General features: G+C 32.9%; 1 protein-coding gene and 1 pseudogene across 4 annotated transcripts; one reads left to right on the forward strand and one right to left on the reverse strand.

Moving 5' to 3' along the window:
- Positions 1–133,810: 133,810 nt before the first annotated feature.
- On the forward strand, positions 133,811–398,467 carry COL11A1 (collagen type XI alpha 1 chain). Of its 4 annotated transcripts, none has more exons than XM_051993218.1 (67): positions 133,811–134,277; positions 162,396–162,563; positions 177,890–178,103; positions 181,497–181,659; positions 214,135–214,263; positions 222,007–222,123; positions 222,742–222,834; positions 225,651–225,905; positions 226,620–226,682; positions 230,461–230,502; positions 231,484–231,546; positions 232,950–233,024; positions 236,347–236,430; positions 240,672–240,728; positions 244,462–244,515; positions 245,500–245,553; positions 245,655–245,708; positions 245,911–245,964; positions 247,887–247,940; positions 248,051–248,095; positions 249,436–249,489; positions 250,040–250,084; positions 250,379–250,432; positions 250,983–251,027; positions 254,435–254,488; positions 256,063–256,107; positions 258,603–258,656; positions 258,739–258,783; positions 268,389–268,442; positions 269,754–269,861; positions 278,738–278,791; positions 282,621–282,674; positions 283,940–283,984; positions 284,130–284,183; positions 284,290–284,334; positions 290,385–290,438; positions 299,717–299,770; positions 306,589–306,642; positions 313,238–313,345; positions 313,885–313,974; positions 314,239–314,292; positions 318,411–318,518; positions 322,087–322,194; positions 323,159–323,212; positions 325,683–325,736; positions 326,352–326,459; positions 334,240–334,293; positions 338,354–338,407; positions 340,711–340,764; positions 354,734–354,787; positions 355,212–355,319; positions 355,710–355,763; positions 356,688–356,741; positions 359,039–359,092; positions 371,538–371,591; positions 371,735–371,842; positions 371,927–371,980; positions 383,207–383,260; positions 384,649–384,756; positions 385,904–385,957; positions 386,071–386,106; positions 386,214–386,267; positions 387,653–387,902; positions 392,483–392,595; positions 394,005–394,073; positions 395,800–396,033; positions 397,744–398,467. In XM_051993218.1, exons 1-67 carry the CDS (start codon positions 134,169–134,171, stop codon positions 397,888–397,890), a joined length of 5,424 nt encoding a protein of 1,807 aa, XP_051849178.1. In that variant the 5' UTR covers positions 133,811–134,168; the 3' UTR covers positions 397,891–398,467. The 4 variants fall into 4 exon arrangements, with proteins under 4 accessions (XP_051849178.1, XP_051849179.1, XP_051849180.1 ...); XM_051993219.1 differs by lacking the exon at positions 222,007–222,123 and adding an exon at positions 222,393–222,545; XM_051993220.1 differs by lacking the exon at positions 222,007–222,123.
- Positions 398,468–424,383: 25,916 nt separating this feature from the next.
- Positions 424,384–433,343, reverse strand: LOC127561255 (MARVEL domain-containing protein 2-like; annotated as a pseudogene).
- Positions 433,344–576,716: the final 143,373 nt, after the last annotated feature.

A 576,716-nucleotide genomic window follows, 5' to 3' on the forward strand; every position in this document is an offset into this window, starting at 1 on the left:
CAATTGGAGAATGGCTGGGTAAATTGTGGTATATGAATGTTATGGAATATTATTGTTCTGTAAGAAATGACCAACAGGATGAATACAGAGAGGACTGGCGAGACTTACATGAACTGATGCTAAGTGAAATGAGCAGAACCAGGAGATCATTATACACTTCGACAATGATATTGTATGAGGATGTAGTCTGGTGGAAGTGGATTTCTTTGACAAAGACTCAGTTTCAATTGATCAAGGATAGACAGAGCCAGCCACACCCAAAGAAAGAACACTGGGAAATGAATATAAACTGCTTGCATTTTTGTTTTTCTTCCCGGGTTATTTATACCTTCTGAATCCAATTCTCTCTGTGCAACAAGAAAATTGTTCAGTTCTGCACACATATATTGTATCTAGGATATACTGTAACTATTTAACATGTAAAGGACTGCTTGCCATCTAGGGGAGGGGGTGGAGGGAGGGAGGGGAAAAATCGGAACAGAAGCGAGTGCAAGGGATAATGTTGTAAAAAAATTACCCTGGAATGGATTCTGTCAATCTAAAGTTATTATTAAATAAAATAAAATATTTTTAAAAATCATTTTTATGTATTTCCATGAAATCTGACACTGTGGTAGAAACATTGCCCTACAAGTTAAGTTTATTTTTTTTTTCTTAAAAGGCATTGTAAGAGAGCTAACTCAGTTTCAATTGATCAAGGATGGACAGAAGCAACTACACCCAAAGAAAGAACACTGAGAAATGAATATAAACTGCTTGCATTTTTGTTTTTCTTTCTGGGTTATTTATACCTTCTGTATCCAATTCTCCTTGTGCAACAAGAGAACTGTTCGGTTCTGCACACATATATTGTATCTAGGATATACTGTGACCTACTTAACATATAAAGGACTGCTTGCCATCTGGGGGAGGGGGTGGAGGGAGGGAGGGGAAAAATCGGAACAGAAGTGAGTGCAAGGGATAATGCTGTAAAAAATTACCCTGGCATGGGGTTCTGTCAATAAAAAGTTATTAATAAATAAATAAATCCAAAAAAAAAAAAGCAAAAAACAAAAACAAAACAAAACAAAAAAACAAACAAAAAAAGGCATTGTAACCATCTTCACATCTTGGTTGGATCAGTAGACTAAAGATTCAGGCTATTGTTGTCATTTCCTTATAATGTGGGTACAAGACAGTTACTAAGTGTATTATGGACTCTCAGATTCTTGGCAGATCTAAGAGAGCTTTGCTTATTCAAATCAACTTCAAGTAAAATCAGTGCCTATTATTGTGTAATCTCATTTTTTGCAGTAGCTAAGTAAGTCTCCTTTTAGTGACTGTTGAATGAACTGAATTTCTTCTTTTTCTTCTTTATTTTCTAAAAATGAACCTAAAATACCAAGGGATTTATTTGAGTTAGGCCCAGTCCAGAACTATTGATGTACACTGGTGGAATTGTAACATAATGTATCACATAATGTATCATAACAGTGCAGAAAGGGATGCTTCCATTGACTTTTGTTTTTGTTTTTTGGAGATGCTTCTAACAATAGTAGCTACCAATAGTGAATTACTACTCACTTTGTTGAGACTAGAATTAAGCTTCCTGTGGCTGTTCAGCATAGAGAGACCTAGGAGTAAACTTTTTCCTTAAAAACTTAAAGATAATTGCAACAAAGGATTTTAAGTTCTCTGGCTATATATTGGGCTTTCTGATTCTACAATGTAAGCCTCCATCAAGTTCTACTTAGAAGATCTTCAGAATTCAATTTACTTTCAAAGAAGCTTGGAGGGATTGAATCTTTTAGAATAGAGAAAATTATTTCCACTTCTTTTATCAAAAAAATCAGAAGAACTAATTGTTGTTACCTATGATATTAGATGCCTAATTTTTGCTAAAGATCATTGCTAAAGGCTTTAGAGGAGGACTTTTGAAAAGAGAAAATTACAAGGTTTAAGGGAGTCAAATTGGTTTTGAATAGCTATTTGGAAACAATAAAGTTGAAACAGTAGACCTCAGTCCTATAACTGTATATTCACTTAATCAGCCATTATGGAGTGGATATGAGGAATCCTAGTTGTGAGATAATGAAAATGTTAGACCACTAGAATTTTAAGATTGTCTAACAAGAAAGTAAAAAAATAAATGAAGCTTTTTTTTAATTTGGAATTTGGGAGAACAACCACAATTTTCAAATATGGTTTTATTAATTATTTAGTTAATGGGAATTCATTATTCAATTAATGAGTTCAAATTAATGGGAAAGGAACTTGAAAGGACAATACTAAGTGTACCTATAGATATTTCTAGCATTGGGGCTATGAATAAATTTGCCAATTTCCCCATTTCAATTTATTCATCGTGCTGCTTCTCTTTTTAAGTATTTACTCTCACCTTACAATTTGAATTGTGATTTTCCTTCTCTGAAACAATGAATGAAAAGATCCCTGAAGAGTATGAAACTCAGATTGCAGGAGAATTTTCCAAAAACACATCAAACTGATTAATGCTTGTACATAGAAAATAGAGCACATGAAGTAACCTAGAGGAATTTTTGGAATTGCTCCTTTGTACTGTTTTAGGGAATCTTCCTCCAATGAAGAACCACAGAATCAGGCTCCAAAAGCTGCAGCAGCTCAGGAGAACAGTGGTAACTCTGTCCATAGATGCCTTCTTCATGAGGGAGCAATCAGAGTTTCCATAATGGTACAAAGCTAGGCAAGATCAGTATTACTCAGGTGTACTGCAACACTGTCCCAGATTAGTACAGAGTTTCTTATTCCCTTGGAGTGGTGATTGTCCCTTTTCTATCACAGGGTTAACAGCTGACCCTGGAAGAAATGTAGAATCCCATGGTGATGGTTAGGGCAGCAGGAACAGACTAGGCTTTTGTGATAATTGACAAAAGAGGGCAGCAGGCAGAGAATGGGTCTCAGTGGCAATGAAACAAGTAGTTCCCAGTGGCAGATCAGTGGCACAAGAATGAATATTGCTGGTATGAGTAATGCCATGTATGAGCATATATGTAGATTGTCTTTTGCAATAGGAAAAAAATCATGCTCAGTTACTATATCCCATTGGTTATTGTAATTTTAAAAAATGATTGACCCTTTCACATTGCTATCAGTAAAATACCCAGTGATCATTGTACAATTCCTTCTCAGAGTTGGAAAACCAAAGGACAGAATTGTTGGGAAGAGGCACATAGACTGCTTACAAGGAAAAGGTGAAATTGCCTAACCAGTCTCCATAAAGGACCAGCAGACCTTCAGTATTCTGTAGTCATGATGATGGGACATTGCATTTGTAAGAGTTTTTAGATTATTTACAGTCATTTTTAAAATTTTTTTTATTTTATTTTATCTTTGAAAATATAATGGTCATAGGAAAAAGTTCATAACTGTGCCCTCTTTTAACTGCAATGCTTTTGGTTTGGGCAAAAACTTTTCGATATTATGAAATTATGAGATCAATGAGAAATTATGAAATCAAAGTAGACTCCCTTCTTTGGTCAAGAACTCTTTCCCTTACCATAATTCTATTTTCTTGTTCATTTTACAAGTGATATTGTCTTTTAAATATATATCCTATAACTATTTGATGTTTATATGATATTTGTTGTGAAATGATAGTCTAAATCAAACTTTATCTAGACTTTTCCAATTTTTGGTGTCACAAAATGTTTAATGACTTGAAGATCTCACATTCCTGCTCTATTATATGACCAGTCTAAGTCTGTAATCTATTTCACAAATTTCCCATCTGTCTCTTCTTTCTAGCTTATAATATATTTTGATGTTAATACCACTTCTCTTTTTGCCTCTCACATGTGTTTCCTCTTTATGGTTCTTGAATTTCCTGACCTGAGTATGTCTTCTTTTTTTTTTTTTAATTTTTCTTTAATAATTACTTTATATTGACAGAATCCATGCCAGGGTAATTTTTTTTTTACAACATTATCCTTTGCACTCGTTTCTGTTCCAGTTTTTTTCCCCTCCCTCCCTCCACCCCCTCCCCTCGATGGCAAGCAGTCCTTTATATGTTGGATATGTTGCAGTATATCCTAGATACAATATATGTTTGCAGAACCGAACAGTTCTCTTGTTGCATAGGGAGAATTGGATTCAGAAGGTATAAATAACCCGGGAAGAAAAACAAAAATGCAGATAGTTCACATTCGTTTCCCAGTGTTCTTTCTTTGGGTGTAGCTGCTTTTGTCCGTCATTTATCAATTGAAACTCAGTTAGGTCTCTTTGTCAAAGAAATCCACGTCCATCAAAATATGTCCTCACTGAGTATGTCTTCTTAATAAATAGCATTATTCTGCACATCCTTTTCCTAGTAAACATAGTGATTACTTGATAAATCTATAACTAGTTTAATAAATATTTGATTATGTCTAGTGATTACAGTGAACTTTATTCAAAGCATTCTAAAACGTTTTCACTCAAAGTAATTAATAGTAAATTGAGGAGACTCGATATTTGCACACAAAGAATGAGCAACTTGTTTTTGCAAGTTTTCTGCTGTCTTTAAATAAAAGTTCCAAAATACAGACCACATGAGCAACATTCGATTTCTATATTTACCACAATTAGTTGATATCTCTAACTTATAGTAAATGGTCATATATTTCAGAGATTTTTTTTTTTTTACTGGTTTTAGTGAATAGTCAGGACATGGGAAGATAATCAGGGTTTTCTTTATGATACTAAATAGCTGACTCCTATAATACCACATTTTCAAAAGGAGAGAAACTGTCAGTGATATAACTATAGTTAATGGAAAGATTAAGTGGATTTTTATTTTTATGTTTGGAAAAAATGTGTGCTTTTATTGGTGTCCTCAAAGAATTTCCTCTACTTATTCAAATCAGTTTTCCTCAAGTTACAAGTTGTGTCTTGCTCAGTGACATTTGATCAGGATAGGTCAAAGGTAGGACCTGAACTCAGATCTTCTAACATAAAAGCCCACTCTGTTACAATCAGACTAGGATTCCTCCTACATAAAGCATATAATTTCATTGTCAACTCTTTTTAAAAATTAAAAAAAATTTTTGCATCATTTCTTTTGGAAATTGTAACTGATCTTATAGGTTTTACTTGTAGATGTTTTGAAATTATTCTCTTCATCAAAATTTGGTATCACGATATATTTTGTTTTGTTTTTATTATGATCTCTTCCAGTTTAACTTTTCAGATTGATACTTTGTATTAAGAGCAAGTTTTATATACTTTTAAAGGGATTATTGTATCCTTGTAAGATTCTAGACTGGACTGTTTGAGATAGTGAGCATCATTCTTTAAGTGGGCCCTGTGCAATGAAATCATGGTCTAATCGTTACCGTCATGGACTGTGTGTGTTCCAGACTTGTCTTTGTGCCTGGGAATACAACTGGCTTCTTGTTCTTAGGTGATGCTCCAAGAGATACTTATTGACCCCAGCCCCTGTCAGCTACCTGAAAGGCAGTTTAACTGCCAGTCTATATTGATTCTAGGTTGAGACTAAATTTCTAATCCACTGTGGGTGTGTTCCTAATCTGGCCTTATTCTGGGCTCTCAGCTGATTCCATGATCTATTCTGGAAGCCCTAAAATGCTGATTCTTCCTTACTTTTAATGTGAGGGCTATTTCCTGTATTTGGTCCCCTCTGTGCTGATAGATTAGGCCTGAGGCTCAATCTACAACTTTCTTTGAACTCTTCTAGGTTGCAGTGCTCATACAAGCCTGCCCCAGCCCTGAGCAGAGACCTGCAGAGTGAGTCCTCCATAAAATCCTTCTGGGAGATCTCTGGCTTCTGCCTGAACTGGGCAAGAAGCTGAATTCACAACCAACATTGAGCATTCCATTATTCTGTCTTAATTTCCTTGTTCTACCTGAAGTGTACTCCCAGTATACTTTGGCCTCCTAAAGCTGATCATGTGCCTGTTGAGAGCCCTATCTGTAAAACTGACTCTCTACAACTCCCTGACCTGTTGATCTAGTCCTAGGACCAAGTCTGAAATACAGACACACCTGTTTCACAGTTCCTATCCTGGTCACTTGCTTGTGGTTCCAATTTGTGATATTGGGCTGGAAAGATGTCCCCACTATGGTTTCTCCAGTGCGATATGAGAAAGTTTGGATGCATTATAATCTAGTTCGCTGGTAGAGGTATTTACATCAATGAGATCAAGATTATATTGTAGTATAAAGTGAGAAAATATAGAAACACATATGAGAACAAATAAGAAACATCCACATATCTAATATGGAATAGCAGGAAAAAAGAGCTATAGTGAGATGATCTACAAATAATAATAATCATCTCTAAAGGAATCTGGCCAGCAATAACATGCTCACATGGATCCATAATATTATCTATATGGGAATTCCCTCCAATAATGAGGAGTACAAATCATATATGATTACCCATCCTCTGAGACTCTTGTCCATGTCTTCCTTTATGTAATCCCAAGACATCAAATATTTATTAAATTTTTACTGTTCACTAGGAACCTGTCTAATTTTCTTTTAACATCACAAGGATATCAGAGAAACAACTGAGACATCCAAAAGTTATGCCTTAGTAGTAAAGTATAACTGGTTGACATTTTAAAAATTATGAAATTTCACAAACAAAACTCAATTGGTTTTTATTTCAAATAATACTTGTAGAATTATGCAGATAGATAAAGTACAAGGTTAAAAATTTATTAGTGTCATAGGAAAATACTTTTCTGTGTTCTTCAAATTACCTTGTAATTATTCCTACACATAGACTTTTATTTTTGGAGCTATCAGTCTCACAAAAAGAGCCTTTTGCTATTTTGACTCATTAATATTCACATCTGTAGCTCCAAATCATTTCAGTTTCCATTTAGCTTCTTTTCTGAATTAATTGCATGGCATAGAAGAGTTTTCTTTTTTTCTTCCACATCCATTATTACACTCTTATGCTAAAAATTACTCCTTGACTCATTATGAACCGGAAGTGGCTCTTGGTTCTGGAAAACTATGCCAGTGGAATGTAAACTCTGACATGTCCTGCCAAGCTTGAAGATTCTTTAAAGGAAGGGTGAGTAATAGATTCTATTCCTGAAATTCAGGGACCACCATAGGTAACATAGAAGAGGCTTCTCACAAGAATGATTAAAATCTAACTTTTGAGGTTTACCTGCTAAATCTTTGAGGGATGTTGACAGGCTTTGGCAGATAGAATATCCACACCAAGGAAATCCTGAATTCAAGTATCCTACTTTTCAATGTAATAATAATTGCTAACTTTTATGCAACTTTTTAAGATTTACAAAATGCTTTATATATAATATCTCATATGATCCTCATAACAAATCTGGGAAGTAATTTTTTTCTGTTTTATTTGCTGTTATATTGCTGTTTTATTTTATGAAAGAAAAAACTAAATCTAAGGATATTTTTCCCTCAGGAAATTCAGTGATGACTTGTTCAATTTCTTTTTTTAAAATATTTTTTGGGGATTAGGGAATCAGATTTAAGTGGTTTTATCCATGATCACACAGCTAGTAAGTATCAAGTGTTTAAGCTAGATTTGAATTCAGATCCTCTTGATTCTAGGGCCAGTGCTCTATCCAGTGCTTGACCTACCTGGCCCTAAGATTGGGTTATTTAGGTATTTTATTTCATCTTCTTTTAATCTGAGTAATTTATATTTTTATAGATATTCATTCATTTCATTTAGATTGTCAAATTTATTGGCATATTATTGGTCAAAATAGTTCCCAGCAATTGTGAATTCACTTCTTTCATTTTTGATACTAGTAATTTTGTTTTCTTCTTTCCTTTTTTTAATCAAATTGACCAAATGATAGTAACTTCAGCCAAGTTGCCAGATACAAAATATACCTATATAAAACATCAGCATTTTTATATATTACCAACAAAGTCAAGCAATAAGAGATAGAGACTTTTTATTTAAAATAACTGTAGGCAATATACAGTTCAGGAACTATATGAATACAACTACAAAACAGTTTTCACACAAATAAGGTCAGATCTAAATAATTGGAAAATATTAATTGCTCATAGATAGATCAAAACAATATACTAAAAAAATGAAAATTATGCTAAGTTAATCTATTTATTCAGTGCAATACCAAACTATCAAAAACCTATTTCATAGAGAAACAACAACAACAACAACAACAATGACAACAAACTAATCCTGAAAGAGGTTAAGTGATTTGCTTAGGGTCACCCAGCTAATAAATCTGAGGTAGGATTAAGATTCAGATCTTCCCAATTTCAAGTCCAGTATCTGATCAACTATGCCATGTTTCCTCTTTCCATAGAACATGATTTTTAATATGTTGTCTATGAATTTATTATATATATGCCTATATGTATGTGATAACTGTATTTAAAAGTTGTAATCTTACACATTTTATTTATTTAAAACACGATTATAAGAAGGGGTCCATAAGCTTTACTAGATTGCCAAACAAATTCCATGCATACATGCATATATACACACACCCACAAACACACATACACATATTCTCACACAGAGAAGTTATGAAACCTTGCTGTAGAATTTGGAAGAGAAAATATGGGAAATAGGAAAGTGTACCCACAACTAAATGGAAAGAAAATATTGAAACATTAGCTTGAGAAAGAATATCATCAAGGCTACCAAAAAATCCCTCCTGCACATTCACTACTTTATGATGTTTCGGGAAACGATTGTGTGTGATTACATGATAGATGACGGAAAGAATAGAACTGCTCCAAACCACCAATTCATATAAACATTTCTCAAGTACTTTAGCACAAAAAGCAAATGAGAATTAGGGTTCATTTTGTTGTATCCTTAGGAATGTCCTCACCCCCGAAGCAGAGTAAAACTGGAAACCAAATGCCAAAATTGAAATGGGAAATCAAGGATGACAGGGCAGCAAGCAGATACTAAAGTGAGAACATATAAAATGAAGATGAAGCCATGATTAGTTAGAATCACTTTTCTTTTTTCCCCACCACTGGCTGAAAATACCTAAAAGACAAAATAACTGAGAAAATGTGTTAAATTCACTCTGAGAGTATGTATTGGGAACTGAGCTACAAAAAGAAAGTTTAAAAATAATTTTTGTAGTTTCTTAATATGGATTATATTGATGATTCTGCTGAATTGTCTTTTTCATAATCAAGTGATCCTTTTAAAAACTACAGAGATCAAATATCATAAAATATTTTTATGTTCTTTATACTTTGAAAAGTATATACTGAATTGTTATTATTATTACCAACAAAAATTTTAATCACATTATCAGTCACTTATTTAAGTGGCCAGCTTTCAATGCCCAAATTTACGTGAATCACACAATGTGGGTTTAAGGTGACTATAAAGATAGTTAATTATTAAGAAAATATGGAAATAATCTGGTCCTATCTCCCTGCCTTAAAGGGCAATAATTCATTAGGGGAAATAATTCCATTGAAAGGAATTTTGAGAGTGTTTGGATAGATTCTTTTTTACTTGGATAAAATTGTTGTCATCATTATTCAGTTGTGTCTAGGTCTTTGGGGGTTTTGTGTAGAGATCTGAAGTGATTTGTCATATCCTTCTTCAGCTCATTATGCAGTTGAGAAAACTGAGACAAATGAGTTAAGTGACTTGCCCAGGGTCACAAAACTAATAGGTGTTTGAGGCCAGATTCTACTGCACTACTTAGCTATCTTAGATACAATAAGTGTTAAATAATTGCTTCTCAACCTTGAATAATTTGTATAGTCAAATTATTTCACATTCTCTCAAGAAGTATCACATAATTTTAAAAAATAGAAATAGAATTAGGTTATTTTTAGAAGTTAATTGATAAATGTTTCTTGAGCACCTTTTATGTATTATAGCTCTATGTTAAAAAAAAGTTTAAATAAATTGAAACAAATTCCTTTTGTTGTTGTTGAGTCAGTTAGGGTTAAGTGACTTGCCCAGAGTCACACAACTAGGACACATTAAATATCTGAGACTAGATTTGAACTCAGGTCTTCTTGACTTCAGGACTGGTGCTCTATCCACTGTGCCACCTAGCTATCCTGACAAAATTCTTAATAAATGATGTCTATTCTTTGAATAACTAATAAAGATCTTTCTTAAATAGAAATATGTAAGAATCTATGATTTCTGACTCAGAGAGTTAATTAAGTAGCTCAAGTACACTCAATTACTATCAGTCGAAGGAGGAAATAGGTATTTAATTGATGGTAAAGTTGAAAATTAGAACCTCCATTTAAGGAAAATTTCTAGGCTAGCTATCTCTTAATTTCCAACCCAATTGTCCTTCTTTGGATTCAACTTGCCCCCTCACCATATATCTTTTCTCTCTCCCATGCCCCTTTTTTATATTCCTTTTGTTCACTCCCCCCATAGGAATGGAAACTCCTTAAGTGAAGGGTTTTATTTTGTTTTTTATTTTTGTTTTTTAGTATTTGTATTTCCAGCGCTTACCACAGTGCTTGGCACATGGAAGATGCTTACTTATTGTTTGTTCGTGACTTTTTTTGATGAGACTTAAACTTCTGCTCTTTTTTAAGCCAAGATCAATGTCCATCCCCTACAAAAACCTGTTTTTCTCCTTAAGGATTTAGTAGGTTTACACTTTGGAATTCAAAAAATCACAGGACTTTCAGAAATACAAAAAATATTTTATTCTTTTCAGGGATGAAAAAAGTGGTCAGAATAACTTTTTTCAGAGATTATATAAGAACTAAGAATCATTTTTTTTGTTTGCTTCCTGATAAACATTCATTTAAAAATATTTCAACATTTGTCAAGTAAATTAGACAAAGCAGATAGTTGCATGTAAGCAATAAAACAGGGTGTGTGGTACACTGGGATATTGCCATACTTGAATAAATTGTTAGGCATGTACCCAAATGCCACAACCTCCCAAGAAGTAGTAACATCATGGGTCAAAACTCTCTCTGATGTACTTTTATTGTGTTTATAAAATAACCTTATAGGATCACTATTAAAATTTTGAGGGTAAAGGAATCTATTTTAAAATGAATTCCCACATTTATTCTTTTAAGAATTCCAAAAAAGAAATGAATTTCCAATTTTCCATGTGTTGAATTAAATAAAGAGAGGGGGAAAAAAACATGATCAGGGTGCTCATGGAGAAGTGGGAAAGGAGTACATTTCTCCAGGGTTAATATGGAAAAATTACCCCACAGTCATTCAAGTATAATAAATTAGTAAGGATGACTCAGTCAATCCAAATCAGATTTTAAACTATTTTTATCTTTGAAGACCTATATCTGACATCCTTTTTATTTCTGTTTTCTCAGAACCCATTGCTTGTAATTAAAGAGCCACTACATGAATTAGTGAATACTAACTAATGGTGGATCTAAGGCTCCAGATATTTTAGTGCTTTCTATAGCTATGTGAAAACTTACTATAAGAGGGGTATCAGGCAGAAGATTTGAGTGGAGCCCACATATACCATACATTCATTCTCTTGAATCCTTCCTCCAAATGTTGACTTTTATATACATTATTAAAATATAGTGTGACTCATTAATAAGGACATGGACCAACCCCACAAAAATAACTAAGCAAATACATTAATATTACACCAAACGATTAAGCACTTTATAGAGCATAGGCTATTATTGTTTTCCCATTCCTTAGCTATTCCCACTTAGTATTCCAGAAAGATACAGAAAAAATTGGATTACCCTACAGATACTTGGGTTACTCCAGTCATGTACTGCGACAAACATATACAAAATTTTTTTTATGTGGAAAAAGTAATTTGCCATGGCAGAAATATTTTTGTCCAGCTGAGCTAAATCTTAACACCCACCTCTGAATGCCTGAGTAACTCAAATGGCTACAAACCTAGTTTATATTTTTATCACTATTTGACTAGAATATTACAACAACCTCCTAAAGGATCTCCCTACCTCCCATTTCTTCTATCTCTCATTTATCTTCTAGACATCTGTCAAAATGAATTTACTAAAATGAAGGATTTCCCATTTTCATGACTTCTTATTACTTCTAGAACTAGCCAGATAGTAAATACATTAGATAAGCTCTTACCATGGGGGCTGAGACAAAGAATGGCAAATAGTTCTTATTCTCAAGAAGTTCATATTCTAATGGTAAAAATAAATATAAGGAAATCTCAGAGGAAAGGCAATGGGAGTTGGGGAGGTTGGAAAGTCTTCCTGGAGTAAATGGAATTTGGAGATAAATTTTGAAGATAGGGAAACAAAGATATGGAGAAGAGAAGAAAGGGTATCCCAGGTGTCAGGGACAGCTACCTTAAAAGCAATAATTAGAGGATAAAGCATTGCATATGGAGAACAGGAAGTGAGGCACAATAGCTGGATTAAACTGTATATAAAAGTAAATTTCAAGATTGAAAAGTAACAAGCATATAGCTTGTGAGGAACTTTATATGTCAGATCAAGGATTTGATATTTGATAATGTAGCAGGGAGCCACTAGAACTTATGAAACAGAGGTTTATTATGAAAATGTTGAGAAGAGAAAGTATGCAGGAAGAGAAGTTAATAGCATGAAAAGCTGAAGAGAAGTCAAATTGAATAATGATGAAGAAAAGTTCATTTAATTTGGAAATTAGAATGTTATTGATAACTGTGGAGAGAATCAGTTAAGTGATAAGGTTGGAAACCAGATTGCAGAAGGTTTAGAAGAATTTGAAAAGAAAGGAAATGTAGACACTTAATTGCCTTCCCAAACAATTTAGCTAAGCATGGAAGGAGTGATTGATATAAGAAAATAGCATTAATGATTGGATCAAGTAATTTTTTTTAAATTTTTAACTTTTTTATTTTCAACACACATGTAGTTTTCAATATTCACCTTTGCAAAACCTTGTGTTCCATTTTTTTTCTCCCTCCCTTTCTTCCACCTCCTCCCTTAGACAGCAAATAATCCAATATATGTAATTCCTTTGTACACATTTCCACAATTATCTTGCTACACAACAAAAATAAGATCAAAAAGGAAAAAAAATGAGAAAGAGAACAAAAAGCAGGTGAACAACAACAAAAAAGGTGAAAACATTATGTTGTGATCCATATTCAGTCTCCAAAGTTGTCTTTCTGGATGCAGATAGCTCTGTTCTTCACAAGTCCATTGGAACTGGTCTGAATCACTTCCCTGTTGAAAAGAGCCATATCCATCAGAATTGATCATCACATAATCTATTTGTTGCTTTGTACAATATTCTCTTGGTTTTACTTATTTTACTTAGCATTAGTTCATGTAAGTCTCTCCATGCCTTTCTGAAATCATCTCACTGATTGTTTCTTATAGAACAATAATAGTCCATAACATTCAAATACCATAACTTATATAGCCATTCTCCAACTGATGGGCATTTATTCAGTTTCCAGTTCCTTGTCTAAGTTTTTATTTTTTAAGAATGGGAGAGAAATGAGTATGTGTGTAGACAGAAGGAAAAGAGTCAGTGGAAAAAAAAGATTGGAGAAGATAAGAGGCATGGGATCAAAAATACATATAAAGGCATTTGCCTTGAGAAGCAGAACTGTCCCTTCATTAAATACAAGAATGAGAGAAAAGGTAGAAAAAGAAGACAGCTGAGTGATATGAGACAATGAATAAGAAAGAGGTAAGGTTTGGTAAATGATTTAAATTTTTTCTGGCACATTATGAGTCAAAAGTTCCCAAACAGAAAAACTAGGCAAAGGGGATATTTTGGGAGTCTTGAGAAAATATAAACAAGTTTAGAGGAGTAACTGTGGTTATTGATTAGAGCAGGGCTTCTTAAACCTTTTTTACTTTAACCTGTTTTCACCAAAGAAATTTTTATGTGACCATTAGCCTATAAATATGTAATATAGTATAGAAATCAAGCATTTAAATATGATAAATCATCATTTTGCAATCTTCACATTCAGTTGTGGGGCCCCATATAGGGTCATATCTTACAGTTTAAGAAACTGGGGATCAGAGAACTGATTAGGGAGGTATAAAATGTTTGAAATGATTGCCTTGTGATTAGAGAGGTATAAAATGTTTTGACATGATTCCCTTGAATCATAGTTTCATCATTTAGAATTGGAAATGCCTTTACAAGACATCTAGTTTAACTATCTTATTTCACTGTTGAGGTACATGAGGCCCACAAAAGTGGTGATTTGCCCATGGTCACATATATTATAAATGGTGGAACTAGGATTCAAAAATAGACCCTCTAATCCCAAATTTATGGCTTTTTTTCCATTTTTCCCAATTTTTCCAATTTGTCACAGAGCCCCAGATAGCTTAATATTCCAATTAGCCATGGTATGTGAAGTAACAGAAGAAACAGCATAGGAAGAAAGAAGGTAGTATAAATGAATAAATATATAGCAGATAATGTTCCCTTCCCTCACCAGTTATAAATGTTGTTTTTCAAATTACTAGTAAGCTAGATATACATTTACAAAAATAAATATGGTGTTAATGATTTTTTTGTATCTATATCATATATACATACTTTTACTTACCCACAAAGAAAGCCTTCCCTTAAAAGAGAAAGAGTTCACCATAATCATCCAAGACAATAGTCACATCTGACAATCTATGCGATGGAATGGCATGAAATTCCAATAAGGACATTGATGGATAGACTGTGATTTGCATCATGGTAGAAGTACTTACTCTGATATTATTGGAGTATCTAAGTATAAACATGGAAGATACATATAAGATAACATTTCTATTCATAAATTATTCTTGTTACTTTTCAGCTGTGTGAGCTTGAGCAAGACATTTAATTACTGCCTCAGTTTCTTCAGCTATAAGGTAAGAAAAATAATAACATCTACCTTTTATTATGAAGATCAAATTAAATAAAATTGATAAAGTGTGCAACATCAGTGCCTGGTATATAGTAAATACTTAATAAATTGTTATTCCCTTTCCCCTTTTCCCTAGTCAGAAAAAAAATAAGTAAAGCAATTAACATGATATTTTTTCTTCCTTAAAAATATAACAAAACAGGAATTCAACAAGGACTTCTGGCAAGATGGCAGGGAGGAGGCACATATCTACTTAAGCTCCACATTTTCTCTTGGAATTTAATTCATGACAAGCCTCAGAATTAGTGCTTGACTGAAAAAAACCCCACAAATAATTACCAAGGGAAGACATCCTTGAAATTCACCAGAAAAGGTCTGTTTTTGTTCGAGGGCAGGGACGGTTTTAAATTGGGCACAAGCTGAGAATAGGCAATTGGCAGCTGAGCAGATAGGAGGGGGATAGGGTATGATCTCAGCCATCTCTGTGGGGAGAACTCTACTACAGCATTGGATACTTTGCCCTGGCAGCAAGCCAGCAGACAAGCAGAGGAGCTAAAAACACAGCGGGTGAAGAGTATAACCCCAAAAAGCTAGGGTCTCTCGGGACCTGGCCATACCCACCCACAGTGTCTCAGCACGCTCTCAGAGTCTCAGACAGCAGATGCAGCCGGCCATTGCTGTCCTGCTAATGCCTTGCTCCTGCCTGCCCCCCTTCCCCTGCTGTCTGTAGAGGAAGCTCAGTAACACCATCCAGCCTTGCCCCCCCCTCCAAAAAAAAAAAGCAGATTGCATTTTTGGGTTTTTTTTTTTTTTTTTTTTTTTGGCTAGTTTTTCTTCTTTGATTCTTCTCTGACAAAATGAGCAAAAAATGTTTTTTTTTTTTAAAGATTCCAACACTTTTTATTGATAGAACGCATGCCAGGGTAATTTTTTACAGCATTATCCCTTGCATTCACTTCTGTTCCGATTTTTCCCCTCCCTCCCTCCACCACTTCCCCCAGATGGCAAGAGTCCTTTACATGTTGAATGGGTTGCAGTATATCCTAGATACAATATATGTGTGCAGAACTGAACAGTTTTCTTGTTGCACAGGGAGAATTGAATTCAGAAGGTATAAATAACCCGGGAAGAAAAACAAAAATGCAAGCAGTTTATATTCATTTCCCAGTGTTCTTTCTCTGGGTGTAGCTGCTTCTGTCCATCTTTGATCAATTAAGGATAAGCAAAAAATGTAAACGGACCTTAACCATTGATACCTTCTATATAGATAGAGAGCAGACTTTAAACCCTGAGGAGACTAAAAACAAACTGTCTCCAGATAAATCCCCAAAGGCGGATATGATCTGGTCCTCAACACAGATGAATCTCATAGAAAAAATTAAAAAGGCTCTCACAAGAGAGCTAGAAGAAAAATGGGAAAAGGAACGAGAAGCTTGGCAAGAGAATCTGGATAAGTCATTCCACTCATTTAAAGATAGAGTGCATAAAGAAATCAAATCCTTGAAAAACAGAATTAGTGCACTGGAAAAAAAAATAGTTCTCTAAAAAATAAAATTGTCAAAATGGAAAAAAATTCCATAGAGCAAAACAACTCACTTAAAAACTCAATTGGACAATTAGAAAAAATATAAAAAAGGTGAATGAAGAAAATACTTCACTGAAAATCAGAATCGAACAAATGGAATTAAATGACTTAAGGAGACACCAAGAATCCGTCAAGCAAAACCAAAAAAATGAAACAATGGAAAAAATGTAAATACCTTCTTGGGAAAACAACAGACCTGGAAAATAAATCTAGGAGAGACAATCTGAGAATTATGGGACTCCCTGAAAAATATGATGAAAAAAAGAGTTTGGACACTATTTTCCAATAAATTATCAAAGAGAACTGCCCAAAAGTTATAGAAACAGAGGGTAAAACAGAAATCGAAAGAATTCATTCATCACCTACTGAAAGGGACCCTAAAATCAAAACACCAAGAAATAAAGGCCAGAGCTATCAGACAAAGGAAAAAATACTGCAAGCTGTTAGAAAAAAATCAATTCAAATATAGAGGAGCCACAATAAGGATTACTCAAGACCTAGCAGTGTCCACATTAAAAGATCGAAAAACCTGGAATATGATATTCCAAAAGGCTAAGGAACTTGGTATGCAACCAAAAATAACTTACCCAGCCAGAATGAGCATCTTTTTCCAGGGAAGAAGATGGACATTCAACAAAATAAGCATATTTCACCTATTTTTGATGAAAAAAACAGAACTTAACAAAAAGTTTGATCTACAAATATAGAAATCAAGAGAAACCTAAAAAGGTAAAAAGAAATCTTGGGAACTATATTTCTGCTATAAAGATATATAAAGAATACATGTATACCTTGTTCTAGAAACTAGAGGTAGAAAGGAAATTATACCCAGAAAAGGGTAAAGTGGGGGTACTACATCTCTTGAAGAGGCAAAGGAAACCTATTATATCCGAGAGAAGGAATGGAGGGGAGTGAATATAATGTGTATCTACTGCCATCAGAATTGGCTTAAAGAGAAAAATTTTAGACATAATTGATTTATGGTAAAACTTCTTTCACCTCATTGAAAAGTGGGATGGGAAAGGTGAAAAGGGAAGGAATAAGCTAAGCAGAAGGAAATTCAGAAATTGTGAGGAAAAGGAGCAAGATGGGGGAGGAACTTTAAGGTGGAAGGAGGGATACTAAAAAGGGAGGGCTGTGAGAATCAAGTGGTGCTCACAAGTTTAATACTGGGGAGGGGGGTAAAGGAATAAAGGGAGAAAAGCATAAATGGGAGTTAACAAAATGGCAAGTAATACAGAATTGGTCATTTTAACCATAAATGTGAATGGAATAAATTCCCCCATAAAGAGGAAGCAGTTAGCAGAATGGATTAAAAGCCAGAATCCTACAATATGTTGTTTACAGGAAACACACTTGAAGCAGGGAGATATATACAGAGTAAAGGTAAAAGGTTGGAGCAGAATCTACTATGCTTCAGGTGGGGTCAAAAAAGCAGGAGTAGCCATCCTGATCTCAGATCAAGCAAAAGCAAAAATTGATCTAATTAAAAGAGATAAGGAAGGGCACTATATCTCGCTAAAGGGTAGCATAGATAATGAAGCAATATCAATATTAAATATATATGCACCAAGTGGTGTAGCATCCAAATTCTTTAAAAATTATAACAAAACGAAACAAACAAAAAATAAATTAGAACACTTATGAAAACTCAAACTTTTGATGGGTGACAAACAATATTTGAAAAACTCATTCATTTTCTTCATAATAATTCACAATTTTTTTTTGAGGTTTCAAAAGATAATTGTACCAGACTAAGATATATCAAAATCAATGCCAGATGACATTTAAATAATACTGAAATGAGACAACCACAGACAAACAACTAATACAATTAAAAAGGTGCCTATGGATCACTCAGTTCTCTGATAGTTTCTCTATCTCTGTCCCTGTCTCTGTCCTTGTCTGTCTCTCCCTCCCTCCTTCCTTCTCTCTCTCTCTCTCTCTCTCTCTCTCTCTCTCTCTCTCTCTCCCCCCTTTCTCTCTCTCTCTCTCTCTCTCTGTCTTTTTTTCCCTCTCTGTCTTTTTTCTGTCTCTGTTACACACACACACACACATACACACTACCTACACTACCTATACACTATATATATATACATATTACATGTTTGATATGCATATTTATCCTTACACATAAAAACATACCTTTATCTTTCCCATTTGTAACCAGTTATAGCTATTATATATCTTTTAGTGGACTAAAACTGCTTAAGTGAAAGAACTAAAAAGGTTTTTATCCACAGTACTGCAAAAAGCCTATATCTCAGCTTTTATTCATATATCTCTTCTTGTCATCCACTATCCTTCTCTTGGGGAGGAGCAGGCAGTTTCCTTTCAATTATATTCCCCCACTGTCCTGTACTAATGATTCTCAACAAAGTCCATGTAGCCTAGTTCTTAGACAATATCCCAAATTAATAGGTCTTTAGCAAAAGCTTAGATCTACTATGGTTCTGTAGATTATATTCACCTCCAAACATGTCTTACAATTTCAATAAACAATCAAATTTTACATTTTTTGTTCACTGTTTAGCCCTACCTAGTATTCTTAAGGGCCAATTCCAGCCCAAAATAATTAGGAAAGAATATAATTTGAGTAATATTATATCACATAACTAACAAAGTCAAATGTGTCAATACAAGAGATCCAAAACACAAAGGCAGAAGAAGGTACCTAGTTCCAGACGCCCTCCTCACAAGGGATGACCGTTCTTACTCTTCTTGGTTAATTATTTTTGCTTGTCAGTATCTCACATTTTTCAAGTTTCATGGTATTTGTATTTCATTCTAATGTTTTTCATTGTGTTATTAAATTTGTGAGTTCAACCTCTACCACACTCATTGTCCTACCTCTGTCTCCCAACACCAGTTTGTACTCTGATTTGCTCAAGTTTTCCATCTACTCTTAAGCCATAAATTTTCCTTTGGAACTTTTTGTCAAGAACTCCAATTTTATTCATTCTATCTTCCTGAGGTTTTTTGTTTGTTTGTTATTTTAATTAGTCTTTCCAACCATTCTTCAGAGGCTTGTGGCCAATTCACACAGTTTTCTGGTGTTCTCATTGTCATACTGAAGAATTACTCTCTTCTATAATTTTGTTCTGCCACTGTTGTACCTAATATATTTTCTTTTCATTGAAGAATACAAGATTCCATTGTGTTTACTGTCTTCTGAGTATTAAAAAACTATTTGACCTAATCCAGAGAAATACCATCTTAAAAGTTCTCCTTTAATAATGTCTCCATACATATGCAAATCTTACACAAGAGTCTGTGAAGCATAAGATAATGGAAATAACCTTTTTTAAACAACCCTCTTAATCACTAATTTCAAGTGAGGCATAAAACAGGAAGATATGTTTGCCAAAGATATTCATCACTAATGTGGAGTAGATTCAACAAAGTTGAAATTTTAAAAGGATTTCCTACTTTCCTCCACATATTTCTACACATGTGGAAATCCTTCTTTACTGTTGATATTGTACTGATGGCTTTAAATCTCAGGAAAAAAGACAAGATTCTGGATTTGTATCCATATCATTAATGTGTTAATTCCAACATAATAAATTATAATCAGCTTAAATTTTTTGTGATATTTATTGATATACTCAGTGTCTTCTGATTTTTTTTCCTTTAAAATGTTTCATGATGTATAGCAGGATACTTCTCTATAGAGTTTTAATCTTTTAACCTGCTTATATCTTATTCCTGAATCTTTTTTTCCAGCATATATTTTGCCCTCCTTATTTCTTCCTACCTTTGCATTGAAGTTACTAAGGATAAAAGTGTATATTGATTTAATTTGGAAGGTTTTATTTAGGCTTTTTTTACATTTAATTTTTATTTAATTTTTTTATTTATCACTTTCATGTAGAATTTTTTAACATTATTCTTTCTTTTTTAAAATTTTGAGTTCCAAATTCTTTTCCATCTATTCTCCTTTCCCTCCTTAACAAGGCCTCATATCCTTTGTACATTTATTAGGAACTTTTCTTTGCTTCCTTTTTTTCATTTCTTTACTTTTTAAAAATTGAGCTTAAATATTTATATCTGTAATTTATAGTCATTACTTCTAATTTGGGGGCCAAAATGAAATAATCTAATGTCTCTTTCAAATGACAATTCTATAAACATTTAAAGACAGCTATCAATTATTTCTCTCCACAAGTCTACTATACTCCAGGCAAAATAGATCTGACTCCATCAACCAGTTCTCTTATGGCATATTTTCCACTTTATGTTATTATATATTTGCAACTACCCCAAACTTTAAATGTGAAGTTGTTTAAAAAAATTGAAATGTTAAATCTCATTTATCCCTTTTAAATTATTAAAGATTTGTCCTGACATTTTATCCCTTTCCAATTATTTTACATCCTGACTATTATCCAGTATGATAATTATTCTCTTCAACTTTGTAATGTAATGTTTTGATAAACTTGACTCAGTATATATGCAGTCATCTAAGTCATTTCTAAGCATATTAAACAATAATAAAAAGCAAAGTGAAAAGCCTCCCCTCATACTCTTCTAGTCCCTGGAGGGAAGGAGATTAGGTCTACAATTTAGCTCAGTTTTTATATAGCACTAGTCCCACTAAAATTTCAAGTCCAAAACTCCCCTTTACTCATCTCCTGGCACTCTGGATTTTCAGGGTTTCTCTACTGAATTACTACAACATCTAATCTGGAATCTTAGGTTCTAAGGTGACCATGGCTTAAGATACCAGATATGGAACCCCAGTTCCTGTTTCTAGAAGGGAAAAAGATGAATGAAACAGATCAAAATGTCAAATTTGTTTCTTGGGGCCACAAGGCTCAAAGCAAAGGTGACACTGCTTTACCTAGTTTATTGCAAAAGGCTTACTCTGTGAATAAATGGGGTTTTTTATGCCTGGATGCCACCAGAAAAGGAACAACCATTTCTCTGTCAATTTAAAGGTACATCTAATTGAATGGTTTCAACCAATGGAAAAGGACTACTTTCAATCATGGGGTAGGCTAACACACAATGTCTTTTCCCAGAACTGAGGTTCTGGCATCTCCCACATGGATGGATACCTTTATCTTCTGTAATGTAGGGTCTTACTAAGGTTACACTGCAATTTTTTTTTTCTTTTTGGTTTTCAGACAATCCACGTGAAAATCTGTTGCTCAAGACTATTCAATGTCTTCATCTTTTTTTAATAAGAATGATAGGTGGGGAATTTTTATTTTTTTATTATTATTTTTTGGTGAGGCAATTGGAGTTGTTACTTATCTAGAGTCACATAGCTAGTAAGTCTCAAGTATCTGAGACCTTATTTGAATTCAGGTCTTCACTCCAGGGCCAATGCTCTAGTCACTGCACCATCTACCTGCTCCTTAAGGAAATTTTTTAAAAATGCTTTATGACATTGAAATATTACATTTATATAGGATTTCATCAATTTACTAATGTAGTTATCCTATCATGAAATGCAAGGAGGTTAGTCTGGCATGATCTATTTTTGAACATATGCTGACTTTCAGTATTCATTGCTCTCATTTTTTAAATTATAACAAATCATCCCTTTAATAGTGGGATAGAATTTTTCCAGGAATAGAAGTCATATTCACTGGCCTATCATTTCCAGACTCCACCCATTTCTTTTTTTTTTTTAAACTCAGTATAACATTTATCCTGGGTCAATCTAAGAACAACTATGCTTTTTTTCAAAATCCTTCAGAGATCACCCATAGTGGCACAGCCATCATACATGATTATCATTTTTGTATTATAGAATGGGGATACTTGAACCTGAAAACTTGAGTTCATTAAGGGCAACTACATATTTATCATCTTCTTATTTATTTTGTATTCCCAGTATATTACCACTCTTGATCAGAATCTTTAGAAGAGAAAAAAAGGAATAAAATACAATTAGTTGACCTCACCATCATCATCTATAATGATCATTTCATTCCCACTATACTGATTTTCCAATTGCCATTTTCATTAAAAAAGAACAAGAAAATAAAAATCTTTATGTGATCTTTAATATTTATTCATTTTGCAATGAATACTTACTCTCTGTAAGAAACTACGTTAGAATTATTTAGGATACAAAGGCAAAATTTTAAAAAAGCAGTATTTGCTCTCAAGAAAATTACATTTTTTTTGGAAGAACAATATGTAAATAGACAAGATAATTCAAAATACACACAGAACAAATTCATGGAGAAAAAAACACTAAAAATAGAAACATCATTTATATATTTTTTTAATTTCACTAAAAATGTTATTTATATTCTGGGGGGGGTTATATTTTGATTATTTTCCTCTACTTCTATCTACACCATGCTCTCTTTCCATATTCCCTCCTAAAGAGTCATCCCTCAAAATAAAAGACTTTATTTTCTGTTCATTTAAAAAAAAATACATCCATTTAATTATGTTGCATGTACTTATAATCTGTCCCTTCCACAATCTGCCTCCTACTTACTAAATGAAAAAATGAAAGGAAAAAAATTCCCTCATAAATAGCCTGCATAGTTCTGTAAAACAAATTCTCACATTGGTCAAACCCAGAAAATATGTATTATTCTCTTCATTTTAAGTTAATCACCTTTCTGGAAGGAGGTCTATAGTAAGATAAAGGATAAGACTTCTGGACTTATGTTTAGCACAGCTTTGAAATCTAAAATCTTATTTTTTTCTATTATGTCATTATATAAATTATTCTAGTTGTCATTTTGCTCTGCATATGTTCATAAAAGTCTTCCAGACTTTTTCTGAAGCTGTCCATTTTGTAATTTTTATAAGATATATATTCTAAGTTATTTAGCCATTCCCCTATAGGAGGAGACCCCTTAGTTCCCAAATTTTGGGCTACTAAAATAGCTCTATTTTATACATATATTTGTTTCCACAGGTGCTTCATTCTTTGACTTGTTTTGGATTATAGATATATAGCTGAGTGTGTATAATACAGTTTATTAATTTTGAGACATAATTACAAATTGCTTTACAATGTGCCTGAACTAAATTCATAGATCTACAACTATATACTACTGTATCTGTTTTCCCACAGCCCTTCAAACACATTATTTTCTTATCTTGTTATTTTTGTTGCTCTGATACATATTAAAATATACATGATAAAATATAAAAACCTCATAGTTGCTTTAATTTGCTTTTCCCTGATATCAGTGAATTAGAACTTTTTAATATGATTGTTAATCAAGTGAATTTTAGCCTTTAAAAACTACCTATTCACATCTTTTCATTTTATCTATTGGGAAATAGATTTGAAATTTGAACCAGTTCCTTATATATTATAGATATAAGATCTTTGTGATGAAAACAAACAACTTATTGTAAAATGTGTTCCTCCACTTATCCATTCCTCCTATCTGTAATTGTATTAGAGTTTTGTGCAAAATGTGAATTTCATGTAATCAAAATCATCTTTCTCTTTTGTATGATATTATTCATTGTTTGTTTAGTCATTAATTCTTCTATTATCCATAAAGCTAAAAGGTCATTTTTTTCTTTGCTCCTCTAATTGTTTATGATGTGAGTTTTTATATCTAGATTATGTACGCATTTGAAACTTATTTTGTGACTATATGTAAAGTGTTGGTCTAAATCTAATTTCTTCCAATTTACCCAGGACTTTTGTCAAATAGTGAGTTGTCACTGAGTAACTTGGGTTTTAGGATTTGTGAAAACACCTTTATATTATGTTTATTTTCATTTATGTTCATTTACATATAAGGTATGTAACTAACCTCTTTTACTGATCAACTTCTCATCTTGTGGTTTTAGATGACATATTTCTGTATGCACCTTTCCCTTGAAACAAATATTAAGAATGGGGGAAGAAAAAGATAACAGTTCAGCAAAAATAAAACAACACATAACCAGAAACTGAGAATATATGTAATTTTCTGTGCCCATAGTGCCCCACTTTTGCAAAGAAAGGAGGGAAGGATTTTATTCTCTCTTCTTTGTAGCCAATTTTGATCTTTATAATTATAATTTTGGTTATTTTTTTTGGTTGTCCTTTCCATTTACATTGTTATAATCACTGTCTAAATCATTTTGCTCATTCTGCTTAATTTGATTTAGAATAATTTTTTTCCATACTTTTCTGGATTCCTCATATTCATCATTTCTTTCAGATCAGAATTATTTTACTATATTCATGTGCCATTGTTTATTTATTCATTTCTTAAACAATGGGAATATCTTTCAGTATTCTAATTTTTTACAGCTACCAGAAACTGCAATATTGAATATGCATTTGAATAAATATAAGTTTAATGGATACAAAGAAATTACAATGAGGATACAATGAATATGCATTTGAATAAATATAATTTTAATGAATATGAGATTAATAATAATTGTAATGATAATGATTTCCGAACACAATAAAGTAATAGCTAGCACATGTAGTATGCAATAGCCTACTATGTGTCTAGCACTATATTAAGTGCTTTACAAATATTTTTTCCTTTGATCCTCACAGAAATTCTGGGAGGTAGATACTATTATTATCTTCATTTTATACTTGGAGAAACTGAAAAAGGCACAGGTTAAATTATCTGCCCAGGATCACACAGCTACTAAGTGTCAGAGGTTAAATTTGAACCTAGGTCTTCCTGACTCCAAGCCTAGTGCTGTATTCACTACCCCAATATGTCATTAACTTCTTTGAGGTATAGCAATGGAATTTCTGGTCCAAAATTCATAATCATAGATGTATATTCTCTGTCTCCATTTCTCTGTCTTCATTTCTGTCTCTTTGTCTTTTGGTCTCTGTCTCTGTCTCTCTGACTATCTCTGTCTCTCTCTGTTTCTGTCTGTCTCTCTCTGTCTCTCTGTCTCTCTCTCTGTCTTTTTCTTCTCTCTCTCTCTCTCTCTCTCTCTCTCTCTCTCTCTCTCTCTCTGTCTCTGTCTCTCTGTCCCCATCTCCTCCCCACCCATCTGTATCTCTCCATTTGTCTCTCCATCTGTCTCTTTTTCTCTCACACACACATTTTTTTTTACTAGCTTTTTATTTACAAGTTATATGTATGGGTAATTTTACAGCACTGACAATTGCCAAACCTTTTGTTCCATTTCCCCTTTCCTTCCCCCCACCCTCTCCCCTAGATGGCAGGATGATCAGTAGATGTTAAATATATTAAAGTATAAATTAAATACAAAATAAGTATACATGACCAAACCATTATTTTGCTGTACAAAAAGAATCGGACTCTGAAATATTGTACAATTAGCTTGTGAAGGAAATCCAAAATGCAGGTGGGCAAAAATAGAGGGATTGGGCATTCTATGTAATAGTTCTTAGTCATCTCCCAGAGTTCTTTCGCTGGGTGTAGCTGGTTCAGTTCATTACTGCTCCATTGGAACTGATTTGGTTCATCTCATTGCTGAAGATGGCCAGGTCCATCAGAATTGACCATTATATAGTATTGTTGTTGTATATAATGATTTCCTGGCCCTGCTTGTTTCACTCAGCATCAGTTCTTGTAAGTTTCTCCAGGCCTTTCTGAAATCATCCTGTTGGTCATTTCTTACCAAACAATAATATTCCATAATATTAATATACCACAATTTATTCAGCCATTCTCCAATTGATGGGCATCTACTCAGTTTCCAGTTTCTGGCCACTACAAAGAAGGCTGCCACAAACATTTATGCACCTACAGGTCCCTTTCCTTTCTTTATGATCTCTTTGGGATATAAGCCCAGTAGTAACACTGCTGGATCAAAGGGTATGCACAGTTTGATAACTTTTTGAGCATAGTTCCAAATTGCTCTCTGGAATGATTGGATATATTCACAATTCCACCAACAATGTATTAGTGTCCCTGTTTTCCTATATCCCCTTCAACATTCCACATTATCTTTCCCTGTCATTCTAGCCAGTCTGACAGGTCACACAATTTTTATATAGAAGATTTGATAATAATTCTTTTTATTTTTCCTCTAAAGCCAGGGATAATTTTTTAAATCATACTTCATTTTATCCAACTACACATAAAATTAATTTTCAACATTCACTTTTATAGCATTTTGAGTTTCATATTTTCCCTTCTTTCCCCTCTCTGAGACAGGTTATACATGTATAATCATATTTTCATAAGTCAAGTTGTGAATCAGGAAAAAAAAGGGAAAAACCATGAGGAAGAAGCAAAAAGTGAAAATAGTATGCTTCAATTTGCATTCAGACCTCATAGTTCTTTCTCTGGATATGGAGAACATTTTCTACCATGGGATTTTTGGAATTTTTTTTTATCATTGCATTGCTGAAGAGAACTAACTCTATCAAAATTGATCATTGTACAATATTTTGGTTGCTATACATGATGTTGTCCTGGTTCTGTTGTTTTTTCATGAGAAATGCATAACCTTATTTGAACAAAGCAAAGAGGATACATATTAATAGATTTAAAAGTATAACATTAGTGATATAATCCCTACTTTATAGGAAATTTTCTCGAGGAAATATATTCTTTTTTTTAAGATTATAATTATTATTATTTTAATTAATATGTTTATTATAATACATATTGTTTTATGAATCATGTTGGAAGAGAAAAATCATAACAAATGGAGGAAACTATGGGAGAGAAAGAAAAAGAGAAAAAAGTGAACATACCATGTGTTGATTTACATTCCATACTCTTTTTTTCTGGATGGAGAAGCCATTTTTTATCTCAAGTTTATTGGAACTGCTTTGGATCACTGAACCACTGAGAAAAACCAAAACTTTCATAGTTGATCATTGCACATTTTTACTGTTATTGTGCACAATGTATTCCTGATTCTGCTTGTTTTGCTCAGTATTAGTGCATGTAAATCTTTCCAGGTATTTCTAAAACCATCTTGTTCATCATTTTTATAGAATAATAATATTCTATTACTTCTTATTCTACAACATATTCAGCCATTCCCCACCTGATGGGCACCTACTCATTTTCCAGTTCTCTGCTACCACAAAAAAGAGCTGCTTCAAACATTTTTGCACATAGGGCTCCTTTTCTATCCTTTATGATTTCCTTGGGAAAGTAATGGCACTGCTGGATCAAAAGGTATGCACACTTTTATAGCCTTTTGGATATAGGTCCAAATTGCTTTCCAGGATGCTCGGATCATTTCACAACTCTACCAACAATGCATTAGTTTTCCAGTTTTCCCACATCCCAGATATTTATCATTATCTTTCTTGTCATCTTAGCAAATTTGAGAGGTGTGAGGTAGCATGTTAAAGTTGTTTAATTTGAATTTCTCTAATCAATAATAATTTAAAGCATTTTTTCATATGACTATAGATAGTTTCAATTTTATCATCTGAAAGTTGTCTATTCATATCCTTTGACCATTTATCAATTGGGAAATGACTTGTATTCTTATAAATTTGACACAGTTCTTTATATATTTTTAAAATGAGATTGTTATTAAAAACACTGGCTGCAATTTTTTTTCCAGCTTTGTACTCCCTTTTAATTTTGTTTCTGTTGTTCTAGTTTGTGCAAAAAATTTTTAACTTAATTTAATCAAAATTGTCCATTTTGCCTTTCATAATGTTCTCTATTTCTTCTTTCATTATAATTTCTTCCCTTCTCCAAAGTTCTGAGAGGTAAATTATCCTTTGCTCTCCTAATTTGCTTATGGGCATCCTTTATGCCCAAATCACATACCCACTTTGATCTTATTTTGGTATGGGGTTTGAGAGCCAGTCTATGCTGAGTTTCTGTCATTGTTTTCCAGTTTTTCCAGCAATTTTTGGCAAATAGTGAGAAACTAGAGTTTGGGGTTTATCAAATACTGAATTACCATAGGCATTGATTATTATGGCAGGTGTATCTAATCTATTTCACTGATCTACCATTCTATTTCTTAGCTAGTACCAAATTTCTTAGTTAGTACTTTATTTATTAGCTGCATATGTTAACCACCATCCTTTGGATTATTTTTCATAAATTTCCTTAATATTCTTTTATTTTTTCCAGATGAATTTGATTATTATTTTTTCTAGTTCTATAAAATATTTTTGGCAGTTTGATTGGTGTGACACTGAACAAGTAGGAATTGTCATTTTTATTATATTATCTCAGGCTACTCATGAGCAATTGATATTTTCCAAATTGTTTAGATCTGACTTTATTTGTGTGAGAACTATTTTGTAATTGTGTTCATATAGTTCTTGGGTAAGTCTTGGCAGGTAGAAATCCAAATATTGTATTTTGTCTGCAGTTATTTGAAATGGGATTTCTCTTTCTATGTCTGGTTGATGGGCTTTGTCAGCACTATGTAAAAATGCTGGTGATTTGTGTGGTTTTATTTTATATCCTGAAATTGCTAAAGCTGATAATTGTTTTCAGTAGATTTTTGGATGACTTTCTAGGATTTTTAAGTATATCATTATATCATCTGCAAAGAGTAATAGATTTATTTCCTCCTTGCCTACTTTAATTCTTTTAATTTCTTTTTCTTTTCTTATTGCTAAAGACATTATTTCTAGTACAATTCTTTCTAGGTTTTTCCGAAATCTTCCTGCTCATTTTTTCTCATAGCACAAAGTATTTCATATATCACATCTTGTTCAGCTGTTCTCCAATTAGTAGGCAAAGAGATGAAGGTGAGGAAAGAGGGAATTCTAGATATGTGGGAAGGTATGTGAAAAGGCAAAATGAGAAGTAAAGGAGCAGAATGGTGGTACAGTGGATAAAACACTGGCCTTGGACTCAAGGGCACCTGAGTTCAAGTCTGTTCTCAGACACTTATGAGCTGTGTGGTCCAATTGCAAAAAAGAATATGGGAGATGCAAGATAAATGTCAAGATTAGTTGGTTGCTTTCCTGAGATCCAGTTCCACACAACCAACTAACTGCCTATTAAACATTTTGAACTGGATGGCATCAAAAAACTAAACATGTCCAAAACAAAATTTAGCATATTTCCTCCAGTCTTATCTCTCTTCTTAACTTCTTTTTTTGTGTCATGTTTATAATTATTATCATCCCATTCAATGAGGATTTATTTTTTAAAAAAAGAAAAGTAAAGAATCCAAGTTCCCTCCTAATTTCAGTCATTTTAAACTCCTTTCTCTCTCTCACTCCATGTATCCAATCATTAGAGAAGTCTTACCACTCCTACCTCTACAACATCCTTTTCTCTACCAGCTCCACTCTCATCACCCTGGTTTGATTCAAACATTCAGTATCATTCATTTGGAACTGTTTAATAGGGAGGGCATGATGGAGCCCTGAAGCTCAAAAGAGAGGCTAGAATCTTAGAGTACTTGACCCTAACATAATAATTGAATCCACAAGAGCTGATGGAATAAAGAATATGGAGAGAGAATAGGACAGAGTCTTAGTAGGTAGGTTTGTCTAAAAGGCATGTCCAGACAAGTTTTAGAAGAACCAATATAAATTGCTGTCTTGAAGATTCAAGGAGAATAAAACAACCTAGAGATTAATCGTATCCAAATTCTGGAAAGTCCTGGAAAAAAATATAGACTAAGTAAAGGCATTCAGAATGAACGATTAAAATATCATTGGTAAAATTGGAAAGAACTATTTCTGCTGAGTGATGAGGTTTTAAAAGCCAATTTGGCACAGTCCCAGAAATGAATAAGAGGAAAAGTGAAGGAAATCAGTATAGTTGGCTTATTTCTTCTTCTAGGTGTGTCATAAAATAGAAAGGAGGGAGCATTTATTTTTAATTCCCTCTATATTAGAGAATGAGGGGATGGATCCTGTTAGGTCAAAGGTTCTGACCATCAAAATAGCTAAAGCTGACTCTCAGTCAGACACAAATGTGTTGAACTCTCCAAAGGAATGGGTAGGAGAGATAGGCCAGCTTGATAAGTAGGCGCAAAGTAGGTTAGATTGAAAACATAGCAGATTAAAGTTTTCTCGATAATCATTTCCATATTTCCATATTGGGTGAGATGGGAAGAGAGAGCGAGAGAGAGAGAGAGAGAGAGAGAGAGAGAGAGAGAGAGAGAGAGAGAGAGAGACAGAGACAGAGACAGAGACAGAGAGACAGAGAAAGACAAAGAGAGAAAAGAGACAAAGACAGAGTTATAGGGATACAGAAAGACACAGAGAAAAAGAGACAGACAGAAACACAGAGAGACAGACAGAAACAGAGAGAGAAACAGAAACAGAGAGAGAGAGAAGAAGAGAGAGAGAGACAAAGAGACACAGAAAAAGACAGAGACAAAGAAAGACACACACACACACACACACACACACACACACACACAGAGAGAGAGAAAGTTATTCATTTAGATAGTATCTAAGGCTGAATTTGAACTCAGATTTACCTGACACAGGACTTACTACTCTATCTGCTGTGTCACCTTGCTGCCTACCTGCTTTGTCCTTGAGGAAGAAGCATATCCAGTTTAATTCATTCTGTTTTGGATAACTGATTGTTAGGACACACACACACACACACACACACACACACACACACACTTTAATCATATCTACATTTGCCTTTCTAACTTTTATCTTTTTGGAGCAAATGATAGATCATCTTTTCATGTCAGAGTTCATAAAGTTCTTACAGATAATTATCCTTTATTTTTCATTTTCTCTTATCCAGATCAAGCATCTCCAATTATCCTTTAATCAATCAAATGATATGAATGTAAGGCCCTTCAATGTCCCTATAATTTCTTATCTGGACACTCTGGACACTTATCAATATTTTGAATAAAATACAACACCCAGAACTGAATACAATATTCCATGAACAGTCTGACCAAGAGATTAATGAAAATGTCAACATGGATTTATGTGTTTACTATGTATAAGGCTCTGTTCTAAACGCATAAAAAACAAAGCAGATATGTTATGCCCACTAGGAGATTATATTCTACTAGAATAAGATAGTATATGTAAAAGGAAGCTGAGAAGCAGAGGCAAAGGTAAAAGTAACTTTTGTGAGGGAATGATAGAGTAATTCCAGAGAGTTAGGAGTGGAGATTGGAGAGGAATGAAGATATGGATGGACAAGGCATTTCCTTAAAATTGTGGTTCTGGGAGGAACTAATCAACCATAAAAAGGGGCTACAGGGGCAGTGTCCTTCTAATTTGAGAGATGCAAAGATATATTAAATTTCCAGAGTCAAGAGTGCTTCTTAGGCATGATAAAATCTAAGAGAATCAGGAATGAAGCATGGAAAGGAGTGATAGATTTCTTTGAGGATATTGTAAAGGAAACCTTTTATTCATATATATATGAAATTATGTGGCCAAAAGGTCATTTTTAATTTTAAAATTGTGAGACACTTTCTGGGCCTCAGTTTTCTTATCTGTCAAAAGCAAGAATAGCTTTTTAGCCTCTGAGCTATATTCCAGATCTATGTGCTAAGATCACAGATGATTTTCAATATGTGACTATGATTCTTAAATTATCTTCCTTTAAACATAGGAAAAAGTAGCTGTTAATAACAGATTTCTCTTTCTGTTTTTTTCTCAATTACATATTTAGAACACAATTCTTTAGAATTCATGATTTGAAGAGGAAGCATGGTTTAATAAAGTACAGGAAGGAGCTCAGGAAGCCAATGGTCAGTTGTATCAGTTAACTAGGGATATGAACTTGAGCAAATTGAAGCACTGATTCAGGGGTCAGAGGACCTGACCTCAGAAACCTACCTCTGGTCCTACCTGTATAGCCTTCAACAAATCACTTAAACTTGTTTCTTTATCCAAGAAATGAGATCTTCAGACCAAATTGCTTTTGTAGTGCCTCTTAGCCTCACATCTATAACCCTATGAACTTTCCAGATCTCAGTTTCTTCATCTGTAAAATAAGGGGTGTGCAAGATCAAATTATTCCTAAGGCCCCACTCAACTCCATTTTATCAACTTATGAATCTATAACTGATGCATAATCTAAAAATATTAGATCTCTTTTAAGGTAGCTTGGATTTACAAAAGATCTATCTTAAATTTGGATTTAATTCAGGCTATTTATGTGTAGTTCATTATGTTAGATACCAGAGAAAAACCATAGATTTCTTCAAGGAAGTTTCCTAGCTAATAAAAAGATATGTATGAAACAGAAGGCTGCATGATTTGGATATTATCGGTCATATTGGCAGCACATGTAAAAGAAGCCCAAGTTTGTCAGATTTACACAAACATTGCATATCATAGGAGTTACAAAGTTGATTTTTCTCAAAGAGAAGATCAAAAGCTGTTCTCTATTTGTAAAGCCCTTTTAGAAGCTCATTTAACATTTTCAGACTATCAGGACACTATTTAAGAAGTTATTGCTTTAATTTACTTGAGCACCCAATAAAGATTATCATTCATTCTCTGGGAATCTCCCTCAATATATGGATTTTATGATAATTTTAAATTGCTTTCAAGCCATTAGTTTTCTAGGGCACATCTTTGCAATGAAGATCAGAATTACTTCCAAATGTCAGCAGAAAAAGAGGACTCCAGGAAGAAAAAATAAGAGTCTAGAAAGAAATTGGTAATTTAGACTGGTAGTTTAGACATTCACCTGTTAGAAGGTACAGGTCTGACCACACGATTCCTTCCTACTTTTTTTTTATAGCTGATATACCAAGTGTGTTGATCATAGACTCCCTCTAGTTGGAGGAAGACTCTGACCATCAGTCAAAGTTCAGCTGCTCCTTTGGATAGTTTCAGTACAATTTCATTTAACAACAACAACAAAAAAAAATGGTTAAAGGCCTATTTTACCCCAAACTGATTACCTATGTACTGCTCATTGACCAACTTAGAATTTAAGATAACCTGTCCTTAAGATGGAAACAGTCACAGAAGTCAGAATAAACAAAATCAATGAAAGAAAAATAAAGGAAAATTCACTTAGTAAGAAATAAGAATGTGCCAGGTCCTGTGCTAAGCAATGAGGATACAAATACAAAAATGAAGAAGAGAATTGATTGGATCCATCAGTGAAATTACACCCACTTTACTTTATTATTCTTTTTATCAAGTAAAAACACATCAGTTGAATCAATCAACCAAATGTGTGAACTGGGTATTGACAAGGCATGAGCATTTATGTTGGATTAAAACATTTTATCTAGGTGGAGCAGAAACACTTTTGAATTGTTTGGACTGGCTGAGGGACTTGGTCATATCTTATATAATGGTTATATATAACCAAGAAACTAGTTTAAAATCAGAGCTTTGTGATTGTGAATCAGAGCTTTGTGATGAAACTTTTTAGCCAAGACTCTGAAAAGGAATCACTTAGAGGTAAGAAGAGAGCATATTGTCTTTCCTCAAATTCATTCTCCTTTCCCAACCCTTCACTAGAATAGGAAGTTGATTATTTTAGAGAACTGGAGTGAATTTCAGAAGATTGAAATATTCTGACTTTCCCATAAGTGCCCCAGATCAGTCTGCACAGCATTAGTGGATGGCAGTAGTATCTATTTAATAAAATGAGAAAAGACAGATGTAATGAGGAAAGGAAGATTTGAGGTTTTATAAAGATTTCAACAGAAAGCTATGGAGAGCATTGTGATGGCTCCAGAGAAAGGATTCTAGGAGCTATGAGTTCTCCTTTTGTCACACATACTCTAAGTTTCAGTGCATTTCCTTCTGGATTCTACTTGTATTTGTGGAAGAGCATTTCACACTCTTTGGGAGATCTGTTTGTGAAAACTAAGCCAACATCTCAAATATCCATTCCAACAAAAGAATTTGGTCTTGATGACTAATTGATAGTAACATATTCATGGGAGAAAACATAAGGGAAAGGGACAAATATGACATTAGAAACCACCCCAAACTCTCAACCTACTTCTGGAATCATGGAGGAGACATGTATTAGCTGCCATATAAGCACACTGACTTCTAGTATGAGTGGATATTGATCGAAATCAGTAAGATTTTCACATTATTATGACCTACTTGTATTCACACTTTGAGTTCATGATCTACCTGTAAAATCTGGGTGCCTCCTTTCCATTATGTATATCATAAAAGTTTGTGAAATGGAAAACAAGATACTATTACTCATCATTACTCAAAACAAATACAAACTAACATTTTTGAATAAGAAGGTACTAGAATCCAAGGCCAAACAAGTATTATTTCAGGGCTTGACATACAATTATGAGTCCCTACTCATAGACTTTGTGTGCCCTTTCTTCATTTTCTCTTCAGTCAAATTTCTCTTCAATTTACAGGGTTATTCCCCAATCTTCAGGCTCACAAAATTAACCAGGTTGAACCTCTTAACAATCCTTCAGACATGTGACCTTTCATTTTAGGTCTCTATTCTATATTTAAATCACACTACTATTCTTCACATTACCTTTTCCTCCTAATTAACTCTTTTTTCTTACATTCTGCTTCTGAAAGCTCTACTCACCGAGATTGTTCAGTATTTTGATGGTGATGGTAAACAATATCAGTGCATAGATGGCAATATAAACTATGGAGTGCCCTCCACTACTCCCCACTACTTCCCACAGCTGTTTCACAGGGGGAACCATTATTCTTCCAACCTCTTGACAAAGAGATGAAATACTTGATGCAGAATAATAAATGTGCTTTCAGAAATAGCCAATGTGGACATTTGTTTTTCTTGACTATGTATATGTATTTCCAGAGCAAGTAGGGAGAAGAAAGAAAGGAAAGAAAGGAGGGAGGGAGGAAGAGAAGGAAGGGAGGAAGGGAGGAAAGAAGGGAGGAAGGGAGGAAGGAAGGGAGGAAAAGAGAAAGGAAGGAAGGAAGGAAGGAAAGAAGGAAGGAAGGGAAGGGAAGGAGGGAGGGAGGGAGGAAGTAAAAGAGGAAAGAAAGAAAAAAGAGGAAGAAAGGAAGAAATATGAGAGGAGGAGACAGTGAGAGTGAGAAACCTATCATGCCTAAGATGTAGAGACTTACCATTTTCTAAAACCATTGTGGTAGGAATATGAGAGCTACTTCAAAATGTTTCACAATAATAATTAAATGAGTTTAAAAAATAAAAAAAAATAACAATCTGACTTATTTAATCCAAATTTTAAAGATACTCTACAGAAGTTCAGAATTTTGGCACTTTGAAGGTGCTATCAAGCTGACTTGGCAAATGCTGACTTGGCATTGACCAGACTATATTAACCACCCTTAATGGACAACCATTTGGATCCCAGATGCCTTTACTCCTCTGTAGGCAGGATCAGGGTCATTTGGGGGCACCCAAGGGGTGTGCATATATTCCAGTGCCAGGTTTAATTAAAGGTTTTTTTTCAGACTAGAAGAAAAATCATATGTAAGTGTGTAAGCATATAGATGTATTTTTTTTTTTACATATGCCTTAAGATGGCAGTGAAATTATGCCTATCAACCTTTCAGGGTTCTTGGTATTACATAACTCCCAGCTGTGGACCATATGATCAAGCCTCATAAACAATAGCAAAGCCATAGAGGAGGATCCTGTTGTAAAATAATGTATGTTTGTCATTGTTTTGAAGCAATTCCCAAAGCCACTTGCTGGGTTTCAAATGTATCCTACCTTCTGGCATAGAGAATTTAGCACAAACATTCAATCCAAAGTTTTTTTTTTTTCCTTTAAAAGTACTTTTTCTAATAGGAAAATTGTGGGGGAAGGGGACTGTTCCCCTCCTTTTCCCATTAAAATTCAGGACTTTTTTGTAAAAGCGGACATTCCGGGTGTTTCATCAGTCAACTTAGTTTATGCATTTTCTTTGTTCATGTCTCACTGAAATCCTGCCCTTAGTAAGGGATTTTTGAGGGGAGTTTACATTCCATAGTGATCTAAAAATCATGCCTTTTTTAACCAAAAAATATCTTTTAAAATAATTTGAGACACAATTACATGGTTCTTATACAGGCCATGGTCCCAATAAAATTAAGTGGCTGTTTATGATTCATATTTCATCTATTCCTCACAAGTTACACTGATTTTTTATTTATTTCTGGCTGAAATTTAAGATATTGGCTTTATATCCTCAAGCAAGCTCTCAAAGGAAGTTACAAAGCTAGATTCCAAATCATGATCCTGGATATTGTCAAGTTCTGTTTTTATTTGATTTATAATGAAATAGGGGTTCAGAGTTGTCAATAAAGTTTCACCCCATAAAGAAAAACTCTTCTAAAAGTTATTAGATAAAAATTAATAAACATATCTTATCACAAGGTCTACTTGAGCTAAATGCTACATATTTATTAAAAGAACTGCAGATTTGAGAAAATCTTCACCTTTCCTTTACATATAAAATGATGAAGTAAAAACAGGTGACAAGACATTCAAAATAATAATGAGGAAGGGGTAACTGGGTTCTTTTCCAGGGCTTTGTATTTGAAGAACGCTGTCAACTATTAAAATCTTTAGGCATCATAGAAATAATAGAGCTTAACACTTAGATACAAACGTCTTAGTTAAAATTGGAAGCTCAGAGGACATTTTAAGGTAAAATATTCCTTTACCCCATGCTGCTTAGAAGCTTCATCCCAAAATCTTTATTTTTATATTTATTAATATAAATAATAATCTTAATCATAAATGCATTTCAAATTAAAACAATTCTAAAATACCACTACACACCTCTCAGATTGGCTAAGATGACAGAAAAAGATAATGACAAATGATGGAGGGGACGTGAGAAAACTGGGACACTGATACATTATTGGTGGAATTGTGAACAAATCAAACTATTCTGGAGAGCAATTTGGAACTATGCTCAAAAAATTATCCAACTGTGCATACCCTTTGATCCAGCAGTGTTTCTACTGGGCTTATTCTCAAAGAGATCTTAAAGAAGGGAAAGGGACCTGTATTGCAAGAATGTTTGTGGCAGCCCTTTTTGTAGTGGCTAGAAACTAGAAATTGAATGAATGCCCATCAATTGGAGAACGGCTGAATACATTGTGGTATATGAATGTTATGGAATATTATTGTTCTGATCAGCAGGATGAGTTCAGGGAGGCCTGGAGAGACTTATATAAATTGATGCTAAGTGAAAAAAGCAGAACCAGGAGATCATTATACACGGTAACAAGATTATATGATGATCTACTCTCATTGATGTGCCTCTCTTCAACAATGAGATGATTCAAACCAGTTCCAATTGTTCAGTAAAGAAAAGAATAAGCTACACCCAGAAGAGAACTATGGGAAATAAGCATGAATCACAACATAGCATTTCCACTCTTTCTGTTATTGTTTCCTTGCATTTTTGTTTTCCTTCTCAGGTTTTTTTCTTTCTTTCTATATCTGATTTTCCTTATGCAACAAGATAACTGTATAAAAATGCATACATATATTGGATTTAACATATACTTTAACATATTTAACATGTATTGCACTATCTGCCATATAGGGGAAGGGGTGGGGGGAAGAAAGGGAAAAGCTGGAACAGAAGGTTTTGCAAGAGTCAGGGTTGAAAAATTATCCATGAATATGTTTTGTAAATAAAAAGCTATAATAATAAAAAAATCACAAAAACAAAAAACAAAACAAAACAAATCATAAATGCATTTCCTTATCCTTCCTTTGTTGTTGCATTATATTAATAAATAAAAACAGTTTTAAAACTTTTCCATTGGGTTAAACCCAATGACTATTTCACATATAACTATATCTGCAAATAGTTCACTTTCTGGACTGTTGATCTTTGTCCCCTTTATTCACAAGGATGATTACTGGCATCAGGTTGTATTTAATGAGAATAAACTAATGGATTGGACTCAGTGAGAATCATCAAGGTCTTTAATATTTTCTTACACTAAACTGTTGTAATTGGAGTGGGAAGAAGGGATGTAAACTTGATCTTATTACTTAGTATCCACCTGATTCAAGACAAGTTACTGGATCTTAGTATCCCCTTCTATAAGATAGAATGGAGAATAAAGTAACTTTGAACATACTTTCTTCCCCACTCGATAAATGGCCAAAGAATATGAACAATTTTCCCAAGATGATGAAATTAAAATCATTTATAATTATGTGAAAACATGCTCTAAATAACAATTGATTAGAGAAATGCAAATTAAAACAATTCTGAGGTACTGCTTCACACTTCTCAGATTCGCTAAGATGAGAGAAAAAGATAATAATAAATTTTGGAGGGAATGTGGAAAACTGGGAAACTAATGCATTGTTGGTAGAGTTGTGAAATGATCCAACTATTTTGGAGAACAATGTGGAACAATGCCCAAAGAGCAATAAAACTCTGCATACCCTTAGACTTAGAGATGCCATTACTAGGTCTGCATCCCAAGGAAATCATAAAAGAGAGGAAAAGACTTACATATGCAAAAATGTTTAGAGCAGCTCTTTTTGTGGTAGCAACAAATTGGCAAAGGAGTACATACCCATCAATTGGGTAATAGCTGAACAAATCATGTTTCTTGAAGACAATAGATTATAATTTTCTATAAAAAATGATAAACAAGATGATTATAGAAAGATCTGGAAAGATTTACATTAATGGATGCTGAGCAAAATAAGCAGAACCAAGAATACATTGTACACAGTAACAGCATAAATGGATGATCATCAATTATGAAAGGCTTGGTTCTTCTTTATAGTTCAGTGATCCAAAGCAGTCCCAATAGACTTTGGACAGAAAAATGACAACTGCATACAGAAAAAGAACTAAGGAGATTGAATGTAAGTCAACATGCTAGGTTCAGTTCTTTTTTTCTTTTATTTTTAAATTTCTTCCGTGGTTTTTCCCTTGCTCTGAATTTTCTTTCCTAACATGATTCATAAAGCAATGTGTATTAAAAATAAATAAACTTACTACAAAAAAGAACATATTTCTATTTCTAAATACTTTAAAGCTATTTGCCATATTTACCCCCCAAACAGACTCACAATATGTCTCTCACTCTGTTGCATTGTCATACAATTTTTAATAATTTCCTAGGTTTCAAGCTTTACTTCTTAATAAATGCTTTTCTTCCTGTAATGTTTGCATTTGGATTCTTTTTTCCTTCTATTCTCCTGGCTTCCTCCTTCCCTAAGGTAACATTTTGATAACTGATCCCTCTAATAGAAAGTAACAAAAAGAACATTTTAAGGTGAAGGATATCAAATGGAGCAGGGAGAAAAAATATAATTTCTTTCTTTTTTTTTAGTGAGTTTTATTTTTTTATTTTTAAATAATTATAACTTTTTATTGACAGTATATATGCCTAGGTAATTTTTTTTTTACAACATTATCCCTTGCACTCAATTCTGTTCTGACTTTTCCCTTCCCTCCACTTCTGTCCATCATTGATCAATTGGAATTGAATTAAAGCTTCTCTTTGTCAAAGATACCCATTTCTATCAGAATACATCCTCATACAGTATTGTTATTGAAGTGTATAATGATCTCCTGGTTCTGCTCATTTCACTCAGCATCACTTTATGTAAGTCTTTCCAAGTCTCTCTGTATTCATCCTGCTGATCATTTCTTATAGAACAATAATATTCCATAACCTTCATATACCACAATTTACCCATCCATTCTCCAATTGATAGGTATCCATTCATTTTCCAGTTTCTAGCCACTACAAACAGGGCTGCCACAAACATTTTTGGCACCTACAGGTCTCTTTCTCTTCTTTAGTATCTCTTTAGCTGGATCAGAGAGTATGTGTGCATACTTTGATAACTTTTTGGGTATAGTTCCAGATTGCTCTCCAGAATGGTTGTATTCGTTCACAACTCTACCAACAATGCATCAGTGTCCCAGTTTTCCCACATCCCCTCCAACATTCATCATTGTTTTTTCCTGTCATCTTAGTCAATCTGACAGGTGTGTAGTGGTATCTCAGAGTTGTCTTACTTTGCATTTCTCTGATCAATAATGATTTGGAATACTCTTTCATATGAGTGGAAATAGTTTCAATTTCATCATCTGAAAATTGTCTGTTCATATGCTTTGACCATTTATCAATTGGAGAATGGCTTGATTTCTTATAAATTAGAGTCAATTATATATTTTGGAAATGAGGCCTTTATCAGAACCTTTGACCATAAAAATGTTTTCCCAGTTTGTTGCTTCCCTTCTAATTTTGTTTGAATTTGGTTTGTTTGTTTGTTTTTTGTACAAAGGCTTTTTAATTTGATATAATCAAAATTTTCTATTTTGTGATCAATAATGATCTCTAGTTCTTCTTTGGTCACAAATTCCTTCCTCCTCCACAAGTCTGAGAGGTAAACTATCCTATGTTCCTCTCATTGATTTATGATCTCCTTCAAAAAAGTGTAATTTCAAGGGGGCACTTACTTGTTTCTTTCTTGAGTACAACTACATACCAAGATCTCAAAATAAACTAGAAATATTATTTCAAGACACAAAAGATTAATTTTACTTTCCAGACTCTGTTTCCTTCAACAATACAAAATCAATGAGAATTGTCTACAGGGAATAAACATAAAAAACTCAATAATAATTAACATTTTGATAATGCTTTAAGGTTTCAAAAACATTTTATGGATATCATTTCATTTCACAGTACACCGAGAAGATGCTATAATAATAATAGCTGCTATTATTATTATTATTATTATGCTAATAATGCTATTATTATTATTACTTTACAGTTGAAGAAACTGAGGCTGAGATTAACTCACAATGGCCCTGAATATGGTAAATGTTTGAAACTGGATCAAACTCAGATTTCAATGATAGCAGATCCAGAACTCTATCCATTTTACCATACAATTGCTTATAATATGTGTGATTTAAGGTAGACATATGTTTTTTAAAAGCAAGTGCTACTTTTTTGTTTGTTTTTGGCCACAAAAGAAAATATTTCAAAGAACTTTATTATCTTTCCAAACTCTTTAGAAACCTATAGAGTTGAGGGATAGACTTGAGGCAGCAAGGTAGTACAGTGAATTGGACTTGGATGAAGACATATCTGACTTTTTATTTAAGGCATTTACTGGTTATAGGATCCTGGGCAAGTTAATTATCTTAATCTTATTTTTGTCATCAGTAAAACAGTAATCATCTTATTTATAACTATTACCTTAAAGGATTATTATGAGGATCATATAAGACACAATGCTTTGTATACCTTAAATGAAATGTTTGACAAATATCATTCATTACTATTTTCAGGGGAATTTTACAATTAGATTATGAGATAGGACTTAAATCTAGGCTATCTGAGCTACTTCTCCATCCATTGCCCCAAGCTACCTCTTAAGATATATATTAAAATATAATGGATCCAAATCAATTTTTGGATAATGTGTAAAGATTGGTAATACTAATTAATATATATAGCACCTACTAAGCGTTAGACATCAAGCTAAGGACTTTATAGATCTTATCTCAATTGACCCTCACAACAATCTGAGGAAGTAGGTGATATTATTATCTACATTTTACAGACTGAGGCAAGTAAAAAGTAAAGTGACTTGCCCAGTGTCATACAGCTAGTAAGTGTCTGAAGTCATATTTGAACTCAGATTTTTTTGAGTGTACTGTGTGCACTGTGGCACCACCTAGCTGCTACAGTAAAGGTTACACATGAATATAATAGTTTAAATGTTTATTAATGAAGTCATTACTGTAGTGGAAAGAACACAAAGTTTAGAATCAGGAGATCTGTGTTCTTAATCTGATTCTGACACTTACAACCTGCCTGGCTGTGAGCAAATAAGTCACTTCATTTCATTCAGTCACAGCTTTTTAAACTTTTTAAACTATAAAATGAATATGATAATACTGTGTGAGTGCTTTAAAATCTTAAGATAGAATATATAAATGGCAATTGGAATATTGAACCAGTGTGGCTAGAAAGGGAACAAAACATAAGAGTTAGGAGACTCAGGTTAGAATCTAATCACCAAATTTAATATTTGTGTAGGTAAGAAGGCAAGTCTTCATCAATCTCTCCTCATTTGTAAAATGAGAGTACCAAACTTAGATGACCCCCTCAAATCCTTTCCAGCTCTAAATTTTAGTTATCTGTGAACTTTTTGTGAGTCAACTTTATCTCTTTAAATTTCAGTTCACTCATTTATAAAAATGGGAATAAAATAAATTCCTAGGATTCATGCAAGGAATAAACATTGTAATCTATTAAGCATTGTACAAATGACTCATTGTTATTGTCACCATTATTATTATGATTACTCCTACTATTATTAAAGAGTACTAATAATTGCCAACAGTATCAGTATTATTACTACTTTTATTACTACTTTACTACTACTACTACTACTACTACTACTACTACTACTACCACCACCACCACCACCACCACCACCATCACCACTACCATCATTACGATTATATCTTTTTATTTTAGGGCAAGACTGGGTGGTGGGGAGACAGAACAATACTTTTTTTATGGTGAGGGATATAAAGAGAGAATCTATCCTCCATTCCTTTTATCATTTTAATATCTTCTCTCAAACTTTGCTTTCTTCATTATGTTTCCTATTATAATTCTAATTTTTCACAGTGTTCCAAATAGGCACCTTATGCTTTTGTTCAAAGGTAAATTTATGTTTTCTCTTTTGTTCCTATGTTTCTTCATAATGATTGGTATCCTGATTACCTTTATGAATACAATAGTGACTTACTCACAAGGTTATATCATTTCCCCAATTCATAGTACATCACAGGTGATAGTTGGAAGGTTTTGTTTTTCATTTTTTATAGGAAATAAAGGGCATTATCTCTAAGGTGGAGAAGATAGGTTCAAATATTGCTTTTACCATCAATATAATCTCTTAGGCAAATAACAACTTCTGCATGCATTTATGTCTTTTGTTTGTTTGTTTTTTAATGCAAGATGAAGGTCTCTGAGACTTCTAACTATAAATCTATAATTTCATCAGTGTAATGTGGACAGTTCTTGAAAATAAACTCTTTAAAAAAACAGGTTTTTTTTTCCTGAAATGACAAGGAGAGAGCAAAGCTTTAAGCAATTAGAAAACATTACATCTATTAGCAACTTGAATAATAAGTTGTTGAATATAGATTTTGAGAAAATTGCATAAGAGGTAGAATTTGATGCAATTTTCTGATGTTGTCTAAAATTTCTTATGAGGTCCAGGGACATCAGATATAGGTCTATGGTATCATTCATCTTTTAAAAAAAGTACTTTTAAGCACCTACTTTGTGACAGTGGTGATACAAAGAAAACTGAAACATTCACTTGTTTCAAGGAATTTTATACTATGTTGAGAAAAAACTATAAATAAGGCAGATAAGTAAAAACAAACTATATAAAAATAAATGCATATCTACTTCTCAGATCTGTGGAGAAGGAAGGAATTTATGACCAAAGAAGAACTAAAATACATTATTAAATACAAAATAGATAATTTTGATTATATTACATTAAAAAGTTTTGTACAAATAAAATTAATGCAGACAAGATTAGAAGGGAAGCAGAAAACTAGGGAGGGGAGGAATTTTATATCCAAGGGTTCTAAAAAAGGTCTCATTTCTAAAATATATAGAACACTGACTCAAATTTATAAGAATTCAAGCCCTTCTCCAGCTGCTAAATGGTCAAAGAATATGAATAGACAATTTTCAGATGAAGAAATCAAAACCATTTCTAGTTATATAAAAATACTCTAAATCATGGTTGATCAGAGAAATGCAAATTAAGACAGCTCTGAGGTACCACTACATACTTCTTAGATTGGCTAAGAAAACAGGAAAAGATGATAAATAGTTGTGGGGATATGGGAAAACTGGGGCACTAATGCAAGGTTGGAGCTAGGAATTGTGATTCAAAGATAAGGATCCAACTATTCTGGAGAGTAATTTGGAACTACACCCAAAGGGCTATCAAACTGTGAATACCTTTTGATCCCACAGTGTTTTTAATGAGCTTATATCCCAAAGAGATCTTAAAAGAGGAAACAAGAATCACATGTGCAAAAATATTTGTTGCATCCTTTTTTACAGTGGCAAGGAACTGGAAACTGAATGGATGCCCATCAGTTGGAGGATGGCTGAATAAGTTATAGTACACGAATGTTATGGAATATTATTGTTCTATAATAATTGATCAGCAGGATGATTTCAGAGAGTCCTGGAGAGACTAATATGAACTGATGCTAAGTGAAGTGAGTAGAACCAAGAGAACATTGTATACAACAACAATAAGAGTATATGATGATCAACTGTGATGAATGTGACTCTTTTCAACAATGAGATGATTCAGATTAATTCCAAGAGAGTTGTGATGGAGAAAGTCATTTGTACCCAGTGAGAAGGCTGTGGAGACTGAATGTGGATTACAACATAGTATTTTCACAATTTTTGTTGTTGTTTGCTTCCTTGATTTTTCTTTCTTTCTCATTTTTCCCTTTTTGATTTGATATTTCTTATGCAGCATAATTGTGGAAATATGTATAGAAGAATTGTTCATGTTTAAAATATATTGGATTACTTACTGTCTAGGAAGAGAGTGGGGGAAAGAAGAGGGAAAATTTTGGACTCAAGGTTTTGCAAATATGAATACGTTTTGAAAATAAAAAGCTATTATTAAAAAAAATAAATGCAAAGTAAGCTTTTAGGTGGAGGGCATTAGCAACTGCAAGGATCAGTATACCTTCAGTTAGAATATCCTAAGTGATTCTTGAAGGGATCATTCTAGGTGATTCTTGAAGGGAACTAGAGATTTTAAGAGACAGGAATGAGAAAGGAGTCAGACAAAGATTCTACAAAGGCATAATAGAGATGGGAGATAGAATATCTTCTTCAGGGAGCAAGATGCCAATTTGACTGAAAGGTAGAGCACAGGAAGGAGAATTTATATTTGCCTCCTTTCTTTTTATTGCTGCTATATTCAATTTTGCCTTTGATAAATACTAAAAACATTAATTTCTTTAAACTACTGCAAAATATATATATATATATATTTTTAAATGTCAGAAGCATAGCCTAATGATATAGCTGTGAAAGCTATAATATCTATTTTGCCCCATCTAAATTATCATGTTGCTGTCACCATGCCAGTCATGGAGTGCTGCCTTCACACATGCTGGACCACAAATGTGAAGCTTCAAAATATTTGTTTTCACTAAGTAAAATCAACAATTCAAAGTGCCAAGATACCTCATTTGCTGAATTGAGCACCAGCTGATGCTCTTATCCAAACAGCAGAGTTGAATGGCCGGTCAAATGCAATCAGTCACCTGAAAATAGGGTAGAATACCTCCAATATGAGAGAATGACTGGAAGTAAAACAGTCTGGACAGAATATATCACAAATTTTGTATTGGCCCAAACAAGTGAAACTCCTTTGTTAAGTGCACTGCAGGACTCTTGTTGGAGAAGCTGGATTTAGCAAAGATCTCTCTTTATACAAATTAACTATGTTCATCTTTAAGGCCCACAGATAGAATTAATTGTTGCAGACTCCAAGTACATATTGTTACATCATTATTAGATTCAGTTCTATATTGATTTTATTTATGATTTTTAATATTTTTATTTGAAAAAGACGACCTCAAGTTTTCCTCAGCAAAGGATTGAGTAAAAACATCTCCCTTTCCTTTCATTGCAAAAGTGGGGCACAATGGATATGGATTATTACATATAGTTGATCTTTTGGCTGGTTTTTTTGAATTAATTTTTTTCATTTCTTATCTTGGTTGCAAGTAATGTTTCACTAGGTAGTGAAATACTTAAAAATTAATAAGATGAAAAACAATGTTTTCAAAAATAAGATAAGCTTTTTAAAAAACTCATAAAAGAGCAATCAAATATAAATATTAATATGGCTTTATAGACAAAATCAAAATGATTGTGTCCATGTCTACAATGGACTCCCAATCTATCTTCTCCTGTTCAATCATTTTCCTTCAAAGGCCAACTCAAGTGAAACCTCTTTTTGAAACTTTCCTAGGGGCAGCTAGGTGGTGCATTGAATAAAGTACCAACACTAAAGTGAAGAGGACCTGAGTTCAAATGTGACCTCAGACACTTAACACTTCCTAGCTGTGAGATCTGGACAAGTGACAACCCCAATTATCTAAGCAAAAGAAAAAGAAACTTTTCTAGACAAAAGTGATTTCTTCCTCCTCAAATTTCTTAGCATCTTTTGCCCAGAACTCCCATAGTATCCCAGTCTCATGGAATCTAGAAGTAGAAGAGACCTTAGAGCTTATGTAGTTTTTACCTTTTGTATATTTTATAGAAAAAGAAACTGATATTAAATCACTCTCCCTAGTCCATTTTGTGTATAGCAAGGTGAAATTTAAACCCAGTTTCTCTGTTTACAAATTCCATAATTTTTTTCTGTTAATAATATAGCACCTCCTCTTTATTTCCATTACAATGTATTATATTTATTTGTATATTTATCTTAACCACACTGTTCAATTGTAACCATCTTGGGGTCAGAATTATATACCTCTTCATCTTGTTTCTTGGGCTTACTAGAGAGCTCACAGTTACTTGTCCTTAAAATGTGCAAAATTATCTAGCCAATTGGTTTCACACCTCTCAATTAACATCACTAGGACTTCACAAAGGTGGAGACAAGACTTTCAGTACTTGGATTCTACGTGTGTCTATTTGGCCACACATCCTCTTTGTATACATATACAGTTAAAGTTTGAACTCTCTGTGCTCAATGATCTTCCATGTGCAAAGAAAGAGTGTGTCTAGTTTGGGAAAATATTTCATATCAATATTACATATCAGTAAGCTACTAAAATTGAATGGGAAAAATTATTTCAAAAGGAAACCAAAAAGAGAATCTATCCACACATACAATGTTTAGAATCTTCACTTGTGATATACTTGTGTAAATGAAGAGGAAAAGTATACTGAAAGAGGTAGTTTTATGGGAAAAACATACTGACAGAAAACTAACTGGTTGTTTTTTAAAAAGGAAAGAGGTAGAAGAATGTTTCAAATAAATGCTGTCTTGGGATAAAGTAAGTATGACAAATAGAAAACATCTAGTTTAACCTATACTTAAAAGGAACTCTATTATACTATTCTTGGCAAATGATCATCCAAAATCTACTTGAGGATGTATAATGAACATTTCTGAAAGCATCTTGCTTTATTTCTGGATAGCTTAAGTTCTTGAGAAATTTAATAATAGTTATCACAATGATTATTTTGTAGTTTACAAAGAATTTTACAAATATCCTCTAATTTTCAACAATCCAAGGAGGTTTTCTATTTACAGGTAAGAAAACTGAAATAAACAGAATTTAAGTCACTTCCTTATCTTGTGTCAAACAACTAACAAATGTATGAAACTAGATTTGAGTTCAAGTCTTCCTGACTTTATGTTCACTGCTTTATACACTGCACAACCTCACTGTCTCAAATTTCTCTTTACATGAGATCTAAATTTGTCTGTATGAACTTTTCAATCACTGTTCTTACCTAATCGTATACTCTGGGGCTAGAAGAACAAGTTATTTCCTCTTCCACATAACATACTTGAAAGATAACCTGATGCCCTCCACCAGTTTTCTCTAGGGGAAATATCCCTATTTCTTTTAACCAATTCTCTTTTTAAAGGGGCCAACACAATTCAGGTTCTTTTCACATCTAGCTTTTATTATTTCAATAATTTCCTAATTGTTCTTCCTACAACCAGTCTATCTATTCTCCATACATTTCTAAAACAAAAACATCCCTTCTTTACTTTCCTGCTCAAGAAGATGAGCTGTGTCTTATCTCCAAGATAAAATGCAAACTCCTCTGCTAGACTATAGCTTATCTTTCCAACCACATTTCTCTCTTCTGTTCACTCCGTGGTCTAGCAAAACTGACCTACTTTCTGTTTCCCATATATCCATTCTATCTCTCCTTTGTGTGTCTTTGGATGGGCTGTCCTTCATCATTTACTCCTTATCTTTGAATCACAATTCCTAGCTTCCTTCAAGACTCTTCTCATGTATTATATCTTACACAGAGCCTATCCTAATCCTTCCAATTATAAAGACACTCCCTGAAATTTTTTTTTCTATTTTCCATGTATTTTTATTAACTGCAAGCAAGTTGTTTTCCACAATGTGATATAAATTCCCTAAAAACAGAGAATGTTTTTTTTTTTTGTATGTCTATCCTCAATACCTAATACAACACTTTTCCCACTCCCCGCAGAGAAAAATTTAGGATATCTATCAAAAAAAAAATTCTTTTCTATAAGTGCCATCCACAAATGAAATGAAATGTCTTAAAAGATAGTTATTTGCCCCTCACTGGAGATTTTTGAGAAGAAAGTTATATGATAACTTAAGTATTTAATTGGACATTCTTTTCAGGTCTGTACAAGTTCAACTAGATAACATCTGATGCATCTTTCAACTCCCAAATTCTGTAACTCTGTGAAAAATTATGAGGTTAATGAAATCACTTGAACCAACCTGAAAAAATTGTTGAGAGATGACATATGTGAAGTGTTCTTTTAATCTTAATGTGCTCTACAATGCAGTACTGCTTATCCCTATGCTGACACATACCAAATATGTAATAAATGTTTTTTTGCTAGGTTGACTGGCTATTGGTTTCTTATTACTCTTGACCATCATGGAAAAAGCCAGGTCAAAATGAAGGTCGAGGAAATTATTGTCAGTACTTTTCATTTTTTCAGTAATTCAGTAATTTTCAGACATGGAGGAATATCAAATTTGAGATAGATATTCTAAAAGTGTATGGAGGTTAAAAATCAGAGAGTAGGTGAGTTCAAAGAACTGGCTATTGAAATTAATTACATTTTCGTAAATTAATTTTAAAAACTCAGAATATCACAACATTCACAATCATTTTATGGTCTGAGCTTTCTATAATAAGATATTATTATTGTTAAATTTTTAAAAGCAAGGACAGTGAGTCCATAGAAAAGTCACCAAAATTTATTTAACACAGCTCCTCACTTCCCCCCAAAAAAGTGACCTATAAAGCATACAGATTCAGTCATCAATTTTCATTCAACTAATGGATTCTTTTTCTTGCTATCATATAGTTATCATAAAATTATTCCTCAGTTAGGAATTGTATTTGAAAATGAACCAATGTTACTAATGAAATTTTACCAATTAAAGAATAAAAAAGACCAAGTTCCTAAACAAGTTTTATTACTAGTCATTATTAATTGATCACTCTGTCTCATTAACTCCTTTATTGACAAATGTTTAAATAATATTCATTTTGGAATTTCAAAAAAACTTTATTTTGGACCTATACAGTTTAAAATGTTAATGGGCCTTTACCTGACATTCTATAGATAGTGAGTACTAGTATTAAAATAGAGCAAGATGCTTCTGTGACAATAGAAACTTTTAACAAGATAAAATGCTTTTCACATTAAGATTTAATTCAGGTAATTTTACATTAAGATTGGCTAATGTTTTAGTAGGTACTTGGAATATTGCAGTTTTCCTATCAATTTTCAAATTAGACACAATTTTATAATATCTGTGAATATTTCATATATCCCATATTAGTCTGTAACTTTCAATAAAGTAAGGTTCACAAAGAACCTTTCATTTGATTCTCACAACAGTCCTGAAAGATATATGCTACTACTGTACTACAAACTGATTCAGAAACTGATGTAGACAAATTAAATAACTGGTCCAGGGCCACATAGCAAGAAAAGTAAAGGTGAAAGAAGTAAAACAAAGTGTTTGATTAGGGATTTAAACGCAGATTTTCCTGACTAAAAGTCTGATGCTTTATGTACTTCTCCACCTGGCTACCTTGTAGCATTATATTTTATGGAGTTGAGAGGCACCTTAGATCATCTCCTCCAAGCCAACCATATTAAAAATGATAAGTCCCAGACTTTTCACACAAGCAATAAATAGCAAATATAAAATTCAAGTCTATTTCCTCTTACTCTAAAGTCAATACTCTCCTTTGCAAATTTTGACTCCATCACATAATACATTAGCTACACAAACTTTTCCTTCTTGATGTTATCTTTATTCACTTCATTGCTAAAAAAAAAAAAAAAAAAAAAAAGAAAGAAAGAAAAAAGAAAAAAGGTAATTACCTTTTAATTTAATTAAATTTATTTAAAATTTAAGTAAAATTAATGCAATTAATTTAATTTAATGTTAATTAAATTGAATGCAAAGTCAAAAACAGAAGTTTAGAACACTTCCCTGGAGATTTACTATCAAGTTGATATTGATTCATCAATATCTATTGTTTAAATCCAGTCTAAAATACTAAAATAATTAGTATATACTCTAACAATTAATATCAAGACCATAATTTAAAAAATAAAAGTGACAGACTGCTAGTCTGGGCAGGATAATAAGAATATATTTATTAGTGTTATAAAAATCCAATCAAAATAGATTTCAACTGGAAAGGAAGTAGGACAGAGGAAATAAAATAAGGCAGCTATCAGAGAGTAGCTACAATATAGAAATAAGAAAAGACATAATCTGAGAATTATATTAATTATCTAATTAATATAATGTGTTAGTATGTGATGGTTAAGTAAACTATTATCTATTCTATAACTATCATTTCTGAAATAATAAATATGAGGTCATTTTTCAAACAATTAGCTATAATCTAGATGAACTATACACACACCATTCCCTTCATCTTCCATTTTGGTATACTTATATACTGCAATGAAACTGTACTCAATATAGGTATTCCTTTGAGAAATACAGATTGCAATCTATCCATACCTGTTCATTCACAGGCTCTCTTGTCCTTATTCTCCCCTAAGCTCATAACATATACTCAACATTTTGGATGCCTTCTAAATTTTCTCTTGACATCATGAGTTCATCAATATATAGCAATTGTCTGCAATTTTCCATATTGGATCATGAGCCAATATTCTTCTTCTCAGTTCTGAACATTCTCTCTAGCTTTCCTTCTATGGTTAGAATGCTCTCCTTCCTCCACTATGACTACCAACATCCCTAGTTCCTTTAAGTCCCAACTAAAATACCACATCCTATACCTTCATAAATCTTCATTCCAGTTTTTCCTATGTTTATTATTTCCCATTTACCCTGTATATATCTTTCTTTTTTTGGAAACTCTTTGAGGACAGAGACTATCTTCTCCTCTTTTTACCTCCTAAGCATTTAGTACAGTGTCTAACACAAAGTAGAAATTTAATAAGTATTTATTGAATTGCATTGGCTATATTTTTATTATAGATATGAGTATCATCTCACACAATCAGCACATGTTATTAATGGATCATGCACCCAGATCTTCCTGATTTGAATCAAATGAATTTTATCTAAAAAGAACACAATGTTGCCTTTGTTTCATACTTTACAAAAGCAATTTCTTTTTGCATTCAAATCTTTTTTATCATAAGTATTATGCTTAATTTTTGAATTTGTATATAAACACTTGAAGTTACAATTTTATTGTATTATTGTAATAGGTTCTCAGATCTTTTCTCCTGTCACTTTCTGAGTATCTCCACTAACATTCTTTTTCCTATACTGTAGCTACCCTCTATGAGATCTACCATGATAGATTTCACCTGTCCACTTTCTTTCCAGTTGAAATCTATTTTGATTGGATTTTCATAACACTAAATAATATATCCTTACTATCCTCTGTCAAATAGATCTTTCCTAGTGATGAGGTCTAGTTATGGGGTACCAAAATGAAATTAGGGTTTAATTGAGGTCTAGTGACAGGTTCAGAGTACAGGGAGTCAAATAGAGTTTCCCTGTAACCCCATTGGATTCAGCGCAAGGATACAACATTAAGTGAAGTCTAGTGGTGGCACGAGTCCCCAGTAAAAGCATTTATTGGCCTGAAAAGCTAGATTAATAAAAGAGGTTGGGGTTTGGAAGTAAGGTTAAAGTATAGTTAAGGAAATAAGCGAAGGAAGAAATAAGAAGGGCACCTGACATGCCAGTCCTGACATGCCAGGCATAAGGTTGGCATGTTTGGGACCTCTGCCAAGAGGGAGTCCCAGCGTGGCCCCTTTTATAATGGGAGATTTAGCTAGAGGGGCCTGTGAGTGTAGTCCCAAAGTTGGCTCAGATCTGGGTGGGGGTGGGACAGATCTGGATCTTCTATTGGAATTCAAAGGGACCAGGAATTGCGAATCAAAAGGTCCTAGATTGATAATGCATCAACTAGGAGGGGATGGGAATCAGAAACAAAGGAATCTTAAAGGGACCACACCCACATCACTAGGGGTCTATCACAATATTTTTTAATTGGTTCTGAAATTCAAATGACATTCCAGAGGCTGTCTTCTTCCCCCTTCCCCCCTTTAAAAATCTCCAAAATCTTTTTTTGTTATATATTTTTTTTAAATACCACTAATGATGAAACTATTTGTACTTCTGTGATCCTCAATTTTTTTTTCCCATCAGGACTGTGTCATTTTTGGCAATATTCTTTGGGAGCTTTCTGAATGTTATCATTTGCAATCACTTGAATAACTAGGAGTTGAAATTAGTCAATCACAAACATTTATTAAATTTCTATTACATAAATTCCGTGTACTATACTAAATGGGAGAGATACAAGTATGCAAGTGACTCTTTTCCTTCAAAATTCTTACATTGTATTAGGGGATTGACATGAACATCTTTAAGTAGAGAGAGAACATATTAAAAATAAATATACAATAGCTTTGGGAAAGAGACACTAGCAGCAAAGTGGATCAGGAAAGGTTTCATGTAGAAGACTGTTCTTAAATAGAGTATTAAAGAAAATCAGAGATTCCAAGAAGAAAAGGTCAAGAGAAATGCTTTATGGGAGATAGACAATTAAAAACATGGAAATAGGAAACATTTCATGTCATATACAGTATTGCAAGTAAGACAGTTTAGTAGGATCACATAGCATGGGAGAGTATTACATAAAAGATTATAAGGGTAGAAAGGGATTAAACTGCAAACATTTAAATGCCATCTATTTCAATAAGACTTAGAAGTTATCTATTATTTCTTGAATAGATGTCCTCTTTCTACTTTTTTTTTCCACTATTGACACAAAATTATGCACTTTAAAATTGTCTCTGTCCCTGATTATTTGGAATGTAAAGAGAAATTCTTCAAGTTTCTTCTATGCTTTTGAATTTTTTTTTTTGAATTTTTCTTCATTACGTTGAGTGATATAACAAATTTGGAGACAGAATGTTATTATCATTTTAATTTTATAACCTCACTGTATAGTTTTAAGTGCAATGTAGGTTGATGTCCTTCTTGTCTAAGATAAATCCTGCCACTGACTTCAAAAATTCATTCCCATGTTTTTGTTCATTTAAAGTCCATAAGCAGAATAATTAAATATTAATGCACATTTATGCATATCTAAATATTCCCCAAAGCACTTTAACATAGATTGTCTAATTTGAAATGTTTGTGATTTCGGGGAGTATACATTTCAAGAGAATAAAAGAATTTTAGAATTGGAAGAAAAGAAATCTAATCTGACTCTCAGTCAAATATCATATCAATATTATATCCTCATATCTATAAATCAATATTACAGTGCCTTATATATAGCAAATCTATATAAATGTTAGCTATTTTTATCCGCTATATGTATTATATATATAAACACAAGAGCTGATATGTTATTGTCCTTCAATAATTATTTCCACCTATTGTGTGGCCTAGAATCATGAACTTCTCTCTTCTTAACTAGACTATGCTTTAGACAGCATACACAGCCTGATACCTGTGTATCAAATTGCAAAACATTTCCAAACTTATAGAACCTTCTAGAGAACACATTCAAACACAACCTTGAAGAACCTATGATCTCTAACTATGATGGTCTTGGCTCTTTTTTAATAATGAGGTAATGTAAGGCAATTCCACTAGATTTGTGATGGAAAGTGCCATCCACATGCAGAGTGAAAACTATGGAGATTGAATATGGACCAAAGCATAGAATTTTCACTTTTTTTGTTATTTATTTGCTTGTTTTTTTCTTTCTTATTTTTTCCTCTTTGATATGATTTTTTTTTTTTGCATAGCATGACAAATATGGAAATATATTTAGAATTCTTCATGTTTCACCTATAATGGATTACTTCCTGTCCTGAGTTTAAAAAAAAAAAAAGAATCTATCATCACCTCCACATAATGTTGAATCATTAAAGTAGGATTTTGTTTAAGTTCCAAGATAATTAGTAGAATTTAAAAATTTCCCCATTTACAGATATGTATTCTGTTTAACTTTTTCCTAGTGATTTGAAGTAGGCAACTAGGTGCCATAGTAGATAGAATGTGAGGCCTATAATCTGGAAGAATTGAGTTTAAATCCAGCCTCAAGCACTTACTAGCTGTGTTATCCTGGTTAAGACATTTAATGCTGTTTGCCTCAGTTTTCTCTTCTATGAAATGAGCTAGAGAAGGAAACGGCAAGCAACTCTATTATCTTTGTCAAAAAAAAAAATCAAATTGTATCACAGAGGCAGACATATTCGAAACAACTTTGTATGAAAATTTTAATTGTGGAGACAATGTTAGCATGGTACTATGTTCCTAGGTAAGGTGAAATGGATGAGAGAACTTTGTAGAAAAGAGACATTTGATTTTTTAAAATCTTTTTTTCTAGAAACACTGATTAATGTATGCTCAATATAATTGTATGTATTGAAACTTACTACAAATTAAGACGATTATTTTCAAAATTAGTTTTGATTTCACATATCAACAATGATTGATAAATAATCTTCATTTGAAGACAGTATGGTAGTAGAGTATGTGCAGAGTCAGATGATCTAGCTTTTTTTACCTTGTTGAAATCACAATCTTTCTGAAGTTGTTTCTTCACTTATAAATGCTTGTTTAAATCCACTCTAAGGTTCTTTTCAAGTCTCCATTCTTTGATACCTAAGTTTAAGAATAAAAATATAACACCTGAAAGCCTCTTCTATGAAAATGACAGCAATTATGGGTTTGCATCATACTTTTATTTGTATAAAGTATTTAATTTGAAGTAGTTGTAAGGGAAACACTTGAATGCAAGAATGCTAATGAGCTTTTCAAGATGAATCAAGTTTAGTCATATAAATATTATCTTTATTGCCTTGAATCTAATTATTCTATTGTGATAATTTAAAAAATTTAAAACTTCTATTTTTTTCTTACTGATTTGCACCTTATACCTGTTTTATATCACATCTGACTTTCTGTCCCACCCATCTCCTCCTCTTTCTCTGGACCAAGCCACTAAACTTATGCTCTGACTCAAGCTACACAAGTTTGGAATTTCTTCCCTGAGGCCATGCTGTTCTGATTAGTGAATCAGTCAGGATGAATGCCCATGGACCAAAATATCTAAGTAGCCCCAAACCCTAGATCATACTTTACATTCTATCCTACCACCCACCCAAACTCCCACATTTCCATGAGATCCCAAACTGAAATGTACTTGCTTCATTGTTATTCAGTTGAATTTAATTCAGTAAATATTTATTAAGCACCCACTATGTGCCAGGCATTGTGCTAAGTGTTGGGATACAAAAAGAGGCAAAACTCAGTCCCTGCTTTTAATGAGCTTCTAATCTAAAGGTGGGAGACAACATACAAATATATACATTGCAAACTATATACAGAATAAATAGCAAATAATTAATAGTGAGAAGGCACTGCAATGAAGATCAGTTAGTGAGAAAGGTTTCCTGTATAAACGGGGATTTTATTTGGGATTTAAAGGATTATAGGGAAGTTAGCAGCCTAAGTGGAAGAGAGAGAACATTCCATGCATGCAGGGGCAGCCAGAGAAAATGCTTGGAGCATGGAGGTGGAATATCTTGTTTATGTAAGAACTAGAAATCTAGTTTCATTGCATTAAAAAGTTCCTGGCAAAGTAACTTTAATATAAAGACTGAAAAGGTAGGACTAGGATATGAAGAGCTTTGAATGCCAAACCACCTATATTACATTTGTTTCTGGAGGCAATAGGAAGTCATTATCATTAAGTGGGTAATGAGAAGGTGACAAGAGCAGATTTATACTTTAGGAATATCAGTTTTCTGGCAGAATATCAATTTTCTGAAGTGGAGAAGCAGGTAGACCCAAAAGTGGCTGTTACAATTAATTAGGAGAAAATGAGGGCCTGATCTACAGTGGTTACAGTATCAGAGGAGAAGGGGACATATATTAAAGATGTTACAAAAGAAAAATAAGCACAAAATTCTGTAATTGAATTACAGGTTCAATAGTGCAGTGGGAAATAGTAAAGAATCCAAGATGTCTCCTAAGTTGTGAATCTGAAGAACTAGGAGGACAATGTTGCCCTCTAAATAATATAAAAGATTGGGGGGGGGGAGATTTATGGAGAAAGATAAAGAGTTGGTTTTGGACATATTGAATTTAAGATGTCTACTGGACATTCAAATTGAGATAGATGTTTGAAAAGGCAGTAGTAGAGATGAAATTTCAAGTCAGCAGAGAGACTGGATTAGAAAAGTTGATTTAAAAATCATCAACATAGAGATGATAATTAAATCTATGGGAATTGAAAAGATCACCAAGTAAAACAGCATAGAAAGAATAGAGAAGAGGGCCCAAGATAGAACCTTAAGAAATGGCTATGTTAGATCTGGAGGAAGATTCATTAAGGAGACAGAGAAGGAACTGTCATTTTAGAAGGAAGAGAACCAGAAGAAAGAGTGTCCTGAAAACTTAAAAAGAAGAGAGAAACAAAGAGAAAAGAATCAAAAGTGCCAGAAGCTGCAGTGAGGGAAAGAAAAAAGAGGGTTAATAAAAGACCTTTTGACAACTAAGAGATCATTACTAACTTTAGAGATAGGAGTTTCAGTAGAGTGATCAGGTCAGAAACCAAATTATAAGGAGTTAGGGAAAAAAAATGAGAAGAAACCAGTGTCACCTTTGTAGATAGTGTTTTGGAGAAATTTAATTACAAAGGGCAAAAGAGGTACAGAATATTCTATGTCAGCTATGTTAGTCAAGGTAGATGATCTTAAAATGCCATGCATCTAAACTGAATGGAATTCAATAAACAAATTAAATCTTACTCTGGTGTTTTTACATCAATCAAAGAAAAATCAAGCAAAAATTTGGCAGGATCTTCCAAATCATGTCAATGCACATTCTGATATTTGGTAACCTCAATGTAGGTGACAAAGAAGGGCATTGCAAAATATGTTTGAAAATACAAAGTGAAAGAGAACAGAGTAGTTTGTTCAATAACCTTATGCCTATATGCCACCAATAGTTCCTTGAAGAAGAATATTGGAAGGTACCAGGCTAACATAGCAGATACTGTAATGCCAGAGAAACTGAACAAGACAGAGAGTAGAGACCAATTTAATAGTTTATTAAATGGAGAGATATACTGGGACCAAATGGATCTTGGTCCCAGGGCTGGATGAGACTATCATCTCAAAAAATCCAGCCCTAAGTATCAGACAGCAAGCTTTTTTATAGGATAACAAGAACAATGACATAATGGGGGAGGTACCTGGATAGGGATAACCTAATGGGGGGAAGCATTTAGGATGACATAATGGGAGGTACTGGAAAGGCTCCTGATATTCTAATTATGTCTAAAATGGATAAAGACCTTTATCCCATTAAACATTAAGAGGGAATAATAAGCTTCAAGTCTAAGATATAAGATCTTTATCCTATCAAACATTAAGAGGGAATGGTTATAACCTGAGGCAGAGTAACTAAATGAAATATTAAGAGGGAAAGGTTATAACCTGAGGCAGATAGGATGATGGGGAAACTAGGTCAGGATATCAAAAGGGAACTGTGGCACAATAATACCAAACACCATCACCAAAAAATTAAAATTGATCATTTCAGAATGTCACAAAACATAATTAGTTAATGAATGTGAAAATCATTCCTAAAGCAGGTGTCAGTGTTTAGTCACATTGGAGAGAGAAAAAAAAAGCCTACTTGGAGGAAAAGCAAAAATTAACATGAACATAGAGAGGGAAAAATACAAAGTATAATAATATCAACTCTGAATTAATATTTTTAAGGAAACTGTTGACTCAGAAAAATTAGAAGTTTTAAAGATAAAATATGTCAGTTTTATTTATCCACATTTATAAATTAGTTTAACCAATGTGAAGAAGTTGCCAAAACAAGGAAGTTAATGTTGTCAGTAATCATTTTGATTAGCAAACACTATCCTTGTGAAACCTAGAGCGGAAAAAAAAAGTAAGCTCTAGCATATGTCTGAGTAATTGATGTCTCTGATCTTTCCCATATTATACCTATGTACCAGGCTTGTAATCTATTTCCTAAACTTCTTACCTATTTCCTCTTTCTTTCTTAATATCTTAGTATAGTCTGATAATGAAACGCTTCAATTTGTCTCTCCACGTGTCTTCACACTAATTCTCTCCTGTGGTTCTAGCAAGCCCTCAAAAGTGTGTATGTATACATGTAAATGTATATACATTCACATATATATGGAGGATTCTGGGAAGAGAGCAGAGTAAGAAAACTTGGGAAAGACCTGGGGTCCTCCTGAGAAAACTGAAAGGATGATTCAAAATTGGCTTTTTAACCAGTGTAAATTGTAAATATCGCCAGGATAGCTCCACAGAAACAGTCAGAATGAAGAAGGGACCCCAAAACTCCTTGAAGGAGAAAATCTTCAATTCTGCCTCAGTGAGGGACCTGCCCAAGGGAAACAAGATAAATAGCTTCATTCTATTATCTAGGTGGGGTTGATTCAGTCCTGAGCTAAAAGAATTCCAATCCTATTCAATTAAAGAAACTCATTCAATTCTACTCAAATTCCAGCTCAAGCTGAAACCCAGTTAGTAGATAGAGCCAATTTAGAACTCTACCCACTAGCCCCCTTCAGCTTGTAGCTAGAGTTCCTAATAGAAAAGAGCCAATCTAAAATCCTCTCTTTGCAGAGGTTCTAAACATGCCATGCCATGCCAAGGAAGCCCACTGGAATAATATTCTTTTCCAGTGTTATCCTCTCTTTATTCTCACCTATTCCCCAATGAGACTTTATGCCTCTCTGTCAGGATTTCTAACTTTACTTCCCAATCCCTATAATAAACTTCTTTTATCAATCTAGGTTTTGGGGTTTTGTAAATTCCTTTACAGAGAATCTCTGTCCCAAAAGAAGAGGGTACCCCCAAACTCCCTACTCTTGTGCCAACTCCCAAGGAGATGTAAGGAGCCAAACCTCTCCATTTAGTTCCCTAAACCCTGAACCTGCCACTAGACCTTATCATTTAACTCCCAGACCACCAGAAACCCTAATCTCATTTTGGTTCCCTAAATCTAAATTTATCATTTGGTTCCCTATGAAAGGCAACCCCCAAACCTAAACCTCACCATATTTTTGGTTCCCATACCGGGAGCCCCCCAAACTAGACTTCACTTCATCAAGAAGGGAATCCTGGAGCTAGCTGGGTTTAGATGGAGCCTCAGCCTGACTCAAAAGAACTTTCATCTCCCAGACAATGTAGGCAATCAGAGATATGAGTCAGGGAAGACTGAGGGAACCTTTGCTGATTAGGAATGCCAGACCAAGTGTGTTACTGAGATGTATCTGGGCAAAGAGGAAATAGCATACCTGGTGAATGCAAAAGCAGTGGGAAAGGAAGCTGTTGTCTATGGGAACTTACAAAACAGTGGAGCTTTGGATTTGGGGTTGTAGGTCAGAGGGGAAAGCTGAAGTTAAGTGAGATATCTCATCCCTCCCAAACCTCTAAGGGTTAGAGGTACTTACACTAACAGTTGTGATTAAAAAAAAAAAAAAAGGTCAGGGAAAAAAGAACCCAACCATAGAAATTTACTATGGCAATATGAAAAACTGAGGTTCATCTTCAGAGGAAGACAGTGAAGTAAAAAAAAAAAAATCTTCTTCCACCACCAAGAGTAGCATTATGTGACAATCTGCCTAGAAAGAACTTATAGAGGAACTCAAAAAAGACTTTATAAAACAAATGAAAAAGATTGAGGAAAAATAAAAACAAACAAAAAAAATCCAAGAAAAATAAGATTATAAAAAAAAGTTAACCAACTAGAAGAAGGGATAAAGAGTTTAGAGTTTTAAAGAAGAAAATAATTCTTTGAACATTAGATTGGTCAAGGGGAAGCCAGTGAAGAAACCTATGAAACAATAAAAAAAAAACAAAACATAAGGAATGAAAATATAGAACAGAATATGAAGCATCTTATAAGAAAAACAACAGATCTGGAAAACATATTGTTGTGTCACAGTTCTCTTTTAATGTCTTGACCTAGTTTCCCTAATTGTCCTATTCAGTTACTCTGCCTCAGATTATAACCATTCCCTCTTAATGTTTGATAGGATAAAGGTCTTATATCTTAGACCTTAGGCTATAATCATTCCCTCTTAATGTTTGATGGGATAAAGGTCTTTATCCATGTTAGACATCATTAGAATATCAGGAGCCTCTCCAGTACTTCCCACTATGTCTTCCCAGGTGCCTCCTCCCATTAGGTCATCCCCATCCAGGTACCTCCCCCATTATGTCATTATTCTTGTTACCCTATAACATTCTGACATTCACTGCTGGATTCTTGGAGAAGATAGTCTCATTCAGCCCTGGGACCAAACCATGTATCCATTTGGTCCCAGTAAATTTCTCCCTTTTAAATAAATTATTAAATACTCTCTAATCTCTATTTTGCTTAATTTCTCCCTTTTACAATATGAGTAAGAGAAAATAAAAATAATTGGATTACCTGAAAGTGACCAAAAAAAAGAACCTTGACACAATAATGCAAGAAATAATCCAAGAAAACTGTTCTGGTGTGATAAAACAGGAGGGGAAAATAGAATAAAAAATTCACTGATTACTAACCGAAAGAGATACTTTGTGAAAAACACATAGGAATATTATTGCCAATTTTCAAAATCCCCAGATCAAAGAGAAAATTATATATATATTTGTGATTAACTGTAGACTGCTTAGTAGAGATAGAGGTAGATAGGAATATTTATTTGTTTGAGTGGGTATAAACACAGAGACACACATTTAAAGCAATTAGGATTAAGTGACTTGCCTAAGGTCACACAGCTAGTGTCTGAGATTGAATTTGAACTCAAGTCCTCCTGTCTCCAGGCCTGGTACTCTATCCACTAACAGCCCCATCTTATGTAATGCTAATCTTTTTAATATGTAATGATATCTAACTCCCTTATTCTTCCCTCCCTTTCCCTACCTGCTTTCTCTGGAATAACCTACATATATTCCAATATGTACACTTAAGCCACAGCCATATTCAATTATGGTTCTCATTCAGAATCACAAAGAGGTGTAAGTTGAAGGGACTTTACTGGTCTTTTATCCCAGCCTGGACCCAAAAGAATTCCTCATTATAATATATATCAGGGAGATATAAAGATCAAGAGAGACCATCTGGATTATCCATAATTTGCTTCTGATAAATATATTTGGACTGAACATTCAGTTAAGCTATCAGTGTGAAAACATTTTATATAGTTTTAAACATTTCTGCCTAGCTTTTCCAGAAAGAAAATAAAATGTTATTTTATGGCTTTCTAGACTGTAAGAGATAAAAACAATCGGAGGTTGTTATTTGCCATTATTGTCAGTACTTAGAATTCTGAGTTATCTTTTTCTTGCCTCCTAAAGAACTAGGAATTAAAAGTTAGTTTTTGATTTTGTGTGATGGAGTTAATAGGTACTAAGAAGTTATTTTCAGGGAATCTTTCTTCTAAATATGTATAAAAGTGAAGAATGCCAAAATAGTGTGAATCTACATGATAGAGGTCTGTCCAGCAAAAGTACATGACATGAGAATGACTTGTTATTAAAACACAAAGTGCAATTATTTCATCCTGAAGATGCACCTTAATAGGCCAGTCCATTTACTTTGTGGCAAAGATTGATATTACAGAATCCATGGCTTTTCTTGCCTGTGGTCAATTCCTGTGGTTCCCGTAGTTGGAAGGCAATCAGAAGAAGTGGGAAAGACAGATGTGTGGTCAGGACTAAACATTAGTAGGCAGCACCAGCATCACATGTTTGAAATCACTTTGTGGTCTCCTTCAGTCCCACTTTTATTGTCTTCTTGGCCTAAGTACTTGCCACTCTTGTAGGGAATCTGATGTTAATAAAAGAGCATAGAGCTTTACCAGCTTGCTATTGTCAGGGTTCTTTGAGCCAAAGTCCCCTCAACGAATTTCAATTGCCCTTGGAAAACAGTAGTGATGATGAAGAAACTAGATAACAAGTCTTTGATTCCTTGTGGCATCTAGGCTGATTCCCAAGACTCTTTTACTCACTCAGAGCAGATGTCCTTGCCTGGGGAAAGTTGAAATAAAAGGCACAGATCAACAATAAACATCCTGGCCAAGATCAGCTGGTGTAATTCTGTGCTGGTAGAATTTTGCTCCAGGGCTTAAAAGACAAAGTTACCAGCCCTTTGTAGGAGAAACAGTTGGGGATTTTTACTAGCCCAGTGACTGGAATGTTCTAAAATGTTAATCATTTGACCTGAATGCCTTTATGGCAATCTTGTATTTGGGAATGGTATGTCTGCCTTTTCTGACTTGAAACCCTTTCTTTCTAAACTAACCATCTTACACCATTTCCCTGTTACCTTAATTATCCTATATATTGTATTGTATTTTATTTTGTTTGCTTTGGTTTGGCTTGGCTTGGTTTTTATACTTTTTTGCTGTGTTCTGGGAACTCCTAGGAATCAACTCTTTCATAAAAATTCATGACACAGATTTTAGTCTTAGGTGAAACCTTGGAGGCCATCTATTCAATTAGTAACTGAGCAAAAATTCCATCCTTCAACTATCTCTTATGCCATCCTCATGGACAAGCTCAATGTCAACTTGAATAACTTTTCTAGCAAATTGCCCAAGGGATTAGTCTATGGCTATATGATTTTTTTAAACCATTTTTTTGTCAATGATATATTTAAAAATTTAGATGCTAAGCTAATCAGTTTGGCAGATGACACAAAGAAAAGAGAGCATAACTAAGACATTGGATGACAAGTTGTTGATTCGTGAAATCAGATTCCAAGGTTTCTGTGAAGGATTTCAAAAGTTATCTAGTCCAACTTTGATTTTATAAATTAGGAAAGTAAGGCACACAGAAACTAAATGACTAGGTCAAGGTATTAAGTGACGGAGAGACAGAGATTATTGGTAATCAAATTTGTAAATATCTTCCCAAGCTAAAACACTGGGGCAAATGCAATGATTTAATAGCAATAAATCTTAAATTTTCACCTAAATTTAAAAAAAAAACTAAATTTATAAATAAAATATGAGGAATATTTGGTTATACAATTATTCATCTGATGAAAAACTAGGGGTTTCACTCAATATACCCTAAAATGGAAGCTTAACAAGTGTCAATCTTGAACTACTTTGAGATAATGCAGTTCCCAGTAATAGTCAGGTAAAATATCATTGTACTCTTCCATGGTCAGATCACACTTCTAGGTTCTACATTTTTGGAATGACAATGAGAGACTAAAAAGTATTTGGAGGAAGATAACAATATCACAATGGATTTCATGGTGCTATTACAAAGACGACTTGAATGAATAGAAGATATTTATCTTAAAACAGAGGAATATGGTAAAATGATTTTTTCAAGTATTTGGAGAATCATCATATAAAAGAGAAATGATTTAGATTTGTTCTGGTTGGCCATAGAGGGTACAACCAGAAATAATGAATAGGATTTGAAAAGAAGAAAAGAAAAATTTCCCAACAATTAGAATGAACATAAAGTGGAAAGTGACATCTCAGGAACCCATAAGTTCCTCCTCAAAAAAGATTTGCTAGCAAAGTATGGATAACTACATTTTTGGAATAACTTCTTTGGGTTTGATAACCTATTTAATTCTTTCAGTTCTGGGATCCTATGATGCTATGAAAACAATGATATACTAATTAATAATTTTGATATATGTCTTGTCTCTAGCATTGAAGTCTATATTTTCATTTATCTTCCCCAAATTGTTCATAATAGAAATCCAATTTACATTCTCAGAAGAATCTTACCAAATTGAGCTTCTCAAAAACAAAAGTTAATGGTTTTATATGAAAATTCTATGTGAATGTCATTTGATCACGAAAACATCTTCTCTGTAACACTCATATTGACTAGATTGCACTTTTCCTATAGCAGGCATAATATTTGAAAGGGTGCATTGAAAACTCCTGTTTTTTCCAATATTGATCAAATCATTTTGTCAAATAAATTTAGACCAGAACTTTTGTTAAATTAAAATTATATGTTTAGGAAAGTTATTTAGAAAAGAATTTATATGTCAAAGAGCCAAAATGGGACTTTCCAAATTGATACATCTTTAAAAGCTTTGAATAGCATTCCTTCCCAGTTGAGCTAGATTTGCTAATATCCAGTCTTCAGGGTTTTTCATTGCATCAGTCTTTTTCTTTACATTTTTGATTAATCTACTTTGAGATTAAACAAAAATGTTTTAAATCAATTTCCTTTCTTTTTTTGTCTTCTATTAAAAGGGGGGAAATCTTGCTTTCATCAGTTAGGAAACTAAACAAAAATCCTGTTGAATTGCAAATTTCTTGAGAATTTTCTGAAGAACAAAGAGCTCAAAGAAACTAGCATATATATTCATATTCACACATACATATATGAGGATGTGTGTATGTATGTGTATACATATTCAGACACATATTTGTGTATGTCTATATATGCACACATACATAAACATAGGACATATATAGGGTGTTTGTATAAATTATGCTGTACATATATATAAAGTATGTACACATGAATATACATAGGGAATGTGGTGTATGTGTCTGTGTCTGTGTGTGTGCATGTGTGCCCTAAGGAAACTATCAAGTAAGTCATTTTCTAACAAGTGAGTCTGTCAGAAAGCTTAACCTGCCAAAATATCTCCAGTATTGCTCCAATGCCTCATTACTTTGACTCTTGTCAAAACTAATCTTCCATTTAAGAGTTTTAGTCCTCAGCAATGCATATATGTTATATTTTATGTCTCCAGTTGAAAATTTGAGGGGAGTCAGAGGATTGGAGTTTAAACTACTCATCAGCTTCTGGAAATACTTTTTTCTGTAAATTGACAGCAAATCATCAATTGATTAACTTTTGCTGATGAAACATATCATAACAATCTAGCTTTTCTTGGATTGGATCTTCAAATCTTGTCTCACTGTCGTATGTTAAAGTAACATGCCAATAGTTGTCTTTTTTTTTTTTTAATAACTTTTTATTGACAGAACCTATGCAAGGGTAAGTTTTTACAGTGTTATACCTTGCACTCACTTCTGTTCCAATTTTTCCCCTCCTTCCCTCTACCCTCTCCCACAGATGGCAAACAGTCCTTTACGTGTTAAATAGATTACAGTATATCCTAGATACAATATATGTGTGCAGAACCGAACAATTTTCTTATTGCACAGGGAGAATAGAATTCAGAAAATAGAAATAACCCAGGAAGAAAAAAAAATGCAAACAGCTTACATTCATTTCCCAGTGTTCTTTCTTTGGGTGTAGCTGCTTCTGTCCATCCTTGATCAATTGAAACTGAATTAGCTCTCTTTATTGAAGAGATCCACTTCCATCAGAATACATCCTCATACACTATCGTTGGTGAGGTATATAATGATCTCCTGGTTCTGCTCATTTCACTTAGCATCAGTTCATGTATGTCTAGCCAGTCCTCTCTGTATTCATCCTGTTGGTCATTCCTTACAGAACAATAATATTCCATAATGTTCATATACCAGAGTTTACTCAACCATTCTCCAATCGATGGGCATCCATTCATTTTCCAGCTTCTAGCCACTATAAACAGGGCTGCCGCAAACATTTTGGCACATACAGGTCCCTTTCCCTTCTTTAGTATCTCTTTGGCGTATAAGCCCAGTAGACACACTGCTGGATCAAAGAGTAGCAAAGTTTGATAACTTTTTGAGCATAGTTCCAAATTGCTCTCCAGAATGTCTGGATGTGTTCACAATTCCACCAACAATATATCAGTGTCCTTGTCTTCCCACATGCCCTCCAACATCCCACATTATTTCTCTGATTAATAATGATTTGGAACATATTTTCATATGTCTATAAATAGTTTCAATTTCTTCATCTGAGAATTGTCTGTTCATATCCTTTGACCATTTATCAATTGGAGAATGATTTGATTTCTTATAAATTAGAGTCAATTCTCTATATATTTTGGAAATGAGGCCTTATCAGAACCTTTGATTGTAAAAATGTCTTCCCAGTTTATTGTTTCCCTTCTAATCTTGTCTGCATTTGTTTTGTTTGTACAAAAACTTTTCAATTTGATATAATCAAAATTTTCTATTTTGTGGTCAATAGTGATCTCTAGTTCTTCTTTGGTCATAAATTCCTCCCTCTTCCACAGGTCTGAGAGGTAAATTATGCTACGCTCTTCCAGTTTATTTATAATCTCATTCTTTATGCCCAGGTCATAAACCTATTTTGACCTTATCTTGGTGTATGGTGTTAAGTGTGGGTCAATGCCTAGTTTCTGCCATACTAATTTCCAATTTTCTCAGCAATTTTTGTCAAATAATGCATTCTTATCCCAGAAACTTGGGTCTTTGGGTTTGTCAAACACTATATTATTAAAGTTATTGGCTGTTTTGTCCTTTGAACCTAACCTATTCCATTGATCAACTAGTCTATTTCTTAGCCAACACCAGATGGTTTTAGTAACTGCTACTTTATAATATAATTTTAGATCTGGTACAGCTAGGTCACCTTCATTTGATTTTTTTTTTCATTAATTCCCTTGAAATTCTTGACCTTTTGTTTTTCCATATGAACTTTGTTGTTATTTTTTCTAATTCATCAAAGTAGTTTTTTGGGAGTCTGATTGGTATAGCGCTAAATAAATAGATTAGTTTAAGTAGTATTGTCATCTTTATTATATTTGCTTGCCCAATCCAAAAGCATTTAATATTTTTCAAATTGGTTAGATCAGACTTAATTTGTGTGGAAAGTGTTTTGTACTTTTGCTCATAAAGTTTCTGATTTTCCCTTGGCAGATAGATTCCTAAATATTTTATACAATCAGTAGTTACTTTAAATTGAATTTCTCTTTGTAACTCTAACTGTTGGATTTTGTTAGTGATATATAAGAATGCTGATGACTTATATGGGTTTATTTTGTATCCTGCAACTTTGCTGAAGGTATGAATTGTTTCTAATAACTTTTTAATAGAGTCTCTGGGGTTCTCTAAGTATACCATCATATCATCAGGAAAGAGTGATAATTTGGTTTCCTCATTGCCTATTCTTATTCCTTTAATCTCTTTCTCAACTCTTATTGCCAAAGCTAGCATTTCTAATACAATATTAAATAGTAACAGTGATAGTGGGCAACCTTGTTTCACTCCTGATCTTATTGGGAATGGTTGTAGTTTGTCCCCATTACATATGATGCTTACTGCTAGTTTTAAATAGATGCTACTGATTATTTTAAGGAAAAGTCCATTTATTCCTATACTCTCAAGAGTTTTTAATAGGAATGGATGTTGGATTTTATCAAATGCTTTTTCTGCATCTATTGAGATGATCATATGGTTTTTGTTCATTTGATTATTAATATGGCCAATTATACTAATAGTTTTCCTAATATTGAACCAGCCCTGCATTCCTGGTATAAATCCTACTTGATCATGGTGTATTATCCTGGGGATGATTTTCTGTAGTCTTTTTGCTAATATCTTATTTAAGATTTTAACATCAATATTCATTAGGGAGATTGGTCTATAATTTTCTTTCTCTGTTTTCAACTTACCTGGTTTAGGTATTAGTACCATGTCTGTGTCATAAAAGGAATTTGGTAGGACTCCTTCATTCCCTATTTTTTCAAATAGTTTATAAAGCATTGGGGCTAATTGTTCTTTGAATGTTTGGTAGAATTCACATGTAAATCCATCTGGTCCCGGGGAATTTTTTTTAGGGAGTTGATTAATAGCTTGTTCTATTTCTTTTTCTGAAATGGGACTATTTAAGCAATTTACTTCCTCCTCTGATAATCTGGGAGGCCTATATTTTTGGAGGTAGTCATCCATTTCGCTTAGGTTATCAAATTTATTGGCATAAAGCTGGGCAAAATAACCCCTTATTATTTCTTTAATTTCCTCTTTATCAGTGGAAAGTTCTCCCTTTTCATTTTTAAGACTACTAATTTGATTTCCCTCTCTCCTTTTTCTAATCAGATTTACCAAAGGTTTATCAATTTTATTGTTTTTTTCATAAAACCAACTCTTAGTTTTATTTATTAGTTCAATAGATTTTTTACTTTCTATATTATTACTTTCTCCTTTTAATTTTTGAATTTCAAGTTTAGTAATTGATTGGGAGTTTTTAATTTGTTTTTTTTCTAGCTTTTTAAGTTGCAGGCCCAATTCATTGATCTTCTCTTTCTCCATTTTATTCAAGTAAGCCTCTAAGGATATAAAATTTCCCCTTATTACCGCTTTGGCTGCATCCCATAAATTTTGGTATGATGTCTCACCATTGTCATTATCTTGAGTGAAATTATTAATTGTGCCTATAATTTGCTGTTTCACCCAATCATTCTTTAAGATGAGATTATTTAGTTTCCAATTATTTTTGGTCTATTTACACCTAACTTTTTGTTGAATGTAGTTTTTATTGCATTGTGATCTGAAAAGAAAGCATTTACTATTTCTGCCTTCCTGTATTTAATTTTGAGGTCTTTATGTCCTAATATATGGTCAATTTTTGTGTAAGTTCCATGAACTGCTGAGAAGAAAGTATACTCCTTTCTGTCACCATTCAGTTTTCTCCAGAGATCTATCATACCTAATTTTTCTAATAATCTATTCACCTCTTTAATTTCTTTCTTATTTGTTTTGTGATTTGATTTAACTAAATCTGAGAATGCAAGATTGAGATCTCCTACTATTATAGTTTCGCTGTCTATTTCTTATCGCAACTCTCTTAACTTCTCCTTTAGGAAGTTAGATGCTATACCACTTGATGCATATATGCTTAATACTGATATTGCTTCATTGTCTATACTACCCTTTAGCAAGATATAGTTTCCTTCCTTATCTCTTTTAATTAGATCAATCTTTGCTTTTGCTTGATCTGAGATAAGGATGGCTACCCCTGCTTTTTTTACTTCACCTGAAGCATAATAGATTCTGCTCCAGCCTTTTACCTTTACTCTGTATGTATCTCCCTGTTTTAAATGTGTTTCCTGTAAACAACATATTGTAGGGTTCTGGCTTTTGATCCAGTCTGCTATCTGTCTCCTCTTTATGGGAGAGTTCATCCCATTCACATTTATGGCTAAAATTACTAATTCTGTATTTCCTGCCATTCTTATATCCCCAGATTATACTTTTCTTTTTCTTGCCCTCCTTCCCTTCTTCCCTAGTATTAAACTTATTGGTCCCACTTACATCACGCAGCTCTCCCTCTTCAGTATCCCTTCCTCTTCCCTTTCAATCCCTTCCCCTTTCTTGTACCCTTCCCTTATTACTCTTTTTCCTTCTCCCTTTTCCTCTCCCACTTTTCAATGAAGTGAGAGAAGAATCTCTGTAAAACAAATATGTCAATTATTTCCTCTTTGAGCCAACTCTGATAAGAGTAGGATTCACACAATGTTCCTCCCCCTCTCTAAGTTCCCTCAAATAGAGTAGGTTTCCTTTGCCTCATCGTCGCATGTAGCTTTCCCCTTTTTATCTTCTCTTTTCCCTTTTTCTGACACTATCCCCTTTCCATTTCTACTTCCCTTTTTTATGTTATATCGGTAACATCAAATTATACATATGGTTTTTATGTATATCCACAACAGAAATACAGTTCTCAAGAGTTCCTTTTACCTTTTTTACTTCTCTTGATTCCTCTTGTTGGAGATGAAATTTTTTGTTTAAGTCTGGTTTTTTCCTTAGAAACAAATGGAATTCCTCTATTTCATTAAGTGTCCATCTTCTTCATGGAAAAAAAATACTCAGCTTAGCTGGGTAGTTTATTCTTGGCTGCATTCCAAGCTCTTTTGCCTTTTGGAATATTTGATTCCAGGCCCTTTGATTCTTTAATGTTGAGGCAGCCAGATCTTGCGTGACCCTTATTGTGGCATCTCGGTATTTGAACTGTTTTTTCCTGGCTGCTTGTAAAATTTTTTCTTTATTTTGAAAATTCTGAAGTTTGGCCACAATATTCCTCGGAGTCTTTATTTTAGGGTCTTTTTCAAAAGGTGTTCAATGAATTCTTTCAATGCTTATTTGCCCATCTGGGCAGTTCTCTTTGATGATTTCCTGTAAAATAGTATTTAGGTTCTTTTTTTCATCATAATTTTCAGGTAGTCCAATGATCCTCAGGTTATCTCTCCTAGATCTATTTTCTAGGTCTGTTGTTTTTCCAAGTAAATATTTGACATTTTTTTCCAATCTTTCATTTTTTTGGTTTTGCTTGACTGATTCTTGATCTCTCAATGAATCAGTCATTTCTATTTGTTCAGTTCTGATTTTTAGTGAGTTATTTTCTTCATTAACTTTTTTATACTTCTTTTTGTATATGTCTAATTGAATTGTTTTGCTCTATGGAATTTTTTTTCCATTTCATTATTTATTTTTTTTTTTTTTAGTGAGTTATTTTCTTTTTCCAATTTGCAAATTCTGTTTCCCTGCACTTCTTGGGAGTTTTTTTTTATCTTTTCTAATCCACATTTTAGGAAGTTGTTGCTCTCTTGCATAGCTTCTCTTTCCTTTTTCCATTTTTCTTCTAGTTCTCTTTTAAGGTTTTTAATAGTCTCTTCTAGAAGAGCATTTTGTATTGGAGACCAACAATTGTCTGGAGACTGTCTGCTATTAGTCTCTTCAGGGTTGAAAAGCTGTTCTCTTTCTGTATAGAAACTACAATCGTTCTTTTGATTTTTTTACTCATTTTGTTAAAGCCTATAAGGTCTGCCTTCAGAGCCAGGAGGTTACCAGCTTCCTCTGCAGAGCGGTGAAAGGTGTATGGACAGGTAGCTGTCCTTCCAGCTGACTACAAAAAGCAGCAAGGTGCTGGAGTGCTCTGGGAAAGAGTTCCCCACCCAGAAGTAACTCAGGCCTGCAGGGCAGAGCTGGGAAAGTGCCCTGCAAAGAATCCCGGTGTGTGAGATAACAACTGCCCTAGAGCTAGAAGCTGAGCAGTGAGAGTTTCACTACCCCAAGCCAAATCCCGCTCTGGTGCTGTGGATATTAGCAGTTGAGCAGTGAATGGATTTGCAGGGACTGGAAGTGTCTCTGCCCCCAGAAGCACAGTCTGCTGGGGAAGTTCTATTGCCCCAGGCCGAGCCCCGCACTGTGCAGATTAGAGTCTGCCCAGGATTTGCTGCCCTGCCTGCAGATTTGTAACTGCCCCCACAAAAACCCCGAACTGCAGGATGTGGCTGCAGGGCTGTGTTACAGTCTACCTGAGTCACTTCCTGGTTTGAGGGGTTACAGTCAGATCTTGTTAGGTTCTGGCATTTTTTAGACTACCCTCTGTTTTAGGCTTTAATTTCTCTGCTAGTTTACTGCTTTGTAGTCAAGGCAGAGCTGTTAGCCTATAGCAGAGTCGTCTCTATAATTTCTCTAGCCACAGAGATCACCCCCGCCCCTGGTCTGCTCAGGATGCTAGTCTCTCACTACCTGTGCTAGTTTGTTCCTGGCCCCTCAGGACAAACCTTTCCTGGCAATCTTCCAGATTGACTTAGCTGATAAGTTGTAGTGCTTCTAATCTTCATGAATTTAAGCAGTGAAGACCTATTTTTGAGGCTGGATTAAATAGTAGGTTATGACAGAAATGAGAGCAGCTTAGAGAGTCATGTGTGCCTTTTCCACCATCTTGGCTCTGCCCCCGGAAGTCCAATAGTTGTCTTGTGAAGCCATTTGCTCCTGTTCTAATTATGTTTACGTTTCCCCAGTTCCCCTCCAAGTTAACTCACCAATGGTCAACCAAATATTTGATTGTGCTCTTTGTAATTACCACTTAATTACAGAAAATCCTCCTACTCCCTTAAACTTTCCAATCCATAATACTTTGGATGCTGGCTTTCATTACAAAACTGATTCTACCTTTAAGACATTACAATTCTTGAAATCTTTTCCACTGAACATCATTTTTCCCATCCCCACCACACCCTATTCCCAATTCATAGGGAGAGAAGGAAGAATGCACATACTGCTTTATACTACTACTTTCAGATCTGTTATCTATTATTGCTCCTTAATGACATTCCTCTCTTCGTGTCACTGTAGCTTTTTGTTCCACCTTCCCATTATTGTTGTTATTATCTATTGGACTGAGTCATTATCTTAATTTTTATTGGCTTCAGTGCATACTTATACTATCCTATTCCTTGTCATCATTCATGTTAGCTATACATCTAACATGCTGTCTACAAAATTCTTTCAGCTTCTATAATTCAATAATTCCCTAATTCATTCCACTCAGCTACACACTAACAATGATACTGAGTAAAATGCAAGTTTCTTGTGGGCATGGACTAATAGGCTTTTGCATTTTTGCTTGGTATGGCAAGTGACATATAGTAGGTACTGAATAATGGTTACTGAATGATTAGCTAACACCCCATTACTAAAATCTAAAACTTTGAAATTTTACTCTGACTCCCTCTATTTTTACCAACTCTTAAAGCAATAGAAGACAACAAGATGATGGGAAAAGTCTATAGGCTCTTCAAGAGAGGAAGGGTCATTAAGAAATGATAGTAGATAACAGATCTGGAAAAAGTGAGTGGGTCTCACTCATACTATACCTCTTTTCAACCTTATTGATACCTTAGTTCTTTGCACTTTTCCTGTAGCAGGTATTTTTGACCCATCTTCCTTTTCTTAGTCTGTATCTCTTAATTTGTCACTTGTCTCCAAACTCAATATTGACCCCATAGCCTGATACATCAATAACTAATTAGCTATAATCATAGACATCTTTGCCCTTAGACTTGCCATTACCAATTTATTAATCTCTATTCCTGTGAAATCCTCTCTATTCAGTTTCTACAATTCTGTTTTAGAGCATCTAAGTATAACTGAAGAAAGTGAGGCATTTATCTAATTTTAGCCACTACCAGTCCAAAGAAAGAAGAAAACAAGTAAGGTAAATAGTTTCAGTACAAAGAACTTTTTTTTTTCTCCTAAGTATGGCAAAGAATGATTGTAAATAACTCTATCTTTAGCTTTTTTTGCTCCCATGCAGAGGACATAATTTCACAAAGTCAGGATTTTCTTTAGGTGTCTATAGAAGCTCTCTATAAGTTGTTTTGCATAATTTAAATACATTCTTTATATCTCTTAACTCAGACTTTGCAGTTAATCCAGAATCCAGAATCCTGAGGTCAGCATTTTTTAAAACTTCATTTTCTATAGAAATTTCATAATACATTTAAAAACTGCTCTCATAATTAGATAGATTATTTTATTTGACAATGCACTTTGTGAACTGTTTGAGGTCAGTTGAAGGAGGCAATAATCCAAATATTGATCCTAAATATATTTTGTCAAGTAGAAGAAAATGTCTTTCAAGGAAAATCTCTCTCTCTCTCTCTCTCTCTCTCTGTGTCGGTCTCTCTCTCTCTCTCTCTCTCTCTCTCTCTCTCCCCCCTTTTCCCCTCTTTACTAATAAAAGATCTTTAAAATATTTCATTAAAATCTGATTCTGGAACTTCATAGTGGAAATTCTGGTATCATATTTTAAAGGCTTTGAGTATTAGCCCTGAAAAGGCCTCTATGTTTCCTAGAAATTAGATTGGTCAACGGCAGAGAGATTTCTTATCATAAAGTTGACCACTAGTTAATGGGATTTTTCAGTTATACTCACTTATGAAAGCTGTTATCTTTTAAAGTTTAAAGACATTGTAATTTCCTTCAATGAATTGACCTCATACTACTATTGATTATTAATATCAGTAATAATGATTATAATATAATTTTAGCATTTGTATAATATTTTGGAATTTTACATAAATTATCTATTTGGTAAAATGTAGACTGGCCAAGTGTGGCAGCTAGGTGGCATAGTAGATAGAGTACTGGAATGTAAGTCAAAAAGAAATTAATTCTAATCCTCACTCAAAGATTTAACAATTATAAAATTTTGGATAAATCATTTGGTTTCAATTTCCTCATCTGTAAAATGAGGATTTAATGACCTTCCATTTCTGAATCTGTAGTCTTGGGAAATAAGAGTGTCTTAGCAGATTCACAAAACCTCTGTGTGAGAAAAAAGATAAAGGCATTTTTTCTTAGCATCTTTAGTTTATTACAAAACTTTTCTTTGAAAAACATCAGTGAATTGGGCAATTAAAAATAGTAGAAAGAAGAAATTAGAAACCCTCAAACTGAACAGCAAGTTGGAAGTTCTCAAACCAAATGATAAAGTAGGAAAGCCATTGAACTAATAAATGAAGCTAGTAGCTAGTTTTATTTTTTTTTAAGTAGATAAACCATTGGTTAATGTGATAAAAAAAAAAAAGGAGAAAACTAAGTAATCAATATCAAATATGGAAAGGGTGAATTCCACCAGTGAAGAGGAAATTAAAGAAAGGAATTATTTCAACCAATTATATTCCATTAAATTTGACAATCTAAGTGAAATGTATAAATAATTTTAAAAATGCAATTGCCAAGATTAACAGAAGAAAGAGAATATTTAAATACCCTACTTTAGAAAAAGAAATTGGAGAAGTCATTATTGAAGTTTTAAAGAAAAAAGTCCCAGGGCCAGATGTATGCACAAGTGAATTATAACAAACATTTTTTAAAATGACAATCACAATATTGTACAAACGATTTTTAAAAATAAGGGAAAAAAACTACCAAATTATTTTTATGACAAAAATATGCTGTTGATATCTAAATCAGAAAGAGCTAAAAGAGAGAAAGAAAATTGAAGGACAATTTCCCTAATGGATATTGAGGCAAAATTTTTAAATAAAATATTAGCAAGGAGATTATAATAATATAAGACAAAGATTATATACCATAACCAGGTGAAATTTATACTAGGGAACATAGGGCCAAATTAAGAAAATTATCAACATAATAGACCAAATCAATAACAAAAACAACAAAAATCATATGATTATCTCAACAGATGCAGAAAAAGCTTTTGGCAAAAACACAACACATATTCCTATTAAAAACACTGAGAAGGAATAAATGGAGCATTCCCTACAATTATAAGGAATATCTATCTAAGACAATGTAGGAAGAATGCTAGAAGCCTTCCCAATAATATCAAGGGTAAAACAAGCCTGCCCATTATCACTTATGCTAGCTATATAAGCAATAAAGGACAGGGAAGGAAGGGGGGAATTGAAGAAATTAGAATAGATAATGAGGAGATAAAACTTTTACTCTCTGCAGATATGATGATATACTTTGAGAATTCCAGAGAATCAACCAAAACAACAGTTAAAACAATCAAAAACTTCAGCAAAGTTGTAGATACAAATTAAACCCACACAAATCATCAATTACCAACAAAATCCAGCAGCAAGAGACAGAAAGAGGAATTATATTTAAAATAATTATTGACATTATAAAAAAAAAAAAAACTTGGTAGTCTACTAAAATAAACCCAGAACACAATTCTAAGTTCAGAAACTTATTAACTATATGACCCCAAGCAACTACCTCCCAGGTTGCCGTGAAAATAAAATGAGATAATATTTATAAAGTGCTTTGCAAGTTTTAAAGTACTTTATAAGCATTAGCTACTATTAGCAACCAGAGGTACCCAGAAATGGAATAACTTTCTAAAAGAGTAAGTGGATTCCCCTTATTAGATATCTTCAAGATTTAATGACAGCTTCGAGGCCATGGTATAAAAATGATTTATATTAAAGATAAAGTTGGAATAGATGGTCTATATGATTACTTCTTTCTCTGAGATTTTGTGATTCTGAGGGGTCAAAAAATGAGTTTTTAGGCCAAGGAGAATCTTTAGGGATTTTTAAAAAATATGACATATTTTCCCATATATAATCTAGCCTACTTTCTTTTCTATAAAAAGCAATCCTTTTGATTACTTGCTTCACCAGTCCCAGGCATATGTATTGCTGAACTATCTCAATGAATTTATTGGCTAATGGCATGCCACAAGAAAATATACACTTTTCATTTATTTTTTATTTTTGTTACCTATATAAATTATTATTCAAATTATTCACTTGAAGGATCATACATCTCATTGAGGATGAGATCTTATAAAATTCTAAGGCTTGATACAATTAACATAATTGTTATCCACAAATAGGAACATCTGAAGAATTTAACTATCTCCAAGGAATACCTTGACAATATACTGTGTAAGGAAATACAAATATTACTTTGGAGAATTTGGATATGAAGGCTGAACAAGACCAATGACAAAAGAAAATTGCTATTGCAAGGGGCATGGTCTAGAACAAATAAAAAGAATATACAGGATTTCTCAAAGAGAAATATCCAAAAAGATACTATATAGATACTATAACAACCCTCATCATCAATGAGATTTATGATCTCTCAAGTGATATTTGAATGATAATTTGAACAATAATAATATAACAGCCCTTACCCAGAGATGATCTGTAGGAAGTTAATAGACTGAACAATAGGCCTACTTTTTAATCTGAATAAATTTCCATGAGAATCATAAAACCATAGGATCAAAGACATAAGCTATTATGTATATGAAAGGTAAAGAAAATATAATGTCATGCTGTATTATTTATATGGAAAAAATAAAACAACCTAAAATGTGACTCAATAGATTAGAATCTAAATTTAAACCTCTCCTACATGTAATCTCTCATTCATATATTGATTCAATTCAATTCTACAAACAATTATTAAGCAAATAGTATATACAAGGAGCCAATTAAGACCCTGACCACCCAAGATTTTACAAGATTTTTGATGGAGCCACAGGGATGATACTATCCATTGATCCTCTGATATTGAACACTAAGTGCAGCTCAAAATAATAAGGTATGTTTGCCAAAGGTGTGTGCCACTGTCCTGGACAATATTTTGGAAAGAATCCAAATAAGAGTAAAAATGATTTTTTTTCTTTATTTAATGTTCTTTAAATATACTTAGGGGCAGGTGTAGAAAATCTGTTCTTGTCAGAAATTCTCCAATGGAAAAGACAGATCCAAGAATAATAATATGGACTTCATGGTTCTGAGGAAGCCTGCCTGGATTTATATTGGGCACAGACAGTAATTCTAATGTGCGTTTTTATATCCTGAGCATTTCATTCCACTAACATAATTTAGATTCTCCCAAATATGAAAACTGCATTCAATTCTAAAATGTTTTTACTGGATAGGCTTTGCTCCTCTAAAAACACAGAAGATTGTCAGTTGGACCTTTCTCCCCTTCCCTTATTCTACTCTGGCAGATTTAATGTTGGTGCATACATGATAGACTGAATAAAAGGTAGAATTATTCCAAGTTTGTATGTTTACTATGTGTATATATATATATGTACTGAAAGAAAAGGAAATTAAGATAGGTTGAGCCAACTGTTGACAGGGAATGATTTTTACTAGTCCACATCAAAAGTAGCTTGATTATGTGTTTTGTCTTTTGTTTTTATGTTTTGTTAATTTTTTTTTGGAAAAACACAGTTTAAAATACACTATATGTGCATGATGGAAAGCAGATTGTTACAGAGAACAAGGAGTCTAATAAAATGAATAATTCTTTTATAATGTAGTGAATAATGTTCACTACAAATAATGTTATTCTTTTAAAGTCTATATGTCATAATACTTCACAGAAAGTGGATAGTTCAAAACAGCACCTAAAAATGAAAATGAGTATATTTATCATCGTAGTAACCTCACTATGAGATTATAAGATGAATGACTACTATCATTTTAGAGTAGGCATTATGAACCCTTTTTCATCATCAATCCTTTAGAATTATGGTGGATTCTATAAAACCCCTTTCCCAAAAATATGTTTAAAAACATGTTACAAAATCCATAAGGTTACCAAGAAAACCAATTATACTGAAACAGCTATCAAGATTTTTTTAAAGTTCACAGATACTAGATTATGAACCTTTATTTTAGTCATCAGTGAATAAGTGATCAAGGGACATGAATTTGTCCTTTCCCAAGAAGAATTCAAAACCATTTACAATTACATGGAAGAATACTACATATCACTAATAATAAGAGAAATCTATATCAAAACACTTCAGAAGATCCATTTTATAATGAGCAAATTGACAAAGATGACTAAATGTCAATTTCTTGGGACATACCCCAAGGAGGTTAAAAATAGAAACATATTTGAAATGCACCAGCACATTTGTAGTAGACTGTGTGTGTGTGTGTGTGTGTGTGTGTGTGTGTGTGTGTGTGATAGAGAGAGAGAGAGAGAGAGAGAGAGAGAGAGAGAGAGAGCGAGCACAGAGAACTCAAACCAGAATAAATTGAAGGAATGGAAAAATTGGAGGAAATTCCAATAAAGAAATTGGAATACATGAATTTAATGAACCACCATTGTGACAATGGAAGTAATGAATATTAAAAAGAGAAATGTGAATGCATTTATATGAAACTGCAAAGCGAAGCAAGCAGAAGCAAGAAAAAATTTATATGATTACAACAATGTAAATGTTAAGAATAAACAAATGAAAATATCCTGCATTTTGGAAAGATCATTGGCTCTGGGCTAATGAAATGAAATGAAAAGAAAATGAAATCATTACTGATTTCAAATCTTGCTTCTGACATTATTTTCTGTGTAACTGTGGACAAATCATTTAATTCTCCTCACTCTCAGTTTTCTCATTTCTAAAATAAGGATGTGATCTTAATAGTCTTTGATGCCCCTTCAATTTTTAGATTGAAAATCTGCTTTGGGAGGTTTTGGGGAACTCTTGTTCTTAAGAAGCTTACAATCTAATTTGGGGACACCATGAAGCAAACATGAAGCAGAAAAGGCAAGGAGGAGACCAGGGGATACCTGGTAAAAGGATATCTTGCTTGGTGGAGTTGCAACCAGCAGAAGGAAAATGGAGTGAAAATAAAATGAAATAAGGATAATGTAGAAGTAGAGTAATATAGATATTCTATATTCCTATTAGACATTCACTTTTAGAATATATTCACTATTGTAAATGTTTAATTTTTTTTTAGTTTAGTTATTTTTAGGGTTTTTTTTTTCTTCTTTCTTTCCTTTCCTCTATCTACACTGTCATGGATTATAGGAAATACCTTTTTACTAGAAAAATGCAAGTTATGATTAGGGATTATTAGAAAGTATTTTTGTCTTGTTTGGGAAATGGAACTAAATGATCTCAAAGGTACTTTTCAATTCTAAGATTCTGTGATTCTAAAATGCTGGGAATCCAAGCCCTTAACTTGAAGAAGAAGGAGGAGGAAGTAGAGAAGGAAGAGGAGGAGGAGGAGGAGGAGAAGGAAGAGGAGGACAAAGAGGAGGAGAAGGAGGAAGAGAAGGAGAAAGAGGAAGAGGAGGAGGAGGAGGAAGAGGAAGAGAAGGAGGAAGAGGAGAAGGAGGAGGAGGAGGAGAAAGAGGAGGAGAAGAAGAAGAAGAAGAAAAGAGAACCTTTACTAAAAAGTATCTTTTGCCTTCAATCTATGAGGTAGAAATTGAAACCTTCCATCTTTCTCAGACAGAGATGTTTAGGATCTAGATATCAAAGTAATTACTGGTTATTTCAGGTAAGAAATTACTATGCTGAAGTATGATAATGGTATAGAGTTATATGAGCTACCATTTAGGGAAGGGTTAGAGGTTAGATGTTCTAGACTGGATTTCAATGACATAGGAAACACCTACTGAGGACACTTCAACCCTTGCAAACTGGCAAATTTGTTAATTTAGTTTTTCTTGAGTAGAAAAAGGAGAAACTAGACAACATAGTAAAGTAAGAGAATACAGTTCAACCCAAATCCTCCTACAACTACTTCAACAAAGATGAGAAATTGAAGGATACACTGCAAGACTCAAATGTTTCATTCAAGTCCTCTATCTTCAGAGTCGATGTTCTTTTCACTTGCCATTGTGTTTCCCATGGTCAGGCACACTGTAACATGCCCTTGACTCCTGTGCCTCCAAATTCTGTATTTGGAGTGACCAAATAAATGTCTCCTCCCCAACCCACTCACAAAAAGAGAGAGAGAGAGAGAGAGAGAGAGAGAGAGAGAGAGAGAGAGAGAGAGATGGAGCACAGGACCTGGAGTCAAGAACTGAATTCAAATCTAGCCTCACATCCTGCCAGCCCTGGACAAGTCATTTTACCTCCGACTATCTGACAAAATGGATCCACTGGATCCACTAGGGAAGATCTCTGCCAAGAAAAGGCCAAATGGGGACAACAAGGGCTGGACATGGCTGTCACAACTGAGCAACAACCAGAGAGAAGTTTTCCTGATGCCAGGCCCAGCCTTCTAGCCACTGTGCTACCCAAAATGCCCTTATTAATATGCCTCTTAGCAACCTTTGTGTTATATATGTTTATTTTAATATGTGCCTATTAGCAATCTTTGTGTTATATGTTATATATTAATTTTAATGTGTGCCTATTAAAAAAAGAAAAAGAAAGAAAAAAAAAGAAAAAAAATTTAGTTTTTCTTGGAGTAATTGACAAAAGCCACATAGCCAAATGAAATAACATTTGGCTCCAGCTCTTCTTTTACTGATATGGCTTTCTATCTACCAAGTGACTCTCCTTCTAGTGGTTGTTAATAAAAGTATGATTTTTTAAAATTATTACATTTGTTCAGTTCTACCTAATATCCATGTAGCTCTAGGCAAAGCAATATGAATGACATTCTGAAAAGCAGAAGGCATGCCAAAGACTGAGCCAGGAATAGAAATGAAGAATTTGAGCTGCCTTTCATATTCTCACTACTAACATCACTCCCTTCCTACAATACATCTAGTATTAAAAGGCTTTCTTTTTATACTCTCAGTATCTGAATTAGTATGCCAAAAAATTTATAGTATAGTACAATATACAGTACAGTAGTATATATACATATGCAGTAGAATAAATCAAACTCTGAATATGCTTAACCCAGTCTTCTGCTGGCTGTTTGGAAACCATGAATTCAAAAAGCAACACATCTGGGATTTCATGGACAACAGAAGTCAAAGGAGAGTTTTTTGCTTCTTTATTCCTACATATTTGTCACAAGAATACTCAATCTCAAAGACCAGTGTACATTATTGCCCAAAACATTGGATAATGTTTGCTTTTCTATTCATTAAAAGCAATATTTAGAATGGCAACTACAAAGCACAGGTACTATTTTTATGAGCTCTTTAGTCAATTAAATCTTTGTTGTTGTTACTGTTGTTGGTGGTCGTCAGTCACTCAGTAGTACCTAACTCTTCATGGTCCTATGGGCCACAACACACCAGTCCCTTCTATTATTAACATCCATTCAAGTTCATGCTCATTGTTTCCATGACACTATCTTTCCATCTCATCCTTTGTCAGGCCCCTTTCCTTTTATTTTTGATCTTTCCCAACATCAGGATTTTTTCCCAATGAATCCTGTGTTCTTATCATGTGGTTGAAGTGTTTAAGGTTCAGCTTCAGCTTCAGCTTTTGATATTCCATAAAATTGCCTGAAGTATATTCTTTATGTATTTATTTAATCTCCTTGCATTCAAGGGATTCTCAAAAGTCATCTCAAGCCACAACTTGAAAGTGTTGAATCTGCGGCATGCAGCTTTCTTTATAGTCCAACTTTTACAATCATATATTGCTAATGGAAAAACCATAATTTTGACTATATGAGCCTTTGTTGATGAGGAGATATCTTTCTTTTGTAGCATAATGTCCAGATTTGTCATAGCTTTTTTTTTTTTTTTATCAAGGAGTAAGGATTTTTTAATTTCATGGATATAGCCACTATCTGAGGTGATCTTTGAACCCAAAAATATAAATTCTGACATTTCTTTCATTTCTTCTCTCTATTTACCAGGAAGTGATGGGATCAGTTGGCAAGATCTTAGTTGAGTTTTTCTTTTTATGTCAAGCTTCAAGACAGCTTTCAAGACCCTAACCTCTTTCATGCTTTTAAAGGCTTCTTAATTTCTCTTTACTTTCTGTCCTTATCATCTACATTTCTGAGCTCATTGATATCTCTCTTGGCAACTTTATTTCCAGCTTTTGATCCATTCAACCTGACATTTTGCATGGTATACTCTGAATATAAGGTAATTAAATAAGGTGACAATATCCATCCTTATAGTACTTCTTTTCAAATTTTAAACCAGTCACTTGTTCCATGTTTGATTCTAACTGTTATTTCTTCCTCTTCATACAATTTCTCAGGAAACAAATAGGATGATCTGGTAGGCTCATCTCTTTGAAGATTTGTCACATTTTGTCATGTTCTACACAATCAAAGGCTTTAGTGCAGTCAATTAAGCAGGAATGTTTTTTGTTTTTTTTCTTGCAATTCCCTTGCTTATTTCCTAATCCAGCAAATGTTAGCAATTTAGTCTTTAGTTTATTTGCCTCTTTGAAAACCAGCCTGCTCTTCTAATCATTATTGATTTATATGTTGTTGAAACTTAATTTTCAGAATCTTAAACATAAGTGTTAGCAGGTGAAATGAGGACAATTATTAGGTAATTTGAACCTTCCTTAATACTGTCTCATTTCCAATCTCATGCCCAGTGATGAGTTTTCCAAAGCCAATACTTGCTTAAAATGTCAGAGATAAATTAATTTAATGATTGCTATAGATACTTTATATGAGTCCACTAGATACTTAAAACAATGAGAATAATCAATCAGTCAATAAGCATTTATTTACCACAACTTAGAGAGAGAAAAAAAAAAAAAACTAGAACATTTAGTGTGGTCACCTTTTGGAGAGTAAGTCATTTGGGGGTAAATCAATTTTATACAAATAAAGTAAAATAGTGTAATTTTAAAAGAAAAGAAAGATAACATTGGAGGCAAAAACAATTATAAAAAGAAACATTTAATAAAATCCTAAATGGTGATCAAGAATATGAAACCTAAGTAGAATGGTTTCAGGTTCTTGCCAATGCCTTTTTAAACTTTTTGTCTAGATTCATTCACATTAGTGTTTCAAACCCTACATTCTTTTCCTCACCTCAGAAAAACTGAGCTTTCAAACCTTTGAATTCCTCTTTCATAATTTCAGCTCCCTATGATGCTTTGAAATGCATATTTTTTCCAAAAATAGAGCACTAGTCCCAAATAAAGGAGTCACTTTGGTTTCATGATCAGATTTCTCCCACACCCACACCCACACCCACCATATTTAGATTGGGTCTCAATAATTCATAGATGGAAGATTGTAGCAAAATTCACTGTACTATTGACGGAATTTTCCTTAAGCCCTCACTCATCAGAGTTCCTGTTAACTGTTTTTACTGTGTGACTAAATCTTTATAGTCGGTTCATGTCATAGATCACATTTGTCAATAATTTCTTGAGAGCTAACTTGGCTCTCCAAATTTGAGAAAGGTTGAGTAGCTATCTGCAAAAGGACAAATTCTTAATTGTATATAATAATATTTGTATCAGTATTATCCGGTGGCTAATTTAATGAATGATCTTTAGAATATGGAAATCCTTTGCAAGTAGGAATTGATTTAGTCTTTGGATTTTTATCATCTGCACCTAACACAGTAATTGCTGCTTTACTTGCTTAGTAAATGCTTGTTGCGTGTACACATCCTGCTATATGGGCTATCATCAGACAAATTGCTATGCTATACACACAGAGAGAGAGAGAGAGAGAGAGAGAAGAGAGAGAGAGAGAGAGAGAGAGAGAGAGAGAGAGAGAGAAGGAGGGAGGGCACAAAGTATTTTTAAAAGCCTAAGAAAAGTAAAAGAAAAGAAACTATCTTTTGCTTGAATAGTAAAGGCACTGGTAACACCTCATGTTGAGAAAATAGTTTAACTCCCAAAAATATTTGTTTTCAGGTCTACCTCTGTACAGTGAGAGAACCAAGCTAGATTTCATAGAAGTTATCTCTTCAAAGTATAAATACAAAGTTCCTTAGAGCCTCTCTGAGGTTGCAAGGGAGGTATGCCTATAACCAAATTTCACATTCTGACAAATTACAAAGCTGAAGGGGAGCCTTGCTCATTGAGGAAAATCATCAAGATCACATTTCCCAGAAAACAGATCCTGAGACTATATTCTGGTGATATAACCAAGTGTACAAGCTGGTAAAGAATATTTTCTTCTAATGAAGTTTAAATGAGGATACAGGATTCTTACAGGAATGAAAATACTTGAAATTAATAGCTAGAAAATAGATGCAATGAAAAAGGAGTGGGGTAAGAGGGGGAGAAATGAAAATTTCAGCCTTGTCTAGATGATGTCAAAGGTATATGAACATGAAAGCCAAAAACCAGGATGGAATGTTTTCAGTCATTGATGGGATCTTAGAACTGTGAATCTGAATAAACCCTGATGAAGCAATTATGGAACTTGATAATTAATGAAAGGTTACAGAATGTGTTAGCTCCTCTTGGAAGTTGAAGAAGGAATATTATACAATTATGAAAGTTTGTGATTCTAAGATTCCTTACATTTATTTTACACGACCCTATATTGTGTGGAGTCATATTTTCCCATTGACTTTATTATTATTTCCAAAAGTTTTCAGTTCGTTGCTTATTAGCAAACTTGTCAAGCTATTATGAGAAACCATAGTAATTTTTTTTTGTTATTCCAGAGTCACAGAGACAACAAAATCCTACAATACCAATCATATCAAACCCTTCTATATATGTATGTATGTATGTCTCCATATATATTCTCCCTCTTCTCACTATTAAAACCATTTTCTCCCTCCATACTCAAAAGGAACTTGTGATGTCAACATATGCCATATTCTTTCTAAGTGTCTTAACATATAGGCTTAATTTTTATATTGTAAAATTATGTCTTCCCACAAGGAAATAAAATATTCTGATTTAAAAAAATAGCATCTTCAATGCAAAAAGTCTTTTGAAATAGGCATTTTTTATTATAGCTTTTTATTGACAAAACATATGCATGGGTAATTTTTCAACATTGACCCTTGTAAAAACTTCTGTTTCAACTTTTCCCCTCCTTCCCACCACCTCCTCCCCTAGATGGCAAACAGTCCCATAGATGTTAAACATGTTTAAGTATATGTTAAATACAATATGTATACATATTTATACAGTTATCTTCTTGTACAAGAAAAATAGAATTTAGAAAGAAGGTAAAAATAACTGGTGAAGAAAAACAAAAATGCAAGCAAACAACAACAGAAAGAGTACAAATACCATGTTGTGGTCCACATTCATGAAATAGGCATTTAAAGGACAATTCATTTTTCCCCATGTAAGAAATCCTCAATTAATAATTATTTTCAAAATAAAACAAACAAAGATATATTAGTGTTGAATAAGAAACAATGTTCTTATGGGATTGGAGTTACATAAAAAGAAAATAGTTCTTTGGAGTTCTCTACCCTTTCAATGATTTATAAAGACAAAAGAAATATGTGTACTTTCTGTTAGAATGAAATGAGATCTCTTTATTGGGGAAAAAAAAAAACTGTTTCCTTCTAAAATGCCAAGTTTGTTATAGCTAAAAATGATTGGTTTTTTAATTATTTATTTAACTTTTTTTTTGTTAACAAGGACTGTGAGTATTATGACATATATTTAATCAATTTATCTCTGTTGGGAGAAAAATGCTGAGTTTCTTTCATTCATATTCCACCATCCCTTCCTCTCCTCCTTTCCATTATTATGACCATTATATGGATGTGATCTTGTGTTTTCTCAAAGTCTTTGCCAATAAAACCCAGACTTTGGCAGTTTTAGGTTTTGGTGTTTTACTAAATGTTAGTCAAGTGATAGCCTAATAGAGTTTCTTCTAGTTTGGTACAAAATGATGAAATTTTGACAATAGCAATTCTCAAAGGCCGTCTACAAAAATGTAGAGAAATTGCGATCTATTGGAGGAACTATCTTTAAATAAGAGAGGGAGAATTGTGTTTAATTTTAGAAAGATATAATTTAGATAAGATGTTAGGTCTGCCTTCATGGAGCTTGAAATGTAGCCTGTAAAGAGAATTAGTTATAATATTATAGGGTATAAGTATTAAAGTGCTATGTTTGTCCCAAAAGGGGAAAGAATGTTACTTATTGAGGGTCGAGTAATGGTAACAGACAGAAATAGGGAAGACTTCATAGAGGAGGTGGCATTATAATTGAACTTTAAAGAATAGGCATAAAATCAGTAACAACTACAAAAAGGAGAGAGGCATTAAAGAAGAGTATAGAAGTAGACAAAGCCCAAGGTGTGAGAATTCAAGGGGTTTGGGCAGAGAGATTATCAGTGTGGCTGAAGAACAGAACATATTCAATCCACAGTTACCAATGACTTCTTTAATGCCAAATCCAGTGGCCTTTTTTTCAGACTTCATCCTCAATGTCTTCTCTGTAGCATTCAAAACTAGTGAGAAACTTGTCTTCCATAATACCTACCTTTCTCTGGGTTTTTGTGCTGCATCTTAATATTGATTCTCTTCTTGCCATGTTACCACTCCTCCACATCCGTTGAAGAAACATTATTCACAACACTGTCCCTAACTGTGAAAGTAGCATAAGGGGTTTGTCTTAAAATCTTATCTTTTCTCTATCACATGGGTTTGATTATTATGTCTTTGTTGATAACTCCCAGATACATATTTCTTTCCCCACTCTCCACTCTGAGCTTCAATTTAATTGCCTACTGGACATTTCAAACTGATATCCCAAAGACATCTCAAGCTTACCATGTCGAAAATGAATTTATTATCCTTTGCACTAAAAGCAGTTTCTCTAATGAATAGCCTACTTCAGTGATGCACATCACCATCTTTCCTGTCACTCAGTTTTACAACCTTATCATCCTCAATTCTCCTCATTAATGTCACATATCAAGTCAGTCACAAATTCTATTTCCATAACATCCTTTGCCAACTACACCCTCCTAACCTTTCACACAGCTACCACTCTAGTTTAGATCCCCCTCGTGTCTTGTCTGAGCTACTCCTATACTTTTTAAAATAAAGTCTCTGTCTCAAGTATATCCCTTCTTCAATCCATCATCATATGGATATGCCAAACTGATTTTCCTCAAACTCAAATATGATTATATTACTTAACAAACACTAATAGTTCTTTATTAGAGCTTGGTATTTAAAGCCCTGTATATCATGGCTCTGATCTACCTTTCTCTCCTTCTTATATATCACTCCTGTCCAAGTACCCAAACTTGTTATTTATCATAACTGTTCAACACACGACATACCCTTTCCTACCTCCCATCTGTGTGCTGATTGCTCCCCCCATCCCTGCCTAGAATATACTCTCTCTTAACATTCATTTCTTAGAATATGACTTTGTCAACAAAGCTCATCTCAAGAACCATCTTTTCTAACTCAAAGGTGTCCACTGCATGGCCTACAGGTCACATGAAGGTTGTAACATATTAAAGTGATGTCAAACCAGAATTCTAAGAAAAAGAGCTTGAAATTATTTTATGATCAATAGGGAATCACATAAAATTTTATGAAGACAAGAGAAATATAACTGCATATAAAATATTATTTCAAATTTGAAAAACAATGAATTGTTGGAAAAAATAGAAAAAATAAATAATTTTTTAAAAAAAGAATGAATTGTAGGGTGAAAAGTATACAGATATGAAAGAATATAAGAAAGCTTTGTAGTGGTTTAAATAGGTGGGTATGAGAATTTATTCTGGTGGTAACTAGGGGAAGGAATACATACACACATGTGTGTGCATATATATGTGTGCATGTATATATTATGTATTTATAGACATATATTTTTTTAACTTGGAAACTGACTTTGAAAACAGTTCCAAAAGCAAAAAAAATATATTTTTTTAAATATTTGTTTTTATTGTTAGGAAAAAATGCATATTTCTCAGGTGACTACTTTGAAGGACAACACATATATGTGTTTGTCAAGATGATTATTGTATCTGAAGATAATTCTGACCATTTAAAAGTAGATCATTAATTCTACAGTATTATCTAAATAGAGGCAATTGATTTACGCTCATCTATATATTCTCTTGAGCCTACTTAAAATAACGGAAGCAGATTTGGAAATATTTCTAGATATCATTTAGTCTGGTCAAAGCATGAATCACTTCTGGAAAATCCCTGGCACATATGGATCATTTCACTACTTGAAGATTTTCAGTGATGAGAGATAGGGAGGAAAGGAAGGAAATAAGGATTTATTAAGTACTTAGTCTGTGCCAGACCACTCTGCTAAGCAACTTACATCATATTTGATCCTCAACAATCCTAGAAGATAGGTATTATTCTTATTCCTGTTTTATATTTGAGAATATGAGATAGATACATTTGCTCAGGATCATACAGCTTAGTGAGTTTCTGTGACAGGAATTGAACTCAGATTTTCCTGCCTCCAGACCCAATCCTGTATCCAGTTTTCCCTTATATCGCATCCTTCTAATAACTTGGGCTATTTGTCTTACCTTCTAGCCTTTGGAATCAACAACACACCTAATAATTATTTCACAATACAAACAAATCCCTGAAGATAATTCTTAAGTAGCCCCTACATCTTATTCTCTCCAAATTAAATGCAATTATATCTTTCATTCTTCATAATTTGGTCACAAGACTTTTCACAGTTATGCTTATTTTCCTTTGTACTCTTTCCAATTGATCAACTAATACCCAGTATTAATCAAAATGCTCCATACATATAGAGGGCCACAGCTAGTGGGGGAACTCTGGGTAAAGTATAAGACCCTTCAGCCCATGGGGAACCTGCTGACAATGCCTGGTTTAGCTCCCTACCTCCCTTTGGTGCTCTCACCCTTCCTGAGAAGTCAAGGAGGGCATGACACCTGTGTTTTACCTGAAGCAAGGGATACTTACAGTAAAGAGAGGCATTTACATATCAATAACAAGGTGCTTATAATTAGCTCTTGCACAGTGAGCTATGGTGATATAATGCTACTATAGTTAGCACTTGCTCATTGTGATGTAATGATATAATGGTTCTCAAGTTGGCACATGCTCACTGTGCTGTAATAATGTAATCTAAACTAAGGTATTTAAGGGCTGAGAGGACTTGAAATGAGGACTCCATTTTCAACCATCCTCTTGAGTGTTCTGCTTCCTTCACTCCTCCACTAAGACCAAGGCTGGTCCCAAGATCCTACAAAGAACTAGTCCAGATGGTATATTTTGGCAACCTCATTTGGGAGCTCTAAAAAATACACTACACACATATGCTTAAATCAGAACACAGAGAAAAGTAGAACTCTCACCTTCTTTACCCTAACATTATCACATAAGTAGAGATACTCTGTACTCATCCACTGTCTGACAGTGAGACTGGCTATAACTTCCCCATGATTAGGAGGGTATGCCTGAAAGGTCAATTCTGATACTTTTGGTTTGAATTCTCTTTGTGATGTGATTTCCCCATTATTATCCACCAGTGATTGGAAGCTTAGTTCAAAGTAATCAATTAAAATCAACTAACTTTTATAAAGGAATATTTACTTTAAAAAACACAGCAAGAGAGGCAGTTAGGTGGCATGGTGGATAGAGCACCAGCCCTGAAGTCAGGAGGACTTGAGTTCAAATCTGGCCTAAGATACTTAACAGTTCCTAATTGTATGACCTTGGGCAAGTCACTTAACCCCAATTGCCTCAGCAAAAAAAAAAAAAAAAATACAGCAAGAACAGAAGCATAAATATTTCCCCAACATCTGGGAGCACACTTTTCCCTGTATTACCTTTTTATCTGGAATAGGTGGGCTCAAATTTCAAACTTCCTTTATATACTTACCCTACCAAGTTGGCTTCCAAATATAAGATAGTTATCCTGCCCTGCAATGGGGAGATCATTTGGGAATTCATTCCTTATTCTCTGCCTTCCAGAAAATGCCAAAATAAATTCTAGTACTCAGGCTTCTAATGGCTTATTCTCACAACTTTATAAAACATTCAAGGTCATCCCCATCCCCAGTTTCCTTCAATTAAAATACAAAGAGATCACTTGTCAGTCTTGGATGAGGTGAGCCTGAAGTTTCCCTCCATCCCAAGACTAACAACATCCCACTTCTTAATCATTGCCAGAGAAGAAAAAAACAATAGTTGTTCTTTCACTTTGGTTTGCTAGTGCTTTATGAAAAAGCCTCAACTCTGGCAACATAACCAATAAATGGCCTGATTTAGTTTTAGTTTTTGGTTTGTTTGATTTTGGAGGGATTTAATTTTTAATCATTTGGTTAGCCGACAAAATCAATCATAATATGTCCATAAATATGTACTTACATTATACAACAGTATCTTCCACATGGTGATTGTTTCTTCTATGAAATACATATTTTTTAAATTGTGTCTTTCTATTTCAGCAGTGCTTCAAATGTAGCAACATCTCATGGGTCCAACTCCACTATGATCAATTTCTACTCAGGGCCAATTTGCCCTTCTTTAGACAGCTTGGTAGTTCTCTACTCACAGAAATTTATCTTGTTGATGCTGAGTTTAGACCAGATACACAATTTGCTTTAGTCCTACTGAAGTTCAAAACTTCTACTTCAGTCTCCCCAGTAGCAGGAATTATAAGCCTGGGCCACCAAGCCTGATTATATCATACTTATGTTAGTAGAAATAAGCTACTTTGTTTTTCACATCCAGATGAGCTGCTTTCTGGACATGTTTACACTAGCTAGTACTTATTCAGTTGTTGTTGTTGTTGTTGTTGTTGTTGTTGTTTTTAAGGTTACACATGTGCATTCATTTTTTACCTATTTCCATATGAGTTATGTTGGGAGAGAAAAATAAGAACAAAAGGGAAAAAACACGAGGAAGAAAAACCAAGGTGAAAATAGTGTGCATTGATCTACATTCAGCCTCCAAAGAGCTTTCTCTGAATGTGCATGGGGTTTTTCATCCAAATTTTATTGGAATTGCCTTGAATCACTGAATTTCTGAGAAGAATCAAGTCTATCATAATTGGTCATGACATAGTCTTGTTATTGCTATGTGCAATGTCTTTCTGGTTATGCTTGCTTTACTCAGCATTAGTTCTTGTAAATCTTTCCAGGTTTTTCTAAAATCAGAGTGTTCATCATTTTTATAGAACAATAATAATCCACTGCTTTCATAGATCATAACTTTTTCAGCCATTGCCCAATTGGTAGATATTTATTCATTTTCCAATTCTTTTCTAGTACAAAAAAGGCTGCTACAGACATTTTTGCACAAGTGGGTCCTTTTCCCTCTTTATGATCTCTGTGCGATACAGACCTCATAATGGCATGATTAGTTGTTTTTTTGAAATATAATAAGGTTTTACTTTTATTCCCTTAAGTTTTATCTATTTTAATTGGACCTGTTGTTTCACTCGGCTGAGATCTCTTTTGGATGCTGAATCTTTCATGTTATGTATTATCTCCCTCTGATAAATATTTTATCATTTGAATCACTGGATCATTGGTAGACTTATTTTTTACTGACATCAGCCAAGGTTGAATATTATAAACCCAGCCTCACTTGGAGGAAAGAATTTCACCTAGTCTCACAGATTATAATCCTTTTAGGCCCATTCATCTGTTCAAATATCTCCCAATCCTGATCCTCAACTTCACTAATCCATTCCCATAGTTGCCTATATACTATCAGGGCAGTTACATGGGCATCAAACCCATTACCTTACCATTAATAGCATAAAATTCTGGTCAACTTAGCTGTAACAAGTTAAAAAAATCAAAGCATACTAATGGAACAAAATTACCAATTATAGACAGATTCCTGTAGTCCTATACTTGGTATGACCTTAATTTCTTTATCCAGTTTTTCTCTAGGGATAATTGTGGCTCAAGTATTTTAGAGCATTTGTTACAATGAAAAAGAACTGTCAGCCCCAAATCATAGTTCCAGAATTTCAACAAATGATGTATACCAAAATAAATTTTCTTGTCCTACTTTTAAATGTTATTACATGCCCAAACAATCAGTTTTCTCTTGCAAAGGGTACTTTTCTTTATCCCTAACATGCTATTATGCCTCTTTAGGAAAGTATTGCATAATGATCTGAGTTTTCATAATCTACTATTACTTCAATGCATAATTCATTATTTAATTAATGCATGTTATAAAGTTGAAATGAAGAATGGTCAAGAGATCAAGGGATCTTTCCTTTTACCAACAGAGAAAAGAAGCAATAGAAAAAAGAATGACTTCTACTAGTGATTCCATTTGTGGAATCCACTGCACTACATGAAATCAGAGATTTAAAGACTTTTGATCTAAATATATCTTGAGTCTGAGCAGTCTCCAATCCATAGAAACTCTGTGTCTCCCTGTTTTGTTCTTTGTGATAGTTTGGAATCCTTTCAAGAACCCCCTTGACCAAATAATCAAAATTTTTCTTATCCCCCTCTCTTATTGAACCTCCAAATTTTCAGAATTTGCCTGTCTGGTTTACATGTTCTGAGCTCCCAGTCACAAATTGTCTTCATGAAGATCATGAAACATCCTGAAGTGGAATTGCCCAACTATCATCCATATCCTACCTTGGGCAACAGAATCTATGATTCTGAGTTCCTTTAAGACAGAGTCCCTGGGAGGTATGGCTTCTAACCAGTATCTGTATCTGTTGTGGTACTTGTTATGTGTTCTGGAAGTAATAAATAACTTTCCTAGAAACAAAAAATAGAACGCTCTTTCCACAGATAATTTTCCAATATTTTGAAGAACCTCCAACTGGTATTTCACATATTTTCAATGCTGAAGCTAGACAAATTGAAACTCCAATGCCTGAATCGAGGCACCATACATAATTATGGATTGATTAAAGGTTACAGTTTAGTTGTAAAGTATCTATGTTTCAGTTTATATGGATGGTTTTGTTTATTTGTTTGTTTTTTAAACAATTAAGATATATCAATCCCTAAGCTATGTCCTTTTGGTCCAATCACACTTTCTAAAGTTATGCATATATGGGAGTTTTTTTTTTTTTAATTTCCTTCTGGCATTTTTTAAACACGGTGTTATTACTGAATACCTCAATGGATAAAATACTAGACATGAAGTCAGAAATAAAAATGAATTCAAATTCCAGCTCAGAAATTTACTAGCTGTGGCACCATGTGCAAATCATTTAATGCCTACCTCAGTTTCCTTATAGAAATCCATTAGTAGCTCAGTGGATAGACAATTGGGTTTAAAATTAGGAAGACCTGAGTTCAAATCTAACCTCAGCTATTTCCTAGCTGTGTGACCCTGGACAAATGACTTAATCTCTCATAACCTGACAAAATGGATTACTGAATCCAGTGAAGAAGGAAATGGCAAGTCTTTGCTAAGAAAACCACAAATAGGTTCATGAAGGACTAAACAACAGAACAGTTTTCTTATATGTTCAATGGGGACAATTAATAGCATCCAATTCCCAGAGTTGTGAGAAAAATCAAAATAATACTAGTAAATCAAATATTATAGTGATAAATAGGCGCTAGCTGTTGTTATCATTGTTACTGTTATTATTGCCCTCCCTCCCCATCCACTCAATGGAATCATATTTTATAACAAAGAAATAGTTAAGCAAAACTAAAGGAAACAGCAAAAACCTAATGCTGGCTCTCTACTGAAAAGAGAGGAAATTAGAGGTTAAATTATCAATTCTATGCAGTTAGTATATTATTTTCCTTTACTTTACTGTGGTTATTTTGTGTATTCTTAGTTCTATTTATTTTATTCTCAATCATATCATTTAAGTTTCCCCAAGCTTCTCTGAATCCATTATATTTTTTTCCTACAGTGCAATAATAACATACATATACTATCATTGATTTAGCCCATAATCAGTGAGTAATGATAATGTTACCAGTTTTTTGGATTTTATTTTTTTACTTTTCGCTACTACAGAATCCTGCTAAGAATACTTTGTTATATAGAGGATATTTCTTTCTCATTGGCTTCCTTGGGACACATGCCCAATAATGGGACTGATGATTCAACAGTTGTATATTAATAATTGATGAAGGGATAAGCATCCTTTTTTATTCAATAATTCTGTTTTTATAATATTAAAACTATCAAAACAAGATGGTGACTGGGAATACAAGCTTCCAGAGAAAGATAATCAACCTTAAGATACAAAATGAGTGACTGTGGAGACAGCTGGAGCTCTCTGTGTTGGAGCTTAGTAGATCTACACAGATATGCCTTAGGGAAATTTGCTGATAAAGCAACTGATTTTCCATGGCTCATTAAACAGCTAATGTTATTCATCAATATCTACCTATGGGAATTTTGTATTATTTCTAAGGTAGCCATCCATGTCTCATGATTTCTTATACAGATTGCCCCTTGAATCATGCATTAGTTGATGAACAGTACCCTGCTGCTCCATGATTTAGGGAAATTACTCAAGGGCACTGAACCTCTTTAATAGCTTTTTCTAGTACAGGTAGCTAACTTTAAGAATAGCTGGTTTTAGCAGGAATGAGGCTTAGTGATAGAAAAGGGACATTCAGTTAAGATCCTAACAGGATCTCCTCTGGAATTAGTAAGCAATTCACAAAAGTGCTATTATATCCAATCCACTATAATCTATCTGAAACACACTTGGTAAAATTCTTGCTAAATCCCCTTAAATGGCACAACCAGATCATTTCCTATTTCCATGCTATGCAAACTCTAATGCAGCCCTGCAAGGTCCACATGATAATAGTGGGTAGATCCCATAGTTTGGTGCCATGTGTTGAGTATAAGGAGTGGGAGTACTCAAGATGAAACTTGCAGAATGGGTACAGTACCTTTATAAAAACACATAGTAATGCTGTAGATTCACCCAAAGCAACCAAAAATCCAGGGAACCAATATTATGGAAGCAAATTTAAGTATTCCCAATAAAGAACCTGCTGGAAAAGGTACCATTAGGTTTCTGAGCCCATTCAATGCTAGGTTTAACAGTTCAGCTATCCTTGTCTCATTCCTGATTTCAAGCAGAGTTCTCTGACTGCCAGTTGTTCTCATTGTGCCAAATATTGGGGATATAATTGAGAGAAGGAAGAAAGAAAGGAGGAAGGGAAGCAAAGGAGGAAGGAAAGGAAGGAAGGAAAGAAGGAAGGAAGAAAGGAAAGAGGGATGAAGAAATGGGTAAAGAGAAGAAGGGAGGGAGGAACTCATATTATATAAGCAATCAAGTAAAACAAAATATTTTATAAAGTGCCTACTGTGTACTAGTCACTTTGCTAAGCACTTTACACTTTTTAACTTAGTTTTTCTTCGCATCTATGGAAGGTTGATGCTATCTATCATTTTTACAAGTGAGGAAACAGGAAAACAGAGCTGAAGTTATTTGCCCAACATTACATAGCTAGCAAGTGTCTGAAATCAGGATTTCAGCTCAGGCCATCTTGATTCTAGGCCCAGTGGTCTGGCCATTGTGCCATGTGACTGGCAAAAGAAAGACATAACCAGCAAGCTCTTATTTTAATGAGAGAGATTTCATGCAAAAATTTTATGTACAGAATTTTGATCCAGGTGGGAAAAAATCTAGACTTTTTTTTTAACTCAAGTTATTCACATTTCTTCCCATACAGGCTAAAAGTAGGTTGTGTCTCTCGATCTCTTTCACCAGAATTTGAAATAACCCATAAATTACCTGCATTACTAGACTTTAGGATATTTGTTTCTTTTAGCACCAGAGAGCCTAATGGCTTCTGCAAGGAGATGATCTCTCCCCCAGCAAGTCTATTTCAATCATACAAAGGATCTGGGGAAGAATTGTCTATCTTCATTATTCCTCTCCCTCCCCCATTCTTCAGTTTTCTTTTGTGTATTATTCTATCACATTAGTATGTTAGTTCTTTCAGGTTAGAGGTCATCTTTCTTTTTACTTATATAAGTGTCCCTAACATTTTGTAAGTATTAAATAAGTATGTTTCCTTTCTTTTTTTCTAGTGATCAGAGTACTTGACCTGGAATAAAGAAGATTTAGGTATCTTCCCTGATGGCAGAAAGTGAAGAGGAATTAAGAAACCTCTTGGTGAAAGTGAATGAGGAAAATGTAAAAGTTGACTTGAAGCTTAATATTAGGGGAAAAAATTTTTTTAAAAAGACAACAAAAAACCAAAGATCTTGATAATTCTTCCCTTCACTTCCTGACAAGTAGAGGAAGAAGAATTGAAAGGAATGTCAGACTTTATATTCTGAGGTTCAAAGATCACTAAGGATACTAACTGCAGCCTTGAAATTAAAAGAAACTTGTTTCTTGAAGGAAAGCTTTGGCAAATATGAACAGCATAGTAAAAAGCAACGACATCTTGATGACAAAGGTGATAACCAAATCTACGTTTATGTCCTTGTTGTTGTTATTGGTTGTGGTGTTTTCCACTAACAATGTATGGCTATGAGAATTATACTATAAGGAAAACAAACTTACTTCTGCAGAACTGATGTTTTTGACTTATGGTGCTGAAGAAAACTTGAGAGCCCCTTGGAAAACAAGGAAATCAAATTATATAAGCTATTCACTAGAAGGTTTGTCACTGAAGTTGAAGTTTAAATTCTTTGGTAATATGGAGAAGATGGGACTCACTGCAAAAGACCCTGATGTTGGGATAGATTGAAGGCAAAAGGAAACAGGAATGGTAGAGGATAGTATATAGGTAACATCATGGAAACAATGAAGATGAACTTGAACAGAGATAGTGGAAGATAGAAAGGTTTGTTGTGATCCGTGGAGGTCAGAAAGAGTCACACATAGCCAAGTGACCAAACAACCATATTATAGGATCCAGATTTTCTCAACCATGGGAACTCTGAGCCTCCCTTACCCCCACTCAAGGGGCTCCTTCACTAAAGGAGGAAATTGATGCTGAAGAAAGAGACTAGGAGCTCTAGTATGATTATGAAAGAACTTTATTAGTGATTTGACTTACTTACATAGGTGCTCTCTAGAATGGCTGCCAGATTATTCAATCAATCTCCAATTCCTGCCATGTAATATGGGGTGGTGGCTAGACTATTAAGTACATCCCCCAAAGACTTCACAAAAGTTTCATAGAAATTATGGAAATCAGACAAAAAGAGGAGAATCTATAGAGTATTGCTGCATAGATTGGTGCTGTTTTGGCTAGAGTTCTGATTTACTGCTTAGTACTAGGATCTAGAACCCAGGTGTAACGCTTTTGCAGGTGGTTAGATGTTCAAAAACTCTAGATTGTGTGCTACTTGTTTTGAGTAAGTTTCCAGACACACATGAGGTTATTTGCTGGACACTGTGTTCTTATAATGGCTTTTGTCCCACATTGCTATGACTTTTACCTCAGTAAGGACTTTGCCATCCCACTAGAAATTCCACAAACAGGAACAAGATTTGAATCCCACTATGACACTACTAGCTATGTGATCCTGGACAAGTTACTTAAACTCTCTGAAATTCAGTTATTTTATTACTAAAAAGAAAAGGTTGGACTCAATGACTTTCATAGTATTTTGCAAGTCTAAATCTAACATCCTTGGAACTTATTTGAAAAATTGGACAAGTGCCAATTTGAATGGAAGAAATTGAGATCCCAGTATATGATATATGATAATATGTGTGAACTGATTCATGGATGGTATCAATAGTATTTCAAGATAACTGACTTCCATTTTAATAATACTCCTCGGTTATACCCCAAGACTCAGCTTCATGGAAGACTTTGGCTATTCTATACCACAGGCCTTGTCCCTTAGGTGGGTCAAACTAGATATGTTACATGGCTAATAAGCTTTGTGCCATCAAAACTAATTAGTCAAAATCCCCAATCTTTATTTATCTTTACCATTGAAACTTCATTAAAAAAAATGACATTGTGTCATCTCAGAGTAATTGCTTGTAATATTATAGTTTATTGATGAGCTCTATTTTATGGCCTTTATTTATTAAAGCTTCATACTACAGTAATTTTCCAGAACTGACTGCTCATATATACTTGATAACTTCATTTTCAGATCTTCCAAGAAACAAAAGCTTAAAAAGAAAAGGAAATTTTACATCATTTCATTGCTCCAAGAAACATTCTGCAGTCTTTTTTCTTTTCAAACCAGATGTTTTTTCATTCTTTTTACCTTCATTCCAATCTTTCTTCCTTCTCCTCAGTACCTTAGCTGTGTCTCATATAAATAGTTTTTTTTAATAACAAAGTCCCCTTCACACTCAGTTAACCATGACTAAAATCTTCATTTATACCGCAAATTGTTTTCTTAAATTTCCAGAAAAAAAATATTCTAAACTATCATTTAAAAAGGACAATTTAGCATAGTTTTGAAATGGAAAGCTAAAGCACTACATCCAAGAACGATGAAATTGTTTTCTGATATCATATTCTTAGAAAGAACCTTGAGAAATCATCCTATCTACCTGTTTTCACACAGCAATGCCTCGAAATGATATTCTTGAAATTCATTCTGGAACAACACTATGGTACAGTGGAGAAAGGACTGGTTCTGAAGTCAAAGGAACTAGCTTCACAAGCCTTTTCTGACCATTAGTATCTGGTTGATCTTCACTAAGTTATTTAATCCCTCTGGACCTCCGTTTCCTCATCTATAAAAACAAAGGGGTTGGACTAAGTGACCTTCTAAGTCCCTTATAACTTAAAATGTATAATCTTAATATTTTACATTTTCTTTACATTTGACAACAGTTATGAAGCCCTTACTATACACTGTGATAAATGAAAAGCCCCAAGAGAAAGCTTTTAAGTAATTAATAATCAATTTGTTAATAAAGTTAGTTGACAATCAATAAATTAATGGTCAAGGTTTTTTTTCCACTAACCAAAGACAACCAATTGAGACATGAATAACTCTTAAATACTTTTGTAAAAGGGAATGCCTGTGACAAGTGAAAATCAACCCTGCTTGGTAGACATTTAATAAAGAGATAGGCTAGAAGTGTCCTGATCCTTCTACTGAGAATATGACTTGATCCATCCATTTCTATTAATCTGGACAGGGGAATCTATCTCCAACTAAACCACTCTGGTTGGTTTTCTCCTTCATTAGTGTCACCCTAAATTCTAATAGAAGGGCACAGAGACAAGGGTTCCTTTTCTCTGGATAAGAATTCACCCAACTGGATTCCATTTTCACTATTTTCACTTTAGAAGAAGTTAGGTCTCCTAATTGTTTAGGGTCCCAACCAAAATTGAAGATCATGTTTCTTGAGGGTGGAAGGTCAATTTCATCAATCAGTTATGTTCTTCAGAGACTGACTTTTTACAGAAGCTTAGCCTAAGTGAGAAAATAAATGAGAAAAGCCTAGATCACAATTTAATAAAGATTATTAATATAATAGTAAAGACCTTTTATAACACGTGGGAGAGTAAACTTGTGTAAAAATAAGTATGATACAAGATCAAATATCATAAATATAAAGAAAAGATTTAATATCATAGCATACATTTGTATATAGAATATTCCAAAAGTCTTAGGGCAATTCTAAATTTAAATTTTAGTTTCCTTAAGATTTTCATTTTTTTTGTTGTTGAATATCTAAGTAAATATATATATATATAACCAGCTGTAATCTTTTATTTCATTCTAGTTCCCATCATGAAGCACCAGATCAATTTGAGTCTGGCCTGACATACAACCTTGTTACATACTATTGCCATTCAGAAACAATAATGTTCTAGCTCTTCATCTACTACACTTTCCTACCCTGATACATTTGTGCAGCCCTTTCCTCATGACTTCACTGTCCCATTTTTCAGGACATTTTTCTTTATCACCATCATAGCTCAGCCCAAGATGAAAATATGTACTAACTTTTCAAATTACCATAGAATCCTTTGTCTCTTTCCTACTCATCATTATATAATATTTGCAGGTAGAAATTCCCCTACTACATTATAAGTGTCTTGAGATTAGGTAATGTGGTGTTGTTGATCTCTGTATCTTTAGCTCAGTAACTGACATGTAGTAGAAATAACATTAATGAATATTAAATGCAATAAATTTTAAATATATGATAGAAAAAGCATCTATCAAGCATTTACAATATGTCCAACAATTAATTGCTGGATCTACAAATACAAGTTTGCAAATTTGGGGAAATAATCAATAGAGGAAAGGAGTTTGTATGGGAGGACTGGTGAATATAGTAATGAGGCAATGATTGATGTGACTTTTTCTGAAATGACAATAATTTGATTTTATTAGTATTCTTAAATCTATACCTGGAAAGTGAGATGAGTATAGCAGATGAAGGAATTTGAATGACATGACATGAAGAAGATTATGCAGTGGTATAATTGATTTTGGTCCAAGCAAGATAAGCCAAATGCTCTGCATGGTCATGTTGTGGGAGCTCTGGTTCCAGGTAGGAGGTAAAACCTTGGTTGTTAGTTTTTAATTCTTGTGTAATCTGGATTTCCAGCCACACTTTGGGCATATTAAATGATATTCTTCTACCTGATGGAAAGAATGCTCTGTTCCTTCATGAGGCACAGAATAGTCACAACAGCAACAGGAAGAGAAGCAATGTTTATTTCTTCAAAGTAGAAATATATATGTTCTCAGGAGTACAAAGAGAAAAACTTTTTTCGGATACATAGGAAAAGACTGCTTCTCAACAAATTATTGATTTCCAGCTTACTTACCTAGAAATTCTGGAGTATTTTCCCTTAAATAAAATTGAGATCTCTCTCTTGGTTAAAGGAGATTTTATTCCATTCCAATTTAAGATCTCATTCATGCTGTATACAATCACAATTTGGTGGGAGCCTATGACTTTAAACTTGAGCTAACCTCTCTTCTTAAGATATGTGGCAAACTTTTGTTCTGAACTAACTGTATTCCTAGACAAATAATTTTTAAAGGAGATGACAGGTATAATTCTAGTCTAATACATTTCTAAAAAATTAACGTTGGGACCCCTTCTGCTCTCATCAAGGCTGGAATCACAGTATTCTTTGGAGAGGAGTGGGAAAGATTCCAGAGATATCTATCAATGTCTCCTTTGTGCCATTTATCTATACATTTAGGATTTACCTGTGGATTTACATAATTAAATAGGTTTGCATACACCTTACATTTGGACAAAAAGTAACAAGGCCTTTGATTTCTCTATCCAGGAAAGAGAGTATATCATGCTTTGAATATTGTGAGATTTTCAGTAGTGAAAAGAAAATGTTAAAGGAAATAAATTATATGTTATTTAGTAGGTGTGGTACAGAGCCAGGATGGCAAAGCACATCAGAAGCTAGGAACACATTAAAGAGATTCTCAGAAACAGCTCACTTCTAGAGTTATTTGAAATAAAAATAAAATGTTTCTAATTTAGATCTACATTAAAAAAAAAAAAAAAAAGCCTAGGATTTATCTGAGGGTAATGATAGCAGGAAACAAAGCCCCTTTACCTTGATTCCCCTTGCTGAAAGGAGCTAGATGCCTCACTAAGCTTAGCTGCTTAAAGTCCTAAATCATTATGATCAAATTATTTTCTTCATCCCTTTGGGTTTTTTAATTCACTTCCTGGAAGAATAAAAAAAAAAAAAAAGTGAGAGAGAAGAGAGGAAGGCTTGGGGTATGCAACCCATATGATTTCTTTCTACTCTTTTCTCCTTTCCTTTCCTTTCTTTGTCTTTCCTTTTATCTTTCTCTTATTTTTCTCTTTCCTCTTTCTTTCTCTCCCTTCCTTCTTCATTCCTTCTTTCCTTCCTCCCACCCTCCCTCTTTCCCTCTCTCACTACCTCCCTTCCTTCTTTCCTTCTTTACTTCCTTCCTCCTTTCATTTCCTCCTTCCCTCCCTTCCTGTCTCTTTCTCCTTCCCTCTCCGCTTGTTGTTTCTATCTCTGTCTCTCTGTCTTCTCTGTTTCTCTCTGTCACTATCTCTGTCTTTCTTTGTGTGTCTCTCTTGATTTTGCTTTTTAGTATTTCTCTGTCTTTCTCTCTCTCTCTCTCTCTCTCTCTCTCTCTCTCTCTCTCTCTCTCTCTCTCTTACTGTCTCTCATTCTCCTCTCTCCCACAGCTACCATTTAAGTCACCTGGTTGATATTACAGACTTCAAAAACAAAACATGTGCTTTATAATTCAGAATCATGATCATAATCATGGGTTTTTAATGAGAGCATGGAGGGTTGATGGCACCAGATTACTATAAGGTTGTCATTGTTTTGACTAGTTGTAGTTTCTATTAAGAAACCGTCAATAAAATGGAGAGAAAAGGACAAACATTTATTAAGCAAATGACTATTGGATTATATACAAGTACAAATATAGTATAAAATATAATGTACAAATTGATTTTAACATGAACTGAGGTAAAAGTATGTTTTTCCCATTCATATACTATTCACATTTTATATATATATAGTGAATATATGTATGTATATCAAAGATTCATTGTGTTGGATGGATGTGTATATGTATGTGTGTGTACACATGTTTGTCTGTGGAGAGAGAGATAGAGACAGAGAAAGAGACAAGGAGAGACAGAAACAGAGAGGATGGGGTGGAGAGTTAAAGTTAAAGAGAATTAAAATTAAAGTTCAACTCAAAAGAGATGAAATGATATGCACAAAATAATCCAGTATTGAATGTTCAGTTTCTTCCGTAAAAAACTGAGGAGAAATCTGATTTATACTATAATATAGACTATAAATAGCATATATATACTAGTATACTAGTCTATAGACTAGACTATAGTCTTGAACAAGCTGATGAGCTTGTTCTTGCTACAAAGTGAGACTATCAAGTATCATTACCCCTTAAAACAGCATATGACCAGATATAAACCAAAAGTTACTTGCATAATTGCTAGATTGCAGATTTCATCCAGGCTGTAACTTTAGGTATTGTAGAGTTTATCTGCTCTGGCCCTCTCATTTTTTAATACACAAGATTTAGCACTTTCTGTACTTTCATTTTTCACACAAGAGAAAACTGAGGTCTAGAGAGGTTAAGGAGTCTTTTCAAAATCTCACACATGAGAAATGACAGCAGCAGGATTACATTTTATATAGTAATATACTTTTTCCTCATCTTCACCCCTTAGTATCTCAGGTTCCTTTAAAAATCTGGGATAAATGCCACCTTATATATGTGGCCTACCCTACACTATATATATTATAATTCCTTCTAATGTGAATGAATTTTTTCCTAATATTAATCCTAAATATGAATGTGTAGAAGATCAATGTCTAAACTGTAGAACAGAGTTAACTACATGTTTTTATTTTACCACAATGTATATCTCTTCATTTTATGACAATTTTTTTAAAATCTCAGTCTTTTTCTTGAGATATCATTACAGTGAGACAATATAGACAAAATGGAAGAATAATTAATTTTAAAATCATAACATGTCAGAAACATTGAAATCAGGAGTGAAATTCTAAAATGGAAAATGGAAACTAAGAGCCAAGAAAAATTTCCTTTTACTCACTTTCAGCTTTTTATTATTATTATTATTAATTATTCAAAGTCATCCATTGACTATTTTATTTATAGCTCTAAGCCTTCATCACTCATTTCCTAGTTCCTGTGACTTTATGTCTTCAAGTTCTGGTGAAATTCAGTAAGACAGCCCTAAACTTATTAAAGAGGTATGCTACAAAAGACCCTATTTAAAATGGTTCTTTGGCTTTTCAGATGTACTTGCCAATAAGAAACAACATCATAAAATAGGTTCATAAGCTGGTCTACAAAAAACTATTTCATTCAAAATATATATAAAGTACTGATAGAATCTATAAACCATGCACAATTGCTTCTCTGGAAAATCTTGTATATGAGTCTAATTTGGTATGTTTAACACACATCTTCCTGTATTCAAGAAGAGAGATTGCGGGAATCATAAAATTTCTTTAAAAGGACTTCAGTGGTTTTCCTTTAATGACCTGCATGTGAGCAAAAATTTTGACGAACCGGACAATGTCTATTTGTATATCTCCAATGTAGAAGCCCATAAGTCCTGAGATAGGCAATTCTACTTTTCGTTACTGTTCAATCATTTCTGACTTTTTGTGGAACCCATTTTAGGGTTTTTCTTGGTAAAGATTCTTGAATGGTTTGCTATGTCCTTCTTTAGCTCATTTTACAGATAAGGAACTAAGGAAATAGAGTTTCAAACATATTCTACTTTTTTTAATGTATTTACTAAAATGTGGTAACAAGAATAATAGTATAGATGTTTGTTATGGTGCAGTTGATGAAACTTATATTTACATTTAATTTACAAAATCTACATATCATCTAGGTGACACAATAAATAGATTGTTAGATCTGAAATTGGGAAACACTAATCTTCCTGAGTTCAAATATGGCCTCATAGTAAGTACTATCTGTGTGATACTCAGCAAATCATTTAACTTTGTTTATCACAGTTTCCCCATCTGTAAAATGAACTTGAGAAAAAAAAGGCAAACTACTTTAGTATTTCTGCCAAGAAAACCCCAAATGCAGTCACAAAGCATCAGACACAACTGAAAAAAAATTGAACAACAACAACAAAATCTACAACAGTTTTGTTTATTTGTTTGTTTGTTTGTTTGTTATGTCACACTAGTTCACTTCAAATCTACATTCAAGCCACTAAATCTTTTAGGTCTCTTTCTCAAAGACTTTTTTGGAGTAACACTTTCTCCATCTTATTTTTTGTGAAATTTATTTTTCAAACACAAAAACAGAGCTTTCCATTTATTTTAGCAGATCTGAGCTATTGTTTTTAACATACAGATAAAGTTTGAGATCTGTATTCTTTATTGTAAAATTAATGAGATAAATATTTCCTTAAATAAAAATTACATATGCATATTTGTACTAGCAAATGAAAAATCAATATTAATTAATTAAACATATAACTTTTATAAAATACTAGAGAATCACTGAATGCATAAAACTAAAAACAGATGAAATTATTAGTGGTTGCAAAATGCAAAGTATTTAAATTATCACATTATGAAATAGAATAATATAAAAATATAATCCTAAAAAGAGAAATCTAAAGACTTAAAATGAAATCCTAATAAAATGAAAAGGAAAAAAAAAAACACTTCTCCAAATATATTTTGAGTTCATTCTTAACATCATTTATAATACAAATAATCCATTTCTTGCACATAGTTTTTGCGGTAAATGTAGGTGGTAGACATGCAAAAGTTACAGCCTTTGACTTCAGGGATCTTACATTTTAGGATGTAATAAAAGCCTGTTATCTTTATTTTTTTTAAATAATGCTAATACTGATAAATTAGCACTTGTTATGTTCAGAAAGTCTCTCCAAAATGTAAGCAAAGACCAAAAGCCAAGCAAGTAGAAACAGGATGTCAAAACACACCAGCCCCAAGAACATTTGAGCCCAGCAGGAGGCAAGACTTTAGAGAGACCTTGGTGCTAAAAGGAGCTCCATAACAAGAAGTTTGTGGCAGAACATTACAGTCAAGTAAAGGTATTATATAAGGCAGCCATATTGGGAGTCAAACTGGTTGGATCAATGGAGAACCCAGATATGAAGGGGAGAAAGGGAGAGACAGAGACAGAGACACAAAACATAGAGAAACAGAGGGATTAGATATAGCTTAAAACTGTGCTGTTTTGAAATAGTGCCATATGTTTTTTCTTCTATCTGGGGACTCAGAAATAGACAAATTATAATTATTGATTCATATTTATAACTTCCCAGAACATAGGAAGATATAAACTGGGATCTTTCTCTTTGGGTGATGAATCAGTAGGCAATTCAGCAAGCCAAAGGGCCAAAGAAATGACTAGGAAAAAAAGTCATAACAAAGAAGGGACAAGGAAATGACTTCAGAGGAATGCTACAAAAGGGTGTGGTTGAACAGGAGATAGCCACAATCCTCAGAAAATCTGACTTTCCATTGCACTATTTCTAAACATATAAATGCAATTACAAATGAGTTTCTAGAAATATGAGAAAAGATAGGTAATTGGAAATATAACTTCTTTTTTCTTATAATTCATTATCCAACAATGATAAAAACACACATTTCTCATAAGTTTAGTGATCTATGAATAGACTCATCAAAGGAATACTTATCCAGATAATATAACAAAATTCAGTTGAAGAAATGCATATTCAAGAATATTCTGAAATATAATAAAAAAATAGAAATTAAAGGAGCTTGAATTTAACAAATCTCAAAGTAGCTCACAAAGTAATAATTATAAAAACTTTCTATAGGGAACTGAAAGAAAATAGAAAAGAAAAAATGTCTTAAAAAAATACAAAGCACGACAGTGCTAAATCAACTCAAGATCTCACATGGGGAATAGTCCATCTAACAATAACAGCTCTTAAAACTGGAAGAAGTCTAATTGAAAAGAAGCTTAGACATATCATATCATATATCATAATAAATTCCTAAGGGATGTTATCTAAATATTAAAAGTTATACCATAAAAAATTACACTAAAAGTCTATAACTTTAAGAACTATGGAAAGGGTAATTTCTTAAAGAGACTCAAAAGTGCAAAGTAAATAATTTAATTTGTTTTAAATTTGAAAAGCTCTAAAGAAAAAGAAACTCTAAAGTGCAAAGAAAATAATTTAATGTATTTATATTTGAAAAGTTACCCCCTACAAATAAGAATAATGCAGCTAGATCAGAAGGGTAGAAAATGAAAAACAAAACAAAACAAAACACTTTGGTATTAAATATCTCCATAAAAGTATGACATCAACAATTTCATGTGGTCTATAAAAATTAGAAAGTTTTTTTCCTTTCTTTTTTTTTTTTTTTTTTTTTTTTTGCTGAGGCAATTGGGTTAAATGACTTGCCCAGAGTCACACAGGTAGAAAGTGTTAAGTCTGAGGTCAAATTTGAACTCAGGTCCTCCTTACTTCAGGGCTAGTGCTCTATCCACTGAGCCACCTAGCTGCCCCATAGAAGTAGCTTTTAATAGATGTTATTAACAGTTCCCAAAATTTCAAAAAAAAAAAAAATAAAATAAAATCAAGCATCATTTTCCCAAAATAATTAATAATTAGATTTTATGCAATTTAAAATAAGCCTGATATACTCTTCACAGCTATAAAATAAAGTAAAGATGGTAAAAGATGGGAAGACTCACTGTTAGAAGTAGAGTGTTCTAATAATGCATTGCTGATAGACTGTTTGATTCACTAAGGGGTTAGAGTTTGTAAATTTTGAAAAAAAAAAAGGCTAAATACTTTATGCCTTTTGACCCAAAGTGTATACTACTGGGACTAGGAAGTTACTAATAATGAGATTAGAATCATATGTACTAAAATTTTGTAATACCATTATTTGGTATTGCAAAAAACTGCAAACAAAATATGCATCAATGATTAGGGTTGACAGAACACCCTCATATATGTATGTAATGGAACTGTATTACTGATGCATAAGAATAGTTCAGAGAAATATGAACTATGAAAAAGACTTAGCATGGATTAATATAAGATGAAAGTAAAAACCAAAGAATTTTATATGTACATAAGTACAATTTAAATAAAATCGATACTTGCGTGAGGAAACATAACTTAAGTATACTGCAATGGAAAATATTGGAACCACGTTTAAAGTTAAAACATAAATATTCCAAGTATGGTAATGATCTCTATTGCTACAGGTTAGCAATTTAATTATAACTGGTAGTCTTAGAGAATTTCTTGGGGCACTGAAAGATTAAATAGCTTGTCAGAAATCATATTGCTAGAATGTTTCACGGGTAAGATTCGAATTCAGGTATTCCCAACTTCAAGGCCAACTATTTATCTATTTTATATATTTTTTTCTCTTTCTTCATAACAATATATATACTATAAAAGTGGGAAGTGACATATTCTACCAGTAGTGATCATGCAATTAGATGATTTTGTTTCACTATTTTCAGAATAGATAGTCTTAGGGTATACATTTTGTACAGTCTTAAGAATGTACATTTTGACAAAACACAATAAATTGATAAATTGTAAAAAAAAAAAATAACTCTTAGCTGTGATTAGGCAACAGAGTAAGATTCAATGACAGACCACTTTAGATACTCTTTCCATAAAGGAAATGAGGTTAGTCTGATAGGATATAATATTGTTCTTAATGAACCCTAGTTGAATTTTTAGTGATAGCTATTTCTATTGATGCTAATAAATAGAAATAGCTATCACTAAAAATTATTAGCATCACTTTAAAAATGAATTCTAGGAATTTTTTTTGAAAAATAATTTATTTGACAGGTTATTTGGAGCGTCTACCATCATTTCTTTTTTTTTTAATTTGATATTTTCCCCTCTCTGGTATAATGGTACCTTTCCCATTGTCCATGAGTTCTCAAAGATTATTGCTATTCATTTGTTCAATAGTTTCATTTAAAAAATTCTTTCAGTATGCTAACCTAGTCATTTGAGTTCATGAAATATACCTTATGTGCTCTTATAATTTTGTCACATATTTGGTGTCTTGTCTTCCTAGTCTGAGGATCATTTTTATTTTGCTTAAAAAAAAATTGAAACAAGATTTAAATTGTTTACTTTGGCTTTATTTCTCTATTTATTCTTTCATCTTAATCAATAATCAAACATCAAACATTTATTAAGCATCTGCTATATACAAGGACACTTCTAAGTGGTCTGACTAAAAAAATAAAAGTAAAAATCTTACTCTCTAGGAGTTTATGAGGGGAGGGTACAGGAAAACAATATGCAATTATAGAATATAAAGAGAATAAATGGACAGATTAAATATACAAAATAAATATGTGTTAGTGAAATAAAGTGGTTCACTGTTGTAGAGATCAGAAAAGGCATTTTCTCTTATCACCTCTGAGAACTGTCAGCTGGGACTATGGGGACAAAGTCTAAAGATTTAAGGAGTTCTTGAACTTTGTAAGGGAACTCTAAATGGTTGTTAACAAGCATAAAATGACCCGAAAGCATATTGCTAGGTCATGTTTCTGTATCACAATTCAAATATATTTATTGTTTCATTATCACAACTAAGTCTCATTAGCTTTACTGTTTTCCAAATCTGGATCCATCTTCCAAATTTGGCTTCTTTGAGCATCTGTGCTTCATATTATTTTTTGCTAGACATATTAGTTTGCATTTTTCTAAGTTGTATCTCATATTGGTATTTCCTGCCTGTTTTTCAAACCTGTCTGAGTTCTGTTATTATTCCACTATTTTTCTGACCTCACTAGTGTCTCCACAATTCTACAAGATTAATACAAGCTATGTGTACTGTGAAAATTCTGCTTATTCCCAAGAAAGGACTTTAGCCCAGTATTAATGGCTTTGGATAGATGTTTGAATCCCATTCAATCACTTTTTAGGACACTGCTTTTACTTGATTGTCATCCTTCATTTAACATCATATACAAGTATATGTATATGTATATACATATATATATACACATCATATATGTGTTTATTTATGTGTGTATATCCAGGTATACATGAAGATAAATATAATGCATGTTTCTATGTATCTCTGCATATATTTTATGTATATGTGTGTATATACATGTCACACAATGTTTTGTTAGAGTCCACATGTTGATTTTCCTAAAAATCAGAATGGATTATCTCAGATAAATGGGGTCACAATAACTTTGCAAATCCTATTGCCAAATTTGAAATGGCTAATAGTCTATAAGTATTAAATGAAAAATTTTACTCATTGTAAGGGGTAGCAAATTTCTTGTTTACTTCTTTACATAGCAGGTAATAAATGTTGGACTTGGTATTCTTTTGAGTTAAATCAAAACTATGTAATCTTCAAAAAGGTTTCAAAATTCATGGATGCTTTACCAATAAAGTATAGTTAAATACAGACCCAAACTTTAAGATAAAGTTATGAATAATTGGCATCAAGCACTTCCAAACAAAATCCCTCAATTCTCTGGACAAATCATCACTCAGGCCCAAGCTGCTAAAACTGATCTCTTTGTGCCTGAGCAGCAGAGCTAGCTAATAACTAGAGTTGTAGACTTGGAGTGTGAAAAATATCAGTCTCCAATTTAGATTATATTTTAGCTGTATGATTCTGAATAACTCTCTGAGCTTCAGTTTCTTCCTTAATAAGATCATATTAATATCACTTCCCATACTTGTAAGACTTAAAGCAAAGTGATTTGCAAATTTTGCAGCATTATACAAGCATCAACAATTATTCCTCCAGGAGACCTAGTTATGATCCTTCATACCAAAAAGTATTTTTTGTATGTTTTGAATGCACATAGCTTTACCTCAATAGGTAGAGATAGTTTTGTTTTCATATTTTCAATATCTACTATGTTTCCAGTTTTTCTTTGTTGTTTGTGGTGATGTTTTGGAATGTACCTGTAATTTCATTTATAAAGAGAACCCTCAATGACAATGCTACAAAATATGGATAAAATTAGTGGAGAGAGAAGTGTTAAAAAAAATTGATAGTGGAGTCTCCCTGCAGAAGTTTTCGTAAAAATGAAATAAAAAGATTGGCTAAAGAAGAAGAAAGAAAGAGCAAGAAGAGGAGCAGGAGGAAAGGGAGCAGGAGATGAAAAGAAAATAGGAGGCATATGTTTCAAAAAATATTCGGTAACATCATGTATTTGCAAGTATTGTCATACAAATATTTCAGAATACTTAGATTGCATAATAAGCAATGTCTAAAGTCCATATACTTGAGTGTATTTTATTTACAGAGACATATATGCAAAGAAGAATTCTTTATCTCTTAATTTTAAAAATCTTTATTAAATGCAAAACTGCATTCTTGTATAGCTAGAGATCAACATGTGTTCAGTTTCACAATTCTTCAATTAGATTGAAATTGCTTATCTGAAATCTTGCTGTGATTTCTGTTTTATTTTTAATTGAATTTAATGCTTATGAAGATGTCCTGGATGCCAGAGAAACCAAATGATTGGAATATGTAGCCAGGAGGCAGGAAGTCTGGGTTCTATTATCAATCTTCACACTAAATTGCTCTGTCTGTCTGTCACCTTGAGGCTCCTTCAGGCCTGGATTACCTTATTTGTAGAAAGAAAATAAAAGAGCATATTGGTCAAGAATTTTGAAAGATTTGCTAGATTTCACTAGGAGAAATGTTTGTGCTGCCTGTAGTCTATTCATCTACAACTAGGATATAAATATTTCCTCCTTTTTCATTCTACAGCATGGCATGTGCCTCCAACAAAACATGGGAGCTTACTAATACTAGGAAGGTAACATAAGGGCAGAAGCAGCAGAGAGGACACACAATGGCTAAGTCAGAAATGAGCAGGCCAACAAATCTACAAATTTGGACCTGGAATTTTTTGAATGAACATTCCTCAATAAAGGAGATTATTGTAATATAAACCTGATGCTTCCATTTCTCTGTGTACTTATTCTTTGGGAAGTCTCATTTTATTTTATTTTTGTCTAATACTTATTAATGATGATATCTATTCAAAGACAAATACCTACATTCATATGACAGAAGCTTTTGTCTTATGGAAAGGCAATATGTTTAAAAGGAAAGATCTCAGATCAGAAGAAGAGTTCTCTTTATTGATGGTATAAGACAGGACAAGTCATAACCTTTATAATAGGTAATGTGAATCAATTTATCACTGATGTAATGCCCTAAATTAAATGTAAAGTCAGTAAGCAGTTATTAAACACTATGTGCCAGGCACTTGATTAAGAACGAAGGATACAAATAACATGTTCAGCAATGACATCTGCGAGTAATGTCTTGACTCATGCATAAATTGAATTTAAGAGAGGCAGATTTGCACAATCATAGACCTCGCTCCCTCTTCCAGGGGCCTTGGAGTTCAGTAGTAGGACAAAAGTGAAGACAATGGAGGGAACAGTGGATGACATTGTCTTCAGTGTCTAACCAAACCCTAAGCACTCTACAGCTCCTGCTTCTTTACCTTCATGGTCTATTAGAACAAATTATTTGTATTTGTCTGTTCTGCTGAGGAAGTCTTCACATGTTTGGAGTAAACATCCCTCTAACTCCAAAGGCTTAAGGCTCATTGATTCCCCTCAGCCTGGTTTAGCTGTTGTGCCAGATTATTTTATCAAGATATGGCTACTGGGAATGCGGCAACATTTTGGAGCCACAGGTGAGTTGGATGACTGATCCAAAGGGGGATGACTAAACCTCATAAGGGATGGCAAACCCTCACATCATAAATGATAGTTCTTCCAGAAAAACCTCTACACAATACACACAAAAAAGAAGGGCAACCCCTGCTCTACAGGAACTTTTATTCTAATTCAGGAAGACAGGATATAAAAGGGAGCTGAGATGCTAGGAGAGGGTATGGGAGTGATGGGAAGGATAGTGGGAGTAAAAGTAAAGAGGGAAGTAGGTCCTGAGAATGAAAGAATGCTGATCTGGGTCCTTTCTTAAAATGATGAACCTAGGAAGAACTCTTCAAATTTCTTCCTTTTGCTAAGCCATCCTATATGTTTTTCCCCTAATGGGAACGTAAGCCTTTTCAGGGCAGGGACTATCTAACTTTTCTATTTATATTCAGTTTCCTAATTTGTAAAATGGCATAATCGTTTCATAAGGGTTGTCCTGAGGTTCAAGTTAATTAAACAAACATTTATTAAGTGTCTATTATCCACAAGGCACAATGCTGAGTGTTGGGGAATAAAATAAAAAGAAAATAGTCTCTGTTCTCAATTAACTTAAGTATTAAGAAATACTTCTAGGAGTATTCTACATTTTTATAACTTTTGTATACATAAATAAGGGTCAAGGAGAATTAAAGGATATAGCACAAACTTTTGGAGGAGAATGGGAAAGACTTCCCAGAGGAAGCAGGATTTGAAGTAAGAAATGATGAAAGACAAGATTCTGACTGTTAGAGCTGAGAAGTTTAATAACTCTGTTCAAGGTCACAAAATCAGCATATGTCAAAGGCAGAGCTTGAGGCTCCTCAGGGTCTAAATTTCTTTATTTGTAGACAGAAAATAAAGAGCTTGTTGCCCAAAAACTCTAAAAGATTTGTTCGATTTCACTGTGAGAAATACTGATATATGCCTCTCCTCTGTTCATCTACAGCTGAATTTATTTCCCACAATACTAAATGCATGACATATACACAAATCAATTACCTTAAATTTGGGGGAAATATTAGTAATAATACCTAGCATTAATATAAACTTTAAACATTTGCAACCCACTTTAAAAATCTTATCACAATCTTATTAAATTGAAATTTCTTTCTCTGAGAGGTAGCTGCTATTATTATCCCCAATTCATAGATGAGGAAATTGAGGCTAAGAGATCCACTTGCCCAGGATCACATAGATATGAAGTGTCTGAATTGGAAATTAAACTCAAATCTTATTGATTCCAGTCTATTACTCTATCTGCTGTGCCCAGAACTGTTAAAAAAAGCAAAGAGATCAAATGAAATTTGAACTGATATTTGAGTCCAAAGTCATTGATTGTCAATAAAGTATAGAAAGTTGATCTTCAACTTCAAGGATAAGAGATTGAGAGCTAGATGGCACATGAAATATAACTGAGTATGACTGGCTTTCTGTCAGATTTTTTAGCAGGCTGTTCACACTCAAGAATCTACTTGTTCCTTCCTCATCCACTATTCACTGATTTGTAGTATATGGAAATTGTTACTTGAAGATTGTTGAACAGTTTTCACTTCTTTTGGGAAAATGTTCCTATAGGAGGAGGTAGCCTAATTGTCTTTATAAAAGAAACTCACCTGTTTCTAAGCATTATACCATGCAGGTATACATCATTCTTAAAATGTCACTTCATAAAGTATATTGTCAATCCAATAGGCTTTCATCATTAAAGTGATCATTTGTTTAGTTTTTGATCATTATAATTGGTGACAGGTGGAGGTTGTATTTCTTCAATAGCTATAATGTTTCATCATATTTGCTCATATTTACACAGTTGCCCAATAATTCAGTCATGTAACATTTACAAGTATTTCTTATGGATAATCCTGATTTAGGTCATATGGAGGCTAAGGGTAGAAAGATTCAAGTAAAATAATAGTGTTGGTTCCTATTTTTGAGAAATTCTAATTAAGCTGAGGAGATTAGATGTACAAAATCAATATAAGAAGACAATTTTAAAATGTAAACAAGAATACAAAAATATAATAAAAATCTTAAAAGCATGCTTGGACACACTCTCCAGGCTCCTTGTTTGCTACATTGCCACTTTGGTGAAACCTCTGCTATTTAAGGCTCAATTCTCCTGAGCCTCAACTTATTTCCCAATACCACGTGGGAAGGATCTCAACCATATGACACTTTATATACAGCAAGACTTACTATCTAGATCCTCTTCACTTGTCTCCATGCCTCACTGAACATAACTTTCCTCCTCTTTCCTCTCCATCCCCATTTCAATTAACTTAAATGTATTGCCTTCCATTATTTATTTGTACATGATGTTAGGAACTGTCTTGTTTACTTGTATTTGTATCCCCACTGCTTAGTGCAATACCTAGAACATACTAAGTAATTAACAAATGCTCTGCCTTCCTTATCTATTTATCTATCTTCTCTCTGTGTGTATAAATATATAGATATAGATATGCCTCCCTATCACTTCATAAGAGATATAGACCACAGCTTGTGCAAACTTTCTAGAAAAAAGAAAAGATGTATTCTTAACAGAAAAAATTTTAGATAGAGAAGAGATAGAAACCTTTTCTAGACAGGTTGATTCACACAAACAATAAAATAAGTTCAGGTAAAGTGAAGGATTGAAATAGTGATGATAATGAATTTGGAAACCTAGAGGAGGACCACTTGATGAAAGTAATTGGGGAATCTTGAATTTTAGACTGAATATTCAAATTAAATCTGAAAGACCATTCAGTTCTTGATTTTAAAAATAATACAATGTAAAAGATACTAAAACTAGATTGTTGTGGTGATGGATATAAACTATAAATTGGAGTAAAATATTTAAGAAAGGTAAGCTAGTAAAGATGCTATTCTTGTCATCTAGATGGAGTTATGATTGTGAAAGCAAAAATGAGAAAGGAGATAGTATAATGGACCACAGACTTTATAGTCAGTAGATCTGAATTATAGTCTGGATTTAAATATTAGCTATTTGTTGTTGTCCAAATTAGTTAATCTCTCTGAACTTTCTCATTTGCACAGAGTATTACATGAGATGATTTCTAAGATCTCTTCCAGGTCTATGATCCTGAGGCCAGAACCTGGAGAACCAATTAGAGTATTGTCAATTAAATGTAAAATCAGTTCAACTGAAGTCATAAGTACACACAAAGCAAAAATAAATTTTTTTGACAGCTATATTTTCAAAATGCAATTAGAACTCAGAATCTGGAGTTTGGAAAGGTATTCAGTTATGTAGCTTAATCCTTTCTGGAGTAGACTTCTTTAAAACAACTTCATCCCGCTACTACTGGTAAAAGCTTCAGTGCAAAGATATGTAGGAAGAGAAAAAGAGCAAAAAGTATCCAAACTAGAGTGAGAAAGCCTTGAATGGAGTACCAATTCTTCCTCTTATCACCTATGTCACTTTGGACAAGTCAAATGCACTAGGCTTCAGTTTCCTTATCAGTGTAGCTAAATTTGGCTAATGTTTAATGAGGCAGACTTTAAAAGATTCATAAAACTCCTACTTTTGGAAGTGCAGTTATGAAACATATCAGGAGGGCAAGATTAGGGGTGAGAGTACTAGGATCCTTTAGCTAGTCCAAAACTAAGAAGAGCCACTCTCTTGGGTGGTTCCTAGAAATGTTGTTCCCATGTCAAAAGATACTAGGAAATATTGGGACAGGGTTACAAAATGATATTTAAGAGAGAAGATTAGGTTAAATGTAGTTCTTAATAGAATAAAAATTAAAATGAAAAAATGATAATAAAAATAATTAGGACAATTAAAGAATAAAATTAGAAGTGAGTGGGTACCAGTTAGATCTGGCTCTAGTGAGACAGAGAGTGGGAAAGTCAGAAAAACAAGTTATGTTTTTTTCCTCAGTGCCACCTGATTGAGTGCCTATGATTAAACACACACACATAGACACAGAGTCAGATATTTCTCTAATGGTTTAATAGTCAAAGTTTGTGGCTCAAAGAGGCTTGAATTTGAGATATATTCCAAGATATAGCTGCCACCAATTGCAGGAATTGTTTTGCTCTTCCATATGTCTGAAGAGAGCCCCATCACCTCCTTTTCTCCTTTTGTCTTTGTCTATTTCCACTTCAGAGATTCTCCAGAGAGAGCACCCCTACTCTCCAATCCAGATCTCTCATTAGGTTCCTATTTTCATATGAAGGGGGAAAAAAATTTCCCAGGTCCTTTGATGACTTGGGCTCTTTTGTAGGAGACTAATGCCAGCCCTACTAGAAATGCTACATCTACATAATGAAAGGGTTGGACTTGCTGGCTTTTGAGGTCTCTTCCAGCTATGGAACAATATCCTATAATGAACAACTGACCATATGCTGAGGAAGCTCATTCCATTATTACATAGCTCTGTTTCTTGAAAAAAATTTTTTTCGACTTCTGAAATAAGAACCTGAAATTTGCTTTCCAATAATGTCAAACCAGTGATATTGGCTGTAGTCTCAGCTAGCCAGTCAGTGGGTAGAGTATTAAACAAATTAATGGGCATTTATTAAGGATCTACTAAATACTTACTATATACCAAACACTATGCTATCCGTGGAGGATTCATGAAAGCCAAAAACAAAATAAATAAGGAAGTTTTTGTATAGAGAACACAAGCATTTTAAATAAAGAAAGGTCCTAAGGGCTTCCTAATCTTTCCTAATCTTACCCTCTGGAACATCCCTAAAATGCTTGCTTGAAAATATCTATTTTGATGAAAAATCTACTTTCAGCCTCATGATGACTGAGAACACATAGGAGCATCTCAGTAAATACTCTGGTTACAAGGATCAATGGAATCAATCACAGCCAGCGTGCATTATATGGTACTAATATAATTAGCATATGTCTTTGAAATGAATCGGAGAGATTTATTTAAGGGAGAAGAATAGTGGCTGTTACTGTGAACAAACTGGCACATTTATTGAATCTTGGAACAAATGAAGTCCTTTGATAGCTTCCTAGATAAGCCTTTGGAGCTTAGGGATAGCACAACTACAGTTTGGGATCTTTGATTTAGGTATGTCTTATCTGTGTATCAATCTGGTATTCCAATCCTTGGGAAAGCAGCCAACAGGATATTGTGTTTATGTGTGCATTTCCCCTTCCCCTCACATATGTTCTGGTCAGTTTAAGACAGTCTAATGACAGGCCATTCTGAGATAGCATAGATATACATTATTATCTAATAATATCTCCTGAAGCAACTGGTTCTACTGTTGAACAATTCTAATTGTTATGAAGTATTTTGTTTGTTTGTTTTCCCCCTTTAATGAAGCTAAAATCTGCCTCTGTACAATTTCTACCCACTGCTCTTAGTTCAGTTGCCTGGGGGAGCAAGCAGATAAGTCTAAATCTTCTTGCATAGAATAAGCAACATCTGTTCCCCAGGCTAAATATATGCTATTCTTTCAGCCTAGTTTTGTACAGCAATGATCGCCAGCCCTCTCACTTTCTAGACTTACTCCAGTTTGTCAAAATCTTTCCTAAAATGTGGCATCTCCATCTGAACACCAAACTCCACCTATAAGTAGTCCCTCCCCGCCCCCCACCACCACACACACTATTCCAGACATTAGGGGTCTCAATGCAAATGAAGAACATGATAGACTTTTTGACTGCTATTTCACAATGTTGATTCATGTTGAATTTGGAGTTTACCACAAACCTCTAATTTTTTTCATGCAAACTTTTCTAGCCAAACTCAAGCACAGGACTTTTATATTGATCCCTATTGAAGTTCATCATATTAGATTAAACTCATCTTTATAATTGTCGAAATGAGTTTAGGTATAATTCTATCATTTGCTATATTATCTATTCCACTCAGTTATATGTCACCCTTAAATTTTATTAAAAATTTGATGAATGTCAACAACAATGATAAATTCTGTATAAGAAAACAAAAATGCATATGATATTGTATTATATACATCTTACTTATAAAGTATATAACAAATCTAATATCCCAATTTGAATACTGACTTACTTGCCTGATTCTTTCTGAACTTCCTTCTGCTCTCTTCTGTGTATTTTATAGATTTTCTGTAATTTTTTAAAAAAATTTCTTTTTGGGGACATTACTATTTCCCCCCTTTCTTATAACTATACTACAATAAACAAACACAAAATACAAAAAATAAAATTGTAAGAAATAACTATTATCAAAGCAAATATATCCACAAAATGTTTATGTCAGAAAATATATATGGCACTGTTTCCTTAGATTCTATCAGCTATCCATTAACAGGTGAGAAGGATTTTGTTTTACTTTTGTAGGATGCATTTTTGATAAATTAGCATAATTCTGAATCATATCTCCAGAAACCATGTTCTTGTTGGGACTGGGATAGGAGATACTTAATCCTCTCAGCTTTAGTACTGTATCCTGGGGCTAGGTTGTCTGGATTTATGAGTGAATGAAAACTCATCAAACCTACTCTTTCCATTTTGATGACTATGCTTTTCTCCATCCACCTGAGATTTTGTGCTTTTTTCTTTGCTACCATAAGTAGTCTACTCGATCCCTCTCTCCCACTCCCATTCCATATATACACTTCTTGTTCTGGGAATGGTAATCAAATTCATACTATCTGTGTTTCTAGAAAGAGTATGACAATCAATTGCCCAAGAATACAGAAACAGAGACACAAAGAGAGATGCAGAGAGAAAGAGAGAAAAAATGAGACAGAAAGATAGACAGAAGGAAAGAAACAAGAGAGAGAGAAAAGAAGGAAGAAGGAAGGAAGGAAGGAAAGAAGAAGGAAAGAAGGAAGGAAGGAAAGAAAGGAGGGAGGGGGGAAAAGGAAAGGAGGAAGGAAGGAAGAAGGAAAGGAGGGAAGGAGGAAGGGAGGGAGAGACTGAAAAGGAGGAAGAGAGGGAAGGAGGGAGGGAGAGAGAAAGGAAAGCAGGGAGAAAGGGAGGGAGGAAGAGAAGGAGGGAAGAAGCAAGGAAGAAAGGAAGAAAAAGAGGGAAGGGTATTTTTTTTAAAGTTTGTGGAAATTTTATGTTCAATGATTTGGAAGACAGAAATAGAAAAGAGAAGAAATTCTTTGCTCTCAAGATACTTGCAGCATTTCCCCTGCCCCCTCCAACAGACAAGTGATACACTGGGAAGAGATTGTATAGAGAGTCATGGTAACTGAATCATGACCTGATGGTACTGATTTGATTTAGTAATGATGGTATTGATTTAGTTCCTTCTTATAGGACAGAAACTGTGCATGGTGAACTAGATGGATTGGTAGATGAGATAAGAAGCATGGTCAGCTTATCTGTTTCTATGGATCAGGTATAGTTGTCTAGTTAAACATTCACTGACTCACTCAACAATTACTGCTGCTCTGTCTCAGGATGGAAGTGCCAAAATGAGTGGATAAATTCCCCAAATATAGGAGTGGTAAGTACTTTCTAATCGTTCATGTTCACCTTATTGTTGTTTAGGTGTTTTAATTACATCTTCATGACCCCATTTGATGTTTTCTTGTCAAAGATACTAAAGTGGTTTAGCATTTCCTTCTCCAGTTCATTTTACAGATGAGGAAAGTGAGGTGAACAGGATTAAATGACCTGTTCAGGGTCACACAGTTAGTAACTGTCTGAGGCCTAATTTGACCTCAGATAAGTCTTCCTAATTACAGACCCAGCTCTCTATCCATGCTCCATTTAGCTGCCCAAGTTCAGCAGGAGCAAGGCCTAAAAGATCTGAGGACTATTGGCCTCCAAAAGATTTGGAAGTGTAATAGACTTATTATCTTATCTGGGGAAAGAGAAAGTTCCCTTTCTTCTATCAGACTAGGGAAAGCCCTAATCTCTCTAGTATAAAATACAAATAACTTGATCTGTCATTTCAGGCTCTTTTCAGTTTAGCTCCAATATACTTTTCTAGGGTTGTTTTCCTACCCTTTTCCACCCACTTTCCACAATCCCTGCCCCTGTTCCATTCTTTCACAAATATCATGCTGTTTCCAAAATGGTATGTTATTGTTCTATGAAGTTGAACTGTTTCTATTCATATATATATGTAATTCCTGATGCCCAGAATATATATATATATATATGTAATTCCTGATGCCCAGAATCTACTCCTAGATCACACTGAATCTTTACATAATTCTAGAATCAGCTCACATACCACTGTATCTAGGAAGCCTTCTTTCATTCAGTTCATCAGAAAATGATCTTTCTTTCTTCAAATATTTCTGGAGCACTTTATCTCAATTTCCCCTTTGCTCATTGCATTTTGCCAGATGTTATACTTATTTCTGGGCAGTTAGATGGTTCAATAGATAGAGAACTGGGCTTGGAATTAGAAAGACTCATCTTCGTAAAGTGACCCTGGGCAAGTCACTTAACCCTATTTGCCTGAGGACCTCCTCCGTAAAATGAGCTGGAGAAGGAAATAGCATGTTATTTCAGTAATTTTACCAAGAAAAAAGCAAAATGGGATCATAGAAGAGATGGACTTTACTGAAATGACTCATACAAAAATACTTATCTGGGGCAGCTAAGTGGAACTGTCACTAGAATGCCAAACTTGAAGTCAGAAAAACCTGAATTCAAATCTAACCTCGCTGTGTGATCCTGGGCTAAATCATTTAATGCTGTTTGCCTTTGTTTTCTCATCTGTAAAATAAGCTAGATAAAGAAATGACAAAACATTTGCCAAGAAAACTCCAGATGGGGTCATGAAGAGTCATACAAGATTGAAACAATTGGGAGACAGAGCCAAGTTGACAGAGTGAAGGTAGAGACTCACCTTAGTTCTCTCCCAGAACCCCCAAATGTCTTTAATAATTCTAAATAAATTTTAGAACATCCAAACCCATAAATAGATGGAGTAGAACAAATTTCCCACCAAAGGCAGCTTGGAAATTTGATGAGAGGTCTCTTGCATGTTCTGCAGTGCACTCACTGAGCAGGATGGCTTAGGATAGCCCCAGCACCATGAAACCAGGAACAGGACAATTCAGCAGGAGAGGTATGCTGTACTAGAAATTGAGGGGACCCCAACCCAGAATCTGGCTTTAGGAGCCACCAAATCAACAGCAGTGGAGGTAGCAATGCTATAGTAGCAGCAACCAGAGCAGTGACAACAACTATTACAGCAACAGTGGTGGCCTCTGGAGATCTCAGCACACATGTAGAGGGAACAGTTAGACAGAGAGAGATTGCAGGGGCCTCTTTGTTAGCAGTGAGGCAAGACTCTGTTGCTTTGTCCTTACTCAGATCTGGATAGCAGTGTTGCCTCATAGTATGGGTCTCTAAAAGGATCTCTAAAAATAGCTACACAGGACCCCTGAAGCTTAGGGGTCCTTCTATCCTGGAAACAGAGTAGAAATAGTTAGATAGTTAGAAGCCAAATAATAGGCTAGGGAAATGAGTAAACAACAGAAAAAGATTCTGACCATAGAAAGTTATTGTGGTGATAAGAAAGATCAAAATTCAAACCAATAATAAAGTCAAACATCCAAACCCTTCAAGAAAAATAAAAATTGGTCTTAAGCTAAGGAAAAGCTCAAAAAAAACCCTTTAAAAATCAAGTAAGAGAAGTAGAGGGAAAATTGGGAAGAGAATTGAGAGTGGTGCAAAAGGAAATTAAAAAAACCTAATAAGGTAAAGAATAACTTAAAAAGCAAAACTGGCCAAATGGGAAAGGAGATAATAAAGTTCACTTCTGAGGAAAATAATTTCTTAAAAATTAGAATTGAGTTAATGGAACCTATTGATTTTATGAGAAATCAAGAATGGTAAACCAAATTCAAAAGAATGGGGAAAAAAAATGAACTATCTCATTGGGAAAACAACTGACCTAGAAAATAAATCCAGGAGAGATCACTTAAAAATTATTGGTCTATCTGAAAATCATGATTAAAAAAAAAGAGCCTCCACATCCTCTTTCAAGAAATTATCAAGGAAAACTGTCCTGATATTCTAGAACTAGGGAGTAAAATACAAATTGAAATAATCCATCTATTTCTTCCTGAAAGAGATCCCTAAATGAAAATTCCCAGGAATATTATAGTCAAATTCCAGAACTCCCAAGTCAAGGAGAAAATTTTGCAAGCACCTAAAAAAGAAACAATTCAAGTATTAGTGAAGCCAAAAGATTTAACAGCTTCTACTTTAAAGTATTGGAGAGCTTGAGATATGATATTCCAGAGACCAATGGAACTAGGATTACAATAGAGAATCACCTCTCCAGAAAAAAAATGAGTATAATCCTTCAGGTGAAAAGGTGAATATTCAGTGAGATAGAGGACTTTCAAGCATTCATAATAAGAAGACTAGAACTGAATAGAAAATCTGATTTTCAACTATAAGACTCAGGAGAAGCTTAAGGAGCTATCAGGAAAGGGAAATCATAAGGGATTTTACAAAATTTATCTGTTTGCACTTATTTTAATTAAAAAACTAAACTAAAATTAAAATTGTTAAATGACTGTGTTCAAAGTCATCTCATGATATTTCCAAATAATATAGTATCATTTTAAGACTTTAATAAATCTCTAAGCATAAGATCATAAACATCTCTTTAAGGGGTAATAAAAGTTCTTTAAAAAGTAAATTATACAGATTTATGTTAAAAATAAATTTGTCAAAGTTATTATCCGTGTACTATAATGTAAACTAGGAAACATATAAACATTGACAGATAATCAAGAGAAGCATAACCCCTTTACTCAATAGGCTTATAGTTTATTACAGAGATACGTTTCCTGTAGTTATCTATAACTACTAAAGCATAATTATAATGTGCAATATTATAGGATAAGAAATTTAGAAATTCAAGTCATCCAGTCCATCAGGTATGTATTAAGTATTTACTATGTACCTATCACTGTTCTGAGTACTGGGATTACAAATATGAATAAGAGAAAAGCACTCTTGACTCTCAAATAGCTTATAATCTAATGAGCACTATGGGAACTGAAAACTGGAAGTGGAAGGGATACACCCACACAAGGGCATGGTGGCAATGTCCCAGATAAGCTAGAACAGAGCCTAGAGAGAAATGAAGAATGGCTGCTCTGAACCCTTCCTCAAAATGGAGATCTTGCCATTTCCATATTTTAGCACAGGTCTGTAACATAGTTTGGGGCACACACACATATATACAGATATATACATATACATATACACACAACACACACACACACACACACACACACACACACACACACACGGGATTGTTGTTCAAGTAGAAGATATATCAGCTGGGGTCTGAGGTCATTTCCTCAGATTTTTTTTGGTTTTGTGGATCTGTGAAAGGAAGTTTGTGGATAATGAATATCAAATAGAAAATGTTGAAGACATTGTTGATGTCACGGTGATAGTAAAGCCCAAGAGGGATCTTGCATAGGATACTCCTAATTCAAACATCTAAATTTAGAGGATTCTGATAAAAATTATTTATCTAAGTATCTACTTCCACTTGTCACCTGATATGGACTGGACCATGATTTCTCTTAAATTGCTTATAACTTTGTAAGCGTTAAATATTTTAATTTAATCATAAGACAATTTTTAAAAATTAGGTATTGCCATGTACACAATACTATGATTCTGTTCATTCTATGCATATGTGCACAAGTTTTTTTTTTTTTCTTTTGGGTCCTTTTAAACAACTTTTTTCCCTTTTCTCTCCTTTCAATAATGTTTATACACCAGCTGAGGGAGGATTTTAACATTGTAAAACTATAATGTATCGAAAGTTCCAGAAAATTGTCAGATCTGGGCATGGGATTAAAATTAAAGATTTCCAGATGTATTGTGTATTTATTTTTTTATGACCCTGGCTTAGAAAATCACAGGGTTCTTTTTGATTTGATCATTTAATGATTATTTTCTAATTTGTTGATTTTTTTAAAAAATGCATTTCTAGTTTCTAAAAACTTTACTCTTCAGATATTTCCATTTAATGGTGTTCTTTATTTTGAAAGGCAATTAGAAATCATAATGTGAATTTTTTCAAGAGGAAACATATTAAACTATTGTCTAATTTTAAACAGGAGCTGATGTGCAGATCAGAAGAATGAAAATGAATTAATCAGTTATGTCATTTATTTTATGTAGAATTTAGGAAGTCTCGTATAATTTGGTCTCTTCAATTTTGGGAATTCCCTAGTCTTTACATAGAAATGGTCCTAATTGTCAAAATTCCTACTTCACGATTAGATTATAACCTAGTGTTTTTAAAAGTCCATAATGTCCTTTCAAACCAAGATTTCAAATCAATTTGCTCAAATAAGCATTTATGATTCATCTACTAGACACAAGACACTATTAGGTACTAAAGATTAAACGCTAAAATAAAGGGAGGAGAAAAAAGAAGAAAGAGGAGAAGAAGAAAGAGGAGGATGAGGAGAAGAGAAAGAAGAAGAATGTAATGAAGATGATATAATTTGCATTTAACTTTTTTTGATATTCTATTCATATATAATTCAGAAGAATTTTTGTTTGCTGATTTGTAACTTTAAGATTCATACACTTTATTTTAAACAAAGGGCAGTTAAAAAATTTTAAACTAGTATCTTTTGTTTGTCCAGTTTGAATGTGCAACCATTTGACCATTCCAGCAACTGGCAGAACATATTAGAGTGGGAGGGTTATTAAACACTAGTATTCTGCAAAACACATCAAGACAAACTTATTCACTGCAGATGTTTTATAAAATGATTCTATTTGGAAATTTTAACCACGTTCACTAGTCTTAAATTGCACACTTATCTTTGGTAGTAGTGACCTTGAAAGAATGTATTTGGATATTGTATAAAAGAAATATAGCAGTTACTCAGATCCAAGTAACACCTTTATTTAATGTGTGTGTATAATACAGAGAGATAAGACAGACACAGAGACAGAGACAGAGACAGAGACAGAAACAGAGACAGAAAGAGATAGAGACAATTGTATATAGACAAATGTATACAGAGACAAAGATAGAGAAAGGTTCCTGAAATATCTGAATATATTTCCATTTTGTTTCATAGTGAAAGTTGATATCAATCGATAGTACATAGAACAGGAAATACATAGTTATTTGCGAAAAAATTCTTGTGTTGTCATTTGTTGAAGAAAGATATGAGTCTATCAGTTTCTGCTCCATGTAGATAAGTGCATTTCACTTTAGAACTGATGACACAAACATCTGGATACCTTTTATTATTTGTATTGAAAGTCCTCAAGTTCCTTCCAAAGTTTTAGGTTCTACTGTTATTTATATATCCCAAAGAAGTCATTGTTAAAAAGAAAGCCCTTGTATACACCAAAATAGTCATATAGAAGTTTCAAATAGGCTGAGATAGAGATACATTATAGACATAGAGGAAAGCCTGTTAAAAGGCATGTTTGGAAGAGAAAATGTCATATATAAAAAATAGCAAATTGGCCAATTTGACAGGAGCATAAAGTGTGTGAAAGGGAATCATGTGTAAGTATCCTGAAAAGATAAATTGGAATCAGATTCAGAAAGACTTTATATTATTCTGGAATTTAGATTCTATCCTTGAGTCATTAACAAAACACTGAAAAATTCTTGAACAGAGAAGTAGCACAAACAAAATGATACTTTAGGAATATCAATTTGATAGCTATAAGGAGAATAGAGTAAAGAGGAGCAAGGCTGGAGGCAGAGAAAATAATTAGGAGATTATCCCAATAATAACAGGTAAAAGTTTATGAGGATTACAAATAGGGTAATAGTGAATATGTCAGAGAAAAAATTTTCAAATTGTTGGCAACTGATTAGAAGTGGGGATTGAGGGAGCATAAAGAATCAAGGATGACTCAAATATTGCAAAATTCTGAGTGATCAGAAGTATGAGGAATTGTTCTTGATGGAAGTAGAAAAGTTAAGTGGATTTAGAGAAAGATAGAAGATGATGAGATTACTAATTGTACAGAAAGAGAAGAAGGTCAAGGTCTGAGTAGTGGAGTACACCTAAACACAAAGGATGGGACATAGTTATTTATTCTGCAAAGAAAACTGAATTGTAGTCAAACAGCCAAGAGGAAAAGCATTATCTATGAAACCTAGGGATCAGAAGAAATCTAGGAGTTGGGAATAATCAATAATACCAAGTGTTACAAAAAAGCCATTGGGGGGCTAAAGAAATCATTGGCGATTTTTGCAGGAGAAATTGTATTCTGTGAGAATATTCAGTAAGAAACCTGATTTCAAAAAACTGAGGAGTGGCAAGTACAAAAATTGGAGGTGAATAGACCAATTGGATGAAGTTTTCTCAATTTGAGACTAAGTCACATGATCCCTATTCTCAGGCCTTGAACCTTGAGATGCAGGAAGTCACATGAAATTAGTGAAGTTACAGGAAATGACTTGACCTGTGGGAAGCAGACAATATTCATGACTATTGGTCAAGGCTGATTATGTCTTTTTAGTCTATCCAATGAAAAGCTTTGGGTCTTTTCCTATTTAACCAGGAATTCTACTTCCTATGGGTCAGATCCAGCACATGGTGGCAGCTAGGATGGCTCCCAGGGGTGTGTCTGGGCCTCTCCCTGCAGGGATTAAATAAATGCTTTTTCTTTGTACCTGAAGTTGTCTCTGATTAGTTAATTTGGTCAAGAGGCAATTTATCTAGGCATCCTTTTCTAAGAGTTTGACTTTGAAAAGTAGAGGAAATAATTCCTTTAATCTCAAACACCAAGGTGAAAATTCCTAGAGGTATTAGATATAATCTCTATAATCATATTGAAGCTTCTTTTAAAATCTGGTATTGCTGTTCTCTTGAATTCATATTTGTACTTATACTTTTTTTTTTAGTTTTTAGAATATAGTCACTATGATAATTATGTGTTTAGTATTATTCTGAAACAAAGACTCATAAAAACAAAACATCAAAAAAATCTTTAGCATAAATTATTCTTTGGAGACCAACATAGAACTAATTAATATTGTTAATTACATATAACAAATAAAGAAAACCAAAGAATGCAGAAAATAGTCCTTGACAAATGTCAAATAATTTTAGATAGTACTTCTGGGCCAATAAATTAATTATTCTTTGACCTTTATAGGTAGTTCCATCTTCTCTCAGAAAATTAGCTGGGGAAAAAAAAAAAAAGGCTAGGATGTGACCTAAAAAAATCCCTCAAACTATAGCCAAGATATGGGTATTTTAATGGACATGGGTGTGCCCAAGTTCAATTTGTTCTCTGTTTTGGGGGTTTAGTTATTTCTACTTTTATTTTAGGTTTTGTATAACAGAATGAATCCTGGATAGCCCCATCCTATGGCAAACTAGATTTTTCAGCTGCGGATTCTATTCTGTCATGGAAATTGGGCAAAATTCTTAGTCCTGTGAAATTCTGTAAGCTATTTCAGAGGGTAGGGACCAAGGAATAAGAAAACCTCACTGTGGGCTTCTTATGAGCTAGGTTAGACTTCGGAAATAAACTCTGCTCCCAAACCCTTCCCCCACTGCCTAAAATACAATGCCCCATCTGTGTGCTAAAAGAGGCAACTCAACATTTAAACAGAGACTAATCTGCAGTCACTCACGTATTAAAGGTCCTGTTAAGTGAATGTCAAACTGCTTAGTCATTCTTTTCTTCAAATGATTAAACTAAAGTTCAGAAAAGGGCAAGAAAGGCAAACCGGTAGACACAGTTACATGGGGATTACATTCAAAAGCAATTTGTTCTAAGACCATTTTAAGGATTTCTGGTGTTGTGCAAAAGTGCTCTCTCTCTCTCTCTCTCTCTCTCTCTCTCTCTCTCTCTCTCTCTCTCTCTCTAATATATCATATGTAAATCAAGGCAAGTTTGTTGAGATCATCTCTTTAGTTCTGATTAGTAGCTTTTTTGGAGAGTATTTTAAAGATTTGAGGAAATTAACAATAAAAGTAATAAAAATAATGATGATAATGATATTGTAGGATTATCATCTACTACCAGCAAAAGTGAGGGATTGAAGAGGAGGATCCTTTCCTACTCTATTCTTATTTTATTTACTGATGATTGAATTTGGCCAATTCTATTCCCCCACTGGTTGATTACTAGGACTTCATTGACAAATCAGAGTTTCATGAACTCTCTTTTAGAAAATATTTCCATGGAATGTGACTTTTTCCTTCCCTGCAAATATTGACATAATTTTTAAGTCATTTTCACAAATGGTCACTGTAATCAAAACTAATTCTACAAAAAGAAACAGCTTTCCCCAACTCCAATCAAATAAATGCAGTCAGTCATTCACTAGATGCCAAGCACTAGGGTAAATTTTGGCCAAGGACTGCTGTTGGTTTTATCTCTGTACCCTAAATGCACAGCACAGGTACTTCATAAATGTTTAGTTTGGTAGAATTTGAAAGGAGATCAATTTAATTTAAAAGTTCTTCACTAGTTTGCTACAAGGGGGTGCTCTATATTCAGGAGGATATAAACCGTTAAACAAATGTTAAAAAAAAAATTAAATTGACTAGACTAAAAGAAAAGTAGTTCTTATATACAGTCAGAAGTCACTTCTAAGGGGTGTGGTTGCTAACTGTGTAAGAGAGATTTTGTTCCTTTTACACCATTATTTAACTCTCTTTGACCATTTGACTCATTGTGGTTCCCATCTACTGATTGCCTGTAAGTATATTAGTGGGGTTCCCTATTCTTAGTACTTTTTTACTAACTAATTATGGGAATTCTCCCCTCCCCAGCCATAAGTCCTTACAATGAGGCTACAATTTTCCCTTTTTAGGAGCATTGATTCAAGCCCAAGTTATGTCTGCTTGTATAACAGCCAGAGGAATTCAACCCACAGAGTTAGAAAACATGAAGGAAACATATTCCTATCCATCTAAGACTCTTTGGTTGAAAGAACCCTTTCTCAGAGTTATGAAGGCTTGAAGATGTGACCAAAAGGTGTGGTTTGACAGACCATTTTAGCATCATTTTCCACCTTTTAAGGCCAGCATCAAGCCCTTGAGCTTTCAGTAATTAAGAAGATTAAAATGACATAAGGAAAAATCCAAGAAATAATTTAGATCACTATTCTGGGCATTTGCTTTAAGTAACCTGAACCTTCAACTTTGGTTGTGGCCAGTTTATATCAGCATCAAAAACTTCATAATATCACTATATGGATTTTCATTTTCTACATTTGAAAGACTAATAAGGGATGAAAGGAATGTACAGAAAAATAGATACAGAATCAGGTTTAATATAACAATGATGTTGATTGGATTTACTAGAGAAGAAAGAGTACTGAAGAAGAGGGGAAGGATCACTCTTACTGTTTTGTTATTTGCACATATATAAGACACAAATATCAATCTTCTTTGAAATTATTCCCCTTAATTGAATGGGTATGTATGGAATAGAGAGATGAAGTGAAGAACTTACAGGAATATGTGAATTATTTTTCTGTATTTTATTTTCATTATTCCTGTGTTTCTCCTATGACCTGTATAATATATGCAGGCCCATATTTACTGGAGCCTTGACCAACTATAAACATATTTACTTAACCTGAGCTGATGACATTTTTCAGTATTTGACATTTATTGATATTTAGTCTATTAGTTTGACCACTGCCTGCTTAATTATCTGAAACTTGAAGGCACGATTTTTTGTTTCCTAGAAATCAGGTGATTCTAGGGAAACAGAAACCCTCCATTCCAATCTCTCCAGATAGCAACAAGCAATTAGATGCCTCCCCCCCAACCCCCCTTCTCAATGCTCTCTTACTTCTGATGTAATCTCTTGTATAAAAGCTGTGTATCTTTACTACTTCTTTAGCCCTCCTACCACAAGCTTTCTCTTTCCCTTATCTTGTGATGGGATGGCTCATCCTCCAGAGGTTTAATAAACAATCTTTCTGCTTTCTACTGAGTGATCTCTGAGTATCTATATCCCACACAGGTGTTTTATGTAATCCATCTAATCAAATAACACGGGCAAGCATAGGTGAATTGTGATATCTATTAATTTCTTTGTATATATACACATCTATATTCATAGCTATCTATCTATCATCTATTATCCCTAGCACTTAGCACAATGGTTGCCACCTAGTCAAAATTTAATGAATTTTCCTTAACTGATTGATTAATTATAGAGAAAACGCACAGATCATTGTAATTACAGATTCAATAGAGTGTTAGAATATGCCAACCAAAAAAAAAAAAAAAAGACTCACTTGGAGATATCTAAATGGGGCCTAGACACATCTAAATTATTTCTATGTGATGAATAAACATTTGTGGAGAAATACAGAAACAAATTTTGTTCTGTCTATTTATGTTTTACTTGAAGCAAATTTTATTTTTTGATTAGAATTTTATTTTCAAAACATGTGCATAGATAATTTTCAACATTCACCTTTGCAAAACCTTGTGTTCTAAATTTGTTTTTCCTTTCTTTCCCTCTACCTTTTCTACTAGATGGTAAGAAATCCAATGTATTAAACATATGAAATTCTTCTATACATATTTCCACAATTATCATGCTGCACAAGAAAAATCAGATCAAAAGGGAAAAAAATAAGGAAAAAAACCCAAAACGCAAGGAAACAATAATAAAAAAGTGAAAATACTATGTTGTGATCCACACTCAGTTTGCACAGTGCTCTTCCTGTGCACATGGCTCTCTTCATCACAAGACCATTGGAACTGGCCTGAATCACCTGGCTATTGAAAAGAGCCATGTCTGTCAGAATTGATCATCATATAATCTTGTTGTTGTTGTATACAATATTCTCCTGGTTTCACTCACATCACTCTGTATTATTTCATGCAAGTATCTCCAGACCTCTCTGAAATCATTCTGCTGATCATTTCTTACAGAACAATAATATTTCATAATATTCACATAGTATAACTTATTCAACCATTCTCCAACTAATGGACATCCTTGTAGTTTCCAGTTTCTTGATACTACAAGAAGGGGTGCTACAAACATTTTTGCTAATGTTGATCCTTTTCTCTTTTTTATGATCTTTTTTGGGATACAGGCCCAGTGGAGACATTGCTGGATCAAAGACTATGCACAGTTTGATATTCCTTTGCATATAGTTCCAAATTGCTCTACAGAATGTATGTATATTAGTTTTCCCACAACCCCTCCAGCATTCATCTGTGTCTTTTTCTGTCATCTTAGCCAATCTGAGAGATAAATAATGGTACCTCAGAGTTGTCTTAATTTGCATTCCTGTAATCTATAATGATTTAGAGCATTTTTTCATATAACTATAAATTGTTTAATTACTTAATACATTTTAGCTAAAATATGATGCCCTTTTCCCTCACATATTTTTAGATCCACATATTAATTAAAACACATGATTCCAAAGTAGATCTCATATTGTAGAATAAGAAAAAGAAATATTGTAGAATTTCAATTGTATGCAAAAAGTCTGGCATTGCAAAATAGACCATAACATAAAATCAGGTGACTTTATTTAACAAATGCTTGACAATTTAAGGCATTAAGGAAACATATTTATTTTCCCCAAACTATACAGCAAAGTTTGTAATGACTATGGTTGTGAAATTCTGTCAATATATAGTTCAATTATATTGAAAATAAACTGTGATTCCCCACCTCATCCTGTCTGAGTTTGTTTATCTCCTGAAATCTATATATATCTTGTATTTCAAGAGAGCCAGATGGCTCTGAAGGGGAAAGTGAGGCAGGTAATCTTATATGGTTCTTCTTCACTTAAATCCAATTTACTTGCATGTCATTGCATCATCTCCCTGTCATGGTCCTTTCCCAGAAAGAAGGATAAACAACTGCTATCCACCTACTCCTGGAGAGTCTACTGAACCTAGGTTAAGAATCCCTGCCTCCTGCTCTGGAAGTATATTAGGGAAAGAAACCAGTGCTGTGATTTCAATATTATATGGAATTCCCTATTGATGAAATTCCTACCAATGTAGGTTGGCATTTTGCAGTTTATAGTCTTAGATGTCTAGAGTTTTAAGATGTTAAGCAACTTTCCCAAAATCCCAGGACAAGTATGTATTAATATTTAAATCCAGATCCTTCTAACTCTGAGGCCCACTATTCTCTATCCACTACTTCAAGGCTCCTAAAAAAATCATACAGGTAATATATATCCTTGACTATGTGAATTTTTTGCTGTGTTTAAGCATTTATTGTTGTGATTTTAAGAACCTTATTTTTTTTTTCTTTCATTCTATCTACAATGATGTCAGAAATGTATGGGGTACCAAGGGGACCATTTGAATCAATATGAAAGCCATGATCTCCTTTCCATCTCCTAGCCAAAGCATCTCCATCAGGACAAAAATGGTTCCTTTTGACTTTTTCTAAGGCTGTGAGAAAGAGAACATTCTACCTGGTAGGACTGATGAGCATAGTAAGAAAAGAAACCCTTCCTTTTTAACTAGTACTTGTAGTTAGTGGAATTACCATACCTTTTGTCCTGGGGATGTGGCCATGGATTTGAGTTTCCAGTCCCCTACCTCGACCTCTCCTTCCTCCAACCGCCTTTCATCATTCCCAGATGTGTGTGTAGGGAACAAGTGCTTGAAGAACTTTGCTGGTGCTGCCTAGCTTCTCTGCTATCCTCTCACCTAATGCACAGCCTTTATTGCCCATCTCTGCTCATCTAGCTCCCTAAACTTCTTTCTTCCCGACTGCTCAATGATTCCTTGGCTCTCCAGGAGAACATTATGGGATCCTGTAATACTGTTTAAAGATCTCAAGTTAATTGACCAATTTCATGTCCTGCTTTCTTCTCAACAAACGATGTCCCTATGGACATTGGACAGCCCAAGAAGCATAACCTCTTCCATCGTTCCCAGCAAAATCTCAGGAGGGAGGAGGGGAGAGTAACCCCCTCTAACGCCGTGTACCATTCAGAACAGTGTGTGTGTGTGTGTGTGTGTGTGTGTGTGTGTGTGTGTGTGTGTGAGAGAGAGAGAGAGAGAGAGAGAGAGAGAGAGAGAGAGAGAGAGAGCTGAGCTACGTTAGCAAACCTATCTCTTCGTCTTCCTCTTCTCCCTGTCCCTATCCCCCTGCTCTCTTTCCCCTTTTCCTCCTCCTGTAGATCAGCCGCGAACAACTAGACCAGTAGCAGTTCCTGAGTACAGAAACTCCTTGCAAAACTCCTGGGGCTCCTGCCCTCTCCTGCAATTCCTTTCATTCCCAAAGTGCTTGAACTATACAGGCGCCCTCCCTATCCCCCTCCCATTTCTTCTTGGGGTTTTAGAAAGGGGAGGGAAGTCTGGACGGGAGCGGGGGGGGGGGGGGGGGGGAAGGGGATCGGTGGGCTGGGCCAGACTGGAGTAGTGATTCTCAGTCAAAGGGATGGAGGGCGGGCTTGGGGCTGCCAGGAGACGCGTTTGATTGGTTTCTGACCTGCAGTCCGTTTGTCAGTTTCGCCTTGTGGGGGTCAGTGGGTGGGGGGAGGGAATGGAGGGGGCCTCCTGGTGCCTCTCAGCCGGCCCTCTGACGGGATGAAGCGTTTAGGGGCATGCGAGCTCTTCGCCTTTGATTAAAGCCCCTCGTCTGCCTTCAGTCTGAAGGCTGGGCACCGAGGAGGACGGATCAGAGGGACCTGACCTGGCTTGGCCATTCATTGGAGAGGGAGAAGAAAAAGGAAAGAGGCAGACAAGGAAAGAAACTACTACCACTAACTAGCGCCCCCCCCCAAAAAAAAAAAATAGATTTTTTTCTCTCTCCCTCCCTGATGGCTATGTAACAATCATCCCTGTGGGTAGGTGGAAGGGACGAAGTGGGTAGAAAATTTCAGCTTCGTGGGTGCAGGTTACAGTTGTGGACTCTGATCGATCCTGGAGATGGAGCGTTGGTCCACAAGGTGGAAAACGAAAAGGTGGCTTTGGGACTCCACGATAACCATCTTCGTCGTAATAGCTTTCATCTTCCAAGCTGCAGAGGTCAGAGGAGGTAAGAGACAGAAGGGAGTTTGGTTAGCAGGGTGGGCTATGGATATTTATTCCTCTCCTCAAATTGAGCTAAAGCCCATATTGTAACTGCGGCGGGAGGACATCAAATGGAATTGGGGATGGGGGGGAGGGAAAGGGAGTACAGGAGAAAGGAGTAGTGTGGAGCAAAGAAAGAACTGTCAGAAAACCAGCCGGGATGCTCCTTGTTTACTTTTTAGACCAGCTGTCTCCACCTAGGATGACCATTTCATAAATCTCTAGGTGCTTTGAAAGACTGTCTTAGGGACACAACGAATTGGATGAAGTTTTTATTTCAGATGTGTTTCTTTGAACACTTTGGCGGTTCACACTGAAAATAATTTAAAGTTCTCGTATGTACTTGTGTGTGTGTGTGTGTGTGTGTGTGTGTGTGTGTGTGTGTGTATGAGAGAGAGAGAGAGAGAGAGAGAGAGAGAGAGAGAGAGAGAGAGAGAGAGAGAGAGAGAGAGAGTTTCCCATGGAGTTTGATAACTTTCTCTGTGACAAATAAAGTAAGGAAAAAGTGTTTCCATTTGGTGGTATGAGACAGGTGGAGGGAGGCTGAAAGAGTATATATATTCAGACTCTTCCAGATTCAGGAAAATGGCATTTAGAGAAAACTTAAATGGAAATGATTTTACAAGATTCCTGAAGGCTAAATTAAAAAGGACTTAAACAAACAAAACTTATGTTCCCATACTGAATAGTGTCCACTCAAAAACTTTACGATCTTTCCTCTACTATTAATTAAACCATCAGCCTCATACTCCTAATCCTCCAATATTGGAGGTGCACTTTTTTCAGAAAATGATGAAATTCCTCAGGAAATTGGGACTGGGGGTGAGGGTGAGGAGGAAGCATGAGTAGGATAGTGAAGGGGAGGGGGGTACATTGAGGTGGTGAGGGGGAGGAGGAGAGGTAAGGAAAAGTTCCTACGTGGCAAAACCAACAATCCAGTGACAGGACCTACTCAGAACACTTCAGCCTTGTCTATGTAGAAGGAAACGAGAGCTATGTCCCTCCCCCTCACTCTCCCGCCCCCCTCCCCAGCTCCCCTCCTTTTCCCTGGCAGGAGTGGTCCGTTAGGTGTCCTTGGACCTGGCTAGCAGGGTTCTCAGTTCCTCGTATGTAGTTAAGTGAGAGTTGATTCCAACAGAGGGCAGATAGCAAAGAGAGAAATCCCAAACTTTTTTGGGGGGAGAGGGAGAAGGAGGCTGGGAGAGGGTAGGAAGATAGTCCCGAGAAGGTGAGAAGGACGGAAAAATAAGAAGGATCAGCCCGGAAGGCTGCCCTTGCCCACATCCCCGGAGTAGGGAGAAGCACGTGTAGGAGATGCAACTTAAAAGGAAGATTTCAGGGCTCCAGGAGAAACCTGGGATCCTGACAGAGGGATCTTGGCTGTCATAACGTTGCGTTCCCACAAGCAATGCCCAACTGTTGGATTCTTGGGAGATGCCCGGGCTGCACTCCGTTAAACAGATTTGAAATGTAGCTCTGCATATATAGGCATCTGTATATCTAAATATAAATACGTATATACATGCATTCATACATGAACTCACGATTTGGTTCATTGCCTCCGACTCCATTTGGTTACTATGGAGTGCGGTGTATCATTCCCCTGGAGTTAAAGAGATTAGGCTTTGGTGAATACAGCTTTTGGCTAGAAAGAGAGACTTGAGATCTTCCAAAGGAAATTTTACAAAGACTGAAGAGACTTTCTCCATCATCGTGCCACATTTTCAATAAAAAACGTAATGGAGAAAATTTTAGCAGCTTGGACCGTCAAAGTTTCCCTTCGGGGTTCTGTACCTGGTCATCTGTTGGATACTGTCAGAGCAGTTAGCAGCTCTGCCCCCTGCTGGTTTTATTTACCAATTAGGGTTGAGGCGTCTAACTCTTTTGAATGAGCTCTTATTAAGTCAGTGTAAGGAGGGTCATATAGGAGAATTTGGAACTCAACTCAACTAAGGCATTCACGACAGATCTTTTCCCTCCCACTCCCCATCCCACTATGTGGTCTAGGATACCACAAATTACAGTCTTTGATTAAACAGAAAGATTTCATGAAAGCAGGCAACCAAGCCTTTTTCTCCCCTTATAAAAACACAGCTGAAATATAAGATCTGGCCACATTTTTGTGTCAATTCTGGGATAGTTAAACTGAAGACACATGTGCTTATTTATTCTATTTAGACTTCATTTTCTTTGTCAAGTTCTAAGATTAGAGTGAAAATTAGTTTTTCAAAATCCTCTTATCTTTCCTCCCCACTTCCCCTCTTTACCTACTTAGAGAAGCACACCTTCTGCCTACAGTCTCAGTGAGAAATTTATTAAATAGAGAGGGGACTTGTCTATTTTTGCAAAGCAGATAAATTTAAGAAATAGAAAATTACAGGGTTCGGATTTAGTGGGCTTTCTGTCACTCAATGAAATGTCTTGAAGTTAACATAATACTTTAGTGGTTTGGGATATGATTTTTCTATTGATTTTCCAGTTACTAGTTATTAATTTTCTAAAATAATATATATACTTTATACTTACCTCCTCATAATCTTTTAGTCAGACATCTCTTTTAAACAAATATTCAAAGATAACAAAGTAGTCATTAATGTCTGAACCACATTTACTAAATAAATAGCAATGAAAAAGTAAACCAGTGTTGGTGAAAGGATAGATATCCTGGTGGGCAATGCTAATGTTAGCCTTTGGATTTTGAGCTCAAGTCAAAATGGGAGAATTGTACACCACCTTTTAATAGAAATACTGTGACAGCATCATTGTCAGCAACCTTATTGCTAAACTTGAGTAAATTTTAGAACAGTGGATGTCTTCTTATAACTTGTAAGGCCTTTTTAAACTGTTGCTTTGGTGATTTTTTAATATTTAAAAAATAAAAACATATTGAAGAGCTTCTTGTGTAAGATCAAGCAATGTTTTTTTTTTTTAAATGTTCCTTAGGAACCCAAGGTTCCTTACAGTATTATAGAAAGGTCTGGGGAAAAGAGATCCATGGACGATATATGCTATGAATTTCTTTTTCTTTTTTTTTTTTTAGTTGTAGTTCTAATTTTCTATTTACTAACTTTTTTACTTCACAATTTGTTATTCCATCCTTTTTAGGGATTTCAAAAAATATGATCATGTTTTATTTCAGAATACTAAAGTCCATCCTGATATTTACTTGTAGTTTTGGCAAAGCTATGTAGGTAAAGTTACAGCAGTGATTCATCACACACACACACACACACACACACACACACACACACAAGTTGTTTTTGTCATTCTTCTGTTCCTGTATATATATATATGTATGTGTGTGTGTCCTTTGCAGAAAATGAAAAATTAAGTTCATAGTTATCAATTGAATCTTGCCTATAGCTTTTCAAATAATGTATGACTTGGTTTTATATTTATTACATCATCATGTCAAGTTACACAATTTCATCTTTCATTTATATATATACATATGTTAAATTTATCAGCCGGTAGTAATGGAAAATAGTGGGACTAAGTCAATTTCTTGTTTATTAGGATGATAATCTTCACAGGTTAGATAGTTATGAACCGTCACTCATTAAAATAAAAAATATATGAAAAACTAAGCTTATTAAATTTATGAGATTTCTCCCAAAAAAAATATATGCATAAATCCTGCTAAAGGATTTTGTCTCTGCTGAAAGTTTTTTTTTTTTTTTTTGAGTCCCAGGGATCAGCAGGTGAAATGGTCCTGTCTTCTTCAGAATATATACATACATGTCTATGTGCACATATATACACATCTATGATCCATATACATATATACCCATATATACGTGCACACACACAAATATATATATATTCTGATCTTGCTAAGAACTTCAGAAGTTTGCTTAATAAGAATTCAGTTGAGATCATGATCATAATTTGAATTATCAATGCCATATATACTAGAGAATATTCATGCTACCTCTTTCCCACTATTTTTCTTCCAACCAAATATTGACATGATCTTGTTATAGATGAGAAATGAAGCCAAATTGATTGCTTATTTAAAGCACATAGTTATATAGATTGGCACAGTTACATTCAGCAGTGTGCATACAGAATAAATATATTATAGGCCATTTCACTCCAAAATGTCCTGTCAATAAGCTCTTAAACGAAATATTTGTAGTCAATTATGACTCAATATTTTTAATACCTTAGTCCTTAACTTTAGCTCAAGCAAAAGCTATAAATAGTTATTGAGAACCTATTATATGCAAAGCACCATGACTATTTTAACAAATATACAAAATAAATGTTGAAGAAAATATGAAATCTAATAAATAAATATGAAATATAAAATTATACATAAACGCATAAGTACACATTTCTTAGAAATTGTTTGATCCCAGCAAGGCTACAGTTAAAATAAGAAAACCACAACATTGTTGCAGCTAAGCTATTCCTAAACTACACTGACACAAACATGACTCCTTTTCAGATTGGGGGTTAGGATTTCTCTCTACCAAAAAAGACTAAGAAGTTGGCTTTCTTTTTTCAGTAAAGCTTTCTCCTTTTCTGAGGGAAAAAAAATCCCCTTAACACTGGTTAATTTACTGAGGTGCTGCCTAGTTAGTAATAATGAGCATACTCAAATTAAATCAAGCTTAGGAGACATGGGCAGTATTAAAAAGCAGAGTCTTTCAAAGAGAAAAGAGACTTGCCTTTTGGATGTTGAGATGAGAAAATGAGCTTCTTCTCCCACCCCCTTCTTTATTGGCTTGATTAACAGAGATAGGTATCTGAAATATTATTAGAAATCAGATTTTTAAATACATAGTTAAAATGTGAAATTTAATAAAAAGATCTGATTCACTCAGAGAATTCTATGTTTTTAAATGCAAAAGGGCTGACTGGCCTAATACTTATACTGTATGGGTGAGGGGACAATGTGGGGGAATATGAAACTAAGAAACAGACCTAGGTTCATTTCCAAGCACTTACTACTTGTGTGACTTTGGAGAGTCATTTAACTTCTCCTGTCCAGGTAGTTCAGTGGACAAGAAGAACTATTGTATCCTGGTCTAAAGATATTTATTAGAGGAGTGGCCCTGGAAAAGTCCCTTAATTTTTATGTGCCTTCATTTCCTCTTTTATAAAATGGGGATAAAATAACACCTAACTTCCTTGATTGTAAGGATAAAATGAAAGTATAAAATGCTTTGAAAATATTAAAATGATATATATTCTACAATTACTCATCACCACCATCATCATCATCCTATTTCCGCTATCAAATGATGGGGTTAGATTTGATGACTTGTAAGATTCCTTCCAGTTATAAAATTATGATTTTTTGCATTCTGTGAAATTTGGAAAAATAAGCCTATTTGCATTATTTGTGCAATTTATAAGGGAAAAAATGAACTGAGGTGTAAATTTCAGGTCTACCACATGGCACCTGTGTCACTTTAGCAAATTACTGAATATCTCTGGTCTTATGTTCTTCCTCGGTAAAATGAGGAGATTGGATTTGATGATAGACAACTAAGAGACACAAAGAACAGAGCTTTGGGCCTGAAGTCAGGAAGAACTGAATTATATTCTGACTTCCAAAACTCACTAGCTATAATCTGGTAAGCCACTTAGCCACTGCCTGCCTCAGTTTCTTCAGATGTGAAATGGAGAAAATTATTCCTTGAGGTTGCTATAAAGAGCAAATAGGATAATATTTATAATGCTTTTAATACAGTATACAGTAAATAATAGATACTTTATAAATGCTTTCTTAAATTATCTCCAATATCCATTATTGTTCTAAAGCTAGAAACTGTGAAACCAATATTCTGGTTTTATGAACAACATATCTGAAATGCCCATGTGTGTGTATGTTTGCACTTGGATGCCCAAATCATAACTAAATTTATTCTAAGAAGACAAAACAAGGCCTAAAATCTAATTTAAAAAATCTATGGGAACCATAAAAATGAAAGCTATTTAGAATCATTCATATGACTATTTTTTCTATGTGTTATGCATATTTCTATTTTGCCACACAAAAGAATTTTAATATATTTTCTAATTTTTAATATGTCTACCAATGTGTTTCTAAAAGATTGTGTTGTTGCTGAGTCATTCCAGTTTTGTACAAATTCTTCATGATTCCATTTGGGGTTTTCTTGGCAAAGATATTTTTCCTGTTCATTTTGCAGATAAAAAAACTAAAGCAGAGTTAAAAGTGACTTACTTAGGGTCACACAGCCATTAAGTTCCAGATTGAACTTGGGTCCCATACTCTATTTACTTGGCTACATAGCTACCAGTAAAAGATTGTATTGTAACTAAATAAAATGTATTTTATTATGTTTACTCATAAATTTTCTAATAATCTTAGATTAGATTCAATATATAATATGCACAGTTAGCTTCAATACCTCCTTATAGTTAAAAAGATGCTTTAAAATAATCTTTAAGCAGGTATTTATTTATTTTATCCTGTGAATAAAGCACTGTGTGAAGTACTTGGTGAGATTAAAGTTTAGATTAAGGTATGATTTAGACCCTTATGAAACTTAGTCTTATTAGGGTATAATTCAAAATCATAGCTAAGTACATTATATTATACTACATGTATCAGAAAAGTCTTAAATGAATTGTTATGTTAAATCCAGCATGAGTCAGATTCTTAGGGACTGAAGTCAAGGATACATAGAGGGAATGATATATAAGTGTACCTGTTAACATTTAATTTATTCAAGACTTTTTTTTTTTTACTTACTCTCTTTCAATAAGATGTCATGTTATTTGCAACACTGATGATAACCAGCATCTAACCAATATTTCCTGTTGTGGGATTTTTAGAAAATGATGATAAAGGGAATTAATCTCTCACTTTTCAGTTTCACAATATTTTACAGGAAATCATTTCCAAGAGCCTGTATTTCTATCACTGGTGAATTTCCGTCAAAAGTAACAACCTCATTATTCTTAGAACAAAATATAAGGTCTCAAAGAGGAATAATTAATATTAATACCTAATGATATCAGATAATTCAGTCATACAAAAAAATCTATAATAAGTAATTTAAAAAAATAATCCTCTGTTATGTGTACGTTAGCATAGTAAGGGGGTACAATTTCAAAAGAGAAGAAAATGATGATAATCATTATCAAGTTATTTCATAATACATTTAATAAATACTTGTTGACTGGTTACTTAATAATAACTAGCATTTCTATAGCCTTTAAAATTTGAAAAAAAAATTGCATAAGTATCTTATTTTTTTTTCCCTAATGACACCTCCCTGAAGGAAGTTCAGAGGCTACATGGAACATAGGAAAATAACCATTTTGCAAGTTGGCTTTCATTTTTTACTCTTGCCTTTCATTCATTTCCTACTGGGAAAACATGATCTGAGGTAGGGTGTGGTAAGACTAAATGACATTTTTCATTTTGACCATAAAGTTTTGCTCCTTAGGCAAGAAAAGTATATGCAGATATTCTAAAGAGGTGCTGTGTTTCTTTCATCCTATCATACAGGATGGCAGAATTTTAGAACTCTGTGTTAGGGGATAGCTAAAGTGTATCAAATAGCAGCTCAGAATTGAGACATTTTCTTCTAATTGTAACTTATGATTTCATCCAAACCCTTAGTGTTTTTCAAAGTCTCCTGCTATTTTGGAATGCATCTGAATTACAACTTCACGAACAATTAGTTTTAAAGATCTTTATTTCACCTATGTGCAAAACATGATAATCCTAGCTATCTATAACCAGTTTTCTACCCCTTTCCCAGTCCTCTGCTTTTAGCATCAACAGAACTCGACTTGGTTATTAATATTTTCTAAAAAGAGCCAAGAAAAAGAAAGAAAAAAGCAATTAAAAAACCCATGTTTGCTATTTCTCAGGTGAAGTCTTTAGCCTACTACTTCTTTTGGCTACTGCTTCTTTTGCCATTGGCCGATTACCAGACCTGGTGTTATCTAGTAAACTAAACTCTTTGCTTGCTGTGCATGGAATTAGAGACAGTGCCATTAATTTAAGAGAAAGAGCACAGAGAAAAGAAAGGTTATCATATTTCACAGTAAGAGACCAGCTTAAATGTGACTGGACAATTGAGAACTAAAACAAACCTGTGTAAAAGTACTTTAGTACAATCATCTTTTGCAATCCTTTCAAACCCTCCTTTTTTCCTTAAAAAGTATTTCTTTCTTATTTTGACCAAATTTCATTGCTTTTGAATGGCTTTGTACAGTGCAGGCAAATGAAGGTCTCTATTCATAAAACTTGTACAGTGCAGAGAGTGTCAGAGGAAGCTTCCTCTGTTTGACTAGTAAGCTGGCATCCGGACTTGAATGATCCTTGAGCTCTAAGAGGTAGCTTCTTTCCACATGCAGATTTTTATATTTGAATGATGACCAGAAGAGTACCAGTCACATCCAGTGACAAAGCTGACAAAATGTCCCTATATGCTTTTTGTATATAGACGTTACCCAGACCAGAAAGCTCTTAATATTAATGCAGCATGTGGCCTTATACTGATCCCTTTTTCCCCTTTTTAATGAAATTCTTCTATACGGAGAAATTTATTGCTTTAAGACTGTCTGAAGCAAATCTCAAAATGATCTCAAAGAGAAGATGCTGGTTCTAGTCCATCTATTTCAAAGAAATAAGAACAAATTCAGCAGTAGTTTATGCATGTCTAGTTATTAGACAGCAGGCTGACTGGCTGGCTGCCTTTTCCCTTTTCCTACCAGTCAAACATCCATCCAGGTGACATCTGGTGAAGTAGGGAAAGATGGAAAACTAAGAGCAACCTCATCCTAATCTTCTTAAAGGATCTACAATCCATTCTTTTCCTTTATCCATTCTTTCTTTAAAGAAGAATCCGATGATAGAATTCCTCTAGTTTTCTTCATCTAGAAAAAAGTTTTTCATATAAAATTGACTCCTCTGTATTGGATAACTTCTAACATGCTGGTTTTTTTTAAAGGCAATAAATGAAAAGAGGAAAAAAGCAGCAAAACAAAAATAAAACTAACTGTGAATACCATTACTTTCCTTGATTTTTAAAATCAATAAATGACAGAAAAATTAATTCAAAGAATACAAAACATGTATATATATACACTTGTGTGTGTATATACATTTGTGTGTGGGGGAGTGAGAGCAAGGAAGAGAGGAGGAAAAAGAGAGAGAGAGAGAGAGAGAGAGAGGAGAGAGAGAGAGAGAGAGAGAGAGAGAAGAAAGGAAGGAGGGAGGGAAACTGGTAGATCTGGTAGATAATATATTGGGATTGAAATGAGTAAGACTACTTGAATTAAAATTCAAATTAACACTAGCTCTATGATCCTGATTAAGTCATTTGTTTTTCTTAATGGTACCTTACAGCTTTCTAAAGTATATCTGCTTAATCAGAAAGCACATATTTGAATCCTATCATTGACAATTACTTGTGAGACTTGAGCAAGACATTTGACTTTTCTAGGTCTCAGGTTACTTATCTATAAAGTATGGTACAGAGAAAAGAATTCTGCTTCCAAAGTCAAATTACTTGGAGTCAAATTCTCCCTTTTTTAACTTATTCAACTTTTCTTTGATTCAATTTCTTCACCTGTACCAGGTAACTTTTTAGGTGTCTTCTACCTCTAGATCTATTATCCAATGGAAGTATTGAATTAATGACCCATCAAATTTAAGTATTGAATTAAGGTCCCATCAAATTCTCAAACTATGATCTCTGATCAAAGATAGTAAAGATCTTCATTGTTAGATGTTAGAGTAAGATTGTTTCAATTTGAGGCAATCACAGATTTAACATGTATAAATGTGACTATGTTTATTTATGTTGTTGTGTTATATAATCATAGTAACATAATCAAATAAAATGAGGTAGTGTCTTTGATAGGGCACTGGACTTGGAGTTGAAACCTTACCTCAGGTCCTTGATTACTGTGTGACCCTGGGCTTCTACTCTCTTAGACTGTTTCTTCATTTGTAAAATGAGGTTAATAATGGTATCTATCTCATAGAGTTGCTATGAGGACCAAATATAATAACACATTTAAATTACTTCATAAACCTTAAACCATAATATAATTGCTATTTTTATTGTTTTCATTGTTATTACTTTAATTATATGATGTTTTGAGATTTACAAATTGCTTTATTTTCATTATTTCATTTGTTATTGAAAGGCATATGTTAATCTTTACATATACTGTGTATTTTATCTTTAACATTTGTTAATAATATATAATAAAAATCCTTTTTGTTATTTTTTTACTGAGGAAATTACAGTTAAGTGATTTGCCCAGGGTCACACAGTTAGGAAGTGTTAAGTGTCTGAGGCTAGATTTGAATTCAGGTTCTCCTGACTTCAGGACTACTGCTTTATCCACTGCTCCATCTAGAAGTCCCATATAACATAAATCTTGAGAAGTATTGTTGTATCATAGGAAGCCTTAGAGTCAGAAAAATCTGGTTTTAACATCTGACTGAAGCACATACTATGTGACTGAACAAGTCTCTAGCATTTCATTTAACCTCATACATTTCTAAGAGCTAGCGCTTTCCTAGGTGCCCACAACACCCCTATAAGAGAAGAAACAGAGATATTGACATCATTGGTAGAACAAGTCCCTCATTAGGAGCTCTGTATCTTAATAAAATCATAGGGTTTTTAAAAATCAAATAACTTTAATTTGCAGAGCAAGTGTTACTCTGTGCTGATAGAAATTTATTTTCTTTTTGTTATTTTCCTATAACAAATATATGAAATCCAATTCAAGGAAAGAAGATAGGAGTCTTTATATTCTCTTTTATTTTCCATTTTTTAAACTTAAAATAAATTAATAGTAAATACACACAGTACATTTGTATTCCTCTATTGATACATAATTACTTTATCAAACAGTAGTACAAATATTTCTAGTGAGAAAAAAGTAAATTTTATGGCTAATATTCAAATTTCGTTTGAATGATATTACTTTTTTTGAGATTAGTACAGGTTTTAAAGATGTTCTAAAAAATGAGCATCTTTGTTGCTATTTTGCTACTCAATTGAATTAAACCTATGGATGTAGTCTCCACCACAATGGATGCTATTACTCATCTAAGGGATTATTTATAAAGTACCATGTGCCAAATCGTAAAGGCCAAAAATCTCATGAAACATCAAATCAAATTCTACTTTTAGATAGTGTCCAATGAAATAAGGAACCATAAAGCATATATGGTAGTAGAGATTTATCTTTTGTGTAATAAAAATAATTATAATTGCTGGTACTTATATAACGTTTGAAGGCTTTAAAAATATTTACAAGTATTAAACTCATTTTATCCTTTCTACAACCCTGAGAGATAGGTGTTATTAATGCCCCTGTTTTATAGATAAAGAAACCAAGAAATATGGAAGTTAAGTAACTTGATTAAGGTTACAGAAAAGCGCCTGATTCTGGATTTCTTTTTGTTTCTCACCCTAGGTCTAACCCTCTAAACACTGTGATCTAATAAGATATTGATTTCTTGATAAGGAAATCAAAATAATGAAATTCAAAGTGATTTGCATAGGTACATATTATATTTAGAGACAATATTATCACACTAGAATGCCTTGAAAGGATAGTTCATGTATAATGAACAGTGACGACATATATATATCTATATATATATATCTATATATATAATTTTATTTTAATGCTATTCACCAGAATTTTAAATAAAACATATTCACAGTGTATGTTATTTTCAACATTATATCAAAAATCAATAATGTTACTGAAATTTAAAAAGTATAAGTAAATGCTGTGATCCTTTTTCATGTAGTAATTATATATCTTAAAACTCTACAATTGAATCCTTGCTCATCTAAGACCAAACATCATGACCATCATCCACAAGAAGAATCCTGACATGGATATGTGTATCCTTTCATGACACTGTTAGTGACTGATACCTTTATTTTTCTCTAATGGTTCACAATCTTAAATATCGGAATGATGCATTACCTACTCCTTTGGAAAGAAACTGTAATATACTAAGACATCAGGGAAAAAAAATGCAACTTACAGTCTTAGTTCACTAAATCATATATAATTCATCTTCAAAATTGGAATAATGTGCTTATTTTATGTAATGCTATGAGGAACAAATTTTACAACAGACATTTGGGAATAAATTCAAAGCAACTCTTTGACTTATTTTTTATCTATGTATTTTTCCTTTTATACATGAATTGTAACTGTCCTCCAGATGGATATATTATTTCCTTGGCAATAAAAATATGACTAATGACATTCAGTCAGGGTAGTGTAGGAAAAAGCAACAACAACAAAAAAAAAAAAAACAAACAAAACAAACAAAACACTGTATCTGGTAATATAACTTTGAATCCCAGTTCTGCTATTTGCAAGCTAAAGGCGAAGTCATTTAACTGCTTTAGACCTATACATATCAGGCCCTCTGCTAAATACTTTACAAATATTGTCTCATTTGATCCTCCTAGCAAATCCCAATCTTACAAAGGATTGGATATAAGCATTATCCCAATCTTACAAAGGAAGAACTGAGGGAAAGAAATATTAAGTGACTTTCCCAGATTCACAGGCTGATAATTTCCAAGGCTGGATCTGAACTTGTCTTCCTGACATCCTGACATAGAATAAATTCTATCTACTATGCTACTACCATACTCTACCATTCTCACCCTTTCCTTCTCCTTCTCCTCCTTCCATCTCCTTCTGAATGTTTAAATTATGTCTGTGTCTCTTCCATTCCATTTCTCCTTCCCTTTCCCTTTCCTTCCCCATCTTTCTTCCCTTTCTTCCCCCCTCCCCGCTCTCTGCACAGGCTCTATATAAATGCTTATTTGCTTCCTTATAATGTCCCTTCCAGCAGTAAATCAGTGATTGATGATCTTGATCCTATCATTCCTTTCAGCTATACATTTTATGAATTATAACATGTTGAATCTAACAATATGATAGATTTTGTCAAAGTCAATATATGCATATACATATAATATAGGAAATCCTAACTACTATACTGTGTCTCTCAAAATCAATGGACTTTTATGAAACATGTGTAACATAACAGTGAAGGATAATTGCTTAACAACTGGGCAAGCATTATCTAGAAGTGAGATTAAGATTGGAATTCTTATGAGGGTCAGTATAGGCCTCTTCACAGCCAGGAAAGGAAATGGTAATTTTGAGAGTGTCAGTAGTAGCTGAGCAGAATGGAAATTGCATTAAGAGGAGTAGCCCAAACAGGTCCAGATAGTGGAAGAATCAAAATTTGGAAACTAAACACAGAAGGCCTGGACAGTCACACTAGGAGATAGGCTGTTAAAAGAAGAAATTCCTATTTTTCTTTGGTTGTCTTTTGACTGAGGTATGAAATGTGACTATCATATTACCTTGATAGTAAGCTCCTTGAAGGCAGGTAGTTTTGTTTTTTCCTTGTATTTCCCATCCCTAAACACATTGTTTGCCACATATTAAGTATTTAATGAAGGCTTATTTGATAGTTGTTTGATTTTTTTTTCTTTTTTGGGGAGGCAATTAGGGTTAAATGACTTACCCAGGGTCACACAGTTAGTAAATATCAAGTATTTAAAGATGGATTTGAACTGAGATGCTCCTGACTCCAGGACCAGTGCTCTATCCACTGCCCTATCTAGCTGCTCTCTGTTATTTGAATTTTTAAAGAAGGGAACTTCCTAAGAGGAATGGGAATTGGATATCACTGTAATTGGGTTATCTTGTATATTCTATAAAATTTGTCATTTTATGTAGTGAATTTCTTGCTTCAGCTAAGAATATAAATATACAATATTTCTATAGCTCTCTTGCCTCCATTAAAGTACTACTCTTATACCTAGGAATTATGGCAAGTGACCCCAGAGACTCTAAAACTATGCTAGTGGAGCAAAGCTCATGCAGGATTTACCAGGTTAGAAAGGCACAAAGTATTGGCAGAGTGATGGATTGTGTATTTGTTGCCTGAGGACCAGCATAGTAACATCAAAGGAAGCTTAGACTAAAAGTTAAAAAATTATTTAGCAATAGCTCCTCTCTAAGTCATAAAATAACTTCAGTGAATGCTTACTCATGTGGCTATTTCTAGTTGTACTGATCTGTATCTTGCCCTTGGACCCAAGAGGCTCTGGAACATAGAGTGAGGCTGGTGATTTTGAATAGTCTTCCCTCCCTTAAATCCAATTCACTTGCAAATCATGACTTCACCTTCTCGAACACCTTCAACAATGAAGGACAAACTGACCCATGCTGACCAAATTGCAGATCCTTAGCATACTGACACATTGCATTTTACAGATGAAAAATCTAATTTTCAAGATCACAAATTATCTGTCCTTGAGTTGACTGTAGTTCTCCTGTACTTATCCTAGGTCATTATATCCTTTTATGATGAATCTTCACATAGACTTTAGCTAATGTTCTTGAGGCTTTCCTCTAAGTTTTTTTTAATACATCATAAGTACCATTGATTATCTTCACTCTTGCCAATGACTTGACTTTCTTTTTTCTTCCCCCCCCCAAATTTCCTGGATTATATATTTTGATTCACTTATTATTCATAAATCCCCAATATAAAATATGCCTAAAGGAATCTGTGATCTGTGATCGAGTTCCTTTCAATGCTTCAGATCACAAATTATCCAGGAATAAGTCATCATTGGTAATATGCCACAGGCTACTTATGTGCATCATTCTTATGTCTATTATTCTTTGGTCCACCCACAATTTCAAATCTTTACATGTTTCCATTTCCAGAATCCACAATCAACAATCTCTAATCAATATTAATAAGTGACTTTTGAAACTGTTTTAATTTTCTAAATGAAATCCTGCCTTTTCTCTTTCATCTTAAATCTATCATATTACAGTATCTATCCAAGACATAGTATATAACACATATATAATATGTACAGCATAGATTATTTACACTTAATATATGTAACATATATGTATGACACATCTATAATCTATGCTGAATATTTGTATATGTAATATTCACATCCATAATATCATATGTCATTCATTGGTATAAGAAATGCCTTTGTGAAGAAAATTCTTCTGCTAAGGCAGGTGTGAATTTGTTTTGTGAATTATAGTCTTAGAAGTTGTGATAGTCTGTTTAGCGGCACTGAAAAGTTAAGTGATTTATTCAGGGTTACATAGCCAGTTTGTATCAAAGGCAATATTTGAATCCATGTCTTTCTGACTCCAAGACTAGCTCTCTATCAATAGCACCATGATGCTTCTCTTTCATATACAAATACACATAAATCGATACATACAAATACACTCATGTGGTTAGGCAGGAAAGCATGTATTTAGCCAGACAAGAAGCATAAATACATACTGTTGGACTAACTCAATGGATTTTTCATCAAAAAAGCATATTATTGGCTAGACAAAAGATAAAGTTAATCAATTTTTTTTGTGATATACAAGGAGGCAAAAATTGAATTTAGAGGCAGATTCTATTGTACTTCAGTACTTGATGCTGTAAACCTAATAACTTTCATAAATAATAACATCTGGAAGATCTTACCATCCAAGTGGTGCTCTTTCAAAAATCTCCAGTGAAAATACATATGCTTATTTTTGATGAATGATATATTATTGGGCCCTCTTGTCCATCTATATAACTTGAGAATACAGAGCTATATGTTATAGGGATAAAGCCCATTCTACCAATGACCCAGAATTAATATCATTATTACTAGCATTTACTATGTAGCCTTTTCCCCTTTATTTTCCCTTTATTTTATTTACATTGGTAAATGTCATTTGTCATTATATAGTCTTTTCTGATTCTAAAACTGAATCTGTGAATCTCTGCATCAGTTCACAAATTTGGATAAAGATCTTTTAAAAGAGTTTCTGAAAATAATGGTTTATTTTAATAATTGAAATAGAATGGATAATTACAGAAATAATTTAAACAGTTAAAGAGAAAAAGAGAACATTTCTGCCTTATCTGGAAATTTTTATTGATAGCATGTTATAATTTTTTCAATTGCCTCAATTCTTCACTTTATGTGTGACACTCCCACTATGTTTTTAGTTCCTGACTACCAAAGCCTTAGGCACATTAATTTAAAAAAGAACACTCTGTGTGTCTTTCATCTACTGACCTAAAGTGCTAGCATTACTTGAAAATGAGAAATGACATAGAGTCTAGTGCTGAATTCCAAAAACAGCCTTGCCACTCCCAATTCACTGTACAATAATGAAGTGGTTAGGACTCTTGGGAAGAAGATGGGGGTGTGGAGTTAGAGCTCAGGGACAGGAAGGCAACTGTAGGAGATTGGAATCTGCCCAGGAACTACATGAGGGTGTCTGTTTTCAAAGATAGTTTATTTAATGTCCCTAACTCAAAAGCTTTAGTGTAGGATATAGAGTCATGTGACCCTTTCTAGACCATGAAACAAATCAGAATAAGAAAAATTAAAAGTCAAATTGCAGAAGTATATCATAATTGATTTAAATGAGAATAAAAAAATTCTTGTCATTACCTATTAGTATATGTAACTATAACATTGATTTCTTATATAATCAGGCATACATCCAATGCATTTTGGTGATTTTATTTCTACCAATGTACAAAGACAGGTCCTTTAGTTTTAAAACTTTTTGAAGATTTGGTTTGTTTTCTGAAACTGTACGTTTTATTTGTATTAATGCCAATAGGAGGAGCACTCTGTTAAGTGAAATTAAATTCTTAAGTTTCCAAAAATCCAGGCTAATGTTCTTCCTGCATTTTTAAGCTAAACCACAATTTAATACCAAGCAGTGCTTCAATACAATGTGTGGTATAATAATCAAAAGCTTTAATATTCTCCAAGATGTCAGTCAAAAGGCTGGCTTATGAGAAGTTTTATTTTTATTTTATTCAATAATTTATTGTTAAGTGGAGAAACAAATATCATTAAATAGTAAACTAAATTCTAATTGAAGATGTAAATTAACTGTAACACTATTTGGAAAATATTCTGTAAGTAATAGCAGCTATGAAAAAATTTCTGTGCTCTGGAATAGTCATTACCTTTTAAGTAGACTTTTAAGATTGCTTAAGGCAATGTGTGTGAATTGTCAGATTCTTTCATTATGTGCTTTCCTTTGAATACAAAGATGACACAGGTGCTCAGGGAATCTCATCAACTATACTGAATTAAGACAACAACAATAACACATTCAGGAGATTAAAACCAAGGGGAGGAAGATGGGATGAATATAAAAGTATAGCTTGAGAGTAGTCTTCTAGGATCATGAACTTTAAAGCTCAAAATGAACTGAAATTGGAAAATAATGTTAAGGGTGAACATCAATCAACAAGCATTTATTGAATGCTTATTATATATGAAAGGTACAGTTCTAAATGTTGGTGCAGACAAAGACAAAACAAAACATTATCACTGTTTTCTAGGAGCTTATATTCTAATAGGGAAGATAACATCTTGGTACATGTAGAGATATATGTAAAGATGAAAGGTAACTTTAGTGGGAAAGGCACTAGTAGCTGATGACTTTGGAAAAGGCTTCCTGATCTAATTCTAATTTTTTTTGATCTAATTCTTGAAGAAAGTGAGGGATTCTGAAGGCAAAAATGAAAATAAGAATTTTCTGGCAAAATTGTGGAGATAAAAGATGATGTATGGTATGCGAGGTAAAGCACCTTGACCATTCTGGCTAGTCTATACAACATATGAAAAAGAGTAACATGTAAGAATGTTGGGAAAATGGATAGTGTCCTAGTTGTAAAAGCTTGGAATGGTTCACAGAATACTTTATAGTTCATCCTATAAATACCAGGGAGCCAGGAGCATTTGAATATGGGGGATCAGATGGAGGATGATGATAAAGTCACACTTAAACATTAGGAAAACCATTATTCCAGTTATATGGAGGGTATATATTAGAGAAAAAAGCTATGTGGAAGGGAGACTAATTGAAAGTCCATCACAGTAGTCCAGGCAAGGAATTATAAGGGCCTCAACTAGGAAGGTGTCTGTGTAGCAAAAGAATTGACAAAAGTGACTGCTAAGCCATATTCAGTGATCTTTGAAAGATGCTACTACTACTGATGAAGTACCAGTTTGTGAGAGAGCAATTTGGAATGTGAAAAATCCATGGCAGCATTATCATAATCACAAGGGCCCTTTATTATTGTGAAAAGGCTCATGGCAAAATCAAAATGATTAAACTGTGGATTGTGAGGGAAGGGGGTTATTTAAAGGTCAGAGGGAAGAGAGTGAAGGGAGGTAAGGGTAGGATCTAGAGAATCAGGGAGACTTTAGGGAGGGTTCTAGTTGAAGACAGACTCACATGTGTATTGTGTCTATGTCAGTAACTGCAAGATAGGATACCCAGTAGCAAGTTATAGTAATCCAGGATAATGAAGATACTTTGTTCATAAAGGTTATTTGTAGCATGAGAATGTGTCTAGTGCACCTGTTCAGGGAAGAGGGATCTCTCATCTGATTTGGTGAATTGAGTAGGTCTTAGATATGATAAGACAATTACAAGAATTTGGCTTCCCTTTGTGTGTGATATGGTTGACCATGGGAACAGGATGGACTAGGTTATAGTTCACATCATTCTTGACAATGGAGTCTGGATGGACTGTTTAGAGCTCTTATCACTACTGCTACTGCTGTTACTACTAATTACTATCATTACTACTACTACTACTACCACTATGGCCACCACCACTACTACTACAACTACTACTGCCACTTCTACTACTATTCCTAGTCCTACTTCTACTCTTTCTATTACACTAACACTTAGATAGCTCTTACTATGTTTCAGATGTTGTGCTAAACACTTTCCAAATATTCTCATTTAAGAATGAAAATAATACAAATATTCTCATTTGTTGTTCACAACAATCCTGAGAAGTAGATGTTATTATTATCCTAATTTTAGAATTGAGGAAATGAGACAAATAGAGATTAGTTGATTTGTGAAAGGTCACAAATCTAGTAAGTATCTGAGGCTGGATTTAAACTTGAATGTTCTTGACTTCAGGCCAAGTTCACTCTTTTTGTTACCTAACTGAACTGCCTATGATAATCACAAGAATCTATGTAACATGTTAAGTTTTGAAGACCACTCTATAACTATCATATCATTTTTATGTTTATAATGGCCCTGGGTAGTAAGTGCTAAAATTTTTACTTTATAGATGAGGAAAATGAGACACTCACTGAGAAATTAAGAAATTCACTGAGAGTCACAAAATTATCAAGTATCTGGAGCAGGATTTGATCTTTGGTCTTCCTGATTCTTGGTCTAATACATTATTCACTGTGACACCCAGATACCAAAAGAGAAGAGGTATTGCTAAAAAAAAATTAAATAATAAAAAAGAAAATATTATCTTTATTTTTTATAAAAAGAACAAAACAAAGTCTACAAACTGTAGAGTGCTGAACTTAATTTTGATTTCTAGCAAAAACATAGAACACAGAATTAGAAATTTTTGCCAAGCATCTAAAAAAGGAATGATGATTATAAGAAGTCAACATAGACTTCTATGATTCTATCTGATCAAGATAAGAATAAGAATTCTAGAATAAGAATCAAGAATAAGAAACTAGTCTTTTTTCTCTTCTCTTCTTTTTTTTTTTTTTAAACAATGACAACAGAAACAGGATTATTAAACTGGTAAATGAGGAGAGTATTGTGTTTATAGTTTATAGATTTTATCAAAGTTGCTAACAAAGTATTTCGGGCTATCCTTTTGGAGAAGATCAAGAACTATGAATTAGTATAAATAGGTCAATTCAGTATTAGCTATATGGCTATTTTCAAAGAGTAATTGTTAATGATTTGATATCATTGTGACAGGAAGCTTTCAGAGGAGAACCCCCAATGATCTGTGTTGTGTGCTATTTGTTCTTATCAATGACTTGGGTTATGGTGTTGTGCCACAGTTCTCCTAAATGGTCCTGCCTCAGTTTTCCCAAATGGTCCTGACTTAGTTTCCCTAAATTGTTCTGCTTCAGTTCCTTGAATTGTTCTGTCTCAATCCCCTTGGTTGCAACCCTCTTTCTTGTTCATTAAGACTGATATAATTAGGAGATCTGTCCATATTCCAAAAGAGTCATAAACTGTAAATGTATAATCTCAGATAAGGGAAGATCTACTTCACACATCCTGGCTCCCAAGTCCTCCTAAGTATTCAGAATTTGTGGTCCTCACCCCCCCATCCTGTCAGAACTGGATTGATGGTCTGTTTCCTGGAAATTCCCATGCTCACCAATGATCTGGACTCAGAGAAAGAGAGAGAGAGAGAGAGAAAGAGAGAGAGAGAGAGAGAGAGAGAGAGAGAGAAGAGAGAGAGAGAGAGAGAGTCAGAGAGAGAGAGCCAGAACCAGAGAGAGACAGAGAGAGACACAGAGAGACACAGAGAGACAGAGACAGAGATAGAGAGACAGAGAGCCCGGGGAGGGGGGAGGGAGGAGAAGACAGAGAGAGAGAGAGATAGAGACAAAGAAAGAAAGAGAGACAGAGAGACGGGGAGGGAGGGAGGGAGAGAGAGAGAGAGAGAGAGAGAGAGAGAGAGAGAGAGAGAGAGAGAGAGAGAGAGAGAGAGAGAAAGAGAAAGGGAAGGAGGGAGGGGGAGAGACAGACAGACAGACAGACAGAGACATACAGAGAGAGACAGAGAGAGAGAGAGAGACACTCAACACTCAAATACACAGACATAGACACAGACAGACATACAGAGACAGAGAGACAGGGAGAGATAGAGAGAGAGAAAGAGAAATAGAAACAGAAGGACATAGACAGAGAAAGATGGAGATAGAAACAGAGTGAGAAAAAGAGAGAGAGAAACAGAAAATTCAACAATAACAAAAAAGTATAGTTTAAAGACATTAATTTTATGTATTTGTGATCCCTCTGTAGTTGAAGCCATAGAAGCAGCTCACTAATTGAGAGACCTTTAGAATTTTTTTGAGTTTGGAAATTCTATTCATGAGGTTATTTAAAATGAAGTCATATGATTAGTTACTACTGATTATCACCAAATTGCCAATTCAGTAATCTACATTTTCAATCATGTGTAGAATCCATAATGCAACATCAAATACCTTTTAAATTTTTGGATCATTAAGAGGAGTGAAAAATCTAAAATGAGTTTCTGGTGTTTCAGTTAGCATTTGGTAAAGCTGCTTCAGGCAACTTCTCCCACATCCTGTGCTTATGAAGCAGAACTTTTAAACATACATACAAGACTTTACATCATTTCAAATAAATTCTGTCTGGTCAGCTTTAGTCTGTCACCACAGCTTTACTGAAATATTTTTAAGATCCTGATTCTTCCATTTATTGTATGAGCTATCCCTCTGATTTTTCTATCCTCCAAGTCATGAATTTTAATGCTAAATAGTAGAACCAAGGTCACATCTCTGTGACATCCTACTAGAGAAGTCAACTCATTTCTTTTCCATTCCAAGTATTTGTTTCTACAATGTGTTTAGGATATAGCAAATGTGAGGTTATAGAAATCAGCCTATGTCCTTTAGGACTAGTTTTCTCCTGAGGATAGTGAAGGAATCCATTAATTGATGCTTTTTCGTTTTACAATAAAAAAATTCTTGAATTAGAGTTCTTTAGCTTTCTGTAAAGTTAAATCATGAAACATTCATGTAAAAGAGAGGATTAGAATAATAACTGTGGCTGTAATACCATCGGTTTATGGTATTCTTAGGAAAGGAAATTCCTTCTACTAATACAGGTCTGTTACTTCTTTGCCGTTTACATTCTTAGACAGTTAGAGCACTGGGGAATTATGTGACTTGCCTAGGATCACACAGTCAGTTTGTATCAGGCTAGACCCTGGATTTTTCCTGTAGCAAAGGCAACCTTTAATCTTTTTTTTTTAATCAATTTTTTTTTAATTTCATCAAATCTTTTTATTTACAAAACCTATGCAGGGGTAATTTATCAATATTGACCTTGCAAAACCTTCTGTTCCAGATTTTTCCACTCTTTCCTCTAACCCTCTCCCCTAGATAGCAAGTAGTCCAATACATGCTAAACATGTAAAAATATATATATTAAATCCAATATATGTATACATATTTATACAATTATCTTTTTAAAAAAATTTATAATAACTTTTTATTGACAGAACCCATGCCAGGGTAATTTTTTACAGCATTATCCCTTGCACTCACTTCTGTTCTGATTTTTCCCCTCTCTCCCTCCACCCCCTCCCCTAGATGGCAAGCACTCCTATAGTTAAATAGGTTACAGTATATCCTAGATACAATATATGTGTGCAGAACCGAACAGTTCTCTTGTTGCACAGGGAGAATTGGATTCAGAAGGTATAAATAACCTGGGAAGAAAAACAAAAATGCAAGCAGTTTACATTCATTTCCCAGTGTTCTTTCTTTGGGTGTAGCTGCTTCTATCCATCATTGATCAATTGGAACTGAGTTAGAGCTTCTCTTTGTCAAAGAAATCCACTTCCATCAGAATACATCTTCATACAGTATTGTTGTTGAGGTATATAATGATCTCCTGGTTTTGCTCATTTCACTCAGCACCAGTTCATGTAAGTCTCTCCAAGCCTCTCTGTATTCATCCTGTTGGTCATTTCTTACAGAACAATAATATTCCATAACATTTATATACCACAATTTACCCAACCATTCTCCAATTGATGGGCATCCACTCATTTTCCATTTTCTAGCCACTACAAACAGGGCTGCCACAAACATTTTGGCACATACAGGTCCCTTTCCCTTTTGTAGTATCTCTTTGGGGTATAAGCCCAGTAGCAGCACTGCTGGATCAAAGGGTATGCACAGTTTGATAACTTTTTGGGCATAATTCCAGATTGCTCTCCAGAATGGTTGGATTTGTTCACAACTCCACCAATAATGCATCAGTGTCCCAGTTTTCCTGCATCCCCTCCAACATTCATTATTATTTTTTTCTGTCATCTTAGCCGATCTGACAGGTGTGTAGTGGTATCTCAGAGTTGTCTTAATTTGCATTTCTCTGATCAATAGTGATTTGGAACACTTTTTCATATGAGTGGTAATAGTTTCAATTTCATCATCTGAAAATTGTCTGTTCATATCCTTTGACCATTTATCAATTGGAGAATGGCTTGATTTCTTATAAATTAGAGTCAATTCTCTATTTATTTGGGAAACGAGGCCTTTATCAGAACCTTTAACTGTGAAGATGTTTTCCCAGTTTGTTGCTTCCCTTCTAATCTTGTTTGCATTAGTTTTGTTTGTACATAGGCTTTTTAATTTGATATCATCAAAATTTTCTATTTTGTCATCAGTAATGGTCTCTAGTTCATCTTTGGTCACAAATTTCTTCCTCTTCTACAAATCTGAGAGATAAACTATCCTATGTTCCTCTAATTTATTTATAATCTCGTTCTTTATGCCTAAATCATGGACCCATTTTGATCTTATCTTGGTATACGGTGTTAAGGGTGGGTCCATGCCTAATTTGGCAGCCTTTTATCTACTTTATCATTTTGTCTCTCTCTAGTGCCTTAATAATGAATTTATATATTATTCTTCTTCAAAATAAGAAGAAATTGCTTAAGTGGCCCATTCTGTATTTGCCCTGATATCCTGACACTCTAAGTAGTAGATATGAAGGTTGGTTTAGGGTCAACAGAGAAAAACTTTCTGACCCCTTAAATGTATTCAGAAAAAGACTCCACATCTATGATTTATGCATAGCTTGTAACATGTCCATTGTTGAAAGGAAACCAAAGCAGAAAATGTAAATCAGATGTAAGGCAGATGATAAGTTCTGTCTATTAAATGAAATAAAGATGTAAAGGACATTGCAAATTTGAAAGTACTATAGCTACATTAATTATTTTTCTGAGTTTTTCTGAGAAACTTCATGAAATTTCCTAGAAGATACTTATATTATAAGTCTGGGACTCATCAGTTCTCCTTTCAAAGTTCAGTTTCATTGCCCTCTCCTCTATAAGCCTTTCCTGATGTTTCCAGTATTTAGTAGTCTATCCTTCCAAATTAGGGGAGAGGGAATAAAGATTTGTTAATTAGCTACTATGTTCTAGTGACTATGCTAACCACTTTACAAATATTATCTCATTTGATCCTTGTAACAACCGTGGGAGGTAGGTACCATTACTACATTTTTTTAGTTGAGGAAAGGAACACAGAGACTAAGTGACTTGTTTAGGATTAAGTCTGAGGTTGAATTGGATCAGATTTTCCTGACTCCAGGCTCAGCTGGCTTTTCACTGTGTACCTCACAACAGCATATATATTTTATATTTAATGATCTGCATATGTACTGTTTTTTAATAGAAGAATATAAGCTATTTGAGGTCAGGGATTTTTCTGTTTTTGACTTTTTATTTATTTACTTTGGTTACCTGGCATATAGTGTGTGAGAGAGAATAGATGCTTAATGAATGAGTTGAATTAGATTGCTAAATTTTCTTAGCCTTCCAATGAAGATAGTTTTAATAAAAATAGAAAAGTATTATTAAATTAACACAAGTGAATGTATAGTTAAAATGATCAATTTAATATTAGATCATATATAATCAATAGAGATATATAATATAAATTAATATTAATGATACAAATATTAAAAATAATAACAGCTAATATATAGAACTTTAAAATTTTCAAAGTACCTTATATCTGTTATCTCATTTGATTCTCACAACTACCAACAGTTAAGATACAAGCTTTTAGGCCAAATGATTAAGCATGATAAATACAATAATGATAATTATTTTACATTTACATGGTTCTTTTAGGTTTAAAAAGTGTTTTAGTTACAAGTCTGTCAAGCAGAAAGAATAAATATTATTATCTATATTTTATAAATGGTGAAACTACAGGTCAGAGATTTACAATCCAGTGGCCACTAACAGGCTCCATCCCAATATTGATCAGCATAGAAGTTTTGACTCTCTCTATTTTCCCATTGTGGGGCATTTCGTTCATCCTTAGGTAGTTTGGTAGCCATCCACTCACAAGAACTCACAATATTAGTGTGGGACTTAGAGCAGATAACAAATCAACTTTAGTCTTAGTGTAACAGCTCAGAATCCCTAAACCTTGAACAAGTCATTTAAACAAGGTTACACAATAAGTGCCAGATCTAGGATTCCATATTACATGTTCTGACATCAAGCCCAATTCTATTTTCTACAACATATTGAGTACTCTTTTCAACAGGTCTCCTTTTGTACTATGGAATTATTTTCTCTTGGGTGTTTCAAAGAATATGTGAATATAATGGACATAATAAAATTTTAAAAGCAGTTTCAAAGTTTGTATCATCAAAAAAAGAACACTTATGTAGTGATGTAGTTTTATGGGTACAAAACAAATCTCTAATCATTTTAACATACAAATGTTTAAAATGACATATATACATATTCGAATACATTTACATTTATTATAATACATTTTGCAATTGATGGCAAGTATAATTAGGTGTTGATAAATACTCCTCTAATCCTTATTGCTAGGAGAAGATAAGGTTTGGGGTAGTGTATTATTTGAGTTTAGGGATTCTGAGCTGTTACACTAAGACTAAAGTTGATTTGTTATCTGCTCTAAGTCCCACACTAATATTGTGAGTTCTTGTGAGTGGATGGCTACCAAACTACCTAAGGATGAACGAAATGCCCCACAATGGGAAAATAGAGAGAGTCAAAACTTCTATGCTGATCAATATTGGGATGGAGCCTGTTAGTGGCCACTGGATTGTAATCCAGACTGTAATCTGGATAAGATAAGGAGACCCAATCTCAAGATAAATAAAATTAAATTTAAAAAAATGTAAAATACAATTTTTTTAAAAAAAGTATTATTAATCAACTCTTCTTTGTTGAGGAGTTGTGAAAAGTTATAGTGATGACATTTCCCTGGATTTTTAAAACTAGCCCTAGCCTTAGCTATATAGTCAGTATTGATGTTGTCGTGTAGAGAAAATTCAATATATCCCCAAAAAAAGACTCTTTGAGGGTCTTATGTAGTGGTAATTGATTTCTACATTATTTCAATTTTAAGTAACTAATTAGACTAATGATCTAAGAGGAATATTACCTACTTTATTAAACTTTGCTTGAAGACTTTAATAGGAATTGACCTTTTCTTTGTGAACAATTAGGATATTGTTATTTCTTTTATGTTTTTATGGTCATTATATAGGTGTTTTTCTATTTTTTCCCTTCATTTCAATTGGCCACTTGTAAGATTTTACACATGGTCTTACATTCTAAGGCATGGCTGGTGACTACCAAAACTTTCTACTTAATGAGAAGTTCAAATGTATTTTGGCTAAGATAATTTTTAGGTTATTTTGTCCTCCTAATGGCAATTGATTTATGTTGATTAAACTTCCTTTGGAAATGGTACATGTTTGCATCATTATTTCTTCTGCTTAACTCTTCTTTTTTGGTCAAATTTATTTAAATATGCTAATAGGTGCCTCCATTGACTTATTTTTTATTTTCTTATTTTATTGTTTCTTTTTCCTTCTTTAAAAAAATTCTTTCTTTTTCTTGGACTTAAATTCTGATCTATTAATGACATGGTGTTAGTAACTGTAATTGTGCTCAACTGTTATATTCTCAAAAAGCTATGGCATACATAATGATGAAATATTAAAGCAACTAATATTTTGATGACTCCCCCATCTCAGTATCCAATCTTTTTCTATCCACTAAAATGAGTTAATTAAATTGGGGATGTGTTTATTTTGTCTAGTTTCTCTTGGTCCGTTTCTTTAAGGTTGTAATAGATATGACCCTTTGGTTATCATAAAAGCTTTTGGATACTTTCATTTCTTACTTTGAAATATAAGTTCCCAACTTATATTTCCCCCTTTTCTTTATCTTCAGTTTTGTATTGAAATTTGATTTACTTTAGAGGGTCTTATCCAGATTTTCATAGGCTTTCTCTACCTGATCATCTACAACAAATGATCTCATAAGCTCCAGTTCTTTTCATGGTAATTTTTGTAAATGCTGTTCCTTACAGCAATAATGCCCAAATATCCCATGAAATCATATTTCTTCTTGTATTTGGAATAGTATTCTGTCAACTCTTCCTGTATTTGCTTCTGTAAGAAGTATCTGGAAGCAATGCTTTTATTTAACAACTTTGCTTATTTTACTCTTGTTTTCATTTATGGCAAATGCAACAAGATCAATATGATTCAGTTCCTTCATTAATATAGCCACCAATTTATCACTAGATAAGAATTTTCCATTTACAGTACCAAAAACTGAGTTATATTTAACATAATCTTATAAACTAATTCTTAATACTGTCTATCCTTTTATGACTTTCTGTCACTCTTCAGAAACAGGGCTCTTCAGTATCGATGACCATTTTTGCATTTTTCTTAGTTTCATGGGTTGCCATAGACAAAGATTTATACCTACTGGTATTGAACCCTTCTCTGCTTAGTTAGGTGGGTATTAGGAAAACAGACATTTTAACCATGTCCATAGTCTACCTTTTCAGCAAGATAGTAGATGTAAAAGCTTGTGTTTAATTAGCACAACTTTTAAGAATTCAGGATCACTTCCATACTTAAGTAGGATTTTATTGAAATAATGTTTGCTCTTCATGAAAAATAAAATGAATATACTAATTTCAGTGTTTGGTATCACTTTGAATAGTTAGATGGTGCATAAATTAGATGCTAATAGGAAGGTGATTAATATAGATTTATAATAATTTCAAGACTCAGCATTAATAAGGATTATATAAATAATTTTCTTAGACTATCTCTCTCAATTGTTTGAACTCTTTATCTCCCTAAAAGCTTATTTGTGTATAGTTTATGTTAAATCACAAAGAATATAATGTTAACAGCACTAAATTATTTTTCGTTATTTCCCCCTAAATTTTAGTTCCTTTATGTTTATTTGGCTAGTTCATTTTTGTGTAAGGATCATGCCCTAAAATATCAGATAGCTATGTCATATGATGCATGGTTATTATTTACCTCTTTTGATTATAATATTGAACTACCTATTATATTTAAACCTTCCATTTTCTTATATCTGATTATCAGTCAGTAATCTTTTTTCTCTTTTTTTTCCAGCAACCCCAGTTGATGTATTAAAAGCATTAGACTTTCATAATTCACCAGAGGGAATATCAAAAACAGCAGGATTCTGCACAAACAGAAGAAATTCAAAAGGTTCAGATACTGCTTACAAAGTTACAAAACAAGCACAGATCAGTGCCCCCACAAAACAGCTATATCCAGGTGAGTTTATAATGGTTTATATTGTACTTCATAATCTACCAAGTTTTCTTGAAGTTTAATGCTTTCTTTTAATAATTTAAATGATTCATGCAATTTGATAGTATTTGAAATTTACAAATTACTTATAGAAGAATATTAATGAATGACCAAACTACATAATGATTTGAGAGTAAAAGATCCCATTTGATGAAGACCCAGGTAATGTCCATTTGAAGACTTTTATCACCTATAAATCTATTTCAAGATGGCAAAAGATGAGCGACTATCTCATAGCTAAAATATCATGTGTATATTTGCCAATTTTACTCCAATAATTAGATACATCCCGTTATAACAGGAGCCATATTTATGTGTTTTTGTACCCTTGGAGTATTTAGAATATGGTAGTAAGTCAAAACTTAAGCTAAATAGGCTGAGAAAATTAGCAAATTTTGAGATTCCTTCATGGTGTCTCAGAGAAAATAAGTTGAATTCTTTAAAAATATTTTGTGAAACTGACACATTAATAAACATTAAAAACCAAATAGTTGAGTTGAAAGAGGTTATTTCATACAATTACTATTAACAACAATCTGTAAGTGCTTTTTTGAAAGATACTTCTAATTGCAAACACTTTGATGTTCCCTGCTTAAGATATTGGAATGTTGTGTTTTATACAAGAATTTCTGTGGTTATAGCTGCCATACAATGTCAATACATCTCAAAAATTATTTACACATTTTTATTTCTTTAGAAGCTATCCAAAATGCTAGAAGAAATTCTGATTTTAAAAATTTTATGTGTTATTTTGGTTTAAAATCAAACCATAGATGAAACTATGATTTGTAGTAAATGATCATGCATAGGATTGATTACTCTGAATCTCAGCCCAGAATTTGGAATTATATTTTAAATGATAACATTCTCAGGAGGAGAATTTAAAGCTAAAATCTTATTTGATTTCCACAATATAATAACTCATATGGTTATCTTGATAATCTTTACCCTTGTGACAAATTTGGTCAAATTAAGTCACTTTCTCCAATAGTAATCCTACAACAGTCAGAAAACACAAATTGCCCAATGATTATATGTAACATAGAGTTTCAATTAATTTAAGTAAATAATTTATGCGATTTTTATAATTTTCTTATTCATAATGGTATTCTCACTTTTTAGTTATTCCACATAAGAATCATAAAAATGATTATTTGAAACAAGACAAATCAAATTTATTGTCTGGGTTTCTAAATAATATATCATTTCCAAACCAAAGATTTTTTCCTTTTTTTCTGTTGAAAGAAATTTTATTTTTAAGAGAGGTGTTTTAATGTATGTAAGGTATTTAGGGAGTTTTATGACATTACCTATCAAATATTGGTCACATCACAAAATGATTGAGGATTCTGAAAGTAAGCATGCATTATTTGAGGCAGATGACTGACATTTTCAAATATTCTCAAATATCTATCATTGATTCATGGCACTATTTTTACACTTTTGATAGGCTTCCTAAAATGCTGCACAGAAACATATATTTACATGTATACACACATACATACATCTGTGTTATTGGAATGACAAAATAATTTTGTTTAGAAAATTACATATTACCTAAAATAATGGGGTTTATTATGGAGACTTGAAGAATTAAATTAAGTTTAATATTTTATGTGGCATGGGTTTGGTAAGAGTGCTCTGATTTTTTTTTAAGAACAACATTTGAAAAAGAAAATTTAGAAAATCAAGAATGCAAAATTGAAAACTGTACAATTGAGAACAAGGGACTTCTAAAATCATTTAGAAATTTGTATACATTTTGTATTTTTATGTAATTATTTTTATATGATAGATGACATTCAATTATTATTCTTCCTCTATTCTACCATTAAATTATTTTGTATAGAGTAATTTTGTATAGAGTAAAAAAATTAACAAAAATAAATATTTTAGTTGAACATGTTGATCTTTCTTTTACATTGAAACTCAGAATATATACAAAAGGATACTGAAAGCCACAAAAAAATCTATCCATATATATATATGTATATGTGTCCATGTAATGCATACATGCACATCCATGCATAAGTACATATATCTATCATAACATTTTGCTTTTTCATTAATCTATATTCTGGCTTCCTTTATCCATAGTAATTAAAAGAGACATTTTAATTAGAATTTATTGATGATAGGAAGTTGTAAGAGTTTGTAGGTTTGTGGGTAAAAAGATATAATTGGGTAAGTCAGAATATCCTGAAAAAAACATTAAGTGAAAATGCCCAGTCTTATCTCTTCCCTTCTGAAGTAGATTTTTTTGAACTTTCATTATGTCATTTTAGTCTAAGTAATTGCTGTCAATAGGGAAGAGCTAAAGTAATTGATAGTTTTTTTTTTTTTTTTTTTGCCCTCATAGGTGGCAAAAGTTCATTTTAACAACAGTCTTCAGGAGAATACTTCTCCTCTCTGTTGTCTAGTGTACCTTTGTGACATTAGTGGTGGAGAATTTATGTAAATTAGGTAGGGAGGACTATGAAATAGTAGCCCAGTGGGAAAGAAATTTTGGGAAAGGCAGGGCCTTGTGTTGTCTCTTAAAACATAGCAAGTGGCCCTTAATTGGGTCATCATGAAAAACTGGCCATGGTGTCAACTATAACAAACTGGCATTAGAATAAAAACAAATCAGCTATGGCAAACTTTAAAAAATTGCAAGGGTCAAAGAGAAATATATAAAAGCAATAATTTTTCAACTTCCTTTTTTTCACAGAAGCAAGAGCTATGGTAATTCGGCCTCTTTTTTAATGAGTAGAATAAGTAGAAGAGCTCACAGTAACAAAAGGAACTGCTTATTTGAGTCCCTAAAATCAGAGTAAATACTGTCATTATGATGTTTTTCTAGCATTTAAATTATGGCACTGTCCTTGGCAGTCCCAAACTGGATGCTTTAATTTTAATGTCTGAAAGCTTTCTGCAGCACAAATGGAAGAGAGGCAGTCATTTACCCTTTTGCCTTAACACTAATTTCACAAGTCATGCTTTATTATAGGAATCAGGAAAAATACTTGTCAGTAAAACAAGTCAGTGAAAATAAATTAAACTCATTTTTTTTTTGTATCAGACAGACAAAACATTATTGTTTTGTCTCATTCTTTAATTTTTTTTAATTTAGATATTGCTATAGTGAGTTTTCTGAGCAATTCTAACAATTGTGAACAAGTAGAAACAACTTCTTACAAATAGAAAACATAAGATAGAAACTCTTTGGATTAGAGATTAGAATCTCTGCCCCTTGGGCTTTGCTTTTTTTCCTTTATAGTATTTTTTTTTCAATTACATGTAAAAATAGTTTCCAGCATTCATTTTTGTAAGATTTTGAGTTTCAAGGGCCTTTCATTTGCAGATGATAGTAATGTATCTTTTAAATATCCCATTTTATTGAGTACCATTATGGTTTAGTGGTAGGACCTGGATCTGTGTTTTTATGACAAGGTGAACTTTCTGATAAGCAAACTGCCCCATTCATTCTGCAACTTAGAATCTTAAAGAAATAGATAAGACATGGCAATGTTAATTGATTTGTGATGTCACACAGACAGTACATGTCAGAGGTAGGCTTTGAATTCCAACCTTCCTGGTCCAAGGTCAACTTTTAAGTCACTAGGCTTTGTTGCCTTAAGGCTATCTCAGTTTCCATTGAGAGAAGTTTAGTGGCCATTTAGGAAGATGATAATTCCAGGGCATGTTACCCTGGTAAAAGCACATGTGCTTTACACATTCGACTTTGATGAATTAGAATGTTTTTGCAGGAGGGTAACTGGGATGAAAAGGAGACTATATACCATGCCCTGTGAAGTTCTATTGAAGAAATTGGATATTCAGCATACAGAAGAAAATGTTTGAGCTTTGGGCAGATGGGGAGACCTTTTGAGGTAGAAGATTTATGGTTTATGCCTGACAGGAAGAAGTAGGGACAAGGAAATATGCAGAGGCAAGTTTTTGAAGGAAAGGAAGGAAAATTTTTTTCTAACAATTAGACCTATCCAAAAAATGTAATAAGATCCCTTTAAAACTAGTGGACTCTCCTTTCCTATAAATCTTCAGGTATTGTTGTCCATCCTTCATTGTTTGTTTATTTGTTTGCTTACAGTTATTCTGTAACATTTTCCTTACAGTTATTTAATATTGTATTTTTTCCAAATACATGCAAAGATAGTTTTCAACATTAACCTTTGCAAAACATAGTGTTCCAATTTTTTTTTTTTTCCTTTTTGCCTCCCTCACCTCTCTCCAATACAGCAAAGCAAACCGATACAGGTTAAACGTGTGCAATTCTTCTAAATATATTTCTATATTTATCATGCTACACAAGAAAAATCTTATTAATAGGGGAAAAAACCATGAGAAAAAAAACAACAAGCAAACAAACAACAACAAAAAGGTGAAAATACTATACTTTGAGTCACATTCACTGTACATAGTTCTCTCTCTGGATGTAAGTGCCACTTTCCATCACTGGATCACCTACCTCATTGTTGAAAAGAATCAATCCTCACATAATCTTGTTACTGTATACAATGTTCTCTTGGCTCTGCTCGTTCACTTAGTATCAATTTATATAAATCTCTATAGGCTTTTCTGAAATTAATCTGTTCATCATTTCTTATAGTACAATACTATTCCATACCATATATGTACCATACTTATTTAGCCATTCCCCAACTGATGAATATCCACTCAATTTCTAAATCCTTTGCTACTACAAAAAGGATTGCCACAAACATTTTTGCACATATAGGTCCTTTCCCCTCTTTTATGATCTCAAGATACAGACCCAGTAGAGACATTACTTGATCAAGGGATATGTACAGTTTAATAGTCCTTTGGGCACAGTTCCAAATTGCTCTCCAGAATGGTTTTATCAGTTCACAATTCCATCAATAATGCCTTAATGTCCCAGTTTTTCCATATCTCCTCGAGCATTTATTATCTTTTCCTGTCATTTTAGGCAATCTAAGGGGGGTGAAGTAGTGTGAATTTCTCTAAACATTAGTGATTTAGAGCATTTTTGATATGACTAAAAATGGCTTAGTTTCTTCATTTGAAAATTATTTATATCCTTTGACCATTTATCAATTGGTATCCTTCTTTCTTGAAGAAAACCAGTGGCATCAGAAGGGTGATATTTTGATTTACAAGTCAATTGGGAATTAAAGAAGACAGGGCTATATAAATTTGCTAGCCTCACTCTTTCCTCCAGTAATCAAAGTCCAATAGAAAGATATAGGTGAAGACAATTGGAAATGGCCGTGGATGCAGTGAGTGACCTTGACTTTTCTAAATTAAAATCTTTCCCATATCTTTTTTTTTTTTTTTTTTTTGCAGGGAGAGGTTGTGGGACCACTTTCTTGAGATGTTAGGAAAGCAATTCCTATTTATTTATGGGTTGACCTAACTGACTTCTGAAGTTTCTTACAATTCTAGTAGGCTGAAAAATAGATTTTTTAAGCATACAGCTATCAAATATGTCTTTCTTTTCCCTTCATCTTGGTATGATGGCTACATTTTGTCCATCCTATATCATATCTACTATCCTTTGCTTATAAAAATACTTTCCCCTTTTCAGGATTCAGGATTCAGGATTTTTTTTTAACCTAGAATACCTTAGTCATTTGAAAACATGGGCCAAAATCAACAAACTGTAACTTCTCTAAGTTTGGCATATTCATTTGTAATAAAGCTATAATCATGTTTATACTCTCACCAAGTGAAAGACATGGTGAATAGAAGAGAGATTATTATTTTTTGTCCTGCTATCATACTGTTTTATTTTCATCATTATATATTCAGTCTGAATTTCTCTCCTGCCAAATGGTCTTTATTTCTTATTTATGATCTTTAGCTCAAATCATATTTTCCCTACCTAAAATGATTTTTATCAATAATTTCTGTAACTTTTACAAATTTTACTTAACCTAACTATGTTTTATCAACAGGATACTAGCACTAGTGAAGAAAAAATATCCAGTCATAATTGAGAATGTTTATTGACCCCCATATAAAACCCCTATATATACTCCTTCTGAAATACTTATTGTGGATTGAAAATGATTGTTTAATGAACACACTTTCTAAGGAGAAAATCTATTATAAATCAATAATTAGCTTCATTTAAAAATCATGTTTCATTCCTTCATGTAAGATACTTTATTTGGGAACTAGGATTTGCATTATTACCTATGCAAAAATAAAGCTATTTGAATCTGGACAATATAACACTCAGTTTCTGTGACTTTTAGTAGATTTCTCTGATTTGTTTTTTCATAGTGTGTTAGAAGATTGAATGCACATTGCCCAGGCAATTTAAATTAGTGCCACCTGCCTCAAGCACTTTTTAACATATCTTTCAAATTAACTTTTCAGGCAAGGCAGGTGCTCAGAACTTTTAAAATCACTCCTATTTTCATCCTTTTAAATTCTTTCCTGCTGTTTACTGTTTTAACTTTATCTTTCTACTCAGTTCTCATTTTACCATTTGCTCTTCCATTTTCATTTCATTGGCTGAGTTAAAAGGACAGGTAAAATACACACACACACACACACACACATACAAACACACACAATCCCCCACACACTCCAATCCAAACAGCCTTCTGTCCTCCATCCCCTATATATATGTATATCTATATCTATAGATAGATAGATATGAAAAAGGAACAAGTAGTTTATTTTTCACACACACACACACACACATATATGTGTATATATGTATCACATTTATATAAAATATCTTTGTTACAGGCAGTTAAGTGGTACAGTTGATAGCTGAGCTCAGCTGAAGTAAAATACATTTAAACTCAAATTTGGCTTCAGATATTTACTAGCTTTGGGCCCTGAGCAAGATGCTTAGCCCTCTGTCTTGTCAAGTCCCTCAAGTAAAATAAGAGCATCTATGTTGCAAGGCTGTTGTGAGTATTAGCTAAAATAATATTTGTAAAGCACTTAACGCATTGTTTAGCATGTAGTATTTATCTGTAAATGCTTATTCCCTTCTCCCTCCTGGAATATAAAAGATGTGAAACGATGTGGTGTTTGCATTTAACACATTTATAAGGATATAAACCTAGAAAATCATTAATTCAATGTTTTGAAATAGGCCAAAGTTTATTATTCTGAGATTTCAGGGTAGAGAAGATATTATAAGATTACATTAGTCAACACTATTGTCTAGTTTAATATCTTTTTGTTTTTAATTACTTTGCTCCATATATCCACATTTTCATATCCTACAAAATATTACAGAACAAAGACAATTCAAAAACTTTCAATTACAATTTAATTATTAAAAAAAAAAAAAAAGCTTCAGTTCCCTATACCACTAGAGACTTTTTCCCAAGCAAACACTGGTGAGTAATCATCACACACTGGCAATGGTTATTAGGATTAAGGATAGGGTTTGGGTGTGTGATTTCACTGATTTTAGGAATTTCTTGAGAAGAAAACTCTCTGCAAATGGTGGTCTTCATCTTCTCTGAAACATACTTTTAGAGTTGTTTAATGCAGAGTTGTCAAGCAGATGGCTTTAATACTCTTGAATGCAGCCCCAAAACAGATTAAACTTTATTAGGAAATATTTAACAAAATAAAAATACAGCAAAACATTCACAAAGTTTACATGTAATTTTTTGAGTCACTATGTACCTCCTATCCTTATATATGGTTTAAAAGCCACTAATTTTGATTTGACTTTTATATCACTGGTTTAGAGAACTGGTTGGTTAAGTGTGTTGCCTGGGACCATACCAGTATCAGTCAGAAACAGTTTTTGAAGCAGGATTTTTTCTGTTCCAAGGTTAGTTGTCTAGCCATTGCACCATATTGATTCTCAAAGTTGTTTAACCAGAAACATTTCCATATCCAATTACCAATGTTAATCTCTGTACACACACATACACATTTCATCAGCAAACATTCAATAATTCTGTTTCTCAAATCCCTTTCCTAAAATCAATGCTCTATATAAATGATTTTCCCTTGGTTTATAAGTCTAATAACACCAAAAAAAGGAAATAAAGTTATTTTTTCAAGGCTTGGTTTTAGTTGTTATATTACTCATTACAGTAATCACTATTCATTTTCTATATCTCCCAGAATTTACATTTTCTTCTTCTTTGATAACTGAAAGAATATTTATTTATATCTGAATTTCTGGCATCTCATTTTAAAACACATTTAAAATTTTGCTCCTAGTGATTTCAGTATTATATCTGTAAACTTTCATAATATGAATTTAATCTAAACCTAGCAACATGACCTCATTTAAAACAGTCTGTCACTCAGTGAACTTCCCCCCAACTTTCTGTTTACTCCCCTAACTTACATTGCCTTCTGTTACAGCTACATATCTCGGTTTCCACTTTAAGTGCTCCAGGTTCTAGTAAACATCATCAAGGTTTGCTTGTTTTTAAAGAACAAATTATCCATCTTTTTTCAGTCTAGTATGATTTTTTATGAGTTTTTTTTTTTTTTTTTTTTGGCAAAGATACTGAGTGCTTTGCTATTTCCTTTTCCAGATCATTTTATAGATGAGGAACTGAGGCAAGCAGAGTTAAGTGGCTTGCCCAGGGTCATACAGATAGGAAATGTCTATGGCCAGATTTGACTTTGGGAAGATGAGTCTTTCTAGCTATAAAGATAGCAGTTTAGCTACTGTGCTACCTAAATGCCCTTAAGAATAAACTATTTGTTCCATTTTTGACACAAACAAGATATAAAAAACTTTGTTCAGATGTTAAAGATTTATTTCTTTTTGTCCATTTTAAAAATAAATACATTGTATTAATACAATAGTTAATTATTATTAATTAATTGTATTATAATTATATGTTATAATAATTATTAATTAATACAATAGCAATACAATAAAAATAATGTAATTAATTAAATAAGACAAAACTTACCTTAGATAAATCGGTCAAAATGTTTTAAAAATATTTTGTCAAAGCCAGATTCCTTGGGGATTATTGAGACTTTTGTTCATGTTGACATTGAGTAATTCTTGACTATATTTTGAGTCTAGCATCAATCTACCAAAATGTACCAGCATCAAATTATATCTCTCCATTTTATCCATGTGTAGTTTGAGGTGTTTTTTTTTTTCTTTTAAAATGACTTAAACTATATGTATACTATCCCTAGTAGGAACCAGGACATCTGGTGCCTTGCAGGAGTCAGGGGTTGAAGCAGAAGAACTATGTACTAAAAAAGGAATTGTATTATTGTGTGAAAGACATGGAGAAGTTAATTGCAGAGGCACAGAAGACAGTGATGGAACTCTGGAGTCTGGAACATTGGGAATAAGAAATCAGATGTCTCCCTTTATCACATTCCATATCTAGATACCATTTAAAACATTTTTGGGATAATCTCTTGAGAGATTATTACAATTTTGATGGCATCTTCACTGTATCATTGCCTCAGGACTTTAGATAAAACTGCTAGCTTCACCAAGCCTTCTGGGAAATAATATTGAGATATTGGGAGGCTTCTGCACATTTAAAAAAGAGGCAAAGAGGTCATTGAAAGGTATAAACCTGTTTGGGGAAAGAAAGATTAAAATCTGAAATGTGGGGAAATGGGTCAGGGAAATAAATATGGGGTATCTAGAATGATTTTTTCCATTGAATCATGAGTTTTAGTTGTAAAAACCATTTTGCTTTATTTTCCTTTAGGACCATAGGAGGGAAAAGTGGAATGGCAAGGACTTGGGTCATGGGGTGGCAAGAGAAGAAATCCAATATAGGTTGAAAAATTGGAGGTAAAAATAGCATCCTTGACAAGCGCTGAGTAGGACCTCAAAAATTGCATTTGAGAGTAGAAAGAGTTGTATCAAGATGGAGTGGATGGCTTCCTCATCCCAGAAATATCCTTAAAGTTATATCTCTTCTATCCTAACAATGCCCTGAGAGTAGATATTTTTCAGTTTCCAGAACCTTCTTCAATGTTTCTTTGTCAACATTCTGTCCCATCTCTGTTTTTGTACAGGGAATACTTCCATTTTTAGAATTTAGACCCAGAAACCATCTTTTGAAGGCTTTGAAAAAAGCCTTTTCTAATTCTATTAGTATTAGATATTTCCTCCTTCTCCAAATACTGTCAATGTAAAATATCTGTGTACATATTGCCCACATTGCCTTTTTGTTTTACTTTGTATTCTGAGTGCCTAGATCAATGCCTAGTACATAGGAGTTCAAAAACTGCTTGTTGCATGAAATGGGTCCAGTCAAATTGGTTAATTTATGGTTTCTCAAATGCTACAATGTGCCTCTATTGTGTAGCATTATTATTTTATTTTTAGATCCCCATCCCCTTTTAATCTTCAAAAGAATTTAATTGTCAGAATTTCAGTTTTTTGAGACTTTATTACTCAAATATTTTGCTTCTTAAAATTCACTGATCTTGAAGTAATTCCTATCATTTTGGGGAACTTCAGTTGATTTAAAATATTTATCGATTGATTAGTTAATTGAATATGATTTTAATGAAGATATGATCATGAATTTGGGCATGTTTATAGTTAGTTGGCTCAATTGTACTTATAAAACTAGCCAAATAGCTCCCCAATATAAGCTGTTAAACACAAGAGAGTTGATTGAGAACATATGTAGTTTTGATATAATTAATCAGTCAATCAATCAACCAGCTAGCTAATGAGTATTTGTTACATGAACACAGTAATAGAACATGTACACTAATGTCCTACTCTAATATATCATTGTGTCCTGAGATGATCCTAAGATCTTGAAAGCTAAGTTGAAATGCAATGCAATGCAAGCTGTAGTTTCTATCCTGTTGGAAAGGTTTCAAGGTGTCCTTCTAGCAAATGCATACTCACTCCAGATATCTGTCAAGGAAGAGAGAAAGGAAAGGAAAATAGGGAGGGAGGAAAGGGAAAAAGGGAGTGAGTGGAGGGAGTAAGGGAAGGAAGAGAAAGGAGAAGGGAAGGGAGAAAGGGAGGGAAGGGAAAGGAGAAGGGAAAAGAGAGAGGGAAGGAAGAGAGAGAAAGGAAAAGGGAGGGAAGAGAGGGAAGGAGGAAGAGAAGGGAAAGAGCAAGGGAAGGGAGGAAAAGAGGGAAAGGAGGGAGGGAGGGAAGAAGGAAGGAAGAAAAGAAGGGAGGGAAGGAAGGAAAGAAAGAATGGAAAGATTAGAAGCAAGGAATGGAAGGATTGGGAGCAAGGAATGGAAGGAAAGAATGGAAGGAAGGAAGAAAGGGAAGGAGAGAGGGAGGGAGGGAAAGAAAAATGACTATATGTCAAATGCTGTGATACTTTCTATGGATTCAAACAGAAAGTAAGGCAATCCCTATTCTCTTAGAGTTTATGAACTAAAAGGGGATATAGACTATACAAAAAAAGTTCAACTTCAGTATGGATAGAAAGGCACATCTTGGAATGTAAAGTCATGGAAAATTTCAACGTCTAGTACTCTGGAGGATACCGTGGTAAAGCATATAACAGTGCCTAGTGTTCCTTAGGATGCAGTGTCAAGGGAAAAGGTAATAAAACTTTGTGTTTCAGACTCTTCAGAGATAGAGCTCTGGTGGTTGAAACAATAAGTTATTCAGTTTGGCTAGAGTATCAAAGTCAATGGACAAACAACTTTTTGGTGTCAATTCAGTTGAAGAAAATCAGTTTTTATATTCAATGTTGACAGGACAAGGACTTTGTTATCAAAAACATTCTTTTTTCAAATGTTAGTAACTGTAACTTCTGAGAAGTCATGGATTTTAGCTCTAATAGCAGTAACTACAGAGGCTTATGTCTCCACTAGAATTGTTCCCCTGAATGATAAAGGCAGGTCATCACTATTCACAAGGGTACACTATTACTACAACTTTCCTGTCTCCTGGGGAAAAATAAATTTAAAAATCAAATTCCCTTAGTCGTTTGTTCTACACAAAGACTTTTTAAAGCTAAACCTATAGCTCTAATTGTAGATAAGTTTTTCCTTATAAGCCTTTGAAACCTATTTCTTTGTTACATCTCTAATGAAACAAAATGCACCTTAAACATCATTTACTTTTCTTAGGAAAGACTCAGAGTAGATCTGAAGGATGGGAAGCATTTGTGTAACTAGAAAGGAAAATAAAGAATTCACAGGAGGGGAGATAATTGAGTGAGAGAAAGCAGTTCTTAATGAATATTGAGTATTCATAGGATAGCAAGGGAATTGACTTTACTATAACTATAAAGATGCATTGTTGAAGAGTGGTTCAAAATAAAGTTAGATGAACAAAGTCACAGAAGATGTTGAAAGTCATGTACAGGTAATGAAAGGAATGAAATGCATCTCAAGAATTTTAAGTAAAAGAATAATCTAGGTGTGAGGTAAAGGGGGTCTAGAATTTTGCTGAATGGAAACCACTCCAAGCACATTCTTTATTAAACAATGGGCTAATAATACATTATATAAGAGATCTGATCACGATAATAGATTTACAAATTTAGATATAGAAAAGTTACACAAGATCATCTTCTCTATACCCTTCAAAAGTGAGATCCAGAGATGTGAAATGACTTGCTCTAATTCTTAAAGGTACCAAATGACCTCACAAGAAATTGCACTCATCTCCTTTACCTCTGATTATTTTCCATCATGCGACACTACCTTCCATATTCTAGAATCTATTGGCAAGAAAAATTCCAATAAATTATTGTACAGTAGCCTCTACCCTAACATTTTATATGTCCTATGAAATGTTAGAATATTAGCTGAAATATGTATCATAATTGAAAACAGTTATTTTGCCAAGGGATTTGAGAAAGGCTACCAAGGTGGCATTCATCCAGGAAGAGAATTTCAAAAGACACTTTTTAAAACAGTAAGGTAGTGGCTATCACTTCCAAACATGGTTAGTCAATGAATCTGTAATTAAAATACATGATAGGAAAGCTTTAAAAAGAATTTTAGAATAAGCAAAAAGAAATACTATATACATTATAATAAACTAGAAGGGTTCTATATGAGGTAATATAGGCTAAAATATAAATGTGCTATGAGGAAGGTTAGCTATATTCCATGAGTGATAGATTTACAAGACTTATTAAGGGGATTTAGGAGCATTCCACAGCTCCCTGATATTGATGACACAGAAAGCAATCATGGTTTCTAAAATCTTTTTGACTTAAGATACTACTATGAAGCAATATGGATTTTCTTATGCTGAATAATGTGTTCTAATCCAGGAGTCTCGATTATGAATACCAACATGAGTGAAGAAAGGAATATGGCTATCTGAAAAACATCAATGTTTGATAGTTATATAGTATTTTCAGGTTTTCAAAATTCTGGATAATATCTCATTGTATCTCATTGACAGAAACTTTATGTGTGGATAGTAGAGCACTAAACTTAGAGTCAAGGAGACCTGGACTGAAAACCCATTTTTGACATTGGCAGTTTGATCTTAGGCAAATTATTTAACTTCTCTTGAGTCTCACTTTCTTTTGTAAGATGAAGAGATTCAGATTGATGGCTTGCAAACCTCTTCTCACTCTCAATCTAAGATCTTGTGATTCTCATAATCCTCCTGCAAGCTGGGCATTGCAATCATTATTATTATCCTTGTTTTTCAGCCCTGAGGCTTTAAGAAGTGATGTGATTTACATAGTCACATGTGTTGACACAAAATGTGTCAGAGGCAGGATCCAGAGACGTGTCTCTTCTGATTCCAAGTCTGGAATCTTCCCCCTTCACTCCAGTGGTCTTTCCTTTATTTAAAAAAAATATTTCAAAATAGAAAACCAAACAGAAAAACCTTGTTATGTGCACAAGAGAACATAAAAGATTCAATATATGAAACAATAAATTTACATTTCAAGAAAGTCTATGTAATAAAACTATACTTTATGTTCAGATCCAATGGCCTTTCTTAGAAGGTTTTTAAGAATATGTTAATTTTAATATCTTATTTGAAAATTTCCAGCTGGGATTTAGAAAAAGATATTATAAAATTGTAATTCACCAGAGTCATAACAAGGAAGAAACAAAAGAGGTTTTTTGTTTGTTTTGTAATGTAAGGAAGTTTGTGATGATAAAGTCTTAATCTTTTATATTGCAGAAATTTATTCAGAGAAATCTAAGTATTTTTCATTTGCTATAATTTTGGGGAGAAAATGGAAAATTCCTATATACAAAATTTCCCACATTATATTAGTAAGTTTCAGAAAAATAACCAGCCAATTACAAACCTCAGACAATAATTTAAAATGGAATTCTGAATTTCATCCCATGATATGCCATTCCATATTGATATTTTATGTATTTTCCTTATGTCTTAGTTTTACATAGAAAATTCAAATGTCTCTCTTACTTTAATCTTTCATCAATTTGAGTAGCAGTATTAAGACTCTTATGTCAGGACATTGATCTTTTCATTGGTGAGAAGTTACCATATCTAGTTCTACCCCAGAAGTAAAATGATGATGCACAGGCATCCTTATTATCCTGCCAGGAACCTGCTCTTTCTCTGCCTTCTTATTCCCCTGTTTTCAAACTTCATCTTTGGGAACAGTAATCTTATCAATACTACCGTTCCTGTAAAGGGAATACTAATCAGATGCTAATCAGACCATTTACCATCTTTGTGACTTTCTAAAGGGAAAACAAACAAACAAACAAAAAAACAAACACACAAATAAAAATCTATTTCCCCAAATATGTTACCTTAAAATAGAAAATGAGCTCCTTTATCACAGGCAATTTTTTGAAAATATATCTGTATCTCCACCCTAAAACACAATAATTGCTAGGTCAATGCTTTTTCATTTATTCAAAAAAATAGAACAGGATTTAAAAAATATGATGTTTTATTTATCTTTTAAAGAATAGAAACTAATAAATTCACAGTATTAAGTCTCATTAAATTGCTATTTTGAAGCAATAATAGCTTGAGTTTTCCCATAATAAAGGAAAAACAAAAACAAGTTTGAAGTGCTCAGTTAACCCATAAAAACTAGAATTCTTACTGTGTATTAAGCTTGTATTAGTATTGTGACCCAGCCTCCCAACTAGATTTTCAGTTTAATGATAATTATTTCTAAATAAATGATTTCAAGTTTGATCTCTGGCTAAAATGTAATTTTGTAGAGTACAAGTTAAAAAATAACCCTCTCCTCTTTGATCAATACTTTAATGTGTACCAATGACATCTTATTGAAATAGCTTGGGTATTTGTATAGTCAACTACAGTCAAGAATTCATCAATACTAAAGAGTACAATTACTTTTCAATTTTCTTTAGATAAAATTTACTTCAAAATTATAACTGTTTTTTTTTCCTTTTCTTACTAGGTGGTACATTTCCTCAAGATTTTTCAATACTATTTACAGTAAAGCCCAAAAAGGGAATCCAGTCCTTTCTTTTATCCATCTACAATGAACAGGGTATTCAGCAAATTGGTGTTGAGGTTGGAAGGTCCCCTGTCTTTCTCTACGAAGATCAGCATGGAAAACCTGCCCCTGAAGATTATCCTCTTTTCAGAACTGTCAACATTGCTGATGGGAAGTAAGTACCAGCAATAATGTTTTATATTACATTTAATGGTAATAAGCACAGTGCTTGGCACATAGTAGGTGGTTTATAAATGCTAACTTGACTGAAAATTATTGATTTTTATTTGATTTTGAGTTTGAGAAGTAAATAAATAAATGATTCAATGAGATTCATTACCCACTTTAAAGAAATTCTTTGAATTTGATTTTGAATCTTTACTACTTTGGATTATTAAAAAAAAAAAAGAAAAAATCATATTATCTGATTGTCAGGTCATAACACAATATCAAAAAAAAACAGCAGTACAAAATAACACAATAACAAAAAAACAGCAAAACAAAGAATTTTGTACTCTATTGACTCATTGTCAATATTGATGTTTAAACGTTATTATATATGTCTTCCTTGATTGGTATATGGGCATGAGTAAAATACTCAAAGGCAAAAAGAATATTTTCTAGATCTAGATCCTTTATGTAAAACTATAAGATTTGTTGAATTAATTGAATGAATATAACAAGAATAATCCCTAGTACTGGGGATTAAAAAAAAAGACTGGTCTAATCTTTAAATATCTTAAATCCAAATGTGAAAAGTAGTAAATATATGGTAGTAGTGACTAGAAAAGATTCTTTGTCCGGGAAGTCACAGGGATCTTGAATGGAACCATGGGGCAAATGATTGAAAAGCCTTTTTAGATGCAATGTTAATGTTAGTGCATATGTGGCAGTTCTCATACAAAGAGGTAGAAAAGTTATTGCTTGGAGCAATAGTAAGAGGATGGAAAATGTCATGGGTTAAAGGAGCATAATCCCTGGGAATTTAGAGCTCAGTGCCCTAGCTCCTTCTGTTTATATCCACATGCTTACATTTGACTAAGACAATTATCAATCAAATGATGAATCAACAAGTATGTACATACACACACACACACAAACACACACCCATATGTATATATATGTCAAGCCCTGAGTGCTGGCTTTACCAAGGATTAAAGCTCAAAAAAACAGTAAATCCTGACATTATAAACTAAAAATAGAAGTACAAGTCATAGTTTTGCTCATTATGATTTGGATATTAAATAAAATTTAATCTCCATTCTTAACATATGGCTATATTTTTCCCAAGATGTCACTCAGATTACTTATGAACTAGCTGAGTCAGTGTTAATTTCTTTTTTAATGAAATAATACTAAAAAGCAACTAATTAATAACTGCTTTTTCATAATAATCATTTCCAGCAAGATAAAGTTAAGCTAAATAAATTCTTAATGCAAATCATTACAGGGAATAATCAGACATCATATGAAGATACTGAAAAATGAGCTTATATTTATAAATGAAAGTTTTATATTAGGTCTTTATATATACATGTATGCACGTGTACTCACATACATATATTTATGTATGTCATACTAATTAAATTTCATTGTTACTTGAGTTAACAGATGAACTTCAGAAAAATAATTATTTTTAGTTTATCCTAAAACCCCTTTTAATAATGTTAAGTCACTCCAAAATGGGAAATGATTATTATTTTTATAATAAAAGTGCAGTATAAAATATCAAAAATTATATGTTGACAAGTTTTTCTAGAAAAGAAACATATTTATTTCAGTTTTACTGTGTGTGAGACACCTTATGTTGCCTACATAAAACTTTATTCAAACTCCCACCCTAATCCAGAATAAATCCATCTATTCATTCATTTATTCATCCATAAATCCTTATAAAGTATCTTCTATGCTCAGAGGAACAGAAGGAGGATAGGATGATATTCTTTCTTGCAGAAAGCTTGTATTCACGTACATTATAGGAACAGAAAAAAGAATGGGATGATGTTCTTTCCTGCAGAAATCTTGTATTCTAATGAACTAGATATAATTTGTTCCCTTCAGCATTTTAGGTTCTCATTCAGTCAAGTTTTCATTTTCATGTCATTTGTTTTTTTTCAGTGATGTGAGTATTCCTTTCCCCAGTACAAAGAGCAAGATATCTTCTTGACTTGCTATAGCAGAAAAAAAAAAAGAGAATATTCATAATGACATGGCCAGTCTTCTGTTGATAAGACATTTTCACAAATAACTCTGACCCAAGTTATAATGTGAAAGTATAAATAGAGGTAAAAAGAGATAGGTTATTTCACTAGAGTGTGCCATCAGAGAAATTAAAACGAATGTCTATGGAAATATACTTTGCCTTTAGCAATAGTCATGCCAGGTCACATGAACTGGGACTTATAACAGTCTCCTAACTTTTCTGTACTTATTTCATGGATTAAATCCTAGATGCTTCTGGAATATCAATCAAGCACCTTTCACATGGAAAAATATGAAGTCTCAACCAGAGGGCTAGTGGCATTAAAAAAAAAAATCCAAGTGAGCAGCTTCACTCACATGTTTTCCATTAGTACCAAATATTCTTAATAAAAATTCATCATTATACTGTACAGTTAGGGTATGTATGTTTCCAAATGGGTTGAACATATCTCCCCCCAAGTCTGTCATCACCGTTCCTGAATTAGCTGGAGCCAGTAGCTGTAGGGTGATTTGAAACTCAGTCTCCACACATGGGTTGAATATGCTGCTTTTTTAGTGTTCCCACTTCTTGCCAGCTCTGGAAAGAAGGAAAGTTATTGTGTCTTAAACTTGGAACCTTCACACAGTAGCTCAATAGTGATCTATTACTGTTTTGAAATTAAACTGGAAAAATGAAGCAAGAAGACTCAGAATAAATATGAAATAAAGATAGGAGCACACTGTCTTCAAGGATTACAATGTTTGGTTGCTTCAGATGGAATAAATTATTCTACTAATAGACACACCCTTTCATAGTCACCCTCTGGGGACCTTGGTGATAGACTTTTCCGCCCCTCATAAGTGGAATTCCACTTTATTTGCAAATATTTATGCACATAAAACTTACTACTTACCCTGGATGCCATCCTAACCTCTATCAATCACCGTTAGTATGAAATCAAGCCTATATTTTTTCAATACAAAGTAAAAAAAAACACAAACAACAACAACAAAAAACTAGCAACTACTCAACAACCTTAAACAGTTAAGTCTCTCAAATAACTTACATTTCTCCCCTGCCCTAGCACTAAATAGAAAGGGCAGCATAATAATACAGTTGTGATCAGGAGGGATCACTGGCAGGTGCACAGCTTCCTTATCCCAGAAAGTCAGAAAATAAGAATCATTTATGGGTATTCAATAAATACCTATGTTGGTCCAACTGAATGATTAATCTTGCTGTTCTTTGTTATTATTATTATTTTAAAATACATATTCATTGTGCAGAACATAGATATGATCAAGCTCAATCATTAGTAATTTCCAAATAAATATATTTGGAGTTGGTATCTCTAAAACTCATAAAAGAATTGTGCTGTTTATCAAGGTGGCATCGAATTGCTATCAGTGTGGAGAAAAAAACTGTGACTATGATTGTTGACTGCAAGAAGAAAACAACTAAACCACTCCAGAGAAGTGACAAAGCAGTTGTTGACACCAATGGGATAACAGTTTTTGGAACAAGGATTCTGGATGAAGAAGTTTTTGAGGTAAAAAAAAAAAATCACACTTAATTCAAGCTGAATATGTTTGAGGATGAGCTAAAAAAAAACTGGCAAGATTAATAACAGTAACTTTTAGCTACTTGGTAGGTGAAGTTTGGAAAGCAAAGAAAAGCTGGCCTACTTTCTGACCCTGTGGGTGTGTGTAATGTTGGTGTTTCCTGTTGCTCAGAAGGAGAATGACTAGACATTACAATTGTAATGCCTCAAAAAACAGTTATGCAGATTGGGTGATTGGAACACAGAAGTGCCATTCTCTTGGGAGGGACAAATGGTTTTATTCTTACTTCTTTGTGTTATTTTCTTTGGAGAAAGAGAGATTTTCCTCATTTCCTTCTTTAGGAGATTACCTTAGAGAAACAGACAAGGCAAAGACTGCATTTCTGTCTTTTTGTAAACTTCTCCAAGTTAAAGCAGAGATCATCTTGCACATGGCAAACATATTTGTTTTCATTATAATAACATTTTCTCTTAATTTTTTGATAATGAGCTTATTGTTGAATAGACTTTGAAAGGTAGAACTTACATGCCATAGTAAAAGTTTTTCTTCTTCTCACTAATCAAAGACTACCTCCAATATTTTTATCATAAAAAAGTTACCATTTGTTAAATGTTTACTACTTCTCAGGCACTAGGGATACAAATACAATAATCCCTACTCTCAAGAAACTTACATTCTTAGGGGATGGAAGGGTGAGAACAAGTACTTACACATCTATATGATATATGTCATATATGTATTTATATAGAACAAATATAAAAAATAAAAAAAATGAACACAAAGTACTTAAATGCAAAGTTTCTTGAAGAGAAAGCACTGATTTTTGGGGGGGATCAATAAAAATTTCATGTTCATGGTAGTTGTTCTTTGCATCTTGAAGGAAGAGAATGATTGTACAAAGCAGAGATAAGGAGAGAATACACTCCCCGTATGGGAAACAGCCAGTGCTGGACCAGAGAAAGAAGAGAGTTTTGTGTATGAGAAAAATAATAGAAGGCATTTTTAATTTCTTGGTTTATGGTTTAATTTTCTATTAGTTTAATATAATAAAATAAAGATGTTGCTAGAAAGTAAAAGGGATGTACTTCTGATGTACTGAATTTTCTAATTTTTATTGCTTGTAGTTTCATTGAATTTTACACACACACACACACACACACACACACACACACACACATTCCCAAGTCACATAGTTATCAATAAATGAACATTTTCCCTACAAAAATTGACTATATTTTCATGATGAGCCATAGTTATGTAACACTTTGAGAAAGCTTGTCAATTCATACATGTATGATAGAATGTGTTGCACACAAAAATGTTGTTCCTATAGGGCCTTCTTACATGATCATGAACTTCTAGTAGGAGTCTAGCATTTTTCAGTGTTCTTCAGTGTAGTTACAATTCTTCTATGACACTTTAGTTACCACATGTTCATACTTGAAAAGTTCTATCAAACTTAGAATTCTTCTAGACTAGAAATAATGTTAAATGTTAAAATTTTAATCCATTCCTATCATGTGACAACATAGCAACATATGTTTATCTGTACTAATAGTTGTATATTATTGAATTTCACATCCAAACCAAAATCCTCTCCATAATATTCTGAGAAAGTAATGTATGTTTTTAATACCTCCAATGAAGGATACATTTATTAATAATTTATCATGACCAATACCTTTTAGTAGGTATTTTAGTAGACATAGAAAGACATAAAATACACTTCCTACCTTTTGGAAATGTATAATTTATTCCCAAAATAATTTTGGATTTTTAGCTGGAAAGAACTTTAGAAATCCTCATTATATACAATCTACTCATTTTATAGGTGAAAAAAATTATAGTGTAGAAAAATATAGATAACTTTTCCAGAGCTATGCAGATTATATGTGGCAGAACTGACATTTTAGCCATAGTCTATTATAAAACCCATATTCTTTCCATTATACTACTATATGCTTCCTTCTTATTAATGGGACTCTATATACTGTCATTTTGCTGAATTAACTTATTCTTATCAGTTATGTGATTTAAAATTCATTTAAAAGTATAAAAAGAGGTAAGAGGACATTTGCTTATAATTATCTAAATTAATGAAGTATCAGTTAAACCAATAGTAGATCATGTAAAGGAGTATGCCTTGTATGAAAACATCACCATTTCCCCAATTCCTTAACTCCCCTTTTCCAAATAGTTATCTACATGTAAATATAGTTATATAAATATACACATATGTAAAATTATATATATATATATATACACATATACATATGTATGCATCTTCAGAGACATTTTAAAGCAGAAAATATACTTTTGTAAGCAGAAAAATTTCATCTAGTAGACTGATCATAACTATATTCATGATTGACTTGATTTCCCCACCACCAACCTTAGTTTAGCAATTTGTTTTGCTCCTTTCTTTTTTAAAATTTTAATTTTTTTTTTGTTTTGCTCCTTTCTAAATACATGGTTTGGTATGTAGAAGAGCAAATGTTTTTAAATCAGAATGTAATAGAGCAACAGGTTTATATCATTACTAATTTTAATAATTGATGATAATGATAATGATTATATGATAGCACAATGATAACACCCTCAATCTTTTAAAATCTAGAACATGCTTGTGACAAAATTTGCTTTTCTTTTAGTGATGGCATATTTTAAAATTTTAATTAAAGTAACTTCATCTTCTAAGTTACTTTTATTCCATGACCCCTATAAAATTCTTTTTTTTATTCCCACTTCCTTTCCAGATATGTTGGTAGTGAAATAGATCCAGGAAGTGAAATGAATTTAACTGTAATTGAACCTGAGGCAGTGTACCACTTCCAGGGCCAATGTGCTTTCTAGAAAGCAGAGGATTGTGGAGGCATATCATATAAATCATTTGTATTTGAAGCCTCAGAGACCATTTAATGGTTATAAATCTATTAAGTTAAGCCCTTCTCCAAATTACTTTATATAATGAAGATAAGAAGTAGTTGCAAATAAAGTTTTAAAGTGAAAAATGATCATGTATAAACCTAGATGTTTTCTTCTTAATGAAAAATTATAGATTGTCATGAAACTGATTTAATGTGTTCATTTTGTGTTAGTTTTAATGATTATAATAAATACATGGACAGTATCAAGAGCTCAAGAATGCTATATGATGCTCATTGCTTTTGTGACGTTAAAATTTTTGATTGGTTATGGAAAAATCAAGACTAGAATCTGAAAGGAGGATCAAGGAGATGAAGTTCAGGATAAATTCAATCCCATAGAAGTTGAAATTTGGTAATGAGGATGTACTATAAAGAACAAAAGTAGATTTTAAGGAATGAACTAAAAACATTTCATCTAATGCTCAGATAAATTCATAACATTGTGATGCATTTTAATCTGCATTTTAAAAGAATCACTAGAATCTCTCTCCCCACATGATTCATAAAGTAATGTATATACAAACAAATAAATCAAAAAAATTATTTTAAAAATAATTACTAGAATCTAACTTTAATTAGGTTCATTTTTCTTCATAGCTCTTTGGAAGCTCCTTTGAAGTTCTTTCTTTTGATACTTATGTTAGTTATGGTACATACTATGACCTGGGATACACTCTTTGGAAAGTAGGGTATATGTCTTAGTGTAATAAAATTTAATGGTTTTCAATTTTTTTTTGTGGTGAAAGTAAGTAGTTGAACAAAATGTGGTGAAAACATCTGTATTTTTTGATTATAGTATCAACTTTTAGACTACAAAATAAAATAAAATAATATCTTTATTTGTTAGCTTTCCAATATATTCTATGCCAATAATAGTTAAATTTATTCTGAGGTTTGAGGTCTCTGTTAAATGGGAAACACTTCATAATTTTGTTGCATATTTGAAAGAATAGATCATTTCTATATTGAAGGACATTTTTTTTCCAGTGACAATAAAAGTAAACTACATTCTAAACTGTGAAGCAACCTCAATAGTTTATTTGGACATTACTAAAGATGAGGAAATTTAATATTTAAAGCAAAATTCACAATGATTAAGACAGTAATAACTTTATTAAATTATTTGGGCTTTGTCAAGGCAGCTGTTGATGGACTAAATAGATCACTTCCCAAAAGCCTGAAAGACCCAAATTCAAATTTAGTTCAGACACTTACTAGATTTGTCACCTTGGACAAGTTGTTTAATCTCCTTTTTGCCTCATTTCCTTAACTTTAAAATGGGGGGCAATAGCATCTATCTTGATATGAGGATCAAATGAGAGAATATTTTTTTAAAAATATGCATCACATAATGATCCAACGTATAAATGCTTATTCTTTCTCCATTCCCTTCTCTTTGCATTCATTTAAAAGTTTGGAAAATATAAAATGAACATTTGTTTCATAGGGACAGGAATTATTTTAAAACATATAATTATATTCTTAATATAATAATTTGTGCTCTTTTTTTTTTTGACTTCCATTAACTAATTAATATTTTACAATGGACAGTTACTTAAAAAACTTAGTTTTAATTTAGATTTTACAATATATTAAGATATTAAGAGTATTTGAGTTAAATAAAGCCTTAAGAGTCATCCAAAACACCTCCCTACATACAATCCAGGAATGCTTTTTTTATAGCATTCCAAAAATCATATAAATTTAAAGTAGGAAAGATCTTCAAGGATCATCTAGACTAGAGATGGGGAATCTTTTTTCTACCTAGGACCAATTGGATGTTTATAATATCATTCATAAGCCACACAAAATTATCAACTTATAAAATTCAAACAGTGGAAGATCATTGTACCTAGCTTTCAGATTATCATTGCTTGTAATTGATTATGAAAATGATTTTGCAAACATGAAGACTCCTATCCCTGATCTAAACTCCCTCAAACTTCACATCTATTGAATATATCCGCTCAACAATACCCCCAACAAATAAGTATCCAATATCATCTTAAAGATCTCTCCTGATATAGTAATTACCTCACAAAGTATACATATATCCATATCCACATGTAAACACACACATATATGTATATACATACATGCATGTATATATATATATAGATATAGATATGCATGTTTCCATAGATACCCTAAATATTAATTTTTAAAGAAAAAAGATATTTCAATTTTCAAGTCTTATGTTCTGATTAAATTATCAGACATGTTAAATAATTATTTTGAGATGTACTTATCTATCCACTATCCTATAAATATTTACTAATATTAGTATTTTCAGGAAATGATCAAATCATCTCCTTTTTTGTCTGGGTCAAAAATAAGAAATACCAGAGTTTTAGTTATATTTTGGCCAGATCCCCATGGCTTAAACAAAATAGAAACAAAACAACAAAATACTTAGACATTCTTTGGATAATTGAGAAAAAATTTGTATGATCTGGTATGTATCTTTCTGCTTCAGAAAAATATTATAATTGCAGAATTAGGTCAATGTTGTATTTGGTTGATTATATGTATATACAGCTTTCTATTAAAATAGCTTTTCTTCTTTTCTTTTGGAGGTTTATTACAAGGCCTTTGATTATGGGACTCAAGCCTAATCTGAGTTGTGACCAAAAGATTTAATCATTCAATTCAATATGGTTGCTGACCAATAGCAAGAGTTAAAGATACTAATGACAATAAAAACCATGTCCCATAAGGTTTAATGAAAGAAACTAGAAATATTTGACCAGGAGATAAGAAAATTTAGAGGACAAAATATTTATGGCTTGAGATAACAACAGACTTGTTATTTTTGGCCAGACAAAGAAGGCTGAAGTCAAGACCAATGAACAGAAATTAGAAGGCAATAGATTTTAAGGGTTTTGTTTTGTTTTGTTTTGTTTAACTATTAGAGATATTTAAAAATAAGTTGTTTTTTGAGTTGAGAGTTTGGATTCTTCATTATTAGAACTGTTTAATCAGAGATTGGGTGGCACTTTTTGGTGGATATTACAGTGAAAATTCATCTTTCAAATTGGAGGACCAAATAAATACCAAATAGCTTCTAAGGGTCCTTTAGCCTCTAAAATTCTCTAATCCTGTTAGTGAAATGACTTCACAAATAGTAAGATCAAGATGTCTGGATTCTTTCTTCTTAAACATAGTCAGAAGGGAGTATATACAAAGAAAGTCGTTTATGAAATTTCAGTTAGTTTTCCTAGGATTACAATAAAAGTGATACAAATTGCAACCAACTTTTTCCATCGAAGTTCAAATCCCCATTTTTGATACAATTGGTCCTCATTGCTTAAAATGAACTAAAAATGGTTACATGACTCATTAGAAAAGAAACATAGCTATGTGCAGGCACTTAATTTAGATCATAAATGTTCAGCACTAAGAACAGCAACATTTCTGTGATTTGCAGTGCAGTTTTGAAAATTAATGTCTCTCAGCCCCTCAGTTTCCCTTAGGTCCAAGACAACAGTTTTGAAAGGAGACCATTAAAACAAGCTATTTAATTTCAACTCAGTATTTTATTAATAAATTATGTAAGATTGATGGCTCTAATTTGGTGTTCAGTCATTAAACTTTCTTTTCTCCAGGACATCTAACCAATGCCCCTCCATTTGATTATGTCTGTAATTAGATTAAACTAACAATGATTGCTTCAAAATTATGACTTATATCAATGAGCCCCTAAGTTAAAAACCCTAAGACTTGTAATTTATTATCCTTGACAGCAAAATATTAGAAATCCCCAAATGTGAATCTGTTGCTTTGTACAGCAAAACATGCTAGTGCTCACATATGAGTGATCAAAGGACAGTTTTATTTTGGGTGGGTTCTATTGATTGGAACTGTCCTTACCTTTTTTGGCAAAAGATGTGCATTTGGGAATGTAAGTTTTCCTGACATGCTTTCATGTGAAAAATTTTATGAAGTGGAATAAGTTTTGGTTTCCATCTCATATTACATATTCTGAGACTTTTTTTCGGAGGGGGACATATTTTGAAAATGAAATGAGGAAGTTCAGGCAGCTTTATGTCAATGGATATAGAACACTGGATCTGGATCAAAAGACTTTAGTTCAAATAATGCCCCAGTTGCTTATTAGCGGGATAACCCTGGATCAAGACACTTAAACTCTCTTATCCTACTTTTTCTCATTTGCAAAATATAGATAATAATAACACCTATTTCACAGAAGTGTTGTGAGAATTAAATGTGCTAATACTTATAAAGTGCTCTACACAATTTGAAGCACTGTATAAATATGATGATGATGATTATAGTAATCACTAATGTAGTGCTCCATGTGTTGGGAAACATTTACTGTACATTAGATTATTTGAACCCAATGAGAGCCCATATGAGGAAAGTATTAAAAATATTGTGTCTATGTTATGGATAAGAAACTGAGGCCCAGAAAGCTTCAGTGAGTGGAGCCATGATAATAGGTGTGAATAAATTGTAGAGGTGAGGTTTAATCTGTTAGACAATCTAAAATGGTTGTGATATCACTGATTTAGAAGTCCCTTCTCCAAAATGCAAATTTCCCTGCTGTTCCTGTGCCATTCTTGGAGGTATTCTAAGAAAAAACCGGATGGGATTTGAACCTAAGTTAAAAAAAAAACAACTCTAGATTTGTTTATCAATGTTTATCAAAACATTAAATCTTTCATACAAGCATCAGGCAGTATAATTTAGAATAAATAGTCTTGGTCAGTTTGATAGCATAGGGTATTGGATTTGAAGTAAGGAAGATCGAGGAAGAGCTACATAAAGTGCTACATACTTTATAGTTATTGTCTCATCTGATTTTCACAAAAGCTCTAGGATTGTTTGGCCTGTACTAGCTTCATTTATGGCTGGGGAAACTGAAGTAAATAAGTTAAGTAATTTGCCAAGTGACATATATCTAGTAAGTGTCTGAGGCTGGACTTGAATTTAAATCTCTGACTCCAGGCCCAATTCTTCGCCTGTCTTAGCTTGTTTTCTCCTCTGTAATGTGAATGTAAAAATAGCATGAAAAATGAGATAATATATACAAAATCTTAAAGTGTTATAGTAATGCTAGTTATTGTTTTTTATTCCTCAGCTCTTTACTTGTGTGATATTATGATGTAAATTTTCAAAAATTTATTCACTAAAATGATGCATCATTTTCTCCCGCATTTCAGGGGTCCTCAAACTTTTTAAATAGGGAGCCAGTTCACTGTCCCTCAGACTGTTGGAGGGCTGGACTATAGTAAAAACAAAAACTTTGTTTTGTGGGCCTTTAAATAAAGAAACTTCATAGCCCTGGGTGAGAGGGATAATTGTCCTCAGCTGCTGCATCTGGCCTAAGGGCTGTAGTTTGAAGACCCCATATACATCATAGTCCTATTGGACTTTTATAAGATGAGGAGATGAATAGCTAATTATATCCCACCAATTCCCCTTAAGACATCTGAACTTTTTCAATTGTTTTTTTTTTTTTTTAATTTAGTCACTACTTCAAATGAGAAATTTGTTAACCTCTTTTGACAACATAGCAGTATCTACTCACTTTTAAGTATTATGAGTCCATTTTTTTTTTCCCAGAACGAAAGTAATTGTGTAAGTACTACATGAAGCAGAGATACTTTTTTCCTATATTTGGTCAGGGTCAATCTACCCATTATTTGATTGAGTATATGCAAATAACATAAAGAAGAATAAATTTTTGAAGCTAGGTAGTATAGTTAATAGAGTGTTAGAGCTGGAGTTAGAAAGATTTAAATTCAAATCCAACCTCAGATGCTTAGTAGTTGTGTAACCCTTGGGCTAGTCAGTCATGCAAAGCTATATTTGACTGATTGTACTTTATTTCAGATTTGAACTCAGGACCTCCTGACTCTAAGCCCAGTGTTCTATCAATTATGCTAACAGTTGTCTTCCAAATGAGAGCAAATAGAAGATTAAAGTTTAAGAAAATTTGAAAGCATTCTTTAAAAATGTAAATGTCTCTGTTTTAATTGTTGACATAAGGCCAGTAGTTGATGATGCATTTAATCTTTCCTAGATATTGATTCATGTCATGTTTTGCAAATTATAATGTTCATAAACTCTTTTTCTCTAATACTTTTCAGTGTTTCTGATTGTCATTTTGTGACTGACATTCCCTTAAAAATAACATGGTATCCAGTTACAGTTTGTCTGCTCCTGATATTTATTTCCTATCTAAGTTCTTAATACTCCTTTTTATAGCATCACATTTTTGTGTTTCATGGAACTTAATAGGATGTTATTAATTTCAGAATGGAAATGTATAATAAGAATCAGATGAAGAAAGTCAGTATGGTAAGCAGGGTTGAATTTGGATTCAGAGGACATGGATTCTGCCATTTAATGGCCATAGGCTAGTCATGTAACCCTCATCTTTGGATGGAAGGAGTTGAATGGGTGAAGTGAGGTCTCTTCTGGTTCTCAATGTATAAGCTTCTAAAAATCTTTCAGAGCAAAGTAGCTATTTGCAACAAAGAGGGTTTTTAAAAAGTACTAGGAAGGAAAAAAATTAAGATATCACCATCAAAAAATGAATATTATAATGTAATAAAAAATTTCCAAAGCAGTACTGTAGCTAAGAAATTCTATTCTCAGAGCAAATTCTAAGAAAACTTTCCCTCCATTACCTTTTTTTCATGGCCCTATTAAAATTTTAAGTGAGCCATTGGCCAGTGATAGAAAGGGGCCTTAGAAGTCAACAATTGAAACTGTTTCCCAAAAGTTGAAGTTATTTTCATAATTTCATAAGAACCATTATTAGAGCCCAGGGATGCATTGTTGTTATTCATCATAGTTATAGTAGTTTTTGCCTAGGAGGTACATTTTTTCTCCTCCAATACACCATATTGTTGCTCATAAATATGAGACACCAACTTCGGCTCATGAAATAAGCTGCTTATCTACTCCAAAATATCCAATTATTTCATGAATCATCATATTTTAACAGTAATTTTGCTTTAATGTTTTACCATACCATATTATGCTGAATTATTATAAGAAAAAATATACTTTTTACTATGAAGGAATTTCTACATGTGATTGTCTGGACCACAAAAAATAAATAAATAAAACTATAGGGTTTTTTGCTGGGAGCTCCAAAAATCTTAATGTACATTTAAACTATTTAAACTTTTAAATCCTCTTTTTTATGTATAGGTGCATACATATATGTGTGTGTATATATATATATATATATATACATATATACATACATTATGTACATTTATATACACAGATATATGTGCCATGTTTGCATGCACGCATGCATTTAAGTATGATTGGATAATTCACAGATATGAATGGATTCAAGCCCCTTTCTACTCATAAATCTTTTTTTTAAGCTCAACATGGTTAAACTACAGTGTTCTCTGAGTTGTGGCAAACAAGCACTCATAATTATCCCTAAAGGCATATTAGACATATGCATGTGTCTATTTACTGATCAACAGATAGATTGTGTATGTCTATACATATATTTGTTTTAAAAAGTATCACCTTTTGACTCACCTTCAGAAATGAAGATTTAGCTACTAGACAGAATCATATTTGTAATATTGACAAAGTGCAGTCTTTTTTTTTTAAAACAAGGCTTAAAATTAAAGAAGAGGGAAGTGAAGCAAACTTTCCTAGAATTTCTTACTGATTAAAAAATATTCCTAAAGTTTAAAATAAAATGACTCTTGATTTTTTTATTTTTATTTTTAATGGAAAGACATTTTTGTTCCACAAAATGATCAATTACACTGTTAGAATAGCACCATTTTATTATCTTTTGAAGTATTGCTATAAACTATAATTAAAGTTGGAGCAGCTAGGTGGTGCAGTGGATAGAGCACCAGGCGTTAAGTCAGGAGGGGCTGAGTTCAAATCTGGCTCAGACACTAAACACTTCCTAGCTGTGTGATTCTGAGTAAGTCACTTAACCCCATTTGCCTCAGCAATACATACACACACACACACACACACACACACACACATATACATATACATTATACACACACACATACACATACATATATTTAAAGTCATATCTCATTTTTTGTGATCAAATGAAAGAATGGTATTCCCTTTTTATCTTCTTTTAACAATTTTCTATAGGAAATTAAGCCAAGGGTTGGAAGCAATTGAGTTAGGTTGGCAGTTTCCCTCTATATAATCTATCCATCAAGAATTAGGGAGAGTATAGAGATAAGATAGGGTATGGAACTGATTAATTGACAAGGGATTAGAAAAAATATGTGAATTTAACTGAGTGATTCATTGGCAGCCAATCAGGAAACTTTGGAGTGGAAAAGTACTCTTTGGAGAACAGAAACAAACATTTTGAACCAAATTTTGGATCAAAGACTAAATAAAAGGTAGATTAGATTTCAAGAAATTCAAAAGTGCTCATATATTCCTGACAAAATGTTTGTCTGTAAGTATAACTAATATGAGGAATATCTTATGGGAAACTGTTGAGTAATAGAAATTATTTAGAAATTTGGAGAATAAATTTTTCCTAGCTGAACTTCTGAGGAATAGAATTCTGGGCATATATCACTCATGACTCCAAAAATGCCTTTTTAGCCTAATAATTTAGATGTTCATTTGAATATTCATTTAATTGGATTAAAATCATATGAAATTATGATATTCGGAAACAGCTAATCTTTTCTTGTTGGTTTAGTGGGAAAATTAGTATTATTTTTAATTTCATAGAATCATAGAATATTAAAGACCATCAAGAATAGAGGATAGAGAGTTTGTTCCAGAGTTGCATCAATTCTTGTCTTTGGCACATACTGGCTATGTGATCCTGGACAAGTACTTAATTCACCTGTGTTCTAGGCAATTCTCTAAAACTGGTTTATCTTAGAGAAGATCATGAGAATTAAATGAGATAAGATGTAAAATACTTTGTAAGCCTTAAAGTATTATACAGATGCTAAGTATTATTAGTACAGGGTAGCTAAGTGGCACAGTAGATAGAGTGCTAGGGTAGAATGCATGGAGCCGGGAAGGACTAAGTTAAAAACTGGCCTCTATACTAGCTGTGTTTCAGTGGGCAAGTCGTTTCTCCTGTTTTGCCTCAGTTTCTTCATTTGCAAAATGAGCCAGAAAAAGGAAATAGGAAATAGCAAGCCACTCCAGAATTTTTGCCCCAAATACCCCAAAATAGGGTCATAAAAAGTTGAACATGACTGAAATGATGGAACACGAAATTATTAGTACTCCCACAGGATTATTGGGAGGAACAGATGGTGCCAGGTATCTGAAGAGCTTTATAAATCTCAAAGTGTTCCACAAACGTCAAATGTTATTAAATAAAGAGCTATGCCAAGTAAATTTTGTGCCCGGGGCAAGCAGAACAAAGTAAGAGCTGAGAAACTCAATTGGAGATACAGAAGAGTCTGGAACACTCAGCTCAATAGTATGGAGAGAACCCAGGACACTCTAAATCTAGTATGTTAGGGAAGCTACAGGAGATGATGTCAGGACAAATAAATCCACCACTTGGTATATCATAACAAATTATTTATAGAGTTATAGATGCAGATTTGGAAGGGATTGTTAGAGATCTTTTAGTACAAATGCCTAATTGTGCTGATGAGGAAATGGAATCCTAGAGGATAACATGATTTGCTCAGAATCAGATAAAGCAAGCCCCTGTGTCCTGACTCTAAATTCAACATCCTTTTTACTATATTCAGTTTTGCCTCCATTACTAAATGAATATGTGTCCTGAGAAAGAACCCTGATCCCTGTGCTTTCCTTGGGACTTCTTTTAAAATCAGTTTAAATAATTTAATGTCTGAAAACACCTGCCACAAACCCACGGTATATGTGGCCTTCTGTGTCAAATGCATACTTGTGTGAAATTCTGGTAAAGAAAAAAAAGGTTTGTATCAAAAGATCAAAGTCAAACATAAGTATATGCAAATATTTACATAATTGTAGTTAATTTGTGAGAGTAGGATGACATTTTATTCATAAAATATTTTAGATAAAAATTTTTAAATTTAGATATTATTAAGTTTAAGTAAAAACTTATAAAATCCTTGTATATTGTGTCAACTAAAGAAATTTTCAGATGGGCTTCATTAGCAACTGTTTGATGTGGATTGATGTGATAGGCTGTGTCTGATTTTATACTGTGGACAAGAATGTCAAGATGAAAGGAGAAAAGGAATGTTCATCTCCTTCAAGTGTTTGGTTTTAGATGTTTTCATTCTTTTTAAAAAACAAAGCTGATGTCCTAGGGTAGCTTCATTTGGCAATGAAAATTAATTCCCTATTGCTTTGTTTGTTAAGTATGGTTTAAATTTTAGCCTTTGGATAGAGAGAAACCTTTATTCAATATAATCTTGCTGTCCATGTTCAATTTTGAGTGACTTAAAGGTGGTCAATAGAGTATACTGAATCTTTTTTTCCCCAGACACGTGAGTATGTGTGTGTTACAAAACAAAAGAAAAATATTGTTGCAATTAACATTCCAATCGAGCTTTGAAATTGTGTTAAAAAAATTAAATATTAAGGAATCAAAATCAAGCTTTGACCTTACAGGAATGTTGAAGCCATGAAAGCTCACAAACTTTGAAAAAAATAGCCCTTCTTTTTCTATATGCATGAGGTAGCACATGAAAAGAAGCAAAAATTGTCCCTTTGGGGCAAAAATGAGGCAGATATTTTGCAAAACTTTAGTTATGTAGCTTTGGTAAATAGCCAGGCTGGACAAATAAATGGCTCTACTAAATATCTCAGCCTTAATTATCTGGTCTGGCTACATTCCCAACATATCTGTGGTGTTAATTAGTTTCCCTTGTAGGCACAATGTGATGTACTAGAAAGGATGCCAAACTTAGTTAGAAAGGTCTGCGTTCAAATCTTGACTTTGATGTTGACAATCTGAGAGGTACTGGGCAAGTCCCTTAATGCTCTTTAGCTTCAGGTTCTTTATCCCTAAAATAGGGATACCTGATTCACAAAGTTATCAGTAAAATGCATTATTAAGCTGAAAGTACCTTAAACATTTAGTCATTTATCTATCAAATTATCATGAGAGGCAAAATGATGTAGTGGATAGGAAGACATCAGTTCAAATTTTATCTCTGACAAAAATATCTTTTAATTTTAAGCAAATCTGTATTTTCTTCCCATTTCTGACACATACTGTCTTGTAACCCTGAGCAAATCATTTAAACTCTTAGTGACCCCAGCAACTCTAGAAGCTGAACTTCATTAGTAGAGGGAGTTTTCTCACTGGTTTCCCCTTTACTAGTGAAATTATAGGACCAATCCCTGTCCTTATTTATGAAACATTAACTAGCAAATTGTATTTTATGAGAAATATAGAACATATTCCCTCTGCAAAAAGTTGATAATTTAAACAATTTGAGACAAATTTTAAGGCAGTGAGTAAATAACTAAACAATTTTATAGTTTCAAACTATAAAATGGACTCCAGAAGAGGCTCTGCTGAGTAAGACCATTCTGTTGATGGGTTTCTTCTGGAATTCTTGTACAGAAGGAGTCCTTAGCTGAACTTGAAGTGACAAAATTGATTTGCTAGTGAAGAGAGGAAAGCATGAATGAACTTGGAAGATGAAGAAGAATGGAAGATCTGGGGCATTTTGAAAGAGAAAATCAATTAAAGTGGAGCAAGTTGATTAAAAATGTAATACAAGGATGTGGATTTGAGATTTGATTTAAATGCAATATTAGGCATTTGTATGTTTCTAAGCATAGGGCTTTAAGAAATTTGTAATGGCATCATTACATAGGCTAGATTCTAATGGTCAAAAATAGAGACACAGATATAACAGAATTTAAAGGATAGTTTTAAAAGAGACAGACAAGGAAGAATCAATAAGTCTTGGTGGCTGATTCTATGTAGAGAATAAAGGATTTGGATTTATCTATGATTTCAGATTTGCAAATCATGTGAAATGAAAAACTATCTCCCTGACAGAAATGGGGAAATGGATGAGGGGAGCTAACTTGAATTAAAAAAAAATAATGAGTTTGCAATAAGGATCATATCAGGAGGTCTATCAAAACACATTTATGTGCCACATGGCTAGTACTGGGTTAGGGAGAGGATGTTTTAAAAAAATAAACATGACAGGTTCTCTGAACACTGGAGGCTCATACACTAATTGGGGAAAAAACATATAAAGCAATTAGTAAAGGAGTATGAACAAAATAAAATTAGATATTATAAGAAAAAAATGCAGAAGTAGAGAAATCTTTCTGGGATAGAGGAATCAAAGAAGCATTAATAGAGGAGACAGAATAACCTATTGAATTCTGACCTCATCAAAGTGTAGGTCAAATCTTAGCTTCCACATGAAACCTTTTTGAATATGCCATCTACTTTCCAGCAAGCTCCTAGGCAAAAGGGCAATATCTGTTTCATTGTTGTCTTTATGCCCTAATGTCTGGCACTGTGTCTGCCATTTAATAATTTTGTTTCATCTTTATTTCTTAGGTTCTCATTTATGAATGTCTTGTTTCCCTCATTATAATATTAAGTTCAGTAATTATTTTTGCTTTTTCTTTATGTCACTAGTATTTTGTCCAGGGCCTGGCATGTTGTTAATACTTAATAAATAAATACTTGATAAGTGATTAACTCAATGTATAGCAAAACAGTTACAATTTTTTTTTGAAAAATCATGAAGAGTGGGAGTTGTCATAGGTTTGTAGACAAAAAAAATGCTATTTCTCCTTTTCCAAAAGACAGAGAATTAAGTTTACAAAACATAAGTGATCAAGTAAACTTCTAATCTCCCCAAAATTCTAGAAATTGATCTAGGATGGTCAAATGACATCTAGAAAAGGGAATAATATTCACAGAACCTCATTGTTAGAAGAATCTCAGAGGTCATCATCTGGTCATTATATAAGCAAGAATCTCTTTTGTATGGGGCTTCTTAAACTTTTTCCATTCTGACCTCTTTTTGTCTGAGATTTTTATGTGATCCTGGGTTTATATGTATATAAAATGGAAATGCAAATAAAATACTTATTAATAATAAATCATAATTTTGAGGCTCACAATTCAGTTATGAGACCTCATATGGGTCTATGAACCTCACTTTAAGAAGATGGGCTCTAGAGTACATTCAATGTGTTAATTTAATTTAAAACTCCCCCTTTCCAGACAGCCCATTCCACACTGGACAGTGATAATTATTAGGAAGTCTTTACTTTTCCAACCTAAAATTATCTCTTGGCAACTTCCTCCCGTTACAGTTCTAACCCAGCAGATCACTCAGGACAGCACATTTTGTCCTTCTGTGACAAGCCAAGAAATACTTTAGATAGCTATCATTATCCCTCTAAGTCTTTTCTTCACAATAAACCTCTCCATTTCATTGATTCTGATATATCATGGTCTAGAGGTCCTTCTTCATTCTGGTTTTACTTTTCTAGATTCCTGATTTGTGATGTATATACTCTGGGGAAGTGAGTTAACTTCTTGCAATATTTACTGACTCACTTTTGCCCTTTGACATTGCTAATAGTGAACTTCATCATGGATCATCCTCTATCCCAAAGGTACAATGCTCTATTGGTGGTTGTCAATTCTTTCCTTATATCTAATCTCTCAATGACATAATCCAGGTTTCTTAAATATTGTGGATACATGGAATCCTTTTCTACTTTACCTCTGATTAAGTTCCTTAACTTTTATATCTTTATTACACTATTTATTTCTTTATATAATTTACATACTTTTATATCTTTATCATACTATGTATATCTTTATTACACTATTTGCATTGTAGGTAAATTAATATATCATTCTATGTTTCTTCCCATTCTTTTTGATGTCTTACAACATTTGATTCAAGAGATAGAAAAAATACTAATTGGGTTCTTGAACAATACAATTTCAGTTGTTCTGTTCTATATCAACAAAATTACTTGTATACTTTGGCTATATTGGAAGTCTATAACAACAAATGAATTCACATCTTTTTTAATGTGGATTATGATGTCTACTATCTATTGTTTTCTGCATTCACCTGGCAAACCTCAATTCCAGTCAGTGATGAATACTACATAGAGTTGGAGGCTATTATTGTTATTGTCATACAATACTTTCTAGCTATACTCCTTGCCTATTTCAATTCATTAAGCTTTGTCATGTCTCATAGGAAACCTTAACTTTTCTTGAAGTAATTCTCAGCTATCTCTAAAAGGAGAAAAGGGAACAAAATGTCTGTAAAGAGTCTAAAATGTGCCAAGCACCTTACTAAACACTTTAAAATATTTAAATCTCATACAAACTTGGGAAGATTGTATGGACTTTTATTGTTCCCATTTAAATGCATATCCTAGATGATAATTTTTATGAAACAATTCACATGCAAAATCTCACTGAAAATAGCTAGATAATGAGTGAATAGAGTACCATTCCTGAAGTCTAAACAATCTGAGTTCCTATTTGACCTCAGACTTGACATTCAGTAGCTGTGTGACCCTGCCAAGTCACTTAACCCTGACTGCCTCTTTCACACCACAATAAACAGATAAATGAATGAATGACAAATGAACAAAGAGATGAAGGAAGGAAGGAAGGAAGGAAGGAAGGAAGGAAGGAAGGAAGGAAGGAAGGAAGGAGGAAGGAAGGAAGGAAGGAAGGAAGGAAGGAAGGAAGGAAGGAAGGAAGGAAGGAAGGAAAGAAGGAAGGAAGGAAGGAAAGAAACATTATCCAAATAGAAAAAGGGGTGCAAAAGTTGACGAAAGAAAAATAATTTCTGAAATTTAGAATTGGGCGAGTTATTCCATGAGACAAAGAAACAAACAGTCAAAATAATTTTAAAAAGCAAAAAAAAAAAATAATAAAAACAAAGAAAAAGAAAATGTGAAGTATCTCATTAGAAAGAAAACTGACCTAGACAATAGTCACGGAGAGATAATTTAAGAATTATTGGATTATATGAAAGCCATATTCAAGGGACTCAAGGGATTTCTTGAAATATGATGTCAAGAAATTATCAAGGAAATTTTTCTTATATGATACAAATAGCAAATAAAAAGAAATTAAAAGAGTCTACTGATTGCCACCTAAAAGAGATCACAAAATGGAAACCCCAAAAAATATTTTAGATAAATTCCAGAGCTCCCAGGTCAAAGAATATATATATATATATTTAAAACATCAAGAAAGAAACTATTCAAATAGAATAGACTCAGTTAGAATCACAAAATTTCACAGCAAGGGATATGATATTTGGAAGGCAAAAGAGCTGGAATTGCAAGAAAGAATAATCTATTTAGCAAAACTTACTATAATCTTTCAAGGAAAAATTGGATATTTATTTAAATAAAGGACTTTCATGCATTTCTGATGAAAAGACCAGAACTGAATAGAAAACTGGATTTTCAAATACAAGACTCAACAGAAGTATAAGAAAGTAAACATGAAAAATAAACCATAAGGGACACAATAGAAAGATATATACTTTAATCTTAAAAAAGCAGTAATCATCAAAGCAATCTGGTATATATCAGAAATAGTGTGATAAATCAATGGAATAGATTAGCATACAATACACAATAATAAATGTTTGAAAAACTCAAAGAATTAAGCTTTGGGAAAGTGGGGGTGGTAAAAACTTAGCACCAGATATGATTGCAGGGAAAACTAGAAAGCAGTTTGGAAGAAACTAGATATACATCAGCATCTTGTCCCATATTCCAAGTTAAGGGCAAAATGGATAAATGATTTAGAAATAAAATGACATAATATGTAAATTATGGCAGCATGGAAAATATATCTTTCATATTTATGAATAAAGGAAGAATTTATGAGCTAGAGGAGACTATGGGAAGTAAAGTAGGTTACTTTGACTACATAAAATTAAAAAAACAAAAACATTTTGTGCCAACAAACCAACGTAGTCAAAATTAGAGGGAAAAGAGAAAACTGGGAGGAAATTGTAATAAGCTCCTCTAAAACAGGCTTCATTTCTTTAGTATATAGGGAAATTAGTCAAATTTATAAAAATAAGAACTATTTCCCAGTTAATAAATGGTCAAAGGTATGAACACAGATTTCAGAAGTCAAAGTTATCAATAGTCCATTACAAATGCTTTAAATCACTACTGATTAGAAAATGTGAATTAAAACAATTCTGAGATATTACCTCACATATATAAAGTTATGTGACAAAAAATTAAATGACAAATTCTGTATGAAGTGGAGAAAATTGGATACAAATACATTGTTGGTAGAGTTGTGAACTAGTCCAAATCATTCTGGAGAACAATTTTGAAATATGCCCAAAGAGCTATGAAATATGGATAGCCTTTTAATCAGCAATACCACTATTAGTCTGTATCCCAAAGAGATCAAGGAAAAAAGAAAATGATTTTTTTTAAAGTTCTTTTTGTGGTAGTAAAAAATTGGAAATTGAGAGAATGCCTATCCTTAAGAAATGACTAAACAAATTATAACATATGATATTATGGAATACTATTAAGTTATAAGAAATGATGAACAGAATGGTTTCATAAAAACTTGGGATGATTTACATGAAATCATATAAAGTGAAGTGAGAAGAACCAGGAGAACATTGTACACAATAATAGCAATATTGTACAATGAACAACTGTCCTCTCAGCAATACAGTAATCCAAGATTTTTCCAGAAGACCCATGATGGAAAGTACTATCCATCTCCAAATAATAATTCCCAAAATATATTGAAACATTTTCCTACTTTCTTTATTTTTATTATTTTATTTTTGTTTGTGTTTTATTTTACAATACGACTAACAGAGGAATATGTTTGGCATGACCTCAGATTCAAAATCAAAGTGCTTGTTTTCTCAAAGAGGGGGAGAGTTGGGAAAGAAAGTATTTAAAACTCAAAAGTTTTTAAATGAATGTTTAAAATTCTTTTTGATGTAGTTAGGGAAAATAAAACATTAAATAACTTTAAAATAAATTTCTATGTAACAGAAAAAATGTATTCTGAACACAGTACCTGACACATATGATTCATGAATTTATGTTGGTTAATCAAAGTAATAATACTAAATTTCATAGTGAATAAAGTCTAACCAATTAAAATGACAACCATCTCAAATTACACCAAATGCTTATGCTTAAAATAAAATCCTTAAAAGACTTTATACATACATTTTTTAAATTGTACAAATTCACTATATTTTAATATAATTTCCAGTGTTAAGATGATCATGTTGTCAATGGTTGTCTAAAGTTGCCTAAAAAGTACATATAAATTATGTTGAATTATTTTAATTAAAATTAATTACCAAGAATCTAATTTGTTTTAGTTCTTAATTATTTTCGTAGAACCTGGTTATGTGATCTAGTTTTCCCGATTAGCATAAAATCCATATATGTTACTAAAAAAATCAAAACCAAAGCAAAAATAACTTTAATAGCCCTGATGCCTCTGTGTGTGTGTGTGTCTGTGTCTGTGTCTGTGTCTCTCTCTGTGTGTGTGTGTGTGTGTGTGTGTGTGGTGTATGTGAGATGATGGGGATGTGAGAAAGAATTAGAAGAACCTTACATCCCTTTGATAATTGAAAAAAAATTAATCTGAAACAAAATAAGGTTATTATGGATAGTATCTGCAGACAGAAGGGAAAACACACACACACACACACACACACACACAAACAAACAAACATCTCACCTTGCAAATTTCCAAAATAGAATAGCAATCTATTAGTAGATCTTTATTAGAACCCTAAAGAAATTGAATACTTCATTTTCTTTTAATGTTTATCTCTTTTGATCTTCAAGAACAGGTTCTTTTGGTAAATGCTTAGGGCCTTAGAACCCCTTATGATATTCATTTCATATTCTTTGTCAGCTTAGTGTTACCTTTGAGTAAGTGCTTTTGGAATTAGTTTGTTGGCATTTCTGCACTTTCAAAAACTTCTGGGATGTTAACTATGTTTGCATTCATGAGTTTTCTTTCCAAATTTCCTATGAATTGTGGCTTGTATCCAAGTTTTCAGATGCTTTTACCAGTTAAACTCAAGTCTTAAACCTTCCGAGTGTTTCATTCCCATCTAAGCAAGGTTGGGGAAGAATAACAGCTATAAAGAGGAGGGGAGAAAAAAATCATGTAACAATTGGCCATACAGGAGCCAGGATAGGAATTTCCTCTTGAATCTTTTGACATTTGATGTTACTTCTGCAGCAAATGAAATATTGTTTAAGATTTAACATAGGCTTGCATCACTTGCCTCTCTCCTCTACCCCCTTTACAAAAACCTTTACTGAAATATGCCAAACTTTTGTTGAGTAAAGCTCAAAATACAGAAGATTTTAGTTTCTGAGGGGGGGAAATACTTACTATGGAAAACACAGGAAGTATACACATACACACACACACACACACACACACACACACAGAGACATACACACGTATATATCTTTACTAAATGATTGCTTTCACAGTACTGTAAATTGGCAAATTCTTAGCTAAAGAGCTCTCTTCTATACCTTTATTTCCCAATGGATTTAAATTATGGAATACTGTATTTAAGAACACTAAAATTCTGATCTTCTTTCAGGCTTATATTTTTGCAGCCAAAATAAATGAATTCTTCAGCCATCCTTCCTAAATTCTATAATGATGATATTCATGCTGTCTAGACTTCTGTTTTTCAAACTTCTGCTGTCAGTTCTATAAAATATGACCTGCTGTGTCTTACCACTTTTTAGTTTAACAAATGATTTCTTCTACAGTATCTCATTTGGTCTTACCAGCTACCCTGTGGGTAAGTAGGGTTATTATTTTGTTAATTTTCCAATGGAATAAGCTAAAATCCAGAGAAGTGGTATGATTTGCCAAAAGACACAGGGAGAGTAAGGGAAGGACCAGGGCTTTGAACTCCATTCTCTTGACTTCTAGTCCAATGCCATTGTTAATTCTTGAATAAATTAGCTAATTAACAATAACCAGGAATACTTAAGAGTATTTTAAAAAGTTTCATTGGGAACTCATGTGCCCAGGCTAAGTAACAAACCTTGGCTAAGGGCAAGTGGTAGTGAAAACAACACCAGTTGGAAGGGGAGGATGGATGAGTCTGGGATAGAACATGGAAAATATTCCTATTTTAGTTATTTATTTTTCCTAACTTGGAATTCAACTCTTTTGTACTACTGCAAGACTATAGGTGCTGTCACTAACTTAGAAATTTGACATTCTGGAACAGTGTATACTGGTTGCAGCTATCTTATATTCATTTTATGACATTCAGAAATATTTTTGGAATCAAAAAATACATAGTTAAAGTATGAGAAATATCTCAATAAAAGATAGAATAATATTGTAAACCAAATATTTATCTATGGTTATTTTACCTTATTATTAATAATCCCCATACATTTAAATTTTTCCATATATTCAATTTTTAACCTTTTAATAACTTAAATTTTAAGTATTTTGTTGGAACTGTGGTTTAATCTGTGTGTATCATGCACATATCAAAGTTCATTCTCCATTCCTGACTACTCTGTGGACATGTTTATGTTTCTTTATATAAATCCAACACAGATGATTTATCAGCATACTCAGGCTTTTTCTTTCCTTTTATTATCTACTAAGTACCCATCTACCATTTAGACTCTTGATATTCCACACCACTTTTTTGTTGTTTTTATGTTGTCATTATTAGAACATTTGAAAGTTGCTTATGCACAATATACATCTTTCCATTTCTTTTTGAGTCTAATATAGCTTGGATTTTTTCTGAAGTAATGGTATTTATTACATGATATCTAGCCTTAGTGTCACTACCAAAATGTTAGTACTAATGAGATTGAATTTTACCTTAGTAAACAATTTGGTGCCTGATATAATTTTCCAAATATTAGTAGTCCAGTCTGATTGGAAAATCAGTTCTGAGATCAGCTCATGGAGGATGAAAACTTTTTATCTAAGATATAATTATTAGTGGACTTAATTAATATGGAAGATATGCCATTTTGAATTCTATGTTTTGAATCATAAATATGGGTTTTTCTTTCATTCTCCCTTTTTTCTCTGGTATGAATGGTTATACCAACCATTTTTAAAAAATGATATAGATTTCACTGAGATGGTTCAGTAAGGTTCTGGGACTTAAATAAATACAATATCATCTATGAGGAATATAGGGAATATATTGCTTGATGCCAGGACTTAGCCAGTTGAACAACTGAACAAACAATTGAACTATTTTTGTAGTTGCATCACTTATAGTGTATTTTGTTTTCTTTATTCAGGAATATGTCTGTTATACTCAGATATTTTCTTTACCCCCCTTCCCCTTTCTCCCCCAAAAGCCAAACAAACCAAAAATGTTTTATAGAAATTGATATAGGTGGTACTCAGTTAAATTCTAGTCTGACAATTATAAACTGATTTTGAAGAGTTTTGCTGGATCCTGTTACTATTAAATCTATTTTGAATTTGATACAAGAATTATCAGGACCTACAACATGTCTTAAATAGCCATCAAAATATGCTATCTATGAAGAAACTTCTAGGTTGCTTTTGACTCCAAAGCATAAAATGCATTGCTAAAATCACTAAATATCTAATTGTAGGTGGGATAGGAATAATTTTAACACATTTAAAGACAAATTTAATATCTGTCTCATAGCCATTAGGCTATTGTAACAAACATTCACAGTTGATCAGAATACAATATTGATCATGTTTTAAATATATATATGTCTAATTTTTAAATTTTGTCAGAAAGTACCAGTATGTATCATCTTTGCTTTTCTGGATTATAATGGTTGGCAATTGCTTGATAAGAGTTCTTTAGTTTGTTTTTATTTAGTTTTGGAGATATAAGCTATACATACATTCACAGGCATTGAAGATGCAAATAAAAAAAAACAAGTGAGATAATTCCTATTTTCAAGGAATTTATATTTTAATTGTACAAACATATCATATAAGATGATGATTTAAATTTTTATTCTAAAAAAATTAAATAAAATGGAATATTAAATGCTCATATAACACAAGAGTACCACTTGGAACTGATAAATGAAAGTATGATTCAATTTTTTATATTATGAATTAAAACTTTGTTACAGCAATCTTTGTTTTATCTCAGCTAAAATACAAATAGTAGCATTAAAAAAAAGATACTATGGATTCTGTAGAGTTTATTTTGAAAAGAACAAAGTCTACAAATTATAGAGAGTGTCCATTGCTAGCTGCATTAATATACATTTCCTCTTTTTAAAAAATGACACTAAAATTTGATGCCAGAGTGATATGATTGCTTAATGATCCCACAAAATAGGCTTTACTTAGTTTTGTTTGAGAAGATACTAATGTAGTTGTAATACTGTTCATGTGTATAGTTCACAAAGGTTTAAAGGAATATCTAGTAATTTTGTTCCCTATTGCATAGATGGCATTTTTTAACCACCTCACAAATTATATAATGTCCAGGGAAAAATCAAGATATATAAAGTAAATGTCAAACTCTGCTTTGAATTTGTGTGACACGGCTTTTAAGGGGAACTATGCCTCTAGGTAAAGTACATATTTAACCTTTTCTACAATACTATTTACTTTTTTTCTGCATATGTATGTGACAATACAAATGTATATGTAGCATAGTTTTTCTATTCATATAAATATGAAATTAGTTCTGAAAATAGTATTTTAATGGTACTAATTAGGGCTCAGAATGATTTCATTTATTTTGGAAAATGCAGAATCCTTAAAATGGAAGTCTACCCTCTTGAAAAAAAATCAAATTTTTGCATCTCATTCTAAAAAGAATATATTTCTGGGAGGTAATATAATTATATTCAGTTGTCAATTTAAGTGCATTGAGTTTCTTACTATTCAAATGAAGTGTGTGGTACCCTTTTTTTTTTTCCCACATAAAAGCTAGCAGATGGTCTGGTTCAGTGGAAAGATTATCCATTTTGGCATTGCTTGACCTGGGTTCAAATTTTGGTTCTCCTACTAATACCTGAGCAACTTGGGGTTGTTACCTAATTTTGGGGGGCTTTCAATTTCCTAAAAATTCCTGGTACATAGAGGCTTCCTAAATAAAGGAATTAGACTGCATAACCTCAAAAGTCCCTTTTATTTCGAAGTTTGTGAATTCATGAACTTTATTGTATCCTTCCTATGAATAAGTAAAAGAGATATGGATAAAACCACATTAGCTTATAGTTAGATGAGTCATTCATATTCAGATTTGAAAGTGTTAAATTATTAAAATTTAGGTTTTTTAAACCATTTAATAGAAGGTGAAATGAATCAAACTTGCATAACACCAATAGTATTAATAATGATAAAAATTCCATACCTTATAGCTGATGAAAACAATATAAAAAACTTCTTTAAAAAGATTTCTTTTATTTATAGACCCTTTGACAGAAATTATATCAATATGCTCTCCTCAGGTATAGTCCAGCTCTTCCAATGGACATGCTGTAGAGCATTAAATCTTCCCTTCCTGTCATCTCCAGTCTAATTTGGAGTCTAGATACACAGATTTTGCCTTAGCTACTTGTTGGCTATATCTTCATGGGCAAGTCATTTAATCTCTCAGTGATAATTTTTTTCTTCTGTAAAATGTGAAAGATATTAAATATATGATTTTAGATAAAAGTGTCTTTATACCCTAAAATGCCACAGGTTTATGATCTATTTTTAACATTTGAAAAATAACCATCTTTAAAGGAATAAAAAACAGCATCACTTTAGGTAAAACTTCCAAATAGCTTTGCTTCTAAAACCTGAAAAATTTCATAGCTAAGAGTAATGTGGAAACATTTAAAATGTGCCAAAACAGAAAATTAAATGACTTAGGCCACCTTGTTCTCTTGGTCTATTTAGTGATCCTTGCTGAATTTTGGGAAATTGTTTGCTTGTTTAGGGTAGAACTCATTTCCAAAAATTTTTGCAGAAAATTAGAATTGTCTACTTATTGGGTTTAAGTGAAAGCACTCTAGTACTTTATGAGACAATGGAGTTTTGCAGGGACACCTGGATCACAACTGGAATGCATAGTTTCAGCATATCTTTTTATTTCATTCTCCAGGCCTCAGGGATGTATTACACAAAAGCTTAGAATTGGAGCACAGCAAATATGTTAAATATGAACTATACAAATTCCTACCTTCTTCTGATGAACCTGCATCTAGCTAGATGAAATGCTCATAAAGTGAATATTTTAGGTAACTTCTTATAATTAGAGGTTGGGAATAAATATTTATTAGCCATCATTTTTGTATCAGGCAATGTGCTAAGCAATTCACACATATCTCATTTGACCTTCACAACACTGAAGAGAGGTGATACGTTATCCCCATTTTAAGGCTGAAGAAGTTCAGACAGGTAGAGATTTAATGATTTCTAGGATCATACACTTAGTAAATAAGACTTGACAGGAACTCAAGTCTTTCATGACTCCTCTAAAGAGGAGTCTGCCTCTAAAGATTACTTAGGTGAGTGGGACTGGGTCTCTCCTCTTGGATTTCTGAAAAGTTACAATGCTATGAAACTTTAGTTGTTGGGGTCATGGAATTGAGTAAAAATAAGAACCCTATATTCTGCATATCAGATCTTTCTAATCAGGATACCTAAGAGAATTGAAATATCTAAAAATGCCAAGAGGAATGGAGAGTGATAGAAGGCTGTGGGGAAGGTAAAAGGAAGTTATAGGGATCACCAAGAAAAGTGCAACACCTAGAAACAGTGTGAGAAAATTTTCAAATCAATACATCAAAGAACAAGCACTTACTAAACACCCCATAACATGATACATATGATACCCCTATGTATCAGGTACCATGCTAGGTGCAGAGGACACAAAATAAAAAAAAAGAAACAATCCTTACTGTCAAGGAGCTCCCATTTTAATGAGGAAGTTCATCCATATGTACAAAATAAACACAAAGTTAGCAGATACAAAATAATTTAATATAAGATAGTTTGGAAAGAAGGGCATTAGCCCTCAGTTGATCAATTAATAATTAATTGATAGTATTAAGTGTTCACTGTGTACCTGGGGTTTGGATCTTCCCACCAAAAGTGATATTTAAGTGCATCCTGAAGGAAGAAGGAAGATCTGTGGGACTGAGGTAAGAAGGGTATGTATTCTGGTCATAGAAAGTGATAAGTGTAAGGACTCAGAGGCAGTTGTGTTGTGAGTGATGAACAGAAAGAATGCTAGGTTGGATATCTTGCAGTTATGCAGGGTGCTAGAGAGGGAAGAATATCCAATGAGGGAGAAATAGTTGTTCGGGCCAGCTTTCCAAACTACACAGAAGCACTTGAGTTTTACTCTAGAGATAGTAAAGAGCAACTGGAGTTTGTAAAGTCTGAACTAGCTCCCTGGAGGCCTCAGGGTCAGCCAGAGTCAGGATAAGCAAAAGTCCTTGGTCTTTAGGGGGGAAAGTAAAGGAGATGGATAAAACTGCCACAAGCTTTCCACCAACCTTCGTTCTCCTCATCCTCCTGCAAAGTGAGTCTCGCTTGTCTCACTCCACCTTCTAATCCCTCCTATGATTATCTGTATACACCAAAAGATTGAGCCAGCACAGAATAGTGGGAAGAGCCATTTTCCCAAACATATGCCAATAGAGTTATTGTCCAATAGGTAATTAGCCTTAAGTGCTCTGTTATCTGATCCCAGTGCACCTCTTCATAGTTTCAGCCCTTAACAGGAGTTGATCGGGTCAGGAAGTGACATGACCAGAATATACAATTAATATACAATTAGATAGGATATACAATTAGAAGTCTAAAATGTGATCAATCAGACATGTTCCAGCTGGGCTTTGCAGGGAGGACAAGAGCTTGGATAATTGGTCATGTTGATCTTTTGACTTTAAGTGAAATTACAGTTGTCTTTCAGATGGATGTGTTTTATGGTCACTTATTCCCTTTGCATTTTTCTTATCTGAAAAAACACCAAAATGTATAGCTTTTAATATGTGCTAGGTACCATGCTAAGCCCCTCACAAGCGTTATCTTATTTATCCTCACAGCAACCCTGAGAGGTTGTTGTTGGTTAGTTGTTTCAATTGTGGCAACTCTTCAGGACCCCATTTGGGGTAACCTTGACAAAAAAAAAATGGAGTAGATTGCCATTTCTTCTCCAGCTCATTTTACAGATGAGGAAACTATGGCAAACAGGGTTAAATGATTTGCCTGGGGTAATCTGGCAAATTAGTGTCTGAGATTGAATTTGAACTTAGAGGTGTCTTCCTGACCCCAGGCCCAGCAGTCTATCCATAATTTTTTTTCATTTTATAGATGAGGAGACTGAATCACAGAGAAATTAAATGACTTGCCCAACAACATACAGCAAATAAATATATTTATTTGGATTTGAACTTAGATCTTCCTAATTGCAGACCTGGTTCTCTAGACTAGTGTCTAAATAGTTTCCAAGTAATAGCATCATAGACATCCTGTTTAAATTGATATTTATTTTTTCTATCAAAAAGAATAGGCTCCCTATCCCATCCTATTTGTATTCTCATCGCCAATTCTTCCTTAGTCCAATGTTATTAATTTCTTTGTTCTCTATTTAAAGGAGGACCAGGCTTAAAGTATCTACCCTTACATGTTGACTTTGAAAACCACACATAGTTCTTTAGATTTTTGAAATGCTTTTTTTCCCTTCATCATTGTAGGGAAATATATGAGAGTTTCAAATAAGTGGGAAAGTCACAAAGCTACAAAAACCTTAAGCATTCCCCTAGTTCTCCATGCAGACACAGTATTTCTTATATTTTCCCCCAACTTCATAACCTAATTGACTCCCTTCTTTCAGATCATGTGCCTCAAGATGAGAATCTAATTCAGTTTGGGTTAAATGCTATTCCAACTCTACATTTTCTATCTAGCCCAGATTGATTACCATGTTAAGCAGGAAGAGCAAATTATATACAGCACTATGAGTTATGCCACAGAAGACTATGACTAATTCAAATAACCTCAGCAAGTATTTATTAATCAACTAGGTGATACATATAAGGCACTATGTGGGGACCTCTGTGTGCAAGGATACCAAAAAAAGACATTCCTCACCTTCATGAATTAGACTCATTGCTGAGGATATGACCTATACACAGACACAATATCATGGAACAGAAAAGATATTTCAAATGATTATTTTAGGGAATTTTTTTGAAAGTGCAGTTTTAATTGATAGTGGGGATAGAGAATATGGAGAGGGGCAATCAAGGAAGTCTTCATGGAGGAGCTGAACTTTGAAAGAAGAGAAGGTTTTTAAAAGGAGGAAATGAAATTCTAGGCTTGGGAGTAGCCTTTGCAAGTGCACAGAGATAGATAGCAAGATGAACTTAAGAGAACAATGAGTCATTCCTTTTTGGTGGGAACTTAGAGCTCATAATGGGGAATAATGAGAAATAAGTCTGGGAATCTAGGCCCAAGCCAAATTATAAAAGGATTTATTTAGATGCCAAGTTGAACAGTTTATGTTTTATCCATTAAGCAATAGCAGGGGAGAGTACTGGCCAAACTTGTCTATTATGATGATTACTTTGGTAGCTGTATAAAGCATGGATGGCAGAAAGAATAGTTCAGATAATGGGTGAGGTTGAGGAATGACAAATTCAATGATGGACATATTAAAACTGAATTGTTCATGGGTGGATGTCCAAATAGATACCTAGCAGGCTATTGGAAATGATATGTAATTCCAAGTTTGGAATTATGATACTATATGGACAGAGGATCAAAATTTCAAGTATTCCCCAAGAATAAAAAGAGACAGTAGGCATAAGAGAATGTGTCATATTAGCAAAAATGCCTAGAAAGTGAGATTATATTAAAATATCATCAAAGATCTTTGTAAGTTTTGCAAAAATTAAAAGTTTATTTAGTGAGAATGAGAAATAGTATATAGAATAAGTGTTGATTAGTACACCTGAGAATTAAGTGAAAAAATATTTATAAAACATTCAACAGTACTAGCCAAATAGTAGCTACATAATAAATGCTTGTTCTCTTCCTCTATCCCTCCTATCTGAGGTATTAAAAAGTATGTTGTTTAAATACATTTTGGAGTATTTAAGCTTCATCTTAACCAAAAATTAAAATATTACCAAATCTTTTCTTAGAGCTGACAACTAGGGACAACTTTCTGTTTTTATTCTTCTGAGGAAAATAGTAGTTAAGGGTCACATGGTTAGTGGTAGAGTCTTAACTAGAACTCAGGTCTCCTAACTCTCACTGTAGTGCTTTTTCTATCACATTATGATTTCTCTCTAACATTGTTTAACAAAGGTTTATGTTCTCAAGCTTTGATATTTCAGGGACTTTTAAAAACTTCATTTTTGAAACAGTTCTGATGTAATATCCTAGCATTCTAATCTTTACTTGGCACAATGTGTTAAATGCCATCAGCAAGAGATGGTCTGAATCAACTCTGTTGATTCAAATGAGAGTTTGCATAGTGTATTTGACATGTATTTAAAATGAGAGTTTGCATAGTGTATTTGACATATATTTAAAAACAAGCTGTATGACATGATATTAATAAAGGCCTATTTTAAAGTGGATTGGTTTAAATTGAATTCTGTATTAGCAATATCAGATCAAGAGAGGAGAGTATTTCAAAAGTGTTCAGCCATGTTGAATGTAGTATAATGGTAAAGGAGAATTTTTGAGGAATTTTCAAGGGTTTGTCTGAAATAGCTTAGCTTTAGGTTATATAAATTAAGAACAGTGTGGTAAAACATGGATTCTAAAAAAAATATTAATAGTATTATTTACTCACCAATTTGTGAATATATTTTGAACTAGGAGTCCTAAGAGTACTTGTTGCATGAATGGGGATTTAACACATATGGCAAATTGTTTCTTAAATGCCTTTTTCAATCTTAAATGCCTAATCTACAATCTCTTTTGTGATATGCATTTTCAAAGATAATAAAATATTTTACATAGTCATTCCTCCCCCCCAAAAAAATCTGGAATTTTATCCTTCAGTTTCTAAAGTATTTTAGATTCCCCTGAGTCACTAAAAGCAAAACAAAACATGAAAAAAAAGAATGTAATTTGAGTAAACAAAGTCAAAGGAATGAAGATATAACAAAAACACCAACCTGCTTCTTCAGCACCAAACACTAAATGATTTAGATGACCTGATTCATATGTAATATTAAAACATTATCTTATCTTGTCCTCCAAATTCAACAAAGTTTCATTAGTTTGATGATAATAGGCCCTTAGTTTTGTGTATTGATTTTTGAAAGGTCAGATTAGTTTTGGACTCCTTCCTCAATGAACTCAAACATCGCTCATTTCTCTGTGCTATTTATGTTGAGCATGAACTCTTATGTTGACCAAAGCCTACCAAATTTTTTAGGAACTAGGAAGGATTTGGAGTGATTTAGGGTGGTCATAACCCACAAACCAATTTTATAGTTTTTTTTTTAAATTTCTTCAAAAACACGACTTTTGTTTGACCTTTCATGAACAATACAATTCCCATATCTAGTAGGTACAAAGGAAATCTGAGCAGGTATTCCTGATATAATGTGTTGTATTGTCTCTGTCAATTGTCTCTGTTTAATACCAATAATTCAGTGTTACTGCTTCTTTGGAACGCTTTTTTCTTAATAAAATCATCTAACAATATAGTTTCTGTTAATTAAAGTTAAGATTTTTCTAATTTTTCATAGTTATAATTTCTGTATTTTTATTTTGTATTTTTCTCAAACACAAATATCTATTTATAATTATTGTGTAATATATAATTACTGTTATGGAACAAATTTCATTGACTTGCCATAAAAATAAAATATGTATAAAATAAATGTGTTATTTTTAGCCTTTTCTTAATTTTTACTACTTTTAATAATAAACTGATTCATTCAAACCTGTTTGTGATGAATAAATGAATAATAGTATATTGATGTCCTTATTTAATGTGATTTTTAATCTTTTTTTTCCCCTTAGAAATGAAGAGTAGTATGGTAGATAGAAAGTTGGGCTTGGAGGCAAGAAGAAATTCAAGTCTTGCCTCTGATACATTCTGTTGTAATATTGGCTAAGTCAACTAATCATTATCCTAGAGAACTCTCTGGAACTTTAAGTTACAGATTAAGTATTAATCTGCATTAGGAGAGTGAGTTTCTTCATAAGCAGTTCCTTGAATGAATCATAATTCCAATTTTTTCCCCTTAAAATTATTTGTCTTGTATTTTCTCTGTACACTGATCAATTGTAAATATAATAAAGTTATTTATAGAATCATTGCATTACATGAATATGAACATAATAATGTTCCTCAAACACGAATTTGCAAATAGCAAAAGCCTGATATAATTGATTAGTCTCTAATCTGAGTCCTGAACATCTTTCTTAAACCAAGATTATACTTAGTCTTTAATTATAATTAAGTGGCCTAGTCTATTTGTATAGAAAAATCTATTTACTTTCTTTGGCTTTAGTAACTAATTACTTCATAACATAAAATGTATATTTTCATATAAAATGAATCTTCCTTTGTTTCTCTGTAGGGTGATATCCAGCAACTGTTAATTACAGCTGACCCTAAAGCAGCTTATGACTACTGTGAGCATTATAGCCCAGACTGTGACTCCCCTAGCCCCAATGCTGCTCAGGCTCAGGAACCACATATTGAGGAGGTGAGTATAGCTATTTCTAGCAAACACATTCCTTGTTGAATCATATTTTCACATACTTAATATAATTATTCATCTGTTTTTGGCATATTTGCAATCAAATAATTAACCTATGCTCTTTTCTACATTGTAGCTTTCTACTTCATTCTAGGAGGTGACACTCTGGGGCAACAAAAAGAAGAGGAATTATTGTTGTAGTTTCTGTTGAAAAATATTTTTCCTTTTATAATATTTTAAAAACAGGTTTTCTATATACCTTGTTTCTATTTGAGTGTATAGTCATTCTATGCATGCAAATTTCAGCTTTTTGTAGAAATATTTTTGAAAGATATCAAGAATTAGCCTTCTGAATTATATTAAATCAGCCCTATATAATTTCTACAAATTATATTATAGCTTTCAGTATTTATCATTTTTGTAGTTGTTTATGTGATTGAAAGCATTTTGAGCAGGTATGGTGGCACACAGATCTAATCACCTGTTCTGTGGAGGCTATGAATGATATAATTGAAGCTCAGGAATTCTGAGCAACAGTATATATAAAGTTTATCAAGTGTGCTCTTTCAGTCTGGAACCAAAATGATGATACCCTCAGAGGTGGGTGTGGGGAAGAAAGAAGCTACTGTGCCTAAGGAAGGATAAATGACTCATGTCAAAAACAGAGAAAGTCAAAGCATCTATACCAAGTAACAATGAATCAAGTCATAAGTAGCTGCTATATTCTAGTCTAGAAAAGCTAGTGAAATTTAGTCTCTAAAAAAAAAAAAACCATTTTGAGATACCAAATGACATTAATTTTTTTAAATGAGGGGAAAATATTGAGGTTAAGAAAGCTATTATTTTCATTACAAATTAACAAATGATATAGTAACATTAAGGAATAATGATTTGCAAAATTAGATGTTCTGTTACATTTTGAAATGACTTAGCTTATCTTCCTCATCTTATGTAGATTCTGTCGACTTTATTATTATTTAGGAAGGCAGAAAAAAATGTGACTATAGACCAGTAGTCTTAACATTTCTTGTGCAGAATTTGTCTCAACCAATAAAAATAATAAAATATAATTGCCATAGCCCTAACTAGATACTTAATTTCCTTTCTCTTAATTTGAAATTCTAGGAGAAATAATCTTTCTGGTATATTTCTAAATAGAAAAATAAAAAATAATCAAGAATTTATTTATTGTGCTTAGGAAAAATAATAATTTTTTCAAGTTATGTATCTACATAATTGAACAATGAATGTTTCATTTATCTATCTATCTATATCTATCTACTCATCTACCTACAGTGTCTCAAAATAACATTTCTAAATGAGAAATGGCATCTTTCAAGTTGATTTATAATTTGATAGGAATATAGATGTAGATGACTATTGTCACCTACATTTTTCATGAATAAGAGATCTAAATAAGAAAATACTGAAAAAATACTAATGAGGTATACTGATAGAATATTATCCCTAGAACAGGCCAATCAGGGTTCTGCTAACAAATATTTCCAATGTGACCTTTGGCAAGTCACTTCATAGCTCAAAATTGTAGACAACTCTTTAAGGCTATTACTGGAAGGGCTTACATGGATCTTGGGGGAAGGAGGAGGAGGAGGAGAGAGAGAGAGAGAGAAGAGAGAGAGAGAGAGAGAGAGAGAGAGAGAGAGAGAGAGAGAGAGAGAGAGAGAGAGAGAGAGAGAGAGGAAAGTAGAGAGAAAGGGATAGAGAGAAGGAGAGAAAAAGAAAGAGAAAGAAGGAGAGGAAGAGGGAGAGGGAGAGTGAAAGGGAAAAGGAGAGGGAGAAAGATCCTTGAAAGGAGATGGCATGGATTTCAAAATCAAGACACTTTTAGCTTCTCAGGATTGGACAACACAATATTTTCCTCCATCTAATTATGAACTTCTTATATTATCAGCTGCTTTTGGTTAATTTTTCCTAAAGAGAATGTATGCAGATTTCTATCAGAGATAGACATTCAATGGGTTTTCCCCAAAGGGTTTTCCCTTAACACAAAAATTGAATTTAAATTAAGAATCTAAATAGGCATATAAAGAAATCCTTTTGTATTATCAGAATTATGCTATACATAGTGCATTTTTGGTACTAATATTTATTTGGATTTAATATCAGAATATGCTATTGAAACTGATTCTTTATCACATTTTATAGAAATTGGCAAGATGTCAGAAATAGAAGAAATACATGAAAATGACTTCATTCTCTCCCAACATTTGTTATCTAGTTTAACTTTTTTACTGATCTTGAACTCATTTTATTCCCCAAGGACATCATATTTCATCATCTCCTTCTTAAAATTTGTTTTAGGACTTTTTTTGGAATATCAAGGATACCAGGAAAGAGAAAATTAGCATAAGTAGATCTGTAGGACTATTGACTGTAGTTTAATATTTAATATTTCAGTGCATTGTATAATCTTATAATTATGTCATATATATTTTTCTTTTCACTCTCTCCCTCTATCTCTCTGTCTCCCTCTCCATCTCTGCCTCTGTCTCTGTCTTTCTCTGTCTCTGTCTCTCTCTCTCATTCTCTCTCCCTTTTTCTCCACATATTTACATATATATGTTTACACACATAAATACAGGGATTGTCTCTCTTTATAAGATAAGGCAAAATAAAAGAAGACAATGAACAAATAAATGAGAAAAATTGGAAGGAAGGAAAATTACTTTTAGTGTAGATAAGAATTTTGACATATAAGTTCACTATTGCTATGAAAAGCATATCACAGCTTTGATTGCATGTTATAATGCTAATAATTGTTGGTATTTCACTTTTCCCCCCTAGTCTATGACCTTATGGTCATATGTCAATAGTATAATCTTATTTAATAGCTAAGAAGAGCTAACATTTATCCTATGCTGTAACACTTGCAGTGTTTTATCTATATCTCTTTTGATCTTCATAAGAAGCTTGTAAAAAATAAGTTACTATTGTTAGTCCAATTTTATAGTTGAGGAATGTGAGGGTGAAAGAGGAGGCTAAGTGATTTGCTGATTTCTCATACCTAGTATTGTCTGAGGAAAGATTCAGATGTATGACTTTCTAACCCTAAGTCCAAAACTCAGTCCATGTTGATAATTTTCCTTTCCTTATTTTTAATATAAATTAAAAATGGTTATTTTACAGTACTCCTGGCAGTCATATGTACATTTGATAAAAAAATGAATTGAACTTTCCTTTTTTTTCAAAACTATTTGACAACCAGATAAAGCAACAAAGAAAAATCATTTGTTGTTAAAAGGAATTAATAACAATGAAAAGGGGCTATACAATATCCAAAACAGCTTAGGTTGTATTTATTCTTCATATTACAATAATAACTAAATATCGATGCTTCCATATGAGAATTGTTTTGCAGAATTTCAAAATGTGACAAATCAAAATATTCCTCAAATTAATTTCTTTATACTTATGCATGCCATTATATTGCATGTTAGCATTTTTATTTTTGATTTACAAATAAATGACTTTGTCCTTCCCAAGATGGAGAAGTAAATAGAGGATGTTTCATATCTGCTTATTTGGTATTCTTTAAATCTTTTCTTCCTATTTTCAAGGGCATTGAATATTCCCTGCCATGTTCTAGGCACTGAAAACATGAAGACAAAAGTAAAAAAAAAAGCCTAATTGTAATTAGGCTCCACAGATCCACTTATACTAATTTTCCCTTTCCTGGTATCCTTGATATTCCAAAAAAGTCCTAAAACCAATTTTAAGAAGGAGATGATGAAATATGATGTCCTTGGGGAATAAAATGAGTTCAAGATCAGTAAAAAAATTAAACTAGATAACAAATGTTGGGAGAGAATGAAGTCATTTTCATGTATTTCTTCTATTTCTGACATCTTGCCAATTTCTATAAAATGTGGTAAAAAAAAGTTAATAGTAACTTGTTAACATAATTTTATCTGTAATATATGCAACACAAATTGAATAATCATTTACTATTAATAATAAGATTAAAGAAACTAGATTTAAAAAAAATTAGTTTAGGAATAATGTAATAGGTTAATTAATTTTGAATTAATTGCTATTGAGTTGTGTGATGGTTATGGATGGTTTCTAAAGAGATCTAAAAGAGAACAAGAAATGAAAGAATCTCCTAGAAATATATATTATGGGAAGAGAAGTTTCTCTTTTCTCTTATCCCTTTTGATCATTCTGTCTTCTTTCATTTTAATGAATATCATTATTTATTAGTGACTTATGTTTATCATCAAGATGTTATAATGCTTAATCATAGAATTTTAGATTTTGAAACATCTCAGAAATAATTGTCTTTTCTTTACCCCAACATTTTATAATTAAGGAAACTGAAACCCAGAAAGGAGATATGACCTTGTCAAAAATCATAACTAGGTAGTTACAAATAGAACTCATTTCTAAGTCTACTATTTGGAAATAGTTTGAAACATGTCCAGAGTTCCCCATTTCTTTGCAGCAAGAGCATTATTTCCTACTCACCACAGGGACTGTAAAGTCAAACTTAGATTCTAAGTGGAGACTCATAAATTCTACCTTACATGGGGAAAGATAAAATTGGATGATTTACAATTTTTGTATGAATTTACAGTTTCACTTTGTAAATCTGCCTATATTTTCCTATTTATTTGGCATAAATTTCTATATACCTTAAACACCTTTACTTATTTCCATTTCATTTCAGGAACTATTAGAAATTCAAATGAAATTTTAAAATAGTAGCTTTTGTTTTTAGAATCATTTGCTTTAGTTAGTTACTTATTACTATTTTGCATACCAAGTTTTCTAGCATTATATAATCATATTTTTGTCAAATATAGGCACTATATGTAATTGATGGAGATATTGTCTTTTAAAGACAATGACTATTATTACTATAGTTGACCTTAATTAAAAAGCAAGAATTTTAGAAGTGTTTTGTTGATATAATGTAGTCACAATTTGATACATTTTAGGTTGGTATAAACTGAAATGGTGTTCCTATTATTTGATTATTAATAAAAAATTTTTTTTTCTAGAAAAAGTTATATATTGGACTCATTTACTTCAAATTAGAATTTTTATGGTCATGTTCAAGTTACACACATGTGTATGAAATTCCTTTCCTTATATGTCCATAAGACTCTAGTCTAAGCTATGTAATATGGCTACATTAGAGAAGACTGCCATGTGGTTAGTTTAGCACTATTTTCATTTTAAAACTAGGCAAATTTCATACAAGTAGCAACTCATTGTTTTCTTAACCTCATGAAGTATTTTAAGCTTGTTTATTTGTTTATAATGGTAATGAAACAATATCTAATCTTCCTTAAATCAATAGAAATATATTTGATTCTTCTTAAATTTAATTTAGTAAATATTAATTCATGATTTTATGATTAGCTTGTATACTTTAGATGGGTGTTTCTCAGACATTTTGTGTCATGAGCTCTTAGGCAGTTGTAGAAAACCTATGGACCCTTTTTCAGAACAATGTTTTTAAAGCATAAATAAATTATATAGATTTACAAAAGAAACCAATTATATTGAAACAAATATTTTTTGTTATCAAATATTTTTTCCTTAAAAAGTTGATGTATCTTAGCTTAAAAACTGCTCCTTTAAACAGATTTGTGGCTTCCTTTCACAAGGTTTTAAATGTACGATAGGGATGACAGAATCAAAGAATTTGAGACTTGGAAGGGACATCAGTGACCATTTAGTCAAACTATACTGCAGAGTAATCCCACTACAAGATACATAATAAATGATCATCCAGTTTCTGCTTAAAGACTTCCAAAAAAGGAGACCCAGCATCTTTCAAGTCCATACATTCCACTTTTGGACTGTTTTAGTTATTATTGAAGTTTAACTTTATATGAAAGCTAAATAAACATTTCCGCAACTTTAATCAATTGCTTTTGTTTCTGACAGTTGGGGCCAAAGCAAATGAGTTGAATTCCTCTCATACATGATAGAATTTCAAATATTTGATCATAGCCACTATATTCCCCCCTCATTTTTCCTTAAGGTTATTTATGCAAAGTTTTTTTTTTTTCTCCTACTAGTCCTCATATGTCATGAATTCAAAACTATTTTTTTTTTACTTTTTTCTTGGTCTCCTTTGGGCATTCCCCATCAATCATCAGTGTCATTCCTCAACATTGTTACTGAGAACAGAGTACAATTCTGGAAATGAGATCTGCTGAGTGCTGAGTACAGTAGTACAATCATCTCTTTTTTTGGATTTGATGCCCATTTTCATGTTCTTTAAGATCACACCAGCTTTCTGGCTGCCAAATCAGTCTCCTAGATCACACTAAGGTTGTAGTCAATTTAGAATCCTATTTTCCCACAGAACAATTACCATATATTCAAGCCCCTCTCATATTATACTTCTGAAGTTAATTTGTTTTGGGTACCCTAATGTAAGATGTTAGATTTTTCTCTATTGAATTTCATTTTATGAAATTTAACACAATATACTTGCTTGATGTTTTTGGATGCTGACTATCTATCATCCAGCATATTTTCCATCTTTCCTGGCTCAAAGGTCTAGAACCAGAAAAGACATTGATCTAGTCTAACCCCTTTATTTTGAACAGGAGGAATATGTGGCCCAGAAAAGTTGACTAGGTCAAGTTCACAGGAGTAATAGGGCATTGGAATCCCCTTCCTCTGAAATCCTTACAAGAGTTTTCCATTGTATTGCATGACTTTTCAATCTTGCTTAAATGCTCAAGGGTTATTAATAGTGTCTTTACATGTTGTTTCAATCATTTTTTCTTTTAGCCCATCTGAAAATTAACTACTTTGTAAAGGGCTGAAACTTTGAATAGGTGCATTTGAATTAGACAACCAAGCACTCAAGGCTAATTACCTATTAGAAATAAAACAATGACTATATTAGCATATGTTTGGATAAATGGCCCTTCTCACCATTGATGCTGGATCAATGTTTGGTGTAAAGATAATCTTAGACACGGATTAGAGGGTGGGGTGATAGAGGATAGACTTCATTTGGTGGCAGGACCAGGAGGAGAAAGATAGAGATTCTGGACTCTAGAATCAAGAAGAGATCCTTGGCAAAAGTCCTGGCAGTTTGTCTGTCTCCTTCACTTCTCCCCCTAAAGACCAAGGACTTTTACTTATCCTTACTGGCTGATTCTGAGGCCTCCAGGGAGCTAGACCGGACTTTACACTATTTTATTATTCATAGCATGTTATGAGTTTATTTCAGGTGCTGTAGTTAATTGTCATTTAATGAAGATTTTGGAAGATGGGTTATTTTTGGCAGTAAACTTTTGCTTTAAAATGATTTAATTAATGAAATTGACTCATTTTTGGAATATATTCTTAACATATTTCATTCAGGGATGATGTTTCTGGAAAAGAAATGATGTCTGTCTATTAAAAATACTGTCAGATTATGAACATTTTTCAACATAGAATCATCTGAAATAACATGATTTTATGATGACTGTGCATAATAAAATATCTTCAAATCAAATTTTGCTGAATATCTATTTTTAATATTCTAATTCTTACTTTATATTCTTTTCTATCAATTAACTTGCTTTTTCATTATTATTGTATTTTATCATGAATAAGAAAATACAATAGTTCTATTTTTTCCAAAAGATGGCAATAGTGTTTTGCTCTTTAACCTTTACTGTGAGTAAAAGTTAAGAAGAGTCTTTCTACCACTGCTAACATCATATCTTGCTGTTAACAAAGTTGCCTGATATTTTTCCTTCTGCAATGTAGTATGCACCTGAAGATATTATCGAATATGACTATGAGTATGGGGAAGCAGAGTATAAAGAGGCTGAAAGTGTAACAGAGGGACCCACACTAATTGAGGAAACCATAGCACAAACTGAGGTAACAATGAAAAAGCCGTGGCGTTCTGCTTTTTGTCTTTGTGTGGTTTGTCCTGTCATCATTTGTTCCTCAAACTCATCATATTTCTTCCTTTCAGTCTTTCCCTTCCACCTGAATATCAGTTTTTTTCTTTCATTTGACAGAAGGAGACTTGAAGACTGGCTGATCATTTTTAATCTTTGCTTTAGCTTTCTTTTCATTCATACTCTCTCTGCATCCCTTTTCATTTTATTTATGTTATCCATTGCATTTTTCACCACATTTTACAGAAAAAGAAATCCAATTACCAAAAGAAGAAAAGAACAGTGGCCAGTAACTCAAAGGGAAAATCCAAAAAGGTCACGCCTCCCAAATCTGAAAAAAATGCATCTAAGAAGAAGAAAAGTTACCAGGCCGCAGCCAGAGGCAGACTAGGGGTAAAGGTAGCAATGAAAAGACAAATCAAGATCTCTCCAAAATCAAGACCGGAAGATCTCTGATAATGAGTCATAGTCCTAACCCAACTAGATTGATAAGTCTCTGGCTAATACCATAACCCAATTAAGTAATAATTCCTGTAAATTTTCTGGATTAGCTATTATTTTCACTAATTGTTTTATTTTTAAATATGATTCTTAGGCAAATGTTGTTGATGATTTTCAAGAATACAACTATGGAACATCTGAAAGCTACCAGACTGAAAATCCTAGGCGGGTATCTGGACCAAATGAGGTAATACATATAGGAAGAACTTAACTGTGATTTATCTTTTCACAATAGTATATTATTTGATACATAACATATCTCACTCTGGAAAAATCTATAATCTCTGAAAAGTTCTATTCCATTATGCCTTTTGCTAAGGTAAAAAAAAAATCTTACAATTTTCTGTAATTCTTAATAACAACTCATTTCATAAATCAGCCAGTTCAGATACCAGTTCCAGCATTATGGCATTGAATTGGCAGGTTTATTTTTTTTATTGTATATTGCAGTGAATGGCCAACATTTTTCAAATGCATTGGAAATGTAAATGTTTTAATAGTCCAAGTTTGGGGAAAAATAAAAGAAAGCAATATAGTTGAAATAAAAATTCATCTAGTGATATATTATTATTCCATCAGTTGAAGAATTAAAGTATGCTGGCCAACTTTTTGATGAATTTGTAGTAACACTAAAGCTGATTTTTCAAAGATAAAATATTCTTAATCAACTGGTTTGGAGGGTAATAATGACTAATTATAAAAGTCTTTCAGATGGTTCATTTAAAAAAAATCTTAAGAGATGTACAAAAGCAAATTTACTACAAGAGAAATACTATCATATTTATTGTAATCCTTAAAACCAAAGGATAAGGTTAACTGCCTCAGTATAAATGTAAAAATATTAGAAGAATTACCAGTTAGAATTTGATCATGAATGGTTATAAGCCAAAAAGTATTAAATAACTTTACAGAGAATTTCTTTTATTTCTTACAGTAAAAATAAAATATGAAAGTCTTAACCTGAAAGCATATTATTTAGAATACCCAAATTTTTAGGTCAAAAAGACCTGAGGGATCATCTGTTTCATCATTCTCACTTTACAAATAAATAAATTAAAGCCTAAAAAATTTAAATAATTTCCTTTAATTTCTGATAGCCTGAAACTGGTAGAAATAGTATTAGAATTCAGATTTCTCCACTCCCCAACCAATGGTCTTTTAGCTTATTCTCATCTCATCACTCCAGTCTTTTTTTCTCCCTTCTTTTTCTTTTTTTGCTCTTTATATTACTCTCCCTTCCTTCCTTCTTACATTTTTATTGACTCATTTAATTTTATTTCCTACTGTTAGAGAATCTTAGTTCTGACAAAATCTATGTTAACTATTTTTTAAAGCTCTAATTGGATAGATGATATACTGAATTTTATGACATTCGACTTTAATATATGTTCCATGACAAATAATTGAATTCTAGATTGCTGCGCTTCAATTTTAGAAACTACATGAAAGAAGCATTTATTTTTAAATGTACATTTTGGAAAATTGACATATATGTATTCATTTAGTTACTTCAGGAATTAAAATACTTATGAAAAACATGCTATGTGTCAGGCACTGTGCTAGATGTTAGGATTGATGATTTCATGCCTCCCTCCAAAAGAATTAAGATCAAAACCTTGATTGGAGCTAACATCAGATATGACATCAAAAATATAATTGAAAGATGTTATTGTTAAAGTGATAGCTCCACAGAGATTCTACCTTATTCTTTTTTAATACCAAAAGCATTTTTTATGATATGGTTGCCTTAAATATAATTTCTACTATTGAACATTTTTTGGAGGCTAGAAACTTAAAACATAGCTAAAGTAAATATCTTCCCCAAAATTACAGAATTAATCTGTATTTATTTATGCAGCCATGAAAGTCCTAATCCTCAGCATAGTGGCTGACTTAATATACAATATAGTTTTCTTGTCCACAACCACTAATTTTGAATTCAAAAGATCTTTTCCTTCAGTACTTGATCACAAAATTAGTATCTTAACTGACATAATTTTATGCCAAATTTAAAAAGAAATTATTCAGTGTTGTCATGATATCTAATTCACAATATTCATAATACAATAGGATAAAACCATATGATTGAGTGAAAACAACAGTACTTTATTTCAATAAAATAGTTTCATAATAGCTGCTATTTCCTTTATTAAGGTTTGTTTATGACTTTAAGATGGAATATATCTTTGTATTTTGCTTCTGTACATCTCAGATAAGATACTGTTGAAAGAATTAGTATCTTTAAATCACTGCTTTGTGTTTCACTATTTCTTGAATAAGCAACTAGAAGATGCAAAGGTTATATAAATATACAAAAGTTTTCAACTTATTTTCCAATAAATTTTGCAGAATTCATTTTGAATTTCACTTCCTTTTCATCCTCCAAATAAAAACCTCATTTTGAGGATTCACATTATTCAATTTACTAAATGTTCTGCAAAATCATTGTAAATATATAAAATATTATACATAGATATATATAATATTTTATTATATTTGTGAAAGTTGAAATATTTAACCTTGCATTGGATGTTGTTGACAATAGTAAAAATTACTAAGCCTATCAATGAAACTATTGCACTCCTTAAAAATGTTATATGAGAATTTTTTAAATGTAGTATTGTGTATATGTTTTCATGTTTTATTTTCATTTTTGCTTGTTCAACTTTGTTGAACATATGAAACTGAGCTGACTAACAATGGCAGTTTTCAACTGAACTGGCAAATATACATGTTTAACTTCATGTGAGATATTTGCAAAGCACCCTAAAAAAGTAAACAATTTGAAATCAGTATTTCCTTCAATTTATTGAAATACATTTAAATTTTCCTGAAAGGCTAAGTTTTCTAGGCCTTCAGGTACCAAAAAAAAAAAAAAAAATACTACAATACTACTGACCTGGCTTCTTATGACATACTGCCATCTAGTATCAACAAATGCTTTAATTGCTTTACTAACAATAACCCTCATGTTCTCCAATCCTTTACTACTTGAATAAATAGCAAGATCCAGTTGAAGAAGTATTTACTGAAGAATACATAACTGGAGAGGATTATGATTCCCAGAGAAAAAAAGTCGAGGATAACCAGTATGAAAGCAAAGGAGTAGACGGCAGGGATTCTGATCTTCTGGTAGATGGAGATTTAGGAGAATATGATTTTTATGAATATAAGGAATATGAAGATAAACCCACCAATCCCACTAATGAAGAATTTGGTCCAGGTGTACCAGCTGAAACTGATATTACAGAAACAAGCGTAAGTTGGTATTAGGACAAAGTGAATGTTTTTTTGTTTGTGTTGTTTTTAAGTTTTTTTTTCATGTTGGTCTTATTATTCTTTTGGTCTTTAAATATTAACTTTTTTTGTTTCCCAAGAGGATTATGAGTATAAACCTAAACAAAACCCCAAGGAAAACATGATTTTCTGCATAAGTATGATTACAAGAAAATCTCCTTCTCTTATGGAAAAGTTCATTTAAACAATTAAAGAGTTCTGAATTAATGTTAAAAGTCAATTTATATAATTATATAATAAATTTACATATTATATAATATGATTATGTCATAATATATAATTATATAATTAATATAAACATGACTAGAAATGTTATCAATGTATCTTCACAGTTCATAAATTAAAATTGTAGTGTCAATTTACCATATGTTAACTTTACATATCACTGTTTTATTTTAATACTTTAATAATTGTTTTTTATCTATTGAAATGCTATGTTAGATTCACAAGGTTACGGCAATGTATTTTGATGGACCCAGTAATTCAATATCATTTCTGGATTCAATAAAAATTTTGCTCACATTTGTTTTGTCTATCTAAACTAGTGATTTCTCCTAAAATGATACATAATATATTCCTTTTAAAAAAAATCTAAAAGTCAATGTAGTCAATTTTAATGGCAAACTGTTATGTATAATCAAACATTTAAACTTTATTTAATTGTTTTCTGGACAGATACATGGCCATGGTGCCTATGGGGAAAAGGGACAGAAAGGAGAACCAGCTGTGGTTGAACCGGTGAGTATTTATAAGGATATATTTAAGTTTAAAGTGATTGTGTTTTTAGGTGATAATTATGTATAATTTGAAATTATACTTAACTGATCATATTTAAAATACTATTGTGTAAAGTATTCTTAATTTATGATGTTTCCAATTGATAGATCATAGTGATATAGAAACTCTATATATCAACAATGAAAACCAAAATCTTAAGCCTATGTAGTTGCTAACAAATTTTGTGATTCTCTGATTATATAATTGGGATGATATAATTGTGTAAAATGGTTTCATAGCTATATAGTTATATATGATGACCTTAGAATCTCCTTCAGCTTCAAATTTCTTAAACCTCCTTATTTGGCCCCCAATGTACCACAGACATGGATATACTGTTCTACCTACAGAATCAAAGGGCTACATGTTTTCTGCCTTTGTGAAAAAGGAAAATTCTCATCTAAAAATTTTCTGGCATAAATGCTACTTCTGTAGAGCTTAAAGTCATAATGTCCAGTTTGGTTATTCAGCTAGTTAATGTCATGGGAGAAAGTTCCTCACTTATGCCAACAAATTTGAGATTAAGATAGGGAGGAAGCTGTAGAGATTTGTTTTTATTTTTAGCTCATGAAAAAGCTCCTGGGATCATAGATGTAGTGCTGGAAGGAACCTTAAAAATCATCTAGTTCAAAAACCTTCATTCTACATAAGGATAAACTGAAGTTCAGGCAGATAAAGTGACGTGACATAGAAGTAAAAATCAGAGATGAGACTTAAATCAAGGTCCTCAGTCTTCAGAACCAATAATTATTCTGCTGTATCATGAGGCTCAGGGAGATTAATTGACATCCCAATTCATGTGTTCAGTAAGCAGCAGAGCTGAGCCTCTATCTCCTGATTATTGAACCAGTGCTCTTTCTGTTATATCATACTAGAGAGATTTTAAATCATGAGGGAATGTGTTGGAGTGAATAGGGAGCCAAACTCTGCACAAAGAGTTACCTATTGTTCCAAATCCTACCTTTGGCTGCTGACTGTATGATCTTACTGAGGAGAGGAGAGAAAAGGTGAAAGAGAGAGAGAGAGAGAGAGAGAGAGAGAGAGAGAGAGAGAGAGAGAGAGAGAGAAGGAGGAAAGGCGGGAGGGAGGGAGGAAAAAAGGGAGGAAAGGAGGAAAAGGAAGGGAAGGAAAGGAAAATGAAGGGAAGGGGAAGGGGAAATAAGGGAAGAAGAGAGGGGGAGGAGAAAAGAGGGAGAGGCATAGAGTGAGAGAATTTTTAGAATTTGAAAATACTTATTAATTGAGAACGAGAGAAGTAGAATACTTCATCCAAATTAATTAGAGACAAAACCAGCACTAAAATCCAGGGTCCTGATATTAAAATCATTATACGTGTTTTGAGACATCAGGATTATTCGACTCCCTTTTGAGAATCTACAGTGATGAAGTGTATTCTCTTAAAATCATCTCTGAATAACAGTCAGCTAAATCCAACAACACAAGTGTAGAGCTTCTTGGGCAATTGAAAAGTCAGGTAACCTTATTAGAAATGACTGCTTTATGTAAAATGGCAGCTTCATTCATGGCAAAGGAACTTTTGATGAGCTTTCTCCTGTTTCTCAAACTTAGGGACAAACAATCCTTTCTTTTCTGAAGGTAGAATATTGTTTCTATGACCACAGTGTGGTGTGTGTGGCAACTAGGAAAACTTAAAGTTGGATGTGTTGCTATGTTCATAGCACATATTCCAATGATGGCATGGAAATAATGTTTGTTATTGCTGATCATATGTGACATGTGTAAAAAGGATATGGAGTGATAGGCCAGAGTCTTCCTACAAACTATTGAAGGTTTTTAAAATGAATTTAGCATTTAAAAAAATCACAATTAAAAGCCTGCAATTGTTACTTCATTTTATTTCCAACTAAATAAAGATTGGAAAAACCATCTTTTTTAATCTTAGCTTTTCTTTTGTTTAATCAACTCAAGGAGGTAGACATTTTGAGATCACTATTTCATCTGAAATTTTTTTTTAGGAAATCATTTAAGTTAGGTAATTTCTAGCCTACTTAAACTATGCAAAATTTATAATATCTTCTTGTAATAGAAATTTTTTTGCTTCTGAGCTAGGCAAGCATATTTTCAATTAGTTTTGATAGCTTTCCTAAAAACCAGTATTTCTATTTCTGATGTCTAAAGTTATTCCTGTTTCCTTCTTTGTTTATTATCATTCCAATTTTGTTCCTTAGAACTCCAGATTCTGGTTTAAAAGTATTATTCTAGTTTCATGTCATATCATCCAAAAATATATGTCTCTGTTTCCCACAGGGCCACAATAACTAAATAATATGTATATTCTTTATTATTTTAGAAATTAAAATCCTGAAATAAATTTTAGAATTAAAGAACTAAATGAAATGGTTCATAACTGAAGAATGTGTGGGAAAAAAAGAATTATGTTGTTAGGAGTTTATTAAATATTTCTGGAATTCCTCATTGCTATTTTTTGAAAATCCAGAGTCATTAATTAATAATTATTAATGAAGTCTGCTAAGATTGGATGAAAGATTTGATGAAAGATATCCAAATTATGATGTAGTCACTCTTGCTCAATCATGGACTTTGTTTTTTTTTTAAATTAAAATAAATTTTAAACTAAGGGAAATTTTTAAATGTCAGATTGCCTTTTTTTCACACAAATCAGATGCATAGTAAGAACTCCATTTTGGGGACAATGGCTCATCTAAGCTACTCTGCTCATCCTTTCTGATTATTCTGTCTTACATTTAATTCAAAGATGAATTTAAATTCTACATCCTTGACCACTGCAGTCCACAATTATTTTCTCTTCCTTTGGAATTCTTGTATTATTTATTGGTGAAGGTCATTCATTTGAAACAAGTTCTAATATTAGTAATTATACTTAAAATAAATTATACTTAAAATTGATTCTAATACACATACATTTCCTAACTCCCTCAATTCTATTCTGAGATTTAACTTTTATTTAAAAGATATTTAGATCTTTTACTAATCCTAATACTGATCAGTGTCTTACTCATAATAGATGCCAAAAAAAAAGTTTGCTAGTGAGAATGATATGTAATTTAATGTAGAAAAAAGAGTGTAAAATCCTATAGTTTATCAAATTATTGAGCCCATTATCTAGCTCCAGCTCTTTTTTTCTGGAATGAATTTTCCTTATTCCTTTTAATATAGCTTTTTGTTCTAGACAGACTGAATTTTCACAGCCTTTGTTGTAGACAGATTAAACTTCTTCCATCAGCAAACACATAGAAAACAAAGTTAGAATGAATGTTCACTCTGTCTCTTAATTATATGCCACTCTATGGGCTTCCACCAATCTTCACTATGGCTGCTTTTTTTTTTTTTTTAAGCTCAGCTCAGGAAATGATATTTAAATTCTTATAGAGGAAAGCATCTCGTGAGACTTTACTTCAGTTGATAGCATTGTCCTTCCTCAAAATGACTTTATGTTTGTAATGTTAAAATGTATGCATATTATTTCCACTTTTTAATTTCAAGCAAGATTTTCTTTGTATCTTTGTGTTTCAATTGTCAATTAGTACCTAGATCATGATAGGAATTTTTAAAATACTTGTTGATTTGAAATCAATCAGTGATGATTTTTAGCTATTTGTGTTTAAAAAAAATGTGAGGCACTGTGAGAAAAACAAAGAAACAAAACTCCCCTGTTTTCAAGAGTCAAGTCAAAGATTTGTATGATTTTTTGGATTCTTTCAAAGATAATTACTATGTCATTTGTTTTTAAATATAGGGGATGCTTATTGAAGGGCCACCAGGACCTGCTGGACCTGCTGTATGTGAATATTTCAAAATTCTGTTTTTTAAACTATTTTCTTTTATATTTTGTCTAGATAAATTAGTTGCTTAAACTTGTCTTTAAATTAATACATTTTAAATGTTTTCCTTAGTTAATTAAAATATTCATTTTAAGTGATCATTACAACAACAATTATAAGGATGTATGTGCTGCTTCTATAAGTAAGACACTTCTGTTTTTGTTTCTGCTGCTCTGAATTATTTTATTATCTTGATATACAGGGAAATAAGTTTTACTTCTTTTTTAAAAAAAATTGCCATTACATCATTCAGTTATCTGAATGATGTAATGGAAATTTTTAAAAATTAAAATTAGGTGACATATAACATTTGGAAGACTATAATGTACTTTTCATAATTATCTTATTTGATTCTTATAGCAATATGTTTCACAGAATGTCTTTGAATGTCACAAAAGGGTTTTTTTCTTATTAGAAATTCCCTATACCAATGAAATTATAAATCACAAATTCAGTATGGGTGGAAGATATGGAGCAAACTTGAACTGAGATGTTTTTGATTTTGAGTGTCTTTCTACTGTGCCACACTACCACTATTTCTCATATGTAAAATTAGAATACCTACAGTATTGTTGTGCTATATATGCATATTTATAAAAATAACTACTCATGATAAAATGACTTGATCATGGTCAAACAACTATTCAGAGTCACCAAAAGAATTCTGTTTCAACTCTTTGCTGATTCTTTGTCTTCTGTTGGTTTCACCTTTCTATTCACTCATGTAATAGTAAATAATAAAGTTTTCATTGGAATAGCTTTTTTCTTTTTCAGAGTATCTCCTTGGAAAAATAATTAATAATAGTAATAATAACTCATTGATACATAGATATATAGGCATACTTATGAAATTAAATTTTTAGTAAGAATATTCTTATAAATATTGATGATACTAGCAATAAGACATTGGGCTTAAAATTTAATTTATTTCTTCATAGGGTCTCATGGGTCCTCCTGGTCTGCAAGGCCCCACTGGACCTCCTGGTGATCCTGGTGAAAGGGTAAGTTGTTTTCTTCAATAATGTCCAGTAAATGCCAGATGAAGTAAAATTCATTTGAAAGATTTCACATGTATTGTATAGAAGAAATGAGTTTATTTACTGAATATCAAGAAATTGTAATTTATCTTTAAGTATAAATTAAAAATGAAAAGATTTCACTTATCTCAGGACCATTACTTAAATTACTTTTATTCCTAGTTAATTTCAGTGCTTATGTGATGACAACTACATGAAAACCTAATACTAAATATTTAAACACTTACCTACCCCAAAATAAACCATCATAGATTCAGCCCTCAGAGGACAACTGAATTAGGAAGAGACCTCAGAAACCATCTAATCCAACCCCTACTCAAAGCATGAATGCCATTTGTAACATTCCTAATAAGTGATCATTTAGCCTTCCTTTAATGGGGAAACACAACATTGAAGCAAAATCTGAGTTCTTCAGGCTTCTGCCCTAAAATTTATCCTGATTTGTGCTTGTAGTAAGGCAGTCAAATTCCTTTTCAAAAAATAGTTATTTTTAATAATTTAATTTTGAAATAATTTGAAAGTAATTCAATGCTGGAGTGTTTAGGTTTTTTCAAATAAATTAACATTTGTATCTGCAAGAGAAAAATATTTGGATCAAGTTCATTTATTAAAAAAATTAGTATTAAAGGGTATAAATAGAGCTTTTTAAAAAAGAGTTATATTCAGTTTGATTATTTTAACAACTTGTATTTTTTTATGTCCCCCCCCTTTCATTGGGGTTAAATATAAGCACCTTGGCTAAAGATTCAAACCAGATTGATTTTATTATGTTCTCTTTTGTTTAGTCTGAAGGCATGGCCACTCTCTCATTTTGGAATAGTTTATGTTGTATTAATGCATACATGAGATCCACTCATAAAACTTATGTCTTGAAAATTCCTACTTATATATTTATGCTTTTACATTTTCAGGAATTATCTACATGGACTAGAATACCAAATTGTAAAATCTTAAAATTGATATTACTTTGAAATCAAACTTATTATTTATTTTAGGTCCATCTCAAAGTCATGAACTTGATTCATCTACTTTTCCCAATTTAATTGGTCATAAATTTGAAGATCATTCTCAAAAGGATGTGCATAATCTCTCAGTTTATGTAGTTTACAACTGAATAAGTGCCTAGGGCACTGATTTAATAAATATTTATTCTTGTGTACCATTACATCTCTTACCATTATTAAAACCATCTATGATTATAAGAAAAATTATATATCCAGTTCTAAGTATGCTTTACCAATTAGGATGGAATTAATGAGGGAATAGTAAAACAAGCCAGTTATCTAATCCAACATTATATCATAACATGATATTTTGCATTTAATGAATCTTGATGAATTTTTAATGATAATCATTTTCATACCTAGGGCCCAGCTGGACGTCCTGGTTTACCAGGAGCTGATGGTTTACCTGGCCCTCCTGGTACCATGTTAATGTTACCAGTAAGTATTTTTATATATAGTTGTCAAGTTGTTGATACTATATGTTATGGTAGAACAATTTTAAAAGTTTTTGTTAATTAAATATTTTAAAAATAGTATTTGGGAGTCATAATTCTGTAATATTGTATATACTTTCAGATAAGATCACTCACTCTTTTGTTAATTTTGCTTATTTTACTTTGCTACAAAAGAACTCTCTTGAAATCTGGAAATGTTTATAATGTTAAAACAAAATGTATCAATCATGTTTTTTAAGTTCAAGTCTCCAAATTAAGGGGAGAAAAAAATGAAACTTCAAAAGTTGGGCAAAATGTTAACAAATCAATGAAACTTTTTTAAATGTCTTACTTGGACAAAAATCTGATAACCTATTTATGTAATCTAATTTTTGATTCAACACTCTAAATGGATTTATTTTCTCTTATCTCTCCCATCTACATAAGTGTTGCTTCTCATAAGTAACATTAAAAATATTACTGAGTGCCCATTTTTCTTTGTATTATTCATGACCTTGTTTTCAAAGTTTCATAACCTTATTGGTGTCCTACCAAATTTATTTAGTAACAAGATTATAGAGAATATGCTGTAAATATAATTCCACAAAGAATAAACACTTACTTGAAGGTTCAAAGGCTAGCAAAAAGTAAAAGTCAGGTTCTATAGTACATTCAGTTTTTCTTTTCTCTTTACAGTTAATTTAATGTGCTGTAGATCATCCTATTAAGGTTACGAGTATGTCATTAAGGTTACAAAATTCTGTGTATGGACAACTTAGGTAATAAATAAATTAAGGGGTGATTGATCTTTTAAAGTAATTTTAAAGTAATTACTTGACTTATTCAGCACATTCCAATAATGCCTGATAATGGGAAAGGTTGAGATTGGCACATTTCTTGATTTTTAGAGGACTAAACTTTAGTACTATTGAAGGCATTTGGACATATCCTTGTGATAGATGAGGAAACACAGAGAAGTTACTTCTCCAGATTCACACAGTAGACACTATCAGAGCCAGTTTTTAAATATCTTCTTTTGATATCTATAGAGGGCTGCAGATAGTGGGGGAATTCTGGGTATGGTATAAGACCCTTCAGCCCAATGGGAACCTGCTTACAATGTATGGTTTGGCTCCCCATCTTTGCTAATATCTCTCATCCTTCCTGAGAAGTCAAGGAGGGTGCGACAATCTGTGTTCTACTTGAAGCAAGGGATACTTTCAGTAAAGAGAGCCATTTACATATCAATAGTGGAGTGCTTATAGTTAGCACTTGCACAGTGTGATGTGGTGATATAATGGTTCTCTAGTTGGCACATGTTCAGTGTGCTGTAATGATGTAATCATACTAAGGTATTTAAGGGATGAGAGGACTTTAAATGGATGGACTCCATCTTTGACTATTCTTGTGGGTTCCTACCTTCTTCACTTTTCCACTAAGACCAAGGACTTGGGCTAGTCCCAAGATCCTCCAGAGAACTAATCTGGATGGTATATTTTGGTCTCCCAGCGTGAGGACTCTAGAAAGCATAATATATTTTGGCACCCCAACTTGGGGCCTCTAAAAAGCACACTACAGATATCAAATCTAGCAGTTGTTCTACTATCAATGTTACCGGTGAGGTAAATAAACTTCTCTAAGATCACTATATAGAAGGCATTCAAACTCTGTATTCATGGTAATTTGAGAATCTTACCCTTAACAGACACTATATGGTTTATAATTAAATCAGTGAAGCAGCTGGGTATATGGAATGCCGGGCTTGAAATCAGGAAGATTAACTTTCTATTCTCATGCACTTACTAGCTTTGTGACCTTGGGATAGTGTTGGAATATTTACAAACTGTAAAGTCATTAGAGTTGATAGAGAAATAATTATCTAATTTAGCATGGTTCCATATCCTTGCAAAAAATGTTATGGGCCAGAACCTGAAACAAGGTACTAAGTAGAACTAATTGATACAATGCTTGTGTTCACATCTTTACTCATTGGAGTTCCACGTTTGGGAGATTTCAGGATTTAGTATAAGATATGTGAATTCATATCTCCCTTGAAGCTCTTGAACACTCAATTCTGTTTCCCTAAGTTTTCTCATCTGTAAAATGACCTAGGGAAGGAAATGGCAAACTACTTCAGTATCTCTGCCAAGAAAACCCCAAATAGGGCCAGAGTCAGACATGAATGAAAAGAACTGAACATCAAACAAGAATAAACCATACCCTTTCCAAGCTCTTTCCAGAGCACAGGAAAACCTTGGCTAATTATCTTTATAGTCTACTGATGACATAAGACAACAAACATTTATTAAGTGTAGTCAATTCCCAAGTGGAGCTGAATTAGATTAAAATGTAATAAAAATGTGTAACAAAATAAATAAAAACACAATTATAAAGTTATTTAATATTTTTCTAAGTTAATATTTAATACTTAGGGGCATGTTTCCATTTGAATTTGACAGCATTAATTTAAAAGACAATGCTAGGCAGTAGGAGAGATACTAAGAGCAACTAAAACATAGTCCCTACCTTTATGGAATTATAACTTAGTAAATAAAGAAGATGAAGAGAAAAGTAGTTATAATACATGATATATGACAAATGCATTAAAAATTATAACAAAGGGTTGCTCAAGACTGTACAAATGGAAGATTATGGGTCCAAGAAAGTATTCATGGTGATTGTATGATGCCAGGTTTGTGGTATGTATGGAATTACAATTAAAGTGTTTATCACCTATGCATATAGTTTGTTTTAAACTTTGCTCTGCAGTTAGATGTTAATTGAGTTAGTTATGGAGTATTTATTAAGTGCTTACAGTGTATAAGACACTGTACTAAACACTTGGAATGCCAAAAAAAAAAAAAGGACAAAAAATGTCTCTACCCTCAAAAAACTCATATTCTAATGAGGAAAAAGAATGCTGTGTGTGTGTATGTGTGTGTGTGTGTGTGTGTGTGTGTGTGTATACACAAAAGAGATACATACAGGATAAATTGGAGGCAATCTCAGAGAAATGGCATGACTTGTTTGTCATCCCAAAAAAGTCATGCCATTTCTCTGAGATTGCCTCCAATTGCCTCCAATTTATAGGGGACTGCTAAAGATGTCTTTATCACTTTTATTTGAGTTTTGTAAAGGAAACCAGGGATGTTAGAAGGCAAACGTGAATATAAATAACCAATTTGAGCACTTGCTTAGTGATGTCTGCTTAGAACAAACAAAGTCAATGCTTTATCCTTTTCATGTAGTTTCTTGGGAGTTATGTTCAACAGGACATATATAAATTAATTTTAATAACTTATTTTTCCCTTTTCTAATATCTATAGTTTCGCTATGGTGGAGATGGTTCTAAAGGACCAACTATTTCTGCTCAAGAAGCTCAGGCTCAAGCTATACTTCAGCAAGCTCGGGTAAGAATTCAGGTTTTGTTTTGTTTTGTTTTTACTTTGCTTTAATTTCCTAAAAGTCATATCAGGAGAAAAATTCTATGTAAACTTCTTTTTTTTTTCCTTTTCTGTTTTTCATTTCATTTATTTATTTATTTATTTTTATTATAGCTTTTTATTTACAAATATATGCATAGGCAATTTTTCAGCATTGACAGTTGCAAATCCTTCTGTTCCAACTGTTTACCTCCTTCACCTCACCCCTTCCCCCAGGTGGCAGGTTGACCAATACATGTTAAATATGTTAAAGTATAAGTTAAATACAATATATGTATACAATATAAACTTCTGAAAGGCAGCTAGATGATGCAGTCAATATATGGACCTAGAGTCTCAGGAAGACTTCTCTTTCTAAGTTCAAATCCAGTCTCAGACATGCCAGTTATATTATTGTGAGCAACTCACTTAACCCTTTTTGTCTCAGTTTCCTCATTTGTAAAATGAGCTAGAGCAGGAAACAGCAAACCACTTCAATATTTTTGTCAAGAAAACCCCAAGGAGGGTCATGAAGAGTCATATGTTCCTGAAATAACTTCATGAGAATACCAAAATTTCAAATTCTCTTCTGTTACATGATACTCAAAAAATTCAAATATAATGGCAGGAAAAGAATGAAAAGCCTAGTCAGTTAGACGCCACATTAATGAACAAAATATGAGATGAGCTCTGAATATATCAATACAGCAAAGACCTGTGATTTCATTGATGACAGAAAACCTTCCATCAAATGACTCCTGAAAGGATGACTTAGAATGGGACTGGACCACTGATTTCAATAGTATAGGGCTCTTCTAGTGCAGAGACTTCTAAATATTTTACCAAAACTGAGATAAAAATAGAAATGTATTTTAATCTCTTCACCTCTTTTTGAGGGAGGTAATAGTTTAAATAATGAAAATTCAAAATCAAATTAATCTAAGAACATTCTCTGTATAGAGGTGCAAATTGAAGAAGTAGATTTTTCCTCAAAGTAACATATATTTAGATCATTCCCTTTTCTATGGCCTCATTAGTTCTGTGCTCGATAGTATTAAGTAGCTCATAAAACTAAATGATTAAAACTTAGCCACTATTAATTAAAATATATTACCCCAGAAAATATAGTATATGGGCTTTATAACACATTGGATACCAAATTTGAGACTATACAGTCTAGAGGCCTGTTAAAGTTATCTGGATATTATATCCTCTTTAGATATTCCCAGATAAAATCTCTTATCAGCTACAGATTTGTAAAATATGTGTTTTAGATGATATTTTGTTTATTACTCCAATCTCAATAAAATGTGAAAGGACAAAATTCAAATGCCATCTTAATAGTATTTTTCTACATACAACTTGCTTTAGGTCAAAGGTTATAACTGTAGATAAGATATTAGACTTGAAATCAAGAAGGTCACAGTTACATTCCTGAATCAAATATTTACTAGCTATGTAACTCTGGGAAAATAACTTTGAATCCTTAGCATCAGTTTCCTTATCTGTAAGATGGGGATAATTATCTGCTTCTCAGAATTAATGTCATATTAAAAATAAGTAAAGTGTTTTGCTACTTTAGAATACTATATAAATGCCAGCTCTTATTATTAGGTAAGAGGGACAGTGAAAACAATCTTAAAGATTGTATTTTTTCTTATAAAATCCTTATGAAATAGATAATTGAGGTGTAATTAATTCTAATTTACAGATGAAGAAATTGAGATGCTGATAGATCAGAAAATCATAGCTAAAAATAAACAAAATAGATTTTTATAGCAATTGAAAGTAGAAAAACAGCTTTCTATATATTATCTTCCTTTATCCTCATAAACCATTTAAAGTAGGGACTATTGTATTGTTATATCTTTTCCAGATAAGGAAACTGAGACCCAGAGAGGCTTACTTAAACACAGTCTGATAGATAGTAGGTGTGTGTGTCAAAAGTGGGATTTGTTTATTTGTTTTCTTTACTCTCAGTTCTGTGTACTTTCTGCATGCTTCATAGTTTTTCTTAAAATTAATACATGTCCAATTAGAATTTAAGCTCATGTCCTGATTCTAAGTCTAGCATTTTATCTGTTGTGCTTCTCTTTAAATATTCAAAAGCATTTGTTAAGCATTTGTTAAATATATTTGTGCAAATTAGAATTTCAATATATCAGAATTATTTTGTAGTATTATTCAGGTCTTACTAAAAAGGAACTTACAAATCTTAGGCAGAATGTTAAATTATTGTTTCAAAAAGAAAAGTAAGATGCATATGAAGAGAAGATTCAGAGGAAATAGAAATTTAAGAAAAGAGAGGTTAGTTCTGTAGAATGGTCAGCAAAGGATATAAGAGAACATGACACCTGAACTAATTCTCAAAAGAAGGAAACAGCTTGGAATGATAGATATTGAAGGTGGGTGGCATTTTGATTTAGAAAACCCCATATAAACATGATTTGTGTTATATTTTTATTTATTTTGTTAAATCTTTCTAAATTATATTTTTCCTGGTTTAATATAATATCATAGCATTCCTGAGCTTGAAGGACAGTTGGAGGTAAGGTCAAGGGAGATGTCATAAGAAAAGGGGAAGAAGTGGAAGAGGATAGGGAAAGATTAAGGGATGGCCAGTGCATACTTTGGGCCAGAATGTAGGATATGTTAAGGGAAGTAAGTAATATGAAATAAGTTGGGGCAGATATGTTGGAGTGAGATTATGAAGGACCCCAAATTCCCTCCATAATTAAATATTGTTTAATATTGTTATGCTTTGTTTTCTAAATATGCCTGAAAGGAAATTGGCTATAAAAATACTTTTTTTATACTAATTTTTTTTTACTAAAAAAATCATTGATAGGTAGAAAGATTTAAACATTTAACTTTGTTTCCCAAGAATTTCTATCATTTATCCATAAAAAAGAGGTTGCATTGAATCTGCTGTAACAATTAACAACAACAATAAAGTAGCTAGCATTTATATTGTATTTTACAACCTATGAAGCAATTGTATATGCTATCTCATTTAATTCTTGCAGCAGCCCTCTGAATCTGGTGCTATCATTAACTTCATTTTATAGATGAGGAAATGATGAGGGAAATGGTAATAATGAATGGAGAGTATTTTAGAGAATTGACCAGATGCACATAGTTAGACAGTGTCTGAAACTAGATTTAAACTAAGATCTCTCTGATTCTACATCCAATGTTCTATTCGCTCCTTCATCTGTTTAAAGAGGTAATACATTCATTTTTCTCAAAGAATTTTGCATTCTTCATGTCATTGTTCTTAATATTCCAACAAAAGAGATGACATGAATAATAATTCCTATTTTGTGGCTATTTAAGAATTAGAAGTGTCTTTTTTTAATAGGGCAAGTCAGTACCAGGGCTATGGTAAATCTGGTAGTCTTTGTAACTTTCTTGAATGATTTAGTGTACTCCTTATATTTTAATGAGTTCTGTTTATGTGACATCTGAATGTGATATGTGTTTGACCACTACTGAAAATCTCATTAGGATACACTATCATTTCAATCTCCACAACTATATCATTGTAACATATATTTTTATATGTTATAGCTTTAAAAATGACAATTTCATATGTTACATATTCAACATGGATATCTGTTGCTTCATAGAGTTAACATATTTTCCACACAGAAATCAAATTTATTTTCTTGTATATTAAATCCTAAGAAATTTAGAGCAGAATTTGAAAATGTGCATTTGCCTGAAACCTCCAGAATAGCATGATTCATTTTTTGTTGTGTGCTTTTTAATAATCCTAATAACATACTCTTAGAAAAATAAGATAATTATTTAGCAAAAGCCAAGTTTACCCATTTGAATTGTATTTACTCTGAAAATTACCATATGGAAAAGTCTGTCTTATGAGAGTAGCTTTATAACAGAAAATTATATTTACATTAAGTTGTTTATTGTTTTGAAATTGTGAGGAAATTGATTTTTCCTCCTTTTTAATTAAATTACATTAATGTGAGTCCTGGCTTTGGTCTTTATTCAAGTTGAAATTATAGGATGCAAAATGACTTATTGCAGCAATATGGTCATTTGTCATCCTTAGGGAAAATAGTTCTTTGTTGGTGGTAGACTGTCAACTTTTATAGCATTGGGCTACTTATGTTGGGTGAATTATGCATAATTTGTATCAGTTATTGACTGTTGGAATATTCTTTTAAGAATTAATTATTCATTTTATTCTTTCCATATGATTCCAGATTGCTCTCAGAGGTCCACCTGGCCCAATGGGTCTAACTGGAAGACCAGGTCCTGTGGTATGTTATACCTACTCCCCTTCCCCATGCCATAGTGTTAAATACTAAGCATTAACCGGCCACTTACAAGAAAATGATCTTTCATATTGTATGTGTATTATGTGTATGTATATATATGTGTGTGTGTGTGTGTGTGTGTGTGTGTGTGTGTGTGTGTACTCAGATACCTCTGCCAGACTTTAATTTACAGTAAATATTTTTAGAATATTTTCTTTCATTTTGTAACAATTTACTCTTTAATGTAAATGAATTCTTTATCGCAAGATTAAATAACTAAGAAATGATAATGTTATTTTTAAGTTTTGAAGGTATGTTTATAAATTATCATGGATCTGATTTAGTTAGCAGAGTTACTGAAAAATTTTGAAGCTATACATAAAAATTTAATTATTTTATACATTCTCCAATACTTCTATGAATATGTGATCTCATTGGGTTAGTTTGTTCTTCAATTGACATAGGTTAATATCCTTCTCTGCCTTAGAAGATGATTGAATGGGCTAATGTGTCAAATAGTATCCATCATCTGAAAATAAACTTTTTGGTGATAATATTCTTGGAAATTAGCTAGACTAGAAACCTCAGAAGATAATAAAGTGTTTCCAGCTTGGCAATAGCCATCCAAATGTGTGCTCTCTTGGTACAGACTTTGAGAATCCAAGGTCAGTCCCATGACATAGCATATTAACATAAGACTTTTGTAGATGAGGAATAAGATTGGATATTTACTATGATCTGAGTTCTAGATAGAATTTATTACTTCTTTTTCAGTTCTTGTAGAATGTTTCCCCTTAAAATAATATAGGAAAAAGTTGATCTTTATGGGGAAGAAGCTTATTTTTCTCCTTCTTTATATGCCAACTGGCTTAAAGGCAACAAATAGTATAGTAAAAGATCTTAAAATAACAGTATTCTTGAAATGTAATTTGTTGAATAATTGAAGAACTAGGTTTATATTTTTGAGTGGAAAAAATCCACTAAGGTTTTTTAAAACATTTTATTCCTTAGAAAATAAGCATAAAATATGACAAACAAAAGATCTATTTATTAATGAACTTAAATAAACATTTTAATTTTAAGTCAAAGAAAAAGATGAAAATATATTTCAGGCCTAAAAAAAAGTTCACTTTAGAAAAAATTAAGCAAGTTGTTGAATGATTAATCTTAGAAGAAATACTAATCTGCTTTGATGTTGATAGATGAATTCTTTTGTAGCATAAATATACTTTATTTAATCAAGAAAACTGATTTATCTTTGAAAAGAATATTTGGTCTACATGTTTGATTTAACTGGATTGACAAATTATCTTCATTTTTAAAGAAAAATGAGAAAACACATTCACATAATGTATTTTAAAAATTATGATGTGATTTAAATGTCTATCACAGTATGAACCTTGCAGTTGCTTAAATATTTACAAAGTTAAAATTTAACATGCTATTTCTAATTTTTCCATTGACTTATGAATAACAAATTTAAGAATTTAAGCCCAACAGATAATATAGGAAATACATTTTAAAATAACTACTCTGTGCAATGGAGGTCTACACAATCTATTTTTGTACCTTAAAATCAATTAGATGAAATGTGTTATGTATTTATTGAGTAGCTAGAACTCTGCTAGATTGTGATAAAAATATGGAAAAGGAAAAAAAAAAGAGAGATTATAGTTCCCAGTCTTATAGAAACAGTAATCCTTTATTATAAGGTTCTAAATTTTATATTTTGTGAAAATTATTTTAATAATTATTTAAATAAAAAAATCTAGCCTGCATTCTTTAAAATAGTAATTAGTGTCTTGTAACATCACTTAAAAACTTTCTTTAAGACAGTAGCTAGTGTCTTGTGGCATTTCTACTGCTTAATTAACAGAATCTTGAAACATTGTGAAAAACATGGAAGGAAAAAAGCCAACGAAAGTTCAATTCAAATCAAAATTTCTTTCTTCTTCCAATGGTGCTAGATTCAAGCAAAATACATTTTGTTTCCTTTGTGGTAACTGATAAAGACATAAAATTACCTGGAGATGCACATTCTTGAGAATTTTTACATTACTTAGATGGTGTATTATTAGGAAATTTTGTCTCTTTTAATGTAATTAATTCAAATTAAAATTATTTAAAAACATTATTCCTTTTAAATTTTAATTTATTGGTAATTAGGTGGGGATCATATCAAAATTTCTAAAAAGGCAAAATCTAAGAAGATGTATTCTGATATATTCAGTGGAAAAAATGAAAGGGGGATTTCATGCTTTCTCTACTTTTCATAATTACTTTTAAGCAGACTTGTGAGTTTATTGGTACATGGAACTCTGAGTAGTTAAATTCTTTTTGGCTTTATTCATAAGAAATCAATATCTAAATTTTCTCACCGCGTTCCATTTTATGTTTCCTTACTGATAAAGTAGACTGCTATGGCTAGAACTCTCTATAACAAATTAAATTGGAAGTCTAGGGATTCAGGTCTCTATTCTATGACTGGAAAGAGAATGCAGAAACTTTTAGAATGAGAATTTTGGCACAGTAGTTCATGTTCTTGTTAAATAGTTGGTGTTTGTTTCATGTTGTATAATAAAAGAGATTAATTAAAAGTAAACTGTTTTCTATAATTACCTTGAGTGCAATGATGTATAACAATTACCAGTCTGATTTAATGCTAAATCAGTTTGGTTGATAATAAAAATTAATTGAAAGGGTTCTTTCCTGAAAATTTGATCATATCACTAGTAATTTCCAGTAGAGGAATATTTGTGATGCTGTCTGCAGTATTTCATCATAGCTACACTAACAGCAATTTTTCTCTGAATCCACCAGGAGGCTCTAGAAATCCAGTTTCTTTGATTTAGCATAGTTTTCATCTCTGCTCTACATTGATTCAGCATGTTATTTCATTGAAAATACATTGATTAGATAACCAGAGAAATATTTTAAGATCGCTTATTCAACATCAAATAATTATGATTATCAACTTCAGTTTCAACTTGAATATGGACAATCTTATACATTTGTGTATAATTTTTAAAAGCCATTTCCACACTAAATGGGCTTTTCTTCACTTTATAAAATTAAAAAAAAATTAAAGAAATTATTCTATTTTTGAATTGTTTTGCAATTTTTCAATAATATAAATATATAAAATTTTCTTCATGGGGACTCATTCTGATAGGAAAAAGAGAGTATTTTTCAAAAGTTTTTGATAACAATGTAAAACAAATGCATAAATGACAATAGCATTTGATCTTAACTTTTTATCAATATAGAATTTAGGGAGCTTAAGCATTTAAGATAATATGATATAAGAATATGAGAAAAAGAGAATCCTATCAGCTCTGATGTGCGTTATACTGTTGATTATGCTACTTTAAGAATATCTTCATGTTACTAAGTTTCAAGAAGCCTCATTGGGAGTCTTATGTTATCTGGTAAAAGAACAGGAAAAAAATTGGTCATATTATTTTATGAGTGTCTTTGAGATCATAAATCCATCTAAGTATTGTAGAATTAAAAAAAAATAAATTAAATTCAGTCATTTACATAGAATATAAGGGCTTAATTATATTTAGAAGACTTTTTGCTTTAAAGTTTAGATAGTCATAATTTTAAAAATAATTTAATGAGATGTTTCGAGGAGATCATTAAGAATTATTTTAAGGCTAAAGATATGAATATGAAGGAATCATTGGGAAACTACTGAATTTAATTCATTTCATGTTTTATATCTTTTTCACAGGGTGGGCCTGGTTCAGCAGGAGCCAAAGGAGAAGGAGGTGAACCAGGTCCTCAGGTAAAATCGAATATCTTTCTTCCCTCCTCCCTTTCTTTGTTCCTCCTTCCTTCTCTTCCTTTATCCCTCCCTCTCTTTCTTTCTTTCATTGTTCCTTCCATCCTTCCTTCTTTCTTTCCCTCTTTTTTTCTTTCCTTCTTTCCTTTTCCCCTCCCTCCTTCTCTTCTTCCTTCCTCCCTCCCTCCCTTCCTCCCTCCCTCCCTTCCTCCCTCCCTCCCTTCCTCCTTTTCTTTCTTTCTTTCTTTCTTTCTTTCTTTCTTTCTTTCTTTCTTTCTTTCTTTCTTTCTTTCTTTCTTTCTTTCTTTCTTTCTTTCTTTCTTTCTTCTTTCTTCCTTCCTTCCTTCCTTCCTTCTTTTCTTCCTTCCTTCCTTCCTGTGTACCTTCTCTCCCTTTCTTCCTTCCTCCTTCCCTCCTTCCCTACCTCCCTCCATCTCTTTCTCTTTCTTCTTTTCTTTTCAATTTTATACTACAGTTAGAGAATCTTCCAGTAACCTATTACTTTGAATCAAAATTAGGAGGTTATTCTCATAACAATGGTGTCTTACATTATTTTGGCTATTAAAATTAGCCAGATCATACACTTTTGGAGGTGGATGAAATAACATATCATTTTTTTTCCAGAACAAAAACACACACATAAAATATGTACGTTAGCTTCTAAATAATAGCTCACTTCTAAATGCTAATATTTAGACTTAAGAAACTGAACTTTTGCTTTAAGTTAATTGGAAACGTAAGTGTATTCATCTGCTGGTTAACCAAGGAGTTAGTGGAAAATATTTGGTATTTCCCCCTCTATCTTTATTACCTAATTAAAAAAATAATAATAAAATGAAATTTTACCTATTTAATTGGATGGAAAAGTTTCTGAAATTAAAAAAAGAGAATAATGAATTTTGATTCAAAGATGTTAATCTGGCCAATATTTATAATTTTAGTCTATTATATTACAAAATGGAATAAAATTGATTTATTTCAACATAGGGTCCTCGTGGTATTCAAGGTCCTCCTGGTCCAACTGGCAAAGCTGGAAAAAGGGTACGATTTAATTATATTGGGAAGATTAATAGAAATACATTTATTTTCTTTTACTATGTGTAAGAAACCATATAGTTAAGAATGTGTTTCACGTTTTTCAGGGTCGTCCTGGTGCTGATGGAGGAAGAGGAATGCCAGGAGAACCTGGGGCAAAGGTCAGCTGTTCTCATATTTGGGTTTTCACTTAAATATTAACATATTTTCATATCAATTTACCATATGACATTTTTCTTCATTAAAATAAATCAAGTGGAATGGAGAAGAAATCTAAAAATATAGAGGAGAAATTTCTGTTGGTTTATTCTTATATATGATTATAGTTATGATTGCTGATTTCCGTTTATTTTTATTTGACAGGGTGACAGAGGATTTGATGGACTTCCTGGTCTACCTGGTGACAAAGGCCATAGAGTAAATAAAATATACAATTATTTTACTCATCAAATAACCAGAATAGGGTATCCATAAAATTTTAGAAATTCTGTATTAAATTTCTATAACACAATTTCCCTGGTTTATTGTCTTGTACATGAATGGTTTTTTGAACAAGTTTATAAAATTGAGTTAAATAAAATAAGAATTTTTAATTAAAAGAAAATATGAAGAAGTCTGAAAATATGAAATAAACAATAAATATATATCCATATGCACATATATGTATACCCACATAATGTTAATATTGTTTTCCTTCAAATCTCAACAAAAATATCACCTTCTGCAAGATTTTTCCAATCTAACTTAAAGCTAGTCCCTTCCCTCTGAGATTATCTCCAAATTATCCTGCATATAACTTATTAGTGAATAGTTGTTGTTGTTGTTGTTGTTGTTGTTGTTTTTTTGGCTATTAAATTTGCTGGATATTTACTATTAAATTGTGAGCTGCTTGTTGACAATAGCAGAATTCTCCAAATTGCTTAAGCTTTCTGATATGATGTGCTTGTTTGGAACGTTAAAAAAATTTTTAATAATCACACATGCTCATATGCACAAAAAAGGGGAAATACCAGCAATGTCTAAATAAATTCACATCAAGTTAACATTTCTACATAAAATGTCTTGTTAGTTGAGGGAATATGTTTGGAACTGCATTTTGGCTTAAATTATTGAAAATTGCCTTATTTTACCCATTTGTTTTTTCTGTATAAAAACAACTAGAAAAGAATATATACAAAAATTAACTAAATTAAAATAACTCATTAATATCATAAATATATTTATTTCTATTCTCAGTTGAGTTTCAGAGTAATCTTTTGAGATAGGAATTATAAGTTTTATGATTTTCTTTTTACAGATGAAAATAAAAGAGGCTGATTGACTTTGTCCTGTTGATATAAACTAGAATTAAAAACAGGATTTAAATGTATTCTAATCTTAGAACTCTGCACATGGGTAGAATAAGCTCCTTTTGTGAACATCTACACATAATTGTGTGTTTATTTTGCTGATTATATACCTCATAGAATTTTGGGTAGTACAGGGTAACAGAAGAAACAAAAAGCATCATGTGGATATTCCTTCATTGACTAGATAGAAGTCAAGATGGTCAATGGAAGAACTTTTCATTTATCATCCATATATACACACAGAAGCACTCATTCTCAAAAACATACATTCACAGTTCCACTTGAAATTCTAAAAGAGCTCTCAAGTGAACAGTTAACAATAGAGGGAATGAATTAGTCCTGAAAACCTTTATGTTGTCTCTACAGAGTTTAAAGCTTAAGAATAGCCTTGGGAATCATATTAGTAAAGAAAGAGGGGAAAAGGATGAGAATCTCACTATTCTTTGAAAATATACCAAAACAATCTTAATATATTGAAAATCTGAAGTCATTCGACATATAATTCAGTTTTTGTAAACTAAATCTTTATGATTTTCAATTCTGTTGAATCATGTTTTAATGAATGAGGATAATATAAAAATAGAAAAGCAGTTTATGCAAATTTATTCTACAAAAATAAGAAAAAAATTTGATGCTTTAAAAGATAGCAAAATAATTTTTAAACTATATAACAAATAAACTGAATCATAACAATGAAATGCCTGAAAATAATTTGTATATTTATAAGAAAAAATGTGCTTTAAAAAATATCAACCTTGAATTTATGCTTTTGGGAAACATTTATGTAGCATTATCAGATAAAAGGCCTATGTCTTCTCAGAATGAAGAGGTGTGTTTATCAAGGAAGTATTCAGAGGAAAGCAAATAAAGCATATTAATAAGTTTTTATATCCAAGATTCCTGAGTTATTTGGTTAGGAGAGTAGCTAGGTCAACTTGTGAAGTTCTACTCTGTTAGCATATTCAAATTATATTTTTATTTACTTTACAGGGAGAACGTGGTCCCCAAGGTCCTCCAGGTTCTCCTGGTGAAGATGGAATGAGAGTATGTTGGGAAAACTTTCATTTATCAAATAAGTACTTTCAATACAACAAAACACTAACATAATGATAGAGTACCATTTCATTACTATTTTTTTGTTTTAACAATGACAGGGAGAAGATGGAGAAATTGGACCAAGAGGTCTTCCAGGTGAAGCTGTAAGCACAATTTTATTCTTGATTTTAGAATTTTATTTTAAAAACTAGTATACAAACCTTATTTTTTGTGGGGGAAAGCATCATGGCTAAATTAATTTATAATTTTGCCAATCAATTTTGAATATAAAGTATATTTTTACATACTATAATAAATATAAGCTTTTAAAAGATTTTTATAAGAATTACAGGTATTGTTGTCAAATGAATCAATTACATATTTAAATATGCACATATAAATAAACATAAATTTTATTTATTTACATATATGCATGTATATGTATATATGTATTTGTTGATGAGATGAGATTTCCATTATTGTCCTTAAAATAGACTATATTGAGTAAGATTATTGAAGATTGGGACAAAATTAGATAGCAATATGCTTTTAGTCCCTTAAATCAGATTTTGATCATTGACTTATTTCCATCTCTTTTCTTACCCAATTTGGTTTAGTAGGAGAATTATTTTTAGTTAGAAAAAGTTTGCAGATTTGTAAACCACTTATAAATAATTAGATGAAAATTCTGCCATGTGTTGGGTGAGAGTATAGGAATGGGAGACAAAATACTTGTGAAAAAAAAAGGGATAAGTTTAGCTCTTTAAAAGACAACAGATTAGGAAATTTCACAATCAGATAAAGTACAAAGATTACAAATGTCTAGCTGTGTATTTCAACTTTGGGAGCTTAGAGATTTTCTGTCTCAGCTTCTTCATTTAGCATTTGAGGAAACTGATAGTCAAGGAGTTTAAATTCACAGTCAAGACCAAAACCCATTCTTCTTACTCTTTAATCTGTTCTACCACAATGTCAGTTGAGTCAAAATGAAGAAGTGGATGTTAGTTTTTCTGAAGAAAATTAGTCTCTAAAGAAAGTGAGTTTCAGAAATCCTTTTTGCCTTTGTGAATAGGCCTCAGTGAATATTCTGAAAGAAATACAGAGACATTCCAAATAAATAAGAAACATCTTCTGATGGAAAAGTAGTGTCTCATATCTTCTAAATTTAAAAAATTATAGTGAGACTAAAGGACATTTTGAGATATAGTGATATACTTTATATTTCCCTAGAGATATATGTGATTTTATACCTAAGCAAATATAAACATTTTTCATACTAAAGAGTCATTGTTATGCATTCTGGCTTGTGGATCAGTATAAACACAAATATTTTTACATGTTTAACATAAGTTTTTAAAACACCTTTTTTGTGAAATGGACTGGGACTTCAATAAATATTTGTACACTAAACATTGCATTCGATATTTTAATGAATAGTTGACATTCAGTAGTAAAGGCCCATTTTGAGAATATTTAATGACTGATTTACTTTTTTCTCCTGTAGGGTCCACGAGGTCTGTTGGGACCCAGAGGAACACCTGGTCCCCCAGGACAACCTGTATGTATTATTTAAATGTAAAAAGGGGCGGGGAGAGGAATTTGAATATTTTATAAAGAAATCTCACAGTTAAATTCCCTAAAGTTGTAAATACACAATAACTTTCAATAGTTAACCCATTTCCACAATCTTATTTGATTTCTAATTCCATTAATAAAGCCTATAAATCCTATCTCTTTGCTTCTCCTTTTTTTCTTTTCTTCAGTTTATCCTTTCTAGAAAAGAATTGTTTTTATGCCAAATCTCCAGAAGTCAGGGAATAATAATGTTAAATCACATACCAGTCTAACATAGTAAAAAAAAAAAATTCTTACTTTATAGGAATTCTTTCCTTTAAAATATTTTCTTTTTTCTTCTTCCTTTTGTCTTCCATTTTTTCTTAGCTTCCTCCCTCCTTCCCTCCTTCCTTCCTTTCTTCCCTTTCTTCCTTTTCTTCCTTTCTGCTTCTCTCCCCTTTCTTTTCTTCTCTCTCTTTTCTTTTATTTTGTGTGTTTGTGTGTGTGTCATACATGATTTGTGATCATCTGCATTGATTTCTCTCCTTTTCCAGGGTATTGCAGGTGTGGATGGCCCACCTGGTCCAAAAGGAAATATGGTATGTTTAAAATTTCATCAAAAATAAATCAAAACCATGATCTAGGTTCTTTAAAACATTTTAATTTCTATTTCTAAAATATGATCTTAATACCACATTTTATCAAAGAAAAAGATTCCTATCAGTATTTAAATTTAGTAATTTAGAATGCTTAAAATATCAATAAAGGCTAAAAAGACAGAAAGAAAACATATGAAAAATTAGTATATAATATATTCAGAGTAGAAATAGACTTTAATTTTAGATGCAGTAATAAAGTCATCATCAAAGTCTCTTTCTGTTTTCATATTTTAGGGTCCTCAAGGGGAACCTGGGCCTCCAGGTCAACAAGGAATTCCAGGCCCACAAGTAAGTTTATGATAATATTTGTGTTATAGTGCACACTTTGAGATAATTCGGTAAATACACATTTGTATTATAATAAGTTTTAAATGTAAAATTGACAAAGCCTAAGGATTTTCTAAATAAACATGAAAAGTATATACAGTATAAATGCAGTGCAGAAGGGGTTTTGTGTGTGTGTGTGTGTGTGTGTGTGTGTGTGTGTGTGTGTGTATTCCAAAGTGAACTCGCAGAGGCCCCTTTCTTCCAAGAGAAAAATGAGTCATTCAATGTTCCCGGAATGCCAGCAGGAATAGCCACACCTGCAGGAAGGTTCTGAATAGGATCCTGTTACAGAGTGAATGCCAGAAGGGTAGCTAGTTCAAAAACACCAACAAAGTTCCAGGACTGACTGTTAAGTGGGGAGGAGGGAATATTATATTAATCATCCCTCATGCCTTTCAATGATTGATATGATTGATGTGAGATATTATTAAAAAGTGATTTTTAAAGAAAAAAATTCCATCATTCAGTGATTATGGTCATTGTCCTAACTGTATTTTTTTTTTTTAAACAGGGCCTTCCTGGTCCCCAAGGTCCAATTGGCCCTCCTGGTGAAAAAGTAAGTTACCATGTTACTTTAATCTATTCTACTCACTAAACTGGTGTGAACAACCTCAATTCAGACTAAAAGCTTTTCCTTATGTTATGGATATTGTCTGCTCATGGCCTAGTGCATAGGGATTTGTCTGGAGTACCACTGTAAATTATGGAACAGAGGGAGAAGAGGAATTCATTCATACAGCACTAACTGAGGCTGATAAAAAGTTCAGATAGCTGTCATTTGGGCAGCTGCCAAAAGTGACATTCTCAGCTATATTAATTTCACAAACCCATTAGATGAGGGAAGGTTTTTTTTTTTTTTAGCTTTTTTCCTCCTTTTCTCTCATTTAAAAAATGTAATTAAATATGCTTGTGAAATAACATTTTTTATAAGTTATGATAAAGGGGTAAATTTGGAACTTTTAACTGTCACCACTTTCTTTGTGTAGATGGAACTCTGTGCTCATTAATCATTCTATGACTGAATCTGAGAGATCCAAAAGATATAATATAGATATAATAAAGAACTCTTTATTATATGCAGATTTTTGCTCCATCATTCTCTATGGAATTCTCAAAGCAACAACTTCTGTTTCCCCCTATGCTAGCTAATTCATTCGTATGTTATCCTGATATTCCCTATTTTTTATGAGCAGAATTGACTTCATGTGGATTTTACCAAATGATCCATGTATTTTTTCTATGCCTACCTTTGCATGAATGTTGTTCTAGGGAAATGACAAAATATATAGTCCATGCATACAAAAATCTCTCCCCAAAGTATGTTTTTCAGTCATCCTTGCCTTTAGTTCCTAGAATCACTCCCTTGCTACTTTTTATCATAATTTGGCCTTTTGTAAAAATACATCATTTATCATGGATTGCATGCTTGTTCATATGCTCATTAACTTTTCCACCACAATGTCCATTATGTTTGTATCAGGCTATTAAAAAAGTCTCAAAAGCTGAAATTTTGTCTGCTTAGCCAGATATGAAAGATGATATCTGAATCTCTTTTATTCATATTTCATTAATATTCTGAAAAATAAGGAAGAAATTTTGAAGAAAGCTATTATAAGTAACATTTAAGATCCAGCTCTCTGTCTTCTATGCTTGTTTTTTATGTATTTCAGGATTTTAAGCATCAGTAAATTCACAGATACAGCTATTACTTAACTACATTATAATCTATAGACATTAGTAAGGTGCTGTTATGTCTCATTCATTGGACTGTGAGCTCATTGAAGGCAGGAGCTTTTTTTGGCCTTCCTTTTTATTGCCAATGTTAGCTCTATATCTGGCATATAGGAGATAGTTTAATAAATGCTTTCTGACTAACTCCCCCTTTCCTCTCAGAAATCATCATCATTGACCAGTCTTCTATTGCACAGCCTCTCTGAATTTTTTAATAGACTTTGAATATAGATCATCTTTGGACCTATTATCGATATTTCTCTAGTTTTTTAACTTAGTCAGCTCTACAAAACCTTATGCTCCTAAAATCCAGATTTCAGAAATGCAGGGTTGCCCCTACATGGTTAAAAAGCATCAGAATAGCATTTAAATTAAAACTTTCTTTATAAATAATATCATCACGATTTTTGTCTTTTCATGAAAGTAAAAGAGAAATCTTCCCAAACAAGAAAATTGAACCCACAGACACACACATATACACATGTGCTTTTGTATGCACATATGTACAAGAGAATGAATTTTGTTTAATTTTTATTCATCATTATCATTTCCCAATGTCAATTATATGTCAATTATAATATAAATTTCCCCCAAAATCTTAAATTTTTATAAAGCGATGTCAGTGATTCTATGTGGAATAAATGTTTTATTATACAGAAGGAAAAATAATCAGACAAAGATAATGTTTTCCTTGGTTTTTTGATTGCCTGCTCTTATTGAATATGTCTAGCATGCATAAGAATTCAAGAAGTTGTTGTCATCAATATTTAAATGTTATTTAAAAGAAAAAATACAATATAATAGCAGGGTAGGAACTCTGTGAAATTATCAATAGATAAACAAATACAAAGATATGACAATTAGAAAGTATTTTTCTTTAATTGGAATTAAAATTTCACTTTAGCATTTAAAAATACATTAGTCTTGTATACTAAATATCTAAGTTTGATATCTAATATAATAAATATTGATATATACACATTTGTATACATACACATACAGATATATAAGTGCATATATGCACAGAGACATTATACACACACATATATGCATGCATATATATATATATATATATGTGTATATATATACACACACACACACACATACATACATATGTGTATGCCCCAAAACTTAGCTTAAGGTACCTGATAGGATACCTATAGATATTCATTTTAAAACAGAAAAGCAAATTGTGCAATTTTTGAGCATTTCTTCAAAGGTAGACTGACAGTCAAAGGGTTTGGTTAGAAGGAGTAAGAGACCATGTGTAAAGAAAGTGACCACTTCCACATCATTGTCCTGGCTGAGATCCTCACCCTTTCCATCTGGGGGGGTACTTTTACCAGGATGAAGATGGCACCACTAATCTCAAATCTTCCTATTGGATCTAAACCCAAGGTGTAGACTATGACATATTTTACAAATCTTTGCTCTGCCTCTGGAAGTTCTAAGGCTGATCCATTCCCTTTCCTTTCCTACTAAAAGGCATTAGACATGTTGAAAGGTGGGATTTTTTGGTTTTGGTTTTGCCATTGTAAATTATATTTTACTTCTTTTTATTTTCCCCTACCACCTTTAGGGAAGAAAAGAAGGAAAGAAGAAAGAAAAAAAGAAGGAAGGAAGGAAAGAAGGAAGGAAGGAAGGAAGGAAGGAAGGAAGGAAGGAAGGAAGGAAGGAATGGAGGGAGGAAGAAAGGAAAGAATGGAGGAAGGGAAGAAGGAAGAGAGAGAGGGAAGAATAGTAGATAGGGAAGGAAGGGAGGGAGGAAGGGAGAAGAAAGCGAAGGAAGAGAGGAAGGGAAGGAAGGAAGGAAGGGATGGAGGAAGGAAGGAAAGATTATGTAGGTAGAATATATATAGCAGGGTAGCATTCTCTTGCTGAATTTTGATGTTATTTTTTCATCCAATTTCCCTTCATCAATACTTTTATAAAGTTGCTTCCCTCAATTATCTTTTTACTATATTAAAAATATAATTTAAATATTTACCAAAAAATGTTGATAGCCACATAGTATTTGTTGATTTGTTGTAAAATTTTTGTCATTTTTCTGACATTATTACATATTAATTACACAATAACTACAATTAATATGTACTTTATTATTAACAGTACATATTATATATTAATATGTTCTGTATTATTAATAGTACATATTATGAAATAGTACATTTGTTCAGCATGTTCAGTGAGTTTTATTTTCTTAAAAAATTATCTCTTTTGGATTTTACTTAGGGTCCACAAGGAAAACCTGGTCTTGCTGGACTTGCTGGTGCTGATGGGCCTCCTGTAAGTAACACTAAATGTCTTTTTGACTTTATATATATGCAACACAAATTGATAGTTAGCATATCTTGTTATAAGGCTTCATTTTCAAACCAGTCATAAATTAATATTCTAAAATACCACTATCATAACAACATCTTGCTTAAATTACTGGTGTTCTGTTGGTTATTTAAGGCTATCTATCCATAATCTATCTCCAAACTACTTTTCTACCCTTATGTTCTACTTGTCTTTTATAGTAATTCTTTGCTTTGTTCAAATTAGATTTTCTCAACATGATTTTGGGTGTTCATCCTTTTCTATATCTAAACTTGAAAGTGTTTTCCCAATCTTTTTGTCTAGCTCTACCCATTCTTATAAGGTAAAATTACTGCCCTTCCATTTTCATGAAGCTTCCCAGGCTATTCTATTGAATAGAGATTTCTCTCTCTGAATTCATAATACTTGTCAATGGTATTCATGTCCTAGTTAATCATCCATCTTTACATTCTCTGCATTATTTTATTTAACTACTAGAAGATTTGGCTTTTGCATTATAACTTACATTTCAATGAATTTGTTTTGTTTCTCGAGTATAGTGCAAAGTTTAAAAAGATAATAGTCAATACCTCTACTTCTTCATATCATTCGCTCTATGTTATAGAACGTTCTAGCAAAATCATACAATTATAGGCATGCTCAGTGACCATGAAAAAATAAAGAATTTATTGTGCTTTACATCTCATTAGTTTTCAAAATGTGTTTATTAACAGTAAATATTTTTATATTGTTCCCATTTAAGTACTCCTATTGAGTACTTAGTACAATAATACAAATCTCTGCCCATCATCAATATCCTTTTTTAAATTTTTCACAAGGGGTCCCCCTAATATATTGACAGTGAAGGCAAACCTGAAGGAATATGTGGAATACCCATTGCATGTCTTCTTACACTATATGACTTGCCTGTCTTTTTCACCCTGACCGTACAACTAACATAATACTAATTACTCGATGAGATGGCATATATGATTATTGGTTATTTGATCACTTGTCAAATAATCATTATTTAAGAATTGGTTACATTTCCAATTTAAAAAATGTGTTTTTGAGATCTCTTTATACTCTTGAAACTTACTGGAAAAAAGTTAACTTTGAGAGTTTACTATGGAAAATATAAAAAGGTTGATGCCTGATTATTTTAATTGAAATAGATCTTACTTTCATTTATATACTTTTCAAGACTTCTCTACATGTGCAATCTCATTGGTCATATTATTGATTAGTCTGTAATTTTTAACTCTATTAATGATTTCTAACATTTTCATACATTCTCCATATGTCTTCAGTATGACTGTCTTCATCTAAAAATATAAAATTCCTTTAGAAAAATTTAATATTTAAGTAATATTAAGAATTATCTTCATTTCTAAACAGCAATGTAAAACAATAACTATGAACTAAAAACAAGAAAAACACACACAAAATCCAAAATAAAACCAAAAACTAAATCTGAGAGAAATGATTTTTCATGGTTGTATTTTTGAAAAGCCATTAATATTCTATCTAACTATTATACATTTTTTTTTCCTGTTCAGGGTCATCCTGGCAAAGAAGGCCAATCTGGAGAAAAAGGTGCTCTGGTATGTTTCAAAGCATAAACCTCAATGTTCATTTTCTTTATTTGCGTAGGAAAATCCTTTCAAGTTTGTGAACCATGTAATATACTTGTTCTTTCAAAGTTGTTAGTTATTAATATGAATACTAGAAAGCAAATCTTCTATTCAATTCATGCATGTCCTGACAGATGTATTTATTGATTGGCATCTGACCAGTTTTGCTAGCATTTTAATTTTTAGGCAGCATTGGCTTTATTTATTTTAGTTTCCTCAGGATATAATAAACTGGCATATGGTTTGGATAGATAACCTGTAAGTTTGAATTTCCAATTTAGTAGCTTATGCTTTTTAATTTCTGGTTCATTCCTGGAGGGCAGGCCTAGACAAAGATTTAAAAGCACATGTGGCACATGAGGAAGAACTTCAAAAAGTTCCATTGGAATTACAAAATAATTACAGTGAAAAGATATTTGATTATTATGTGAATGATGAAATCAGACTTACATTTTAATTCACAATTTTCTTTCCACATGTAATTAATTAGCATGTTTAAATAGAAAAAAATATTCAACATTAATCTGAGTTTGCATTGAGAAAACAAAGAGAAAATAATCTTCATTGAAACCTGTTTGGTTCTCATTGCTAAAAAATCACTAGTTTTTAAAATTTTAGCATTGTTATAAAACCTAGAACCCACATAGTACAGATGTGATTTGACAGGAATCCACATAGGAAACCAATATCTGTTGGATCATAGACTTTCAATCATTTAAATATAATCTGGGTTGGGGTAAATCACCTAATCTCCCTGGGCATTTTAGTTTCCTTGGGGATAAATGAGAGTGTTGGTCTCTAAAATACTATTCTATAATTCACTAGAAATTGCCTTTTTACACTTTGGAAGTCTTGTGTGGATGTTGGGAATGCTTTCAGTATAATGTTTTAAATGCAGGTTTGCAACGGAAGATAATTACATTGAATTACAATGAATAAAAAACAAAGGTTGTGTGTTTGTGTGTGTGTGTGTGTGTGTGTGTTTAAATTCAGATAACAGGTTAAAAAGCCCTGAATTAGAGATACTGTGGTTAGTAAGCCCTTATCTTGTTTTTCAGCTGTCTTCACTATCTACTAAGAGATTCTTTGATTAGAGAGTCTCTTCTCTGTAGAGAAGGGGCTTTAGCCCTTTATTGTATTACTGTTCCAGTCTCCAGCTATGCCTCAGCTATAGTTTTTAGACAAAATGTCATTTTCTGGGTCTGCAACTTTCTCCCCTGTTCCTGGGTTATGATTAATAAGCCTTTCCCTTATAGGGAGGGCTACAATTTACTTCAGAAGCCATTCTTAGTCAATGGCTATATATATAATTCTTAAGTAGTTTTGTCCAAGTAAGTTTGTCCAAGAAAATGGCTCTTCAATTTGTCTTCTTGTTAAGATTATATTCTAAACTTATTGTGATGACTGCATATTTAAAATCAGCTGGAGTCAGGACTTCAGGTTAAGGGAAAAATCTTCAATCTTTATTTGAAATGAAGAGGTGAATAAGGATTGCAATAGCAATATGGGCAGCTGCAACAGAAAGCCAGCTAACAGAGGGGGATCGGAGATGAAGGGCCGTTGCAATGGCAATGTGAGCAGCTGTGTCAAAACGCCAGGCAGCAGTCTCTTCTTCCCCTTCCTTTTCCACTCCCCTGCCTCCACCCACCAAAAACGTCATTTCTTATACAACACATCAGGACTTGCACAAAGAGTGGGCGGGAGCCATTCTTTCTCCAAGCTTATATATTAATAGAGTATGGTCCAATTACTATTTAGCCTCACGTGCTTGGGACCTCAGTGCATCAACTCAAGCCTTAGCCCATTACAACTTATACCAGATTTCCTCTTTGGATTTTACTTAAAACCATTTTTGGCGCTGTCATCTTTGTTACTTAACTTGTGGCCAAAAAACTATTTTAGTTCTTAGTTACTCCAATTAAGGTAAACTAGGGTTCTGCTTCCTTTAATAGAAAAGAACCTCCTGAAAATGTGGTAAAAAAAGTTTTAGCTTCAATCAATTCCTGTTTTATGAAAATAAGATGATTTTATTCGCTAGCTCAGGTTGAAAGACTCTTGACTCTCCCATTTCTCCTCAGCCACACATCACAGAATTGTCTCTCCTATATCTCCTTGAGTATATCTTTTATAAAGAAAACCCTAAACTGTTTAAGTTTTTGTTGTTGTTGTTGTTGTTTAGATCAGGGAATTTGATATAGATATCGCCTTAAATTATAATTTTATCACATTTGGAGATAAATAAGTAGCTACTTTGTGTATTGTCAATTAAATATAAATGATAAAAAGTCTCATACGTGTCAGAATTCTCTTTACAAATTAGCAATATATTGCAGGAAAATTTTCCTCAAATTCAGTGTAAAAAACAAAACAAAACTAATTATCATTTAAAAAAACTTATTTGCAAAAAAAAATCCTTTATGAATTAACAAATAAAATTTATTTTCAATTCATTCACTCTTTTTCAGGGCCCTCCTGGACCACAGGGTCCTATTGGTTATCCTGGTCCCCGTGGTGTGAAGGTAAGTATTAAGGATTCTTCTAAATGACTAATTTAAATATGGAAATCTCATTCTTATTGCATCTTTCTAATTTGTTACATAGGGTGCTGATGGTGTAAGAGGTCTTAAGGGCTCTAAAGGTGAAAAGGTAAGATTTAGTTTTCCATGTTTTATATTATTTCAATATAAAGCTTATTTATTTTGGCTAAAGTATAAATAGTCTAATATTAGCTAAGCTAAAATCATGTGAGAGAGAAAACTTTACCTAATCCTCATCCTAACTTTAACTCAATCTTCACAAAAACATTTGGTTTCTGAACACGATTGACATTTTTCATTGAATTAGATTGCAATTTCCAGAAAAACTGACAAAGAGTTGTTACGGTTCAGAAATTACATGTCATCCTTGCCGTATTTTTGTTGAATTTCTTTATGTTCTCTAAGGGTCACCTCAACTACTTCTTAATATAACCTTTCTTGTTCCTCCCAGTCAATTTTCACATATCTCTTTCCCTGACTTTCCCCTCACTGAATATCTCTAGATTATTAAAACTACTATATTTCAAGGTGCTTGAACAAAGTACTAAGTCTTTTTTAATCTTTACTTTGCTTGCAGCACCTGTCGCATGAAATATTGTATTCAGCAACCATTTTTTCATTTATTAACATGCATACCTGTATAACATTTTATACATAAATCATTAAACTGAATGTATCAGTATTTTTCACAATCTTTAGACACTATAATTATTGTAAAAAATATTTAATGGCATCAAAATTATGTACTTATATATCTTCTTGCATAAATTTATGTTTGTGTTGTCACTCCCCATAGCATGTAAGCTTCTTGAGGTCAGAAACTATTTCCTATTTTGCCTTGTATGTTCATTTCCTGTTACAGTGTCTAATAGAATGCTCAATATTTTATTGTGGATTAAAAATGTATTATAAAATTATCTTGGCTTTTGGACTCAGAAGGCTAATCTCAATTTCAGCATTGTCACTTACCTCTGTGGTCTTGTTTCAGCCACTTCATTTTCCTCATCTATAAATGAGGAGTTTGGACTAAATAATCCTCCAGATTCCCCCAGGCCTAGATTGCAGAAAGATAAACACCATCCATTTACTTTAATACTATTAGTAATAAAATTCAAAATACATAAAAAGCCAGAGGATTCCATCTCCTTTTGGTTTTGGAAGGAAACAAATTTTAAATTTGAGTTTTTTATTGATTCCAAAAATGATGTAGAGATGGTTGTGTATAAATAACTTAAAGGATTATCCTAAAAAACAAAAAACAAAAAACAAAAAAAAAATCTCTGCCATTAATGAATTATCATTTTTTGTGTACTCAATATTATTTACTTAGGCTTCAAGTTTTGGTGGCTTCATATGTGTGGGTACTTTGCCCCTGATGCATATTGCAGCCCTTCTGTATCTTAGTACATAGTTTTTTTTTTTTTATTAATTGTTATAATAAGAAAAAATGGCTACTGTTCATATGCAATGCTCCATCTTTTCATTCTGCCATTACTTGCTGGCTAGCCATGTAGTTTTGCCTACCTGAATTTTAACTAAGAATGTCCTCATGTTATGGTCAGTCTGTCTCTAGGTATTTATTAAGCTCTAGGATGTGCCAGGCACAAGGTAATCACTGAGGATACAAAGACTTGTCTTTGAGGAACTCACAATCTAATGAGGGTATCAACAATTATGTACCAAAAAAAGCCTATATTTAAGATAAATAGTTAATAATTAACAGAGGGACATTAGAATTAAGAAGGGATAGATTTTCCTATAAAAAGTGGGATTTTAACTAACACTTGAATAAAATGAGAAAGACAGGGGAATGAAGATAGAAGAAAGAGCATGGAGAACAGCTAGGAAAAATGCCCTAGCCAAGAGATGGATTATCTTGTTAGAGAAAGATCAAGGAAAGTTAGTGCTTCACTGACCATTTTAGAAATCATCTTATTTGATAGAAACAAAGATTTTGTGCTTTTCTGCAGTGGTGTTTGAAAATCCAAGTTTTTGGGACAGCTAGGGGGTGCAGTGGATAGAATATCAACTCTGAAGTTGGGGGATCTGAGTTCAAATTTGACCTCAGACACTTAATACTTTCTAGCTGTGTGACCCTGAGCAAGTCACTTAACCCCAATTACCTCAGGAAAAAAAAAAATCCAGGTTTTTCTGCCTGATTCACAGAAGCATAAGAGCTTTATGAAAAGACCAAACTTATGTGAATATGTGTATGTGTGTGTCTATCACCTTCATGCATACATTAATTCTAGTCAGATGACTGCATTTCTTTTATTCAATGATATTCTTTATTTTAATGCATTTATATGTGTATGTGTGTGTATTTTTTAGGTCTAAGTTATTTAAATTGTTAAATTCATTCCAATGGCTATTTCCCAACTTTCCTGTGTATAATCTGAGAACAAGAAAATATCCTTCTTTATTCTTATAGAAATATTGCTCCCATGTCAATCTTAAACTAGACTTTAATAAGAGAAATTCAGTTCCACTCAACATGAATTTTTGGAGCCCCTAATATACCAAGCATTGGGATATAAATTCGTATTGGAGCCCCTACTATATGCCAGGCATTGAGATATAAAAATAAGAACAAAACACTCCTAGTTTCCAAGATACTTATTCTGTTGGGAAGAATAATATATACTCAGTAAAATAATACAAAGTAATTTCAGGAGGGTTGAGTAAGCCCTAAGAACCTAAGGACTATGGAAGGGGAGGTGAGGAAGTGACACTTAAGTTAAATCTAGAGTGGAGTTTGGGGATTCCAAGAAATAACCATGATGAAGGAGAACTTTCTAGAAATGAGGGGAAGAATCACAATGGTAGGAGTTAGGGTTTCTTAAAGAAATAACATCAACACCATCATCAAGTAGTTGAATTTAAAAATATTGAATGAGAATAATATGAAAGGGAGAGTAATGAAGTTATCTTAGTAATGCATGTTGGAGTGCTATTTTGAAGGATTTTAAATGGCGATTTATCCTTAGCCTTGGGGAGTCACAGAATCAGGGATTCAGGAAAGTGGATCAGGAAACCGACATGGTCAAATCCAGGACTTAGAAATATCTATTAGCAGGCATTGGAGCATGGATCAAAGTGATAAAAGTTTATATGAAAAGAGATAAATTAGGTGTCTAGAAGAAAGATGAAGAAGCCCTGAATTAAGGTGACTACACAGTGAGTATGATGTAATAATAATTGACAACAAATTCCAATATATGATTGAAGGAAAATGAAGTTAATGAAGAAGCATTTAGTGATCTCTTATTTTATGCCTATTGCTGTGTTAAGAGTTGAATACAAAAAAAAAAGCAAAAAAAAAATAATCCTTGACCTCATGGAGCTCCCATTCTCCCATTCTAATGTAGGAAATCATTGTGTGTGTGTGTGTGTGTGTGTGTGTGTGTGTGTGTGTGTGTGTAATTTATGTATATACAAAATATACACAGTGTAAATAGAAGGCAATCTCAAGTAACATACACCAGTGGTGGGTGAAACTGAGACGCTGGAGAAAATCAGAAGAGGTGTAAAAGAAGGTGGAATTTGAGGTGACTCTTAAAGAACGCTGAGGGTCCAGAAGGTGAATATGAAGAGAGAGAATATATCATTTATAGGGTCAAATAAGGAAAATACAAAGTTGGAAGATTATGTGTAGCCTATGAAAAGCAACAAGTAGGCTAGCATAGCTGGTTTGTATAAGATGTAGAGAGAAATAAATTAAAAGAAGACTAGAAATGGATTGAAGCCTTGAAATTGACTGTGATCTTGTGAATCTAGGTGTCTAGAAAGATACAAGAACCTTTAACCAAAAGACATAAGATTTCCTTCTTGGATTTCAAATGGAATATTTAAGAACAAAGGTTCATCTGTTAGCAGGGGGTAGAAGCCTAGAATTTAGGATTGAGGTGAAGAATAGATATATAATTTGAAAAATTATCTGCATGGAGATAATATATACCCATTGGATTTGAGGAGATAACCAAAGGTTAGGGGACTCAAACTCAGAATATTATCTGATTTGGATGATCTGGAGTTGGATAGCAAACATAGATAGATATCAGCATCTAGTATCTAAAATCCTTAATGGATATATGGTGGGATTTACTTATACTTTCTTGTCAGCAAGGAAAGTTCTGCTCCATGCATCTTGTTAAATACTGAGTTGATTACTAACTTTTTTGCAGGAGATTATGAATGGAGACAGTTTAACCAATATGGCTCTTCTTGCTCTTATATACATCATCATCATTCCTAAATACAATTGAGTCTGTCTTTCAAGTTCATAGCCAACCTATACAATAGTGAAAGCTTTTTGAAAACAGGGATTGCCTTTTCCTTCTCTTTGTATCTTCAGGGTTTAGCATAGTAGGTGCTTATTAAATGCTTATTGATTAAGAGCACATTATGAAGTTAAAATGCATAGAAAATACTTTTGAATTAAATCGTCAAAATCCTGTCTATTATTAGAGTTTACACAAGAATGCTTTTGATAAGTCTACAGATGAGCTTTCATCCCTGTTCTCAGTAACCAAATCATTTAATCCTCCTTCGGTTAGTCCAAAAATCATTAAGTGAATAAGAATAACAGAATAAAAATTTATCCTGGGGTTATTTCTAGCCTGGACTCTACACAAAAGAAAAAATGAATGAGGTAACAGCAGGAATATTGGAAAACCACTCACATTTACATAGAATTTTATCTAAGGCATCTTATCTACATCTTCATTTCTTGTCAAGCCAGAACATATCTTTAGTAGCTTTAAAGATAATTTAGTGTAGGGAGGATCTATGTTTTTTTACATACTTTTAACCAGGAGTTTTAGGGGAGCTCTATTTTCAGATTTAGAAATAGCCATTTATATTACACTTTTAATATTATGATAGAAAATATGTGAATCAATTGATGATTTCCTCTGCTTGACTTTCTCTGACAAGCCTTTGAGTATGTGGGTCATTAACTAACTTTTAGAGTTTGTATTTGTATTCTTGTAATTATATAGATGGTCTTTGGGAAAAGAAAAGCATCTAGTTCAGGTGGGAAAAACTAATCTGTGTTGTTGATTTCCTTTGAGTGCCCCCTTGCATAGCTAGAATAATTTAGTTATTCAAGTATAAAGCCCAGGGATTTAATTAAACATTCTATAAACATTTTTTTCTCATATGCTACCCTCCTCAGTATCATGCTAAAAAGATATCAAATTTGTTTGTTTAAAAATAGAATTTGGGGTTTAAAGGTTCTACTATATAATATTTTATTTCTTATATTAAATAAAAGTCCAATATCTCTCCTCCCCAATATTATCCTATTTTGTCTTTCCTAAGAAAATACATACATTGAAGAAAATATTTGAGGACCAGGTAGAAAAATTTTCGTGGATTTTTTTTTGTCAATCTCCCTCACATTTGATTTTTTACAATCTGGAAAGTTAATTGCATAAATATTTCTGATTATGAAAGAAAAAATCCTAATATGTTTATTTTTATGGGCTATGATAAATAGTATATAACCCATTTAAGTGAGATGTTAAGCCAGAAAATACTCCTAAGCCACATTACCTCAAAAACATAGCTAACTAAAGAATTCTGAGAATGAATAAACTAGTAGATATTCAAGATGATTTTTTTCCCTTACCTATAATCCATCTGGACCATTTATTAGCATAATTTCAGAATGATACGAGTATTCATTTGTCAAGTATACTGATTCTCTACATTCATTTGAATAAACAGAAAAATGTACACTCTTGGCAGCTTCCTCTTTCCTTAATCCCCCCACCTCCACCCAAACAAAAATATGCTTTCAAATAATAGAAATCAGGCCTAACTATCTTATATTATCAAAAGAATCTTGAATGAGTTTGGCATCAATCAAAGAACAGTTTAAATGAGTAGAGCTTTATCCATTTTGTTTCATCTTTGTAAGGAAAAACAAAAACTTCATGGTTCCTGCTAAGATCCTGAAAGTTTAGTATAGATATTTTGCTGTTTACTATTCTGAAAAACAGGAACATGTTTTGAATATATGAGGATCTTTTGATGATACTATCAAATTCTGATAATTACAATGACCCTGTCAGTATATATTGTCAATTCTAAGACCAAGTACTGAATGTAGGAATTAGACAAGTAGTATTCAACAACCAAACCACTGGCTATTATTTGTCTATGGTGGAATATCATAAGAGTTTAGAATTTCTATTTGGCAATGAATATAAATAAAAACCGCACCTGGTATAGATTTTTTCTCCTTTTTTCCCCTGTAAGCTAAGGGTAACTGATGATTTGCAGGGAGTGAGGAGGATGCTTCTCAGGATTCATTCAGGAGCAAATATTGCTAGCCCATGTATGGCAGAAATTATGAAAAAATCATAGATAAGAGACAGGAACATGTGAGAAAAATCACTCTAAAGGAAAAATCTAAGAGACCATATTTGAAATTTAGGAGGGAAATATTTGACATTTTATAGAATCATACATTAAGAAGAAATTCCTTATGTCATCTTATCCCCATTTCAAGCATGAAGCTGTCAAGTATAAATGTCCCAATAAGTAATTTTTCAACCTCTTTCTTAGATGTCATGAAGAGATTTACTATCTCCTGGAACATTCCTAATGAGAAGTTCTTTCTTCTCTGTATCTCCCAATGATTCAGTCCAACATGGTCAAATCCAACAAAATGCCTCCAGAGTATAGGACATTGCTAAGTGCTAGGATAAAAAAAATAAAAAATAAACAAACAAAAAAGTGTCTCTTAAGGGACTTACATTCAATTGGAAGGATACAACAAACAGAAAAATATGTACATAATAATATTGGGGAAAGGAAAAGGACATTAACCACAAAGGTTTTTCAGGAAAGGTTTCCTATAGGAGATACCACATTAACTGAGCTTTGAGGGAAGCTGGGATTTTTAGAGAAAGTTGTGAAGAGAGAGAATATTTCAGATTTGGAAGCAACCTGTATAAAGGAAAGGTGTTTAAAGATAGCTTTTCTAAATGTTCCTTATCTTGGTTATTGCCAGGACCTCTATTACTCATAGGATGAAGAATGGGAAGAGACTCAATGAATTATCTAATCTATTCTTATTTTGTAGATAAGAAAAATGAAGCCCAGAGATGTTCAGCAATTTTCCCCAAAGCATAAAAATAGTAACAAGATTTGAACCTTGTCCTGTGACTCAAAATCTAGTTCAATTTTTCAGTGTATGACATCATATAGATAATAATAGCAATAATTAATAATTGATCATTAACATTTCCATAGAACTTTAAATTTCATAAAGTACTTTACATATAACACAAACACAACACATACATAAATCTATGCCTGAAGAAAGATATTTACCTATTGTCCCACAGCTACTAATGTCAGAAGCAGGATTGGAACTTATCTTTCTGACTCCCAGTCCAATATTCTGTCTATTACACCAGAGTGAGAAGATCCTCATCACATACTTGTGGAAAAACTTCATGTTGCTAATAGTCCTTCAGAACTTCATAGCTTATCTACAAAAAGAGGAGCATGAATCAATCTCTTAGTTACTTTCCAAGTGTAACATGATATAATTGTAATCCATGTGCTGCTGAAGTAGACAGAATTAGGATTGAAATAGAGTTTCTAGTTTCATGTACAACCTCTAGATATTTCATTGATCATTTAATCATTGATCAACAGCTCCATTAATTGACAACATCCCTACATCAGAACATTCTAGGACTTGACTATCACAATGGGTCTATGATTTGTTATCAATGGATTTATGACCAATATAGGTAGCCCTTTCAATATGCAGATCATATTTCATGCACAGCTACCAATCTTATGCAATCAATGCCTTTGTCCTCTCTTAAGTATTCCCTCTGTCTTATTGATGGGCCATGGATAGCAAATGGAGTATCCATTACTATCGATTTTTCACTATCTGTTCATCATTTATTCTTCACATGTACTGCATGATTTGCTCATCTCTGCAAGGAGATCTATGACATTAACCTAGTTTACTTTGATTTACTTTGATCATTAGATTAGACATGAAAAAAAGTTTTATAAAGTGCAAATCTCATTGATAGACTTTTCCTTATGGATATGGCTATTTTTAAAAATCAAAACCTCTAAAATTATTACAGTTTTATCTTAAATAATAAAATCTTTGCAATGTGACAAGCATGTAATTATAATGTTATGCTTTGGGAAAAAATGAAAAAAAATAGTCAATAAGAAATTAAGTGGTCATTTTGAGCTTTTATATATCAGTCATTACCAAATCTTGCCTTTCCCAAAGCCTGCTTTTAATACTCCTGTTAGAAATTAAGTATTTACTCATTATCTGTTTTGAAAATTTAAAAATAAATGAAGAAAATTTCAATTTGTTGTCAGATATATGAAATGACTTGCTTTTTGAAGTGCGATTGAAATCTAAATGTAATTTGGCTGTTGGATCCCAGAGAATGTTAATAAGTATATAGCTCTTCAAAGAAAATAGTTCACGTGGGTCTGAATGAGTTGTCCACTTCTACATGGCTTCCAAATAATGTTGTTGAACTCATATAGAAACAAGGACTACTAAGCCATACAGGATCCCTATTTATTGTATTTTCATTAAATATTTTTCAATTATGTTTTAATTTGTTTCAGGCTGCATTCAGTAGTGTTGTGGATAACATGACCTATGATCAACATGTTTGACATCTTTGATAAAGTACACTAGCAATTAATTTGATAATATGGTAGTATCTGAATAATTCTGTTAATTGAACCATAGATCTAGTTGATTCATTAACACATACAGAATTCAATCATAAATAGAATAGAATCTAATTTTTTCAGTTATAGTACAGAATCCATTTAGAGAGTGTGGATTCAAAGCCATGATCTGCCTATTCTATCTATTAGAACATCACACACACACACACACACACACACACATATATGTATGTATGTATATGTATATATGTCTTTGAATTTGTAGTTATTGGCCTCACAACCAAATTTATCTTTACAGTTTTTAGGAATATCATATTTGTGTTCAGTTTAAAACATCAGCTTTTGATAAGACTTTTATAAGTTGAAGAGAGACAAGAGAAGGTCAATCAAGACAATGAAGGCTGTACATATGAAGATGATTTGAGGTTACGAGGTTTATTTAAATTGGAGTAGAAAAGATGAGGTTGGGGAGGAAGTCAATAGGGAAGGAATAGCTAACTTAAAACATTTCAAGAGTTGACAAGTAGAGGAGGAATTTGATTTATTTGTTTGGGTCTAGAGAATAGAATTAGAAATGATGAGTTAGACGTTGGGGGAAATAAGGACAAAGTTATACTTGGTCTAAGGGAAAATTTCCTAACAGTTAGAATTAGCTAATTTAGGAATCAGTTTCCCTCTTACTGGAAGTATTTAAGCAAAAGATAAATAATTACCTTTTGTATGTATTACAGTATGGAATCTTGCTAATTTCCCTCCCAATGTATCAATGAGTTAAGATCAGATGATCTCTAAGGTCCTAAACCCAAAAACTGATAGATTCTTTTTTTCCACAAATCTAAGAAGAAATATTTTCCTCATCAGAAATTTTTCTATTTTCATTTTTACAAGTGATAATTAATATGGATTTTTAGCATGATTGATATAAAGTAACTGAGAATATTTACTATTTAACTAATTATAGAATACTTTTGATATAATTAAATAGATATATGTTGCTTATTTTTTGTTTAGGGTGAAGATGGTTTCCCTGGATTTAAAGGAGACATGGGTCTTAAAGGTGACAGAGTAAGTAAAAAAAAATAAATTTTATTGTAATGCATCCAAGTAAAAATTTATCATCTCAATAACTGTACCCCCAAAATGGAAATAGAGACATTTGATCTATTAGTACCTATGCTTACATAGATTTTTTTTTTAATTTCGTGATCTTTAAAAAAAAAAGTTTTTGTAGAAATCATTGCAAATTTCTTTCCTTTAGTTATTATTTTAGCAAAAATGTTCCATATGTCATATGATAGCTTTTTACATTATAAAACCATATTCAGGAATAAGTAGTTGCATATGTCTATCAAGTTTAGGTATTTGAGCATATCTTTTTTTTTTAATGAGGACAAAAAAGGAGCCCATTCCAAATGGTACATTTTAAAGAAGTAATTACTGGTCTTTGTGACTTTTCCTGGCATATAAGTGAGTCAAAATCTTATTTTGCCTCTTATGGACTCCAAGAATTATTCACTTGACTTTCTTTAGAAGTTACTCTTTGTGGCATAGACTAAGTCTACTCTTTTGGTAAATGGGATCCATCAAACTCAGAAATATGAGTCAACTTCTTTACCAATTTAAATTTTGTAATGGGAAAATAAAATTCATTACTTACATACATAGTCCTTAATTAATATGATAAATGCTAATGAAAGTTGCTTTTTTTAAAGTGGGGAGGTGAGTTACTGCCTTTGTTTTGAAACAGCAAAAATTTATGTTCTAAACAGAAGTCATTATCTTTATCTCCAATGTGGATCTGAAACACAAGATTTTAGGCTACTAGATGGCATAATAGATTGAATGCTGGATTTAAAGTCAGGAATTCCTGAGCTGAAATCCTACTTTCTAGATATATTATCCCCAACAAATCATTTTAACTTCTATTTACTTCATCTGTAAAACAACAGGGATGGATTCAATGGCCTCTAAGGTCCCTTCTAGCTTTAATATCTAGCATATATCATATTAAATCATTATATGCTATTACTTTCCTAATTGTGACTTTTCTAGATCACTAAAACAAAGCACTGAATAGTCACTAAAGCCCAAACCTTCCTTTCCTCATCAATATCTGCAGCTTAGATTTAAAGATTAACATAATTTAAACTAGTGACAAATGGCTCCTATAGGTTTTATAGAAGTCTATGTTCATTTGTATTTGTTTGCTTCTTTCAATATTCTTTAAATTTCTAACTCATTTTTAGTAATGATGTATAAAGAAATATATAACTTTTTTAGCAATCAATTAATATGCTTTATACACAAAATCAATTCTGTTGATTTTGTATGTAATTCTTTTTTCATTTATTATACTTTTGCTTTCTTGTGTTTCAGGGAGAAGTTGGACAAGTGGGCCCAAGAGGAGAAGATGGCCCTGAAGGTCCCAAAGGTAGAGCAGGTCCAACTGGAGACCCTGGTGGTCCTGGTCAAGCTGGGGAAAAGGTTAGTAATTATAAATTTTCATGAGGAAGGACTGTCCAGACTGCTTGTTCAAGGTGATACATCATTAAGTATTATTTTAATTAAATTTTGATTTTACAACTCTCCATCTCTTTAAGTTGAATTAACCAGATATGAAGGAAAACCATGTATAATTGATTAGTGAATACATGAACTGTATTTCTCTTTACTCTATATCTAAGTTGTCTCAATGTCAAAGCCTGGCCTTCTTGTTTTATATTACAGTCCTCTGAACTACATAGGATTTGCCATGATTCCTTCATCATTTACATTTATATACTAGAAGTTTCAGGCTAATTCAACAACCATTATTAAATATGTAGTATATTGTACCTGTTCTAGGAATGAAATCATGGAAAACATGAATCCCTCACCTAATAGGAGATATGAAGGAGACATCCACAAATCAGTATAACTCAAGAAAAATATAGTTTCTAGAAAAAAAATCATTGTGATAACTACATAAGAGAAAGAAAATGTCATTATTCATTCATTGTAATGATTAAATGAAGACTTTACAGAGAAAGAGCAGTTATGTTGAATCCTTAAAAAATTGAATGATTTGAAGAGATATATTTTTGAAAATAACATTTTCTTGACAAGGGGGAACAGTCTACATAAATGAACAAGCAAAATAGAAAGCAAGAGCAAATCTTGGAACAATTTCATTTTGGCTAGAATATGGAATATACAAATGAGTAACAATAGAATAAACAAATATAAAAAGATAAGAGAATTTCTTACAAGAAGAAATATTGAGGAAGGGGAAAATGGGAGGCCTTTCTGTGCCTCTCATATCTCATATGAGGTGATGTCTAACTTTACCTAGTCTTAACTCTAATCTGGACATTAAGCATGTATAGACTAAGGGAAAAAAATCAATTTTTCCAGTTCTGTGAATATGAACTGATTCTGATTTTTTTTGATAACCGAAACTGCAACATGTTAGACATCATACAGAATTTTATAGTGAACAAGATATAACCATTATGTTGTAAGACATTTGGCAATTCTCTCTATTAATGTGTATTGACACATTCTTCAACTCAGTCTTAGAGAATTGCCTAGAGAAATGAGAAGCTAGGTGAGATTCCTAGAATCACCCAGACTGTTTGTGTCTGTGTAGGACAATATACGCGGGTTTTTTGACTCTGAGGATGTCTCTTTATTAATGTTATTTAGAAATTATGTATAAAATAATTATATATAAAATATATATTATATATATTTACTATACTATATATGTATATATAAATAAATACTTTAGTATTCCTTATGCTTTTGTTTTCTTCTGTGTAATTTTTAAAAGAAAGAAAGTCAAAAGAGGAAATGTCAAACAGAAAAGTTCAAATTTAGAGGATAGGGACTAAAAATAAACATGCACTGGATAAAAAAAAAGAGAAAAGTGGCTGATCAACGTGGATGAAACTATATGAACACACACACACACTCACACACACACACACACACATCTGTGCATACATACACACACAGTGATTAATTTATGGAATAATAATGTTCCTTTAAGAATTTCCAAGTTGTAAAAAATAGTAAAGAAAATAATTTCAAAGTTGTGCCTAGCAGCTAGTTGATCAGCAAACATTTTTTATATGTGATACTATTATAATTTTTGGAGATAACAAGAAAAAAATGGTCTCTGCTCTCAAGAAGTTTGCATTCTAATTGGGGAAATGACGTATGAACAATTATATAGGCTTGAGGTATGTTCAGATTAGATAGAAGCCAATCTTAAAGGGAAGGTCCCTTTGCTTTTGTGGGCTTTTTCTTTTCAATGTATTCTAAGAGATGAGGATATATTTTCAGGCAGAAGAGAAGTAGCCTGATTCTATTGACACAATTACCATAAATGCATTGCTAGGTCAGCTGCTTATTTCCATTTTCTCACTGTGGCATGTTACTCCTGAATCTATTACAGAGCTCATAATAATCAGCTTGATGGGAGAGATGAGGTCAGTGAAAAGGCCATGAAGTGAAAGACCCCTTTATTCATTCCCCCCCCCTTCGTCATCCAACCTATCTCCCCACTTTGCCAAGATACGGCCATTGCCACAGACAACTGCTATTGTATAAACTTTGTTTCCTCACCCCACTTTTCATCCTGTCAAAGATCTAATTTGGAGAATCACAATATCAGTGATTTGAAACTATCCCTGGATTCCTTTCACTTCACTATTCATCAGCAATCCTCTTTTTCCTTAAGTGCTAGCATCTGAAGGGGAAATTTTAGACCATTTTTCTTTGCAGGATTTCCTAAATTCTGTGTGAGTGCTTTGACCCAAATCCACTCTTAAGCTATCTTGCAGCAGAGCTCAAGTAAAAACGCATAAGAGAATCAATTCCTCTAATGCAGCAATTAACATAGAACACAAATGGCTTTGTGATCGTAATTAGAGAGTTTCATTAACCTTGAAATCAATAGCATAAAACAAGTGATGATAACTTAATGTATCCAAGGGGACATCATTAAAAGTATGCTTCTTGCTGCTTGTTTGCTTCCCTTCTCTCCCTCCCCTACACTGCTTACCTATGCATTGTTGATACTGAATCAGACAACTTTTCAGTTCTCTCTATGATAGAAAGGTCATAAAGATGGTGTGTGCTGAACTCCTTGTCTTTTCAGACACATTAAAATATTCATCTCCATGCATAATGTTCTTAGCACTCTTGAGGTCACTATTACAGGGAATAAAATGATCTGGCCTTGCTTTTTTTTTTTTTTTAAATCTAATTATTTTTGGTTAATTCATTTGAACAATGATAAGATATGTTGAACAGTTTAATGTTTTAGAATATCAGACAGAGGGAATTTATGCAAATATGAAATGATGGGTTCTCTTTATGAAATAAATAGCTCTTTAATAAAAATTGGACCATTTAAAAAGAAATTCTCTCTTAAACAAAAGGAAACTTCAGAGTAAGGAATATGTGTAAGTTAGTAGCTTTATAAATGTGATTTTCCACTGTTAAAGAAACTAACTCCATCTGATTTGTGTCTATTTGTGATTGTATGATCTAATTTTAGGTGGCAGTTTCTAATTTTTGGAAGCAGCATGCCATGATGAATAGAGTCTTGGGAGTCCAAACAAAAACAAAAACAAAAAACAAACCTGAATTCAAATTCTACCCCCATGGTTACTATATCATGTATTTTGAAGCAGCTAGGTTATGCTGCGAATAGAGAATCAATGTTTGATTTGTGTTTGCAAGATCAGGGTTAGAAAGACTGGCAGGTCAAATTCAGCCTAAGATATTCACTAGCTATATGATCCTGGGAAAGTCACTTAATCTTGTTTACTTCAGTTTCCTCATTTATAAAATAAGCTGGAGAAGGAAATGGAAAGTTATGCTAGTATCTATGCCAAGAAAATCTCAAATGAGGTCAATGAGATTTGGACATGACTGAAACGATTGAACAACAACAATATAAATAGTAACTTTTTATGTAAACTTCAACTAATATATTGGTTTTAAATTAATACAGAAGACTATTAGAAACATGTCTTCAAATAATAAATTTGACTTTTAGCATTATAGTCTGACTTCCAAGACCCTGGAACTGAATGACTTTTCTTTAAAAATTTTGGGCACTTATATAATTTTGTATAATTGATATAATTTATAATTTATATAATTTTGTATAATTTTTCCTCAGACAGCTTAGGTATTATTTCACATATGACTGTTATACAGATTAAGTTCAGCAAATATTTAGTAAGAATCTACTCTATGCAGAATACCTTGTAAAAATGACATAGTCCCTTTCCTCAGGAATCTTTCAAATATGTACCAAAGAAATCTTGTCTCCTTGATTTAATCTCTTTGTATCTCAAGTAACTTCATAAACAAAATGGGTAGAATGCTGGGCCTCAAATCAAAAATATCTCTGTTCAAATCTAAATCAAATATGATCAAATAACATAAGATTTGCAAAATATTTAGAACAGTATCTGCCACAAAATAAATGCTTAACAAATGCTTGTTGCCTCTTTTCTAGTATTTTTTTATCCTTTTTTGTTATATTAAAGATAATTTTGAAATAGAGAATTGCTAGCTAGATGCTGATTTTTAATTTTTCCTCATTGACATATGCACATATGCACATATATTTATGCATTCATTAATACACACACATACACATACACATATATATAAGACTAGCATAAAAGTTTACATTTTTTGGGGAGGTCTAAAACTAAAGAGTGATTTATTTTAATGAAGGTGCAATACAATGAGAAAGCCAATGTGATGGAATAGAGAGACAGCTTTACTACCAAGAAAACCAAAGTTCAGGTCCTACTTATGACATATGGTGACTGAACCTGGACAAATCACTTACTATAGAGAGCTCTATAAGAAAAAAAGCTAGGAAGTCTAATGAAATCTGTGTCCCTTCTCAGACTATTATTTTAAATTAATATAATAAAATACATATCATTAAAAAAGGAAACAATGATATTGAAATAGAGTTTTCAAAACACTGGAAAAAATCCCCACAATTTATGGCAATACGTTGCAGAAACGATGCTAACTGACATTGACAAAGGCAAAGGAATTACAGATCCAATCCCCATTTCTTTTGTTGTTGTTGTTATTCAGTAATTTTTTCAATTGTATTAGACTTTTCATGACCCCATTTGGGATTTTCTTGGCAAAGATACAAGTGGTTTTCTATTTTCTTTTCCAATTCATTATATAAATGGGAAACTGAGGCAAATAAAATTAATTGACTAACCCAGGATTACATAATAAGACTCTAAGACCAAATTTGAACTTAGTTTTCCTCACTCCAGACCTGGCAGTCCATAACTGTGCTACCTAATTTTTATCCCTACTTTATAATGATGATAATAATAGCTTAAATATATCATTTGATCTTATCTGAACCCTACTGGAGTAGATAAATGCCTTTATTATCCTCATTCTTCAATGAGGAAACTAACACTGAGAAAAGTCATATAATTTGTATATATGTCAAAAAAGTAATTTCTGAGATAGGATTTGAATTTAGGATTCCATGTTCACTACAGCATATATTATTATCCTATAGTCAGAAGATTTATCGTGGGCATTCTACAGTTGAAAGATTTTTTTTTCTTTTTGTCTTCTTTGTTTTGCATTAAAGTCTTCCTCTTTTGCTTCAGGAAGATGAATCTCACTGGGATTTAAGTCAATAGAACTCAAACCCTGGAAAATTGAGGAAGACCTCAAATACAGACCCAACAATAGATTCTATATCTATGAATCAAGAACCAAAGTAATTAAGATCCTAGAGGCCCTATGAAAGTCATTGTTAAATGATGATTTTTTTTTTCAATCACAGAAACATAGAAAAGTGATCTCATGAGGCACTGGAGAATTGCAATCTACATTAGTGGAGGGGACATTTATTGAAATATACCTTGAGTAAACTTTTTGCTCACTGATACTGATATATTTGAATAGTAAAAAACAGCTGAAAAGGCCAGTCAGAATGTTGAAAAACAGCGATTTTAAACTTTAATTGCCTTGTAGAATCACTTCATGAATGAGTATTCCAAAAACTTTTTGACAGCTATTTAGCCAGTGAGAAATCAAAGGGCATTTCATGAAAAGAAAGTTAGGACTGTTGCCTTAAAGCCATTTATGTTGGTGGAACTAGGGGAACTAAATGGTAATTCAGGATAAATTTGTAGCTGTGAAATAACGCCTCTTAAGTCTTTGAAGTTAAAAAAAAATCTCATTCTCCCCACCTCCTGCCTTTGGTCTCTCTGTGTTTACATCTATGCCTTTAGAAATCATGGAAATTCTTGTGTTGTTAGAGGTCTTGTTAAAAGAAAATGATAGTTGGAAATGTAAAAGTATTTTCTTTATATCTGAAACTTAAAGTATAATTAAAAAAAATAAATGTACGTGAATTCTTCAAGTTTTTTTCAAATTTTAATTGTATTTGCCTTATACTTGTTAAGATCTATTTAAATCATATTCTTACTATTATGATCTAACTGTGGGAAAGTTACTCTTCCACTGCAACTCAGTTTCCTCATCTGTTAAAATTAGAAGTTGGATTATATCCTTGCTAAAACAGATTTTCCATTATTAAATATTTGTAGAACTCTTATGAAAGCAAAATATTTATAGAAATATTAATTTAAGGAGACAGAAAATAAATTCAAAACTATTAGTTAAAGTTATACAGTAATTAATTTTACTTTAATATAAACATATATCTATACTTATATATAATATTTCAGAACTTAATTCTTCATTTCATATTTTTGAAACAACAAGATGTAGCCCTTTTTGATTGATTCTTTTGTGTATAGAATAACCATCTAAATTAATAAGTATGATAATTAAGTCAAATCAAGGAATATTCAGAATTGTGAAACATTTAAGCATTTAAATATTAATTAATCCAATAATTAATTAGGATTAATTTAAAGGTTACTTTCCAATTATATTAGCAATATGTAGTTCAATTATTAATAAATTCATTCTTCCCTCTTAGATATTTTGATTTTTGTTTTTTTTCTGCACTTAATAGTGAAATCTCACTATGTTTATATGCAAGTGTGTCATTTCCTCTTTATTAAATTCAAAATGTGCTGTGGAAAAAGACTCTAAAATTTTTCATCTTTATAATCCCAAAATTAAATATAGTGCCTTGATGTAGAAGGTACTATATTGAACTACATATACTTTGAACTGAATCTAGCCTATTCAATACAATATAGAATATGTACATACATAGAAGTAGCCTAAAAGAATTCATAATCCTATCAAAATTCCAAAATTTCTACAAAGGGATCCAATTCCATGGCTATAGAATTTGGGATACAAACTTTAAAAGTAATATTGATTCACAAATAGAAGAAATATTTAGGCTTTTCCTCTATGAGATTAATATTTTCATAGGTTTACATGACTATAGCAATAAGCTTTTTATCTCTACCACCACCACTACCAAGTACATCAAATAAATCATCCCTAGGTAAAATTTTATACAGGATTCCCAAATCTTGAGAAATGTTGATTACATCACTTCTCAAATGTTTGCTGAACTTTATATAAAAACCAAAAAGTGCCAGTATGTGAGTGTATTTATGTATATGTACATGTACATATAAAGATAGAGAGAGAGAGAGCGATAGATAAAAATGGTGACTATCTACAAATTGCAATCATATACTTAATTCTCATTTATTATATGCAATTAATCTTATTCACTATAACTTCTCATTTGTATCCTTTAGGAATCACAAATAAATTATTAGTCTACTCAGGAGAAGCATGTATTTTGAAGTATGATCTCACAAAACAATATATTCTGTTTGTATTTATTTTATTATTGGTCTGCATAGAAGAGATTGCAATTGATACCTCCATATTAATAAAAGAAAATGACAAGTTTAAGTAAAAAGATTGTTTATCCTTAACAGTTCATTTGTATGACATTCCCTAGTGGCCAAGAAGGCCCAAATTGAATATTGTTTGTGAGTATGTTTGTAAGGATTATTTATTTTACTCTGTTCAGAGTAACCTAGAGAAGCCAACCCAGAACCAGGACTAGAAATCTCAGCTAGTATTATCTTAGCATAAACCTTTGACAAAAATCTAAGGACTATAGAGAGAAATAAAAATAAAAATTCATATTTTCAGAGAATTATAAATTTACAAATTTTTTTCTCACAACTCTGAGGTAACTAGAACAATTATTATTACCCATATTATTACAGAAAGAAAACTGAGGCTCCTATTGGGGAAAAAGATATCTATTAAATGTTGAAACTGTGATTCAAACTTAAATATTCTGACTTGAGGCCTCCAAGTAGCTTTTTATTTATTCATTTTACTATGCCAATAATCAATCAATTAATAGGAACTTGTTAATTATCTGCTTGGTGCCAGACACTATATTATGCACTTTCTATAGAAACAAAAAAGTGAAATAATCAGTAGCCTCAATGAGTCTATATATTGTTAGGGGAAATACTATATGTATATATGTAGATATACAAAAATAGAAATGGTGTGGTAGAGGAAAAGACAGGGATAAAAAAGACTTCCCCCTTTCTAATTTTCAAGATAATTAGAGCATTGTAGAACTATCAGGATTCTTATAGTTCATTTTACCTGGTTCCTTAATTTTAAAATTAAGGAAACAGAGGCCCATAAGATAATAGATTTAAGACAGGAAGGGACCTTAGATACCATTAAGTCCAACTCCTTCATTTCACAGATCAAGAATTGAGGCCATGAAAGGTTAAGAACATCAGTATTAAGTGATTGACCCAGGATTTGATTTTTCAATGCACATTCTGGGTTATTGCTCATCAATTGCACATTAAGACAACTGGAGATTTCCCCATATTGGTGGCAGGCAAAATTTTTGGCTCTACTCTCAATCATGAGGTGATCATTGAACTAGTTGGAAAATATCATGGACTATGGAATTGACAAAGAAATTATATCAAGACTTTCAGGAAGCAGATATGATATAAATATATAAATGATAGACAGATGCGTATATCCAGAATTTTCCTTGCACTGTTATAAATACTACTTTTTCCCCAGCAGAGAAATCTAAGCACTCTAACTGCTTTAATTCTCCTATGCTAATTTGTTCTTGGCTAGAATGTTAAGACACCTTACAAAAATAGGTTTTCTCTTCTCTTCCAAATAAAATAGAGAACTGAAAGTCAAATATAATAGTGCTGTAGAATAATCTTAAATAAGTCCAGAAAAAGATGAGAATGTTATGCAATTGTTATTGACTAAAATACTCAAAATATTTAATATGATATTTCAGTTTGTCAATTTAGACAATGTTCTTTTTTTGTCGTTCTTTTTAAATTCAGGGAAAACTTGGAGTTCCAGGTTTACCAGGATACCCAGGAAGACAAGGTCCAAAGGTAAAAAAAAAATTATGTCTAAACAAAATTTTTAAAGAGAAACATCAAAGAAATATTCCATATAGATTTATTTTTAGCAAGAAAGACTAAAGTTTCATAAGTAACATATAATACATAACTCAAAAGGAAAGCAGACAAAATGTGGACAATTTTGAATGTAAAAGAGAGTAAGAAAGGAAGAAAAAAGAAGAGATCCTAGTTTGTTACAGAAAATATTAGTAATAACATCCATGATTTTTTTCATATGTATTACATTTGAAATTATGCAGACTTCAGCACAGTTACGTACAAAAATGTTTTACCCTTCAAAATTTTTTTCCCATGGAATTAACTACTTTAATGCCCCCCCCTTTACTTCAAATATCCTCTTGACAACTATGTAGAGTGAAAGAAGCATGTTTATAGTTTTTTTTTTTTCATTTTCACCTCTGCTAGTGCCCTGTGTTGTAGTACTATTTATTCATTTAAATGGACAACTTTTTTGTTTTGTTTTGTTTTGTTTTTTTGGCAGGGTAGGCTCTTTTCCTCCTTTGGCCCTCCTTTTAATAGAATTAAATTTTAAAAAATTAACTAAATAAATTTTCTTTCACAATTTTGATCTACCTGATATGCAAAGATAATAGGTAATAATTTATTTTTAAAGTAAAATATTATAATATATATAAACTTGACATATATGTGTGCCTATGTTATATAAATATGTTTGAATGTTTATTAATCTGGGTCACTCTAAATATTCACATTAAAATCCATCCTCAGCTACGCACTATGACACTTTTTCCTGCATCTCTTTTCCACTTCTTGCTCTGAAAACTATCATCAAATGGATACAGTATTGACACTGGTATGTCAATAGACTACTCTGTTATTAAATTAACCATCTCTGTGATTTCTGGATTTTATACTGTTCTCAGCCTAATATGTGTGTGTGTGTTCATGCATATTTGTATATTAATACATTCTTCTCATTTCTATCTAATCCTAATATATTCTCACTACTTTCTAGTACTGGCTACTTCTCTCATATGCTCCAATTTACCAGTTATGGTGATGGCAAGAGTGGATGTAGGGGAAATCAGAATACTTCTTATTTCCCATTGCTACTTTCAGACTCATTCTTTACTACTTTCACTAAGAAATCTGTTTCTTTGAGTTTGGTGCTATTCAAATAAATCATTTAGTATCTAGTAAAGTATCTAGGTAGAATAATAGATAGAATATGAGGCTTAGACTCCAAATCTGTTCTCAGATATTAGCTATGTAACATTGTATAAGTCATTTAACTTCTAGTTTCCTCATTTTCCTCATATGTAAAATAAGGAGACTAATGACACTTTTTTCCTTATAGTTGTGGGAATCAAATGAGATGTTTATAAATGCTTTAATATAATATTAGGCACATAGTAGGAGTTATATTAAAATACTTATTTTTATCATCATCATCATCATCACATTATCATCATAATATTATCCATATACTAGTGACCTAATGCCTGGCACATAGTAGGCATTTATAATAACTGTTTATTGATGGATTTTACCTACGGAGTGTTGGAGCATTCTCCTTCCTTCTTCAACTGATTTGGTGTCTTCCTCACAATTTTTCCTTCCTATCACCTTCCCTCATCAATATACATAGTAATGCTCCCTAAAACATCCAAAACTTCCAATTCCTCAATTTACTCTATTCCCATAACATAATATTCCTTTACTCTACCTAGATATACACAGAGATAATTTTGTCATTTACTCAAAAGTATCCTATTTCCTTGCTCATGAACTCTGAATCTTTATCTGATCATAATATTCTATCATTCCTCCGTTTTATCAGCCTTATCACCCTATGTCCTTTACCATCACCATTGCTTTCTATCCTTCCAGTCCTTGGTTCTTTAGGTTGTTAATCTTGTACCAACTACATTCTTCTCTCGTTACTATGTCAACTCTTTGGTGAACCAACATGCAAGTGCTGCACGTTATTTTCCACCCAGGATTGCCTTTTCTCCATATATCACTGGTTGTGTCTTGCTAAACCCCAATCTTGGATTACTTTCAATATTTTCCTCCTTTATTAAATGGAGTTGAGGGAAAATATGTAACAATGCTGACTGAGTCCACTTCAGTTTCAGCATGGCAAGTACTGTATTTTTCCTTATTGTACTTATGAGGAAACTAAGAATGAGAGAAGTTAAGTTCCACAATTAAGGTTTCTAAGACCAAATTTAAACTCAGATCTTTACTTCCAACACTCTCTCTGACATGCCTCTAGATGCCTCATTTAACACTATTGATCACCTCTCCTTCTGAATACTCTCTCTTCACTAGTTTTTGGTTTTTTGTAACACTACTCCTGTTCTATTGTTCGTCTCAATCTCTTTTACTGATTATTCATCTGTATTATACCTACTAATTCTGAATGCTCTGTTCTCGATTGTCTTCTTTTCTCCTTGTTAATGGCATCAGTTCCCATAGGTTCGATTATTAGGGGATTATTTCCAAGTCTATATATCAACCCTAGTTTTTCTCCTGAACTCTAGTCACATTACCATCTACATTTGAGGTTTCTCAAACTGTATATTTTGTAAGCATCTTGAACTCAGTATACTAAAAGTGGACTTAGCATTTTATCTCTCAAAACCTCATTACTTTTCAAATTTTCTATTGCTACCAACAGTACCACCATTTTTCCATTCACTTAGAGATTCATAACTTTAATGTCCTCCTCAACTGCTCATTCTCAGTCACCTTTCATAACAAATCCGTTGCTAAATTTTGTGCTTTCTACCTTCAAAGTTTCTCTTTAATATATTTCCTTCTCTTTTTATGTCTCTCTACCTATATCTTGCTCCCTCTCTTGTCTGTTTTCATCACTCTCTCTTTCTTTTTAACTTTTTCTTTGTCTTTGTCTGTCTCTTTTTCATTGTCTCTATTTATGTCTCTGCCTCCCTCCCTACATATACAAATATATGTGTGTGTGTGTGTGTGTGTGTGTGTGTGTGCATACATATACCTTAGGCTTTTGATAATTGTTTGCTGAGTAGAATTTTTCTATCAATGATTATTTTTTCAAATTATTCTTATGAGTCAACACCATGTTAAGCTTTGTAAATTGAAAGATAAAAATGAAAAAAACCCTTACACAAGAGTTGAATCCTTAAAACCATATTAAGATGTTCTATGCATGATTCTCTAACTTCAGTTTGCCCTGTATGTAATTATTTCTTTGCATATTTTCTTCACAATTAAAATGTGAGCTCAATATAAAACATTTAATAAATCCTTATTAGTTCAGTTACTGAAAGTTAATGTTATATTCCATTAGTTATTATATTCCATCTTTTGTTAATAACCAAGTCTTTTGTTAATATCATAAGTAAATAAAATAAATACTATAGAGAAAAGCTATTCATTTCATGTCTGTCCTATGTCTTCTAAGTAATTTATATTGAATGAGAAGAAAATCTATTCACAGAGCTTTAAGGAAAAAATGGGGAATTAATATCTCATAAAATCTTGTTACATTCAATTTTTTTTTAGTTGGTTTCACCTTAGGGCAAAATGCATTATTTGATCAGTTCTTTCTTTTTGAAATGAAAGCTAAAATTCATTTTATCTCTTGATATTTTAATGCATTCAGAATTTCAAGTATAATGGTAAGCTAATTTTAAAATATATGAACCAAAGTTGTATTGTGTCTTGGAAAAAAAAATCTAATTTAAGTATAACACTCTTTTTCAAGGTTATTTTGTTTTAAATTAAAGATAGACTATATAGTTGAAACTATCAACAAGCATTGACAATTGATTTTTAACATCTGTTTCTTTTACAGGGTTCCACTGGTTTTCCAGGGTTCCCAGGTGCCAATGGAGAAAAAGGTGCCAGGGTATGCTATATAAGGATCTTTTCAATATACATTTAAATAGAATTGTACTGCCAGTTTTGTGAATGATCTTGTGTCAGATATTGTTCCTACAAATCCAGAAGGCAGCAAGTAGGATGGGAAACTTGTGTTAATTGCAGACATAAACTAATAATAATATGTTCAAGATTCTACTTTGTCTATCAAAGCAAATGGGAAAAACTTATGATATTCTGTAAAGACTGTATCTGTAAGACATAAAATAGGGAGGTCATTTTTCTGCTGTCTCTGAAATTCAACTCTAAGAGATTTATCATGTTTTTAGAAAACTGATGGAACTATCAAAAGTAAAAGTTGTCTTGGAAACCTTAGGTCAGAGTAGTTTAGGAAAGCATTAAGTCACACTGAGGTAATGAATCTCATTGGATATACCTCCAATTCATCTTAATTAACAACTAAAAAGTCACTGTGCTTTAAACAAATTTGTGAGAGAGAGTATTATATCAGCAGACTTTATTGTTATCCCCACTATACTTGCAGCAACCCAATGAAATCAAAACATTGTTCAATTTGTTTTGCTTTCCAAGAATAATAATTATTGCCAGAGACAAAGGAATTTAATAGAAATAAATATGTAATATCTACTGAATGTAGTAAAAATTGTGCAAATACAGTAAATGAATTTTGCTATATTTAAAAAGTGATTAAAATCATTTAAAAATGATGAGTAAAAATTGAGATTCCTCATTTTAAAAAAAATCTTGTAGTATTTGGGTGAATTATAAAGTGATATGGCCATTTATTGAAGTTCCTTATTTAGACTTTTTTCCTTAAAAGAACAACATTTATATTAGATTTTCTATTCTGTTTATTTACATTCCATTCTGTAATTTTTATAGTGAATAGACAAAGTCTGTAATTTTATTGGATTCAAATCCCATCTCATCCTTTTCCCCTTAATCCATGTAAAATTACTTAACATAAGAGGGTTAGACTTGCAATTCTGAATCTTGCTTCTATAGCACCCTTCTCTCCAATATTTCCTTGTAGTAAAGTATGTAGTAAAATCATATCTTGTAATAGTATAGATAGATAGAAGTTCCCCACCAGTCAACCTAGCCTACATAAACTGTCCATGAATTTTACAAGATAGTTAAAATGCAGAAGATCTAAATAGATGAAAAATGGCATATTAATTTTGGAAAGGTTTCATAATACCTCATTTATCCCCAGATCTGTAATTCACTCTAATATACTATATTCTGAAACTGTTTGAACTGTTTTGGCAGGGTGTAGCTGGCAAACCAGGCCCCCGGGGACAACGTGGTCCAACGGTAGGTACCTTCATTTAACTAGTAGGTTTTGCATTTGCATTTTAAATTCAATATTTTGAGGGATTTTTAAAGAGAAAATTGATTCTACTTCTGAAAAATATTTGGCACAGGATCAGTCTTCTCTGTCTTGTTTTCAAATCCTCAGGGGCCACGAGGTTCGAGAGGTGCAAGGGGTCCCACAGGAAAACCAGGCCCAAAGGTAAAGTGACAGGCTTTCTTCGGTTTTCTGGTTCTGGTCAGAAGCTTTCCGATAGGGAAAAGGAATGTTGTTAAATTATTTTTTTCCTTGTTTTCCCTTTCTACAGGGTACTTCAGGGAGTGATGGTCCACCTGGTCCTCCTGGTGAAAGAGTAAGTAAGATTCAATGCAAACTATAGATAGGAATGTTTTTTGTTGCTGGTTATCATATATATATATATATATATATATATATATATATATATATATATATTCATCACTTATGGGCAGAGCAGACATGTACACATTCAATAGAGACTGCAATTAGACAGATTGTGAAGAGTAAAAGATAAAATGACTGAGATAACAAAAGATTGAGCTTCCAAGCATATTGATTTATTAAGCCATGAAAGCTAAGTGCCCAACACATTGGAACTAGACCTCCTCAGGTTACACCTGGATATCAAATAGAGAGGTAGAGAGGTAGAGAGGTTTTTATATATTAAATCCAATTGATCAAATAAGACCACTTAATTAAAAGAAAGCAACTAACAATACAAAATTAGGTAATCTGATTTCTAATTGGAGGAAATATTGGGATTTCTGAGTTGGGGGGGAGGGAGTGTAATTCTCTGAAATAGAACAAGATGTATCCCACTCCCCCTCAGTATGTATATTCAATCAAAGGACCATGAAAACAGTAACTCATTGATCAGTATGGGGCAAGTTTCCAGATAAGACATATGAGTTACTTGAGATGTATAATTGTGAGAAAAACCCTTTGCAGTAGACTTTGGATTTAATTGAGCTTCTGATCAGCATAACCTAAGTTCTTTGTTAAAGGCCTCTAAAACAGCAGGCAGAGGTAGTGTAGCTTCCCAGCCATGCAGAGGTAGGTTCAAATAATGCAATAAGGTTTTCTCTCAATTCCCACAATTGAATGCAGCTTTCTCACAAGACAGAAATTGGACTAAAGCCATAGATGAATAGAAAGGGAACTGAACTAGTTCCAGAATTGAGTCACAAGACGGAGTCATTGTGGTTCACTCAATTCCCACTACTCCTTCTAATGCTCCCAATTCCCTCAAGACTAGAATCACAGTTAAGTAATGCCTCATTCTTTATTGTACTGATTTGGAAGAGTAGGTATATCAGAATTATTTGTTACTGAATTCAAAATGAAATAAACTATGTATAGAACCAGCTTACAATTTACTTCTCAAACTCAAGTCAATCATACTTAAAGATTTAGAAAATTCTTATAGAAACCATGATGTCCCTTATCACCTTCCAGGGCATTTCATTTGAGTATGCATTCTGGCCATGCAGGATTATGCTGGTGAAATGGAGTCTACCATTAGCCATTAAGCTACAATCAATATACATTCAAATCAAGATAAAGCATCTATTCCAGTAAATAGAAAAACTATTTAGAAAAATTGATTTTCAATTGCTACACAATGGAGCTAACTACAGATGAGTGAGCATGCCCTCTGTTTGCTACTGGGTGAAGTTTAGCTTTTGTATAACTAGATTAATTTGTAGTCTGCCAATTCTTGCCCTAATAACAACACCTTTAAAATTAAGAAACAATTAAAACAACCCATCAAGGGCATAAACCCGTTTATTTCTGGGTTATCACAATCCAATACTTAAATGTTTTTTTTAATAAAATAAAACAAATTCACTTTAATATAAAATGTATAGAAAGCTCTAACTAGGAGGGGGTAGGAGGAAAAGATGGTCTGATTTAGATAAAATTATATTTATGAGCTAGAAAAATATTGGTAGGTGAAAAATAAAAGGTTCCTTTAGTTTGATTTTTTTTTAAAGAAGCTTTATTTTTGGCAGAATTTTCTACTCTGTGAGGCAATGAATTTTGTACTTCCTCATTTCTTTCCAAAACTAATTCTGTTTCCAGTTTGCAGGTTAGAATCAATATTTTCTTAATGCCCAAATGGAATGTAACTTATTTGCTGAAGTTCAGGGAAAAAATGAGCTTATTACAAGTCTTGGTTATCAAAGATTTAATTCAGTAGGAAAACTCATTGGTTTCTCTTCAGAGATCATCTTTCCCAAAGCAATACAGATATGTACATATAAATTTATATTATTTCCAATTTAATATTAAAGTTTCTATATGCAAACACTCACATATAACATTACCTGCAACTTAGAAAATTCTCAGTTGCTTAAAGAATTATGGAAAATAGGGAGACTGTTTTTGTATGTATAAAAATAAATCTTATGGACTCTATTTTCCACTCTGCAAGCAAATTAAATGTTGAGGGAAAAGTGTATAAAAGTGAAACTTGTTTTTTAAAAAAGGTCGATATTATATTTAGAATAATCAAAATAATAGTCCAATAAATACTTTAAGGGAAAAAAATACAAGGTTTACAGTTGAATGCAGTTCTAATCCTGTCCCTTGGCTTGTTACCTATTTGATTTGGTGCTTCTGTTTTCCACATCCTCATAATCTTCAGGTTAACATTTAAAGTCCTTCCACAACCTGGCTTTGCCTACCTCTCCAGTCTTATTTTGCATTATGTCCTTTAAAGTACCTTCCATTCCAGTCAAACTAAGTCTACTACCTGTTCCCTATACATAATGCATCATCTTCTGCCTTAACATAAATAGTCCCATTACTTATTATGTATTTCTTCTGTGCCTCTGTGTGATAAAATTCTCAGCTCTCCTCAAAGCACAGCTCAGATATCACTTTACTCATCTTCCAATTATTAACCCTTTTTATTAAAATTATTTTATTGCTTTATATATATTATATTCTATTTATATCTATTCATTCATTTCTATATAAATTGTACTAAAATTATTTTTATTCCTTTGTATATTCTATTCACTTATTTCTATATAATTGTATGTGCTACCAATAGCCTTCCTCATTCCCAGGGAAAAAAAATGTGAGTTTTGTAGTCAGGGGCTATTTTTTCAGTTTTATTTCTGTCTGCATAGTAAGTGCTTAATAAATATTTTCATCATAAATTGAGATGATTGAACTACATAATTTTTAAAGTCCCTTCCAGCTTTAAGACGCTATGATTTCATAATAAAATGCAGTTGGAAAAGCAAAGTGAGAAATGTATATAGCACCATTGCCTTGGGTGTGAAAATACTTATTTATTGCTACAAATATAAAGAAATTAAAAAATAATTTCATTGATTTGGATATACTACATGTCAAAAATAAAATCTCTGAACAGTGAGCATAAAAATAGATGACTAGTCTATATCATAGCTATGAGTCTTGTTCCCAAAACCATCTTTACAAGGTATTAATATAACATATATTTATTTCTCTCATTGAATATCAATTTTTAAGTCAGCATAATTGTCTTTATTCTCATTTTTTTATTCAAGTCAAAAAATTCCCTCAATTTTCCCTATTATTCCATTAGCTTGCTCATATGCACACACACAAATACAAACACACATGCATAGTATGCTTTCTTTTTCTTATCTTTAAAAAATATATACGTTAGTTTCTTTTCCTAATAGCTATTCAAACTCACTATGAAGTATTTGCTTTATAATAAACCTATGAGAGAGGAAATATAATTATTGTCTCCATTTTATAAAGGAAATGAAATTATAAAAGATAAAGTGAATTGCCTAAAATCACAGTGGCAAAGTTGGAAAGTAAACTTGTATTTACTGATTCTAAGTTTACTATTCTTTCTCTTTTAAAATGTTATTTGTTTGAAACACTGAAGATTTCAAAATTATAGACCATCTCTCATCTAGTCTCTTCTTCAATCCACTTCAGTACAGTTTAGTATTAAGTCTAATAATAATATTAGGACATTTATAGCACTTTATATGTTATTTCATTGGATCCTTAGAATAATACAGTTATTGTTGTTTTGTGGTTCTTCAATATATCCAACTTTCTTTGGGATTTTCTTGGTAAAGATATTGGAGTGGTTTGCCATTTCATTCTTCAGCTCATTTTACACATGAGAAAATTGAGGCAAACAGTTTAAGTTATTTGACTAGGGCTACACAGCTAATTAGTGGGTGAGAACAGATTTGAATGCAGGTCTGACTCTAGACTAAATATCTAGACCAAAATACCACATTGCTTCATTTGATCCTTAGAATGGTCCAGTTAGGTCAGTGTTATTATTAGATATCTTTTGCACATGAAGAAAATGAATCTGAGAGATAATCAGCCGTGATTTAGATCTATAAAAGATCTTAGAAGCAATTGAACCCAACTCCCTCATTTCACAGATGAGGAAATTGGGGCACTCAAAGGTTAAATCATACAAGTATTAAATATATTAGGCAGGATTTGAATTCTAGTTTTCCTATTCAGCAATCTAATCATTATGCCACCTATTTTGCTTAATAAATATGAAAAGGAAACATTTGTTTCATTAACTGAAGAATAGTTAACACCTTTTATATTGTTATTCATAGTTCTAAATTTTTATTCAAGAGTTTTTATAATGTTCATTTTCTGCTTAGTGTTTTTTTTTACATTTAGTAACAATTTATATATTCCCCCAACTTACAAATATTTTTCTTAGACTTATCAAAATTCTAAATTAGTTCAATTTATGTATAATTCCGAAATTTTGTATGCATTTTTAGTAATGTTTTATCATTGTCCTCAGTTGCTTTTGACATATCTAATTCTAAAATCCTCAAAATATTTTAAATTATATTTTTCTGGATGCCTAATGTAATCTTCAGAGATACACAGGATTTCCACATATCACCCACCATCCTCTCCATTCAACACACACACAAACACACATATCCTTACAAAGTATATGGCCATTAAATTATTAAGAGATCCTAAGTCTGGAAATAGTCCTAAACCTTTCCTGGTTTAGGAAATGCTCACTTATGTTTTTTGATAAACTTTACTATTATTATATGGAGGCTAGGTGGCATAGAAGCCAGGCTGCTGGACCTGGAGTCAGGAAACCTATTCTTCCAGAGTTCAAATCTGTCCCCAAACTAGTTGTGTAACTTTGGGCAAGTCACAATTCTTTTTGCTTTAATCTCTTCATTTATAAAATGAGGTGGTGAAGGAAAAGGCAAACCTCTCTAAGTGTCTTTACCAGCAAAATCCCAAAGAAGGTCATGAAAAATCAGACATGATTGAACAACTATTGTTGTTTATCTTTAAAATACGACAAGATATATGTCAATTGATAATTTCCATGAATTTATACTTTCCTGAGTTTAGCATTTCTTCAGAAAAGCATTTTTTAAAAAATCATTTTTATTACCTAATTAATAAAAGAAATCAAAGATTCTTTAAGTTTTAGAAAATATGACATTAAAACACCAAACCAATAGTAATTGTAAAAGCACATATTGAACATTATAACTTTAGATATTAATTTTAAAAATGGCTAGTGAAGAAAGTTTTACTCACATTAAAAAGGGAAAAAAGCAAGTATTTCTAGAGATAATATAAACTACCTTTAAAGTGAAAATATTTAATTCTTCAGTGATTAGTTGAAATCATTTTTTAGTATGTTCTGTAGAATTGCTTCTTATCCTTCAACCTGAGAGTCTGAGTTCCATAGACCATGATATTAAACTGGTATTTATTTGCATTACTCAGAAACACTCCCATGCTAATTTGGAAAGTTGGAGGTGATTTTTTTTTTTTTTAAAGAACTTTGTTCCTGAGAGTTGTGGGAATAAAAGATCCCCATTCTACAGTTGTCTCTAGTGGATAGTAAAATGCCAATAGTTACTGACTCAGAATAAAAAAAAAATATATCATCTATGAGTATTTGGCATGAATAGCAAAGGCCTGCAGCGTCCTCAGGTTAAGAATATCAAAGTAATTCGCAGCACATAATAGAAGTGAGGAGCAAGGAAAATAAATCTGTGTTGCTTTTAGATTAGCTTAGAGCCTATCTCGTTATGTTTCCACAGCTCTGTTACTACAGTGCACTGGTCTCATTCCTTTCGTATTAAAGTTTTAAAAATAAACTGCAAATGATAGTTCTCATTTTGCAAGTCATGTTTTTTACTTTATCTATGATATTTTCTGACGTAGTAGTGTGGCCTGCAGAAAATCTTACCAATAGTTTTGCATTGGAATTAAAGCAATTTGCTGATAACAGCATGTGCAATGCATAAATGACTTTTTCTCATTTGTAACTACCTTCTGTGGGACTCCAGCACCAATATGAGAAGTAATAATAATGTCTTTTTCTTTTTCCCAATTCAGGGACCTCAAGGACCTCAGGGCCCTGTTGGATTTCCTGGACCAAAAGGACCCCCTGTAAGTATTATTTTTCCTTTTCTTTTCTTTTGTTGTACATTAGAGAGAGGGAGAAAGAAAGAGAGAGAGAGAGAAAGAGAGAGAGAGAGTCCTCATTTTAAATGGTCTCTATCTACAAATGCTAATAAAATTCATTTATTAAAATGTATAAAAAGGAACACAAAGCAATAATGATAATTAAAACATAAGCACAAAAAGGCAAGTAATAATGCATGCCTTGTAAATGTTTCCAATTTGTGAACGTGAATTTCATTTGTAATTATTGCACAATGATTGCTTCTGAATCAAAAAATAAAGTATAATCTTTGAAAAAGATATAGGAATTCCTAATATTAAGTCTTGTACCCTGGGTACTGAAAAAATCCTGCAACTTAACTAACTTAAATGTACTTACATAAGACTTTCCCTGAAAAACCTTTCTTCCCCTTCTTGAATTAATATAAAATATTGGCAAAAAGTGAACTGGTGCCATATAGAAAATAAATTGATACCCTTGGCTTCAAAACCTAGTAACTTGGCTCACCTCTGACATTTGATAACTGTGATCATGGTCAAGTCCCCTAATCTCTGATCCTCAGGCAACTTGCAAAGATTATAAATTCTAGATGGGTTATACACTGAGTAAATTACAAGACCTTGATAGATGGTTGCTAAAACGTTCTAAACTCTTCTCATCCTGTTGATGTCACATTGACCGTTTTCCTACTTTATGAAAAGTTCTCTGAGCTATTTTGTACTTGATGTCACAATCCCACACTAAAAAATCATGCAGCATACCTGTCTACAAAAACAGTTCTTCCCTAATATCAGGTTTTTTTTTTTCTCATTTCATGTGTCTAGAACATAAGTTCCAATGAAGAGTCATTTAGTTGCATCCCTTTAAAATTAAATATTCTCCGGGTTACTTGGTATTATGCACAGAATAGGCCAGAGAAGATCTCATTAGATTTTCTGATTCCTTAAATAATCTCATGCTTTTATTTAGCATTTAACACTCTTTGGACTGCTTTCACAATCTGTACTCTCAACAGTGATGAAAAGCTCTTCCCCCTTTTTTGGTATTAAGAAAAAAATAGAGTCATATCCAGTTGTTATCTTTATTGTTCTTTATCCTGTCTTGGTGTCAGCTAAAATTTCCAGTTAACCTCCCAGCTGTCGAATAGTTTACAATGCTTGTGATGTTTAAGGTCCTGTGGACGATTCTGGCTGTAACTAAACACATAACAGGCAAAACATGATTTATTTCTTTTCTTGGAAACTGCAGATAGTCAGCCTTGTCTTTCTCTCTCCATGCCTTTAGGGATGAATAGTGTTCCAAGGTCGTAATGGGGATAACGCAATCCATCTTTACCCAGTATTATAGTTTCTAATACTTCATTGACTAATGTCTTCATTCTCATCCTTGGAGTGTTGTTATCTAAGGTCAAAATGACCTAAAGAGTGTTGATTGACTTACTTCTTTTGGGAAAATACTTCAATGATATTAGAATGACAGCTGAAAGGTATAAATGGAGGTAATTACTCTAACTCATTGAATCACAGATTTAGAGCTCAGAGTTTCCCCAAAAGGTGTCTCTTATAAATAAGAAAATGGAGTCAATGAGGTTAAAGGCCTTGATCCAGGCAGATAAACCTTGCTGCGTTATGCTAAGGTAAGCCTTGACTTACTTGTTTGGCTATAACAGATAACATCAGAGATTTAGATCTTAATGAAATTTAAGAAGTCATGTAGTCCAAACTCTTCATTTGATAGATGAGGAAGTCACAACCCAGAGATGTTATTTTATTTGTTCAAGGTCAGATAGATCTTAAGTGGCAAAATAGGTAATTAAACTCAGGGCCTCTGACTACAAATTCAATGAATGCTACTTCTACTACTAATAAACAGAAATTATAGATTATTTTTTAAAGATGTTCAGTATTGCTAATTTAATATAGATAAGTAGAGATAGATAGTAATTCTGACTAATTTAATATAATCAAATAAAAGTTATATTTTATTTATTTGGGAAAAGACAAGGACAAAAGCATGATTTTCTTTGGTAGAGATAATTCCAGGTGTAATTTGTAATCCCATAGTTTTTTTGAAAAGGGGGCAGCAGACATTGATGAATAACCTAAATTTCTTGTGATCACACAAACACTATAATCCAGAATTACAACTAGAACTCAGATCTTCCTGAGCCAGAGGCAAACCCTTTCTTTACTGAGTGATTTTCCTTGTAATGACAAATCAGAACAATTTGTAATCATTATGTGTTTTGAGGCAGTATTCTGTGATGCCCCATTTATATTGGATGTAAATAGATGCATAACAAGTACCAACAAATTGTTTTGTTTTCACAAGTAGAGAAACATCACCCTTTCAGTTTTGTTTACCCTATTAATATGTTAATAATCCTCTATAATTATAGACACATTTCAAAAGTAAACTGCAGCTTTGCTCCTCTGTGGCATCACAAAATCTCCATTAGAGAGGCCTGAATTAATGAGGTTACAATATAGTCAAAATCCTTAAGTACTCAGCTGCTAAAACTAAGCTTTTTCACCCTGGTAATAGCCTACTGTGATTACCTTAATCTTAGAGTAGGTTATCTTGTCTGGAGACTCAGAATATGTATATAATCTACCAACTCTTATCCTATTTTTCTCCATTGGCTTATGAGTGACCAACCATTTTCTTCAAATATGATTATTTTATGTTACTTCATAAGAATATTGATAAAAAATATGGGCTTTAGTTTCAAGAAGAAGCTTAGACTACTTAAATTATTACAAAGTGGGGCAGCTAGGTGGTGCAGTGGGTGGAGCATTAGCCCTGAAGTCAAAAGGACCTGAGTTCAAATTTGCCCTCAGACACTTAATACTTCCTAGATGTATGGCCCTGGGCAAGTCACTTATCCCCAATTGCCTCAGGAAAGAGAGAGAGAGAGAGAGAGAGAGAGAGAGAGAGAGAGAGAGAGAGAGAGAGAGAGAGAGAGAGAGAGAGAGAGAGAGAGAGAGAGAGAGAGAGAGAGAAATTAGTATAAAGTTTCTAAAATTCAATCTAACTCTTTTTTCTCTTCCTCTCCAATTCTAAGATAAATGCAATGTATCTGTTCAGTAATTGTCCAAGATCTGTAGATTTATGAACCAAATCTCTGTTTTGTCTATCCAACAACATATTCTAATCTGAATAACATGTATTCTTTATATATTTGTTAGGCCCGTATCTTGAGTGCCAATGAATCTGATTTAGTAGTATGATTTGAAATATCCTTGGAATTGGTGCAATATATGATGTATCATCTGCAAACAGGAGTATCTGAAGGACCTCTATAGACAATCTCTTTTTTAACTGAACTATGTGTTGATCTTCCTCTGTGACAGTATTTTTTTTTTTTTTTTGGTCATTCTTGGTTGGTTAATCAACTTGTGACCCTATTTGGGGTTTTCTTGGCAAAAATAATGGAGTAATTTTCCATTTCCTTCTTTCCAGCTCGCTTTACAGATAAGGACCTGAGGCAGGGTTAAATGACTTGCCCAGGGTTACATAGCTGTTGAGTATCTGAGATTGAATTTGAACTCAGGTCCTGTGGACTCCAGAGCTAGTATTTTATTCACTGAACCATTTAGCTGCTTCTTTATGACAATAACAACATCTTTGTTGAGCATAAATCTTATTCATGCTTTTATTGATCGTGATAATATCTTTATAATAAAATCCCATGAAATTTTCAATATTTGGGGCAGCTAGATTGCGCAGTGGATAGAGCACCAGCCCTGAATTCAGGAAGACCTGAGTTCAAATTTGGCTTCAGACATTTAACTTTTTTCTAACTGTGTGACCCTGAGCAAGTCACAACCCAATTTCCTCAGTAAAAAAATTCAATATTCCTTTCTATTAAGAGATGGGAGAGATGAAAGAAGAAATAATGATTTCTAGAATTTCTAAATATTTTGCTAAGTCTTTCTCATGAGGTTTTTACATACATTTGCAAAATAGTTCAGTTTGTAACTTTCAGGTTGTCCTACAGTACAATGAATTTTTACATATCCCAAAGCAGCTAATATTCAGGTTAAAACACTATTTAAATAGCCTATTCTAGTGGTTCAACCAAAACTTATAGCTGGAATAATGCCAAGGATTTTGAGATCCCCTCTCCTTCCCCTAACTCATGAGCACATAGACTTGGTTTTGCTGCATATATAATTTGAATCCATGAAATATATGTACTGACATGAACTAAAATTAAATTCAAACAGGCTTATTGTTGCTCATGCAATGCATGATGGGACTTAATATGGACAATTTCTCCCTGCATACTTGTATTTATTCTGATACAAACTGGATGAATACATATTCTGCTTAGCTTTTCCTAATTCATTCATTCACTCATTCATGAGTTCTTTCATTCACTAATCTATTTATTCAATCATTCATTGATCATTTGCTATGTACATGACCTTTAGCTAAACACTGAGGGGATGTTATACAAACAAAAGAATGAGAAATGTTCCTTGTACTCCAGAAATTTAAAATATAGTTATGGAGACCTGACAATCCTACTTCAAATAGTTAAGGGACAATATATAAATGCTTGTTGAATGACTGATAACAGAGAATATAAGTTTTTTTTTTTTTTGCTGTATTTCCCAGACGAAAAAATATTAGTATGAAATCAAAATTCCTGTCATTTAGCTAGCATGCATATTTTGCTTTAAGTTTTCAAGAGAAGGAAAAACAAATTTTCATCTCTTAGATTGAAATTGAGAAGAGAAAATAATAAAAGGCTATTCCTAGAAGAAATAAAATAAATTCTTTCTTATCACACTCTTTAGAGAAAAGATAACTGGATTGAGTAAATAGAATGCTAAAATGAAGATTTTTTTTTTTCCCTCAACTCTTCTGCACATAAAAGTTGGCTTTGGTGGTATATTGCATCTTCAGTTGAGATCATTCCAACAACAGGGAACCCAGACCTAAAACATTATTAAAACATAAAAAGGTTGTTGTTTTTAAAATTCTATTTACAGGTAAAAAATTAAACTTATATATGCCCCTGGGAAGACAAAATTTAATTTGTACAATCTTTATTCAGTTTTGTAGTACGTATACAATTTCCTCTAGGTCTGTTTTCTCCCATCTTTGCAGAGCAAATAGACTTTCCTGAGACATGTCAAAGGTGGTGACTTTTATCAATAGAAATTTGAGAGTGTATTTGCATTTAAAGAAATGCAATATCATTCTCTTAAAAAAGTCACCATCATCTTTTAAAAAATATTATTTATTTGTAACACTTTTCTTTTTAAATTTTGATTTCTAGATTCTATCCCTTCTCTGACCTCCTCACCCACTGATTGACAAAGCACATATTATAATGATTTACACACATGAAATCATGTAAACAAATTTTCCATTATCATTTTGCAAAAATAAATAAGCCAACAAAATAAACAAAAAGAATTTGCTCTAAGAGTTCATTAGTTCTTTCTCTGGAGGTGAATAGCATTTTTTCAACATGAGTTTTTTTGAATTTTCTTGCTTCATTGTATTGATCAAATTAGACAAGTTCCTCAGAGTTGATCATTATTACAGGATTGCAGTTCCCATGTACAATGATCTGTTTCTTCTCACTTTACTTTGTGATAGTTAATACAGGTCTTTCATGCTTTTCTGAAATTATCTCCTTTGTACATGATATCCAAAACATGTAAGACATTCACCAGTTGATGAGCATTCCCTTAATTTCCAGTACTTTTCCACCACAAGAAGAGTTTTTATAAATATTTTATACATATAAGTCCTTGTTCCTTTTCCTTTGATCTATTTGGTTTACAGGTCTCATATTGATGAATCAAAGAGTATACACAATTTTATAGCACTTTGGACATAGTTTCAAGTTGTGTTTTAGAATGACTGGGGTCAATTCCTTCAGTAGAAGTGCATTAATGTACTTATTTTACTTCTCACCTACCAATATTTATTCTTTCTGAAAGGTATGAGATGGTACTTCAGAATTGGTTTAATTTAAATCTCTCTAATCAATAGTTCAGAGCATTTTTTTTTCCATTTGACTATAGATATCTTTGATTTTTTTCTTCTAAAATTTGCTTGTTCATATTTTTGCCCATTTATCAATTGGAAATGGCTTTTCTTTCTATGGATTTGACTCATTTCTCTATATATTTGAGAAATGAGTCCTGTATAAAAGAAACACTGTAAAATTTATTGATTTTACTTCATTGTCTATGGTATCTTTTAGAAAAAAATATATTTTCCTGAATATCTCCTTTAAATAGATCGATTTTTGCTTTTCCTTTGTCTGAGATCATGATTGCTAGCCATACCTTTTTATTCTTCTCCTGAAGCAAATTTGGTTCTATTCTAGCCCTTTATTTTAACTCTGTTTATTCACCATCACTTTTTAATTTGATCTGAACAACATGATTTATACTATCTTTATTTTCCCCTCACTTCTTCATAATAGAGTAGCTAAACATACCCAATTTCTTCACAGTTCATATGCATATTTTAATACATGTGAAAACACACAGTATATCAGGCATACTTGATTTTTGCATATTAGAGAATTCTAAGAATGGAATTTGCCTCTGCTCAGAAAACAAAATTATAGAATTTGGGAATTGGAAGGTATTCAATGATAATATCGTCTAACCTATGCATAAAAAGAATCCTTACTGTAATATGATTTTATAGAAAAGACTTAGGAAATTTAAGAACATTGAATCCAGAGTCACATAGCTAGAAAGTGGCAGAGATAAGGCCTGATTCTAGTTCTTACTAACATCATGACAAACACTCGGTGTACTACTCCATGCTGCCATTTTAGACAATAAATACTTACAAGAAAATACATCTTGACAGATTAGTGTCATGCACTGATAGTATATTATAGTCAAATCTGAAGTGGGATCATAATTTCATAGATTCATGACTGCAGGGGACCTTGGAGAGCATTTATTTCAAGGAATAGTGAAAGATCAATAATGTTATATTATTAGCTTTGTTGTATGATAGATATACCCTTCTTCCAGGGTAAGCAGTCTAAGACTATTTTTGATCTTAGATTTTTGTATATAGTTTTTGGCCATTATTTGGACTCTTAAATAAGAAATCATCCCCAAGGGTGGACCAGATTAATTAATGTAGTTTGGCATAAGGAGAGATGCAATAGAAAAGAATCAGTAAAAGAGATAGAAATCAATTTCTATCCTGTATAATCTGTAGATTGTTATTGGCTCTAACAGAACTTGGTATAGTTAAAGTTTGAGCCATTAAAATATAAAGAGTTTGCACGATTCCTATTACTGTAGCATCTAGACTATGTTCCATATTTATTAGTGCAGCACAGTAGTAGGATGTAGCATCAGGGAAAAAGACCTTGAAAATCCTGTCCTAGGTACCTTAATGTTTTTGCAAAGCACTTTGTCTTATAGAACAGGGTTTCTCGACCCATATGAACTTCTCAAGCCATGATTTAATTTCTGATCTGCCACGTTGACTGTTTTAAGATTAAATAAGGCAAATCATGAAATAATAGTACCTGAACTATTGACATTAGTCTACTCAGTGATACCTAGTGATGGATCTACAACCTCATCAACAAGAATGCTTTTTCCAAAGCTACAAATTAAAAGTCATTCATTCCTGACCATCCTTTGCACACTTCTAGTCTGTTTATTCCCATTAATCTGCCACTGAAAGTCTACCCAGATTGCTCAAACTTTCCTTTATATTTATTCACATTGAGTAAAGTTTAATGTAGCATATGCTCTTGTTATCTGACTATCCCATAGGATAGAGAGTTGGTCTTGAAGACAGGAAAATATGGGTTCAAGTTTCACTTCTGGGCAAATCATTTAACCTCTCGATATTACAGATAATTCTTTAAACTACATGTTGTAAAGATGTTACTCTCTACTGGTAGAAATAGTTTTCTGATTTGATTGTTCTCTATACCTTGAAACCACACATCCTTTTTCCCAGATTGAACCAAGACCATCCTAGGCAAACTGGAACAAACTTTATGATCATTGCTTGGAGAAAAAAAACCTATCCTTCTAATGGAAACTTTTGAGTTAAAACTGAATTTTCATTTAAGATGTGAAATAAAAGTGAGCAAATATAATTTAAAAAATTAGCTAAAATCTACCAATGAGGGATCTTTTATTATATATTTTTCTTTGTTATTTGAAAAGAATGGTATATCACTTCTTTATGAGCAAAAAGATCCAGGAATGTAGATTGGTATATTTATTCATCAGCATGTAAATCCAAACAGAATTCCAAGCCCTTGATTATTGGATCTGTGCATCCCTTAAGTAGCATTGCAGTGGAAGACAAAATGGTTAAGAAGTAAATTCTTGATTTATCAGGGTATTGTCTCAACAAAATAAAATCAAGCAATAATAGCTAAATACCTTTCATTTTCCTTTATAACAACTTATTTTGGCTATACTGTTTAGCTGATAATTCAGTTCTTTACTTTTTATGTTTTCTTTTCCTTCCATAGACACAATATTTTTGCTATTCAATGCTTAATTTATATTATAGCTCCAACAGGATTTAACTAACTTCTTGAACAGAACTCCTATAGGATTTGTATTGTATAGCATAACCTTTGTTTTGTGTTGAATGAGTCTTATGAAAAAGGGAAAAGTCCATTGTTTTTTAATTCTGTTTCACCCCTTTTCTTCTTGTCAGTAGAAATATCTAATGACCACTAGAGGACACTGTCTTTCTCTGTTATCTTAGCCTTCATGTACAGGAAACTGATGTTCCTAATAAATGAACTGAAAGTAGAGAGATGGGTTCACATGGCATATAGTGGATGAATTATCAGAATTATAGCATGTCCATAATGAAAAGAACCAATGTGAATACAATATTGTCTGAGACTAAAAAAAAGAAAATCATAAACTCTAAGAAAATCATATCAATTTTAACTGTAAAAAAATCAGAAAATGTTCCTATTACAGTTATTAATTTTTGGAATCATAAAAACCAAATACAAATTTGTAATTTTTCTAAGGCCATTTTCTATAGTAGATGAATTGCCAGGCACATGAGTTATATGGTGAACTCTTATAAAATGTCATTTTACAAAGTGCGGGACATGAACCCATTTATCAAATCAACTAAATAGCCAAAAATATGCTATATCTATGGAAATAATTCATGATAAAAAATGTTAGCCTTAACCCTGTTGCACATAAAAAAGCAGATGACTGAAAATCTCTTAACATAATTTTACTTTTACTCTTTCCAATTTCAGGGGCCACCTGGAAAAGATGGACTTCCTGGGCACCCAGGACAACGTGGAGAAACTGTAAGTGAATCTTCCTACTTTAAACTTTTTCTACTTAAAAAAAGCTATTAATTTAATTTTGAAAAAGGAAACATTCTGACATACAAAGAAGCACAGGAATAATGATTTTTGAAGAAACTGTTAACTTCTGTCTTTTTTGTCTTTTTTTCTGTCTTTTTTTTCCCCTTCACCTTCCATTTTGTTTCCTTTTAAGACTCATTTCATTGAAGGTCTTTGCCCACACAGTGTTTGCTAGATGAGACTGAAACAGATGAATTAACTCTACCAAATCTATTGGAGGTAACATTCTATAGTGGAAAGAGCTTTGGATTCAAGTCAAGAGATCCATGTTTCACATTCTATCCTTTTTACTCTTTATCTTTGTGACCTTGGCACATATCACAATCTGGATCTCAGTTTCCACAGTTAAAAAATCAGAAGAGTTGGACTATTTACTTCTAAGATCCTCTCTGGATCTGAATGTACGGTCCTATTAACAAAGAAACAAACAACACAAAGCATCAAAAAAAAATACTTAGGCTGAAATGGACTAAAAAATTATTGATAGTGACTATTATGAGAGATCACTGTGATATCTAAGGCTTTGGATATGGTTGTTGGTAGTGAAGCGAGTCATATTTCTTGGGAGACATCACAAAATGTAAATGATCTAAGATTGTATGATTATATTTGTGTTATGCATGTTTCTATAAATAGATGTGTAAGTATATAGTTACATTTGAAAGACCCCTAATTGATATGACAAAATAATTTCTATAAAGTTTTTTGACATCACAGTATTGTTATTTCATCAAATCATAGGGCTATGAAAAATCTTGAAAATCATGTCTATTCCAGCACTCCTAAGGAAGTCTACAGATTTTTGAATCTATTCCATTTCACCATATAGTGAAAGTGCTTCATTGATACATTCCTAAAGAGCATTCACTTATTTTATCTACCAGTCAGCCCTGAAAGGACCCACTAACCATCTACAGCATAAACTGTGATAGCTATCCTTTCCTAAATATATAATTTGCATAGTAAAGTGATGTTTTTTTTTCCTAGTAGGACTAAATTATTGGGCACACAGGTCCATATTTCCTACCTAATAAGAAATCTGAAGATTTGACATGTTGCCCAAAATCAATTTCCTGAAAGTGCCACTGGATTAACTTTAACCAATTTTTCCAAGTCATAGAACAGACCCATGATTGATAGATATGAGAGTAGGTAAATAGATTTTTATTACTGTATCCTGCCAGCTTGGAAATATCTTGTGTTCATAGGTTCAGAAGTTTATAGTTGACCAAGATCTTAGAGGTCACCTAAAACAAACTCCTCATTTTATATGTAAGATAAGGTTATGTGCTTATATAAGACTAATGTTCCACATGAGTAGTCCAAATGTATAGAATTATGGCAGGTCCCTGTAATCTAAGGGAAATCATGATTTCTTCCTTAAGGGAAACATGAGGTCCATATATGTATGGATGTTTATTCCTTCTTTTTTACTATTTTTAAGAGAGATTGTTAGCTTAGATTTCTTACTAACCTCCTTCTACTTCCATTATTTCTGTTCTAGCTGTATGATTATTTTTGGTAGGAGTTTAAAACAATGGTGCTTTTCTGGTTTCTCTTAAGAAAGTAGACTACCCTAAGCTTACATCTGCTGTCTTACCCACTTCCCATTAAATGGAGATTACATAAAAGATCATCACAAATAATTGCTTGCTCTTCATTCTCAAAGAGGACTATGATATCAGGGTGGGGATGCTATGAAATGCAAGTGAATTGCATTTAAGGGAAGGAAGGCTATGCAAGATCCCCTGTCTCACTTTCTCCTGCAGAGCCATCTGGATCCAATGGTCAGATATAGATAAGGATGACTGGTAGCTAATAAGTAAACCCATTGATCTAAACAAACAAAAGTTATAAAAATTATATAGATTAGAATATATCAGAAAATATATCAACATGAGTAAGCTTTTTTAGGTAAGAATGGAATAAGACCTCAGCTTGACAAAGACCCTGCTATCATCCAAGGAAAAATTTTCTCTCCATAGTCTCTAAGCAGCCAAACTGGAAATAAGGGGAAATCAAGAAAATCAGGTTTTCCTTATAAGTCTACAGCTTCCAAGCTTCCAGAATCTCTCCCTATCTCTTCCCTGAAGTGTCTCTCCTGTCTGAAGTTACAACCATCTCTCCATCAAAGATCTTTGGCACAAACTCTATCCCTTAGATAAGACTACACTGTGTGTGTGTGTTAATATCCTTTCCACTGATTGGAAATCACATTTCCTTTTGCATAACAGCAACACATAAAAGCCTCTATGTTTATTCTGGTTATGTATAGATGAGGAAATTAATGCCTAAGAATCATTGACTTGCTGAAGATCACACATGTAATGGCAAAATGAGAAGCTGAATTTCATTCCATATATTTCTTTCCAGTATATTACATATACACACATATGTGTATATACATACATGCATGCACATATGTATCCTAATTAATCTCTATGGTAGATGGATTTTCTAACTTTAGGAAAGATCTATCAGCATCAAAGTCTTTCTTTTAAAAAAAAAGCAGGTGCCAATTTATAAGTTAAATAAAATATCCATTTTTATTATTATTTAGTTTTGACATACAGAAGCCTAGAATTTCAAAAGCCTAATCAAGAATGACTTTGCCAAACAAAAGTGCAAAATTGTCTGGACATCCACACAGAGACAGCATCTGCTTAAGGGACATAAGATTTAATTTTTGAAAGGATGCAAATCATTTTCATGTATGCAAGCACAGTTCCATGAAATTTCAAAAGGCTTTTTTGGTGGGATGGATGGTAATTCAAGGTCTTATTTCAGGATTCTACCATTAAAATATGTACAAATTGACATTTAAGGAAAATTCTAGAATCACCTAAAAAAATTAAAGCACAACTGGAACTTCTATGATTTTTACAGTTGTCTAAAATACAAAGGCTAAATTTATTTCTAGAAAATAAAATATGTTTCTGTTTCTGTGCAAGTGCAAGATCATTTCAATGCCAAAGATACTTGATGCTGACTTTCTATCATGCTTTCTCATTTTCAAAGGCTCAAGAGCTGTTTCTCTATACTAAAAATTACTCTAGTTCACAAAGGAAATTATTTGTATGTATGTTTGTGTGTGTGTGTGTATGTGTGTGTATATATATACATAGAAATTATATATGCATATACATGTATGGAAACTATACATACACACTACATATACATCTATATGAAATAATATAAAAATGAAGACAACTTCAGCAATGTTGCCTTTGTCAAGTATATTTTTTAAAAGACATATGAGGTCAACTTATTCACCAGGTTATTATTAATTAGTAGTGATCCTAGTCCAGTTAGTAACATTTCAATGAGTATAAATTATCAACACATGAGGCATTTGTCAAGCCACATGTTTTTCTATTTACATTCAGATCCAAAAAGAATGGTAACTGTATTCATAAATGGGATTCAGATATGTGAATTTTCCCATTTGTGTCTGACCCTAAGAATTTCACTGCATACTGAAATTCATTAAGGATGCGTCTAAAGAATTTCCATACAAATGTTGTCTTTCCCTTTGAGCATTTGGGAAACAGATGGTTCTAAGATCAAGAGGATGGTTTGGCCTTACTATAATGCAAATCCAGTTTTATCCTGAAAATCTTGATCAGAATCTTTGATCTTAGCCTCCTGAAGATCCTCAAAATAGGAATTAGCTCAGTATTAATGATTTCATATTAGTGCAATCCAGGTCAGCTATATATCTACTTGGTTAGGGAAAATCCCATGTTTTCATTTTTCATTTTCACGGGCTTCTATTGTAATTGCATTTTTAAATAGCTATTTTTTTTTGTCTCCTTTTAAAATGTGCATTGTTAAAAGTCTTTTCTCTCTCTCCAACTAACAAATTTTAAAGAGCTTGTGGCTATAATTTAAATATATGTAAAATCATTTCTGGATTATTTAAATATCTTTTTAAATTCCTATTAACTTACTAGGATTACAATTGTATGTGTTGGTACCTTTTTTGAACTCCACTTTCAAAGCTGTCATCTATTTATGTTTTCCTGTCATGCTTTTTAGTCTTTAAAATATACACAATTCTGTGAACTATACAAATTTATATGAACTTTATTTGTCTATTAAGTTATGTTGGGTCAAATTTAATGAAAACACATGATGTTTTTTTTTTCTTTAAGAATAATAAGGAGCTCTGGATCACCAACCTTATGGCAACTGTTGTCTTTTAATTCTGAGGTCACCTCCTTAAATTTCTGAAAACCAGTCTTCTCAATTCTCCCAGAAAGTAATTGAGAGAAGCTTCCATCTATACATCAAATTTCTAGTATAGCACTCACAACTAAGACTTCACAATTTCAGGGTTGATTCAAACTTAATAGTATTTAAATACTAGTAACTATAATGAAAACAAAACAAAAAATTAGTATGACTAATTAATCTATCAATTTTATTTGGATTTGACATAGGGAGAAGGTAGCATAGTATTGTAAAAACAATAATGCATTTGAAGTCAGGGGATCCATATTTGAATGCTTACTATCTTTATGCCTATCATTTTTTTTCATCTGTAAATCAAAGAGCTTGAATGGAAGATTTCTAAAGTGCATAGCAGTTGCAAATTTCATTATATATAAAATAGAATTTCTCAATGTAAACATAGATATGAAAAAAGAAAGATTTGAACTCTGATTGGTCTCCTACCCTTTGTGCTTGTGAACCATTTCTTTCATGTAATTAATCATAATAGGGATACCAATTTTAAAAACGTTCTAGTAAGTCTTGAGCAATCACCTTGGGATGGCAATGTTAATGAAAATCAAGACAAGAATCAAATCAAATGACTCTTTTTAAAAACTTGAACAAACACTTTTACCATTAAATGTATGAAGTTCTAAAATTCAGTTCATCAGGTATTTACATGTTTGAAGTCAGATAAACTAGTAGAAAAGTAGAGAAATGAAAATTTAGTAACTCAATCAATACATTTGTCTCCATAATGCTACAATTGAAACAAAACAAAGAAAAAAAAATTTCTACTTCTTAGACCTACTTTTTTTTTTCCCCTTATAAGTTGACTTTTTGTCAGCATTGGCAGATATAGAATAAATAGAACCCTAATGATATTAATGACTTTAGAAACTAGGAGAAATATTTTATCTGCAACAATACCACTACTTCCAATTGTGATATTGGTATTGGATTATCTATGTACATCTATATGTATACACATATTTTGATATATAAATAACGTGATTAGTTAGTTGAGAAATCTGTAATTCTAATTTCCTTGATATAAGGAATTCTTAGGTAAGAATCTCTTTTTACAAATATCATTTGACATCTGTTGGGCAATATGTGTGTGTGAAGTGAAGGGGCAGCGAAATGGAGGGGTAGCAGAGTGGAGGATGAGGGTGTGTGTTTTTTAGGGCATTGCGAAGTATAGCTCCCAGAATCAGAAAGCTAGTATTTGATGAGAGTAATTCTATTTCTTTTGGATTTTAAGACCTGCTCTAGGCACTACAAAATGCTGATTAACTTATGTTCAGTTTTGTGTAATCTTTCAGTTAATAGATCTTTTGCAAAAACTATTCATGTTTCCTCTCATTGGTTTTAAGTGACCTCTAACAAAATTTTTAAAATTATTTCCTTGAAGTGATAATCAGAAGTCAATCAGTCAATAAATATTTATTCAGCCTCTACTATGGATTAAGAAATATATATATAATTACCTCATTGACCAAATAAATGAACAATAAAATACAAACTATATTCAAACCTTGTGTCAAGTTCATGTACCTATGAGCTATATTATATTTTCTCTTTTTTTCTCTTCATATCCTACTCTCTTTTCTTGATCCCTTTCTCTCTCTTTTCCTTTGCCTCTCTTTTCTTTCCTTCTTTCCCAATTTCTTCTTTCCCACTCTTCATTTGGGCTCATAAAGCTAAGTGTTTCAATTTAATCTTGAAATGGTATTCCATCATGCTAATAACCATTTTTTTTATAAGCCTCTTTTAATTACTTATTCCCTCGTATCAGACTGTTGGTATACAATTGTATTGGACATGGAATAGATAGTAGGAAGAATTCCATTAATATCAAGAAAATTATCTCCTGGTGATGCCAAACACTAAACAATTCAAAAAATATCTAAATCATTTACTTGAATGACAAATCCAGCACATGGGAATTTTATATTTTATTTCTTTGATACAAGATTAGTTCTAAAATTGCTTGTTACTATCAACCTTATCATAATCTTTCATTTTTACTATATTACTTCTTCTATATCCCTTTTTTTTACTTAAATTCTATTATGGATCAAACCTTTTCAGTTATTCATAAGATGCATTTCCACAATACTGTGTTTATTTCTTTGTCTTTCCCACTTACCTCTCTTCATTTGTTGGTTGTTTTTCCACCCATTTATTTCTGCTGGTCAACTTAAGAGGACTAGACCTTTGAACAAACTTAAACCTTAGCTAATTTATGCTATTAGCGTAACCTATGAATTTTTTTTCAGAAAAATCAGTGATAATTATAGTTAGCAAAAGATGAAGCTTGGGAAGTCCTGTGATAGACACAGTATTTCAATTTTAAGTGTTCATAAAAATGATGAATATGAAAACTTTTATAGCTTTAAAAACAAATTCCTGAGAATTTGTTTGAGTAATTGAGAAAAAAATTCCTTAAAACCAACTTTCTTTTCAACTGTGAGCCATCCCATTACCTAATGTACTTTTTAATAATATATAACCAATAAATGTCATATTTCATTCCTTAGGGATTTCAAGGCAAAACAGGTCCCCCAGGACCAGGTGGTGTTGTTGGACCACAGGTAGGTCATTTTACATTATATCTTTTAAGATTTTAGGATTTCCTAGAACTTTACACTTTTAATTTCTCTAAACATGCTATTTCTCAAACGTATTATGCAATAATAAAATTAATTTTATATTTCATATTGTACATACTTAAAGTGCTTTCAATAAATTTATCTAAGTCTCTACTTAATAAGGCAGTAAGTTTTTAATGAAGGGAAGGAGTAAGTTGGAAATGTGAAGTATCAGATAATTTAAAAATTAAATGTATCTTAGAACTTTTTACCATAGGCCGGAATTCATTATATGGTAGCTTCATCCAAGAAATTTTAATTAGTGAAGTATTTATTTGTAATATTATTCCATAGCATTCATAGAAAAAAAATCCTTAATGATTAGATTCATTCTATAGGTAGAATGAAATGTCTTTCAAGATAGTGAAACTCCTCTTCTGAAGCTCTCTAAGCAAGTACTAAATGATCACTTGTTGGGCAGCTTGTACAGAAGGTTCCTGTTCACATATTAGTTTGTATCAGAAGGCCTTTGAGGTCAATTATTAGGTTATAGGATGAACTTGCCTACCCTATGTTTTGTATCTTTGATTTGGTTCAGACCTATGATTTATTTGGTTGAGGAAATTTCACCATAAAAATTTTCTCCAGTGATGCATAATAGCAACTTGGATACAATTTACTCTTAGAAAGTTGCCTGAGGGTACTGGGAAATTGATGATTAGCTCATGTTCACTCTCTCATGCATCAAAGGCAACTTGAATCCTGGCCTTCCTGGCTTGTATTGATTCATTTGTACTATCTTTTGATTTTCATATTAAAGTGAAAATTTCATGTTTGTAATATATTTCATTGGTCTTCCCTCCCAAATAGATTTATCTTTATTGTTTTATTTTTAAAATGACATTTAGTTTGGATTTCCTGAGCACTGGGATATAAATTATTATTGCTGGAGGATACGTAATATGTTCAAAATGCTCCAAGTAATACAAGAGTCCAAAGAATAAATAGTTATCACCTGAATAATGGAGAATTAATTCTACTTATTCTTTCACCACATGCCACTTAACCAACATCTTTATGGAAAAGCAAGTTCAAAACTGAAAATTTTGCCTGTAAGATGCACCAAGTTAAAAGAAGCATCTAAAAACAGAACTAATTCTTTATCTATTTCGAAAAAGTAGTGAATGCTCAGAGTTAAATTTTATCTGTAATTGAAGTTCAAAGGATTTATGTAATCATACCTGAGGCTGGAATTTCAATCCTGTTAATGAAATATTGTTGGGGAATATAGCTGCTGAAGAAACTAAGAACAAAAATTTATTAATCTGTGTATGTGTGTGGGGGGGATTAAAAAGCAATACTTGAACAATATATATGCACTGGGGATAAGGGGTAGAATGTGATATTAAAATATAAAAGTTCTGTGCCTGTGTTCTATACTATCCTTCTCACTATTCACTAAGAGAGAAAAACAGTAGGTAGCTTACTCCCCTTTTTGTTGAAACTAAGTGGAAAGAAAATGTGAATTTCCTTGGGTCAGATAGGTACTCCATTGCTATTCATTAGTTTTAATTAAGAGCAGTACTGCCTAAAGGGCATGCTACTGAGGTTATTACTAAGACAAAGATTTATTTTTAACCTATGGCAAACAACTTCAAAACCTGCTTTCAGGGAGAATATTATAAAAAGATAGTACAAGATTTATTCCTTTTATTTGGTATGCTTAAGGAAGAGACAAGCTAGTAGAATAAGAATATAAATATCATGTGACTTAACTGAATCTTTCCAAACCTCAAAAACCCTTTTTTATATAGTCTCATGCCTAGTTGGAAGCATCTAAAACTGATGAAGGCATTTATCCCCTCTGAATCTTAAAGGCAGAAAAAAAGCAGCAAGTGTGCTTTATTGAGTATGCATCTTTACTGAATTATTACCATTTATTGGAGCTTTGTAGAGGCCAGTCTTTTTCTTGTTTCAAATAAGGACTGGACTTTGTGGAAGCTCAAGGAAGTCATTTCATGGAAGTTATATCTATTGCATTAATTAATATTCCCTCTATTCCCTTTTTAAAGCAGCAAAGATCTTTCTCCAATTTTGCCTTGAGGAGATCACCTATTCAGTTGTGGGAATTATATTCCTAAAGCATAATAGTGACAAAGGGAAGCAATATCATGTAGGAAAAAGAGCACTAAGATTAGAGTAAAGCATATTACAAAGTGGGCAAATTTTAACTTCCTAGCTTCAATTAACCTATCTCTAAAATGAAGGGATGACTTCTAAGGTCCCTTTCAACTTTGATCTGATTGAATTAAATAAAATGAATTTAATAAAAATAAATAAAAGTTCACATGTGCGTTAAAACCACCTTTACAAGGACAAAATATGGGAATCATGGCTAGATAAATTTTGGCTAAAAAAAAAAATCTGAGAACTTCAGTGGATTACAAACTGATTATAAATGAACACAGTGATGGATACACAAAAAAAAAATGATTTTATTTTAGTCTGCATTCTAAGAAGTATGGAAAGCCCAGAATTAAGGAAAGGCTAATCAATTTGTCTAAATTGTACATATTGTCTTTTGATAGGAGAGTTGTAAAATGGAGAATGTCCTAAATGTTTAACAAGAATATTGAAGGGTCTTCCTTTCATAATATGTGAAAACTGGTTGATGAATTAAAGGTTATTAGAATGAGAGAGATTTAAGATTTCCTGATAGAATGCAAACCTTCTGAGGACAGGGACTTTTTTTCTTTTATCTTTTTAATTCTAGCTCTAATTATTGATATTTTTCAGTCCTGTCCTATTACTCTTTCTGTTTCCATAAACTATAGAATGCAATACTGTCCATGGACTTTTCTTGGCAAAGATTTTGGAGTGGTTTGTCATTTTGTTCTCCAGTGGATTAAGGCAAAGAAGCTAAATGTGTCTGAGGCTAGATTGGAGTTCAGACCTTTCTGATTCCAGAGGCAGCCCTTTATCCATTGAACCACCTGGCTTCCTCCTAGCATTTAGCAAGATGCTAAAATGGTTGTTGTTTATTTAAAAGGCTTGGGAAGGTGAAAGAACATGATTACTGCTACGATAGCATCATAGGGAAACATTTATTCATCTTTAATGGGCAAAAATTGTGAAGAAACAAATTTAAACTTGATGTAATGGAAAAAAAAACTTAGGAAAAGTTAGAGCTGTTCACAGGAAGGAATTACTTACTTAGGTCATTGGTTCTTTCTCATTGGAAATCTTTAAGCAGAGGCTAAATGGGCATTTAGTAGGTACTTTGGAGGAAAATAATGTTTTAAATTAGTAGATGTCCTCTGATGTCCCTTCTTAAATCTTTATTTCTGTGAAATACATTACTTAACACACTTTTATTTAACACTATTGTGTGATATTGAAATAGAGATTTTACCATGTACATGAAATGACAAATTCTAGAAATCACAAAATTAAAAATCATAAAATTAAGACTGAGGGGTCACTAGGTAAAACTACTGCCTTCAGGCAGAATTGTAATTCAGACATCCCAGCCACTAAGAAAGGGTTTCATGCTCCCCAGCAGGCTTTTGGAAAATAACACTACACAAGGTAGTAATCAACACATTCTATTGCTGAACATCCTTGCCTGAAATTCTTCTTTAGACTTCAATGAAATTTCTCATCCTTTTACCTCGTATCCATTTTCTTTTCTTTTATGCTAAGTGGAGCTAGAGCACAGCTGGTCAGCCTTCTCTTGCCATAACAAGTTTAAGTGAAAGCTGATTAAATGGTAACACCACAAAGCAGCAACCCTCTGGAGGCACTTAAATGACCTGACATTTTTCAATGTGGCATTTGCTGCAACTGAATGCAGCTGGCTATTTATTTCTAGTAACCTCAAGCAAATGGAAATCCCATCTCCCTGGCTTTAGGATTCCTCAGGCATACATCTCAGAACTCACCTCAAACAATTAGGGATCATGGTTAGTTTGGGGTCAGGGAAGTTACTGATTAGGAAGGTTTGTTTAGAGGGTTTATTCTGGTCCCTAGAATTCCCAGATACACATAGATGATTGCAATTTAAGATTTTGGGTAATCTAAATCAATTTTTTCTATCATCCCAATTAATCATTTATTGAATCATTTCTATTTCTGCTGTTTATTTTGGTCTAGATCTATGATTTCATCAGAAATAAAGAAATCCCTAGTTAAAAAAAAAATCCCTACTGATGCAAACCAAAATTTTGTTTGTTTGTTTGTTTTAACAAATTCATATTGTATTCCAGAACTGGAAATTTGAGTTGGTAGAAATCTTAGACATTGTTCTAGATCAAATCTCCATGTTTTTATTATTACATAAGGCAATGCATTCCATTTGGAGACACTGCTAGAAAGTTATTTCTTATATTGAACCAAATTTAGCCTACCTGTCCTTGATAGCTATTGCTTTCAAGATTATAAACTTCTTTGAAGAAATAATCCTTTAAAAATATAAAGATAATTGTCATGTCTTTTTCTCTCCCTGGAGAAATATATTCACTACCTTTTTTGTCATTAGGCATGACATAGTTGGTTCTTGGTTTCTAAACCAATCAAAATTCTATTTATCCTTTTTTCTATTCTCTTAGAGACATTGAATATCAGAAATAGAAGAGACCTCAAAGATCAAATAATTCAACCTATTCCTTAACAGGAATCTTCTTTATGACATCCTTAACTAGTTAAATGGCAATTTAGTCCTCTCTTGAAAATTTCCATTGATACCAATCCAGTAGCAGCTTTGAATGTTTCATGTTGGGAAATTTTCCCAAAGGGAAATAAAATAAAAATTAGTCTTTTATTGAGTCAAAATCTGTCTCTCTGTAACTTCTACCCATTGTTTATAATGATGTGGCCTAAGGTAAAGTAAAACAAAACTAAAATCTTCTCATATCTATAGCATCCTGAAGATAGCAGGAATCCATTTTAACACTTTTCCTCTCCAAACTAAACATCCATTTTTCCTTCAATCAATTCTTGTATGGAGTAGTTTCAAGTTTCATGCTAATTACTCTCTATCCTCCTTTGGATGTTCTTCTATTTTTTAATTTCCTTCTTAAGATGTGGGTGGAATAATTGATAGCAGATAGTAACTAAGCAGAGCAGAATTGTACAACCTTCCTTTTTAGATACTATGCTACCATCAATATTTTTTGTTATTGGTCAGTCATTTTTCAGTCATGTCCAATTCTTTGTGACTTCTTTTGGGATTTTCTTAGCAAATATCCTGGAGTGGTTTCTCATTCCTTCTCTAGCTCATTTTGCAGATGAGAAAACAGAGGCAAACTGGATTAAGTTACTTGCCGGCATTCCCATGGTTAGGAAGTTTCTGAGACAGATGTCAATTCAGGAAAATAAATCTTACTGACTGCAGGTCTGGTACTGAATGCACTTTGCCACCTAGCTGCCCAGATAATTTTTTTCCTTTTCTTTTTGTTACTCTGTCATGCTACTGACATTAAATTCAAATCAATTTAATCTAACAAACATTTATTAAATACCAATCCATGTCCACTTAATGAGAAATTACTAAGTACCTACTATGTGTGTAGTAAGGACAAGCATCAACAATAGGAGTGAATGATGGAATGCTGAGCTCAGCAAGTATAATTATTTGACTGTGGTCTGGGATGGGAGAATATTAAATAGTGTGAAATAAAAATGGAAAGAGAAGTCAATCAGTAAGTCAATACACTGGCTAGAAACAAATAGTGAAAGACTTTATAATGTAAGGAATTCGGTTGCCACAATTATTTAATAATAATCTTTATTGATTGGATTTTCCTAATCTACTTATAATGACAAATCTTTTTACATTTGTATTTGTATACTTATTTTATTCTTTGACATATACTACCCCTGATATCCTTACTTCTCAACTTAAGTAAAGTCACTTTAAATTAAATCCTGACTTTTGTTTTCAAAGATCCTGATTACCTTCCATGAAAATAGTTTGAATAAATAATTAATAAAGAAAACATATAAATTGGCTTTGTCAGTCATGTAAAGTTGATAATTGTCATTATTTATTCTTATAAATTCTACAGCCTTATTGTACTTTCTCATAGTAACCACATATTAAGAATCAATGATTTTCTTTAAATCCATTTTAAAGAGACTCAAATATAGTAGTTACCAAGCATTTATCAAGTGCTTATGTGTGCTGGGCACTGGGTAAAGTACAGTGAATACAATGAGAATGAAACTGTTGACCCTAAAGGAACTTATATTCTACTGGGGGAAACACACCAAAAAGGAAATGAAGTGAGCCAGAAATGTGGGAAGGCACCCTTATGGAAGACAATGATAAAAGAAGTCCAGAGTATAGCTTAGGAAAAAATGTCTATATTGTTAGCCTGAATAACCTCCTTAAATGGAGATTCTAGAAGGAGTATTCCATTCAGAGGGACAAAAAAGATAGTGCTTATTATGATAATTATTACGTTATTATTATGAACTCTCTCAAGATGAGGTTTTGGGGACATGGCATTTGATATGTTTCTTTCTTAGCTGTGTAAAGCTCATTGCACTGTTTTTTTTTTGTTTGTTTGTTTGTTTGTTTTTTTTTTAATTGATTCAGGGTCCTACTGGTGAGACTGGTCCAATAGGTGAACGAGGTCATCCTGGACCTCCTGGACCTCCTGGTGAGCAAGGACTTCCTGGTGCAGCTGGAAAAGAGGGTGCAAAGGTAACATGTGAATTTTTGAGTGATTAGGCTTTACTTCAGTCTATGGTTTTTCTATAATCATTTGTTCATTATTCAATTTTTCTATAAATAATGGAATGCTAGAGTTCCAAAAATATACAACAACAAGGAAAATATTTTATGTGAGTCTACTTCAATAGATGGTTATGTTAAAAAAAAAAAAAAAAAACAACTTAGACCTTATTTAAAAGATATAAAATTTTAAAAGAAATTTGGTTCTTTTGATGTATGTTGTTCCATGTACAGGAAATTAGCTTTTAAAAATCATGTTTTTAACTACTTTTAATAAGAAGTTTTATTGTTTATATTAATTTTATACTTAATTTACCCCAGTTGTTTATATTTGTATCTAATTGTTCCCACTTGCCATTTTATTTTGACATATATAGTTTCCTTTGAATTTATTCAACATTGTCCATTATCAAGATTTAATGTTCAGTTATAGTGAGGATAATCATGGCTTAATAATAGTAATGGTCAATTTATCTCTCTATTCTCAAATGTTTGTAACATCTTCATAGGGAGATCCTGGTCCTCAAGGTATCTCAGGGAAAGATGGACCACCAGGACTTCGTGGTTTCCCAGGAGAAAGAGGCCTTCCTGGAGCTCAGGTATCATTAACATATAGATAAAGAATAAGAATTAAGCTTAATATTTAGACTTTTTTTAGGTCTTAAATAAATGACTAATCATCTCTAAATATGATTGCAAAATAAGGAAACCTTATGTTTCATTTTTCTATTTTTAATTGAATTTTATCTAAAATTAATCTCATTTGCTCTTCAAAATATTTGGGGCTGACAATTTTCTTTCCTTATAAATCATGGTGTCCTTTTTATATCTAGTCATCTGTATTCAATTTTTCTTTCCTTTAGGGTGCACCTGGACTGAAAGGTGGAGAAGGTCCCCAGGGTCCACCTGGTCCACTTGTAAGTAGTATTAATAAATCACTCTGCTGGACATTTTAATTAATGATTATATTTAAGTGTTCCCATGCTATATTTTCATTGAAACCGTATATGTGACAATAGGTAATATGTCAGTCAAATCAATCAATGATTATTTTCTACTGATTATATGTGTTAATGAGTATATAAACATGAAAGGTTTAGGATAAAGAAAATATAGCTCTCACTGCTTCCACTGGAAGAAGACATTTGCTTACTACTTAGCAGCTCCCAAGGAGATAGATTTTGAGGGTAATCGAAATTCTCAGTCACTAGAAAATTTTAAATGTAAATGGAATATTTTCAATACGTTTATATCTTTTCAAACATTTCAATAATTTTGCACAAAAAGTATTCTCCATCATATATTGTGAACCAAATGCACTCAGATTGAGTCTGTGTCCTTTATGAGTTTATAATTTGACAAATGATATAATTTCTACATAAGCATGAAAGGTAATCATCTAAACAAATTATGAAGATTACCTTATTTAACTCATGTAACATTATAAATCTGAAGATGGGTAAATCACAGATAATAATCTTATTTCTTCCTTTGCAAAAAGATATTTTCTTACTTATTCATCTGTTTTCTCTCAGTTTTCAAATATCCTACAGTAGTAATTTCTTGAATGCTTTAAGATTTACTGCATTTGTAATTCCCTGGAACCTTACTAAATATTGGGACACAGAAATCAATATATTAAGACAGAGATCATGCAATTCAATGTTCTCATTTTAGAATGAGGAAACTCAGGCTATTTTCAGGGTGAAAAAAATAACATCCTGAAAAGTCAAGTAGAAGGCATAATGTAGGGATAAACAAATTAAGCTGACATTTTATCCATTAATATAAATATGAAAATGTATATAAATTATTGTAAACAGAATCAAAATTTCAGATGACTGAATATTTGTGATTTCAGTAGATTTAGAGATGGAAAGATCATCTAATCCAAATACCTTTTAAAGATGAAAAAAATTGAGAATCAGAATATGTTATGTCTTCAACATTGTGCAAATGGAAAGTAAGTGGCACAACAGAATTTTAACTCAGGTATTCTGACAATAATGCATATTCACAGAAAACAGAAAGAATGGAATTACAAAAAAAAAAAAAATCCCATGAAAAATCCAAGATTTAGAAAGGAAATTAGGTGCCTTCTAGATACCCTCCAGTCTCTTAGTCAATTTATATTTCTACACAGTGTACTAACCAAATAGTCATCCAGTATCATAGAATCATAACTTTAGAGGGGGAAGGAGTTCTTAGAGGTTTTTAGGGACATACTTTGCATTTTTACAGATGAGGAATCTGAGGGGAAAGAGGTTAAGGAACTTCTTCAGGAGCTCATAACTAGTAATTATCTGAGTGAGGTTTGGAATCCAGGTTTTCAGAATTTCGTTTTCTTTTTTTCTTTTTTTTTTTTTGTTTTGTTTTTTTTTAAATTTAAATTTTATTTTATTTAATAATAACTTTGTATTGACAGAATCCATGCCAGGGTAATCCCTTGCACTCGCTTATGTTTCATTTTTTCCCCTCCCTCCCTCCCCCCCCCCAAGATGGCAAGCAGTCCTATATAGTTAAATATGTTGCAGTATATCCTAGATACAATACATATTTGCAGAACCGAACAGTTCTCCTGTTGCACAGGGAGAATTGGATTCAGAAGGTAAAAATAACTCGGGAAGAAAATCAAAAATGCAAATAGTTCACATTCGTTTCCCAGTGTTCCTTCTTTGGGTGTAGCTGTTTCTGTCCATCATTTATCCATTGAAACTCAGTTAGGTCTCTTTGTCATAGAAATCCACTTCCATCAGAATACATCCTCATACAATATCGTTGTCGAAGTGTATAATGATCTCCTGGTTCTGCTCATCTCACTTAGCATCAGTCCATGTAGGTCTCTCCAAGCCTCTCTGTATTCATCCTGCTGGTCATTCCTTACAGAGCAATAATATTCCATAACACAGAATTTCATTTTCAATACTATATCCATTAAACAAGGCTTCTTCTCTTCCCAAAGAATTTAATGACTGAAAAACTGCAAATCTGTTTTTACACAACATCCTTTGGAACATCCTTTATTGTTCTGAGTTGAGATTTGTTGTTTTTTTGGTCATTGTTGTTTAGTTCTGTCTGACTGTGATGCCATTTGCTTTTTTTTTTTTTTTTTTTTTTTGCTAAGATACTGTAGTAGTTTGCTATTTCCTTCTCCAGCTCATTTTGAAGATGAGATAACTGACATAAAAAAGGTTAAGTTACTTACCTATACTCACTTAGGTAGTAAGTGTTTGAAGCCAGATTTAGCTCTGGTCTTTCTTACTCCAATAGTGGTGGAGTAGTGGAAATTAAAATAGGAAAGACATACTGATATTATTGGCTGTCTCAGTATCTTAACTTTAATTTTACAGATTAATTGGGATATATCACAACTGGAATTGACATGATTTTACATATTGTTAAACATTTACTATAAAAATAGCTGCATAGATACCTGATTTATTTATTTATTTATTTATTTTGGCTGAAACAATTGGGGTAAATGACTTGCCTAGGTCACAAAACTAGCAGTGTTAAGTGTTTGAAGTTAAATTTGAACTCAGGTCCTCCTGACTTCAGGGCTACCTAATTTATTTAAAAAAAAAAAAAAAGTTGACTGCTTTTCACTTAAGCAGTCACTGCACCTTATTTCCATGGAACCACCTAATTAACTTTTTGTTCAATTGTCAATTCAAAGATTTTTTTTTTAATTCTACTGGACATGTTTTAAATTCTCTGTAGCTTGTGACGAGTGCTCAATGATAATATATTTGTAGGCATGTATATATGTGTGTACATAACACACATACACACATAAATATATATATACATACATATATATCCTTTTTTAGAAGTAATTAACAAGAAATAGATTGTAGTAATTAAAGAAATTTTTAAAAATCATATATAACTATTGTTATTTATTATTTATGAATTTACATATGATTTAAAAAAATTTCTTTAGATAGTCCAATGAAATTCATAAGAGCAAAACTTATCAAAACTTACTATAAACTAGATTTAACTTACCTGGATAGATTTTTTATTTAAAAAATATAATTATGTAGGAAATAAGCTTTCTGAAAGACTTTTCCATTTCAGTATTATCTCTTTCAAAAATATTTGGATTTCTCAATTCTTTCTGCTCCATTATGAAATAAGTCTCTTTAACATCTATCTATTAAGGGCAGAGATTTAGCATTATAAATCGGATCTTCCAAATTAGCTTGGTTAAAGGAATTTGTCCTTTAAAGAAAATAGCTATAAATGGCCATTTTTCTAGAAATCTAATCCAACAACTATGACATAATTAGTTTAGTCAAACAATTGAATATAGATAAAATGACAATTAATTTGAAGCAGGTAATAGTTTAAATCTACTCTTCTCTTTTTTCTTTAAATGCTGTTCTAAATGATATATTTCTTCCACTAGACTAGATAATATATACAAGTCATGTTTAATTAATTATTCATATTATTTTAACTAAGAACTTTTAGAAAAAAGCAACATCAAAAGAATTCCAGGATTTCCATATCTAACAAAGAACTGGTATACTTAGGGAAACCTATATGGCTATCTTTTTCTCCAATACAAGGTTCATATGACCAAATTTTAGAATCAATGAGTCAATGCTAGATATTAAGGAACATGTGATATCAAATATATATTATGTATGCACATATATATGAATATGTATGTATATATGTATATAATATTCATTCAGTGACACAGTATATGTTGTACATGACAACAACAACATTATAAGTAATTAAATTAAAGAGGGAGAGAAAACATGCAAAATATGTGGAGTACTTGAATTTGATGAAATATCAAATTTCATAACCTTTTGAGTGAAAACTCAAATCATTCATTCTTTTTACTTATTACCTGTGTTAGTTAATATTTACTAAGTATCTTTACTATCTGAAGAATGAAAGTTTACCTTTCAAATTTTAAATGATCTCCTGTTATTTCATTTTTATTAATTTTCAAGAACTTTTTTTGAGTTTGAAAGCTAGTTTCTTCTTTTTAAATATTTCTTTTTTTAATCCCCAGGGATCACCAGGAGAACGAGGTTCTGCAGGTACAGCTGGCCCAATTGGTTTACCCGGTCGCCCAGGGCCCCAAGGTCCCCCTGGTCCAGCAGGAGAAAAAGGTGCTCCTGTAAGTAATTTTAAATAGGAAATGTATTAGTCTGTTACCCTTCAAGCATTATTACTTTTCATTCAAGAATATTAGTTCTTCACATTTCACTGGCTTTCCTCTGCATATGTGCACTGCATAGCAGCCCATCTCCCTCTCTATTTATGATCTAGAAAACTTCAAATTTAATTAAAGAAGATCACATTTTCCCATACTTTATGAAACTTTAATACTTGTGGGGGAGGGGATTAAATATGGTTGGTTATTATCACTGTAAAGGAGTCTGATTTTTTTCTTTTAAAAAAACCCAAATTATAGTTTTGATTAAAACTTTATACCCTGCTGCTTCATATTAGGAAAAAATATGAACTTTTCCTTCTTTTGTAATCCAATTTAATTATCAATCTTTTCCACATTCTGTAATAGCTCCCTTTAGCAGTAGGTGTCATTCTGGAATAATATGTGCTTTGATCTCCTATGAGTGGAATTTAAATCTTTTGCTCAATTATTTTGTCATATATTGGATTTCACTTTTAAGATTTTTTTAAAAAAACTTTCAAGTCTGATAAGCCATTTTCCCCTCTCTAATCATTGTGCTTTTTTTTTTTTTTAAGAAATTGAATACCTTTTTCTAGTCTCTTCTTTTGATTAACTTGATACCTTAGAAATGCTCCTCCTTACTCTGCATCCCAAAAATAAATGTCAAATCACAAAGACAATGAAATTACAGATGTACATGTTAACCAAGGGGCCACGTTATTTACATTTGTGTTTAATAAATACTTAAGTCTTGAGTATTGACAAAAAGTATTTAAAAGTGAAGACTAATTGATGCTAATATCAATTACCTTTTTGATTCTGACAATTGAAAGCCTTTAATTTCCAATAGACCCTTTCTTTTGTTTCCTTCAAATCTCCTTATTTAGATAAGGACAGAAAACACTTATAATTAAATCTTGGTTTGAGTAATTATTACTTTTGTAATATTGGGCAAGTCACTTGACCTATGTTTCAGTTTTTTATTTGTAAAATTGGTATACTTATTGTTATACTACTTTTTTATCATTTCCAAAAAGCTAGTAAGAATGATGAAATGGCACCATCATACATGTTATTCCGTTTGTTGTTTATGACATTGAGAAAATTATATAATCTTTTGGAAGATTTCTTTCATCTGAAAGAAGAAAATGGCAATTTATCTATACCTGTATCCAAAGGCATAATAATCAACATTTTTATGGAATTGTGTGCCAGCTACTATATTAAGTGCTTTATGATGATTATCTCATTTGATTTTTCCAACAACCCTGGGAGGTGAATGCTATTATCATCCATCTTTTATAGATGAAGAAACTGAGACAGAGTTTAAGTGACTTGCCTAAGTTGGGATTTGAACTTGTCTTTCCAATTGCAAGTTCTTCATTCTATTTACTATCTACCTACCTTATTAGGAACCTACTATTGTGTTGGGCACTAGGAATAAGAAAATAAAAATGAAATATTATATCTGCATGAGTAGCATTTAAATCCTACTTGATACTTACTGTATTTATGTTTTTGGGCAGGTTACTTAGTTTCTGCCCAATTTCTTCATCTATAAAATAAGGAGGTTGGGCTAGATCAGCTCTGAACAACCTGCCTCTAAATGTGTGTTGTGATGCTTGTGATGCTATGCTGTACTGAGGGAGACAACATTGTGCATAATATATTTCAAACTGGAAATTATTTTATATAATTTTATATAATTATAAATTATTTTATCCAATAACTGAGGCCCAGAGAGGTTAAATGACTGAGTTATCCAAAATCTCACAGACAAATGATCAAACTAAAAGTCAAATCTAAGTCCTCTAGAGGCAGATTCTATGTTGTTTTCACTGTATCATCCAGTGAAACTTTTGATATGTAAAAACATGGTGAATATATAAAAATATGGTAAAGAGGGAGAAATACTAACAATGATAGGAGCTATCATCTTAGCCAAATTTGTAAGAAAACTGAAGATTCTAAGTGGACAAGATGAAGAATGAGTGAATTCCTAGAAAGCTTGACCACACAATTAAGAAGATAGAACATCAAATTCAGAGAATAGCAAATAATCCAGTTTGGAAGTAGCATAATATGAATAAAGGAGAGGGTTATGAAAAAATCTAGAAAGATAGATTACAGCCAGATTCCTGAGATTTTAAATGTCAGAGTGAGTAATCCAAGAAGCAATATAGGATCATCAAAAATATACATAATACACATATTATTACTGTAAACACATATATATGCATTATATGTTAATATATATACATATATATAGATTACTATTACCTATAGATAGATGGATAGATACATAAATATATGTTTGTGTGTGTCTATATGTAGATGCACCCATGAGTGTGAATATATTTATGTGTTTGTGCATCTCTCTCTATATATATACGTATGTAGAGATATAAAGTTTTAGAGTGCCTGTTTTCAGCATATTTTAAAGAAGGGACAACATAGATGCAAGTAGGTCAATTAGGTTATGGAATTATCTAAATGAACTGTGATAAGAGCCTAAAATTATACACGTATTCAAAAACATAAGAGATCAAATGTAAAGAAATTCTAGTTGAACAAAAACAGCAAAGTAGCCAATAATTTTGAATTAAGCAATATAGGAAGAAGCAAAATAAAATAAAATATGTAGTGTGTATTAAATGAAAAAAATTACAAATGGATGAAGGCACATAAATAAAATCACTTTGTAAACACTCTCAAAACCAAATAGTAAGGTTCTTTGTCTATCTCTTTTCTATAGTATCTACTATTTAAACAGTGACTGCACTACTGGATTCTGCAAATAGGAAGTATTCTTGATTTATCAATATAAGTGTTGGCTGACAAATTAAATATCTGGCAATATGTACCACAATGATGAAAAGAGAAAGGAAAATTAAACTTAATGCTGTCTAATGATAATGAATACTCTTGCCCCCCAAAAAGAATGAGAAAATAGATACCATTCTTTTTTCTAGAGTTGAGAATTATGTGGGCATAATATTGTATATATTGTCAGATCAAGTTATTGTATCTCTTTGCTGAACCATAGATAGGTAGATAGACACATACATATATGCAATATGTGTGCATGCGTATATATATGTATCTATACACATACATGTGTGTATATATTCATTACAAGTGAAGTTTTCCTTGGTACTTGATTGGAGATAGTAGAAGGAATATTTTCAGAAATGTGTAAAATGTAAAAACAAAAAGCAACATTAAAAATTCTTTTTTAAAAAGAAACTTTTTGAATAAATACTTCAAAGTGAAATGATAATTAATTTTGTAGAAAACAGCTGGGTAAGATCCATAATTTCTAAACATGTTTGTTTCACTAATTGTAAGAAAGCATAATTTTTTGAGCTGGTGATTGGTTATTGCTTGTTATTCGAAATGATATGTCATCAATAAATGACACTTCTTTCTTATTTAATATGCTAAATGACTAAAAGACCCTCTGGGGCTAGTTTAAAATGTGATACCAGGTCACTAAATGACAAAGTTCTTGTGACTAGCTTAAAGATTTCTTGTCTTTTTTTTAATACAGGGAGAAAAAGGTCCCCAAGGTCCAGCTGGACGTGATGGTGTACAGGGTCCTGTAGGTCTTCCAGGTCCAGCTGGCCCTGCAGGCTCCCCTGGAGAAGATGGAGATAAGGTTTGTGTTTATGATTTTATAAAAGGTATATGTCATAGGAAAGTATTGTCTATTCCAAGAGTTACTACACCCCATAGCTTTAAAAAGAGGGATAAAAGAGCAAGGAGGGAGAAGAGAATCCACATATTTGATGCTCAAGCTAATCTTCTAAAATGTTGTCTATGCTAATGGCAAAATAAAATGCAATTGTCCCATTCTTCTGGAGCCAATAGATTAGTAGATTCGGACTTATTGAAAAATTGGCTGATGTTTATTTGTTTTGATCATACAATTTCTCCAAAAGTCTTTAATAAGGCTTTGGTTTCAAATACATGGATATGTCCTAACTTGTCAAGAAAAAAAATACAAAACAGTGTTAGGACCTAATGTATTTTTTTTTCATTACTATACTAAATTATATCACATTTTCTGGCATGGTTATTTAGCAATGTGGGTCATGCAAGTATTTTAAAATGCTTTTTTAAAAAGCATAATTATGATAGCTAGGTAGCACAATGGATAGAGCACTGACTCTGAGGTCTGGAGGATTAGTTTCAGAAAATTGACACTTATCGACTGTGTGACCCTGGGCAAGTCAGTTATCCCCAAATGCCTTACCAAAAAAAGAACCAAAAAAAAATGTATAATTGTTGAGTTTTATGCAATTAAATGACTATATTTTCAATATTAGTTCTTACTAAGGGGATATGAGACAAGACAGTTTTCTTTGTTTGAAAGCCACTTGTAGAATACTACCCAGCTGAGTCAAGCCTTGATTTGCCATGGACTGGACATTAGCAGGATTAATTCAATAAAATAAGCTGCAGAGATGTAAAAAATAAGGTCCATTTGGATTTTCTAAGTGGAATTTCAAAATTAAAAATAAAGCAGTTATATTCAATTGCATATTTAAAGATTACATTGATTACAGTTTAACTGAAAGTCAGAAATTATAGAGAACTTTAAGATCAGTGTTTCTTTACAGGGTGAAATTGGTGAACCTGGACAAAAAGGAAGTAAAGGTGACAAAGGAGAAAATGTAAGTATTTAATCTTATTTCCATATGTAAGGGCCCCCGCATCCCAATGCTTTTATAGTGTTTTATTTGCAAATTGTATTTCAGAGCTATTTTAACTAAATTAACTAATTTACCTAAATTAACTAGAGAAATTTTCAGCATATAAACTTCCATTTTTATCAGTGCCACAGATTATTAGGATATAACTGAAAATTTCCACTTAATAATAAAATAACAATAACAATATCTTACTGTCTATAAAGAATTTTCTAAACCTTATCTCAATTGGAATTGTGTGGTTGAAATGATTGCCATGTAACATACATATTTAAAGGAGACATACTTGTCTACTATAAGTTCAAGAAGTTATCAAACAGTAGTCTAATTGGATAGTTTAGTATCATAATATCTTCTAACAGGTAGATATATGCAGTATTAATTAAATTTTTTAAGGTTATATAATTGTTCTCTTGAGATCAAATGAATTATTAAAGTAGTTGGATCCTTAAGACCACAAATTTAAATGCATAAATTGGAAGAATCCCTTGGGCATTCTGAACTTCAGTGGACTAAGCCAACTGGGTGTCTCCACTAAATTTTGCACCAGTATGTTAACCCCCCAGGCTACTTAATCTGTCTAGATCAGAAATGTATTAGATCAATGTATTGATCAATAATGATATCAGACCTATAAGTAGCCTATACATGTCTAGCTTCTATGAAATAAGAAGAGGGCTTTTTAAAAAAGTGAACAATCATATTTCCCTACACATTATATATTCATTAGTGTCCTCATTAATTTAGAAACCATGATCCTATTTCTACATCTGAAATTGACTTCATTTTTCTGTCATTCTGTGTACCCCTTCAAAATATGTTTTGAAAACTTCCTTCTTTCAAAAATCCTTTCATGATTCCCTCAATAGTAGATCTCCTATTTCCCTTAGTATTCTCCCCCTTACTATGTATTCCAGTTCTACTTAAAGATTGCCTTGTTTTATATGCTCGCTCGCTCTTTCTTTCTTTCTTTCTTTCTTTCTTCTTTCTTTCTTTCTTTCTTTCTTTCTTTTTGTTTTTTCTTTCTTTCTTTTCCTTCCTTCCTTTCTTTCTTTTTTCAAATTTTTTTCCCCAACAAGTTAAGAAAAAGTTCAGATAATAGAGATATAGTACTTATTTCATTTTCAGCTTGAACATAATTCTACTAAGAATTGGCTTAAGTAAATACCAGTAACATGAAAGAGAGCATCTAGATGGCACAGTGGATAAAGTGCCAGACCTGGAGAGAAGACCAGTGTTCAAATCTAGCCTCATTCACTGTGTAATCCTAGAAAATCATTTAAGTTTCCCTCAGTTCACTCATCTGTAAAATAATGTAAAAAAAAAGAAAACAACAAACGTTTCAGTGTCTTTACCAAGAAAACTCCAAAAGAAGTCATAAGGAACTGAGCACAACTGAAATGACTTAAGAGCAACAGCAGCATGGAAAGAGTTTTAGGGAAGAAACGTGTCCAATTCTCTCCTTGCCCAAGAAGGGACATATTTGGGATTAAAATTGTGACATGGCATTAACTGTGCAATATATCAATAAGATTTGCTAAATATTCATTGAATATGAAGCTGACTTCCTAATGTTTTAGGAATATTGCTCACTATTATAAGGCTCTGCAAGAGAAACAAACAAAATTTAGATAGTGCTGAGATTTGCTACACTCAGTGTGTACTACCTTCATAATTCTAAAAGAAGGTGCTTCTGATCTGATAGATTGTTATGCAAAGAGCAAAATAAATGCTTGAACATCTGGACTGTATATATTATAATTCTTTGAGAAAAAAATAAGTTTTGTTCTCAAATTACTTTTTTGTCTATTTTTTTCTACAGATTTGATAAGGTATTTGAGTTCATCAAAAGAGAGCTATATTTGTGTACAAAACAACATAACCTTGCATGTTAATGTAGATTCAGGTGAAGACATATTGCTCACTGTAGACAATTGTGGGTATATTTAACACATAAAGTTTTAAATACAGTGAAAAGATTGACAAGTTTTTTCATCACAAAAATCTTCCATCTTCATCACCTTTTTCCTAGCATTCATTTTGATGTCATGTTATAGAATTATTTTAAAGTACTAACTACTCCTTCCCTCTCTCCATCCTAAAGCATTAGTTAATTCAATTAAAACAAAACAAAACTAAAAATGAGCTGATATTTTGAAGATTTTCAACAGATAATGTTCAACTTGGTTTATGCTTACATAAAAATCCATTTTTAAATATCCAAAAACATTACCAATGAAGGTACCTTCAATAAATGCCAATTTAAAATTGATTACAGATATGTAAGTCTGAGTCTCTAAGAGCTGACTACATTAAATGTAAAAGATGTCTAGGCAATACATCTCTTTTTTTTCTGCATAGAAATGTGGAAATACTTGAAAGACTTCCATCATGCATATATTCTGAAATTAATGCTGCTTTTATCTCCTTACAGGGTCCTCCTGGTCCCCCAGGCCTTCAAGGACCTGTTGGTGCCCCTGGAATTGCTGTAAGTATTCCACTTATTTTAGCAAATCTAAGGCTCTACAATTCTTTGATTAAATTTCAGAAATTTATGAGCCCAAAATGTAGGATGACTGTGTTTTATTTTTGTCTTTTAAACACTGAACAAAATTTATATTACTTACCAAAATCACCAAATCTACCACAGATTGCTTGTTCACAATTAATGTGATATTTTGTTCTTGTTGTTTTCTACATAGATAAAGCTTCACTTTAAAATATTTAATAGTTGGCTGGGTACCATCTGTGTCCATGATAAATTCAAAAGAATGATTCTTGGATAGATTTCTTTTCTTTGTCCCTCACTGTAATGATAAAATTTACTTTAACACTTGCTTTAAGTTTAAGATTTTTTTAACTAGTTGAAATAGTTCATACCTATGGGAGAGGGAAAGATCAATTGGAAATCACCATAATAAATAAGAATGAATATCAAGATTGTAATACAATCTGTGATGCTTCTAACCAGGCCAAATAACTTTATTTCTATGTGTGGTAGATATTTATAGAAATTCAAACATGCCTCCTTTTGTTAAGTTAATGATAATAGCATGTGAAAAATTTTGGTTTGTGACTTTTTTTTTCCCTTAAAATTCCATAGGGAGGTGATGGGGAACCTGGACCAAGAGGTCAGCAGGGAATGTTTGGCCAAAAAGGTGATGAAGGTGCTAGAGGATTTCCTGGTCCTCCTGGTCCCATTGGCCTTCAGGTAAGATTCTTACCTGATGTTTTCCCCACCAACATTAGTAGTCTTGTAAATATTTGTGGTTCCTAGAGATTATAGCCTAAATATAGAGTTGTCTACCCCTCCCATCTTCTTCCCATTCTTTTACCTTTTCCTTCTTTTACCCATTTCATATTAAGTAAATCATTTTAATCATTTGTGCTCAGTTACTGAGACAGGACAGGTATATGAAATTTATACATATATGAATGCATTTGTATGAAACATTCACATGTATCTAAACACATATATGCACATATGTATATAAAGAGAATAACTACCAGACAGTATATTTAAGCTTCAGAGTCCAAAAAAGAGGTGTTATGCAAACATTATAATTTTGTTAGTTTTTTATAATTATAATTTACTTTGAAAGCTGAATAGGTAATGATAATCATTTTAGCATGAAGCATAGACAATTTCTACTTCCTTACATAGAGATTTATCTATAAAACATAAAAGAAAGCTTTTCTTCCAAAATCTGAGTTATGCAAACAATAGCGCTGTTAAAAACTAAAGATTTTCACATAATGTCCTTGAAAATTGAAAGTGAAGAATAGTGATTCCTGATTAAATGCATAACTAGCTTCAGGCAGTTCAAAGAAAAAAAAAAGAATAATTATTCATATATGCATTTTGTCATTTCTTTAAATATTAGCAGAATTAGTTCTGACTTTTCCTGCATGTTGTCTCAAAATAGTAATTAAGTTGTGAGGCAAAACTAGTAGGAATAGAAGAAACAGATATCGCTTTACTCTGTTTTATACCTATATTTTTGCCTATGAAGAATCATACTATACCTTATTCCTATTGAAATGAAAGAAAGGCATGATAAGAAAATACTATATAGCAGTGTTCTCTCTCTCTCTCTCTCTCTCTCTCTCTCTCTCTTTCTTTCTGTCTCTCTCTTTCTCTCTCTCTCCATATATATATTTATACAACACTAGTATTGTCAAGTAATACATATTTTCTTTTTAGAATGTTGGTACATAGGGTTCTGCACCAGCAGTCTATCAATTATTATTTATTTTGTGAATGAATGAATATTGAATCTTTATATTTTTTATTAAATAGCTTTGACTTAGAGGAATTCTAGCAGTTTTTCCAAACATTTAGTTCAATAAAATATAAATAGTATATTTGGTTCTGAACTTCAGTATTGGTTTTTGTACTTAAAGATCATAGAGCCTTTAAGAGAACTGAAAAATTCTAGTATCACATTTAGCTAATACATTAAATATGGCTATATATAATATACATCATCGATAGTAAGTGTGAAGTGATTGTTTTTGTTGTTCTCAAAGAGGATCAATGATATAAGGGTAATAATTTGCATGTAAATTGAATTTAAGTGAAACAGAGATGCACAAAATTCTCATGTATTTTGTGACTAAAAAAATGAACCAGTGATAATGCCACAGCAAAGAAGAAAAATGAGTAAATTTGTAAATTTTGCTTTGAAAGGTAATAATTCCTTCATTTGATTAAGAATTTATTCCCCAAAGTACTACAGTTTTAAAATATTGGCTTTTAGAGCTCAGAAAATAGAAGATTTTAAGTTGACATCAAATGCAGGATAGACCTGAATGAGTGCCATGGAGGCAGAAAAATTTAGCTTAAGGCACATATACACTAAATGAGTTTACTATAGACATTGGCTCAGCATTATGCTTTTGTTTGCTTTTTTTAAAATTCAAGATTCCAATTTTAATTACAAACCCAAATACAATCAAGACTGAATTCCAAATTATGGTCTTTTTAGGTCAAAATATGATTTGAACAATGTCTTTCACATTTTAGACCCTTAATTATTATTGACTGAATTATAATATCAAATCTAAATATTATTTAGTCACTCATTTAAATTATGAAATATATATGTATATATATATTTGTTTTAAAGGACATAGATGTGGAAATAGATGTCATAATGATTTTTGAATCATGCCTGCCTTTGAATGAACTGACCCATAAAGCAAAATTACATAGCCTGGGCTGCTTGTTAAGAAATTCTGCCAAATAATGAAGGGATCATGGTTAGCAACAAAAATTCAAAGAGAAACATTGATATTTCACTGTAATTAAATACTTTCAGCTGCGTTAAAATGATGATGGTGTTTATTATCCTAAGCATGACTGCAAGAATTATTATATTTCATAGAGGGTAAAAGTAGCCAAAATTTTATCTCATTTGTAATGGCATGGAAGACACTAAATTTCCATTTTTCCTAATGCTACAATTGTATTGAATAGCTAAACCTATTCATCTAGCTTCATATTATTTTAATATGTCATATAAAACATAATCATAACATGAAATAATCATTGGGTTCAATTAAGTATTCCCAGTTGACCTCACAGAAAAATAATTTCTCTGAGCCTCTCTATAAGCCAAAACAAAGGTTTGAGCAAATTTAAAAATGCATTTAGGCTGGAATTTATTTTTAATCATATAATCAGTTGCTTAAAATAGCAATTACCTTCCACTAGTATAATAGTATAACACTAAGATGAACATCATATTTGTATGTTATTAAATTATCCATTTAGTTATCTGTACTCTCATTCAACTCTCTATTCCATGTAGATTATAAGGATTTATTTCATATCTTACCTCTCTAGTGAGAGTTTTAATTCTCAGTTTAATTAAATCCAATCCAATCCAATTCCGTTCATTCACCATGTTTTAATTGCACGGATAGTTGGAGCTAAATAATTTCTGCTTCATTTAAAAGTTTGCTATAGCCAGACCATGTATGATACAGAAATTTATAAAGATAAAGTTATAGCATATTTGTGGGCAAAAAGACCTTTAAAGATATAAGATATTTTGCAGGAAATCAGATTTATAAATAGCAAACTAATATTTATCAAGCAACTATCTCAGGTACACTGCTAATTGGAAAAATATCAAATGTTAAAAGAAGTCAACTATTTCACTTGTGTAATTTCAATTAATAATTTCAATCTTGTAAATTTTCTATTTTGTTTGAAATTGATGTGAATATAAATACGAAGGGAAAGTGAGAGATAATTAAAGTCTATTGTTTTTATGCCTATGAATTGAGAAATCAATTCATAGTACTAATACTTGTAGATGTTGACTTAAAAAAAATGATAATTTGGTTCAATTGGCCTTAACAGTTTTGAAAGCATCATTACCACTTGCCATGTCAATAAACTTTAATGATTCCCTACTGAAAATGTATTCTATGATTTCTTATTGTTTGTTGTTCACCATAATGAGAGAGCTTCATGTTGAGATATTTCATGCCTTGAGGAAGCAAAAGAGCATAAAAGATAGAAAACTAAACTTGAATTTAGGAAAATCTAAATTCAAATATAGCCTCAGATACTTACTAGCTATGTGACCCTGCGCACAAAGGACACACATTTAACTCTTATATGCCTCAGTTTCCACATTTGTAAAATAAGGATCAATAATAACATTCCATGAATAATAAAAACTCTAAAAGTTACTGTGAAGATAAAATGAGATAATATTTATAAAAACATATGCAAAACTTAAAACACCATATAAATGCCAGTTAGGTATTGTTATTATGCTTTTCAAAAAATTGATTTGGTAGTACTTTAGACTTCTCAAGACTGACAGGTTCTCTAGTAACAAACTAAGGTGGTGATTATCAAAGTCTGTTGTTAAGGGAAGAGGCAGAGGAAGCAGGGAGTAAGCATTTGTTTTATAAACTCAGGAGTAAAGACTTAAAATTCTATTTGTGATCATTGACTTATAAAGGTCATACAGATAGGAAAAATCATCCTCTTACAGCTTCAAAAATTATTTTCTAAGTTTTGATTCCCAATTTTTAGGAGGACATCTCCCTCCTCACCTCTATTTCTCTTCTTCCCTCTAATACATAATGATAGTCCTCTGCTTATTAACCAAATTATAAAATGAAAGGGAATTTTAAACCCTAGATTGAATCATTAGGCTATAGAAGCTTTCTGAAAAATAAGTTAATATTTTTTTCTTAGAATATGTATTTGTATTGATTTTTTAAAACTAAGATTTAATTTAAAAGACTTCTGTTTGGGAGATTTTAGGTTAATTAAACTAGTAAGATGAATTAATTTAGGAATTAATATTAAAAACTATGTTGTATTTTACTAATTATTTATGGAAGGAAATATTGGTATAGACATCATACCTGACTATGGGAACTCTCAAGGTAATCACAAAAGGACAGTTCAACATCATAAAAAAATTTCAAGTTCCATATCTGAATCTCTGATGCTAGGTGACAGAGTAGTTAGAGTACTGAACCTGGAGTCAGGAACTTGCCCAATCCTCCCTCACTTAAACTCACTCACATGTCATGGCATCACTTCCCTGATGTCATGGTCTTCTTGCAGTAAGGACAAACAGCCATTTCATTTGCAAAATAAAGGAATTACGCTAGATGATACTTATAGCTCTCTACTGCCTATATATATTTGAGGTTATGAAATTTTAAAATTTCATTATTTCTGTCATGTATATACAATTATTACACTTTAGAGTTTAAAAAAATATAGCATTTTTAGTTTATAATCTGCTCCTATGTTGATTATCTGTGTGACAATGAGCAAGGCATTTCTGCTCCCCAGATGCCAGTTTTCTCATCTGTAAAATAAGATTATGAACCTGAAGTTCTCTATTATTCAATCCAGATTTAGTATTCATTCTGCTAAATTATAATGTTCCCTACTATATGTATCATGGTTCAGTAGTTACATGAAATATTTGAATAGGTACATACATAATAGAATCAATGAATACTTTTTAGCAAAAGTTTAGAGTTTCTAGATTTAAAGCCAAACAGTTACTTTTTAGAATATTAGCAAATATAAAATATAAGAACATGATTTTTCATTATTTGTATTTTCTTTTCTAATGCAGATTAAATAATAATATGTAGACAACCATAAAGACACAAAAAATATTAGAAAGCACACTTAAAAATGCAAACATTTTAAAAAAGAAAGTAGGTACTTTCTCATACTTCTGCTGAATAATTTATCTTGTAAATTATTGCTGGGTATGTTAGATGCTCTTGTCAGTTTGGTAATCAATAAGCACAATAAAAAATACTGGCATTTAGCTTATATTTGCCATAAATGTTCATTGTCTTCATTTCCACAGTATTTTCCACAAAATAGTAGAATTAATCCAAAAATAGAAATTAGTTTTTTTAAATGATATTTTCCTCCCAAATATCACATATTAAATCACAAAACTTAAAGATTTTAATAAAATTAACATGCCCACAATCACATTTGCATTATCTAATTGAGACCATATAAAATATGTAATAGTAATTTTAATAGATATAAATAAGCATCAAATATTCCATTTAGATACTAACTTTGAATAAATGGTATAATTCTTTCAATGAATACTTGCCATCTTTATGCATAAGAAGGACAATAAGATGATGAAAATTTTGAGCTTAAATTCTTCTTATTTTTTGATGATCAATTAAGTTCCATGACAAATGACTTCAAATGATTAGATATTAATTCAGATTCTCTCATTGCATAAATTATCCATCAGGAGCAAGTTGAGTCCCATGGAAAGCTGATTAACACCAGAGTACAATTTAGCAAATTTAGTTTATTGCAACAAGATAATTTTGCTCATAATATCTCTATTAATCTTCATCATGAGACTATTCTGTCTCACTCAACTCAAATGCAATTCTATCTCCATTAAAAAAAAAAAGCAGGAATGAATATCTAAGTCTTTCTAAAGAACATTGCACTCATGTTAGATTCATTCTGACTATATACATTTGTGTGTATATGTGCACAGTGAGAAGTGAAATTCATAGGATAGGATTTTGATTTGGAATAAAGGAAGGAACATAGCTTCATATAGGATACTCTTCAATTCAGGAATAATCACATATCAGCTTTGTATATATGACCAATAGAAATGAAGTTTAAATGATATTTTGACATGGAAATATGTTTTTTGACTTACATGATGCTTGCTGTCATTTATGATGCTGAAATTTTGTGCCTTCCCACTCTCCCATTCCAGACATAGATTGTTACCTTCTAGAAACACTATATGCACATTTAGTAATTGTCACTTTGTAGTATTGATTGTTTATGTGGCAGAGGCATTTTACTTTCCCTAGGCATTGTCAGTTCATATTTCAGAAATGCAAACTAAAATATGCTTAAAATTTTTTAAAAATGTCTTATCACAATGTATCAATCTAGTCACATCACTATTCAAATTCCTTTTGTTTTAAGTTATATTCAGGTATTTTAATGTTATTTTTTCTGGATTAGAAATCATGAGGCAAAAATTTAAAAAAATAATTCTGCACATTGATAAAAATAACCTTTTAAATTATATTTAGAAATTAAATTATCTTCACATGTTAATATTTTACAATGAATAGAATATTTAATATTATATTATGTATTAATATTGTATTTCATATTTAATAGAGTATTTAATATTATATAAATGATAAAAAGATTACAACTATTTTATTAGTTTTACATTGTATTAGAAGATCATTATGTAAGAGTTCAAAAGCAGACACAAACAATTCTGACATATAAGATATGAGTAGCAAATAATATTCTAATATCCCTACATAAAAATGGAAAAACAAAATCATTCCTTTCAGTAAGATAAATGAAAATGAAAGATTAGATGATTCTTGAAGAGTATATAATATGCATTTAAAAGCTAATGAACAAAATAAGTGGCATAAACTTAGATCATAGATTATGATATTTAGTGACTTTTTAGCTCACTATTAATTCTACAAAAGTTCAGTTAGCCAACCAGAAATTGAATTTGTAAGAATTGATCTTATGTGTCCCAAATAGCCAGGTAAGAACTCCTTTAATAACAATGAAGTAGATCTTTGAAAAATTGAAAGTCTTGTAAAAGTAGAAAACTTTTCAAGACAGTTATAGGAAAGTTTAAATCAAGAAAATTATTGTCTTTGTGAATGAATTTGAATGTTTTTTTCACAAAATACAAACAATGAAATCTGACATGATTACCTTTGGGTATAATGAATATTCTCTACTTATAGAATTAGGTCTGCCTCTGCTATTTAAAAGTTATGTCTCATAATATAATGGTTGGAGTTAAGAATTTCCAAGTACCCATCTTTCTTTCAACCTTTATCAACTTTATTACCAAGGACAATACTTTTTTACCTGACCTTTCCTCATGAAATTCTCTATGATCATAAATCAACTTTGTATAGTGGAAAGAGAACTGTATCTATATTCAAAATAATATTTTGCTTCTGTGTGTAAGACTTTAGAGAAAATGTTTCACCTCCCTACCCTTTACTTTCCTAATCTGCCAAATAGTAAGGTTAGTTTTGATAGCTTCTGATTGGTAGCTGCCATAACTACTTAGTGTGAAGAAGTTTCAAGGCCATGAAATCACAAGTTCTTGACTTATTGACCTTAGACAATCCTTTGCCCCTAATTTTTGTCATCTGTAAAGGAGACACAATAATATCTATCCTATTTCCCTCCCACTGTTGTTATGAGGCTTGAATGAGGTAGTATATGTGAAAAGTCCTTTGGAATCAGAAAACTATGGCAGTTTTCCCAATAAAATTTGTTACAAATATTAAACAAAGGGATTATTTCCATTTTCTGATGTCTGCTCAAATTATCTTTGACAGCTTTATTTGTCAGAATAGATATTGTCTAAAAGAAATGTGTTAACTTGATCACACACACAAAAAAGACTTTCTTTTTCTATTATGTTCATTAGGGCCTTCCTGGTCCCCCTGGAGAAAAAGGTGAAAATGGTGATGTTGGTCCAATGGTAAGTTGTTCTTTAATAATATATGATGATTGTGATTAAACAAAACATCTATCTTATCTGGTAAACAAATACATACACACATACACACACATATACACACATACACACCTTTTTCATGAATCCTGGTTTCATAGTTCTAAACATTTCTCTCCTAATTTTCTTAGTCTCACACACACACACACACACACACACACACCCTACTTATGTAACTGCTGTTCATTTTATATATTTCTATTTCTATATCTCACAAAGTAATAACTAGAGTTCCACCCTCCTCCAGTCAGGATGATCTAAATCCTAGTCTTGTTCCTGAAACATCCAGGCTTTTTGTCCCTTGGCAGGTCACTTCATGGGTGCTGATATGTTTTGACACAATGTTTTCTCAGTGAAAGCTCTTTTCCAAAAAAAAAAAAACACTTATCCCCAAAATCACAACAGTGAGCCCAATATTTGGTAATATTCTCTTAGTCTTTGTGGTTAGGATTATGTGTGCAAAGGGATAGGAAAGAAAACAATGGTTACATCTACATCAAGGGAAGGATAGTTAATGTATTTGTATTCTATGTAACTGTTTAATCTTCTATTCTTCAAACTAAGTGTTTACCTAACTAAGGGATTCTGCCTGTATTTGAGTTTTAGCACTTATAACATGTAAGTATTATGAAGTTCAAATAGAATCAAGAAGTATCTAGCCATTTCCATGTATAAAGGTTTTCACTCATCAGCAAAACCCTTAAATAAATAATTAGCCATGGGAATTTAAGGTTAAATAGAGATTAAGTTATTAAATGGCTAATTAATTTTCCTTTCTTATGCTCTTGGGTCAGTATTTATTCCTATGTATTTCTCTTATATTTCAAATAGATCATAACCTCATGAAGAGCTAAGATCATATATACAAAATGCCTTGAATGTCTTAATAAAACCTAAACTCCTTACCCAAACCACAATAAATGCTTAGTCAATGCTGTTGACTTTCTGAAGTTGATGGATGACTTACTCAGTATGGCTTACTAGCAATAACAGATAGATATCAAATGTCTTTTCATGATAAATTATTCTCCTCTGATTACATTATTACATTCTTCTTTATTGTTTTAGAGTCCAGATAACTTTTTTTTAAGCTGATGGTAAAGAACTAACTTAATAAGTATATCCTAACCTTCCTACTTTTTAATCAGTTCTTATTTTCAATTTGACAAAGTTCTCAGTATTTGGACTAGATCTCGGTATTTTATTTCTAATAATAAAACAAACCCAAAATACCCTAAATTTCTTCAACAGATAAAAGATAGTTTGCAGGTAACAGCCACATATAATTCAAAGAAATCAAGATATAAACAAAATGTGGTCAAATAATTTTCTACCTTCCTTATTTCAAGGAGCCAATGGTTAACAGATAAAGGATCGTGGCCATATTGTTTGTAAATTGTTTGCAAATGTTTGGCTTTTGTCAGAAGCAAATACAAAAAAATGATACTATCATCTAATTACAGTTTAACTCAGCTGTTAAGTAGGGGACAAAATATTAACAACACATTACTTAAAAATTAAAAAGTTTTTCAACTTCTCTATGCCATATCAAATTTTTCATATATTTGGGCAAAACAAGGAATTCTATGTGATAATGTTCATTGTTCCATATACTCTCTAAATTCTGCTGTCTGAAAAAAAATCACACATAACTACTAGACTGTGGTGGTTTGGGATTAAATATCAAAGCTTATTGGGAGAATACTATATCAGAGAAAAGAAGAATCTGTCTTTGTCCTTTCCCTATCTCATCCCCTTTTCCTTGTTCACCCCAAAATATAAGATTAATCATTAAGGGGAAAAAATCTGATTTTATTATTCTACATGGATTTAATTTTCATCTCTTTGTAGATTATACACAGAACTATTTAGCACTACTCTGTCTTCTGAGCTGTATTCCACAGTTCCAGTGGAATATTCAATAGACTACTCAAAATATTTAAAACAGAACTCATTATTTCCCTTACCAAACCTTTACCTCTTCTGAACTTCTCTATTACTGTCAAATAAATTACCAAGTTATTATCACATCTTCCCACTTGCCCAGGCTTACAATTTAGTTATAATCTTCAATTTACTCTCTTAGATTCCCCACATAATAGATAAATCACCAAATCCTGCCATTTCTTGCTATTTTTTACAATACTTCACACATTAGTATCCTTTTCTCAACTCACCACTTCTCAACTGTATTTTTAATGATCAGCTTTAAATTGGTTTGCCTGTCTTATTCCCCTTGTAATTCATCATCCACAGAACTGCCAAAATGATTTTCCTAAAACAGGGTTCTAATTATGTTAACCCCCTGATCAACAAATTCTAGCCTGTTATCTGTAAGATTGAAAAAAAAACCCTTCTAACATTTAATACTATCAAATTCTAGCCTGTTATCTGTAAGATTGAAAAAAAAAACCCTTCTAACATTTAATACTATTCACAATCTTAACTCTTCTTCCATTTTCAGACTTCTTAAACTTTACTTCTGTAATATTCCCTTACAATAGTAAACTTGTATTAAGTACAAGAGAAATGTAAGGTCCCTTAAGGTCCATTCCTTTCTCTGTAATTTTAGGAAAATTATTTTAGATGGACTTCTATGAGCTTAATCACAATTACTCTAAGCCCCCAGAAAAGAAATTTCCTAACATTTAGCTAGAAATTGGGTCCCCTAATTAAACTTATATATATATATATTTAGTATATAAATGCGTGTGTGTGTGTGTAAAAATTTGGTTTGGCTTGTTTTTTTTTTTTTTAGTTAACCCTCATTTCTGTGGTTAAGCCACCAATCTAGTTACTAGAAATATTTAGTAATAAAATACCCAAACACTAATATAACACAGATACTGTCTATAAATAAGCAGACACCAGGAGGAAAAGTTGAGGAAACAACAGGCTACTCTCAGTTCTTGAACGGATTGGTACACGGGTGCTGCTAGCCAGATTCTTTTTCTCTGACTTGCCTGTAGAGCTATTGGTCCCACTATATCTCCACCCTCTTTGCAACCATTCTTAAACCTATACTTTAGCCATATTTGGCCATAATATCCCAGTCTTAAATAATACAGCACTTGTGGCAGCAAGGGACATTGTATGATGACATCATTTTCTGAGGGGGACATGTTATCTATAATGTCCTTTTAATATTTGTTTTGGCTTTTCATATATGGCTTTTTCTCAACTTTCCTTACAAAAATATTTTAACCTAAAAAAAAAATCTGAAAACTGTGAACTCAGTCCTACGATTTCTTCTTCCTTTTAAGTAAGTGGTTAAGACCTCCCATTTTTTTGTCTTATCTCTATAAGACTTCATTCTTTCCTCTTCATTTCCATATTCTTAGAAATTCTGTCTTGTTCTGATATACTTCCTTATTTTATTTTATTTTTTTTTTGTTTTTGTTTTTGTTTTTTTATACTTCCTTATTTTAATATAAATTTCTGACTGCCTCACTAAGACTCTCAGGCTTTAGCTTTGATTGATTTAAAGACCTCTGCTCAAGTAAGTTCTGATTGATTAATGTAAAGACATGCATTTACCTAACAAAGATAATTACATTTAAGTGGGTGGGAAAATCAGTTAAACCTTATCTATAAGCTTCTCTATTTACCACTTCTGTGCTTTTGAATTGACGGTCCTTCCTGTCTAGAATGCTCTTCCTCTTCACTTCTACCTTTAAAGTGGCTTCTTTCTAGTTTTTGCTCAAATGCCACCTTTGACATGAGATTTTACCTGATTCCTCAGTTACTTGAATGTTCTCCTTTATGATTATTTTCCTTATGCTCCATCTGTGACCTCCCACATTAAATCAAAAGCTCCTGGAAGATAAAGACTGTTTTTGTATTTTTCTTTTTTTTTTTTTTTTTTATGGTATTCAAACATTTAACATAGCAACAACCACATTATTAAGCATTTAACATATGCTTACCGATTGTCATTTTTAAAAAATATTCTTACCCAGAAAATGAAACTTTAGGATAACTTTAATCTTGTACTGTCATTGTTTTAATAAATATCTTTCTGTTACAGGGTCCACCTGGTCCTCCAGGCCCAAGAGGTCCTCAGGGTCCCAATGGTGCAGATGTAAGAAATATTTTATTTATTTTAATTTAAATAAAGAATATTTGATTCTGTAAATGACTGGATTATTAGAAAGATTACTTCTAATTATTTGGGAACAACTGAAATATAACATACTTAAGATTTACATGCTAGAAGGGAACCTAGTCAGGATCATCTAATAAAATTCATATATTTTAATTTTATAGATGATAGCACTAAGATCTGGAGGGAAAAAAAGTTGCTTAAGGTTATTCAGCTAGCATCTCAGATACAAATACATGATGACTAGTAAATATACACATACACATATACAAATAAAGGGAGGTGGGGTTGAGAAAGAGACAGAGAATGGATTTTTTTTAACTTATAAGAACTAAACTAATAAAATTAGGCCACATTGTAGCATAGTGGTTTTGGCTAATACTCAGTTTAGAATAATAGTGCCACCATTGGCACTAAGGGATGACATATGGTTGTTCTCTGCGATATCAATTCAAAAAGGGAGAACTATGTTATAAATATCCCTAATGTCCTTTTAATAATGTATATGGGTTTGGAATATATGAAAACCCAACCCTTTTAAGGTATGTTTTGGCTTATAAGACATATTGAAGTGGTGATTAAAATTTCTATTTCTTTCTTTGAAAAAGTGTTTTTTTTTTTTTCTTGTACTAAAAGTATTTCTCAATACTTCTTTTATTTGTGGAATAATCCCATGTTCAGTCTATCAATTAAAGTCCTTTTTTGCTTAATAAACTTTGAAACTTTCAACCTTCATGGTCCCACAATGAAAAGTTCAAATCTGTTTAACAGTTCTCAATGGAAAACTCTGCAGTACCTTAGCAACTATCCTTCAATGGAGCTATCTCAAGTCTTCAGTCTTTCCTCAAGTAAAGCAGCTAAGAATTACATGCTAAGTTGCAAGTATTGATAAACTTAGACAACTTTTTGGAATTACATTGATCTAAGCAATATGGTTATATCCTTCATTAAAATAATATAAAACTTAAGCAGATAATGATGCAAGGTGGCTAAACTAATACTGTTCAAGTCACTAAACTTCTCTGAGTCTCAATTTCCCCATCTGTAAAGAAAATGATCTTTAAGAGCCTTTCTAGCTCTAAATCTATATCAATGTCTTAAATATTATGAATGGGCAAAGAGTCAAACACAATTACAATGTGATTTGTTTGTAACGTGGTTAATTTTCAACTTTTGTTAGGATAACATTTCTAGAAAACAGAGTACAAGACAAAAACTTGAATGTTGATATAATGAATTTATGGGAAATAGGGGATTAGGCTTTTAGAGCCATTAAAGCCATAATCTTTCCCTAGACATTGTTGAAAATTCATTTTTATTCATATAATTCTTTATAATAAAATATTATTTCTAATAATATGTACTTTTTAACTCAGTGAACTATTAAATAACACATAAAATGCAATATAGAAAATAAAATTGATAACATGAAAAATATTTTTTTCACTAGTAATTCATAATAATTCTGTGACTTTTTATGCTACATCTCAATTAAAAAAACATATACCTCAGGCAATATTCACCTTTTATTAAATACATAAAACATAAAATGCCATAAATACTAAATAAATAAATAAGATTCTTAAAACTAATTTTTTAACTTGAATCTTACCTTCCACCCTGTGAGGGCATTGTACAATCTACCATACTGCTCTTAAGTGTTTCTGTTAGCTGCCCTCTGGAAACCAAGAGAGAACTTGATGGAACTTTAATTATTTCATTTGGATAAAGTCTGAATATCATTTTAGAGCCTAAAGGACTTGTATTATACTTTGGGTGCATCATTCCAACAAACATCCTGAGTTTTTAAAACAAATAATGAAAATATGCAATGAAGGGAGAGTTCTTTACTCTACCCTACCCTTTACCATCACAGTGATGGAATGAACAAGAATAATGAAGCATTAAGTAGGGTACCATTTATTCCACAAACTTGTGTTCTTGGTATCTCTCATTTTTTTCTCTGCTTAGTATATTCACAAATGATTGCCAATGTGAAAGTGAAAATTAGATTATCAAGAAAATCATATGAATATTTGAAGTTACAAAAGTAAAATGACAAATGTTGAAAAATGATTGTTTATATAAGCAAAGTAACATTGCTCAGAGAGAGCTTCCACAATATGTGCCTGAACTCTTACCCATATTTCTACTTGTATGTCTATTTAGCTGCTGACCACTAATTAGCACAAATACCTAGATGCACATTTTATAACCAAAATTCAACTTCCTCCTTCTATTTATTTGTATATCTCACTAATTTATCTTTTTCTGTATTTCAGGGTCCACAAGGCCCCTCAGGCTCAGTTGGCTCAGTTGGTGGTGTTGGTGAAAAGGTAAGGAAATTACTAAAATCAGAACTTAGACAATCTATTGAATGATGGAAAATACATAGCTTTAAAAGCAATTTATGATAGAAACAGTATAGTGCTTTATACCTGTCAGCCACAATGAAACATATATTCATGTTTGCATATATGTATATATATATTATATATATACACACAGTAAATACATGCATATGCATGTGAATGTCATATACCAAATTTTCCAACAGAATGCACAGTTCGTAAGCAAATTGCAATAACTAAAATTTGTCATATTTTGCAATATTTGGAATACAAAGTATTAAACATAACTTATCTTGAAGGTATATAGCATTATACATATAGCTTAAGCATTTTAACCAATATTTTAAAAAAAAACCTTTCTAAAATTTATCTAATACAGCCAGAATTAGTAAGGTTCATTAAAACACAAAAGATAAGAAAATCATTGTGAATGTGAATCCTGATAACCAAATAAGTTCCATTACTGCTCTTGGTTCAACTCTATCCTTACCCTCAACAAAACAACACACATACACATACACACACACACACACACACAACACACACACACACACACACACACATTTTATGTTTTTAATGTTTTATCTAATGTTACTTTGAATATATTGTTGGAAACTTGCTATAAGTTTGAGGATTTTATGCTTAAGCAAAATAGCCAGTGACTTTGTGTATTAAGAAATAGGGTTTAATCTATTGAAATGGCTTTCAATAGTTGAGATAATTTACATGATAATTTACAAGTAGAATATAAAGTAGTATATTCCAGTAGGTAATGATATTGGAATGCCAACTAATTGTGTTGTTTACTGAACTTTTAAAATAAGGCATAGAAAAAAATATATCTATCAGCAAAATAAATGTGAAAGTATAAGCTATCTTAGTAAATAGTAGAATGCAGAAGGTAGAGTGCTGAACCTGGTTTCAAATCCCTAATTTAAATAGAAGTTGGGTGATCCTGGGTAAATCATTTAATTCTCTCTGTTTTATCATATGTAAAAAGGTGATAATTACTGGAAAACTTACATTATATATCTAATGTTAGATAACTAAGACAAATAAAGTATTAGCTAGAAGTCAACTGTTATATTATTATAAACAATAAAATGTGACATAATTTGAAATAAGATGGAACATATTAAAACATTGGCCAAAAAAGGTCTTGCAACTCATATCAATTTCTTCCCCATCTTTTCCACTGCCACTACATGCTCTCTCAGCTTTGCTTATCTCCATTCTCAACAGTTTCCCACACACCTTTCATATCACTATGCAATTCACCTTCCATTTCCATAGATCTAGTCATTTTATTTCTTTGCTGACTTACCTTTAGTTATGTTGCATCATAAGTAAAATTCCAACTTCTTTACATAACATCCAAGGTCCTACTCTTTCAGCCTTTTCTAAATGAAACCTTTGTTTTATGCTTTTTCTTTGATAACAGACTTGAGAGCAAATATCCCAGAAGTGCCTTTTTTTTTTTTTTTTTTTTGGCAAGGTAATTGAGGTTAAGTGACTTGCCCAGGGTCAAGTGTCTGAGGCCAAATGTGAACTCAGGTCATGGTTCTTCATCTTTTGTACCAAAACAAAATAATAATATGATCAGAGTTCTTGGCACATATAAAGCACTTAATACATTTTCATTGATTGATTGATGAGAAGTGTTGAAAAATAATAATAGCTTGTTTGTATGTGTGTATAAAACTTGGTTTGCAAAATACTTTACAAATGTTATTTTTGTAATAATCTTGAAAAGTAAATGCTATTATCCTCATTTTATAGATGAGGAAACTGAGGCAGATAGAGATTAAGTGACTTGCTTAGAGTTACATTGCTAGCAAATTTCTGAAGTGAAATTTAGATTAATCATGATTCTAAGTCCAGTATTCTCTCCACTGCACCATGTAGCTGAACTATATTTATGTGCATCTATAAATGTATTATATCTAAATACTATATCTATAATATATCCATGGTATTCCATTGATATTCCAGTTAATTAACCTATAGATAATGGGAATTAAGCTTTTTGCACTCATTCTTTACTTTTCTAGATGTTTCCTAATGATCTCTTCTATACTATAATATAGAATTTTCCCAGTAATCAGTAAAATTCACTAGCCTGCAGTTTGTGACTGATTTAAAAAAAAAAAAGGAGGGGACTCTGTATCTTTTCATTAGTATAGTATTTTGTCTTTTTCTACAGTCTTTTAAAGTTCACTCACAAGTATATCATTAGTCATAAGATTTTCAGTATCAAAAATGATGCTCATAAGCATGAGCAAATTGGTATTATTCTCTATCAACAATTTTTGTTTTACTCTTTCTAATCCAATCATCATTATCTTTATAAGAGAATAGTTGTGTAATGGTTTCAGTTCTATTTCACTCCTTGTAACCTTATTGGAAGTTTTCTCAGCAAAGATATTGGAGTAGATTGCCATTTCTTTTCCAACTCATTTTACAAATGAGGAAACCAAGGTGAACAAGGTAAATGACTTGTCCAGTGTCAGATAACTGGTAATTATCTAAATCTGGATTTGAACTCAGGTCTTCTTAACTTTAGACCTGAAGCTCTATTACTAGCTAAGCGATCCTGGGCAAGTCATGAAGAGTTACACATCACTAACATGACTAAACAACAATAAAACTCCAATGAAAAATTTAATTAAAAAATTTTTTCATAGATTTTTGAAGATTTCATTGTCTATCAAATGTAAAGAGAATTTTACTTTCAAACTGCCTTCAGACATATAAAAAACAGTGTTATTTGAGGAAACAGTTTTTCCAGTACTTAATCTGTAATAACAACAGGGTTTTTTGTTTTGTTTTTTTTTTTTAACACACACATTGACATTGAACAAAAAGATTGGCTGTATCACTTGGATAATTTGGGGAGATTTATTGTAGTCACCAAAGAGATAAAATCTGGTATTTTTTAAATTTACTTTACATGGTAAACTTTTTTTTAATAGCTTTTTATTTAGAAGTTATATGCATGGGTAATTTTATAGCATTGACAATTGCCAAACCTTTTGTTCCAATTTTTCCTCTCCTTACCCCCACCCCCTTCCCCAGATAGCAGGTTGACCAATACGTTACATATGTTAAAGAATAAATTAAATACAAAATAAGTATACATGTTAGGTTATTTTGCTGTACAAAAAGAATCAGATTCTGAAATAGTGTACATTTAGCCTGTGAAGGAGATCAAAAATGCAAGTGGACAAAAATAGAGGGATTTGAAATTCTCTATAATGGTTCTTAGTCATCTCCTAGAGTTCTTTCACTGGGTGTAGCTGGTTCAGTTCATTACTGCTCCATTGGAACTAATTTCATTCATCTCATTGCTGAAGATGGCCAGGTCCATCAGAGTTGATCATCATACAGTATTGTTGTTGAACTATATAATGATCTCCTGGCCCTGCTCGTTTCACTCAGCATCAGTTCGTGTAAGTCTCTCCAGGCCTTTCTGAAATCATCCTGTTGGTCATTTCTTACCAAACAACAATATTCCATAATATTCATACACCACAGTTTATTCAGCCATTCTCCAATTGATGGACATCTACTCTGTTTCCAGTTTCTGGCCACTACAAAGAGGGCTACCACAAACATTCTTGCACATACAGGATCCTTTTCCTTCTTTAAAATCTCTTTGGGGTATAAGCCCCGTAGTAACACTGCTGGATCAAAGGGTAGGCACAGTTTGATAACTTTTTGAGCATAGTTCCAAATTGCTCTCCAGAATGGCTGGATGTGTTCACAATTCCACCAACAATGTATCAGTGTCCCTGTTTTCCCACATCCCCTCCAACATTCCGCATTATCTTTCCCGGTCATTCTAGCCAATCTGACAGGTATGTAGTGGTATCTCAGAATTGTCTTTTTTTGCATTTCTCTGATTAATAGTGACTTGGAGCATCTTTTCATATGGCTAGAAATAGTTTCAATTTTATAGTAAACTTTTAAAGTGATTTATTTATTATTTGCTTATTAATAATTGATTCTTATGGCTTTATCTTGCTAGTTTTCAGAAATACACTAATAGAAACTATACACCTAAATTTGAATTCTGATTTCTCTTCTTTTATTTTTCCAAGTTTGTACATTATAATAGATTTAGGGTATGTGTGGGATGTCATTTTTAGTTGATCATAGTTTCTATAATTGAGACTAGCAAAAGAAAATTCATATGTAACTCTGTAACAACTAATTAATAAACATTTATTAAACATCTCTATGTACCATGTACTGTGCTAAGTGATTTCATCCAGGGTCCTCAAACTTTTTAAATAGGGGGCCAGTTCACTGTCCCTCAGACTGGACTGGAGGGCTGGACTATAGTAAAAACAAAAACTTTGTTTTGTGGGCCTTTACATAAAGAAATTTCATAGCCCTGGGTGAGGGGGATAATCATCCTCAGCTGCCGCATCTGGCCTGCGGGCCATAGTTTGAGGACCCCTGTAAAAATTAGACAGTTGATAGCCACTTAGTACACTTATTTTTCCAGTGAGCTAATTTCTTCATGACTGTATGCATTAATGCTGATATTAAGATTGTAAGAACTATTCCAGATTTATTCTTGCCTATATAAGCAAATTGAAAACATGTATTGCTCCTTCTAGATCATTTTGCCTTTTCCCAAAGTTCTTGTATTCATTAAAAAAAAAAAAAAGTAAATTAGTTGCTCCTTTATGTTTTTGTCTTCAGTCTTCCTGTTGAAGATGAAGTGTATGCCAGATGTTTAGAGTTTTAGGAAACTCCCTTTCCACCTTGCTCCTTTTTAGTAAAAACTTTATCTAACAATAGCCTGCCAAATTTGAATCCACTGAGAACATTTCTGTCAAGCAAAGTTTGTGATTTGTGTATCTCTTACACTCCAACTATGTTCTATTACTCCTAAATTTATTCACCCCAGAAAATTTAATGGATCTTTTCTTTTGCCCTATTTTCATCTGGTATTATTTATGGGCTAGAGAACTTGATAGATATAAATTCCTAACTTTAAGATCTCCCTTCAGGAACCATGAGTGATAATTCACCTTTGATTAGAGAATTCTAAAAATCAGTTTTGCTTCCTTGGTGAATGCATCAATGCATTTTATCACCTTTAGCACAGTTGAAAAGCTATTAGATCAGTAAATTATTCAATGACAAAACATAAGTCTTGATAAAGTTGAATTTTGCTTATATAAGTTTAATATTATCTGCATTTATTGTATATTTTGGTCAAGACATCATTTGCTCCCATATCAGCTTCTACTACAATCTTTTTGTAAGTTTCTCAAATCTTTTTTTTTTTTCACTAACATTAGTGATAAAAGGGAAATTGGTCTTCCAGTGGTCTTCCAGCTTTGTAGTACTGCCATAGTTGAGCACAACACACAAAAAAGGTGGAAAGCTTCTAAAAAATATCCCTTTTATTTGTATAAGATCCAGTGCTCAGTCTCTTGAATTCTGGGGAACTTTTAACTTTGGGGTCACCCATTAAGCAACCCAAGGCTGGCACTGAGCAGGAAATGGCTTTTGTCCATCTAAAAAACCAGGCTCTGATTATATCATCTAGGAGACCAAAATGCCTTCTCCTCTATATAGTAGTTTGAGGTTTAGGAACATTGTCCATGAACTTGTCCTATTTCAGGACACATGGGCAAATATATATCTGCTTCTATAATGTATTTTTGTAAGAAAAATTATCATTGTCCCAGCAGCTGCCATTGCTTGGATTGGGTAAATCACTTCTTAGGTTTCTGATCTCTAAACTGTGATCAGAATGTTATAGAAAAGTCATATATTCATTATCTAATGATAGATAGCTAATGATAAAAATGATATTTTTCATGTACGTGTACATGTGGGTATGTCCCCACCAACACCTCTATTAAATCTCTAGAACACAGATCCAAAGTTCTGATCTGTTGAACTCTGTCCCATCTTCCAAGTTCAAATATATTTTCAGGTGATTATCCATGTGATTCTAGGCAAGTCATTTAACCTTCCAGCCTCAGTTTCATCAATTGTAAGATAGGGATATTCATTGCATCTATTTCTAAGGATTGTTTTGTAGCTTCATCAAGTAAAATAATATTGGTAAAGTGTTTAGCACAATGCTAAACACTTTTAAAATAATTTTATTTTTGATAGACAAAAATGTTTTTAATCTTTATCCTACCTTCCCCCTTATTAAAATAAAATAAAAATAAAAATCCTACAAAAATTGCATGATCAAGCAAATTTCCACATTATGTTTAAATATATGTATGTATGTATTTCATATACATATACACACATATGTATACACAAATATACACACATGTCTATGTACACTTAAATATACATATATACTATTCTATATACTAAGTCTACTAACTCTTTTCCAGGAGGTGGGTAGCAATCTTCCTCATTGGTCCTTGAGTTAATCATTGTTTGGTTAATCATTGTGTCGATCAGTGTTCATGTCTTTCCTTTTTAACACTATTCTTGTTATTTTATAACTCTTCTGTCTGCATTATTTTATACAAGTCTGCCCATGTTTCTGTAAAACTGTTTCATCATTTCTCGTAATATGGTATTATTCCATTATAGTTAGCTACTATAATTTGTTCTAACATTTCCTATTTGATGGACACATTATTAATTTTCTAGTCTTTTACTATTTAACAACAACAACAACAAAAAATGAACAAAAAAAACCTAAATATTTTTGTAAATATAAGTCACTTTCCATTTTCTTTGATCTCTTTCATCTCTTTTGGTTTGCTTTAACTACTTTTATGGGTTATTGAGAGAAAAGTCTTTTAAAGACTTAAAGTAAGTGTGCATTATTCTTGTTACAGAGAGGCCTATTGACCCTGTAATAAAACCTATATAATACTCTTTTGGAAAACTTCTCTCAATGTATAACTGAAAGAACATACATGAAGATAAATTCTTGAAAAAATATTTTCTGGATGGAGATCAAAAGAGCAAATTATCTCCCCTTAATTTTTGAAAAGTCTCTACTAAGAGAACACAAATGATTTCTGGACAGACAGGAAACCTTTTATAGAACTATAGATAAGAATATTAAATTCAGAAGCTTCAAAAGAAGATTTTGACATGGGATCAGTGAACCATGTTTCTGGAAAACATTTTTAAAGTGAAGAGATTCAAAATATATATTCCTTCACTTTGGAGTATCATGATAGATCTAGAGGAAACAAAAAAGATTAGCTTTTAGATTTGAGCACTACCAAAAATGGAGGTCCTCTACCCACTATTATTTATCTTATTGAATATAATTTATTTTTACTTCAAGAATTAAAAACAAAACATTCTAATTTTGTTATTTAATTCTATAGAATAATTACCCCCATAGTGAAATAATTGAAAGTATTAAAAAAAATCTCATCCTTTGAAGTGTGAAAAACATGATTAAGCAATTGTTATGTTTAGAAGTGTTCTGTGATTAATATTCATGTTTTTTCTGTGCTTCATTAAGTCAACTTTTACTTTTAAAACAATCACCAAAGATGTCAGAAACTTTTTTTTAAAAAGAAATCGTGTCCTTTTTTATAATAATTATTTTCATTGCTAATATTCCTCAAATATGCTAGCTCTATTAATTCAACCTTGACCCAAAACTAAAAATCTGTTCTAGACAATCTTCATTGAAACCCCAAGTAGTAAGTGTGACAAATAAGAAAAGCTTGGATGCAATTAAGTCTGTTGTCATTATATTTAGAGGGAGTATGGTACCATATTAAGAGATGATCTAGATTCAAATGCTGACTGTCATTGACAGTGTGATTTTGGGCAAGTCTTTTTACTTTCCTATGGCCCATTTACTCTTTGCAAAATGAGGGACTTATATGAAATTGCCTCTAAAGTACCTTGTAGCTTTAAATCCTATGATAATAATACAAAATTTGTTTATTAGTAAGAATTTGTTAAGAGCCTACTATGTGCTAGGTATTCTACTAACTGTTAATAATATAAAGGCAAAAACAATTATCTGTCCTCAAGAAATTTGCATTCTAATGGGGAAGACAATAAGTTAGTAACTATGTACAAACAAAATATATATTTAATAAATTAGAGATAACTAATTGAGGAAAGGCATCTAGCAGAGAGAGAGCAAGAAAGACTTCTCATAGAAAATGAGATTTTAGATGGAAACCATGAGATAGAGGAGAGAAATCTAGATAAAGGGAATAATCAGTGAAAATGTTTAGAATTAGAAGTAGAGTATCTATTTCATCTTAGGGAGCCACTGAAGCTTATTGAGTTAGGGAGGTGACAGGGAGCTTTGTACTTTGGAAAGATTATTTTGATAGCTACTCAACTATCAAAACAATTTGGAATAGAGGATAGAGTGAAATGAGAAGAGACTTAAGGCAGTGAAAACATCGAAATATTCTGGGAGTAAGTGGATAAGGGCCTGTACCAGGAAGTGTCACAGTAAAGAAGGCAAGCAATTGTATTGAATCTTACTCCTCCTAAGAAGCACTACTTTTGAGAACCACTTTTATCTAGCATAAGTGAGGCCAGAAAACTTTTACAAAGGTCTAGGTTACCATATTGAACATAAAGTGATGCATGAGCAAAATTATATAAACTTGCAAGAGATTTCTATGAAATAATGGGAAAAGTTGAAACATTTATAAGTGCAAAATGTTTTTTTTTCTATAATGAAATTGTTGTAGTCAGCTTTACAGTTGCTTCAGTTATTTTGCTAATAAATTCATTAAAATTTATTCATAAGACAAGAACAAACAGCTCCTAAGATGTACTAGAAAGCATGCCTTACATATAATTCCATTACTGTTGGCTGTCTGAATGATTTATGACTTTTCAAATAATGCAAATAATGGGATATGTAAGTCTAATTGATCTTAAATAACTGAGCAGATTAACAATTCATTTTGAAAGAGAAATCAGTAATTTTTAAGTTAACAGTTTTAATTTCAATCTAATAGCACTATCATCTTGTCAAAGACTTGTCCATTGTGCAGTTTTAATTTTTTAAAATAACTTTATTATTAAAATATATGCAAAATAGTTTTCAACATTCACCCTTACAAAACCTTGTGTTCCAAACTTTTCTCCTTCCCTTTCCCCATCCCACGTATAATCCATTCTGATATCCCCTTTTGTTTTATGGAAGAGTTCATCCCATTCACATTCACAGTTAAAATTACTAACTCTGTATTTCCTGCCATCTTATTTCCCCAAAAATTATACTTTTTTTTTTTCTTTCTCCCTTTCTCTCTTCCCCAGTGTTTTGTTTTTGACACCACCTCCCTCAATCAGCAATCCCCTTTTAAAGCTCCTCTCCCCTTTCTTATCCCTTTCCCCTTCTAACTTCTGTTCTCTCTTCTATTATCTCTGCCTTTCCTTTCTCATTTCTCCTCCAATTTCCCTTTATGATGAGACATGTTTCTATATCAAACTAAATAGGTCTGATATTCTCTCTTTGAACCAAATCCAATGAGAATAAGTTTCACACAATACTCATCCCTTTCCCTTCTTTTGCTCAAATTTAATAGGTCTTTTTACCTCTTTATGTGATGTAATTTACTTCATTTTACCTCCCCTTTCCTCTTCAAGTGCAATCCTTTTTTTTCACCCCTAGTTTCTTTTTTATATCATTAAAGACAAATTATACCTATACTCCTAACAAAGATAAAGTTCTCTAGTTTAACATATTATCTTCCCATATAGGATTGTAAACATTTTAACCTTTTAAAAATATAGATTTTTTTTCTTCCCTTTTTATTTTTTTATGCTTCTTAAGTTGTGTATTTGAAGACCATATGTTATGTTTAGCACTGGTCTTCTCAGCAAAAATAAATGAAAATCCCCTATTTCATTGAATGTTCATCTTTTGCTTCCCAAAAGATTGAATTTTGCTGGATAGTTGATTGTTGGTTGCAGTCCAAGTTCCTCTACCCTCCAGAATATCACATTCCAAGTTATTCCATCTTTTAAAGTGGACGCTGCTAGGTCCTGAGTAATCCTGGTGGTGGTTCCTCAATATTTGCATTGTTTCTTTCTGGCTACTTGCAATTTTTTCCTTGATCTGAAAATTCTGGAATTTAGCTACAAAATTCCTTGGAGTTTTCATTTGTGGGTTTCATTCAGAAAATGATCAGTGGATTTTTTCAATGTCTATTTTCCCTTCTGGTTCTGGAACATCAGGATAGTTTTCCTTGCTGATTTCTTGAAAGATGTTTTATAAGCTCTTCTTTTTATCAGGTAGTCCAATAATTCTTAGATTGTTTTTTCTGGTTCTATTTTCCAGACAGTTATTTTTCCAGTGAGATATTTTACATTTATTTTTTATTTTTTAGGTTTTGTTTGTCTGATTCTTGATGTCTCATTGAGTCATTCACTTCCATTTGTTTAATTCTAATTTTTAGTGAATTTTCTTCAGTTATCTTTTTAAATTCTCCTTTTGCATTCAGTTAATTGAACTTTTAAATGAATTGTTTTGTTCATTGGATTTTTATCCCATTTCACAAATTCTGTTTTTCAAGAAGTTGTTCTCTTTTTCCATTTTGCCAAAACTATTTTATAAGGAATGATTTTATTCAGATAATTTCTGTGTTTCTTTTTTTCAGAGATCTCTTTTAAGATCCTTTTTGAATTCTTCCAAAAGAGCCTTTTGAGTTGGAGACTACCACCTTTTGGGGTTTCATCAGGGGATGTTTTGCCTTTAGTTTCCTCAGAGTTTTAGTCTGTTCTTCCCTGTCTTTATAAAAATTATCTATGGTCAGAGCTCTTTTTTTTGCTTTTTGCTTATTTTTAAAGGTCAAAGTCAGCTCTGAGGGTAAAGAGAAGATTGTCCCATGCTTCCTCTACAGGCAACAGTGGCTTTACAACTGCCCTGGGGCCAGTGCTGCTGGCTTCTTTCTCATGCTGTGTGGGCATGGCTAAGTTCTACATTATGCTACTGTTCAGAGGCTCTCTATTTGTCTTCTGTAATTGTTTTAGAAGCCTTGCAGCTGATACACTGGCTTCTGAACCAGGGCAGAATAGCAAATGCTGCTGTATTTTGGCTAATCGACTTCCACTAGATTTTCCCTGCTTATTGAGGCATCTCCACCTTGGGTCTTCTTGCAACTAATCTGGGCTGCAACCACTTCTCCCTACCGCTTGCACCATTGAGACAAATTTTTCCCTGAAGTTCTTCTAAAATATCCTCTGTTGGAAATTTGTTACACTCTAAATATTTATGGTTCTGTCATTCCAAAACAAATTTAGAGATTTGATCTGATATTGATTCTGAGGGAAACCAGGAAAAGCTAAGACAAAGACCTGTCTATTCTCTACCATCTTGCCTCCCATTATCTATTTTGAATTACAAAAGTGAAAAGTTGATAATATGTGGTCACTAAAAATATTCTACCTGTCCCTAATAACATCCTAAGAGGATGTTTTAGTGTGTTTTTGTGCTTTGGGGTTAGTATGATGCAGAATAAATGCTGTCTTGAGTTTTTAAGATACATCTGTCCCTTTACCTTATTGTAAAGATAACTATATATGCAATCTGTGCTTAGTCCTTACTGGGAATAATTTAAAAGTTTTATCATTGGTCAGCATACAAAGCAAGTAATTGGGAAAACTTTTGTCTAGATGACATTTAACATTCACTCTGAGCCAATCAGTGCTCAAATAATGACCAAGTGGGGCTGGCCTGGGACCTATTGTCTGTCCATCAATGAGAACCAGAGTGATTTGGGTGCCAGGAATGATCCTAACCTGTAAACCCCAAAGTTCAGTGATAAAAATTTACATCCCTTTGGGCAGAGCACTCGTAGCTAAAGATATGGTGCCCTCTGTGGGAAGAGGGAAAGGAAAGGAAAGAAAAAAAGAAGAGAAAAGAAGAAAAGAAAATAAATTATATTACCCAGTTCCAGTTGGGTCCCCAGTGGAGCATACTAACCCAGGTTGTTGTTAATCATTTGTTCTTCATACTCTCAGATAAGCACCATGACATAAGGCTGATGATGAAAACAGTGAATGTAAATAGCATTCATTTCTCTTTCGGCCAGAAACCCCAAGGATTTTCTCCTCCCAGATTAAGATATATGTATATATGTATGCCTCATTCCTTACCTTGCTTTAATCACTGATTGGGCATTGCCTCAGCCAAACTGAGATGAAGACCTTAGCTTAAAAAGACCAAGCTTGATCTCACACTGCATCTGGGGCCATCTCCAGTCATCCTAACCTATATCAGGACCCAGATGGCTCTGGAGGAAAAAGTGAAACTGGTGACTTTGAACAGTTCTCCTTCACTTAAATCTAATCATTTGCATGTTATAGCATCACCTCCCTAATGTCATGTTGTATTCAAGAATGAAGGACACATAGCAACAGCAATATCTAATAGATAACCAAAAAAAATGTCCAATATAACTCAACATATTAATACCAACTTGGATGGTTAGGGAATTGTTTTAAAAGATGTTATCATTTGGAGATGGTGATCCAATCCAACAGCACATATTATATGCAAGGCATTGGAAATATAAAGACAAAATTTTAAAAACTAGTTCCTACTCTCAAGAAAATTACAATTTACAGGGCACTCAAAACAGTTGAAGGAGTTTTTAGAATCCATGTTTTGCAGTTCAAGAAAATTTCTTCTCAAAAGTTAGAAATGGAATAAAGTAACCATATAAGAATGAAAGATACAGTTTTTACCTGAATAATTCTGAAAGGTAACAGATTTTTATATTTTCCCAGATTTGTAAATGGGGCATTATAATAACAAGAGTGTGCTAGAAGATGTTTATCAGTCCACTGAGCTAGGGAAAAAATGTCATTCATTAATAATTGTGGGAAGAATGAGTCCAAAGAAAGGATTTGAAATATATTATATACATGTTCATGAATTGTATAATTTCCCTTAAAATATGGCTTTTCATCTGGCTCAGGTTATTTGCCTGAAGTCTTTTCTTGTTTTGAAATCATTAACCATTTTTAATAACACTTCCTTCACTAGAATTCTAGAGAATCAAATTCTACAGCATTTTCATAATAATTATTTATTTTTATTATAGAAAATAAAGCATATAAGTTAATTAACAACCTGCCTTCAACATCAATCTATTGTCTATCTTAATATGCATTATTTCCCTTTATGTATTCTTTAATCTACCTAAAATAGCCTTGCTATTTTTCACACACAAAATACCTCTCATTTTCAAGATTCTGTATGAGATGTTCCTTGAACTTACAATGCTTTTCTCTTTTTTTTCAACTCTGAAAACTTCAATTCATATGCCACATTCTACAAGAAGCCTTTTTTGATCCTTATATCTGCTGATGCTTCCTCCCTCAAATTTCTTGTGTTAAATATATATGCATATGTATATGTGCATATATATGCATACATGTATACATATATATATTAAAATTTTATATGCACACTTCTTATTTCATTTAATATAATATTCTTCAGGCTAAAAACCATTTCATTTATATTTTTACCTAGCAAGACAAGTTTTCTAGTCAACAAGTATTTTTAAGTTGGTACTGAATATATGTTTATTAGTTGATTAAAATTATTTGCCAATGACTAATAGAATAAGTGACATGCACCTATCAATTATGGAAAGAAGACTGACCTAATAGAAAAGCTAAGTTCTAGTTCATATTTCATTATCAACTAGTTATGTGATTTTAATAAGTTCATTTACCCTTGATCTAGATCATTTTCCATAATGTCCCAAATCAGGATTAACACCTTCTGCTTCTAAAATTCTATGACTAAACAGACAGACCAGCCATTTATTAAGCACTTAAAATCAATGCTGTTACTAAAGTTGTCTAGTTTACCAAACCAGTCTCTAATAGGAAAAACAAAATTATACAAAAAAGGGAAAATTCAAACTAGACTAATCTTTGTGATAGTTAATGTTTATTTGGCTTTCATATTTCATATATACATATCTTTAAATGATAGGGTGAACCTGGAGAAGCAGGAAATCCTGGCCCCCCTGGTGAATCTGGTCCTGGTGTAAGTATTCAATTTATTATTATTAAAGAGAACGACAAATTCTAAATATTCTTTTACTCATTAATGATATTTGACTGATTTCTTACCATTACTTAAGTACAGATTCTCTATATGTAAAACCAAATTGTTTCATGCTTGTAAGCATCTTGACTTCTAACTATTTAAAGATGAAGAAAACATTATTTCAATAAAAATGTTATTCAAGCTACAACCTATTTATTACATAAGGCACTTAAAACATTTTTATATGTACTTTCCCTAAAATTTGGTACTGAAGGAGTCAAATAAAAATTCAAATAATATATAATAGGAAATTGATTTTCTTCAAATAAGTGAGAAAGTTTAAATTGGATTGTCATCATTTTCTCTCTAACATGTTTTGGTATAGAACCTTTAAGTAGATCTTTTTTATTATAATATGCAGGGTCCAAAAGGTGAAAGAGGAGAAAAAGGTGAAGCAGGGCCTCCTGGTGCTGCAGGACCTCCAGGAATCAAAGGACCCCCAGGGGATGATGGACCTAAAGGCAACCCAGTAAGTGAATCAACTACCTTAAAACCAAGGCACTGATGCAATTCTCTTAAGAGAGTTTTCAAGAGTTGTATTTAATAGATCTGGAGCTTCAAAGTCAATAATAAGGGAAATATATTGTACAAAAATAGAGGTAAAGAGAGGGTTTTTTTATTTGTTTGTTTGCTGAGGCTATTGGTCTTGAGTGACTTGCCCAATGTCACACAATACGAAGTGTTAAGTGTCTGAGATCAGATTTGAACTCAGGTCCTCCTCCCTTCAGGGCTGGTGCTCTAACCACTGTACCACTTAGTTACCCTTGGGAAGGGGAGGTTTTAAAGGCTTTTTCAACTGTTTTGTTCGGTTGGAATTCATTAGCTAACTACTTTTTTTTCCCTTTTTCAATTTTTCTAGGGTCCTGTTGGCTTCCCTGGAGATCCTGGTCCTCCTGGTGAACCAGGACCTGCCGTAAGTATCCTAGAAAGCAAAAATCCTTTAGAAGAATATATCCTTTTTGTTGCTTTTGTTTCTGTAGGAAAAATGGACCTACATTTGAATATAATATGGAGCCATACTTTGTGATTCTTTGGAAATGGACAAAATATGTCTTTATTATAGTTAAGACATAGCTAGATAATAGATAAATAGTTGAATGAACAGATACACTGATTATTTGCTAATTACTTATGTTCTAGATGTGATGCTAAGAGCTGATTTGCTTAAGAGAACAAGATTAGCCCTTATAGGAGCTTAGATTCTAATGGGGGGGGGGTGAATATAATACATAATTTACATGCATACTTATTATTATTGAGGAAATATGGCATCAACTGGCATGACATGGTTTTGATAGGAAAGTGTCCTGGAAGAATGAGTCCAAGAAAAATATGGCAAAAGATTGTTTATTAAAACCAAGGGACCAAGGGATAGAATCCAGATGACAGGTAGGAAGGAGGTGGAGGTCATGAGCTGATAAAGAAGCATGGCATGAGAGCTTGTTTGCTGGTGGAGTATGTACAGAAATAAGTGGCAGAATGATTGTGTTCTTTCTGACTCCTTCATCTTCTTCCTGACAGGTCTTTTTCTGTGGGAAAGAATATTTCTCCATAATGCCATTCCCCCTGAATCAAGAATGTTCAAGTCTATAATGTTTTCTTTGAGTACTCAGTTAAACTAAATTCCAATAATTTCATTTAAGATTGCAGAACTGCTACTCCTTCTTCTGGCCTGGGGGCAGTAACATGCTCTGGTTGTCCAATCTGTCATGATATTAATAAATGTTGACATTATGTTAATTGGAATAGCTTACTCTATTTTCATTTCTGGCAAAAAAGTGGTGACCAAACGTAAACTACTACAAATCATTTAGGTTTTCTCTTATCGCTCTTCTAGGGCCAAGATGGTGTTGGTGGTGATAAGGGTGAAGATGGAGATGCTGGTCAGCCTGTAAGTAAGCGTTTATATATTCTTTTAATTATCTTAAAGCTCTTTGGGGAAATAAATGAAGATAGTAAGCTTCTTAGAAAGCTCATGATGTGGTATAATATTTTCTAGGAGAAATTCCATTGTTCTTTTAGTTTCAAATTGATTTTTTGCAAATATCTATTTAAGACAGTTTTTTTGTTTGTTTATTTGCTTTGTTTTATTTTTCCTATGTTACCAATACCTGGTGGCTTTAACTATCTGAAGCAGATTTTTTACATGGAATTTATTGTTTTTTAATTGTCTGTTGTTTTTTTTTTTTAATATTCTATGGTGCAAGTCAGAGAAATGAAGGGAAGATTTGAGATCATTTTTTTTCAATTTTACTAACTAGAGCTGTCTGAAAGTAGCATGGATTATATAGAATGTAGCAGTTTCCCCATCACTACTTTTTTAAAGGAGGGTCTGACATACCATTTGGGAATAGCATTGAGGGGATTCCTGCACAGGCATGATGTTAATTAGTCAACAAGCACTTATTAAATGTTTTCCATGTGTCAAATCTTAGTGCTAAGCTCAAAAAGACAGAAGGCAGTTCCTGGTCTCAAAAAGACTGTAATATAATGGAGGAGAAAACATAAAAATAAAACATATCCAAACAGGCTATATGCAGGGTAAATCAAAATGATCACAGAGGGCATGCACTAACATTAAAGGAAACAAGAGAGACTTTTATGTAGAAGGTAAGAATTTACCTGGGACTTCTGGAAATCCAAGAGGCAGAGATGAAGAAGGAAATGTATTTGATGGATGGGAGACAGCCAGTGAAAATGTCCAAAAAAGAGAGACAATGCTTTGTGTGAGAAAAATTAATAAGATCAGTGTCACTGATTTAAAGAGTGTGAAAATGGGATATAGAGTATAAGACACTTGAAAATGTAAGGGGGAGGGAGCAGATTACAAAAGTCTTTAACTGTCAAACAGGATTTTTATATGTGATCTTCTAAGTGACAGGGAAAAAGTGGAGTTTTTTGAGTAAGGGTGACATGATTAAATTTATACTTTGGGAAGATCATTTTGACAGCTGTGAGGAGGATGGATTGGAATGGGGAGAGAGTTGAGGGAAACCAAACGAGTTATTCAGTAGTCTAGGCAAGAGTGATGAAGACCTGGACTAAGAGAAAAGAGGAAATATAAGAGAAAATGATCAGATTAAAAAAATATTGACTCTGGCATAAGAGGGTCTAGATTCTATCTCAGGCACATTATCTATAAATGCACTACTGTGGGCAAGTGCCTTAATATAATGGTTCTCATTTTCTTCATCTGTAAAATATAGAGATTGAAATAGAAGACATCTAGGGGCCCTTGCAACTCTAAATCAATGATATGATGAATCCATGTTTGCAGTCTCAATTCTGAAACTTTATGTAGATTTTTTGTTGAAATTTAAGGGTTACCAGGAATGCACTCTATTCCCATCCTCAGATATCTTCCTATACTTGACCAAATTCTTCACTTTATACTGCTGGTTAAAATCCCACAAATTAGACATTTGTTCGATTACTGAGCAGTCTCTTTCAGAATTTAAAAATTAAGTCACAATCTTAACATGAGTTTTTTTTAAGATGTAAACATTAATTTTTATTTTTATTTTAAGTTTTTTTACATTTTTAAGGCTTTTTATTTTCAAAACATATGCATAGTTTTCAACATTTCCCCTTGCAAAACCAATTTTTCCCCTCCTTTCTCCCCACTACCTCTGCTAGAAACAAGTAATTCAATATATGTTAAACATGTTCAATTCTTTTATACATATTTCCACAATTATAATGCTGTACAAGAAAATTCAGATCAAAAAGGGAAAAAATGAGAAAAAAATAAAATGCAAGCAAATAACAACAAAAAAAGTAAAAATACTGTGTTCTGATCCACACTTGATCCCCACAGTCCTCTCTCTATTTGCAGATCTTCATCACAAAACTATTGGAACTGGCTTGAATCACCAACCCGAGTTATTTTAACTGGGATATTTTCCTATTAACATATAAGAAAACCTATCAAGAAAAAGAATATTTTGATGGAGACATAATTTTATTATCTTAGTAGGGAAGACAATTGTCAATATGATTCCTAATCTTTCCCAGGTCTATAGAATATTAATCCTTTGAGCAAGTAAGGGGTTAGAAATCTGTGAAAGGGAAAAAGTGATGCTTTGGAGTGCAAGTATAGTTGGATTCAATAAAAATAACTAACTATATAGATACTGGGGTGTTAAATTAGCATTTTGTTCTTTAATATGTATATTTCACTTTTTTCAGGGTCCTCCTGGTCCTTCTGGTGAAGCTGGGCCCCCTGGACCTCCTGGAAAAAGAGTAAGTTTTTAATTGTTCATTTGAAACTTTTTCAAACGTTTTCTACTGTAGCCACACTTTAGGTTTGAGTGAAGAATAATTTGAAGAAAAACTAAAAAGAAAGACAAACCATTTTTTTCTTTTTTTAATTTAATTTAGACCTAATTATTATCTACTTGTGAAGACTAATAATATGTAAATGATATAAAGAGTGTCAGGATTACTTTCTGGGACTGATACATGATTTGGTATTAGGAGTGAAGTAGGAGAAAGATTGGATTCCTCTTGTCTAAAACTCTCCCTCTGGACGATTACAGGAAATCTATTAGGGAATAATTCAACAAATACATATGGATCAGAATCTAAATTCTTCCATTTAATCTTTAAAGCTTTATGATCATCACCTTTACTATTAATAGTTATTTATGGATCAATGGAGCATTAGCATAAACTCAACCCCCACCCTAGAAATATGTTAAGCAAAAAAGACCTAATAATTAAGATAAGAAGATTTTTGGCATTAAATTATAGTTTGTTGTTGTTATTGTTGCTCTTCAAATTGAATAGAATATATGACTTTTATGACAAAAAGGCCAGTTTTAACTAATTAGGGGTCCTCCCCTCCTCCCTCCCTCCATTCCCTCCCCTCCCTTCCTCCCTCCTTCCTTCCTACCTTCCTTCCTTTCTACATTCCTTCCTACCTTCTTTCTTACCTTCCTACCTTCCTTCCTTCCTTCCTTCCTTCCTTCCTTCCTTCCTTCCTTCCTTTCTTCCTTCTTACCTTCCTGGGTATACAGGGTAGTTGTATCAAATGTTGTATATATATATAAAAATAAATATAAAATCCTTTATTTAAAAAGTATTTTATTTAAAATACTATGTAAATTTTTGCCATTGTTATTTTTATTCTCCATTCACAAATGGTTTTCTGTGTATCTTGCCCAGTTTCTTAATATTGCCAAGAACAAAAAGTTTTTAACAACAGAGTCCTTTTTTTTCTTTAGATTTATTTCCATTCAGTGGTTTGAGGTCATAATTGGTGGTACTATTGCTTTCCAAAAGTAGCCACTCTATTTTAGGAGGAAATCCTGCTGAATTTCCTCAACTTGGAAAGAAGGAAGGGTCAAAATATTGGATCCTTTCTCAACAATTTACTTCACTGTTTTCTGCAACTTTTTCTACATTAGATATGAATCTTATAACTAATAAATAGCTTCAATAGCTCTCATTTTCCTCCCACTCAACAAATGTTAACATTGCCCTTCTGAGATCAGCCTTCCATTAAATGGCTTGCTGTTTTGTTTTATTTTGTAAAATAAATCCAATGATTTTTAAATGTATTCAAATGAAGTCTTTGCTTAGATCTTTATTTGAAAGGAACTTGGTAATACAAAAATTCTTTTATTCTCAAAGGTACTTAAATTATTCCTGTGGACAGATATCTTCTCTAAATATACACTTGAGAAGAAAACCCATTATCTTTAATAACATAATATCTTTTGCCCCAATGATTAGTCAACTGATTGTTGTTATTATTTAGTTATTCATTCTGAATATTTGCTGTCCTTTATGGAATTTTCTTGGTAAAAATAATGGAGTGGTTTGCCATTTTCTTCTTTAGTAGCTCAAGGCAAACATAAATTAAGTAACTTCCTCAGGGTCAAATAGATAATGTGTATTTAATTTGAACTCTGGTCTTTGTAACAGGAGGCTAGCATTGAGCCATCTAATTGCCTAACTAATTTTTTTCACCTCCCTCATTTAAAAAACAAAAAAGTAAGCCCTTCTCCTTGCTGTGTTTTGAGAATACAGAAGCTAATGATAAGTAATATTGTAGTGTATAAATATGAAATCATCCTTTACATTTCTACATTCATTCACATGTAATTCATTGGCTATTATTTGCAATGGGGGTGATATAGAAATGAAATAGGATATAATTTCTCTACCTTTAAGTATTTTTATAGTCTATATAGTAAAATTTTGCACACACATAGACACACACACATGCACACACATAGCAAAATGCAAAACTTTTAAAAAGCATATAAGAGCTACAAACAGGTTTATAAGTAAAATTCAAAATGAGGGAGTAGGGAATCATTAATAATCTGAAGTAAAATAGGAATTATGTAGCTTTTTGAATTTTCAAGGTCCTACTAAAATACCACTCCTTTGAAACACTTGCAACCATTCCATTCTACTCATTTCACAAGGTTCTCTCTTCTTTTATGAATTTCTTGTTTACAATGACACTAATATTTGGCACTTGTATGCTTCTTTCAGTGTTATTTGTCTTTTTATATTTGTATCTCATCTTCTCAGCTAGATTATAAATGTTTTAAGATGAAAGGTTGTTTTCTATATAACCATCATGGTGTTATCTTGGTCACTTACTCTTTGCATAGTAAGTGCTCAATACAAATTAATTATCTGATTGATTGGCAAAGTGAAAGGCTCAAAATAATATCTTTATCTGCCTATCTCTGAAGCCAGATGCTTTGATTAACAGTTATATGATTGATTGTGGTTGATTAGTTATAGAATTGTTTGGAGAATTAAATATTCTCACTGAATGTCATATCTCAGTGGCACTAATGTTGATTCTGTGGTTTCCATAACTGAATATATATTTGTTACTTCATGTCAGTGAATTATTGAAACACGAAAAGACAAAATTCAAAAGCAAACTTCAGTTTTCTGTAGATTACAAAATATGCTTGTTAAGTTTAACTGTTCAGGATACATAGGACCTTGTAGACTCACATTCATCACAATTGTATGCTTTTAACCCTCAAACCCTCAAATATGTGATGAAGTACATTGTAAAACCCAATATTGGGGTGGGACTTCAGTGTCCAAAATCAACTGTGTCAACTCAAGTGCTACCCAAAATATGAACAGAATGAGAACTGTGCAAAGGCAGACACATCAATCCTCTTTGGCATGTACATCGCCTTCTTAAATTATGAAGTACCATGTACTGTAAGTGTAGCATAAGCCACATACATAATTTATTTTCAATAAATGAAGCAAGCTATAAAATAAAATTATACCTTGAGTTGCAGAAACATGATTTGTTTAAAAAAATTACTTCTGAAGTCTGGAAAAATTATTTGTGAAAAGATTGAGTGTTTGATGGTGTTCAAATACAATTCACACTGATGTTTTAAGTTCAGCTTTGCATAAGACAAAGTAAAGGAACCACTTGGCAGCTAAATGTCTTTAGATTTCCATAGACAAATAAAGATTTTTTCAAACCCCCACACCAATATTTTTTGTCTTAAATGTTCAATCAGCCATTATTATTGTTGTACAGTTATAGTCCAGTTATGTTTGACTCTTTGTGACCTCATTTGAGGTTTTATTGTCAAAGACATTAATATAGTTTGCTATTTCTTTCTCCAACATAGTTTATAGATAGGGAAACTGAGGCAAACAGGGTTAAAGTGACTTACCTGAGGTCACATAGCTAGTAAGTGTTTGGTGTTATATTTAAACTCAAGAGTATGAGTCTTTCTGACTCCAGGTCCAGCATTTTATCCATAATGCTATCTACTTGCCCATATTCAGCTCTTACCTTAAATTAATTATATAATCACATATTTATAGCTTCAGTATCTTTAATAGTATATTATTCTTTGAGTACCTTTACACACAGTGTTACACTAGGCACCTTAGTATAGAAAGGACAGAACACAGCCTTTAAAATGTTTGCAACTTCAGAAAAGTCAACACAGGTAGATATTGAGACTATGACTTCCCAAGCCAGTGGGAGTAGAAAGTGGGTGAATTTTTTTTCTTGAGATTTAGATGCTTTGAAAAATGTTTTTGTTCTGCATTTCACATCCATGGTGTGATTAAAAGTTAAAAGACATTTAAAAACATTTTTCTTCCCTTCTGACCTTAAATAAGTACCATACAGAGGGAAAAGGAATGAGCAGAAAAGAACTAAAATCAAGAAATTGTAGCTAGCATTGATACCTGCCATAAATCGTGACCAAAATGATATGAACTATAACTAATATAAATTATGCCATTCTATCTTCCATTCAGACAAAAAGCATAGCAAAAGATATTATCACTCCTTTTTTGGAAATCTGAAGATTTGTAGTGAGACAGTCAGATATAGTGATAAAGCAGATAGGTAGTTCAGCGCATAGAGAACTAGATCTGAAGTCAGGAGATCTATGTTCACATCCAGCCCCAGAAACTTAATAGTGATACTAGGCAAGTCACTTAACCTGTTTGATTCAGTTATCTTATCTGTAAAATAGATTAGCACAACTAGTTCCTAGGCTTGATATTAAATGAAATATTGCTTGTAAAGTATTTTGAAAACCTTAAAGAGCTATATAAATGAATGATAAGAAATTATCCTTTGAATCTAGGAAGCATAAATATTTCTAACATCTTATGATATCCAGTTCCTAGTGGTATGTTCTTATAGAGCTCCTCTACTTACTTTTTGTTATCAAATATCACACATTAATCAGTTATTCAACAAGCAAAAACTTATGTCTGACAAATGAGCCAGACATCTTTTGACATTGCTAACCATTGTCCCTTTTCAGAGACACATTACTGAAAAGAGAATTAATTTCTGTTGTCTTCCTTTCAGTTGAGAACCATGTATAATGTTCTTATGATAAACAACTGTAAAAGTTTAAAAAGACAATAAGAAATGATATTGATGAAATCAATTGATACATGCAGAAGTATGTACACATATGTATGTACACAGGTATATGTAAATAGATATGTACATGCAGTTACAATATATATGCATATACTAAATCTATACACATGCATACAAAATTCATATCTATATAATGTGTGATCCAGGTGAAAAAATGTCTTATATATTCATTTTATACCTAAAACCCTCACTGATACTAAATTTGATAATAATGACAGCAAAAATAATAGATCATTTATTTTATCAACTAATACAGTTATTCATAAAATTTTAAATGTGTGATTGCAAGTTTTGTCCCAGGATTGTTTCCATCTGAATTCCATTTCTCCTTCCTGTTTTTCTCTGTCTGTCTCTCCCTCTCTATCTACATTATGAAAAGAATAAAATTGTTAACAGCAGCAATGATAATAACAGTGAAAATAATATGGCATGGGATAAAAGATTAATCTCAAAATCAGGAAAATCACTGTTTAAATTCTACTTCTGATACATGCTAACTGTTATAAGAAGTCATTTACCCTCTTAGTGCTCCAGGCAAGTCAGTAAATCTAAAACTTTCAAAACAGTCACTGATGGGCAGAGATAGAGACAATTCATACAGAGAAATTACAAGCCTGAAGCCATTGTTATTTTTAAATTATTTTTGTTATTGTTATTAATGTTATTATTATTTCGATGTGGACATTTATATAGCATTAAAATGTGTGAAACATGTTATGCAAATTTTCTAATACCTAATATGCATTGAAAACAAGTTTTAGGGAAATTTATTACCATAGCATTCTTCGTATTTTAAAAATAAATATTTTAGCCATGTAACATTTTCTTATTATATTGCAAAACTAATGCTGTTTCAAAGCCACTTTTTATGCATTTTGTCCTTTAGAAATTATTCATTTTGACACAATATAGATTGAATATGAAAAATCCCATAACATATCACAAATTTTTGCTTTTCCTAACTCCTTCATTCTCTTATACAGAGTAGAAAGTAATTTTGGGACAAGTTTTTAAAATAGTTTTAGGATTTATTAGAGAACTATAGGAGGATAAATAGGAAAAAGCTTCGAGTATTTATATGATATTTTCATAATTATATGATTATCCCAATATTTGTCATTTGCAGATTTTAAATTTAGCAATTTAAAGATATAAGACAGGAAGTCAGAGATTTGATTTCAAATTTTGACTATGTGATCCTGTACAATCCACAACCTCTCACCCTTAGTTTCCTTAGCTATGAAATGAAGATAATAATAGGATTTACCTTCCAAATTTTTTGTGAGTATTTAATGAGATAATATCTTTAAAACCACTTACAAATTTAAATGCTAGCTATTGATGGTAGGGGTGGGAGCAGTAATAGTGACAGGAGGAGGAGGAGGAAGAGAAGATGGAGAAGAAAAAGAAGTAACAGAAGGAAAAGAAGGAGAAGGAAGAAAAGAGGAGGAGGAGGAGAAGAGCAGTAGTAAGAGTGGTCATTAAAAATAGGTTTCCCCTGATCAGCCTAATGTCTTCCAATCAGATAGAAATCAGGAGAAATCATGTTATATAAGGATACAGTACAGACTACTAACAATTGTCTCTTAATAGAGATATTATTTGGGTCTTTTTAATTGTTTATATAGACTGATTTTTTGTTGCTCTGGTAAAGAGAACTCCTTAATAGTTTAATTTAGAGATGTTTATCCTGCGTGGCAAAACATCAGCTTAAATCTTTCATTAATTGCTCAGTAATCCATTTCAGTCACTTAAAAGCAAAATTAGTAAGGATTTTAGGGCTATGAATTATGAAGCTATCTCATTATTATCAGGCATCTGAGAACTGTAATGATTTTTCATTATGACTATTTCTAATCAAAACTGATTGAGTATGTTCATGTTATAAAATAGCTACAGATATATCAACCTTTAGGTGGTCTTTAGCTAGCAATTATTTGTGTTGTTTACTCTTAAAGTATGACAATATTATTAAAAACAAGTTGAACACTACTTAATAAAATGTGTTAAATTGTTCTCTGTAATAGGCATGGGTAAACTGGCATGTTTAATTAGATTTGTCTATTTTATGCAAAAATCTATTTGCTCTACTAGTTTAAAACATATTTATAATGGCATTAAAATCAGCAATAAAATTGTAACCGAGTCTGTTTTTAATATTCCTAATTAATATTTTTGTTCTTTTTAAAGTGTCAACTTAACTAGTTTAACATATTCAAAGCAGTATAGTAACTCAAGGCATCAAGGTAGTTAAAAAGAAAAACTAAATGTAAACATAATCTCATTCCTCATTACTTTTGTTGCTATCTATCTGTGACTTAGATCTCTGCATACAAACTCATAAAGAACAATGTTTCTGATAGCTTCAAAATCATGGAGAGAAATTCAGATGACATCTGGTTAAACCTCTTCATTTTACAGATGAGGGAACTCTGGCTTAGAGAGAATGGTTTTGCCCTGATTCATACTGGGAGAATCAAGATTTTGAACTCAGATGCTCTGAATAAGATTTATTTAAAATGGATTAAAAGAGGTTGTCAACAAAGACATTGGGATCTTCCTGATCTCAATGCTGTGGACACCTAGGTTCCAAGATTTTCTCTGACACATCTCTACTTTGTTACTCTGAGCAAATTATTTGAACTTTCAGTATTCTACACTGTAAGATTATAAGTTGCAGAAAAGATGCATTGGGAGAGGGAGTTTCTTTTTTTTTCTTTTTTTTTTATTGAAACTTGTTATTTTCAAAACACATGCAAGTATAATTTTTCACCATTTACCCTTGCAAAACCTTGGGTTACAATCCTCGCCCCTCTCCTTTCCTCCCACCTCCTCCCCAGATGGTTCTATAATTATCTTAATGCACAAGAAAAAATTAGATCAAAAATAAAAAATAAGAAATAAAATAAAATTCAAGCAAACAACAACAAAAGAAGTGAAGATGCTATATTATGATTCACACTCAGTTTTGATAGATTTCTCTCTGGGTATAGATGGTTTTCATCATCAGATCATTGGAACTGGCCTGAATCATGAGAGTTTCTTTCTCCAGGAATTTCTAATAATATACTAAGGAAATAATGGATTTAATCAAATTCCTACTTTCTTTAAAGGATCCAGTGCTGAATTGAGTAGCTCCTGAAAATGCAGTCACAGCTATTGCCAATATATGTCACTGCTATGTTATACTAGTCTTTTGCTATCAAAAAAAAAAAAAAAAGAATGATGGGAATTCAAAAAGTATTTTTAAGTTTGCAAAACTTTACACAAATACATTTGCAATATAGTTACTGATGATTCAATTTTTCCATTAGATATCCACAATTTATCCTATTTATAAATCTTGTTTGTATATATTTATATATAATATTTCTTTTTTGTTTAATTCTAAATATTGCTACTATTTTCAGTCAAGCATGAATCATTAACCCAAGATTTTTTTACTGCTAATTGCCTTTGTTTGGACATATTTCAACTTAACTCATGCTCTTCCTAGCCTCTGATCAGAAATGAATATTGCATTCTTGCTGTGGTCTGACTATAGCAGAATATAGCTAAACTATCACTTTCTTATTTCTGGGAACTAGATGTCTTTTAATGTAGCCTTATATTGCATTACATTTTTTGACCTGACACATTATATTGATATTTCATAATGAGCTTTCAATTTGTTGAAAGTGAGGGGTGTTTTTTTAAATCACATATATCCAAATCTAATTTTTACTTGTGATGTTGATTTGGTTTAACTCAAGTATAAAATTTTCCAATTATTATTATTCTATTACATCTTATTTGATTTCATCTATAATTCTAGCCTATTAAAATATTGCTTGAATGCTGATTCTGTCATACATTGTTAATTATCCCTCTAAGATTTGTATCATCTGTGATTTTGATAAGGTTGCCATAAATACTCCTATCCAAGTCACTATTGTTTTTAAAAGAAGTTAAGATCAGACAAAAATCCCTTGATTACCCTACCAGAGTGAAGCTGACTCTTCATAATCTAGTTAGATTGTTATCTAATGAATCTTTTCTATAGGAAAAACATTTGAGACTTTGTCAGAGTCTGTCACTAGCAACTTCTATGATCCTGAGTAAATGGCTTTGTCTCTTCTTGCCTCAATTTCTTCATTTTTAAAATAAGAGGTGATTAGATGAACACTAATGATAATTACTGATATTTATGTAATACTTTGAAGTCTGGAAAGCATTGTACATACTCACTCTTCATACATGATTGATACTCATAATAGTGAATTTCTTAGTACAGGTATAATTATTTATATTTACAAATTTGGAAAATTATATTTAGATATGTTTTAATAACTTGAACCCATTCATTACTAACTCTAAGTGCAGGATATTATTTACTATGCACTGCTGCATCTTAAGTTCCTTTCCCCCTGTAAAGGCAACTAAAACATAGACTTCTCAAGTCATTTCTTTAAAACAAGAATACCCACATCCAGAAAAAAAAATTATTCTTAAATATGTTCCATTTGACATTTGAAAAAGAACAACTTACACTCTTAAATATGTTCCATTTTGATAAATGAATAGTAATTATAGTTTTATATTAAGTGAATAATTATATTTTTCTATTAGAATGTTGATTGTCATGATGTAATTTCAGTGGCATAAACAATAAGGTCATGTGATTTTTGAATAATACTGACAATGAAATTGTCATTAGCAGTATATATACATCCTTACATAGCTTTGCAATATTTGGAAAAAGTATATACTTCCTGAAGGCACTAAAAATTGTATAACTTGTGTCAATAAAGCATGGAATTTGAATATTTGAATTATTATCCCAGATGCCTGAAGCCTAGAGTCAACTTCGTGTTATCTTATTAAGAGGAGGAAAAAATCTTCAAATGCTAAATAAAATATTTTTACGCATTTTATGTTTCAAGTTACTCATAATTTGAAAAATGCAAATATTAAAAGTTTTAAATCAAGCAAGACACATTGCCAAAGGAAAGACATGATAAGTACTTGAAGCAGTGGTTATGGTTATTAATTGATTTCAGAGATGGATGCATCTTTAAATTCCTGTGAATACAATGTTAGATTTTAAAATATCAAGGTGTGAGTCATTTGCTTCACTTAATAGTAAGAGGTAGTTTCATCTGTAAAGTGAGACATTGAGAAAATAACTCCAATTGCTATGAAATCATTTTAATTGAAAATATACTAAAAATATTATTTTTACATTTCTAGCATTTTGATTGGCTGAAATAAATTTTTATTATTTATACTGATACCACAATCATCAACAATAATAATAAACTGTTACTAATTGGCATACAGAACTTTTAATACATATTTGTACATTGATATTATGGAAAGAGCCTTGCATGTGTAATGAGAGACTTAGGTTGGAGTCTTGTTTCTGCTTCTTACTGCTTATGTGGAATCACTTTTTTCAAATTTATTAAGCCTCTATGTCCCCAGGATTCTATCTATGTTTTTAAGAGGGTCCCTTCCATATAAAAATTCATTATCTCCTATTCTCATTTGTAACTCACAAAACCATGTGAGGCAGATATTGTAACTAATATTATATTATACTAAGTGAATAATTATATTTTTCTAATAGAATATTGATTGCCATGATGTAATTTCAGTGGCATAAACAATAAGGTCATGTGATTTTTGAATAAAGGTGACAATGAATTTTACACATTTTTTGCATTTTACAAAAGAGGAAACAAACTCAGAAAAGATGAAACAACTTGCCTATGTTTATACATCTTATAAGTTTCAAAAATGATATTTTTTTGACTTAAGGAAATGATTTGTTCATTTTTTCACAGAGGAAAAAAATCTGATTTCCAACTTGAGTGATTGTTAAAATGCCTCTTTTATAGTATGTTGAACTTATGGCCTGGAAAAAAAAAGTTTCTGGGTAATATTTTGAGTATGTAGGTTTTATGTTATGTATCAGGGTTCAGCAAATTACCCCCAGAAGGTCACATTGAGCTTACCACCATTTTCTATGGCCTCCAAATTAATAAGGAAGCCATCCTTAGATCATGGGCTATATACATATAGAACATGGCCAGATTTGGCCTATGGGCTATAGTTTGCCAGCACTTGTATATATTATAGTTCACTATTTTTTATATCATCCTTTCTGTGTACTCAATATTAGCAAGTGACACATCTTCAGGGCTTACTAACATGACTCTATAGTTAGGACAATGTAAATATAGGATATTTACTGAATTCCATGTAATGATAGCTGGCATTTCAATAGGATATTATTACATTTATAACATATTTAAAAATTAGGCATTTTTATCATCATTTAATTAAATGAAGAAAAATTAAGATTCAGAGAGTTGAAACAATTTGTGAGGCGATCACAGATCATGTATTGGAAAGGAACACAAGGGCTCAAAGAATATGAGTAAGATAGTGCAAGAATGAAACAATGGAGAACTCAGAACTCTAAGTCTCTGCTTTTAAATCTGATTGTTGTTGCCAGGCACGTTTACAGGGACTATGTATTAAGGAAACCTTCAGGAAATTCAATCAATAGGTGGCCCAAATTGTGACACTTCTGCCCTCAACTCCCTTATCAATGTAGTCTTGCATTTCTGGATTAGATGAAGTTTGCTAAATTAATTATGATTGGAGACTCTTAGATTTGTCACCTAAATGAAACTGACTAAATCAATTATTGAGTTTATAGAAATTTCTCAGTCTATAAGTGATTAAACATGGAGCTATTTCAAGTAGTGCCTAGCAATAAGATAATCCTCATGCTTGCTTATGGTCTGTCACACATCAAACAAATGGATTTAGAACCTAGATTATTTTTTTTCAAGCTATCACCATGCCCTGATTTCTAATTTTAAAAAATACATAACGTTTTTACACAAAAAACAAAAGTTCATAGTCACCTAAGAATATAATCATATTTAATAAGCTTTTTAAACATAGCTAATAGTTATTAATTATATATGTATTAGTATGTATGTTAGTATATGTATAGATATTGCAGCATATTTAGTATGTATACATAGATAGTATATACTAATGTGTATAGATTGCATATATATATATATATATATACATACACCTACATACATATATGTTTTTGTTTATTTTTGTTTTCTTTGATAATTTATTGTTAGGTTTCCTGGGACTTTAGAATGTTTAAGGACTTATTTTGCGACAAAATCATTTTCAAATGTGGCAAACTTAGTAATGTAATTAAGGAAAGAGGGATAAGATGTTGAATTTGTATCTAGTAAGAAAATCTAATCTATACTAATATAATAAGACAATATAATCTAATCTATAATTTAGAATTTATAGCATTTACTGTCATAAGGTAAATGGCAGAAATAATCTGATCAAGTGTGCGAGTTATTTCAAGAAATATTCATTGTCCTTTGAAATATACCTGAATGACCTTTATCATGAGTCTATAACTATTTCTATATGAATTTTGTTTCTTCTTTAATTTCTATGAACATTTCATTCCCAATGAAGTTCTACTTTGTTCTTATTTATATTCAATTTAGTTTATATTTAATTTTTTCAATACCCTAACAAGCAATTTATCAATACTATAAAATGTTTTTCCCTCCTCCTGGATTTAAAAATGAAATATTGCTCATGGTTACACTACATTAGAGTCTATTTAAAGTTATTTAAATGGCTAAGATTGTGATTGCATTTTGTTTGAATATAGAACTCATATCAAATGCAAATGCTAACATATCTTTTATAATATGTTTCTTCTAGGGCCCTCCTGGAGCTGCTGGGTCAGAAGGAAGACAAGGAGAAAAAGGTGCTAAGGTAAAAAAAAAAAAAAATAGACACAAAAACCCAAAGATGTATATTTGAGTAGTCTATGAACCACCTGAAGCTTACTTAAATTACAGAAATTCTTTCTTTGTGATTCAATGCAAAATATATTTATAGGTTATCTTTTCTGTCAGGGAGAAGCAGGATCAGAAGGTGCCCCTGGCAAAACTGGCCCTGTTGGCCCTCAAGGACCAGCAGGAAAACCTGGCCCAGAAGGTCTCCGTGGCATTCCTGGTCCTGTCGTAAGTATTCTGAAAAACAGATGGCACTTTAATCACACCTTTCACAACATTTTTCCTATTTAAAGTTTTATCTCTTTCTTATAGGGAGAACAAGGGTTACCTGGAGCTGCAGGCCAAGATGGTCCACCTGGTCCTTTAGTGAGTATCATCTTCTCTACTCATCTTTTAAAAACAGTAATTCTTCAAAGGACGCCTATAATTTAATTTAATTGCAAATTAGTTCTAGGCATTATGTTCTGAGATATCCATATCAATTCTGATATATAACTGATAAAAAAAAAAAAAAGTGTCCTTTCCATCATCCGGCTAAATGTATGAGTAAGGAAAACAAATTCATGTTTCAGCCATACTCCCCCCACAAAAAGTGTGTTTCAATCTGTACTCTGAGTTAATCACCTCTCATCAAAAGGTCTTATTTTTTTTAAAAAAGCTGTTTATCCCTGTTTAGCACCACGATTGATATATAATAAGCATTAAATATTGCTTTTAGATTCATTCATTTAATCAATGCAGACACTAACTTCTTTGCCATAGTGAACAGTCTTTATGAGTTGTTTCATGATAATAAAAGTTTTCATTGATTGGTGATCAACTTTCTGGTGAATGCTCTCTTAATTTATCTGTATTGTTCCTTATATAAGAGATGCATAGTTTGTCACTGATCTTTATTAAAAGTTAATGCTCTGTGGGTAGGGATATAAAGAACTCCAAGTGATCTCCATGTAATGATGTGGCAGCAATGATATTTCAGTGGCAATGCAGTCCTGATAAAAGGGAAAATTATGCTAAATGATGGAATAAAGCCTTTGGAAAATAGAACACTTAATTAGAAGAACATTTGGTTCTTACATTCCTTGGATGAAAAGAGTATCTGTCTGGAGTAGTGACACAATTGGACTGGCTAGAGGCCACAATTCCTCTAAAATTCAGTGATTATGCCAAGTTTCCTGGCACTTCTTTAAAAAAAAAATCATACTGGCCCATGTTTATGGTCATTCTATACTCAAATAGTTTTCCCCATGAGTCATGCAGATCAATAGAATTATAAAACATGGAACTCCATTATTGAATAAAGGAAAATTTTCATAACACTAAATATTACTATTATTTGGTCATTTTGTCTGTATTCCGGCTTCTTTCTATATTCCCCAAGTCCCCATTAAATACTTAGAGCATTTTCTTTGATCAGTCATGCTGTTTGTAAATGGATAGTTATTTTATGATGGGGAGCAAGGCTTAGTTTGTGTCAAATTAGGGAAAAGAGAAGAAACTATTCTCTGAACAGATCCTTGAGCTTCAGAAGTTCAGTTGGTGGTCATGTAATTATATTACAATATAGAGATCAGAGACTATATATTCCAACACTCATTTTATAGATTAGGAACATGCTTCAGAGAAATAAAATACCCAGTGTCACACAAGTAGTAAAATAATAAACTTGTGATTTCAAACAAGTACTTCTAGATCCAAATTCAGCACTCTTCTCACCTTTGCATCTTACTATGCTCGTACATGTTGAATTTAATTTCCCTTTCATAGGGTTTTCTCTCTTCATATTTCTAAATTTAAATTTTGGAACAAAAGAATTAATAGCCATTTGTGGTATGACTAAGATTACACCAATTTAATTAAATAATAGGTTCTAATTCCCTAAAAAAAAATCATGGAGAGATTTTCCAGCCTTAGAGAATGATATGATCAGGGTTAAAGGACAAGAAAAGTATAAGGCATATTGATTAAATGGTGAGGAGTATAGATAGGGATTTTGAAGGAAAGTATTATAAAATAAGACTATAAAAACAGAGTTAAACAAGATTGGAGAAGACTTAGAGCATTTAATTTGGCAGTATTGCAAAGGAATAGCACGGACTGAGACACTCATCAGGTACTATTGATATGTATCAGGCATAATAAAAGGACAGTCTGTACTAAGTTTCTTTCAGTTTGAATGAAGAATATTTGATGCAAGGGATAAATGTATATAGGTATTAAGGATTCACTTCCATAAGTCTTGAAATCACAAGGATTAATCAAGTTGTCAAAGAAGAGTATATAGAAACAAAGAAGAGGATCAAGGGTATTCCCTTCAGGAAAACATTAACATTTCTAAACAGATAGGATAAAAAAAGGAATCAATGAATGAACAAATGAAGGGGGGGGGGAAAAAAAGAAGGAATGGGAAAATGCCTAGAAGAAATCCATACTAGCCAAGTGAAAAGACTGAGGAAAGACTGCTAAATTCATGGAGCAAATAATTATTTGTTACTTGAAAATTTTACTACAATTTTATTGAATAAATCCATGTTACAAAATAAGAGAAAGCAATGATTATAAGACAAATTTTTCTGAGAAATTTTGGAATAAAAAACTAATATAGTAGCAAGAACAAAAGAAGAAATTTCGCTCCTTTTTTTATGACAGAAGAACCTGATTGTGTTTCTTGGTAGAAAGAAAAAAAGTTAAGAAGAAAGAGACCTAAACAGAAACAAGGGGAGAAATGTAGACATAAAAAAAAGAGAATAATTGGTGATTCAAATTCTCAGAAAAGTAATAAAGATTTAAGCATTAATTTTGTGTAGGTGAAGGGGGCCTTCTCTTTCTGTGAGATAAAAGAGAATGTTGAAAAGATAAGTAAATATCTAAAGAATTTTAAAATAATTTTAAAGGCCTTGAAGAGGGATGTTGAAAGAATCATGTATGATTATACTAAAGCTAGTTACATGAGTTCATCTTCTGAATGTGAGGCAAGATTTGATTGGGATTAGGATTTTGAAAAGAATAGAGCTGTTTTGGAATAATCATTGTAGAAAATCTTATAGTAACTGACAAAGAGAAAGATAAAAGAAATAGTAACTGTCCAAACAAGATTCAAGAGCATAAATTGGAAGTAAACCTGTAGTTTACTTTTTTACAGAAATATTCAGCAATTTTGGATAGGAACAATGAAAATCAAATTGTGAGCCTTAGCTAAATGTGAAAACAGGCAGAATTTCAAAGTGAAGAATTGATAAGATGTTAATTAAAGCATGTTTTGAAATAGTTCATATTATGATCCAGATTGAATGGAAAGAGAAATAAAAGTGGTAAAGGACTGATGGACTGAACGAATAAGTGGAAAAGAGATTGATGTATCAGAAGTCACAATGAAATTATTAAATAGGTTCACTAGAAGTAAGGTAGATAAGGGAGAGGAGTTTATAGTATGGAAGAAGTTCAGAATATTGAAGATAGAATAGATCTCAATAAGAGTCAGTCCAGACTGTAATTTCAATGTTGGCTGACTGAAACTGAATGAGAATGACAATCATTAAGAGTTGACCAGGTTGAAGAACTATGAAACCAAAGTATTAAGCTCACATCATCAAAAATTAATTTGGCTCATACTTTGTCCAAGGTACATTACAATTGAATAGGTTTACAGTATGGATGTTTAAATCTAAATTAGTAATCATTTACTGTCCATGAATAATCATCTTATATGTTATCTCTATATTCAGATCCACCAGAATGTAAGAATCATGATTCTTGTTGTTTTGAAAATAATGTTAGAAAGGAAGCTACTTATTGAAATTAGATGAACATGGAAGGTTAATTTCTGAATTAGTTTTGAAGGGGTGGTGACAAGTGCTAATTTTTCTAGGTCACATGTATCGATTAAAAATATGTTTAAACACTCATGCAGTGAATTAATGATCACATTTTTTCATTGTAAATCTAAAAGATAATAAATTTTGAATAGATTTGGTCAGTAAAATGGCTAATGTGCTAGAGCTGCCAGTCTGGCCCTCTTTATATTCCCTGATATTTTCAAGGGAAATCCTGTTAAGTTTTGGTAATCTGTTGACTTCACTGAGATGGCTTTGGCAGAAAAAAATAAATCTGCTTAATGTCTATTGAAGTTTGCCAGAGCTTTTTTCCTAATATACAGGATTTTCCAATAAATGTTCTGACCTTTTTCAAGCTGAAGTGAAGAAATCAGACTAGAGACTTCCTTCAGCTACTACTAAAAATAAAACCATCAGGCATATCCTCTAGACTTCTTCTGACAGAATTACTTCTTGTTTCTGACTCCTGGCTAAATGTATGTAAATAGTGAAGTCAACAGCACAATTAAAAACTGGTGTGGGCCAAGTGAAATAAGAAGGATAAGTTTAACTACATAGGCTAAATAAAGATCTCTATGGATGCAAAGTCATTTGGGTGACATTTTTAAGTGATTAAGTGTTAGACTTTCTATGGTTGCCATTAGTTTCAATCTAGTTGCTTTAACTGCTTTATGAATCTTACTGAAAGACTTCTCAAAGAAATCAAGGGAGTGTCCAGTAGAGCTATATGCAGAATGACTTTACTAATGCTACACATTTTTGTGTGTGACCAAAATAGTGTTCTATTCTAATAGTCAAATTTTGCCACATTGAAGGAAAATGTTTTTCCACATGGTATAACTTTTGACTATAAAGTAGCAAATTAGAGTCAACTTTGATTCTTCCAATCCCTCCAGATTCAATGAGTTGCAAATGTTGTTGATTCTGTTTACCACAAATTTTGCATCCATCTCTATCTGTTCCTATCTTATGCCAATATTACCCAAATTCAGTTCCTTATTATTTTTCACATAGACTTATGAAGGAAAGTGTTTTTCCACATGGTATAACTTTTGACTATAAAGTAGCAAATTAGAGTCAACTTTGATTCTTTCTTCCAATCCCTCCAGATTCAATAAATTGCAAGTGTCATTGATTCTGTTTGCCACAAATTTTGCATCCATCTCTATCTGTTCCCCAGCTTATGCTGATATTAAACAAGTTCAGTCCCTTATTATTTTTCACATAGACTTGCTATATCCTCATCATAGGACTCTCAGCTTTTTATTCTTCCTTCTCTCAACAATCCATTGTCTACAAAGATACCTTCCTATCACCCTACCTTGAACTTACTCAAGAAGTTTCAGTGGTGCCCTATTGTCTCTGAAAGCAAATACAAATAGTTTAATTTCAGCTTTTCTTTTCAGATCTCTTGTACATAATTCCTTTCCATATTCATGTAGTCCAATCAGTTGTTCTACTGCTTCTCCCTCAAATTGCATTCCATCAATTCCCTCCGTTGAATCTTTGGCAATGAATCATTGCAAATTTAATATTCTAATTTTGGAAACACATCTATTTTTAAAATAACACTTTGAAGCTTAGGTGGAAAATATTATTTTACTTTCCCTCATTAAATGTTAATTATAATAGCTTCCACCAATCAATTCAACTTTAAGTAAAAGTAAATAACTGAAACAATTCTTTGGTGTCCCTTACCCTTCATGTGATTAGCCTAGCTGCTCATAATTAAAGAATTATAAAAAATAAATTTTTTATAAAAGAAAGAATTGTATTCTTCTTTAACCTAACAGTTAGCAATATTCATTTCCAGGCAAGCTCATTTTCACCTCTTTATCTCTGTCTCTTTCTATCCCCCCCCCTTCCTTTCTTCCCTCCTGTCTTCTCTCTCTTCCTAACTCCCTTCCTGTTTTCTTTCCTCTCTCCCTTCCTCCTTCACTCCATCCTTCTCATCCTTCTTTTCTCTCTAACCCTTTTGTCTCTGTCTCTCTGTGTCTTTGTCTCTGTTTATCAGTTTTTGTATGTCTGTCTCTCTCTCTCTGTTTTTATTTGAAAAGATTAATCTGATACCTAAGGCCATTTTTAAAATAGGAAAGCCATATATATATATAGGTTCAGATAGATATAATGTTTCAATCTGGATTTTTATCATAGTTATTATCATTTTTGCTGGGCTGTACCAATTTATAAATGATAATAGCACAATAGTAAGCACATTGCTTACTAATTGACCAAATGGATATATCAATGCTTTTGCTTTACATTAAGTTAAAATGCATTCCAATCTTTAGATAAGGTTCAGAGGCCATTGCTGTTTTGGGCTTCAATGAAAATAATACCAAAGCAAATAGTCTGTAACACAAAGTACTGCAGGTGAAAATGTTGGACTTTGTAATGCTGAAGCTTAACCATATACCATCCCTAGTTTCCTTTTCATTTATATTCATGAATTATGTATTTGCCAGAGGTTTTGCATCTTATTACATTTTGAAGTGGAAATAGAAAACACATCCCCTTTAGATAGCATTTTCAAAATAGAGATTTGAAGTTTTTGAGTTTGTATCAGCTTTATAGGATCACCCATTATTGTAACTAGTGTCCTAATTTCAGACCTGTTCATTCCCCAGGAGGAGATTGGCAATAATGAGATTCAGGGTCAGTTCAAGAGACCATCTTAAATCGTGAATTTTATATGAGATGATTCTTTTAAGGAAACTAACAAATTTCTTTTAATCTTTTTAAAGTGGATACTTGAGGAGGGAGTTAAGTGAAGGATACAAACAACTGGGTAGAATCAAATAACTTTCTCAAATTATTTCAAAGATCAAATTTATTAGACCAAATGTGGATACCTAGTCTCTATATTTCTTATACAATTTTAATGGTAAAAACAGAAAGCATTTAGAATCTGTATACTTATTAGTAAGCAAATTAATACAAAGATGTGTATCTTGTAAGGTCAGTATTTCCTCTCACAAGACCAGAATAAAAAATAAAATTACTTCTCAGGAGGCTCTTTATCATATATAGTTGCTTGTATTTGAGGCATTGAAGTGCAATGGAAAGAAAGCTGATTCTAGAGATAGGAATATCTTTATTCTAGTCACTCCTGTAACATTCTTTCACCTTGGACAGATTCCATAACCTCTCACTGTTCTCAGAAATTCTGTAAGATTATAAATTACAAAGAAGATGGCAATCCTTATTGGTAAAAAGAGTTTTCCCATGTGGGAGTTACTATATAAATGAAATCATAAGTCCAAATACTATCTCTATCTCTAGAGTCAATTTTAGGAATGGAGAACATAAAATGCAAAAGGGAAAAGAACTAATTTGCTTGAACTAGTTTCATATGTTTTATTCTGTATGAGGGGAATATATTTTAAGTGGCAAAAGTTAATGATCCAAATATACATATCTGTACAGAAACTCTGTGTAGTTTATTTCAAACAATGATTTTATAATTGGTTTGACTTTATCTAACATTAATAGGAGTATAGAGTTACTTTTATATGAATAGACCACATCTGAAGTATTCCTTCCTCCTGCAGAAGATCTAACTATATGTCTCTTAAGTAATCATGCCTTTTAAAAAATCATATGTAGTTATGTTCTGAAAAAGACTTGGTTTGGAGGACTTATTTCTTTCTTAAATTTGATATAACATTATATTCTATCCAAATAAATTATTCAATACAAGATATTGGTTATCATTTTTTCTTAACTGATGGAGTTTCATCAGACCTCTGGATTCACAGAAAGGTGGTAAGGATTAGATTCCTGATCTATATAATATTTTACTTAGCAGGAATCAGATATATTATTTTTATATTTTAACATAAATGATATTTTTTTTCTAATATGTATATTGGTATAGCTAGAATTAATGAGCAAGGACCATGGTGCTTTAGCAAATTAGATTGCATTTCATCTTTAGAGTCCAGTGTTAAAATCCTGCCTCACGATGTATTTAAAAATGAATTTTGACAGTTTTCTTATAGTCTCATTTGTATCTATCTCAGGCACAAGAATATGGCATGATTCCTGATCTTTACATTAGAAACTCTGGGCTAGAATAAGAAAAACTTGGGACTAAGGATTAATTAAACATTTGCACCCCCATTTCAGAAACTATTGTCAGGCTTAATTCATTTCTTGGATGAAAAAGGCTTTATGTGTAAATTAATATCTTATGTCCATTATTATTATTATTAGAATGATAAAAGGCAGCTGGAAAATAGCTTTCCTTGATCAATTGATATTCATTCTGGTTCCCAAGAACTGTTATATTTCCATAAGACTGTTAAGATTTGAAAAAGACTTATTCAGGAATCAAAGTTCACCATGTAATTTGGTGGAGGCTGTTGCCCCATAGTTTGTGAACTAAATTGTGTAGAAATTTATATAGAGTATTACAATTCAAAGAGTCTTATTTATTTTATTTATAATCAAGAGCATTTGGTTATGGAGAAAAGACGTGCATAGTTAGACAAATGTTTAAGCCTTATTACTTATTCCAATACTTCTAAGGTCCATGATTTCATTGGTTTGAATAATTCTTCCAGTTGAACTCTCTACCTTAGTTGACAATCTTTATGAGTATGTAGTAGATGATGTGAACTCCAAACTACTTCATTCTGTCCCCATTATTAGGAATAATAGAAGTACAAAAACAAGCCCATCCTATTCTTATTATTAACCATAATCACACACAAAAATCAATCTTTTCAGACTGTCCTTTTAGCATATTTAAGATATTCTCAACATCTCATTATACATCACCATTCAACAACTTATGTAGATACAAAGAGCAAGCCAGTTTGTCCTTGACTAAGGCTCCCCCGTAGCTCCTCCCTAGCTTCTCCCAAACTCCTCCCTTACTCCCCCCAGCCTTCAGATTTTAAAAGATTTTCCTCCCAAAAGCATGTTGCAAAAATCATTTTTGAATTTTGCCTGTGACTTTTTCACATGAATAAAAGAAATCCGGCTACAAAAATATCATTGTGATTTCATCACATGAACATTGTGAATAGCTTTCCCACTCTATATCAATAGAGACAGTTCATCTTATTGTACATATCATCCAGAGGCAAGCATACAACAGTCATATACTCTCCATCTCCAGACCTATCTACAAATTTTTTCTGGCTCTTTAGGACTTATCAGGTGGCAGTTGGCCAGCAATCTTCAAGATCTTGAGGTTATTCTTCAGTAAAGGATTGATAATTTGGAAATGATCAAAAATCTACTTATAATGATGTTTTAGTGTTAACATTATAAAAACAGGGATTGTCCCTGGGATTTCATTCATATAAGGAACTCATGGATGAGGAAACTCATTACTAATAGAACTATTCTGCAACACTTTGTGTCAAAAAGTTGCCTAGAATACTGAGAGGTTAATTGATTAGTATATATCAGACAGGATTGAATCCAGACTTCTTCATTGGAAATAAGCCCTCTTTCTCTTATATCATAGTAGTTCTTTTCAAAGAATAAACTATTCAAGATCATTTGTTATTTGTTAAAACTTTAATTTCATTAAAGATAAGTCTTTTATGAATACAAGGCAGTTATAAGTTATCATTTATATCATTTATAAAATAAAAGATTATTCTCATTATAGGCAGGTTTTGCTCTATCTTCATGAATTAATCTTTTAGACTGAAAATAAAAACAAGTGTGTTCCAAAAAGCTACCAGAGAGATTAAAATTGCAGATCTATTGTACCTTAAGAGTGTCTGAGAATATAAAATATATCTGATTGACATCTAAATTGATTTTGCTCATTAAAATAAATTATTTGTATGGAATACAAGTTATTTGGATTTTCTCCACTAAAATTAGCATGCATAATCTGATATTGTATAGAACTGATGCCAATATATTAAAATGTAGTTTTAAAAATCCATTTTTAATATTACATTGCAATGTGTTTTTAGATGTTTTATAGAAAAAGGATAAAATGAAATTATGAACACATGAAGTACAAGAAAATGAGATGTGGCAAAATGATACTCAAACCATAAATATAGCTCATAACTTTACTTTTAAAAAAACTTTCTTTATAAGCCTTAAGAATTGGTTTCATTAGATAAATATTTTAATCTTACACATAAAGAGAGTGGGGATTAGGTTGCTGAAATTGCTGTGCACTCTCACAGAAATACTAAATGGCAAAGCCAAAGTTCAAACCCAGTTCTTCATACCCTTAGCTCAAGTGATTCCCCCCCCCCCCATTCACTATATTATGCTATCTTTCATACACTCATAAAATTAATAATTATTAATTTAATTACATACTTCTCTTTTAGCTTACTTTAAAAAAAATCCTCTAATACTTTTGTTTTGTTTTTTTGGGTGAGGCAATTAGGGTTAAGTGACTTGCCCAGGGTCACACAATTAGGAAGTGTTAAGTGTCTGAGGTTAGATTTGAACCAGCCTCAAGGCTGGTGCTCTGTATACTGCACCACCTAGCTGCCCTTGTCCTTTACTACTTTTGGCAATGATTATGAAGAGAATCAAATCTAGATGCTGAGACAGTCAAGAACATTAATCTAAAAATGCTCTAGAATTTATCCTAAGCACTATAGGCTACCTATATTTGTCAAAAAAATTAACTATCTAGTTTCAAATCACTCCACATTATAATAGTATGATATGGACTTTTTTTTTTAATAATGGCTTTGTATATGAAAGAAATACAACACAGATATTAAGATATTTAGATATTCAAAAAAAAGAAATTGGTACATAAGAACAAAAGAATTACACCGAGAGTCAGGGGACAAGAAGAAACTTGAAATCGAAAATATAGTCATAAACCTAGAGATCTAAAAACAAGAAAATAGTCCAATAAGAAGAGGAGGGATGAATCATACCAAAAGTCAAGAGACCTGAATTATTAGGTATTAATCCTATCACTAATAATCTATTTGATTTTTTTAAAACTGTAATTGTGAATTTTTTAAAATGACAATTCACATTTATATGATGCTTTAAAGTTTCACCAAGTATTTTGCCCACAGCAACTCTGTAGTGAAGATGGTACAAGTTAGTTTAATATTAACATCATTGTGCATCAATTTCTTCATGTGTATAAGGAAAAATGGGAACTGATTATTTTTAAGTATTTCTTCTAGCTTTTAAAATTCTGCCTTCTTTGTGCTGAATTAGCTAAATGGAGAACCATCCTGGAAAGAAACGAGTTGGAGCCATAAGCAGGAAAAAACATTTTATCTTACCTTTTGTTTCCAAAATATGGAGGAAATTTTCAATATAAATGTTTTCATTTCTTGTCAATAAATCATACAGATCTAGTTCAGCATCAAAAGCACTTTGAAGATTATTTTTTTGAGACATCCTCTTAACCTCTTAAAAGATAAATAATTGGAAAGGAGGAAAATGGAAAGAAAGAATCTATTGGCTAAAATACTATGATAGATTTTGGAAATCTTTATGTCTAAAAAGCTCCTTGTAGCCATCTTAATATTTCTTTTTCTCTTAATTCTCCATTCATCTAAACAACTCTGTATTCCTTCTTCAGAATCAGAAATTATTGTTATTAAAGAGTAAGATATACTGGTTTTACAATACACATAAGTATTTAGGTTTCCAAGATTCATATTGGTATCTACCATAGTTATATTGAACTATTTTTTTCTAAGATCTGGCAAACTCTATAGCAATTCACTGTAACTGTATATCAAATTTATTAATGTTATGGTGTTTTATATTTTTGTCTCAATGTTTGACCTAGGGTCCTCCTGGCTTACCAGGACTGAAAGGTGACCCTGGTTCTAAAGGGGAGAAGGTAAGCTAAGCATGTTTCCCAAAAAACACACACACACGTGTGTGTGTGTGTGTGTGTGTGTGTGTGTATAGGTAGTGCATATTCATTTGCATATGTATTAATGTACATATGTTCATACAAATATATGTAAGTAGTATATGTATCTATCTGCCTATCTACCTGTTTATTATATATTCCTCATAATAGAAGTAACTGACAGATATAGAAAAAATAAAAGACTATAAATGTGGCCTTTATGAAAAAATAAATTTCCTATTTTAATGAAAAATTATATGTTGAAATTCCATCACTTTGTAAAGATCATTCCGTTTTTTTCTACCATTCTAACTAATCTGATTGCCATAAAAATTCACCCTTCTAGCTATATTCAGGAAAAATGCATTCTGTCAAGTGTAGAACAATGAGAGAATTACAGAATGCTCCATTTATTCTCCACCATCTCCATCATGATCCCCTTTCAGGTCCCCATCAAAGAACCATATGGAGAAGGCATATGGGCCTACTAAAATAACTGTCTATAAAATAAACAGGTAGAATAATGAGATGACAATGTTGACAGTTTTAAACACAAAGAGACAAAAGTCTAATTGATAAATATTAAGAGATTTGACAGGATCTTGTACAATATGCAAAATAATTGTGAAAAATTAAAAATCAGATAAGATTTAAGATTTAGAAATTTTATTGAAAAAGCATCTGAGTTCTGAAGGAATGTAGTACTTTAATGAGAAATGTTCTAATTTAAACATTTTTCCAGTGTGTATCTAATGTAACATAATATAGTTGTAATTGTTTAGTTAGTTATGGAAACTCCTTGCTGAAACTGAACTCTTATGGTAGACTTCTTTGGAAAACTTATCTCAATTTCCTTTTATCTGTTAGGTAAATAAGGCCCTAAAAATAGAAGAGATGATTGCAGACAGGGTGTCCTTGGAAATATTTAATGACTAGTTCTCCAGAAAAAAAAAATAGGCACAATGCACTTTCAAATTTAATCTGCATATTAATATTTTCTTCATTACTTTCTTGTACAATTAAAACAACAACAACAACAATTCAAGCCCTGATTTGTAGTGTTTGTTGATTTTCAAGTTATAAATACTCACATTGAAAATTTAATAATCAACTCCCTGGAGCTGATAAAAGCTGTCTCCAAAACACCTCTGGTTATATTGCACTCTAACCCTTGTCTTCTTGTGCAGCTATGATATCCAAAACTCTTGTGTTAATTATTTTAAAGATTTACTTAGGATCATTTAAAAGGGCAGTAGAAGATTTAATTTTTGGAGTATAGGAATTAACCTACAAAGGTATCAAATTTAATTTGATATTACAAAAATAGTTTAACTAGAGTTAAATTTGTTTTTCTCTGTGTATCTTTTTCAAAGGGACATCCTGGTTTGATTGGTCTGATTGGTCCTCCAGGAGAACAAGGTGAAAAAGGCGACAGGGGACTTCCAGGAACACAAGGAACTCCAGGAGCCAAGGGTGATGGTGTTAGTAAAAAAAAAAAAAAATCCCTTTATTTTTCTTCTCAGTAGTTTTTCTTCAAAGAAAATGTCCCTCTATATATGAAAAGAAGTAAAATTCAAAAGTTATACATTTCAAGAATTATATCAGGATTTTATCTTTCTGTAATGATTTTTGTTTCATATTGTAGAAGTTATGGATTAGAGTTTTCAAGTAGAAAATATAAATAAATGGGGGTAGCTAGATGATAAAGTGGATAGGCCACTGAGCCTAGAATCAGGAAGATCTAAGTTCAAATCCAGCCTCAGACACTTAGCACTTCCTAGCTGTGTGATCCTGGCAAATCAATTAACCCTAATTGCTTCATTAGGTTGTTAATTAATTTGATCAACTGGAATCGTTGAAAAATATTTTAAAAATCATTGAAAATATAAATAAATGTACTGGAATAAAGGGGGACAAAAATATAAACAGCTATCCCTTTCACATCACAACTTTTCCCATCAAGTATTTGTTATATCTTGGATCAGCATAAGACATATATGGGAATTTTGGAAGAATTTTGTGGAAGCCATGGATGACACCAAAAAAGAAATTTAGAAACTCAGAAATGCATAAATATACAGTAGTATATAATCTCAACATATTTTATCTTTAATAACATCATAATTCAGACTTCAAAGGGAGAGCCAAAAATTTTTACTTGCATTTTTCAGATAGAAGGGGTGCTGTGTTGTGATTCTAATATCTCATCCTAAAAGTGGAAGGAATAACTGTAATTCTCATCTATACCTTATAATTACAATAAGAGTATTAGGAGCTTAATAGGCATATAAAAGAGTTGGCGTTGAAAAGAGTACCTTTCTAGTCCTATTTTTCATTGACTACTTTTGTGACTCAGGGCAAACCATTAAACTATTCAATGGTCCTGGGCATTGGTGGAGAATGCTTCCTCATAGAGGAATTCTTGTACCAGTAAAATCTCAAGGTTAGATATTTATTTTATTTTATTTTAAAACAAGAACACAAATACATTTTCTGCATCTAGAGAGACCATATAACATTATTCTAATTGAGTCACATGTCCTGGGGGAGCTCTATAGCATACATCACTATTCAGGGAAACTTAAAATGTATTCTGGCAAGCTCTAATTCTGTGGTTCTTTTTTTCAGGGGATCCCTGGTCCAGCTGGTCCTGTTGGCCCCCCTGGTCCTCCCGGCTTGCCAGTAAGTTCATGCTCCAGATATGTTTGACAGTATCTTACTCTTCTCAAATGTGTCAATAAAATGCTTTACCATCATAAATCCTCATGCTTGTTTTATCATTTTCTTTTTTCTAGGGTCCTCAAGGTCCAAAAGGCAACAAAGGTTCTTCTGTAAGTATACTAATTTTTTTTTTTTTTTAAGTTTTATATTTTTCATTTGAGAACTTTTTTTTCCCCCCTCATGACTCATAACATTAATTCTTTCCTCTGTTCAACAGGGTCCTACTGGTCAAAAGGGTGACAGCGGTCTTCCTGGGCCTCCTGGGCCTCCAGTGAGTACAATTTTGTGCTAATATTACATAAACACTTTATGTCCTGAGACTTTAGGTAATCTGAGTGCAAAAGACTTTTAAAAACTTAAAAGTCAAATGCTGACATTATTGATGTTGATTATGTTGCTTTTGTAGTTGTTTGCCTTAGTTCTGGAAGAGGACCATGACATCAGAGAAGTCATTGTTTGGGCCTTGATTTACTCAGAGCAAATGTAAACAGGAATTGTTTCTGTTTTGACCAGAAACACTGAGGGTCTTCACTTCATTTGGATCTTTTTTTTTTTTTGACTTGATAAAAGAGACATTGATTATATATAAAACAACAAAAGCATCCCTTACATTCAAGTAGGTCTTCATGTCCTAAGCTAAGTTAACTTTGAATATGCTTTACATTCTGGGAATAGAGATATTCCTGCTATACTTTGTAAAGAAAGATTCATGCTGCAATTATCAGAATTATAGCAGAATTGTGGCATATATCTACTCCCTTCATGTATATATCATTAGTGCAATGAAAGCAAATGTGTACATATCTCATGGACCCAGTTATGGGTCGCCTGTGTCTGAAGACAAAAGTGCAGACATTTTACATTTATTCCATTGGTGCGTATAGTTTTAAAAAGTGTGCCTTAATTCTTGCACTGACAATATGCTTGTATAGAGGAACCGGACATAAAAATGAAATTCAAAGTTGTCCTTTGAGTCCATTTTTATGTCCAGACTATGAGCTTGAAGTATGGAGATATTTTCTCCTTAACACATTTGATGATGTAGACTATTGTTATTGTTGTTTTTCCTGGTGGGAGTAAAATTTGATAACATAAAAATTAAGCAAACCAAAACCTCAGTAGTAAAGCACAAATTCCAAGGATTGCAGAATTTATGAATATGGCATCAAAAATCCAAATGAAAACAATTATTTACATATTCAAGAAAATAGGAAAAATCCATTCAAACTCAATTACTTTAAATTACAATTGCATTTACTCAGTTATTTTGCTAAGTGTTGGAGGAAAGAGTGTTGATTCTGTGCTTTACCTTGTATTAAAAAAAAAAGGCAAACAGATGCACAGATGCACACACACACACACACACACACACACACACACACACACACAGAAAATCTTTGCCCATAGTAGCTGACAATTTACTGGGGAATATGAAACTAAATTAATAAGATAGATGCCAAAATTAGTAAGTAAGCCAATTCTATAGATATTGTACAGTGAAACATATCAATAAGCTAAAAATCAGATTATTATGGATTTACTTCAGGAAAGCAATAGATTTATAATTACAAAATAATTATGCAATTATAGATACATCTGAACATCATGGATTTTACAGATAATGCATTGAAATAACTTCCGATTTTAAATTTATAGGGCCCTCCTGGTGAAGTCATCCAGCCTTTACCAATTTTGTCACCCAAAAAGACCAGACGGCATGCTGAAGGTATGCAAGCTGATGCAGGAGATAATATCCTTGATTACTCTGATGGCATGGAGGAAATCTTTGGTTCTCTCAACTCTCTGAAACAAGATATCGAGCGGATGAAATATCCCATGGGCACACAGAACAATCCATCCCGAACTTGCAAAGATCTGCAGCTCTCCCATCCAGACTTCCCAGATGGTATGTTAATAATATATGACAAAGCAAAAGCACTGAACCTCTGATTTACTAAGGAATATTGTCAGTTCATTAATCCTTGTTATATGGTTAATATACTCTCTAAACAAAACTAAAGAAAATGATAATTAAGTCCAGACTTTCAGACAGAAAAAAATAAAATAAAAAAATCTTACAGTAAGAGTAATTCAAGTTTAGTAAAACCTTTGTCTATAAAATAAGATTTTATTAAGTTACAAGATTTACTTTAGATGATTAAAGATAACATGATGTTTTATTTTATTCTGTGAATAAAGAATTAAGGTAGAGAAAATGTAATTCCACTGATTACATAAGCTTACTGAGTACGTGTGGATTTCAAAATTCAGAACTGACTCAGTCACTAGTTCTCCTAATGGGGCATTTTTGTCCAAATGAGAAATTACATTGTTCCTCAAATGGAAGTAGCCAGTGTTTCTGGGTTACTTCTGAGTAAGAATCATTTTGTTCCATTATGGGGTAGAGTAGAAGTGATGAAGTAGATTTCAAAATAGAAGGGCTGATCCAGTCTATTTATTTACATTGAGTATAAATATTGACTTAATATATAAATGAAATGAAAATTGTAATTTTAAGAGAAATGACTATATTTTCATTTCAATCAAACACAGAATTTATCTAAGAAATAAGTATAAGTACCATTAATTCTACATATTTGATAATTAAATTCAGCAAATTCAGCTCAATAAACATCTCATAAGTTTTCAGGAAAATTATATCTTTAATATGGTACAATAATATGACAATGACCTTGGGTTTTCAAAGTGTAAGCTTTGTGTAGTATAAGCTTATGGCTAGCTCTACCACATAAAAAGGGTTTGGTTATAATCATAGAGATAAGTGGAGCCTTCTATCTAAGATCAAGTCTAGCTCAGTATGAAGAGCTAACTGCAATAAATTGACCTCTAATTGATGAATATTTTTATTATTGTAACTAATGAAATGATCTTATATTTCCCATCCTAATACAATCAAGTCAAATTTCTCTACTTGCTTCCTTCCTATACATAATATGCTGTTCCCTACCTCCTTGGCTTTGAGTAATCTGTTTCCAGGCTTTCTTCCTTAGTTCTGCCACTTAAGAGTCTCACTCTTTTCTTCAAGATTCATCTTAAGTTTTACGTTTTACTTAAGACTTTTTGATGGTCTAGAAAATTTTACTTTATATTTTGTATTTATTTACTTTTATTGTTTTCTGTCAGTAGAATATTAGCTTGTGTAAGTCAGAGAATGATTTATTTTTGTCTTTATATTATTAGAACTTTACACACTATTAGTAGCTAGTGATTAATTGAATTTATTAAATTGAATTTCAGCATTTACCCTTATTCTTTATTCATCTGTACACCAGCTCCTTTCTTGATCATCTATTTCCTCAATGATATTCTTGTATAGAAATCATAACTAGAAATATACTAGCACTTATTCAAATGGATTTGAAATTTAGTAATGAGATTTGATATATACACAAATATAAAAGAGAACAATACCAATTGATTTTTTTTATTAGAGATGTTTTTATCTTTTTAAAATTCTTGTTGGTTGGTTGGTAGATGACATGCTCAGGATTCTATTTTCTTCAGTATTGCCTATGTCAAAGAGTTATTAGCTATATAAGTCTTTATTTAAGATAGTAGCAATCTAGTTCAGTATAAGTTCAGAGTCTATTGTAGTGGCTAGGAAGGGATTAGAAAGAGAAAACCCTAAACCAGGGTTTGGTCTAGATTTTGAAAGGAGTGTCAGGTATGTATAGACAGAAAAGGGGGGATTGGGAAGAGTATAAGATCATTTTTAGGGAGAGAGAGAGATGATTATTAATAAGCAATATCTTGGGGAAATTGGGAGGCTCTCCCCTTTTTCTAAATTTCTCATTTTAAAAAATTCAATTTTCTTGTAGGACATTACTGAAAAGGAGATTCCATAGATTCTGGGGATATTGGTCAGATCCAATCAATATTGGAATTTAATCTTGGGTGGGAAAGCTTATTGTGTTCTATTCAAGTTTGGTGAGGTAGATCTAGTTGTCTAGATAGTCCAAGGCTGCTGGCGGTCTGACTGGAGATAATTTTTTTTTTACAAGTGTCATTCTCAGTCCCTCATTAAAAATGGTATGTAAACTGTGAGCCTTGCTACCATGATTGTCTTTGGTATAAAAGATGATCAAATGACCAGACTTTTATTAATAACTTTTGGTTTTATTAAGAAATGATTAGTCAGAAACTATATCCTTTTAAACATGTCAGGAGAAAACTGTCCTTACTTTCAGTATTGTTGTGTTGTTCATGCATATTATACATAATTTTGCAGGTAATGAGGAAACACTGGAGATAGAGTTAGATTTTTTTCATTATTTCAAAAGATTTATGAATCATTATTGAGGGTATTTCCTTGATACAGATTATGGCCCTTCACCATTTCTTGATTTATTTTGTCCAAAGAAATGTCATTTCATTTATCTATCAAACTTTTGGAGAAGAACCTCTCCAAATTTAGCTCTGAAAGTTCTTAGTCATGAATAATCCACTTTCATGCTAGTACTTAAAGCTTCCCAGACTAGTTCAGAGCTGGCAGAAAGCCATTGAGAACTTAAGTTCAACAATTCTGAGGTGATTCTTCTGTCTCTAAGTCTGTCAATCTACTTTTCATTAATTTTTGCTCCAGTTGGCAATAATGAATATTGACTACTGAAGCTGAAATCAGACTGAAGCTATTCCTGTGTGAAAGTTTCATGTTTGCAAAGTATAGATTTTCGGGACAGATTGTAGTTAGGGTAAAGGTAAACTAAAGCTTGCTATCTTTAATATATCTCTTCTTTTATGTATGTATGTATGTGTGTGTGTGTGTGTGTGTGTGTGTGTGTGTGTATGTTTTATATTTGTTTTTGAAACTTTACTTTGTCACCCCAGCCCCCATTAAGAAATCACATGTGAATTGCTGAAGTTGGGAAGGGGACCCTAAAAATTTGGGGTCACAGACCAGTATCACGAGGTGTCACAAAGGAATTTGCAGGCTTGAACCTATTTCATAGGCAAGAGGCAAAGTTTTATTGTAATTATAATGGCATTACAAACAGACCAAATTTCAAGAGAATTTGCTCCAATAGGAGCAAAAAGACACCTTTATCTAGCTTTTTATCATTGTTATACTAATTCTATGGTCCAAAGGAGTGGTCTCTGGAGTTGGTTATTTATCAGTGACCAACAGATTATCTGTCTGACAGTCAGCAATGAACTGAGGAGTGTTCTATTCAGAATCAGACACATTGTTGGGTGTGAAAAGTCCCTGAGGCAGACTCCAAAGCCAGAAGATATTATATTACTGACTTATTCTTACAACAGAATCCCCTCTAAGATCAGGAGACATTAAAATCATATTACATCAAAGTTATTCATAACATTTCCAGAAAGGTCATGTTGTAAAAGAAAGCATCAATCTCCGCCCATCCAAAAAAATAATAATAATAAACTCAAGAAAAATAAAAAAGAGAGAGACAGAGAGACAAAGAGAAAAAACGTTTCCATCTACATTATAGTATGGTATATCTCTTCTTTTAAAAGAGACAGTGGAAAGTTAACGTTAGCACCTTTCTTCCGAGTTGATCTTCACTTTCTCCTATCTTGTTTGGACAGCACTGCTTGCATGTTTTCTCCTGTATTAGATGAAAGAGCTCATTAAGGGCAGGGATTATTATTATTATTTTTTTGCCTTTCTTTGTATCCCCACAATTAAAACCATACCTCATATTTTATGATTATTGAATTGATCTGACATTAATAGAAACCTTCAAGAGCTCCTGTAACAGCAAAAAAATATAGATTATTTACTAGTGTCCAACCTCTTGGAGATGAGCTTTCTCCAAGTGTAGCTAAGCTGGGTCTTCAAAAAACAGGTATATATGCCATTCATGAAATATTTCTGGACTTTGGACTCTGATGTCAGTGAACTCTCACACAATGAGATGTCGAGATTAGATCATGTATAAGTTTCTTGAGGTCAAGAAATAGATGTTTCATAAATGCTTGTTGAACTGAATCAAATTGAATTGTATTGAAACTAGAGCTAAAATCTACTTATCAATAAGGAAATTGAGGTTGAGAGTATTCGACTAAGGTCACACAGCTAGTTAGTGATGTAACAGGATTAGCACTCAGATCCTCTGATTTGCAGTTTTTGTTCGCATGAGTGGATATTTATCCTTTAAGAATACACTTTATCTAGGCATTAATACATATATATATTTAATAATAAGAATATCAACTAGTTTTTGATTTGACTTTTTAAGTAGTTTCAAGAACTTTACAGATATTTCATTTTATTTTCATAACAACCCAGGGAGGAAGGTGGTATTATTATTTCCATTTTGTGGATGAGAAAACTGAAGAAATTAAAGATGAACTAATTTGCCCAGAGCCATTCAACTAATAGGTAGCTGAGGCTGGATTTGTGTTCAAGTCTTTTCAACTCTAGGCCTGCCTAGCTGTCTCTGAATATGACTACCTCTGTATAAATGATCATTCATATTATCAATGCTATATATCTTTTAGGTGAATATTGGATTGATCCAAACCAAGGCTGTTCTGGAGATTCCTTCAAAGTTTACTGTAACTTCACAGCTGGTGGAGAAACTTGCATTTCCCCTGACAAGAAATCTGAAGGAGTAAGTACCAATCTGTTTTGATGGTGATGCTGACAGTTCTTGCCATGTTTTTGCAATATTGAACTAAACAGGAGAATTATACTGTCACATTTTCATATATCTGCTTTTCTTACAGAGTAATTAGTATATATCATTTGCATAAACATGAGCAAGGCAATGGAATGATACATAGAGTTAACAAATGCCCTTCCCTTTTTTTTTTTTTTTTGCCCAGATGTATTTTCTATGCACCTGCTTGCTTGCTAACGTAGCCCATATCCTATGACTCAGCCCAGCTGTGTACCAGTTTTTTCCTGTTTGTAATATTCGAGCTGAAGTTTTTCCTGACATAATTCAAAGATGCATATTATGTTCAAATAACATTCATATCTGAAAAATAATGTCTATATGGAGAAAAATAAAAACCATTTTTCAGTAATATGATCCATCTCAACTAAACTGGTAGTTGAAATTGTAGGTTTTCTTACCAGTTAGTTCTATAAATGGTTTTGCTTTCCATTTCTAATTAAACTTGATGCAAATCATTATGATGAAGAGCAAATTCTTCCCTAGAATAATATAAGAAGAATACTCAGTGCACTGCATAGGAGGAAAGTTTGGTTCTCATTTGTATTCTTGTACTAAAGCTCATTTTTCTAGTAAATGATATGCAGTGTTCAGAGGTACAGAAACCCCTAAAGGCATCATCATAAGTTGCTATATGTGGGACTGATCTTTTCAGTGGAAAAGTTGGCTTTGTGTTTATGGGAATGGGGGAAAAAATGAAAACTATGCACCCACCTGCTATGCAGTGGAGAATAACCAAGCTTCATGGCAAGAGAGAAATTTATGAAAATGGAAATAAGCTCCCCTCTCAGTGATAAGTATTATTCTTTATTTTGAAACCCTCTCTTTCCCCCTCCCACCTCTTTCTGAATCTTGGTAGTAACTATATTCCCAAGTCTATATAAAACTTCTTCAAATATATCATGAGGGAATTTTAAAAAATGGTTCCATGGCCATGATTTTTGCTCCCTGAGCTTGCTTTTTTCTAGTTAGAGATCTTCAGAGTGATTCCTTTACACAGGTCATATTGACTTTATTTCTCTAAGCTGACAGATGTCCACTAGAAAAAGCAGCACCTTTTAAACTACCAACTAAGATTTCAAACAAAGGCCTATGGCTGTTAGTGTATTTCTTCCTCCAGACATTTTTTGAGACACATAAAGAAAAGAATGTCCTTCCAATTTCACAAAGTGAAGCCCTATCATGTTTTTCTCCCTCCCTGTTTTTCCCATGACCTTGAATGGAGTTCAACAAAATAATAGTATGGAAGGTGCATTTGTTTTCTTATTTTTACCAGAAATGTATAGAGACATGTGATTCCTTTTCTTGCTAACATTCCCAATTATTCTCTTCTTTTACAATAGGTAAGAATTTCATCATGGCCAAAGGAGAAGCCAGGAAGCTGGTTTAGTGAATTTAAGAGAGGAAAACTGGTATGTTATTGTTGCTCCATGCAATCATTTATTGCTACCATCACAAGTTAAGCTCCAGTTATAAATCCAGACTATCCCTGTAAAAGACTGAATTACACACTGTAAGCACCCTTGTCCATATTCTGGAATCTGTTCAATTCAGATATAGTGGGCCACTCTCAGATTTTAATGACAGACTAAAATTTCTCTGACAGAATGAAAGGAAGCACACTGAGTTTTTAACCGAAATATATAATCAAATAAATGGTACTTTTCTTTGACTACTTGAGCTCGACATTCAAATATGATTATGTTAGGGATATCTACTACAAAAAAGAAAGTATTTCTGTAGGATTTCTCCCTTTGTGCTATTTAAAAGAGTTTAATTTCTTACCATTTTTGATGCCCAGTCAGTATATTGTCCTCTTTATCAGGTAGGATATAAGAATTGAGTAGCCTAAGCTTTGTGGTCCCTTGATCACTTTAAATAACACACTATTATTTAAACTAGAGAGTAACTGGTGGTATACAGAAATTAAGTCACTTGCCTATGGCCATATAGCTTGTCAATAGCAGAGAGATTTTCAGCTCAACACTATATCTGCTGTTAAACTTTCTCCATGATTTATAATAAAATATATTCCCGATCACAGAATTAGAGATGAAAAGGACCTTAGAAATCATTTAATCCAGTCCCTGCATTTTACAGATGAGGAAACTATGGCTTAGAGGGAGAAAGTGACTTAGACCAGATCTTAAATTCAGTTTTCTCTTTTTAAATTTGAGTTAAATCTTAGAAGCTTCCATGAAATTAACATTTTTGCATTAATAGTTTTCCTAGGTACAATTTAAAATGAGAAAAAAATTAATTTTCATAAGACACTTGAAGATTATCATGCATTTAAACTTATTAAATTTGAAAGACAATCATATCATATATTTTTTATTTGATTATTTAATGTCATAGAATGATTGAAAATAGATCTTTTCAAATTCCAACTGCCCCTTAAAACCTCAATACATTTCTGCCAATATTACCCTATACAGAATTATGATCCCAAGGATATTTTCCAAACTCCAAAGTTGAAATTTTGAATCTCTGATTTTTTATATTTATATCTGATATTTGCCTTTGCTAAAGTTCTATTTCAATACTTCATTGTGGCATGTTTCTGTGCTCGGTTATAGATGGCTATACTAATAGACAAGAAATTCTGTCAGATCCTGCCATAATAATCATAGAGAGCAAAATCATAGTCTTCTGCTCCAAAGGCCAACCTGTTCATTTTGGGCTAAACTGACTTGTCTAAAATCATGTAGATAGTTAATTTTCTCAGACACTAAATCTAGCCTCTTCTCATAATATTCTACCATCTACATAATTCTTCCCCTTTAAAATCTAATTCACATATACACATGTATATACATAACCCAATTTTAAAAGCATTGATCTGGATATACTAGCACCAATTACATGGAAGCATTATTTTAACTGATTTAGAAACAGTGACAAGGAGCTGAAATGATTTATTGATGACATATAATGGGTTGACAACTAGGAGGACAGAAATGAATTCTGAACCTTTAATTCTTGATATGCTAGTCCCTGAAGCGTGCCTCTTTTCAATCGGTCAGAATGTATCAATAGATATAACTAAATGTATCTGAGCCCTACTTAATATCATTGGAGGTTTCTTTCTCTGAAGAGAGAGATGTTCACGTTCCTGCATTTCGTTTCCCCCCACAGCTCTCTTACTTGGATGTAGAAGGGAATTCCATTAATATGGTTCAAATGACATTCCTTAAACTTCTGAGTGCTTCGGCCAGGCAAAATTTCACCTACAATTGTCATCAATCAGTGGCTTGGTATGATGTAACATCTGACAGTCATGACAAAGCACTCCGATTCTTGGGATCAAATGATGAGGAGATGTCTTACGACAACAACCCTTACATCAAGGCTCTTTATGATGGTTGTGCTGTAAGTAGAAGTTCAGAGTCTTTTTATTTTATTTCTTTTTTCTTAGCAGAATAACAAGGCTACTTAGTAATTTTCTCTATTCAGCCCTGTGTTGTATTTCTCTGGTGAACAAATGCCAATTTTACTTGGCCAATTTGATGTTTAAAACTAACAAGTCCTTGACAGAATGAATTAGAAATATCTGGAAGTGGTTCCATAAGTGAAGAAAAAAAGAAATTATTTTTAAAGCAATACAAAGAACAACAACAGTAGGACTATGGTTATTTTGTACTAGTAATGTGGGGAAGCAATAAGCTTTAATAAATAATGGGAGCAGAGAATCATTCCTATAGCTTTTATGGGTATGAAATTATGGCAATTCTGAGATTCTATAAATTCAAAGAAAGTAGTAATGAAATTTCACACAAATATATTTTTATTTATATCTTTACATATATATGTGTGTCTATATAAATATGTGTCTATGTGTATGTGAACATATAAATATATACACACATATGCACATACCTATGTGTATATGTACCTATATTTAAACATCTGATCTATGTATCTAAATTTATGAGTAAATGAAGTATGTAAGTTTGTGTGTGTGAGATACATATTTTCCTAGGACAAAAATATTTAAATTACAAGAAGTGTTTTTCTAAAAGGATTAATTGTATATTATGACCCTCACTCCATGGTAAAGTAGTCTTGAAAGCCTAACTAAGATTTCAGTTTCTCAGCTATTCAGGTCACTGATTCAAAGTGGCCAGATGAAAATCAGGATGATTTTCCCCCCCCAAAAGGGATAACTTTTCCTCAACACTTCCCTTAAATTTTGTATAGATTCTGGGCTTACATAATGTATATTGATTGAGTAAACATTTAGTGCCAGTTTTCAGAATATGTTGGAGGCCATCCTGCTATTTGGGACTTTATTTACTTCAAACTAATTCCCCTATGAAAACAATAACATTCAAAGGAAAATCTACCTTAGTGTGCTCTATTGAGCAGAGCAATAATAGGATTTAATGTAAATAAACCCTTCTAAATCACAGCAGTGAAGAAACAGTTGTGTATGTGGCATTGATTTCAGAAGACTAGAAAAAATTACTAAGAACATGATACCCGGCTTCAGCAAGAAAATATAGATTTGAGAAAAGTCAAGAAGTTTGAAGAAGAAATCTTTTTTTTTTTTCCAAATCTTTATTTTCTGCTAAACTGTTTCTTACAGAATTATTTGTGATATTTAAAGTCATTGATTGACTGCTTTGCAAATGTTAAACTGTAGTAGTTAATGTCACAATAATTAATTATGATTATTTACTGAATAGCATCATAATTATAATGATAAAAACATGAAAATGTAATCTTCTTATGAAATATGGTCCCATAAAGAGGATCAATTTTCATATTATCCTTTCTATATTATCTCCTAATAATATATTATCCCCTTGTTGCACATAGTACTGTGATTCTATCTTTCCTATTGCCTTGCTAATTTTGTAATATATTCACCAATGGTTTAATTGAAAAGATTTCCTTAATACCAGAGGAATGTGGCAATATTAGCAACAAATAATAAATTAGAAGCAAGGTAGAACTATTCCCTTTTTTACCTGTCTAGCTCCCTTTGCTCTTGGGAAAACACAGAATTTTTTCATTAAAGACTTGTGAGAAATGTGTCTATACATAATCATTGTTTTTGTTTTGTTTTTAATTTCACAGTCACGAAAAGGCTTTGGAAAGAGTGTGATTGAAATCAATACCCCTAAGATAGACCAAGTACCTATTGTTGATGTGATGATTAATGACTTTGGAGATCAGAATCAGAAGTTCGGATTCGAAGTTGGCCCAGTTTGTTTCCTTGGTTAAGATTAGGGCAAAGAACATATAAATCGACAAACATTTTACCTTGGTACCAGCAGTCCACTTTATGCCACATGCAAGTTTTGAATATGGATGGTGTAGAAAATGTCTTGCTGTGTATGTATGTATGTATTATTTAGAAAATGTGTTGCCCTTGTAGGGCCAGAATCACATGACTTAATTTTTTTTGAAAATCATGAAAGACATGTATACTGTGGCACAGATGGAAAACTTAGGGTTGATTTTTCATTCCCTATTCTCTCCTCTTCTTCCCCTATTTGGATTCCTTTGGTGCTATTCTTTTAAAAAGCAACAAACATACAAAAATCCATCAATAACATATATATATAGGAAAGACATGGTGCTCCTTTCCATCCATCACAGGAGGTGCTAAGAAGATGTGTTTAATAAATTGTAATTATTTTATGTACAGTACTATACTGTTATTTTCTTTGTCCATTTTCAAAACTTGCATGTGTCTCCGAATTGCATCTGGCTCTAACTTTATAAAATTACAAAACTCTGTTGATGGCAATAAATACTGTGTATGTATTATGCGAAATAAAGCTGTAATTTCCAGTGACTCCAACTCCATTTCTGGTTAATAATAATAATAATAATAATAATAATAATAAATTAATAATAATAATAATAAAAATCCCTTTGTATATATTGATGTTGAAGAGCTCTGTTATTTGAAGTCGCCAAAAAATCTCAGGTGGCAAAAAACTGGAAGACCTTTGGCAACACACTCAAATCAACTCTTCTCTGCTGTTGTTACCTTTTGATGAATTGCAAACAGAAGCAGCATCCTCCAGGGTGCTAAGTTCTATGGTGCTATACCTCAGACTTTTTTTTTTTTTCTTTTCAGAATCCAGGATTTCTTTATAAACCTGTATATACCTAAAGAAAGCAAGTTTATATTTTGGGGTGGGAAAATAATGTGTATGAAAAGTACTTGTATTTAAAGAGATCTGTTTAATTCTTTGTGCAGTAAAAGGTTAGATCTGTCATTGCCCCTCTCTTGTATATCATCTGAACATTTTTTTCAGTGTGCTTCTTTGATGCACATTAATGTTAAAACTGGAGCCTAAACAATTATTTATGAATTTGTGCACTTAGTTGTGTTTTGTTTTATTATTATTATTAAATGATGGATGATGAACATTTACTTCTTTGGATACCAAAATCCAGTAAGTGTTTCAAATACCATATGCCCACCCCACCAATGGGACCATTTCTTTTTTTTATTTCAAATAAAGGCCATAGGTCACATGATTCTACCTAGTTGCTAAGCAACATATAAGTGGACTATTCATTAAAAGAGCCTATTTTTGAACTCAATTTATACAAGTCACTATCCAAATTCCATAGTTGGTTTTTTTTTCCCTCCGAAGTTTTTTTTTTTTTTTCCCCCAAATAGATGCAATTAGAATAAAGATTTAAACCTCACAAACACAATCCTTTTGTAACTATTTTTTTCATAATATATGTAAGACTTGAAAATAAATGTTTGTTATTATTTCTTATTTTAATTGTTAAATTAATTGATACCAGATTCCACTGACTCATTTTCACTTGGTCTTTTATCATGAAAGAGTATACTTGTAAAAAGTGAGACTACAAACTGAACATTTGTCATTCAGAATATCTTTTATTTTTGAACCCAAGTTTGTTGTAACTGTCACCTTCAGAAGGAAGATATGAATTTTATCAATAAACTCAAGTCTTGTCTACCTGGATTGATTATTCTGTTTCTTAAATATACTATATTTCTATTTTCAATCCTCAATAAAATAATCTTAATCTATTCTTTCTATCCAAAGACATTTTGCCATTGAAAGATAGCATGCTAATGGTCAGAAAAACAAACAGAAAATCTTTCTGTGTATGAAGAAATGAATACTGTACCTTACTATCATTTATTTAAAAGAAGTATATTTTAGATTTCAAATCTTTATGGAAGAGAACTCATCTTACAAGGAATTTCTTTTTAAAAGACTTAACCAAATGATACATATAAAAAAAATCTAAATAATAAACAATAATCCTGAAATTAGTTATGGAAGACCTTCAGCCTCTGAATTTCAAGAATGTGTTTTTTCCCCCCTTCAATCTATTAACCAATTAACCAACCACTGAATCAAGACACATTTCTTAAGCACCTATATCCTATCTAGTAAGGTGCACAAGTTAAGTCTACAAAGACAAAAATGGACCCTGTTCTCAAATAGTTTACATTGCTACTTGTAGTACCATTCTCTCAGAGAATGTCCTAACTAGGAAAGAAGACCATTCTGGTTAAAACAACATTTCTCCTGCTTTAAACAAACAAGTTTCCAGCTAGTGTATTATAAACTCTCAAAATTTAGGTCAAAACATAATAATACATATTGATTTTCAGAATCAATTAATTTATTTCTATAGGAGAAAGAATTCTAAATAGTAGACCTTAAAAGATATGAAATTAAAAAAATAAAAACACTATAACAGAAAAAACACATTGCATGTGAAAGTCTTTTGGCTATTAAAACACAGTATTGAAATGCAAAATATTTTATAAATTTAGAATTGCTCATCAGTTGACATTGATCCTTAAAAATAAAAACAAACAAGAAAGCAATTGGCTATAAATAAGTTTTTAGTCAGTCATTTTTCAGTTGCATTTGACTCTGGGACCCCATTTGGAGTTTTCTTAGCAAAGATACTGTAGTGGTTTGCCATTTCCTTCTCCAGATCTTTTTTACAGATAAGAAAATGGAGGCAAATAAAGTGAAGTGACTTGCCCAGAGTCACAGAGCTAGTAAGTGTCTGAGGCTGGATTTAAACTCAAGGAAGATGAATCTTCCTGACTCCAATCCATTACTCTATTTACTGTGTCATCTAGCTTTCTCTTAATAAGTTTTCTACTTATTGATAGTAACTAATCCTATCCCACTCTCTCATTTCTTTTCCATGTGCATGACATGGCTCATACTAGTCTTTAGGGCTAGTATGTTAATTTAAACCTCACAAACACAATCCTTTTGTACTATTTTTTTCATAATATATGTAAGACTTGAAAATAAATGTTTGTTATTATTTCTTATTTTAATTGTTAAATTAATTGATACCAGATTCCATTGACTCATTTTCACTTGGTCTTTTATCGTGAAAGAGTATACTTGTAAAAAGTGAGACTACAAACTGAACATTTGTCATTCAGAATATCTTTTATTTTTGAATATATATATATACATATATATATATATATAATCTCTTCCCCATCTTTATTCATTGAATTTTTATCCATTCTTTCAAAACCCAATTTAAAAGTCATGTCAGTGAGGTATCATAGTGGTTAGAGTACTAGACCTGAAGTCCAGGAAATTAGAATTTCGAATATGGTCGTAGATACGTACTAGATTTTTGAATACAGTTGATTGGAAGAATAAGCCTCGTGTTAATTAATATTATATTAGCATAATATAATATATATTTTATATATAATATAACATTAATAATAGCTACATATAATACATATAATAATAAATTAATTAATTAAAAAAAGAGGAAGAATTAACTTCTACAGTTATAGGGCAACTGGGAAAAGAGGAGGTCTTTGGAGGAAAAACAATGAGTTCAGCTTTTGATAAATTGAGTTTGAGATGTGTGTGGATATCTGCTTTAAGAACTCCATCATGCAATTGCTGATGTAAAATTGGTGGTAAAGAGAGGTTAGGACTATATAAGCAATTGGGAATCATTTCCATAGAGATGATAATTAAACTAACAACAGATAATTTAAAAAAAGAGAAGAGACCCAAGAACAGACCTTTGGGCAATACTGATAGTGGTATTGAATAGCTCTCTCTCTAGACACTGACATTTGGCTTGGTTTCTCTTAAAAACTTTAGAATTGATTGTATCATATGAAAGACATTGACACAGAACCACCCAGGATGGTGTACTCTCATTAGAAAAGATGCTGTGCTCTGTGAGCACAGAATGGAATTAGCTCAGAGGAAATGTGAGATATATAAAATTAGAGAAGCCACCCCAAATGTTCAAAGGGACTATTTGTGTCCCATCTATGGAGGAACATTCCCAGTTAATATTAGTCTGATCGATCAAAGTTGGTCACACTTAAACATAGTAATATCATTTTGGGCCTCTTTGAGAATGAAAGACAACAATCAACCAATCATTCTGCAGGAACTCATTACTCTATTATTAGCATATTCTCATTATGGCATAGTTTCCTCATTCCAGTCACTCTAAATCCCTACATTTCATCACATGAAACCCATTCTCTATTTTCCCTCACCTTCTCAAACCTATACTCCAAATGTTCCATTCACCTCTTCTATTGTATTCTCTGGAATGTCTGCTTCATGATTAACAATAGATTTCATCATAAAACTTTTACTTTCTCCTCCTATTTTCTGGCTTTCCTTGAGACCTGACTTCCTATGCATGATATTGATGGCATTGCATTCCCAGCCACCTTTTCAAATATGGGTTATATATTTTTTCTTTCTATACTCTGATTATGGTCATGATGGCAATTTAGAAAATATCTATTCCTCAGTACCATTTCCAGATCTCTCCCATTATCATTGTTATTCAGTTCTTCTCCTTTGAGGAACATTTCTTCTAAATTTATCACTTAATTAAGATTCTGGTAATTTCTGTCTTCTCCCAGTCACCTATTTCCTGACTCAGTGGGTTTAGTAATTACTTTAGTCTTTTTCTTTTTTGCAACTTCTGCTACCATACCAGAGTCTTTCATTATATACATTAATATTCCCTCAATCACCTGAGATTCCCAGTTCCTTCATCTGTTCATATGTTACGATCCATTCTTCTATTCCATATCAGCTACACATAGAGATATGTCATATTCCATCAACCACAGGTCTTTCACTTTCATGTTTACTAATTCAGATATTACTTTATTTGATCATTATGTTTTAACATTCTATCTTTCCCTCTGCCTTAGGACTTATAACACTGCCTTTCTTTCTTACATGACCTAAAACCTCTTTACCCTTCAATTCCTTTCCAAATCAGTTCCTTTTCCCCTGGTCTTTCCTTCAGCATCTTTATACCTTGTTGAACCAGTTCAACTCTATATTGTCCTTTTCTCTCACGTCCTTTGCCCTGTTAGCCTGTCACAATTCTTTCCTCACCAGTCTTGTATTTTTGCAACCATCCTCTGTCTTTGCTCCTATTTACATGGTGCTCTATTGTTGTGCCACAGTTCTCTTTTAATGTCCTGACCCAGTTTCCCTAATTCTCCTATTTAGTTACTCTGCCTCAGGTTATAACCATTCCCTCTTAATGTTTGATAGGATAAAGATCTTGTGTCTTATGTCTTAGACCTTAGGCTATACTTATTCCCTCTTAATATTCAATGGGATAAAGGTCTTTATCCATTTTAGACATCATTAGAATATCAGGAGCCTCTCCAGTACCTCCCCTTATGTCATCCTAGATGCCTCCCCCCATTAGGTCATCCCCATCCAGGTGCCTTCCCCCATTATGTCATTGTTCTTGTTACCTATAAAAGAATCTTCTATCTGACACTCAGTGCTGGATTCTTTGAGATGATAGTCTCATTCAGCCCTCAACCAAACACGGATCCATTTGGTCCCAGTAAATCTCTCCATTTAATAAATTATTAAATACTCTCTAATCTCTATCTTGCTCAGTTTCTCTGGCATTACATTTTGGAAGCCCCAGCGAGATGTTAGAAAATGAGCAGGATTAGAGATAAGAGACTTTCTGGTCTCTGCCTTGGTCAGAGTGGCTGTGGATCTGAATTCTTGGCCTGAAGAAGCTGGGCCCCCCTGGATTTTTTTTCCAGAGCGTCCGATAAAGAGAGCAGTTGCCAGCCACAACAGCCTGATGGTAGACCCCCATTTTAGCCACAGGAGAGTAAGTCTGTCTGGGTACCTTTTGGGGTACCATCTGGTTATGTCTTAAGACCTGTTCTGTTCTGTCTGTATGCTAGCTTCTGTACTCCCAGAATTATGAAATGCTGATGGGCATAAATTCTGGGAGTAGGGTCTTCTGGATGCAGGGAACCCTACCTGGCTGTCTAAGATACATTGGCACAAATCTGGGCATTAAGAATATAAATCTGGGTGTCTTTTTAAGACACCATCTGTCTAAAAAAGAAAAAAAAAAAGGCTCCATTTGGATTATGGTAGGGAAGACTGGAGCCCACAGAGCCCCTGGTCTGTGTTAAATGTTTTGACTGTGCAGTCTATGTGTATTCTGTGTTCTGAATGATTTGTCTGTTTTGTTAATTTAAGAGCTCTGTTAAGTTTAAGAACAATGATCAAATTCAATGTACTTAGTATAATTTGGAACTCCAGCTGTAGAAAATATTTAATTAAGAATTTTAGGATGATTTTAAATTTGAGAAATTTACTAGTTTCCCTTTGCATGCCAGATTTATTCTGAATATTCTTTTAGACAGTTTGAAAATTGTGAGAAATAATTTTACTGTTGCCTATGCTGGCTAGATTGAGTTATCTTTAAGTATAAGATCTTAAAAGAACAATAGCTTGTTAAAAAAAAAAAAAAAAAAGTTCTGTTAACTTGCCTGAAAGGGGTCATGTTCCTCTAATTAGGTAAAATATGTAGCAAAAAGGATCTGACTTTTCTGAAGGCTTCAACTCTGGCCAAGTTGGAGCTTAGGAGAAGTCCATTGGGAATAATGGCCACATGGGGCCAGAGGGAAAGAAAAACTACCTATATTATAATGTTGTAAGTTAGGCTTTAAATCCAGCTCTGCTGGACATGTAGGTTTTATGGAATCTTTCCTACCCATCCCCTCAATGATTTCTGCTACTTTAAATGTTGGGTGAGGTAGGGATCTTTTGTCTTCAAAGGTGAAGATTAAACTTACCCTCTACCACTCTCTATGGAGCATCTAGTTAGCCTGGAGTGCAGGTTTGTTTCCCTCTTGCCTCTTTGGAGATGGAATGGGTGGGAAGGGCGGCCACTTGGAATTCCGCCTTCCCGCCCCCCCGCCCTTTAAATTGTTCCAGATTTTTTTTTTTAATCAAGTTGTAACCTCCTGGTTTTGTATAAAAGGAGCAAACTGATTTGTATAAATATAAGTTATGGTAAATATCTATTTAGGATTTGTCCAAAACTTTGGTTAATGGGATTTGTTATAGGAGGTAAAATTTCTTGGGTTTGTAGTTAATATGTCACTGCATTGTTTCCTCCTGTAACTGATTTCTGTAATCAGAGCAATGGTCAATAAGAAACTGTTAATGCAATTCAATTATGTCATACTTTGCTGTTTCCAATCTGATTATGTGTTATACTTGGTTATCTATAATCATTATACCCTAAATACTTGAGCAAATAAGTATTTAGTCTGGTCATCTATCAGTTATTAGATATTGTGTCTGGATATTCAAGTTTTTTTTTTTTTTTTTTTTTTTTTAAGGTTTATAACTAATGAGAGGCCACATCTTGTAGTAGAGTCCTTGTGGACTAGTCTTTTTATCCCAGACTTTTCTAACTTTTCTTTGTTAGATTTGTTTTTGTTTCTAGATTTGGTCAAATTGCAGATATATTGACTTATTTCTGGGACCTAGATCCAAGCTTTGATTGTCAGAACGCCACACCCCACCTATCCCCCTCTCTGGACTGAGCATCTCTGCCCATCTTCAGAAGGAAGCAGCTTTTGAGAAAACCATCACCCCTGCTCCTGATGTAATTTGGACTGATATGGGGGAGTGGGAAGTGGCTGAATTATTAAAATGTTAACTGTATTACTGTGTTTAAGACTTGGGATGGAAAGTGTTAAACTTGTGTAACTATTGCTGTTATGTTTGAGGGATTTTTAGTCTGTTATGTATATGTATATGTATATGTATATGTATATGTATATGTATATGTATATGATTTATATGTGGAATGGTTATTTGATAATTTCTTTCCGTGAGAAAAAAAAAAGGGAGGAAGAATTGGAAATTGAGGAAACTGGTGTATTTTCTTAGGTACTTTTGTCCCACCCCTTATCTTACTAGTTCAGATTTAATTGGAAGTCCTTTTTATTTTTTCACTCCTTGCTTAAATTTACTGGACTGATTTGCTGGTTATGCTTTAACCTTCGAACCCCTTATTCTGTTGAATTGTGCTGGCAGACTCAGTTTTGGGAATTTTTTTTTAGAAACAGATACCTGAAAATCAGATACCTGTCCTGGGACTGGCAGTCTTTCTGATCTGTTTCTCCATTCCTGTTACTCCAGCTCCTTAATTAGTATTTCAGCATTATTAAAAGGACCTTGCAGTTTTGTATCAGGCTTCTAAAAGTTTGGGGTTTGCCGGCCTTGGTCTAACTGTGCATAATCTGCTCAGAAATCTGATCCTTTCTGCAGTCCAATCTGGTCCTCTGGGCAGGGACAAGTGGAACTACTCCAAGTCTCACCCTTCTCCCCTGGAGTGGGTTGCCTCTCTGAATGGGCAGCACAACTGTCTTGAACCCTGCTGCTCTGTAAGCATAGGGTTGGTCAAAATTATGGTGCTAAGACCTTTTAGAGAAAGGTAATTCAAAGATTTGAATAGTTAGAAGAGAGAGAGTGTGGAATATTGTGCCAAAGTTCCCTTTTAATGTCCTGATCCAGTTTCCCTAATTGTCCTATTTAGTTACACTGCCTCAGATTATAACCATTCCCTCTTAATGTTCGATAGGATAGGTCTTGTATCTTAGATCTTAGGCTATACTTGTTCCCTATTAATGTTTGATGGGATAAAAGTCTTTATCCATTTTAGACATCATTAGAATATCAGGAGCCTCTCCAGTATCTCCCTAGGTGCCTTCCCCCATAGGTCATCCCCATCCAAGTACCTCCTCCATTATGTCATTGTTCTTGTTACCCTATTAAAAAATCTTGTATCTGACATTCACTGCTGGATTCTTTGAGACAATAGTCTCATTCAGCCCTGGGACCAAACATGGATCCATTTGGTCCCAGTAAATTTCTCCATTTAATAAACTAATAAATTGTTCTCTAATCTCTATCTTGCTCAGTTTCTCTGGCATTACACTATGAAATTAAAGAAAATCATGAAATTGTCATCCATAACAAATTTTCATTCTGTGACCTCAACTGTATCCTCATTATAGCCAGGCAATCCTTTTATACTTAATCAATTCACTACTCCACTCACTACTCAGGAGATTATCTGATCCTTTTTTACCCTACTCAAATTTCCCATATAATCCCTCCTTCTTCTTCTCTTTCAGCTGAGGAGATTACCTCTTATTCATCAAAAATTGAGTTTAGTAATAGCTTTCAGAGCTTGATCTGTTTTGGAATAATCTTTGTACATGAAGCATTGGTGTAGGGATTTTGCCAGAAGAAAATGTTCTCACATTAAAGTTTTATATAGTAAATATTTAGTAAATGTTTATTGAATTCATTGGCTAGAACTTTATTTAGATTTTTCCTTTGCAATTTCTTAGTTTAATTTACATTACAGTAATCTGTGCACTGACTTACCTACTAGAGTTATTTGTGTGCCTACCTTATCTTTTGTAAGCTGTCTGAAGCAGGGAACATTCTTTATCCCTGTAACTTTATCATGTAATACAACATCCTGCACATAACAAGTAGGCAATAAATATCTGTGCACTTGAATTAATATTGAGTTGAAAAATTTGTTGGATTTCAATGGACATAGAAAGGAGGGAATAGATTCAAGGGAAAGAATCGCAAAATGAGTCAACACTCAAATGTTTGTGAAAGAGGCTTCTTTAGGGTGAAGCACAAAGATTAGCCTGGCTGTAGTGGTTTGTGTAAGTCAAAGTATTGGGAAATGAATTTGGAAATGACAGTTGGCTCTCCTTTATGGAAGGCTTTGAATGCCCTTGCCTAATATTAGAAGATAAGTATCTAGTTCCTTTCATCATTAAAGCTCTAGTTTTCATATACAACTATTTTATACAGCAAAGATCTATTAACATTTGAGAACTGTCATTTCCAGAAAATGATCTCATATAACCCAATTTTGTGGCAGGAAAAAATAGCTTAGAAAGGAAAATGCTTTTCCAGGCATCATCTAGTTTTTTCATAAGCTCTTTGACATACTGGAAAATAACTATTTTAAAATTTCACAGAACACATATCCCATTTTTCTTTGAACTCTTTTCTGAGACAATATCATTAAAATGAGCTTTCACATTTCAGATTTCAGTATCCCAGCCTTTCTTACTTACTTAATGGTCTTTGAACAGCATTGGCTAGCCTGAAAAAAGACAATTGAAATGTTTTATTATAATTTAACAAAGTTATACATCAAAGACTAGAGAAAAGAAGTAATCAGGAAATAAATTTAAGTATTCTCCCAACTTTTAGTAAAAAAAGAGTCATTTTTAAAAACATAGGTTTGTAATTATATTCTGAAATTTTCTCAATTACTAAGAATTAATGATTTTTATAATAATACTTGTAATCTCTTCTTTTTGAGTATATTTATAAAAGTTGGTGACACATTCTATTACACTCAAGCTACCTTCTAGTTAACAGCCTATATCAAACACTATCCTCTGGCAGATCTTCTATCCAGATCCTTTTCTCATGATTAGTGATTGTCTTTCTTGGTTTACTGTTTCAAGAAGGTATAAGATATTTCTCTTTTCTACTAACTTTCTGGCTTCTTCCTCCTCCTCCATAGTCTCTTTACCAACCTTTTAGGTCACAAAAATGTACCCTTTTAATATGAACCATTACCAGATCAACTTTGCCATTATTCCTGGATAAGGTGCATCAATCTAATCCTCTATAGTTCCAGTCATCATCCCCGTAACTTTCTGAGTCAAAGCGGATCTTCCTGGCCACCAATGCCCTATATTTTTAGATATTTTTAGTGTTCCTCATTAGAATGTAATATTCCTTGAGGTTAGGGATTATCTTTACTTTTTTTTTTTTTTTTAATTTGTATCCCTGTGGAAGAGATGTAGAAAAATTGGGGCACTAATACGCTGTTGTTAGAATTGTGAACTGATCCAACCATTTTGGAAAACAATTTGGAATTATGCCAAAAGTGTTATAAAATTGGGTATATCCCTTAATCCAGCAATACTACAATGAGGTCTATTTTCAAGGTGATCAGAGAAAAAAGAAAAGAATCTATATATTCTAAAACATTCATAACAGCTTTCTTTGTGGTAGTAAAGAACTGGAAATTGAGGGGTTGTCCATTAAATGGGAGAGTTGGTAAACATTTGTGGCATATGATTGTAAGGCATTTCAGATTATAAGGAAGATCTGCGGTCCATTTCATTAGAGGGGGCTATGGACTCTTTAATAAAGTGCCTTTGGTTCAGAGCTCTGCCTTAGTCTCTTTTATTGTGGATAGGATAATTTTAATCAATATATATATATATATATATATATATATATATATATATATATATATATATATATATATATATATGTCAAATAGTGACCTTTATTGCAGAGTTGGGGGGAAAAGGAAGTATTGAAGACAGTTTGAAACTTAAAATGTAACCAAAAAAATTATTATTTTTTTTTACCTCTGATGCTTAATAAATCTTTCCACTCCTTTATTATTTTAATTCTTTCATTAAGAGTTGAAATAATATAAAACTTCACAAGCATTTGGTTTTATAGTTACTATTTATGATTGGAATTAGTGTAAGATGAGTCTCTATTTCTCAGAAAAATAACTTATGTTTCTGTATTTATGTTGAGGCTGTGTCCTATAGTCAAAATTCCGTTTCTTCCTTTCTTTACCTGGTGAATTCTATTGCTATTTTAAAGCCCAACTCCAATTCTGTCTTCTTCAGAAAGCCATCTCTGGTTCCTCCCTTGATAAGACTATTCTGCTTCCACCTCCTCAGATCTCACAAATTATTTTGTATTGCAAATCTTGAATACAGGGTGCAGTGGATTACCTTCTTTATCATCCTACTCTTTCAAAAATCTTCAATCTCTCCCTTCCTACTGGCTGTTTCCCTGCTGCCTGCAATCACACCGGTGTCTTCCCTCAGCTATCTCAGTCCATCATTTCCCCCATCAGTTGTAGTTCTGAAGGGCAGGATCTTATTAGTTAAGTAGTGAATATTCTCAGGGTATCTGAGCAGCAAGCTACTTCAAGCACAGTACAAGGTAAGAGATTCCATTTGGCTTCTGCAGACTAAGCTGTCCTAGAATGGGAAGGACTAGAAAGGGCTTTCTTGTCTCTGTCTGCCAGCACTGGGTGATAAAGATATATGAAAGGAAAGTTCCTATCTGAGTCTGGGTAGAAAAAAGTTTTCATCCCATTTCTCTCCAACTAGGCTGTTTTGGGACTTCTCTGAACTTTTCTATCAAGTAGTCTTTCCCCAGGAACCACATTACTGAGAAATCTCATAATGAAAAATTAAATCTGCCTTGATATTTACATCTCATCAATACCCTCTGTCACACTAACTGGATCCTCTTACTTGGAAGCTGTTGGAATCCTTACTAACTGCTAAGTAATTAGAGTTGATCTAATCTTACAAGAAGATGTTTTGGGCAGAACCTGAAACAAGGTACTAAGTAGAACTACCCATAATCCCTCTCTCTGGAAGGAGCATAAATAGGCCAATGGGCCAGTCGAAGGGGCCCTAGAGAGAGGAAGACGCTACAAGTCGAGATTTCACCGGAATGACATGAAGACTGGAGCTGGCTGGAGGCTGAAGAAAGCAGAGGCAGAGACTGAAGGACCAGACCTTTGGATTTAAAGACATTTGGAGAGAGCTCTTGGAACCAAGCAGAGAGATAACTCTCTAAGCTAACCGGGCTATATTGGAGATATTAAAAGATCTGAACTTTTATCACCTGGCTGCGTTTTGAGAAGAAAAAGATCACAACAGGAAGCCAATGCTTTGAGCTCTAAAACCTCCATTTTGGATCCAGCCCCATATGATCTTATCACATTCCTCACCAGCAATCTAACTTTTGGATTTTTCTGAACTTTTCTATCATGTCCTTATAATAGGTCACTTCTCCCGATTCCAATTTCAGTTCCTTTTACATATTATCTCTTTCCTTAGATGTGATCTTCTTGAGGGCAAGACATGTCTAGCTTTGTATTTACTTAGCATAGTTCCTGGCAGAGAATAAGTGCTTAATGGGTGTCTATTGTCTGACTGACTACTCTGGTTGGATCTATACCCAGGGACTAAGTGGTTTAGCAGGTAATGATATAATACTGGAGTACATGCATAAAACCAATTTTCCATGAAGTACTGGCTGTTCTTTAAATTTCTAATCAACAAAATGAATATACTTATGCACATATGTATATTAATACATAACCTCAGATATTTACTATCTGTGTGATATTGAATCACAATTAACCTTGTTTGCCTCAGTTCTTCATCTTTAAAATGAGTTGGAGAAGTCAATGGCAAATCATTTCATTATCTTTGTCAAAAGAAAAAATAAATGGAGTCATGAAGAGTTGGATATGACTTTAAAAATTCAAACAACAAAATTTACTTTTTCTAATAGTCCTTTTAATTTCAGTACAAAAGTATGCCCAGGGACTAGGACCCATTTGACCTCTTTCAAAAAAAAAAAAAAAGAAAAGGTCCTTGTGAAGAAACTCCTGTTTTAGATCAATTGATTAGTGAATACAGATTGAAATATCTTTTATTCTTTCAACACCTGGGAGTGGTTCCCTACCTCTCCCTACTCAGGGGAGCACTCCCTAATTTATAAACTAGCAAAATCACTTCAATTTCTATTTGATTATCTTGCTTTAATCTCAGTGAATTAGAAATAAATAGGTAGAATTATGCAATTTTCTCAAGGCCCTTAATAGCTATGCCTAAAATGGAAAGGGTTAAAAGAAGAAGATTTATACTTTCAAATCCTACAAAATGTTTTTCATCAGGGAATACCAATGATTTTGAGAAAGGTAAAATGAAGGTCTTTATGATGACTACGTGATGTATAAAACAATTAATTTAAGCACAAAATTTCAGCAGCATTTTAATATGAATGCAAGGTTCACTGGTTATGCTCTCTTGAATATCTTAAAGTTGAAAAAAGTGAAAAAAAAATCAGGCCAAAGAAGAAATATGCAAGCCAAATTCTTCCTTTCCCCTTAGTCCCTCTTTTCCTTCTCTGCTGATTGTCTACATTTATCTCAGAAAGGAAACATGCTAAAAAAGAAAGAAAGTGAAAAAAGGAATTGGAAATTGAAGAAGGGATATACTAGTTCTGGTTGTTTCTAAAACAATGAATGATAGCTGGAATTTAAAGAGTCAAATTTAGACTTGATGTAAAAAAAGAAAATTATTTGTAATTAAAAACTATCTGGAAGGGCTGATTTAGAGGTAACAAGTTTCCTGCTTCTGGAGCTTTTGAAGGCTGATTGAGCACTTATTCGGTAAAATAATGAAAAGATTCTTGTTCAGGTGTGAGTTGGATTAGATGGCCTCTCATGTCCTTTTGAATTCTGAGATTTGGGGTTCTGTCACTTGCTAACGATCATATAACTATTAAGGATGGGAACCAAATTTTGAATTGAGATCACATAACTTTTTTTCAGGGAATAGAGCATTGGTCCTAGAATCAGGCCCAGTTGAAATCTGAGGCCCTGAGTACAAATTTAGCTTCAGACACTTCCTAGCCATGTGACTCTGAACAAGTCACTTAACTCTGTTTGCCTCAGTTCCTCAACTGTAAAATGATCTGGAAAAGGAAATGGCAAACCATTCCAGTATCTTTGCTAATAAATCCACATGGATGGTATGGTCCATAGTGTCAAAAAGAGTCATATGCAACTAAATAAAACAACAACTCTTTCTCATACATCAACAAGGCCCAAGAATGTAATATCAAGAGCTTTTTCAAAGTTAACAAAGCAACTTAGTGATAAAATTGACACTTGAATGCATGTCTTCTAACTCCAGAACCCGTGTTCTTTTTATGTAATCATGTTGACCTTTATGATCATATTTCTGACACTAATGAAAAACATATTTACTCAGAAAACTGAAGTATGAAAACTATTTCTAATGATTTGATTATATTCCAAACACATTTGATTATATTCCCACAAAACCTCCAAAGCTGACATCAATTAGCTCAATCAGTTGGTTAATTTTACGTAAACAAAAAATAGTTTCATGTCATCTGTCCTACATCATGTTTCATCACTATCTATGATGGCCTCCTATCTACCAATTCTAAACATTGTTGTGTTTTTAGCTTTTTTGTTGTGGTTGTTCAGATTTTCTTTTTAATCCTTTTAACATCTCTGTAATCTTCTGAATTTACTATTTTTATGTCACTATCATTCAACATGTTTCCCACATATTCGAAATTTGGTATTATCTTTGATTTTGTTATCTCCCTCATATTAAAAAGAAAAAAAAAACACCTTTTCTTTTCTACTTCTAGGGGAGGGTATAAGCATTTACATAATACTTCATGTAGGTCAGACACTATGCCTTACAAACATTATTTTTTATATTTTACATCTTTCCTTTTCTCTCTATTCTGTCATCACCATAATTATTGCCCATCTATTTTATTGCAATCGGTTCCTAACAAATCTCCCTACCTCTACCTTCTTCCTCCTCAATTTCATCCTTCATATCTTCTTTATTCTTATATCCTTATTCCTTATTTCGTATGCTTCTTTCACTTCTCTTTTATGGTGTCCCTGTTTCCTACAAACTGAAATCAAATTTCCATATCTGCTGTTCAAAAGCCTTCTGCAGTCTACTACATTCCTAATTTTCCAACCTTTCCTCATCCTGTTCCTTACTCTCATGCTAATCTTTTCTCCAGTCTAGATCTATGCGTTCCTGGCTCTTTTAATTTGATCATACAATTTCCTATGTGATCCATTAGCTCTTTTATCTATTGGATTCCTGTGCATCCTTTGAAACTCATCATTACTGCCATATTTCTCTCAAGAAGTTGTCTTCATTCAATCAGTCAGTGAAGAAATTTCCACTCTCAAAATTCATGTAGCTTTCTTTGCCCTTTTCTCATATATTTATCAAGTATTTTTTTCCTGTAGTTATTACAGTAGTATTGATTTTTAGTGTGTCTATGTATATGTGTGTATGTTTATATGTATCCATATATTTGAATTTGTGCATATATAATATCCAAATTTCTACACCTATATCTACATCTATATCTCTATATCTATAACTACCTGGCTATATGTATGTGTGTATCTATATAAACTATATTTCAGAAAACAAATACATATATTTGCACATATGTATGTTTATATATATATATATATATACACACATATATCCATACATGTGCATATATGTGTATTTTTCTGCCATTATCTTCTTCTTAACCCTGTCTTACACAAAGAGGTTCCTTTCCCTTATCAAGACAAACTCTACTTCCCACAGAAACAATTATATTCCATCCTATTTCTTCTAATGAATTGTCCCCTCTGTCATCCCTTCTCTATATCACTTATCTTCCATGTCACTCTAAATATTGCATCCTTCTCTAATATTTCTCATATTTCTTTGTCTCAAAAAACAACCCCTCACTTGATGCTTCTGCACCACTAATATTCTAAACTCTATTGCTCTTTGTAGCTAAATTCCTGGAGAAAGCTAACTACAAAAGGTACCTGTACTTCCTCTTTTCTCACTTTCTTATTATCCCCTTTACAATCCAGCTTCTGCCCTCATCATTCCACCAAAAGTGGTCTTTCCAAAGTATCATTGATTTCTTTTATGCAAAACCCAATAACCTTTTCTCAAACCTCCTTCTCCTTGACACTGACCAACAGCTCTTGAGTCTGTAGATCATACTTTTCTCCTTAATAATTTCATCTCTCAATGTTTTTGAGATACTACTCACACTGGTTTTCTTTCTACCAAGCAGGGGTCCTCAAACTACGGCCGTGGGCCAGATGCAGCACCTGAGGACAATTATCCCCCTCACCCAGGGCTATGAAGTTTCTTTATTTAAAGGTCCACAAAACAAAGTTTTTGTTTTTACTATAGTCCGGCCCTCCAACAGTCTGAGGGACAGTAAACTGGCCCCCTAGTTAAAAAGTTTGAGGACCCCTGGATTAGACCTTCTTATTCTGTTTCATTGGATTCTCATTCAGATGATGCTTTTAAACATTGATATCTAAGAGGGCTTTGTTTTAAGCCTTCTTAACTTTTTTTTTTTTTTAAGTTATACTATTTGAGCAAATAGGTGGCACAGTGGATAGAGCACCAACCCTGAAGTTCAAAATCGACCTCAAACACTGAACACTTCCTAGATATGCAAGTCACTTAACCCCACTTGCCTCAGCAAAAAAACAACAAAAAATTATACTATTTAATTTCATAATCTTGTCAGCTTCCATGGAATTATCATCTCTATGCTAATGATCTTAAGAGTATTTATCCCACTCTTTTTGCTGACATTAAGTTTCATGTCTCAAACTGCCTTTCTGACATCTCCAACTGGATGTCCTGTAGATATTTTAACTCAATGTGTCTGAAACAAAATTTCTTTCTTTCTAACTGCACCCCCTCCACTACAAAATCCTCTTTTACCATAGAAGATATATCTCTCCTTCCACTTCTCAGTTTTATATCCTAGATTTCATTTATAATTCCTCACTATATCTCATCCACCATATTTAATATGAAAATTATTATTTATTGATTTCACTTTTGTTATTTCTCTCAATAATAGCTCTGTTACAGGTATAGTTCCAAAAAGTAGCATCTCCTTCCTAATTCAGGTCAGATGATAAGGCATTTGTAGGGCAATGAACATTTAACAAAGGAGTAGGTTGCCCCTACACAGCAAGGATATACAACAAGAATTTACAGCTTTTAGCTTCTCTGCACACAACCACCCTTCTCCACATATAGAAATGGGACTTATCCTAATCAGGATATAGTGACCCACATATTCACTCACCAAGTCTGACAAGCACAGTGCTCACATGGCTTTTAACTTTTTATTGGCTGTAGGTCAAGAAGATATATCTGAGAAGGCAGGAACAATCAGGTTTCATGAGAGAAAGAAGCCTCACTGAAGAAGTCACTTAGGGAAACTGAGACTGAAGAAGTTATTCCAGAGTTGGGGGGAGGGTCTATCAGAAAACTATTCTACTACCTCAATGACTCCCTTCTCTCCTTTGACATGGCCACCACCCTGGTTTAGGTCCTTATTGACTCAAATTTGGAATACTGAAAAAGTCTATATTCCTTGTCTCTTTCTATTCCAATTTACCCACCATTCATCAACCAAAATTATTTTCTTGAATTGCAGATGTGTCAATGTAACCTCTCTCCCCACTTCCCACCTTTTAACAAATTTCATTGGCTCCCTATCACTTCTACCATCAAATGAAAAATCCTGCATTTGGTGTTCCAAGTCCCTCAAAATCTATTTCACTTTTTTTTTTCCCAATCTTCTTATACTTTACTCCCTACCATATACCCTTGAATTCAATGAAATTGAACTCTAAAATTCTATAAACAAGACACTCTATCTCTTATGCTCTCCTTCCTTAACTTTATCTTTTAGCTGTCCTGGATTTCTTCAAATCCCAGCTAAAATTTCACTTCCAATGACTTTTAATTCTAATGACTTCCTTCTTTAAATCATTTCTATTTTACTTGTATATAGCTTGTACATAATTGTTTGATTGCTATTTCCCTCATTAGCTCTTGTTGCAGGGACTATATTTTGCCTTTTTTTTTTTTTTGTATTCCTAGTGCTTATCATAGTGCTTGGCACATATTAGTCACTCATTATTATTATGCCAGTTCTCTATTATTGTCCTGACTCAGTTTCCCTAATTATCCTTACCCAGTCCTGCCTCAGTTTACCTAAGTGTTCTGCTTCAATTTATAATTGTCTTCTCAGTCCTATGAAACTATCCCTCCCTCTTAAATCAGAATATTTGATAAGGATAAAAGATCTTATGTTTTATAATATCAAAATGCCTCTCTCCATCCCAAGTTATACTATCTTATCAAGATGCCTCTCCTCATGTCTGGGGCACCTTCCCCTATTATGTCATCCCCCTCTCCAGAGGCTCACCACACCCTGTCAGAATCCCGTTCCTGCTCTCAGCACCCTGACTCTGCTCCTGCCTCAGTCTACCCTCTGGATCTGAGCCATGTGTACATATGTCATTGAGAACTCACATTGTTGTTTGGATTCTTGGAGATGATAGTCTCATTCAGCCCTAGGACCAAACCACAGATCCATTTGGTCCCAATAAATCTCTCCCTTTTAAATAAAATATTAAATATTCTCTAATCTCTATCTTGCCTCAGTTTCTCCAGCATTACATTATTAAATAGTTATTAACTTACAGTAGGAAAAAAAAAGACCTACATTGCATTTGGGGAATTATACATTGCTTTGACTGTTTCCAAATCTTTCTGTGAAACAAAAATCCATATTTTTGACATAAGCATCTTTTCAGTGATGTTATCTAGCAACAAATCATGGAACACTAATCTTCAAAGTATCAAAATTGTGGATCACCCCAAGACCAAAAGAGGGACTGAGATATATCTTGTTTGTTGTAAATAAGTTCATAACAAAAAACCATTTGTATCTGCTAAGTGAAATAAAAGATATAAAGAAAAATATTTTTATATGAGAAGATAGGCAAGTGAGGGATTACAAATGAGAGGCTGAATGCTACAAATCTTAGTAACTATGGCCTATACAATGATCAACCATAATTCTAAAGGACTCAAGATGAAACACACTTTCTGCCTCTAGATAAAGATCAGATGTTTTCAGAACAGAAATATATTTTTTTCTCTATCTGTCTCTATCTCTTGTTTTTGTTTCTGTCTCTGTCTCTCACACTGTTTTTCTCTCTCTCTCTGTCCCTCTCTCTCTAAACTTGGCTAAAACAGGAATTTGTTTCACGTGATCATATATTTTGTAATAGGTTTTGTTTTTCTTGACCTTTCAATGGATTGGGGAGAGGAGAAAAGGCGAGAAGTCAGAACTAAAAATAACAAAAGAAATTTTTTTGTTTAAGTCCCCCAATATACTGGGTGGACCCTTAATGAAGAATTTATAAGAATGTATGGTTGAACACCATAGGATGGACAGGCATGGACAGAATATTATTTTGCAACATTGGCAGGAACAACCACATTGTTAAAATCACACATAGCTAAATTGTTTTTTAAAATGTGTGTGTGTGTGTGTGTGTATGCATGTATGAATGACAAAAACGTTCACTGATTTGACAGACTAGATATAAATATAGAATTTTAATAAATATAGAATCTGTACTAGGAAAGGCATTTTTGTTATTGTTGTTGTTCCTTTTTTTTTGAGTAATGTCTGACTTTTTTGTGATCCCATTTGGGGTTTCTTGGCAAAAGTACTGAAGTAGTTTGCCATTTCTTTCTATAGCTCATTTTACAGATGAAGAGACTGAGGCAAACAGTGTTAAGTGACTTTCTGGAGTCACCCAGCTAATAAGTGTCTGAGACCAGATTAAAACTCAGAAAGATGAGTCTTTCTGATTCTGGGATCAATACTTTAACCTCCGTGTCAATTAGCTGCCCCAAAATGGATTGTAATTGATATGGTTAGTGGCAGTGCAGAGAGTTGTAGGAATCCCCTTTTTGGTGGGAGATACAGGTCCAATGTGAAAGAACTCATGAACTCAAAAAGTCTGACTGGCAAAAGGGAAGTTTATTGTTGTCTGAGAAGCCAGTTTTGTTAGGAAGACTGAATCCTCAGTTGCAAGAGGTCCTGGAAGAGAAATAACAAGAGGTTATCACTGAGAAGAAGATCTCTTCACAGCAGGCAGGAGTCCCCATAAGCAGCTGTGCCAAGAGGAGAGGTCCTTTGTCAAAGGATACCACAAGTTTTAAATTGTCTTTTTATAAGAAATATAAGACTGGGGTTTCAATTGAATGAGATTCCTTTAATGTTGTCACTGCTCCCAGGCCTAAATTTCCAGTTGAATGAGACCACTCCCTACTTAGGTCAATCTTAATAAAACCACTTAACTGCCCTGAAGGATGGGTCTCTGTCAGAGGAGAGTTTCAGAGTTCACCCCAAAAGTCAAGCAGGACAGTTTCAAGGTTCACCCCCGACATAATGATTCTCAAATTTAATTTCCTTAGTCCCACATTACATCTAAGTAAATTAAGATCATGGGATCCTAGATTAGACTTTGGAGGAACTTGAGATATCACCTATTCTAAATCCTATTTTGTACATGAGAAGAATGATACCAAGGAAGGATAAATACTTTGATCAAGATTACCCCTTTGGTAAGAGACAGGAATAGAATTTGGATGCAGTTTCTGCCTTCAAAACCAAGGTGCTTTCCAGCACATCTTGATGCTTCTAGAGGTCTTCAAAAGTCAATTGGATTATCCCTTCACATAGAGAATAAAAAATGAAGGAGCTGGAATTCAGATCCAAGCTAAATAAAATCTTTCAAATATAGCATTCTTTCATATATTTTATAGAAAAGCATAGAGTATAGTAGTATAGGATTTTATTATTGTTGTTGTTTAGTCATTTTCAGTCATGATCCCATTTGGTTTTCTTGGCAAAGATACTGAAGTGGATTGCTATTTCTTTCTTCAATTAAGTAGAACAAGATAAGAATTTTTATTGTACAGAGATGGAGGGATAGAGGTGGGATTGGGGTGGGGGACACTCGACTCTTTTGTCAAGTATTTTCCTTACTGTTTCATTTGACTAATAGCAAACTAGGTGGTAGAGTGGAGAGAAGGAGCCCTGGGATTAAGCAGACCTGAATTTAAATATGACTTCAAACACTTACTAGTTGTGTGACCCTAAATCACTTAATCCTATTTACAACTCAGTTACTCATCTATAAGATGAGCTAGAGAAGGAAATGGCAAATCACTTTAGTATCTGTGTTAAGAAGTCCCTAATGGGGTCACTGAAAATGAGACAGGATTAAAATGAGTCCACAATAATAACAACAACAACAATAAAAGCCATATAGTCATCAGGAATCCATGACAACTGATGGCTTCTGTGCCAAAGGCCCATCTGTAGGAGAAATGGACCGGGAAGTAAAAGTAAACCATCAGCAAAAAATGTATTAAAACAGAAGGTTTTTTTGAAGCCATTCTAGAAACTTCATTCAGTGAAAGCAGCTGGAGCCAGTCCTACTGATAGGTTATCATTGTATACAATTGTAAGCTACTGTATGAGACTTATCTGTAAGGGCCCTTGTGAGTCATGCAAATGAGATTAGAAATCATCAGCTTTGTTGCCCTTAACTATTCAAACTACTGAAGTCTACAAGTTGTCATCAAGTAACTCTTATGACTAACAAAAGGCCAGATGAAGTGAAGGAATTTAAGGCAGTTTTAGAAGAACCAAAGGCAGATCAGTGAAAATAAACAAGCACAGTTTGTAATTCCTTTGTAAATTCTATTATTCCTTCAGAGAAATTTCACATAAGATGATGCCCCCATTTATTAGACTCTGGCTTGTAAATTAAATTAAGTGTTTAAAAAATGTGTCTCCATAGAACAAGATGCAATACATCATGTTTCAGAAAAAAAAAATCTTAATTTTAAAAGAAAGTCAGAAATAACTAAAAATTAAGTTTTCACAGCATCAGCAATAATTACTTATGTATTCATTAGCTCACATCCCAGTAAAAATGCTAAAATTCAAAACTAAATAAGCAAGCAAAATTTTCCTGTAGCTTCGTGTTTACTTTTGCCATTAAAGAAAACAAAGTCCCAGACAGACATTTTAACTCTCTGAACATCTGGATCATTGATAATAGTATCTAGTAACTCTGGTGCAGGTTTTGCTATAACTTCTTTGCTTTTTTTTTTTTTTTCCCCCTGGAAGGTGGGGGGAAGGTGGGGCTGCAGCTTTGAAATCCCCAAATTTGAAATTTGAAAGATAATCAAGGTATATCCAGGTTGCATGGAGGAGATCAATAAGGAAAATTCAGTTCAGATAATCAGTTTTAAGGAAGAAGAGTGATTGAGTAGATTTAGCAACAGGCTAGAAAGCTATGAAAGCTGTTGGCCCTGATATATACCTTGGATAAAGCTACTGTTTTTATCCATTAAATATTATCACTTCCAAAATTTTGAATTAAAACACTTCTGTGAAAAATATTATTTAAAAGAACAATTCACATGTGGAATTATCTGCAATCCATCATATAGCCCATGCATGTGTATTGTTCCTTTGTTCATAGATTTTCCTACTTTTAAAGCACCTTACTTTTACTTTTCCATTTCTAGGTCCACCATTATAGGCTTTTATCACTCATACTTAGGTTGCTGTAATAGCACCATGTCTGACTTCTCTGTCTCTTTTCTTCCTCTATAAATTTAAATTGCAGAGTACAAAGTCTCAGTTGGAAAGTTAGTCCAACTATTGTGTTGTTTGTGGGGTTGTGAAATGATCCAGCTACTCTGGAGAGCAAATTAGAATCATGCCCAAAGGGCTAAAAACAATGCATACCCTTTTACCCAGAAGTCTCACTACTAGGTCTGCATCCCAAAAGGATCATAAAAAAGAGAAAAGAACACATAATGGCAAAAATGTTTGTAGCATCCCATTTTGTAGTGTCAAGGAACTAGAAATTGAGTGTATGCTTCTCGGGGAAAGGCTAAAAAAGTTATGGTACATGAATGTAATGAAATATTATTGTTCTGTAATAAATGATGAGCAGGCTGGTTTCAGAAAAGGCTGGAAAAATTTACATGAACAGAGACTGAGTGAAGTGAGCAGAATAGGAAAATATTGTACATAATAACAACAATATTATGTGATGATCAACTGAGATGGACTTGGCTCTTCTTAACAATGTGGTGATTCAAGGCAATCCCAATAGACTTGGGATGGAAAATGCCATCCACAGCAGGAGAGAGAGATACGATGACAGGATATGGATCAACGCATATTATTTTGACTTTTTGCTTGTTTATTTCTTGTTTCTCAACTTTTTTTTTCTTTTGACCTAGTTTTTCTTGAACAACATGACAAATACAGAAATATGTTTAAAAGAATTTCATATATTTAATGTATATCAGGATATTTCCTGTTTGGGGATAGGAGGAAGTAAGGAAAAGAGGAGAAAAATTTGGAACACAAAGAATTACAAAAAATAAATTTTGAAAACTATTTTTACTTGTATCTGGAAAATAAAATACTATTGAAAATTTAAAAAAAGAAAAAAGAAAAGTTGGTCCAAAAGATTTCTCAATATGAATTTGAAAAAATATTTACTTTAACACATATGATAATGAGTCAAGCAGTCTCTGCTTAGAAACTTTGGATAAGGGCTATCTAGCAGCTCCTGGAGCAATTTATTTCATAATTGGATAACTCTGATTGTTAGGAAGTTTGCTCAAGATTAAATCCTATAACCATAAATGACTTGCATCATATAATTTCTACTATCTTATGAGTATATCCTCATTTCTTATAGGTTAGTATGGACGTCTTGATTAAACTGAAAACTCTTTGGGGTCAATAGTTTTCTCTTATGCAGTCAAGTAGAACAAATCTAATTTCTCTTCTATCTAACATGTAGATTAATATGTAGATTATTGAAAAGCCTGGCCTGATGCATTACAAACAGGTACTAAAACAGAATGAAATGCTTGAAAGATTTTTAAACTTCTCAATTTCAGAGAGACATAACTCTGACTGCTAACAAAAAAAAAAAAAAGAAAAAGGAAGAAAAGAAAAAGAAAACCCACATATAACTGAAGCAATACTTCACAGCTAAAATGGTACCAGAAATAGATACAAGTAATCACTGAGAGAACAATTTAAAGCACTTGCTGGAGGTTTAGCCTCATGACTCAGCTCAAGCACAAGAAAATTCAATATTGTTCAATGAAGTAAATAAAATATTGTGGAAAATAAAGTTCCACAGTAAGATAAGAGCAGGTGATGATGTGAAAACCTAGTTCAACAAATCTGATGTTACAGATGATTCAGCTATGGCTTCCTTAAGTTACTACTGCCTGTACATAGCTAGACTCAGTAAACTCAGGCATTTTTCTGAGATTCTCTATGCAAGGATGGAAAAGAATATGTTTCTGAATCTTAGAATTAAAACAAACACAAAAACTGGAGGTTCAAATAAATATGAAATGAACCTGTCTGTTGTTCCTGCCAACAGATGCATGGTATTCAATAACTGTAGGGGGAAGGTTATGAGCAGAGAAGCCCAAAATAAGAATTTACAAAAAATGTGCCCTTAAATATCTCTTCATTCTCCATCAATTATCCTTAAAGCTGATAAGAGAATGTATCTGTTTACTTTTATAATGGATCTTGGGGAGACCTTGTTGCTTAGTGGATAAAGTACTGGACTTGGAATAAAGATAACGTAAATTTGAATTACATTTAAACATATACTAGTTATGTAATCTTAGAAAAGTTATTAGCCTCTTTCAGTATCAGTTTGCTTGTCTATAAATTAAAAGGGTAAGACTCTATAACACAGTTCTTTGTAGCTCTAAAGTAGAATTCTTTGGGTCTTTGGAGACATGGTCTAAGAGCACTTACTTGCACTTGTATAAAAACTCCACTTATTGCATTATTAACAAATGGCCATTTATCCTTTGAAGACCTTTAGTGCTAGAAAAGTTGCTTAGAGTGCTATATAATCTACATAAATAACTACAACAACATATGATCAATGCCAAAGAAAGATATATTTGGAACACACATGTATTCTGTAAATGATAAAAGTTCATTATTGATTAGGGGATGAAGAACCCTGCTTAAAAGAAGTAACAATGAACTTGAAATTAAAATGAAGGTTAGGAATTCAAAATTTAGATTCCATGGTAGATTTCATTAAGTCCATTTCACATAGGTGAAAACATTCAGAGAGGATGAATTGACTTGGGTGTAGGGGAGTATTATGAGGTTAAGCTGGAAAGTTAAAGAGCTTACAGATAATAGAAGGTCTTTATAGAAGTAGAGAAGTTCAAATTTGAAAAGGACCTCAGAAGACTTGTAATCCAATTTGCAACTGAACCACAATCTCCTCTACAATAATCCTTAAAAGTCAGCATCTAGTCTTTGACTAGAAATTGAAAGTAGTAGTATATATCGCTCTAATTCAAATATGGTTTCAAACTATAAGAAAAATATAAGAAATTGAAAGACTATGACACAAGAAAGTAGGGACATTACTTTTATTTTTAACATAAGAATGTTATTTATTCTATTCTAAAGAATTTATTTATTCTAAATAGAGATATATACATATATTTAATTAGAAATTAGATGTATTTGAATGGAAACCTTTTAATTTTTATATAGACAAATTTCATAATCCAAAGTGCTTCCCAATAGCAACCAATCCTATATATCATGAAACTGACAAATATATGGCAATAAATAAATATTAAAATATTTTTAGACAAGATTTAGGGGGAAACTTTGTCTATTCTAATTATAACCTTATCATAGTTTTGAATCCTTTCTTTTATATGAGAAAATTTATTTAAGGTATTCATTATGTAGGATCATTCTTTTGCTTTTCAAATTTTTGTAGAATTTTTGAAATTCTTTCATGTTCCTATTTTTTGAATGATGAGGCAATCTGCTCATTGCTGCATATAGCTCCTCAAATTTTCTGAGGACTGCTTGGACGTTAACAGACAATTCTTTGCATTCTGGAAACAGGTCCTTGAAGACAAATTTACAGCATTCATCATCCAACTGAATTACAAGGTTCTTTTCTATTTAATCTGGCACCACTATCAGATTTGGAATGTGTTCAGATGAGATGGATCCACAAAGAAGTTTCAGCTTTATTTTTGTTGCTCTTATCACTGGTGGACATTTCATACATTGTTCTTTTAGATCGAATAAAAATTTCACTTATCCCTTATTGCTCCATATGCTGCTCTGTCTTTGATACTTAATACCTTCAAAACTTTAAACTGTAGCACTAATGAAATAAACAATCATTATGATGAAGAAAAGTTTCAATATTGCTGTCTTTCTATGCAGCAAAATGATACATTCATTCAAATATTAAATAAAGGGTAATAGAACAGTCCATCCCATTGATGTAATTTACACAGAGTATAACTATAGGTATAAACAAAATGAAGAGGGACACATCAGTTTCAAACTCAGTTAAAGGCTACCAACTAGAATCCAAATGGATGTTCTGATAATATTGTGGACATGTCAGGAACTAGAACAATAATGATTATAATCCAAGTTAACCCAACAGCAATAAGTATAAAAGGGATTTTAGGGACATTGTAGAAGTAATCTTCAAACATGCTGTCCAAGAAAATTGTGCTAGTCCCATAGAACTGTGAATTTCCAAATAGGTTATATTATTGATTTTTTTTTAATGTATATAGACTATGACACAAGCAAAGACACCTGCTTATATAAGCAACTCCATAATGACAAGATTTCTTATAATACTGCCCATGACTTTATATAGGTTGTATTCTTCTACCTTCTAGCTCTAAGTTAGGACTATATGTTTGTGTCTTCCTAAAGTTCCAGATGTATTGTGAAGGAGAAATACTTCAATTTCTTTCTGTGAATTGTAAATTTCACCCAATTCTCTATGGATCTATATAAAATGGGATAGTTCAATCTTTCTGATTAGACTGTTGGGGAACAGTCAGCATCACTGAAAATATGCTCAACTTCAGATACAAGCTTGTCCCATTCCAGGTCATTTTCCTTTTGAAGAAGTTCTTCTAAGCCTCTGAATTAGAGTTGGTTCTTCTGTGTCATTTGAATTTAAGGCAAAACTAAATGGTTGCTATAAAGGAAGAGATGGAGCTGGCAACGTATCTGTAATCAATTCATTCTCTTGAAGAGTCTCATTGGGCCATCTTGATAGAACACATGTACTGGAGCATCATCATAAACACTGGCAAGATTCCTAGATCTTCTCTCAGGCACCATGCCATTTGATGACATTTGTGATTATTACTTCTACTCTCCATGAGCAGCTTTATGATGGCTCCTGGCTGGTCAGCTAGTGGTAGAAATGGAGACCCATAATTCTATCCCAGATTTCAGAGCATTACCTCTTGAGACAGGCCAATAATTTCTTTTTAATAGCTTTAATTGCTAAATAAAAACAGCTAGGTAGCAAAGTAGATAGAGCATAGTACCTGGAGTTAAAAAGATTTAACCTCAACTTTGACCTCAGGCACTGTCTAATTCTGGACAAATCTCTTAACTTTGTTTTAATTATCTCCTTTATAAAATGGAGATAATAAGAACAACTATGTCCCAGGCTTGTAGTGAGAATAAAATAAGCTAATAATTGTAAAATTATTTGCAAATCTTAAGGTTCTATAGAAATGCTAATTATTACTATTAAAACCTAAATCCTATATTTGCTTTCTACCCATTGTTCCTAATCCTGCATTCTGGGTTAGTGATAAAAAGTTTCACTTAAAGTCTCTCACATACCTTAAAATAGTTATTGTACCTCTTCCCCCTAAACTTTAAACCAGATATGACCAATGACCTTATCTTTATATGCCATCTATTGCAAAGGTTTTTACTATCCTGTTCATTCTTTTCAATACTAACCCCAACTTAGCAATATGCATCTTAAAATGTAATTTCCAGAATTGAACACAGTACTTTAGATTTGGTCTAATCAGAGCAAACTACAGAAGATTTATTAACTTCACCCCACCCCACCTGCCAGACATTATATAATGCCAGAGAAACTGAGGTAAGATAGAGATTAGAGGTTTTTAATATTTTATTAATGAAGAGCTTAGACTAGTTGGCTGGATTGCACTATTGTCTCAAAGTATCCAGCAAGGAGCTAGGGAGTCCAGGGATTCTTCTAGGGCTTCAGCAATAAGGGATGCAAAGGCAAGATGAGGATAGAGCACTGGTGAGCAGCAACTTTTAGGAACAGACCATAAATTAGGTTCTGACAGGTTGGGGGTAAGGAAGGGTCATAAATTCTAATAAGTTGGGAGGACTAGGAGCCAAGATGTCTGAGATAGGAGTATGTCTAAATATCTTGAGATAAACCAGCTGCATTTTATGACTCTTTAAAATGCTACTGGTCAGTGCTAATGTCCAGGAAGAAAGATTGACACCAGGGAGACTGAGACAGAACAATTCAAGGAAACTGAGGCAGAATAATTCAGGGAACTAATGCAGGGAAACTGAGGCATAACAATTATGCTTCTGTTAATGAAGCCTAAAGTCACTTGAGCCTTTTTGATCATTATCACATAATGCTGGTTATTCTGTGGGCTTACATTCTTCTAAAACCTTCAGATCGTTTCAGATAAATGTCTTTCTTAAGCTCACCTTTCCCATCTTATACTTGTAACGTTGAATTTTTTGAAGCCAAGGGTAAAAGTTTATATTTAAACCCAATTAAGTTTTATTTTATTAAGTGAAACTAGAACATTTGGAAACTCAGTGCTTTAATCAGTCAAAGTTTTTTTTTTTTTTTTTTTTTTTTTTTTAATGCTGCTTGGGCCATTTATTGTGCTCATTATTCTTCCAAGCTTTGTATGTAAATCTGACAGATGTGCCATTTATGTATTCCTTCAAATAATGTGCCTTTATTCAGTAATAGAAATGCTAAATAGCACAAGGTCAAAGACAAAGGCCTCCCTGATAGATTTATTTTCACATTGATATCAACTCATTTGTATTATTTTAGCTTGATAGGCTAGCCCATCAGGACACAGGTTTGAATTAAGAGTTGGAGGAAGTAACTGTGTTTGAGACATGGTAACAGAGCAAAGTAATGCTTGTTTCCAAGATTTTCAGAGGCAGGTATTAATTATCAATCCCTTCTCTAAGCAAGCATATACATTTGAGAGCCTGGGTCAAAAGCCTCAGTAGTCATGGGTCACCCAGATCTCAGATTCCCTGTTACTGGAACCATTTGAGAAGCCTATTAATATATATTGAGAAAATGTGGTGGCAATTAAAATCACTGTCCCAAGGACTGAATGACTTATGCTTAAAAACCTATGTATGAGAATAGGTTTTTAGACCCTTCAGGGGATAAGTGAAAAAGTGCTACATTGTTGTAATTTTCCCTTTTAATCCTGTTTCTCCATGATATAAGTATGGCTGAGTGTGACCCTGGGTGGGTGAGGTTAATGGGAAGGCAAGTGAAGGCATTCTCTCCACACAGGCATTATTTTGAGATTAGATCTTCTCTAGTTTGGCTTTGAACAGGGTATCTTTAAGAAAAAGCAAGGAGAACCAATAAGTTAACTCATGGGAAATAAAAATATACACAAAAAAGTAAAATTTGAAAAATGTAGAAATGAATACCACAAGATAAGAGAGGGAGGCAATCTTTTTTTTTTTTTAATAACTTTTTATTGACAGAACCCATGCCAGTATAATTTTTTTACAATATTATCCTTTGCACTCACTTTTGTTCCGATTTTTCTCCTCCCTCCCTCCACCCCCTTCCCCAGATGGCAAGCAAACCTATACATGTTAAATAGGTTACAGTATATCCTAGATACAATATATGTGTGCAGAACCGAACAGTTTTCTTGTTGCACAGGGAGAATTGTATTCAGAAGGGATAAATAACCCGGGAAGACAAACAAAAATGCAAATAGTTTACATTCATTTCCCAGTGTTCTTTCTTTGGGTGTAGCTGCTTCTGTCCATCCTTGATCAATTGAAACTGAGTTAGATCTTCTCTTTGTCCAAGAAATCCATTTCCATCAGAATACATCCTCATACAGTATCATTGTTAAGGTATATAATGATCTCCTGGTTCTGCTCATTTCACTCAGCATCAGTTCATATAATTTTCGCCAATCTTCTCTGTATTCATCCTGCTGGTAATTTCTTACAGAACAATAATATTCCATAACATTCATATATGACAATTTACTCAACCATTCTCCAATTGATGGGCATCCATTCATTTTGAGGAAGGCAATCTTGAGGAAACTAGAAAGGAGTGATTATTTTCTGTAAAGAGGTCACATTTGGCCATTGACCATATTTGGAATCCACCTAATTGTAAACTGTCTAGGTCACCCCTCTCCATTTTTTCCACAACATCATTGTTATGAGCCAGAACTTGAAACATGGTGTTAACTCAACAGAATTGATAGAAACAATGTTTATGTTCACACCTTTGAGAGTTCACACATTAACTTACACATTAGTTCACAAGTTCAGAGATTCACAAATCAGAAACCCACAATCCTACTCTCTCTGAGGAGGAGTCAACTTTTGGGTTCACACCTTTAAGAGATCATATATAAGATGCTCTCAGTCTCAGCGAGGGTCAGTTGGAGATATTGAGAGCCACAAGTCAGTGGAGAGTTCAGTTGAAGAAATTGAGAGCCAGAATTCAGTTGGGAGATTCAGAAGCAAGATTCAGAGAGAGCTGGAGGCTGAAGCTGGCAGACAAGCTGCAAGAGCTCTTGGAATCAAGGAGGGAGATAGGTCTCTAAGAAAACTAACCGGGCTATTTTGAAGGAGACAATAAAGGATTTAAACTTTTAACACCTGGATGCAGTTGAAGTGATTATTACTTGAAACTGAAACTAAGGCTGCCTCCAGAAAACCTCCCCAAGAAAACTGCTCCCAGGGAGAACCATCATATTTTAGAAAAAGAAGAACACCACATATCATGATAGACTTTCTTTTCCAAAATCTAGGAAAATAGTAATGTTAGCATTTACATGTTCTACCAGGATACCCTAATAAAAGAGAAGACATAATTTCTTGACTACCAGGATACCCTAATAAAAGAGAAGACATAATTTCTTGATGAAACAATTTATGATGAGTCCTTTCTTCTTCTTCTTCCTTTTTTATTAATTTATTTTTTTTAATTATAGCTTTTTATAGACAGAACATATATATGGGTAATTTTTACAATATTGTTCCTTGCACTTCTCTTCCCTCCCTCCACCCCCTCCCCTAGATGGCAAGCAGTTTTATACATGTTAAACATGTTAAAGTATAGTCTAGATACAATATATGTGTGCAGATCCATATAGTTCTCTTGTTGCACAAGAAAAATTATATTCAGAAGTAAAAATAACCTGGGAAGAAAAACAAAAATGCAAGTAGTCCACATTCATTTCCCAGTGTTCCTTCTCTGGGTGTAGCTGATTCTGTACATCATTGATCATTTGGAACTGAATTAGATCTTCTCTTTGTTGAAGATATCCACTTCTCTCAGAATACATCCTCATACAGTATTGTTGCTGAAGTATATAATGATCTCCTGGTTCTGCTCATTTCACTCAGCATCAGTTCATGTAAGTCTCTCCAAGCCTCTCTACATTCATCCTACTGCTCATTTCTTACAGAACAATAATATTCCATAACATTGTATACCATAATTTACCCAACCATTCTCCAATTAATGAGCATCCATTCATTTTCCAGTTTCTAGCCACTATAAAACGGGCTGCCACAAACATTTTAGAAGCCTTTCTTCTTTAGATAGTCTTTAATCTTCTCTTAATAACAATGGACAACAACCAGAAAATTGCTTTCCTTGTCATACACACACACACAACAAGAACAACAACAAGAACAACAACAACAACAACAACAACAACAACGCAAAAACTGAAGAACTTTATAAATTTTTTTTTTTTTGGTGCTAGTATCAGTTATTGTTTCAGTTTAACATTTTTTTAACCATTTTAATTAACCAAAATTATGCTCATTAATTTCCCCAAAATGTAATCACTGATTGTTTCCTATTATATTTTATCTATCCTCATCATTTAACATCGTCAATCAATATGCTTGGATTCCATTTGCCCTGGTATTGCTTTTCCATTGTGGATATTTGTTGATGAAAAAGTCCTCCCTTTTTTGTCAGTGATTTCTCTTAAGTTTTCTGGGAAGGAGTCAGAATGTGACCCCAAGGAATGCATTTTGAATGACATATTATTTTATAACTTTGACAAGCTCTTGGTAGTTTCTCGCTTTTTTTAATTTCCCCAAAAGTTTTTTTTTTTAGTCACTTTAACAAATTAGCATCTGGCTTTTTCAACTTCATCCAATTATTCTTCAAAATGCTTGTCTTTCATCATTTTCTTTGTCCAAGGACCCACAAATACCGTTATTTTGATGTTAGTTTTCTGAATTCTTAGAAATACATTTTTCAAATAATAAAAATATGTACATTTTGAATTATGATCTTGATGAAATTTATCATTCAACCAAGTTTATGGTGCCAAGATGAAAATAAAATGTTTTCAGAAACACAAGTGGTTGACTTTAATACATTTTTCTTTCTTGGAGTCAGTCCTTTCCTTTGAGGTCAATATATCTTTAGTGTAGGTCTTTTTTTTTTTTTTTTTTTTAATTTTTGGTCTCTGTTGTCCCACTAAGAAATATAATATGACCAGATTATAATCCTAGTTCAAGAATAATCACTCTCAGGTTTTCAAAGATAAATTAATAATTTTTTTATTCTTATAACTTATTAAGAGAAAGTTCATGTTTTAAGTTTATTTTTCTGCTGTCTTATGTGTCACTTATCCTTTTAGTCTAGGTGTTAAAAAGAAAATCTAGATTTTTAGATAAAGCAAGGTCATATAACATGGGCATTTGTAGTCTTTGTTGTTTGGTCTTAGACCACAGCATGTCAAACTCTCCTATCTCATACTATTTCTCAAAGTTTCTTCAAGCTCATGTTCATTATTTCCATGATCTTATGTATGCTCATTTATCACACACTCTGCTTTCCCCTTTTCCTTTTGCCTTATATCTTCTACATATCAGTCTTTTCCAATGAGTTCTATCTATTATGTGACCAAAGTATTTAAGCTTCAACTATTTGACTTTCCAGTGATAGCTTGAATTAATTTCTCTAAGCATTGACAAATCTGATCTCCTTGCTGTCCAAGGACTCTCAAAACTTCTTCAACACCACATGTCAAAAGTGTCAGTTGTGATGCTCAGCTTTCTTTATATCCCTATTCTCACAATAATACATTGCTCCTGGAAAATCACAGCTTTGATTATATGGATCTTTTACAGCAAGTAGCATCTTTGCTTTTTAATATGCTGTTCAGTTTTGTCATAGCTTTCCTTCCAAAGAGCAAGTGTCTTTTAATTTCATGACTGTGGTCTCTGTCTGAAATATTTTTGAAAGAAATAACATACATACTCAATAGGGGTATAGAAATCTATCTTTTCCTGCAGGAAAATAGGAGGAGAACGGTGTATGGGAAGAGAGGGCATATACTTTTGAGGAGAAACAGGGTGAAGTGAGAGAATAAATACAGTTCACAATAATAGTTATAAAAAGAATTTTAAAGTAAGTTTCTCTATAATGCCTTATTTCTCAAACATAAATGGGGGAACTGAGTCAAATTTATAAAAAAAAATAAGAGCCATGCCCTAATTGATAAATGATCAAAAGATATGATCTTTGCCCAAAGAGCTACAAATTCATCCATATCCTTTGATCTAACTACACCACTACTTGGCATGAAAACAAAAAGAGATTCCAAAAAAAAAAAAAAAAAAGGAAAATAAGCTACATGTTCAAAAAATATTCATAACAGCTCTTTTCACAGGGCAAAAATTTGGAAATTGAGGGGATGTTCATTAATTGGGGAATGACTCAATAAACTGTGCTGTGTGTTTATGATGGAATGTTACTGTTCTATGGGAAATGATGAGCAGGATGCTCTCATAAAGAAAAAAAAATACTTGGAAAGTCCTCAATGAACTCAAGCAAAGTGAAATATAATGTATACAAAGTAATAGCAGTGTTCAGGGATGACAGCCATGAATGACTTTGCTATTCTTGGTAGTACAATCATCCATTACTACTCTAAAGGATTTAAGATGAATAATCTATGTATACCCAGAAAAGGAAATGATTGTGTCTGAAGATAGATTGAACCATTCTCTCCCAACTTTGTTTCTATTTCTGTCTCTCTGTCTCTCTCTCTGCCTCTCTCTCTATCTCTGTCTCTCTTTTAAACTATTTTTCTTAAGGGTTTTTATTTCTTTGGGATGGGAGATTTTTTTTTCTTCCCCTCTCCCCCCACAATTTGACTTTTATGGAAATGTTCTCCATAAGTTTACAAGTAATTTCTTAATTATGGGTGGGGATAAAAGAACCTAGCATCAAAAATTTTAGAAACAAATGTGATTTTTTGTTGTTGTTTTGAATGTAACTAAGGAAAAATATTACAAATAAATAACACAAAATCTGAAATGATCTTTGAGTCCAAGAATATAAATTTTGCTTTCATTTTTTCCCCTATTTTTTCCCCAAAAGTGATAGAACAAGTTGCTAAGATCCAATTTTTTTTTAATGTTAAGCTTCAAGGCAGATTTTATACTCTTCTCTTTTACCTTCAGCAAGAGACTTCTTAATTCTTCACTTTCTGTCATGAGTTTGGTATCTGCATATGTGAAATTATTGATTTTCTTCCCAGCAAACTTAACTCCAGCTTTTGATTCAACTAGCAGAGTCATTTTGCATATATGTTAAATAAGAAAGCTGACAAGATATAGCCTTGTCATACTTCTTTTCTAATCTTAACTGATCACTTGTCCCATATTCATTTCTAACTTTAACTTCTTTGCCTGCATATAGGTTCCTTAGGACACAAGTATTATGGTCTGGTCCTTCTATTTCTTCAAGAACTCACAACATTTTTGTTGTGATCTACATAGTCAAAGAATACAGTGTAGTCAATTAGCAGAAATAGATTCCTTCTTCCCCTGAATTCCCTCATTTTCTTCTTATTCCTGTGAATGTGGGCAATTTGGTCTCCAGTTCCTTTACCTCTTAGAAAACCAACTTATTCTTCTAGTTTACACATTACTGAAACTTAGCTTGCAGAATGAAAGCATAACCTTGCTGGCCTGTGAAATGAGCTCAATTCCTCAACATTTTGAACATTCCTTAGCATTGTTCTTCTTTATAATTGGGATATAAACTGATATTTTCTGATCCAATAGCCACTGTTATGTTTCCCAAATTTGTTGGCTTTTTGAGTACAACTCTTTTACAGCATCATCTTTTAGGTTTTAAATAGCTTGGTAGTTTATTACCTCCATTAGTTTTTAATTTTCTTTATTAAAGCTTTTTTTTAATTTTTCAAAACATATGTGTGGATAATTCTTCAATATTAGCCCTTACAAAATCTTGTGTTCCAATTTTCCCCTCCTCCTCCCACACCCTTCTCTAGGTGGCAAATAGTCCAATATATGTTAAATCCAATATATGCACAGATATTTATAAAATTATTGTGCTGCACAAAAAAAAAAATCAAATCAAACCAGTAAAAAAAAAAAAGAGAGAGAGAGAGAGAAGCAAAATAAAATGCAAGCAAACAACAAGAGTGAAAATGCCATCTTGTGAATCACGCTCAGTTTCCACAGTTCTCTCTCTGGGTACTGGCTCTATTCATCACTAAACAATTGAAACTGGTTTGAATCATCTCATTGTTGAAAAGAGCCATGTCCATCAGAATTGATCATCATATAATCTTATTGCCATGAATAATGATCTCCTGGTTCTGCTCATTTCACTTAGCATCAGGTCATGTGAGTCTCTCCCAGCCTCTCTGAAATCATCTTCCTGGTCATTTCTTACAGAACAATAATATTCCATAACATGCATATACAATAATTTATTTAGCCATTCACTGATTGATGGGCATCAATTCAGTTCCAGTTTCTTGCTACTACAAAAAAAGGCTGCCACAAACATTTTTGCACATGTGGGTCCCTTTTCCTTCTGGAAGATTTCTTTGGGATATAAGCCCAGTAGAAACACTGCTGGATCAGAGGGTATGCATAGTTTGATAACTTTTTGAGCATAGTTCCAAACTGCTCTCCAGAATGGTTGGGGTTCTGTTTATAATACTACCAACAATATATTAGTGTCCCAGTTTCCCCACATCCCCTCCAACATTCATCATTATCTTTTCCTGTCAGCTTAGCCAATCTGACAGGTGTGTAGTGGTATCTCAGAGTTATATTAATTTCCATTTCTCTGAGCAATAGTGATTTTGAGCACCTTTTCATATGACTAGAAATAGTTTCAGTTTCTTTATCTGAAAATTGTTCATATTCTTTGACCATTTATCAATTGGAGAATGGCTTGAATTCTTCTAAGTTTGAGTCAATTCTCTATATATTTTAGAAATGAGACCTTTATTAGAACCTTTGAATGTAAAAATGTTTTCCTAGTTTATTGTTTCCCTTCTAATCTTGTCTGCATTAATTTTGTTTATACAAAAACTTTTTAACTTAATATAATCAAAATCATCTATTTTGTGATCAATAATTCTCTCTAATTCTTTGGTCACAAATTCCTTTCTCCTCCACAGATCTGAGAGGTAATCCATTCTTTGTTCTTCTAATTTATTTATAATATTATCCTGTATGTCTAGATTGTGAACCCATTTTGAACCTATCTTGGTATATGGTGTTAGGTGTAAATCAATGCCTAGTTTCTGCCATACTAGTTTCCAATTTTCCCAGCAGTTTTTGTCAAACAGTGAACTCTTTTTACAAAAGCTGGGATCTTTGGGTTTGTCAAACACTAGATTGCTATAGTCATTGACTATTTTGTCCTGGGAACCTAACCTATTCCACTGATCAACTATTCTATTTCTTAGCCAGTACCAAATGGTTTTGATGACCACTACTTTATTATATAGTTTTAGATATTGTACAACTAGACCATCTTCATTTTCATGTTTTTTCAATTAATTCTCTTGAAATTCTCAACCTTTTGTTTTTCCAGATAAATTTTGTTGTTATTTTTTTATAGGTTAGTAAAATAGTTTCTTGGGAATTTGAATGGTATAGGACTAAATAAATAAATTAGTTTAGGTATTATTGTCATTTTATTATATTCACTCGACCTATCCAAGAACATTTGATATTTTTTAAAATTGTTTACATCTGATTTTACTTGTGTGGAAAGTGTTTTGTAGTTTTGTTCATATAGTTCCTGACTTTTCCTGGCAGATAGATTCCCAAATATTTTATACTATCGACAATTATTTTAAATGGAATGACTCTTTGTATCTCTTGCTGTTGGATATTGTTAATGATGCATAAAAATGCTGATGATTTATGTGGATTTATTTTGTATCCTGCAACTTTGCTAAAGTTGTGCATTATTTCTAATCATTTTTTAATTGATTCCCTCGCGTTCTCTAGGTATACCATCTTATCATCTGCAAAGAGTGATAATTTGATTTCCTCATTACTACTCTAATTCCTTTCATCTTTTTTCTTCTCTTAATGCCAAAGCTAGCATTTTTATACAATATTGAGTAGTAATGGTGATAGTGAGCAATGTTGTTTTATCCCAATCTTATTGGGAATTGTTCCATTTTATCCCCATTACATGTGATGCTTCTTGATGCTTTTAAATAGATGCTACAGACTATTTTAAGGAAAAGTCCATTTATTCCTCTACTTTATTGTACTTTTAATAGAAGTGGATGTTGGATTTTATCAAATGCTTTTTCTGCATCTATTGAGATATATATATATATATATATATATATATATATATATATATATATATATATATATATATAGTTTGTTAGTTTGGTTATTGATATAGTCAATTATGCTAATAGTTTTCCTAATACTGAACCAGCCCTGGATTCCTGGTATAAATCCAACTTGTTCATGGTGTACTATCCTCACCTCCACTAGTTTTATAATTAGCAATGCTTTCTAAGGTTCTTATGACTTTATTATCCAGGATGTATGTCACTAGATCAGTTACCATACCATCATGGTTATTAGTGATGTTAAAAACTTTTTTATATATTTAGAAGAATTGCATATATTTAACTTATATTGTATTGCTTGCTGTCTAGAAGTGAGGGAGGTAAGGAGAAAGGGAGAAAAATGTGGAGCACAAGGTTTTATAAAGATGAATATTCAAAACTATCTTTTCATGTATTTTAAAAAATAAAAAGCTATTATTATTTTTTAAAAAATTGTTGTATGGTTTTTTGTGTATTCTTGCCACCTCTTTTTCATCTCTTTTGATTCTGTTAAATCACTGCCATTTTTGTCTTTTATCATGCTCATTTTTTTGTGAAAATTTCCCTTAATTGTTCAATTTTTTAAGAGATCTCTTTTCTTTCCCATATTTTTTTTTTGTTCCTATTTATTTGCATTGTTTACAAAAACAATCACCACCACCACCACCATCACAACAAAAAACACTCTTCTTATGTCTCTTTGTTATTCTCTGGACCTTTGCATTCAATTGAGAATATTTTTATCTTTCCCTTTTCTTCTTTCTTCAGCTATTTGTAAAGTCTTGCTAGACAGCCTTTTTGGTTTCCTATTGTTGTTTTTCTTTGATATATTTTTTGTTGTTATCTCCTGTGCCATATTTCAAATCTCCATCTATAATTCTTCAGGCATTATTTCTACCAGTTCCAATCAATTAAACCTATTCAACACCTCCATTTCACATTCATAAGGGGCAAAAAAAAGTTATTTCAGGTAGGGAATTTTCTCTTTTCAAAACTTTATTATTTTGGATCTCATTATTACAATCTAAATCATTTGGTCTTCATCCAAATTCCAGAGTTCTAGTGGTTTCAATATACACAAAATGAGTCATAAAATCAAAGACAAATATAGATATCTTATAATACATTTAGATTTTAAAATAATCTTTGCTATTTCTTAATTTTAGGCAAAAAACCCAAGTCAAATAGTTGACTGGTCTAATTTTTGTGTTTCATTCATAGTAAGTGTAAAGCCATGTAACAAGATTGATTTTTCCAACCAGTTATTGATATAACAATTGATGGAGACCAAATTTGTAACCTAAGCTTTACCCTGATCACCTATTTTTACAAATAAAATAAAGTTCATGTGATTTTTAAAAGAGAAGTAAAGTTTCCTCTCTGCAATGTAAAATGAACTCATCATCTCCATCTCAAAAAGGATTTTAAGAAATCTATATCCCCACTCCCCAATAATCTCTACAAAGCTCAAAAATGTTGGATTTTAAGCAATCTATATCCCCACTCCCCAATAATTTCTACAAAGTATTCAAACTTTGGGAAAATAGGATTAGAAATAATAACATTTACAAGTGACACATCATACAACTGACTGAAGATTGTATTACATATTGAGTTACATATGAGTTTTATGAGTTATTTTATTATTATTATTATTATCTGGAAGTCAACACTCATTAGTCTTACCTGAATGATCTGTTCTCCTGTTTGGCTACTTTGTCTCCAATAATCAATTTGAATTTTTCCCATTTACATTTGTAAACATTTTACCCTATGTTATGCATAGGTTGTTTGTAAATATTTCTATTTCATGAAGACAAGTGTTGTAATTTTAATTATTTTGATTCCCAACACCTAGGACACCTGGCACAGGGCTTTATCTGGCTATAGAACACATACTTACTAAGCACTTGAATGAATAAATGCGATGATGCATGAAAAAGTGCTTCATAGGAGGAAAAGTGTTATAGAAATGCCAATTATGACTTTTATGAGGAAACAACAAACAACAGACTTGGCAAAATAGAAGAAAAGGAGTAAATAATGATTGTGCTAATAAAAGCAATAATAAATGATAGGTCCTGTTTTACAATTAAGAATTGTAAATTTGCTATCATAAAGACAAATGCATTCTAACTTCCTTTCCTTTCATTGAGTCATCAAAAGGAAGATTAAAAAAGACCAGTAGTATAATTTATATAATCTATTTATGGGTTTAGTTCTAGTTTTACTCCAAGCATGTTTTATATGGGCTATAATTCTTCATGGAAGACTAATGGATGTAATCATCAACTTTCTACATACCCATTATCAATCTAAACTGTCCCAATCTTAATAGTTCATTTGTTTCCCTTTCAAATATCCTTATTGCTTTTAGAAATCTTATATCCAACTTAAAAAACCAAAATGGTGTAGGGATTTTTCTGAATTAAAATTACATATAATTTGCATAGAATATTATGTAAGGATTTAATTTCATTTGTGAGAAATTTTAAAACATTTTAAAATAAAACTGAAAGAAGATATATTAACATGCAGAATAAGAATTAAATTTCTGGATGTAATTAACAGAGGATTTTGTTTTGTTTGACTATTAGACAAGTATACTATTAAGAAACTTTCATATTTTGAATGCATCTTATTATTTTACATGTAAGTTATCTGTTTAATCTAGATCCAACTTTCTTACATTGAGCACATTGCTCAATTTATAACTATTAAACCGGGGTGCTTTTCAGTGAATAGGAGAGTTGAGAGAAAAAAAAACTTGATAATAGAAAAAAAAATATAGTAAAACAGAGCAGCTAACTGGCATTTTAAGTGGATAGAATATTAGGCTGAAGTCAGGTAGATTCATCTTTCTGAGTTCAGATTTAGTCCCAGACACGTAATAGTTGCATGACCTTAGACAAATCACTTAAACCAGTACCTTATCTGCAAAATGAGTTGTGGAAGGAAATGGGAAAGAGTTAGATACAACTATATAATAACAACAAAAGAATAAAGCAACTCATTTTTTGGAATTAAGAAAGGAAAGATAGAATACTAAAGTTTTATGAATACACCACACCTACCCCCACCCACCCACACACATGTACACAGAGTATTTTACATTAGGTAATGTTGGAATCCTTACTAACTGTTAACGAATTAGAGTTGATCTAATCTTACAAGAAGATGTTTTGGGCAGAACCTGAAACAAGGTACTAAGTAGAACTAATTAATACAAGGCTTGTGTCCACACCTTTACTCATTGGAGTTCAATGAGTTCACACCTCCCTTGAAGTTCTTTGGGCCAGAGAGCACTATGGGAGAAAACCCATAATCCCTCTCTCTCGTATCCCACAATTCCTCCCTCTTGTATAAAAGAAACAGACACAGAGCACTTTGGGGGATTTTCACAGGAATGGCATGAAGACTGGAGCTGGCTGGAGGCTGAAGAAAGTAGAGGCAGAGGCTGAAGGACCAGACCTTTGGATTTGGTGACATTTGGAGAGAGCTCTTGGAACCAAGCAGAGAGATAGGCCTCTAAGCTAACCGGGCTATATTGGGATAATAAAAGATCTGAACTTTTATCACCTGGCTGCGTTTTGAGAAGAAAAAGCTCACTACATTTTGGCGCCCTGAACGTGGGACAAACAGACCCCTCAGTGGATTTCAGTGGAAAAGCTCCGATCCTGATTCAAGTGGAAAAGCCTCTGATCCTGATCCAGTGGAAAAGACTCTTCAACCCAGAAATTAGGGTGAGTACAACAAAGAAATTTTGTTAGAAGAGTTAAAGTAGAATTTCAGCTAAGATGGGACAGATATTTAGAAAACAGTCTGTTTCTGTTCAAGGAAAATGTTTAGAGAGCATTGTCAAAATTATGGAAAGCCAAGGTTTAATTATAAGTTTACAGCAAATCACTGAACTTTTACAAACTGTAAAGGACATATGTCCTTGTTTCTCTCTTGATAAGGAATTAGATCTAAATGAATGGAAATTGGTTGGAGAGGATCTTTGTCAATTCTATGATAAAAATGGGCCTAACTCAATAATTAATACATATAATGTAATACAATTGGCTATAAGAAGTTATTTAAGTGATAGAATGATGAAAAGGAAAATACAGGAGGAAGTGCCAACTTTACTAGGTGAAAAGGAGGACAAATCAGATGAGAATGGAGTTAATTACAATTCTGAGTGTGATACTTCACAGCAGGAGGAATTAGGTGATTCCACATCTCATGACCCTCCCCCCGCAATTAACCCTTCATGGGTGGAACAAGGGGGAGGGAGAGAGACAGAAACACAGTCAGCTTCTCCTGTAAAGCAGAATTTGACAAGATTAGAAAAAGCATTAATTAAAGCAAAAAATGAAGGAGAAGATATATCTGATTTTATAAATGCATATCCTGTGATTGAAGAGCTCAACTCCTCAGGTCAGAAAGGGAGAAGATACACTCCTTTTAATTTGGAAAAAATTAAAGATTTGAAAAAGGGTTGCACTCTTTATGGGGCTACATCATCTTATGTGAAGATGTTACTGGATAATTTGTCTTATGAAATCCTAACCCCAAATGACTGGAAATCCATAACGAAAACTTGTCTAGAACCGGGACAAAATTTATTGTGGCTTTCAGAGTTTCATGAATTATGTAGGATTCAAGCCCAACGCAATAGGCAAACAGGAGCTATTGTACAAGTTGCTTTTGACCAACTAGCTGGTGAAGGTCAGTATGCAGAGAGTTCAGAACAAATTTATTATCCCATAACAGTGTATGAGCAAATTTCTAAGGCTGCAATAAAAGCTTGGAATTCTCTCCCTGGACAGAAAGATGGAAATAATGTTTTCACAAAAATAGAGCAAGGTCCCAATGAACCTTTTGCAGATTTTGTGGGACGTTTACAAACAGCTGTAATAAGAACCATTGGAGACAATGCAGCAACAGAAATAATGACTAGACATTTGGCTAAGGAAAATGCCAATGAGATTTGCAAGAGAATTATATGGGGGCTAGACAAAAATGCTCCTTTAGAAGAAATCATAAGATGCTGTGCCACAGTGGGCACAAATGCTTATTATGCCCAGACTATGATGAACATGGAAAGACAAGGTCCTTCTTGGCAGAGGAATTCTAGAGAAACTCGTCGATGTTTTCAGAGCGGAAAAATTGGACATTTGAGAGCTCATTGTAGATATGGAGATAGAGTGAGAAGACAGGGTGAGAGAAAACCCAAAACCCCATGTCCAAAATGTAACGGAGGCTTTCACTGGGCCTCTAAATGTATATTGACCCAGAGGAATGAGAGGCAGGGCCCAGCTCTAAAGTATCAATCAAAGGACAGGTGGGGCATGATAGCAGCTGAGGTTACACCCAGAGAGACTTTAGAAATTCAGTACTCTGATGTCATCAACCAACAGAAAAGCAATCAGGATTACAGTTGGGGAGAATACAGGCCTTTTAAGACAACAAGACAATATCCAATGCAAACAACTCCAATGTAATTACCAGATGATGAGAAGAAATCCCAAATTTGGTAAATAGAAGGGAATTAGGTTAATTGCTTGGGAAGAGGATCTGCTTATATTTCCACAGGTGGAAAAGGCTAACAATGAGATTGTCAAAAGAACTTTAAAATCTTCAGCTTTCAGTTCCTGAAAAACCAGCAAGAATCACTGGATTCCCTGAGATGAAAAATTGTTGATGAGACCTTTTGCAGTACTTCAGAGCTTACAGGAATTATTAGATTCCTGGCACATGAACTAATGGACAATGGAATCCTATTGGACTGTTTCTAGGACTTATGGACATGTGTAAATTTTCAGGATGATTCATGTTATTTGTTACATTACTACTAGCCTGTGTTATATTGCTATGTGCTTATGTAAATTATGTATAATGCCTCCCATATTGATGGATTTATGTATACCATATATATCTGTTACAAAGTTCTGGCCCATATTGATGGCTTTATGTGTACCCCCTCAGAAACCCCCTATGTTTTAAAACAAAAGAAAGGGGGAGATGTTGGAATCCTTACTAACTGTTAACGAATTAGAGTTGATCTAATCTTACAAGAAGATGTTTTGGGCAGAACCTGAAACAAGGTACTAAGTAGAACTAATTAATACAAGGCTTGTGTCCACACCTTTACTCATTGGAGTTCAATGAGTTCACACCTCCCTTGAAGTTCTTTGGGCCAGAGAGCACTATGGGAGAAAACCCATAATCCCTCTCTCTCGTATCCCACAATTCCTCCCTCTTGTATAAAAGAAACAGACACAGAGCACTTTGGGGGATTTTCACCGGAATGGCATGAAGACTGGAGCTGGCTGGAGGCTGAAGAAAGTAGAGGCAGAGGCTGAAGGACCAGACCTTTGGATTTGGTGACATTTGGAGAGAGCTCTTGGAACCAAGCAGAGAGATAGGCCTCTAAGCTAACCGGGCTATATTGGGATAATAAAAGATCTGAACTTTTATCACCTGGCTGCGTTTTGAGAAGAAAAAGCTCACTACAAGGTAACAAAGTACTACAAGAAAGGGAAGGAAAGAAGAAACATTTTCTTTGTGTCTCCTAAGTGCTAGCACTATCCTATACACTTTAGAAATATTATCTTTTTTGATCTATTATGATCCCTATTTTACAGTTGAAGAAACTGAAGCAGACAACATTTAAGTGCCCAGGGTCACAAAATCACTGTGTTGGACTCAGGACTTCCTGATTCTAAGTCTAACATGTAAAATATGAGTAATATTAAGACTTTTTTTCAGATATATTGTGAGAATTAAATAAAATAATATTTGTAAAGTACTTTGCAAACTTTAAAGCGTCATATAAAAGTAAGCTATTATTAGAAGCTATAGTTTGATTTCTAAGATTAGTTCCAATTTTAGCTTCTCCAGTGATACTCATTTTAAATTTCTTTGGCTTCTCTTGCTGTACTTATTTTGTATTTCTTTGACTTTTCTACCATGAACTCATTTTGGTTACCTCCCTCTTCTTTTCAGTTTTTTTTTTCCCTTCCCTTATTAGTTTGTAAGTTTCTTGAGGGCAGGAACAATCTTTTGTCTCTTTCTGTTCCCCCAGAACGTCACACAGTCCCTAATATATTTCATATACTTAATACATGTTTATTGATTGATTTATTGAAAAACATTTTGAAGAAATTTCTCATTTTACAGATAAGGGAAAAGAAGCCTACTGTGATTAAATATTTTGTCCATAGACATACAGCTTATAGATTTCAGAGGTGAGATTTAAAGTCAGATTTTGTTGATTACAAGAAAAACAAACTATCTACGATGTTACATTGTCCCTAGATATGAATTATCATCCTTTCCTGAAGGAAAATGAAACTTTATAAACTAATACAAGGCATCACTCATGTACATGTTAAATCAGAAAAATCATTAAACAAGAAGTTATATCTTGCCAAATGTGTTTGTCAGAATCATTGATCATTCCTCTCAGAGCCTGAATGGAAAATGGGATTTCCTATTTATAACATAAAGTCCTCCAGATGCTCCTCTTTTCTGATTGTAGAATATTAGAAAACTTTAATAAAATAGTTTTATTAATATCTCCTGTTTTTAAATAGACTAAATTCCCTCCAAATTCTTTGCCCTCTCCCTTCTAAAGAGCAATTATTTAAAGCAAATATTGCTTTAAAAAGAATAGCAGGAAGAAGGAATAAAGGAATAAAATTACAAGATATCAAATATTCCATCCTTACCTCACTCATATCCATTTTAACAATGTCAATCTAGTAATCAACAAAGTTAAAAAACATGAAATGAATGAAAAAATAATTGTTGTCCTGATTGTGATATATAGTTGAATGAAAAGTCTTTGGATGAAGTCTATCCAAACTTGTGTATGTGTACCTTGGAAATACCCTATGGATATTTGATTGGTCTATTTTGTGACAAGAATGAGTAAAAAAGAGATGTACAGTCAATGTGCTATGCTGGTACCTTCATAATGCTAAAAGAGCTGTAGGAAAGTCTTCAGTGCATTGGGTGACCTATGGAGAATTTATGGAAATCACATGTTGCATAACTTCATGATGATGATGATAAATAATTTCTAGAATTAACACATACTTTAAGGACTGGAAAATTATTTGATTTCATTAGATCCTCACAACAATCCTGTGAATAGGTGCTACTATTATACTCATTTTACAGATGAAAAAACTGAGGAAAAGTGTTGTGATCTAGTTCAGATGGATCTGAATCGGTCCCTGTTCGGGCGCCAAAATGTGGTGAGTTTTTTCTTCTCAAAACACAGCCAGGTGATAAAAGTTCAGATCTTTTATTATCTCCAATATAGCCCAGTTAGCTTAGAGGCCTATCTCTCTGCTTGGTTCCAAGAGCTCCCTCCGAATGTCACCAAATCCAAAGGTCTGGTCCTTCAGCCTCTGCCTCTGCTTTTTTCAGCCTCCAGAGCCAGCACCAAGATGAATCTGTCTTGCCTTGAAGAGAGGGCTTCTGGCGTAATTCTGCTGAAATCCCGACTTGTAGCTTCTTCACTCTGAGGAACTTCCTTGACTGGCCCAATGAAGCTCTATTTATGCTCAAGAGAGGGATTGTGGGTTTTCTCCCATAGTGCTCTCTGGCCCAAAGACCTTCAAGGGAGGTGTTAACTCATTGAACTCCAATGAGTAAAGGTGTGAACACAAGCCTTGCATTAATTAGTTCTACTTAGTACCTTGTTTCAGGTTCTGCCCAAAACATCTTCTTGTAAGATTAGATCAACTCTAATTAGTTAGCAGTTAGTAAGGATTCCAACAGAAAAGAGTCTAAATTTCTTCCCCAGAGTGACATAGCTAGTAAGTGTCTGAGACAAGATATAAATTTTAGTCTTTTTGATTCTATGTCTAATATGTGGAAGAAATGACATACATGATTTCTTCCATAAAAAGCCTATTAGCTTAGGAGGTCATGAATGCACCAAAACATTATTATGTATAAAGGAAAACTAGTTATTTCATTTATTACAAAAAATATTATTTGGTATTTTTCCATGAGCACTATTCTAGAAAAAATAAATAGAAAAGATATTTTAGGCATGGTATAAATTGACAATAAATTTATGATTTTCTCCTGAAGAAATGATGTTTGAAATACCATGAAAGGATGGATTGCAGATCCTTTAATAATTGTACCTATGGCTAGTTGTACATGTCACTTCTTCACTTCTGAACATAGAAAAAAAAATTTAAGTCTTAAGAATTTTTGATAATTTTTGCATGCATTTGAAAAATAAAATTAAAAAAAGAATTCTTTGAAGACATAAGAAAGAACTGATAGCTATAAGATTTAAGAGGTTTAAATGATTAATTTTCACTTTATATTATGGGCCACATGGGCCAAGAATAAAGAATACTCTACTTAGAGTCAAAAGATTTAAATATGAATCTTAATTCTGTTATTATCTCCATGACCTTACATGAGTTAATAACTTTTTTAGGTTTCATTTTCCTTGTCTATAAATTAAGAGTCATATTTTATGATTTCAAAGATATTTTCTAAATATGAGATCTTAGGCTCATATGAAGTAAAACTTCATAAGATTCAACACTTAAACAATGGAATTGAGGAAAAGGGTAGTGAATTTATCATAAAATCAAAGGCATGGAAACAAACTTTTATTGAGTACCTACTGTTTGCTAAGCACTGAGCTAAATAGTTTACAAATATTATGTCATGTGATCCTCACTTAACCCTGTGATGGAATTGCTATTGTTACTGCATTTTCTTTCCAAGTTTGTGGTTCTTTTTAAAAAATGGATTTATGCTTTTACATGTGTCCATTTGGTCTGTTTTGCAGTCATAATGATGACTGTGTTCTCATGTACCCTATAGACATATCTGAGAATTGATATAGCTGACCATTAAATTTAATGACTAAGTTAAATTAGTTTCAATAAAAAGATGAAAGTAAAACTACAAATTGGGAAATCCAGTCCTGTAAAACCTTCTGATTGTTGAATCTTTTGAACTGGATGTCCTGTAAAAAAAAAAAAAATTGAACCTCAAACATTCAAAATAGAACCATCATTGCTTTTCATCCTAATTTCTATCCCTCTTCCAAACTTTCACATTTTTGAGGATATCTCTATTTTTCTACTTTTCGATCTTTATGTATTTAGTACCATCCTTAATTTAGCATTCTTACTCATATCACATATCCAATCACTTGTTATGTCTTAAAAGTTTCTACTCAAAAAGGCATCTTGATTTTATTTCCTTTTCTCTACTCATAGTGTCACCTTTCAAGTTCAGTCTCATCTGTCTCTTCCTTGGGCAATTGGTATACTTATCTAATTTATTTTAATAGTTAATTTATGATTTTTGTTGAAGAAATAGTGATTTAAAAGAGGAAAGATATTTTCCTTTCATTCCTTTCCTTTCCCTTCCCTTCCCTTCCCCCCTTCCTTTCTTTCTCCTCTCCTCTCTTCTCTCTTCTTCTCTTTCTCTTATCCTCTCTTCTCCTTTCCTCTCCTTTCCTTTTTCCCCCTCTAGGTTAAAAATTCATGATTACTTCAGCCAATTTAAGTATAATATGCATGCACAGTTCTTCATCAAGAAGTTCATATTAAACTTGAGTCACAGCCATGAAAATAATTAAGAAATACAAGCTGTATACCTAGTAAATGAATTATAATTTCAGAGAAGAAGGCATTAGCTACTGGGGAAGTGGGAGTAAAGGGTACTGCATAAGGTATCATTTGAGTTGAGCCATGAAGAAAGCCAGGGGGAAAAAAAAGAGAAATGGAAATGAATTCCAATAATGGGGGACAGCAATGCAAAAGTTTAGGGGATGGGAGAGGGAATGTCTTGTGAAGGGAATAGCATGTAGGGCAAATGGTTGGATAATGTAGAGAAGGAAAAAGTTCAAGAAACCTGCAGAGGTAGAAAGGAGCCAGTTTAAGAAATCATAAATGCCATGGAAGTCTTTATATTTTATCTTGGAAGTAAGAGGTAAAAGGTTCAAATGGATTCACAAGAAAATTCTACCAAGCTTCTAAAGGAAAAAAAAATTAAATCCCATATGGGCATATATGTTATATGCCCATATTCTGTTATAACTCGATAAATCTTACTCAAAAGTACTGTACTATGCAAAATTGTAAAATAAAAAATTACAGTTTAGGTGAAAATAGAATTAAAAGTATAGCATTTAAATAATTTGTCAATAACACATTTTAAAATCTAGAAATCTAAAAAAGCTAGTATAATTTTATATATTTTATATTTTAATAATTAGAAAAGATAATTATTATACTAAATAGTGGACACTCAAATAAATATGCCATGAAGACCCCAGATGAGGTTACAAATTTATACATAACTAAAATGATGGAACACAAGTTATTCTTATTAAAATATAGTAATGCATAAAAATGCCCATCATATTCAGCCAAGATTTATAAATGAAATGTAAGAATATTTTCAGAAAAATCACTGTAATAAATCTTCTGGAAAAATAAAAGGCTAAATAATAATGTCATTGGATATAGAGAAAGTCTTCAACAAAATAAAGCACTCATTTGTATTTTAAAATATATGGATAGAAAGGATGTTTTATAAAACCATAAAACATAAATTTGAAACCATGAGTTAATATTGGTTATAATGGAAGCATTTCCACACATTAAAAAAAAAAAGATTGTTCATTCAATGATTCTGGAGAACTTATGGTAAAAACCATATCTTCAATGCAGGGAGGAGAGAAACTACTAGGGCAGAATATTAATATTGTCATACTGAGTCACTGTATCCAATATTTTTATTTTATAGTTTTTATTTCAAGAGAGGATGCAATTTGACCTAGGGCTAGTAGGTGGTAGACTGTATCTCTGGAAGTGGCAATGATACGGATCTTATTAATAAAACAACAACAACAACCAAAAAAAAAAAAAAAAAACTATACACATACACATATAACAACAACAACAACAACAAAGGTCTTTTTAAATTTTGCATTCATTATTAGTTACTTAAATAATTTGTCATATTATTATTGATTTTTACAATTTTTAAAACTGTTCATATCCTTGGATTATTTATCTACTAGAGAAGGAATTTTGCTTTTATTTTTCTCCCCAATTTCTTTCAGGTTTTAGATATTAAGCTTTAACCAAGATATTTGATTCAAAAAAAGATAAAAATAAATCACAATTTTTATAGTATAATATCTCTTATTTTAGTGTATAGAATTTTGATTTTAATATTTTGGTTTAAATTATTGCATTTTCACCTTATACTCTCAAATAGGGCAAGGTGAGGTAAGGTAGAATATTTGTTGTTGGAACAATTGTCAGAAAATTGACAGTTGGTAGACCTCTGAATTGAAAAGCATTTTGAAATTAAGAAATCACAGAAATAGAATTTGAGTTGGTAGGGATCTCAGCAAGTCTGAGCCTGATAAATGATAAAAGTTAAAATGAAAAGAGACATTTGAAACATTCTTACACATTTCTTTCCCCTCATATTTATAGGATCTTACTTTGGATACTTGCAGAATTTGTCATTGGAATTACTTAATTTGACTAGTCTTAGATTCTGCAGTTAAATCTTGATTGTTTTTATTTTTATTTTTCTGGAGACTCTGCAATTCTTTCAATTGGCACTTTGTTTTCTACATTCAGAAGTTCTGAGAATGTTCTTGTATTGTGGTGGTCCCTTATTTTATTCTTGTAGAAATGTCTCTCTATCCATCCTGCCTTTGATATCAATGTTCTATGCTTGTACAAAGGTCATATCTTCTTTCAATATTTTGCATTTTTGTTTCTTTTCAATGTATTTTTATTACCAAGGAGGTCTTTTCCCCTTCCTTCTTTCTTCTTCATAGAAATTTACCATTGTGGATTCAAGGTTGTTTGCATCTTATGCTTTTTTTTTTTTTTTTTTTTTTTTTTTGTAATTTCTTTCATGAGCCATTCAGGAATATTTTACTGTGTTTTGCTTTTTGGGAAATCCTTAAGGTCCTCTCTCTCCAGGTGTTGATTTAATTACTTTTGTTTCACAATTTTTATCAAGAGGTATTTAGATTCATTTCAGTGTCCTTTGGCTCATATTCCCTACTATTTTTATGTCTTCCTTGTTGATTAATGGTTTTTTTTCTTTTAATAGTATTTTATTTTATTCCCCAGTATTAGGTCAAGAAAATATTTAGCATTGGTTTTTATAAGATTTTGAATTCCAAAATTTTTCCCCTCTTTTCTTCCCCTCCCCTCTTCTGAAGATAAGTAGTTTTATATTGCTTAAACATGTGCTATCATGTAAAACATTTCCATATTAGTCACAGTTGCAAAAGAAGAAATGAATCAAAAGAGGAGGAAAAAAACACTCGAAAAAAATAAAGTAAGTGAAAATAAATCCTTTGATCTGCATTTAGGGTCCATCAATTCTTTATCTGGATATAGATAATATTATTCTTCATCAGTTCTTTGTACTTGTCTTGGATCATTGCTGAGAAGATGTGAATCAGTTATAGTCAGTCACCACATCATGTGGCTGATATTGTATACATTGTTTTCCTGATTCTACTCATTTCACTTTGCATCACATCATACAATTTTTTCCAGGTTTATCTGAAATCTTTCTATTCATCATTTCTTATTGCATAATAGATTCCATTGCATTTATATACCACAGCTTGTTCAAACATTCCCCAATTGATGGGCATCCTCTCAGTTTCCAATATTTTGTAACCATGAAAAGAACTACTATAAATATTTTTGTACATGTACTTCTTTTCCCATTTTTAATTGTCTCTTTGGGATATAGAACTAATAGTGATATTGCTGGGAAAAAGGAAATGCACAGTTTGATTGCCCTTTGGTCATAGTTCCAAATTGCTCTCCATAGTGGTTGGATCTGTTCCTGATGCCATCAACAATTCATTGATGTCCCAATTTTTTCACATCCTCTCCAAAATTTATCACTTTTTTTTTGTCATATTGGCCAATCTGATAGGTGTGAAGTGGTATCTTAGAATTTTAATTTGTATACTTTTAATCAAAAGTGACTTAGATAATTTCTTGATATGCCATTAGGTAACTTTGGTTTCTTCCTGTTTATATCTTTTAACTGTTGATCTTTTGGGCAATGGTTTATATTATAAATTTGACTCAGTTCTCAAAATATTTGAGAAGTAAGGCCTTTATCAGAGAGAGACATTTGCTAAAAAGACTGTTTCCTAGGTTTCTGCATTCCTTTAATCTTGGTTGCATTGGTTCCATTTATACAGCCTTTTAATTTCATGTAATTGAAATGATCTGTTTTGTATTTTGTAATTCTCTCTGTCTTTTGTTTAGTCATTAATTCTTCCCTTTGTCATTGGTCTAACAGACTATCACTTGCTCTTCTAATTTGCTTATGGTATCATGCTTTATGTCTAAATGGACCCATTTTAACTTAATCTATTTTTTTAATTTTATTTTATTTAATAATAACTTTATATTGACAGAACCCATGCAGGATAATTTTTTTTACAACATTATCCCTTGCACTCGCTTCTGTTTCGATTTTTCTCCTCCCTCCCTCCACCCCCTCCCCTAGATGGCAAGCAGTCTTATACATGTTAAATATATCACAGTATAACCTAGATACAATATATGTGTGCAGGACCAAACAGTTCTCTTGTTGCACAGGAAGAATTGGATTCAGAAGGTAGAAATAACCCGGGAAGAAAAACAAAAATGCAAGTAGTCCACATTCATTTCCCAGTGTTTTTTCTTTGGGTGTAGCTGCTTCTGTCTATCTTTGATCAATTGAAACTGAGATCTCTTTGTCAAAGAAATTCACTTCCATCAGAATACATCCTCATACAATATCATTGTTGAAGTGTATAATGATCTCCTGGTTCTGCTCATTTCACTTAGTATCAGTTCATGTAGGTCTCTCCAAGCCTCTCTGTATTCATCCTGCTGGTCATTCCTTACAGAACAATAATATTCCATAACATTCATATACCACAATTTACCCAGCCATTCTCCAATTGATGGGCATCCATTCATTTTCCAGTTTCTAGCCACTATAAACAGGGTTGCCACAAACATTTTGGCACATACAGGTCCCTTTCCCTTCTTTAGTATCTCTTTGGGGTATAAGCCCAGTAGTAGCACTGCTGGATCAAAGGGTATGCACATTTTGATAACTTTTTGGGCATAATTCCAGATTGCTCTCCAGAATGGTTGGATCCGTTCATAACTCCATGTTGGAATCCTTACTAACTGCTAAGTAATTAGAGTTGATCTAATCTTACAAGAAGTTGTTTTGGCCAGAACCTGAAACAAGGTACTAAGTAGAACTAATCAAGACAAGGCTTGTGTTCCCACCTTTACTCAAGGGAGTCCACACCTTAAAGCTCTTTGGGCCAGAGAGCACTATGGGAGAAAACCCATAATCCCATTCTCTCAGAAGGTTCACATATAAGGCGAGACAGCCATTCCAGAATACATTTTTTCCTCTTGGCTGGCTGATCGCGCTGGACTCGAAAGGAACGACTCTATTGCAGAGAACACTTTGACGGATTTCAGTGGAGCTATGCCAGAAGCCCTCTCTCCGCGGCAAGCTGGTGGCTGGGCTCCCCAGAAGGAGATAAGAGAGATCTTCCATCTCTGTTGGAGGCAGAAGAAAGCAGAGGCAGAGGCTGAAGGACAGAACCTTTGGATTTGGAGACATCCGAAGGGCTCTAAGCCTCTAAACCGGCTGTGCTCTGAGAAGAACAAACTCAGAATTACAACAAACTCCAACATTTGAACTCTAACATTTGGCATAATTCCAGATTGCTCTCCAGAATGGTTGGATTCATTCACAACTCCACCAACAATGCATTAGTGTCCCAGTTTTCCCGCATCCCCTCCAACATTCATCATTATTTTTTCCTGTCATCTTAGCCAATCTGACAGGTGTGTAGTGGTATCTCAGAGTTGTCTTAATTTGCATTTCTCTGATCAATAGTGATTTGGAACACTCTTTCATATGAGTGGTAATAATTTCAATTTCATCACCTGAAAATTGTCTGTTCATATCCTTTGACCATTTATCAATTGGAGAATGGCTTGGTTTCTTATAAATTAGGGTCAGTTCTCTATATATTTTGGAAATGAGGCCTTTATCAGAACCTTTAACTGTAAAGATGTTTTCCCAGTTTGTTGCTTCCCTTCTAATCTTGTTTGCATTAGTTCTGTCTGTACAGAGGCTTTTTAATTTGATATAATCAAAATTTTCTATTTTGTGATCTGTAATGGTCTCTAGTTCATCTTTGGTCACAAATTTCTTTCTCCTCCACAAGTCTGAAAGATAAACTATCCTATGTTCCTCTAATTTATTTATAATCTCGTTCTTTATGCCTAGGTCATAGACCCATTTTGATCTTATCTTGGTATATGGTGTTAAGTGTGGGTCCTTGCCTAATTTCTGCCATACTAATTTCCAGTTATCCCAGTACTTTTTATCAAATAATGAATTCTTATCCCAAAAGTTAGGATCTTTGGGTTTGTCAAACACTAGATTGCTATAGTTGACTATTCTGTCTTGTGAACCTAGCCTTTTCCACTGATCAACTAATCTATTTCTTAGCCAATACCAAATGGTTTTGGTGCCTGCTGCTTTATAATATAATTTTAGATCAGGTACAGCTAGACCACCTTCATTTGATATTTTTTTCATTAATTCCCTTGAGATTCTCGACTTTTTATTGTTCCATATGAATTTTGTTGTTATTTTCTCTAGATCATTAAATTTTTTCTTGGAAGTCTGATTGGTATAGCACTAAATAAATAGATTAGTTTAGGGAGTATTGTCATCTTTATTATATTCGCTCGGCCTATCCAAGAGCACTTAATATTTTTCCAATTATTTAAGTCTAACTTTATTTGTGTGGAAACTTTTTTTGTAATTTTGCTCATATAATTCCTGACTTTCCTTTGGTAGGTAGATTCCCAAATATTTTTATGCTATCAACAGTTATTTTGAATGGAATTTCTCTTTTTATCTCTTGCTCTTGGATTTTGTTGGTGGTGTATAAAAATGCTGAGGATTTATGGGGATTTATTTTGTAACTAGATACTTTGCTAAAATTATGAATTATTTCTAATAGTTTTTTAGTAGAATCTCTGGGGTTCTCTAGATATACCATCATATCATCTGCAAAGAGTGATAGTTTGGTTTCCTCGTTGCCTACTCTAATTCCTTTAATCTCTTTCTTGACTCTTATTGCAGAGGCTAGTGTTTCTAATACAATATTGAATAATAATGGTGATAGTGGGCAACCTTGCTTCACTCCAGATCTTACTGGGAAAGGTTCCAGTTTTTCCCCATTGCATATGATGCTTACTGAAGGTTTTAAATATATGCTCCTGACTATTTTAAGGAAAAGTCCTTTTATTCCTATGCTCTCAAGTGTTTTTATTAGGAATGGCTGTTGGATTTCATCAAATGCTTTTTCTGCATCTATTGAGATGATCATATGGTTTTTGTTGTTTGGTTATTGATATAGTCAATTATGCTGATAGTTTTCCTAATATTGAACCAGCCCTGCATCCCTGGTATAAATCCTACTTGGTCATAGTGTATTATCCTGGGGATGATTTTCTGTAATCTTTTTGCTAATATTTTATTTAAGATTTTAGCATCAATATTCATTAGGGAGATTGGTTTATTATTTTCTTTCTCTGTTTTCAGCCTACCTGGTTTAGGTATCAGTACCATGTCTGTGTCATAAAAGAAGTTTGGTAGGACTCCTTCAATCCCTATTTTTTCAAATAGTTTATTTAGCATTGGAGTTAATTGTTCTTTAAATGTTTGATAGAATTCACATGTAAATCCATCTGGTCCTGGGGATTTTTTCTTAGGGAGTTGAGTGATAGTTTGTTCTATTTCTTTTTCTGAGATGGGAGTGTTTAGGATATTTACTTCTTCCTCTGTTAGTTTGAGCAAGCTATATTTTTGGAGGTATTCTTCTATTTCATTTAAGTTGTCGAATTTATTGGCGTAAAGTTGGGCAAAGTAACTCCTAATTATTGCTCTAATTTCCTCTTCGTTAGTGGCGGGTTCTCCCTTTTCATTTTTAAGACTAACAATTTGATTTTCCTCTTTCCTTTTTTTAATCAGATTTACTAAGGGTTTGTCTATTTTGTTGGTTTTTTCATAGAACCAACTCTTAGTTTTATTAATTAATTCAATAGTTTTTTTTACTTTCACTTTTATTGATCTCTCCTTTTAATTTTAGAATTTCAAGTTTAGTGTTTGACTGGGGGTTTTTAATTTGTTCCTTTTCTAGCATTTTTAGTTGCAAGCCCAATTCATTGACCTTCTCTTTCTCTATTTTATACAATAGGCCTCTAGAGATATGAAATTTCTCCTTATTACCGCTTTGGCTGCATCCCATACATTTTGGTATGATGTCTCATTATTATCGTTTTCTTGGGTGAAGTTATTAATTATGTCTATAATTTGCTGTTTCACCCAATCATTCTTTAGTATGAGATTATTTAGTTTCCAATTATTTTTTGGTCTACTTTCCCCTGGCTTTTTGTTGAATGTAATTTTCATTGCATTGTGGTCTGAAAAGGATGCATTTACTATTTCTGCCTTACTGCATTTGAGTTTGAGGTTTTTATGTCCTAATATATGGTCAATTTTTGTATAAGTTCCATGAACTGCTGAAAAGAAGGTGTACTCCTTTCTGTCCCCATTACATTTTCTCCAGAGATCTATCATATCTAATTTTTCTAGTATTCTATTTACCTCTTTGACTTCTTTCTTATTTATTTTGTGGTTTGATTTATCTAATTCTGAGAGTGCAAGGTTGAGATCTCCCACTATTATAGTTTTGCTGTCTATTTCTTCTTGCAGCTCTCTTAATTTCTCTTTTAAGAATTTAGATGCTACACCACTTGGTGCATATATGTTTAATATAGATACTGCTTCATCATCCATTCTACCCTTTAGCAAGATATAGTGCCCTTCCTTATCTCTTTTAATTAGATCAATTTTTGCTTTAGCTTGATCTGAGATCAGGATGGCTACCCCTGCTTTTTTGACTTCACCTGAAGCATAGTAGATTTTGCTCCAACCTTTTACCTTTAACCTGCATGTAGCTCCCTGCTTCAGGTATGTTTCCTGTAAACAACATATTGTAGGATTCTGGCTTTTAATCCATTCTGCTAACTGCTTCCTCTTTATGGAGGAGTTTACCCAGTTCACATTTATGGTTAAAATGACCAATTCTGTAATACTTGCCATCTTGTTAACCCCAGTTTATGCTTTTCTCCCTTCTTTCCCCCTTACCCCCCTTCCCAGTATTCAGCTTGTGAGCACCACTTGCTTCTCACAGCCCTCCCTTTTTAGTATCCCTCCCCCCACCTTAGAGTTCCTCCCCCTATCTTACCCCTTTCCCTCCCAGTTTCCGTATTCCCTTCCACTTAGCTTATTCCTTCCCTTTTCACTTTTCCCTTCTCACTTTTCAATGAGGTGGGAGAAGTTTCACCATAGATTGAATATGTCTAAAATTTTTCTCTTAAAGCCAATTCTGAAAGCAGTAAAATACTCACTATATTCATCCCCCTCCATTCTTTCTCTCAGATATAATAGGTTTCCTTTGCCTCTTCATGAGATGTAGTACCCCCACTTTACCCTTTTTCTGGTACAATGTCCTTTCCACATCTAGTTTCTAGAACAAGGTATACATGTATTCTTTATATATCTTTATAGCCGAAATATGGTTCCCAAGATTAATCTTTACCTTTTTAGATTTCTCTTGAGTTCTGTATTTGTAGATCAAACTTTTTGTTAAGTTCTGGCTTTTTCATCAAAAATAGGTGAAATTCACTTACTTCGTTGAATGTCCATCTTCTTCCCTGGAAAAAGATGCTCATTCTAGTTGGGTAAGTTATTTTTGGTTGCATACCAAGTTCCTTAGCCTTTCGGAATATCATATTCCAGGCCCTTCAATCCTTTAATGTGGATGCTGCTAGATCCTGGGTGATTCTTATTGTGGCTCCTTGATACTTGAATTGGGTTTTTCTAGCTGCTTGCAGTATTTTTTCCTTCATCTGAGGGTTTTGGCATTTGGCCACTATATTTCTTGGTGTTTTGATTTTAGGATCCCTTTCAATGGGTGATCGATGAATTTTTTCAATGTCTAAAAACCCTCTGTTTCTATGACTTTTGGGCAGTTCTCTTTGATAATTTCCTGGAAAATAGTGTCCAGGCTCTTTTTTTTCATCATGCTTTTCTGGGAGTCCGATGATTCTCAGATTGTCTCTCCTGGATCTGTTTTCCAGGTCTGTTGTCTTCCCCAGAAGGTATTTCACATTCTTTTCCATTGTTTGATTTTTTTGGTTTTGCTTGACTGATTCTTCTTGTCTCCTCAAGTCATTCAATTCCATTTGTTCGACCCTGATTTTCAGTGAAGTATTTTCTTCACTCACTTTTTAAAAATCTTTTTCTAATTGTCCAATTGAGTTCTTTTATTCTATGGAATTTTTTTCCATTTCGCCAATTTTGTTTTTTAGAGAGCTATTTTCTGTTTCCAGTTCATTAATCCTATTTTTCAAGAATTTTATTTCTTTATCCACTCTGTCTTTAAATGAGTGGGATGACTTCTCCAGACTCTCTTGCCAAGCCTCCCTCTCCTTTTTCCATTTTTCTTCTAGCTCCCTTGTGAGAGTCTTTTTAATTTCTTCTATGAGGTTCATCTGTGCTGAGGAACAGATGATCTCCTCCTTTGTTGATTCACCTGGGGACTGTCTGTTTTTAGTCTTCTCAGGATTTAGAGTCTGCTCTCTATCTGTATAGAAGCTGTCAAGGGTTAAAGTCCTCTTCAATTTCTTGCTCATTCTGTCTAATAATCAAAGACAAACTAGCAAAGAAACAGAAGAAAAAACCCTTGAATGGAGGCTGCTTTCTTTGGGAGGGGGGAGGGGCTGGGTGATGTTACCGAGCTTCCTCTACAGACTTCGGGAGCAGCAGTGAGGCCCTAACAGGACAGCGATGGCTGTGCTGCGCCTGCACTCTGAGATCTGAGAGCGTGCTGAGTCACTGTGGGGGGAAAAAGGGGGGGGCGGCCAGGTCCCGAGAGACTCCAGCTGTTTGGGGTTGTATTCTTCACCTCTGGTGTTTTTAGCTTCTCTGCTGGGCTGCTGACTTGCTGTTGAAGCAAAGTATCCAATCCTGTAGCAAAGCTCTCCCCGCAGAGGCTGCTGCGATCACACCCCACCCACCCACTCTCTGCTCTGCTCGGCTCTGAGCTGCCTTTCGTGCTCTCACTGCCGCTGCCTGTCTGCCTGCAGCCTGCCTCTGATCTAAAATTGTCCCTGCCCTCGAGCAAAAACAGACCTTTCCTGATGGGTCTCAAAGATGGCTGCTCTTGGTAACTATTTGTAGGTTTTTTTTCAGTCAAGCATTAATTCAGAGGTCTATAATGAGATGGATAGTGAGAGAAAAATGCGGAGTTTACACAGCTGTGTGCCTTCTCTCCGCCATCTTGGCCGGAAGTCCATTTTAACTTAATCTTGTTAGATGGTATGAGATGCTGCTCTGTACCTAGATTGTGTTTTATTCTTTTCCTCATTTTTGCCAATAATTTTTGTCAAATTTTTGTCAAGTTCTAATCCCTAAAATCAACAATTTTGGATTTATCAAATACTAGCTTATGATAGTCATTGTCTATTGTATCTTGTGTATTAAGTCTATTCCATTGATCCACTATTCTATTTCTAGCTAGGACCAGACAGTTTTGATTATTACTGATTCATAACATAACGAGATTTGATATTGGTATGTATTCTGACTTTGCATTTTTTCCATTAATTCCCTTGATATTTTTGACCTTTTGTTCTTCCAGATGAATTTTGTTGTTATTTTTTTCTAGCTTCATTAGATGATTTTTGGAGTGTAGTTTGATTGGTATGACATCAAAAAAATAGGTTAGGAAGAATGGACATTTTTGTTATATTGACTTTACCTACCCAGGAACAATTTATGTTTTTCTAGTTGTTTAGAACTGACTTTATATGTTTGAAAAGTATGTTGCAATTGTGTTTATATAGTTCCTGGGTATGTCATATGAGTCAGACTCCTAATTTTTAAATATGGTTTACAGTTATTTTAAATGGAATTTTTCTATCTCTTGCTGCTGAGCTTTGTTGTTAATATTTAAAATGCTTATCATTTATGTGAGTTTATCTTACATTCTACAACTTTATTAAAATTGTTAATTATTTCAAGTATTTTGTTTTATTTGATGCTCTAGGGTTTTCTAAATATGCCACCATATCATTTGCAAAGAATGATAATTTTGTTCCTTCATTGCCTAGTTTAATTTCTTTGATTGTTTTCTTTTATTATTAGTTCTAAATTGAATAATATTAATGATAGTCAGCAGGATGGTTTCAGAGAGGACTGGAGAGACTTACACGAACTGACTGAAGTGAGCATAACTAGGAGATCATTGTACATGGCAACAAGATTATACAAATATCAATTCTGATGAATGTGGCTCTTTTCAACAATGAGATGATTCAGGCTAGTTCCTATGGTCTTCTAATGAAGAAAGCCATCTGAACCCACAGAGAGGACTGTTAGTATCAAGTATGGACCACAACATAGTATTTTCACTCTTTTTGTTGTTGTTTGCTTGCAGTTTGTTTTCTTTCTCATTTTTTCCCTCTTTGATATGATTTTTTTTGTGCAGCATAATTGTGGAAATATGTATAGAAGAATTGGACATGTTTAACACATTTAGGATTGCTTGCTGTCTAGGGGAGGGGTGAGGAGAAGAGAAAGAAAAAAAAAACTTGGAACACAAGGGTTCCAACCCTTTTTTTTTCAACACTGAAAATTATTCATGCATATGTTTTGAAAATAAAAAGCTTCAATAAAAATATCAGTGATAGTGAGCATTTTTGTTTCACCCTGATATTATTGAGACTCCAGATTAGCTCATTATAGACAATATTAGTTGATGGTTTTAGATAAATACTACTTATCATTTTAAGGAATGTTTTCTTTATTTCTATGTTCCCTAATGTTTTTAATAGGAATGGGTGCTATGGTTTGTCAAAAAGCTAATTTTAGCATTTATTAAGATAATTATATGTTTTCTCTTGGTTTTGTTATTCATGCAGTCAATTATATTGAAAATTTTCCTAATATTGAGCCAAACTTGCCTTTCTGGTATAAATCCAACCTGGTCATAAAATATAATCCTTGTGCTATATTGCTGTAATCACCTTGTTTAGTATTTTGCTCTAAATTTTTGCAATACTTTTCATTAAGGAAATTGATTATATGATTTTCTTTCTCTGTTTTGGCTCTTCCTGGGTTTGGGTATTAGCATCATATTTGTGTCATAAAAGGAGTTTGGTAGAACACCTTTTTTGCCTATTTTTCCAAAATTGGTAGAAGGAATTTTCTTCCTGGAAATTCATTGTGGCAACAAAATTATAAAAAGAAATGTAAAAAACCTGAGAGTGGAATATACTGCAAGTCTAATCACATCCCCTAAAATATAATTACTTTGTTGCAAAGCACCATAAGACATAATAAATCTAGAAGAAAAAAGATGATAATTAACATGTATATATTGTTTTGTTTTGTGATGGAGTTTACATATATTATTTCATTTTATTTTTACCAAATTCCTGCATGCTGAGCAAAGTGAGCCTGAGAGAGGTTATGTTTCAGCTTCATAAGGCCAATTTCTGAATAAGGATTTGGTCTTAGGTTTTTCTATAAGTACAGAACTTTAGATTTATAGCACCAACAAGTAGCCCAGTTCTAAATATCTTCTTGAAATGCAAAATTGGTAAAAAGGGTTGGCTCTATTTCATGTACATAAGCAAAAAAATGAACAAATTCACATGCTGGGTTGCAAAGATCCAAGATCAGAAGTTAGCCAACTTTAATTGTATTTGCAGCTTTGCTATGGATTCACTTTATAATTCACTGTTTCCTCATTTGTCAAATAAAGGTGCTGAAATCTCTACAATCCTAGCTAGCTCAATGATTTTTGTGTCATTTATTTTTTCACCAGGGACTTAACAATTCCCAAGTTATCTTTTACATTTCAATCTCATTTGTATAGTTAAAAGATTATGGGTTTAGAAGTCAGACAACTTTTTTTAGTGCAAGTCTTTCATTATTTCATTTATAAAACATTATTGCAATGGCTTTGGGCAAGTCACCTAACTTCTCTTATTGGTGTTCACTTCCTCTCCTACAAAGGAGTTGATCCCATTGATCTCTAAGGTCCTTCCTAGCTCTACATTTTAAGATCTTATAATCCTGTACCTTAGGGAGGATTTTTGGAACATAACTCAAATTGAAGAACTGAAAAGAGCTGGATAGCTGGGCCACTGATTTTAAATTGAACGGAATAAAAATCGATTGTCTGACATTTCATTCACTCAGTCCCTAGTATAATATGTTCTTTTTGTACAATATAGGCATTTAGAAAAAAAATAACTGGAAGAAAATGTTGCTTTTGTAAACCCAGGATTGCCAAACCTCACTGTGATATTTCTGTTGTAAACAATAGCGATCAGTATTCATGACTGTAATTCTCAATTTCTTAGTAGATAGCAATCTGCTTATTTTGACAGTAATATCTATAATGCAATTGGGACTTTGACAGACACTAACAAAAGTAAATCAGCAAAATGATTCTTCTTCTTTTCCTTCCAACCTACGGCTCTGGGCAATGAAAGAAACCTCGAACATCTGGCTCAGCTTTAGATTGCCATGTTCACAGATTTACTGAATGTGAATAAGCAACAATTAGTCTGTATAACATGTGTCAAAAGACCCATCAAGTTAATTCAAATTAAGTCAGAATAAATTGAATCCAGTTGTTTCTATGAATATTTGTATGCAAAGTTTAAACAAGCAGTGACTATGCTATATTATTTCTTGTTTACAAGCAAAACAAGTGTATATTGCTTTTTAATTTTAGAAATAAATATTTCTCATGCTTATGACATATTCTGGATGAATTTTATTTCTTGGAACTTAACTAGTATTTTTTTTTTTTACAAAGGTTTATTTTCTGCTTTCTGCTATTAATTAGCTATGTGACCTTGGTTTTAAGTCACAACTCTCAGTTTCCTCATCTATAAAAGAGGCTGATCTGAAAACATTTGAACTGCCTACTCTACAAAGTTGTTGGGAAGAGGAATAGGAAAATTAAGTTCTGAAAAACATTTTTATAAAGAAAAAACAGAACATGGAAGGGAATAGGGGAGAGAATTTTCTGGAAGTATAGCAGCATGACATGCCCTTTATTTAAAAGGAATACAATTTCCCCATGTTCGTTGATTTCATTTTTGTTGCATAACTTTTGGTTTTCACAAATGTTTTTCAGTGCCCTGTGAAGGCTAATTTTTGATAAATTGTGACTCTGAACATGAGAACTCTTCATATCTAAATATGACATTTCCTTCTTAAACTAATATCAGAGCACTGATGTTTCTAAAAGATTGGGGAATAGATTTTACATTTCATCTAAAAGAGCAATCCTTTATCAACTGACTCCACTTCTTTAAGGGAAATCAGGAGCACCTCTCTGAATCTGAGGTCTGTCAGGGAATTAGTGGTATTATTTGGAAACCTTGACAGGCTCTTCCGAGCAGATACAATGGCTGCAGTGACATTAATTATCTCCTGCCCTACTTTTAAACTGTCACAACAAGACAATACTTCACCTTCTCAGTTCTCCTGATGGCAAGCCTAAACTTTGCAGGTCAGGGAACATTCTTTAAATAGAAACAAGTTCAAAGAAGGAACTCCCTGGGCCTGTCAAAGCTGCAAGTGCCCCCAGTTTAAGATTCTTTTGGTAAAGAAAAAGAATAAACTCCTGTTAATGTTCTGAATGTATATATTTAAGGATCCAGCTTTTCTATACTATGGCTGCAGCAACAGGAGGGCAAGATCTGGCTTATTTTAAATATTTCATTCATGTTTTTAAATAGGAAAAGACAGTGGGAGAGGAGATAGAGAAATAGAATTGAGATTGAGGGCTAATATTTCAGAAAATGGTTGAAGATGAGACTCATGACATATGTATGACCTAGATGAGACAAGTGAGATGCTGGCTTCATGCAAACAAACCTGAAGAGGGAATATATATATATATATTATGTAGATGGTGCAGGAGATAGAGTATTGAACCTTAAATATGGTTAAATTCTGCCGTAGACACTTATTAGTTATGTAAACCTGGGCAAGTCTCTTAAGCCATATTTCCTTGATTTCTTCATCTTTAAAATGCATATAGAATAGCATCAACCTTAAAGGATTATTGTGAGAAAAAAAGATATTTGTAAAGTTTTTATTGCTGTAATTATTAATTATTATTATGCATTCAATACCACAAACATGCCTTCTTCATAAGACAAGAAGGCACAATTCTGTATCCTTTTCTCTGGAATAGATTGCAGTCTTTGTACAGGATTGAGAAGAAAAAAAGATGATTGGATGGCACTGGCAAATCTGATTAGCCATATATTATTTTGTAATCTTGGGCAGTTGTATGTTTTTATGAGTCAGATTGTTCTTTGTTTAGGAGGGAGTAAGTGATCTCTAAAGCCCCTATCAGTCCATAGATTCTATAAAATCTAACTTATTTGATTCTTTTTGTTATCTTTATGGGAAATTTTTTAAAAAATTAAAAAAGAGAAATAAAGAAAAAGAAAATAAAGGAAGGAAAGTACGAAGAAAAGGAAGGAGAAAGGGATGAATCAGGGCTTTACACATATCTCTGTTTTCTTCACAACAACCCTATAATGTGGATGTTATTACCCCCATTTTATAGTTGAGGGAACTGAGGCAAATAGAGGAGACAAAAAAAAAAAAAACAAAGAAAACCTGACTTCTGACCACTGCAGTCTATTCTCCCTTCCTGTAAATCTCATTTAGATTTTATAATGGACAAAATTATTGAGTTGTAGAATTTTTAAAATAAATTATTAAAGATCTACCAACCATAGTTGGGTGAAAAATGTAAATCATTCTTCTGAATTAATTTGTATATTTTAGTTGTTCCATTAGACAACAAAAGAAACTTCTAAATATTCCATTCTGCAACAGTTTTTGTTAATATCCACTCTACATTCCTTTAAACTGATTTGAATAGATAAGTTATTTTGAAAAATGCTCTTCTCCATGCTTTGACATAATACTTCTATGTCCACTAAGCAATACATGAAAAGAAGAACCATTTATGGATAAACTAAAATATTCTGTGTCTGTTTTACAGAAGATGGTACTAATAATGTGAGTTATCTGGTACCTTAGGAGAGACATAATTTATTACCCTTGATGTTCAACATATTGAAAAGCAAGTCCTTTGAGAATAGAGATTAATCACTATTGATCAGAGAAATGAAAATTAAGACAACTCTGAGATACCACTACACACCTGTTAGATTGGCTAAAATGACAGGAAAAAATAATGATGAATGTTGGAGGGGACGCGGGAAAACTGGGATACTGATGCATTGCTGATGGAGTTGTGAACGAATCCAACCATTCTTGAGAGCAATCTGGAATTATGCCCAAAAAGTTATCAAACTGTGCATACCTTTTGATCCAGCAGTGCTACTACTGGGCTTATACCCCAAAGAGATACTAAAGAAGGGAATGGAAAATGAATGGATGCCCATCAATTGGACAATGACTGGGTAAATTGTGGTATATGAATGTTATGGAATATTATTGTTCTGTAAGAAATGACCAGCAGGATGAATACAGAGAGGACTGGCGAGACTTACATGAACTGATGCTAAGTGAAATGAACAGAACCAGGAGATTATTATATACTTCAACAATGCTACTGTATGAGGATGTATTCTGATGGAAGTAGATTTCTTTGACAAAGAGATCTCAGTTTCAATTGATCAAAGATAGACAGAAGCAGCTACACCCAAAGAAAAAACACTGGGAAATGAATGTGGACTACTTGCATTTTTGTTTTTCTTCCCGGGTTATTTCTACCTTCTGAATCCAATTCTTCCTGTGCAACAAGAGAACTGTTTGGTCCTGCACACATATATTGTATCTAGGTTATACTGTGATATATTTAACATGTATAAGACTGCTTGCCATCTGGGGAGTAGCGGAAGGGAGGAGAAAAATCGGAACAAAAGTGAGTGCAAGGGATAATGTTGTAAAAAATTACCCTGGCATGGGTTTTGTCAATAAAAAGTTATTTAAAAAAAAGAGAATAAAGATTAATTTTATAAATTTCATTGGATCCTCCCTCCCATTCTACTTCCCCAAATCTTGATTGGTTCAAATCTATTAACATACACACACATACATGTGTGTGCTCATGTACACATGTAATAATAAGTATTGAATTAATTTGAAATTTACAAAAAGCAAAATGAACGTCATATAAATGAAATAAGAATTCCTAAAATAGCAATTTGCTATTTTATATTTATCATTATAATTATGGAATATTGGGAATTGAGAGGGATTTTAGGTGTTTTATATATAGTCTCTCTATAATCTAAGTACAAGAATCATTATTCAAATGTCTTTCTAGTCACCCAGCCGCTATTTTAATATTTTCTGTGACAAAGTTCATATCTTCATCAGTTTATCCAATAATAATTTATTAAGCACCTATTATATATGTGCCAGACAATGTGCTAAATGTTGGAGATACATTTTTAGTCATTTTTTTGGTCACATTCGACTCTTCATGACCCAATTTGGGATTTTCTTGGAAAAAGTATTGAAACAGTTTATCATTTCCTTTTCCAGTTCATTTTACAGATGAGGAAACCAAGGCAAAGCGGGTTAAGTGACTTGCCTAGGGTCATACAACTGGTATCCAAGGCCAATTTGAAGTTGAATCTTCATAACACTAGGCTTAATATGTCGTCCATTGAGCCACTTACCTCACAGAGCATAAAAAATTATGCCATTTTTAAAAAATAAATTTAATTGCTTGGATAATTTAATTTTTTTTCTGTATAAAATCTTTAAACACACTTCTCTGTAATCTGCAAAGCCTAATTTTTCCTATTGACTCAAAATAAAAATATCTACTACTTCTTTCTAATATTAGAAGATAATTATAATCTCTTGTCATGGATCAATATATAATATTTGTTTTACCATGTACCACAAAATATGACATCTAGAACTACTCTTGTCATCCTCTCCCATATATATATATATATAAATATATATATATATATATATATGAATTTGTTAGTATTTTTTTAAAAGATGGTGAACTAGATTATTTTAAGTATACATACATATATATATATATATATGAATTTGTTAGTATTTTTTTAAAAGATGGTGAACTAGATTATTTTAAGTATGGTGTATTGTTTGATGCACACATTTGTTTCCATAAATGTAGCAGAGCATTACATTAACTTTTGTTGGTAGTAGCCATGTTAAACCATAGGCATATATGAGGCTTGTAATCAACTCAAATCTCATGGTTTTTGTCACATGAATTGTTTTCATACCAGGCTACCCCCATCTATTCTTGTGCATTTTGTTGTGTTAACCTTAGTGTACAACTTTAAATATTTTCTATGAATTGTGGGTTACAGTTTACAGATAAATGAATCTTGATTCTGTCATCTACTGTTTGTTATTCCTCACGTTGTGTCATTTGCAAATTTGATAAGAAATTTGAAAAATAAGAATTTTTTTTAAAAGTTTATTTACATAAAAGGCTGATTGACCAAAAAGTTGTTTCTTGTCTTCAGACATGTAAATATGAATATAGTTAACAAATTTCCTTTTTTATTTTTATAAGCTGCATTAATACCCATGCTCTAATCTGTCATCAAATTCATTGATTACCATGATGAATAAGACAAGTTCAAAGACATGAGCATCATGAGAATTATAGTATAGTGGTTTGGCATAGTGGATTAAAAACTGACTTTATTATTAAGAAAATATGGCAGAGGAGGCATCAATCTCATTTTATAGAAGGTATCTATGGGTAGCTTCCTCTACCAATGAAATCACTGGTCCTATCAATATTATTTTCCAGGAATTAGTATAATATTAAAAAATACTTGATTAGAAACAGAAGACAAATTCAATTTTTTTTTCTCTTATTATCTTGGGGTGGTTACTCTTTTCCTTATTATCTATTAGTTCTTGGGTCAACTATTGAATTTCTTCATTTATTTTCCTTATGTAATATAGGGGAAGATGACAGAGTAGGTCAGAAAATTCCAGACTATCCAGATTTCCCCCCCAAAACAGAAGAAAATTAGGTCTTAAAGGAACCTAGACTGGTGAAAAACAAATAAGATTGAGGCAAAACTGGGGTCTTCCTGGGACACCCTGACAAGATTGATAAACCCAGGATCGTGATTTAACATGTGTAAAGTGTAAATACCTCCAGGCTACCTCTGCAGAAACAGCCAGCAGGGAGCCCAAGGGTTGGTTGGGCCAGCTGGAGCCTCTGTCTGAAACCACAAGAACTATAGCCTAGGGAGTGGCTGAGTCTGGGAAGACTGAGTGAATCTGGGTTGAATAGGAACACCAGGCCCAGTTGTGCTGCAGACATGGCCCTGGCTGAGAAGGAACTAGTACATTTGATGAGTGCAGAAGCAGTGGGGCAGGGAAGTGGCCAGAATTTGTGGGAGGACAATTTTTGGTTAAGGGTTCCAGGTCAGAGGAGAGAGCTGAAGTGGAGCTAGAGGTATCACCTGCTCCCAGCCCAAGTTTAGAGACGTTTATACTAATAGTTCTCATTTAAAAAATGAAATGAGCAGTCAAAGGAGAAAGAACCCAACCACAAGTATGGGAATAAGAAGCCTAAGTTTCATCTTCAGGGAAGAATACTGAAGCACAAAACCAAAAAAACCCAAAGTTACTAGTTACCTGTCCAGACATACTCAAAAAAGACTTTAAAAATCAAGTGAGAGAGATTGAGGAAAAGCTAAACTAAACTAAACTAAAATAAGAATCCTCCAAGAAAAACAAGAAGATAATGAAAAGAGAGTCAACCAACTAGAAAAAGGTAACCAAATCTTAAAGAAGAAAATGATTCTTTGAAAATTAGAATTGGGCAAGGGAAAGCTTGTGAAGCTATAAGAAACAAAGAAATAACAAAACAAAATAGAGAATGAAAAAAAAAATAGAAGAGATTGTGAAATATAAAAACAACAGAACTAGAGGGGAAAAAATAAGGGAAGGGAGTAGGTCTGTAAAGTATCAAGTTATATTTAGAATTATGTGAAAGCTTAGCTAAAATAATACTTTGTGATTCTCTAGAATATGAAAAAAAAAGTGTTTCACTTGGATAAATTGAGATTAAAAACAAAAACAACTAATTTTTAAATTTTTATTTTAATTACTTTATCTTGCAAATTAAATTTAAAACACTTGTTAACATAAATAATTGTAAAGTGATTAAAAAAAATACTATCTTCCAAGGAGATATGTCAATATTATGAATATTTCACTTCCCTTAATCTTCTTGGCAATCACATTTGGCTGGAAGTGTCATTTCTTTCTCTTGACCTCATTTTTCCACATCTGCAAAAATTAGATGATCAAATTCAATTTTTAAGGTTTCTTTCAAAGCAAACATTCTATCAGTTTTTCAAGCTTCTATCAGTCTAACAAGTTTCATTACTCAAATCTGGCACAAAATCGGGAAAAGTACAAAAAGATTTATTGGCATAATTTAAAATAACTACATCACCCCCTTCTATTTATATAAATAATAGAATATTAATTATTATTATATAATGGACATTATCATAGAATATAGAACATTAACATAGAATTGAGAATCTATAAGGGACCTTCGGGCCTAAAACCTAAGTCTAACACCTTTATTTTACATATATAACAAATTATACCCAGAGATGTAGAAAAAACTTTCTGAAAACAATACCATGAATCAGTCACAGAGCAAGGCACAGAGCCCAGTGTCTTTCCATTATAACATACTATCTCTGGATAAAAGTTTTTTATTCTTTATCCCCAACCCTCTGCCCCAGGGTAATGGTAAAACACCTATTTGAAAGACAATTTTCAATGGCAAAATGTATCCTTTTTCATCTTTGTGATGTGATAGCTGTGACATTGAAAATAATTATACAAACTCTTCACTTAGCATAAAATTTTAAATAAAAAATTTTTGATTAGTTTTGAAAGAACATATGGAAAAAATGTTCACACACACACACACACACACACACACACACACACACACTTTCTTACCAGGTATATATACTCTTGAAATAAATTAAACTGGATTCTTACCCAAGAGTAAAATTAGGTTCAAGACATGAGTGTCATGCTGTGATATTGGATGCAGTGAACCTGTCGGCACATAACACTAACTGAAATGATAATAATACAATTTCTTAAGCAAACTGGGGAATGAATGAATCAGGATTACCTATGCCAGATGTCAGTAGAAGGATTGTAGTCTCTGCATAGTTGAATTTGAACCATTAAGATGGTCTTTTGCTTTGCAAATCCATGGGCTCTGCTTTTCTTCCAGGTGATCAGTCTTCATCTAAATTTGCACTCAGCCTCCTTTAGTATTTATTATTGTTAACCAAAATATGGGCTATTTTAATACCCTGGTAAATGAAATCAGGCTCCATCAGTGTGGAGGCTGCATAAAGGGAAATATATGAATGTGGAAGAAGTTAAAATGTAGATGAGAAATGTAAATAAAGGATGAAATTCAGTTTAAATGAAATTTCAGTTAGAAAATGAATGTACCATTTTAAACAAATTATTCTGGCAGCAAACCACAGGGAATCTTCAACAAAAGATACAAGTTCAAAAATCCAGACAATTATGTAGAAAATTATTGACTCTATGGTCAAAAAGCCTGAATTCAAATAGTTCTAAAGAATTTGCACTCTTTGGCAAAGGCAATTGATCTCTCTTGACTGCAGTTTCCTTATATATAAAATGAGGATGCTAAACTAGATGGCTCCTGAGTCAGTCAACAAACATTTATTAAGCTCTTCTTGTGTTCTAGGCAGTGTGCCTGGAAAAAATGATCCATTTAAAGAGACTCACATTCAATTGGAGAAGATAATTTACAAATAACTATGGACCCACAAGATATATATATAATTCAATATATAGTCTTTTTTATCTCATTTATAATATGTATTATGGACTAAGAAATCTGGGCTATTAAAAATTAAAAAGGCTTAGAGTTCTCCTTAATAAGATTTGGTGATAATGTATTGGAATTGTCTACTGCTTCTGGGTACATATTTATGAAAGCCATTACATGACACACTAGGTTTACTATCTGAGCCATCTCAGAGTTTTGATAGTAAAGTTGTTAATTTGGCAGACACAATAGGCTTGGTGGCCTTGTAACTTCTTTTAGCACCTTCTGTCTTATTCATTAATGATGGGATTGACCTTCAAACTCCTAGTGTTGTAATGAAAGAACTGCCCATGTCCATTAAGAAACAAAACTGATCTTGTTCTCTCACCTTTCCTGAAACATTTTTATTGTGGTGGCACTTTCTATTTTTTATTGTGTGTGTGTGTGTGTGTGTGTGTGGTGTGTGTGTGTGTGTGTGTGAGAGAGAGAGAGAGAGAGAGACTAAGAGAGAGAGAGAGAGAGAGAGACAGAGAGACAGAGAGACAGAGAGACAGAGAGAAACAGAGACTGAAAGATACAGAAAAACAGAAGCAGAGACAGGAAATGTCCCATGGAATTAATACTACCAATTACAATGAAAGCATGTAATTAACTAAATCACATTTTGCTATAATAGAATCAAGTAAAGGATCACTTATATGTGTTTGTCAAGAGCTGTGCTAAGTACTGGGGTGATAAGGAAAGGCAAAAAAATAGTCCTTAGTCTCAAGGAATTTAAGTTCTGATGAGCAAAACAATAGATAAACAACTAAGATAAAAGATAAATACTGTAATAAATAGGAGATACTCTGAGAAGGGAAAGCATTAGTAACTGTAGCATGTTGAGGGTGACTGAAAAAGTACATGTGAGATGAATCTAGAAGAAAGACAAAAATGTTATAAGAGGTAGAAATGAGGAGTGCAAGAGCTTAGAGTTGGTGTTGTATCCCGGAAACTATAACAAATTTGGAGTTGGGAATTCCTTATTCTCTTTATAGCTTCTCTCAAGTGCCATATCCCACACCATACCTCCTTTGTCCAACCTTCCCAGACACCTTCACCTAATTGCTAGTCCTCACTTCTCAAAATACTTACTTAAATTTTGTGTACACATATATGTTGGAATCCTTACTAACTGCTAAGTAATTAGAGTTGATCTAATCTTACAAGAAGTTGTTTTGGCCAGAACCTGAAACAAGGTACTAAGTAGAACTAATCAAGACAAGGCTTGTGTTCCCACCTTTACTCAAAGTCCACACCTTAAAGCTCTTTGGGCCAGAGAGCACTATGGGAGAAAACCCATAATCCCATTCTCTCAGAAGGTTCACATATAAGGCGAGACAGCCATTCCAGAATACATTTTTTCCTCTTGGCTGGCTGATCGCGCTAGACTCGAGAGAAACGACTCTGCTGCAGAGAACACTTTTGGGATTTCAGTGGAGCTACGCCAGAAGCCCTCTCTCCGCGGCAAGTTGGTGCTGGGCTCCCCAGAAGGAGATAAGAGAGATCTTCCATCTCTGTTGGAGGCAGAAGAAGGCAGAGGCAGAGGCTGAAGGACAGAACCTTTGGATTTGGAGACATCCGAAGGGCTCTAAGCCTCTAAACCGGCTGTCCTCTGAGAACAAACTCCAACATTTGAACTCTAACATTTGGCGCCCAAGCGTGGGAACCAAGGACCCTACTTTCACTGAAGAAGTCTCCAGTGACCAGGAACTGAGTGAGTACAACCTTTTTTGGCTGAAATGGGACAGATCCTAGGTAAAGATTCTCCATCCCCCACCCCAACCCCAGACCCACCCAAGAGTGGTGCTATAGAAAGCCTGCTTAAGCTGATAGAAGATCAAGGGCTACTTGTAACTTGGGGACAGACAGCTAGACTTCTGGCTACATTAAAATGCACCTCCCCTTGGTTCTTAGAGGAAAAGCAAATCTCTCTAAAAAACTGGGCATTGGTTGGTCAACAGATGTCTGCATATAACAATGAAAATGGTCCTCGTTCAGTTTCCATTGCAGTGTTCTATTTATACAATACAATACAGAAGGCCTTAAAATACCAGGATATCCAAAGGGGGAAGCCTGAGATAAAGGAGGAAGACAAAGAACAGATTAATGGCCATATCCCCACAGGGCAGGGAGACTTAAGTGAGGCTCAAGGGTGGGGTGAATCTGAGGCAGCCTCAGCCCCACCTGAGGAGCAGGTAATTGACTCTCCTTCATCAACTCCACCCTCCGGGATGGAGGGAGGAGGGGTAGTGGGGGGGGGCAGTGACAGCACCAGCACCTCCCCCCCAGCATCTAGCACCTTCCCCCCAGCATCCAGCACCTCCTCCCCAGCATCCAGCACCTCCCCCCCGGCATCCAGCACCTCCCCCCCAGCATCCAGCTGCTCCTTTGAGTAGATTGCAAAAGGGACTAATTAAGGCCAGAGAAGAAGGAAAAATGTATTAGAATTTCAACACCACATTTTTCCTGTAATTCAACAGTTTAATTCTTCAGGTCAAGAAAGTAGAAGATACTCACCTTTTGATATAGAAATCCTCAAAGACCTGAAAAAAGCTTGCACTCTTTATGGGGCTACATCAGCTTATGTTAAGATGCTATTGCAAAATTTGTCTTTTGAAATCTTGACCCCTAATGACTGGAAATCGATAGCAAAAATATGCCTAGAACCTGGACAGAACTACTTGTGGCTTTCTGAATATAGTGAGCTCTGTAGGATACAAGCCCAACAAAATATTCAAAGTGGAGTTCATACTGCAATCACCTGTGACCTACTAACAGGTACAGGTCCTTATGCAGATGTCGCAGCACAAATTGGTTATTCTGTAGCAGCATATCAGCAAATTGCTGATAATGCTATCAAAGCGTGGGCTTCTCTTCACAATAAAGACGACAAAGGGGGGGCCTTCACAAAAATAACACAAGGGCCAAATGAACCCTTCGCTGACTTTGTGGGACGCTTGCAGACAGCTATCATAAGAACAAATGGAGAAAATGCAATAACAGACATCTTGATAAGGCAACTTGCTAAGGAAAATGCTAATGAGGTTTGCAGAAGAATTATACTAGGACTGCGCAAGAATGCTCCTTTAGAGGAACTCATAAGACGCTGTGCCACAGTGGACACAGGTGCCTTTTATAGCCAGGCTATGATGCAGACTTCCCAAAATCCAAACATGAGAAGACAGAATCCCTCTTGGCAAGGGACTTCCAGAGAGACTCGTAGATGCTTTCAGTGTGGAAAAGTAGGACATCTGAAAGCTCAATGTTGGTATAGAGATAGAATGGGAAGACAAGGTGGGAGAACAAGACCCCAAACCCCATGTCCAAAATGCAACAGAGGCTTCCATTGGCCTCAGAATGCAGACAGATTCAGGGAAACGGGATGAGGGGCCCAGCCTCAGGGCCCAAGGCAAAAAACACTTGGGGCATGATGGCAGCCAATGGTGCACCCAGAGAGTGCCTAGAAGTCCAGTACCCAGACATGACCAATCAACCAGAAAGCCATATGATGGGAGAAGGGGATTACACAGTCAACCAGCCAGGAAGCAACCTGATGGCAGAAGGGAATTACAATTGGGGAGAATAGAGCTGTATGCAGCTGGGACAACTGAGATACCCCCTGGAGAGGTGAAATCTGTTCCTCTCCAGCCTATGGATCCCTTACCTCCAGGCACAGTAGGCTTGACCATTTCACCTTCTTGTATGTACAAAACAGTGTCCATCCACACACTGATATGGGAAACTGGGGAATGTGTAGATAATATCCCAGTCACTAATACAGGTAGTCAATGTGTGACTTATCACCCAGGAGACGTAGTAGCATCAGGGTTACTCATACAGAATCCTAATAAGCAGCCTCGTGATAGTCACCCAGGTTCTGACTCCAGACCACAAAAACCAGAAATATATTGGACAGCAGCAGTAACGGCTGACCGACCTATGCTCACTATCTATATAAATGGCCTACCATTGGAAGGATTGGTAGACACAGGTGCGGATCGTACAGTTATTAGAGGTGCCAGTTGGCCCAGTCACTGGCCAAAGATTAAAGCAGATACCTATATGTCTGGAGTAGGAGGATCAATAGCAGCTGAAGTTAGTGCTGCCCCTATGAGATGGACTTTTGAAGGCAAAACAGGAGTTTTTACTCCTTTTATAGTTGAAAAAATCCCCATCAATCTGTGGGGAAGAGACGTTTTACAACAATTGGGGTTAAAAATGAGTACTTTGGTTTTTTAATCAGGGCTGCTGTTGAAGGCCTGCCAACACTTTCACCTATTCCTATCCAATGGAAAACTGATACACCAGTGTGGATAGAACAGTGGCCCTTAAGTAGCGATAAAATTCAGGCCTTATTAGATATAGTACAGGAGCAGCTTGAACAAGGGCATTTACAACCTTCTCTAAGTCCTTGGAATTCACCAGTGTTCGTTGTAAAAAAGAAATCGGGAAAATGGAGGATGCTCACTGATTTAAGAAAAGTGAACGAACAGATGGAAACTATGGGAACTCTTCAGCCTGGACTTCCATCTCCTACTCAGCTTCCTAGAGAATGGCCTCTTTGGGTTATAGACATCAAGGATTGTTTCTATTCCATTCCTCTGGATAAGGAGGATATGAAGAGATTTGCCTTTTCGGTGCCCAGTGTCAATTTAGCTGAGCCTTATAAAAGATATGAATGGACGGTTTTGCCACAGGGTATGAAGAACAGCCCCACTATGTGTCAAATGTATGTTGCTGCTGCTCTTGCTCCAATAAGAAAAGCATTTCCAAAAGTTATGCTATTACATTATATGGATGATATATTGGGTTGTGCACCTGAGGAACAAATTCTAGAAGCATGTCTACAAAAAACCATAGAAACACTAAGATACTACAAACTTCATATCGCTACAGAAAAAATTCAAAGGCATGCTCCTTTTCAATATTTAGGATATGAAATATATCCTAAGGCACTTACACTACAAAAACTGTCTTTAAGAACAGAGAGGTTGAACACCTTAAATGATTTCCAAAAATTAATAGGAGATATCCAATGGATGTGTCCAGTATTAGGTTTAACTACCAATCAATTGCAACCCCTATATGACATTTTAAGGGGAGACACTGCTTTAAATTCACCACGCCGGCTTACAAAAGAAGCTCAAGAGACCTTGAGAGAAGTTGAACTGGCTTTATCCAATGTAGTTGAGAGAGTAACTCAAAAACCCTTGGAAATATCAGTTTTTGCTACGAAAGAAGCACCCACAGCAGTCCTTCATCAAGGAGACAGTGTGATAGAGTGGGTGAACCTCCCAGCACAACCAGAACAAAGCCTTACGCCTTACCCAGTGCTTGTGGCTAGAATTCTATTAAAGGCCATTAAGCGAGCAGTACAATTATCTGGGACAAGACCTGACAAGATATATACCTTCTATACAAATGCACAAATTAATGTATGCTGTGAAACCATCCCAGAGTGGCAGATTTTATTGGCCATGGCTCCAAATTTTGCACATGGATCTCCATTAAAGATAACCAGACTACTGCATAATTGGCAATGGATTTTTGAAGAGAAGGTTTCTAAGGTTCCTCTTGAAGGACCAACCATCTTTACAGACGCAGCCAAACAAAATATTTGTGCTGTATACTCTCCTGATCTAACCGTAAAAAGAGTAGTCAGAACTCCTTTTCAGTCCACTCAGCAGAACGAATTATATGCGATCATGCTAGCTCTCACTTATTACCCAAGCGACATAAATATAATATCTGATTCAGCCTATTCAGTAGGTGTGGTACAAAGAATTGCCACAGCCCAAATAAAATTTGCAGCTTCTAATATATATCAGCTCTTTAAGGAACTTCAAGAGCAAGTGAGAAAGCATCCAGGAAAGATTTATATCCTGCATGTCCATTCACATAGTGGACTTCCAGGTCCTATTTTTGATGGAAATTCAAAGGCAGATAGCCTTTTAACTATGTTGGCCAGTACGCCTTTATTTCAGGAGGCCCAGGAATCCCATTCTAAATACCATCAGGCTGCTCGAGCTTTGCGTTTACAGTTTGGGATTACAAAAGAAGAAGCTAGGAGCATAGTGAAAAGCTGTACAGCTTGCCTTCCCTTCCACGCTCCTGCACTGCCTCCAGGGAAGAACCCTTGTGGTTTGAGACCCAATGAAATCTGGCAAATGGATGTGACTCATTATAAATCTTTTGGTCGTTTGTCTTTTATCCACGTCGTGGTAGACACCTTTTCAGGATTCACTTTTGCCATACCAGCAGCAAAAGAGACAGCCCGAGTGGTCACTGAATTCCTCATTCAAGCATTCGCAATTATGGGTGTGCCACAAGAAATAAAAACAGATAATGGACCGGCATATACCTCCAAACATTTTGAACACTTTTGTGCACAGTATAAGATTCTACACACTACTGGCATACCCTTCAATCCTCAAGGTCAAGCAATAGTAGAAAGAAGAAACAGAGACATTAAGACACTCCTCCAAAAACAAAAGAAAGGAGGAGCCACGGGTAACCCTAGAGAACTTCTAAATTTAGTTCTGTATACCATTAATTTTTTAATCTTTGATAAAGATGCACTGGCTCCAGCAGACAGGTTTTATAACCCACCAGAAGAGCAGTGTCCAGTGCGAGCAGCTCCACTATCTTTAGATAATCGCCAGGTGATGTGGAGAGACCCAGAAAGTGGTGAATGGAAGGGACCAGATAGACTAACTGCTTGGGGGAGAGGATTTGCTTGCATCTCTACAGGTGGAGAAGGAATCAGATGGTTGCCTACGAGCCGCATTCGCCTTGTCCATCGCAGAAAGATGGAGCAGACCCTTGAAACAAAGGAGAAGACCCAAGAAATATCGGGTGGTTCTGTTGCTGATTGTGCTCATAAGAATTATTAGATTCCTGGCACATGAACTAATGGACAATGGAATCCTATTGGACTGTTTCTAGGACTTATGGACATGTGTAAATTTTCAGATTGATTCTTGTTATTTGTTACATTACTACTAGCCTGTGTTATATTGCTATGTGCTCATGTAAATTATGTATAATGCCTCCCATATTGATGGATTTATGTATACCATGTATATCTGTTACAAAGTTCTGGCCCATATTGATGGATTTATGTGTACCCCCTCAGAAACCCCCTATGTTTTAAAACAAAAGAAAGGGGGAGATGTTGGAATCCTTACTAACTGCTAAGTAATTAGAGTTGATCTAATCTTACAAGAAGTTGTTTTGGCCAGAACCTGAAACAAGGTACTAAGTAGAACTAATCAAGACAAGGCTTGTGTTCCCACCTTTACTCAAAGTCCACACCTTAAAGCTCTTTGGGCCAGAGAGCACTATGGGAGAAAACCCATAATCCCATTCTCTCAGAAGGTTCACATATAAGGCGAGACAGCCATTCCAGAATACATTTTTTCCTCTTGGCTGGCTGATCGCGCTAGACTCGAGAGAAACGACTCTGCTGCAGAGAACACTTTTGGGATTTCAGTGGAGCTACACCAGAAGCCCTCTCTCCGCGGCAAGTTGGTGCTGGGCTCCCCAGAAGGAGATAAGAGAGATCTTCCATCTCTGTTGGAGGCAGAAGAAGGCAGAGGCAGAGGCTGAAGGACAGAACCTTTGGATTTGGAGACATCCGAAGGGCTCTAAGCCTCTAAACCGGCTGTCCTCTGAGAACAAACTCCAACATTTGAACTCTAACACATATACATATTTTTAACACTATGAAACAGCAATAGAAAGCAACATGAATATAGACAGCTGAATACATACATATGCATGCATGTTTTTTCATCACAGTATAATGTATAGTTATTGAGGAAAAGAATTGTTGGTCATTTTTATCTTATTCTATTAGGATTGACTACAGTATTTGGTACTAAATGGGTATTTATAAATCATTATTAAATTGACATAAAAAGGACCTCATCCAAATACTGGTTTAGTTCTTACTTTGTGTGGTCTTGTGCATCCCTCATAATTATCATTTTTATGGTGCAATAAAATTATATGATACCCCAAAGTCATAATTTGTTCAACCATTCCCTAGTAGATAGGTACTTTGTTTTTGTTTTCAAGTTTGTTTGTTTGTTAATTTATAATTTGATCTAAGAATATTTTAATGTTTGTCATTAGTTGATAAAGCCTAGAAGCTGTTGTTTTGTTAACTATTAGGCATTGTTGATATGGAAGAGATTATCTAATAACAAGTTAGGGATAGTGATAATCTCTGTCTCTGTCTCTTTTCTTTTTCTCTTCCCCTCCTATGCCTTATCCTTCATGCACTTTCATATTTATAGGTTTTCATGCTTATTAATAATGTCATTGTAGGTTGGAGAACTGCATTGCAGCAAAATAGTTATAAATATAAGTATGGTGAAAAGAGATAGCATGTTGCAATGGAGGATAATCAGAAAAGCTTGGGTTCTATTCTAATAAATATTAAGGCTGAGATCTTGGGCAAAATACTTAACCACTCATTGTCTAAGAAAATTCTCCAGCACCAAAGTATACTATAATCATTCATCAGTATCAACAAAGCAATTATATGTCGAAAAAAAAAAGGTTGTATTTGTTTATTTAAAACTCTAGTTAATGTGATGCCCAAATTAATTAAACAGAGACATCTTCAGATACAAAGAGGAGCATTTATTTGGCTTGCAAGGAGAGGCCGAAGCATACCTGGGGAGACATAGAATCTCTCAGCTCCCATCTCCCAGTATGTGTCTGACCTAGCCAGCTGGAAATAATAAATCTGGTGAAATAGCAAAAGACCGAAGTCTTTTCATTGGGTGGCCTAAAAAGGAAGTAATTATTATTGACCAATGATCAGCAGTGTTGTCTGCTTCCTGTGAGTCACATCACTTCCTGAGGCTTGGGTCTAACCTTTCTACAGACCCCTAGCCTAGAGATTATGTGACTTCCTGCAACTTGGACTTGAGCCCTGATCTACTCCAACTCATAGACTTTTTAAGAGATCTTCACCTGATCTCACTCAGTCCCTCCTTGTTTTCATACGTTTAAAGATTTCTGATATATTTCTTGTACTAGGGCATCTTTGTTATCTAAGCCTTTGGACTGGTCCCTCTCTTCGGTATTACTATAAACTTTGCTCTACCATTTAGAATCAACACCAGTAGTAGAAGCTTTAAGGAACCACATTAGCTAAGAAATGTTGAACTACTCTAATGATTAAGTGCATAAGCAAGTGGTTGACAGGATAGTGCTGTTTAAAGCAGTGAGCAGGAATCAGAGACCCCACTTCCACAAACGCCCACTATCTGTCTTGGAATCCCAATCATCACAGAACAGATTGGCATCTGGCAGCCAGTGTTATTTGTAGAACTACAGCACTGTGGAGGCCCAGTAGCCTCAGGACTATTGTTACATCATTCCCACCTCAAGAAGTCCAGACGCAGATTCATTTGGGAGAAACGGACAAAGGTCTCATCTTCTAGAGCTGCTTCAGGCTGACATGGGGCATAGAGTTACCTCTGCCCAGTGTTGTCCAGACTGAGAGGAGAGACAAATGACTTGTAGGTGAGCAGTCAGGAGTGTCCAGTGCTGAATGTCAGAATCAGTATCAGGTCATTTCAGATTGACCAAATGATTGGAATTTCATGACTTGGAGTCTAAAAGAAGCAACTCTCACAAGTATATAAAAAATACAAGGATCAAATATGAGCAAAAGAAAAAAGATTAGAAGTGCAGTTGATATGGAGATTACTAGGGATGATCATCAGGAACCCCACCTGGAGGAAGGCTGAGGAGATGAAGTTATCATGAGTGCCTTTCATCCAAATAGCTTTTCCTCGGATGAATACCAAAGAATGTTTTCCCCAAATTTCTGGGTAGAAGATTGTGGCCTTAAGTGATTATAATCTCCTTTAGCAAAAACTCTAGAGCCCTTAGTCTTACAAGGGAAGGTTTTTATCCAATTAGTACCGTTGTTAACAAAATCAAAAGCAGTTTGAAAACATATGTGTAGTCCTTTTTAACAGTCCTTTCAGAATTTACTTGCTTGGGAGCTATTCATTAGGGAACTTAGGAATCAGGAGTTGGGGAATTAAGGTGCCATGGTTGGGGGCAAATAGGCAGCAGCTCGGGCAGCTGATCTGTAAGCCTGTTTCCTTTGGTCTGACTAGAGCATGCTAAGATTGTCTGCTTCCTTTTCTAGTAAGCAAAAGGGAAGGTAGGAGGTAACCTCAAATTTTAGGCCAAGTGTGACAAAGAAACTCTAGGCCCAGGAAGCAAGAGAGTTAAAAGTTTTATAGCAGCAACCAGAGAAACCTCCAGGGCTGGCCTACAGATTTGTATTGTATTTCATATCTTCTACTGACCACTTGCTCTGATTGTAGAAATTTTCTATAAGAGTAGAAAAGGCAGGGGCATGAGTTAAGTAAATTCAAAACTGGTCTTTCAGGTCTTGACCTGAGAGCACATTTGTGATACAGGATAAAGCATCCTTAACTCAGTTTTACTTCAGGTAATTGTCCCAGTTTTCAATTAATCATGTAGTAACAATTCCTCGTAAGCCAGACTCAAGAATAATCAGGTGGGTTCTTATTCAAAAGAAAATCACTGGGAAATTGAGTCAGAAGGATCCCACTTTGACAGAGGCCAAGGTTATCCTCACAACTTTTGCCCAGATACTAATTTCTACCTGTAACAATTCAGGATCACATTCTTCTGAGTGGTTTGTGCCATATTCCTTTCAAATGGTGGATCACTAGCTTGATGATCTATAAGACAGTCATACCTGAATTTAAAACTCCAAATAATATGAGCTATAGTCCCAGAAGATTTTATCTCCAAAAGCAAATCTCATTAAAGCTAGATGAATCTAGCTCAAGGATCACATATCCTAAATAAGTATTGACTATGACCTTACATTGATAACAGTAAAAGGTCCACCCTAGAAAGTACATAGCTTACCTTTCATATCTAAGTAGATGATTTTAAGTTTGCTTTTAAAATGCTCAATACATAGAAAAATTTTAAATTGCATAGTCTATAACAGAAAAATGTTAAAAGGGACAAAGGCAAAAAACTATTATTCTCAGAGCCCTTTAAATAATGGATACAACTTTAAGATGATTCAATACAATCAATTGAAACTCATACAGAAATTAGAATATTCAAGGGCAGCTAAATGGTGCAGTGGATAGAGTACCAGTCTTGAAGTTAGGAGGATCTGAGTTCAAATCTGGTCTCAGTCAGTTAACACTTATTAGCTGTGTGACCCTAGGCAAGTCACTTAACCCCAACTGCTTCAGCAAGAAGAAAAAAAAAGGATATAAAATATTTTAATTTCACATAAAAGAACTTTATCAGGATTAATATTAATAACTTCTTCATTCTAAAAAAAATGTTAATTCAACTTTAATTGAGCAGTCCCTATAAACTTTTTAAAAATATAAATAACAGGTACAACAATCAGAAGTTTCAGGTCAATATAAAAACAAAAAATTTTATAATTGTGTATATCCTATGTAATGTGCTTGCAGAACAATCAGTTAATAAGGTTATACAAGGATATCAGGTTAAAATTCTGCTCTAGATACTATATGAAAGCCCCAGGTTACCAGAGATTTGAAAAAGTTGCTTCTTCTGGATTTAGATGATCTTTCTCATTCACATATAACTTTAGCTTCTCACACACCAAATCCCCAAAAGATCTGTATTTTAGCCAAGTTGTCCCTTCACCCATATCTCTTAATGGCCTATGATTCCATCTATCTTTTGTAACTTTCAGCTTGTATCTGGCTATGCGTTTGTTATAAAATGTACTCTCCACATAGACTTGTTGTCTGGGTCTGAGGGATCCAGACCAGAGTATTTTCTCCTATTTTCTTTTAGTCTCTCTAAGACCTCAGAAGGTGATTCCTCCTTCACTGGCATTCTGTCCAATGCCCTCTTCAGATTTTGCAGTTTGGACACATAATTCTTATAATTATTAAATCCATTAGGTCTTTCATGTGACATTATGATCCCATTGGGGTCCTGATTGGGTTATTTCTGATCATTGGATACCCTGGCTTCAGGAGGATGCCTCCTCTCCCATTACAGTATATTTAATATAGACATTAACTTATCCCACATTTATACGTTTGGGCCCAGAAACTGGTCTGATTGTTCTGATAAACCCATTAGGTCTTCCATAAGTGGTTTTATCCCCTTAAACTTCCTTCCCTCAGTAGTGCTAAGGGGTATATTAACCCTAACCCCCTTGGGCTAAGGGCTCTTCTCTTAATAAGGTACATATATACTCCAGATGTAAACAGGTCAAAGATCAAAAATCCACTAGATCCTTTCACTAAATTAACAAAACTTTTCAAGTGGCTCTATTTACCCCCTCAGAAGTCTAGGAGGAAGGGTGAAGGAAGTTAATAAGTCCTCCAGAGGATTGCTAGTAGGTGGTTTGGGGTGGAAAGATAGGGGCTGGTATGATCTGACAAGGAAGAGGAGAAGAAGAAGAAGCATAGTGAGGAGGGAAAGAGAGAAGAAGGTCTTATGCATGTTGTGGAACAGACTCCTATTCTGCCTTCCCCTTCCCCCATTTCATGGGCTGTCTCTCCCAATTCCACCATGCTTCCCCACTTCTCCTCCTTATAGCTAACATTTTTTTTAGGGTGCCAAATCCCACCCTAAGGTAAGCCACCAGAATTTTGTTTTAATAACCTATATTTTAACTTAAAATCAAATCAAATGCAACTTTAAATTTAAATTGTTTCAGTATTTGCACACAAATTTCTAAGATCTTATGCTTAAAGTAAACCAATCCACAATTCCAGCTTTGCCAGAGCTAAAATCTACAGGAAAAAGTCAGGCCTTTTTTTCTTTTTAACAAAATCTAGCTCACAGAACAGACACGACACAGACATTCTGCACAAAGACACAAACACAGAAAAAATTAGGACCATTCTGTCTCCATACACAACAGAAATATCTTAGTAAGTGCGCTTTTGCTCTGAAGATTTGAATTGAACTGCTCCTTCCCTTTTATGATCCCAGGATCCCCTTTTAGGTTCCACTCCTTGATTCTAGATCATCAAGCTTTCTAGGGAGAGCATCCCATCTCATGGCTTGAGATCCTGTAATACACAGAACTGGCTTCTGGACTCAGACCCTCACACATGTCAGCCAGAATGCCCCTTCTTTGTGCTGTTTATCAGGACTTCCTTCTGGCTTACCTTGGTAAGCTGGACCATCAAGCCTTGATGATCCCAGAGTCCACTTCTGACTTTGGTCAGCCTAAGGATACAGACAGTGCCCTGGGAGAGCAGCTCCTCTCTGGACTGCTCTTTCCCTTTTTATTCCTGGATTATGTGTGCATAAGTTACCTGATTGGCCACTTGCCCTCAGCTTCTTCTGAGACTCGTGCTTCTGTTTGTATCTCAGTGCCTCTGCTTCAGGCCCATACTTTACAGAGAGAGAGAGGCTGAGGGTCTGATCTCAAGGATGGTCAAAGAAAACCCAACTCAGTTCCTGCCTTGAATCAAAACCTCAGCCATCTCTCTGAGAAGTCACAGATCCCAGAGCAAGCCTCCATAAACTGTGTGGGACGGGTGCTAGACCCTCTTACCCAAATAAACTAATCAAAGACATCTTCAGATACAAAGAGAAAACATTTGTTTGGTCTTTGTAAAGAGAGATCCAAGTAACCATTATTGACCAATGGTCAGCAATATTGTCTGCTTCCTGGGGATTACCTTACTTCCTGTCACTTCCTGAAGCTTGGCCTAAAGTCTGATCTTTTTTGCCCTACAGACCCCTAGGCCTAGACATCATGTGACTTCCTGCCACTAAGGCCTGACCTACTCCATCTCATAGACTTTTTGAAAGATCTTCACCTGGTCCCATTCATTAGCAAGTGAGTTATATTATTCCATATGAAACTATGATTATTATATTAAATATTCTTTAACTTTTTATTTTTTATAAATACACTGAAATATCTTAAACAATTTTTTTCATGATTACAAACACATGAGTTCAACAAGAAACTACTTTCTGAAGGCTTACTATGTTTTTGGAGTGGTGGGGATTAAAAGATAAAAACTAAAAGGGCTCGTTGAGACCTTCAGGAATTCCCCAGTTAGTGTTATTAGGAATTTTAAACTGACAAATCAATGAGGAAGACAATCATTTTGAGAAAAAGACTGATGGGTTTGGATTCAGAGTGATGTACATGGGATTGCATTTCATAATAATGTTCTCATTTGGAAAATAGCAAAAGACATCCCTGCCTTCAAGGATCTTTCAATGATAATAATGTTTTCATAGCCAGAAGATATCTTTGTTGTATTGAAAAGATCATGGTAGGAGCAGCTGGGTGGGGCAGTGGATAGAGCACTAGTCCTGAAGTCAGGAGGATCTGAATTCAAATCTGATCTCAGACACTTAACACTTCACACTTCCTGGTTGTGTGACCCTCAGGCAACTCCAGGGACTAGTTGTACTCTCTATTGAGTTGAAGATTAGCCTGGGACTACTCCTAGTCCAGTTAACTGGTTTCATTCAGTTGGAGATCTGGTCCTGATTATTCCTATTGAGAGGCTTGAAACTCCAAGATAAGTATTCTCTTTTCTACTGGAAATCTAGAGCTGGGGGCATTGAGGGATTCTCATTCAATTTCGAATGGAAGCCCTAGACTCAGACTGCTAATAGAAGACAATTTTGAACTCCAGATCTCTGCAGAAATCTGAAACAGGAATTTGCTTTGCCAGGAAGTTCTCTTCCTTGGGAAGGTTGCTTGTCAGGACTCTTGCCCACTGTGAAGATATCTTCTCAGTGATAACCTTTGTTACTTCTCTGACAAGACCTTACCTACTGAGAAATCTGTCTTCCTAGCAAAGCTGCCTCCTCAGTGCCAACAATGAAATTCCCTTTTGCCTCAGACTTTTGGGTTTGCAAATTCTTTCACATTGGACCTGTGTCTCTGACCAGACGGGATTCCCCATCTCAATTTTCTACCACTAGCACTGTATCAACTTGTCTTTTTTGGGTCTCAGTACTCTCATTTACAAAATAAAAGATTGTAAGACCCTTGAAGGCAGGGATGTCTTTTGCTATTTTAATTTTTTTTTTTCTGATTTCACCAATGCATCCTAAGGGCCTAACACTTAATAGGTACTTATTAATTGTTCATTGATTGATAAGAGTTCTTTAATGTTCTTCCAACTCTGAATCTCAAGATCTATTTTTCTTTTGTCAAAGTATTTACTTTTCTAGAGCTGACTCTGTAATCATTTCTACTCTTGCAGTTTGATTTTGAAGGAAAATGTCTATTAGAGGATACATTGCTAGTTTTGGAATAGCCAATATCTAAGAACAAATTCTGCTTCAGATGTTCATTAGCAATGTGATTGTGGGCAGGCAAGTCACAACTTCTGTCTGCTGATGGGAACTCTGGACCAGCTTGTGGGCTGTACCACTTATTCTCAGGGCTTGCTAAAAAAGCCCCTTTTGTCCTATTGTCAACCAAGATGGGAACTCATTTTTTTCCTGACTGTCTTGATTACTATATTTGAGACAGCTTTGATAGAAACTCAGTTTTCCCAGATTTGTCTTTAAGACAGTCTCAACATCTCAATACATATCTTTGTCACTCCCTAGATCCTACCTTTATTTCCCACTCCTCTCTCTGAGCTACCAAGCTCCTTCTTAGTTCCTCCCTTTACTCCTTAGACCCTGTTCTGCCTTCCCACTCCACCATCTCCCCTGCGCTGTAACAGTCATGCCTCCTCCAAAGCAAATTGCTCAATCACTGCTATTACTCTACCTTGCTTAGTTGTGGTGGTTTGTGTCTATGTGCTATTTATGTAATAAACAGCAAATCTCTGTTAGCTATGATGACTGTCTCTGACATAGTTTCTTTATGCCACTAACTGAATGTCTATTATACTATTTTCTGCATTTATTTTACACATGAGGAAACTGTGGCAGTGAAGTAGTAATAAAAATGCTAGAAATATTGGATTGTGGAAATAAAGATAGTCTCTCAGTCTGATTACATTTCAAAGAGACTCTAAATTAAAATAATGCAGATCTTTCTGTGTTCATTCAGCCAACTTTGCCATAAAAAATATACTTTCTAGTAGTACAGCTTAGTAGTACAAATCTGTAGTATGTGATGGGACGAAAATGTGATTTAATCTTAGAGTCAGATGAATTGCATTTGAACATCAGCTTTTCCAGTCACCTGAGTGACCTTGGAATGTTATTTAGCATCTCTGAGCAGTTTTATTATCTTTAAAATGAAAAGGTTGAATCAGATAATTTTTTGGATTCCTTATAGCTCTAAATCTATGCTCGTATTTGTGTCTGATGGCTGTTTCTCATTCTTCAAGATATATTAATACTAATTTGACTAATTTGGTTGGGCCAGTTTATCATTTTTATCAAATTTTCTCAATATTAAAGTAATCAGAACATCACAGATTTAAAATTGGAAGGGAGCTCAGAAATTATTTTATCCAAACTCATCATTTTATAGATGAGAAAAATAAGATCCAAGGAGTTAAATGACTCACAGAGATTGTGAGTAATTAAAATGAATTACAACTCAAAACCCAGCACTTTCCCCAGGGGACCATGGATTTAAAAAAGAAAAGGGGAGAAAAGACTTAAAATGTTTCATCATCTTTAATTCTAAAATTTTAAATTTCTGATTTTGAAATGATATTTTTTTTTCAAAACTTCCAATTTTTGTTGAACTTTTCACAATTGTTCGACTGTGCCCTACCTCCCAAATCTAAATCTAGAGACTATGGCCTAGAAACAATGCAAAGCTACTGGGACCTCTTCTAATGGTTCTCCTACTAGCAACTGAGGAATTCTCACAGATGGGTTTATCATAAGACTTTGTTAGCATTTCTGTGTAACAACTGCCTTTTCATCCTAAGGAAATCCTGGAGGAAAATACTAAATTGAGGAATAGGGCTAGAATGTTAATTAATAGATGCTTGAAGGGAGAAATTTTTCTAGTACTCTTTTAATATGCTTTATTTACAAAGTGAAATGTGCTGATAGGTTTAGTTTTTAGCTTGCATGTGAAATTGATCAACAATTTATTCCTACTAAATTCAGAATAGATTGATTTCTTGACTTTAACTTTTTAGCTTTAACAGAGTTTGTATAAAATCTGGCAGCATATAAATGGAAATCAATTCTGGATCTTTTGTTATGCATTATTGCTGTTGTCATTAATATTTCTAATAAATGTCCATTGGGATTTTTTGAAAGATGGCCAGCTATCTTTTTAGAGACTAATAGGAAAATGATTTTTCTCTATAGAAGCAGCAGAATTTTTGACAGTCTTCCTGGAAAAGGTAACCAATTAGTCCAATCTAATGAATTATTAAAATTGAATGGTCTTTTAAGGCCTTCTTTAAGGGAGATAGAATGAAAAACTGACCTACCAATGGCGAATGAACAACAATTCTGTTATGATACAGAAAATTTTACTTTCAGGCAATAGTAACACAAATCAACCAATCAATCAACAAAGATTTATTAAATACTAACTATATGACACTATACAAATTTAAAGAATGAAATAATCCCTGCTCCCAGATGACATTCTAATGGACAAGGTATCTGAGTGTAAAGCGATAAGAAGTACAAATGGACATTTATAGAAAATAAATACAATTAAATATAAAACATTCAAGTACAATTTAGCTATAGGAAGGAAGGCACTAGTAATTGGGAGAATCAGAAGGGCTTCACATAGAACATACTGCTTGAGCTTTGCTTTAAAGGAAGAGATAGATTCTAGTAGATGGAAGTGATGAGCTAATACATTCCAGGGAAGGGGATTCAGCCAAAGCAAAGGCTCAGAGATAAGAGATGAAATACTCTGTATGAGGAAAAGAGAAAAAGAAAGGGTAAAATCTGAAAGTTGAATGGATTTGTGAATTGTGAGGAGGGTGAAGAATAAAGAATAATGGTAAGATAAACCTGGGAGGCTGGAAGAATGGTAGTGTTTTTGATAGAAATAAGTGAGTTTGAAAAAGGGATGTGTCTTAGGGGAACAATGATCAGTCTTGTAAAAATTTCTTTGTTGGAGATACACTAGCAAAAGTTTCTTAAACATAGTCTTTCTTGTGGGCTCCCCTTTTATTATCCGTGCAAGAATGAAAAGTATATCTAAAAATACCGTGAAGTTGGACTTGGTTTCCTTTTCATGGGGCTCAGTTTCAAGTAAGAGTTTTCAAATCAAAGAAATCTGTAAATCTGTTCTCTCCTGCTATTGAAGTACATTTCATAATGGAAGAGTTCCTGAATCACTGAATTGAACTTATCTTTTAACTTGTTATTTTAGTCATTTCATTTGTGTCAAATTCTCCATGAACCAATTTGGGATTTTCTTGGCAAAGACATTGGAGGTTTACCCATTTCCTTCTCCAGTTCATTTGACATATAAGGAAATTGAGCCAGAATTAAGTGATTTGCCCAGGGTTACATACATAGCTAGTAAGTGTGTGTGACTGCATTTGAACTCTGGACGGAGAATCTTCTTGACTTCAGGCCCAACATTCTCTCTGTGCACCCAAGTCGCCCATGCCTCTAACTGTACAAGGCTACATTTTAAAGTTATCCACTGATTATATCTATGTCTTTGAGTACTACCCAGAAATTCTTAGATTTATAAGATTATATACTTTAAGTTGAAATAAAGTCAGTCCATTCCCAACTCCCTTACTTTATTATAGATGAAAACACTGAAACCCTGCTACATAAATATTCCCCAAGATTATACTAACAATATGTATGAGATGAGATTTACCATTTGATTTGTCTTTTAAGGTTATATTATACTTAATCCATTTTATTTAGGTTAGTTTTTACTCCATGAAATATAATAAACATCTATCAAATATCTATAATATGAAGAGCACTGTGTGTGTGTGTGTGTGTGTGTGTGTGTGTGTGTAAATATATATACCACCAGTATTGTGGTAAAATACATTACATTTTTGTACTCTAATGAAAATAAGGGAGATAGAATGGTTGGCTGCTTCCTGGTTCTTGAGCTTAAGGAGATGACAGTGCACAGAGATGACACAAATAAGTTTAATAAAAAATGAAAAATAGTGAGAGCCCAAAGCAAAGGATGAATAAGTGATATATTTCTCTTTTTAAAATCTCTTTACCTTAGTTCTAAGTGCTATATTTTCTATTCTACATTTTGCAGCTATAAACAATATCAGGGCACAGTGTGTAGAATGTTGGATTTGCACTCTGAAATGCTGTCCTCAATATTTATTAGCTGTGTGACCTTGGATGAATCACTAATCCTGTCTAAACCTCAGTTTCCCCATCTGTAAAATGGGAAAAACAATAGGATTTACCTTACAAAGCGATTAAGGGGATCAATTAGAATATATGTGTAAAGTACTTTGAAATTTTTTAAGTGTCTTTTAAGTGCACTTATTGTTGAGGTGAAAGAAAACATTTTTTCTGCATTTTTTAAAGCAAAAGTGAATATAATAGTCTCTCTTATATTCCTGAGTTTCCTATATATTTTTAAATGAATATTAAACAACTAACCAAGTCCATAAAACATTAAGGTACCACTCCACACATATCAGATTGGCTGATTCTACAGAAAAGGAAAATGACAAGCTTTGAAGATGTGGGGAAATTGAGATGCTAATACATTGTCAGTGGAATTGTTAACTTATCCTAACCATTCTGGAGAGTCAATAAGAGATATTTTCAAAGCACTAAAGAACCATACCTTTGATCCAGCATTATTAGAAATGTAATCCAAAGAGATTTTTTTTTAAAGGAAAAGAACACACACATACACACACACACACACACACACACACACACACACACACAAATATTTGTAATAGCTCTTTTGTGGAGACAACGAGAGGATGTCCTTCAATTGGTAAATGACTGAAGAAGTTGTGATATATGGTTGTGATGGAATAATATTTCAATATAAGAAATGATATAAGCATTCTCTTAGAAAAATTAGAAAGATTTACATAACTTAATGCAAAATGAAATGAGCAGAACTAGCAGAACATAGTACACAGTAACAGAAATATTGTATGATGACCTAATTTGAATAACTTAGCTATTCTTAGCAATACAGTGATCCAAGACAATTTCAAAGAACTTATGATGAAAATGCTATCCATCCCCAGAGAGAGAACTGATAAAATATAAAAGTAGATTAAAGTATACTTTTTTCATGTTCTTTTTCTTGTTTTTTTTCTTTCAGTACATGACCAATATGAGAATATGTTTTGTTGCCTGACTATACTTCTCTCTCTCTCTCTCTCTGTATATATGTGTGTGTGTGTGTGTGTGTGTGTGTGTGTGTGTGTGTGTATGTATAACCTATATTAAATTGCTTGTCCTCTCAATGAAGCAGAGAGAAGGGGAAAAAATTTGGAATTCAACACTAAAAAAAGGAATATTAAAATTCTATTTGAATTTAATTAGGGAAAATAAAATGTTAAATGAACAAAAAGATAGATGGATTAGATAAAGTTTTTTATTAAAATGTAGCTAGAACAATTTAAAAATTTTAAAATAGTAACAATGATAATATTAATAATAAATTTTACAGAGATTTTTAAAGTTTGCAAATAACTTTGTATATATCAGCTGATTCTCACAACCATCCTTTGTGCTAGATACTTTAAAGACAAATTGCCTGGCTGTCTTGCCCAGGATTGTACAACCAGCAAATGTTATAGTTGATTTTTCTAACTTCAATTGATGCATTATCATATTGCTCATTGATAGAAAAGTTTTTCTGTCATTGGAATAGATGAAAGAATGTTCAAGAAAAAAAAAGGTCAAAATTCTGTTGGTTTTTCATACATAAATATTTATTTTTTGTTTGTTTTGATTTCTACTTTTCTTTCTTTCTTTTTTAAGGCTTTGTATTACCATTGCCCAGCACAAAGGCAATATAATCAAAGGTATTTTTTAAAGCTAAAAAAAAAAGATGGAAGAAAATTTGAAAATGTCAGAGCTTTTGAAATTCAAGAATAATTTATAATTAGGCAAAAGGTAACATAGCATACTGTAGTAGAGTTAGTGATGATGATCTTAAGTGATAATATTTTTCAATTATGAATATTTTTTCTATATTAGATGCAAGAACTCTCATCTATGATCTATACACTGTACTACAATAGTTCCTTTATAATTTCTGTTACCCTGTAATCATACCTCATCAGCCATATGATCACATCTTTGAAATATTACAAATATCTGTGGACTTGCACACAAATGTTAGTGTATTTGAAAACTGTTATCACCAGGCCTATTAATGACCAAAATGATGATCTTAAAACCATCATGGATAATCCCAAAGATCTTGAAGACATAAACCTAACATTTACACTCATTGTAATATTAAAGGTGTTTTCCAACTTAACTTTTCCTTTAATTATTCTTTTTTTTCGATTTTAAAGCTCTTCAAATGAACTAGCAACACTAGTGAGTTTTACAATTGGTTTTCTGGGAGAGTGTGGCTTGTGTGTCACTGGTAGAAAGGAAGAAAGTAATATTTGAAGAAATTTTATCCTTTAAAAGATTAGTTTACACATATTGTTAAAAATGAAGCAATTGAACTTTAAGTGTGTTTATCATTCAATATAATATTTGTCATTAGTCAATAGTATAATAAATATCTAATATTCTAACAAGCTCTTCATTTTCATTGATTGGTCACATGGCTAAAATATAAAAAATGAATTTCTTTTTTTAAAGATTTTTATTTTCAAAATGTATGCATAGATAATTTTCAACATTCACCTTTGCAGTGTTTCAAAGTTTTTCTCTCTCCCTTCCCCCCCACACCTTCCCTTAGACAGCAAGTGATACTGCTATGCCACAATTCCCTTTTATTGTCCTGCCTCAGTTTCCATCAATTGTTCTGCCTCAGTTCCTTCGATTGTTGTGCCTCAATCCCTCTGGTTGTAATCCCCCTTTTCTATTCATTAGGACTGAGATAATTAGAGCTGTAGCTGGCTACTCTGACATTTCAAAAGAGTCATGAAACTCCAGATGTACTATCTCAGATACCTAATTGGTATCCTCTGTCTCTAAGTTCAGACTTCCTAGCTCCCAACTCCTCCTAAGTTATCAAGAATTTATGGTTCTCACCCTCCACCCTGTCAGAACCAGATTGATGATCTGTTCTCACTCTCAGTGCTGGGATTTCACCCCTTTGCCTTGGTCTACCCCTATTGCTTAGAACTACATGTATATATTTCATGGGAAACAATACATTTACTGCTGAATGCTTGGAGACTTGAGTCCCATTCAGTCTGCTGGGGTCAACATGGATTCTGTTTTGGCCCCAGACAATCTTTCCCTTTCAAATAAACATTAAAAACTCTCTAATCTCTATATTGCTTCAGTTTCTCTGGCATTACAATATATATTAAACATATGCAATTCTTCTATACATATTTCTACAATTATCATGCTGCACAAGAAAAATAAGGTCAAAGAGGAAAAAAAATGAGAAAGAAAACAAAAAGCAAGCAAACAAAAAAGGTGAGAATAGTAAGTTGTGATTCACATTCAGTCTCTATATTCCTTTTTCAATGAAGATGGTTCTCTCCATCACAAATCTATTGGAATTGGCCTGAATCACCTCCTTGTTATAAAAGACACATCCATCAGAATTACTCATTCCATAATCTTGTTGTTGCTATGTATAATGTTTGTGGTTTAATCTTCAACATATCTGTCTGTGTTATGATACATTGACATAGAAAAGGACTTCAATGGAGGAACTAAAAGAGAACTTGAGAAAATATTTAATTAAAAAAAATCTTTTTTCTACCTACTTATTATATATCATCTATGTATGTATTTATTAGTCTATATTCCTATCAATCTATTGTCTCTATCATCTGTATGCATGTTATCTATCATCTATATGTCTATATATCTGTACTATCTGTTCTCCTGATCAATAGTTAAAATATTCTTTTCTTGACTTACATGCAACTGAAAATTCACTGAAAAATATTTAGGAGGTAATTTCTTTATTACTTTCTACGTAATTATTTTGCCTTTCAGGATTTTAGTTCATATATACATATATATATAAAATTAAGTAATTAGTTTAAATTGGTAATATCAAACAAGAGTACATCTAATCCAAAACCAAAGATCCTTTTGGGTCACCTGCTAACTTATTTTTTAAATGTGCTATATCATGTTTTATTACATTTTTATTTATTTTGTTAAATATTTCACAATTACATTTTAAATAGGTTTCAATTTGTTTTCTCTTTCTTACAACACCACAGTTATTTCCAGTATTCTGCCCTTATTCTTTCCAAAAGAACAGTACCAAGTAACAAATAGTATTTTAAAAAATTTTAAGAGAGGCAAGACATCAGGACAATTGAACAATGGATTAGAATAAAGCTTGAAAAGATAAGCAATGCAAAAGTCCCATCTCCATGAAGATGAAGGAGTGGCTTAGTGGTACCTTCTCATGTGTTTTCATTCAATTTGTTCTTGATTGTTATAATTTTGTTACATTCTTTTCTTTTTTTTTTAATTTTGTGGTGAATCACTCTTTCCAGATGCATTTTTGTAGTTATTCTGTATATATACATTTGTGTGTGTGTGTGTGTGTGTGTGTGTGTGTGTGTGGTGGGTGAGAAAGGGAGGACTTTAACCTTTTTTTTTTTTTTTTTGGTAGGGCATTTCTATACCAAAGACATGGATTCTAAATCTTCCAGTTGTCAAAATACTCCATGAAACTCAGCAGGGTTGGGGGGAGTAAGGGCAAGCTGTTGCTATCCATCGCTTTCCCTGTTGCAAGCTGGTCCAGGAGTTACATCCCAAGTGTTACATCCAATTCCCTTTTAGAGTGAAAGAAGAATCCTTTATTCAGTGATTCTTATGAGAAGCAGGTATATTAATGCACCAGACACACCCAATACTGAAGTGGAAGCAACTTCATATGATCTGGCTCTTTATTTTCAAGGTTCAGATTGATTGGATTTAGTCAGAGTTAGTTACAATTAGTAGGATTTACAATCCTTTACAATCCTCTTTATTCACCCATTCCATGAGTCAAAAAGCCTGTGCCTTGTCATTGGTCCTACTAAGTTAGGCTGGTTTAAGCCTGGGTCTGTCAAGAACTCTGTTGTTTAGCCACTTCCTTGTCTCACACAGTTATTGGTTGGAGATAAATTAACAAGATATTTCAACTCTCCCTTCATCTTGTTTTGACAATATCTGTGGGAACACAATTTCTCATACTCCACGCACTATGAAAAAGAAAATTAGATAATCATTTGTCTAGAAATAATAAGAAAAAATTCTTCAGAAATATTAGAAGCAGGTTAATTATAGATTAATGGACTGCATGGAAAGAAATCTGAGCTTAATTCACCAAGAAATAATGTAGTCAGACTTCAAAAAATGTAAAATTAAAAGAGATTCTGTAGGAAGAAAGGAAAATAAGCTTTCCCATTTCAAGCAGCTCTAATTTGAAAAACATATTTTATATTTAGAAAATGCAAGAAAAAAGTAGAATCAGCTATTTTGAAGAAAAAAAATTGGCACCTCAAAATGACATCCTGCAAAGCTTAGCTTCTTCATTAAAAACAAAACAAAACAAAACAAAAGATTGGCTATTCAATTTAAAGGATTAATTTTAATTATTACTTCAAAAGAACTCAGAAGAGAGAAGAATATTTAACATGCAAACTGACCAAACAGAAGAAAAGTAAATAGTTGTAGATAGCAGTTAAAGATTAAGAAATTAAATGTTTGTTTTTAGGTTGCTTGAACTAGCTTGAATAGTAGCTTGAATACACAGCTACAAATATGAAGTGGGAAAGTCTTTGTATTTTTGAGATTTAGGAAACAACTTATACGTTGTTTGAAAGACATTGAGAAGGGAAAGAAAGCATTGGTGAACTATAAAAAGCTACAGTATAAAGGTATAATGAGAATAATCAGGAGATGAATTAATGGAAGAAGCTAATTACTATTTCTGGGGGGGGGAAATCTCAATTTCTCTCTCTTTTTAATTTTTCTTTCCATTCTATTGTTTATTCTTGTTTTCCTGGTCTTGTTTCCTTGGGCTCCTAACAATTCATATAAGTCTCCTCATGTTTCTTTGAATTCTTCATATTCATCACTACTTTTTTGTATAGCAATAATTAATTATATTCATATCAGAGATTTTTTTTAATATAAAGCTTTTTATTTTCAAAACATTTGCAAATAATTTGACAACATTGACCTTTGCATAACCTTGTGTTTCAGATTTTCTCCTTCTTCACCCCACTCCCTCCCCCAGATGGCAAGCAATTTAATATAAGTTAAACATGTTAAAATATATGTTAAATCCAATATATATAAATATATTTATGCAATTCTCTTGCTGCACAAGAGAAATCAAATTTAAAAAAAGAAAGTAAATGAGTAAGAAAACAAAATGCAAGCAAACAACAACAAAAAATGGGTATTGATTGTCATATAATATTGATGTTGTTGTGTATATGATCTCCTGGTTCTGCTCATTTCACTTAGCATTAGTTCATGTAAGTCTCTCCAAGCCTCTCTGAAATCTTCCTTCTGATTGTTTCTTACAGAACAATCATATTCCATAACATTCATACTTATGAATTTAACTTATGAAGTTAAGTACCATAACTTATTCAGCCATTCTCCAACTGATGGGCTTCTGCTAAGTTTCTAGTTTCTTGCCACTACAAAAAGGGCTGCTACAAACATTTTTGCGCACGTGGGTCCCTTTCCCTCCTTTAAGATCTCTTTAGGATATAGGCCCAATAGAAACACTGCTGGGTCAAAGGATATGCACAGTTTGATAACTTTTTGAACATAGTTTCAAATTGCTCTCCAGAATGGCTGGATCCATTCACAACTCCACCAACAATGTAATAGTGTCCCAATTTTCCCACATCTTCTCCATGCATCCTTATTTTTTCTTGTCATGTTAGCTAATCTGAGAGATGTGTAGTGGTATCTCGGAGTTGTCTTAATTTGTATTTCTTTGATCAATAATGATTTAGAACACCTCATATGATTTGAAATAGTTTTAATTTCTTCATCTGAAAATTGTCTGTTCATATCCTTTGACCATTTATCAATTGGAGAATGGCTTGGAATCTTATAAATTTGAGTCAATTCTCAATATATTTTCAAAATGAGGCTTTTATCAGAATATTTAAATGTAAAAATGATTTCCCAATTTATTGCTTCCCTTCTGATCTTGTCTGCATTAGTTTTGTTTGTAAAAAAAAAAAACAAACAAACTTTTTAACTTAAAATAATCAAAAGTATCTATTTGGTGTTTAATTATGAATTCCAGTTCTTCTTTGGACACAAATTCCTTCCTTCTTCACAGATCTGAGAGGTAAACTATCCTATGTCTTTCTAATTTGCTTATAATATCACTCTTTATGTCTAAATTTTGAACCCATTTAGATCTTATTTTGGTATGTGGTGTTAGGTGTGGGTCGAGTCCTAATTTCTTCCATACTAGTTTCCAATTTTCCCAGCAGTTTTTATCAAATAGTGAGTTCTTTTCCCAAAAGCTGGGGTCTTTGGGTTTGTCAAATAATAGATTGCTATAGTTATTACCTATTTTGTCTTGTGATCTTAGACTATTCCACTGATTAACTACTCTATTTTTTAGCCAGTATCAAATGGTTTTGATGACCACTGCTTTATAATTCAATTTTAGGTCTGGCACAGTTAGGCCTCCTTCATTAGCATTTTTTTTTTTTTAACTAATTCCCTTGAAATTGTTGACCTTTTGTTCTTCTAGATGAACTTAGTTACTATTTTTTTCTAGATCTGTAAAATAATTTCTTGGGAGTTTGATTGGTATGGCATTAAATAATTAGATGAATTTAGGTAGTATTGTCATTTTTATTATATTCACTCGACCTACTCATGAGCACTTGATATTTTTCCAACTGATTAGGTTTGAACTTAATTTATGGAAAGTGTTTTGTAGTTGTGTTTGTATAGTTCCTGACTTTCCCTTGGCAGATAGATTCCCAAATATTTTATCCTATTGACAGTTATTTTGAATGTAATTTATTTTGTATCTCTTGCTGTTGGACTTTGTTGGTAATATATAAAAATGCTGATGATTTATGGATTTATTTTGTATCCTGCAACTTTGCTAAAGTTGTGAATTGTTTCTAGTAGTTTTTTAGTTGATTCTCTAGACTTCTCTAAGTATACCCTTATATCATCTGCAAAGAGTGATAATTTGGTTTCCTCATGACTTACTCTAATTCTTTAATCTCTTTTTCCTCTCTTATTGCCAAAGCTAATATTTTAAATATAATATTAAATAGTAATAGTGTTTCACTCCCAATCTTATTAGAAATGGTTCTAGTTTGTCCCCATTATATATGATGCTTGCTGATGGTTTAAAATAGATGCGACTGATCATTGTAAATAAAAGTCAATTTATTCCTATACTCTCTAATGTTTTTAATAGGAATGGGTATGAAAATCTCAATTTCTCAGTAGTATACTAAAGTTACTCAGTATCTTGACAGAGAGAAAAGAAAGGGGAACAGGGCAACCCACAGGGGGGAAAATAGTTATAATTCAGAAAGAGAAAAAATAGAAACTTTCAATATTGCATCCCCTCCACTACTACTACCTTCACTCAAGTTTTCATTGGTGACATAGTAAGGGTAGAATATTACATAATATATTATAGAATATTATATATTACAGAGTAAGGGGTGGAAGTTGGATATAGCCAGCAATAAATTAACAGACTGGAAATATTACAAAACAATCCCATGGTTAGGCAATATAATCTTATTTATTTATTTATTTTTTGTTATTTATTTTCCTTTTCTAGGAGATTATCTATAAGAAATTATCTTTAAGATAAGACCAAGTGTGAAGCAATGGTAGGTACCTGTGAAAGTAATGCTGTGCCATAGTTCTCTTTTGTTGTCCTGACTCAGTTTCCCTAATTATCCTGACCCAGTCCTGACTCAGTTTCCCTAATTATTCTGCTTCAGTTTATAATTATCAGCTCAAAGATCAGTCCTGCAAAACCACCCCTGCCTCTTTATCAGAATATTTGATAAGGATAAAAAAATCTTATGTTTTAGAATATCAGAATGTCTCTTCCTATCCCAAGATATCAGAATGTTAGATACTGTCTTATCAAGATGCCTCTCCCCATCTCCAGGGTTCCTCCCCAATTAGGTCATTCCATCTCCTATGTCATACCATCTCCGGTGGTTCCTGTTCTCAGCATCCTGACTCTGCCCCTGCCTCAGTCTACCCCTTGAGTCTGAGCCATGTGTATATAGGTCATTGAGAACTCACATTGTTTGCTGAATTTTTGGAGATGATAGTCTCATTAAGCCCTGGGACCAAACCATGGATCCATTTGGTCCCAGTAAATCTCTCCCTTTTAAACAAATTACTAAATACTCTCTAATCTCTATGTTGCCTCTATTTCTCTGGCATTACAGTAGGACCCAGAGGAAATTTTGGGTTCCTAGAGAAGATAATCTAAAATAAAAAGCTATTTGAAGAGTCAAAGATCAAGATCAGAGCCCATGGACTATATATAACAAGTTTCTTATACATTGCTGTTTTTACCTAAATGATCATTCCTGGAAAAGTTGCATCTTATTCCAGAAAGGTAGTGTTCTCCTTCTCCATCTCCACAAGTCTATTGGAATTGGCCTGAATCATCTCATTGTTCAAAAGGTCAAGTTCAAGAGAAATGATCATGACATAATCTTGTTAAATAGGATCCGGTGAAGATTTCTCAAAAGTCTATGCGGTGGAGTGGATTAGTTAGACTTTAGGCCTAAATTTCAGGAAATCCCATGATTCTTCTTCTCAAAGGTCTGTATTGCAGAAAAGGTTGGGCTCTTGGTCTAAACTTCAGGAAGTTATGTTACTCACAGGAAGTAGACAGTCTTGCTGACCTTTGGTCAATCGTTACTTTTTTTCATTCCATACAAAGAGCCCAAGTCCTTTGCTATTTAACCAAATTCGCTATTTCCAGCTTTTTAGGCCAAACACAATCTCTCCAGGCCTCTCTGAAATTATTCTGCTGATTGTTTCTTATAGAACAATAATATTCTATAACATTCATATAGGATAATTTATTCAGCAGTTCTTCAACTGATGGGCATCCACTCAGTTTCCAGTTCCTTACCACCTTAAAGGTGGTACTACAAAAGGGCTGCTACAAACATTTTTGCATATGTGAGTCCTTTTCACATTTTTATGATGTTTTTGGCATACAGATCCAGTAGAGATACTATTCTATATCAAAGAATATGCACAATTTGGTAGCCTTTTGGGCATAGTTCCAAACTGCTCTCTAAAATGATTAGTTCACAGCTCCACCAACAATGTATTAGTGTCCCAATTTTCTCACATCCTCTCCAAAGGTTCCATTATCTTTTCCTATAATCTTAGCCAATCTGAGAGGTTTGTAGTGGTACCTTAGAGTTGTCTTAATTTGCATTTCTCTGTATTTTTTCATTTGACTAGAAATGGTTTTAATTTCTTCATCTGAAATTTGTCTGTTCATTTTCTTTGACTATTTACCAGTTGGGGAATGGCATGTATTCTTATAAATTTGAGTCAATTATTTATATATTTTAGAAATGAAGCCTATATCAGAACCTTTGAATGTAATTTTCCCCCCCATAATCTAAGGCCTTTAATAGGTCTCAGATTAAAGATGCAACACCCACTTAGTGATTAAGTCTAGATAAAAAAAAAAATGAGACAGAGAATGGCTTCTTTTACAGAGTGAAAACTTAACACATAAATGAATAAATAAAATCAGCCTGGGAAGGAAAGACCCTCTGCCAAAACAGAAATAATTTTACATTTATCTGAGCCAATTAAAAGACTAAAACAAAGACCAAGTAGTGCTACTAGCAGGTAGGAAGAGAATAGAATAAAAAGAACACTTTTTAGAATGACAACGATGAAGAATGGATGGAGGGGAAAGGAAGTCAAGATAGGTCATATATACCCCTCTAATCTGATATTGTTTTGGGAAGGTTAAATAAATAAAAGAAATAATTCAAGAAATTGGGGTTGAGTAAGTTCCTATAGGGACAGAATGTAGAAGATTGAATTGAAATTGAAGGTAAGCAAAATTAAATGTGAGGCTAAATATTGTCTCAGAATAAATATTTGTGTAATATTGTAAATAATATTTGTGTAACAAATGGAAAGAAATGTAAATTTAAAAGGAATTTAACTGAATGGATCAAATACTGCCTTTCCAATGTTGACAAGTAATTAACTTTTGGGTTGATAGCAAGATAAACATTTGAATTGAATGACTCGATTCCATTAGATTTGACTTAACTCTTTTTAATTCCACCTTTTTTTCTCTGGAGAATTGAGACTTTTTTTTAATAAGAGCTTTTTTATTTTTAAAATACATGCAAAGATAATTTTCAACATTCACCCTTGCAAAACCTTGTGTTCCAAAATTTGTTTCCTCCCTTCTCTCCATTCTCTCTGTAGAAGGTCACAGATAGTGGGAACCCTGGCCAAAGTATAAGACCCTTTAGTCCAGTAAAAGGAACTCTTTTGATGTGTCTGGTTTGGTTCCTTATGATCCTTGCAGGTGTCTCAGTCTTCCTGAGAAATCAGGGGGCTTGACAACCCGTGTTGTAATTAAAGCAAAGTTATACTAAAGTGGCAAGGAATCATCTGCACACAATAGCAAGTTGTTTATGTGGTCCCACATGTACAGTTAGTGCATGTGCAGTGTGTTATAGTGATGTAAGTGTATTAGGGCATAAAAGGCTGCGAAAATTTTGAATACACACACTCTCCTGTTTGATCATCTAAGTGAGTTCTGCTCCTTCACTTCTCACCCATGATCAGGATTTGGGCTGGTACCAAAATCCTCCAGTGAACAGGCCTGGACACCTCTCCAATAAGCAATCCAATATGTGATAAACATGTAAAATTCTTCTATACATATTTCTACACTTATCATGCACAAGAAAAATCAGATCAAAAGGGGGAAAAATGAGAAAGAAAGAAAAAATAGCAAGCAAAGAACAACAAAAAAGATGCAAATGCTCACATTTTCTGTATTGCTACCAGGTTGCTACCAAACTACCACCTGGAATATGTAAAAACAAAATAAACAAATAAAAAAAAAAGAAACAGTCTCTGATATAAATGGTCTTCCTTATATTTTTCTAGGGGTGGATTTGACTATAGAGGGATGAAATCTAATATTTGTAGAAATAACTATTTACACTAATTTGAGGAAAACAAGAGAGCTAACTATTATGGAAATCTGAACAAATTCTCTTAGGAAGTAGAACCAGAGATGACCCTTGAAGACAGAGAAGCAGAGATGAGACAGATGTATTTTTTTTTTAGGATTGTGGTATAATTTTTATAAAAGCACCAAAGTGAAAGATGAATTGTCAAGTTTGGTGAATAGCTAGGGGACCAGTATAGCTATAATGTATGGTGAATAAAGATGATTGATGCCGGATATGTGTGGAGAAGTGAGTTAACGCAGCCTTGTTATGGTGTTGAAATGCCAAACTGAAAAATTTGTATTGTATCCTGGAGATAAATCAGTGGCTATCACTGATAAGTCTTCTTTATAGATTTTATAGGGTCAGAGCCATTCTTTGGGAAGAATATTTTGGCATTTAATAAGTAATGTGATTGTATACAAATCTGACACTGTTGTTCAGTCATCTTTCATTCCAGATCTTTGTGACCCCATTTTGTATTTTTTTAAACAAATATACTTCTGTGATTTATCATTTATTTCTCCATCTCTTTTTAAAAAAGAAGAAATTGAGCCAACCAGAGTTAAATGATGTGTGTAGGATTACACAGCTAGTAAATGTCTGAGGCTAGATTTGAATTCAAGAAGATGAGGTTTCCTGACTCCAGCTCAGAGGAGACACTTAGCTATCCTACTATGTAAAATACTATATATAAAATACATACTATATTATTTATATACTATATATATATTTATTTATATATACATTTATATACTATATATAAAATACTACTATATATATAATATATAAAATATACTATATATAAAATAAAATAAAATTATTCACTAGATACCTGTTATGTGCCATGTACTAAATTTGCCCACTAAATGCTATTAATAGAGGATTTAAGCTATTTTTTCTTGAGGGGTGATGAATTTAAATTGAATAATTTATGTTTTGTTTTGTTTTAATCTGATACCCTTTATGACCACTGTGGCATATGTGGCATGATTGAACTTAGGGTTGTAAGAAGTAGGAACAATAGCTCACATTCTCCTAGAGGTTTGAGGCCTTAAGAGATATTTTATTATAATCTCTTTTTAGGGTAGGTACTGAAGTATTCTTTTTTATTTATATTTTAAAGATGAAGAGATGAATCTGGGGTGAGGGGGTTGTTATAATCATATAGTTAGGAAATAGTGAAATCAATACACAAACCCAGATTTCCTATTAGCAATTCCTGTATTCATTCCCTTATATGAGTTTTACTTTCCAAAATCATGGAACAGAACAAAATGAACTGGTGTAAATGGGAATAGAATTTTTTAAAAATGTCAGAATAATTTTCTTCATACACAAGAATATTTATTATATATGTTATATTTAAAATAAAAGGTGAATTGAGCTTATAAATTACCTTACTCCAACTTAAGGTATCTAAAACAATATCTTGTCCTAGTAATTTTAACAAATGAGAATATTTGGATTGAATTAGCCAATCAGAGATACGAACAAGAAAGCTAGACTGAAAAGGGGAAAGAATGCTGTGTCTGGACTCAGAAAGGCCTACATTCAAATCTGGCTTCAGATGCTTCTAAGATGAATAGCCTTTGACAATTCAATTAACCTCTGTTTGCTTCGTTTTTTCAATTGTAAAATAGGGAGTAAAATACCTACATTAAATGGTTATTGTGAAAATCAGATGAGATAATATTTCTTTTTTTTTAATTTTTATTTAATAATTACTTTATATTGACACTCGTTTCTGTTCCGATTTTTTTTCCCTCCCTCCACCCCCTCCCCTAAATGGCAAGCAGTCCTTTATATGTTGGATATGTTGCAGTATATCCTAGATACAATATATGTTTGCAGAACCGAACAGTTCTCTTGTTGCATAGGGAGAATTGGATTCAGAAGGTATAAATAATCCGGGAAGAAAAACAAAAATGCAGATAGTTCACATTCGTTTCCCAGTGTTCTTTCTTTGGGTGTGGGTGCTTTTGTCCGTCATTTTTCAATTGAAACTCAATTAGGTCTCTTTGTCAAAGAAATCCACTTCCATCAAAATATGTCCTCATACAATATCGTTGTCGAAGTGTATAATGATCTCCTGGTTCTGCTCATTTCACTTAGCATCAGTTCATGTAAGTCTCGCCAGTCCTCTCTGTATTCATCCTGCTGGTCATTTCTTACAGAACAATAATATTCCATAACATTCATATACCACAATTTACCCAGCCATTCTCCAATTGATGGGCATCCATTCATTTTCCAGTTTCTAGCCACTACAAACAGGGCTGCTACAAACATTTTGGCACATACAGGTCCCTTTCCCTTCTTTAGTATTTCTTTGGGATATAAGCCCAATAGAAACACTGCTGGATCAAAGGGTATGCACAATTTGATAATTTTTTGGGCATAATTCCAGATTGCTCTCCAGAATGGTTGGATTCGTTCACAACTCCACCAACAATGCATTAGTGTCCCAGTTTTCCCGCATCCCCTCCAACATTCATCATTATTTTTTCCTGTCATCTTAGCCAATCTGACAGGTGTGTAGTGGTATCTCAGAGTTGTCTTAATTTGTATCTCTCTGATCAATAGTGATTTGAAACACCCTTTCATGTGAGTAGAAATAATTTCAATTTCATATCTGAAAACTGTCTGTTCATATCCTTTGATTATTTATCAATTCGAGAATGGCTTGATTTCTTATAAATTAGAGTCAATCTCTATATATTTTGGAAATGAGGCCTTTATCAGAACCTTTAACTGTAAAAATGTTTTCCCAGTTTATTGCTTCCCTTATAATCTTGTCCACATTAGTTTTGTTTGTACAAAGGTTTTTTAATTTGATATAATAAAAATTTTCTATTTTGTGATCAATAATGATCTCTAGTTTTTCTTTGGTCACAAATTTCTTTCTCTTCCACAAGTCTGAGAGGCAAACTATCCTATGTTCCTCCAATTTATTTATAATCTCGTTCTTTATGCCTAAATCATGGACCCATATTGATCTTATCTTGATGTACAGTATTAAATGTGGATCCATGCCTAATTTCTGCCATACTAATTTCCAGTTTTCCCAGCAGTTTTTGTCAAATAGTGAATTCTTATGCTAAAAGTTGGGATCTTTGGATTTGTCAAACACTAAATTGCTATAGTTATTGATTATTTTGTCCTGTGAACCTAACCTATTCCACTAATCAACTAATCTATTTTTTTAGCCAATACCAAATGGTTTTTGATGACCACTGCTTTATAATATAGTTTTAGTATTGTATACTAAGTAATATACAGCTAGGCAACTTTCATTTGATTTTTTTTCTTTAATTCCTTTGAAATTCTTGAGCTTTTGTTCTTCCATATGAATTTTGTGGTTATTTTTTCAAGGTCATTAAAATAGTTTCTTGGGAGTCTGATTGGTATAGCACTAAATAAATAGATTAGTTTAAGGAGTATCATCATCCTTATTATATTCGCTTGGCCTATCCAAGAGTACTTAATATTTTTCCAATTATTTAAATCTGACTTTATTTGTGTGAAAAGAGTTTTGTAATTTTGCTCATATAATTCCTGACTTTCCTTTGGTAGATACATTCCTAAATATTTTATGCTATCAACAGTTATTTTGAATGGAATTTCTCTTTGTATTTCTTGCTGTTAGATTTTGTTGGTGATGTATAAAAATACTGAGGATTTATGTGGATTTATTTTATATCCTGCAACTTTGCTGAAGTTGTGAATTATTTCTAATAGCTTTTTAGTAGAATCTCTTGGGTTCTCTTAAGTATGCCATCATATCATCTGCAAAGAGTAATAATTTAGTTTCCTCATTACCTCTTCTACTTCCTTTAATCTCTTTTTTGACTCTTATTGCCGAGGCTAGCATTTCTAATACAATATTGAAAAATAATGGTGATAGTGGGCAACCTTGTTTCACTCCTGATCTTACTGGGAATGAGCCAGGCCATTTTTAACTTACTTTTTTTTTTAAACTTAATTTTAATTTTTGTCTAAGGGGCAGCTAGGTAGTGTTAATAGAGCATTGGGCTTAGAAGCAGGAAGACTCATTTTCATAAATCCAAATCTGTCTTCAGACAGGTACTAATTGTGTGACCCTGGGCATTTTAGTGAACCCTTTTGCCTCAGTTCTTCATCTATAAAATGAATTTGAGAAGGAAATGGCAAACCACTCCGATATCTCTGCCAGGAAAACCCCAAATGGGATCACAGACTTAGACACAGCTGAACGAAAATAGCTTTCTGCCTACTAAAAGTGACCATTGATAAAGTTCTTAATTTCTTGATAGCCACTGAAGTCAGGTTTGTTAGCATGAGGATGTTTTCTGGAATTTTAAGTAGTTATTGATCCATTAGTAATATAATAGAATTAACTTCTGTTATTGACCATTAAAAGGGAAAATAGTAATCAATAAAATTTTGCCTAAATCTTGTTGCTACTATATTATGCTACTATATTATGCTTGTCACAAGCTACTGCTCTTAAAAGATATCTTCTCACTATAAGATATGAAAGTTGTGCCTAGCTAGAAAATACAAGAGGGCATTGCTACTTATACCTTATTTGCTATTACTCTTTGGTACATCATTGAAAGAAGCAATTGTACAATCACTTGCTGTTGTTACAATTACTGAGATTTTCCATAACTACCTTGACAATTTGAATTGAATACCAACTTTTGTGATACTCTGTTTTCAGGCTTACACATATATAGTTATTTTATGATGCACATAGAACTGTAATATGAGCTTCAGTGCTCAAGATGATAATCTTGCTTATCAGCCTGGAAAAGAACTACTGAATTCTGATATTCTGTCATTTTCCACCATGGCTCTTAAATTACATTGTGCTGCTTCCACAGGAAATTCTGATGTTACAAAACCTCCTTTACATAGTATTTCTTAAATTAAAATATGAGGTTATGGATTGACTTATTTTGAACTACTTGAAAGAGGAAAGAATAACTCACAGAGAAACTTATATGATTAATTCAAGTCACTTATAATCATGGATCTTACTTATTTTCCAATACAATTATCTTGGGCATATTTTACAGTATTTTAAAGAATTTTTTTACATGAAAATATTGGCCAGAAACTATATCTATTGATTTAGAATGGATTATAATGTTGAAAAGGAATAGAACATGCCAAGTTTCTTAAAATAGCTTGTTGAAGGTACCAACTCTTCTAGGGGGGAATTTGCCAAGAATCATAGTCATGAATTTATGTTAATTTTGCAAAACCATTCAAGGAAAATAACTTTATTTTCATAGTTATCTTATAATAGCTCCAAAATACTTCCAGTATTGTCCTTAATATTTACTAAAATAATAACAATTCTGTGAAACATATTTCTAGATATTACTGTCCCTGACAATGAAGACACTGAAGACATCTGTGAATAGAATCATATTTGAACTGTCACCATTTTGCCTTGTCACATGCAAATAAATTGTCAGGTTAAAAGATTGTTGTGGACTACTAAAGATGCTCTGGGACATATATTTGAAGAAGTTTGAGCAACAAGATTTAGGCAAAATTTTATTGATTACTATTTTCCCTTTTAATGGTCAATAACAGAAGTTAATTCTATTATATTACTAATGCACTAAAGTACTCCTTATTCTCTCCATTTTTATTATTAAAACCTGAAACATGACAAACCAAAAAAAAAAAAAAGCAACAAGAAAACATCTTTGTAGCTGGAAAACAAGTGGACTACAGCTTGAAGAAATAACTTGGATCATGCTACAATAACTTTGAGATGGGTAAAAAAAAATAAACAAAACCTTATAAAAACAGTAGGAGAAAACAGAATGGTATTTTTATCAGCTATGAAGGGAAGATACAAAATGTAGACTGGAAAATTCTCAAAGGACATTCCTCAAAGGACAAATGTAAAGCACAAGTGTGATCCAGAGTCAGAGAGGATATCCTGGATAAAAATCTACAAAGGAGAAGAATTCTTGATGCAGAATATCTATAGATGGTCTTTTTTGTTTGTTTGTTTGCCTACTATATTGTCTCAAAAAAAGTTTAATATTCAAAGGAAAAATGCTCTTACAAGCAAACATTCTTATGAAGTATATGACTTAGGTGACTTAGAGAATCATTTTTAAAGGTTTAATTTTTTGCCCTTTTACTGCAGAGAAGTCTATAGATAGAATCTGTAAGCTCAATAAGCAGAGCCAAATACAGTAAATAATAGCCATTGTTTTTAAAACACTTTAAGGTATATAAATTGTTTTTACAAATACTGACTCATTTTATTCTCACAACCTGATTGTTAGGTGATATGGTTATCATGCCCATTTTATAGATGTGGAAACTGAGGTAGATAGACCTTAAATGAATTGCCGAGTCACATATGTAGCAAAGACCTGAGACACAATTTGAAATCAGTTTTTCCTGACTCCAATTCCAATGTATTGTAATTGAAATGACAGGGTCTTTTTCCAACACTATTCAGAGTATAGTTGATACTACTGCTTCATATTAATTCTTTATTAAAAATAGTATTGCTTTTCAAAACTTCTACAGCACTTTCATGTTACTAAAACCTCATGTAAGGGGTTACAAAGGCTAACTATTTAATCAAGTTCTTTAACTTGGCTAATATCCTTGGTAAATGATTATTATATTTATTTATTTTTTAAAAAAATGATTATTATATTTAAATACTATATTTTACACTAGGAAAAATAGTTAAAAATTGCTCCATTTGTTAATAGTTCTCTTCTTGACAGAAGTTCTTGAGTATAATGGAAAAGATATTGAGCCAAAGTTCAATTCCTGAGTTTGATACTTATTGCCCATGTTATTCTGAATAAACTCCTTATGAAAACTATTCATCTGCAAAAATAAGAGATTTGTATAATATACCTTATACAATGACTTCCTGATTTAAAAATTTATGGTGGCATAATTCTATTTCAATAAATAGTCTTGGGAATAGAAAACTCAGGTAAAGCAAAATTAATGGCTTTCCTAACTAGTTTGTCCTGACTTCAGACAGTAGCAGACAAGTCACAATCCAGGTAACAATTAAATACTTTAAGTGTCTTTGGAACCATCCATCACTCCAGCAAAATAGATTTCAACACTTTGAACCTTAGAAGTAGGTTTCATGAGTTTCTATAAAATACCTGAAAAAAAAAAAGCCTTACCCAGTAACCAATCATACTGAAATGAACTTCTCAGTTTAGAATAATCTGCTAAATCTTCTGCAGAAATGAGACATATATTGAGATTTTTTTTAAAAAAGAATAATATCATTTAAATATACCTTTATATTTCTGACAGATTTACATACTGTAATATTTTGGATTGTAATTGGTTTCCATTTCTACCTTATTTTAAATTAGTATTTATCAACTGTTCTATCACTTTGTTTCAGATGTTAAGAGTGGATTTGTTCCTCTTTCTTGTTGATGGCAGAATGCCTTGATAAAGCCTACCACTTCTAGAAAGCCATGTATCTATTATAATCCATAAAATTATTTAGTCCCTGAAGTATGTTTTGTGTTTTGAGTACCTGAGATATTTCTTGGCCTAGTTCTACTTCTAACTACATTTTTTTTTTTAGTTGATTCTTAGCCAGTTTGAATTTTAAAAAATTCTGATAGAAGATACTTTACTTCTTGGGTATCTGTTAGGTTTAGTGCCTTCCAAGTATATATTCAATGCTCTTGAATGGTAATTTTCAATTTGTGTGTAGTTGGTTGGAGAAACTAGAAAAATGTTGAGAGTCAAATGTTGAGAGTCATGCCTAAAGATAAACCTCACTAATCACTTACATATCAATTACAAGATCTCAAAGGAATTTCCCACAGATTCTGTCTTCATTGCCTTTTGAGATTATTTTTCTGGTGTCACAAACCATAGCATCTTACAAGTCTTCTAGAACTGTTTCTACTAAAACAAGAATCATTCCTACCAAATGATTAAAACCAGAACTGGAACAAATCACAACTAGTTTTAGGTTGAGGCCTTTTGCCCAGTACACTGTATTTTACTGTTAGTGTCATTTCAGGTTTCAAGCAACATCCTGACTTCTCTCCTAGTAAGGAAGGTCTACTTTTCACCAAGACATGGCATTGTAGATCAAACATCATGAGTGGGCTGAAAGTGGTCCCATTCTCTCCTTCCATCATCAATACAGGTGATTTGCCCACAATCTATCTTTCTGTTTGTACTTGTGACACATCTAACTACTTAGGTCCACAATAAGGAGAATCCTGTTCTTGAAGACCTTTCTAGAAGTTTAGAGGATGTAAGGCATCTAATACTACCCTCAAGAAGATGAACAAGGAGATCACATTAATATGAGATAATTCTCTGCAAAGGATGAGAGAGAGTCAATATTTTAAAATGTTATGAATCCTGATACTCCATTAATATTGGCTCAAAATGATGAAACCCTCTAGATGTAGCAAAGAGTCTTTTGAATATACTGAAGAAAAAGGGGGAGAATGGGAAATTAACCTTATTAAACCACAGTTACTTTTTTCTTAAATAATAATCAAATCTATACTGAACACATATTGTGTTAAGGAATCAAATGAATAGATTCCCACAAAGCAAGAATAGCAATGTTGAAAATCACTCTTATGTTTTCATTATTTGGAATTCTAGAATACCTTGGTTCAATAACAGACTCTATCATTGACTATTTAGATGATAGTGAAAAAGCCATTTTACCCCCTCTGTGGTTTAGTTTTAACATGAATAAAATGAAGAGATTTGACCAAGATGATGTGTAAGGTAACTTCCAAATTTCAGTCTCTAATACTATGACCTTATGATCCACTAGAAGAGATGATAACATGTTAACTTTAGAACTGAAATTAGATAGACAGAGGCAAGAGTGTGTATATGCAATACAGAAGACACTGGGATGAATGGGAAAGCTTTTAGAACAGTTTCAGGTTTAATTCCCTGAAGTATATCCCAACATGTCCTTAAATATAAAACTTCCCCTCATAAGAGTACCAAGACCAGTTCAAAATATGAAAAGAGATGCTCCCAACAATGTTTATGACTCCCAGAATAGTCTAAATTTTACTTGATCCTCTCTACTTATGGAAAAGAGAAATGGGAAAGGAGTTCTATGTCGACAGTCTTTATCTCTGTCCATCTAATAACCCCCCCATTCCACAAAAATATCTAAAAATTATTTTGTACATATTCTGTATCAGTATTAATATTTGTAAATATAGACTTACTTTATAGAATGGTGGTTCTTTGAAGGCATGGACTGTTTCATTTTTATTTTCATATGACCAGAACAGAGCACATCCGATACATAGCAAATCCTCCAATAATGTATGCTAATGAATTGGTTATCTAACCTCTCCTTGAAGATCTAGTCAAGTGAAACCCATTACCTCTTAAAGCAAACTATTACACTTTTGGATTGCTCTAATTATTAAGAAGTAATTTCTTATATGTAGGCTTAAACTTGTCTCTTAGGAACTTTCACCCATTTTTGCTAGTCCACTTAACAATCCTTCAAATATTTGTCATAACTAATATGTCATATTTGTCTTTATTCTTATCATTCTCTATCCTGGATACTCTCCTGATTCTAAAAATCTTTTTTTTTTTTTTTTTAATGTAGTTCCCAAAATGGAGTATTTCAGATTAGGTCTGACAAAGTCAGGAGAACAAAGGAACTATCCATTTACTAATACTCTCTTAAAGTAGCATAAGATTGTATTCATTTCCTTGGCTGTTGAGTAACACCATTGCTTTATATTGAATTTGCAGTTCACTAAAATCCTAAGATCTTTTTCATATGAACACCAACACTATATCCCTCATCTTGAACTTATAAATATTATTTTTGAAGACAAGAATAAAACTTTCTATTTTAACATTTATCTGTCAGATTTGGCCTAAGTTCCTTGCTTGATAAGATCTTTTTGTATACTGAGTGTGCCATCCAAGGTATTAGCTATTCCTCTCAATAGCATATAATGTACAAATCTGATAAGCATGTAGGACTTTGTCAAAATCTTGGGGAAAACATCAACTATCCCAAGATTAAGCATGGACACTCAAGAAACTTATCCAGCAAGTAACTTCCAAGTAAGTTAAAAGCATTGATAGATACAATCCTGAATTGACTTATGTTCAGAGAATAGAAATGGGATCCTTGAGGACTGCATGTTGACTTAGAAAATCACAAATATACATTATATTATATTATAGTTTGATTTATCTTGTTAAACATTTTCTGATTATATTTTAACATAATTAAATATGTTTTAATATATTTAATGTTTCAGTGGCCCTAGCATTTGGTAATGGTGACCTTGATACGTGTACATTTTATCTCTCTATGCAGAATGCGAACTCATTCAGGCCAGGAGCACATATTTTGTACCCTTTAGTACTTAATATAGTACCTGGCAAATAGTTGGTAGTTGTATATGATTTTAATTGAATAATCAGAGGCTTACTTTTCTCTTCTCTTTACTCTGGGTAGTTTATAATGGATAGTATTTGGATCGCTACTTAATTTTATTGATAATATTATGTGTCCCATTTATTTATTGATACTATCAACAGAAATTTAGGATTCATTTTTAGGAATTCTGAAATTCTGGGCAGAAAACTAATATAATAAATATATTAGATTTAATATAGAGATATAATATTTACTATTGATGTTGATTGAAGGAACACAAAGATTATTCTTATGTAGAGATAAGGCAACAATAAAAAAGTAGAAGGCAGCATTAATCTGGGCAGATGATTAGATGAGATGAAAAGGAAGTTATGAGGAAATTTGGAATCATACTTTACTGTGTATTGTTTTCTGGTACTAGAAAAAATGTTTTAGCAAACCTAGGAAGTTGAAATCTGCACAAATGAGAGTCACCAATGTGATATGGAATTTTAGGGAAGAAACTGATGTCTGAATATAGATTGATGCAAATTATTCTCTCCTCTTTCTTTTCCTCCTTGCCTTCCTCTCTCTCTCTCTCTCTCTCTCTCTCTCTCTCTTTCTCTCCTCTTTCTTCTTTCCTGCCCCCTCAAGTTTCTTTACACAAAATGACTAAAATGGAAATGCTTTACATGATTGCACACATATAGCTTATATCAGATTGCTTACTATTTTGGGAGGGGAGAAAGGAAGGGAGAGGTAGAATTTTGAACTTAAAGCTTTAAAAAAAACATCAAATGTTAAAAACTGTTTTTTACATTTTATTGGAGAAAATTAAGTATCATTTAAAAATCACAAAAAGAAATAAGAGTTGATCAATAATGTAATGGTCTAAGAAAGTAGTGAGGAAGCAATTATCTAGGAATTCTTCTAGAAATGGTTGGATATCCATTTGTTGGGAATATTATAGGATGTAATACTGCTCTGTTATAGACTGGACAAGATATCCCCTGAGCTTCCTTTTAATTTTCATATTCTATGGTGCTATGACTTACACTCATATCCTTGACTGTGTTCTTTATCTCTCTTTTTTATTTGGCATATTACCTCCTCCCTTCTTGCCTTTTCACAATTATTTAGGTCTCTCTACATTTCATAGTTTCTACCAGGAATCATGTGGTTATTTTCTGACTTCTGTAATAGATGTAAACACTGATAACTAATATCAAACTCTAAGGTCAATGAAAAAAAAATGAAGTTCCAAAGATTATTTGAACAAGAACAACTTGTAAATGAAAAGTGGGTAACTTCTTAAGATGGCCATTTTGAAAGTATAATACCTATTGCATTGCTTACAAATGTAGGATGACCCTGAATGAGTATCCTATGAAATTGTGTTATCCTTAAAAGAAAAAAAAAAGGGAGGGAAATCCATATGGCATATACATACATACATGCACACACACACACACACACATATACACATAAACACTACATACTTACATATATATTTATGTAGTTATTATGAAAGTTTAAAAAGTTATTTCAAGTTAAAAATGCAATTCTATTCACCAAATAATTCATTTACCACCTATAATATTCAAAACATTGTGGTGAATAGTAGGAATGAAAAAAAATTGTCCTTAACAAACTATTGATCTTTTAAATGTTTGTCATTATTTCTCTTTTTTCTTTCATCAGTTTTGTTATTTTCTTTTTTTTTATTTTACCAGAAGATCTCCCCATATGAGTCCCCTCTTTACTATGTTATACTTTGTGTATACTTTGAAACTCTTTTTAACTTAATAAATCTGCTTAAGTTCAGCAAAAGGGATTTTTCAGCTCATATTCATTTTCCTTGTGTTCTCAGGATATAGAAATATGTTAAAAGTTTAAATTTAAGTATTATGAAAAATTCTCTGAACCTACAGAGGTATTCTGAAAGTACAAATCCAAATCACCATTATAAAAGCTACAGTTAATGGGGGACAGTTACAATTCTTGCTAAATTGATCATTAAATTCAGCTGACTAATATGATAAATTACAAATGGCCAGCTATAGGAGTATAATGGGCCAGCAATTGCTAGTGCTTAAAGGTACAATGGTTTGACTATTGCCAGGTTTTGAAATATTTATAATTCAAATGGTTCTTTTCCAATATAACTCATTTAATTTGAAGAAGCTTTATTGATATTCTGCAGTGAGGGACTGTCACAAAGTCAGGGCAGAGGTGTCATTTCTAGCTTTTTACCCCCAGAAGTCAGTACAGAGGGAAGAAATAGGACCAGAAGCATTCAGGTCTTATGAAATTTACTTCACAGAGAATGACAAAGATCAGCTTTGAAAGTGCCTAAAATATTAAATAGGAATTTAAACTCCTTGTGATATAATTTCCAATGACCTTGGAAGAAATTACCTGCTAAGATTTTATTGTTTAAAATCAAGTAAGTCTTTTCTGAGTAGTCCAATTTAAAACCATAATGAATTTTCATTTAAAAGATTTAGATATTATGAAGCAAAGAAGATGGCATTTTTGATATTACTATTAAATAAGGAATGATATTCAGTAAACCCAGAAGAGACAATTCAGTCTACTGGGGATAGTGAACTGGTAACAATGTTTTTGCAAAAATGACTTTCAAAGTTAATAGTTTTCTTTTGAAACCTTTGTTAAGGGCAGTCACTAATTTGAATGAAATCCCCATGTCCATTTATCTTCAGAAACTGAAATGCTCTTATTCTGTTTTATTCATTTACATAGAGACACTGAATTATGGCCAAGAAAGGGTAAATTCTTTATTTAAAGCCAACAAAGAAAGCATAAACTAAAATTATCAAGTATAGATGTACATGAGATCAACTACTAAAAGTAGTTGATAGTTCAAAGTATAGGTTTTTAAGCTGCAACAAAAATCAAAGGATTAGGCTGTTTTAAGTATGAAAGGATACAAATAAAAATTATGAGAGTAGTCAATGTATAAGAGACTGTCAAAACTACAAGTTAAATAATGCACATATAAAAATACACACAATACAAGAACATACAAAAAATGAAGGGTCATCATTTTTCTATCCCTTATCTCCAAATATTTCTCCTGTACTCTTAGGTTTTGAAAAAAAATCTTTCTTCACTTGTTCTGATATCTAGCCTTTTCAGTTCAAAGAGTAATTTTTGAACCTTGAGATAATTGATTGTATGGGTGCTGTAAGAGGGAAGGGCAGGATGAAATAAGGATTTTTTTCTTTCCAGAAGTGAACTAGAGATTCATGACCAAGGAATTCAGGGCCTTTCTTTCTTGGAAACATTCAGATTAATCAGTCAGTCAGCCAACAAACATTTATCATATGATTCTTATGTGGTATTCAGAGTCCTAGGCAAAAGTTAATGTTGAAATTTGCCATAGATAGGAGCACACATGGTTCTACTCTGGCCCTGAGGATTCACAACAGGCCCCACAAGATTCCATCAGCTGAAATTAGGCAGGATGATGAATCAATTAATTCATGTGGTAGAATAATGGTTGAGACTTAAGAGAGAAAAGGGCAGTGATCCAGCCCAAGATAGTTCCCACTTCATCTTATATTGTGCCATTGCTCAAGACACCAAAAAGGCTTGTTCTACACATGTCCTTATGAAGTAAACATAACACAGGAACTTCTCCATTATGAGAGCATCCATAACCCAGAAAGCATTATGTGGGACAAAAGTAGCACCATCTAATCTGATTGAGTCAGAACTAGGCATATGATTGTTCCCAAGCTGTCTCCAGAAATTCATAGTACTAATTATAATTAGCACTATGGGCCAGTCAGTAAATTAATTAGAATTATTAAAGTTCCTACTATGTGCTAAGCACTGTGCTCTCATAACACTCCTGTTAAAGAATTTAACTATTGTTAACTATTGATACTTCTTGGATATGAAGTTTATTTTAGCATGGAACAACTATTATATCTTCTTTGTGCCATTTCTACTTTTTAGAGTTTACTGACAACACCATCCTGCAAGAATATCTGAATAAACTTCTACCTGCTTTTAGAAGAACCAATTGGACCAAAGTGTAATTTCAGAGGCTAGGAGATGGAGTATTGGAAGACATAGGGTCCTGATTCAATTATTGTGGTGCTTTCTTTTTCTTAAATATAATTTATCTACTCCATTAAATATTTCCCAAATATATATAATTTTTAAACTTTTTTTAAATTTTACTTTTCAGATTCTCTCCCTCCCACTACTTTTTTCTATCTCCTTGAGAAGTCAAATAATATATTGCTTATACATGTCAAATAATGTAAACATATTTTCATAATAGCAATGTTGCTAAATAAAACATACACACAAATAAGAAAAAAAGATAATTAAAATGTATGCTTTAATCTGAACTCAGAGTTTATCAATTCTCTTTCTGAAAGTAGATAGCAATTAGCAATTTTCATCATGGACACTTTGAAATTATCTTGGATCATTATTTTGATCAAGTGGTTACATTTTTCATAGTTGATCATCCTTATAATATTGTTGTTACTGTGTATAATGTTCCCCTGGTTTTGTTCACTTCATTTTGTATTAGTCCATATGAATTCTTCCAAATTCTCTTGAACCCATCATGGTCATCATTTTTTATAAATAACAACATCCCATCACAATAATAGAATACAACTTTAATTGACAAATTGGCATTCTGCAGTTGATGGATTTCCCCTTGATTTCCAAAATTCTGTCCCCATAGAAAGGGTTGTTGTAAATAAACAAATATATATATTATAAATAGGCCCTTTCCCCTTTTCTTGGATCTTTTGGAATGCAGACCTAGTAGTGGCATTGATGGATCAAAGAATGTGGTTTTATAGCTCTTTGGACACTGTTCCATATTATTCTCCAGATTGGCTACACTAGTTCACAACTCCACCAAAAGTGTATTAGTTTCCTAGTTTTTCCATATTCCCTACAACATTTATCATTGTCCTTTGCTATTTTGTTATCCAATTTAATAGGTATGCTGTGGTAGATTAAGAGGTGTTTTTTTTTTTTTTTTTTTGCTGAGGCAATTGGTGTTAAGTGATTTGCCCAAGGTCACAGCTAGGAAGTGTTAAGTATCTGAGATCAGATTTGAACTCAGGTCCTCCTGACTTCAGGGCTAGTGCTCTATCCACTGCTCTATCTAGCTGCCCCGGAATTTAGAGCATTATAAAAAAAAATGATTATTAATGGTTTTGATTTCTTCTGAAAATCTGCCTTTTCATAAACTTGGGCCAATTATGAATTGAGAAGTAGCTCTTGATTGTGTTTTTTTTTTAACAAATTAAGTTTTTTCCCCTATGTATTTATAAAAGAAAGATTTTTCAGAGAAATTTGCTGTAAAATTTTTCCCAGCTTTCTTTTTTGTGTGTGTGTGCATTATCAAGTGACCTGCTTAGGGTTATACAATTAGTAAGTATTGAACTTGAATCCTCCTACCTCCAAGGTCAGTGCTCTATCCTGGCTACTCTCTCTAGCTACTCTATTTAAATAATACTGATTATATTTTTGGGGGGAAGCAGGGCATGGCAATCAAGGTTAAATGACTTGCCCAGGATCACACAGTTAATGAGTGTCAAATGTCTGAGGCCAGATTTGAAGTTAGGTCCTTCTGACTACAGTCTGGGTTCTTTATCCACTACACCACTTACCTGCTCCCTCTTTTTTTCCCCCTCTAATTTTGGCTTCATCATTTATTTATGGAAAACCTTTTATAATTTTATGTAATCAAAGGAAGTTCTTCAGTTATTTTCCCCATATGGTTCATTTTGCTTTATAAGGAGTTTTTCTCATGAGTAAATTTTTGTATATCTTTTTTTCCAGTTGGCTAATTCTGCTTTATAAAATAATTTATAAGACCTTCTTCTTGTCTTCTGATTTTTTTTTTTTTTGCTTCTTTCACTATTTAGAGTTTAGAGTTAGAGATAATTTGTTTCTTAAATTATTATTTCCTTCAGTATTTTTTGTGCTTTCTTTACCATGCTATTGATTTTTAAATTTTTCATTTTATCTATCTATGTCTTTATTTCATCACTGTCATTTCTTCTCTATATTTTCTCCCTATCCTTCTAATTTCATTTTGGAAAATTGTGTTGATCTTTTCCAAAATTTCTCTTTGGACCTGAGATAAGTTGTCATTTTTCTTTGAGGCTTTGGATGTAGCTGTTTTGATTTGTGTATTTTTTTCTATATTTATGTTTTGATCTTCCCCGTCACCATAGAAAGTTACCATATGATCAGAATCTTTTTTATTGTTTGCTTTTTTCCTTAATATTTAGCTTTATATTAAAGTTAAGCTGTGCTGCTAGAGCAAAGGAGACGCTCACAACTGTCAAGCTTTTATGAAGCCTTTTCTAAAGCTAATTTATAGGGTATATAGGGTATAAAAATAAGCTTTTGCTTCTTCTAAGATTGTATGATCTAAGGACAATGTTTATTCTTCTTTTGGCCTGAATTCTGGCATTCTTTTTTGTCCTGGAGCTATGAACAGCATCCTTGCTCCCTTGCAGTTGCCAGCTCTGGTATGCAAGTGTTTCTTTTTACCCTGGGACTGCGACCCAGAATGGAAACCTGGATTTGAGTATGGGTAATGCAACAGAGTCTTGCATCTAATGCCAACAAAGGGACCCCCATGATCTCCTTCTGACCAGTTTTCTGATCCTCATACTGATGGTATATCAAGAGCTCTGAAAGCAGCCACTGCCATTGGTACTGATTCCATTGTCCCTGATACCTGTTGCTAATTTCCAATGTCTTGGGCTCTACCACTGAAGTGAGCTCCACTTTCACCCTAGAGCAGTACATTTTGTCTATCAACCTTTTAAGTTTTCTTTGAATGGATAATTGTTTTATCCCATCCTTATGTGAACTTTGCTGCTCTAGAATTTATTGTTAGCTGTTATTTAAAGTTCTTTGGAGGGGAATTCAGGAGAGCTCAGAGAAGCCCTGCCTTTTCTCTGCCATCTTGTCCCCCCATTTCATAGCATTTTTGGTCAGATGAGAATTCTTATCCCCAAAGCTTGGATTTTTGATATTATCAAACATTAGATTACCATGGGAATTTACTACTACATACAGTCTATCTAATTTAGTCTACTCATCCACCACTTTATATCTTAACTAGTCACAGGTTATTTTCATAATTACCATTTTGTATGATAGTTTGAAGTAAGTCACTTTCTGCAAGGATTTTTTTCCTCTATAAATTCTTTTGACATTTTGACCCTTTGATCTTCCGGATGAATTTTATTATTTTTTCTAGCTCTATAAAATAATTATTTAATGAGTGTTTCTATTTTAAAAACTAAAATGATGATCTATATTTATGTCAATATCAATTTAGATCTATGGAGTTGAACTGGAAAATTAAAAATTGGGAATGGGAAAACATAGGAAAGATCTTTTTTTCATCTCTTAGGGGGTTACAGTATAAGTTAAATTCTGAGAGACATAGAATGAAAAGTAGGTAGATTTTTGACCATGCTCACTCCTTTGAGTGAGGATGGAAGGAGTTCATCACAGAAGGATACAGATTAAAAAAAGCACTTTGAAGCAGTGAGGTTCAATAATGGAGGAGGAATAACTCTTGTGAATCACATTTTTCAAAATGAAAAAAAGAAAGATAGGCTCTGAAATTTATAGGTTGACATATTTAAATCTGCTCAAAAGTTAGAGAACAAATTCCCAAGTAGGTGTTTTAGAAGTACTGATTGAAAAAATAAACAAAGAAATAATGATCATTAAGAGTCAACAAGTCTTTGCCAAGAATAAATTATACCAAATAACTATTTTTCAATTTTTTTCAAGGAATTACTGATGCATAGAAACTTATAAATGTAATTCATCGGAATTTTGATATAATACCTGATAAAGCATTTCAACATGCATTTTAAGACAAAATGTAAAAAAAAAATTACTTTTAATAATTAATGGTCTAATATCAACCCTTTACTTGTTCATGTAATCCCATTTCATCCAATATCCTCCAACAAATCACTCTCACTGTCTTCCTCACTTTTTCATTTATTTCAATGTTTTCCTCTCTTCTGACTCATTTTATACTTAATGTATGATTGTGTATGCCATATATCTTCCCTATCCTAAAACAAAAAAGCAATCCCTGTTAACTATCATTTTATCTTTTCTATCCTAGTTCAACTCCTTGAAAAAATCATTGTAGTTCATACTTACCTTTATTTTCTTCCTCTTCTTTTCTTAATCCCTTACAATGTGGCTTTTGACATAATGTTTCCATTTGAAAATGCTCTCTCCAAAGTTATTATCATTTATTTGCAAAATCGAAAGGCTTTTTCTCAACTCTTACTCTTCTTAACCTCTCTGCAGACAATGTTGATCACTCTCTTCTCTGTAATACTCTTCTCTCTAGGTTTTTAGGGCAACAGTTTCTTGATTTCTCTAGCTATCTGACTGCTCCTTCTGTCTCCTTTACTGAATTCTCTTCCAGATTATTCACTCTTTTCTTTTGCTTCTGTAAATAGCTCACTTAGTAATCTCCTCAGCTCCCCTGTATTTAATCATTGTCTCTATGTTGATGATTTCTACATCTGTTTCTTTCCTCAATCTTTTGGTGAACCTCAATCTCAAATCTCCAATTGCCTTTCAGACATCTTAAAATGAACATGCAGGAGATAAGTTAAATATTTCTGAAAGAGAAATCATTTTCTAAATCCTCCTCCTCACCACCACCTTCTCTATTGTGAAGCAATACCACCCTCTTAGTCCCTCAGGCTTATAATTTAGGAATCATTGTGAATTCCTCACTATCTCTCATTCCCATTTCCAAACTGTTGCCAAGACTATTGATTTCACTTTTGCAATATCTCTCAAATACTTTCCCTTATCTCTGCTGAAACAGTCCCCATTTTAGTATAGATCCTTATTACCTCATGCCTTGGTTATTATAATAGTCTACTGATGGGTCTGCTTTCCTCAAGTATCTCCCTACTCCAATCTAGTCTTCCTTCAGAAAGGTTTTTTTTTTTTTTTTTTTTTTTTTAGTCACAAGTTTACTCATCCCCCAACTAGTTAACTCTAGTGACTTCCTATTGTCTTTAGAAGCAAGTAGAAATGCCCTACATGGCAGGCTCCTCATCCTGTATTTGCTTGCATGGCATATATTTGCACATTGTTTTCTGGATTAGATTGTAAATTACTTATGGGGCAGGAGCATCTTTAACTTCTTTCCATATTGAAGGGCTTAATTGAGTGCCTGATACATAGCAGATGTTTACTAAATAATTATTATTGATTGATGGAATTTTGGGAATTATATCTAGAAAAATGATTTTCAAAGAATGTGTCACTTAAAACTTTAATGTCAAAGTTTAAATGTAATTACTTCAACTTTAGTAAGGCTACAATAGCAGCTCTATCCTTAGTGAAATAAAACCTGAAATAAAGGGAGAATAGAGAAAAGAGAAAGAAATGGTATATTTCAAGGCTGAAGTAATAAATCTTGAGGGACCACTGATGGGGAAACCTTCTTTGATGATAACTTAATACTTTAAGTAAAAGAAATATTTGAAAAACTGCTGATCTAAAGGATGGTTATAGAACTATATAGTTGGTACTGTACTTTTTTCAAATTTTTATCCATAAAATAAATAAATAAATCATAATGCATAAATCAACCAAAAAAGCATTTATGAAGTATGAACCATGTTGCTTTTAAAGCCTTCTTTAGGTGCTAAAATTTTTTTATAAAAATTTTGAAAAATGTGAGATTATGAGAAAAACATTGTATGTCAAACAAAAAAGCTAAACTTAAGTGAAGATCAAAGAATAAGAAAAAAATAGCATGGTATTTAAGAGAATAATTACTACATTTAACTTAAAAAACATTTATGCAAAAATGGTTAAGGTGAACTAATTTGACAGTAGAAATCTATAAAGGGCATTAAGGTCATTATGAATCCAAGGTGTGACATGACTTCTGAAACAGCTAGAAAAATCTCTGGCTTTGTTAATAAATATGTGATTTTCACAACAAAGAAGGTCTGGCTGTGTGTTCCCTATCTCTAAATGATAGAGTAGGCAAAAACAGAGATGTGACTAATGATAGAGTGCACAAGGGAGTTTTGAAAGAGAATAGGAGGAGAAATGAAAATAATAATTAGCATTGCAGTATTGTTCTTGCCCTTGAGGTTGTTATCTTTTCCTAAGATTATAATAGCAAAGACATTATAATTGTTTTAGGACATGAGCATAGATTTCAATGATGTTGGGGCCACAAATAAGACAACTGGATTAGAACTTATGAGTGTGATCAGAATGAGAATGAGAGTGAAGATAAGGCAGAATTGGAATGCTAAGAGCAGAGTGGGTTGGCCTTTAATGAGCTTAAATCATGGGTGAGCCAGGGATTTCCCACACCTAGTTGAAATTGTATATTTTGTAATAAAGTAGTAATTTGTTCTATCTAGCTCTAGGTTGCGCCCCTCCTACTCACTGTCTATATTTGGAAGTAGCTTAGATTTGACAGACCAAAGTTTGCCACTAAGAGAATGGATGACTAAGTGATTATGCTGACCTCCATTGATTCTTCCATTTTGCTATGTTTTCATTGCATTAAATACACATTGTAGTCATGTGTGGAGCAAAGATGGGATGAAAAGGAAGAAACCATCTCATAGGGAGCTGTAAGAATTGAGTACAGATAATACATACAGATAGAACCTATGATGAAGGATATCATCCATAAAGAAGTGGAGCTTAAAAGAACATAGGCAGCCAGCTTTCTTAAAATTCTAGAAAACTTGGCAGATATTCCAGAGTATTCTCTGGTCTTGGAGGGTATAGTGTAGAATATGGGAATGAGGATTTGATTTACAACACCTTCATTTTACAAATTAAAAAAATCAGGTGTCCTGTGTTCTTTGGCAAGTTCTAGGAATTGTATTTTAAGAGGAAAGGCATCAAAATATAGTGAATTGAAAGCTGGCTTTGGGATTAGGAAAGCCTGGGTTTAAATCACCTTTTATATTTGAGGAATTTGTGACAATGGGCAATTATTTAATTTCATGATATTCCTAGGTAACTTTCTAAAGTTGTAGAATATGCAGTTGTATTGATAGAGGGAATTATCCACGCTTCTAAATTCAGTCTTAAAAAAAACATTAAAACATGTCCGGAATAGGACTATTAGAATGATATGTAGCTAAGAAATCATGTAATGAGAAACAATATTAAGAACTGGTTGTGTTTGGATTGAAGAAGAGAAGTCTTAAGGGGAGAAAGAATAACTGTTTAGCAGTGTTTGAAGGGGATGGCATAAGGAAGAGTGATTAGACATTTTCTGTTGTAACATCACATTAGAATGAAAAGGTCCAAGTACAGGGTGATAGATTTCAATTCAGCTAGAGTTCAATTCCTGGCTTGGCTACTAACTATCTATTAGATTTCAAGAAAGTCACTTAACCTCTTTGCAACTCAATTTCTTTTTTCTGTAACATGAGTTGAATTAAATGATCTCTAAAATCCCTTCCAATTCTAAATTTTGTAAAGGAGTTTCTGACAAGTTAACTTGTCAAAAAACGAAAAGGAAAAGGAAATCCCAAAACATGGAATTAACTTTTTTGTAAGTTAGTCCATTTCAGGTCATTGGAAAAGATCAAGTGGAAGCTAACTCATTCTATCATTGTGTTGTTATATGACCACATTTAGATTCCATTTTTTTCATTCTCTTACTATAAAAGATTCTTAGCAAAAATATAGAAAATATCTTTGAGAAACACAGTATGGATATAAGAATATTGATTCATGTCTAATTCCTGCTATCAAGAAGTTTGAAACTATTATATCTCATGATACTGTCAGTTGTGAGGACATCTATCAAAATTTTGTTGCCTAGTCAGTTTCACATGATGGTATGCTTGAATTGATTCTGGATAATGGATGATACTTTCATGTTTTCTCAGTCACAAATAGAGTGAAGCAAGCTTGTGTGCTTGCTCCCATGATTTTCAGCATGATGTTTTCAGCAATACTGCCAAATGCCTATAATGAAGAGGAATATGGCATCAAGATCAGCTACAACATTAATGATAAATTATTTAACTTGAAAAGGCTGCAAGCCAAAACTAAAGTGGAGGGAGAGTTGGTGCATGATTTTTGGGTCACAGATAGTTGTGTACTCAATGCAGTCTTTGAAGCTGAGATTCAACAAAGTATGAATTGATTCTCTGGCTGCTTGTGCTAATTTTGGACTGACAATTAACACCAAGAAAACACAGGTACTCCACCAACCAACTGATGCATAGAACCATCAGTTACAGCAAGTGAAGAAGTTTTAAATAATGGAAATTAAATTTATTCAGCTTGGAAATATACTTTTCAGGAATGTATACATTGACAATATGGTTGATTCATGTAATACAAGAGCTAGCTCAATATTTGGGAGGCTCAGGGGAAAAAAAATGAAGGAATGAAGAGGTATTATACTGTTTACCAAACTGAATGTCTACAGAGTCATTGTTCTGACTGCATTTTGGTGAAACCTGGATAGTGTAATAGTACCATGCCAAGAAACAAATCACTTTTGAATTGTGTTAGGAAGATTCTGAAGATCACCTGTCAGGGTAAGGTATTGGACACTGAGGTTGTTTCTCAAACTAAACTTTCACGCATTCAAACTCTACTGCCTTGGGGTAGCCAACGAGCCAGCCACATTGTTTGAATTCCACATGTATATTTGCCTAAAAGACTATTTTATGGAGAACTCATGCAAAGTAGAACTCATATAGTAGTCAAAATAAATAATATAAAGACACTCTCAAGGACACTCAAGAACTTTGGAATTGGTTGTGTGATATAGGAGATGCTGGCCAAAGGTCTGCCCAGCATGACATGCTCACATCAAAGAATGTACTGTTTTCTATGAGCAAAACAGAATTGAAGTAGCTCTAAAAAATGTGAGATGCACAAATTTAAGTAGTCCGTCTCAATTGTTCATATGAATTATTTCTACCTGCCATGTGATAGAATATTCCAGGATTGTATTGTCCTGATCAGCTTCTGTCAGACACATTATAACTTGACTCTAATGTAGTGATGCCATTTCGGTCTTCTTTGAGAGCAAAAGACAACAACAAACCAACCAATTTCATGAGTTCTGAAGTTCTGTACTCCCAGTACAGTATAGCTGTTGCCAAATTGATATCTAACAATATTCTAGCATCAATGTAGTAGCATCAACATTATATAGTAGGGGTCTTCAAACTAAGGCCCGCGGGTCAGATGCAGCAGCTGAGGACGTTTATCCCCCTCACCCAGCACTATGAAATTTCTTTATTTAAAGGCCCACAAAACAAAGTTTTTGTTTTTACTATAGTCCGGCTCTCCAACAGTCTGAGGGACAGTGAACTGGTCCCCTATTTAAAAAGTTTGAGGACCCCTGCTATATAGAGTGGAAGGTGACCAGATTAATTAAAGAAGTCAAATTGACCCAGATTGGAATATTTTATGAGGAGGACAAGTGACAAAAGAAAAACAATATGCTTCGATATTTTGGTGGATTTGGGATCTCCTCGATGGTACAGATTGTTATCCATCTTTTATCCTTTGTGAAAACTGTCTACACTCAAAAAAAAATTCTCAAATAGAGTATACAAAGTAAAATTGGGGTCTGGTTCAAAGTTTCCTGATATTATGTGGAATTTTTGGTCATTATTCCTCATTTTTTGCTTCTATATTCTCCCACATGAGATATCTGTAAACATTAAACAGAGTTTGACAAGTCCATTTACATGGGAAAGAAAAAATGAATTAATATTACTTGTTAACAAGATTTCTATATGAATGAACTTTGTTCAATAGTCTGTGTGCGTGCATGTGTGTGTGTGTGTGTGTGTGTGTGTGTGTTCGTGTTCATCTGGGACAGACATTACACATATACAATAATGTGGACCTAGATTTGAAAAGGAGAGAGAGAGCTAGACTGTTTGTTTATTTTTTTACTGAGGAAATTGGGGTTAAGTGACTTGGCCAGGGTCACACAGCTAGGATTTTTTTAAATTGAAAAACACTTTTGTTTCTCACTAATTATGCCAGTTTATTTATTTGCAAAATGGGAGAAACATAATAGCATTTATCTTATAAGGTCGATGTGAGCACTCTGCTCTGTTTTCCACCTAAATTATCATGGACTGTTGACAACACATTCACAAGGTTTTTCAAATTCATCTTTGTTTTTTCTATTACCATTGGTACCACCCTAATTCAGAAACCTATAATGACATCTCTATGAGTTTCTTTACACATCTTCCCAATATTCTTTTCTTTTTCCTCCATTCTTCATTCTGCTAGATGAATTGTTTTTCTTAAATTTAGGTTTGGGCTGGGATTAGCAGCACAAACCTGTAATTTCTACTAAATCTATTGAGTTTAGGAATTCTGAGTTACAATCTAGGTCAAGCCTAGGTCAATCAGGTGCATTTACCAACTCTAGCACCAGTATGCTAAGCCTCCTGTAACAGAAGGCTGACAGATTATCTAAGGAGAAATGAACCTAGTCCAGTTTGGAAAGAGTAAATCTAAGGTCCATTAGAAAATTCAGCAAGTAAAGATACCTGCACTTCTGGGCTAGGAGATAGAGAGAAATCTTGATCTTAGATATTTGAAAACAAATACCATCACCACCACCATCACAACCACCACCCCACATAGATTGTTTTGGATCAGCCTTCTGTTAAAAAATATTCAGTGATTACATATTGCCTCTCTAATAAAGTTCAATATTCTTTGTTATTCAACCTGAAGTCTTTTATTTTTCCAGTCTTTAGTGATATAAACAAAAAAGAACACACACACACACACACACACACACACACACACACACACACAAAGGAAGACTTCCATCATATTGTACAATTCTTCTTTGGATAACTTATAAAAATACATTTGAAAGAACCACACAAATAAGAAGGCAAGGAGAGATTACAACTTCCACTGGTGGGATTGTCTATATCAATGAGATAATGGAACCATCTCAACAAATAAGGAAATAAAATATACAATCCCAAGCATACCTTTCTACTTGAGTAGCATACTTTGCATTAGGGTGACTTAACTTATTCAAGCTTTTGTCTGGCTCCCTAGCTTAAGCCATGCTTTCTCCAATCTTTTTTGAAGCTTACAGATTTTTCACTTCAGGTGGTACACAATAGAAGAGGCTGTTTGTCTGATTTACTGCTTCACTGTTAAAAGCATCAGCAGTCCAATCTGGCTGTGACTATAACACTTGGGATTTCACTAGCTAAGCATGCCTAGTCATGTGATTGCAGTGAGAACAGAGGACTTCTTTATTTCTCTTTTAGTCTTCTAAATCTAAAATGAAAATTGTGGTAGAAATGGCACCTTTATAGCTAATATGCTTATGAGATTATATCTTGAAATAAAGGATTATTTCTCCAGTTTGCAATCCTTTCTTGATTTTCTAGTTTCTGTTCTTGTGATATACAGCATGGTAGGAGTAAACCTTCTGCCCTTACCACCCCCTCTCCTACTTGCCTTTTCTGTAGTTTGAGGGATGATTTTGTTTGAAATAAAACAGCCTCTTTGGTCCTCCAGTTTTAGTCTGATCTCATCCAGAATCCAAAACTGACTGAGCCTTTTGTTTCAGAGTAGTTAGGACTTGTGTTTTCTTTGAATACCATAATATCATTTAAACAGTAATTTTGCTTTTTTGTAGGGAATACCTTACTGCTTTGAAAATATCTAGTCACATAGCCACTGAATAGTTTCCTTGGATTTTTGTGCTTTGTTTGTCACATATGACAGTTCTATTAAGCCAAATAACAACTGTGAGAAGTTATGGTGACCTGACTTTAGTGAAATCTTCCATTTTGAGGAGAGAAGAAAAAAAGGAAAGGAAAGGGATGGGGGAAGAAAAGAGGAGAGAAACTATTTAAGTTTAGGTACACAGACAAAAACTTCATATATTTCAAGAAGGAAGGAAGGAAGCAAAGAAGGAAAAAAGAAGAAAGGAAGGAAGGACAAAAGAAAGGAAGGAAGGAAAGAAAGAAGGAAGAAAGGAAGAAAGGAAGGAAGGAAGGAAAGAAGGAAGGAAGGAAAGAAGGAAGGAAGGAAGGAAGGAAGGAAGGAAGGAAGGAAGGAAGGAAGGAAAGAAGGGGAAAAAGAAGTAAATATATCTTGTGCTCAAATGTTGAAGCATTGATTCCAAAGATATATTTCATCTTAGAAAAAGAAAGGGGTATCTATGCCCTAAACTGATACATTTACAACCTTATACCATGGAGTTAATTTTGTTTCAAGTAGTCATATGACTAATACATTGTATGTTTTTATCTAATAGAATGTCATGAAAAAGATCTAAGTCTTGACAAAGCACATACAAAAAAAAAATCTATATTTGAAAAGTGGCCAGCTAAAAAGCCTATGTGAAGCAAGTGATAATCTGATTTATTAGTCTATAATATTAGAAAAGATCAATCTTTAAAAATTTTATTGTATTGTTCCTATCACCTCATATCCTTTGCATATATTTGCTCAATATATAGGACTATTCTTCTATGTCTTCCAATTAATTAGCAAAATGACTTTCCAATTTTTCCTTAATTTTCTTTTCCCACATTGAGATGACTTTATTCTTGATATATATAATATCTAGTCCTCTATACTTTTTTCTTCTTTTTATTTGAGGATTTCATCTTCATTCCTCCTTTGAAAATATTTTGAATATTCTCCAGAAATCTAAAATAGATTTTCCTTTATTCTATTTTCTCAAAGACATAAATTTATAAGTCAAAGTTATTAATAAGTAAATTTCAAGAGTATAAATTTTCCCCTGATCTTTTGACTAGACTTTGTTAATTTTTAATGTAGCATATGTAAGAATCAGCAGTCTTCCCACACTGGTAACTGAAGATACGGGAGACACTCAAATCCTTTGAGTCACTCAGTCAAGAGCCTTTTGTCCATCAGTGGGTTGTTTGAACTCACTGATAGTTTCCTGGTTTTTCTCTACATCTTCCCCAGCATGAATCAACAGCAATCCCCAAACCTTGCTGTGCACATCAGGTCCAAATTACTTTTTCCCTCCTCCCACAAATCCTCCCCTTTACCCTTCCCTCTATGCTTTCAGAGAATTCCTATTGGAACCCAGTAGGAATTCTCTGAAAGCACATCAGGTTTTACTGGATTAGTGTCCAATAGTTGGTGCCACCAGAGATTCTAGTGGACCTGATCTGTTTCCAGCCTCCTCGACTGTCCCTCTCATACTTTAAGTATTTCTCTTTGATAAAACTTTGCTTTATGTTCTCTCTACATGTTTCATTTTGTACTGTGTTATATTTTGTGGTGCTCTACCTTCTAATTATACTAATGTTCCTTTTTAGAGTCATTATCCACCATCCAAGGCCAGAATTAAAGGTTTTGGCAATCACCTGTGCCTCTCAAGTTATAATTTAGAGAATATAGAATATAAGACCTGAAACCCTGCTCCCTTTAGCAGGAGCTCCTCTTTTTTTTTCTTAACACCAAGGCTAACTAGGGACTATCCCCCAAAATTTGCTCGTTGGGCTCTTCCCTCTGATAATATAAATGGTACAAAAAGAGATTGTTACATCTCCTTGTACTCCACGTTGGAATCCTGTATCTTATTCAAACTACTTTAAAAAGCATGAAAACATATTTTTAATTAATTAATTAACATTGCCCCAGATCTCTTCTTATCCCTTCAGTTTTATTTGATTAAAGAGTTTCACTTTTTTGAGCATCAGTCAATCAAAAAAACGCTTATTAATGTTTACTCTGTGTGAAGTACTTATCTCATGAGTTCATTTTCTCAAGTATCTATTTAGATTCATAGAATTTAAAGTATTGTTTGATTTAATATTAACTTATACTTCATCACACTCCATTTTCTAGATAGGAATGTGAGAGTTCTACCTAAGTGCATTAAGTTGAAAGAACTTGCAGAGGCACATACAGCTGAATTGTGTAGGAGAGGCTACTCTGAGACAGATCTGCCAGAAATGATTTGAGGGATTTTTCCACAATAATATGATCTCTCCCACAAAGAAAAAAGAGTACATCCAAAGTTAGCTTTCCTTCTTGGATTTTTGGTAATTCAGTCTCCAATATAGGAACCTGAAAAATCATATATCTGTTTCCTTATTCATTTCAAAATAGAATTTAGTAGATTAGGTATGGGGGTGAAAAAGTGAAGAGTAGGGGAAGACATCTAGTTTGTAAGCCTGGGTGAGTGGGAGGTTGAGGGTGCAAACAATAATAATAGGGAAGTTGGGAGGAGGAGAAGATTTAGAGGGAAAGATAAGACAGTTTTAGACAGAACTTAAGATATCTACTATAGAAAGATAGGGAATGTCAGGCCTGGATTCAGGGAGGCTTCCTGAGTTCAAATCTTACTTCAGACACTTACTAGCTGTCTGACTCTGGTCTAGTCAAATAACTCTATTTGCCTCAGTTTCCTCATCTGTAAAATGGGCTAGAGTAGGAAATGGAAAAGTCCTCCAGTATCTTTGCCAGGAAAACTCCACATGAATTTATCAAGAGTCAAACATGGCTGAAACAACAACTCTTTAGTAGCAGTAACCAAAATGATTTCTCAATTTTTCCAAATGGATTTTTTTTTTGAAATCAGGAATGTTTGAGTTATTGTTGTGACAGTAATTAACTGTTAGAAAATAATCCCATCAATCAGTACAAGTAGCCTAAATTATGACCATGTTCCACAGATTTCAAGGTTTCTTATTCAACACCAGTCATCCATTTAGGTGTTCCTTTGGGACCAATAAAGAAAAGATTTCCATTCATATTACCTAGAATATTCCTTATTTAACTTGAGGTTTATTCTTCAGTCTCTCAACGCAAATCTTAGGTAGAAGATATTCATCAAGGAACAGAATTTTATCAATGGATATATGAACCATTTTAGTAATCTCTTCAGCATCAGATATCAAACAATATGAAAACACTTTTTTTCCTTATTTCTTTATTATATTTTATTTTTTGAACAAAATAGAATTAATCCACATCTTATCACTCACTCTGTTGGTCATACCTTACTTTGAACAATGGAAGAGATATCATGTGGTTCAGTCATTTTTTTTTGTTGTTGTTGCCTTTTTAAAAAATCCTTTTGGAACTAATACAGTTTCTGATAGTTGGAGCTTAATAAATGCTAGCTGACTCTAGGTAAAGCTATGATTAATGTTTGACAACTATAGTGAGACTAATTCAAATTCATTCTGAAAATGCTGTAGAGGGAATAGACTGGATACTATCTGAAATCCTTTGCAATTATAATAAACTTTTTGACTCAAAGAATTTATACTAAATAATCATATCTTCTATGTAGGAGGTTTTGTTTCAACTTCAAACAAAGCTCATTATTCCAAACAGCATGGTTCTGTAGTGTGATTTCTTTGTATATGTTTTAATGGTGACTATTACTTTAAATTGTTTGGGAAATACCACACCTATTACCCTGGAATGACCTGAGTTTGCTTTATCTTCATCATATATAAGTTTTTTTTTGAGATAATAATATGATTTTTATTGTTTTTCTTATTGATATGGTCAGTTATATTTTCTTCTTTTTTAATAATTATAACTTTTTATTGACAAAACCCATGCCAGGATAATTTTTTACAACATTATCCCTTGCACTCACTTCTGTTCCGATTTTTCCCTTCCCTCCCCCAACCCTGTCCCCTAGATGGCAAACTGTCCTATACATGTTAAATATGTTATATTATATCCTAGATACAATATATGTGTGTAGAACTGAACAGTTCTCTTGTTGCACAGGAAGAATTGGATTCAGAAGGTAAAAATAACCCGGGAAGAAAAATAAAAATGCCAACAGTTTACTTGCATTTCCCAGTGTTCCTTCTCTAGGTGTAGCTTATTCTGTCCATTGATAAATTGAAAGTGAATTAGATTTTCTCTTTATCGAAGAAATCCACTTCCATAAGAATGCATCCTCATACAGTATCGTTGTTGAAGTGTATAATAATCTCCTGGTTCTGCTCATTTCACTCAGCATCAGTTCATGTAAGTCTCACCAAGCCTCTGTATTCATCCTGCTGGTCATTTCTTACAGAACAATAATATTCCATAACATTCATATACCACAATTTACTCAACCATTCTCCAATTGATGGGCATCCATTCATTTTCCAGTTTCTAGCCACTACAAAAAGGGCTGCCACAAACATTTTGGCACATACAGGTCCCTTTCCCTTCTTTAGTATTTCTTTGGGATATAAGCCCATAAGTAACACTGCTGGATCAAAGGGTATGCACAATTTGATGACTTTTTGGGCATAATTCCAGATTGCTCTCCAGAATGGTTGAATTCGTTCACAACTCCACCAACAATGCATCAATGTCCCAGCTTTCCCACATCCCCTCCAACATTGATCATTACTTTTTCCTGTCATCTTAGCCAATCTAACAGGTGTGTAGTGGTATCTCAGAGTTGTCTTAATTTGCATTTCTCTGATCAATAGCGATTTTATATCTAATTTTTTAAAAGAGTTCTTGCTAGGTTTAGGATATTCCAAGGGCTTTTTGCCTGCAGGTGATTTGAAGAGTTCAGGGAAATAATGATATTAGATAAAATTATTAAAACATTTATTGTAGGAAGAAAATTTCAAGGCCTATATGTTTGTAGCTACTGATGTCTGAAATTGGTATGTTAGGGAAAATTTTTTGTCACACTCTATGTATGGGTTGAAGCCTGTGTGTGTGTGTATGTGTGTGTGTGTGTGTGTGTGTGTGTGTGTGTGTGTGTAAGAAATATTTCTTTACTATCTTCTCTTTTATTCCTTCTTTGCTAGGATCTGAAGAAGCTAATTAGTCTGAAGATCTTGCTGGGCCTATCAATTGTTAAGTCAATATCATTCCTCTCCAGCAACAAGAGTGTTTTAGATATTTTGAATTACATTTAAAGTTTGTTATTTTCATCATAAAGGAGTCATTTAAAATTAATTTCTAAATTTCTTACTAAATTCATAATTTTCCCTATAATTCATGTATTTCTTTGACACCTGCTTGAGTTAATTTGATGGCATTTACATTTTGGTGTAGTTATGGGTTGTACTGTATGGTATTTTAGATTACTTTCAATTCTTGAGATTTTACAATACCATGACATTCCATAAATTTGTTCAAGAAGTATTTATTAAGTACTTACTATGTACCAGATGCTTTTCTTTGTTCTGGAAATACAAAGATAAAAACCAATAAGTCTTTGGCTCAAAAAGCTTACATGAGATAAGTTGGAAATAGATATAGAAAAAAATAAATAGAAAATATGCACAAAGTAATTTAGGACTACTAAGTGAGTACAGAGAAAATAGTACCAACCCAGGATTCAAGAGGGTCCAAGTTCAAATTTAATCTCAGACTAACTATATAGGCAAGTCACTTAACCCTGCCTCAGTTTCCCATCTATAAAATGAGCTGGAGAAGGAAATGGCAAACCACTCCAGTATCTTTCCCAAGAAAACCCCAAATGTGCCCATGAAGAGTCAGCTATGACTAATTGGTTAAACAACAACATACAAAATAATTTATTTATTCTTTAATCTTAAGCAGAACTTTCCAGATTCCCTCTAGACATAACATTTAGGAATGCATGAAACATCAGAAATAAGCTGTAAACATAGGTTTTTTCCCAGTAGTCTTTTTTCCCCCTCAAATACATGTAAAGATAGTTTTCATTATTCATTTTTTGTCAGACTCTGCGTTCTAAATTTTTTTTCCTCCTTCTCTTAGCTCTCCTGTATCCAAGTCAGCAAGCAATCTGCTATAGATTAAATATGCTCAATCACTTAAAACATATTTCCATATCTATCATGTTGTGCAAGAAAAATCAGACCAAAAGGGGGAAAAAATGAGAAAGAAAAAACAAACAAAAGAACATGAAAACACTAAAGCATAGAGTTTTTATATCAACAAAATGAAGAAGTTGAAAACTAATGTCAATAATTATAAAATCACCTATCTATACAAGTTTAAGAAAAATATATAACTAAGAACTGTGATTTCATCAACAAAAAAAAATTTACATCAAGTTTAAAGCATAATTTGCTCTTGAATATTCTCAAGGAGGTGCCTGGGGCACTGAGAGAGACACAGAATCATGTAAAAAATAAAGAATTAGAGGCCAGTCTTGAATCCAAATCTTTCTGGGGCCAAGTATAGTGATCTCTTTGCCAGACGCCAGTAGTTTTATCTTTATACAATAGCACTAAAAAAATCTATATAGTTCTTTGCTTGTCATAATCCTGAAGGTGGCTACATCTTATGTCGAAAGTCTCTAAGATCCTTCTATCTATAAAACTGAATTATTCCATGATTCCAAAAGAAATTGTCTTCCTGATTTGAAGGTGACCAAGGAGTTTTTTTTCCCCTTTAAAACATTTCAAATCCTTTTATGTTTTTTGGTTTTAAATGATTCTTTATTGATTTTTTTTAATATTATCATAATTTAAAATGTTTTTAATAACATAATTTACAATTATTCCTCTATATACTTATACACTTATTCAGAGCATCATTTTCTTTCCTTTTTGTTTATTTGATTTTCCTTATATTCTTTCTCAAGAACACTTTCTCTACCATGGGAATAGAGAGAAAGTATTGTAATCCATTTACTTAAATAATTCTTTGTTCTAGGAAAAAATATAATCTTTTATAGTCTCAAGGATTTTTGTTACTTCATACTTCCTACAGGTATCATTCATATTTGATAATTTTAAAGTCATATGCTAATCTTATGTTTTCTCTAGCAACTATCTTAATTGTGTCAGAACTAATTCTAAAAAAGACTTGATCTTTCCATTATCTTCTTATATTGTTGAACTAAGGGAGAGATTTAGATTTTATAGAGAAAAAGGTTTCTTTGAGAAGTCCTTTCATCAAAATTTGCTAAATTTAAAGGCATTCTTGGTCCCTAGCTTTCTATAAATTTTAATTAGTTAAAGTAAATTAGAAGACATATTGCTTAGTAGTAGCTGTAGCTGATATTTAATTTGTATTTTGAATTCCTCATATTACAGATCAATTATCATTCCCAGTTCTGAAAGTCATGTTTTTGAAGGATATTGGCAAATTGCAGAGCTTCAAGTACCAAACAGCCAGGATCCTGAAGAGTCTTGACTCTAGGCTATAGGAGGATCAGCTGAAGGAACTGTTGTGTAATACTCTAGAGAAACTGAGGCAGACAGAGATTGGTTTTTAATCTTTAATTGGAGAGTTTGGGCTAACCCATTGAATGGGACTCATATCCAAAGCATTTGGCACAGATAAATTGAGACGGGGAACTTATATAGGATTTTGCAAACAGAATATGTAACCTGAGTATACAATCTTATAGGGGAAACAAAGACAGATGGGGAAGGGTGAGAATACTGGGTGGACGGACAAGCCATAATTCCAGGAAAGGATCATAATTTAATCCTAATAGGATGGGCATCAAGATAAGAAAATCGAGGGGCAGGAGACAGTGAGGTAAAGGCAATACTAAAATAGAGGGGGAATTATCCTAACAAGGATGAAGATTATGCACCTGGAGTTTATGATACAATGGTATCTAAAGGTGAGGGGAGCTGCAAGGTTTTTCTTGACTCAATTCCCCCAGTCCTAATGGAAAGGAAAGGGGGTGGCCATAAGTTTTTTATTCAGGGCATAATAGTTGTAGATGGAGTGGGATGGGATAAAATGTCTGTCTGCAAGTAATTGAAGAACTAGTAATTGTAAAAAGTGATTTAATTGGTTTCTCTTGGCCTCAGAAGATAGATCAAGGGCCAATAAATCAGAAATTAGAGGCAGATTTAGGTTCAATATAATAATAATAAAAACTTTAAATTAAACCCATTTAAAAATGGAGAAAATTTAAACTTAATATCTGTTTAACCTTGGACAAGTTACTTAATTTCTATTGTCCTCAGTGTCTTTATTCACAAAATCCAGAAGTTGGGCCTTTAAGTTACCTTCTAGGACAACTAGGTTAGTACAATGGGTAGAGCACTAACCCTGGAATCAGAAAACTCACTGACAAGTTTAAGTCTTGCCTCAATCACTAACTCCACGTGCCCCTAGGCAAACCACTTAACTCTGTTTGCCTTAGTTTCTTCATCTGTAAAATGGATAAGAAAATAGTAAATCATGCTAACATTTTTGCCAAGAAAATCCCCAAAAGGGGTCATCGAGTCTCAGACATGACTGAACTGCACAGCAACAAAATCCCTTCCAGATTTAATTCTATGATTCTGTGATACTTTATGAGGTTTGCATAAGCAGCCAGTAAATGAGACAGATTTCTTTCTGAAACAGTGACTCTTAGATCTTTTTTAACAAAACTTTTTTTTTCAGAGATGTTTCAGGGCTACTAGTGATGGAATTTAACAACCTTCTAAGCATTAAAGTTAATAGTCCCTCAAAACTTAAATAAATGTACAATATACATAATCTTAGAGGTTAACATACCACCAACCAAGAACAGCATCTCAAAATCATAGAATCACACAATTTGAAAATTAGAAAGGACATTGTTTAGACCATACATGAAATGAACAAGAAGATCAGTGTAAACAATGTTATGAAAGAACTGTGTTACCAGAAAAGGTGTTATCAGTTATGTGGCAAGAGTGAGGTAGCCTGCTTGTCTGCTGATGTCCATCTCATGTTGAGAGAATTAGAGGACGATCCTTTGTTTATTGTAAGGATCCCTTGAGAAGGATATATGGAAAAATATGAAAAAGAGCCACATAGTATAAGATGCCATACATTGTTTGCTATCTATATAATTTGTGGTAATACCCACACAGATGAGATAGTTCCATTGAGGTATTGAAATCACAATCATGCTAATAATAACCAGACCAGCTCATGGTTATATAAATTTACAATCTACTTTTCTGGCAACAAGTTTGTGACCTAGGTAGTATAAATATTATCATTCTCATTTTGTGGATGAGAAAACAGATGCTGAGGAAGATTAAATTCCTAATCCTGGGTCACATTTCTGTCAAATACTGGAGTATGATAGACAGGTGGTATATGACTATAATATTTCACTGTTTAGTCAAACCAGTTTGAATTCTTTTAAATTTGCAAATAATAGTTGCTTCATGTATATTAGTATAATCATTATAAGCTATTTTCTACTTGTAATATATCTTTATTGACATAAATTGCTACTTTTATCTAATTTGTCCTATACTCATTATCCTCTTGTCTTGATTGTTTTATCTTCATTGAAATTAACTCTAGTGTGAGAGAAATCATTACCACTCATTCCATAGTAAATCTTTTTTATCTATAAATTTAACCTTTTCCCTTTTCACATGAGATAATGTGCTTGAAGAGAGATTAAGATATTTTTCCTTGGGGCAGTTAGATGGCACAGTGGAAGACCTGAGTTCAAATGTGGCCTGAGACACTTAACCCCAATTGCCTCAACAAAAAAAGGAAAATAAAAAGATATTTTTCCTCTAGTAATCTCTTTTATGAAGTTATAACTAATCTGAATCCACATATCTCAAAAGATAATTTAAGAAAATAAAACACAAGCAAAAGTCAAAAATCTTCAAAGTCTATAGGATTTTGTAGGTAAAAAAGATCCTAGACATCATCTTCTACAATGCCTTAATTTTACAGATGAGGAAACTAAGGCTTAGAAAGTTTATTAACTTGTCCTAGTTTATACAACCAGCAAATTGAAAAGATAAAATTAAATCTACTACTGTAACAAAAAGTTCAGCATTGGTAATTTTGCTTTCTTTAACACTTTTTTTTTTTTCGATTCAGGGCATGTAAAATAGAAAACTGCATTGAAAAATTAAAATAAAATCCTGTCAAAGTGACATTAACAAAGGCCTTAATTTCTCTGTATCTCTCTTTCCCTAGTTGTAGAATCAAGGATTTATATTAGATCAACTCCAACATCCATTTTAGTTGTTGGGAAAAAAAAAAGAAAAGAAAAGAAAATCATCCTTCTTTTCTTAATCACTCTCAATGTCTACCATTCATTGAATAAAATATAGTTATGGCCAGTAGGTGGCATTGTTGAATTCTATGATGCATATTCTGTTGTTTTTAATCGTCAATAATTACTGACAATAATAGAATGAAACTTTTGAAGTGCAAGTTAATGGAAGAAAGTGGGTTTTTCCTCAGGATTTCAAGGAATTCCTCATGTCTTTATAAATGAACGAAAATTTTGATGTAAATCATAGGATTAAAAAACATTTTGCTCACTTCTAAATTATTTATTTAAAATTAATTTTCCTCAATTTGGAACTATGCTCAAAAAGTTATCAAACTGTGCATACCCTTTGATCCACAGTGTTTCTATTGGGCTTATATCCCAAGATGATATTAAAGAAGGGAAAGGGACCCTTCAAATGTTTGTGGCAGGTCTCTTTGTAGTGGCCAGAAACTGGAAACTGAGTGGATGCCCATCAATTGGAGAATGGCTGAATAAATTGTGATATATGAATATTATGGAATATTATTGTTCGGTAAGAAATGACAAACAGGATGATTTCAGAAAGGCCTGGAGAGACTTACATGAACTGATGCTGAGTGAAATGAGCACGACCAGGAGATCATTATATACTTCAACAACAGTACTGTATGATGATCAATTCTGATAGACCTGGCCCTCTTCAGCAATGAGATGAACTAAATCAGTTCCAATGGAACAGGAATGTATTGAACCAACTACACTCAGCAAAAGAACTCTAGGAAATGACTAAGAACCATTACATAGAATTCCCAATCCCTCTATTTTTGTTCACCTGCATTTTTTATTTCTTTCACAGGCTAATTGTACACTATTTCAGAGTCTGATTCTTTTTGTACAGCAAAATAACTGTTTGGACATGTATACTTATTTTGTATTTAAATTATACTTTAACATATTTAGCATGTATTGGTCAACCTGCCATCTGGGGGAGAGGGTGAGGGGAAGGAGGGGAAAAATTGGAACAAAAGGTTTGGCAACTGTCAATGCTATAAAATTATCCATGCATATAACTTATAAATAAAAAGATATAATAATAAAAAAAACCAACAAAAACAGAATGAATAATAACAATTCTGGAGATAATGATGATGATGATGATAGTGATGATGATGTGCCAAGGAAGCTTTCTATGAACTTCCATCATAATGCTTAAGTGAAATTATGAAAGTTAAAATTACGATGAAAAAAGTTAAAGTTAAAAGTTAAAAATTACAAAAATTACGATTTATTCATTTACATATTATATGTCATTGAATAGAAAAGAATAATGGCATAATGATGATTTATTCAAAGGCCATTTTGGGTTGCATCCAAAAAGATGAGAATAAGATGATGATGATGATAAAGTCATACAATCTTAAAAAATCTAATTTTCCTATTCAGGACTTTAAGAGTAAAACTTCAGGATTCCTAACTATTTAATTTCCTTCTATTAAATTTTTTAAAACCGAATCATTTACTATCATAAGTTTCACCAAAACATTATCTAAATTTACTTTATAGGTAGTTGGGTGTTATGGTTGATAGAACTCTATACCCAGAGTAACTAAGAACTGATTTCAATTATGACTCCATAGTTTTGTGACACTGGGCAAATCACTTAATATATCTGACTCAGTCTCCTCATCTGCAAATGGAAGGGCATCTACTTCCCAAAGATGTTGGAAGGATAAAATGAGACATTTGTGGAACACTTTTCAAATCATGGAGAAGTACAAAAATGCAAACTATATTATTATTATTATTATAAATTTTCTTCTTATTATATTCCTTTCTTAACTCCTTATGTCTAAACTCATGGTCTAATATGAGGGGAAACAGATTTTGGTGTCTGGAGATATACTATACAGCCTGGTTTAACTTTAAATTCACATTCTCTTATCTTAATATTAGGATACCTATCATCTCTAATTCAAGGTAGGTAATGATGTTTTCCTACCCTGGTGTTTCACTAATCATATGTATATATTTGTTCTGCCTTAGGCAGCATAAGATAGCTCCTTGACTTATGCTGGGAAGAGTATGTAACATTGATTCAATATTTAATTGCTAATCAGCTATTAATTATAAAATTAATGCTATCTGAGGGAATTGTGCATATTATACACCTGAAATCTTGCCAGAGGTACCTGAAATGCTGTGAGAAATAACATAACAGCTTGACAGATTGTTGAGCCTATTGGCACCCCAGTAAAAAAACATTCTGGCTGGAAATTACTTCTCCATGTGATAGAACAGATTGATTCAAAGCAAACATTTTGACATATCATTTCCTCTAGCCAATTTGGTTTTTGCCAACATGGCAATTTACCAAAAGGATGCTTATAGCACTGGGTACTATAAGAAGTGTTCCTGCCAGCACTGTAAGTATTGGAAAGTTGTGGAGATATGTAATGAACTGAAGATTTGTAGCCAACTCTAAAGAAATTAAATAGATTCATATAGTGCCAAAGCACCAATGATCTAGGAAAATGGTTCTTCCTTCTTAGAAAAGGGAACCATACAGAGATAAGAACACTTTGAAAATTGTTTATTATTATCTTTAATGATTCTCCTTTTCTCATAGAGAATAAAAGTATAGCCGCTATTCACCAGCCTAATCCTATTGTTGATTCAGTCTAATCACACTTGATCCATAAAGAAGCTTCAACCCATTCTGTTTTAATTTGGTCTGGTTTGCTATTCCTCATGAAATCTGGTGGTCTTCTAATCTCAGAGGCTCATCATATTGGTGTGGGACTTGGTATATGCATGTGTGTGTATATATGTGTGTGTATAGTATGTATGTGTGTATATATATATATATATATATATATATATATATATATATATATATACACACACACATACTATACACACACATACATATGTGTGATATGGAGGAGGGCATCCGTAGAGTCATTCAATATTAGTGGTAGTTAGTTCTACAGAGGCGACTTCTCGTTTGGATGCAAAAGCTTCTCAGATAATGAAGATTATTAGAATAACGGCTATAAGTGAAATAAATGAACCAATTGAAGACAGTATGTGTGTGTGTATATATAAAATGTATATATATATATACATACACACAACATACACATATATACACACACATGCATACATACATATACACTTATACATACACACACATATATATGTATATATGCATATATATGTATATATGTGTATAAATGTGTGCATTTACATACATATATTTTATATACCTTTTGGAGATCAAGCTATTCACAAACCTTACCATATCATCTCTAAATCTATGGTCTATTAAATTCTTACTCTCATAACTTTCTAGCTGATCTCTGTGACTCTAGATTCTCTCTCTCCTTTTCATTTTATTTTCCACACAGCTAACTAAATAATTTTCTTAAGGTGCATTACTGACTGTAATTTTCTCTTGTCCAAAAACTTTCTATAGTCCCATATATCTCATCATATAACATACTAACTCCTTAGTTTGGAATTTAAGACATTCCATAACCTGTCTTTAAACTATCTTTAAAGCTTAGATTCTTACTTTGTCCTTCATGTATGTCCTAGTCAAACTGGACCAATAATTCATTCTTCAATGATGGTATAGTGAGAAAGATAATGCATTTGAACTCAAAACATTTGGGTTCCAATTCTAGATCTCCTATACTCTACTGATACAACCCTGGACAAGATTATTAATTTTTTTGGGGGGGTCTTAGTTCTCTCTCTCTCTCTCTCTCTCTCTCTCTCTCTCTTTCTCTCTCTCTCTCTCTCTGTCTCTCTTTCTCTCAGTGACAGAGATAGAGTAGTTGACTTATAACTTTTCCCTTTCAGCTCTCAGTCTATCTTCTTTTGTCTTACAGGATTTCCTATCTAGTCCATTATTACAGACTATCTCCAATTCCTAGAACACATCCTCTCCATATCTCTCTCTAAATATTGAAATTTTGTTCCTTTGAGGTCCAGCTCAAGTATTTCTCCTCCATAAAGTCTTGCCATAGTATTTTACCTAGATTTCTTCTTGAACTCTTACACTCTGGATTTCATCCAGCTTGTCTGTGTGGGAGAGAGATGGGCAATTGTTCTATATTTAAAATTGAAGAAAATAAAAACAGCTTTCATGGATTTTTTTCAGGCATTATATGATCTTGGACTCCTGGAGGCTGTGTCTTCAGAGGACAAGTTCTAGGAGACATTAATAAGCTAGAAAAGTTTCAAGATGGGTACCCAGCAATAAGCTGGGCTGCTTTCACTTGAACATCAATCAGTCTAATACTAAGGAAGCTCACTAGACAAAGATAGATGATGAATTCTTCAACTAAGTAATTCATGCAGTGTGAAGAAACTGAAAAAAATTATAGATTTTGTTTTTCAGAGAATCAAAGTTAAATAGTTAAAACTTTATGGACTTATTGTTTTTCTTTTAAAACCGTGTTTTATTTTTGAGAAATTATTTTATGAAAATCAAACCAAGAAATACTCATTGAATTTTGCATTTTTTTCTTTGAGGAAAATAAAATCACAACACTGGAAGAAATTCAAAATTAAGCAGATCAAAAAATAAATTTAAGATATTCTAATAATAAATGATACACATATGAATTTATATAAATAATTCTATCATATCTCTGGGGCAGGCAGGTTGAACAATAGATAGAGTATCAGTAATTCTCTTCTTTACAAGTTGAAATCTGGCCTCAGACATTTACAAGCTGTGTGACCCTGGGTGAGCACTTAACCCTGTTTGCCTCAGTTTTGTCATATTTCAAATGAGCTGAAGAAGGAAATGTAAAGCCATTTACAGTGTTTTTGCCAAGAAAATCCCAAAAGGGACCACAAAGAGTTGGACATAATTGAAATGATGGAACAACAAAAATTGTTTAACTATTCATGTGTCTATTTACCATCAATTATCTATCTGTGATTTCATCAGCATTAGAACACTTGAAGAGAAAACTACCTCTATTAGCACAGATGAACAATTTTCCTGCATTTTATAGTCTTAGAGAGTTGCTTGTGACATCAAGAGGTTCAAAGGCAGATCTAATATCATACAGTCACAGTATTATGTTGGAAATAAGACTTAAATCTTGAACCTTGAAGTTAGGTTCACTTACCTATAATTTGCTTATGCTTTTTAAAAATCAGAATCATATTTGTTCTTCATTTTTATAATATCTCGTCTATTTACCTTGTTTCCTTTCCCCCATCAAACAACACTTCTAATGGTTTATATGAATAGGTGGCATAATGGAATAGTCATTTAACATGGAACATGATGAAATCTACCCTTAGACAATTAGATTCTGCTTCAGTTTCCTCAAGGATTTTTGTTTGTCTTTTTTATTTTTGCATATTTACTTCCTTCTTTGATGAAATATTTTTAAAGATGTACAGGGATGTGATTAATTCTGGCTCTGCCAAAAGACTTCCAAAAGACAAGTTTCATATTACAAAAATATTTTGAATAAAGTTTATAAATCCATAAACAGATCATATAAAAGGTAGCATACTTTTATGAATTTATCTTTTCTTTAAATTTTATGACCTAAGAAAAATCATATGTAAAATATTTAGTTCTCTATCACTCTAATATAATTTTACCCATAAGAAGGCTGGTTAGAATCTTATTATTGTTTAAGTTTTTTTTTTTTTTTTTTTTTTTTAATGAAGCTTTAACACATGCTTGATAATCATAATTAAAGCCTAGGCTCTTTTATTTTTATAATTTCTGCATTGTGTGTGTGTGTTTGTGTGTGTATATATATGCAGCCATTATATTTATATGTATGTATGCATGCATGCATGTATGTATATATGTATGTAGGCAGCTATTATTTACTATGCAAACTCAAAGGAGATATTTTTTTCCCACAACAGGTGACGGGGGTAATGTATAGACATTAGACCCTGAATTCAAGTCAGGAAGACCCAGGTTCAGGTCCTGCCTCTTATCCATTGCTTGACCCTTTACAATGCCCCCAGTCAAGTTTCTGAGATTATAAATTGTAGAGTAGATGTCAATCTGCTTGGTAGAGCTGTTTTCTCATCTAAAGTTTCCTGCACTGATCTTTCTGTTCTTCTTAAGCACACCTCATGAAGGAGTCCCCTCTATATGAAAGCAATTGGGTAACCTTGTTCTATGATTTAGAGCTTTATTATTTGCACTTGTGTGTTGGGAATAGAGAAGGGTCCGCCCATTCTAATAAAAAAAAGAATGCCTTGATATTTTGATCGCGTTCAGTCAGTCAAGGATATAAACTAGGTCCAAACTTCTACTGAATTAATCAATCAAAGGTATAAGTAAGGTGTAAACATAGAAAATGTATAGGTTCTAGATAAAGAGTCAGTCCCCTCTAGGAACTATATAAGGCAAGCTAATTTGGAATTCAGCATTTGGGTGGTGGGACAATTTAAAGTTGGAGCAACTATAGACAAGCTTCTGAGAGGCAATTATTTTAAAAGGATGGGTGCTGATGACAAAGCCCCTATTTCCACCTCCTTTTTCCAAATACTTTCTCATTACTCTTGAGAAGGAGACTTTTTGATCTTTTAATGGTCAGAAAAATTGGATTCCTTTTAACTTTCAAAAGTAAGAATGTTTTTAGAACAGTAATAGCTGAAGGCAACATATTCTTGAGAGACATGGAGAAGACAAAGTTGACATATGAAAGAAAAGCCACTAAATGTTATCTTATGCAAAGTTATACTTCAAAGAAACTTCATAAGTATTCCTGGAAAGGAGAAGCATATTTCTATTCTTCAGAAGCTATGTGTCAACCCTTTGCTACAAGTGATTTTTAAAAATGAACCTACTTTTCTCTGGGATCTCTATATATGTGTAAGAGGTAGTGCACCCCTCTTAGAGGGTATATTTTGTACTAATTAATCTTGTTCTGCCAGCTTAAAAAATTCTTATTTGTGAGACCTAATTAAGTCTTTCTGGTTAATCTGTATCTACCAATGATCACTGGGGTGAATAGCAGTGGAGTTGTAGATGATAGTATTAGAGAAAACAGCTCCAGACTGTCATGGTTCCCCCTAGAATCATGTATAAGTATAGCAGGAACTAGCATCTCACCCTACCTCTACTTCTGCCAGGGGATACAACCTTAGAGCTCTACTCAAATTGGGAGGTGGTTATAAGGCTTTAAACTAGTGACATGTTCATTTGAGTGTAGAGAAGGGGATGAATGTCAGGAATGTTGTGAGATAGAATCAGGGAATTACAGGTCCTTTACTTTAAGAACCTGAGGATTGAATCCTCTAAACAAGCTGATAAAACAATGCAATGCTAATGCATGTCTCTTTAAAGAGTGGAATTACTGCAAAAATGCTTGTAAATCACAAATTTTTTTCAAAATTTTTTATTTTAACTAATTTATTTTTTATTTTAATAAATAAAATTTTATTTATTTTATTTACTAGAAAAAATATTTTAATAGATCTTAAAATAAAGGAAAGGATTGAATGAAAGATAATTTATAATGAGATAACATATAAAGTGCTTTGCAAACCTTAAAGCCCTATGTGATAGCTAATACTATCATGATGCTTAAAGTATGATCATTTGACTTATCTTTCTATCATTATAGATATTTCCTTCCAAACTTTATAAAAGCATAGCTGACCTACAGTATATATATAGAGAGAGCTCTTTAGGAGAACAAGACTTCCTAGTGTCCTATTTCATTATATGCCATCAATTTCTAGAAAAGTACTTTAATGGAGTTAGTATTTAATCCAAATTAACTCTTAAAATGATACTGAAAAAATTGTTTTATGTCATGTTAGTCTCAAATCTATTGATGAAATGATTAATATATTTTCTATAACTATTTGAATAAACATAAACTAATTTCCCTTTGTCATTCTAAGCTTTAATTATAATTGAAATATTTTCTACATTTCTTTTTTTTTTTTTTACCCTTACTAGGCTAGATCTGATTTGAAATTCTTTTTTATTTCTTTCAAGAGTTCCTCATGTTGCTGCATCTAATGATCCTATCAATTGTTATTCTTCATATATTGGATATTTTAGAACCACAGAATTTCAGAGGTATAAGGGAATATCCTAGGCCATCCAGTTCAAAACTTGAAACAGAATTACTGCTATACAGTAATCCTCACTTTTAACTGCCTATCACCAGAATAATTTCTCTTTATCTTTATCTATTGGCTTCCTCCAAGATTTAAATCAAATCCTACTTTCTGCAGTTAGCTTTTATTCTCTCAGCCCCATTCTCCCCTTCCACATATACACATTTAGAGAAAAAGGTTTTCTTTTTTTTTTTTAGTAGAACATTGTTTCTTCCATTATAATATGAGTTCCTTGGAGATAGATAGAGTATGTGTCTTTACTTTTCTTTGTATCCTCCACACTTGGCACAGAGCCTGACAAATGGAAGTTAATAAATGCTTGTTGATAGATACATTAAAAATTTCATCTTTCAGATTCTTGGTTAATTCCAGGGATGGAGACTATGGATCCCTAATAGAGAAAGTGAAGATAATGGCTACAGTAAAGGTAGATTAGCTTGGAGCTGATAGGAGAGAAGGTCAGTCAAATCATTAATTTAATTAGAGAATTCATCAAATTGGTAGGAGTAGATCTACGAAATCTATCCCAATCAACCTGATACTAAAAATTAAAACAATTAACATTTCAAATAGCATTGAATCTCTGCTCTTTCCCCACAAATCTAAAAACCAATAAAAAAACTTTTAAAGTTTTTGATTTTCAAAACATATGCACGGATAATTTGATATTAACCCTTGCATAAACTTGTGTTTCAGATTTTCTCCTCCTTCCCCTCACCCCATCCCCTAGATAGCAAGCAATCCAATAGATGTTAAACATGTTAAAATACATGTTAAATCCATATATTTATATATATATTATATATACATAAATTCAATATATATATACATATATATGTATATATAAACATTTATATAATTTTCTTTCTGCACAAGAAAAATCAGATCAAAAAAGAAAGTAAATGAGTAAGAAAACAAAATACAAGCAAACAACAACAAAAAGAGTGAGAATGTTATGTTGTGATCCACATTTAGTTCCCACAGTCTTCTCTCTGAGTGTAGTCTCATTATTACAAGATCATTGGAACTGGCATCAATCTTCTCTTTGTTGGAAAGAGTCACGTCCATCAGAATTGATCATCGTATAGTCTTCTTGTCATGTGCAATGATCTGGTCCTGCTCATTTCACTCAGCATCAGTTCATGTAAGTCTCTCCAGGCCTCTCTGAAATCATCCTGCTGGTCATTTCTCATAGGACAATAATATTCTATAACATTCACACACCATAACTTATTCAGCCATTCTCCAACTGATGGGCATCCACTCAATTTCCAGTTTCTTGCCACTACGGAAAGGGCTGCTACAAACATTTTTGTGTATGTAGATCCTTTTCCTTCCTTTAAGATCTCTTTGGGATATAAGCCCAGTAGAAACATTGCTGGATCAAAGGGTATGTATAATTAGATAACTTTTTGAATGTAGTTCCAAACTGCTCTCCAGAATGACTGGATCAGTTCACAGTTCCACCAACAATGTATTAGTGTCCCAGTTTTCCCATATCCTCTCCAACATTCATCATTACCTTTTCCTGTCCTCTTAGCCAATCTGAGAGGTATGTTGGTCTTAATTTGCATTTCTCTGATCAATAGTGCCTAAAAACCAATTATTAGCCAAGTGATTTTAGATAATTCATTTTATTTTTCCTGAACATAGATCTTTAAGATCTAAAGAACAGTATCTTTAAGATACTGGATTTGGAAATCCATTCTAATTTTAGATAACTGGCCTCAGATCAAGGAAGAATTGAATTAAATTTTAATTTTTAACATTTTTGTGGATATCTGACCCTCTACAAGTCATATAATTTTTCAGTGTTCTAGACAATTTTCTAAGAGAAGTTATAGAATAGGTAGCTGCTCACCTCAGTAAACAGAGTTTCTTCATCCATAGATTATTTATATAAATGAAATAATAATTACAGTATTTCTTTCTTTCCTAGTAATGGAGAAATAAAATTGGAGTCAAGGATACTTACATGCAATGCTATTTATTTTGACAAAGAATGCTCCAATAGGCTAAGTCAGTTGACCAAGGTCACACAGTTACCCAAAAGGTAGACCTGGAGCTAGAAGAATTCATGTCTTTTGCATCCTGGTCTAAGGATTCTTTGTCTATTTCACTCTTTCTGACAAAAACAATAGTGATATTTATTGTAGATTCCTTCCTCCTCAGTCCCAGATAAAAAACATTAGTTCTACAATGTAACCATTTTTAAATTTATATTTTTATCTCAGATTATCTGTTTCAAGTTGCTTGAAATATCCTATCCATTTACTCTCTATCAGAAGAAATACATTCTAGAAACTGTGTACGGGTATTGCGCATCCCTTTTTGTAATCTTCTAGACTTGTAGGAAAGCACTAATAAGTAAAGTAGAAGAATCCATCCACAATGTGGAAGATGTCAGCCACTATCAGGATCGAATCTTGATAAATTCCCAAATATTTCTGTGTTGACAATATTAGAATGTTTAGGAGGGATAATCTGTTTCTTAAGACAACTTAGTGAAATGAGAAATATGATCCAATTAAATCTGCAAGGTCACAATATCTTTATTGGATTAAAATATAAAGAGATATAATAAATTCATTCTGCTGCAAGTTTTTACAATTAGGTGTTGAATTTGAATGACATGTATGCCCTATCTAATTTTGTTCTAAGTAATCAGATTTTATGTGTTCCACATTATTTAAAAATTTCTTCCTATTCTGCTTGGTTTCCCATCTATTCAGTAGGACTCTGTAGCTTATAGTTTTGAGATGAAGATTTGATCAATAGCTTTTGTTCAACTGGGAAAACATCTTCACAGTTAAAGGTTCTGATAAAGACCTAATTTCCAAAATATATAGAGAATTGACTCTAATTTATAAGAAATCAAGCCAATTTCCAATTGATAAATGGTCAAAGGATATGAACAAACAATTTTCAGTGGATGAAATTGAAATTATTTCCACTCATATGAAAGAGTGTTCCAAATCACTATTGATCAGAGAAATGCAAATTAAGACAACTCTGAGATGCCACTACACACCTGTCAGATTGGCTAAGATGACAGGAAAAAATAATGATGAATGTTGGAGGGGATGCAGGAAAACTGGGACGCTGATGCATTGTTGGTGGAGTTGTGAATGAATCCAACCATTCTGGAGAGCAATCTGGAATTATGCCCAAAAAGTTATCAAACTGTGCATACCCTTTGATCCAGCAATGCTACTACTAGGCTTATGCCCCAAAGAGATACTAAAGAAGGAAAAGGGACTTGTATGTACCAAAATGTTTGTGGCAGCCCTGTTTGTAACGGCTAGAAACTGGAAAATGAATGGATGCTCATCAATTGGAGAATGGTTGGACAAATTGTGGTATATGAATGTTATGGAATATTATTGTTCTGTAAGAAATGACCAGCAGAATGAATACAGAGAGGTTTGGAGAGGCTTACATGAACTGATGCTAAGTGAAATGAGCAGAACCAGGAGATCATTATATACTTCAACAACAATACTATATGAGGATGTATTCTGATGGAAGTGGATATCTTCAACAAAGAGAAGATCTAATTCAGTTCCAATTGATAAATGATAGACAGAAGCAGCTACACCCAAAGAAAGAACACTGGGAAATGAATGTGGAATACTTGCATTTTTGTTTTTCTTCCCAGGTTATTTTTACCCTCTGAATCTAATTATTCTTGTGCAACAAGAGAACTGTTCCATTCTGCACACATATATTGTATCTAGGATATACTGCGCCATATTTAACATATATAGGACTGCTTGCCATCTAGGGGAGGGGGTGGAGGGAGGGAAGGAGGGGAAAAATCGGAACAGAAGTGAGTGCAAGAGATAATGTTGTAAAAAATTACCCTGGCATGGGTTCTGTCAATAAAAAAATTATTATAATAAAAAAATAACTTTTGTTCATCTCACTGAGATTTTGATCTTTAGTACCAAGATTTAACAACCATATGGATGCTACTGTATTCATCCCTTGCCTCATCTAATTTTTTTTGTGCTGTTTTTAATTGCATTGCATAAAAATGATCCTTATGAATCATTCTGCAAAGACAATGTTCTTTTCAAGGAGAATCCTATGACAGAGCAGACGCTCAAAACATTTCTGTGAAAAGTTAAAACAACTCTAGCCTATGATCACAGTGTCCTTAAACTCATTAACTCATTATAGCCAAAACCAAAGCAGCAGCCCTGAGACTGCATTACTAATTACACATTTTAATGTGCCTTTAATCACCCACAATGCATTCTCTGATTAACTAATATTGCTAAATGCTGGGTAATGCACACATACATCATTAACAAGATGGAAAACCTCAACTTCATTCTTCTTTGGAAGTGAATCAGATGGTTGCTAAATATCTCTATCCAATCAACCTTGACCTAAAGCTAGAACTATTGTTAGTTGTCACAGCAACAAAAACATTTAAAATCTAAAAAAAAAGTGAAATTATCCAGATTCCATTTAATTTATTCTGATGTAGTTATGCTTCTAAAACACACACACATGTGTATGTGAAGATTGATAGCACTTACTTTTGTTCAAGTTGAATATTTTGGAAATCACTTAGCATGATGAATGCGCATTCCTTACTATCTGATGTAGTTTCATCTAGTTTTACATTTGCCAGATCACTGCAGTCTAGGACTGATTAGTTGTCTTGCTTTATTTTTAAGTTATTGTAGCAAAACACTGTATTTTGTAAACATAATGTGATGTCTAGCCTGTTTTCTTTTAAAATCTTATCTTATACCAGATAGATCAGAAGAAGCTATATGCTAGACATGGGATGAAGCCAGGATTGTATCTCACATAGAATGAAGTAAAGTGATTACCCTGAGCCTTTTGATTCAGGGAATCCTTTGCTGGTGTTGGTTAAGCAATGACTTGATGGCAAGCAGAAAAAACAGAAAGAGAATATGTGGTAAAAATAGCTATGTCTTTTAATATATCATTATCTCTCACCTGTCATGAAGACAAAATATTTCCACTGTTTTCAGTCTTCAATTGTATTTTTGATGTTGATCTTTAATTTCATTTCCTTTCTTGAATCTTGAGCGTATGTAAATTCTACTTTGATTATCTCTCCATAAAGATGGTCACAGATAAGATGATCATAATCTTAGAGCTGGAAAGGATGTCAAAGATCATCTATTCAACTTTTTCATTTTAAATATGATGGAATGGGCTAAAAGAAATTAAATGACTTTCCCAGAGTCACATAGTATACATAGATGAAAGCTGAACTCGTCTTCTCACTGCAGAATATATTTTCCACTATATTATGACACTATCAAAACACACTTCCTTTTTTAAAACCTATGTATGTCAACAACATGACAGTTTCAAGAGGTCCTATCATGTTTGAAAGATTTTTTTATACAAGTGCAGAAATAAACTATGACTGTCAAATGAGGAACATTCTAGCTAAGTATGAAAGGATTCATCACTAGAGAGTTAGCCAATAGAAAATAGAGAGTAATGCAGTCACACCATCTGAATGGACTGCCTATGCTTAACATGATGAATTTTGGATCTATATAATAGGAAAGAGATACTACTATATATGAAATCATAGCTCCATAAAATTTAATACATCAAAGCCCACGGTTAAAGCAGATGTTATTTGTGCTGGACTAGTTAGCAATTCCTAATATCCCATCTAGTTTTATTATTTATGCATTTTGCACTTCTCCCACTAAAATTTCATCAAATGTCACATTGTGACATATAGGTGACTCTGTGGCTCAAAGCAAAGGCCAAGGTCTGCCATGTCCTGCCTACTAAGCTGAAAAGCTCTGAAGATGAGTTGGCTGATAAGCTATATGCTTCTGTTTATCCTAGACCTGGATTATTCTATACTGGTATACGTTGGGATAAGTTCATCATCAGATTGGACAGAAAAATGACAAATTTTTGTCTTCTTTTCAATTTTCCTATTGTCTTTCTTTCAAGCTCTCTTCCATTGACATTGTATATATCCTTTCAATGGGTAATCTTCTGCACATATCTTTTTCATTAGAATGTGCACTTTTTAAAAGCAAGTACCATTGCTATAGCATAGGAAATTTTCAATAAATTCTTGTTGACTGAATGACTGACTATCTTACTTGAAGTTTATCTGTTAATTCACAAAGGGGTTATAATGTGTGCCAAAGGATACAGGCTGTATCCGATTCACATTAAGAAAATCACAAATCCTTGAAATATTGAAATATTTCACATTTAATTGCAAAATAACTCTTCTAGAATTGCCAATGGCAAGAAAATTCACAATTAGATTTTCTCATAATGTTGATGAGTATGCTGATAGTGCCAACTGTGAGAAAAACATTGATAAATAAGGAGGGGGGAGGACCCAAACATGGCTGCACTCCCGGAAAACTTATATTATATAATCAACTGCAGTTCTAATTTAGGCAGGCTTGCCCAATGGGCAGCAATATTTACCAGATGCAGTATGGTCAGTCTATCTGCTAGGTTATTCACTGCAGCAAATTCAGTGATGCTGTGATTCAGAGGTAGAACTGTTGTTTTGTTTGAGTATAGTTGATCTTTTGTTTTTCACAGAGATGGTTGGAATAATTCTAGAAATAGGCTGATGCTAAACATGTACCTGATTAATGACTGAGATTTTTGTGCCAGTCCTTTAACTTTCTTTAGTTATCTTACTCATAAAACCAAGGACAATAATACTTTTCCATCTCAGAAAGATACAATTCTGTATAATTCAACTCAAAAGGGCAATGTATCATCATATATAGTCTTTTAGACTTTGAATTTGTATAGCTACATTTGAGTCACACTGGAATGAGAAAGGCTTGTGCTTGAATTCTATCTCTGACACTTAACAAACATCTTGACTAATATAAAGTAAATCACATGATTTCTCTGTTTCAGGGTTCTCAACTATAATGGGGACAGTAATAATAATACCAAGACTGCCTACTTCACAAGTTTCACAAGGTAACAATTAAAGGAAATAATCCATATAAAAGGCTTTGTAAACTTAAAACACAGTAGAAATGTCAGCTATTAATACAATTCAACAAAGATCTATTAAACCCTACTTTGTGTTAGGCACTGGAAAAGATGTAAAATTTAGACAAAAGGACTCCAACTTATAGTTGAGCAGGAGAATATGACATGCGAATAATTATTATACAAAATAATACCTCTATGTACATAAGAATTATAGTCAGTGTTATGTGAGGTCTGAATAAATCATTATTTATTGGAAGTAGGTCAAAAATCCTGTAATACTACCACCTGGTCAAAAGCTAAAATAAGTTTAGAAGATAATGTTAATGAAGATTTTAATAATGCTAAAAATATCGGTTTTACATGAATGCAAAGGGTTTCTGGTATCCAATGACACAAACTTCAAAGAGAGTCAAGTAGTTTACTAGATATGTTCTGGGGCATAGTTTTTCATACTCTGCTTTTCCACTGGTTTCTTCCCATTTGCTGTCAAATGTATTTAGATCTCTCCAGTTAAAAAGAGATTTTTCACCTAAAAAAAGAAAAAAAAGGAAAAAGAGAAAACCAAAGAAAACAGACTTTATGATATTTATCCTTCGTTTCACTGTCAAACTTCTTAATATTTTGAGGATATTTTGTCTTTGTTCAATATTTCTCCTTCCATTACATTCACTCTGTCCTTGGTCTCTTCCATTATGATCTCAGCAGCCACAACTTTATAAACTTTAGTCAATCTAAGTTAGAATTCCTATTCACTAATCCAAATTTGTTCAACTTTTATTTTTAATTCCTACTCTTTTAAAAATCTTTTAGTGACTTTTTAATTATTCCTATTTTTAGATACTTTCTCTTCCTTATTCCTGTTTCTCTTACAATTTTAATTGCTTCTTTCAATTCTTTTTCATTTTCCAACCATTTAGTTGGGTATCTTGGCCAAGTTCTATCCTTGCTCCTTTTTTCCTTTTATTTTCTCCCTTGGCAGAATAATTCAAAGTGCATCACATATAGTAACTGCTTAATAAATATTTGATGACTGATGGAGAGATATTCATCTGGACTACTGATATATATTCCCAATCTTCCCCAATCCAAACTATCCTTCATACTTTTGCAAGTTTTATCTTCCTTATGAATGTAGCATTCTTCTGTCTGTCCTTTCCTTCCTATCTCAGTCACATGGAACTTGGATTGGGAGTGAGGAGAAGAGAAGTTACGAAACATTTAGTAATGTGATTTAGGAAGAGCAAAGAGCTGTCATGGACAAAAAGAAAAGACAGAGAAGGGAGGAGACAAAAGAGAAAAGATGATGAATTAATCAAGAATAGTCTCATTCTGTGACTTGCTTGATGTTGAGAATGGATTAACTGGAAAAAAAGCAAGCACACACACAAAAAATGGAAATCTTTATCAGTTCAGGCATGAAAGAAAAAAAAAACACAACATGATTTTTTAGGAGTTTTAGTGTATTGTACATTATGTTCTGAGTCCATGCCCCATGCTAAAAGATGCTCACCTCAGAGTTCCTCAGTCTTCATTTAAACTTCGACTCTATTGGATGACTGAGATGAATATTTTTGCCAATGTCATTGTATTATCTATATTCCTTTATCTATTCACAGAAGTAGTTTTTGAGTCAAGCACATCGAATTGGGCATTTCCTGGAACTTTTTGGTTTGGGACAGTCTATATCTTTCCTGAAACTGCCTGCATCAATGAGAGATAATCGGGTTGCAGTCACACAGTATATATTTTAGCATGCATTTTCATAGCTTGTATTGATCATACATTAAAAGTCAAATACCATATAGAGTTAAGTATTTTTTGTCTTTTCCTGTGGGAGACATTCTTGTAATGCAAGGTCATATGAGTAAAAATTCAGTGATTTAGTTCAAGGCAAGGGGTGGAGGATAACAACTGGTTCCCAAGAACAAATTCTGATTAAATAAAATAATCATAGTCCACATTACCCCATATCTTGATAGAGAGTTAATAGAGCCATTGAGGGAGAGATAGAGCTATAAGGAAAGAATGGTACTGTCTCTTTAATTACAATAAAGAATTTACCATATTTAAAAAAAAAACACTTGTATAAATTTTATTTTTTCTATTATGCACAAATTGCTATTCATTTCAAATATATAACAAAATTATGGTGTAAATTTCTCTTTTTTCTTCCATTCTTCCTGCCCCTTGATGACTTACTATTAGATACAAATAGGTAAAAATATATAAAATTATACTAAACACACTTCTACGTATCAGTTCTTTCCCTGGATGCAGATAACATTTTTCTTCATATTATCTTTATAATTAATTTGGGTATTTATAGTCAAAATAATTTAGTTGCTTAAAGTCATTCTTAAAACAGTATTACTATTACTATACACAATGTTCTCTTGGTTCTACTCATTTTGCTCTTCATTATTTTGTGCATGTCTTTAAAGAAAGTTAAAAAAATCATACATTTCAATCTACATTGAGCTCATCAGTTCTCTGTGGTGGGATAACATTTTCCTTTATGGGTGCTTCAGAATTGTCTTTTATCATTGTTTTGATCAGAATAACTAAATCTTTCAAAATTGATCATCTTTCTAATACTGATGTTATTATATACTCTTGGTCAACCAATGGAAGCCAGAGGGATTTGGGTTTAAGGAAGAGTACTAGCCCAAAACGCCAAGATATCTTGTGAGAGTTCAGTGATGAAAACTTATATTCCTTTGGGAAGATCACCTGCAACTATGATATCCTATGTGGACAGAGGCAAGGGAAAGGAAAGAAGAAAGAAAAGGCAATGAAAATAGAAAAAAAGTGAAGCCAAGGCAGAGCTGTGATACTCAGTGGGCCTGTTCAAGTTGGGTTCCCAATAGGGTAGTTCCCCATATTTTGTTGGATTGTTGTTTTTCCTTACTGGAAAAAGACCATGACATCAGGGAGGTGATGCTATGACATGTGAGTGAATTGGATTTAAGTGAGGGAGGATTGTGCAAGGTATCTGGGTTCAGTGGCAAGGTATAGATCAGGATGACTAAAGATGGTCCTGGATCAAGTAGAATAGATACATATCTATCTATTAATCTATCTGTCTATATATATAATCTATGCATCTACATCTATATCTATTTCTCTCTCTCTCTCTATATATATATATCTATATTACATCTATCTGTCCAGGTTTTTTTTTTCTCTGAGTAAAAAAGACTATTTTCTGTCTTACAGAATGCCATTTGCCAATATAAACTCTATTTGAACAAAATAATCAAAAGTTTTGTGTATAAAAGATCTGTTTTCAAAACTGGTTATCTATATCTTTATCTGTATCTGAATTTATATCTTGGCAACTAGGTAGTGAAATGGATAGACAGCACTAAGCCTGGACTCAGGAAGATTTATCTTCCTGTGTTCAAATCTGATTTCAGATACTAGCTGTGTGGTCCTAGGCATATCATTTAACTTTGTTTGCCTCAGTTTCTCATTTGAAAAATGAGCTGGAGAAAGAAATGGCAAACCATTCCAGTATCTTTGCCAAAAAATCCCCAAGTGAGGTTATGAAGAGTCAGACTGAACAACAATTCAAAGTATCTCTTGTGTGACATTAACTCTTTTTTACTCATTGTTCTGAAAGGTACATTTCCCCCCATGCTCCTGTAATTTATTTATGCTATAATATCATAAGTCAAATGGTTTACCTATTTGACCTTAATTTTGGTATATTGTATGACTTACTGTTTTTGCTGGACTTCTTTCCAGTTTTCCTAACTTTTTGTCAGATATTAAGTTCATATCCCCAAAGCTTTGATCTTTACTAGATTACTATGGTTATCCACATTATGTATGGTGTACATAATCGATTCTACTCTTCTGCTACTCTCTTTCTCAGCCAGTATCAAATTATTTGATGATTGCTATTTTGTAATATTGTTTTAAATCTAGAACTACTGGACAGCCTTTCCTCCCAACATTTCCCCCATTGATTCTCTTGATATTCTTGAACTTTTGTTCTTCTTTGACCCATCCTAACACAATTTGGGATTTTCTTGGCAAAGATAATGGAATGATTAGCCATTTTTTTCCCTTAGCTCATGTTATAGATGAGAAGTTGATATAGACAGAGATAAATGAATTATACATCTAGAAGTGTCAGAGGCCAGATTTGAACTCAGAAAGATAAGTGTTCTTGATTTTGGACCCATCACTCTTATCTACCACACTTCCGATTGCCCCTGACTTGGCTTACCTATAAGCATTTAGTATTTTCCCAATTATTTAGTTTCATCTTTATTTGTGTACAAAGTGTTTTATGGTTGTATTCATATAAACCTTGGGTTTGTCTCAACAGATAGACTTTCAAGTATTTTATGTTATCTGTAATTATTTTAAATGGAATTTCTGTCTCTTCCTTCTAGGTTTTATTATAGCATATAGAAATGCTAATAATTGGGTGAAATAATTGCTCTGATTTCATCTCCAGTGTTGATACATTTACTATTTTCATTTTTGATAGCACTAATATTGCTACTTGGTTTTCCTTTATTAAAAAAATCAAATGAATAAGTACTTTATGTTTTTTTCATAAAATCAAGTCCCTTTTTTGTTAGCTCATTTTTAAAAATATTTTAATAACATCATCTTTGTTTTCCAAGATTTTCAATTGGTATTTAATAGGAGCTTCTATATTTGTTCGCTTTCCAGGTTTTTTTTAGTTTTCTGCCCAATTTGTTGATCTGCTCTCTCTCTCTCTCTTTCTCTCTGTTGGATGATGTACTAATGTATAATATGTATATATATATATATATACTAATACATACACACACACACATATTACTAGTTTGACTACATGTCACAAATTTTGGAATATTGTTTTATTTTTGTTATTTTCCTTAATGAAGTAATTGCTTATTTTTCCTCAGGTACTCCCTCATCTTCTTGAATGAAAATTCTCTTCTCTTTCCTTGAATTATGATCCAATATAGGCAAGGGGATTCCCAAATTGTATTTGATTCTGCATACAATGCTAGCATAAGGGTGCTTTGTAATCTTTTCCTGAACAGTTTCCAGGATCCTTTGCCAACTCTGGCTTAAGAACTTTCAAAACTGCTACTGCTTCTATCTCTACCACCTAGTCTCACCACTGTCCTACTACACTGGGCTCTGGGTCAGCTTTCTCCCCCTGCCTATATCATAGACTTCTCTTTTTTGATCTTCTATGTTGTTTTTCACTCCACAATTCAATTTGAGCAGTTATTTTAAAGTTGCTTGGAGAGGAATGTTGATTAAACTTGGCAAAATGGTTTTCTACTCTATCATCCTGTTCTTCCCTCAAAAGTTCTTCCATTCTTACCTTTAATATTTGCATTTCTTGTTTCTTATTCCTTGTGCTAATTTTGTCCCAACAGTTGACAACAAGGAAACAAGTACTCCATCAGCTAACAACACACCATCCATATGTAGAACCACCAATTACAGCAATTGGAGAAGTTTTGAATGCTTATTGATAAGTTCACTTACCTTGACAGTAGACTTTTCAAAATTGTTCACATTGACAAGACTGACACAGACATTTCCAGAGCTAGCTCAGTGTTTGGGAGGCTGTGAAGGAAAGTATGGGAGTGAAGAGGTATTAAACTGGCTATCCTCACTTTCTTGAATGAAGGTCTACAGATCTATTACGCTTATCTCATTGTTTTATGTCTACAAAACCTAGACAGTATATCAGTACCGTGACAGGAAACTTAATCACTTCCATTGGAATTACATGAGACTCATAACAATTTTATAAAGTAGATTCTATAGGAACTGCTTTCTTCATTTGACAGATGAGGGCACTCTGAGAGGTTAAATGACTTGCTTATAGTACACACACACACACACACACACACACACACACACACACACTCTTGATAAGTATGAGTGATGGAATTTGAATCCAGGTTTTCCTAGCTCCAAGTCCAAAGCTCTTTCTATTATGCCATGCTGTGTTGTGAAAATATTTTTATCTCTTTGCATTATACATTTCTAATACAGGCCTAATATTTTGAAAGTTGAAGAACCTACGTGGTTAGGAATTTAGTTTAGCTATAGACAGAATAAGACCTGATATTGGAAGTGGTAGTGCTAGAGGGTTATTTGGTTAAATGACAAACAGGAAGACTTTTGTACTTCAAAGTCTATATTATGATCTTCTTTCTAAATCTCTGTGGATTCTCTAGCTCTACATACATTTTTATGTCCAAAGTCACAAGTATGCTTTGTGATACAGAATGCTACCTTTGAATAGCAGCACGATGCTAGGGTGAGCTGCCAAGCTTAGAACTACTTGCTACTTGATAACAGTACAACAGAGCTGCTAAAAGAATAAAGTCTGACATGAATACAACAACTGGTTTTATGCAAAGGAGTACTAGCTTCATGCCCCTGGAGTATACTGACATTCTTGTAAGTAAAGAAGAGTTTTATCACTAAAAGAGAAAACAGCTGGAAAAATCCCTCTGTATTTATGGGGGGAATTGAAAATTATTGATCTATTAAAAATGTTGAGTATAACTAATGTCTGCCTTTCCTTCCTATCAGTCAAACAGTCATCAGGAAGGCAGCTCTTGAGGCTTACTGGGCAGCAAAATATAAATTGGTGTGTTATTTTCAACCTTTATGAAGTTTTCTTCCCAAGTGATTGATTATGTACCCAAGCCTTGGTTCGTACAGAAAGATGGTTTATCCTTTGACTAATTAGAGTTTTTCAGATTTTGTACCAGGTTCCTTTGGGGGTGTGAAGCAAAGGGAAAAATTACTACATATTTTTGAATACTCTAATAGAATCATCTTCAATTTTTTGAAAACAAAGTTTAAATCGAATTTGCTCTGAGAGTGAGGACAATATAATGATGTTCTCTGTATAAAAGAGGTAAAATTTGGGTGGATAGTTGTCTAATCTTGATTTGAGAATGATTTGCCATATTATCTCATTTGACATTCACAACAGTTTTCTGAAGTAGATTCAATAGGAATAGCTATCTCCTTTTTGTAGATGAGGGCACTCTGAAAGGTTAAATGACTTGCCCACAGTCACAAAATTAGTAAGTACAAGACGTGGAATTTGAACTCAGGTATTCCTTACTCAAAGTTCAAAATTCTTTCAATTATGTCATACTACAATATGAAAAAAATGCCACACTACAAAGGAAAAAAATTCTTTTTTACTAGTCATAATTAATTGTATTATTTCATGAGACATGTATTGTGTCATTATGCTACTTTGAATGTGCAATGTGTAAACTTGAAGTTAAACAATCTTTAGAAGGATTAAAAGTGTTCTATGTTACTGTCAACTAGCATTTATTAAGCTACTATTATGTTCCAGCATTAAGTACAGGAGATACAAAGAAAAACAAAAAACTAATCTGTGTTTTTAGAAATCTCACAGTCTATTGGGGGTACATGAAAACCACTATGTACATACAAGAAATATGTAATGTAAATTATAGGGTAGTCTCAGAGAGGTCAATGATATCAAGGAAAACTAGAAGAAACTACTTTAGTTGAAACTTGAATGAAGCTTGAGGCAGAGATTAGGAAAGAGAGAGTTCCAGGTTTGAATGGAAGCCAATAAAAATAGACAAGAGTTGAGAAATGGATAATGTTATGTCCAATCAACAGCAGAAAGTTAATATCATTGTATTTCAGAGTTCATAGAAGGGTATAAGGTTTAAAAGAACTTGAAATATAAGAAAGGGCCAGGTTATCAAAGGCTTTAAAAATTAGGTTTTTAAGTATAGTCCTTTGTTTAGATTATACTCTTCAATTCTTTTGAAGAAAGCTTGGCCAGTCCAATTGGGAAATGTATTTTTTTGGGGGAAGTACAATATGAAGATCAGTTCCCCCTATTCAACTCCAAGAAACTTTTAAAAAACTGAGATCCCTCAAAATAGCGCTAGAGAAAATTGCTTGAAATTTTCAACAATTAAATTTTCATTAATTCACTCAAGATATTTTTATATTTGTAGGTTGTGCATGTGGAAGTCATAAAATATTTTATCTTAAATATATCTACATGTTATGTTATTTATGTTATATATACTAAGGCTTCAAGTCATAAGGTAGAAACTAATGAGATGAAATTTACTCCCTTGAAAATTCCCAACATAATCAAAAATCATAGATCCCGGTTATTATGTGTTTGAGATTTATTTTAATGTCATGAAAATTATAATTTAAATAAAATAGATAAGAAAATAATTTGCATTTGTTTTAAAGTGAAAAGAGTGAATATATATATATATATACACACACATTTATATGTTTATATATAAATGTTATATGGTAAGAGATTGAAAGAAAGTATGTTTTCACATCAAGTTTATAAACAACTGGTTTAAATGTAGGCAGTTGATAATGAAAACAAAAGTATTTCAGATTGTGAAAAAAGTAAGTGAATGCTGTTCTTTTTTATGTTTCACCAGCATAGCACATACAGGAGAATTGGAAATCAGCAGCTTTTGTTGTTCAGTCATTTTTCAGTCATATTTGATTTTTTAAAACCACATTTGGGCTTTTCTTGGCAAAGATACTTGAATGGTTTATTATTTCCTTCATCAGCCCATTTACAAATAAGACAACTGAGGCAATCAGGGTTAAATGACTTGCTTAGGGTGACACATCTAGTAAGTGTCTGAGGACACATTTGAATTCAGGAAGTTGAGTCTTCTTAACAACAGGTCTAGTGCTCTTTGCCTAATTCTGGTTCTACAACTTACCAGATGTATTTACTTTGGTCAAACCAATGAATATTTCTTGTTTATGTAACTTTGTTCTACTTTGAAATCAAGTGGCTTTTGCTTTAAGATCTTTATTTCGATGAGATAGTTGTTTTTTTCCCCCCTATGGGAGGGGAATGTGGATCACAACTTAGTATTTTTTTAAATAATAGTTTTTTTTTTTATTTTCAAAATATACGCAGAGATAATTTTCAACATTCACCCTTGCAAAACCTTGTGTTCCAAGTTTTTCTTCCTCCCTTCCCCAATTCCCTCCCCTAGATAGCAAGTAATCCAATATATGTTAAACAGATACAATTTTTCTGTTCATGTTTCCACATTTATTAAAATCAAATAAAAATTGATAAAGAAAAAAAGCAAGCAGATAACAAAAAAGGTGAAAATACTGTTTTATGATCCACATTCAGTCCCCATAGTCCTCTCTCTGGATGCAGATGGCTTTCTCCATCGTAAGTCTATTGGAATGGGCCTGAATCACCTCACTGTTGAAAAGAAACACATGCATCATTACTCAGACTTCATCATCAAATAATCTTGTTGCTGTGTACAATGATTTCCTGGTTCTGCTCATATCACTTAGCATCAGTTCATGCAATTCTCTCCAGGTCTCTCTGAAATCATCCTGCTGATTGTTTCTTATAGAACAATAATATTCTATAACATTCATATAGCATAGTTTATTCAACTATTCCCCAAATGATGAGCATCCACTCACTTTCTAGTTCCTTGACACTACAAAAAGGACTGCTACAAACATTTTTGCACATGTGGATACTTTTCCCTTTTTAATGATCTTTTCATAATACAGTCCCAGTAGAGATACTGCTGGATCAAAAAGTATGCACAGTTTGATAAACTTTTGGGCCAAGCTCCAAATTGCTCTCCATAATGATTGGATCAGATCAAAACTCTACTAACAATATATTAGTGTCCCAGTTTTCTCCATGGGATAGTTTTTGAGTGTTTATTGTATGTAAGAGACTTTTTCTCCATGGGATAGTTTTTGAGTGTTTATTGTATGTAAGAGACTTTATGTACCATATGTATAGTTGGGGTGAGATGCAAATAAGTTTAACATGTAAAGATTAGAAGTCATGTAGTCCAGCCTTATTATTTTACAGATAATGAAATGGAGGGCCCACTTGGCCAAAGTCACAGCTAATAAGGAGCAGAGACAAACTCACACTTAAGTTATCTAACTTCAGATCTAGTACTTTTCACTACCCCATAGATCTGGGCTAAGACTTCAAGGTATTCAAAATCTGCTTAGGGAGAAAAAAACATATATTTATATTAAAAATAAATTACAATATGAGTCATTTGTAGTTGGTGCTTAATGATTAACTATATCAGAATTCAGGAGCAAGTAGGGATTATTATCTGCTAAAATGGTCAAGTAAACTATTTCCAGAAAATATTTTTAACTTGGCCTTGGAAAACTGGTGTGATTTGGATAGAATAGGGAGATGAGCCATTCCAGCCTGGGAAAATGCATTATCATGTCACAAAAAAAAGAAAAAAACCCACAACAAAGCAAATACACAAACAAAATCCCACAAAATCAAAAGACAAAATAAAACAAAAACAAACACATAAACAAAAACATAGGACACATTCAGGGATAATTTTCAAATCAAATTGGCTGGAGCAGTTATTGCGTTGCAGAGCTATTGAAGATATTTTGAAAATTTAGGACAGGATCCATATGAAGAAACTTTTGAATGCTAATGCAAAAAAGTCTGGAATTTATCTGCATGTACTGGAGAGTCACTAAAGATTTTTGAGGAAGAAAGTGACATGATAAGCTATTAAACGAAATCTCTGGTACTTGTCATAATGGCTTCCTCAAAGAAGGTGATTTAGAGATTTTTGTTTAACAATTTTAAAATGGTGCTTTAAGAAGACTAATCTGACTTCAACGTGAGGAAATTATTAGAGGGGAAAATGCTCAGAGGTGGAAGACTGATTTTAAAAAGTTATGATAATGATTTGTGGATTAATTGATGAATCTAAAATATTAATTAATTCATTAATAGGAACAGCATAGATATTAGAGACATTGTGAAGAAAGAGTTGTAGTTGTTTGTCCTTCCTTCTCAAAGAGGACCAATGATATCATGGGTGATGCCTTGATTTGCACATAGATTGGTTATGATTGGGCTAGGAGCTATGTAAAGTCATCTGTCTCACTCTCTCCTCCAGACTCTAGAAGTCCAGTGGCAGGATAAAAGTCAAGATGACTGGCAATAGCCCAGGATGCAGTGGATGACATCAAACTATCTAATTTAAGGTCTTTCCCAAGTCTAAATCTCAGTTTGTCTGAGGTCACATCCATTTAATGAGTTAGGGTTGGGTATGAGTTGAGACAAAAAAATGGCTCAACTTGTTATCACAAGTGAGACAGAAAAGAAGACAATTGCTGTTACACTCTTGGAGAAAGAGTTATTATTAGAAATAGGGATGGGAAGAAGGTAGAAAATCCCTTTGCAACAGGAATTCAAAGGGTAATGAGGAGGGAATGTGGACAATTATGGAGAGCATTAAAAGCAACACATTTTTTTTTTTAATTTTTAAATTTTCTCCTGGGTCATAATGGAATTGCAAAGAGAATCTATTTTTACTGATAACAATATTTGTCTAAGCCACAGCTGTCTCAACATTCTGCTTAATTTTCACCAATTGACCAGCCTATGCCTATGCTGTTGTGTGGTAGAAGAAACTTGTAAAGCCAGAAATCATTTAAGAAGAGCCCTATGGAGTATATAGAATTTAATTACTCCTGAGACAGGTTGGGCTTAGAGTGTAATAGGCCTTATCAGGAGAGATAACTGAATAAAGCTAATCTATCAAAAATCAAATTAGGAACTTTATCTTTTGTATTCTTTCATATTTTTATTTTGTTAGTAATTGTTTAGTTATTTAAATTCTGGGAGGTACTCTAAAAGATCATTAGGATCTTAGGAGCAAGGACTAGTATACGTTTCACTCTCTCTGACATGATTTGTTCCCCAGTGCAACCTGATGTTTCTCAGCTTCTCTGAAGGAAGATTCCTACTCTGGGGACATAAAAAAGTACCAACCTCATGAGACTCTGTGTGGCACCGAATCCTAATGATCAAGCAGATCCATCTCCATCTAGAAGTTCACATCCAGAGTGATGTTGGATATCCTCATATTAAAGCAAAATAAACTTCTTCCTTTCTTCAATATTTCAGTGACTTATGAGTGCCGTAGTTCATCCCAATATCAAACTTGAACTAAAAACATGTGGGTTTTGGAACTCCATTTACACCTCACATTTATATCACTTGAAATCTAGTAGAACTACAAAATCATTTTTTAAGCTTTAAGTTTATAGCAAAACTCAGCAGTTCAGTTTATGCTTGTTTGCTAATGACAGTCATTAGGAATGGCAAAGACAAAGGAGAGAAAACAAAAAGTAAAATGTTATTTTTGTCAAATGGCAAGAAAGATCAAAACTTCTGCTCTAAAAAAAATTTAGTCTGAGTAATCCAAGGTATCCATCTTCCAAGTCCCCTCCTAAGTTTTTCATTTTCTCTGGCTGGTTTATTTGCAAAGTTTGGGTTAATTTTGCTCCAGGGTCTGTGGTTCTAACTGGCAGAGTCCCTGAGAATAATTAACCTTTTTGACATGCCTCTGCATTAATGGCAGCTATCAACCTGTCATGAAAAGATTCTTTGATGTCTTCCATTGCATCTGATAAAGAGGCAGACTCATTTATCAGTTTGTATTTGGAATCCCCTCTTGTTTCAGCTTTAGTTGTCATCTTGAGCCTATGGCTGACTATATGGCTCCAAAACAAATTATTCCACCAATTGAGAGGTCACAATTTATCTTTAGATACATATATTTTAAAACCTGCTATGGGCCTGTGATCTGAGTAAGTGAGTGACTTTTACAATCGGCAAATGCTTCCTCAGAATAGCATTATAAATTTAAATCTGGAAGGGACCTCTGGGACTACCTACTAAACCTTCCATATTTTACAGAAGAGGAAAATAAAGTTGCAATTGGTTAAGTGACTTGTTTGAGATGATTCAAGTAGTAAGGAACAGAAGTCAGATTGCAAACCTATAAGCAAATTTAGTAATGCAAAAGTGGCTCTGCATTTGAAATCTGAAGCAGTTCTGACCTTATTTCTCTGTAGTACTTATGTGACTTGATCTAGTCCTTTAAGGCACCCACTCTCTGAGTCTCAGTTTCCTCTTCTAACAAATGAGAACATTCGACCACATGGTCTCTGACATTTCATGTTATATCCATGACACTCTTGCTACTGCAGCACTTTAGAGGAATTGATGAAACAATATATTGTTAGACAAAAAAATGCTGACTTGCTGTTTCTGAGAACCTTTCAGGTGATGAAATGTATATTCTGTGACCCTCTTTTCATAGAAATTTCCACATGAGAGTTGGCAAAAGGATTAATAGAATTTTAAAATTCATTTTACAGAAGAGGAAACAAGTTCAAGAGATTAAATGATTTGTTCAGGGTCACATAGCCAGTTCATGATGGAACTATCCTAGAGCCCTACTTGGCTGACTCTCATAAATGGTGCTCTTCCCGAAAGCTATCACAAAACAAATAACATTTGAACTTTCTTCTGGGGCAAAACAACTTGCTCTCAGCATTCTCACCTTGAAGAAACAATGACAAAATGAATATAAATGTTTTGGAAACTTTCAGCATCTCTTTTTGATCTAAATAAAATGCTTATTACAATTGTAATCGCAGGAATTTGCCATTTCAAAAGTATTTCAATTATATGTGTAATGCATGTATATATATGATTATTTATATATATAATATACATTTAATTTTGTTTCTATGTACACATACATGCTCATATACATATATACATTTAATTTTGTTTTTTTATACACATACATACCCATATACATAAACACATGTATCCAATCAAGTTTGTTTCTATAGACATATATATAATGCATACATAAACACACACATATATTCAATTTTCTCTCTATTTTATTTCTATAGATACATGTTTATACTCATTTATATACCCATATATACATTTAAGTTTGTTTATATACACACTCATATACACATATTTAAATATACATTTGTTTATGTATACAAATATACTTGGCCTACTTGTGAACATTTTTATTGAAAATAGAAGTGCTATTTTAAATAGCTTCAAGATTTATAGGATCAAGGAATAATAAAAAAAAACCAACAAATTTTGAAACCAAAAATATTTGATCAATAGCCATCAGTTTTCAGCTTCAAATTATTTTTTTGCTGTAACAGTGTGATGTTGTGAAAATGATGATGGTTTTGGAATCATATGACTATGAATGGCTGCCATTGACTGGCTGTTTGACCTTGGACAAATCACTTCAAATCTACAGATATCAGCTTCATCATCTATAAAGCTAAAGGACTGGATTCAGTGGCTTTTACAATCTCTTCCACTTCAGTTCTGTTCATATGATCCCACTGATATTTAGAAATCACAAGAAGCCCCATTATCAAGTTTACCATAGATATCAAACCTTTTAGGTAGCAACAACTCACAGAAAACATTTGTGTGTCCATAAAAAGGTTATGGTCTTCTTCAATTGTGCAGTCAACAAATGTTAATTAAAGGGTCACTATGTGCTGAGAAGTATGTTAAAAACTGCACTTGCAAAACAAAACAAAACAAAAAAAAAGTGTTCCTGCCCTCAAGGAGATTACATTCTAAAGGAGAGTGATTGAATATAAATACAAGATATATGCAAAGCATATGAAATATAATCTTCATGCAAAGTCTCTAGAGGAAAAGGGAGAATTGAATTGGAAAGAGCTTTCCTTGGATGGCTCTGAATTTTGGATTTTAAAGGAAATCAGAGAATTGAAGAAGAATCTAAAAAGGTGAAGAAAAAGATCATTCCAGGCTTGGGGTAGAGCCAGTACAAAAAGATAAAGTCAAAAGATTAATATTCAGTGACTAGCAAATAGGCCAGAATAGCCTGATCATAGTGTAATGGCAGGGAGTTTGGGGTAAGAAGCCTAGAAAAGTAGAAAAGGAGTTACATTATGAAGGGCTTTAAATGCCAAACAATATTTTATATGTGATCACGTGGAAGAAGGAATCAAAAGAGTTTGTTGAGCAAGAGGGGGACATACATGGTCATAGTTGTACTTTAGGAGTATTACTTTGGTAGGTAAGTAATTGGAGGACAGATTGAAGTGAGGAGAGATTTAAGGCTATTGCAGTATTTGAGAAGAGATATGAGGTCCTGGACTAGGATAGTATCTGTCTGAATAGAAAGAAGTGCGTTTATATAAGACAAGTTTTAGAGAAAGAAATGATAAAATTTGACAATGGATTTAGGAGTCAATGAGGATACCAATAGTCAATGGTGATATATTTAACAATAATAGGAAAGCTGGAATTGGGGAAAAGGTTTTGGGAAATATAATAAATTCTATTTTGAATTTATTGAAATTTGAGGTACTTCTAGAGCATTTGATTTGACAGAATGAAAAAAGCAGTTAGTTATGCCCACATAACTCAGGACAGAGATTGTAGCTGTATATATATATATATATATATATGAATAATTTCTATAGACATAATAATTGAGCCCATGGGAGTGATGGAATCACCATGAAATTAACAGCATTAATTATTAGATTAATTATCTTGATAAGAAGAAAGGTTAGTTCTTCACTATAGGTGGGAATGACAAATAAGGTAGTAGAAAAAATTGTCTAAATTATAATATAAGATGATTAAGAGAGGAAAAGAGTTCTTAGTGAAAGCCCTTGAACTGTCTCCCTGTCTCTCTTCTCTTGTTCCCTTCTTCCCCCCTACTCCTTCCTGTTTCTCTTTCTGTCTAAGAATGAGATGAGATTTAACTAATAGGATGGAGGTATGGGGTCTGGTGAGAAGTTTTAGGAAGGATGAAATACACTGAAATAAATGTGGTAAGTTGGATAATAAATTGATTAGGTAGGGATAAAAGGAGTGCCTTATTGTTATAAGAATGTAGTTGATATTATATAACATCAATTGGTTGTGAGACCAATCAACATGTCTTCAAGGTTTTTTTTTCCAGTCCTGTTTAGCAGCAAGGGAATAAATATAAAGGAGGCAAATTTTGGGAGTAGTTTAAGATTGGGGTTTGGCAGTAGAACATAGGAACAAACAATTTGAATCTACTTGATATGTAGAGTTGAAAAGGTATAACATAGTGTTGAGAAAAAGATTGGTTCTGAGATTAGTAATTTATTCTGAGTAAAATGTTTGGCATATCCTAGGTAATTAATAAATTCTTGTGAATTGGTTGGTGAATTGTAAACAAATGTCCACAATAATAGATTAGTACATTACTGAAATATGCCACAGAGGGTGTGAAGGTAAGTAAAAGACCATTTAAGAATTTCTTCGACTATGGTCAAAAACCTAAGGTTTAGCTTACCACAACATCAATAAGTTTTTATTTTTAAAAAATAATGAATATAAAAGAAATAGTTACAAGTTGTGTTAGTCTCTGAAGTTGGATGATATGAAAGATTTATAACTAGAAAATAAAAAAAGAATCAGTTATTTCTTTACTTTGGAAGAGTTGATGAACTCACCATCCAATCATATGTAGTCAGGTCTCGCAAACACAGTAATACTCCAAGCCCCATTATAAAATATGACAGATTAATAATTCAGATTGCTTTTCACTTGCCCTATTTGACCTGAAAGTAGCATTACATACTGGAATTATATCTGGTACATGGAATATATCCGATTTCATTGTCACAAGACTTACATGATTCCAGCCATTTGGTTAACTGATAGCAGATCTTTTTCATGATATATGTTTCAATCCTTCATTGTGTTTCAAGAACCATTACTGGGGATAATGACAGAGTTCTATATGTCACTGATAACAGGCACTTCCAACCATGTACCATGAAATGCTTTAATTTTAGTCCTTTGGGATTAATTTTTGCTTTTCAGGTTTCTGGTCACTTTAGCCATTACTCCATAATTGACTTCATAGGAAATGCTTAATAAGCAAAAACACTTTCTTTGCCCTTCTTGACCTGCATCCATTGGCAAAACACTATCATGCTCTCAATGAGGCATATGCATGACTGACTCTTAGAACACAAATCTATTAAGCATTCCTGCTGAACCAAAGGATCCCTTGGTAGTAAATTGAAAAACAGTGAGTGCTAATGTTCACTCCTCTTTGCCTCCTCAATGACTTGACTTCATTATTCCTGTTGTCAGTGTGTGAGCAGCAGAAAGAGTTGTGGAGACCCACAACTTATTTTGTGTTTTTAATATTGGTGTGACCTTGGGCAAGCTATCCAACCTTTTATATGTCCTCAGTTTTCTCATAAAAGGGAATTTGATTAGATAACATTGAAGGACCCAGCCATCTCCAAATATATGATCCCATAAACACATAGGCTATCAATAAGACAAACAATTTTAGGAAAATTTTCTTAAAATTTTTTGTAGAATACATGGTTTTGGAAGAGTGGGAAAGGGGAGCCTTAGGGATCTACATGATTGTTATAGAATATTCTTCCTCTCTTAAATTATGAAATGTGAATAAATGCATAATGAATGAAGTGAATGAAAAAGCATGTATATAGGCTACTTATTCTATGCTAGGTAATGTGTCAGAAGATTTAATTCCAAAAGCAAGATAGTTACTCTGCTTAAAGAGTTCATATTATTATGGGAGAGAAAATATATACTAGGGAATAGTGGCCTGAAAACTAAATTTAAAGGATGGTGAGTAAAAATATAGAGAAATTGATTGACACGATCTTTTCAGAAGAAATAGAAATGTTACTTTGATTAGAGTTCCCAGAAAAAGAAATGGAAGGAAGGAGAGTCAAATCCCTTGGCTGGATGGAATAAAAACAACATGGTTCTGGAATGAAAACAATATGGTTCTAGGATGAAAATGCAGAGCTGATCTCTGTTATACTAAATTATTTTTATAAATCAAAAGACAGTTGTCAGATATTATAAGAGCTTTAAACACCATTATCTGTATATGAGAATGCATATATACATGTATACTTATATATTTGCATGTTCATGTATTAATTTTCTAATTCCAATATTATCTGTAGATTTTTTTTGTTTTTTCTACATTGGACTATAATCAAATAACTATAAGAATATTACTGTATTTGTAAGAAAATGACATTTAGCCCCATTTTCTTTGATACTTTATGGAAATGAAGAGAATGAATGGTAATGCCATGAGTGATATTTACTATCTGATACAACCATAAGTATCTAGTCTGTAGTATTACTCCAATCATATTTTTAGTCATCTTGGGACCTATTCTTCAGGTCTGAAGGACTTGTCTACCAGCCACTCTGGAAAACTCTTTAAGATTCATAATAAGAATGAAATATTGCCTTTTGCTTCTGGGCTATAAGTTTGAGGAGAATTCTGAGCACTGCCAGATAACTAGAAGAACCTAGCAGATAGTATATAATAAATGGCAGATCCATTGCAATAATAGGGCACTTTTCTTGAGTCAGGCCAGAGGGAATAAAACTGCCTCTCCAGCAGCCAAGTCATCAGACCTGAAACCATGCCCTAGAAGTTTTTAACCCTTTATCCCCAGAACATCCACTGTCCTGACCCTCCCTCTCTCCTCAGTGACTGCCTCACATAGCACACTATTTCAGAGAATCCACAATCATGCTTTGTTTCACTCCTTTTTCCTTAGATATTTTCTCAGGAGTTTCCCTAGCCCCATTTCTGGTTCTAGGATTAAACAAACTGCCATTATTTCCAGTAATTTTGTAGTATCTAGGTCTGCTCCTCTAAAGCTCCTCTAAACTACCTGAAATATTCCAAGGCAAAGTGTCCCTTTCTTTGTTTTGGCTTATATATTTCTAACACTTAGCACATTTCCTGGCACATAGTATATCCATAATAAGTGTTTTTTTTTACCTCCTCTTTTTTCTCCTTCCTTCCTTTTCTCCCTCCCTCCCTCCCTCCTTTTTTGTCCTTCCTTCCTTCCTAGAAAACTAGTGAGGATCCCTATCACTCAATTAAAGCTGCATTTTTTTCTTATAATGCTTGAGTTCTTGTATCATCCTAATGTACTTATCTTCTGCATATGCTTAAATGTAGCATTGGAATTCAACAAATCGACTATTGCAAATAATTAATCAAATAATCTTTTGCCCATCATACAGTGATTTTTGTCTTGCCAGGAAGGGTTTATTGGTTATGACTCTCACTCTGTAGTTCTTCAGCTTGGCTTTCCTCTTGAGGAGGTATCATTGCTACATTTTGTAAACCAATCTCTCCAAGTAAAGGGACAGTTTTCCATTTATTGATCACTGCTATAGCAAAAGAATTCACTGATGCATTTCACCTTGTGAATGCAAGTTTTGTTGGGGTTAGCTGACAAATCACTGGGTTGTATTCCTGTCAGATGATAATGGTGCCCTAAGTCTGCAGGTATTTTATCAATTCATTTCTCAATTTCATTTCTCTGACCCTTTTCTGTCTCAGACAAATCCCATTCTATAAGAATCAGGTTATTATGCACGGGTATCCAAAGAGACAATCTATTTGTAGAAGTAGGATTAGCTCTAAGGGAAATTAAAATAGTGTGAGATCTAAAAGAGGGAATGAAAAAATAAAGATGATCCAATGATGGCTAAATTTCATTTAGAAAAAAGCACATTTACAGAAGCAATGACCAGTGCCCAAGGGAAAAATTAGGAACTGAAGAAGCTAAGTTTAGTATCCCCAGCAGACAATTTCAGTTTTGTCACTCAAAAGAAACCCCAGGAGATCAGTGAGTTTTGAACAAAGAGGTGCTTCTGAGCAGATAAGACTGTGATAATGAACTGAGGAAGAAACAGCCAATCATGAATCAATCTCTAACTCCCTTCTCTCCTTCCCTTTGTCTGATGAAAAATGGAATTCAGATAAACCTTTGCCTTGAGAATCTATAATAATTCTGTCACCAGATAGTTTGAAAAAATCCATTTTTTTCTAGATGATGTGACATTTTAACAGAATCTAGGAAAGTGCAGAGTATGGGATGTCAATATGATTTCTCCTCTCTTGGAGATGATTTAATTACCTATAAACTCCAGGAGTTACAATAATGCTTATTTTAATATGGTCCAACTGAATTATACTCAGGTATAGGCACAGTAAAGTATATTGGCCTATAATAGCAAGTGTCTGACTTCACTAGGATCATAGATTTTAGATCTAGCAGAAATATAAAAGACTACTAATCTTTCCTCTGTTTACAGATGCGCAAACTTCACTTAGCATCAGTTCATATCTTTCCAGGCCCTTATGAAATCATTCTATTGATAATTTCTTATAGAAGAAAAATGTTTATAGCAGTTCTTTTTGTAGTGAAAGGAACTGAAAACTGAGTGGATGCCATCATTTGGGGAATGGCTGAATAAATTATGGTTTATGAATGTTATAGAATATTATTGTTCTATAAGAAATTATCAAAAGACTACTGTACAAAAGAACAACAATGTTATGTGATGGTTAATTTTGATGGATGTGGCTCTTTTCAACAATGAGGTAATTCCAAAAGTTGTGATGGAGAGAGCCATTTGTACCCAGAGAGAGGACTGTGGGGACTGAATGTGGATCACACCATAGTGTTTTCATTTTGTTGTTGTCGTTGTTGTTTCATTGCTTTTTTTTCTTTTTCATATTTTCCCTTTTTGATCTTTTGTTGTGCCACATGATAAATGTGGAAATATGTATAGAAGAATTGCATATTTAATATATATTGGACTATTTGCTGTATAGGGGAGGAGAGTGGGGGAAAGAAGGAAGAAAAATTTGGAACACAAGGTTTTGCAAGGGTAAATGTTGAAAATTATCTTTGCATGTATTTTGAAAATAAAAGACTATAATTAAAAAAGAAGAAATTTTTGATTATCAATCTCCCTTTCAGTCAGGGAGTACTGAAATAGCATCAGTCATGTAAGCTTTAGAGAATCTATTCTCCCATGGCATCATGTTAGATAGATGATAGATGCTAAGGAAGTGAAGAATACATACATACATACACATACTGTACAGAAATCATTAAAACTTATCAAATCTAAGTAGAAACAATCTTACATTTGTAGTTCATCCACAGGACCTAGCTGTAGTGATTGACACAAAGTGGATGTTTAATCAACATATACTATTGATAGACAAAATAGATTTCTCCCTCCAAGGAACTTATGATTTTTTTAAAATTGTATTATTACAACTTTTTATTGACAGAACCCATGCCTGGGTAATTTTTTTTTTTTACAATATTATCCCTTTCACTCATTTCTGTTCCAACTTTTCCTCTCCCTCCCTTCACCCCCTCCCCCGGATGGCAAGTCCTATACATGTTGAATATGTCCTGTATATCCTAGATACAATATATGTGTGCAGAACCAAACAGTTCTCTTGTTGCACAGGAAGAATTGGATTCAGAAGGTAAAAAAAAACCTGAGAAGAAAAAAATGCAAACAGTTTACATTCATTTCTGAGTGTTCTTTCTTTGAGTTTAGCTGCTTCTGTCCAAACTTGATCAATTGAAACTGAGTTAGATGTCTTTGTTGAAGAAATCCACTTCCATCAGAATACATCCTCATACAGTAGCATTGCTCATTTCACTTAGCATCAGTTCATGTAAGTCTCTCCAAGCCTCTCTGTATTCATCCTGCTAGTCATTTCTTACAGAACAATAATATTCCATAACATTCATATACCACAATTTACCCAACCATTCTCCAATTGATGGGCATCCATTCATTTTCCAGTTTCTAGCCACTACAAAGAAGGCTGCCATAAACATTTTGGCATATACGGGTCCCTTTTCCTTCTTTAGTATCTCTTTGGGGTATAAGCCCAGTAGAAACACTGCTGGATCAAAGAGTACGTACAGTTTGATAACTTTTTGAGCATAGTTCCAAATTGCTCTCCAGAATGGCTGGATGTATTCACAATTCCACCAACAATGTATTAGTTAGTGTCCCTGTTTAACCACATCCCCTCCAATATTCCACATTAGCTTTCCCTGTCACTCTAGCCAATCTGACAGGTGTGTAGTGGTATCTCAGAGTTGTTTTAATTTGCATTTCTCTGATTAATAATGACTTGGAGCATATTTTCATATGGCTAGAAATAGTTTCAATTTCTTTGTCTGAGAATTGTCTGAATATAGAGAGGACTGGCGAGACTTACATGAACTGATGCTAAGTGAAATGAGCAAAACCAGATCATTATATACCTCAACAATGATACTGTTTGAGGATGTATTCTGATGGAAGTGGATCTCTTTGATAAAGAGAGCTAATTCAGTTTCAATGGATCAAAGATGGGCAGAAGCAGCTACACCCAAAGAAAGAACACTGTGAGATGAATATAAACTGCTTGCATTCTTGTTTTTCTTCCTGGATTATTTATACCTTCTGAATTCAATCCTCCCTGTGCAACAAGAAAACTGTTCGGTTCTGCACACGTATATTGTATCCAGGATATACTGTAACCTATTCAACATGTAAAGGATTGCTTGTCATCTGGAGGAGGGGGTGGAGGGAGGGAGGGGAAAAATTGGAGCAGAAGTGAATGCAAGGGATAATGTTGTAAAAAAATTACCCTGGCATGAGTTCTATCAATAAAAAGTTATTTTTAAAAAAGAGAATTGTCTGTTCATATCCTTTGACCTTCAATTGGAGAATGGCTTGATTTTTTATAAATTAGAATCAATTCTCTATATATTTTGGAAATGAATCCTTTATCAGAACCTTTGAATGTAAAAATGTTTTCCTAGTTTATTGTTTCCCTTCTAATCTTGTCTGCATTAGTTTTGTTTGTACAAAACCTTTTCAATTTGATATAATCAAAATTTTCTATTTTGTAATCAATAATGATCTCTAGTTCTTCTTTGATCATAAATTCCTTCCTCTTCCACAGGCCTGAGAGGTAAATTATCCTATGCTCTTCCAATTTATTTATAATCTCATTCTTTATGCCTAGGTCATGAACCCATTTTGACCTTATCTCGGTGTACATTGTTAAGTGTGGGTCAATGCCTAGGAACTTATGATTTAGTAAATATTATCATAAAATTGTTTTCTTTCTTATTTTCAATTTCATTAATTTCTCCTTTGATTTTCAAAATTTCTAATATATTTATTTGGGTTTTTTTTAAATATGTTTTTTCCCCTAGCCTTTTTTAGTTACATGTTAAATTCATTGACCTTTTCTTTTTTCTATTTTATTCATGTAAGCATCTAGTTATAAAATTTCCCTAAACAACTTCTTTGGCTGCTTCCCATAAATTTTGGTATGTTGTCTCATATTATATCATTCTCTTGGATGAAATTATCAATTATTTCTATGATTTGATTATTTTGTTTCCAATTAATTTTTGATTTATTTATCCATGACCTTTAACTACATGTAATTCTTATTGCATCATGATATGAAATAGATACATTTACTACTTCTGCCTTTCTGCTTTTGGTTGTGAGGTTTTTATGCTTTAATACATGGACAATTTTGGGGGAGGTACCATGTACTACTGAGAAAAAAGAAAAAGGTATACTTCTTTCTATCCCCATTTAATTTTTTCCACAGGTCTATCATACCTAACTTTTCTAAAATTCTCTTTAACGCCTTAACTTCTTTCTTGTGTATTTTGTGGTAAGATTGATCAACTTCTGATAGAGGGACATTGGAATCCCCCAATAGTGTAGTTTTGCTATTTGTTTCTTCTTCTAATTCATTTGACTTCCCTAAGAATTGGGTTGCTATACCACTTAATTTATCTTTAGTATGGATATTACTTTATTATCTATGGTAACCTTTAGGAAGATGCAATTTCCTTCCTTATCTTTTTTACTTAAATCTATTTTTGGTTTTGCTTAAAATCTAAGATCAGAATCCCTGTTTTTTTTTTTTTGTTGTTGTTTGTTTGTTTGTTTTGTTTTGTTTTGTTTTGTTTTTTAATTTCAGCTAAAGATGATTGAATCCTGTCCAGCCTTTTACCTTTATTTTATGTTGTATTTATTACCTCTTCCTCAAATGTGTTTCTGGAAAACAACATATTTGTAGGACTCTGGCTTAAAAGTGGATTAAAGTGGATTAAAATCCACTCTTCCATCTGCTTCTGTTTTATGAGAGAGTTCATCCCCTTCACATTCAGTTAAGATTACTAACTCTTTATTTCTAGCCATTTTATTTCTTTGGTTATACTGTGTTCTCTCCTTTCACTCTTTCCATTCTCACCACTGTTATGCTTCTGACCACCACCTCTCTCAATCTTCCCTCCCTGTTTTCAGTTCCCTTTCTCCTGTCTTATTTCTTTCCCTTCCTACTTCTCCATAGGATGAGATAATTTTCTGTACCAAATTAAGTATGTATGTTATTCCCTCTTTGAGCTAAATGCAAAAAATTCAAATAATGCTCATACCCTCCCTCTTTACTTCAATTATTACAGATATTTTGTACATTTTAATATGAGGAAATTTACCGCTTTTTACCTCTCCTTTCCTTTTCTCCCAGGAAAATTCCTTTTCCACACCAGTTTCTTTTCTT

This window comes from Antechinus flavipes, chromosome 4 (assembly GCF_016432865.1).
Source record: "Antechinus flavipes isolate AdamAnt ecotype Samford, QLD, Australia chromosome 4, AdamAnt_v2, whole genome shotgun sequence".
NCBI classification, from domain to species: domain Eukaryota; kingdom Metazoa; phylum Chordata; class Mammalia; order Dasyuromorphia; family Dasyuridae; genus Antechinus; species Antechinus flavipes.

Bases quoted from the DNA above. Each gene is read 5' to 3' on its own strand.
- COL11A1 (XM_051993219.1), top strand. From the start codon at position 134,169: ATGGAGCGTTGGTCCACAAGGTGGAAAACGAAAAGGTGGCTTTGGGAC. The intron at 178,104-181,496 runs GTAAGTACCAGC...CTGTTTATCAAG, and splicing joins GTCAACATTGCTGATGGGAA to GTGGCATCGAATTGCTATCA. The intron at 245,554-245,654 runs GTACGATTTAAT...CACGTTTTTCAG, and splicing joins CTGGCAAAGCTGGAAAAAGG to GGTCGTCCTGGTGCTGATGG.